At 44.6% G+C, this 487,587-nt stretch overlaps 1 protein-coding gene across 2 annotated transcripts; it reads right to left on the reverse strand.

Annotated features, from left to right (window-relative positions):
- Nucleotides 1-97,409: 97,409 nt before the first annotated feature.
- ANKS6 (ankyrin repeat and sterile alpha motif domain containing 6) lies at nucleotides 97,410-487,299 on the reverse strand. Of its 2 annotated transcripts, none has more exons than XM_069219478.1 (16): nucleotides 486,736-487,299; nucleotides 477,285-477,790; nucleotides 393,178-393,222; nucleotides 379,639-379,843; nucleotides 378,043-378,149; nucleotides 342,577-342,725; nucleotides 325,941-326,151; nucleotides 263,959-264,008; nucleotides 230,682-230,885; nucleotides 210,293-210,458; nucleotides 206,092-206,246; nucleotides 196,133-196,325; nucleotides 181,337-181,404; nucleotides 154,066-154,182; nucleotides 112,360-112,456; nucleotides 97,410-98,371 (listed from the first exon to the last, which is right to left on the reverse strand). In XM_069219478.1, exons 1-16 carry the CDS (start codon nucleotides 487,071-487,073, stop codon nucleotides 98,322-98,324), a joined length of 2,661 nt encoding a protein of 886 aa, XP_069075579.1. In that variant the 5' UTR covers nucleotides 487,074-487,299; the 3' UTR covers nucleotides 97,410-98,321. The 2 variants fall into 2 exon arrangements, with proteins under 2 accessions (XP_069075579.1, XP_069075578.1); XM_069219477.1 differs by having other exon boundaries at nucleotides 196,133-196,322; nucleotides 486,736-487,172.
- Nucleotides 487,300-487,587: the final 288 nt, after the last annotated feature.

A 487,587-nucleotide genomic window follows, 5' to 3' on the forward strand; every position in this document is an offset into this window, starting at 1 on the left:
GCTGGTCTTCTTTGTCCTTTTGAATCCGAGGTGCCAACTAAATACTGAATTTAGTGGGTGTTTTAGGGGGAACCTGGTAGTGTCCAATGGGACACTTACCTTTGGGTGGCTACACCCACTATAGTGACCACTTCCTGTAGGAAGAGTCACTGCCTTAAACCTAATTGGCTATTTTCCTTCCATCCAAGATGGAGAAAAATTAACTAGAGAGTCCACCTTGCAGGCAACACCTTAGGGGTAGTGCATGCCAGGTGGTGCCAATCCTCTTACCATTTGTTCCCGCCAAAAACGGGGGCTTGCAAAGGGGGATGCCATCTGCTCCTAGCAGCAGGCTTGGGGGGTCAAGTTTCAAGGGCGGCTAGCCCTTTGAAGCTCACCGCCAGGATAGTGCACATTCCTGAAGGACAGGGTGTTAGCTCCTCCACTCAGAAAGGGCATTGTCTTACAAACCGGAGAGGTAGGGCTCTCCTCTAGGTTTGTATATTGGCTGTGGCAGCAGGATGGGACCAGTCAGCAACCATGTCAGGGTAGTTAGCTTTTGCAGTGGGCACCTCCAAGGTGATCCCTGGGTACATTTTGTAATAAATCCAGTGCTGGTACCAGTTTGGATTTATCATTATGAGTTGTTTGGTACCAAACACCCCAGGGTTCAGAGTAGCCATCATGTAGCTGGGAAACTCGTGTTGACCAGTTTCCGGCACATATATTAAAATGGCTGCTCTGTTCACTCACTATGCCCCATGTTTGGCAAGGACACAGGAGGGGCATATTGCTCATGCAGCTATGCCCTCACATACAACATAGTGCACCCTGCCTTATGGCTGAAAGGCCTGCCAGAGGGGTGACTTACCTATATGGTATGCAGTGTATAGTGTACAGGGCACACAGGCAGTGTGCCATGTCAAGTTTGCATTTTAGGTTTGCACCAGTACACAAACTGCTATGGGCAGCGCTGGGTGCATCTGAATGCAAGGCCCTAGAGGGTGTCACAATCAGTGCTCCTGCCCTGGGTACCTAAGTATCATTTACTAGGGACTTATAGTGGCAGCTAAAGGTGTTTTCATTTACATGTGCAATTTTAGGGAAAGAACACTGGCACTGGGAACCTGATTAGCAGGATCCCAGTGAACTTCAGTCCAAGTTGCATTCAGAAACAAGGAAAAAACTGGGGGGGGGGGGGACTGCAACAAGGTGCCAGCTTCCCACAATCAGCACACACTCAATCAAATCTTCTTTCAATGGGGTAAACCAAATCTCGACCTCTTTGTGGCCTGTCACAACTCAAAATGCCAATTCTTGCAAGATGACATCCCCATCCGGGATCGTGCGTGAATGCATTTAAGATTGCATGGTCCAGCATTTTTTCCTATGTCTTTCCTCAGATTTCTCTCCTTCTAAAAGTCATCAAGAAGATGAAGGCTGAGCCCTGCAAGATGATACTTGTAACCCCAGCATGGCCACAGCAGAACTGGTTCATGGAGCTTCTTTTCCTTTCAACACAGCGGCACATTCCACTCAAACGTATCCTATCGCTATTAATGATGAACAAACGCCTCATTATGGTGCAAAGGCATATATCTAAGGTAGAGGACAAACAGGTTACTGCCTGGGTTTCTCAGAAGAAAGTGAAAAATACCCTAGCCATACTATAAGCCATGGCAGAAGATATCTAGGTCAAATCATGCTACAACAATTTAAGGATTGTTTGTCTAGCTGAATCCATCAGCACTAGCAACATGAAGACATTTTTGGACCAGGTCCTGATAGTCCTTATGGGATGAGAGACTTTTTCTGAGATATTTGAGGTGCAGCACGCACACTGGTTGCTAGCACCAAAGATGGTACCTGGAGCATGGCCACATCTGATAATAGTAAGATTATTAAACTACAAAAATCGGTATGCGTCTCTCTGCAGGGTGGCAAACTGAAGGTGGTGCAGCACAAGGGTGCTGAGATCTTGATCTACCTGGATTTCATGCAGCAGGTTTAGAAGGCAAGGAGACAATTAATTGCCGTCAGATGTAAACTACAAGAGCTCCACTTGGACTAAAGCATGCTCTACCTGGCATGACTCTTGGTGATAATAGATGGGAAAGCTAACATCTTCAGCAAAACCAAACTGCTACAATAGTTTCTTAATCAGCTGCAGGAACACAGCGATGCTCGCTGCAGTCTGAGGAGGAGGATTCTGCAGCACCACAGGACCTTAGTGAACAGGACTAGGGCCCTCTAGGGCAAAGTGACCCATCTTCTGCCCTTGTTGTACCGAGAGGCTGTAGTAAGCTGGCTTTCTACGTAGTGTACTTAATATAAGAATACAATATACAGATAGTACAGGCAACCCGAAGTCGCTGGAGGTCCTGGGAGCAAAAGAACACAGTTGGATGTTGTGGACCTGGGCTGGTGAGCTCGGGTGCAGTGGGTCTTTGCCGTTGGTGCTCCTGTGTCAAGACGGCAACAGATCTTCAGGGGACCTGCAAGAAGAGGGACAAAACAGGACAGCTGGATGGCTCTGGAAGATATCCTTAGCGGTGCTAACATCCCTGGACGGCGGGTCTTTGGATATGCTGTTGGAGCCTGGGTTTGGCCTCAACAAGCCTTGGGCTGTTGCAAGTGGGTCCAGTACCCCAGGTATTGGTGCAGCTTGGTTCCGGTTGGTCCCTATGTCTTCTCACTTGGAGGGGAGACAGGACTGGTCCCAAGGGAGCACAGTGACCTCCTCCTGGCAGCTGGGTTTTGCAGTTGGTGCCTGCAGGAAGCAGGGAAGTGGCTGCTTCACTCCAGGGGAGATGCTGACAGGCTGGAGAAGTACTGGGTAACCGCTGAGGCTTTTGGAGTCCCCACAGCTGCAGGATGAGTCGCAATGTCACAATGGTTGGGACTGGAGCAGGCAGACAGGGTTTCGTGCCTAAAGTCCACCAGGCATCCACAGTTTTCGTTCCTTCGATACTTCTTTGGCTCAGATGAATCTGTTCTTCTGGTGTCAGAGGGCCATCTAAATGCTCAATTTAGGGGAGTGTAGAGTAGTAAACCATGGGCTACTTATCCTTGGGGTTTACTACACCCTCCTATGTGACCACTTCCTATGAGGAGTGGGCATAACCGTGTCCCTAAAGGCATAGTTCCACCAAAAACAAGATGGTGGAACCCTTCCTCGAGTGTCCACTTCACTTCAGGTAGCAAAGGTGATACACACCTACTGACTGACTAATTTTCCCACCTGGACAGGGGGTGGCAGAGTCACATACCAAAGGTGGCAGGGCCTTTGAAGTCCCTGACCTTGGTGTTCAGATTCACTAACCAGTCTGCTGGAGCAGGTGACCATCCTTTGGAGCAGGCTTTGTTTCTGGCCTCTGTGAGTACAGGCTCTTACCTTAAGGGGGGTCAGAAACCTGTCTGTCGTGGCAGGCTGGTCGAGACTACTCACCCAACACACTAAGAGGCTAGTGTGGTTCAGGAGGCACCTCTAAGGTGCCCGCTGGATGCATGCCATAATAAATCTGAGGCTGGCATCAGCCTGGATTTATTAAGATGAGGGGCTTGATACCAAACATCACAGTTTTCAGGGAAGCCATTATGTAGCTGGGGAACTCGTAATTAGGAGTGTCCAGTACATTCCTTAAGATGGCTTCCTTGCTCACTTGCAATGCTCAGCAATGGAGCTTGGCATCACGGGGTCATATTTGCTTGAGCAGATATGTCCTCACATCAAATATAATGCACTCTGGCTCCAAAGCCTCCTGTAGGAGTGACTTACATATACTAAGATGCAGTGATTGGGGCATGGCACACAGTGGGTGTGCCATGTTGTGTTTTCGCCTGGCCTGCACCAGGACACTCAACCTGCAATGGCAGATGTGTGCAACTAGTTTTTAGGGGGTTCCCTGAGGGTGGCACAATACCTGCTGCAGCCATTAGGGACTCTTTCTACTACCTATGCCCTAGGTACCAGGGGTACTGCTTACTAGGGACTTACAAAGGTAGAGGAGTGGGTGCCATTGTTAACTATTTATTTTAGGGAAAGAGCATGGTGACTTGTTTAGAAGGGACTCGGTGCACCCAAGTCGAAAAACCTCAGTACCAGTTAGCAAAAAGTGGGGGGAGACCTTGTCCAAAAGGGGCACTTTCCTACAGAGGCCCTGCCAGTGAGCTGTCATATAGATTGCATTGCTGGACGCACCTTGACCATTAGTGACTTTCCTGGCTGTTAGAAATGGGGTCCTTGGTTGACAGTCAGGTTACCCCCTGTTCGAGCAAAGACCCTCACTCTAGTCAGGGTAAAAGAGAATCACCCTCAGCTAACCCCTGCTTACCCCCTTGGTAGCTTGGCAGAGCAGTAGGCTTAACCTCAGAGTGCTAGGCGTAAAGTATTTGTACCAACACACACAGTAACTCAATGAAAACACTACAAAATGACACAACAAAGGTTTAGAAAAATAGGAAATATTTATCTAAACAAAACAAGACCAAAACGACAAAAATCCACCATACACAAGTCAAGTTATTAATTAAAAATCAAAAAGAGTCTTTAAGTAGTTTTAAAAACACACTAGCGCTGCTAGAGTGAAAATGTACCTGGTGTGCGTCAAAAATAACCCCGCACGGGCGGGCGTGCATCGAAAATAACTCCGCACGGCGGTACTCGAGTCAAAAATCCAGACGCACGATGAGTCGAAGATCCAGCCGCGCAGGTTGCGATCTCCCAGCCTCCGTCAGCGATGCTGCGCGTCGTTTCTCCTGCTCTGTGCGTCGATTCTTCGGTCGCGTTTCCTGCGAGCGTCGTTTCTCAGCCGCGGAGCTGGCGGCGCGTCGTTTTTCAGCCGCCGATCGGATTCGCGTCGATCTTTTCCCCGCACGGCGCTCTGTGCGTGGATTTTCTTGTCTTTAGGCTGCCAGCTTCTCCTTTCAGGGTCCCAGGAACTGGATGGGCACCACAGGGCAGAGTAGGAGTCTCTCCAGAGGCTCCAGGTGCTGGCAGAGAGAAGTCTTTGCTGTCCCTGAGACTTCAAACAACAGGAGGCAAGCTCTAGATCAAGCCCTTGGAGATTTCTTCTCAAGATGGAAGGCACACAAAGTCCAGTCTTTGCCCTCTTACTCTGGCAGAAGCAGCACTGCAGGAAAACTCCACAAAGCACAGTCACAGGCAGGGCAGCACTTCTTCCTCAGCTAACAGCTCTTCTCCAGGCAGAGGTTCCTCTTGATTCCAGAAGTGTTTCTGAAGTCTGTAGATTTGGGTGCCCTTCTTATACCCATTTTAGTCTTTGAAGTCACCTTTCTTCAAAGGGGACTCACACCTACTTGCGAAATCCTGCCTTGCCCAGGCAAGGCCTCAGACACACACCAGGGGGTTGGAGCCGGCATTGTTAGAGGCAGGCACAGTCCTTTCAGATGAGAGTGACCACTCCACCCCTCCCTCCTAGCAGAGATGGCTAATCAGGAAATGCAGGTTACACCCCAGCTCCCTTTGTGTCACTGTCTGGTGTGAGGTGAAAAACAACCCAACTGTCAAACTGACCCAGACAGGGAATCCACAAACAAGGCAGAGTCACAGAATGGTTTAAGCAAGAAAATGCTCACTTTCTAAAAGTGGCATTGTCAAACGCTCAATCTTAAAATCAACTTTACTAAAAGATGTATTTTTAAATTGTGAGTTCAGGGACCCCAAACTCCACATGTCCATCTACTCTCTAGGGGAATCTACGCTTTAATCATATTTAAAGGTAGCCCCCATATTATCCTATGAGAGAGACAGTCCTTGCAACAGTGAAAAACGAATTTAGCAGTATTTCACTGTCAGGACATATAAACCACATTACTATATGTCCTACCTTATCCATACACTGCACCCTGCCCTTGGGGCTACCTAGGGCCTACCTTAGGGGTGCCTTACATGTAAGAAAAGGGAAGGTTTAGGCCTGGCAAGTGGGTACACTTGCCAAGTCGAATTTACAGTGTAAAAATACACACACAGACACTGCAGTGGCAGGTCTGAGACATGATTACAGAGCTACTTATGTGGGTGGCACAACCAGTGCTGCAGGCCCACTAGTAGCATTTGATTTACAGGCCCTGGGCACCTCTAGTGCACTTTACTAGGGGCTTAACAGTAAAACAAATAAGCCATTCATGGAGAACCAATTACGTACACATTTTAAACAGGAGCACTTGCACTTTAGCACTGGTTAGCAGTGGTAAAGTGCCCAGAGTAACAAACACAATAAAATCAGAGTCCAGCACACATCAACAACCTGGGGAACAGAGGCAAAAAGTTAAGGGAGACCACGCCAAGGATGAAAAGTCTAACACGTGTCCCCCCCAGCTAAAAGTGGGGAGCAACTACCCAACCTCATAGGAGTTCTCATCACTAAGGCGGAAGAACCTGGACAGACCATCAGCATTGGCGTGCTCTGTACCAGGACGATGTTCCACCGTAAAGTCCATCCCCTGTAGGGAAATGGACCACCTCAACAGTTTTGGATTCTCACCCCTCATCTGCATTAACCATCTGAGGGGCCTGTGGTCGGTCTGAACTCGGAAGTGAGTCCCAAACAAGTAGGGTCTTAGCTTCTTCAGTGCCCAGACCACAGCAAATGCTTCGCGTTCTATGGCACTCCACCTACGTTCCCTGGGTAGTAACCTCCTGCTAATGAAGGCTACGGGTTGATCTAGGCCCTCTTCATTAAGCTGTGAGAGTACTGCTCCAATACCATGCTCTGAGGCGTCTGTTTGCACAACAAACTCCTTGGAGTAGTCAGGTGCCTGCAGCACAGGTGCTGTGCACATGGCAGCCTTCAGGGCATCAAAAGCGTTCTGGCAAGCCTCTGTCCAGATCACTTTCTTGGGTTGCTTCTTGGAAGTCAACTCAGTTAAGGGGGTAACAATGGTACCATATCCCTTAACAAACCTCCGGTAATATCCTGTGAGACCTAAAAAGGCTCTCACTTCAGTCTGGGTCTTGGGAGGCTCCCAATCCAGAATCGGATCAATCTTAGGCTGTAGGGGTGCCACCTGGCCACTCCCCACCTGGTGTCCTAAGTACACCACAGAACCCTGCCCTATTTGGCACTTGCTCGCCTTAATAGTGAGGCCTGCTTTCTGCAGGGCCTCTAACACTCTCCAGAGGTGTTGCAGGTGTTCCTCCCATGTGGAACTAAACACAGCAATGTCATCCAGGTAGGCGGTACTGAACTCATCCAGTCCTGCCAACACCTGGTTGACCAACCTCTGAAAGGTGGCAGGGGCGTTCTTCATCCCAAAGGGCATCACATTGAAGTGGAAGTGCCCATCTGGGGTAGAGAATGCTGACCTCTCCTTTGCCCCCTCAGTTAGGGCAATCTGCCAGTACCCAGATGTTAAATCAAACGTACTGAGGTACTTGGCAGCTCCTAACCGATCAATGAGCTCATCAGCTCGGGGGATGGGGTGTGCGTCAGTCTTGCTGACCGCATTGAGACCCCGGTAGTCCACACAGAACCTAAGTTCTGGAGTGGCACCAGGAGCAGCAGCCTTTGGGACCAAGACCACTGGGCTGGCCCAAGGACTGCTGGAGTGCTCAATAACCCCTAGGGTTAACATTTTGGAGACTTCCTCCTTAATGCAAGCCCTGACCCTGTCAGTCACCCTGTAAACCTTATGTTTAACAGGTGTACTGTCCCCAGTGTCCACATCATGTGTGCACAGGTGTGTGACTCCTGGGATCAGGGAAAACAGCGAGGCGAACTGTCCCAGCACGTGGCGACAGTCCCTCTGCTGTTCCTCAGTCAGGGAGGGGGAAAGGATCACTCCCTCCACAGACCCATCTTTCTCTCCTGCAGACAGGAGGTCAGGAAGAGGCTCACTCTCTTCCTCCACCCCGTCATCTGTCGCTAGGAGCATGGATAGCTCAGTTCGCTCAAAGTGTGGTTTGAGGCGGTTGACATGTAGGACCCTCAAAGGGTTCCTGGGGGATTGTAAGTCTACCAGATAGGTGACCTCGCTCTTTCTTTCCACCACCTCAAAAGGCCCAGTCCACTTATCTTGGAGAGCCCTAGGCTCCACTGGTGCCATGACCCACACTTTTTGTCCAGGCTGAAACTCAACCAGAGTGGCATTCTGGTCGTACCACCGTTTCATATCCTCCTGGCTTGCTTCCAGGTTCTCCTGAGCGAGACTCCTGAAGCGGGAAGTCTGGTTTCTTAGTGCCAGCATGTAGCTAAATACATCCTGAGGTGGTTTACTAGGAGCTTTCTCCAAAGCCTCCTTCACCAGACTGAGCGGTCCCCTCACAGGGTGGCCATAGATGAGCTCAAAGGGGCTAAAGCCAAGTCCCTTTTGAGGCACCTCCCTGTAAGCGAACAGAAGGCATGGCAAGAGGACGTCCCACTTACGCCTCAAGGGCTCTGACAGGCCCTGAATCATGCCTTTCAAGGTGCGGTTGAATCTCTCAACCAGACCATTACTTTGGGGGTGGTAAGGGGTGGTGAACTTGTAGGTTACCCCACACACCTTCCACAGAGACTTCATATAAGTGGATATGAAGTTTGTACCTCTATCAGATACCACCTCCTTGGGGAACCCCATGCGGGTAAAAACCCCCATCAAGGCACGTCCCACCACGGGGGCAGTGACCGTCCTTAGAGGAATGGCTTCTGGGTACCGCGTGGCATGGTCCACCAAGACCAGGATGAACCTGTTGCCCATGGCTGTCTTGGGATCCAGAGGCCCCACAATGTCAATTCCTACCCTTTCAAAGGGAGTACTCACTACAGGTAAAGGTTGGAGGGGAGCTTTGCATTTCCCCCCACTCTTGCCACTTGCCTGACAAGTCTGACAAGACCTACAATAAGCAGCTGACTGCTTGTGCATCAAGGGCCAGTAAAAGTGGGAGACAAGCCTCTTATAGGTCTTGTCCTGCCCTAGATGTCCTGCCAAAGGCACATCATGAGCCAAACCCAGTAGGAAGGCCCTGAAGCACTGGGGTACCACCAGCATACGAGCTGACCCAGGCTCAGGAACCTTAGGCTCACTATACAGGAGGCCATCCTCCCAGTAAATCAGGTGAGTACCTGGCGCCTCGCCAGCCGCCTGGGCTGCAGCCTGCTGCCGCAGCCCCTCAAGAGTAGGGCACTCCTTCTGCGCTGTGCAGAATGCTTCCCTGGTGGGTCCCCCTTCCTGCTGCCACTGTGACAGCTCAGGGACCTCCCCCAGTTCAGCCACCTGTTCCCCTGTAGGCTCCGGGGCATCACTCTCAAGCTCTGCCTCCTCCCGGACCGTGGGAACTTCTGGGGCCGGTTTCCCGCGCCCCCTGCCCTTCCTCTTCTTGGCGGTCCCCTGGGCCACTGTTTCAGGCTCCAGGGGCTCTTGACTACCCTGATTGGCTGCCATAGACCGGGTGGATACGCATACCCACCCAGGCAGACCCAACATCTCCAAGTGAGACCTGTGTTCCACCTCCTTCCAGGGGGAATCCTCCAGGTCGTTACCTAGCAAACAATCAACAGGCATGGTTGGACTCACAGCTACTTTCCAGGAAACTGAGACCCCCCCCCATTCAAAGGGAACAAGCGCCACTCTGCAGAGGCGCTCAGAGTTGTCTACTGCAACTACTTGGTGAAGTACCCGGGGATCAATCTGCTCTTCAGACACCAGGTGACTCCTCACGGTAGTCACACTGGCTCCTGTGTCTCTCAGAGCCTCCACCCTCTGTCCATTGATGGTCACCCATTGCCTGTACTTCTTAGTGTTATCAGGCACTAGGTTTCTCTGGACCATCTCACTGTCCCCTAGTGAGACAAGGGTCATTTCTGCTGGTTCCCACCCACCTGAAACCAACTCCTCCCCAAGCGCTACACTGGCCAAACCCTGGGACGGTGCACCAGTGGGTGCCGGTGTACTTCTGGGGCATTTGGGATCCCCCCTCACATGACCCACCTGGTCACATGCATAGCACTTACGTGGGGGACCACCTGCCACTGGCTTCCCTTTGGACAACCATGGCTTCTTTTCACTGGGGGGTTGGGAATCCTTACCCTGGGGATCAGTTTGGGGCCCTTTAGAGAACTCCCCCTGTTTGCCCTTAGCCCCCCCTTTCTTCTGAGAGGGACCCTGCCCACCCTTGGCGTGGTCTCCCCCATACCTCTTTTGGACCCTGGTGCTCACCCAGCGGTCCGCTTCCTGTGCAAGCTTCCTGGGGTCAGTCAGCTTGCTGTCAATGAGGTGCTGGCGCAGCTCTGGAAAACATAAACTGTACAAGTGCTCCCAAGCAATTAAATTGTAAAGCCCCTCATACGTGTTTACCTTACTGCCCTTCACCCAACCATCCAGTGACCTGCAAAAAGAATCAACACATTCCAACCATGTTTGGGATTCCTTTCTCTTGTAGGATCTAAACTTCTCCTTGTACTGCTCAGGGGTGAGACCATACCTGGTAAGTAAGGCCTCCTTCATGACAGGGTAGGTGAAATCCTGAGCATCCCCTAAGGCTGTCAGTGTGTCCCTCCCCTCTGCCTCAAAATGCTTCCACAGGGCTGCCCCCCAATGAGCTTCAGGGACCAGGTTCATGTGGAGAGCTGACTCATAACCCTTGAACCACAAGCAGATATCATCATCCCTCTTATAATCCCTCACAAGGTCTTTTGGGATGTGTACCCTTCTCTCAGGCTGCACTGTAGGATTGCTGCCACCATCTCTACTGGACTGACTCCTCTGATCTATCTCTTTTAAACTAAGCTCATGAGCCATGGCTAACTTCCTTTCCTCAATGGCCAGCTTTCTCTGTTCCACCTCTAGACTGAGCTTTTTCAACTCCAATTGGTACTCCCTCTCTGCCTGTCTGTCCTGTAACTCTTCAGGTGTCAGACCCTTGGAGGATACACTGCTACCTGCCCTAGAGACTCCTTCCCTGGGAATAACAGGCCCCCCAATATACCATTCTGTACTGATTGCTCTCTCTCCTCATCCTCATCCTCCTCATCCTCAGTGTGCCCTCCAGTGCTTCTGGTTGTCACCCAGGCCCTCAGCGCCTTTTTCAGCTCATCCTTCTTGGAAGAGCTCTTAATGGGACAACCAAAATTTTTACAAAACTGCTTTAGCTGAGCCTTGTTATAACTATCCAATTGCTTCAGGTCAAAAACAGCTTCAACTGGTGCATCTCCAAGTAGAGACATGATAAAAGGTTAAAAGAGTGCAAAGTTCCAAATGCAGAAAAGCAAGTTCTCAAATGAAGTTCCAGAAAAGTCAATCACCGGATCAGCGAAAAAAGAAACTGAATGCAGAGCAAAAACAGTCCAAATAGAAAAAAACAAAAATCACAAGACTAGTAGTATGTGGTCACGTAGTGGTCTGAACTCAAACAGTAGTGTACACTTAATCACTGTATGTCAGGCACAAATACAAGTCCAAATCCCGACCGCTGATCACCAATGTTAGAAATGGGGTCCTTGGTTGACAGTCAGGTTACCCCCTGTTCAAGCAAAGACCCTCACTCTAGTCAGGGTAAAAGAGAATCACCCTCAGCTAACCCCTGCTTACCCCCTTGGTAGCTTGGCAGAGCAGTAGGCTTAACCTCAGAGTGCTAGGCGTAAAGTATTTGTACCAACACACACAGTAACTCAATGAAAACACTACAAAATGACACAACACAGGTTTAGAAAAATAGGAAATATTTATCTAAACAAAACAAGACCAAAACGACAAAAATCCACCATACACAAGTCAAGTTATTAATTAAAAATCAAAAAGAGTCTTTAAGTAGTTTTAAAAACACACTAGCGCTGCTAGAGTGAAAATGTACCTGGTGTGCGTCAAAAATAACCCCGCACGGGCGGGCGTGCATCGAAAATAACTCCGCACGGCGGTACTCGAGTCAAAAATCCAGACGCACGATGAGTCGAAGATCCAGCCGCGCAGGTTGCGATCTCCCAGCCTCCGTCAGCGATGCTGCGCGTCGTTTCTCCTGCTCTGTGCGTCGATTCTTCGGTCGCGTTTCCTGCGAGCGTCGTTTCTCAGCCGCGGAGCTGGCGGCGCGTCGTTTTTCAGCCGCCGATCGGATTCACGTCGATCTTTTCCCCGCACGGCGCTCTGTGCATGGATTTTCTTGTCTTTAGGCTGCCAGCTTCTCCTTTCAGGGTCCCAGGAACTGGATGGGCACCACAGGGCAGAGTAGGAGTCTCTCCAGAGGCTCCAGGTGCTGGCAGAGAGAAGTCTTTGCTGTCCCTGAGACTTCAAACAACAGGAGGCAAGCTCTAGATCAAGCCCTTGGAGATTTCTTCTCAAGATGGAAGGCACACAAAGTCCAGTCTTTGCCCTCTTACTCTGGCAGAAGCAGCACTGCAGGAAAACTCCACAAAGCACAGTCACAGGCAGGGCAGCACTTCTTCCTCAGCTAACAGCTCTTCTCCAGGCAGAGGTTCCTCTTGATTCCAGAAGTGTTTCTGAAGTCTGTAGATTTGGGTGCCCTTCTTATACCCATTTTAGTCTTTGAAGTCACCTTTCTTCAAAGGGGACTCACACCTACTTGTGAAATCCTGCCTTGCCCAGGCAAGGCCTCAGACACACACCAGGGGGTTGGAGCCGGCATTGTTAGAGGCAGGCACAGTCCTTTCAGATGAGAGTGACCACTCCACCCCTCCCTCCTGGCAGAGATGGCTAATCAGGAAATGCAGGTTACACCCCAGCTCCCTTTGTGTCACTGTCTGGTGTGAGGTGAAAAACAACCCAACTGTCAAACTGACCCAGACAGGGAATCCACAAACAAGGCAGAGTCACAGAATGGTTTAAGCAAGAAAATGCTCACTTTCTAAATGTGGCATTTTCAAACGCACAATCTTAAAATCAACTTTACTAAAAGATGTATTTTTAAATTGTGAGTTCAGGGACCCCAAACTCCACATGTCCATCTACTCTCTAGGGGAATCTACGCTTTAATCATATTTAAAGGTAGCCCCCATATTATCCTATGAGAGAGACAGTCCTTGCAACAGTGAAAAACGAATTTAGCAGTATTTCACTGTCAGGGCATATAAACCACATTACTATATGTCCTACCTTATCCATACACAGCACCCTGCCCTTGGGGCTACCTAGGGCCTACCTTAGGGGTGCCTTATATGTAAGAAAAGGGAAGGTTTAGGCCTGGCAAGTGGGTACACTTGCCAAGTCGAATTTACAGTGTAAAAATACACACACAGACACTGCAGTGGCAGGTCTGAGACATGATTACAGAGCTACTTATGTGGGTGGCACAACCAGTGCTGCAGGCCCACTAGTAACATTTGATTTACAGGCCCTGGGCACCTCTAGTGCACTTTACTAGGGGCTTAACAGTAAAACAAATATGCCAATCATGGAGAACCAATTACGTACACATTTTAAACAGGAGCACTTGCACTTTAGCACTGGTTAGCAGTGGTAAAGTGCCCAGAGTAACAAACACAATAAAATCAGAGTCCAGCACACATCAACAACCTGGGGAACAGAGGCAAAAAGTTAAGGGAGACCACGCCAAGGATGAAAAGTCTAACACTGGCTGAAAGTGAGTGTGACCTGGTTGTTCCTATTGGATGCTGATTGGTGAGCTGCCTGCATTGGGCTGACATTAACTGATTCCACTTGAGGGTGGGAAAGTTGTAGGGGGTGGCTTACTGTGTAATCAGTTGCAGATCGCACTGTGGGTGGGGGTGGCACAAGTTTGAACAAACATTAAGTGCACGTTAGGGAAAGACAGATCTATGGAGTGAGCTGCATTACGATTTGGCATTGGCGCTTGAGGTTGCATGATGACGACTGGTGGTGTGTGTGAGACCTCAACCGCATAAGGGACACATACTCGTTAAAGTTTCTTACCGGGAATCTCAGGGGGTTGAATGATGGCAGGAAGTTGTGAAAAGTGGTGGCTTATCTGCATAGGTATCTATTCTACAGGAGACACAACTAGCCCCTGTCAGTGGTCTGATCACGCAGTTGGTGCTTCCTGATCTCAGCATCTGACTTGGCAGTCCAGCCCCTGCTGTCATCCTCGTATTCAGGACTTTTGAGGCAATTCTTTTCTTTGTTCCTGTACTAGCTGACACAAGGCATTCCTCCAGCACACCGCAAAAGACTGCAGCTAGGTGACTAGTATTCTCCAGGGAATTTGTTCTTTGAGCGCTGCGCTTTCCTAGAACAGCTGGTGCATTCCAGACCTGTATTTTGGCAGAGTTCTTATCTTGAAGAGACAAATGCATTTCTGAACATTCTACATAATTATTGTAGTTACTTGCCTTAATGTGCTTCAGGAAATCTGCTTGAGCTCAAGTACTACAAAAAGTGACAGTGCAATTTTAAAAGAGCATTTACGTAACTTTTCTTTCTCTAATAGCATAACTCTTGGATTTAAATTGTGTCATTCATGTCTGTGTTTCAGGTTTGGGGAATTTGCTTTTTGAAGGGTTTTTCACACACACAGTGAAACCAAACCCAAAAGGTGCCACCCTAACTGTTTGAACCCAGAGTGGACATTTGTATTTCTTGGATTGTTTTTGTTCCTTTTAGTTTAACCCTATGCATGCAGTTACGTTATATGTGATATAATTAATGCCCTTGGTTGTCTTTCTTGTGCATGATAAGTGCAACCACAGTTCTAATTGTAGTGTGCAACAGTGAATCTCTGTGAAGCCAGCCCTAGTGTTGCAGTACTTATTGTTATGGTGCTCAGTTTTGGTTTTTGGTAATGCAGTGTTAGTAATTGTGGCAACAGTTATTTTCCAAGAAAAGTGCTGGAGCATCCCGGTGTTCTTCTACTGCTCCAGTGCCCCTATCAGAAAGAGAGATTTAGTTTCACGGAAGTTGAGTGCACTAACCCTACTATCACTCTGTCAACAACGACCTGCCCCCCCGAAGATACAGGGTGTCTGGCTGGACCGGCAAGACATTGCAGTGTTTTGTCTCTTTCTCTTCCACTGCCCCTTTCCTTTTAGTACACCTGTCGGGGCTTCTGTGTCCACCAGGAAGTGCCGAGAGGTGTTCCAGGAGGTTGGGGCATAGCATTGCCCCTGCAGACATCCTGCTTTTCAGGTGAGTGACCCCGTCTCGACAGCTGGTAGCAGGCTTTACTGCACAGAAAAGAAGGGTGCTGTTTTGGGTACGAAGAGGCTCAGGCATTAAACTGGAGGTATATGCTGACCCGGGAGGCAGTTATTTGGTGGCATGCTGTTATAAAGATAATCTGGCAGCACTGGTGTATACGGTCTTAATTATGATGATCTGCAGTTCCATTATGGGCTCTGCATCTGACTTGCCCAGTATGACGACATGCCTCAGTTTTAGGTCGGTGACTTTAAGTGTGTCTTGAACAAGGACAGGGGCCCTTTGTGGTGTCCCATGGCAGCCACTCGTGCCATTAACAAAATCTCCAAAAAGTGTGGCCTGCTGGATATTTGCTATCACAAATCCCCCTGATGCTGCAGGATACAGGCACTATTCCACAGTTCATGACATTGGCGCATGCATGGACTACTGGTTTCTGTCTAGGAGTTTGGTGTCACATGTCTAAATGTGTGAGTATTTGCCACAAACCTATTCAGATTATTCACTGGTATTTCTGGAGCTGGTATTGGATAACCCTCAGCGCCAAAGTATAAATATGGAGTTAAGTTTGCGCCAAATTTCCGCCAAAATAAATTACGCAAATCTGGCGCAAACAGAGTATAAAAATGGGCCTTAATTGTTGTACCAAAAGGGTTATTAAGCTTTGATATTTGGCATGTAGGAGGCTGATAAATTAAATTTAATTTGGAGTTCAGAAAAAGAGAGCAGTAGCATATGCACAAACAATTCTTTGACTTGAAAAATTCCATTAATTACCCACTCTTTCAAGAAGAGAGTAAGATTAAATAATTTAATATTTCTATTATGCCAAATAGAGGAATCCAGAAACTTATTTAAGGAAGATAATGGTTTGGTAAGGAATGGGTAAACACTTGAGATGGAGTACTTACGACAAGGAGATGAGAATCCTCTGGGAGAATACGAAAAATATGATATAAATTGAAATGGAAAAGGTAAAATAAATGCCTCCTCCAATTTATACCAAATAGAAGGGGGAACTTCTTGAGGAGAGTAGATGTAAGGTAAAGCTTGTTTCAATATAAATGAGGAATGATATTAGTGAAGATTTGGAAAGTTAACTCCGCCTATATCTTTAGGTTGGCACAGTGAGGCTAAAGCTATGCGAGCTTTGCATCCATTCCATAAAATGTTATCAATATGCTAGTAAGCAGTTTAAAGGATTTCAAAGGTATTTTGGCCAGTAACATAGACAAATAAAAATTCATCACTGGGAGCATCATCATTTTAATGGATTCCAGCCTACCCCACCAGGATAGATACAGCCTGCCCCACCAGGATAGATACAGGGGAGACCATTTGTCCGACATACTACAAATTATTTGAGTAAGATCAGTCAAATTAAGCTGAATAGTAGCCTGGATTGAAGGGGTATACTTAATCCCTAGACATTTTATATGTGTGGGGGGTCCATATAAAGTCAGTTTCCGCAAACGTTTGTTTGAAACAGAATTTATTTAAAGGAAGAACTTCAGATTTATTTAAGTTTAATTTGTAGCCTGAGAGACTAGATTATGCATTCAATAAATCAATAAATATAGGAAACAATGTCTGCAGATTAGAAACATACAAAATAACATCATCTGCATAGGCAGTGAATTTAATTTGCAAATCTTTATGGACAAACCCGGTAAACGATTTAGATTGCTTCAGGGAACATAAAAAAGGATTCAAAGATAGAATAAACAGTAAAGGGGATAATAGACACACCTGCCTAATACCTCGATGAAGGGAAAAATAAGAAGATTGAACTCCATTTAAAAAGATAGACGTAGATGGGGAAGAATATAATATATTAAAGTATTTTAAAATTACAGGTCCATTTCAGGGCTAGCATCATAAAAAGCCAATTAATACGATAGAAAGCTTTATTTGCATCCACTGTAATGGCTGCCATTGGAATAGTACTTGAAGGTAAGATGTAAAATATTTAATAAGGCTCTGGAATTATCAGTAATATATCTAGCTTTAACAAAGCCAGTTTGTTCAATGCCAATTAAATCCTGTATAATCTGATTGACCCGAAGTGATAATATGTTTGCAAAAAATCTTACAGTCTAAATTAATGAGAGATATTGGCCGATAATTAGCACACCGAGAACGGTCCTTATCTTTTTTAGGGATGAGGCAAAGCATTGCTTGTCGAAAACGTACCTAGAGTCCTATCATTCTGAATAAATTGATAGTAAAGAGAATGCAAATGCGGAAGAAGAATGTGTGAAAAATTGAGGTAGAATTTAGCTGTAAAGCCACCCGGGCCCAGAGCTTTATCTTTTGGTAATTTCGCCAAAGCAGTCTTAATATCCTGCACAGATATTTCTTTATCTAGACAAGAAAGGTCTTGAGATGGGAGAGATTCAAAAAAAGATTCAAGAGCTGCCTCAGAGGGAGATGATTCAGGCGTATAGAGATTTTGATACAAATCAGAGAAACATTACAAGATATCCTCATTTCTAAAATGGTTAATCCCCTTTTCATCTATAATATGTGTAATCTTGGCTTTTGGGGATTTAACTTTAAGATAATTTGCAAGCATCTTTCCAGCCTTATTAGGCCCACCATATAATTTGGAATTAATTTTTAAAAGTGTGCCTGAGGCTTGTTCAGTAGACTTCTTATTAAAATCCAGTTTGGATTGAATAAGGAGTTTAAGAGTATCATTGTCAATTGAGGTAAAGTATTTATGCTCCAGAGTTTCAATAGATGATAAAAGAAGAGTCGAGACTGTGAAAAACGTTTTCTTCTTTGTGGCCACATAATCAATAATGAAGCCTCTAGCCAAGGCTTTGAAAGCATCCCAGATAACATGGAATTCCAAAGAAGGTGTGAGATTAAGTTTGAAATATTCCTTGAGAAATACTTCAAATGTATCTTCAAAAACCTGGTCCTTCAACAAATAGTTATTAAAGCGCCACCTCCTTGACTTACAGGAGTCAGTTGTTATGTCAATATCAATAAACATAGGTGCAAGATCCGATAGTAATATAGAGCCTATCTCAGCGTGCACTAGACCTGTAAGCAAGTGAGGAGTCAAGAAAGTATAATCAATTCTAGATTTGGAATTATGCATGGAAGAAGGAAAGGTAAATTCTAAACTATCTGGATTGTATAATCTCCAAGCATCTGTCAATCCTCTGGAGTGAATGGCATTCTTGAACGTTTTTTGCATTTTATTAGGGATAGATCTGGAAAGGGATTGCCTGTCCGTGAAAGGATCCATAACTTGATTACTATCTCCACCCAATATAAGATTTTCATTAGGACAAGAGCTTAAAACCTGTGAAATATTTTCCCAAAACTTTAGGTCAATACCTGTAGGGCCATAAATTTTGAGTAAGGTGTATGTGGGCATTATTGATAGTAAGGTGAAAAAGCCACCTCTCTTCATCATCCCTCTCCTCTCTCTCTATCTGTATGGAAACTGATTTATGAAAAAAAATAAGAACCTCATTTTTATTGTGAAGCGCAAGAGAACAAAAAACATGACCCACCTACTGCTGTTTCAAAGAATTTATATCCTTTTTAGAGGTGTGAGTTTCTTGCAACATGGCAACTTTACAATTTAACTTGGAAAGATGTAAAAGGACTCTCTGCTTCTCAAACGGATTGCGTAAACCTTTCACATTCCAAGAAGCAACACCCAGAACTTTAACCATTTTGTGAAACAATAAAAAGATATTTCTGTAGCAACATTTTCAATATAATATGTGTTATAAAACAGTAAATTAAAAACCACTGGATTCTACAGTAACAAAAGCTATGTAGGATGAGCAACCAAAGCTCAGTCAAGTAAGAAAGAAGGAAGGAAGGAAAGAAAAAAGAAAAAAGAGCAAAAGGTGATAAAAACAGAGTGGATGGCTAAGAGCCAAATGGCTTGAGCCATACTGAGACAAGGTTAAAATAATACAGTGAAAATAAAATGGGAGTGTGGGGAAGCACGAAAAAAAAGATGGTCAACAACCGGAACTTCACAAGAGGAGAAACAGAGGGTGGCGAAGGCACTATTATCAGGAAAAATATAGAAAACGGCATGAATATTCACAATATTGACTTATACAAAACACTTACTGACAACTGAGAAAATAATGAAGACAATGGGTCTGGAACATGAAACAGGGAAGGGACACATATCGGAGTTCGGGAAACAAATGAAGCGTGATGTATCTGTAAAAAGAAATTTAAAAAAATAATAAAGATAAAAGTGATCAGTAACATATGACACTATATTAGCGGAGACAGTCATATGAACAAACAATGAATAATCATGTTTTGCCATATTGCATTTGCATACAAACTTTTTCAGGTCAGCAGGAGAGGCAAAAGAAAAAGTATGATCTTTATAAGTCACTTTGAAGAAGTGGGGATGCACCAGCACATATCAAGCATTTGGAGATCTCAACCCTGGACGCAATGAAAGAAACTCCTTACGACGAGCAGCCATAGCATGTGCCACATCCTGTGAGAAGAAAATCCTATGTCTCAACCACAGCATCTGTTTCCTTTGCTTAGCTGCTGCTAAAACCATGAGTAACTCAGTATACTCCAAAAAGAGAACTATTATGCCTCTTGGTTGATCAAGTGATGAGGCACTGGAAGATTTGGGCACCACACGATGAGCATGTTGTAGGTTAAGGGCAGTACCATCCTTTAGCCCAACTATATTTGGAATATGAATTTTCAGAAAAGAGATTATGTCATTGCCCTCAGCCTCCTCAAGAATGCCATAAATTCTAAGATTGTTACTCCGGTTACGATTTTCCAAGTCCTCAGTTTGCTGCTTCAGAAGCAAAATTTCTTTGGACATGGCATCAGTCTTAGTAACCTCATCCTGCATATTGCTTATCCTTTGCTCAGCTTCCGTGACCCTGGATTCCAGATGTGACCACTTTTCTTCAATCCTTTGAAGTGTAGCATTAGTTTCCATCACAAAGGGCTTCACATGCTTTATTTCACCCATGCGATCTTCTAGGGTCAGAGGCAAAGGAGATTTTGTCGGAGAAGAGGGGTTTTTCGATTGTCATTTAGAGGTATTATTATAACCCTTCTGTGACGAGGACATAGCTCCAGAGACCGTTGCAGACGTTGGAGAAGAAGAGGAGGAAGGCTCCATATACAATAAGTGTTTAAGAGAATAAACTTAAAACTGGTAGATGAGATAAAAATGTACTTAAGTGCAGCACTGCAGTTTAAAAAACGCACAATGCAGTAAATCTTGTGACCGGCAAAATTCTTATTGACACATAAAGCTACTGATGCTGTAGATGCTGACCATATCCCAATTATAAAAATTCATAGTCATGCTCCAACAATTAGATAAGAGAAAAACATGTTGACTGGATAAGAGAACCCATTTCCTCCTCTTTTCTTTAAAAAAAAGAAGAAAAAATGAGCCTCAGAGAATGCCTGCGTCTTACAACAATAAAGTATGCAGTCTTTTCTTTAAATCCAAAATGGCGGCCACCAAAGCTGAGGAGGGGCCATATGAGCCAAAAAACACGACAAAACACTCTCCAAAATTGTCCCACCAGTAAAATACATGTTGCTCTCATAGTCCCATCTATGTGCCTCTAAAAATTACTGTCCACAGTGTCCAAATGCCGCCGAATGAAGCAAAAACGTCTCCGTGACGACGCAGAGCTTCAGCAAGCTGCGGCCATCTTGCGGGCGTCTCGGCCACGCCCGCCCATTCATGACTATCCTGATCCTGCTTCGGAGAGCTGTTTTCTACGCCCTGCAGACAATGCTGGTGCGCTTAAGCCTGTAGGGTGACCACACGTCCATACATTTTACGGACTACCCGGAATTTCACCCTGTCATCCGTTGTCCATGATGAAAGGCTTAACGGACGGCATTTGTTCGTAATTTTAGCCTTTCACCAAAAGGACAACTGACGGCAGGGCAAAATTACGGGCAGATTAGTTTCCCCAGCTTGATTTAAAGGCAGGGAGTCTCCTGTGCTCTGAGGGAGGGGCAGACAGATAAGATACAGACCTTCTTGCCAGGGTGTCTCCTTCCCTAAAGAAATGCAAATGTGGGCAAGTAGTAAATCTGCAAATGCAAAGGGGCTTGAAAACCTGCATTATCTTTAACCAAAGGAGCCACTTGAAGCTTTCTGATGGCAAAGATATTTTCTTTTAGAAAAGTGCTGTAATGGTGTTCCAAGCTGAGCTGTGGAGTGTGTGGTTTTAATGGAGTATTATAAAAATTGTTAGTACTAGGTATAAACGGTATACTATTCAAATCTGTATTTGAGAAGCACTTTTTTGTTTATTTAACCAAAATGTGTTTGCGCATTTTGTAGCAGCCTATATTATGATGTAATTGTATTTATATAGCACTTACTACCCCTGACGAGGCGTTGAATGCATGTTTAAAAAAAGGACTTGCATATTCACAGTTCTTTTAGGGACCTCGGTACCCCATAGTACTAACAAACATTGGCAAAGCCAATAGGTCTCGTCTATGCAAGAGTTATAGGCTTTGCCAATGTGTTTTAGCCATGTTATACACCAGAGTGGCTGCTGTTCAGGATGGCTAAAAGTTAGAGGCATAGTGGTGTTGAGTAGAGTGGTAACGGAGTAGTGGAGTAGATCACAGGGGTGCAGGGTACAGTGCAGTTGTTTAGAGTGCATTGGCGTAGGGTGCAGTGGTTTAGAGTGCAGTGGCATGGAGTGATGTGGGACAGAGTAGAGTGGCATAGAGTGCAGTTGAGTAGAGTGGCATAGAATAGAGTGGAAGAGAGTGCAGTAGTTTAGAGTGGTGCAGTGGCATAGAGTGCAGAGTAGACTTGTGTGGCAGAAAGAGCAGTGGTGTAGTGTAGAGAGGTGTAGTGCAGAGTAGGGTATAATGCTGTAGAGTGCAGTCGCGTAGAGTGGAGTGATGCAGAGTAGAGTGGCATAGAGTGCAGTGGCGTAGAATGCAGTAGTACAGAGTAGATTGGTGTACAGTATAGTGGCGGAGAGTGCAATGTTGCAGAGTAGAGTGTCAGTGCAGTGATGTAGAGTGGCACAGAGAGCAGTGGTGTAGAGTACAGTGGTGCAGAGTAGAGGGCAGTGGCGTACAGTGCAGTTGTTTAGAGTGCATTTGGGCAGAGTGCAGTGGCATAGAGTGGCATGGGGTAGAGTAGCATAGAGTGCAGTGGAGTAGAGTGACATACAATAGAGTGGCAGAGAGTGTAGTAATGCAGAGTGGTGCAGTGTCATAGAGTGCAGAGTAGACTCATGTGGCATAGAGTGCAGTGGCGTAGAGTGGTGCAGAGTGGAGTATTGTAGAGTGGTGCAGTGCAGAGTAGAGTATAGTGCCTAGAGTGCATTGGCATAGAGTGCAGTGATGCACAGTGCAGTGGCATAGAATGCAGTCGTGCGGAGCAGAATGGTGTAGAATGCAGTGTTGTAAAGTGCCAGTGCAGTGGTATAGAGTGGTACAGAGAACAGTGGCATTGAGTACAGTGGTTGAGAGTAAAGGGCAGTGGCATACAGTGCAGTTGTTTAGAGTGCACAGGTGTAGAGTGCAGTGGCATAGAGTGGCATGGGGCTGAGTAGAGTGGCATGGAGGGCAGTAGAATAGAGTGAACTGGTGCACAATGTAGTAGTACTGAGTAGAGTGGGTAGAGTATAGTGGTGGCCAGTGCAGTGTTGCAGAGTAGAGTGTCACCGTGCAGTGGTGTAGAGTGCATTGAACTAGAGTGCAGTGGTCAGAGTGGCATAGAGAGCAGTGGCGTAGAATGGATTGTTTCAGAGTAGAGTGCACTTGCATGGAGTGGAGAGGTGCAGGGTAGAGTGCAGTGGCATGGAATGCAGTGGCACAGAGTGCAGTGACATAAAGTAGATTGTTTCACAGTAGAGTGAAGTGGCTTAGAGTGGAGAGGTGCAGAGTAGAGCGGAGTTGCATAGAGTGGCATAGAGTGAGATGGCATAGAGTAAGGTGGTGTAGAGTGCTGTGGCATAGAGTGCAGAGGTGCAGAGTAGATTAGAGTGACATACAGTGTATTGATGTAGAGTGCAGGGGCATAGAGTTGAGTGTTACAGAGTAAAGTACACTAGCATAGAGTGTATTAGCTTAGAGTGCAATGGCGTAGAGTGCAGTGTACAGTGGTACAGAGTAGAGAGGCATAGCGTGAAGTAGCATAGAGTGCAGTGGCATAATGTGGAATGGTTCAGAATGGAGAAGAGTGCAGTGGCATGGAGTGGCGTAAAGTGGAGTGATATAGAGTAGGTTGCAGTGATGTGGAATGGTGCTGAGAAGATTGGACAGGAGTATGCATGGTGTGGTAACACATTGTCATTACAGACGACACATTTTTGATTAAATTAACCATTACATTTGCACAGATATACAGTTTTTAAAATCAAACTATACTGTGCACAGACGATGTGTGGAAATTGCATTACCTAATGCAATGATTTGTTTTATTCATATAAAGGTATTTGTTTCCAGCACAATTCAGAATTAACAGAAATGTCCTTCTTTTGTACTCAATTGTGATATAGTCTGAAGTTTATTTAAATGCTGTCATGTGATAGAAAAAACTATTTTCTAAACCCAGTATCCAGCAAGTTTGTCGCATAAATCTTCTCACTTTGAAGTCAGAGAAAGAAAAGTAAACACTAGGTTCCCACCGAAGACAGAGCCTTACATTTGATTTTGTTATTTTAATCCACAGCAAATGTGATGAGATAAGAACAAGATTTACAGGCCTGTGTACAGAAAGGGAGCACTCAGAATGATACTGTAAATAAGGTCTTGGCAAGGGAAGGGACAAGCTCAAGCTGCATAGCCTAAAACAAATAAAGCCAGCAAACTGAAAGCAACAAAATGTGAGTTACAAACCACAAGGCCAGTGGCAAGCAACGGGTGGAATGCATTCACAAGGAAGCACTATGAATGTACTTAAAGTGACAGCCGTGAGATACTTTGTGGGTAAAGTCCAGTATTTTAGTCCAGTCCATATCTTGCAAAGGTTTGGCTGTATCAGTCACCCAGGTAGTATGATTAGAAGACCTGGAATGGTCTCAATGTTGCAGGAAAGGTCTGTACACCCATTCTATCAGTTTGCCACCAGTTCCTATGGTGTAGAGCTTCTGGCACACCTTTTGTAGGGTTAGTGCTAGGTGGCAGACATGAAATTGGGCATTTAATGATTATTTAAGGTGGTTGTAAGTAAGGAGTTGACCGGGGTGAGGATGGTAGTCTGCCACAAGGGTTTGGAAATTTAGTAGCTCACCATCCAGAAACAAATCCACAATATTAAGATACCTGCAGCATGCCACTGATGGAGTTGCTCTGAGCACAGCCATCCTGTGTGAGTGGAAAGGCTTAGCAAAGGTACTGCAGGAGCATAAGATTTCTTCGTGTCAGTGAGGTTACAGGTACTAGCAAGGCAAGAGAAAGCTGTGCATAATAACCCCGGATGGTAATCCGTAGAATGGTCAGTAGGAAACAATGAGCAGTGCATTAAGCCTTCCTTAAAAGTCTTTACTAGTAAACCCCATCTCCGCAGGGAGATGGGCAGAAAGCCAGCGAGCCACCCATTGGACCTGTGCAGCTGAATAGCTGAATAATAGCATTCTAGTCCAGAGGACCTAATTCACCAGCAATAATACTATCACTGGGATAGCACACCATCTTCACTTGTGCCACGTGGCCCACTACAGAAAGCAGAAGAGAAGACCAAAAAGCAAACTGGGCTTGGAGGGACCATGATGCTCTGCTGGGCTTTCCATCCTGCAAATCAGTGGGAGAATGGTAGATATTAATCAATAGGTATCAAAAGGTAACTGGTTCCCAGTTCAATCTGAGATCTAATTGTATATAAAGGGGAAAACAGTGACATATTTTAAAGAAAAACTAATTACATTTTAAAATTCTTACATTTTGTGCGTGCAATTTACATCCCAAATATTTTGAGGATTCTATGTGCACTTGACACTTAGGGATAACCCAGATCACTAGTTTGGCTTTTGCTCAATTTCAAAACCATTTAAAGACATGGACAAAGCGGGCAATTGCCTTGCACAATCTTGCAAGGGGTCTGGCCTCTGCCTACCCTTCACAAGCACGAACAGCGGGCCATTGCACCAGAAGAATTTGCCACGGTGGATGGGTGTTGCTTGTTTAACCACTTGACAGTGCCTCTTCTGTTTCTCCCCTGGAAACCAATACCTTCCGTTAGTCTTGGTAGGCCCCTCTTGTCTGATAGGAATTGTCCCACCTTGTTCTTCTCTTTCTTATTTATCCAGTTCTTAGCAACAACCCTTTGAATCACTTGCTGTGGATCTCCCATTTTACCTCGATTTCATCCTCCTCTTTTATTATCTTTGATTGGTAGTCTGGGCTCCAATTTCTGAGATAAATGTAGAGTCCCAGACATACACTCTAATGCTGTGAGACTACAGGCAAGTTGGTACCTCACATCCTGACATTAGGTGTAAGACTGTCACCTACACCATCTGCCTTGCCTCTTTAACTTTTTTTAGGGTGAACGTCCATGGGCGATTGGGGTAAGCCAGATGTTTTTATTCAATTTGTTTAAAGTAGCATAAGGTTAGTTAGAATACGTTTCCCAAACTGTTTACCAGGGGTTTTAAAATGTTCAGAGACATAATCAAAATGTTGCTGTTACTTTCTCTTCAAGAAAGATTGGGTAGATTTGGGGAGGGGTGATGGCCTTGCTGCAGTACTGAAGGGCATTAATTTACTACTGAACAAGGACATAATGTGACACCTGAACGTAGCATCCCAGGAGGCAATCACAAAAAGACCACAGTGAATAAATAGTGCTATGTTGAAAAAAGAGTACATAAATGCACTGATAACACAGTGAGGCATGGCCTCTCTTGCGTGTGTCTGTAAAACTGATGTTTGTTCTTGAATTTTTGTCCTGAATTTTGACCCTTTGTCCTGAATTTTTGTCCTGAATTTTGACCCTTTGTCCTGAATTTTTTACAGTCCTGTCCAGAATTTGCCTCAATGCCAGGTGGTCACCCTAGACAGAATATGTCAATCCTCGTTGTGGTCTTCCGGGATTCAATCTGGTGTGCGTGGGGGCCGGTGCGCTTGATAGGTCCTTCTGAATGTGCACCGGGCCCCACTTCCCTGTGTGGTTCGACGCCGGTGTGATGGTTCACAGAATATGTAAATCCTCGCTGTTTGTCTTCCGGGATACAATCTGCAGTTACTTTGAATGTGTATTATGTAGATATGTACTTCAATCTGTTTTAATGTGCTCTGTATGTGAAAAGTTTTGAGCAACTTGTTAATGCATCTTGTTTGGTTGTCTAGTATTTAAAAAAAGAAAAGAAAATACAACCCTTCCCTAAACCTCTCCCCTAGCCCCACGACAGTCCGAGTACAAATTTCAATGTCTGATGTATCTGGGCACAAGCGGTTACTTTCTGCTCCTGTTGATGTATTCTTGGGCCTGATCATTTATTAAAAACATTCTAGTCTCCTGGACTTCAGTACATTACTGAAACAATATGGAAAATAGCAACAAAAAAACTGTACACACGTGAGGGAGGTTGTAGGCCATAAGCGTATACATGGAGCCTTCAGCAAATGAAGATAAAAGGGACAAAACAAGGATCTGCTATCTCCACTCCTGTTTGCTTTGGCCACGGAGTCATTATTTCACTATAGCAGGGTGATTAACTGCTATATATACGTCGGTCATCTGCAGATGTGGGTCGGGTGCTAAATGCACTCAGACTTTGTACGGGTATCGCCCTTGAGTGTCCGAGCCCTAAAACTATAAAGCCACTCAGAACAGACATATCGTTGACAGATACCCTTCAGAAGTTACCCTCAAATCATGCTGAACTCATGATGGCCGAGGGGGCACAGGTCCCAACCCACCACTCTGGAAGGTAAATGATTTCTGAACCATTAACTCAACACTGCCAAAATTATCATCTTAACCCTATATATTGGAATGTTAGGCTATGGGCGAGTGAGGTCTCAGTACTGATCTAAGCTAAGATTGAGCTCTCACAAAAGCCTAAAAATCTGACCCAGAGAGTTGCCCTGATTTCTATAATGAATTCTTGCCTCTCTCTTCTGGGCTTTTTCGCGAGTCGCAGAGCAATCCGGTTACTGCGCTCCAACTGTAACACTGGGAGCCTTTCACCACTGGTTCCCTGGGGCTTTATCCAAAATTGAGCATCAAGTTCACCACTTTGAATTAGAATATATTGGGGATGGAAGTTGAACAGCCCAAAGCTTACTCACGATGGTGGTGTGAGTTCAATATTACATGTAACAATAATCAAAACAGCACAGCCAAGCCTGTGCTTTTAGTCATAAAGTAAAATACTTTAGTTTTACTTATATATATATATATGTATATGTATATATATATATATATATATATATAAAACAATTAATAGAAAGAACTGCTGCCGTCTCTGCTGAGGTGTGCAGGTGGGTGCCTCTAGTCTTGCAATGTTGAGTTGCTCAGGTAGAGGCAGGGGCGCATCCAGACCCAAACTTTGGGGGCAGGGGGGCAGTACTTCAAGCCACGGTGGAGTTGCCACTGAGATGTCCTCAGAGCCAGTATGAGAGCACAGATTGCCAATATGCCTGGCTTTAATGCACTAACTCATGCAAACAGCATTCAAGCATATCTGTATTTTCATGCTTCTGCAAATTAATCCCAGATCTATTGACTTTTTTAATAATTTCCACTCAGACACTAAGCAATGCTGGAGCTTCAAGAGTTCCACCAGACCTCTGAGCATTGGGCGTGAGAAAGTTGTTTGGTACAGAGAGAGTCTTGTGCGTGAGTGCATGTTTTACACTTATAAAAAAAAAAAGCACTGCAGCCTCATTGAAAGGTGTCTTTTCATACTAAAAGCAACAAAGGAACAAAACTTTCCATGGAACAAGAAGATGTGTATGGGGGGAAACTCCTAATAAACACAAGAAAGTGCTCCCACAGACACTGAGAAGTAGACTTTTTTAGATACTGTACTAAAGCTAAAGGAATGAGTGCTGAGACAGAGGGGATTCTATTGGAATGCCATAAAATGAGGATGTTCACAAAGATCTCAAAAGGAAGAGGCATTTACAGAGTGGAATAAGCAAGATAACTAAACAATACAAAACATGTTTGTGTTTATATTGCACAGACAAAACTGGGGAGTACGGGAGCGTTGTACATTTTGGGAGTGAGACTGTAGACATCAAGTGAAGGTTTAAATCTTTGAATTATCCAGTTACATACAATTATAACAGATTAAGGGGCTGATTTAAGAGTCCCAGACGTCACATTAGCGTCTTTTTTTTTAACGCTAAAGTGGCCCAACAAGGCCAAAATTGCTGCGCCAGATTTACAAAGTGGTGCATTGCGTGCATTGCGCCACTTTGTAACCCTTTTTGCTACATTATGCCTGCGTCAGGCATAATGTATGTAAAGGGGGCATTCCCCCATTAGGGGGGCCAAAAAAATGGATCAAAGAAATCTAAAAGATTTATTCTTTGCTTCATTTATTTAGCCCCTTTTAATACCTGCTCAGAGCAGGCATTAAAAGGATGCATGCCATTGTTTTCAATGTGCCTCAATGGGATTTACAGGATTAGAGTCAACAATCTTGATGCTAGTCCTGCAAAGCTCTGAACTAGGGTCAAAATGTTTGATGCTGGTTCCCCTATCTACCACCATGGTGTGCGGTATCTTAGGTATGGTGCACACCTTGTGGCGTTAGGGGGACGCTAAGGGGTGGCACCACCTTTCTTAAATCAGGGTCTAAGTGATTTGCCCAGAACTGCACAATTTCCAGTGAAGTGCCATTGTGGATTCAAAACCAGGGGCTCAGATTGAGTTAGTCACTACACCACATCATCTTCCTTCGTTGATATAAACAAAAAACATTCACAAAAAGGTTAAAAGTTGAAAATGCTCTAAAAGTTCACCTTCACCAATTTTCGTGAACACATTCTTTTTTTTAAATATATTTTCCCATAGGCATTATGCTGTGTTTCCCATGCAGTGTATTGAGTAAACCGAATGCAAAATATTGTAGTATCTAGTTATTATGCACAGATTGCGCCTTGATTACATTATCTCTTATTTAAAGTTCAGGTTTGTCTGTGTGCATGTGCACTATGGGTTAAAGTGTACCATGATATATCTATACATTTTAAATATTTAACAACAATATAATGGTTTATTAATAGTGATACATCCCCATTGTACCTATCAGGGTGGATCAGAAATCATGGTCCAGATGATGAGTGGTATTTTCTATAATTTTAAATAATACACAAAGTGTTGGTGAACTTTAAAAAAAAGATTTTTTAGCCCTGCAATCCTTTCTTGAAATTAATATGCAACGCTGTGATATGAACCCACCAAGATTGCAAATTACAACTATAAAGCCAGCTACTGTTTTGAGCTGCAGGTTAAATATCTTTCAAAAATACAAACCCATGGCAAACCTGCACTCAGTCACATTTTCTTTTCTCTTAACAAAAGGGGGTTGGGTAAAGATGCCAAAATGTAAATGTGCACATGCTGCACCAGAAATTCATTATGGTAAATCATTTTGTCAACCTGGTTTATGAAGGAGCTGAAGCTGTGGAATAAATAGAATACATATTTTTATGGTGAGTATCAACAGCACAGGACACTGCTGCAGGATTAGATTGTGAGATATGAGTATAGTCAGACAGAGACTTCGGCATAGACTCATGTATGTGGGAACGTGTAGGCATGCCCATAGACCTGCTGCCCCCCTAACACTGGGATGCTGTAGCTCCAGCTGGTGGACACAACCAGCACCACCAGCTAATGAGGAGCTCATGTTCCTCCACCTGAACAGACGCCTGATGCGCTTTTGCGGGAAGATGGAAGGAATAGCTTGCAATCTTGGGGAGTGTTTACACCTTTGATCTTTTGTCTGCTGATGGAACTATGAGTGGAGTTTGAGGCTGCTGAAGGATATCCTTCCTCCTGTGTCTTTGACGTTGAGCTGCTCTCACAGGCTTTATGCTTTACACATTTATCGAATTCAATTTGGGGTTTGCCTGCTACAACTAAGCCTGGATAGGTAATGGCAGAAGGGCTGACTACTGTATCAGCAGTGGATGACAGCACTGTGCATGATGGCCTGATGAACCAGGACACTGTCATGAGTTATATCCATTGACGACAATGCTCAGAGTGACAGCAGCAGGAACTGATAGTATATGATAGCAGGAACACTCATTTGCAGGCACAAGAGGCAGGGCATGGCAACTTTAAGACCTGCAGGCACTGAAAGCAAGACTCGTTGACAGCAGCAAGGCTCAAGGATATGACAAAAGTAGGAGTTGTGGTTACAGCAAGACTCAATTTGACAGCTTTAGAAGTTTCAGGTTATGCAGAAGCATCTCTCACAGTATCTTAAGTAAGCGAGTGTGACTACACACATACTGTCAGAATGCCACTGAAATGAGAGCAGAAGCAGCACTCCCATTTTCACCAATATACCAAAGAGTAGAAAGCAAGCGACAAAGAACTAATATTAATAGGGGGGCTCAATGTTGGTGCCCAATTCTTACCATTGTGTGTGAAATATTTTACTTTTGGCAGAAGCCCGAGAGCAAGTGTGGAAGTCTGAAAAAACACAACCCCTATACATTCTGGTGAATTCTAGATTTGGCTCTAATTATTACCCCATTGAGGGCTAGGTGAAAGTCGTGGTTGCACCGGGGTAGAGAGAGTCCATCCACTACTTTCACAGATGGACGTTGTCAGCTCTGCAAAGAAGCTGGGCCCCACTAAAATATGCTGAACTAGTCCTGTTGTCATTTTCAGACACCGGGACACATTCATCGGCACTGGCACATTGTCTGTGGCAAGGGAATGTTGTTACTTTAAATTCCAGCTGGGCCCCTCAAAGGCCGAATTTAAGGTGCTATCAGGCCTTCTTTTGTTTGAGTATCTGGAGCCTAACACCTAGGTGTAAATGTATTGGAGGGGAAACAAAGGTACACAGCTTGTTATCGCTACACAGGTGCTTAAGAGTGGAATGGATTTGACTTTGTTCAGTCCCTGTATATGAGGTATGCATGCACTGTAAGTATGTCAAGTGTGTTCGTCTGTCCCTGTATATACACAAATAATTTAAATATCACTATTTTGTTTTATTTCTTTTATAGCGCAACTCATCCCAATGCAGAGTGTCAGAGCACTGTACACAATACAATGACAATAAATTATGCAAGTGTGCAAATCAGTGTACAGGATGTGTTACATACGACAGTGCATTTTATAAGGTGTAGGAGTCACATGTCCTTCATAGCTCACTGTGCTATATTACAAGGATTACAATTTATGAACTGCAAATAACAAATGGATCTCTTTGTGAAAATAAGAAACCCACTTACCTTTCAATGTAAAATAAAAATCTACCATCTGCATGTTACATTATGTGCTTTAAAGGAGACACATTAGCCCTACTTTCATTCTGAACTGAAGCTAGACAAAGTACAGATCTCTCCAGCAAATTGATAAGCTCCAGGGTTATCTTACCATTATTATTATTTCCTGAGGTTTACTGGGCATTTAAAGTAGAGGTGAGTGAGCTCAAAAATTAACAGGCAGAGCCGAACCAGATCCAAGCCAAGGGTCTGGCTCGTAGAGCTGGTCATGAGCCGAGCCCCAAAAATATTTACCATGTAAATCACACAACAAACATCACTTAAAATATGATACTGTCTCTTCAAAATGATTAGAAACTGTATTTCTTTAACATGTGGAACTTTGACATTAATAAGTAACATTATGGCACTGCATTAGAAGCACTCACTAAAAGTTAATGTACACCTTGTACGTGGCCCCAATTATTATAGAGCAACATTATAGTTTAATAAATCAAACACAATAGAAATTTGTACAACTGCTAATCTGAAGCCCTATGTGTAAAAGGGATTTCATGCGCAATAATGAAGAAATTTTTGGTGAAATAAAAAAATTGCCTAAGATCACACAATTTAAACAGGGAAGCAATGGCTTATCCAGGTTTTCTGGTTTGACTTTGTACAGATCAGCCAGCAGGTGGATATATATTTGCTTTCCTTATGTTCACACTTTGGCCCTGATTTATACTTTTTGGGGCAAAACTACACTAACGCAGTTTTGCATCAAGACGTTTAGCACCGGCTTGCACCATTTTTGTGCACCAGCCGGGCACCATATTTATGGAATGGTGCAAGCCGGTGCAAGGGTAGGCTAGTGGAAAAAAAAGAAAAAAAAAGCTAGCTGTGCCCCATTTTTTGATCCCTCCTCCGTCCCGTGCACCATTTTTGCACAGGAGTATAAATATGGCGTTAAGGCCATAAAGTCATTTTTTGCACGGGAACGCCTACCTTGCATCTCATTAAGGCAAGGTAGGTTTCCACGTCCAAAAAAGACGTTATCTCCATAAATTTGGCACTAGACGTGTCTAGTGCCAAAGTATAAATATGGAGTTAGTTTTGCACCGAATTAGAGTAAAAAAAAAAAAAAAAAGAAGCTATTCCGGTGCAAACAGAGTATAAATATGACCCTTTGTTTTTTCCTTCTTTGCACACTTTTCCTTAAGTTTTATATAGCACAAACTCGATCCCGTGGTATTGAAGCACTTTATGTGAGGACCAATTACATTACACAAGGTCCTATTAGTTATTTATAGGCAAGGGGCAATTAAGTGATTTGTCTAGACTCATGGGATATAGAACTACTCCGAGACTTGAACCTGGTTTCTCACTCCAAAGTTGGTGGCTCTTTCCGTAATTCCACATCCTGGGAGGAGTGAGGGTGGCAAGCAGAAGCCACATGGAAGTTCAGCTCATTATGGGCTCGAGGGTCCAACAGGACGTTGACCTGAGCCACAGCCAGACTTCAGGCTCGAGGTTTCAGTGGCTTGCCCACCTCTAACACAAAGATCTCTGCAGCAGGTGCCTTAACCACATAGGATAATGCATACTTTTCAGCCAAATAAGCACAGCAGATTTACTGGTACATTTCTCTTTGTTGCCAATTTCTTTGTGGCAGAGTTTAAAAAATATATATGTATAGGTTGCGGTCCTGCTCTTGCATCGGATTGCATCACTTTTTTGGCACAGCCCCAACTCAGAATCACATTTCTTAAATTTTGTAATGCACTCAAATTTACTCATGATAGACCTGCTAAACAAATGTGGGAGTTGTTAAGATCTGATGTCACTTCCTGTGAGGTCATGGGTTGTGATGCCATTTCCTGATGTCACGTGCCGTGATGTTATGCGGCATGATGTCACTTGCACCTTGCCTAACTTGATCGTCCCCTCACTTTTTTTTTTATAAGACTTATGCCATCACAGAGGGGTGGTGAGGCAGAGGTCTGCAAGAGGCTGGGGTTTGGGTGCTACAATGACTATATTCCACCTGTCCACGGGTGCTCCTTTAACTGGACCTGGGGTGATTGGAGAGATGGAATTAGCACCAGGGGACCAGGATATGGCTGACTTACCCCAGTCCATCTTCCAAAGGGTGCCAGGATGGTCCAATTTTGGGTTGTCCTGGTATTGTTTAGGGCCTAACCTACTGGTTGGTCGATGGGGTATGAGGGAGTGGCTGAGTTCACCTTGCCAATTACTAAGTACAGGCCTTAGTGGAAATGTGGGGAGACCAAATCAAATTCTCATCAAGATTGTGCTTGCGTGATGGGCCAGTTTGATGGGTCAGTATGATTTTGAGAAATTGCAGTCAGAAAAGTTTACGTCTAGCATTGTTGATGTTCAATGTACATGATATAAATATTCTGAGGTGTGTTAATATCAAGAAATTATACGTCTGTCTCTTGTGGAAAATAAATACAGCCTGAGAACTTTTAAGTCTCCAAACCAAGTTTGGTAGTCTTGAGCTACTTCATTGGTTTGATGCTGGGGTGGGGAATGGGGCTGGTTTACTGTGTTTACACAAATGTCATCACCACTCAACCTCGGTGGGTGTCTTGCCTGTGTGAAATATGAACTCTTGTATCTAGCAGCAAGCTTGAGCTTTAAAATCCCCTTTTCAGACAGACATTCAAAAGAGGTGAGACATCTGGACTGTTGCTCAGCAGACGGTGCATTATCGCACAGGACTGCAGTTGGCAGTTTAAAGTTGGCATAGGGGAATAGAAGACGGTGGGCACAAGCTGATTGCAACAGTGGGTCAGTTTAAGGGACAGCAAGGTCTAGACGTTGAGCAGCCATGATGCATTTCAAATCAGCCTTTGAAATGTGTCTGTGTCTTTAAGTTGGAACTGGGTACCCTTCTTCTCCATGCTTCCAGCTGACACTCACAGGGATAGTACAAAGACTCAAATGATAACCACACAAGGCAGAGCAATTTGCTGTGCACCATGCCGCTGTGGCAAAAAGCTTTGGTGGGCGCATTGACAACTGCTGTTAATGCACAGTGCCATGCTGCTCCACTCTGCCAATCTACGAAATGTTCACGAAGGGTAAGACCATTCTGTGAGATAGACTGTGAGGTCAGGAACCCTCAACAAGGTGCAGTGAAATATTACACTCTACATATCTCCTTACTGTGGTGCACTTGGCCCGCCCTACCCAAACTGAGCAACATAACAAACAAGAGGTAGAGGAGCACAGTGATGGGCTGCTCATCTCTGCTGTCTGTGTACAGACTGTTAGATTAACTTTGTGGCATGACAGGCAGCAAGGAAAGTTTTACTCAGATGCTACCTGCTGGACCATCTTTTGAAAATCCCTGCCCAAACTATGGGGCATAGTTATACTCTGTTTGCACCGAATTAGCATCATTTTTTAAAACTCTAATTCGGTGCTAAACTAACTCCATATTTATACTTTGGTGCTAGACCCGTCTCGTGCCAAATTTATGGAATTAAAGTCATTTTTTGGAAGTGGAAACCTACCTTGCCTTAATGAGATACAACGTAGGCGTTCCCGTGCAAAAAGTTACTCTATGGCCTTAACGCCATATTTATACTCCTGTGCAAAAATGGTACAAGGGAGGGAGGAGGGGTAGAAAATTGTTGCCTGTGCAAAAATGGTACAAGGGAGGGAGGCGGGGTAGAAAATTGGTACTAAGCTTGCCTTGCCCCATTTTTTAACGCCTGGGTCAGGGCAAGCGTTTGGGGACCTGTGGGTCTATTTCCATGGTGGAACACCATGCAATACGCCCACAGGTGCCCTCCCTAGGCACCAGGGACGCCCCCGCCCACACCAGAGGGACAGAGGAGGATGGGGACCCCATCCCAGGTAAGCACAGGTAAGTATTTAATTTTATTTTTTAAAGTGCCATTGGGGGCCCTGAAATACCCCCCTCCCCCCCCACCACATGGCACATTGGCCATGCCCTGAGGTGGGGGGCATGACTCCTGCCTTTTCTAGGACCGGAGTCATGTGATATGGAAGGTTTTGGGTCAGAAAATGACTCTAGGCAGGTTAGAGTCATTTTTTTCGATTACTCTAACCTGCCTAACGTCATTTTTGGTGCAAAACCACTTCTTCCATACTGCCAGCCCAACCCGACTAAAGTAATTTTTTTGCTGCTAGCCTACCCTTTGCACTGGCTTGCACCATTCCATAAATATGGTACCCGGCTGGTGCACAGAAATGGTGCAATCCGGTGCTAAACTTTTTGGTGCAAAACTGAGTTGGTGCAGTTTTGCACCAAAAAGTATAAATCAGGGCCTATATGTGCTGGTGCCACCCATCATCAACCACCGACACAAACAAACCCATTTACCAATACCACTGTACATGTTCTTAATTTTTAGCCAGTATTTTTAATTTTTAGAAGTAAAACTACAAGTGCTTCCCTATAGAATGCAAGATGATGTTGGTAAAACATTCTGGACAGCCTTATGGATTTTTTGCATGTACATAGTGCTTGCTACCGCTTGTCATGGGTTCTAAGCGCTATGTAAGTGCAAATACATACAATCTAATCAGGGCACCTAGAATTATGTGATTGTGCAGCTGCAGCGTTTTTTGTATAATTATGAATTGCCTGAATTTGCCACATAATTTATAATTTGCTGCATAATCTGCAGATTTTAACCACAAAAAAAATTGTTTCTAGCTCCAACAGTTCAAAGTTATTAAAACGCAGCAGCACATTTTTCTGTGCTGTGGAAGGCCCTTTATAAAGCTTGACAGGTTACCTTTGTTTGAGTGTTAAACAGTTAGTAATGAGGTGCAACCTATGCCTAGACAATGCTAACAATGGTAAAAATGACAAAATAGTGATTACTATCAGGAAATGTGCTACTTGGCCATCTTTTTACATAATTCCAGTGGCCCTGAATGTAATTTGTCATTTGTGCCTTCTGCCTTCATTTCTTGGAAGGTCTGGGGTTAACAGCCAGGTTGTGAACAGACAGAGTTCCTTTTCAAGTGCAGATGATGCCTCTGTCATTGAACTATTAACAAGCAATCTTGTCTCTCGTTTAAAGACTGTGGAATGCTATAGTACAGGTCCCTGCCCAGCCAAAGCCCTCAACATGGAGTCAATGAACAAGCATATTATAAATCATTGGTGACCTCAACCCATCCCTCAAAGACACTTTCCAGCAGGGCGAAAAGCAGAACATGTCTGTCTTAAGAAAAGAAAATGTTTTCTCAGCTTTGTGCCCCGCCAAGGCTTTTCTCTAGATAAGCAGCTATGAGGCTCCAGCCCGGGCTAGGGCACACAACTGAGGGAGGGGCTAAAGCCCTTTTAGCCCAATGGGTGTTGCGCGCCTGGTTAGTAGAGGTAAGAGAGGCTGCTCTTTGCTCGCTCACCTCAGGAATGGGGTAAATTCCCTCTGTTTAACTTCCTGTGGCCCAAATACATGCTCACCACCCAAACAAAAAAGATGACCACACTGTTGACAGAAGATGGCCAATTTTTCTTAAGTTGGAAGTACAGCAGAGGGTGTGAACTATGACTTACTGTCCCTTCCCTCCAGCTGTCCAGCCATTCCCACATGCTCTAGCACCAGTCCACATAACCACAATACCACCATACAACACACCTTCCTTCTTTAAAACATCGGCCTTATCTACCACAAACACAAACGCAAACATAAAACAAAGACTGGTATAAATGGGGTTTCTAGCTGGAAGTCAGTTTACACCATGTCCAAGTAGGGACCCTCACTCTAGACAGGGTAAGGGAGTCACACACCTACGAAAACCTCTGCTCATCCCCTTGGTAGCTTAGCACGAGCAGTCAGGCCTATCTCAGAGGCAATGTGTAAAAAATGTGTGTACACACACATAATAACCAAGTGAAAACACTACAAATGGACACCACAGCAGTTAGAAAAACAGCCAAGATGTATCTAAGTAAAACAAGACCAAAACAACAAAACTCCAATAAGTGGATCCTAAGATATGCAATCTTAAAGATTTAGGTGAAAATATCCCATAGAAGTGCAAAGAGAAAACTCGTTATCTGGTTGTGCTGGACTGGGACAAGGTCACAAGTTCAGGCCTACTGTGGTGGAGCATGGGCCGGCTACAAGGATCCACTTGGGTCCGCTGAACAAAGTACCTTAAGTGCTGGTGCGCAGTCTGTGTGGTGTGCAGTGCTTAATTTGTGCTTGTTGTTTCTGGTGCTGAGCACCGGCACTTATTTTTGAGGGCCGGGGCTTATTTTTATGCCTCAAGCATTTGCTGCGAGCAGTAGACTTATGGGAAAGACGGAAGAAGGAAAAACGAACAAGCGTCATAAAGGGAGAAAGTAGAAAGCTGCAGGATGAGCTGAAGGGGAAAGGGGTGGCCGTAAATGGATTGAAGAGGTCGGAGATGGCTTCAGGATTACGCTACTTCAGTATTTACTGCTGGCAGATTTAATTACAGCAGCCTCATGCTTAAGAGGAGGGCTTTGAGCACTGGCACCTTTTTATTTACAAATTAAGCACTGGCGGTGTGGCTTTGCGAGGCTTCGCATCGTCCGGCATTGGTTCTGAGAAGCTGTGCAGCAAGGCTTTGCAGGACTTAGCATCACTTTGAATTGATCGTGGGGAACTGTGCTGCGAGGCTTTGCTGGACTTGGCGTCGCTTTGCGTCGATCCTGGGGAACTGTGCGGCAAGGCTTTTGCAGGGCTTGCTGCAGCTGTGCGTTGGTTCCAATGGGCTGGCAACTGCATGGCGAGGCTTTGCACAGCTTCACGCCGCCCTACGTTGAGTCCGGTGAGGCTGGCAGCTGCATGACGAGGTTTTGTGAGGCTTTGCATTGCTTCGTGGCAGTTCTGATGAACACCACAGAAGGTAAAGCACCTTAGGCCCACTTCCAAGGCAGGGCAGACTCTCAGCTTGTAGAGTCCAGGTGCAGATGGTTTAAGTCTTTGATGTCCAATCCAAGCCCTTGGAGACACTTCACAAACATGATACACATCAAAGTCCAGTCTTTGTCCTCTCCAAAGCAGAAGCAGCAATTGCAGTACAGCCCAGAAAGCGCACACAGCAAATGAGCAATACTCCTCCTCACAGCTTTTCTCCTTGGCAGAGTCTCCTCTTGATCCAGAATAGTTCTAAAGTTGTGGGGTCAGCATTCCAATAGCATTTCTGCCTTTGAAGTAGGCAAACTTCAAAAGAAAGTCTTTTCAGTACACAAGACTCTGCCTCTAACTGGCCCTGCCCCCAGACACACGCTAGTGGGTCTTTGTATTTGACATGTAAAACACACCAGTACATGTTCCACCGTTTAAATATGCTGCACCTTGCCCATGGGGCTGCCTTAGGTCTACTTTAGGGGTGACTTATGTGTAGTAAAAGGGAAGGTTTGGGCCTGGCAAGTAAGTACATTTGCTAGGTAGAACTGGCAGTTTAAAACTGCACTCGCAGACACTTCTGTGGCAGGTCTGAGACATGTTTACAGGGCTATTCATGTGGGTGGTGATATCAGTGCTGCAGACCCACTAGTAGAATTTGATTTACAGGCCCTGGGCATCTCTGGTGCACTTTACTAGAGACTTACTAGTAAATCAGATATGCCAATCATCAACACAATTTAGACAGAGAGCATATGCACTTTAGCACTGGTTAGCACTGATAAGGTTCCCAGAGTCCTAAAGCCAACAAAAACAGGTCAGAAGAAATAGGAGGAAGGACACAAAATATTTGGGGATGACCCTGCAAAAAAAGGCCACGTACAACAGAGACAGTAAACCACAACACAAGAATAGAGTAATGACAAAGTGAGAATACACACGATCTATACATAAAAGTCAGGTAACTTGACAGTTCAAGTTCCCTCTTTTTGACTCATCATTAGGGAACGTAAAAACTCCTAGCAGTAGAATCCATCCTCTGAGCACAAACCACATTAAAACCATTTCAGCTCACAGAAGCTTTACCGTCAAAATCACTGTGGGAAAATTGCTAGTTTCCCTGGACAATATTTCCACCATGTGACCGGGGTAGGTCAATGACGACACAAAGGTAAAGGTTTGTGAGTTCAGGTGAGTTTTATTTAGTTGGGAAAATCTGGCGTGACATATAAGTGACTTCTGCTGTACTGTTTCCCCTTCGTCTGTTTTCCACTGGGTTTCACTTCTCCTTTGGTTTCTCTTTCTTACAGGGCTCCCAGGAGGCACATGCGGGAAAGAACAAGATAAGATAACAGTAAGTTTCTTTCCTTTATCCCCTTGTTCTTTATTTTCCTACTCTTCTCTCCTTCTTCTCTCTGCTCTGAAGTGGTTTTCCTGTTACTTATCGTCTACTAGTAACTTTTCTGTCGTTTGCTGTAGGCTTCTGTTTTGTCTTACTCTCTGTGTACAACTTCCTGTTGTCCTGTACTCTCTTCTTCTTTTCTCTTAACCTTCTTGGGTCATCTTTTCCTCTCTGTCTTTTAGGCTCTTGGTTCTTTTCTCTCTCTTGCTTTTGAACCCTTCTGTCCTCTATGCCTGCTTTTTGGTTATAGGAATTTCTGTTTACTATCTAGTTCCCACGTATTTCTTGCACGTTGTCTTTTTGGGCTCTCTCTATCCCTTCCCTCCACTTTGCTGCTTTCCCGCTCCTCCCTGTTTGTCCTCCCCACTCCCCCTTGTCCTTTTGTCCCCTTCCCACTTGCGTCCTCCCCTTCTCCCCTCCCAACCACCCTGGTTTCCCTTAGCCGGTTTCAGGATGCACCCGAGTGCATCTCCTGAAGCGTGGCTGGAAGTTTCCCGGTGCGCCTCCTGCGCCGCTGACGATGCTGCAAATATCTTCAGGCACTCTCCTCCTGGTTCCTGCCTTTGTTCGAATCTCCGTTCTCCCGTACTCCTGCTACTTCCGCCTCCTCTCTCCGCCGTCCGTCCGTCTTTTCATCTGTCCTCTCCTGCCCGCAAAAACCTCCCGGCTCCTCCTTTCACGCGGGAAGTTCCCGGGGATTCGCTGCCACATCCCTCAGAGCCGGGTTAGATCCAGCAGCGCCAGCACATGTTATGTTTACAGACAGGCCGCACGGTGCCGGCCCGTCACACACCAGAATCTCCCATAGATGATATCCATCAAACTCTGCAGAAGACATCAAGCTTAACAAGTGGAAAAATCACCTTGTATACCCAAAACACATCCATTGGAGGATCACAATCTACCCTGTTATTGGTAACAACTCTGGTCCACCCTTACCTTCTCCTCTGCAAAGAGAATTACAACTTAAATTCCATTGTTTTCCTCTTCTACGCTCACAGATTTGCTGCAGACATCTGTGTGGTCCAATCCTTTCAAAGTCATAGAGGTACCTTTCCCAGCATCCCTTACTCTGACAGTTTACCCCAACTTTGATGGGGTCTCAAATCTTCCTGATAATTCTGTTCTTCCTATATAAATACCTCCAATTCATACATTCCTCAATCTTCTGCTTGATAGCTGAAGAAAAAAACATCTAATCACCACATTCCTCAACCACCAAGGAAAATAACTTCTGACCTGGGACAAGCCCTCTTATGAGCCCAAAGGGTGATGTCCCTGAAACATTGTTGGGAGTGACTAAGCCAAAAAGGCAACATGAAGAACGTCCCTCCAATTCATCCCAACCCTGATCGCCAGTCTTATAGACTCCTTTACATTTAAGTGGAATCTTTCTTCTTGGTCACTGGTCTCAGGATGGAACAAGGTTACTCCTGTTTTATGCCACTTTGTTCTGAAACTGTTGTAACTTGCTACTGCCAAATTGAAGCCCACTGTCAGAAATGAAAGCCTCTGGTAAACCCTCCATGCAAAACATCATCTACAAAGGAAATAACATCACCCATAGTGATTACTCCACCACACAAACTTTCAATCACTCAGAACAATAGTCTTTTAAGCCCATACCAAATGTGGATCAGCTGAGCTACACAGAAAACGGTCTAATAATATCAGAGCCTTGGGTCCATATTTATTCTTTTTTAGCTCCGCATTTGCACCGCTTTCGGACGCAGAAGCGGTGCAAACGTCCAAAATACAATTGTATTTTGTAAGTTTGCGTCACTTTTGCGTCACAAAATGACGCAAATGCGGCGCTAAAAAACTATAAATATGGCCCTTGGTTACTTCAGGGACCATTAGGCAAACTAATAGGAACAGGATCAAAAATACAAGCTTTGGTAGGTTTGTCACTAGACAACCAATCCCTGCAGTTTTACCCAGCTGTGAATAATGTCATGCATTTTTCCTCACACATATTGTAACCTGATATGCCTTTTATGTCAGATATCCCTATATAACCTTATCATAAACCACTCCTTGTGTTTGTCATGGTGCATCAGTGTCATGCAAAGGCCCAGATTTACAAGAACTCTGCTTCAGGTTTGCGTTACTTTTTTTTTTATGCAGAACCAGCATAAAGTCTTCTGATGGGATTTACTAAACAAAGCAAATTACAGTGCACTGCCTTGTGTAACTTTGCGGGAGGTAGTCACTCCATGGGCGGTGCATGGGCAGTCCTGTCCATCCACCTATGGGCTTTGACACAAATCTATATCCACAAAGCATTTTAGACATGGATTCATGCCAAAGTCTTGCACCTCGCCAACAATGGAGTAACGAATAGAAATATTTTAGTTGATCCTATTTTTTTTCTCTTTGAATATCGGCTGCATTCTGCAACATTCATACAAATAGGAAATGGCTTCAAAGGATTTTTTTGTAACTATAGCGCAAGGGTGCACAAAGTACACCAGTGCATGGAAACAGCAGAACTACACTATTTCTTTCTAAATATGGTGCAGTTCTGCTCTTCCCAGTTAACACAACACAGTGCATACATTTTGTTTGCTGCTGAGAGGGCTCAGGAAAACACCGACTGCTGCCCACTCGTCACTACAGACTATGGCCAACCAGGTACTGTACTAAATATTTAAGGTGCAAATAAAGGAGGGGTCAGCAGCCTCTGAATGATCCCTGTATGTTCTCCACGGTTTCGGAAGTGCAGTTCCACATTCCACACAATCATGGGACCACAGTACCCCCATAATATGTCCACCCCTGAGCCGCAGCAGTGGTAACCGCTGTGTGTGTGCCACACTTTTCTACTGGTCACAGGGCGCAACCACTGACCACAGCTGTGATTCATCTTGGTGTCAAGTTGCCTCGGGTGTTTTTTGCTTTGTGCTGCCTGTAGGAGGCTGGCCTGGCTTATAGTGGGTACTTTGTGGTACTTACACCTTGTGCCAGGTCCAGTTATCCCTTATTGATAGAATAGAGGTGTTTCTAGCAGCTTAGGCTGTTAGAGGTAACTATGGCAAAGCAGCGTAGGCTGAACTAGGAGACATGCAAAGCTCCTACTATACCACTTATATCATATACAGTAGCACAATATCATAAGAAAACACAATACTCAGAGTTACTAAAAATAAAGGTACTTTATTTTAGTGACAATATGCCAAAAGTATCTCAGAGGATACCCTCACTTAGGAGGTAAGTGATATACACAAATTATATGTACACAAACCCAAAACAGGTAAGTAACAGTTAGAAAAGTAGTGCAAACAATGTAGAATCACAATAGGATGCAATAGGTAGTCATAGGCCTAGGGGCAACACAAACCATATACTCCAAAAGTGGAATGCAAATCACGAATGGACCCCAGGCCTATGGGAACTTGTAAAGGGTCGCTGAGACTGTAAGAAAACAGTAAGGGTGTCCAAAATACCCCACCCCAAGACCCTGAAAAGTAGGAGTAAAGTTACCCTACTACCCCAGAAAGACAGTATAGCCGTGATAGGGGATTCTGCAAGAACCACAACTGCTATCAAAGCACTGAAGATGGATTCCTGGACCTCAGGACCTGTAAAAGATGGGGGCCAAGTCCAAGAGTCACGCAAGTGTCCAGGGGGGGCAGGAGCCCACTAAACCCCGGATGAAGGTACAAAAGGGTTGCCTCCAGGTGTAAGAAGCCAAAGATTCTGCAACAACGGATGGTGTCAGGAAATTCCCCTTTGGTGAGAAGATGTCCCACGGCGTGCTGGAGGATGCAGAAGTATTTCCACGCAGAAATACTGCAAACAAGCATTGCTAGCTGCAAGAGTCACAGTTGAGGATTTTGGATGCTGCAGGGGCCCAGAAAGGACCAGGATGTCGCCCCTTGGAGGAGGAGACAGAGGGGGCGCTCAGCAACTCAGAGAGCCCCCACAGAAGCAGGCAGCACCCGCAGAAGTACCAGAACAGGCACTTAGAAGATCTGAGGACAGCGGTCGACTCAGAGTCACAAAGGAGGGTCCCACGGCGTCGGAGTCCAACTCAGCGAGTTGGGCAATGCAGGACAGAGTGCTGGGGACCCAGGCTAGGCTGTGCACAAAGGAATCCTTGGAAAAGTGCACAGAAGCCGGAGCAGCTGCAGATCATGCAGTACACAGGATTACTGTCTGGCGTGGGAAGGCAGGGACTTACCTCCACCAAATTTGGGCAGAAGGGCCACTGGACTGTGGGAGACACTTGGACCCAGCTTCTGTGTTCCACGGACCACGCTCGTCAGGATGAGAGGGGGACCCAGAGGACCGGTGATGCAGACGTTTGGTGCCTGTGTTAGCAGGGGGAAGATTCCGTCGACCCACTGGAGATTTCTTCTTGGCTTCCAGTGCAGGGTGATGGCAGACAGCCCTCAGAGCATGCACCACCAGAAAACAGTCGAGAAAGCCGGCAGGATGAGGTGCTACAATGTTGCTGATAGTCGTCTTGCTACTTTGTTGCGGTTTTGCAGGCGGCCTGGAGCAGTCAGCAGTCGATCCTTGGCGGAAGTCGAAGAGGGAAGTGCAGAGGAACTCTGGTGAGCTCTTGCATTCATTATCTGAGGAATAGCCCAGAGGAAAGACCCTAAATAGCCAGAAAAGGAGGTTTGGCTACCAAGAAAGGAGGCTTGGCTACTGAAAGAGGTAAGCACCTATCAGGAGGGCTCTCTAAAGTCACCTGCTGGCACTGGCCACTCAGAGCAGTTCATTGTGCCCCGACACCTCTGAATCCAAGATGGCAGAGGTCTGGGACACACTGGAGGAGCTCTGGGCACCTCCCCTGGGAGGTGCAGGTCAGGGGAGTGGTCACTCCCCTTTCCTTTGTCCAGTTTCGCGCCAGAGCAGGGCTGGGGATCTCTGAACCGATGTAGACTGGCTTATGCAGATATGGGCACCATCTGTGCCCATCAAAGCATTTCCAGAGGCTGGGGGAGGCTACTCCTCCCCAGCCCTTCACACCTATTTCCAAAGGGAGAGGGTTTAACACCCTCTCTCAGAGGAAATCCTTTGTTCTGCCTTCCTGGGACTGGGCTGCCCAGGCCCCAGGGGGGCAGAATCCTGTCTGAGGGGTTGGCAGCAGCTGCAGTGGAGACCCTGGAAAGGCAGTTTGGCAGTACCCGGGTTCTGTGCTAGAGACCCGGGGATGCATGGAATTGTCACCCCAATACCAGGATGGTATTGGGGTGACAATTCCATGATCCTAGACATGTTACATGGCCATGTTCGGAGTTACCATTGTGACGCTACATATAGGTAGTGACCTATATGTAGTGCACGCATGTAATGGTGCCCTGGACAATGTGGGGGCACCTTGGCTAGTGCCAGGGTGCCCACACACTAAGTAGCTTGGTGCCTAACCTTCACCAAGTGAGGGTTAGACATGTAGGTGACTTATAAGTTACTTATGTGAAGTGAAAAATGGCTGTGAAATAACGTGGGCGTTATTTCACTCAGGCTGCAGTGGCAGTCCTGTGTAAGAATTGTCTGAGCTCCCTATGGGTGGCAAAAGAAATGCTGCAGCCCATAGGGATCTCCTGGAACCCCAATACCCTGGGTATCTAGGTACCATATACAAGTGAATTATAAGGGTGTTCCTGTGTGCCAATGAGAATTGGCGCAGATAGTCACTAGCCTGCAGTGACAATTGTGAAAAGCAGAGAGAGCATAAACACTGAGGTTCTGGTTAGCAGAGCCTCAATGATACAGTTAGGCACCACACAGGGAACACATACAGGGCATACATTATGAGCATTGGGGTCCCGCCTGGCAGGAATCCAAGTGACACATGGGCAAAAACAAACATACATACAGTGAAAATGAGGGTAACATGCCAGGCAAGATGGTACTTTCCTACACTGCCCTTTGCAGACTGGTTGTGTCCCGAAAGCTTGTACGCCAGCAGTGTCAGTGACCAAGCAATTATTACAGGGTACACAGCAGGTGGATCCAGAGTCACAGAGCCTCACCACGTGGCCTTGTGGTACAGATCTTTCTTAAGCTACAGCATGCCATATTTCTTTCTTTCTGCACAGCCGTTCGTGCCCTTCCCCTTCTAGCCAGCCTGTCCTTTGTGCAAGACTTCTCCCAGTTTCCTTTCTATCAGTAGGCACCTTACCCTGTGGTGGTGTCAAGGAGGCTCTTCCTGCATGTTGCTGAATTCAAAGGTTCCAGTTCCTGACCTGGTGAAGGGGAGATGGCAGTGAGTGACCGCCCTCCCCCTACTCCGGAGCAGAGGATGACTTTCCTGTACCTCGCTCCCCATGCTTTGTGACTCCTGGCAATGGTCATTGAGAAATCCAGATGCATTAACTAGTGGTTTCTGCTACACATTGTATACAGAGTTGGTGTATTTCACAGCTTCAGCTCCGAGAATGGTTACAGGCAGCTCCAGACTTTGCTGATTTCTCCTAGACTGGTCAAAACATAAACATAATTGTCTCGTGTATCAGCAGGACAGTGGGTGGAGCTGGGAAACTTCTTGTCACGGAAACCCAAAATGAAAGTCACAAAAGTGGAGGAGCCTTCCCACTCATCTGTATCACAACCTGCTGGGGTAATATTTCTGAGGAAGAATGGAGGGACCTTTTTCAATACTTCAAAGGGACCGTCTATCGCTACCCTCAATACAGAGTCTGGTCCACTATAAAGCATTTCAGGAATGCTTTTGAGAAGACCTGCAAACCATACTACTGTCTGGCACGCTCTCACCAACATTCACCCAACATGACCCACTAGATATCTAAAATGGATTCCTGGGCTGCATCATCACACATGTGTGCTTCGCCCCCACATCGATGGATTAAAGGGCCTTGTTGTAGGAGACTGACAAATTTATACAAGATACAGAGAGACAACTATCCATGTGTGGACATCAGGTAAAAGGATTGTTCTGCAGATAGAATGAGTTGCTGACATAATTGTAAGTCCTCCGTGGCCCAGTATGCTGAAGGTAGTAATGCTTAGTAACGGACAGTGCCCATGGTGTGCCCCTTCAGACGAGAAAGTCCAGTTCTGCATTGCATTCTGTGTCACAGTGGGTCCTCAGCGTACACACGACTGTTGTGCGCACTGAGACTATATATATATATATATATATATATATATATATATATATATATATATATATATGATGGCATGTATGGCTGTAAATACACATGCTTTTCATACTCCTGCCATCTAATGCTGGGTACGGAAGTGTGCAAGTTGTTTTTCTTTGAAGAAGTCTTTTGTGTCACGAGGTAGAGTGACTCCTCCTCTTGGTGTTAATGCACACGGCCATGAACTCTATTGTTATATTGTTTTCTTTCTGTTGTTGGGTTCAGTCATGTATCATTGCGCTCCGGGTAGAGACTGTTTCAGACTCCTTTACGATCATGATTGACCCTTACCCTCGTTGGTATTGTTATTGAATGAGTTCCCACCTTGATGTTTCAAAATTGGAAAATTATCACCCATCCTTGCTCGAACAAAGGCCCTTTGGGCCTCTCCCTTTCAGGCCTATCTTTCTATCTCTTTCAGCTTCCCCGTAGTATGCCCTGCTTTCCGTTTTCTGCCTGCTAAGTACCCATGGACTGACCTTCATCAGCTCTGCAACCCTGGTTTGTCTCCAGACCACAGAGAAGAGGACTGCGAGGCTTACCAGTCCTTGCGTTCCAAAGAAGAGACCAGAGGATATGTCGCAAAGAGATACAGCAGAGAAAGGTCAACAACACGCCCAACATCTTCGGACACCAGGATTTTGAAGAGGCGTAGGAAATTCACAAGGCCTCTGATGAAGAGGAAGAGGCCTTTTCCATTGAGGGCTCAGGCCCCAAATTAGAAATCAACCTCGAGATGCAGGATCTTCCACCGGGTCAACGTACTGTGAGTACGGACATCCCCGTCCGGCCATACAAAAAAACATTCTCCTACCGAACATAAACCTCCTGGGCCACCAGAGTCAACAGGCCATAGTCAGCACCAAAAATTAGATTCAGATTCCCCCACCCTCGGACTCGGCCCCAGCTTATCAGCCAAAGCTGACCACTTCGGTGCCTAGCCAAACAGCACCACCTTCGGCACGGAAAAAGAAATCAATCTTGGTTCCGAAGATTTCAAAATCAGCACCGAGATCTGACTCTGGTACTCCAGTGGAACCAATTCTCCACAAAATGCAGGAGAAGTTTGATGATCAGACAAATCCAAATACAGCCTCACACTGGGATTATTCTGGCTAAGACTGGTTTCCCCGCCACTTCAATCCAAGTGCCAACTCTTCTATGGAGAGGCCATTGATCTGCTAGTGCCAACCAAGAAGAGGAAGACTGACAAGACCACTAGTCCCTTGTTTCCTCCTACACCGCCTTCTTCACCTCCCCTACCAACTCCCCCACCCCTTCATTCTCAGGGTGATGAATTAAACATTACTCCCCAGGTCTCCCCACTTTCTTTCACAGCTGGGCAAGGGACAGGGGATGACATCTTCGATGCACCACAGGCCCCTAATCCATGGTCAGCCTGTGACATTGACCCCCAAGGGACAATGATCCTGACCTGTACCCTGCTAGGTCATCCCCTGATGACCCCACCTTTTATCAGGAATTTATTATCAGGACTCAAACAAACCACCGGGGACCACTCCATGATAAACCTTTAGAGGAGGATATTCTGTTTGAAACTCTTTCCACAGCACACAGGGCAGCACAATATCTCCCTATGCTCAAGGGTATGCTAAGACAAACTGATGATATCTTTAAAGATCCTGAGCGAGCCTGTATTAATACTCCCAGGGTCGATAAAAAAATATAAGGCCTCACCATCTGACCCTATTCATATCAAAGGACAAATTCCACAGAGTCTCTGGTTATCTTCAATGCCCATAACCAGGATAATTCTCAGGCTGCCAGTGACTCTCCACCTCCAGATAAGGAGAGTAAGCTTTTTGATGCTTCTGGAGTTGCAGCGCAGTCCACCAATCACTAGCGTATTGCTAATACCATAGGGCTGTTAGCCAGCTACGATCGTGCCCACTGGGGCGAAATGGAGAAACTCCTCCAATGCCTTCCAGAGGTGCACAGAAAGTGAGGGCAGGAGATTGAATCTTAGGAACAGCTAATTTCTAACACTTCAATTAGGTGCACTCTAGACTTTGCAGACACTGCTGCCAGGAGCATTAACACCAATGTTTTGTGGTGCTGCCATGTCTGGCTGCACAAATCTGGTTTAAAGCCATATACGATCGTGCCCACTGGGGCAAAATGGAGAAACTCCTCCAACGCCTTCCAGAGGTGACCAGAAAGAGAGAGGGCAGAAAATTGAATCTTAGGAACAGCTCAATTCTAACTCTTCAATTAGGTGCACCCTAGACTTTGCAGACACTGCAGCCAGGTGCATTAACACCAATGTTTTGTGGTGCTGCCATGTCAGGTTGCACATACCTGGTTTAAAGCAATACGTCGAAAATAGCCTTTTGAAAGTTCCCTGTGCTAAGGAACACCTTTTTGGCACTCAGGTTGACTAGGCTCTTGAGAAAATGGAAAAAAAAGATAATGAGGTTGCAAAGTCTGTGTGTGCACTACAAACACCAAGACCCTGTGGCTCCTTTCGCTGCTCCTCCTATGAATTAGTCTCAAAACAACCTCTTTAGATGCCTCGTCTTCATACAACCGAGGACAGAGTCACCAATCCTCTTCCGGAGTCTACAACACCGGTATATAGAGGGTCAACAACATAAAAAGAAGAGGCAAAGGTGCTTCCTCACGTGGCACTGCAACCGTCACAAAGCAGTGACTCCCTTCTCCTTCTCCCGATCATTCCACACCTTTCGGGGGAAATATTGCAACAGTTTCTCATCTGCATTACCACACCTCCAAGCATTCCACCTCACACTCACGGAGTCTCCCCAGAACACCTAACACTGCTTAAACAGGGATTTCAAGCTCTCTTACTCACAGGAGCAACAGAACCCGTCCTTGTACAACGGGTCAGGCGTATACTCCCTGCACTTCTAAATCCCTAAAGAGGACAGATCTTTGAGGCCAGTTTTAGATCTACGGCCCTTAAATCATTACATCCTGTCAGAGCATTTTCATATGGTCACCCTCCAAGTAGTGATCCCATTTCTCCTCTCAGCCCTAGACTCACACAAGGCCTATTTTCACTTTTTCCTACACCCAGCACATAGCAAATACCTCAGATTTGTGATAGCAAGTAACCATTACCAGTTCAAAGTCCTTCCATTTGGGGGTCACCACTGCACCTCCAGTATTCACAAAATGCCTAGCACTGGTAGCAGCACATTTACGCAGACAAAACATCTATGTTTTCCAATATCTAGACAACTGCCTTTATAAAAGACAGCACTTCTGTTTCCGGTTCAGAAGCTCAGGCAAACATCCCTCACACTAATACTAGTGGCTTACACATGGGCTCGAAAGCCCTGGTTCACAATGCTTCTCAAACTATCAGTAGCTCCTCATGAGAAGCTTCCCCCTCAACCCGGACCTTCTCACTCAGAACCATGGAGAAATCAGGCACCCAAATCCCAAGGAACTAAATCTAGCAATAGGGCTCCTGAGGTCATAGAGTTTGGTTACCTCAATCTCCCACCTGAATGTATGACCAATCTTAAAGAAGCATGCAAACCTACTACTAGAGCAGGTTATGCAGCTAAATGGAAGAGATTTGTCTGTTGCTGTCATAATAAAAGTATCAATCCATTTAACTCAAAACATTTTGTTACCTACTACATCTCCAATGCTCTGGCCTTCCATTCACATGCATACGCTTACATTCAGCAGCAGCTGCTGCCTACCTTCAAAACAGACAACATCTATCTTTGTTTAAAATACCAGTCATTAAAGCCTTCACGGAAGGTCTTAAAAGACTAATTCCACTGTGGGTTCCACCAGCACCTGCATAGAATCGTTATATTGTTCTCACAAGACTTATGGGTCCTCCATTCAGACCACTACACGATTGCTCAATCTAATATCTATATTGGCAGGTTGTTTTTCTCATTGCCATCACCTCACTCAGATGTGTCCATGAGCTCCAGGCACTAACCTTGGAAGAACCTTTCTTCCAGCTACCTAAAGATAAGGTAGTACTGCGTACAAACCCAATGTTCCTTCCAAAGGTGGTCTCCCACTTCCACCTTAATCAGTCAGTGGAATTACCTGTGTTCTTTCCTCACCCAGAATCAGTTGCGGAAAGGGCTCTTAATATATTAGATGTTAAAAGAGCTCTTAAGTACTACATTGACAGAACTAAATAATTTTGTAAAACCAAACAACTATTTATTGCTTTTTCGACCCCTCACAAATGAAATACCATTTCTATATCAGGCATTGCTAGGTGGATAGTTCAATGTATATGAAAATGCTATATTAAAACCAAAACAACTCCTGCTTTCACCTCCTAGAGCACATTATACTTGAAAATAGGGGCTTCAATGGCTTTTCTAGGTAATATACCTATAGCTGATATATGTAAAGCATCTACATGGTGTACACCACACACGTTTACTAAACACTATAGTGTGGATGTTTCAGCAGCATGCCAACAAGCTAATGTTGGTCAGGCAGTGCTACGCACACTTTTTCAAACAACTGCAACACCCACGTTAGCAACCGCTTTTGGAGAGCACTGCTTTTCAGTCTATGCAAAGCATGTGTATCTACAGCCACACATGCCATCAAACGGAAAATGATACTTACCCGTATCTGTTTTTGGCAAGTAGTGCAGTAGATTTACATGCGTCCACCCTCCTCCCCGGACACCTGTGGCCATTGCAGTTCATTTACATTCTCATGGACATTTCTTTACTTACATTTATTATACACTCCATTGAGTGCGGGAAACCAATCTGACAATGGAGTCGATGCCCATGCACATTATCGCCAAGTGGAGGAGTCACTCTGTCAGGGTGCTCCAACGAGTAGCTTGAGAGCTACCAGTAGCTCTCGAGTTATCCATAAGTAGCTCTCCTGTGTTTAGTCCAGCCTACAAAAACTGAAAAAATTATATTTAAAACAAACATGCCAACTTGTCTGACTGGGTAAAAAAAAAGAAAAAAAAATATGTATCTACAAAGTTTAAATAATGGAATGTTTATATACATATGTACAAATTTTAATTATAATTTAAACGGCTACAGGCTCCTGGGGAGGAGGGAGGGCGCATGTGAATCTGCAAGAGAACATCCCACGAACAGATGTACACTGGGTAAGTGACATTTTCCGTTCGGTGGCATGTGTGGCTTCAGATACACATGCTATGCATAGACTACAAAGCAGTAATCCTCTCCTAAGCGGTGGTCAGCCTGTAGGAGTTGAAGTTGTCTGAAATAATGTTCTTAGTACAGCCTGTCCTACTGTGGCTTGTTGTGTTGCTAACACATCTACACAGTAATGCTTGGTAAAAGTATGAGGTGTGGACCAAGTGGCTGCCTTACAAATTTCTGTCATTGTTAAGTTTCCCAGAAATGCCATTGTTGCTCCCTTTTTCTAGTGGAGTGTGCCTTTGACGTAATGAACAGTTGTCTTTTGGCTTTCAGGTAACAAGTTTGTATACATTTCACTATCCATCTGGCTATGCCTTGTTTGGATATAGGATTACCAGTATGGGGTTTTTGGAATACGACAAACAACTGTTTAGTTTTACAAAATTATTTTGTTCGGTCGATGTAATACATTAGAGCTCTTTTAATATCTAATGTGTGCAGTGCTCTTTCTGCCACTGAGTCTGGCTGTGGGAAGAAGGCTGGGAGTTCCACTGTTTGGTTTAAATGAAACGGTGAGACGACTTTTGGTAGAAATCTAGGGTTTGTGCGGAGTACAACTTTATGTTTGTGTACCTGTATAAAGGGTTCTTCAATAGTGAATGATTGTATTTCCCTAACTCTTCGTAATGAAGTGATTGCCACTAGAAATGCTACTTTCCAAGTTAAGAATTGGATCTGACAAGAGTGCATGGGTTCAAATGGTGGACCCATGAGTCGTGTAAGTACAATGTTAAGATTCCACAAAGGTACTGGTTGAGTTCTTGGAGGTATGATTCGTTTTAGGCCCTCCATGATGGCTTTAATGACTGGTATCCTAAATAGGGATTGGGTTTGTTTATTTTGCAAATAAGCAGAAATTGCTGTGAGATGTATTTTGATGGATGAAAAAGCTAGATTTGCTTTTTGTAGGAGGAGTAAATAACCTACGATGTCTTGTATGGAAGCATCCAAAGGTGTTATGTGTTTTGCTTGACAGTAGAAAGCAAATCTTTTCCATTTGCTAGCATAACACTACCTGGTGGTAGGTTTTCTTGCCTGTTTAATGACTTCCATACACTCTGGTGGAAGATTTAGATAGCCAAACTCTAAGATTTCAGGAGCCAGATTGCTAGATTGAGCATAGATTGATTGGGGTGTCTGATTTGTTGTTTGTGTTGCATCAGCAAATCTGGCCTGTTTGGGAGTTTGACGTGTGGCACTATTGACAGGTCTAGCAGTGTGGTGTACCATGGTTGGCGTGCCCACGTTGGTGCTATAAGTATGAGTTTGAGTTTGTTTTGACGCAGTTTGTTGACCAAAAATGGAATGAGTGGGAGATGGGGAAAAGCGTAAGCAAAAATCCCTGACCAGTTGATCCATAGAGCATTGCCCTTGGACTGAGGGTGTGGGTATCTGGACGTGAAGTTTTGGCATTTTGCATTGTGGTTAGTCGTGAACAGATCTATGTCTGATGTCCCCCACTGACGAAAATATTTGTGGAGTACCTGGGGGTGAATTTCCCACTCGTGAGTTTGCTGGTGATCTCGACTGAGGTTGTCTGCCAACTGATTGTGAATCCCTGGAATGTATTGAGCTATCAGGTAAATGTTGTTGTGACTTGCCCAATGCCAAATCTTTTGTGCTAGGAGGCAAAGTTGTGATGAGTGGGTTCCTCCTTGTTTGTTTAAGTAGTACATTGTTGTCATATTGTCTGTTCTGACAAGAGTATGTTTGTGAGCAAGAAGAGGTTGAAAGGCTCTTAGTGCTAGAGAGACTGCTAGCAGTTCTAAGTGATTTATGTGTAGCTGCTTCTGTTTGCTGTCCCATTGCCCCTGAATATTGTGATTGTTAAGGTGTGCTCCCCATCCAATCATCGATGCATCTGTTGTGAGAATGGCGTGAGGCACAGGGTCTTGAAAAGGCCGCCCTTTGTTTAAATTTGTGGGATTCCACCACTGAAGCGAATAGTGTGTTTGGTGGTCTATCAACACTAGATCTTGGAGATGACCCTGTGCCAGCAAACATTGTTTTGCAAGGCACTGTTGTAAGGGCCGCATGTGTAACTGTGCGTTTGGGACAATCGCAATGCATGATGCCATCATGCCTAGGAGTTTCATGACAAAACGGACAGTGTAGAGCTGATTTGGCTGGATTTTTGGCAACATGGTGTGGAACAATTGCACTCTTTGTGGGCTTGGACTTGCAAGTGCCTTTTGAGTGTTGAGTGTAGCTCCTAAGTACTGCTGAATTTGCGATGGTTGCAGGTGCGATTTTTGGTAATTTATTGAGAACCCTATTGTGTGTAGGGTATCTATTACATAACGTGTGTGATATTGACACTGTTTTTGAGTGTTGGCTTTTATTAGCCAATCATCGAGATATGGGAATACATGCATATGTTGTCTCCTTATGTATGCTGCTACTACTGCAAGGCATTTTGTAAAGACTCTGGGGGCTGTTGTTATCCCGAAGTGTAATACCTTGAATTGGTAATGTTTTCCTTGTATAACAAACCTGAGGTAATTTCTGTGAGCTGGATGGATGGGTATGTGAAAATATGCATCTTTTAAATCCAGTGTTGACATAAATTCTCTCTGTTGCAGCAATGGGACTACATCTTGTAGTGTCACCATGTGAAAGTATTCTGATCGAATGTAGAGGTTGAGAGTCCTGAGATCTAATATTGGCCTTAGCGTTTTGTCTTTCTTGGGAATAAGGAAGTACAGGGAGTAAACCCCTGTTCCTTTTTGATGATGAGGCACTAGTTCTATGGCTTGTTTGAGCAATAGTGCCTGTACCTCTGTTTGTAACATTGCAAGATGTTGAGATGAGAGTTTGTGCGCTTTTGGGGGAATGTCCGGAGGAAATTGTATGAACTCTATGCAGTAACCATGTTGGATAATGGATAGTACCCATGTGTCTGTTGTGATGTGTAACCATTGCTCGTGGAACATTTTCATTCTTCCTCCCACAGGGGAAGTGTGTTGAGGGAAGGTGATGACAAAGTCACTGTTTGTCTGTTGTTTGGCTTGCTTTGAGGATTGGAATTTTCCCCTAGACTTGAGAAATTGTCCTCTGTAGGATCCCCGAAATCCCCCTTTTTGATATTGTGTTTGGTATGAGGGCTTGGATTGTGAGGTGGATGGCTCGGAGGTCTGTGGCCTGAAGCCTCCCCTATATTGACGCTTCTGAAATGTGCCTCCGTATTGGGATGAATAAAGCGCTCCCAGCACTTTAGCAGTGTCGGCATATTTGTTCATTTTATCCATGGCTGTGTCCATCTGTGTGCCGAATAATTGCTGTTGGTTGAAAGGCATGTTGAGGACAGCCTGTTGGATCTCAGGTTTAAAACCTGATGATCTGAACCATGCATGCCGCCTAATGGTGACAGCCGTATTCATAGTCCTTGCGGTTGTATCAGCTGAGTCTAGCGCTGATCTTATCTGGTTGTTTGTTATCGCCTGTCCCTCCTCTACTACCTGCTGAGCTCTCTTTTGGTGTTCTTTGGCGAGATGTTGAATAATGTCCTTCATCTCATCCCAATGAGCCCTATCGTATCTAGCGAGGAGGGCCTGTGAATTAGGTATGCGCCACAGATTGGCTGCTTGTTATGGCACCCTTTTCCCTGCAGCATCAAATTTTTTGCTTTCCTTATCTGGAGGGGGTGCATCTCCAGAGGACTGCGAGTTAGCTCTTTTCCTCGCTACGCTGACCACTACTGAATCAGGGGGCAGCTGCTGTGTGATATACACCGGGTCAGAGGGTGGTGGTATGTACTGTTTTTCTACCCTTGGGGTTATAGCTCTTCCTTTAACCGGCTCCTGGAATATCTGCTGGGCGTGTTTGAGGATACCTGGGAGCATGGGTAGGCTTTGGCATGTGGCGTGTGTTGAGGACAATGTATTGAATACAAAATCGTCCTCTAGTGGTTCTGTGTGCATGCTTACGTTGTGGAAAGCTGCTGCCCTAGCTAAAACTTGTGTATAAGAGGTACTGTCCTCAGGTGGAGAGGGCTTAGATGGGTAGCACTCTGGGCTGTTGTCTGATACAGTCTCATCATAAAGATCCCATGGATCTGTGTCCTGATGTGACTGCATAGTGTGTGTAGGAGACTGTGCTGGGAGTGTAGCAGGTTGAGAGACAGTTCGTTGAGGAGAGTGAGGAGGAGACTGGTGAGGAGAAAACTGGCGAGGCGGAGATTTCTCTCTTGGCACTTTAGCCGTTGGCTGATCAGTGTCCAAAAGTCCATGGAAGGCCAGTTTTCTTTTAATTTTGAGGGGAGTTGCTGTGAGGATCTTGCCAGTGTCCTTGTGGATCTGTATCCTGGCTTGTGTGTCATCAAAATCCTCCATTTGTTGTAGCTCTTCCTCAAATCTATGGCTTTCTTTAAGCTGTTTCGAAAGTCCATGCTCCTCTGTGTAGGACTGTTGTAGGAAGTTGGCTCTGTATGTGCTATTTCAAAGTAAGGAATAGCATGCACAGAGTCCAAGGGTTCCCCTTAGAGGTAAAATAGTGGTAAAAAGAGATAATACTAATGCTCTATTTTGTGGTAGTGTGGTCGAGCAGTAGGCTTATCCAAGGAGTAGTGTTAAGCATTTGTTGTACATACACATAGACAATAAATGAGGTACACACACTCAGAGACAAATCCAGCCAATAGGTTTTGTTATCGAAAAATATCTTTTCTTAGTTTATTTTAAGAACCACAGGTTCAAATTTAACATGTAATATCTTGTTTGAAAGGTATTGCAGGTAAGTACATTAGGAACTTTGAATCATTTCAATTGCATGTATACTTTTCAAGTTATTCACAAATAGCTATTTTAAAAGTGGACACAGTGCAATTTTCACAGTTCCTGGGGGAGGTAAGTTTTTGTTAGTTTTACCAGGTAAGTAAGACACTTACAGGGTTCAGTTCTTGGTCCAAGGTAGCCCACCGTTGGGGGTTCAGAGCAACCCCAAAGTTACCACACCAGCAGCTCAGGGCCGGTCAGGTGCAGAGTTCAAAGTGGTGCCCAAAACGCATAGGCTTCAATGGAGAGAAGGGGGTGCCCCGGTTCCAGTCTGCCAGCAGGTAAGTACCCGTGTCTTCGGAGGGCAGACCAGGGGGGTTTTGTAGGGCACCGGGGGGGACACAAGCCCACACAGAAATTTCACCCTCAGCGGCGCGGGGGCGGCCGGGTGCAGTGTTAGAACAAGCGTCGGGTTCGCAATGGAAGTCAATGAGAGATCAAGGGATCTCTTCAGCGCTGCAGGCAGGCAAGGGGGGGCTTCCTCGGGGAAACCTCCACTTGGGCAAGGGAGAGGGACTCCTGGGGGTCACTTCTGCAGTGAAAGTCCGGTCCTTCAGGTCCTGGGGGCTGCGGGTGCAGGGTCTTTTCCAGGCGTCGGGACTTAGGTTTCAGAGAGTCGCGGTCAGGGGAAGCCTCGGGATTCCCTCTGCAGGCGGCGCTGTGGGGGCTCAGGGGGGACAGGTTTTGGTACTCACAGTCGTAGAGTAGTCCGGGGGTCCTCCCTGAGGTGTTGGTTCTCCACCAGCCGAGTCGGGGTCGCCGGGTGCAGTGTTGCAAGTCTCACGCTTCTTGCGGGGAGATTGCAGGGGTCTTTAAAGCTGCTCCTTTGGATAAAGTTGCAGTCTTTTTGGAGCAGGTCCGCTGTCCTCGGGAGTTTCTTGTCGTCGTCGAAGCAGGGCAGTCCTCAGAGGATGCAGAGGTCGCTGGTCCCTTTGGAAGGCGTCGCTGGAGCAGAGTTCTTTGGAAGGCAGGAGACAGGCCGGTGAGTTTCTGGAGCCAAGGCAGTTGTTGTCTTCTGGTCTTCCTCTGCAGGGGTTTTCAGCTAGGCAGTCCTTCTTGTTGTTGCAGGAATCTAGTTTCTAGGTTCAGGGAGAGCCCTTAAATACTAAATTTAAGGGCGTGTTTAGGTCTGGGGGGTTAGTAGCCAATGGCTACTAGCCCTGAGGGTGAGTACACCCTCTTTGTGCCTCCTCCCAAGGGGAGGGGGTCACATTCCTATCCCTATTGGGGGAATCCTCCTTCTACAAGATGGAGGATTTCTAAAAGTCAGAGTCACCTCAGCTCAGGACACCTTAGGGGCTGTCCTGACTGGCCAGTGACTCCTCCTTGTTTTTCTCATTATCTCTCCTGGACTTGCCGCCAAAAGTGGGGGCTGGGTCCTGGAGGCGGGCATCTCCACTAGCTGGAGTGCCCTGGGGCATTGTAACACGAAGCTTGAGCCTTTGAAGCTCACTGCTAGGTGTTACAGTTCCTGCAGGGGGGAGGTGTGAAGCACCTCCACCCAGAGCAGGCTTTGTTTCTGTCCTCAGAGAGCACAAAGGCTCTCACCGCATGAGGTCAGACACTCGTCTCTCAGCAGCAGGCTGGCACAGACCAGTCAGTCCTGCACTGAACAATTGGGTAAAATACAGGGGGTATCTCTAAGATGCCCTCTGTGTGTATTTTTTAATAAATCCAACACTGGCATCAGAGTGGGTTTATTATTCTGAGAAGTTTGATACTAAACTTCCCAGTATTCAGTGTAGCCATTATGGAGCTGTGGAGTTCGTTTTTGACAGACTCCCAGCCCATATACTCTTATGGCTACCCTGCACTTACAATGTCTAAGGTTTAGCTTAGACACTGTAGGGACATAGTGCTCATGCACATATGCCCTCACCTGTGGTATAGTGCACCCTGCCTTAGGGCTGTAAGGCCTACTAGAGGGGTGACTTACCCATGCCACAGGCAGTGGGAGGTTGGCATGGCACCCTGAGGGGAGTGCCATGTCGACTTAGTCATTTTCTCCCCATCAGCACACACAAGCTGGCAAGCAGTGTGTCTGTGCTGAGTGAGGGGTCCCTAGGGTGGCATAAGACATGCTGCAGCCCTTAGAGACCTTCCCTGGCATCAGGGCCCTTGGTACCAGGGGTACCAGTTACAAGGGACTTACCTAGGTGCCAGGGTTGTGCCAATTGTGGAAACAATGGTACATTTTAGGTGAAAGAACACTGGTGCTGGGGCCTGGTTAGCAGGGTCCCAGCACACTTCTCAGTCAAGTCAGCATCAGTATCAGGCAAAAAGTGGGGGTAACTGCAACAGGGAGCCATTTCTTTACAACTGTCTTTTTGGCTCCGAAGCTGGTTTCTTTGGCACCGAAAGGCCAGGGGTGGTACCTGGCCTCGGTTCCAAAAATGACTTTCGAGGTCTTGGCTCGATGGGTCGGTACTGTGTGGTTTCGGTGCCTGTGTCTCAACTCGAGTCCGAAGACTTCGGAGCGGGTGTGGCCATTTTTGGTGCCGAAGGTGGTACTTAGTCACCGGTCGATTTTTTACAGGTGGAGCCATGGCCTTCCGGCAGTGGCGTCCCCGAGGCCTTATGTTTGGTCTTGGTCTGGGTCGGGGCAAGTGTACTCACATGCTGGCCCGCTGTCGGTGGTCGGTCGACGTCAGATTTGTCAGAATCGGAACCTTGAACGGAGATGGCACTGTGAATCATCTCCTCTTCTTCCGCATCGAGGCATTCGGTGCTCTCGGACGCCATCTGTAACCTTCTCGCTCTTCGGTCTCGCAAGGTCTTTTTGGAACGGAAGGATCTGCAGGCTTCACAAGTATCCTCTCGGTGATCTGGAGACAAACACAGATTACAGAACCGATGTTGATCTGTGTAGGGATACTTGGTGTGGCACAGAGGGCAGAATCTGAACGGGGTCCGGTCCATGAGGCATCAACGCTTCTTGCGGTCGGGCCGACCAGGCCCAAGTTGGGCGCGGGTGCCCCGAATGGCAACCGAAGATGTGTGTCCGCTGGTACCGAGGTGTCGATGCTAAATAGGACGCGATCGAGAACAATATCGATGAATTTCGATGAATTATAAGTTTTTCCGACTCGAGCAACCGGAGTGAAGAGGAACACGTCCGAACCCGATGGCGGAAAGAAAACAATCTAAGATGGAGTCGATGCCCATGCGCAATGGAGCTGAAAAGGAGGAGTCACTCGGTCCCATGACTCGAAAAGACTTCTTCGAAGAAAAACAACTTGTAACACTCCAAGCCCAACACTAGATGGCAGGACCTGTGCATAGCATGTGTATCTGCAGCTACACATGCCACCGAACATATATATATATACTTTATCAGTTATAATCTGTTTTAACTGAATATATATATATATATTCAGTTAAAACAGATTATAACTGATAAAGTACCACCAAAGGAAATATTTATTTTACAGTAGAAACTAGAAATCTGATTTGGCACTCTCTGATGTCTCAAATAGCACAAATGCAGTCACAATCTTGAAAGTACTTTTTTGTGATGGATGCTCACCCTATGACCCACTCTGGCCATTCTAAGACACTGAGGGGCATATTTATGGAAAAGTGGCGCATCATTTATGAGACATTTTTCTAGTTCCTCATTTCGTCCCCCTAACAACCTCATGTGTGCACCATATTTACATTAAGGCGCACCATGGCAGTCATGTCCACACTAGCGTCATAATTTATGGTTCTAATGTGGCGCTTTGTTGGATTATGGCGCTAATGCAGCAAAGCACAGGGAGGCCCATTGTTTTCAATAGGAGCATCATCTTTACACCTGCCTTAGGCAGGCGTTAATAATGACACTAAAAATGGTGCAGTGAAATCTAGTAAATTTTGCTGCATCATTTTTCTGGGCCTCCCTACGTGGGAACACCCCCCTTGCATACTTTTTGCCTAGTGCAGGCATAATGAGTCAAAAGGGTCTGCAAAAGTGGTGCAATGCTTACATTGCACGTCTTTGTAAATATGGTGCGTGGGAAATGCCACCTTAACACATTTGCGTAAAAAAATGACACAAATGTGGCACAAGGTGGCACTACGGGTATCATAAATATGCCCCTTAGTATGCCCTTCTGCCATCCAGAAGCCTACCGCCACCCTTTAACCTACTTTTTGCTCCCACTTTGGGAGCGTGGCTCACATCATATAAATTCAGCTCACTTTTAACTGCATATTGCTCCATATTGGTCAGCAGGTTCACAGCTGACCTCTGCGCAGTCTCTATGTCCAGTGTATGTGGCACATCCATGATAATATACTTAGTTTAACATTATGATGGTTTAAAAAGCATGCCCGTTCAAACTGTGTCCCTTCTTACAGAAAGACTGGGAGTCATAATATGAACATATTCAGTCCCATATAAAAAGGCCCATGAGCCAATTTTGGTGAAACTGTGCTGCTTTAAGTGCATGCATTAACTCAGAGAATGTATGAGTTAGCATATAAGAAGCATATAGTACGGCTGAGAAACAAGAAGAGTCAGACGCTGCTTTGTGTTTCCTAGTATGTGCTGCAGAGCATACAGTTCTAGCAAAAATAGGTGAATGGTCCTATTTTGAGTCAACATATCAATGTAGATAAAGCCCTGAGATCACCAAGTTCAACTTTCATTCTTGCTGCCTATAAAAATGAAGCTTGGAACTTATGTTGTTGAAACATGGCTGAGACTTGAAAACATGACTTGTACAAGACACTGTGACCGCTTTACAAATTTAATTTAATGGCATGTTGTCCCGGAAAGCACTATTTTACGAGTTGAGTATGCTCTAGGAGGTGTGGGGCAAGTTCTTTTAGTTTTGGTGTAACAAGTCTGAAAGCATTTATTTAGCCATCTTGAAATGTCTGACAAGATATGGCCTCCCCCGTGTGAGGCGACGAAAAAGCAACATAGAGTTGTTTGGTTTTACAGACTCTTTAGTTCTGTCAATATAGTACATTAAAGTTCTTTTTACATCTAGTGCGTGCAGAGTTCTTTATGTAGTAGAATCGGGTTGCGGAAAGAAAGCAGGTAAAACCTGTGTGGTTTAGGTGGAAAACAAAACTACCTTTGGAAGGAATTTTGGGTTGGTGCGTGGGACTACCCGATATCTGTATTTGGAAAAAAGGTACTTTTAAGGTTAGTGCCTGGAGTGGACTGACACGTTTTAGTGAAGTGATTGCTATTGAAAAGGCTACTTTCCATGATAGGAATTGAAGAGGACAGTTATGCAATGGTTCAAAAGATGGCCCCACAAGTCTTCTAAGTAAAATATTGAGATTCCAAGCAGGTGCAGGGGGCACTTTAGATGGAATTACTCTTTTAAGGCCTTCCATGAATGATTTAACAAATGATACCTTAAACAATGATAAATGCTGTCTGTTTTGCAGGTAGGCAGCTACTGCAGCAAGATGTATTGAAGTGTACACTAGGCCACAAGTCTGCAAATGAAGTAGATAGACAATATTTTGAATACTTGCATTAAAATGATCAATATGTTTGTCACAGTAGTAGAAAACAAATCTTTTCCACTTATTGGCATAACACGTTCTGGTTGTGGGTTTACATGCCTTTTTGAGGATGGTCATATGTTTTTGGGGATATTCAGGTATCCAAATTCTATTACTTAAGGAGCCAAATTGCAAGGTTGAGTTCCTTTGGATTGTGACACTACACAGAGCTTGAGTATTGTGGTGAGCCATGGTTGTCATGCCCAAGTGGGAGCAACTAGAATAAGGGTGGGAGATGTCTACCTGAGCTTCCAAACCACAAAGGAAAGAAGAGGGAGAGGTGGAAAAGCATAGGTCTGACCACTTTATGCATAGAGCATTGCTTTTGGATAGTGGGTGTGAGAGCCTGGAGGCGAAGTGTGGGCTTTTTGTGGTGTCTGCGGGTGCGAACAGATCTATGTGTGGAAACCCCCACCTGTGAAAATATGGAAGGAGTTTCCATTTGTGGACTTGTTGCCGCATGCTTCTGAGGAGGTCGGCAAAATGGAGGTTGGCAAAATCGTTGTCTGTCCCTGGAAGATGTTCCACTAACAGGTAAATGTAGTGTTGTATTGCCCAATGCCAAATCGTCTGAGTTAGGCGTGATAACTGTAGAGAGTGTGTTCTAATTTTTTTGCATTGATTAGGGTTACCCTGTTGCAGCAGGGTTGTGATGTTCTGAATCCTGATTGCATTTGGGTAGGCTAACCCTAGCTGTGTGTTGGGGATAGCTACTATATAGGGCTGTATCTGTGAATGTTGAAGGTGTGATTCCTGTATGTTGATGGTAAACCCCAACAGATGAAGATGGTTAAGCGTGGTCTGGGTGTGTTGCAGGCACAGTGGAAGCATACTATATTTGATGAGCCAGTCATCCAGGTATAGGAAAACGTGCTGCAATTACTGCCAAACATTTGGTGAAGACACAAGGTGCGGTCGAGACCCTGAATGGGAGCCCCTTGAACTGGTAATGTTTTCCCTGACTAACGAACCTGAGGTATTTGCAGTGAGCTGGATGGATTGGGATGTGAAAGTAGGCATCCTTTAAGTCTACTGCAGACAAAGTCGCCCTGCTGTGGCAGAGGTACCACATACTGGAGAGTTACCATATGAAACTGTTCTGATAGGATTTAACAATTTAGTTGCCTGAGGTCTGAAACAGGCTGAAATTATCTATCTTTTTGGGGGATTTAAAAAGTATAGGGAGCATACTCCTGTGCCTTTCTGGTGAAGAGGGACCGGCTGTATGGTCCCTTTGTGAAGGAGAGCCTGTACTTCTTGATTTAGCAAATATAAATGCTCTATGGAAAGTTTATGTTTGCAAGGTGGGATGTTTGGAGGTGTTCTGATGAGCTCCAGACAATAACCATTTTGGATACTGTCCAACACTCACTGGTCTGTTATGGTTTTCCAAGTGGAAAATAAATGCTGTAGATGTCCCCTGACAGGTGTTAGATGGTCAGGAGGAATGAGAAGAGAGTCACTGTTCAGAGGTGGAAGCGGTGGAACAAGTAGAGGCACCCTTTCCATGACCCTTGGAGATGTTTCTACTATATGACCCTCAATAATATCCTCTTGAAGAGGAGGTTTGATGTTGTTGCCTATAGGAGGTAGAGGCTTCTGATGATATTGTTTTGGTGCCCTGTTTGTATGTGGGTCGTCAAAAGGAGCCACGAGGAGTTGAAGTTTAAAGTGCGCCCATGGATTTGGCAACTACTTTGTCTTTTTTCATTTTCTCTAAAGTTTTATCCACATGGGGACCGAAGAGATGTTTTTGGTCAAAGGGGGCATTTAACAGTGTCTGCCGTACTTCTGGCTTCAAAGCAGATGTGCACAGCCAGGCATGGCTATGCAACAGTATACTTGTGTTTATGCTCCCGGCAGCTGTCTGCTACATCTGATCGAGTTGTTGGAAGTCAGTTCACAATCTTGAACGATTTGGTGACTTTTTTTCTTGTACTCCTTAGGGAGATGTTGGTGGATTTCCTCCATTTCATCTGAGTAGGCTCGGTTTCTTGTACTCCTTAGGGAGATGTTGGAGGATTTCCTCCATTTCATCTGAGTAGGCTCGGTCATATCTTGCCAAAACCCCTTGAGCGTTGGCAATTCACCAATGGTTGGCTGCCTGTACTGCTACCCTTTTACCTGATGCATCAATAAGTTTAGACTTCTTTTCTGGTGGAGGAGCATCTCCTGTTGTTTGGGAATTAGCCCTCTTGTGAACATTAGATACTATTATGGAGTCTGGAGGGGGGAGATGACCCCAAATGTAAGGAGGATCTGAAGGTGTTGTTTTGTCTTTTTTATCCACTCTTGGTGTAATAATACGGACGCATACTGGATCTTTAAAGATCGCCTCTGCATGACAGGTCATCCCTTTTAACATGGGCAGGTAATGGCATGTCCTAGTGGTGGAAGAAAGAGGCTCAAAGAGGAAATCATCCTCTGTAGGGTCTTTGTGTGAGGTAACCTGATGATATGCAGCTGCCCTAGCAATAAGTTCCTGGAATGAGGTGGCATCATCTAGGGGTGGTGGTTTAGCTGGGTAAAGATCTGGGTCGGTATCTCCCATAGGGATCAATGTTGTAAGTGTCCCAGGAATCTGTAGGTGGCTGATCTAGGTTATCTCCCCCTTTTTGATCCCCTGCATAAGATTGTGGGGAGTCTTGTCGAGTAACATTGGTTATATCAGTGAGTGAGTGATGTGGTGAGGGAGGTAGAGGAGGTGGTGGAGGTACAGTAGACCAGTGGCGTACCGTGGGGGGTGCAGGGGAGGCCGGCCGCACCGGGCGCAACATCTTGGAAGAGACTAAATCCACGGGTTAGGGGGTGCAAATTACTTGCCTTGCCCCAGGTTAGGGGGCGCAAATTACTTGCCTTGCCCCGGGTGCTGACAACCCACGCTATGCCACTGCAGTAGACACAGGCAAAGTTGGCTGTATGGAACCAATGGCATCCTCTTTTTAGGAGGTTCAGGCAAACCAATGGCCACCTCGAATGAAAGCTGGTGCTTCAATGGAGTAGACGTCAACTTCACTGCCTTTGCCAGAATACTAGTGGTAAAGGGCTAAATGTGGATTTTCTTCTGCTTCAGATCAAGCCCTTCCATCATAGTCTCTAGGATTGGTTTTGGTACTGAAGTGGAAAGTTTTGGTGCCAAAGTAGATTTATGTTTTGGCACTAAAGTGGTCCAAGCCGGGGTGCTGGGAGTTGACGAGGCAGATGGTTGGCTCAGCACCAAGGTTGATTGGCTTGGTACAGCGGCAGGAGGTTTCAACTTGGCTTTCAGTGCTGGGCACAAGGGCAGGGCATCCTTAGCAAATGGTCGGTGCCTATCATGCCTTGTCAGCAGTGGTGGCCCAGGAGCCAGGTTGAATGGCAACAAAAAGAATACCAACGAGTATAGAGTTCTCCGACTGTCCAAAGGGAGCCCGAAAGCAGTCTTGAACTGGAGCACTGAAGAACACATCGGAACCAGATTGCAGAAAGAAAACAATGGAGTTGAGGCCCATGCGCAGTATCCCCGAGAGGAGGGGTCACTTTACTTGTGTCTCCAGAAGCTTCTTTGAAGAAAAACAACTTTCAAACATCCAGACCCAACACTAGATGGCAAGAGTCTGCAAAGCATTGGTATCTACAGCCCCACATGCTATCAAACATACCATTTCTGTCAAAAAAGCAATAATTAATAGACATAACCACCATTTTTGAAAACACTACACTGAAATTGAAAACAAATAGAAACGGAACACAGGAAAGTATTTATGACACACAAACTCTCATTCAATAGATGGAAAAAGCAGCACTTCTCAAAGGATTCAACAGCAAGTGGTTTTATTTTTATGTAATATGCAACAAGGTACCCCATGTAGCAAGATCTACGCATTTGAGAAATATGTACATTTGACTGGACCATGTAAGCACTTACCCTGTGAGCCATATATATATGAGTTCTATCTCTATTTAAAAAGTGCTCGATGCATGGGTAAAAAGACTAGTGTGAGAGACTTTTAACTAGTTAAGAATAATAGTCATTGACCTAACGATATTCTGTAGGCTTAAATCAATCATTGCACATAAATGAGGCATTTTATTTGAAGTTGGCATGGAGACATGCATTTAACATAATTTGCTGATCAGCAAAATATATTTTTTTCCTTCCTCTTTCATTCCTCTTTGTTAGTTATGACCTGTGTCACAGTCACAAGCGTATACCTTTTCATGAGGCGAATGCATTGTTGCAACAGTAGAATGAAAAGAGAGAATGTTAGGTCTTAGCTATCTACCCATTTAACTCATGTTGAAAGATCTGCAATGTTAGATTAATCTTAGAAGTTGTTTGAGGAAGATAAATTACATTGTAATCTCATGATGCCCTGTGGTACTGAATCTAGCCACCATTCTTTACCTAATCCCATGTTCAGCTTAGTGGTTCACTGTTGTGGAAATCTGTCAAGATTTCTTCTTGATTCCATCACGTGGATAGTCAATGTATATTCTCATTTGCGTTTTGAAAGAAAGTATAGCATGGTGTTGAGTCCCATTAGGGAATACTAAGAGCCCTTCAATTTTTAAACAGATCTTAAAGAACAATCTGCAGACATTGTTCAATATATTGATTACCTATTAGTGGCATCAAAGACAAGAGAAAGCTGTAAATAAGATGCCACTGCTTTGTTGAATCATCGCGCAGAAAATGGACATAAAGTTTCCATGTACAAACTGTAATATTGCCAAAAGGAAGTCCAACATTTGGGACATATCATTGAAAAAGGAATGAGAACAGTGTCACAAGAAAGAGTGGAGGCAACACTGCAAGTGGGTCCTCCAAAAACGCAGAGAGAAGTAAGAATGTTTTTGGGAATGTTTAGCTACTGTTGACAGTGGATACCTAACTTTTCATTGGTGACAAAGCCTTTACTGAGGCTAACACACAGAGATGTGCCCTGATCCAGATCCATGGGACAACAAATGCATGAAAGCTTTTATACAGCTGAGAGAAAGTCTGTCATGCCCCAGCACTAGGAATGCCTAATTATTCAAACAAATGTAAATTGTTTTGTAGTGAAAGGGAAGGCTACGCTCTATCACTGCTTACCCAGACACACGGAGAATCCAAAAGACCTGTGGCCTGTTTCTCAATTACCCTTGACCCTGTTGCTGCCGCATTGCCTGTTGTCTTGAATTTGTGGCTGTGGTTAGCACCAGACTTGAAAGGTGCGAAATCATAGTGATGCAATACCCTTTAATTGTTATGGACTGTCATTCCGTGGAGGTTTTGCTTATCAGAACGAAAACTGAATACATTACAAACTTAGTATGAGCAGCAGATTCTGGCAGCTGATAATGCAGTTAAAACGCTGTCAGATTTTGAACCCTAGTAGGTTGTTGCCTTTGCCTGAAAATAAAGAAACACATAAATCTGAGCACGACTGTCTGGATGTCATGGAATATGCACCAAGCCAAGACCTCATATTAAGGATGAACCTTTAATAAGCCCTGATCATGTTATATTTGTGGATGGCTCATGCTTAAGAACAAAAGATGGTTCTTTGAGGGCAGCTTATGCTGTCTGTACAATTCAAGAAATTATAGAAGCTTCATGGCTTCAAGGAGTTTCTTCAGCCCAAGTTGCAGAACTGATTACTGTTACTAGAGCTTGCAGCTTAACAGCCAAAAAAAGTGACTATTTTTTACATATCGTCAGCATGGCTTTGGTGTGCTCCATGAATTTGGACAGTTATGGTCCCAAAGAGGTTTCATGACATCTTCTGGTACCCCGATCAAGAACAAGGAAAACGTGAGACAACTGCTGGAAGCCTTGCAGTTTCCGACTGAAATTGCAGTGTTGAAGTGTGCAGCACAGAGGAACGATAATGGTTATGTCATTTTGGCAACAGTTATGCAGACGAAGTGGCACACTATTGTGCAATTGTTGCGTGTACATTTAATGGATCATTCAGATAGATCTCAAGAGAACATTGTCTTTTTAACGTTGCTGTCCATAGCTGACACTCTGGAAGATCTGAAAGCTATACAAGAAAATATAACGGGAGCAGAGTAGCAAAATTGGATTAGAGCTTGATGTGAAAAGGATGAAAATGACATTTGTGTTTCAGCAGATGGAAGATCAGTACTGCCACAGTTTATCACCACCAATGACCCAACATTTTCATGGACCTACACACTTAGCCAGAGACACCATGATAAGGTTATTTAAACATAGTTGGTTTAACCCAAGATTTAGAGCTCAAGCAGAAGAGTCATGTCACCTTTGTGTAACATGCCAACAGATGAATGTGGGAAGACAAACACCTGTTACAATGAGTCTTGTAGGGAGATTAGTGGTCCCTTTAACAGCATGCAGATGGATTTTTTTCTAAATGCCTGTTTGTAATAGGCTGAGATATGTCCTGGTTATTGTGTGCATTTTCTCTAGATAGGTGAAAGCCTACCCAACAAGGAGAAATGACAGTCTCATTTTGTCCAAGTTGCTGTTGAATGAACTATTACCTAGGTACGGCAAATTGGTTTATCTGGGGTCAGATAGAGGGGCTCACTTTAATAGTGAGATCATTAAGATGTGTGCAGCAATGCAAGTAGAATAGAAGCTTCACTGCATTTATCGACCTAAAGCTTCTGGAATTGGAACCATTATGTCTCAATTGGCAAAGGTCTGTACTTACATTTCACTGAAAAGGCCTGATGCTTTACCTTTGATGCTGATGAGTTGTCAGAGTACATCTGACAGGAAGACAGATTTATTCCCTCATGCGATTCCTATAGGGAGTGCAATAAGACTGTCTGCTGTACCTGTGAATGCACTTGTGAACATAACAGATGACAGGGTACTCGATTACTGCTAAGAATTTGCTGATGTGGTGAATTCTGTCTCTCAACAGGTTGAAGCTACCACTGCAAGAGCAATGTCATGATTTCAGCCCCTGTGAATGGGTGCTGACAAAGAAGCAGGTAAGAAAGTCCTGTCTGGTGCCAAGGTGGAAAGGTCCCTACCAACTAATCCTGATTATAAACATAGCTGTCAGATGTGCTGGAGTTCAAACCGGGTACATGCCTCTCATACCCAGATAGCGAGAGAGCCATATGAAGAAATAGTGTTTTTTGAGAAAGAATCCAGCACACTGGTGAATGTACCCCGCAAGTTGTACAAGTTACTCAAGTTCTTGATTTGAGATGACAAGAAGAGAGGGGTGAAGAACCTCAGATAATGAAGAAATCCAGTTGTTGGATATCTCACAGAGTGGCATTGGGGCTCCTTCAGATCAACAAGATGATCCAGGAGAAGGAAACAGCACTGAATCAAGGACAAGAAGATAGGCCTAAAAAAATCATACAAATGTTACTAGACCTGCAGGTTGATTAACTTGAATAATCTGCTCCACCTAACTGTAATGTACTTGACTGTAAACAGGTCTCAAATTGTGTGATCCTAGGCAAATATTTTATTTTACAGTCGCCTTTTTCTTCATTCTCACATATGAATGCACCTTCAAATATGTGAGTTCAGCATTTCTACAGTACAAAAAAAAATATTTTGTTTGATTAAATAGACTACACATTTGCTCCATGTGTAAGAATGTAGCCCACATATAGAGTACACAAGATCCTTGACGTGCCTCTAAGTGTACTAAGGGTAGGAGTGTTTCTCAGTTTATGTTTAAACCCTCACCTTTAATATAGCCTTAGAACCCGCCGTAGCGGGCTCTACCGGCTATTAAAGGCCCGCTCCCCACATTAAATGCCCGAGCCGAAGGCGAGGGCATTTAACAAGGGAGAGGGACTTTAATAGCCGGTAGAGCCCACTACGGCGGGTTCTAAGGCTATTAGAACATTCTGCCACTCAGGGCAGAATGTTCTATTAAAAAAAAAAATGTTCACGAAGCCCGAGGGGATTAAAATCCCCTCGGGCTCCGTGATGCTTTGCTCACAGCTGTTGCTGTGAACAAAGCGAACATTGGAATGTTGCTGCTGCGGCCTTTTACCGGCCAGTAAAAGCCCGCAGTACTCCATTGTTTTCAATGGAGCTAGCAACATTCCAATGTTCTAATAAATATATTACTAAAGCATGATGTAGTAGCGCACTGTCATTTACAGACAGTAACAGGGAGATTTACAAACATTTTGTGCTGGTTTAGTGTCACAAAACTGACACTAACCAGCACTAAATGTTTTTACTAATTTACCTTCCAGTGCAAAACGTGTTTTGGGTGGTACATGGGAGTTCCCATGCAACCACCCATGCCTTTTGATGCAAAACCCTATCAATAAACAATAGTAAACAGGGTTTTGCGCCAAAGGTTAACACCTTTTAAAAGCAGGCATTAAAAGGAGACATTTTTTCATTTCTACTTTTTTCTTATTTTGCATGTGTGCTGCACTGTGCAGCACACATAAAAAGTAGGAAGTTTTAAAGTGTGTCTAAGCATAGTATTTTGTACTGGAAGGGCTGCACTGCGAAACAATTTTGTAAATCTTGGCCTAAATTTCCAAGAAATGTCCAAACAAAAATCTTCTCACTAACTCACAGCTTTATTGATAAAACTATATAAAGTATTAACAATGATCTGTGAAAATTGGGTTTCAGAATTGCACTTCACCAAGTAGAGTGTTCTGAGTTGCTTTCATCCTATTAAAATATTTTTTTCATCACACAGAAGCACAATAAAATGGGCTTTCAGAAATACTGAAATATATTTTGCAATGTTTGTACAGCTGACATAGTTATTCAAATGCTGTGTGTTAGGAAAAACGTAACACTTTCTTCAGCAGGTCAGACAGTTCACCTTACAAAATCCTGGAACTCAGCAGTCAGAAGGAAAAATATTTGTAAGAAGACAAACTGACTTTGGACCTGTCTCTGAACACAGAGCAAATGTGACAAGAACATTATTTAAAGGCATCTTTATTGCTCCTTTACTTTCTGACTGAACAGAACACCTCTTGTTTGTCAACTTGCCAGAACAGGAGAGTAAGTCCTAAAAATAGTTCAAGCTACTAAAGTATGACTCCTCATAGCGAGTGGGCAAGTAGATTTTTCGAGGCCTGGAAGGCATGTCTACAATGCCAGATATCTAAAAGCTTACAGCTGGACGAAATTGAGATTGAGTGTGTCAGTGGGATCCACACCTCCGGCATTTGAGGAGGAGAGAGTGGAGTAGTATAAGTGACACAGAGGGAGATCAACAAACACTTGGAAGATCTAAAAGAGCTAGAGCACCTTGTTGAAGATATTCTGCACTTCAATGGACTTACAACATGAGCGAAGTGCTGAACATCCCAATATCAGATCTGCCTGAATTGAAATAAGAATTGCTTGCGCCTCCTTGACATTGTCTAAACCACAAATTCAGTTATGACAAAATTAATTAAATGAACCATACAAAATTGAAGTTACTAAGAAGATAAGAAGATTATTTAGGCCCAGGGCAGGAGCAGAAGAAAAGGGATAACATTTTAGAGGATCAAGGAGTAGGGTTAAGAAAGACTATACGAAGAATGCTGTAAATAAAACTACAAGAAACTTTAAAAAACTAGTACAAGTAAAAGTAGATAATTAAGAATATTGCACATTATATTCAAAGGTATTAACTTTGCAGTTACACTCATCATTTTCTTTTAAAGATTTGACTCTAGACAAATATGTGTATTTTAACTAGAAATAGGTGCAAATTTATTTTAGGTGTTACATTTTCACTAACTTTTTTTAGCTGTAGCAATATTATTATCAATACACTTTACTCCAGAAATAGAGAAGCCTATATCTGCTTTCACTAACACAACATCAAAACCTGAGATAGATGAGGATGAGTTGAAGGCATCATTTGTAGATTATATGAAAGGAGATTATTCAACTAATGTTTATTCTAGATTAGTACAAGAGTATACACAAGCTATTGATGGGAACGATTGTTATATATGAGCACACTTACCTTCGTCAGCTGTTGAAGAAGAGGCATATGATCATATTCCTCTCTCTTATGCTACATCATGGAGTATTTTACTTACATTAGGTTATAAGCAGCAACCGTTTGAATATTACTAATCCAACTTTGACGCGATTCTTTCAAAAGTATCGTTGATGAAGAGCATGAATCTATACCCACAGGCAAAAGAAATGGAAACAGCTTGGTATTATTTCAGAACTTTCCTTCCTAGGAAGTCTGTTAAGGCTTATGAAAACAATCTAACTTGCTTAATGACCCTATTAGAAAAGACCTTTATCATGATATTAGAGGAAAGTAGAGCACATTTTGCAAAGGAAGATATTTTGAAGAATGTGTGGAGAAAAGAAGAAGACAAACTTAGAAGTCTATTCCTAGACGGAAGTTAAATAAGAGACACTAATGCAAAGTGTGTGTGTTTAAAAGATGAATTCAGGGGAAAAAAAAGACACCTGTAGGGAATAGTAACTTTGGACATGTTTTTGAGCTGTCAGGAGGAATGTGCCAATTTTTGAAGGAAGATGATCCAACTATACCTGGAGTTTATTTTATTTGTGGAGAGAATGCTTATTTCACATTATCAGCTGATTGGGAGGGAATTTGCTACTTAGGCATGCTTTTTCCAAAGATGTGTCACATACAACGTATAGACGCACTGTAACTAATCCTAGCACACAGATACTCATGCAGTATAAATGAAGTGACAAAGCTACTGGGAGACATATTTGGAGCAATTATACCAGCAGTAAGAGTGATATTTATTGATGAAAAGATTAAAAAACTTTCAACAGTAGTGGACAAGATGGCAACTAGTACATCTGGAGCTTTATTAGTTGAAAATACAGAGCTAGTAGTGATTAGATCAATGGTTCTGCAGAACAGATACGTTGTGCACATTTTACTTACAAAAAATGTGCATTCTGCAAGGTGTTGAATACAGAGAATTGCTGCATGTATTTTCCTGACAAGAGTAAGAAAATTACTGAGTTTGCAAAAAAATATCTCAGATCTAAAGCTTCACTTGGAACACACAGAAACTACTACTATAGCACAATGCCTCACTAAAGGTGTTTCTGCACTACGCAACTGGATTAAAACTGCAGGAGGAGGAATCCTCAAAGCCACTTTAGTTCCTATATTAATGGTAGTTGCTTATTTTCGATTGATTAAGCATATTAACAATGAATATAACAGACTAAAGGGAACCCTGAATACATTTGTGAATGAAAATTTGTGATGGCTGGATGTTGTAAGAGCATTTTTACTAGTCAAGTATAATAATCATTGACCTAACGATGTTCTGTAGGCTTAAATCAATTGTTGCACATAAATGTGGCACTGCATTCAAAATTTGCATGGAGAAATTCATTTCACTTAAATTGCTGATCAGCTGATAACTTCATTTTTTTCCCTTCCTTTTTCTTTCCTCTTTGTTAGTTATGACCTGTGTCCTGGTCACAGGTGTACATATTTTCCTGACACAAATACCTGTCACAGTACAATGAAGAGACAGAATGTTAAGTCTTAGCTATTTACCTATTTGACCTATGTAAAAAGAGGTGCAATGTTAGATTAATCTTAAAAGTTGTTTCTTTATGAATAGGCTCAGTTATTGAAAGAGAATGGGAGTGACTTCCCTTCAGAATGTATTGTACTTACCTTGACTTGTTTTGTCTTATAGAGTGAGAACTAAAAGGAAAATAATATAATATCGTAAAGGTTGCAAAGAATATTCAGTTGAATCTTGTATTTAGGATGTTCTTTGGTAAAACTTTCAAAATCAATGGAAGCTGTCCTATTCCCATGAAGACATAATTATTTCATTAGCTGAAACCAGAAGATTATCTATGTTACACTCACAATTTGTTACTTATTAAAAATGTATAAATGCGTGTTGCTAGATTATAGATTAGGGAAGGGAGGAGAGCATTGTGAGAGACACTTTTTTCTAGACTGCTTCTTGAGAGCACTCAGGTTTAGATACTTTGACTTGACTCCATGCAGATGCAATTATGATTCATTCTGAGAACTCGACCACATAGAGATACCAAATCCTCAATACGTTTGGTTTTCTTTAAAAAAAGAATATTCTGTTCTTTATTGAAATTTCATTTTGGATAACATTTGTTCAGCAAGTAGCCAACACGTTTTGTTCTGTTCAAGGGCTTCTTCAGGGCTTCATTTAGTATGATATCATCAGTACACTCATAACAAGGCTTCCGGATGAGAATCCATTCAGGCACCGATGTCATGGAAACATTGTTGTGAGCACGACCTCAGCATACCAGGGACCTATGTTTTGGACCTTCCCATGCCATCAGAGGTCCATTTTCACTGAAACCCCCTGCTGTCATTATACATCAACACTGACTTCTGTTGCAATCAATTTAGAAAATTCTCCAAAGCGTAGAGTGTAATCATGTGGGCTTGATTTCCCCAACCCTCCTCCATCAGTTTTCAACAAATTCCACCAAACCTTAGCTGATAAGCCAAAGGGATGCACAGTGAACTGAAAATGCTCTTAGCCTATCTGAACTGCAGGTAGCATTTGTGGGACCCAGGACTAGGATGGGGTAATAAGTTTCCTGCAAATCCAATGCCACCATCCAGTTTCTTGGGTTCAGGGCGGACAGAATTTGGGCCAATGTGAGCATTTAGAATTTGTCCCTCTGGAGGAAAAAAGCTCAAAGGGCGTAGACTGAGGATAGGATGGAAGCCTCCATTCTTTTTTGGCACGAGAAAGTAACAGGAGTAACAGTCGGTCCCCATCTTTGATGCTGACACCCTTTCTATGGATCCCTTGGCCAAGAGAGCTAGAACGTCTCCTCGAAGTATGGACAAGTGGTACTCTGTAAGGGGTTACAGTAGGTGGGTGGCATATCTGAAGGATGTGACAGGAAGGGTAGAGAATAACTGTTTCACAATCTGGAGCAACCACAGATCAGATTTGCTGATCCTCCACCCAGGGAGGTAAAAAGTGATGCAGCCTCCCTCAGGTGATTGTGTGTTGCCTGATAGCAAATTATAGTAGTTTTACGGCAGTTGTTGGGGAGGTTTGGAGAACTGGAGGCAGTGGCTTGCATCCTTTAAACCTTTTTAAAGGTCGAGTTTGCCTTTGCTCCAAAAATCCTAGATCCTTTGAAGGGCCATGTTAATTACGAACAGTTGGACATTGAAAGAGAAGCCAGTAAAGCATTCCAGAAGCACCACACTGTGTGCAACTGCCCTACCCAGGCAGTTGGTCATATCGATGCCAAATCAGATAAAGTATTTTGCTGCACTCTGGGCAACCCAGAAAAGGCACTGCAGGGTTGGATGTATTTTATCCGAGAATACTGGCAAGACATCTGTCAATCTGTCCCACAGCATGTGAGCACCAGGCAAGGAGGCAATTAATATTGACGGATTTGAGGGCGAAGTTGGGGTAGGAAAACATATGCTTGGCAAATGTCTCCATTCACATTGATTCTCTGTCGGGGGAGTAGTGGGGAATACATTAGGGATAAGAAGACTAAATGATGCCTTGTACCAGTAGGCCCCCCGGAATAGGAGTAGAAAATTTGGATCCCCAGGAGCGGGACTTTGCTACCTTGCCACTAGAAAATTTACCAGAGGGCAAGATCCTGGGTTTTCCCAGGTGCCCACTACCACATCCGTAAACATTTCATTAAACAGAAACAAAGGTTCTTGGTTTGAGTCCTGGGTTGGGCACCTTAATAAAGACATTTGATTTTACTTTCATCCTGGGCAGAGTAAGCCTAAAATATCCGCAACCCTCCTAAGAAAGGTCAATGTCTGGAGAGATGTCCTGGCCTCTGGTATCCTCTAAACCCAACGATGTACTACTCATCATAAGGTTCATCAGCAGGCGGTTGGGAGGTTTAAGGGTCAGAATAGGAGTACAGGTGTGCCATGTATGATCTTGAGAGGGGGTGCAGGGGAATGAACTTTTGGGAGTACGAAAGAACTATTGGCTTCAGTTCCGAAGTTGGGCTCATGTCGAGGCCCGGGTGGTGGCATCAGTTGCGGTGCTGAATGCAGAGTCAGACATGTCACTGATGCTGGAGCCAACAGAGATGGACTTGGAGACAAGGCTGGCCTTGATGCAAGGTTGAGTGGTGCAGTCGGTATCAGGGATGGATCCGCAGGTGGTAACCCGATTGGAGGCCACATCGGATTCTTAGGCTCAGAGGGTGCTCCTGAGGGATCTTGTGTAGTATCAAAAATTTGGTCTAGGGTCTTTTTGAATTCATGGAGTTTTTGAGTTGTCCCAGATCGCCTGGGGAATGGGGGCACATCAACATCAAATGTAGATCAGTTGCGAGTGAGGGTTTTGGTGGGGGTGGGAATCGATTCAGTCTCCTAGAGGTACTCTGTGGGTGTGGCATGATGAAGGGAACCAGTGCTTCAAATGTTTATGTTTCTTTGACTAACCTGAACTCCTGAATTTCAAAGACTAATGGTCACAAGAGCAGCGCCAGCAGTGAGAGTGTGATAGCACCTTAAACCTCAACATGGACTACTTCAACTTTCTCTGATGCGACAGCAAGTTTCGCTTTGCAGTCATGGATGGACATCTTTTTCATCTTCGCACGGCATTCATATGATTTCAACATGCTTGGAGCCAAGGGACCAGAGACAGACCTCCTGGGTATCTGTCACTGACATTTATCGCTTGCAGTCTTTGCAAGGTTTAAACCCACTAGAATTTGGAGGGGACATGTTCCTTGCACACTGAAAAACATTTGAGGGAAAAGAAAACTGTCAATGTGACAGGATTCAATGGAGCTCCAGATCTGCCTTGAAAGGAGTGGAAAAATTGAACTTACCTCAGCACACAAAGGTGGAACAAATGTAGGGGCCCTGGCGTCACATCTTGGTAGGGACAGATCCGGTGCAGAGCCCAAAGATGTCACCCATCGGAGCATGAGGGAATTACTATAACAAAAATCTCTGGATTGATTATGGCACCTGGGAAAGTTCACAAGGTGAGGAATCTGCAGCTAGAAGTCTCTATCAGAATGGTATTACTGACCAAACTGTCAATACTAGGCAGCTTGTAAAAAAACAGACCAATAAGATTTTCACATTTACACTGACTTAAGATGTTAACATCACCTACTCGATAAGATCATTGACCAAAACTAATTTTTTTAACCATTAATCAGTGCCAATGAAAAGGAACTCAAATGTTATTTATCCAGACTTGGATGACTGAAAAATCCCTCTGCAACCGTTTATGACAGGTGAATAAGTCTTATCAGAACATTTTTTGTAAGGTAGGATTAGGACTTGTTGGAGGTGAACATACACAAGGAAGAGGACCAGTAACATGTAAGATCCTATAGCATCCTGCAGCGCACTGTAAAGTTTATTTAGCATAGTTAATAAAAACCATCGCATTTCGATTTGTAAAAACACCATATCTTGTACATTCAAATATAAAAAAATGATTACAATTAATTCAACCTATCCATCCCTATCTAGTGCATTCAGTTGTACAAATGATATAAATACATTTAAACACAAAGACCTTTGAGTTAAAAAAAAATCCCCTCACATAGGCAATTATAAATAGACATACTAAACACACTCACCTATATTTAAGTCAGATTGCTTGAAAAACCCCTTTCCTAACATGGTGGGATCCTGCTGTTTGGCTCTTATAGTTCTGGGGATATGAAAAGTCGCTAGCCCCGGATTGCTCTTAGGCATTCCTCTGAATTGTACTAAGGCCAGATTTAACCTTTCTACGGGCCCTTTTTTATGCAGTGAAGTGCCATTCGCTGGTATGGATGAGTACCCCTTAGACCAATTCGTAAAATGCAGATATCATGTGCAAAGGAGCACTTTAAAGGTAACATTACCTTACCCCACCATATCAAATTCCCCCAAAAATTATTTGTGTGGACAGTTTGAAGCACAAACTCTTAAAGTGGAGTTATGAAGTGTGTGTGAATCCCTTAAAGCATAATTATAATTTGCACTGGGCATGTGCAAAGAGATTCTTGTGTGAGTGTCTGGGCATGACCCTCGATACATTTTTGGGCAATATAACAAGTGGGATGCTTGAAGCGGTGCTAGAAATAACTGGTATGTTGCAGGATAAGAGTTCTTGGAGTTGGCATGCACTTGGTTGATCTCTGGTCCAGGACTTTTAGGAGCAGTCTCAAAAATTGAGCTGCAACTCAACCAAGTTAACCAGCTTAACCAAGTTATTACGGCCTGCCGGCAAGAACAGATTTGCATTTTTTTTTATAAGTTGGTTTCAACAACCTTTTTCGTTTGGCTAAGTGAACTGAGCAAAGGCAAATTATGTGCAATAACGACTCTTGGTGTTTTCCACTTAGACGGCAACTGTGACTTTGCAACTGTTTTTTCTATGATGGAATGAGGTCTTTGGTGCCTAATGTGCCAAATATGTAAATTGCTGTTTCGTGAACTGGGAGAAGTGTGCAGATAAATATTCCTGAGGTCTCAGACTTTTTAAAAAAATTGATCACTGACCAAGAGAGTCTTCTTCTTGCAAGGGCGTTTTTGTCTATTTGCAGAGACCAGAATCGTGATGAGACAATGATTGCGCAATTAAAGGCTTCTTTTCTGTACTGGTGGCCCACAATTCCTGAATGCCTCGATAACCTGGCTCAGATATTCTCACAAGGAATCTTCTAGGTTGTTGTTGCACTGTTGCTCCCCAATTTCAAGCCAGCATAGATTGTTGATGGACCCACTTTCAGAGATACGCTATCTTCAACAGTTTGGCAAAAGCACACTTACTTTGAATCAATTGATTTTTTAAGCCAAACTCTAGTTACTGAGTGTAGATATTTCTCAACCATGCATAATTTCCAAGCCACAGGCCACCATTGGCAATAACTGGCCGACATTACAGTTAGAAAATGATTAAGAGACGGACAGTTCAAATTATTTTTCAATGATTTAAAGCCAAAGGATATTGACTGGGCTTTAGAGTGAAGGGCTACCACGTGGTATTTGAATGTCATGTGGTGCTCTATGCGGATGCCTACGTATTTGTATGTGGTTGTCATCTCAATATTTTTGACTTCTATAAACCATGAGTATGACTTAAATTTGGTATCAACCAAATGCACCACTTTTGTTTTATTTAAGTTTAACTCAAGCTCTTGGACGTCCAGATATTTTTTTTATATATTTTTTTTTAGTGAAACGATTCGTTGCAAGCTCAGGAAAATATCATCTGCATACTCCAGACAACCAATCTTCACTGATGCCAATGTGGGGGGGGGGGGGTGGGGGGGGGGGGAGGTGGGATTTGTTACCTTGAAGGTGGGGGCAGACCAGGTCTAGGTATAGGTTCAACAAACTTGGGGCCAGCCCACAACCACATTTAAGGCTGTTCATTGTGTGAATTGTGTTCGTAAGACAGCTACTGTCACCTATTTTGACCTGCATCCAAGTGACAGAATGCAGCACAAATACCACCCTCAGCAAATCTCCTGGAATGCCCTATTTCTTGAGCTTTGTCCAGAGGTGATTTCAGGGAACCCGACCGAAGGCTGACTTAAGGTCTATAAAATAGGCAAATAGCAGGGATATTCTTTGCTCGGCCTTCTCTACTAAAGTACTTAATTTAGTCAGGTGTGTTAGTGTTCCCATGCCTGTTCTGAAACCTGTTTGAATTTGTAATATCAGGTTTCTCTGCTTTACCCAAGCTTGTAGTTGTTGAAGTAGACATGACACAATAATTGTGCTTCAACATCTATCAAAGCAATAAGCCTGTAGTTTTTTGGAGAGGCTGGGTTTCCATTCTTATAGATTGGTTGGAAGATGTTACCTTTTCAGGAATCTGGGATAACATTGGTATGGAGGACGCTGTGGAAAAGGGTTGTATGACAGAACAACGTATTCAGTTGCAACTCATGCCATTACTACGGATAACCTTTACCACACATTTTTTTTTTTTTTTTTTTTTTACAACAAATATGCCTTTACCACAATTTTTTTTGTAAAAGCATGAATGTTAAAGGCATATGCGTGGTAAAGGTTTTCCCTGCCCTGAGTCCTAAAAGTGGTCCCTGGCACAACCCCACCCTCCCCCCGCCCTTGTAAACAATACCAGCCCCCTGACCTGAGCCCTAAAACTGGATCCCTATGCGCCCCCGGACCACGGCCCTTCTAAAACAAAAATAACTGACCTCTCCCCTGAAGCCGGACCCCAGCGCAACCCCCGACCGCTAGCCCTTATAAAAAAAAAAATAAGACAAAAAAAAAAGCTATGCATGGTAATGTATGCGTTCTAACACATGCATGATAAAGGCTATGCGTGGAACAGCTACGTTATAATGCCTGTTTCCTGCTGAAAAGTAGTGCTAGATAGTAGGCCCAGTAGATTGTATTGCTTTTGAAAAGGGCGTTTAGGAGGCAATTCGGGCCTGCTGCATCTTCGGCCTTCAGTTTTTGCAATATCTTTTATAGCTGATCTGTTTCTACAATTAGGTCTGTATTGTACTCTAGCCTTTTGATCGCACTTTCAGGCTCGACTAAAGATACAACGACTCCGTTAGACGCTGTAACTTACTAGGCATTTTGAAGGTTTCAAAGTGCAGATTTGGACAGATGCCTATTCCCGACCTCTTCAGTGACTGGCTTAGCATTCATTGAGCGGATATGGGCTTCCCAAGTGTTCGCATCTATGCCAGCAATTTGGTGTCTGGACTTTTCAGACAGCAACCAGTTTACAACTTACCAGAATTTTTTACTATTAGGATGTTTGCTAGACCATAGGAGCTTTTCTTCTTTTTGCGGGCCAACATTCTTTGTGTTAATGCCATCTCAAGATTCGTCAGGTGGTTTTGCCAGCCTGCATCCTTGTACTGGATTCTTTGAACACATGTCTCGTTTCTCTTGCGATTTGGGCATTTAGTTTTCTAAGCCTGCTACCAATTCACTTGTGCCCACCTAAGCCTGTGTTCTGAAGTGGTTTTAATCTGGCTGGGAATTTTCTAAGTAAAGTCTTTGATAGGATAACCCATTAATTTTCACTTTCGACAGTTGACACATTTTAATTCTTGTGTGCCAGTTGATCTTTTTAAGTTCTTGAGGGTGCCAGCACAATTGTAAACCTCTTCCATCACCGTCTACATACCCGGTCCACGCCATTTTAATCTTTTTAACTTTTCCATTTGCTGGGCTCAGCTCCCTGATTTTGCCGGTTAACTGAAGATTTGAGAAAAGTGGTTGTCTCCGTGCGGGATAAAATTTGAAAATTGATGGACCGAGGTACGACTGCTTTGCTTACCTACGTATGGTCTATGTGGAACTTTTTGTTAACCACTAAGGTGAGTTCTGGCTGCTGGAGTGTTCTCCTTTCTGTTTCAGATCAATAGGAGTAGACCTAGGTTTTCCAGCTGCTTTCAGAGCCTATTGCCACATAGGTGGGTACCCTTTTTTTTTTACTCTGGGGGCTTAGATCTTTGCTGAAGTCCCTGGAGATGATCAATGTAGCTTGCTTGTGAAGATTGCCAGCTTTTCCACAGGGACGCAAAGCTCTACCTAACAGATTATTGCCATGGGATTTTGTCTCCAGGTTTCCTGTAACAGAATAATGTCAGATGACTGGTGAAACAGCAAAGCGTCTTCATCCTGTAGCGTGTTTTCTAATCTGTGGGTGTTCCCAGAGCATATATTAATACGATCCGGTTCCGTCACCACGCTGTCATCAGGACTGGTATGATTCAAGCCTATTGGGGGGGCCTGGATGAGCCTGATTTTTTAGTGACGTTGTCTCATATCGGACCTGCTGGTCACGAACCTGGTGCATCTTACTTCGGTGTCAAACAATTGTTAGGTTCTCAAACTGTGATGGCTCCAGTCCAGCCTCCAACGCTCTTCCTAGGACCGTGCCCCCACCTGCGATATCTAGTCAATTATGGCTTCTTACTTTTGCGGGAAGCAACGGTCCTTGATATCGAGGGGTTTTGATTGCTCATATCTCAATCCCCCACGATTTGAAAATTTCCTGTGCAGCCAGCTGTTGCTAGATTGTGTCAGGAGAGGACCAGGATGTCCGTGTTGCTTCTCTGTCCCTCCTACATGGGTGCGGAACAAATTCTATTGACAAGAGGTCGCAGGAGGTGATATGCTCTAACTCTGTTATTTCCATTATTAACTTTAAGATCGCTCCTCTTTTAAGAGTGCTGAATGCCCCCATTGATGTATAGTTTGGTATAAACAAGAGTTTTGTAACTGGTATCTTTCTCAGGCTGCGCCTTATGATTTGGTGGCTATTTTTCCTTGGTTGACTTGAGCTTGTTGGCCCTCTTGTACCCAATGTGCTACAGTTGAGCTCAAGTCAGCAAGGTTCCCGCATTATATTGTTAAGAGGGTACATCTCAACCCCTTCCCTGTGTTGGAATTTTCTCTACAACCAGACCAATTCTGCTACTCTTTACTATGAGGAGAGTTGCAGAAAGAGGACTCTGCGGTATTGGCTGGGCTTTTAGGGGTGGGGTGGGCAGGCACTCTCTTGCACCTTGTGATGATGTTGAAACAACCATACTTGTTCTATGTTTTGTCCGTTGATTGAAGAGGCTGTTTTTTTCTCAATACTTTATTCTGCGAGCTCTGGGAGCCTTGAATGGGTACTGGACCTTGTTTGCTCACCGGAGTGATAGCTACGGGAGTGATTTCTTCACTTTTTTCCTCTACCGCTTTGATCACTTGTGCAGGTCTGTGTTGGGCAAATTATTGTAAAATTCTATTTTGTTGCTACACTTTGCTCTTCTTGCACGATTTTCTTTGCCTTTTCTTCTCCCTTTGTTAGTGCTGAATCTTATGTCCCCTGTCCTCATTTATGGTGCCGAAGGCTACTGAATCTTGAGCCTCGGGTGCTAAATTCTTACTATCTGCATCTGCTGCGGCTGGTTGACTGAAACTCTTGTCACAAATGACACTTTGCTGTCTGTGAGGTCCGGGGCTGCTGAAAGCAGCCGACTCCAATGAGTGTCCTGTTTGCCAGCTGTTAGAATGTGCAGTTTTAGAATCGTCAACTTCTGCAACCCTCATCCTTTCAAAGGGTCTTACAGACTGAGACCTTACTTCAACCAAGATTTTGTTAAGAACTGTTGGGAGGACCTGGAGATTGTCCACTAAGGTAGCGCAATGACGTGATTTGCTGTGTATTGGTGTGATTTATGGCTCTCTGAATCAGATCATTAAGGGCTTGCATGATGTTGAGGTGGTATACCTGAAGATCCCATTTGTTTGCTTAATGGCAAATAGCTAAGGATATTGCATCCAGTGTGGATAGGAGAACCCGCATGTAACAGCTGGAACTTCAGTATTGGCTGCCTCAGGGGCCCATTCTTCTAGTGGTGGTGTGGTTCTTACCGGAAATTCACTTCCTACTGCCAGAGAGCCAGACGTGGAGGCACCAACATGTTGTGACCCTATGATTGGACGAAAGGTAGGCTTGGTTTCAAAGATAAACTTGTCCTTGGTCAGAGAGCTACTGGTGCAAACAGCAAATTGGCTCAAACTGACAGTTGTGCCTATCTGAAAACCGGGCCCTTGGGATGGGGCTAGTAATAGCACTACAGGGTTGCTAATTTGCAATCCTGTAACCTTGTGCCCGGTGGAAGCTGTTTCCAGGAGCTCTATCAAGGCTTGATCCTGCGTGGGGGGTTCCTAAGGCTGACCCGTATGGGGGACTGAGGTGAAGCCTAGGCTGGGAAAGTCCCAATTGCTAAGGATAGAGAGGTTCAGACATGAAAATGGCGCTGTTGTGTTGATTTTGTGAACTTCTGCCAATGTTGACTGTAGGGTAGCCAAGTCAAGGCTAGCAGAAAATGTGACTACGTTCATCCTGTATAGGGTAAGTTCTTTTTCTCTGATGTCAATTTTACTTTCTTCTGTCTTTGCTAGACTGGCAGTCACTTTGTGCAATCTGGGTGATGCAGAGGACTCTCTCTTTGGTAGTTTTTGGGCTAGAAAGTCAGTGAATTGTTAGCCCTCTTTTTTTAGAACAATTATGGGCTTATCATTTTTCAGGGCCTGTTTTGAGGGCTGGGAATCCAAAACTATGATGTCCTCCAGAGCATTGTACTAAATCCTGCTCAGACGTTCTTATCCTTAATTTCTTGTGTGCCTTCTTTTCCCTAGCTTGGGTCCCCCCCGCATATTTCCTGACGGCAATGATTTCGTTCAATATGTGGGAATAAACTGATCGAGTGGACAGGCTTGGAGACCTTACTGCTAGCTGGGACTGATACAACACAGAAGGGACTATTTCTCCTGGGGCTGTCTACTTCCCGACAGCCGCCTGAAGTCCCTGAACATCTTTTTGCAGGGCGGCTTTTTCAGGGAGACATGAGCACTCCGGTAAGTGACCTCTTGCCCGCCATTAGCAACTCCCAGCTGACTGCCCACTGTAGAGATGCAGTGAACGGGGTTTGGTTTTATAAAATATTTTACTGTGAGATAAACAATGATATCTTTCAACACTTTCCAAAAATACTTTTGAGTCCTTTTCAGACCTTTGATGTTGCTTCAGCCACTTGCCGGTGTCAACATCCAGCCCTTAACGAGCCCCGATAGTATCTGGATCATCTGAATTATCAGTGGGATGTCTGCTGAGGACTAGGAAAGGCCTCCAAAAAAGGCTTTTTGATAAAGGTCCGCTGTCTTGTGCTATCTTATGCAGTCTTGACTTCTTAGGTCTGTGGTCATTCTTACGTATTAGCAGCAAAACTATTTACAGAGTTTTGCAGCACTGGAAGACTTTCTGGGCTGCTGGTGGCTGCTGAACTTCCCGTGGGCACAGGCTGCACCGACCATCTCTGTACCCTGCGGGAGGGCTGCAGCGTAGCGCTCTTCCCACACCTCTTACCAGCAGGAGGTTTTGCCTGTTTCCTGCAGCACAGCTGGTCCTGCTGCTACCCCCCGAAATGCAGGGAACTCTGGAGCTGTACTTCTGCATCCACTTCTGCTTCGCTCTTACTCTTGCCTTACTCTGGAGAGGGTTGGGTGGCATGAAGGAGACCTTTCTTGTTTTGTCCTGGGTTCACCTTCTTCCAGATCGCTGCCTGAGGGCCTCTAGACAGCGTTATAGAGGCAGCTTACCCAGGGAGGCACAAGAACCCCAATGATTGGCCTCCTGCCCTCCACCTTGCAATCCACTCGTCTTCACCCACTGTAGAAGCGCAGGGAACGTCAGTCAGGAGATTCCTATTCCTGCACTGTTCTGCCACTGAGCTGTTTCGTGAAGGGAACTGGAAGGTACTATGATGGTACTGTGACACTATTCAGCTGATTTTATGTGAGGAGACTGAGGACATGTAAACACAGCAAACAGCTGCTCTGCTGACTTGCAGCTGCCTGATGCAGGCTGGAGCAGTCTATGGGCAAAGCGAGGGGGAGTCCAGCTGCTCCAAGAGTTTTGCCAGTGCCAGCGCTTACCTCTATCTCCTGACTTGCGGAGCTTGCCTAAGAACCTAAGCTGCCAGGGCCCGATGGCCCAACCACTGTGTGCCTCAAGTGTCAAGCCACTGCTGGGGACCTTGGGCCTGCACCCACCCTACTCTCCCACTCTGCTCTCATCCACCGTCCTCAATGCGGCCTCTTGCCCTCCTCCGAACTTCTCGCTTCCTGAAATCACGTCATGCGGAAGCTTCTGACTCAGGCACAAAACGTCTGAATTGCTGACTTATCCACAAGAGATGAGCGGGACCTGCCAGGACAACACTCCCGTCTATGACATGATCGAGCAAAGATACAGGGATGGGCACCAACATGCCACCACCGCTCCAGGATTTCTTTTTTAATCTAATAGCGCTTGCTCCACCGCACTGTACACTGGGATGATCCTAGCTTGGCCCTGACCCACTGCCACTCTAGCTCTTCAATCTTTTAGACAAGACTTCATCACTTTAATGCTGAAACTGAAATCCCTGCTATCCTTGTCAATATATTTGATCAGTTTTAACTAGTCGAATGGCTCAGAGAGACAAAGCGTTAAAGAACCAAGATATGTAAACTCTACTTATCAATAAAGTAGTCCGGATACAAAAGACAGTTAGTGCCTGAGCAGCTGAGGAGGTGAAAGCTAATTTTTTTTATCATGGATAAAGCAGTATTGCGCAATGTGATATTGACATGCTGGACTCCAAAAGCTATCAATCTACAGTATATCAAATCTTCCATGGCTGCAATTTCTTTTAGGAAAAACAGTTAGCTGCTGTGACTGCTTTTTCTAAAAAACTAAAAATAATTAGCAGCCAAGAAAGTTTCAATATAGATTGATAGTTTTTGGAGTTAAAGATGTTAAGATCAGAATTTTTTCAGGAGCGAGATCCATGCTTCCTTGAGTCACTAGATAATGTAGATTTTCCTAGTAAGTTTATGAAGGAAAGTCTTAATTTTATTAAAGACACGGAGGCTCCTATTATGCTAATCTTTTCTTGTTTAATTAAACAGCAGCTGCAGACAAGAACAACAATTCCCATGAGGCTAGAGAAAAATGGCCAATGGGAACAAACAAGTAGTCACGATAACAAACCAATCAGAAGCAGGCTGGCCCTATAATACTTATCTTGACTGAGAACAGCCGTCTTTTCTTATGGAAGTTTAAAAGGTAACGAACAAAGGAATAATGGAACAACATATGCAAAATGCCATGAACAGCAAAAAAACTTCTTAAATAATAGTCAGTAGTCCAGAAATCGAACATGAAAGAGTTTGAATGTTGGGATCCCGATGGTTGATATGAAACGCTGCAGACGAAGTGGCTCCAGAAGCGTGGAGGTGAAAGCAGGAGCCCTTAGGAGGAAGTCTGTGGAGTTGTAGAAGATGTTGCTGGGAGGGAACAAAGAATTTGTAGAGATGGGATAATACTTGCCTCCGTGTCTTTAATAAAATGAAGACTTTCCTTCATAAACTTACTAGGAAAATCTACATTTTATAACAAGACCGGAGGCTCCTATTATGCTATTTTAAAGCGAATCAATAACGTTTAGAAAAGCATCTTGAACAGGTTTACAATAAAACACTTTGAAAATATTATCATTAGACCAGTCAGCCGATCTTAGAATGTCCTCCAGGCGTGAGCCAGCCCAAAAAGCTTTGGAAGCCATAGCTCCTCTAGCGGAATGGGCCCCAAAGGCAGAGGTATCAATACCTGCCAAATTCATGATCCATCTGACCCAACGAGCCAGAGTAGGAGAGGACACATGTTTGTAAGGTTTTCTGAAGGAAATAAGGAGCTGAGACGCAGAGGAAGATCTCAAATTGGCTGTCTGTTGTTCATAAGCTTTTAAACATTGGCCCACACATAACTTGGGGTAATAGGGAAAATAAGGATAAAAGACTGAGGAAAGATTAGTCTTTGTACATCTGTGAACAATGAAGAGAACACCTGATGGGGTAAAATGGCAGGCTGTAACATCTAATGCTCTAACATCAGAAAGACGTTTAAAAGACACAAGGCATAACAACATGGTAAGTTTGGCCGACTATTTTTTGAGAGGAAGCAAAGCATTGTCCGGCCAAGAAACAAATAGTTTAAATACATCATTTACATCCCATAAGGAACTATATTTAGGCTTAGGAGGATTAGAAAATTTTACTCCCTTTAAGAGACGACACACTAAAGGATGTTCTCCGACTGGTTTGCCGTTGAAGTATGAGTGTGAAGAAGAAATAGCAGACCTATATGAATTAACAGTACGGTAAGTCTTACCCTGGCTAGCTTCTGCTGCAAGAAAACTGACTATAAAAGTTACATCTGCTGTAAAGGGATCAATGTTTTTTCCCAAGCACCAGCTATGCCAGAAAGACCAGGCTGATTTGTAAACATTTTTTGTTCCTGGAGCCCAGGAAAGTTCGATGAAGTTTGAAGACTCTAACGAAATAGGAGGGAAAGAGTGGGATTCCCTGATATTTTCCAAGCAGAAAGGGACAGGAGATTGTCTAGGATGAGGTTGTGGGGAAGGCCGAGGGGATTGAAGAGTAGATCCGGAAAGGAGGGAATAAGAAAGGGGAGTTCTATTGATAATTCCAGAAGAGTGGGAAACCAAACTTGGGACTGCCAAAAAGGAGCAATGAGGACCAACGTAGCTTGTTGACGAAAAACCTGAGCTAACAGACGTGCTATCATGATGAAAGGAGGGAAGGCATAATTGAGGGAGGTTGACCAATCTTGAGAAAAAGCATTGAAGGCTATCGCTGAAGGATCTGGACGCCAACTGAAAAACTGTGGAAGTTGCGAGTTGAGACAAGATGCAAAGAAATCAATGTGAAAAGGACTCCACTTAAGAAAACTGGATTGGAAGACTTCGGGGTGAAGCTTCCAATCGCTTGAGTCTCGAAAATGGTGAGATTGCCAATCTGCCACTGAGTTGAGATTGCCTGGTAAGTACTCTGCTTGAACTGAAATTCTGTTTCAAAGACAAAAATCCCCAAACCCTTTTGCTAATTCCACTAAAGGTCTGGATTTTGTTCCTCCTAGGTGGTTTATGTAACGAACAGCTGAAATATTGTCCATCCTGAGAAGAACTGAACAAACAACCCTGTCTCTTGTGAGGCTTTTAATCGCAAAGGACCCGGCAAGCATCTCTAAACAATTTATGTGCAACTTTGACTCCTCTAGAGACCATGTGCCTCCAGTCAAGACTGGTCCACACAGGGCTCCCCAACCCAGCAGACCTGCATCTGATTTTAATACAAGATCTGGGGCTGATGCGAAGATAGTCCCGCCGTTCCAAGCATCTAAATGGTCTATCCACCATTGCAGTTCTGTACGAGAGTCTTGATCTAGGATGATAGAATCCGAATAGGCCAACCCTTTTTGAAGGTGACGAATTTTTAATCTTTGTAGAGCTCGGTAATGTAACGGGCCTGGAAAAATGGCCTGGTTTGAAGAGGATAGAAGACCAACTATTCTTGCTAGAGATCTGATGGAAAGTCGAAAACTGCGCAAAGTGTGAAGTATTTCTGACTTGATAGACTTTATCTTTGCTGATGGCAGAAGAAGAGTGGCCGAAACAGAATCCACTAGGAAACCTAAGAACTCGATTCTTTGGACTGGAACCAGGGAAGACTTCTTGTTGTTGATAATGAAACCTAGATCTGAGAGGAGCGAGCAGGTTAGTTGAGCGTGAGAGAGAAGGGTCAAACGACTTTGATTCATAAGGAGGGTGTCGTCTAAGTAGATAATTAATCTGACTCCCCGAGCTCTGAGAAAGGCTACCGCCGGTTTCATAAGCTTTGTCAAAAACACCAAGGGGCGGAGGACAGGCCAAAAGGGAGAGATGAAAAGTGATACGTTTGACCAAGCCATTGGAACTGCAGAAACTTTCTTGATGATGGATGCATGGAGACTGAGATAAGGATCCTGAAGGTCCAAACGAACCATCCAGTCGCTTTGTAAAAGAGAGTCCCTGAGGTGTAAAATGGTTTCCATCTTGAAAAGATAAACTACAAATTGGTTGAAACATTTGAGACTGATAACTGGACGCATCTTCTTGTTTTTCTTTTGGACTAGAAAGACTGAACTGACAAAGCCCGAAGGGTTGAGAAGGCAAGAGAAAATAGCCTGTTTTTGGAGAAGCAATTGAATTTCTGTAGAAATCAGATAGTCCATTTCCAACGAGAACTGAGGAGGATGAGGAAAATGTAAATGAAAAGGCTCTGAGTAAAGCTCTACAGTGTATCTCAGGACAGTGTTTAAAACCCAAGGATCTGCTGTGAGAGACTGCCACTATGGAAAGAACAATGCCAGACGACCTCCCCCTGGAAGAAGAAGAGGAGTATGACTTACCGGGTTGGGAAGAGAATCTGGAGCCTCTGCCACTCTTGTTCCTGAAACCTTGGTTCCTTTGGGGATAAAATTGAGGTCTGTACTCTTGGTAGGAGTTGGAGTAAGTGCCACGGGAACCTTGATTATTGTACGACTGGCTGGCAAAGTAGTTCCTACCTCTGCCTGCCCTGGCGAAAACATATTTTTTAAAGATTGTTGTGCTTTGTCGATGCAAATGTGGCTATGTACTTACTAAGCTCTTTGATGAATGAATCTCCAAAGAGGACACCTTCAGCTTTGACACCAGGATCTGAAGTTGCTAAGCTGGCAAGCTTAGGGTCCAGCTTGAGTAAAAGTCCTTTTCTGCGTTCGTGGGTTATAGCGCAATTAGCATTTCCCAATAAACAAACGGCCTGTTGCACCCACAACGACAGTTCAGCAGGATCCAAATTAGAATTTTCTAGACGGGCTAAACATCCAATAGCTTGTCCTGACAAGTGGACCAGGCCTTGTCAACTCCTTTTCGTGGGTCCTTACCGAATTTAGAATTTAGAGAAGAAAGTATTGAGGGAAGTGTCAATAATGGGAGTCACTGAATCTTTGAAGGAAGGGAAGGACGGGACACTCTGATTTGAGCTTTGCTCAGACCTGGTTATCTAGAGGGGTACGTAACCTGGAGGTTAAATATTCTGCCACATGATCCGCAGGAAGCCACTGGGTAGAGTGTGGATGCTGAATCTCATTAGGATCAAACATGGGCTCTCCCTCTGTGTCTGTAACTCTGCATGACTTGGAGGCCGAAAGGAAATCAATTTTGGCTTTTTTAGGAGGAGGGGAAGAGACAGAGTCTTTGTTATCTTTGTCGGAAACATCCGAAGCCGGGTTATTGTTTTTTAACTCATCATCATCAGTGTCTAAATTTTTTGAAATTACTATAGGAGTAATATGTTTAGCTTTGGATATGCATTTTTTGACCATTTAGAAGTTAACCCCTCCCTTAAGGGAGGCCTTTGAGGAACCGCGTCCTCTGCCTTGTTCGAGGAAACCTCACTACTCAATAGCGTTGTTTTATTATTTTTTGAAGGACCAGGACGCTTTCTGCTATCCCCCGCCGATTGGGTCCAAAATCATCTTGGACACTAATTCAACAACAGAGTTTTACAAAGTTTTAGATAATTTGTCCAGAGAAGCACAGACTGCTGGTTCAAGCGACGACTGAATAAAATCATTAAGATTTTCTTTAATAATTTCCTCCTCCTCAATGGCAGCAATAGAAATAGGTGAGCTGTACATTGTTCTGAAATGTACTAGCTGAATACAGCTGACTGAACCACAAAACGGTGAGGAAGGGGTTAAACTTCCTGTACTGAGCTACAGAGACCCAAGGCTCCGCCTATGGGTGGGGAAAAATACCAGGAAACAGAGGCCGGGGAGTGGCAGAAGCAGAGAGACCTGTCGGAAGGACCGACAGGAACAAATTCCTTGTGAAAGGCAACTATTTTGGAGAAAGATACGCTTATCTGAGTCACAAGGAGGTGAGCAGTTGAGAAACAGCGCTATCTCCTCACCGCGACCGTCGATAAAAGATGGCGGTCGCGCTAAGAAGAAGATGGTAAAAACAAAATAAGCAAGAGCGCACGCCTGGTGATTACGTGCGGCTACAAGCCGACTTGGAAAAAACGAAGCACGATGCAAATACGCACAAAGTAAGTACATAAACACATACATTTAAACCAACAAAACGCTGGAATATATAGAGAATGAAAAATACTTATCTTGACTGCGAGCAGCAAGAAAAGAGGGCTGTTCTCAGTCAAGTTAAGTATTATAGGGCCAGCCTGCTTCTAATTGGTGTGTTATCGTGACTACTTGTTTGTTCCCATTGCCCATTTTTCTCTAGCCTCATGGGAATTGTTGTTCTTGACTGCAGCTGCTGTTTAATTAAACAAGAAAAGATGAGCATAATAGGAGCCTCCGGTCTTGTTATAAAATTTCTTCTTTAAAGGGACTGTTGACAATTCCCAGATAAATCTGCTAGGAATTTACATTCTTCCTTAAACAGCCTGGTGGAACACAGATCTCAAGGATTAAAGGTAAAACTCAAGGCACTTGTAAATGTTACATTTTGTTCAAGGAGAATTACCAAAAAGAAAAAGTGGTCTGACTGCACCGCCAGCTTTAAATCTACATTGGTATCCAGAGCAACTTTAGGAATAGAAATTGTAACTCTGATCCACTTTATTCAAGCAATGGCTGAGAGCAGCCGTTTCAAATCAACGAGTGGCTGTACACAGCTGATCTAAGCCAACCCCCCAATGTTTTTATTTTATGTTCATCAAATAAGCTCGATCTCCATGCCGCTAAAGTAGTTAATAGTCAAACTGGAAAAGGGGAAGAAACAGGTGAAAAAAGAGGAGCTGAAACAATGAAGTGCAGGGAAATGTCCTTTTGAAACTTCCCAGTATATAACATCGTTTAACTGTCAAGATTGCTAAGTCAGTGAAATTCTCATTGATGACATCACCTATTACCTGCTGGTCACATGCAAATCTTGGAATGGTCGACTCAGCCTTTAATTGTTCTGAATTCAGAACACCTGGTAGCAGTGTGGTAACATATATAAATATATATATATATATATATATATATATATATATACACACATATATATATAAATATATATAATAATACCGGCAGCCACAGGAGTAACTGAAAGATGTGCATTTGGGGGCGTGCTGTGTGCATCAAGGAAAGTTTTTTTGCAATAAGTCACGTTTCGACTAAACATTCTTTTTCACTCAAGCAAGACCAGTCATACTGAAACAACACATTATTAGAATAATAAACAACAAAAAGGGACTAATCCATGTGAAGTAAAAGAAAAGAAAACAGCAGCGCCATATTGAAATGTAATGTGCCTCTGCTATATGGCACTGAGTACTGCTGACAGAATCAGCGTGTGATTATAAACAAACAGTTATAAACATGGAGGTGCCAAATCATATCTAAAGCAGCCCGCATCACGTCCCATTAATATGCAAAGATCTTCCTGACCTGCCAAATCCATGGAAATTCTGAAATTTAAGTAAGCAGTGCTCCAATTAAACCATACAATTCAAATACATAACTGATGTGACCATGCAAATAGACAATTAGTATGCATCTCTTTTCAAAACAGTCGCTGCTAGGTAGTTGTAGTTAGGACCATGTTTCCACATAAAAGTATTTTTTTTACTTGCCTATATCTCTGGCACCGTTTGACGAATCTTCAAAAAAATTTCCCCCAAAAACGGCCGAGTCATTCTTGATGCGCACAGGAAGTTTCGGGGTGATTCTTCAAGCAAGAGGGGGCCGGGAAAAAGGGGGCTCAAAAAACATTTTGTTTCCCATGTTAATTACCATACGACTTGTCAACACGTCTACAGCCCGAACTACTGGACAGAATTACACTAAATTTGGCAGAAAGCTAGCAGTCAGTACGCAGATTGTGCTTTTTGTTATTTGGTGTAAATCCGTTCAGTAGTTTTGGAGATATTTAAGGGCAAATAGGTTTGTAGATCTCTGCTGTAAATATTTTGCAATTCGTAAAAATTTGTGAATTTTAACAAATATGTATGCGAAAACAAGCGTTGCATTTGGCTGACCGCAACCAGACTAGAAAGTTGTGCCCGCCATTTTATTTCAATGTACAAGGTCCATGAGGGTGAAAATTCAAATTGAAAGTGGCATAAGGGGTCAGGGAAAAGGAACCCGGACCCCACGTGTGTTTTAGGGGCAAAATATAGGTTTAATTTGTGAACTTCCATGAATTATTTGTAAAATAGTCTTGATTATGGAAAGAAATACAACAGACTCATTCATACACTCATACATGCACTCAGAGGCTCAGGCACCCACTCAGACACTTATGCACCCACTCAGACTCACACACCCACTTTCAGACCCAATCAGACACTTACGAATCTGCTCACACAGCCACTGACAGAGACAGGCCCGGTGGCCAACCTGCGCTGCTGTAGATGGGTAGTTATAAGGGTATGGCTGCAAGGCTATGCCTTGCAACAAGCCCCGCTGCACACGGCCGTAGGCCATGCACGGTGGGGGTTGGAATAACGTTTAGTAATTAAAATTACTTTACATTAAAAACCATACAAATTCACTGAAAAAAAAAGAATGTTACAGGGACGTTATTGTTAGGTTCTGTATTTACTCGTACGAAACCATAAAAATTCAGCAGTTATACTTAGAGTTCTTTCAAGTAACTATAACTCACGCCTTTGCCATGCACAGCTAATTACTCCACACATTATGTCAGTGATAAGATCTTGTATTGCATCTTTGATATCACTGCAACGTTTGCAATAAAATTATTGATAAGGAAACAGTGCATGTCGAAGGCACAACTTATAGTTGCCTTAGGGCACGAGTTATAGTTACTTGAAAGAACTCTAACTATAACTGCTGAATTTCTATGGCTTTGTACGAGTAAATTCAGAACTATAACGTCCCTGTAACCTTTGCTGAGAATACTCATTTTGAAAAGTGGGTCTCTAGTTGGCAGTGGTTTGCACCCTCTCCAGGTAGGGACCCTTACACTAGTCAAGGGAAGGGAGTCACACAGCTAAGATATCCCCTGCTCACCCCCTTAGTAGCTTGGCTCAAGTAGTCAGGCTTATCTCAGAGGCAATGTATAAAGCGCACACACAAACACACACAAAAAAGAACTCCACACCAGTTTAGAAAAATAACATACACAAGTAAAGATATACATTTTCCAATATTAAATCGTGGTATAGCGCTCAGAAACACCATAGTTCAAACTAGGGCTATCACAACGTCTTGAGGGAGTTCTTTCCAACAGTCCGAAGCCACTTGCGATGGAGTGCAGGCCAGTCACGGATTCACAGGGACCCCGGGTAAAGTAGCTTGGAAGACGATGAGGAAGCAAAGATGTTGCAGGGAGTTGGTGAGGTGAGGCGTCGCTGGAGCCAGTGCAACATCGGTTCCTTACTGCTACTGGGGAGGTGAGGCGCCAGTTTCTTACTGCTAGGCAGTGGAGGTGAGGCATCGGTTCCTTACGGTTGTAGGGGAGGTGAGATGGCGTTGGTGGCGAGGAGTCGTTTCCTTATGACAAAGCAGGGTCGATGAATCCAGCAGGTCAAGATGTGAGGTGTCGACTTCGCAGTCACACCACGGAACCACAGAGCTGTGTCCAGAGCGCTGTGTCACTGCCTCGGACATCAGTGACACAGCGCTCTGGACTCACACTGTGGCGGAACTTAGGAGGTGTTGGTCGGAATCAGGCCAGCGGCGTCAGTCGCGATCACTGCACTCAGTGGGGACTATGGGGGTCATTCTGACCCTGGCGGTCCAACGACCGCGGAAGCACCGCCAACAGGCTGGCGGTGCTTCCGGGGGCATTCTGACCGCGGCGGTAAAGCCACGGTCAGAAAAGGGAAGCCGGCGGTTTCCCGCCGGCTTCCCGCTGCCCCAGGGAATCCTCCACGGCGGCGCTGCAAGCAGCGCCGCAATGGGGATTCCGACCCCCTTCCCGCCAGCCTGGTTCTGGCGGTTTTCACTGCCAGAACCTGGCTGGCAGTAACGGGTGTTGTGGGGCCCCTGGGGGCCCCTGCAGTGCCCATGCCACTGGCATGGGCACTGCAGGGGCCCCCTAACAGGGCCCCACATTGATTTTCAGTGTCTGCGTGGCAGACACTGAAAATCGCGACGGGTGCAACTGCACCCGTCGCACACCAGCAACTCCGCCGGCTCCATTCGGAGCCGGCATCCTCGTTGCTGGTGCTTTCCCGCTGGGCGGGCGGGCGGCCTTTTGGCGGTCGCCCGCCCGCCCAGCGGGAAAGTCAGAATCACTGCGGCGGTCATTTGACTGCGCTGCGGTGTTCTGCCGGGGGAACTTTGGCGGGCGGCCTCCGCCGAAGTTAGAATGACCCCCTATGTCTCCAGTGCTGGCAGTGGCGCAAAGTCAGACAGTGGCACCAACTCCGAAGTTGCTCTGGAGTCCATGTGCTTGGTTTCTTTTACATTGCACCAGAACTCAGTCCCAAAGGTACAGTAACTGGATTTGGCACCACTTGGCAAGTCAGGAGCTCAGATCCTGTCAGATGAAGTCTTTGATAACCCTGAGACTTCTTAACAGAAACAAAATATCAGCCAAAGCCCTTGGAGAACCTTTGGAAGTAGGGTGTAGAAAGCAAAGTCCAGTCCTTTCACTCCAGGACAGAAGTAGCAGGTCAGCACAGCAAAGCAGCAGGCAGAGTGGCAGTCCCTCACTACAGCATCCAGCTCTTCTTCCTGGCAGAATGTCCTCAGTCCATAAGGATTCTAACTATGTGATGTCAGAGGTCCAATATTTATACCCATTTCTATCTTCGAAGTAGGAAGACTTCAAAGAGAAGACACACTTTAGGGGGTTGGAGACTGCTTTGTGTGAGGGCAGACACAGCCCTATTCAGGTGCAAGTGTCAGCTCCTTCCACCACTCTACTTAAGGAAGACCCACCTGGAAATGCAGAGCACACCTCAGCTCTCTTTGTGTGACGTTCTAGAGTGAATTCACAAACAGCCCAACTGACATCCTGACCCAGACGTGTATTCCACAGACATGCAGAGGCACAGAATGGTTAAGCAAGAAAATGAGCACTTTCTAAAAGTGGCATTTTCAAACCTACAACTCAAAAATCAACTTCACCAAAAGATGTATTTTTAACTTGAGTGTGCAGAGACCCCAAACTCCAATCTCAATCTGCTCCCAATGGGAAATTACACTTAAAAGATATTTCAAGGCAATCCCCATGTTACGCAATGGGAGAGACAGGCCTTCCAATAGTGAAATACTGTTAAATTCAGTTTTCACTGTCAGGACATGTAAAACACACAAGTACATGTCCTACCTTTGAAATACACTGCACCCTGCACTTTACTAGGGACTTACTAGTAAATCAAATATGCCAACTAGGAAGAAACCAATCACCAATACATTTTACAAAGGTAGCAGTAGTACCTTAGCACTGGTCAGCAGTGATAAAGTGCCCAGTGTCCTAAAGCCAGCGAAAACAAAATTCAGCATAGAATCAAAAATAGGTCAGAGGCAAAAAGTGTGGGGGTAACCCTGCAAAAAGGGCAATTTCCAAAACACACATAGCAAGAATATTTTTGTTGTTATAGATGAAGACTCGACAATCTGAATATAACTTATTATTACTATTTTTGTAATACTGCTCAAATACAATGAGCCTATTAGTGTCAACTTAGATGTGCTGGTATTTCCTGTGTTTGCGATAATCTTTTCTACTACAGGCTGCTACAGACTTTTCAGTTTGAAGAACTAAATGATTTTAATGGAAATACGTTTACAATTGCCTAAAGTACGAAGAACAAAATGAAAGCTCTTATTTTTTTAAATAAATCTGTAGTTTATTGTAGCACTGTTTAGGAATACAGCATAGTGGCATTTAATTAAACAATATTCGTGAAAATCTTTTTTTGTAGAATTAACATTTGCATTCAAATCATTTTGAGTATTATTGTAGATCTGGAGTTATAGTTCACGATTTTCATTCTTAAAAGTACAAGAGGCACAGAGTTTAGTGTGGGATACACATTTTTACTTACATTGTTTGTGCATAAATATATATTACAATTTAAAATCTGGGCATTTGTTAAAAAAAGATAGCAGCTTAAAATGTATGCATTATGCATCAGAATAAAAATACATAGCAATTTAGTGTGACATTTTATTTCACTCATTTAACTTTTAAGTCATAAGTTTGCTTAAATTGAAATATACTATTTTGTGTATGTTAACTTATTCAGAGTTAACAGCATCCATTCCTTTTCAGTTGAACTTCCAGCAACTGCAGCCCTGTTTCTTTTATCCTGCCTGTAATGTGCACATCAAATTGCCATTGGAACAGCTTTAAAACGCAGATAACGCTTTCCTAACTTTCCTCTGTTTGCTGTCAAGCGCAGCAGCACTTCCGGAGTTCACTGTTACTCGCTAAGACTTTTCCTCATTTCTACTGCCCAGAACAGCAGCACTTCCTCGTTCCACTGCCCTTTTGTACAGGCTCTCATGTGTGCCCTTCGCCACAGATATGTACACACTTATGCAGATGTTCTTTTGGAGCCCTGTTGATGGCATGGTGTTCATATTCTTAGCAGCTCTGGCCTGTTTCAATCACACACACTTGCTTTCAGTGTCTTCATGCCATGTTTGTGCACTGAGACACTGGCGTTCAACCGCCGATTAGACTGGTGGCCCACGTTACATCTGGGTTTACACACCTACTTCTCAGCTGCTATTATATGATGCTACCTTTCATTGGATGCAGGAACCTTCGGTCTGACCCAAGCAGAAGGGGCTGCAAAGACAAAACAAAAAAAATATAACTTTATACAGTAAACAATTCAGTTTCTGATGCAGTTTTACAAACATCCTCTACATGGCTTTAGCTAAGTCGTGCCACCCTGTCCTTGCCGAACTCTGGACAATTGTGTGTTTTTCCTCCAATCAGCTTCACAATCATTCCAGCGCACAGACGGTTCTCCTTTTAATGTACCTTTTTCTTGACATTAGAGCTGTCCTCGGATTCCAGGGGACACCCAAAGTGTAGCCATATTGTCTAACAGTGACTACCACCTGCTAATCTTAGGATATGTGGTGATAGTGCGTTTATAGTCAAGAGACTCCAGCCTTTTTAGGTGTACCCCCTTTGAGCCGACCTTATGCTGGCACTCACCTTGAAAACATCTATTTAATTCCCAAAACCAAGATTACAAGTGCCTAGGTACTTGGAAAAGCTGCAGGCCCTGAAACGTCCCCCTTTGGCCATTCGAGGAAAAAAAGTACAGGTTCCTCCGCCAGTAGTGGGTTCATATTTGTCAACGGCACACCATGGAAGCTTGAACACCCATACAAAGAAGAACTGTTGTAACCTGGGTTGGAATCTCTACCTGAAAGCCATTTCACCACTGACAGGGCCTTCTCTGTGTCGCCCTAGGACTTGCCACACTACTTTACTGGGGCTGAAGAGAGGGAACACCAACCGGGTTGCACCAGGAGCTAGACTAAGCATACTAGGAGGAGTCACTGAGCAGAAGTAAGATAGCCCTGCTGTCTGGAAGGACAGTTCTGATGACATATGAAGGAACAAAGACTGCCCAGGAGCCAAGGGGTCACCCTAGCTGGGTTGCCCAAGAGATGCAATGTCCTCAGAGAAGGTGAGAGCTGCAGCATGTTGTTCATTAGTCAATAAATACATCTGCTCCATCTTGTCCCACCTCATGCTCTTAGGTTGCCCGTACCCACCTTTTTTTGCTTCTCTATGGCGATCCAAAAAATATGCATCAATTTCATGTGTGTTTTTTTTTTTTTAAAGCAGGAGTGGACTGAAAAACTTAATCTCGCTATTGATAGAGAAGCCAGTCTGCATTGAAATCCTTAGACCATTTCATTGTGAGAGTTCACATTCTTCCTCCTGTTTGTTTTTTGCTTCTTCCTACTGGCATTCAGTATGGTAAAACATATTTCTAACGCAACATTTAGCAGGAGGCCTACTATTCGGAGGCTTCTCTTTGCTATTTATCTTGTAAGCAAATGCTGATTCCCTCACAGACAGCTCTGCAAGCTCATGTTTACTGTGTGCAGGGCTGCTCAAGAAACATAGAGCCTAGGCTACTTGAAGGGTATGCAGCCTGGGACACTCAAGCCTTAGATCTAAGTTATGTATGAACTGAAGAAAACCCAGCTACATGCCTTGGGTATGTATACATCCTACATTGTTTAGACAAACTATAGGGTGCGAACAGTCACTGTCATTAAGAATAGTTGGTCTCCTATGGTACCAGAAGCCCTAGGCAACTAATTGATGTCACTGGGATATTCCCACTCCCAGTACCCCAACAACCCCCCATCATGTTCCTTTACATGTGCATGAATAATTTGCTGGTAAGAGCTGGGCCATAAAGGCATATGCCTTGCAATGGTTGTCCAAGATCTGAATAAGCACCACTACTCAAAGTGGTTCAGTTGAAGAACCCTGCCCTGATGATGAGACTGGATGGCCTACCTAAGTGTATCCTAAGTGTATCCTGATCAGGGGACTGATGCTTATAATCAGAAGTTCCAGGTACCACACTTACCTGGAAGATGACTTGGGACTGGTCATTCTTGAAAGTCTTCAGAATTTGGAGAACTGGGGCAGGAGAAGTAGAGGCAGGAAGGCATACAGGGGTCCTTTGTTCCTTCTCCCAACAAAATTAACAATGCACATTCTTGACAGTAGTGAAATGCTCTAGCCAGGGCTCTCCGTGCATTGTGTCACCAGAGGAGGTAGGTGTCACTTGTGATTGGCCAGACAAAGTCTGTGCAGTTAGTCCACTCTGCAATTCAAGTACCCTGCCAGGTGGTTGGCAACCACAGCTAAGGTCTGGCACACCAGCCACCTCCAGAGACCTAAAGTGTCTCAACAAAGTACCCAGGACACCATGCCACCCAGCTTGTTGCAGTGCCACGACAGTGGAGTTTTCTGTGAGAACCTGCCCTAGCCTGGGCATGGATGGCAGGAAAGTCTTCAGGGCTAGACAAATGACTCATAGCTCCAAAAGGTTGATGTGCAGCCAGCCCTCCACTGAAGACCACAGGCCTCTTATCATACCCCCAAGTAACCCCCTCCAAACTTGTAATGATGAATCAGCCACCACCATTAGCTCTGGGTGGGGAAGAGAGAGCGGCCTGCTGCAGGACAAATTGTAATCAGTCAGCTACCACAGTAGGTCAGTGTCAGAGAGCCGGTCTTAATGTTGAGCTCACTGGGACTTTAAGTTCCACTGTAGGGCTCACTTATGTCACCTGGTGTGGTTGACAGAGAGAATGCACAATGCTAGGAGGCCAAGAAACCTTAAAACTACCCTCACCTGGATAAAACCTGAAGCATTCGGACCCAGCTGAAATGTCTCGGACTCGTTGAGGCGGAGGAAAGGCTTTGAACTCTATCATGTCCAGGATCACCCCTAATGAGTTGAAGCCTTGGTGATGAAATCCAGTGGTTCTTTGGCTGTTGTATAGTAAACTCCAATGATGTTAGGCGTTCAGCCATTGTCAACAGGAGGTCCATGACTGACTGTGGCAAGCCCGCTTTAAGCAGCCAGTCATTTAGGTATGGGAATACAGGAACTACTGGACCTCCAAAGATCAGGAGCAATCACTGCCATCACTTTTGTGAACTCCCTAGAAGTGCAGAGCTGACGATGCCAAAGGGCAGCACGGAAAACTGAAAATGCTCCTGACCCACCTTGAACCACAAGTAGGTCCTGTGGGACTGCAGGATAGGGATATAAAAATATGCTTCCTGCAAGTCCTTGGACATCACTCAGTAGGGCTTAGCTTTTTCTTTTCTATTTTTTTTTTTTTTTTTTACAATTTGCAAGACTGATCTGTAGGTCAAGATGTATTACCAACCAGGGGGAAGGTTCTAGATCCTGCCCTCAACTGGCTGAGCTTAGGACAAACTAATGAGGGCTGCTTGCCACTGCACAAGAGGAAAAGGAGCTGGAGGACAGGTGCCCCCTGCTGGCTTGTGTGCTGTCTGTCAATTCTACGGCTCCGAAAAGGCGGACTGCCTGTTCAAATCATTTGCTGTCTCTGCCTATAAGTCAGCACCATGGAGTAGCCCCTAAATTTCCATAACTGGAATGGAAATTGTATTACAGGGTTCAATAGCCCTAAGCAGTGCGATGTAGCTCTGCTGTCTTTAAAAGTGATCCAAAACAGGGTCTGCTTTGTCTCGAAGAGGTGAGACCCGATCGATAAGCATGGTTATTAGCAATTTCTATACATCGCCAGAGTATCTAGATTACCTCATTCAGGCTTGTCTACAAAGCTGGTATTGAGTGCCCTGCCACTGCAATCTGTGATATCCAAGCATGTGCAGATAACATAGTTGGATGCATCCTGCATGTCATGGATTGTTTGAGCTAGGAGGGCCCTTACAGTTTGCTGGCCATGTCCTTAAGAGCATGTGTATATTGGTCCAATAGCCAAACTCAGTAAAAAAAAAAGAAAAAAAAAATCACAGATCAAGATGGGAGAAGTAAACATGCATTTGCCCAAAGCATCAATCCATTAGGATTCTCTTTATGGGGGGATTGATCTGAAATGAATTACGGTTCACCTTACTGGTCAAGGCTTGTACAATGAGACTCTTCATAATCAAGTGCTTAGTAAAAAAATCTTGATCATCAGGCACCAGCCTAGGTCAAAGGTAAGAACATGGGTTCAACCAGGTAGCCATCAAAGTATCTGTGAGTGTATCATTAAATGGAAGCAAGGGCTCAGATGTTGCTGGCCCAGGCTGCAAATATTTTCAAAACAGTGGTTTTATTCTAAATGATGCTGTGTTGGTGCAAGGCTTGAGGTGCCTGGGCTGTAACCAAAGGGTTTTCCAGACATGACGTGGCGAAAACTAGGCCATCAGAAACCAATCAGTTCTCCAAATGAGGATGGGTACAGAAGAGGGGGGAGTCAGAATGTGATGATTTTCAGAAGAGTCCCCATTATAGCCCATCTGTAAACAATGCCCTTAACCACCTTTCTGTAAAGGGTGATATTCAAACTTGTAAAGTCACTGTCTTAATGTTTCTTTCTTGTGAAATGTGTTAACTCGACAGAGGTCTACAAAGGACTTCTTGAATCAATTGGTTAGCGTGAAATACTTTAGGGTTGGCCACTTAAAGTACTTCTTTGCACCCAAATGGTAAACATTTGCTTAAGTTAAAGCTATTGGCATTGTAAATTCATAACTGGACTTTTCTTGCCTCATAAATTGGTCAAGCCTGCCTCATAATTTATTTTTTTGTCTGCCATAAAATTCCAGTAGCCCTGCATATAACTAAAGCACTTCCATTTACCTCTGTCCTCTATCTGAAGCAAAAAATGAAAATGTTGCCATTTAGCATCCAAATTTAAACATGCCATGTTAATTCCAGTACAATACCACTTCTTCCCAAAAAAAAATAATACACAAGACAGCCACAGGAGGAATAAACTAGAAGGGTCACTCAAACATATCAAGCGTGTTCAAACTGTCATATTGTAATAAGGATGTTAAGTTGGCCTGAAATATGGTCACAATTGTATAAGGAGAGAGTATTAAAACATATACACGTATCATTTAAACCTTTATCAGAAATAAACCTTTGGCATTAGAATGAAGTGTTCCAAACAGCCCCTGGAGGGCACCATAACAAAAATATCATTTGTAAGAAACATGGACATGAAAGCATATTGTTAGCCCCTGGAGAACATAACCCCATGAAAAAAAATAGGAGAAAGTAATTCAGGGTAACCATAAATTTGGCCCCTAGAGGGCGTTTTAGGGCTAGCAGGCCTACTGCAATACTATTATAAACAAGGCCTTTAAAACACAACTTCCCCTAGCTATAAAACAAACGTTCTAGCCATGAGAAAGATTAAAAGACACTGAATGGTGGATGGGGTATTATTTTGGAGTGCCCACTAACAGTGTTGGGACCCAGAGATGATGAAGATAGAAAGAGCACGGTGTGATCAATGTTTTGAAGGTGGGTACGTTGTCTTAGGACCACCACAGTTATGAGCAAAAATATTGTTTTGTAAAAGTAATGCCCTGCTTTAAGGGGCAAGTTTATGTGCCACAAATATTTTGATATGTTTATATGACTGTAATGCTTAGCATGGCCCCTAGAGGACACCACAATGAAAACAGCATTTGTAAGTAACATGGTCATGTATTTATATTGTTAGCCCCTAGAAGACATAGCCACACAAAAAGTGAGCACGGTGCATTACATAATGTTAGGCTTAGCAGCACTATAGCAATGACATTACTAACAAGGACTTAAAACATAAGCTATTCCCAGCTAGAAAACAAAATTTCCAGCTAAGAGAGTGCTTAAAAAGATATTGAATGGTGGGAGTGGGTTATTATTTTGGGGTCCCCACTAACCTAGTGCGGGGACCCAAAGATGGACTAGACTGAAAGAGCATGTCGTGCAGACCTTTTGGTGGTAATTCCATTGTCCTAGGACCACAACAGGCTGAGTTATGGGCAAAAATATTGTGAAAATGAATGCTTGCAAAGCATTATGGGTCGAGTTTTCCTAGTGCAGTGAATATTGAGGTATCGCCTTCCCCGCTTTGCCGGGAGAGGCAGTTAGTTACAGTTACACACAAGCTTTATTCGGCCAGCAGGCCATCAAAGCAATACAATGCAAGGTAAAATAATCATCATAAAAGAACAATACAAATCCACCATTAACCAAATGTATAAAAAAAAGTAAAATCCGTTCTGTCCAAGCTAAAACCAGTTAAGATCATTATAGGTCAAAGTTACGTATACGCCATGCCTCTACTAAAAACTTGCTTACAGCATAAATTAACACACTTGAATTGTGACTTTTCAGAATCCTCAAAGCTAAAGCACATTTTCTTAACTTCAATTCCCGACAAATGCTACGGATCCATTTAGACCTTGGAGTTAAATAAGCAGGACAGAAAAACATAAAATGCTCTACTGTTTCTGGGGAATTGCAACACACAGGACTAATATCAGATGTTAAATTGGATCCCCATCTGCTTGTCAAGGCCATTAATGGTAATGTTACAAATCGGAATCTAGCATACAGTCCTTTGCCTAAAAGGTCAGGTATTATATCTAGATATAATTCAAATTCTGGGTACCATTGAAAATCAATGAAAAGATTAGTTAAACGACCACTAGATTTGCAGGAAATATAATTATTCCGTACATAAGACCAGTAGGCCTCCTTCCATACTTTAACATGGGATTTCTCAAGTTGATAAGGGTTCTCCCATAAATCTCTCAGTCCCAATGTGCAAAACCAGCTGGATACATGTTTGATCCATGGGATAGAGGTAGAATTAGTACATTTTAGCAATTCTAGAAGTGAGGACCTATATACGACCAATTCTGGGACTACCCAAAGCCTCACCCAATACAAGGGTCGTAGTATAATTAAGTCAGCCATTCGTTTTAGGCCTAAGTCTAAAAATAAAGGAATTAATGGGGTGCTGGTGGGGCATGCACATAAAGTCCGAGCAAAGCTATTCTCAATTTTGGTTATTCTACTACTATCTGCCATGCCCCAAATCTCTGCACCATAGGCAGCAGCACCCTGCGCCTTAGCCACATAGATCTTTATTGCTGGGGATACAGCTTTGGCAATCGTACTCCTATAAAGGCGCAATATGGATGCTGCCCGGTGTTGCAAAAGCCCAGCGCTCTTGCTAACGTGGTCCTCCCAGTGAAGTGAATCTGTGATCCTTACACCCAGGTAATCAATGGAGCTAACCTGGTCCAAAATATCACCATCTATCCTTATAGTGCATTTCTTCCGAAGTCCGGAGCGGAGCACCATCAGTTTAGTTTTCTTCAGATTCAGCTCTAGGCCAGAATTCCCACAAAATAAATTGAATTTATCCACCAGAATTTGTAAACCCATCGGCGTTTTTGAAATAAGTAAGGAGTCATCCGCAAAGAGGAGAATAGGAATTTTCTGATTGACTAAAGTGGGAGCATCATTCTGACATGTCCTTAATTCTTGCACCACCTCATTAATAAATAGGGAAAACAAGAGTGGTGCTAACACACATCCCTGTCAGACGCCTCTTTTAATAGGGAATTTATTAGTCAATTCACCTTGTTTGCCACACCTCACTTGCGCATATGTATCTTCATGCATGCGTTTCAATAGGAGAATTGTATGAGCTGGTATCCCTATTTTATATAGCACTTCCCAAAGTTTTCCCCTTGGGACCAAGTCAAAGGCGGAACGTAAGTCAACAAAGGTAACATATAAGGGTTGCTTTGCCAGAACCACGTATTTCCAATGTAACACAGCCAACCTAAAGGTCTGATCTACCGTACTTATTTTAGGCCGGAACCCCGTCTGTAACGGTGAAAGAATCTGCTGCTCCGTAACCAAACTCAATAGTCTATATAGAAGCTGTTTTGCGAAGATTTTTTGCAGATTATCAATTAGACTAACCGGTCTATAGTTGGTTGGGAGATTTGGGTTACCCTTTTTATAGATGGGGATAATTTCGGCACCCTTCCACGTTTCGGGAATCTGTCCTCCTTTTATAATTTTATTTGACAATAAGTTGATATACCAGGTCCATATAAGTGGCTCAGATTTATACAGATCGCCTCGGATTTTATCTGGTCCTGGGGCTTTGCCAGATTTCAAAGAGTTAATAGCATCAGCAGTTTCTTCTAGGGTGAAACAAATATAACTCTCAGGGTCATTTGGTAAAGTGGGTGGGTCTAAACCCACATTTTCACAATCAAAGGCCACAGAGGAGGTAGTTTCCTCATAAAGAAGAGAAAAATGCTCCACCCAACATTCAGGTTGAATATGATTCCTTAAATTAGATCTGTCCCCTCTCTCATGTTTAGTCAACAGTTCCCAAAAAAGCTTATTATTATTCGTTTTTGAAGCATCCAACAGCTCCTGCCAAATAGAGTCTTCCCAAGATTTCTTTGAGTGTAAAATTGTCTTTTTATACATACATCTTGCTTGTTTGATCACCCCCGGAGTCCCAACCTTTAAGGCCTTTTTTAGACCAGACTTGGCCCTCATACATGAATCGTTAAACCATCTACTGTTGTTCAAGGCCCTGCCTTGCGGGCTTACCTTGGTCTTTTTGTAAAAAATACTTTGGAGTTTAAGCATCATGTCTGCATGAATACCAAGAAGTGGAATAGCCTCAGGATCAAAATCTTCATAGGCTGACAAATTGTCAGAAAACATTAGGTAAATTTCGCGTAACAAATAAGGATTCAACATCACTTTTGGCCAGCCTACCTTTGAATAAGCATTGTTAAAAATAGGGGGAGGGACCATTGTAAATTGCATGTTCGAGGTTCTACCAAAGATATTCCCAGAGGGGGTGAGTAACAGGGGATAATGATCGCTCTCGCACCTGGAATCCACCCTCATATCCCGCAATAGAGGCCAAAGTCGCACATCCACAAAAAATAATCAATAACACTAGTCAGAGGTCCTCGTTGGAATGTAGGAGCAAGGTTTAAGTCAGAAGGAGTGCGCCCATTACAAGCCCTGAGGCCAAATTTTAAACATAGTGAGGCTAGCTGTGCTGCAACACGAGAACGTGGGCAGATGCTATCACCATCCAGTTGTGCAATCCCCCATAATTCGCCCTCCTCCCTGGTTAAATAACTAAAGAACTCAAAGGGTTCAAAAGTACAATTTACATCCCCAGCAATAATTAAATGACAATTAGTTTGTATAGTGTCTAAAAAATCTGTAAGTAAAGTTAAAATATGTGATTCTGACCCACGTGAGACAGATCGTGCGTATACATTAATAAGAATTATGTTAAAATTCTGCTGGAAAGAAATTTGTAAACCCATCAGATCAGGACAATCGAATTTTAAAACCTTGTACTCGCATTGCAGTTTTAAATTTAAAAGAATTAAAAGTCCCCCTTTTACTCGACCTGTTGCTTTCTCAGAGGGTAATGCAGGGACATTAAAGGAAAGGAACCCATCTATACTAGTTTGACCCTCAACCCATGTTTCTTGGAAAAAACACACATCTTTGGACTTTATGTAAGTAACCCAATCAATATCGTCCAATTTCCTAACGAGGCCAGCAAGATTCCAAGTCATTGTGGATAAACCAATAGCGTCTGATTTAGTATCATAGGTTGTGGGAAACACATCCTTGTAGTTCAACTCATCAATGGTCTTATCAAATCTAATTATTTGAGCTTCCTCTATGATGTCCCTATTAAGGACTTCCTGGGCAGATGACAGTCATACAGAGTCATGCTGCATAAATTTGCCTTCCTCCCGGAAGTCTCTCCTATTAGCATAGGCATTGTGTCCAGACACAGGGACCTGTTTTAAATCAACTAGTTTGGGGACTAGCATAATGCCTTCTCCTTTTAGCCCCTTGAGCTGGCATATACGTGCAACAAAGTCAATGAGTTGGTCTGCCATGGTTTTGTCCAAAAACACAATTACATCAAAGCTTGACCCAGAGGGGCTCCATCTTTCGGTTTTTAGGATATCCGAGCGTATGACCGAAAGACAGCCTTGTCGATGACGCAACCAATGGATAACCTTATTGAGCCTAGACTCTTGGTCCTCAGCAGACCTGTATGACAGCTTTGGAACATTGGTTAAGTAAAGAGTAGTACCTCCATACCTTGAGCCTATGCTTGATAAAGGCATATCTAGGGCGCTAAGAGCTCTTTGGGAGGGAGTGATGCAGATTGAGCCTTTAATCAGAGAGTTGATAGGATATCTATCAATATTAGGAGGAGGGCAGTCCATTTTCTTTGGAATATTAGTAGTAAAATTATGCCTCGTAGTACGATGGCGATTCGGTGGAGCAAGGGAGCTACCAACAGAGTCAACACCACTCGCCGCCATAGTTCCACCAGAAGTAGAACTATTACACCCTATATAGTTACTTTTAGGATTGGCTATATAAGAATTTAAATTAGCCTCTGTGGCACCCAAATAGGACCCAGAGCTTTGGGAAGAGACGGCCTGCCCATTGCACACATTGATATTAGGTGAGACTCGTTCAACTGCCAAAATTCCACCTTCCTCGATTGTCTCTAACTTTTGGCACTTACATCTCGGTTGCTGGACCATTTTCCCCTGTAAAAGTTTGGTTAGCTGAAATACTAGATTCCTAACTTCTTCAACTCTATGGAGAATTAGAGACAAGTTAACTTTACTAAGGGATGGTAAAGAGCACGTAACAGTAATAGGGCGGGAGATAGCAGCCTCGATATCTGTCTTGGCAAAAAGGAGGTCATTGGTCTCAATCAAATCACCTTCCTCGGTCAAGAGCTCAAAACGATTTCTGCATGGTATATTAGAGACAAGCCTTATCTCAGGGCTCAAAGGTAGGGGAATACGTTCTATTTCCTCTGCATGAAATAACCCCTGAGTGTGTGGAGAATCAGGGGTGCTACTATAAGCACAATACCCTGCTGAATAGAGGGAATAGTGACATTGACAATGGGCAGTTTCCCTGCACCATCGGTTAGTTCCCCGGAGACAACTGTTTGGCTCTTCTCCTTCTTATTAAAAAACTCCTGTATCTTTTTGGGATGGAGTGAAGGCTTCCTCTGAGGCAAGGTTTCGCGGGTGCCTAGTTCACTATTAAGTATGGCCTCCACCTCCTCAAATAATAGGTCAATCTCGTTAAGTGATTTTGGGCCACCTTGTACGGGACTTATTAGTTAATTTCCTTGGGCGCTTTTTCTGTTTTTTTATGACATCCAGTAGTGCTGGTGGGTCAACAGCTTTCCTTTTCCCCATAGCTTTTAAATGACAGAAGTAGTCAAAAAAGGAAAATATAGTCTTACTTGAGAGCTCCCGATGAGAAGACCGTCCTGTCCCGGCCTCGATCAAGCAATGACGGGCGAGGGTAGGTCCGTTCGACAAAACAGAGCCACTCAAGTTAAACTGTGCAATTTCCCTAGATATCAACTAGACTCTTATTACAGGCGAAAGAGGGGGCCCAGCCCAGCCTCCTCCGGGCCCGCCCTTGGCCCGAGCGCCGCCCGCATGCGTCCCGCGAGCAGGAGCGCAAGCAGAAAGTTTAAAGGGCTCCTGCCCTAATTACCCAGGTGGTGGTAATGCCGGTCTCGAACGCGGCCCCCTGGCTGCCGCGATGCGCGTCCCGCGAGCGAAAGCAGAAAGTTTAAAGGGCTCCTGCCCTAATTACCCAGGAGGTGGTGATGCCGGTCTCTACCGCGGCCCCCTGGCTGCCCGATGCGCGAGAGGCACTTCCACTGTGAGGATTTCTGTTATATGTAAAGCATTTAGTAATAGCAAGTGTTTTAAGGGGAGAGCTTCAAGAAATGCCTCTAATTAGGTAACAGTGAATAATAAGAACAGTGCTTCAATACCGCCGATCGAATTCACGCTGTTGTGCCTATTCGCGCTCTGAATGCCACTGCTGTCATGGAACACAAAAGGGAGAGACAATAGAAATAGTTCGCCCATGCTGAAGTATATGGGCAATCGTGCAATAATCCATGTAACAGGGGCAGTGTGCAAGGTGTGATAAAAACAGCCTAAAGGTACAAAATTAAAACAATTACCAATGAAATCAAGGGACTTTTGAAACGCAAGCCCACCAAAGAGTGAAAGTGATGGGAGTGAGATGGGCATGGTTAAAAGCCCACAATACTTACAACAGGTCAAAGCGCTTGCGCGCTTGACCTAAAAACACACAGTCATGAGGCTCCACTGATCTTTTGTATTGGTGGATTAAGCTTCATAAAATAAGTAAATAATGTCAATCTTTGATAAAATATAAGCTCTTAAGAGGTGGCAGATAGAAGGCCGAAAAAATAAGGGAATCAGATGGCACAAATCTACTTCCAGCATGTGTTTCCTGGGGGGAAACTCAATGAAAAAATGAAATGTGCAACTGCTGCTCCCACAAATATAATCCAAGATGGTTAACTTTGGTCAAAGTTTTTCAGAGCTGTTAATCAGTTTTCTACATCCTCTCCTTCCTTGTTAGCTCCTTGAATGTGCAAGTGACCTCCAGGCATCTGAAAGGGGCCATCAATTACAAGATTTTGAAATGTTTGCAGCATTTCTCTTTTCCTAAGGATCCTCTCTGGCTCGATACTAGCTTTCCCAGTTTCTATTACCTCTAAATCTGCAACACCACCTTGTCCATAGTGTACGCAATATACTGAGGCTTTTGTACCCTTCTTCCTGCAAGTTTTCAGCCTCTGTCTTCAGAGGGAGATGACAAATCGAAACAAAAATAGATTTACCAAATTTTGCACATAGAGAGCACATATTGAAAAAGCAACAAGTGTGTCAAGCAGATATTCCTTCAACTAAGCAGGGCTTTTTCTCATCAAAGTCCACCAATGATAAGAACCCCAGAGTTCTCTTTTCTCCCTCAGAGACAAGCATATTTGCCACTCGCTGCTCTCACTCCCTCTCTACTATACACATTAACATCCTGTGTAACAAGTCTCACCATTTTCTGTTTTCACAACATTCATCTTAAACTCTGTGAACTGGAGTGGTCATGTTTACAATGAATCTCCCTTGAACATATATGGATTTATGAATAAATGCCAGACCATTGTTACTTTAATTACTCTACTTATGTTGTTCTCCATTGTGCCTCTTCTAAAACCTACCGATTACTTTCTCCCAACTTTCGTAAATCTACCTTCTCCCCACTTGATCTCACCGCCTATTTGGAGGAGTAAAGAAAGTCAAAAGGAATGAAAGTATTGGTTTGCAGTGCCCACAATGGCAATGAGCCCAAAACAAAAAAGTCAGTAGACACCACTGTAGGGGCTCCATGGGGTCAACAAAGAAGATGTAATAATGCAGTTAAAGGATAACACAGGTAACACATTTGTGGGTATATGGGTCAACACAGAGGCAGCATTGAGATCACCCAGGACATCAGTAGACCGTACTGTTTAGGGTTTTTATTTGGTCACCTAGAAGTGAGGACCATAAATCCAGAGAGGTCAACAAGCCCACACAAGGAGGTCTATGTGGTCAACCATGAGTTACTCGTGATTGAAGAGGATGACAGTAGTCAGTTCTGTAAAAATGAAATATCTAAATTCTTAAGAGGAGAAAGTAACAGTGTTAAGGAGGAATGAATAGAGGTGATGTATCAGGAGGTATTTGAGCCATACCAGAGTCCTAGGAAAATGCATTAGACCTCTTCATCCTTCACTAAGAAATGGCCTAGATGCCGAATACCATTAAAAGTTGGCAAGAACATGTGAAAATAAAACGTTTACAAATGATTAGCTTTAGGAGTTTTAACCTGTTAAGTTTAGATTACTTTTTTACCATTATCTAGAAGCTTGGCAGTAATATAAATAAAGTAGTTGAAAATATACTGGGCTCGCCATTGTGCCAGGGATTGACCACCAAAATGATAAGGTGGTTTTCAATATGCCAGGATTACCATTATATTGTATAAGTCCAAAATGTTACATGATAACCATTACAAAAGGAGGCACCATTATGCCAAGGGTGGGCCACAGTATGTCACGGCCACCATAATCACCGAGGTGATCCATTATTATCTCACTTCTTGACTGGATATTTCATGTGGACTCCTGGTTTCCTACTCTGCTCCTACATTATCAATAAAGAACTCAAGCTCAATTTAGAATCTTGGCAAAAGACAGGCTCATTTCTGATTAATGAGGCTTTTGACCCATCGTAATGTAGCTGTATCTACTGTCACTGTTCACTTACATAAAAGAACAACATATAGCCTCTATAAATGTGTTACTCACGCTGGGCGCTGCCAGGTGGCCTGGTGTTGCTAGCACTACTTTCAAAGGAAGAGTGAAAGTTGTGTATGGTTTCCTGAAGAATCTGCCTCTCACGACCCTAGAGAACAAACAGAAAAAAACGACCAATTAATTCAAGGCAATCTCATTACCCAATATTAGAACATAATGCATAGTTCAAGCCAAAACAAAATATGCAACTGTCATGCATTAGTAAGAAAAAACATTTTTATTGGGTATCGGCCATTTTCAGCCCACAGGGCTATCCAATGTCGTACCAGTATTAGATGAGGATTAAACAACCCCACATTTGTATCCCATGCACAAACCGGAATCCCTTAGAGAAGAGAAAGAGCTTGAACATTCCTAAAGGCCTAAGTATTTTGAAAATCTCGAAGATAAAAAGCACATCCTGTTTGTAACTGACCCTGTTAATAAAGGGCTACTGTTTTTTAAAGAGTTTTTAAACAATTTAGTTGACATTGAGTGTTATTTACTGCAACACACTTTACCTGAGTTCCAAAAGTTCTCCACCTCCTGGAGTCAGTGTTTCACTGCTCGCCCTTATTACCTGGAGTCTTTAGTGAAGAAAGGTTATAACATGGTCTTTCAATTTGAATGCAATACTATTGTGCAATGGTATACCAAAGGTACATTTTTGACTGGATGAGCTAAATTTATTTTAGCCTTGTTTACTACTAATTTCTAAGCTACCACACACCTCGTGTCTCTGGATTTGTAAACTATTGACCAAATTAAACTGATTCTCAATATCTTCCAATAATAGAAGTCAGATAAAATACAGAATTAACTAATATTTAGATACTTACAAATGAAAATTCCTCCTTAACTCTGTTTAAGATGAAAATATGCATAAGTCGCAAAATGTGACAGCATCTGAACACCAGAAATTCTCCAGTTTTACAACCATGTAGACCATGTGGCTGCCTTACAGATTTCTGTCATTGGTATATTACCTAGAAAGGCCATGGTGGCGCCTTTCTTTCTAGTGGAGTGTGCCGTTGGTGTAATAGGCAGTTCTCTCTTTGCTTTAATATAGCAGGTTTGAATACACTTAACTATCCATCTGGCAATGCCTTGTTTGGATATTGGATTCCCTGCATGAGGTTTTTGGAAAGCTACAAACAATTGTTTTGTTTTACGAATTTGTTTGGTTCTATTAATGTAATACATTAGTGCTCTTTTTATGTCTAATGCATGTAATGCTCTTTGAGCTACAGAGTCAGGTTCTGGAAAGAACACTGGGAGTTCTACTGTTTGATTTAAGTGGAACGGTGATATGACTTTTGGCAAAAATTTAGGATTTGTGCGTAGAACTACTTTATGTTTGTGTATTTGTATAAAGGGTTCTTGTATGGTAAAGGCTTGTATTTCACTTACTCTTCTGAGAGATGTGATAGCTATTAGGAAGGCTACTTTCCAGGTTAAGTATTGTATCTCACAAGAGTGCATGGGTTCAAATGGTGGACCCATGAGTCGTGTTAATACAATATTGAGGTTCCACAAAGGAACTGGTGGTGTTCTTGGTGGAATGATCCTTTTTAGACCCTCCATAAATGCTTTTATGACTGGGATTCTCAATAGTGAAGTTGAATGTGTAATTTGCAGATAGGTCGAAATTGCTGTGAGATGTATCTTAATGGATGAAAAAGCTAATTTAGACTTTTGTAAGTGTAGTAAGTAGCTTACAATGTTTTTCGCGGATGCGTGTAATGGTTGAATTTGATTATTATAACAGTAATAAACAAATCTTTTCCATTTATTTGCGTAGCAATGTCTTGTAGTAGGTTTTCTAGCCTGTTTGATGACCTCCATACATTCTTGTGTAAGGTCTAGATGTCCGAATTCTAAGACTTCAGGAGCCAGATTGCTAAATTGAGAGATGCTGGATTTGGGTGTCTGATCTGTTGTTTGTGTTGAGTTAACAGATCAGGGGTCAGATGTAGCAAAGGTTTTTCCCCATTCTGTGCCTATGGGAAAAAGTGTTCGTACATATGGCCCCTGGTCTGTTTGGTAGTTTGATATGAGGCACTACTGACAGGTCTAGTAGTGTTGTGTACCAAGGTTGTCGTGCCCAAGTTGGTGCTATCAGTATTAGTTTGAGTTTGTTTTGAGTCAGTTTGTATACTAGATACGGAAGGAGTGGGAAAGGGGGAAAAGCGTAAGCAAATATCCCTGACCAACTCATCCATAATGCATTGCCCTTGGAGTGAGGCTGTGGGTACCTGGATGCGAAGGTTTGGCATTTTGCGTTTTCTTTTGTTGCGAATAGGTCTTTTTGCGGTGTTCCCCAGTTTTGGAAGTAGGTTTGTAGTATCTGGGGATGAATTTCCCATTCGTGGATCTGTTGACCCTCAACTGAGACTGTCGGCTAACTGGTTTTGAATTCCTGGTATGTATTGCGCTATTAGGCGAATGTGATTGTGAATCACCCAATGCCAAATCTTTTGTGCTAAGAGACACAGCTGTGTTGAGTGTGTCCCTCCCTGTTTGTTTGGGTAATACATTGTTGTCATGTTGTCTGTTTTGACAAGAATGTGTTTGTGGGCTATTAGTGGTTGAAATGCTTTCAACGCTAGAAACACTGCTAGTAGTTCTAACTGATTTATATGAAGTTGTTTCTGCTGAGTGTCCCATTGTCCCTGGATGCTGTGTTGGTTGAGGTGTGCTCCCCACCCTACCATGGAAGCATCTGTTGTGATCACGTATTGAGGCACTGGGTCTTGGAAGGGCCGCCCTTGGTTTAAATTTATAGGATTCCACCATTGAAGCGAGGTGTACGTTTGGCGGTCTATCAACACTAGATCTTGAAGTTGACCCTGTGCTTGTGACCATTGTGTTGCTAGGCACTGTTGTAAGGGCTGCATGTGCAATCTTGCGTTTGGGACAATGGCTATGGATGAGGACATCATGCCTAGTAGTTTCATCACTAAGTTTACCAGAAACGTTTGGTTTAGGTGCATGCTTTGTATTACGTTTTGCTTGTACCCTTTGTGGACTTGGAGTGGCAATCCCTTTTTTGTGTTGATTGTTGCTCCTAAGTATTGTTGTATTTGACACAGCTGTAAGTGTGATTTTTGGTAGTTTAGTGAGAACCCTAGTTTGTGAAGGGTTTCTATGATGTATTTTGTGTGTTGAAGACACTGCTCCTGCGTGTTGGTTTTGATTAACCAATCGTCTAGATACGGGAATACGTGTATGGGCTGTCTTCTGATATGGGCTGCTACTACTGCAAGGCATTATGTAAATACCCTTGGTGCTGTTGTTATCCCGAATGGTAACACTTTGAATTGGTAATGTACTCCTTGGATTACAAACCGTAAGTATTTCCTGTGTGAAGGATGTATGGGTATATGGAAGTACGCATCCTTGAGATCTAATGTTGTCATGTAGTCTTGTTGTTTGAGCAAGGGGATTATGTCTTGAAGTGTCACCATGTGAAAGTGATCTGATTTGATGTAAAGATTTAGTGTTCTGAGATCTAAGATGTGTCTCAGAGTTTTGTCCTTTTTGGGTATTAGAAAATACAGGGAATAAACACCTGTTCCTTTCTGATGGTTGGGTACTAGTTCTATTGCGTCTTTTTGCAACAACGCTTGGACTTCTAGTTGTAATAGTTACAAGTGTTGTTTGGACATGTTGTGTGTTCTTGGAGGCACACTTGGTGGTAATTGTAGGAATTCTATGCAATAACCATGTTGGATAATGGCTAGGACCCACGAGTCTGTTGTTATTTCTTCCCAGTTTTGGTAAACATTTGTGAGTCTCCCCCCCACTGGTGTTATGTGTTGGGGATTTGTGACACTGAAGTCACTGTTTATTTTGCGGGGTCTTTGGGCTTTGGAACTTTCCTCTAGTTTTAGGGAACTGTCCACCTCTGTATTGCCCCCGAAAGCCTCCTCTTTGATACTGGCCCTGGTATGTGGGTCTGGTTTGTGAGGTTGAGCGTTCTGTTCTTTGGGCCCGAAACCCCCCCTCTAAATTGTGTCTTCCTGAATGTGCCTCTGCTCTGTGGGGAGTAGAGCGCGCCAATGGCCTTGGCCGTATCAGTGTCCTTCTTTAGCTTCTCTATAGCTGTGTCCACCTCCGGCCCAAACAACTGCTGTCCATTAAAATAGCATATTAAGCACAGCCTGTTGGATTTCGGGCTTAAACCCGGAGGTGCGTAGCCATGCGTGTCTCCGAATAGTGACCGCTGTATTCACAGTTCTTGCGGCTGTGTCCGCTGTGTCCATTGCCAATCGTATCTGGTTGTTAGAGATACTTTGGCCCTCCTCCACCACTTGTTGTGCACGCTTTTGAAACTCTTTGGGAAGATGTTCTATAAAGTGCTGCATTTCATCCCAATGAGCTCTGTCATATCTTGACAATAAAGCCTGTGAATTGGCAATGTGTCATTGATTGGCTGCCTGTGCTGCAACTCTTTTCCCCGCTGCGTCAAACTTTCGACTTTCTTTGTCGGGTGGTGGTGCATCTCCAGAGGTGTGCGAATTAGCTCTTTTACGTGCTGCGCCTACTACTACTGAGTCAGGTGTCAGTTGTTGCGTGATGTACACAGGGTCTGTAGGGGGAGGCTTGTACTTTTTCTCCACCCTAGGTGTGATGGCCCTGCCTTTGACGGGCTCTTGAAATACTTGTTTTGCGTGTTTCAACATCCCTGGTAACATTGGAAGACTCTGGTACTGACTGTGTGTTGACGACAAAGTATTAAGTAAAAAATCATCCTCAATCGGTTCAGCGTGCAGTGTCACACTGTGAAAAGCAGCTGCTCTGGACACCACCTGCGTGTAAGCAGTACTGTCTTCAGGTGGTGATGGCCTCGCTGGGTAGAAGTCTGGACTATTGTCAGATACTGGTGCATCATATAGATCCCATGCATCTGGGTCATCCTGGCTCATCCCTGTGTGCGTTGGACATTGCATCATAGGTGGGGTCGCAATTGGTGATGGTTGTGGTGATGGTTGTGGCAAAAACCGTGGTGGAGTTACTTCTTTTGCCACCTTTGCTTTCGGTTGTTTTTCTGTGTCTTGGAAAGCAAGTTTCCTTTTCATCCTTATAGGAGGGAGAGTTCTTATTTTCCCTGTTTCCTTTTGAATATGGAGCCTTCTTTGCGTATAATCTGGCTCCCCTGCTTCTAGTTCTTGTCCAAATCGATGGCCTTGTAGTTGTTCTGAAAGGCCTTGTTCTTCGGAGTAGGAGCTTGTTTTCGGCTCCAAAGCTGGGTGTTTCAGTACTGAAACTTTTTCTACAGTCTTTTTCAGCTCCGAAGCCACTTTTTTAGGTTTCGGTGTGCCGACATCTCGGAGCCGGTCTCGAGTCTGGTCTGAACCAGGTTCTCGTGTCGAATATGCTGCGTGCCGGGATCTCGACCGGAGTCGGAAGACTTCGACACGTGCGTGCCCTTTTTCGGTGCCGATGGTTGGTCACCAATTTTACGGGTTAAGCCATGGCCTGCCGGCGGTGGCGTCCCCTGGGCCTTCATGATTTTGGCGTGAGTTTTGGCCGGGGCTGGTTTACTCACTGTTTTCGGCGCCTGCTCTGTTTCTGGCTCGTCTGAGTCAGTGATGGAGAAAGTCTCCTCTTCCTCGACGTCGTGGTGTCCTGACGGCGCCGACGCCATTTGAAGCCTTTGTGCTCTCCGGTCCCGCAGTGTTTTCTTCGCTCAAAACGCCTGACAGGCCTTGCAGGTATCCTCTTTGTGTTCGGGGGACAAACACAAATTATAGACCAGATGTTGATATGTGTAAGGATACTTGTTGTGGCATTCGGGCAGAAGCGGAATGGGGTCCGTTCCATTAGCCTTGAAGACGCACGCGGTCGGGCCGACCAGGCCCCGCCGGGGAATCGAAGCCCCGAAGGGCTACTGGAGCTCTTTTTGATTCAGTGTCGATCTGCGTCAACTAACCCGATACCGAACGTCAACAATACCGTCGAATTTTCCGAGATTTAACTAACTTTCTGAACCGAAACACGGAGCGAAGAGGAACACGTCCGAACCCGATGGCGGAAAGAAAACAATCTAAGATGGAGTCGACGCCCATGCGCAATGGAGCCGAAAGGGGAGGAGTCCCTCGATCTCGTGACTCGATAAGACTTCTTTGAAGAAAAACAACTTGTAACACTCCGAGTCCAACACTAGATGGTGGGATATGCACAGCATGTGTATCTGCAGCTACACATGCCATCGAACATATATATATATATATATATGGAAAATGTCACTTAGCCAGTTTACATCTGTTCGTGGCATGTAGTGCTGCAGATTCACATGCTATGCATGATTCCGCCATCTAGTGTTGGGCTCAGAGTTATACAAGTTGTTTTTCTTCGAAGTCTTTTCGGAGTCACGGGATCGAGTGACTCCTCCTCTCAGTCATACTGCGCATGGGCATCGACTCCACTGTTAGATTGTTTTCTTTCTGCTGTCGGGTTCGGATATGTTTCCTCTCGCTCCGAGATTTCGAATCAGAAACTGTAGAAAACTCCTTTAATCGTCGGTATTGTTTCGATCGCGTTTCCATCTAATGAACTGATAGTACCGTCGGAATCTAGATTTCTCCCATCTGGGTGCATGCGCCTGACTCGGGCCTGTTTGGGCCTACTGGTGGAAGCCTGAAGGATCGAACTCCATTTCGATTCTGCCCTCGGTGCCACGCAAAGTTTCCATACACAGACCAACACCTGGTTTGTAATCTGTGTCTTTCTCCCGATCATAAAGAAGATTGTGGGGCCTGTTGATTGTTTCGATCCAAGAAGACTCTGCGTGATCGGAGAGACAGAAGGTTAGAGATGGCGTCAAAAAGTACAGAACATCTCAACGTCATGGAAGACCAGGCACAGACAGCGGTCTCTATCCGAGACACCGACTCCGAACAAGAATTGGAAGAAGATAGGCCTATCACTGCTGGACAGCACATGAGTACGTCTGCTCCTACGCCCATATAAAAAAAAAACATCGAAGGCCTTGGGTACACCACTGCCAGAAGGCCATGGTTCAACATGAAAAAAGACTATTGTCGACCGACATCTGGGTTCGGCGCCGAAAAAGGCCACTCCTTTGTCGACATCGGAGTCGAGTAAATCTGTAAAGAGTTCTGCTTCAGACTCGAGTAAGCGTCCTCACTCCTTGGAGTCGAAGCCTTGACGCCGTGCTTCGGAGCGGAAACAACCGACTCCGTTTTCGGGACCGAAAAAGCTTCAATCTTCGGAACCCAAAAAATCTTCTTATATAGAAGAGCAAGGACTTTCGAGCCACCTCAAACAGAGTTTGAAATCACTGCAGGAATCTTTCAGACCTTCCGATGAGGACGCTGAGATTCAGCCTATCCTGGAGGCTATGGATTAAAGACAATCCAGAATCCACATCCACAAAGAGACTGGCAGAATTGTTATTGCACCTCCTCTGAAAACCAAAAGGAAGCTGGCTTTTCAGGAACAATTAGACACTGCTCAACTACCAGCAAAACTTTTTAGGCAGAAGGAGAAGCCAGTAGCTGCCTCTATTTCTCCTCCTCATTCATCACAGCTTTCTTTTTCACCTCCACCCACTTGCCTTCACCAACGCATTCACAGTACTCACATGGGGATACAGTGGATCCTTGGGATCTATACGACCCAGATCCTATTCCAGATAATTATCCGGATTTATACCCCTCCAAGCCTTCTCCACCAGAGGACACTATTGCATACACGCAGGTTGTTTCCACGGCAGCTGCTTACCATTGGGTGCTTATGCACACTGAACCCGTAGAAGAGATTTCCTGTTTAACACTCTATCCTCCACCGACTCTAGATATCAGTGCCTTCCCATGTTACCTGGAATGGTCAAACATGCAGACCAAATGTTTAGTGAGCCTGTCATCGCTACAGTAATTACTCTGCGTATTCACAAAAAATACAAACCTGCTCCTACAGACCCGGATTACATAACACACCAAGTTCCTCCAGATTTGGTGGTAGTGAGTGCGGCTAGAAAGAGGGCTAATAGCCAATTCTCAGGGGATACTCCTCCCCATGATAAGGAGAGTAGGAGATTAGATGCTGCTGGCAGGAGAGTGGCCACACAGGCGGCCAATCAATGGCAAACTGCAAATTCGCAAGCACTTCTAGCCAGATACGATAGAGCCACTGGAATGAGATGCAAGACCTCCTACAGCACCTCCCAAAGGAACATCAGAAAGGGGCACAGCAGATTGTAGAAGAGGGCCAGGCCATAAGCAATAATCAGATAAGGTCTGCCCTTGATGCTGCGGACACAGCAGCCAGAAGTGTCAATACTGCCATTACTATAAGAAGGTATGCATGGCTATGTTCTTCTGGTGTTAAACCAGAAATTCAACTGGCAGTACTTAACATGCCTTTTGACAAAAAAACATTTGTGTGGTCCTGAGGTCGATATGACCATAGAAAAAGTGAGGAAAGACTCAGACACTGCCAAAGCAGTGGGAGCATTATACACAACACCGTATGGAGGCTCCTTTCGCAGGCAACAATTTAGGGGAGGATTCAAACCACACTCCTCTGAAGCCTCTACCTCCTAGGCAAATCAGGGACAGCAGCAGCAACAATATTAGAGAGGGGGGATTTAGAGGGTCTTAAAGAGGCCAATATTTTAGAAACAGAGGCAAGTTCCAAATTTCTAAGCAAGCCACTGCACCATCCAAACAGTGACTTATTTACCATCTCTCAACCCCACACATCTCCTGTGGGGGGAAGACTACAGCAATTCCACTCTCATTGGCAAAACATCACCACAGACCAGTGGGTCTTGTCAATTATCCGCAATGGCTATTGCCTAGAATTGATTTCTACCCCTCCAAACATTCCTCCACGTTACCACAGATTGTCCCCAGAACACAACGTTCTATTAGAACAAGAGGTACAATTACTACTACTAAAACAAGCAATAGCATTGGTCCCACATTCTCAGCAAGGAACAGGAGTATACTCACTATACTTCCTTATCCCCAAGAAGGATGGCACTCTCAGGCCCATCCTAGATCTCAGATCTCTGAATCTATACATCCTGTCAGAACACTTTCACATGGTAACTCTGCAGGACGCCATTCCACTACTACAAAAACAAGATTACATGGCTGTTTTAGACCTCAAAGATGCACATTTCCATATACCCATCCATCCAGCTCACAGAAAATACCACTGGTTCGTCATAGCAGGAAAGCATTATCATTGGCATAACAACAGCTCCAAGAGTGTTCACAAAATGTCTAGCAGTAGTAGGCAGCCTACCTAAGAAGGCAACACATTCATGCCTTTCCATACGTAGACGATTGGCTAATGAAATGAAGCAATTTTATACAATGCCAACAACACACTCAGTACGTAATAGAGACCCTACATACACTAGGGTTCACTCTCAATCACCAGAAATCTCACCTTCAACGAACACAAGTACAACCTTACCTAGGTGCTATTTTAAATACGCCAAAAGCCCTAGCATATCCAAATACACAAAGGATACAGGCTTTCCAAAATCTCATACCACAAATACAGCTAAATCAACAATACACTGTAAAATCTGTCATTAGAATTCTAGGAAGGATGGCATCTTGCATAGCAATAGTACCGCATGTAAGACTCAATATGAGGCCTTTACAACAATGCCTCTCACAACAATGGTCTCAGGCACAGGGTCAATTGCAAGATCTAGTGTTGGTGGACCGCCAAACGCACACGTCCCTTCAATGGTGGAATCGCAGCAATTTAATGAGGGGTGGTCATTTCAAGACCCCGTGCCTCAGACCACAATAACAACAGATGCATCAATGATAGGTTGGGGAGCTCATCTCAACAACCTTACCATTCAAGGGGAATGGGATTCCAAACAAATACATTTTCACATAAACCATTTAGTAGTATTAGCTGTGTTTCAACCCCTTCTCAAACACAAGAATGTTCTGATAAAAACAGACAATATGACGACCATGTATTACATGAAGAAACAAGGCAGGACACATTCATCTCATCTGTCCCTTTTAGGCCAGACAATATGGAAACAGGCAATTCACAATCGCATTCATCTATTAGCAGAATACATTCCAGGAATACACAATCAGCTAGCGGATCTCCTAAGCAGGAACCACCAACAGACACAAGAATGGGAGATTGACTTTCAGGTACTTCAAAAGTACTTTAAAAAATGGGGAACACCAGAAATAGACTTATTTGCAACAAGCAAAAACGCAAAAAGCGTATTTGCTTACGCTTTTCCCCCTCTCCCTCTCCCACTCCTTCCCTTTCTGTCAACAAACTACGTCAGACATCTCTCACCATGATACTCGTAGCCCCAACGTGGGCACAACATTGGTACACCACACTCCTAGACCTGTCAGTAGTACCTCACTCCAAACTTCCAAACAGACCGGATTTGTTAACACAAAACAAAGGTCAAATCAGGCATCCAAACCCCAGTGCTCCTGAAGTCATAGAGTTTGGATACCTAAAAGTTCCAGTAGAATGTATGGAAGTGCTCAAACAGGCACAAAAACCTACCACTACACAATGTTATGCTAACAAATGGAAAATATTTGTTTACTACTGTCCGTCTACAAATACTGATTCACTTACAGCATCAATACAAGATATTGTATGCTATCTACTTCATTTGCAAAAATCAAATTTAGCTTTCTCATCCATTAAAATGTATCTTACTGCAGTATCAGCATACATGCAGACTATTCAACACACCTCTCTATTCAGAGTTCCAGTTATAAAAGCATTCATGGAAGGATTAAAAGGTATTATTCCACCCAGAACACCACCTGTTCCTACTTGGAATCTAAATATCGTACTTACCAGACTCGTGGGCCCACCTTTTGAACCCATGCATTCTTGTCAGATTTTTAACATGGAAAGTTGCCTTCCTAGTAGCTAGTTCCTAGTAAGAGGTACAACAACAACACAGGAGAAAAAGAACAGAGGGGAGAGAGAAAGAGTGCATCCCTCAAGGAAGAAAAAGCCAGCCAAGCTGGAAAATCAATGCTAGCAGGCTAAAAGTTAAAAGGGGTTGGCAGAACCACCTGCTGAAAGAAACCAACAGAAACCTTGTGGTACATGAAAAAATCAACACGAGGCAGACAAATGCCACATGAGTAGATGCCAACCATAGAAAGGGGAAGACAACGGCAATGACAATCCATGAGAAAGAAAAAAGTCGCTGAAGAAACGACCAAAGGAAAAAGTGGCAGAATCCCTGAGGGACAACCACCATAAAAGAAAGCGATCCAACATGTGGTCCGAATAATGAAATATGCTGAAATATGAGGTATATTTGATGTCGACCCCCAGAATGGGATTTGGATGTGGGTCCTGCAGAAGTCTGCAAAGCTAAATGTGATTGTCCACATCTTTGGACAACATTTCTAAGCACAAAAACAAAATGAGGTTAGGAAGGAGCAGATGTCTGATAGAAAGAAGAGATTTAACTACCTCCTTGCCGCTGTCATAGAAAGTATTAAGAAAGTGCTAGGATTGGAATCCTACACATAAAATGCCAGAATATAGCAGTCCAAAAAGATGACCGAGGACATATCATGAGGGAGATCCCTAATGGACAAGAACGTTGTAGCAGGATTGGCGCGAGTAATTACGCAAGACTCGTCTGATACACAGGTAAGTGTTCTTTTATTGGTGGAATATAGTGTTATTTTGTAATGGAGGGCTCCCTTGTGTTGTTCTTTAACTCTCTGGGTGTATTCTCCAGGCAGTGGTTCACAGTCTCTTCCTCATGTCTTTTTGTTCTTTCAGGTCTCTCGGGAAGCACATGTGGGAAGAAGAGAAACAGGCTCTGTAAGTGTTTATGTTTTCCCCTTGGTTTTTCCCTGTGTCTGGCTTTCCCTTCTCCGCTGTTGTCTCTTTCTTGTCTTTTGGGTTTGTCTTTTCTCTCTCTGTCTGTCCTTCTCCTGTCCTTTCCATCTCTGTTTAGGACATTGTCTTCACTTTGCCTTTTCACTTCCTTTTCTCATCTTTACCTCTTCGTGTTCTTTCCTACGTCTTCCTGTTATACTGTTTTTCTACTTCGGGTATCTCTCGTTGCCCTTTTCCTTGGATTACCACAACACTTATTACCTTTTAGTGCACACCCCTTCCCTGTATTCCCCCTTCCCGTGCCTTTTCACTTGTGATATCTTCCCCTACGATATACCGTGACCCTCCCGTCTTCCCTACCGCTCCCCAGACCACTTCCACGCACCTGGAGATGCCACGCTTCTCCAGAAGCGTGGCGGGTTGTTGCACTCCGCTTCCTGGAGTCTGCTCCTTCCATCCCCGATTGGGACCACCAACGCCCTGGACTCTGCACGTCTCCCGTCCCCGCCTGGGACGTACGGCTTGGGGTCTTCCGCGGTTCTTTCGTCCCCGATTGGGACCACGACGCCCTGGACTCTGCACGTCTTCCGTCCCCTCCTGGGACGTACGCCTCCGTGATCACTCTCGGTCTTCTGCCCTTGTCTGCTCCTCCTGTCTTCTCCTCGTTCGCCTCCTCCCCCACACAACCCGATGCCAGGCTATTTGACCTTCCAATTTCCCACTGATTTTTACGAAGGCCGCCCGGATTGGTGTGATAGTTGACCACTTCCGGATCAGCAGGGGTAGCGCCAGCACAAGCAGGGGAAACGTGCGGGCTGACGCTGTCCGGCCCGTCACAAACGTAAAGACAGGAACCCACGCTACATGGAAAGAATAGCCAAGTACTGCTCCAATGCCAGGATAGAACCCCTGTGGCACTAGATAGTTCCCATGACCCAGAGCTCCGTACCCTCAAGGAAGAAGAAATATGTATCTATATCTCAAAGAAATAAGAGGCCTGCATCCATGGCCAGACAGAAAAGTCAGAAGGAGGACTATACTTCCATGAAAAAGAGAAAAGATTAACGTGGCACAAGAACAAAACAAAGGTTTTGAAACTAGTGCCCTATAATGGCAACAGAATATGTTCCCTATATGCCGCATATAAAAAAGACAGAAGACGGGCACTTGGAATCGAAGAGGTACCAAACCCACAACGGATCCAGACCATGAATAAGAGGCAGAAATACCATCTCCTACTGAACTAATGGGAAGGACATCTGTAAAAAAACACCAGCAGAATCCTTACTGACACAAGGAAAAATACTACTTACAAAAGAAAACCTTAGCAAGTTCCCAGTAGGGAACAGTTAATTATAGAAGAATGGCCAAAAGCCAAAATCAGTAGCCCCGCAGAGCAGGGACTGAAACAACTTTTACATGAGGAAGAAACCCATAGAGAGCACGATCTCTTAGGCGACCTGCCTATTAGCAGAGAGTACAACAGAAACCCCCCTTTTTTAGAGGTATTAGACCTAAAAGGGCCAGAAGAATAATGAAACCTGTCCACTGTAGTGGGAATGGAAGAACACCTGAAGCGCAGGAGCACCACCTTGAGTACTAAAACATAAGAAAAGCACATGCGAGAAGCAGGAACACATTATAAACAAGAAGCACACGATCCATAAGTGTGCTAGAAAAAAGCACAACAGAGGAAAAAACAACTGTCCCTGAACAAAGGAACCAAGCCAGAGGAAGACTCTGGACCAATAAGAGGCTTCAAGACTGAGTGCCAACATGATCATCTCTATGAGGCAAAAAGCCGAGTCGGCATGCACACTAAAAAGCAAGTTGCCCGCACAGCTTCTGAGAAATTGGAGGAACGCAACCATGCCCTTTGTCACTGAGCTACCAAAGAAGCCACCATTCTTCCAACAGAATCTGTGGTATCCATAACACATCTGATACTAAGCTTGGCCGACTACTGACCATCCCGTACAAAAGGTTCTAGAGCATTTCTAGCCTCGCCAGGTAGAGAAGGCAAAAAGTTCTCTACTGAATCCCACAAAATGTGGGAGAAGTGAGCAAAGACAAGGGAAGTACTGATTGAAAGCAAGGTAGAAGTAGATGAGGTGAACATTCACCTATCAGAATCATCCAGCTGTCTGGCTTCTCGCTCTGGCGGGACAGGAGGAACCTGCGCAAAATTGTGTGCAGCTAAAACAGTTTGCACCACAAAGCTTTGACTAGTTGGATGCCGCCGGATCCTCCGGGGCTGGCCTGTGTCTAAGGGAGATAGATTGCTATACAGGGGAACCAGATACCGTCCATGTCCAAACTCTCAAGAGGATGGCATACAGACACTCACAATAAGGAAGGACCAACTCCACAGAAGATGGTCAGGATGTAAAACATCAAGCAAAGGATCTGTGGACAATTGTGGGAGGGAGAGACCTCAGCATCGGAAGGGGCGTCGTCCAACACCGGAGGAGATGACAATTGGGGCGTTGAGGGAGTTGCCACCAGAGTCTTCGAGTCAAAACTGGACGCCAATAATGGATTCGTAAGGGAGAAGGCATGGAAAATGGAAGCTGTGGAAGGCTGTGCGTCAGCGCCGAACCAACTCTGGAGTCAAGGGGCCCAACGGGCACCAAGGACGAAGCCGCCGATGAAGATGCTGTCAGGGAACCCGCCACCATTAGGGCACAAAGGTGCTCTGGGTGGGGGTGGCTTCAAAAACAGCAAGCAAGAACAAGTAATAGTCCCGCTTCTGGGCCGGGATAAACCGGGAGACGTGGGGCAGACTCCTGCACAGGAAGTGGTAAGTGTAACACCTCTGACACATGCTTTAACACGTCTGCTAGAGCAGAACTTGCTTCTGAAGTCAACCCAGGGGATGACAGGAGGCTGGACCCCGGAGAGGATTCTTAGCCACTAGCATTAGTCAAGTCAAATATCCAATCCAAATGATGAAGCAAAATGGTATCGGAATAAGGAAGCAAACAATTGAAACCGGGCCCCTCCGACGGAAGAACTGGAAGTTGATCCCCAGAAGACAGAGGCACAGATTGCAGAATAGGCGACTCCAACAGTGCCGTTCCCAGCACCAGGGTCGACCGACGTCAGGAGGAGAAGACATCTAAATCGGAGGGGGCATCGTCCGACACCTGAGGAGATGACAATCGGGGCGTTGAGCGAAGTCACCACCGGAGTCGGCAAGTCAGAACTGGACGCCAATAATGGAGTCATATGGGGGGAGAATGCATGGAAAATGGAAGCTGTAGAAGGCTGTGCATCGGCGCCGAACCGACTCGGAGTTGGAGTAGAGGGGCCCAATAGGCACCAAGGACAAAGCCGCCGATGAAGATCCCGTCAGGGCACCCGCCACCTCCTTAGGGCACAAAAGCGCACCAGAGGGAGGGGTAGGCCCAAAAACAGCATGCAAGAACAAGTAATAGTCCCGCTTCTGGGCAGGGATAAACCGGGAGATGTGGGGCACACTCATGCGCGGGCTCCTCCTCAGAGGAATGGGAGGAGTCACGCGGAGGAGGTGAAGCTGGAGGACGCAACTTTGACCACGGGTGACGCTTACACCTTGAGACGCTATAGGACATGGAGACATCGAAGGAGCTGCACGTGAGCGACTCCTAGAGCATTTGCTAGGACGGGCTCTGGAAGGAGAACGACTGATGCTTACAGGACTCTTGTAAAGACTGCAATGCTCTCGCCACCAGGGGCTTCATTCGCTGCTTTTGCAACACCTCAGGCCTCCAATGTTGACTGGCGTCGCAATCTTCAGTGTCGTGGTGGGTGCCTAAGCACCACATACAAACAGAATCGGGGTCTGTGACCGACATCTGTTGAGCACAGGACTCGCAAGGCTTAAAGCCAGAAGGCATAAGCACTGCCACAACAATGAAACTGCCCAAAAAGATGGGCAAATGGCCAGAGGTAACCACTTTCCCAGATCTGCGTTGCAGCACGGAAAAGAAGAAACTGATGTCAGCGCGTTGGAAGAGGGATTATATGTATTCCGCTGATGTCTTATCTGGAAAATTATGTTGATACAGTGTCGCACGACACCCTCTGATGATGCGCAGATTGTAGGAAGTTGGCTCTGTATCTACTATTTCAAAGTAAGAAATAGTGTGCACAGAGTCCAAGGGTTCCCCTTAGAGGTAAGATAGTGGCAAAAAGAGATAATTCTAATGCTCTATTTTGTGGTAGTGTGGTCGAGCAGTAGGCTTATCAGAGGGTAGTGTTAAGCATTTGTTGTACACACACAGGCAATAAATGCGGAACACACACTCAAAGACAATTCCAGGCCAGTAGGTTTTTATATAGAAAATGATCTTTTCTTAGTTTATTTTAAGAACCACAGGTTCAAGATTTACAAACAATACTTTAAATGAAAGGTATTTCACTCAGGTATCCTAGGAACTTTGAATCATCACAATAGCATGTACAGTTGTGGCAAAAATGGCAATAAGCTATTTTAAAACTGGACACAGTGCAAAAATCAACAGTTCCTGGGGGAGGTAAGTATTTGTTAGGTTCACAGGTAAGTAAAGCACTTACAGGGTTCAAAGTTGGGTCCAAGGTAGCCCACCGTTGGGGTTCAAGGCAACCCCAAAGTTAACACACCAGCAGCTCAGGGCCGGTCAGGTGCAGAGGTCAAAGTGGTGCCAAAAATACATAGGCTTCAATGGAAATAGGTGTGCCCCGGTTCCAGTCTGCCAACAGGTAAGTACCCGCGACTTGGGAGGGCAGACCAGGGGGGTTTTGTAGGGCAGCGGGAGGGACACAAGTAGGCGCAGAAAGTACACCCTCAGCGGCACAGGGGCGGCCGGGTGCAGGGTGCAAACAGGTGTCGTGTTTGCAATAGGATTCAATGGGGAGACCCGGGGGTCTCTTCAGCGATGCAGGCAGGCAAGGGGGGGGGGCTCCTCGGGGTAGCCACCACCTGGGCTAGGAAGAGGGCCGCCTGCACTGGAGTTAGGTTCCTTCAGGTCCTGGGGGCTGCGGGTGCAGTGTGTTTTCCGGGTGTCGGGTTCCTTGAAACAGGCAGTCGCGGTCAGGGGGAGCCTCTGGATTCCCTCTCCAGGCGTCGCTGTGGGGGCTCAGGGGGGGGGTCAACTCTGGCTACTCACGGGCTCGTAGTCGCTGAGGAGTCCTCCCTGTAGAGTTAGTTTTCCGCAGGTCGAGCCGGGGGGGGGGGCGTCGGGTGCACAGTGGAAAGTCTCACGCTTCCGGCGGGAAACGTGTGGTCTTTAAAAGTTGCTTCTTTGTTGCAAAGTTGCATTTCGTGGAACAGGGCTGCTGTCCTGGGAGTTTCTTGGTCCTTTTAGATGCAGGGTAGTCCTCTTAGGCTTCAGAGGTCGCTGGACCCTGGGGGACGCGTCGCTGTTGCAGTTTTTCTTGAAGTGGGGAGACAGGTCGGTAGGGCTGGGGCCAAAGCAGTTGGTGTCTCCGTCTTCTCTGCAGGGCTTCAGGTCAGCAGTCCTTCTTCGTCTTCAGGTTGCAGGAATCTACTTTCCTAGGTTCTAGGGTGCCCCTAAATACTGAATTTAGGGGTGTGTTTAGGTCTGGGAGGGCAGTAGCCAATGGCTACAGTCCTTGAAGGTGGCTACACCCTCTTTGTGCCTCCTCCCTCAGGGGAGGGGGGCACATCCCTATTCCTATTGGGGGAATCCTCCAAAATCAAGATGGAGGATTTCTAAAGGCAGGGGTCACCTCAGCTCAGAACACCTTAGGGGCTGTCCTGACTGGTGGGTGACTCCTCCTTGTTTTTCTCATTATCTCCCCTGGACTTGCCGCCAAAAGTGGGGGCTGTGTCCAGGGGGCAGGCATCTCCACTAGCTGGAGTGCCCTGGGGCATTGTAACACGACGCTTGAGCCTTTGAGGCTCACTGCTAGGTGTTACAGTTCCTGCAGGGGGGAGGTGTGAAGCACCTCCACCCAGAGCAGGCTTTTGTTTCTGTCCTCGGAGAGCACAAAGGCCCTCACCACATGGGGTCAGAAACTCGTCTCTCAGCAGCAGGCTGGCACAGACCAGTCAGTCCTGCACTGAACAATTGGGTAAAATACAAGGGGCATCTATAAGATGCCCTCTGTGTGCATTTTTTAATAAATCCAACACTGGTATCAGTGTGGGTTTATTATTCTGAGAAGTTTGATACCAAACTTCCCAGTATTCAGTGTAGCCATTATGGAGCTGTGGAGTTTGTTTTTGGCAAACTCCCCTACTTAATATGGCCACAACTGTACTTACAATGTGTAAGAATAGACTTAGACACTGTAGGGGCATATTGCTCATGCAGCTATGCCCTCAGCTGTGGTATAGAGCACCCTGCCTTAAGGCTGTAAGGCCTGCTAGAGGGGTGACTTACCTATACCACAGGCAGTATTTTGTGTGCATGGCATCCTGAGGGGGATGCCATGTCGACTTTGCCTTTTTCTCCCCACCAACACACACAATCTGCAATGGCAGTGTGCATGTGTTAGGTGAGGGGTCCCTTGGGGTGGCACAACATATGCTGCAGCCCTTAGGGACCTTCCCTGGTCACAGGGCCCTTGGTACCATTGGTACCTTTTACAAGGGACTTATCTGTGTGCCAGGGGTTTGCCAATTGTGGAAACAATGGTACATTTTAGGTGAAAAAACACTGGTGTGGGGCCTGGTTAGCAGGGTCCCAGCACGTCTCAGTCAAGTCAGCATCAGTATCAGTATCAGGCAAAAAGTGGGGGGTAACTGCAACAGGGAGCCTTTTTCTTACACAGAGGTATTGCTGAAGGGTTTTTTCCTGATCCAGTGTGGCACCTGGGTAGAATTCTAAGGTAAGGAATCTGCAGCTCGTTGTCTCTATCAGATAGCATTTTATAATGAATCCAGGCAGACAAGTCTTGCATGCATAACAAAGTATCTGCAGAATGCTTGCAGAATAGTTGAGAAGTCCCAGGAGCTTGGTACAGAAGTAATAGATGCAACCTTGGCTTGAAAATAACCTCTGGTTGATGGAGGGAGAACTAGAACAATCAAGGAGAAAGTAGGCACTAACTTACACAAAACACTATTCAAAACTACCGAACAGAAGAGCCCCAAATTCATCCAGTTATTTCAAGATCTGAATTGGGATTCAAGAAATGCACTGCACTTAAACTGGAAAGCTTCACAACTGCCGCTTACGTATGCAGAACTTAAACTGAACTGTCCTGAAATGCTTGAATTGCTTGCAATAGATCCAATGCAGAAACTGGGTCCGTCAGAGAGCTCAGAATTAATGTAATAACTACTGTTTTTTTGTATTCTTGGTTAGTGGAGCAGGGGGATAAAGGGAACACTGGAATTCCAGTCAATATTTGCAGATGGTTTCTGAAAATGCTGCTAATGGCCTTTGTGGCTAAGTTAAGTTCATTAGGAGCTGTTAACACCTTCAGATGGGTTGGGACCTAATAAATGTATTCCACCCTCAATATGCAAACTAATTACCCACGCAAAGTAGTAATACTCCGTGCTGTGCAATCTCACACACAACTTCAGAAGGACCTCATGTGGACAACTCCGGCCCACTATGTGGGGTTGAAAGCAAACAGCACCAAATACTAAGATGCAATGTTGTCAAGCGACCTCTACATCCATGCAGGTCATCACAACAAAGGAGAAGGGATTTCAAACTAACCAAGTATCAATACTCTCTTACAATCTTTTGAGTCTATCGTCCCAAATCAGTAAAGCAGGCTACAAGCACTAAATAACACATACAATGTGACTCTCTCTCTCTCTCTCTCTCTCTCTCTCTCTCTGCAAGAATCTCATTGGCTTCAGTCAATGTTTGAAAGAAAAAGAAAAAAACAGAATTCAAACTTACAGACCTGCACGTATGTCTAGAAAGTTTACTGAACCTCCTAGGTTGCATCTTTGGATTATTGAGTTCTCTTAACAGTGCACACTGTAAACATAATCATAAACATTGCCCTAGATCTCAACTGTGGTCTGTGAAAAGTCTCACTGTATTGTTGGTGTTCATAAATACTGTAACTATACTGTGAGACTTTGCCAGCATGGGAGAGCTGGCATTGGGAGTTCCCTGCGTCCAGTCTTACCAGACAGCCGTCAAGACCTAGCACAGGCACAGATTATAGAGAGTTTAAGCCTTGCATGTGTGGGCTATTCTCTAATAAAAATTACAAGAACAAGCACTGTCAAAGCCAAAAGGTCTGGCGTTGGCTGCCACCCTTTTTGTTTTTATTATGCCATCATTCTGGGAAATACTTTATTGCTGGGGCTTCACAACTATGAAAAAATGGCTAAAGCAAAAAATGTTTAGGTTTCAAAAAGCACACATTACAATAGTGGTCTCTGGCATTGCAGGGAACTATTTTTTGGCTGACCTATTGCCCCAACTTAAATTCTGTAGTGGCGGATGAAATTGTGAATGACAACAACAGACTAATTGATGAAGAGGGCTGATTGTAAGCCCCATAATTAAGCATATTACATGTATGATATAAGTAAAATCAAATGCCAACACCAAGCCTAGGAAGATAAGCGTTAGGATTTGTTAGGATTTGCAAAAATAAGCTGGTAACCCTGCAGCATTACTTGCTTTTAACGCAGTGGCACTTTTGAAAACTTCTCACGGGGTTCTACAACAGTCAAAATTGCCATCAAATTTCCTCCTTAGTTGGCACTGTTCCTTTTTAAGCTTGAGGGTAGTTTGTGTACCCTACATATCATTAGTTGATTCACATCACCATGAAGCTTTACCAGTTCACACATCAGTTTCTCCACAGCAGCAGAAAGATTCTGGAAGTATCCAAAATACCAATGCCTAGTGCCCTAAGATTTCCAATTTCTGATCCAGTTTAACCATTACCTCAAGTCCAGAGGTTGTGAACATTTTCATGTACTCCAGCATCAGCTCTGGACTTGGGAGATTGCATCCAACACCTGCAAATGGGCATTAGCTTTCTGAATTCTGTACGGGCAAGAAATGAAAGTCCCACAATCTTACATTCACCTGGTGCCCAGCGCCCTCAATATGTACAGATCCTCATGGAAGGCGTTAATGGAGCTCAAAAGTATTTCATCACCCTTTGACAAGCCAGGATCACCTTTATCTTTCTCAAACTTCAAAGGTGCCCCAACACAGCTAAATATATCATCCCTGTGCTTTATCTGCTCTGACATCAAGCATTGCTTTCTCAAAATGTTAAAATCGCACTGCTGCTGATAGGGTCAGAAATATATTGAGGTTGAAAGCAGAAGCATTAGGGGAAGGCTCAAACGCTACAATATAAAAGGCAGATTGGCCTATCTCACATGAAGGAGGGCTGTTCAGGGGCTCCAGATGGTGTGCACAGTCTCTGAGGAGGGCACCTACTGAGATCATGCAGTCTCTACTACCCATGCCCCACAGCACCTTTTGTTTCTACCCATGGAACTGGACACCACCAACCCAATGTACACATATTAGGAAGTTGAGAGGGGCAGCAAAACGAAAGGGTCTGCAGGGACATTATTGGCAAAACCAGAGTATGTCCATATTGGAAGAAGTTAAACACTCAACACAAACTCCATCCCATGGTTCACACTGCACTCAAGAAAAAGTACGAAGTGCTAGAGGACACTCCAACTTGCTTGACTGAAACATCCTACAATAAAATCAGTGTTAGATCTACCAGCTCTTGGCGTGGTTTTCCCGGTCTTTCTGCTTCTGACCTCCCATTTTTGATCCTGTGCTGAAATTCGTTTTTGCTGGCTTTAGGACTCTGGGCATTAACCACTGCTGACCAGTGCTAAAGTGCAGGGGCTCCCTGTCTAAATTGAATTGGTCATTGGTTTATACATGGTTGGCATATTTGACTTACTAGTGAGTCCCTAGTAAAGTGCACTAAGTGCGCCCAGGGCCTGTAAATCAAATGGTACTAGTGGGCTTGCAGCACTGATTGTGCCACCCAGATGAGTAGCCCTGCAAACATGTCTCAGAGCTGCCACAGCAGTGTCTGTGTGTGCAGTTTTAAACTACCATTTCGGCCTGGTAAGTGCACCCACTTGCCAGGCCCAAACATTCCCTTTTATTACCTGTAAGTCACACCTAAAGTAGGCCCAAGGTAGCCCCATGGGCATGGTGCAGTGTATTTAAACGGTAGGACATGTACTGGTGTGTTTTACATGTCCTGATAGTAAAATACTGCTAAATCTGTTTTTCACTATTGCAAGGCCTACCTCTTCCCCGAGGGTAACATGGGGATTGCCTTGAAATATCTTTTAGATGTAATTTCCAATTGGAAGGAGATTTGGATTTTGGGGGCTCAGAACTCACTATTTAAAGATATATCTTTGGTGAAGTTGGTTTTTGAATTGGCAGTTTGAAAATGCCACTTTTAAAAAGTGGGCTTTTTCTTGCTTAACCATTATATGCCTCTGCCTGTCTGGTGAATACACATCTGGGCCAGGATAACAGTTGGGCTGTTTGTGCATTCACTCTAGATAGTCACACAAAGGGAGCTAAGGTGTGCCCTGCATATCCTGACAGCCCACCACCAGGCTGATGGGGTTTCCTGAGCTACAGTGGTGGGAGGAACTGACACACCTGAATAGGGCTATGCCTGTCCTCGCACAAGGCAGTCTCCAATCCCCTGGAGTGTGTCCGGATCCAGGGCAGGGAAAGGCAGGGTCTCTTGTGCACTACAAAGACTTCTTTTTGAAATTTGCCTACTTCAGAGACAGAAATGGGTATAAATACTGAACTTCTGACACCACATAGTCAGAGTCCTTCTGAACTGAGGAACTTCTACCAGGAAGAAGAGCTGGATGCTGTAGGAGGGACTGCCACTCTGCCTGTTGCTTTGTTGTACTGGCCTGCTGCTTGCCGCTTCTGTCCTGGGAATGAAAGGATTGACTTGGCTTTCTACATCCTGTTGCGTGGGCTCTCATTATCCTAATGAGACTTCTGGATTTGGGCGGCAGAATCACTTGCACTGTGGAAGGCTGAGTCTGAACCCACTACAGGTGACACCTGTCGGCCTAATCCGGGTCTTGTTCTGGCTAACTAGCAGTGCCTCATCTCCACCCTAGAGCAGGGATGATTGGGCAACCGAGCGCATGACACCATTGACTCTTCAGGGAAATCGTGGTCACTCAGATCTCATCCATTTCTCTCAGTTACATTAGTCTCACATATACAAAGACAATCAGAGGTAGAATATATTTCAATAAGGTTTTATGGAAGTAACTGCATCTTAGATAATAAAGCATGTACTCCAATAACTAGGACGATGAAGCAGGACAGGATTAAAATTGTGACAAGGAGAGTGAAGCATCCAAATAACGCTACCATATTATCACTAGAATCGCTAAAATAGCTCCTACCTAGGCTTTGTTAGAGCACAGCATGTTAAGCTCTAGTTCTGCCTTTCAGGTTCCCCTGGGAAGACATCATCCCTCATATCTGAGCAAGAGGCCTGTAGTCTACATATGCAGCTGCAGCGAAGCACTCAGCAATCAGCATACAGTCATGGTCATCTGGTTGGAATCTCCCTCTAACGTACATGGGTCAAAGTAGTGTTTTTATAATAAAACCACTGATGTTCCAAAAAAGGATCCCTACGTAAGAGTGTGTATCTTTCTATGAACACTAGAGACAAAGCTTTACCACGTTTGCCAGCAAACCTACCATACTGCAGCCTTGAGAAAAGCACAGAGTGAAAGAAATGTCTTGTTTAGGAACGCAGTGCTGGCCTAGGAAAAGAGCAGCTAGATAGAGAAAATATTAACAAGACCGCAAATGTGGCTATTGTTAAAATAATAAACAAAGCTGCACAAAATATATTTAAGTTAAAGTGCACAGCGGACGGCTTAGTTCGCTAAAATAACGTGTATGAAGCTATAACTAAAATGGCTACTCAACAATCCTGCTTCCAAAAGTTCTCCAAGGGCTCGGACTGAGCTTGCCTCCTGGTAAGAAGTCCCAGGGACATCAAAGGCTTCATCTGGCAGTGCCTGGGTTCTTCTGCTGAGAGCCCTAACTTGTGAAGTGGTGCCAACTCCAGTCCCTGGGCCCTTGGAAGTGCAAGTTAATGATCTGAAGGAGAAAATCCAGACAACGCGCTGCACCGGAAGAATTGAAGCAGCGCCTGTCTTGCAGCTGCAAAAAAATCGACGCAGGGCCTTTCTCGCAGCTGTAGAATCAACGCAGTGCCTGTTTTACGGCAGTCCAATCAACACAGAGAATCTGGATTTTCCACGCATTGTCTCTGGCCACCGATTTTGCACCATCCTCGCACCGCAGTAAGGAACTGAGGCTGCGTGTCTGGAAATTGATGCATGGCCTTTCCTGAGAGGAAAGAACCAACCCATCACCTCACTTGCCAGTAAGGAATCAACGCATCTTCTCACCTGGGAGAAAATAATCAAGGCATCACCTCCCCTGCGCAGTAAGGAACTGACGCATTGCTTTGCTTTTCCAGTGCCTCACCTCCCCTGTGGCCTGCATCATCTTTGTTTTTGACACATCCCTGGTACTTTGTGCTAAAGAGATACATCCATTGATTCCTTTGGATTAAGATTTGCTTAAACTTTTAAAAGGAGATATGCTGACTTGTGTATGTTGGATTTTTGTTGTTAGATCTTGTTTTAGTCCGATAAATATTGGCTATTTTTTTTTAACTGGTGTGGAGTATTTTTGTGGTGTTTTTACTGTGCTACTGTAACGTGTGTGTGTGAACAAATACTTTACACATTGCCTCTGAGATAAGCTGGACTGCTCGTGCCCAGCTGCCAAGGGGTGAGCAAGGACTATATTAGCTGTGTGACTTCCTTACCCTGACCAGTGTGAGGGTTCCTCCTTGGACAGGGTGTAAATCACTGCCAACCAGAGACTTCATTTTCAAAATCAGTATTCTCAGCAGGTGTCCAGCAGCGTTATAGGAACCCGGCTAGCCCCTGAAAACCCTCTGAGGACCACAAAGGCTGGCCCATGGACATTTGTGATATAAAAGTCCAAATATGTTTAACAATAGAGGACTATCATTATAGATTGGTGAGTAATGGCGTTCGTTTAATTGAGCCATGCCCTAGAATTTATCAAGAAACCAACCCATGTACCACCAACAGCGGAGAAGAATCAACATCTCAAAGAAGAACAGAAGAACCTGGTGTTAAGAAGAGGACGGACATGTTGCCCAAATGAAAAGAAAAACTATCGCTTCTCAACATTATTCTATTAAAAAAAGAAAACGTGGCTGGCTGTGTTTGATCTATAAGAGCCGTGCTTTTACGTTTCCACTCTAAAGTTCTATCCCCCTTGGGCGCAAATCCACTGCCAGGGTTTTATGAAATTACTCATTAACATGGAAGCGCATCTTAGGAAATAGGTGCATTAAGTGTTCCCTGGGTAATTAGATCATAAGTGGAAAATTGTGGCAGACCACAACTGCTTTAAACTTGCAAGAGGGGAGCGCCAGAGCTGGGTCCTGGCACCATTTCTTTTTTCACTATATATTAATGGCCCGGAGACGGATCTTCTGGGGCTCAGGGTGGATCGCCCTTGTGTCAGGGATTGTAGTGTACCAACCTTAGTCCATGCTGACGAGACTGTCCTCATAGCCAGGACTGCTATTGGGCTACAGTGATTGCTGACCACTTTTGCAAGTTCATGGAGGGCCTGGACTTGAAAGAGAATCAGGCAAAGACGCATGTCATGATTTCTGTCGCCAAGAGTAATGATAACGCTGTTTTCACAATTCATTGTAGCAAAGTTAGTTCTGTCCCGACGTTCTCTTATTTGGGCATTCTTTCTGATAAACACCTTAAGTGGGGCCCCTTAAAAACCTGCAGAACCACTGCATTTTCTAAGGCCGTAGAGGCAGTTTTAACCTATGCCGGTAGACTAGGCTGTGAGCCTTTTAGTGAACTTATACAGAGCCAAGTGCTGTGCTATTGCTTCCTATGCAGCCGAGGATATATGGGGCATTAATGTTCCCAGCTGGTCTAAAAAGAATTGAGAACAGCTTCATCAAAAGGTTACTCTCTGTGCCTCAAAGCACTAGCTCTCGGAGGTGGGACTAGGATATATTAATGCTTTTCTCAAATTGCAACACCTCCTCCTGTAGATAAGGATTTGGACAAAGAGTCAGTCCTCATTCAGTTGAACTGTTCTCAATGAATGCTTAAAACTTGACAGAACCCTAAGCGTCCTGCCATTCAAGCGTAGTCACAGCCCCTGTCAGTCTAGGCCAGGAAGACCTTTTTCACTCACTGAGTAGCTTAAAGGCATGTTCTCTATATTCTTTAAAAAATGAGTTTCTGGCTAACTGTCTGGAACTTAGAGTGAGGAGGGAGTACATAAGCCAAATGTCCAGGCGTAGGTGGGTATTTCCAACTATACTTGTATTGCACCATATTTAGTCTGGGCAATTAGTGGGCATCTAAAATTTTTGCTCATTAGATTTAGGTTAAGCAAGTGCACTTTTAGGCCGCCTTCACCTTACAGGGTCCCTACTTTCCAACTTTAGCAGCTTGCCCCTGTGATGATCACTCTACACAAAGCACACTGCATTTCATGCTTTTCTGCAGGTTTGTTTCTGTCTTAAGGAAGCACCACATTTTATCTTTTCTAAAGCAGGTAAATACACAGTACTGAAGACCTGCCTTTGCCCTTTTGCAAACACTGCCTTCCGTTAAGATCGGTTTACTGGGGGCTATATACAATGCACTATCAAACAGACGGCTACTGTAGTTATGCAAGCATTCTGCTTTTTATTTATCTGTTTGCAATTTTTACTATGCATGGCTTTATTTATTTTAACTGCTTTATCTGTTTTAATGCTAATGTGGTTTACTGATCAAGTGCTGTATGTATTATGTTTTTATTATGTATACTTTTAAAGTTTAATTAGATCAAATAAAGTTATTTTGAATTTAATCAGGTCTGCTTTTCCAGGAATCACCGCAACAACTTGTCATGACAACTGTCACTTTACATGCAAGATTTGGGAGCACTGATGCAGGAACTGTCACTCCAAGGCTGGAGGTCGTCAAAAGACAGGGTTGTCCTCATTAATATTCTATTAGAAAATTAGTTACGTACCTGTAACTTTAGTTCTCCAGTATTGGAATCTTTCATAGATTCACATGCTTGAATCATTCCCAGTCATCGAGATGGGAGCCCCTGGTACCTTTAATTAAGTAGTATTACCATACATTTATACCTAAAGGCCCTTAGGCCTCTCAGTTTAGCAACATATCGGAGTCATTTTAAGAAAAAAGGACCAAACTTAAGGCCCACCAATCAGACAATACTACCCTCTAGAACATTCCTGAGAGAAGCTCCAGTTCCTGAGATTTTCTAAGCACAAGTGCATAGGGGATATAAAAGAGAAAAGAACAGTGAAGGTGAGCTTCTCTGGGGAGGCGGGCGGGTCGCATGTGAATCTATGAAAGATTCCAATACTGGTAGAACTAAAGTTACAGGTAAATAACTAATTTTCTTACTCCATTATTGGAACTTTCATAGATACACATGCTTGAATCAGAGTAGTAAGCAGTATTGATGCACACGGTATGACACATATCTCTGTTCAATACGTATATTAATCGTACGTCTAAATAAACATATACATAACAAAGTTCTAGATACTTATGAGAATTTACCATGCATTTCAAGACCTTTTTTTTTTTTTTAATACAGGCGATGTGCAAACCTGAATTTAGGCTGGTGGGATGAAAGATATAGCTCACCTTTACTGGAGGAGATTTCTGAGGACTGCCTGGCCCACCGCTACTTCTCCTTGAGATAATGCATCCAAGCAATAATGTCTGGTAAGAGTACGGCAGCTTTTCCAAGTTGCTGCCCTTCAAATGTCTTGGAGAGGGACACCTGGAAACAGTGATGCTGATGAGGAAGCTGCCCATGTTGAATGTGCATGAACAGAGGGTTTGCAGTGCCTTGCCCGCTGCCTCATGGCAAAACCGGATTGCTGAAGAAATCCATCCAGTGATGCTCTGTTTAAAGAGCGGCTATGCAAAATGATTTGGTCCTGTCCAGAAAGAATTTAATGCATCTTTTAATGTCTAAAGAGTGTAGAGCCTTCTCCGCTGGAGTTGTAGGATTTGGAAAGAATGTCCTGAAAACTATAGGCTCATTTAAATGAAAGTCCAGGGGGACTTTTGGAATGAAACGCAGGTTCGTGCGCAAGATTATTCTATCTTGTTTATTCTGTAAAAGCGGATCTTGTGTGGATAGTACTTGTATCTCACTGACATGCCTGACTGATGCTAGAGCACTAAGGAGAGCTACCTTCCAGGAAAGGAATTTCATAGAAGCTCTATGTATTGGTTCAAACGGCTGCTTCATGAGTTGTGCAAGAACAATGTTTAGATTCCAGGAGGAGGTCTGAAGGGTGGAAAAACTCTGAAAAGCCCTTTTAGAAATTGTTTAATCAATCTAGAGGACCATAACGGAGGTGATGAGTCTGACCTAATCGCAGCCAGATAAACCTTTATGGAGGAATGGGCAAGACTTGATTGCGCCAAATGCAGCAAATAAGACAATATTTGTTCCAGTGATGAGGAAATAGGATCAATTTGTTGTTGTTGGCACCACAAACAAAATCTTTTTTACATTTACATGATTAAGTCTTGTTGGTGCCAATTTCTCTGGCTTTGGATAGTATTTCTCTGCACTCCTCCGGAACGTTTAGGTGTGTGAAGTCAAGGTGCTCAGGAGCCATGCTGGTAACTGCATTGATTGAGGATTTGGATGTAAGACTTGTCTATTGTTCATTGTTAGCAGATGCAGAGATATTCTCAGTGGAAGGCGAGGCTTTACTGTCAGGAAACGAAGCTCCGTAAACCAATGCTGGCAGGCCAGTAAGGGGCTATTAATATCAGCATGCATGGTTCTCTCTTCATTTTTGTTAGGACTCTCGGGATCAAGGGAGTGGGTGGAAAAGCGTAGGCAGAGATTCCTGACCATGTTATGGTAAACATTCCCTCATGATCCCCACTGGTGATGCCAGCTTGTGTTGGTATTGGAATTTGGTGTTTGACCTGCTGGTGAACAGGTTAAAGTTGGGTGATCCCCACTGGGAAAATATGTGGTTGAAGGTGGACTAGACTAGTTCCCATTCATAGCAGACTGATTTTAGTCTGCTGGGCGAGTCTGCTACCTTGTTCTGGATGCCTGGAAGGTGAACTGTCGTTAGGGAGTATGCCATGCTGTACAGCCCAGTTCCAAATCTCCCAAGCTTCCTTGGAGAGAGGAGGGGTTCTTGTGCCTCCATGTTTGTTGATGTAATGCATCATAGTAGTATTGTTGGTTCTTACTACCACTTCTGAATCGGCTATCTTTGGGACGAAAGTCTGCAAGGCTAGGTGGACTGCTTTTAGCTATAGCAGATTGATGTGCATTGCTTGAAACTATGGTGGCCATTTGCCACTCACCTACAGGTCCTGCAAAACCTCTCCCCAACCCTCCAGAGAGGCATCTGTGGTGATTATCCACGGGGCTGGGCGATTAAGAAAAGATCGATAAAAAGATGATGTTTCTGAGACCACGACACCAGAGCCTTGGAGATGGCCAGAGTGATTTTGATGTGATCTTCGAAGCTTCCCGAGACATGGAGCCATTGCAGATTGATCTGTTCTTGAAGGGAGTGCATTTTGAGTCTGCAGAAAGGAACTAGAGGTATGCATGAAGACATCATCCCCACTAACGATTTGTAAAGGCGTACTGAAATGTATTCTTTTCTTCGCACTGACTTTGCCAGAGATAGCAGTTTTTGTTGTCTTTCACAGTGGGGCATGGCTATGCTGGATTGAGTGTCCAAGTCTGGCCCGAGAAAAGTTATCATGCGTGATGGCTGTGGTTTGGATTTCTCCCAGTTTCAAGTTAGACCCAAACTGCTGAGTAAGGCAATGCACCTTCCTGTTGTCCTGCATGCTGCTGAGAAGGTGACTCCTTTTATCAGCCAGTCATCTAAGTATGGGAATGTTGGATTTTTTTCTTCTCCTGAGAAAGGCTGAAATAGGCGCCAGGCACTTCGTGAATATCCTGGGAGCTGGTTTTAGACCGAATGGAAGGACTCAAAATTGAAAGTGGCTTCCGGCTACCACGAATCTTAGGTACTGTCTGTAGGCTGGATGAATTGGGATGTGGAAATATGCATCCTTCAGGTCTAGTGTAGACATAAAGGGGGTCATTACAACCTCGGCGGTCTGCATGGCAGACCGCCGAGGTTGCGGGCGCCAGAATACCGCCATTGCTGGCGGTATGGCTGGCTCCCTATTTTGACATTTCCGCTGGGCCAGCGGACGGTAAAAGAGTTACCGTCCGCTGGCCCAGCGGAAATGTCACATCAACATTGCCGCCGGCTCGTAATTGAGCCGGCGGCAATGCTGATGTGCAGCGGGTGCAGTAGCACCCGTCGCGCATTTCACTGCCCGAAATTCGGGCAATGAAATGCGCGACGGGGCTCTGCCTGGGGGCCCCTGCACTGCCCATGCTAAGTGCATGGGTATTGCAGGGGTCCCCCGGGGTCCCCTGAGTCCCCTTACCGCCAGCCTCTTCCTGGCAGTGCAAACCGTCAGAAACAGGCTGGTGGAAGGGGAGTAATGATCCCCAGAGCAGCGCTGCTTGCAGCGCTGTCCTGGCGGATTAGCACCGCCGGGGCTAAAATGGCGGTATACCGCCGGCCACGGCGGTGTGACCGCGGCTCTACCGCCGCAGTCCAAATACGCAGAGAGGCACCGCCAGCCTGTTGGCGGTGCTCCCGTCGTTTTGGCCCTGGCGGTCATAATACCGCCAGGGTCATAATGACCCCCAAAGTCTCCCTGGTTTAACCGAAGAAGGACGTCCTGTAGAGTGATCATGTGGAATGTTTTTTTCAAATATGTGTTTAATTCTCTGAGATCAAGGATCAGTCTCCGGTCTTTCCATTTTTTGCAAATGAGGAAGAATCTGGAGTAAAATCCTAACCCTCACTGTGACTGAGGCACCTTTTCTATTGTGCCCATAATGAGCATTTGTTGATCTCTCTCTTGAGTTGTTCTAGATACTTTGGGAGGAGGCAATTGGACAAACCCCAGTGTGTGCCCACACTTATCCAGCTGTAAGACCCACTGGTCCGATGTTATGGTTTGGACTTGCTGGAGAAATAGTGAGATCTTTCCACCTAAATCTGGGGGTAGGAGTTTGGGGGTAGCCAGGGCCATGGACATGAACATGAACATATGCTCTGCGAGCCAAGTCTTTAATTGGATGAGCTGAACGTCCCCTGTCAGTAGACCTACTTTAAGCCGCTTGTGGAGGTTGTCTTTGGGAGCATTGCTGTCGAAATTGCTGGGAGGTGGATGCAAACGATGGATATGTGAACTGATGGTTTCCTCCCCTATATGAAGGCATTCCGCGGCCTCTCGTGGCTCGAAAGGAAGACTTACAAAACTGGAGTGTTAACCAAAAATTTTGCAGTCTCAGTGTCAGATTTTATCGACTGCAATGCCTCGTCAAAATGTTTGCCAAAAAGCGACTGACTATCGAATGGAAGATCTATTATTTTATTTTGTACTTCCGGATGGAATGATGTGGCCTTCAGCCAGCTTTACCTTCTGAGGACAGCAGCCCTTGTAAGCTGACAGAATGCAGTAGTGGTTATGTATATCACATAATCTATTTAGTCTGCCAATGTGCGTTCTCCCTCCTGTAATGTCTTTCTAGCCTCTGCCTTAATGTCCTCCACCAATTGATCAAGATATGGGGCGATGTCAGCCCATAATTGTCTGTCATACCTGGCTAACACTGCCAGGGAGTCAGCCGCTCTTACAGTTGGACTAGACATTGAGGAAAATCTTTTACCAATATTGTCTATTCGTCTACCCTCTTTGTCAGGAGGTGTGGAAATTGGTGCAGAGGGATTTTCGGATCTTCTCAGGGCTGCTGTGTTACCACTGAATCTGGGTGAAAGTGACCAGTCAAGCATGCTGGGGCACCTTCAGGTGCTTTATACTTTTTATACAGGTGTGGAAGCACTGTTGTGACTGTCGCTGGGTTTTTCATGACCTACAAACCTTCCTCCCATATGTAACTGACTAGTGGCATGGATCGTACTGACTTTTGGAATGGTTCCTTAAAGTCATATGGAAAGCAGTTTGCTTGGATGGCACTGGAAGTGCAAAACGCTTTGCAGCCCTTTCCATAAGATTGTGGAATCCTTCAATATCCAATGGAGGTGAATCTACTTTTCAAGGTGAAGGAGAAGGTGGAGCTAGAATAATATACTCATCCCACTCCGACTGGTTGTTGAAGAGTTCACCTTCCTCTTGTTCTCCTTCCGATATGTCAGTGTCATGTGGAAGGGTCATATGTGGTGTGGCCACATTCGTCAGTGGTAGATTGGTTGGTCTCTGACAGCTACCAGAGAAACTGGCGATGATGGTGGGTGATATTGCACCTCTTCTGTAGCAGGAAAGCACATACTGTAGTCGGCTAACATCACTCTGAGATCAGATATTAAAGTGCTCTGCATGTACAGTCTCTTGATATGCTTGATTACCTGTGTAGTTTTGTGGGTCATGAGCTTTACCGTACTCATCATCATCCTGGTACTTTACATTCAACTGTGAGGGACCAAATGGACCCTCATCATCCGATTCGTCGTCACCCTCGAAGAGATGGACTGGAATTAGAGGGGTTATCTTACTAGGAGAAGTATGCTCTGGTGTAATTTTTAATAAAGTTTCTTGACTTTTGCGTGATTCTTCCGTTGTCGACGGAGTCGTAGACGAGCTTGTCAACGGAGTCGTAGACTCCTTCGTCGACAGCGTGACAGGAGCAGTCGTCAATATTCTCCTTGTTGATATCTTAACCGTCGATGGTTTCATGGTGGAAACTACCGTCGTAGACGATGACGACGTGTAGATCTTCATCAATGACGAAGTCGTCGACATTGTTCTCGTCGACGGTGGATGAGTCGTCATGGTCGTTGTCATAAGAGCCGTCAATGGTATTAATACAGAAACCCTCCTCGACGGTGGAACGGATCTCGCCGCTGCTGTCGATGAGGATGTTGTCGACGGTGGGATCTTGGCCAGCAGTCTGTCAACTGTAGGAGCAGAGGAAGGTCTTTTAAATGGCTCAGCTGACTTAGAAAGAGGCATAGAAGAAGATTTTTTAGGCCTTTCAGAACTGCTGGCATGTCCTCTTTTCCCTTTTGTGGAGAATTTGTGAAGTGATGAAGAAGGGCTGTGGCCTTTGTAAGACCCTGAGGCTGTCTTTTTATAGGCCTTCCTTGGCTGTCCTGAGGAAGACTATGAGTGAGGAGATCCTGCTCTTTTAGATGATCTCCTGGAAGATGTGGAAGAATCACGCTCTCAGAATCAGAGATTGGGTTGTCTCTAGAGTTAAGTTTTTGCAGCCATATCAATAATCTGCCCTCTCTATCCTTCAGGGTTTTAGAAGAGAAGGTGTGACATACCTTGCAGTCTTTGGCAGAGTTGTCTGGGTAGAGGCAGTATATGCAGTTCTGGTGAGGGTCTTCAGAGTGTGATCTCTTTTTCCCACAGGCCTTGCAGGATTTGAACAAGAACTTATTTTCCTTGTCAGACATGGTGTAGGCTTTATCAACAATCAGTCAGAATTAGTTGTGAAGAGAATAACCTTCTGGATATTCCAAAAGTTGAGGAAAGCAGAGCAGAGCTCCTAGGAGACTCACTAGCAGTAGAAAATCAGAGTAGCTGGAGCTTCTCTCAGGAAGGCTCTAGAGGGTGGTGTTGCCTGAATGGTGGGACTTAAGTTTTGTCCTTTTTTCTTAAAATATCTGATAGAGTGCTAAAGTGAGAGGCCTAAGGCAATTAAATTTAAACCTATGTTAATACTACTTAATTAAAGGTACTGAAAGGTACTGGGGGCTCCCATCTCGACGACGGGGAATGATTAAAGCATGTGAATCTATGAAAGTTCCAATACTGGAGCAACTATAAGCTATACCCTTAAGGGTTTCATGCATTTCTCCCTCAAATCCAGAGTTCTTTTATATTCCTGAATGCTGACAACACAAAGCCCTTGTTCTATATCAAGAAACAAAGGGAACAAGAGCCGTCCTACTAACAGAGGAAGCACAGATGCTCTGGAACTGGTCTATTGTAAACGTCATCAACTTAGCAGCAAAACTGGGCATGCTCTTAGCAATTCATAAAGAAAGACATTATTGGGTGGGATACCCTCAACAGCCGGGTACAACAAAGCAAAACCTGTTGACAAAAAAAGACAAGCATTGGTAATGCCAAGAGGTCTGGCTTTTAAGAAATGTTGTATTGTAATGCAGGGAGTTACCTATAAATTGCATGGATATGTATTTGTGTGGAAACAAAGAGCTGTAGAATAATATTGGCGTAGGTCAAAAGTAAAGTGACAGTTGCACTATCAACCCAGACCTAAATATCCATGTAAGTTACTGACTGCCCTCCACCAATCTGTGCTGCTGCCAGAGAAAGGCACTTAGTTATCTCATTATCTAAGACACATAAATAGCATAAATAGCAGACACATAAATAGCATCCCAATGTCATGTGTGTGCCACGGAAAGTTTAAGGTTGGGCAGCTAAACAAATAAACAAAATGATCACAGCTGCAGAGGGCAAGCACTTTTTTGTGGAAGCATGCAACATCTGCCTAATCAAAACATCCTAGCTCCCAATGTGTGGGGAGCTAAAGCCCCTCTCTACTGATGCTCACATAAATGTATGGCGACAGCTGTGCAGTCAAGCCAAACCATAAGAAATGGCAGATACTGGGAACCAGGGAAAACTTTTCATTAGTATTAGAGTGACTGAAAGGCCTTATGAACAGTACCAAAATAATTTTTTTTTTTAAATGCATTTCTAATAATTCATTACAAACAGGGGCTTAGCCTGGGATCATGGCGTATAGGACACTTACTTGTGGAGATTCGAAGTTGCCTCTTTTAACTGATTAAAAAATCCTGTAATATTGTGCACTGTGGTTCTAAAGGAGATGGAATGAACAGAGGTGATTCTGTTTGCATAGGCAAAGAAAAAGTGGGCAGTAACTCCGACATTATAGCTTTAAGGCTTAGTCAATGAGATGATAGTGAATGTACTGGCAGTTACAATGATAAAGGGAATTTAAGGAGTTGGTTGCTCAAAACTAACAAGTCATTAGACAAGCTGTATAAGCCTGACCTGTCTAACTTAACTGATATGCTTGCATTCATTGAGTTGGCCGAGGATCATGCTGGAAGGAAGGGAAAAGTTGGATTCTCCAATAGGGAGGGAAAACCTTCTAGGGCATTTTGAAATAGGAACAAAAGCAAGGACCCTGGCAGTGACAGTTTTCAGAGAGGCAGTCAATGTCTTGACAGACAGATTAACAACTGCAAATCATACAGGCCCCTATTGATGATAAACATAGCTATCTCAATACGTAGTAAAGCACTGACAATTAGACTCCCTTGGGTTGTCCACACCATAATACATCATATTGCTCTCACTGATCTGGAATAATGACAAACACAGAGTGGTGCTGCACAAGTTCTGAATCCCTGCACACGAGGGCAGCCTGGTAGTCCCAGGCTATGAACTTTACCACTTGGCAGGACAATTGCAATGGGTTGTCCGGTAGTTTGCAGATACATTCTACATGGAAACAAGTTACAGCATGATAATGTATAAACACAGAAACATACACAATTGTTAAAAATAATATTGCTGGACACACGTCTTGACAAAAACGTCCACTGACATGGCATACACACCAAATGTCCCACTCAGATTGCTAATGAGCCTGGGGGACACCGAACGGAGCAGATGGGGTGCCAATGACATCCGAACAATGGGGGACCTTTATAATTTGGGCCCTTTTGGACCCGCTTTGGTCCCCCTCAATTTCAACATGTTTTTGGCTCTTCCCTGTCACAGGCACTTGGCCCACCTACACAAGTGAGGTATCATTTTTACTGGGAGACTGAGGGGAACATTGGGTGGTAGGAAATTTGTCCCTTGTGGTGATCCCACACGGAAATGTGGGAACAATGTGTTTTTTTTTAGCTAAATTTGAGGTTTGCTGAGGATTCTGGGTAAGAAAACATTAGGGGATCCACGCAAGTCACACATCCCTGGACTCCCTCTGGTGTCTAGTTTTCAGAAATATCTGGGGTTGGTAAGTTTCCCTAGATGGCTGTTGAGCCCAGGACCAAAAACGCAGGTGCCCCTGCAAAAACAGGTAGTTTTGTATTTGATCATTTTGATGTGTCCAGATAGTGTTTTGGGGCATTTCCTTTTGCCGGCAGTAGGTCTACCCACACAAGTGAGGTACCATTTTTATCGGGAGACTTGGGGGAACGCTGGGTGGAAGGAAATTCGTGGCTCCTTTCAGATTCCAGAACTTTCTGTCACCGACATGTGAGGAAAAAGTGTTTTTTGGGCCAAAGGAATCTGGGTAACAGAACCTGGTGAGAGCCCCACAAGTCACCCCATCCTGGAGTCCACAGGGTGTCTAGTTTTAAATAATGCGCAGGTTTGATAGGTTTCCCTAGGTACTGGCTGAGCTAGAGGCCAAAATCTACAGCTAGGCAATTTGCAAGGAGCACGTCAGATTTCAATGTAAAAATGAGATGTGTCCATGTTAAGTTTCCTGTCGCGAGCGTTAGGCCTACCCACGCAAGTGAGGTACCATTTTTATCGGGAGACTTGGGGGAACGCTGGGTGGAAGGAAATTTGTGGCTCCTTTCAGATTCCAGAACTTTCTGTCACCAACATGTGAGACTTGGGGGAACACAGAATAGCAAAATAAGTGTTATTGCCCCTTGTCTTTCTCTACATTTTCCCTTCCAAATGTAAGGCAGTGTGTAAAAAAAGACGTGTATTTGAGAAATGCCCTGCAATTCACATGCTAGTATGGGCATCCCGGAATTCAGAGATGTGCAAATAACCACTGTTTCTCAACACCTTATCTTGTGCCTATTTTGGAAATACAACGGTTTTCTTGATACCTATTTTTCACTCTTTACATTTCAGCAAATTAATTGCTGTATACCCAATATAGAATGAAAACCCATTGCAAGGTGCAGCTCATTTATTGGCTATGGGTACCTAGGGATCTTGATGAACCTACAAGCCCTATATATCCCCACAACCAGAAGAGTCCAGCAGACGTAACAGTATATTGCTTCCAAATATCTGAAATTGCAGGAAAAAGTTACAGAGTAAAACCATGAGGAAAATGGCTGTTTTTTTACCTCAATTTCAATATTTTTTTAATTTCAGCAGTTATTTTCAGCAGGAAAACCTTGTAGCATCTACACAAATGACCACTTGCTGAGTTCAGAATTTTGTCTACTGTTCAGAAATGTTTAGCTGTCTGGGGTCCAGCATTGGCTTCACACCCATTTCTGTCACTAACTGGAAGGAGACTGAAAGCACAAAAAAATTGTAAAAATGGGGTATGTCCCAGTAAAATGCCAAAATTGTGTTGAAAAATGGGTTTTCTGATTCGGGTCTGCCTGTTCCAGAAAGCTGGGAAAGCTGGTGATTTTAGCACCGCAAACCCTTTGTTGATGCCATTTTCAGGGAAAAAAACACAAGCCTTCTGCTGCAGCCCCTATTTCCCTTTTTTTTTTTTTGTTTAAAAAAAAAAACAACGAAATTTTCGCTGTATTTTGGGTAATTTCTTAGTCTCCTTCAGGGGAACCCACGAAGTCTGGGTACCTCTAGAATCCCTAGCATGTTGGAAAAAAAGGACGCAAATTTAGTGTGTGTGGCTAATGTGGACAAAAAGTTATGAGGGCCTAAGAGCGAACTGCCCCAAATAGCCCAAAAAAGGCCTGGCACCTGAGGGGGCAATGGCCTGGCAGTGAAGGGGTTAATTTTTATAGGAAGTTTGGAGCTTTTCTAAGTTTAATTGAAGCCACACATCGTCCATACTATATTCCGTTTGCTCAATCTGAGGACACTAATTTAATTTTTAGCCTCCAATTTCAAATTCCTTGACATTTACAGTATGTTTCAAAATTTTCAATTGTACATTTAGCCACTTTATTTATATACACTTTATGAATCTGTTAATGTTATTTAATTTTCTAAGACGTCGTCGACCCTCTGAGGAGGCTTTGCTGACCCCCAGGGGTTCCTGGACCACAGTTTGGGAACCACTGCTATAATGTGCTCAAATGTACTCATATTAGAACTGCTTAATATATGTGTGAGGTCTTAAGATCTGATGTCACTTATTGTGTGGTTATGGGTTGTGATGTCACTCCCTGTGATTCCACATGCAATGTCACATGCCATGATGTCAGTCACGCGCCATTGTGTCACTTGCATGCCACCTAACTTGGTTAGTCCCACCCCCCACTTCTTTTTTTAGGAGATGTGCCCTGAACACAGTACTTGCGGTTTATAGCGAATGAGGTGGAGCGAGAACGGGTGTCACTCAACTACAAAACTGTCAAACTGAGCAAGTGGCATTTTAGTCAAGGACACAGCTTATGCATTTTCTTTTACCAGAGACTGTCACGCCACCTAGAGAGAGCAGGTGCAGGAATTTTGAGGACGAGGAAAGTTTCTCAGGAATTTCAGCGAAAACGCATGAGCCTTGTCGAGTAGTAATGGTGAAGCAATATTACTGCGGCAGTCGTCTAACTAATGTTTGTATTAAATCTCAGGTAAACGGACCAATTTTAGTTAGGCAAGGAGAACTGATGAACACAGATAATAGTTTCAGTGGCCTACAAAAATAATGTCTCAAAGAGGGCTTGCAGTTCTTTTGAAGACACAAATTGAGGCTAACATTTCACCTCAGTCTTACACAGAACCATGTTGATACCATAAGCACCGGAAAGCCCATTGATGAGGGCACGACTCAAAGACGCCACTATCTTATGTGCCATCATTTAGATGGCAGCATAAAACACATGAACTAGATCTACCGACATTAGAAAGCTGACGAGAGGGACATTTTGGGACAAAGGTGACAGGTCTTGGACAAAAGAAAACAGATAACCTTCTCATTTAACAAAACGGCTTAAACCTCAACAATTTTTTAAATTATCTCTTCTAAAGCTCAATGGGCGTCATGTCTTACAAACACACACCTGAATTAGGCAGAATAACCCTGTCTCAAAATCAACACAATCATGCACTGGTGGAACAGCATAAGAGATAAGGCAAATAGGTATTTGGCACACAGTACCAACTAGTGCAACTGCACTCAAATGTAACTACGTACTGGAACATTTTTATCACTTGCTTCTCCTAAACAGCTTTGGACGAAGGTCTGCATTACAAATTAAGTTTTATCAGCGTGTGTTGCTAAATCTGAAAGGTGCTGTCATTTGGCATTGTTGCTCTACACGTTTCAAAAAAGTTTCTTGAATATGGGCAGCTGGGAAGTGTTGGAACTTTGGAAAACTTTTCTCAAGTAACTAGGAAGTAAGCATTACAAAAAGACAATTCCCATGTAGGAGGCAAAAAGTACTTGAAGTTTCCAACAGTTGGAAGGGGACATCCTGACTTGTGTTGAGTGTAGACTGCTCTCAGCCCGCGCCTGTTGCCCTGCTTCCCTCCCCTCTAGTACTGATGTCTCTGACCTGTCTCGGGGTCTTATGAAGAGGTCTGGCTGGTGGTGTGGTCGACGAAGATCATGCAGCCATCCTAGTTGCTTGCCTCCTGCCATCCAGGGGGCAGGGGTAGACCTGCACTATCCCTGCGGGTCCCACTGCCTTCTGGGGCTGCCTGTAGATGGGGACTCTGCACTGGCTCCCCACTTGCTAGGGGGGAGGGAGCCACTGGCTGCGATTGCCCCCGTCACCTGTTCAGCCAAGGAAGAGCCCCACTGTTCAGCTTTTTCCAATGTCACCACCAAGTCGGGAGCCCCCTGTGCAGATTCTGTGGTGCCTCCTGAGTCTGGATGACCGGCAGCGGGGGGCTAGCACTGGGACCCCACAGAGGGGGTACCCTCTCCCTCTATCCTGCTCCCCTGCAGCACTCATGACTGCTCCAGGCTCTCAGCGGTCAAAAAGAACCATACATGGTGAAACCAGAAAGTTAGAGAAATTGGCACAAAATTTGACAGAATATAAAGAAGAGCTCCAGAAGCTTTGTAATTACTATACAACAAAACTCCTTGAAAACAGAGGATAATAGTATGAAGAGAGTTCTAAGCATGCTCACTGAGGGTTTACAGTGCAGGACTTTAGGGTCCCATTGAAGGGGACCACTGAATGATGTAAACATAGGAGTATCAGAGCCTCCCTGCATAGTTTGATTGCTGGGTGACACCCAAAATGTTAGTGAAAGATATAAATAGAAAATAAAATAAAATGAGACAATATTATCTCTTGTGATGATGTACAAGTAATGAAGAACAATGAAGTGTGTGGCAGGAACTGGTTTCTTTTTTCATCAGAAGACAAAAGCATGTGGCAATCCCTTAAATCTTTGACAAATATAATTAATAAAGAAAGATTACAAATACGTCACTACATACATTTCAACCCAAACATAAAAACATTAATGAAACAATTCAACTTTCATTGCACTTTAACAAATCTTTCAGAATTCTATCAACCACAATAGAACCTGACGAAGTTTCAACAGAAACTGAAAGTGTCAATCCATGCGAAATACTTCAAAGGCCAACTTCTTTTAGAAGAGGTTTCAAATGCAGTATACTTGCTTCTTTGAAATGGGGCATTTTGTAAGTTCACAGGATTATCATTAACTCTCATACAACAGATACAAAAAAACACTAGGATTACTAACCATTACCAATACATTTGGTCATTCTTAAGGGGTAGGTGTAAACTCTTCTTCAGAAACAGGCATTGAGTGTCTGGGGTAAGTAAACAGCTCAAAAAGCCAAAATAAAACAAGCAAGCATGTTAGTGATTATTTTCATAGTAACATGCTATATCATCTTCAAATAACTAACAATTGCTAGAAAGTTGGATATTCTGACACTAGATAACGAAATGGAGAAACAAACTGGAATATAGATTGCTACCAAAGAATAGATCTCCACAAACTCAGAAGAACATGGTGCAGCTATATAAAATAAGGACTGCCAACTTAATAACATTTGACAGTCATAGCCTCAGCCACAATCTTTAATAAGCAAAAGATCTGCGGAACACCCAAAGCAGGCGTTCCGCATCTGTGCTGCAGGCTCAAGTATTTAGGCAGGCACTTCTGAGAACCACTGGATACACCAGATAGAGCAAATTGAGTAATTTTATGGTAGAATCCACATGGTTCTGTAAGCTGCAAGACAATATGCTTTTAAAGGCCAACCGCACCTAGTCTATAATGACGAGATCTTATGCATCCAACAAGACATGGCAAGCTTTTTTTCACCTCAGGGAGAAAACACAATCTTAAAATCTTCTTGTACATCGAACAAGATCAAAAACAGCTTGAGTGCCAATACATACTCCTGCTTTAGACCATTTGAAAAGAATATCTTTCTAAATAATGTGCCCGTGGCATCTAGCTGTACCGGAACCCAATTAGCAGGGTGCAATGTATTTGGTATGTGGTATAAATACCTGCAAATGCCCCATTTAAAATGTTTCTACCAGACAATGGCACAATCGATCATTGTCAATGCTGTTTGGTGCCATGGCTATAGAGAAAGAAAGTTAAAATGATTATGTAAAACAATACCACAATCATATTAATGAAGCCGAAAGTGAAGAACAGATGGTCCAACTACTATAGGGGAATAGGGGAGAGACAGAGGAGGAACCAAGGTCTGAACCTTAGCAAGTAAGAATCAGATATAGTAGTCAATACTCAAATACTGCAATAAAACACAATGTGTCTCTATTTTAAATTGATGCTGTTTACAATTCAGGTCAATACTTATTTACCTTTCCCGCGTTCAGTTCTGAAATTGCTGCTAGAATCTGCTGCCTAGATCCATTGGTTTTAATACCCAATTCATCCAAATCTCCATCAGTGAGTGTGAGGAACGCTTCCATATCAATCTAGAGGAACAAAAGGTAAAGACTTTGTATTAGTGAAACTACAGTGAGGATGGACTAAGTAACATTTAGATTTCTCAGAAAAACAATGACAATTGTCTGTACAATGTCCTTTCACATTCCTTCCAAACCAATTTACATTCTAAATCCCTGGATGTATCTCGGCATGGTTAGCAGTGACCAGCTATAAAGTTCAAATATGTATACCAGTAGTAGTGAATGAAACATTCTCTAAGCTGAAGTAAGCTGTGTGCATTACGGAGGATGGGGTAAAGTAAAACATGTTACAATTTTATCTAAAATAAAAAAATAAATGAGCAATAAACACTAACCCACACATCAATTACATAAAAAAAAGAACAAGTATTGAGGAGAGCTGAGCAGATGGTAAAATGGTTACATTCTTGTAAACTTCTGCTTTGCAGTTCCACTTAAACATCAAGCCACATACTTGTTGGTTGGTTGAGGGCAGCGCACAGATTTTCCCTTTGTAACAGTCATGACATTAATTGGAATACGTAGCAGCAGATAAGGTAATGAAGCTGATGTTCATCCATCTTAACTAAATGATGCAAAAACTGTAATATCCTTTTCTTACAGAAGGGAATGTTTGCTCCTCCCACAAAAGAAACATCAGTGCTTTAAAATGCGTAGAGGATGACAACGGGACTTTCAAAAAATGTTGTAAGTGGTAAAAGTCACCGCAAAAGAATAAAGAAAGAAAAACAAAAAGATTAAATCAATTAACACTACAGTGGTGAATTGCTCTTAAGATGAAGAAAGTAAACGGTATTGAAAGCCGTGGCAGAATGGCATTAAGCAGTATGCGTGGTGTATAATTTTACTTTGACAGTCTGAATTGCCAACTAGAACAAGATAGCATACAGAATAGGAAAATTAAGGCAGTCTGTGCCACTAAAGCATACACACCCTCTAGTGAAATTTTTAAGCAAAGACAGTGGGGGTCATTACAACCTCGGCAGTCTTGCAAAAAGACCACCGAGGCTGCGGGAGACAGAATACCGCCATTGCCGGCGGTATTCCTGGCTCCCTATTATGACATTTCCGCTGGGCCAGCGGAAATGTCACATCAACATTGCTGCCGGCTCGTAATAGAGCCGGCGGCAATGCTGATGTGCAGCGGGTGCAGTAGCACCCGTCACACATTTCACTGCCCCAAATTCGGACAGTGAAATGCGCGACGGGGCTATGCCTGGGGGCCCCTGCACTGCCCATGCCAAGTGCATGGGCAGTGCAGGGGCCCCCAGGGGCACCCCAAGTCCCCTTACCGCCAGCCTTTCCATGGCGGTGTTTACCGCCACGGACAGGCTGGCGGTCGGGGGACTCAATCCCCAGGGCAGCGGTGATGACCGCGGATTATGACCGCCAGGCGGAAGCCTGGCGGTATGTTGGAGGGGCCGGCGGTATGGCCGTGGCTATTATGCCATGGTCATAATTGCTGGCGGAACACCGCCAGCCTGTTGGCGGTGTTACCGCCACCTTACCACCGGCCGCCAGGGTCGTAATGACCCCTATTGACTCTCAAGATACCGATCCATCATCAGAAATAGGACGGTCTCGAAACCATGACTAGTAAAAGTTTAAAAAGTATTCTTTTTTGTGTTTCATTTACAAAGGAGAAAGCTGTGCTTAGAGTAAAGGGTGTGGCATGATACCGATTGTGAAAAAGTGCTTGTCATAGGGAAGGTACTGTTCCCATTTTAAATGCCATTCTCTTGAGCAATAAAGCTCATGAGGATATTCTGTGACAGCTACTGAAGTGTATGTTGTTGTGATGGACAACAGTGTTCAATTGATGATCATTATGCAACTTATTTGCATGCAGTGCATTAAATATTTCCACCAGAGGAAGGGATGCCAGAACTGAAACACATTTCATAAATAATACTTTGTGTTTCTGAGCCTTTGGTTGAAAACATTAGGCTGCAAGTGTGAAAGCTCAAGATACACAGTCAATGACATTACTTCCACGCTGCACTATAATGTTCTACAATACTGTTTGGCTAGTTTTGGGGACTTTTGATACCAAATGGAAAAGGTTTGGAAAGTTCCAACCTGGTACCTGAGGATTTGCAACATGATGTAAATTATTTCCGGAAGAAAAATGCTTCAGAACTAGAATTTCCTTTATGCCTCGTTCATATAATTTGCTCATGCATTTTTTTTTATACAGCATCCTTGTATACAGCTGAGGTTTGCATGCCATAAAATGTTTGAACATAAACAGATCGACAATTCAGAAGCAAACATAACATCAATTCAAAGTGGTTGTAAACTCAACGATTTAAGCAAAAGCACCTCAATCTGTCTGGTAGCAAACTGTGAAAACAGTAATCTACTACCCTTTCTGCCTCCAGAATTTCTCTCCCTAAAAATTACTATCTATGTGTTAGTCTTACTACAACTTAATCACAGCAACATTCTACTACCAGGCTTGTCTACACAAACGTTGTCAGGCAAGTTTCTGCAGTACTGCCAAAATAAATGATGACCTTAATTTGAATCCTGTTCACTGACCACAGAGCTCTAACGTGAGTTCACATCCTCTTAAATCTACAGCTCCCAGAAAACGGACACTACTTTTTTATAAGAGAGTTGAGAACGATAGAAAAAGGACTACTCCTCGAACTCAGAACAGTCAATTTAAACCAGAGGCACAAGTTCATGGCTACTAAGGATCTACATACCACCCTCAATAAGATTGGTGGGGACAATTAAAGCCTACTCTGACCAAATGTGGAGTAACTGCTTACTGAATGTTGTACACTTCATTTACATACAACCCATAAAGCAGCAAAAGAACAGAATGGGCTGCTTAGTTCACCACGAAGCATGCATAATGCAGAGATGGATGCCTCAAACAATGTTCAACCTGCAAGATACATGAGGCAAAGAGCAACTACAAGAGCAGGGATATCAAGGCTCAAAGAAGACCTCCTTTCGCAAACACCAGGATTATGGCCTGACTATCCTAAACCCACTTGGGAGGCAGGAAGGCCTTGAGAGAGACACGGGCCAACTCAGCGGTGATAAAGAGGGTGCGCTGGAGGGCTCACGGTATGACGAGGTAAGGTTATTGAAAAACAGAAGTTCAAAGAATAGGAAGATTGCGACCTGCAGGTGGCCCAAAACCAGGCTGCAGCAAATCACTCTTCAAGCAGCCAGTCATCAAGGTACAACAATATCAAGATCCTCAACGTCAGAGGATATGCTCCAAACACCATCAACTTTGTGAAGACTCAAGGTACTCTTTATCCCAAATGCCAGGAAAGCAAATCGATAGGGTTTGGAACTCCCAACAAATCATAAGTACCTCTGTTTGTGTGACCGCAGGATCAGTGTGTGAAAATACACATCCTGCCAGTCGTGGGATACCATCCCATCTTCCAGCTCCAGAGCTAAGGGGACCTGTCAGAGGCAGACTATTCAGTTTCTCTTTGCAGAGGAATGCATTCATTATGTGAAGGCTTAGAATAGGAACAAGGCTCCATCCTTCTTGGAAACAAGGAAATAACAAGAATAGAATGCATTCCATGTCTCGTTCTTTGGAATCATCTCCTTAACCTCCATGCTCCGAACAGAGAGAACCGCCTGCTGCAAAATGTAGGCACAGTCGTCCATGGAGACACATAAGGCCTTTTAGTGGAGGTCCTGAAGATTGTTGGGCAGGGCTACACCTTTCTATTCCTTCACAGTGAAGGAATAGAAAGGTGTAGCCCTGCCCAACAATCTTCAGGACCTCCACCAAAAGGCCTTATGTGTGCTCTCAAGAGCAGACTAAAGAAGCTGAAAAGGCAGACCCCCTGTTACAGCCCCTGAACCTGCAGTATTGCTTGCACAACTGGTATTCTGGGAAAGCTAGCTAGTCACAAAAATCGGTCCATATACTGTCCCTCATTGAATCATTCTAGGACAGAGTCTGTCTTGTCGCCAAAAAGGAGAGCACCATTGAAACAAGTCCATAACATTCACTTGGACATCACCCGAGAATCCAGTAGACTGCATTCAAGCATGGTGGCAGATAGCAGTGGAGAACCCTTAGACCTGGTGAGTACCATCTAATCTACTAGTCAAATACTCCAAAGGCGCTAAAGAGGAAGCAGAGTTGGAGTTCCTTTCAGAGATCGCCTTGGTGATGGGTGTGATCTGCCTGGGGTCGGCATCAACGGTTGAAAAACGGTGGTAACACATCAGAACGCTCCATGCATTAAGGCGGCACTGGGGACCAAATCTAGTGCTAGTACCTCTGCCAAGTCCAGCTCCAAAGTTGACACTGAGACACAGGTTGGGGGACAAATATACCATTCCCGTGGCCTTTTGACAGCCCTCGTGAAAGACCTCACTAAGGAGTACGTTTCAAATATCTGTCTGTTCAAGGCAAGCCAGAGTAGGACCTGGGGCGTTAGTTGAAGAGACACTGCTTACGTTGGTGTTCATCAAGAGACAGTGCCATGAAAATTTTAGACTCCTGTTCCTTGATGGCCATGACATGTTGCTACACTTCACTCAAGGCTTCGAGTTATGCAGGGGCACAAGCACTAAAAGAGATGCTGTGTGGGTCTGACAGCAATACCAGCCAGCCACAAAAGTGGCATTGCTTAAAGTCTGACAATTTGGAAGGGGACTTTTCTCCCTATTTAACACTGCAAAATAACATCTAGGGAAATTCACTTCTAGGAAAGCAACTCTGAACCAGTAATAAATGGCACAGAAAAAAAGGGACCAACTTCACTGCTATGGGGCGTCACCTTGTTAGACTCCATTGCGTCATTTATCTGGTGGTTTCTGAAGCAGTGGCACAACCTGCTGCTGCGGGAGAGCTTTTGCAAAGTTTCGAGATCCAGTCACATGCCTGGAGAAATTTAAGATGTGATGAATCCAAAGAAACAAATATTAGTCAGAAAAGAAACAATGACACTTTTAATGTTCTTTCATCGACTCATGCACATTATTATGATTTATAGTTTTATGCTTTTACTATGTTGTATATTTACTGACTTCTAAATGTAATTGATAACTATTTAACTACTAGTCACCATTCCTTTGCATGTCTCACATATCCATACGTCAAATATATTTGCTAACTTTGCTAAACAAACTGGGGACATCTGGTTAAGGTATAGAACCCAAAGAAAACACTATGGCCCTGCTAGGCATCAAGGTGAGCATGAAGAAAAAGGTAAGAGAAGTGAATAATCTATTGGTAACCTGCATCCACAACTTCATGATCTCACAATCCTGATACAGCTGAAATCTTGGCTCTGACCACTTCCACTCACAATAAATCTCAAGGCCCCAACAACTAGACAAAAACTGATCTAGCTTGGCAAACACTTTCAAATTACAGACTTGGTCACGTCAGGGCAGTAAAAGGAATGCTTCCTTTTCACAATTACTAATGTATCAGTACAACTTTCTGCCTCCATGTGTTGTGTGCTCTAAGGCTCTATGATGCCAGCCTTTTGTGATTTTGTTGTACAACCCCTTCCTCCACCAAAATATTTACCTTAAGCTCTCAACCCATTTTTGCTAAATTCAAGTTGAACCAGATATCCTGAGATATAACTGAATTCTGAAAAAATATACATAGCCAATAAAAGCCCATTAAAATAATAGGAAGAGCTGAGCATAGGCATGAAAACAAAGAGCCAGTTTTTGTTTCATGCCAAAGGTTAATCTGTTAAAGAAATTGCTAGACATAAAGCAGATGGGAGGGGGAGGCGGGTGAAGAGAGAGAGAGAGAGAGGCAGAATGTACACTTTAGGTGGGTTGAAATAAACAGCTTGTAACGAATTTTAAATATTTCTTTAAATGCAAGCCAAGCACACCTTTCTCCCTTACTCTGATCATCACAATAAAGGGCCACTTATTGGTGGAGGCTAAAATTGAAATATTTCATGTCAGCAATAGCCAATAAATGAGTTCAGTTTTTTTCAACTGGACTAGGAAACATTGTTAAGATTGCTTAACATTTTGCTCTGTTGAAAAAAGTGATGACAACTGGAAATTCAAAATGTATTTTTCTAGCCATCACCATGAGACATAGACCTACGTATTTTATCTGCAAACTCACTTTTCTAATGAGCCTCTTAGTGTGGAATTTGTTTTGTGTATTTATATTTTTTACCATTTCAAGTTTAAGAAATGAAGAAAGGATTTTCACACTCGATTACACAGTAATATAAAGTGTTTAAAATTAAATCACATGATTCAAAAGTTCAGCTGTTCCAGATTCTGACTAAAGATGATATGCCTCTCCATTTAACATACACTGTCAAAGAGGAGGTATGGGATTTCACAGGAAAATAGATAGGATTTATAAAAAGGGCAAAGTCTGTCAGGATAAATGTGAAACCAAATGCAGTTTTCCCTAGAGTTAAACAGTACAAACTTTCAAAAGAGGCAGAAGGAGGAATGAAGCCCGTCACAGAAAAAATGACTGAGAAAGGAATTTTGCAGGAAGTGCTTGGTAGTCCTTGCAATTTCCCTTAATGGGCATTAAAAAAAACGAGTGGTAAATGTAAAATCATGCAGCATCTCAGAAAAATAAATAGAATAGTATTTCCATGTTGTCCAGCGGTACCGAAACCTCCAGTAATTTTGTTCCAGATTCTAACAGATGCGAAGTGGTATTGTCGTTTACTTATGTCAACTGTTTTCTATTCCTTTGTATGAGGACAGCCGATATCTTTTTGCATTCCAATTCCAAAATAAAGTTCTTGTTTGGTGTTGAATCCCACAGGGGTAAACTGAAAGTCATTCAATTTGTAGTGAGATTCCAAAGAAACTTTTGGAAAATTAGCAGTTACCCTGTAACTCGGTCCTGGTGCAATATATAGATGACTTACTGGTGGCATCGAAGTTGAAAAAAGACTGTAAACACAATACAATTGCACTACTGAATCATTTAGAGATGGTCCCAAGGTTTTCCAACAAAACACAATATTGTAACAAATAAGTGATTTAGCTTGGTCATCACATTGTGAAAGAAGCCAAGCAAAGTCTCAAAAGAACGTGTTTCTGCAATTTCGAAGATGGGTCCTCCTACCACCCAGAGGGAGGTGAGGATGCTTCTGGGAGTTGTTGGCTACCATTGTCCGCAGATTCCCAATGTTTCCTTTATTGCAAAGCCTCTTGAAAGGCTTACCCACAGTGACATCAGAGACCTGGTACCACTGGATGACACGTTTGGAGGCCTTTTAGGTTTTAAGAAAACAAGTATGTAATGCACCCACCCTTGTAATGCCTTACCATAATATGGAGTTTTAACTCTTCCGCCATGAGAGAAGCTAGTGTGCTCTTTCAGTATTCACTCAAACATGGTGGAACCATGAAGCCAGTGGCCTACTTATCAGCTGTGTTAGATCTAGTAGCTGTAGGTCTGCCTTGTTGTCTGAAAGCAGCTGCAACTATTTTGAACTCCAACTGAACAAAGTAAAGGAACTGTGATAGGACATATGTTATTTGTGTTTTTTCCTCATTCTGCTGAGATTTTGCTGCCCGTACACAGACTCAGCACATGACAGTACAGTAGTCTGACCAGATTTGAACAAGTCATACTAGCAGCTGAAAATATTTAAATTAAAAGATGCCATTTGGTAAATACTGTTTCCTGTTTCAATGAAGAACGAAAAGACAGGAGTGATGATGATGATGAACCAGAGCATGACTGCATAGATGCCACAGAGTAATGTGCCAAGCCAATACTAGATATTAATTTCCCTGGAAGTGGCTTTTCTGATTTTGTCTGCATATGGTTCCAGAGGCCAATATGGAGCGTTGAGGGCTCCTCGTGCAGCATGTTCCATTTCTGAGACACCTGAAGCATCATATCTGCCAAACGTAGAATCAGTGTAGGTGGCAGAATTGGTTACACTAAAAAGTGCATGTTGTCCTGTAGAAGACTTAAATATGACAATCTACACAGAAAGCTAAAATAGTTTTAGAGTGGTCCATGACTTTTGACAATTGTGGTCACTAAGGGGTTTTATGACATCCATCAGGACTCCTATCAGGAACAGTTCTTACATACTTAATTTGTTGGAAGCTGTACAACAGCCAAAGGAGATTGCTGTAGTCATGTGTGATGCCCATAAGGCTGGAAAGGATATGGTCACACTTGGAAATAAATATGCAGGCCAGGTGACCAGATACTGTGCACCTGAGAATAAAACTGAGATTAAATAAGCAAATTACGATTCAAGGGACTGAGCAAAATGAACGAAATGAAATTGTTGAGGGTTCAGAAAATGTAAATTACTTCTTGTCGAACTAATACAGACATCCTTGTGTAAATTGAGGTAGGTCCAGAGGGAGCACCAGAGAATGAGAAAAAGAAAATGGGAAATAGGTTACAAGAAAAACTAATAAGACCTTTGGGTCAATCCGGAGTATAAATATATCTTACCTGACTTAGGTGGTCATTATGAACTCGGCGGGAAAACCCACTGAGTTTGGTGGTGGCAGTCAACAAAAGACTGCCAGCGTGCAGAACCACCCGACGGCCACATAACGAAGATTCAGCTGGGCCGGCGGGCAGAAACAGTGTTTCCGCCAGCCGGCCCAGCTGCATGCAGGGCCTGAACATTGGCGACAATGTAGCAGTGTGGCGGGTGCAGCAGCACCCGTCGTGCATTTCACTGCCCGTAAATCGGACAGTGAAATGCGTGACAGGGCTGTGCATGGGGGCCCCTGCACTGCTCATGCCAAGTGCATGGGCACTGCAGGGGCCCCAGGGGGGCCGCGAGGCACCCATTTCGCCAGCCTTTCCCTGGCAGGTTAAACCGCCAGAGAAAGGCTGGTGGAACCTGAAACATTATCCGGCGGGCAGACCTGCTTGCAGCGCTGCCCTGTTGGATATGTAACTTCACCATCGCCAGGCTGCCTGGTGGCGGAAACCTGGCGGAGTTACAAAAGTGGCGGTTCTGCCACATTTATTATATGGCGGTCTGGACATGTTCGTAATGAGGGCCTTAATGCTGAATTGAAATGCTAGGTATTAACAATCAGTCACACATAAGAAGAGACCCCAATACAAAAACATTTAATAAATACTGATCAAATTCTAAAGCGCTGCACAGAATTTGTGCCAAAGATGCTTTATCAGTCCAAAATAATCAAGGAAAAAGGACTGCTGTCCTCATGAACTACACTGGCAAACAAGAATGCTCATTTAAGAGACTTCAAGTGGATTTCATTGACTGATTATGATGGCGGCCTCAATTTAGACTCCCTTCTTCGAGCAAGTGCTGGTCCGAAGCTATGTGGCACACCCAGGTGAGGCCGCCCTGCAGGAGGGAGTTGATTAAATCTTACAAACCCTTCCATGGTCCCCATAAACTGTTCCAGAAGTCCAGTGCCCAGGGTGGAGCTTACAACCACAACCTGGGTGCAAAGCGAGGCAGCAGAAAGCAACGCGGGGCCAAAGTGCGAGGCAAAGCTGGTCTGAGGCACACTCCCAATCTGGGGGAACTCCAGCCTGTCAAGGACCCAGACCCCTCCCCCTACATCATCTGCAAAGATGTGAAAACCACAAGCAAAGATTACCACCCAGCAAATCAAAATAGATAAATGTCAACTCCATTTAGAAGGTACCAGAAGTAGCAGACACCACACCATCAAAAGTCAACCCATAGCAAGTCCTACAAGCTATCTGTGAGATGCGCTCCACCATGGAAACACAGATTGTGTGAGTTGGACCAGAATTGAGCCTACTCCATCAGGGACTAAGTAAAGTTGCAGATAGGGTCACAGACACCAAACAGTGCATCTCTACTGCAGAGGACACGTTACAAACAACATCCATTGATGTCGCCTGCCTGGGAAAAAAAAGCGAGCTACCTCGAACATAGGGTGGAAGATGCGGAGAGTTGCCTACGAAGAAACAACCTACACTTTGTCAGCATACTGGAGGGCAATAATACAAAAGCAATCCTTGCAACCTGGCTTAAGACATAGATGCACTTTCAACATACTTAGTCATTAAAAGGGCACATAGATCAATGGGGAACAGGCTAACTCCAGGGGGACGCCCGCGGGCGATGATTGCCAGATTTCTGAATTATGCTGACCAAGATATCATCCTGGGGTAAGGAGATTACAGATCCGTCTCATGTTCAGCAGTTAGCATTTACCCGAACTATACACTACAAGTCCAAAACCAATTGAAATCCTGCTCCGACACTAAGCTAAAACTGAGAGACAAGCAGCTGACATTTGTGTTACAATTTCCAGCCAAGCTAAAAATCATGCAGGATGGAAAGACTCACTTCACTGACTTGCCAAAAGTTGTATAGGACTGGCTAGACATCTTTTCCCAGAAGTAGAACCCCCGATACGGCCACAATGTACAGCACTTTCCAAATTCCTTCCTGGAAGTCAATGGCATAAATTAAAACATTAAGAGAGGTATGGTATACCGGTACCTCAAAAGGCAACATCCACCAGGATACTACTTCAAGAAAGGCATCTCCTGGGCAACAACTGTCCCATCCTGCCCAGAGGTAGATTTAATAGAGAGTACCACACTGGCTACACCACATCTAGAGGGACTGCCATCCTAATTCATAAGCACTTCCCTCCACATGTCACAAATCACAACACTCTTGGCAGATTCACCATGATAGACGGACACACAGGGAAAATGCTGACATTCGCCTCTATTTGTGCCCCACCCCTTACACTAATGGACAGCACCCTCTTCACACTGACGAACATCTTGTTAGAATCTAATAGTGGATGCACAATTATTAGAGGTGAGGTAAATGCGGTAATAGCCCCAGAGTCCGACACTGACTGCCCACACCAATGAATCCAAGCTATTAAACAAATGGGCCAATTTGCTGGGGCTCACTGACACCTGGCAACGGCTGCATAATCAAGTAGCCACGTGTTCTACTCCCACTCTCATAGAAACTCCTCAAGGACAGATTACTTCTTTATGACCTCAGTTGACACCCTCATGTTAGCCCCTGCAAGCATAGTATCCCGAGTCCAATCTGATCACGCCCCAATAACAAATACACTCAAACAACCCAACGGAGGGTAATTCGGTCTTTGGAGGTCGAACACCTGGTGGTTGAGACACCTCCTACACAGATTCTCTCCAGCACCACAGTGAGGACTACCTAGACATTAATAATGACTTGGTTAGCAGCTCACTCATTCTGTGGAGACACTGAAAGAAGTCCTGAGAGGACAAGCAATACCCTACCAGATGGCAGCTAAGTATAAAAGGCACTGTGAAATAGCAGAGCTAGAAAATGGCACAGCCGATGCTGAAGGAAAGCTAGAAGACGTGTCAGATAATCAAGCGAGGCATGCAGCAGAAAACATGAGGCTTATGGTATGCCACAAACTACTTGATCATGCCCCAAGTGCTCCCACAGCGTCTCAATATAACATATATTAAGTCAGAAACAATGCAGGGAAGCTGCTACACTGGCTGGCCAATACAGCACAAACCCTATGCCTGGTGCCAAGCACCAGACTAACTATGCCCTGTACTAGCACTGATTACAAATTAAGAGCGCAGGAATTTGCAACCTACTATAAACAGTTATATGCATAGTGACCCATGCAGGCACAATAACATATGCACAACATCGTGGAAGGGTTGATGCTGCCACAGCCCACTGATATAGACAAAGTTGTGAAGAACCACTCACAGAAGCTGAAATATTGGCAGCTATTCAACCACTTCCCACAGAGAAAGCACCTGGCCCCAATGGTTACCCCTTGGAATTTTTCAAACATTTTCCCTCATCACACCACTGCTTGACATGCATACAGAAGCTCTGGACTCGGAAGTGCTACTGCTAGCTAGGATTTCTATCATCCTTAAGCCTCAGAAACCTCCTGACCAATGAGATTTATCCAGGCCCATCTCCTTACTCAGTATTTTTTTCCATTTTTTTTGTGCTTTTTTATTAAACAACTATACAGCATACTACTTTTTCATACAGAATTAAGCCCCCGCCTCCGAAGAAGCTGTACACTTGATCCATCTCCCAGGTCGCTTGACCTCCAAGGGCCCCATATCTTGAAAAACATCTTCAGGCAGCCTCTGGCTTTATATGTTACTTTTTCTGCCATCATGTAAAGATAGATTCTTGCCCTCCATTCCCTTATTGTTGGTGTCTCTGGGGCACAATAGTGTTTTGCCACATCTGCCTTGACCTCCCCCAGGCCCAAGTTACTGAAGAGGAATTTGGGTTGTGGTATATCTATGTCTGTAGGTATTCCCAGTAAGACATACTTAGGATCTGCTGGAATCTCCTTCCCCTAGTATTGTCCCCAGTTCACTCAGAATGTTAAACCAGTATGTCTGGATGCGTGGGCAGTCCCAGAGTGTATGTCGAAACATTCTTCTGTCTGCCCGACACTGTAGCCAGCTTGGTGATGAAGCCCTCCCAAAGTTGTGTAGACGCGTCCTGTCATAATATATCCTGTGAAGGATCTGAAATTGTATTAACCGTAGTCAGGTTTTAATTGCCACCTCTAGCGAGTGCATTAGGACTGCACCCCAGTCGGTGTCATCCATGAACCCCCAAATCCCATTTCCATTTCTCCCTCAATTTTCTTAAAGTGTCTGGCATGTTATTATTGATTGCTTTTGTAAGTCCAGGAAATTACTTTCCCTTCCAATTGCCCCTGGAGCACTCTCCCCTCCAATGGGGCAAAATCAGGAAGTTCTGCTGGGTCAAGTTTCTCTGCCTGCCAGGCATGCATGAGTTGTATGTATTTACAAGGTCTTGAGGGGTTCAGGTGGTATTCCCTTTGCAGGGAGTCAAACGCCTTAAGCCTTCCATCCTCAAGCAAGTCACAGAGTTTGGTAATCCTGATCATGTCCCATGTCCCGAAGCCCTGGAGTTTCCCAATCTCCTTCATGCGAGAGCCCTCCTACAGGAGGGTTTCTCGTGTGAGCTTTGCAAGCAATCTCACACGTTTACCTGTCTTCATCCCGACCTCTATGGTCAACTGAGTGGGCGTCCACAATCTCTTTACCCCATCACCCTCTACAGTTAATGTAGGTGTGATTTACGTTCAAACCGGCTTCTCTCCAGCATGTATGTGGGGTGATCCCCAGGCGAATGTCATTGATAACGAAGAGTTCCGCCGCTCAGGAGTATGCCCGTTTGTAAGGGAAGGCAATTCCCCAGCTGTAGGGGTTGTGCTGGAGCACCTGTAAGGCCACTCAGAGGTGTCTCCCATTCCACAGCAACCTACGGACTTCTCCTTCGACTCTGGTAAAGCTATCTTCCAGAATCTTAACGTATGTATTTTTAAGAGCATACAGTAGTTTCGTTAGGGTGATCATCTTGTACACTGCAGCCCTTCCAAACAATGTTAGTGGCAGGTTCCCCCAACTCTCTATAAAATCCCACCAGGACCGTCTGCATGTTTCAAAGCTTTGATCCTGGTCTAGCGTTATATATCCTTAAGAATTTGAATCTCTCCTTAGCTATACGCAGGTTGCCTGTAAGTTCCGGTTGCTCCAGTGTGCCTCCTACCTGACAGGCTTGATTTGGACCAGTTAATCCGGTAGCCGGAATGGGATCCGTAGTTCTCAAATATTCTAAACACCCCAGGCAGGTTCTACTTTGGACCGAGGATGTATAATAGGACATCGTCCGCATACAACAAGATCCTTTCATCTCCTCCTTCCCCCTCTTGTATGTGAAAGCCCGAAATGTTGGGGTGGGAGCGTACAACGCAGGCCAGAGGGTCCAACGTGAGGGCGGACAACAGTGTAGAGAGGGGACATCCCTGTCTCGTACCCTCTTGATGGAATAGTCCACCGACGTTATTCATTTTACTCTGATCGCACCACTGGGTTTTTGTATAATAGTGCTATTTATACCAGAAATTTGAGTCCAAACCCAAATTTCTCCAGAGTTTGCACCATGACGGGCCAATGGAGCGTGTCAAATGCCTACTTGGCGTCCAAGGACAGTAGTATGTGGGGTTCTTCTCCTGTTCACACAGCATCCAGGCAGCTGTGGAGCCTGCAGAGGTTAAAACTTGTTGACCCCTTGGGCAGAAAGCCTGATTGGTCCTGGTGGATCAGGGGAGTTATGACTGCTATCAGTCTTTTGGCGAGTATCATCGCTAGAATCTTTGTCTCAATGTTAAGGAGGGAGATTGGGTGGCAGGAGCTGCATTCGATGGGGTGTTGCAGCCTTCGCGATCACGACTACTGTGGCTTTGCGAAGATCTCATGAGAGAATACACAGCTCTCAGGCTTCATTAAACATGTTAAGGAGGTATGGACTCAGGATTTCAGCTTAAGGAGTTCTATGGGAAGACCATTAGGTCCTGGTGTCTTTCCCGGTCTCAGTTTACCTCTGGCCTCTTTGACCTCCGACAGGTCCAAATACCTTTCAAGAGATTCACAGTATTTGGCCAACAAGTGCGGGACCTGCACACCCGCCAAACAGTCCTTTATTTGGGATGGGTCTGCCAATGGGCACACTCGGTAGAGCTCCCTGTAAAATCTTGCAAATTTGTTAGCTATCCCCTGGTGAGTATAGCAGCTTTCATTATTGGTACAATGTATCTTGTGTACCTATCATGCCTCTATTGCTCGCGTCCCTAACCACAGTAGTAGTCTACCTTCCTTATCTCCTGCGTTGTACATGCGATGTTGTAATGCTAGCATCTGGGACTTTGCTTCACTGTGTGCCAACGCATGATAATCCTTATGCAGGAGCATAATCTTACGCTGGGTGTGTGGGTCCGCGTCCTTCCCCGAGCCCCTTTCCAAGTCCAACAGCTGCTGTTCCAGGGACTCTATTTCTAATTTCTCCCTCTTCTTCCTGTTGTTGTGTAGCCATTTTAGCTTTACACGTTATTTTAGCAAACTAGGCGTGCCTAGATATATTTTATTCAGCTTTGTTTTATATTTTAACATTAGCCACATTTGTGGTCTTGTTTTATTTTCTCTATCTAGCTGTTTTTCACCTAGGTCAGCACTGCGTTCTTAAGCAAGACATTTCTCTCCCTCTGTGCTTTCCTCAAGGCTACAGAAAGATAGATTGCTGGCAAAAGTGGTACGCTTTGTCTCCACTGTTCACAGAAACATACACACTCTTACGTGGGGATCCTTTCTTGGAACATCTGATGTTTTATTATAAAAACACTACTTTGACCCATGTACGTTAGAGGGAGATTCCAGCCAGATGACCACGACTGCTGATTGCTTCGCTGCAGCTGCTTGTGTAGACTACCTGCTTCCTGGCCGAAATAGAAACAGTGTCTATCTGGACTACAGGCCTCTGCTCAGGTATGAAGGATGATGTCTCACATGGGGAAGCTGTAAGGCAGAATTAGAGCTTAACATGCTGTGCTCTAACATAGCTTAGGTAGGAACTATCTCTACAAACCTTAGTGACAGTATGGTAGTATTATTCTTGTGTTTTACTCTCCTTGTCACAATTTTAATCTTATTGTGCTTCATCGTTTTAGTTATTGCAATACACGCTTTACTATCTACGATGCAGTTACTTCAATAAAACTTTACGGAACTATACTCCGCCTCTGATTGTCCATGCATATGTGAGACTAATGTAAATGAGAGAAACGGATGAGATCTGAGTGACCAAGATTCCCCTGAGGAGTCATGTATGTCATGCGCCAGGTTGCCCCAATCATCCCTGCCCTGGGTGGAGATGAGGCACTGCTAGTTAGCGGGAACAAACCCGGATTAGGCAGACAGGCATCACGTGGTGCGGGAATAGACTCAGTCCCCCACAGTACAGGTGATTCTGCCGCCCAAATCCAGTAATCTCATTAGGATAATGAGAACCTACGTGACACTGTAAACTATTATATTCTGCACCCTGTCCAAGCTCTGTCTTGTAGGCTTCCCAAAGCATAATCACGGACGTAACTGAGTCCTTGTTTTCATTAAAGTACAACTCAGTCTTCCACTAAATCTCATGGGCAATCGTCTCGTCCTTCAATTCCTAAGCATTCAGCATCCAGCACTCCCCCCCCCCCCCTCCCAGGCGAGGTCCACTTCCAACTGCGAGCAAGAGAGGTGAATGTTCAGACAGCCCTCTTGCCAGGGATTCTGCCTCTTCCTTTCTCCCACTTCCCCTGCTGGGGCAAAGATGTAGTCTAGGAGAGAGAATACCTTGAGTGCTCCTGAGAAGTAAGAGTATTGTCTGGCCTGCAGGTGGTGGCGGCGGCACCAGTAATCTGTCAATCACAGCAAACCCACAAATCCAGCCAAGGGAGTCGCCTGTGTGTGTATCGGTGCAGGATCAGAGCAATCTTTCTCTGAGCTAACCACATCATTAAAGTCACCCCCTTTCAAGTGAAGGGACAAGCTTGATTCCAGTACAATCTCTGTTATTTTATTGAAAGTCGGATGTTATAAGCGTGGTGGGGCATAGATACTTGCCAAGGTCACCTCCTTTGAATCCCACAGCCCTTTGACAGATACATATGTCTTTTCTATGATAAATGGGGGAGACCTTCTGAACAGAATAGCCACCCCTCGGGAGCCAGTAGTGATTCTTGCGTGAGCTAGCAGGGTATATGCCCCTTTGTCTAGGAAGCTACAGTGGGAACCCCTCAGATGGGTTTCTTGAAGCAGCACCATGTTTGGCCTGTGTCTCTTTATGTATGTTGCTACCAATCCCAGTTTGAACTTGTTGCCTAGGCCGTTCACATTCCATGACATGGCCGTTTCTCTGTGGTTATCTCTTGCTATTTCTTCAATCGTTAATCCTGTGTGTCTCTATTTGGGCGTCTGTGTCGTGTGGTCCTCTATTGTATCTGACACTGAATCAAGTTCGACTTCATGCTGCGCACCCCAACTCCCTCCCAAATGTGTTAGGAACTTGACCAAGAAACTCCCCCATCTTCCTCTGTAAGCATGGCTATCCCTAAGCATGTTAAACTACTCAACAGAGGGACTGGAGAGGTCTGTAGCCCCTCCCAGCCCTACCTGCTATTACCACTAAGTATAACTTGGTTGGAGCCAGATGCCCCCGTGTGCTGCGGCTAAGTGTTTTTTTTTTTTTTTTTGTAGTGGACCGGTGTGTCTGGATGGTGCACGGACATGTGTGAGGGCCCCTGGATTGTCAACAATTCTGTGATCTATAATGTCTCTGCTTGGCCGGATGTGTAGCTGGCGGAATCTCTGGTCCATTGGAGTCACGCTCCAGACAGTCTATGGCAGCCGCCAGAGGATCTAAGGTGTTGGGTGCCCTTTCTTGGTCTATTCCGGACAGGTCACTCGATGGGGACATTGTCATGCTGATCACTTAACTTTTCTTTGTGGCTACTGATTGGTCAATGTCTGAGTCCGAAGGTTGTGTGGTGTGTCGGACTGTTGGCTGGGAGGACCACCATCTTGACTCTCCCCTAAGCCTCCTCTCCAAAAAGTACTGCATGTTCGGACCTTTTACGCCCTCTGGGAAACCCACGAATCAAAGGTTGTTCCTCTGGGTCCGGTTTTCGGCATCCTCCTGTCTCCACACCACATCTTTGTATGCTTGGATATTCGTGTTTCGGTTGAGGAGACCCTCTCTGCCACATTTCGAAGGTCCTGTTGGAGAACCCAGCCCCCCTCGGGATGACTGTACGGCTAGCATCAGCTCAGCATTCTCCGGCATTACATGCGCAGGATGTGTCACAGTATCCTCAGTGTATGTGTGTACAGGGGAGGGGTGACCACTCTTGAGTATTTGTCCAATTTCCCCTGACGGGGAAGTCTCAGATCTTTTTCACATCTCATAGCTTCCTTTGTGACCAATAGTCCATCTGTCTGTGTTTAGTGTTCCGGACCTCTTTGCAGCCAAACTTTCTACCCCCCGAGTCTCCTCCCCCTCCCCAAAAGGTCAGTGTGGTTCGGGGTCTTAGAGTTAGTTTGCCTATTTCAACCTGTCTGCGTCTCCCGGTTCCTGCTGGTGTCATCTTGAAGGGCCCCTAAATCACACACTCCCAGGGTCACTTGAGTCACTATCTGTTGTCTGTTGTCCTGGCTGGCCTGGTTTGTGGCTTACCACTTTACTGAGCTCTTTACACTTTTCACACTAGTAACTGGTTCAAGGGTGCAAGAGGGTTCCGGCCTATGTGTGCCCCTTATGTGATATTTTATTATGAAGGTATATGACGGTTGGGCACCAGTGCTAAGACGTCTGCCTTTTCCCTGCTCTGGTCACAGTGGTGTGAATGAGGGCGTCCCCGATTGCCTCCATGGATAATGTCTGCCACTATGCATCGCTGTCGCTGGACTCATCCCAACCAGTGTCCTGTCTGGGGTGGCTTTGCCTTACTGCACAGGATGTGGGCCAGGAGCAGGAGGTGCCCAGTGAGAGGGGGGAATTCCCTCTCCTCTCCGGTATGGTTCCTCCTTGCGTCCATTCAGGGCCCATCATTATCTGCACCTCACCCTGGGTCTCTCCCGGCCATCCGTACTGTTTCCAAGAGCCGGGCCTCACTTCAGCCACGCCTGCGCCTGCCACTTGGTGTGGTTCACGGGATCTCAGCGGGGCCCAACGGCCCGTCTCCTCCCGCCCCAAGGCACTGACACGACCCCAGGGTGATGTTGCTAATTCTGATGGGCCTCTCCCTACGCTTGCGCCTCCAGCTTGATCTAGTTGGTAAAACTGGCATGGCCTACCTCCATTACACTGGCGGCCGTCCCGCTGCCCGTAGTCTCAGGCTCTCTTTGGGGTGGGGGGTATTTGTAGAGAAATCTTGAGACAGTGTTCCTCTGATCTCGCACCCTCGCCCTGGTTGTCTCCTCGCTACTATTCCTAGGAGCGTTTGGTGGGCACCTCCAGGATTCTTGCGCTTGCGGCAAACTTAGGGCACTCCGTATCTTCAGTCCGCTGCCCCCCACATAAGTGTGTACAGCTCTGTGCAGGAAGAGGAAGCCCAGCCCAACGAGGAACATGGCATTCGCGGCCTACTCCTCCCCACGGTCACTTGCTGGGCTCTGCCGCCTCTTGTGCCCCGCTGATGCTAAGTGCCTCTCTTGAGCCGAGTCTCCACCGCTTAGTATTTCACCTCCACTCCGTTTGGCCACGCCCCCTTACTTACTCAATATTGAAACCAAGACTTAGCAAAGGTGCTGGCGATGCGACTGGCAGGGTGATCATGGCCCTGGTAGACCAGGACCAGAGTGGATTTAAGCCAGGGCTTAGTACACAACACTGTCTGAGATGACTAAACATTACATTGGCACTTCAGACCATGTTTCCATTAATATATCTCGTACTCTACTCTAGGCTATGAGCACGAGCCAGAGTTAACAAAAAACTCTATTCCAAGCTCCCAAATTACTCAGGGGAAACAGACAAAGATGCTCTTTAGCACGCCTATTCTTTGCCCTAAAAAATGAGCCTCTAGCGGAATGGATCAAACACAAAGCACAAGTCAGTAGCTTCAAATGGCTGAACTGTCATGAAGATAGGGTATCACTATACACGGACGACATTCTAGTCTATATTAGTAATCACAAAACTTCCCTTCCTAGATTGACGCACATGCTTCAAGTCCATGCAGATGCCTCTGGACTCAGGTGGACTTATTCCATTGACTATGCCCTTCTAACAAGGAATCAGAACGATATACGGGTTATCGCCAAATTACAATTGGTGGACCAACACTTCAAGTACCTGGACATGCACATAGCCCAGAAAAATCAACTGGCATGGGTTCTGAATGTAGCCCTGCTCCTTTCTGGGATTTGACAGTACCTGGACGCATAGGAAGGTTGAACAATTACTGGCTCTGCGTGAAGTCCATCCTAGGCCCTTCTGTACTCTTTCCCAATTCTTTATCAAAATCTCTTTGAGACGTCCTTAGCAGAGGCATCCTTTGACAACAAATTAGAGTGAGCCAAGGAGTGCTCCAGTCTCAGCCAAAAGAATCTTTCTGTGTTGGAAGACTTGCCAATTGATCCATAAGAAAGCATGTGTTCAAGATTCAATACTTGTTTTTCAGCGATCGCAGGTGTTGTTGTATTTTCCATAAGGAACACAACCCAGGGTCAGCCTCACATGATCCATGCTTCCACGCACAATTAATACTTAGTAAAAATCCTTCAGCAAGAGGATGAAAACATTTCAATTGATGCATGCAATTATATTAAAATACAGACATAACTCCAAACCAAAGGAAGGAAAAAAATATTCTGAGGTGGAGTGTGTCGCAGTGCACTGTGAGCTTCGGAGGACGTAGTCACAAATCACTCCAGTCAATGATGCATGAAGTCAAAATAAAAAAAATAAAAAAAATGAATTGCTGTATTCCAAACTCAGAAGTAGAAGGCACAAGAGCACAGCAGGCTGCAAAGACAGATATATACATTTTTCTGACATCATTTACGTAAACATTTGTAGTACGCCAAACTGACATGACTTGATTTCAGAGCGGTTTAATGACAGGCATGTTATTATCACCTAATATGTATCAAAAGGCATTTTTAAAGTCAAATACATCAGCTTTTAAGCCTCTGCTGCCTGCCTAATTAGGTACACACAGAACGTTATTTAACTTTTCAATTGTTTTTTTAAAAGTCTCAAGCCAATTTTAAAATAATGTTAAAACAGAGTTGTCAGACTGGTAATCTTAATTTTATTACTAAGCCTACAATTTAACTAACCATTTCTGTAGGTAAATGGGTTTTACAGAAAGTACTCACCAGGTGAATCCAAAGAGGAGATGGAAGCCAAAGACTGCACAAAGACAGAATATGGATATACAAAGCGAGAGAAAGAAAAAGAAAAAGAACAAAAAGTAGGTGTGCAGTTATCAAGAAATATAAAGGTGAAACAAATATAAATCAGAAATCAAAGGGTAAAGCTTTTGCTTAACATATACAAAGCAGTTTCCGTGACAAATGATTCCTCTGGTGTGCTTACTGATCAGCTCATATATTTTTTTTCATAGCCAAACAGACAATGCTATTGGTGGACACTATGTCAGACTGTTAGTACTGTGCATCCTTTTGCTCAGGAATAAACACCTAGGCTTTCATTACCAGCAGTCCCGAATCCCAATTGGGGATAGTAACAGAAGTTAATGGCCCGTTGGGAATCACAAGTAGTGCAGCATTTTGGCACCTGGGATCAATAATCGTGCGTGTGTTACCGGGGCAAATCCGCTAGACCTTACCCTTCATAGTGCTAGCTAGATAGCTACTGGCCATATTATATACATATTAGAATTGTATATCTATACATTATAGCTATTGGCAGCCAGATTACATGATTACAGCTCAATTCATCCACCTTTATTGGATTCTGTACTACTCTACATGGGCCATGGGCCTGACCCTACTGAATTTGTTCAGAGTACTCCCTTATCCTAATAGCTAAACTTTACAAACTAATATTCTACCCTGTATCTGCATTTCTCACTGTGCTCTCCCCAAATACCAGACTTGCATTATACAGCTCTCCCACTCCCCTGGAAGCACCTGACCGTTAAAGTAATTTCTACAAGTGCTTGATTTGAAAGCTCATCTTTTCTTAGGTAGCAAACTTCGCAGTACTGGCCATAAATAAGATGTTAATTTGCAGTAATTTAGCAGACTTTCCAGGCTCGACAATTGATTTGAACATTGTAGGAAACTCCAACAGAGAGTGAGTGCTTATCGCCTATTAGGTATTTACAGCATGTATGTATGTATGTATGTATGTATGTATGTATGTATGCATGTATGTATGTGGCTTTTCTATGGTGCAAACCTAGCCAGAAGGCTGTTTAGCACTTTGCATGGCCAAAGAAATGTCAAGGGATTACTAGGAGGCACTTTATATGCTATGATGTAGTTTTCTTTGAAGAGGGGAGTTTTTTATTGCAATTTTTTAGCACAAACATAGATATGATCACCCTGTGTCCTCCTAACACTCTTGTTCTCTAATCACTTCTGGTGAATAACTGATGCACTGACATTCTGTTTTTACAAGTAGGACTTTGATGTTAATGCCTGCTGCTAAACTCTACAAGCATGCCTGCTTAGTCTTCAATACTTGCAATACTTGTTCTCTAGCCTACAGTCTGACTTACATCCTTTAATTACTTACTTTCTAATGCCTGAATTTAATTTTAAGTCCTATTCAACACAGCTTTTGAAATCTTCTAAAATCATACCCAATTATTTATCTAATGAATAAAAGTAGAAAACAGAAAGCTAGTTTGTATTAGTGGTTTTTCAATACTCTCTGGGAGTGAATGTTTAGCTATAATTTGCAGGCCTTATTTAAGCAAACTAGTAGGACGGCCATTAACTTTATTGTCTATCTTAATGATTAAACCTCTTTATTTCTTCCTTTAAAGGAGATTAAAATGAAAGCATACTGTTCCTACTGGCTTAAGAGGTCCTGCAAACGTAAACCTGACTTGTCACTTTAAGGCATCAAGGAATCACCAAACTCCGAGCCTGCATCACAGTGGAAGCTAATCTCTCAGTACTTTTTGATGATCTAGTGAAGGATATTGGGTGGTATTGAAAACTCTGCTTCCATTTCTATGGATCCATTGAGGCGGTGGGTATATTTTTTGTGAATTCTGAGATGCAAATGCTGCCAAACTGGTGTTACTAACACATAACTGCTTCTCAATCATGTGATCTGTTAGACCTGGCATCTTTTGGCATGGTTTCTCCCTGACGTTTTGCATTCTGAACTCCTGATTTGACTGTGTGCTGACCTTCGTTTTTGCATGCTTTACCACTGCTATTCAGTGCTACTATTCAGTGCTAAAGTGCATGTGTTCTATCTCTAAAACATGGTAACATTAGATTGTTGATGTCTGGCATATTTGATTTACTAGAAAGTCTCTAGTAAAGTGCAATATGTGTGCCCAGGGCATGTAAATCAAATGCTACTAGTGGGCCTGCAGCACTGGTTGTGCCTCCCAGAAGGTAGCCTTTCAAAAACGCCTCAGGCCTCCGATTGCAGAGCCTGTGTGCAGTTTAAACTGCCATTTCATCCTGGAAAGTGTACCCACTTGCCAGGCCCAGACCTTCTTTTTTATCACATGTAAGACACCCCTAAGGTAGGCCCTGGTTAACTCCTAAGGACAGGGTGCAGTGTATTTAAAAAGTTGGACATGTACTTTCAAGTTTAACATGTCTAGGTAGTGAAAAACAACTACATTTGTTTTTCACTATTGCAAGGACTAGCTCCCTCATAGAGTAGTTTGGGGATTGCCTTAGAACATCTTTTCATTGTAACTTCCAATTGGGAAAATATAGTAAATTGGTGTTTGGTGTCTCTGGACTCACAATCTGAAAACACATTCTTTGGTGGTTTTTACATTGCTGGTCTGAAAATATCACTTTTAGAAAGTTGGCATTTTCTTACTTTAAGCATTCTGTGCCTTAGCCTGCCTCCAATCCACATCTGGTCTGGGTAAGGTGACAGCTACATCTGTGCATTCCACCCAGGCAGTCATAAAACACAGGACAATCCACTGCCCCTGAATTCCATCTGCATACTGGTGGGTCTTCCTGGGCATGAGCGTTGGAGGAGCTATCGCTCACACTTCAAAGGGTAGTGACCTGAACCAGCACAAAGGACTGATAATCCCCCTACAGACCTCCTGACAGACAGAACTGGGCTTAAAGGGAACTGGGACACTTCAAAACCATCTCCCCCCACTTTAAAGGTACATTTGAGTATAAGTAATGGGCCCCTGACACCATATACTAGGAACACTTCTGTACTGAGGACATTCTGCCAGGAAGAAGGATCACACTGTAGTCAGGAGGGACTGCCGCTTTGCTGTTTGTTGCATATATATAAGGCACACATCACAACCAGTCCATTAAATCAATGTCCATATCTTGATTCCATAATCCAACCGCAATTACGCGTTTCTTTATTCTTTGAATCTTGATTTTTCCAGTCACATGGTATTCAGTCATTGACCAACATCCAAGCCAATTTTCTGTTGTATGACATCCAACTCTTCTCTAAACCTCCTAAGGATCCCCAACTGAGGGTGCCTTTTGGTGACCAGGATGGCTTTAGCTTCACCTGGAACTAGTACCTGTAAGACTTTGGTTTCAAAGGAGCCACTGGTGTGCCGGCTCTGACGTGAGCTTTTTTGGACAACGCTGGTCAAGTATCGAGAGCTTTGGCAGAGTCTGTCCTTGGTTCTGAGGCCTTACTTTGTTGTCAGCCAGTGATGGAGGGCAGTGGCACACAAGAAGCTGGTGGAGGTTACAGCAGTGTCCTCGAAGCCCGACTCCCTGATGGGCAGTGCTCAGCTCCAAAATGCAGCGGCTTATGAGCGGCTGGGAGGTGGATGTCAACAGGACTCATACGCAGCGTGATCTTGACACGTGGCTGGAGCCAACCAAAGTGGATGGAGCATCCAAACAGGCGTTGTCTTCTTCCTGCTGAAAGAATTCCTTGCAGCCTTTCAGGCATCAGAGTTGATGTGTTTGGGACTGGCCTTGAAGCTGGTAGTTCAGGTAGCTCACTCAGTGCCTCCTTCTGCTCTTCTTCGGCACCCAGGAGATTGGCTAACCTGAGGATGTTGGGTGTTTCCAAAGCAGAATGGGCCAATCTTACAGTGTGCTTACCATCAATCTCAGCACTGGTGGAGAGTCTTTAGCTTTGGAACACAATGCAGCAGTTGTAGTGGCTCTAGTTGTGGTCAGTTGAAATGAAAAAGTTGCATATGGCATGGAGGTCATCCCAGGGATACTTAGAGCAACACACGGGGCATCGCTTGAAGGGTGTCCTTTATATCACTTCGACAGCATCTTAACTCTTTGAAGGGAGTCCAGAGCATGGAGTGGTCCAAAGAGCCCCGAGGGCTAGACACTCGATGTTGAGAAATAGATGCTGAAGATTGCTCTTACAACTGAGTGGACGTCAGTGGACTTAAAGCCACAACAGGAACCGACAAACTCAAGACCAGGAACACATGATCACGCTCAAACCCTATGGCAGAGAAAAACTATTTACCAATGGAGTCTGTAACTATGCGCATCTACATCCATGAGGAGTCACTGAAACCTTGTGACTTGAAAGATTTCTTGACGAAAAACAACTTGCAACGTCCAAGCACAACACTAGATGCAGGAGTATCCACAGCATGTGTATCTACAGCCACACCTACTACGAACACTTATTTCCTCCAGTTTTTGAAGATATGGCTTTAAAGAACTGTTGAATATTACAATTTGGGGAAATATTTATTGAATCCAGGCAGTAAATACATTCCAAATGTGATTCAACTACAAAGGGACCTCAGAGGCCACGTTTTAGAGGTCTTAGAGGGAATTTATGGCTTTGGCATGATCTTGACCACACCAAACCACAGCATATCTCAGAAATGCAAATAACAGACAGCCTTGAGAAATCTCACATGGACATTTCATAGGAAAATCACATATTCGCTTCTTATCCTTCACAAGAACAGATAATTATCAATTGTAGCAATCTGTGTATTCAAATGTTAAACGAGCTGTCATCAGTGCTGGTGAGAGAATTTGTTACAGCTCAGTCACAGGATTCTTTCTACATGACATGCAGTAGTAAATCTCAGGCATGGTAAACAGACTTTTTGGAAGTTGTAATCTATGCTTACCCGGGGCAGACATTCAATCCCAATATCTAGCAGTACCATTTTATGTGAACAGGGGTTGCAAAATCTACAGCAGCGGTTGCAAAACATAATAAAATGGAGTCTTCTCTACCAAAAAATGTTTGTTTTTTTTTTTCTTTTTTTAACAGTGGAACTTGGATCTCCCAGAGTAGGCTGTCACTGATGAGCAGCATATACGAAACATATGGCGGAGCGGTGCAGGTCACATGAGGACTAATTGGTGAGGAATACTATGTTTGGCAAAATTCACTGAAACACCTGGTGACACCTCTGAGGGTAGCCAGGATGCGTTGCGAGTGAACGAGAGGGGTGGGAGGGACGGATAAGCCCATTAGAGGGGATTATCATGAGGCAGTCAATGGATCACTCTGTATAGAGGGGATTACATTTAAATTCCCCATGGAGTTGCTCATGGTGGGGCTGCTCAGGGGTGGTGATTGCCCGTTTGCTTTATGTTCTCTGCTCAAAAAAGGTAATCAACTTTTTTTTTTTTTTTTTAAATACAAAAATAAACATGTGTCACTACTTATCAACAACGGGGAACAAAATAAATAAATAAATCAGGAAAAAAGGTTACTGATAAATTATTAAACAAATAGCACCGTTCTAAAGAACACTCTTCAAATAGGAGACAAACAGGTCTGAGATAGTGCTCTGATAAGGAGAATTGCCAAAACCCACTGAAACTGAAAAAGATCCCATGATGGCAAAGAAGCAGCTGTAGAAATGTGAAACAGCAAACACTTCACAAATAATCCCGAAGTGTCTGTGAGCACTGAAAGGTAACTTGACCTATTTTTCATTTAAGGCAGCATCAGATAATTAAAATTAAATAGCCACTGTCTATTGCCCCAAACTCGCTGACCCAGTAGGACTTGTCAATACAGAAGATGTGAGTAGGCTGCAGGCAGGGCTGGTGAAGGATGTCCACTCACTAAGGGAGAGCACACTCAAAGCAAGTGGGCCAGCATCAATGGTAGCATGCTTAACCTTTAGAATATTAACCATAGATTAAAGAAAACAGACAATTTTACACAGCTGGAGCAGCCACTTTTGGTGGAAAAAATGAGAAAATGCCATAACTTTCTTTAACCTGCTTAGCTTCCACCCTCTTTGGTTGAAAGGATATCTATAATGTTAGTTATTTTTTCACACCAGTTCCCCGAGAAAATTATAATCCAGGTACTCCGGAGCTTTAGCACTACAGTGCCCTGAAACAAAAGATCAATGACAACGTACCAGGTTGATTATTGAGTAATAGGCTTCAAAAATACAATCATTATTTTCAAAACAATTAGGTCGGCAGCACCAGACCTACCTAACTTTTGGCCTTCAGGGTACACCTGTAAAGGGCATCCTCCCTTTCCAATGCATCTTCATCATCTGATACATAGCATTGACATTAAAAAGACATAATACATGAGAGCCACAAATCATAACAGACACAGAAAATGAAATAATTTAGTAGTTTGCATTTACAACATGAAGAGAAACAGTACACAAACATAGCCATTTGAAATGAAATGAATTTTAAAAATGCAAGACTCACCTCCTGCTGCTCAAAAATAGGCTGATATTTCTCAAGTGACAGTTTTTTGAGGAGGCCAGACAGCTCATCTTGATTTAAACAAAAAGAGTAAATATTACCAAACCTGCAACAAGATTTAAAAGCAAAGACATTTAAAGGAAAAGGAAGCATGAATAAACAATTTTGATGTGTTAGGGGCAAAGGGCTACTGAGACAGTTTAAGGCAACAATATGTATCCTACAAGTAGTTATATTTAGCATGCTCGTTTGCTAAATAATATTAAGTTATGACTATAATATTAATGATGTATAGCACATGACGCCCAGATGTCTGAACGCCATGTCAATATTCCTGGTAACGCCTCTTTAAGAGGGTTTTACACAGGGGAATACCGTGGCACTCTTCTTCTTGGGGTGTTTAACAATATAGGTGTAAGGTTATTGCTATTTAGCAGACAAGAGTGGGTTAACTAGAATCGTGACTATCTCAAAAGATCCCTTTTGAGGTTGAGCCTACCAGACAGCACAAGCTGTCTGGTTGCTAAAGACCTGCTGTTAGCACACACAAAAATTACATTGGGCTTAAAACTCCCTACTTATTACCGCTGCCTTTCATTAGTATATTGGTTATAATTTGAGATTTAAGTAGTAATCTCTAAACACCATACCTTTAACTTCATCTGCGTCAATTCAACAGAAGTTGTCATGTTTAGGGTGAAAATATATTAGAGATAATTTTCCTTTTACCTTTCTATATTTTTTGCCATTTCAACTGTCTACAACAACGAACAATATAACTGCACACTTTTCTTCTGTCCGTCAACCTAGATTATGCTTCAACATAATACTCGGAATTAATTAATGGCTGAGTCGAGCTCTACCTATAGATTGAAAATGTCACTTACCCAGTGTACATCTGTTCGTGGCATCAGTCGCTGTAGATTCGCATGTTTTGCATAGCTCGCCATCTGGTGTTGGGCCGGAGTGTTACAAGTTGTTTTTCTTCGAAGAAGTCTTTCGAGTCACAGGACCGAGTGACTCCTCCTTTTGTCTCCATTGCGCATGGGCGTCGACTCCATCTTCGATTGTTTTTCCCCGCAGAGGGTGAGGTAGGAGTTGAATTGTAGTAATAGTGCCCATGCAATGGAGAGACTAAGTATGTACCTATTTAAGGTTGAGATGATACATATACAAATAGTTGAAGGTAACTTCCAAACTGCTACAGGCTCCCGGGGAGGCGGGTGGGAACATGCGAATCTACAGCGACTGATGCCACGAACAGATGTACACTGGGTAAGTGACATTTTCAGTTCGATGGCATCTGTCGCTGTAGATACGCATGTTTTGCATAGACTAGTAAGCAGTTATCTCCCCAAAAGCGGTGGCTCAGCCTGTAGGAGTGGAAGTAGTTTGAAATAATGTTCTTAATACGGCTTTACCTACTGTGGCTTGTTGTGCGGATAATCTACACAGTAGTGCTTGGTGAATGTGTGAGGCGTAGACCATGTGGCTGCCTTACATATTTCTTGCATTGGGATGTTTCCTAGAAAGGCCATGGTAGCACCCTTCTTTCTGGTTGAGTGTGCCCTTGGTGTAATGGGCAGCTGTCGTTTAGCTTTAAGGTAGCAGATTTGGATGCATTTAACTATCCATCTGGCTATACCTTGTTTTGATATTGGGTTTCCTGCATGAGGTTTTTGAAATGCAATAAATAGTTGTTTAGTCTTTCTGATGTTCTTTGTTCTGTCAATGTAATACATTAATGCTCTTTTGACATCTAATGTATGTAGTGCCCTTTCAGCTACGGTATCTGGCTGTGGAAAGAACACTGGAAGTTCCACTGTTTGATTTAGATGGAACGGTGAAATAACCTTTGGCAATAATTTAGGATTAGTCCTTAGGACGACCTTATTCTTGTGTAGTTGTATAAAAGGTTCTTGTATTGTAAACGCCTGAATCTCGCTTACTCTTCTTAGGGAAGTAATGGCGATGAGAAATGCAACCTTCCAGGTTAGGAACTGTATTTCGCAGGAGTGCATGGGTTCAAAAGGTGGACCCATAAGTCTAGTTAGGACAACATTTAGGTTCCATGAAGGAACAGGTGGTGTTCTTGGTGGTATAATTCTCCTAAGGCCCTCCATGAATGCTTTAATGACTGGTATCTTATATAGGGAAGTTGAATAGGTAGTCTGCAGGTATGCAGATATTGCTGCAAGGTGTATTTTAATGGAAGAGAAAGCCAGGTTAGATTTTTCTAAGTGAAGCAAGTAGCCCACTACATGTTCTGGAGTTGTGTGTAAAGGTTGTATTTGATTAATATGGCAGTAGCAAACAAACCTCTTCCATTTACTTGCATAGCAGTGCCTGGTGGATGGCCTTCTGGCTTGCTTTATGACTTCCATACATTCTTGGGTAAGTTGTAAGTGCCCGAATTCTAGGATCTCAGGAGCCAGATTGCTAGATTCAGCGATGCTGGATCTGGGTGTCTGATCTTTTGGTTGTGTTGTGTCAACAGATCTGGCCTGTTGGGCAATTTGATGTAGGGTACTACTGATAGGTCTAGCAGCGTTGTGTACCAGGGTTGCCTTGCCCAAGTTGGTGCTATTAATATGAGTTTGAGTTTGTTTTGACTGAGTTTGTTTACCAGGTAAGGAAGGAGAGGGAGACGAGGAAAAGCGTAAGCAAATATCCCTGACCAGTTCATCCATAGGGCATTGCCTTGGGACTGTGTGTGTGGGTATCTGGATGCGAAGTTTTGGCATTTTGCGTTCTCCTTCGTCGCAAACAAGTCTATTTGAGGTGTTCCCCAGAGTTTGAAATAGGTGTTCAGAATTTGGGGGTGAATTTCCCATTCGTGGACCTGTTGGTGATCTCGAGAGAGGTTGTCTGCGAGTTGATTTTGGATCCCTGGTATAAATTGTGCTATTATGCGAATTTGGTTGTGAATTGCCCAACGCCAAATTTTTTGTGCTAGCAGGCTTAACTGCGTGGAGTGTGTCCCCCCTTGCTTGTTTAGATAATACATTGTTGCCATGTTGTCTGTCTTGACGAGAATGTATTTGTGAACTATTATTGGTGGGAAAGCTTTTAGTGCTTGAAAAACTGCTAGAAGTTCTAGGTGATTTATATGCAGTTTTGTTTGATGTACGTTCCATTGTCCTTGTATGCTGTGTTGATCGAGGTGTGCTCCCCACCCTGTCATGAAAGCATCTGTTGTTATTACGTATTGTGGCACTGGGTCTTGGAAAGGCCGCCCCTTGTTTAAATTTATGTTGTTCCACCACAGAAGCGAGAGGTAAGTTTGGCGGTCTATTAACACCAGATCTAGAAGATGACCCTGTGCTTGAGACCACTGTGATGCTAGGCACTGTTGTAAGGGCCTCATGTGCAGTCTTGCGTTTGGGACAATGGCTATGCATGAAGACATCATGCCTAGGAGTTGTAATATCATCTTTGCTTGTATCTTTTGTGTTGGATACATGCGTTGTATGATGGTGTTGAAATTTTGAATTCTTTGGGGACTTGGAGTGGCTACTCCTTTTGTTGTGTCTATTATGGCTCCTAGGTATTATTGTACCTTGCACGGCAGAATGTTGGATTTCGTGAAGTTGACGGTGAACCCTAGTTTGAAGAGGGTTTGTATGATCTGATTTGTGTGATTTGAGCACTCTATTAACGAATGGGCCTTGATTAGCCAGTCGTCTAGATATGGGAACACATGTATTTGCTGCCTTCTGATGTGTGCAGCGACTACCGCTAGACATTTGGTAAAGACTCTTGGTGCGGTTGTTAATCCGAAAGGCAGTACCTTGAATTGGTAATGTATTCCTTTGAATACAAACCTTAGGTATTTCCTGTGCGATGGGTGTATTGGTATATGGAAATACACGTCCTTGAGGTCTAAAGTTGACATGTAGTCGTGTAGTTTTAGCAATGGTAATACTTCTTGTAGTGTGACCATGTGAAAGTGGTCTGATTTGATGAATGTGTTCACTATTCTGAGGTCTAGGATTGGTCTCAGCGTTATGTCCTTCTTTGGTATCAGAAAGTACAGTGAGTAAACTCCTGTGTTTATTTGTGTGTTTGGCACTAATTTGATTGCATTCTTTTGCAATAGTGCCTGCACTTCTATCTCCAGGAGATTGGAATGATGTTTTGTCAAATTTTGTGCTTTTGGTGGTATGTTTGGAGGGAATTGTAGAAATTCTATGCAATAACCATGTTGGATAATTGCTAGAACCCAAGTGTCTGTAGTGATTTCCTCCCATGCTTTGTAATAATGACTTATTCTTCCCCCCACTGGTGTTGTGTGGAGGGGGTGAGTGACATGTGAGTCACTGCTTAGTAGTAGGGGTTTTGGGGCTTTGAAATTTTCCTCTATTCCTAGGGAATTGCCCTCCTCTATATTGTCCCCGAAAACCTCCTCTGTACTGTCCCTGGTAACTGGACGGTGTTGCCTGTGAGGTGCTGGCTTGTGTGCTCTGACCCCGAAACCCCCCTCTAAAGGGTGTTTTACGGAATGTGCTGTAATTCCCTCTGCTCTGCGGGGAGTAGAGTGCGCCCATGGCTTTAGCAGTGTCCGTGTCTTTTTTGAGTTTCTCAATCGCTGTGTCCACTTCTGGACCGAACAGTTCTTTTTCGTTAAAAGGCATATTGAGAACTGCTTGCTGAATCTCTGGTTTAAATCCAGACGTTCGGAGCCATGCATGCCTTCTGATAGTTACAGATGTATTAATTGTCCGTGCAGCTGTATCTGCAGCGTCCATGGAGGAGCGGATTTGGTTGTTGGAAATGGTCTGTCCCTCCTCAACCACTTGTTTTGCCCTATTTTGTAGGTCCTTGGGCAGATGGTCAATGAGATGTTGCATCTCATCCCAATGGGCTCTGTCATAGCGCGCAAGTAGTGCCTGGGAGTTAGCGATGCGCCACTGGTTTGCAGCTTGTGCTGCGACTCTTTTACCAGCTGCATCGAACTTGCGGCTTTCTTTATCTGGGGGTGGTGCATCTCCAGATGTGTGGGAGTTGGCCCTTTTCCTAGCTGCTCCTACAACGACAGAGTCTGGTGGCAGCTGTGTAGTGATGAAAGCCGGGTCTGTAGGAGGCGCCTTATACTTCTTTTCCACTCTTGGTGTGATTGCCCTACTTTTGACCGGCTCCTTAAAGATTTCTTTTGCGTGCCGGAGCATACCAGGGAGCATAGGCAGGCCTTGGTAGGAGCTGTGGGTGGAGGAGAGTGTGTTGAATAAAAAGTCATCCTCGACCTGTTCTGAGTGGAGGCTTACATTGTGAAATTGTGCTGCTCTAGCCACCACTTGAGAATACGCAGTGCTGTCCTCTGGTGGAGATGGCTTCGTAGGGTATGCCTCCGGACTGTTATCTGACACTGGGGCGTCGTATAAGTCCCATGCGTCTTGATCTTGGTCACCCTGGCTCATGGTGGTGTGAGCTGGGGAATGTGATGGAGTTTGTGCTGGTGAGACGTTAATCACAGGTGGAGGAGAGGGTGGTGGGGTAACTTTTTTCACCACTTTTGTTTGTGGTGTTTGTTCAGTTTGGAACTCCAATCTTCTCTTTCTTCTAATAGGGGGAAGGGTGCTTATTTTTCCTGTCCCCTGCTGTATGAAAATACGCTTTTGCGTATGGTCTACATCCGTTGAGTGTAGTTCTTCCTCAAACCTATGCTTTTGCATTTGGGAGGTTAGCGAGTGCTCTTCTGTATAAGAGCCTGAAACTGGGTCGGTTGCAGTTTGTTTTGGCACCGAAACCCTGTCTGCATCTTTTTTCGGCTCCAAGGTGACTTTTTTCTTTTTCGGGGCCGAAACCTCTCGGCGTCGATCTTCTTCGGTGCCGCTGTCTCGGCGTTGAGCCGTGTCTACACCGGTATCTCGGTGTCGATGCTTGTCTCCAGCACTTTCTCGGTCCCGAGAAGGCTGCGTGCCGGTGTCTCGACCGGAGTCGGACGATCTCGGCACTGTTTGGGCCTTTTTCGGTGCCGACGGTCGGTCGCCGAATTTATGGGTCGAGCCATGGCCTGAAGGCAGCGGCGTCCCCTGGGCCTTGTAAATCTTCTTTTGAGTGGTTTTCGACGTCCTACTCACGGTTTGTGTATCGTCGAATCCTTCGGAGTCCGATTCTTGGATCGAAAAGGATCCCTCCTCTTCTTGTTCCTCGAACTCCCGGTGGGCTGTCGGCGCGGACGCCATCTGAAGTCTTCTGGCTCGACGGTCTCGGAGAGTTTTTCGGGACCGGAACGCACGACAGGCCTCGCAGGTGTCTTCGCTGTGCTCAGGTGACAGGCACAGGTTGCAGACCAAGTGTTGGTCTGTATAGGGGTATTTATTGTGGCATTTGGGACAGAAACGGAACGGGGTCCGTTCCATCGGCGTTCTTCTGCACGCGGTCGGGCCGACCAGGCCCCGATGGGGGATCGAAAAAATTACCCCGTAGGGCACCGGAGCTCTTCGATCTTAGACGCGGTGTTGAATCTAACTACGCCGACCCCGAACGCAACAATACCGACGAAAATCTTCTGAAATTAGCTATATTTCCGTTCCGAAACTCGGAGCGACAGGAAAACGTCCGAACCCGATGGCGGAAAAAAAACAATCGAAGATGGAGTCGACGCCCATGCGCAATGGAGACAAAAGGAGGAGTCACTCGGTCCCGTGACTCGAAAGACTTCTTCGAAGAAAAACAACTTGTAACACTCCGGCCCAACACCAGATGGCGAGCTATGCAAAACATGCGTATCTACAGCGACAGATGCCATCGAACATAATAATTTTCACGAATTCTAGGAAAGTTGCATCAAAGCCTTCTTTTATGTATCTAATTTGTCGAATAAGGAACTTGGGGCCAGATGTAGCAAGCAGTTTTGCCCATTCTGTGTCTATGGGAAAATGTGTTCGTACATATGGCCCTTGGATATTATTTGTTCTATCCTACCTCTCAGAGCATGAGATTTTGGGGTATCGCCACCTGCACCTAGCATTTCAAATGCATTCCACATCATTTTTAGGCGTTAGCGCTCTAGAGCCTGTTGCAATACCGCTGTGGTTTTAACCACGCCCACTCGATATTCTTTTGTTGTTGTGCTTGTCTTAAATGCTTAATTTATACTGGTGTATTTTGTCAAATTACCCTCCTTTGTGTGCTGAAGTTCCTCCCCTGGCGTATTAAGTAAGTGAACATTCCTGAACATTTCTGTTGGTCATGCTTCTTCCTGTTAGAGCGTATGATGGCCCCTCTTCCGGTTTCGGTTTGCCTTTCATCCCAGCCGGGATCCTTTCTAGATATTCAGGGAGGGAGGTAATAACTCTTGCGCTTTGAATCTGCTTTCTTCTGTCAACTGTTTTACACTTCATTTTCAATTTATGTGGCAAGAAAAGTCCAGTTAGGAATTTACAACGCCAATTGCTCTAACTCTAACTCGAGCAAATGCGAGACCTGTTGCATTGCAAATGTTTGTTCCTAAATGTTTACACATGTAATACTGTATTAAGCACTATTTAAAAGCTGTGGTACATTGGTGGGTAACGTGCCGCCCAGTAGAGCAACTGTAAACATCCAGCTGAATCACATTACAAACTGGCATAATTTACCAATTCATGAACAGGACATCATTCAGCAATGGACAGAAAATGAAAATGAAACTATTACCCTGTAAACATTTGTTCATAACGTGTAGTGCTGTAGACTCACATGCTCTGCATACTACTGCCCTTTAGTGTTGGATTACAATGTTTTGCAAGTTGTTTTTCTTCAAAGAAGTCTTTCGAGTAACAGGATGCAGTGTGACTCCACCCTTAGTGAGCAATGCACATGAGCACAGACTCCATGTTAGATTGTTTTCCGCACAGCGGATTAGAGTAGGTATGGCTTGGCGAGTGAACCCAGCATGGTGCACCATGTGTATTGTGAAAGCAAGTTAAGTAATAAGAGAATGTGCAACTACAGCCTCATGCTTCTGGGGTGCAAAGAGGGCAAATGTGAACTTAAATCACTACACGCTATGAACAGATACTTACAGGGCAAGTAACATTTTCTGGTCATACAATGTGTTGCTGTAGACACATTCTCTGTACAGTCTACAACGGAGTATTCCCTATAAGTGGTGGCTAGCATGTGAATGATGCAGATATCTGAAATAAGGTCTTCAAGACTATCTGGCCAACCACAGCCAGCTGGCTGGCTAAGATGTCCACACATCAGTGTTTAGTAAATTTGTGTGGGGTTTAACGAGTGGGTCACTTAATTATTTCAGCTAATGGGATGTTCCCAGGAAGGCCGTGGTTGCTGCCTTCTTGTGTGTAGTGCGCTCCATGGGAGTAACACAAAGGACTTTTTTTTTTTAGCTTTAAGGGAGCAGGTTTGGATGCACCTGACTATCCATCTGCCAATACAGATTTTGGAGATTTGCTACAGCAGGGTTTGGTCCTTGCAATACATCAGAGCATTTTTACCATCTAGGGTTTGAAGGGCTCTCTCTTTTACAGAGTGTGGGTAAAAGATCAACAGCTCTATTGTGTGGTGGAGGTGGAATGGGGAAACCACACTGGGAACGAACTTTAGATTGGTTAAGAGAACAATCCTGCCCCTGTGAACCTGAATAAAGGGTTCTCAACTGTAAGGGATTGCAGCTCACTATTGCATCTGAGTGAGTTATGGATGGATTCGAGAAAAGCCATTTTCCAAGGAAGTAGCACCAAAGGACAATAATGCAAGGGCTCAAAGAGTGGACCCTTGAGCTTGTTAAGGATCACATTGAGGTTCCATATAGGGGGACGCGGGACTCTGGGAGGGATGACCTATTTGAGGCCTTGCATAAAGGCTTTGATTACTGGGATGCAAAAGAGAAAACGTGTACTCTGTTTTGTATGTATGCAACCATGGCAGCTAGAAAAAGCCTTACAGAAGTGTAGTTGAGGCCTGACATTTGTAGATGGGGAAGATAACAAATGATGTTCCCACACTAGGCTTAAGAGGGTCTATGTGAATGGAGAAAGTAAGCCCTTGTACAAAGGACCACTTTGTCTGGATAGACATAGAGGTAAGGCGGCTTAGATGATAAGGCCTGCAGCTCACTTATTCTGCGGGCAGATGTAAATGCCACAAGCAAGGCTGTTTTGACTGTCAGAAGCCTGAAGGAACAAATGTGGAGATGCTTATTAAGAATGTTACAACCAGATTGAGATCCCGCTGAGGTATTATGAATGGCAAAGGAGGGAAAAGATGGGCAACACCCAGGGGTAACCTATGCACAATAGGGGACTTGAACAAGAAGGGTTGGTCAGGCAGCCACAAAAAGGCCGAAAGACCTGATAGCCTTAAGAGTGCCAAGAGTGCCAAGAGCAGAGCCCTGCTAGACAAGAGTGCCAAGAGCAGAGCCCTGCTAGACAAGAGAAAGAATAAAGAGCAAGACTTAAGAAAGGGGGCACACCACAGCACACATTCCTTCCAATGGCAGGCACATACCGTCTTGGTCGAGGGACACCTGGCTGCCAGAATAACTTGACAGACTTCGGAAGGAAGGTCAAAAGCTGTCAACTGCTGCTGCTCAATCTCCATGCAAGGCAGCAGAGAGTGGACAGGTTTGGGTGAAGAACCCTCCCCAGCTGCTGTGACAGAAGATCCTCCCGAAGGGGCAGCCTGATAAGAGGATTGATGGCCATGTTCAGCGGCTCAGGATACCAGAATCTCAGTGCCCAGTCCTTGAGTTCATCATTCCTGATCTTCTTGAGAACTCTGGGCAGGAATGGTATGGGTGCAAAGGCGTACAAGAAGCTTGAGCATCACTTGAGACAAATAGTATCTCAGAGCGAGAGTCACCTTGGAAACTCTGGCATGCAAAACTACTAACATTGCGCGTTCTCAGCAGTGCCGAACAGATCTAAACATGGCTCTCCCCACTGCTGGAAGAGACCTTGCGCCACCTCAATGGGCAGATGCCATTCGTGACCCACTAGACATAAACGACTGAGTTTGTCTGCCCTGACGTTCAGAGAGCCTGCCAAGTGTTGAACCATCAGGGATTTGCCCAGTTGTTCCAGCCAAGTCCAGAGGTACAGAGCCTCTTGACAAAAAGTCCATAAACCCCACCCTGCCCTTTTCGTTGTAGTACCACATGGCGGTTGTGTTGTCCATGAACACCTGCACTAGCCTTCCCTTGACAGAAGGTAGAAAGGTTTTCAAAGCCAGTTAGATAGCTCAGAGCTCCAACATGTCTTGATTTCTACCTCTCCCAGATGGCCGACCCATTCTAGGAGTGACACATCTACTGTGAGATCCAGTTGGGGAAGGGAGAGGGGTCTGTCTCTGACCCAATCGCGGGTCGTCACCACTGCAGGTCTTTCACTGTTCCCTCTGAGATCTGGACCATGTCGGAGAGAATCCCCAGATGCTGCGCCCACTGGAACTTCAGGTCCCAAGTCAGAGCCTGCATATGCCAACAGGCATGTATCAGTAGCAGGATGCAGGAGGCTATGAGGCCCAGCAGCCTCAGAGTCAGTCTCATTGAAGCCCAGGACAGAGGCTGAAACCTCAGTATCATAGCCTGAATATTCTGGACTCGCCATTCAATAGGATATTCCCGAAACTGCACCATGTCCAAAACAGCACTGATGAAAGGAAGCGTCTGAGAGGGAGTCAGGTGTGACTTTGGCACGTTGGCAGTGGGCCCCAGCGAATGCAGAAGGTCTGCCGTAGTCTGGAGATGGTAGAAGACAGCCTGGAGCGAAATTGCCTTCCACAGCCAGTCATCAAGACAGGGGAAGACCGGCACTTCAGATTTCCACAGATGAGCTGCGACCACTACCCTTAACTTGGTAAACACCTAAAGGGCGCTGGTAAGGCCAAAGGGAAGCACCGTGAACTGAAAGTTCTCATGACCTACCGTAAACCGCAGGTAACATCTGTGGGCAGGAAGGACAGAAAAGTGGGAATATGCGTCCTGCAAGTCCAACGCTACCATTCAATCTTGTGGGTCAACGGCAGACAAGACCTGAGCCAATGTGAGCATTTTGAATTACTCCTTGATGAGGAAGAGGTTGATGGTTCGGAGGACTAAAATAGGGCAAAGGCTCTTGCCCTTTTTGGGAACCAGAAAGTAGCAGAAAAGCAACCATAGCTTAATCTGGCCCTGGAACCCTATTTATAGCTTCCTTGGCCAACAGAGTTGTGATTTCTTCGCATTGAAGGGACAGATGATTCCCCATCAGATGGTTGTGAGATGGAGGCATTGAAGGAGGGGTAGTCTCCAAGGGGAGGGAGTACCCCCTTTGGACAATCTGCAACACCCACCTCTCTGATGTTATGGACTGCCAATGGGGCAGGTGATGGCAAATGCTGCCAACTGGGTGCCCATGATGGTAAACAGGCAGATTAGGAAGGCTTGGAGGCTGCAGCTGGTGGCGGGGACTGAGCAGACTTCTGGGTACTGATCCATGAGGTCTGTGGGCACTGCGCCCAAGGCCATGCAGAATACAGGTGCAGTTGGATGCCATTCCGTAGCCACAAAAGGATCTTACGGCAGATTAGGGATGAGGGAGGGAGGCGCTGAAAGGCCTAAGGACTTGGCTGAAGCCCGGGAGTCCTTGAAGAACTCCAGTGTCGACTGCCTTGCCTTCGAAGAGACTGGTGCCACTGAAGGGCATGTTCATATGAGAAGCTTAAACAGACGTCCTCAACCAGGAGTGGAGCCTCAGGGACACCATCAGTGAGTGAGTAGTGTCCACATCGAATTGTTAACTTTGCTGCATCTCTCCCATTGGCAACGGCCTGAGAGATTACAGAAGGGCTCCTCTGGGACCTGTGGCATCACTTGCGCAACAGTGTTTCACAAAGTGTGGAAGTAACGGCCCAAAAGGCATACAGTTTTCACAGAGCGCAATACAAAGCTGGCAGAAGAAAATAACTTCTTCCCCAAAGAGTCCAGGCTTGTTTGCCGAAGATGTCAGGCGTGACGGCAGCTGACTGCTGATGTATTTTAAAGTGCACCCAAGACTTCTCCTTTCAGTTCCGCAGCGATTTCTTTAACCAAAAGGTGAGGCAAGCTTCACACAAGGCACTGTCATGGTCAATAAAGTACAACAGTATGTTACAAACCTTGGTGATCCAACAATGGTTTTTCATGTGGCATTAGGGAGAGTTCTTTAAAGCATCTGTTGAGTACCCTGAGAGGGTCTACGTTCTCTGGTGGTAAGGTCAATAAAAAAGGGCACACAGCCCCGGGGAGGGTACGAGGTACCTGCCGTTCAAAGAGTCAATTAGCAGACATCATTCTCTGTAGGGTGTTGCTGAGAGAAAACACAGACAACAAAGGCTCTTCTGACTCTGGGTGTCAAAGATTCACCATGCGTGCCCATAAAAACGGGATAAACGAGATGAGTGATGGAGTCCCGTCGGTGCAGGTTTGAACTGGATGGAAGGACAAACACAATCTAACATGGAGCTGATGCCCATGTGCATTGCCCATTAAGTTTGAATTCACACTGCACCAATGACTCAAAAAACTTCTTGGAAGAACTTGCAAATGCCCGAGCCCAAAACTAAAAGGCAGGAGTATGCAGAACATGTGCATCTACAGCAACATATACTACAAGCATACTTTTCCCTTTGACTGCCACCTCAACCTTAAAGTCTGTTCTAGCAATGCCACACTAAAATGGCTATATAAGGATGCTTTTTTCTCAACACTACAAGACTTATCACTTAATGAAAAAAAAATCTTACAGTTAAGGGTAGCAAGATGGGGAAAAAAGACTAGTGTGCAGTATGTGTTTTTCTCATATGAAGTGTAACGATAACAGTTTGGGAAGATGACAGGGGAATACAGGATATACAACAGCTGGGAAATCTCATTCTCATTTGAAGCTAAAGATGACCAGTCTTGAAGATGGCATGAGGAATTAAGCAGTGACTTAAAACCCCTTTTTCCTTTTGGCAGCCAGTGTGAGTTACATATTTCGCAGAGATGTGATATCAGTTTTGCATACCCAAAAGTAAAGAAACAGCTAAAGCAGCTGCCTTCTGGATGATAGGGGATGATCTGACAAATAAAGAGGACGACTTAGATAACCATTTCCAAAATGTAGACTCAGGGAAATAACTGCCAGAATAACTTGTCTTTTACCAGTAAATTCCATGAAATGGGGAAAAGTAGTAAAACAGATGTTACTTTGTTCTTCTGACGGACAACTGAAAGAGCAGAGTCAAATAGCCTAGATTTCAGGCAGGGATCACATTAATAAGAAGAGAACCTGGTTGCTAAGGACACTCAGCCGTGGTCAATGTAGAAGGAGGTCTACCAAACACTAAAACATCTGGTTTGTCACAGCTTAGGTTCAGTGAGTTCGTGGCCATCCACCTAGGGACTACTAGCAGACAGGCACAAAAGGTGCTGTTGTTGATATCCATAGCACCCATCAAATATATACAAAAGATAGGTATCCCTAGCCTATGCACCTACAAAAAATGCCTTTAATGTGAAAAGTGGTGCTACACAGACATAAAAGGGTGGGACTAAGGGAAGACCTCTGGGGCACACTGTACACTAAGACTTTAAACTCAGATCTGAAGTGAGTACAGAATACTACCTTGGGTGTACTGTAATAACACAAGATGATCTGTGCCCACAGAGATAATACTTACCCTTCATCCATCTGCTGTACTGCATGTTCAATAGTGCCAAAAGCACCAGACTATAGGATTAGGTCTGTGACAATGCTGCCAAAAGAGACAATGTAATGTCAGCCACTGGTGTAGTAAGGGCTGACTTTGAATGTCTGGGATGGCCTAAAGCAACACTAAACTAGAACAGCTATCAGAGGATTTTAAAAATTCCTATAACTGTCTGCTGATTTGCCAACGTTTTAGCAGTAAAGGATGAAAAAAAAGAGACATTTGTCTAAAGTGTTTTTACTTCAGCAAGATTGGAGGTATGCTTTTTAAGAAGGACTGCAACAATTGCCTTTCTGAATGGAAATGGCACATATGTAGATTTGGGAGAACAATCAGAACTATTACATAAAATGGGTGCAACAACATGGGCTACAGGTTTTGAATCCCAGGAAACATGATGGTTTCAAGGCTATAAAAGTCTTCTGTAACAATGAGCAACTAAACAGCTTAAATTGCTCAACAAGGGTCAGATTTTAATTGCTGGAAGGCAGATCTGTAGTAGGTTTGTCACGGATAACAAAATTACCTCCTGATCCGCTCAATTTTGTAAAATCATTGTTAAAAAAGTCTCTGTAGGTTTTAATGGCACCAGGACAGGCGAGTTTTATTACAGTCTCAGAAGATGCCATGGTAGTACTGAGAGCAAAGCCAATTTTTATACAAGTCATCCCATTTGGCAACAAAAGTACTATTGTAACTTTTAAGTTTCTCTTCATAGCGTGATTTAAATATATGATCCTATCTACTGTCCAAAGATAGAACAGCACCTGCTTTCTGGAAATATACATATTTCGGATGTTGAAACATTATGATTAAAATGATTTAGCCAAGTCACCTATGCTCTCAGATCAAAGGGGCAAGCCATTAGGTCTGAACCTTACCTTTGAATTTTAGGGAATTAAGAGTTAGACACAAGGCAGAGATCTGATGAAACTCTCAGTCAAGAGCATCTTAATGTAGGTAGAATTGTAAGGTTTGAAGAAGGCTCTTGTGAGAACACAAAGGTACAAAAAGAGAAATAAATATTGGGAAAGCCAGAGACTGTGTTAAGTCTCAATGTACTTCAACAGGCAAAGAAATGTATAGTTTATTGGGTACAATTGTTTTGGATACTACTTTTTGGGTACACCTACAACACACCTTCGTCTGTAATGGTTCCGCTGCTGGAGCCACCACTGCTTTTGGACTGCTTATGAGAAGAAGAGGAGGACACAGAGGAATCTGCATGGCGACCTTTGGAGGTAGGAGACTGTGATGGTGTTAGGGTAGGCGATGTACTCTTGGATCTGGAAGAGTTTCCAGATGGCGGTCTATTCTTCACATCCAATTTCTGCTACAAAAGAAAGAAAATTATATTTGCTGTTAGTCAAGTGAAAGTACAGCCTACTACCAGTAATAACCTGTGTACTGGAGTCCTAATACTCCAGCCTCCCTTTTGTCTTATGCTTGGGATTTCTTTCATTTAGGACAGCAGACCAGAGACACCAACCAAAGTGGAGAAAACATAATTAAGCTTAAATGTATGCCTTGCACCCAGACTCCAATGTTTCCCTCTGCCCCTATTCATTACTTTAAAATTCTGCTGAAACAGTAGGGAGGGTGGGCCACAAAGAGAAAGGGGTGCGGCTGGACTAGAAATACAGATATCACTGTGCTTTGAAGCGTACTTACTTTGATGTCCTCATCCCCTTTCTTATCAAATCAAAGTTAAAACACTAATGGAAGCAGCAGGCAAATCCTTGAGGGTACAGCAAAAAATGTTTCTCAGCATTAACTGGCAAAATTATGCACTGGCTCTAGGGCTAGCGTCTAAAGCACAGCACTAACAAAATTCATCTAGGGAAGCCACATTCTTGATTCAGGACACTACATTATAAGAAAAGGGCACCCTGAATGCCCCTTCCTGTGGTTATGGCAACCACATGTGGTAAAGTGGGTGAACGAAACCCAACAATTTTGTAGGCTACCAATATAAAACAGAAAAGAATGATGGACGAAGTGCTGAAACTTTTCAACCACTCACCCCCAGTCACAGATCTGGGTTGAATCCATCGTTCTTTTGCTCACCATGCCACCCCAGTTTGGACCCAGCCAAATGCAAATCAGTCTTGTCCCTAATCCTCATGGGAACAGTCCAGCCTGAACTGCCAGGCCAGGTCCTCCCTGGACCGAAAACAAGCATCCTGGGACCGGTTTCAGGGTTTCACCCTTCATCAGCCAGGCTAGCTTGAATCTAGTGGCACAGTGAGCAAGGGACCCAAGTCTGGGCATTCAAGCTAGCCTGGCTGATGAAGGGTGGTACCCTGAAACCTGTCCCAGGATGCTTGTTTACAGTCCAAGGGGGACCTGGCCTGGCAGTTCGGGACGGACTGTTCCCATGAGGAACAGGGTCAAGACTGATTTGCATATGGCTGGGTCCAAACTGGGGTGGCATGGTGAGCAAAAGAACGATGGATTCAACCCTGATCTGTGCCCATAAGTTGGGACAGGAACATTCCCTGCATGGTATATGAGTGACACAATTGCATGTGAAACTGGTATTTGCCATTCTATGAGCCCAGCTAACGTACCAATCTAGCATACATGCTTCAGACTAGGCCTGCACATGCTCATTTGAGGGTCCTTTGCTGACTGTGCTACAGAATCCAAGCTACACATTACTGAGGAGGCTGGCCCAGGGTTCTTTATTACTATGTTAACCTTCCTATCTGGATACAAGGGACGTGGTACAGACCTCACAATGGACTGTTTGGGAACAGATTTGGGACAGGTAGTGCTCCAGTGTGTCTCTAAGCACCCTTCAGCGACCAATCCCGAGAGGGGGCTTGGGGTCATTGTAGGAAGCTGGCTATCTATGTAGTATACCAATGTAAGGGGACACTATTCAGATAGTATGGGCGACCCTTATTGGTTTACAGGGGGTTAATTATCCCAAATGTTCTCTTTTATGTTAGAGTGGGTGAGCAGTTTAGGTTTATTTGCTAAGCATTTGCTGAACATGCAGAGTCAATAAATGAGACACTCAAAGAGAAACTAGGAACCTATTTAGAAAACAGATTTTTATCTTAATTTAGACACCAGCATCTTCAAGATCAAGTAAGTACTTTTCGGAGGTAGCAATATTTTAAAACTCAGAAAAAACAGCTGTCAAATTTGGAGCATGAGCTTCAAACACAGTAATTTTATCCCATGGGGAAATGGGGAAAACAAACAGTGCACAGGGTCACTTGCAATCGACTTACAGAACTGCTCTTCGGGGCTCAAGGTAAGTAGGGGCCAAGGTCCTTAGAACCACCAGCACATTTGGTTACCCTGCCCTGGTGTGTCTGGGTGCAGAGGAGCTCCTAACGGTGGTAGCCTTGGACGCTATGCATTAAAGTCAATAGAAGCAGTACCTGGAAGAAAATAACTGCAAGTGGGGACTGGGTGACCTGTCAGATTGAACCTACAGGTGGGCTCGGTTCTTGAGGGTCTCCTCTCAACAGGCACAATGTTCACATCATTGACTCTCTTGGGCCCCGGCTGGGGAGCTCGGGTGCAGATGTGGTTTGTCTGCTGGGTCCTTGGTGTGACAGGCTCTCACTCCTTGGGGTCGGACCTGGAGAGAGGTGAAAAAGAAGACAGAAGGGCCACTCTTGGTGCTGGCCTCAGTGATGCTGAAGTCCCTCGTTGGAAGGTCGGTCTTGGTGGCATTGGTGTCTGGGATGGACACTAACCAAACCTTGGTGCTTGCAACAGGTTGGGGACTCTGGGTACTGGTGCAGGAAGGCTCCAGGAAAGGCTTGGAGTCTCGAATACACAGTTGGTTGACTGGGCTGCACTCCTGAACACTCGGGATCCTCTTTTGGCGAGATGCTCCTCGGTGGACCAGATAGTCAGCAAAACGGAGAGCTGGACAGTCGCGGTTGGTGCCTGCTAGTGTATGGAAGTGGCTCCTCCACTTCAAGGAAGATGCTGATTGGGGGGAAAAGTGCTGGCAGATGCACTCCTGCAGGATGAGTCGGGTCTATGCAATTGTTGGAATAGTAGCAGGCAGGGTTTTGCGTCAAGTCCTCAGCCAATCCACAGTTCTTGTGTGTTCGGCTCTTCTTTGCCCTTCTTTTTGTAGTCAAACAAATATGAAGTCCTAGCGTCAGGGGGCCCTCTAACTATTAAATATTGGGGCATTTGGGGGAGTGCAGGGTAGTAGCCAATGGATTACTCACACCTTGGGTGACTACACCACCCTATATGACCATTTCCTGTGGGGAGTGGGCATAAACCTGTCCCAGAATTGTGAATTCCACTAAAAACAAATTGGTGGAACCCTTCCTTCATGGAGCACATCAGGCTGTCCACCTAAGGAATGTGACTAGCCTGGAAGTGCAACACGCCTCCTTGTATAACTAATTTCCCGCCTGTCCTGGTGCCAAATGGGCCTCAGGGCACAAAGTGACATTCCCCAGGTCTGGGGGAGGCCAGGGTTGCATATATCAAAGGCGGCAGATGCTTTGAAGCCTCTGGCCTTGGTATATTGATTTACTAGCCATCCTGCTGGAGCAGGTGACAACACCTTCCTCCTAGCAGGCATTGTTTCTGGCCTCAGAGCAGGAGCTCCCATCTCAGGTGTTGGGGGGGAGTGGGTGGGTTGGAGGAGACATGCAGAAAGCTGTCTGTGGTGGCAGGCTGGTTGATACCAGTTAGCCAGAGCACTAGAGGACTAGTAGGTTTCAGGGGTCAACTTTAAGGTGCCCTCTGGGAGCGTGTTATAATAAATCCAATAACGGCATCAGTATGGGTTTACTTAGACAAGATGTTTGATACCATGATTTGCACCGAGACACACAGCCTGCAGTGGCTGCATGAATGTAATTTGAATCGGGGTCCATTACTGTGGCATACTACATGTTACAGCCCTTAGGGACCCTCTATAGTTCCCATGCCTAGGTACCAAGGGTACCATTTACTAGGGACTTACAGGGGTGGTATAAAGGGGGGATCCAGTTGGTTTCCTGGTTATATAGGACAGTGCACTTCATGAGAACAGATGACTTACCTGGGCTATTCACTAAATGGGAAACTCAGCTTGGGAGAGCCTTCGCCGGGAAAGAGTGGTATCACACTCTAGAGCGTGCATACAAATACGCTCACAGCACATGGTTCACACAGTTTGAGTACCTGCACTGTCCGTATCTCTCACCACAAAGGCTGAATATCCTGCTCCATACAACAGATTTGGGGTGCCCCAAATACTCCCAGGTTGACACAGATTTTCTTTCCATATGGTTTGGGGTTGCCCAGTCATCAAGTGCTTCTGGATGCAAGTTGAAGGGGATCTAGAGCGAACTCTGCAATGCCAGCACTTCCAGACCGCCAGTATATGCTTACTGGGTTTATATAAACCACGACCAGAGAAAGCCGCAAGTAACAGATTTCTCGATCTGACCCTGGTTATATCCCATAGGGATATTGCTCGCCTGTGAAAATCCCCCCATGGGCCTCTGCATAGTTGTTGGCAAAGTGAAGGGGAGGCTTGGGCTACACCAGAAGGTGCAGCACTGCATGCAGAGGAGTATAGGGGGTTGAGCAGATGACCAATGGTAGACCTGTAGGCGGAAGTGGTGTCTAGCTTCCTAGATAGTAGGAACTTAACTGAGAAGTGATGAGATGCCCCAGGGCTCCTTACGTGCCCCCTGACAAAGGCTAACCTGGTAACGCCAGGATAATGTTGGTGTAACTCCAGTTGCTTCCCTTTTACCCTCTCCATAATCTGAATGACACACAGGTGGAAAAGCTGAGGGCATTTATGATACACAAAATGTGAACACGTACTGTACTCTACACTGAGCAAAGTTTCACGTTATTGTTTCTATAACCTGATAATATGTTTTTTGTTGAATATGATGAAGAATAGCCCCGAAATACAGGTCGAATGTGAAGATGAAGTACCACAATAACCAATGAGCAAGTATGTAGTTTATTGTAAATATTCAATGTCAAAGATGTTATATGTATGACAAAACAACACCCAATAAAAAAGAAAAAAAAAACTCACTGAGGAGGCCTTAAAAGACCGGACAGGTATGTGGTTGCTGGTAGTCCCTTATCAAGGGGCCTCGCCTATCAGTTTAAGATGGACTGTTGCCATAAGGAGTAGGTGTTAGACCTGACAGCTCTTGGTGTGGTTTTCCTGTACTTTTTTGCTTCAGACTCCCTGGTTTTGGATCTGTGCTGCAATCCATTTTTGGTGGTTTTCTAAAAGATATTGGTAATTGGTTTTCCATGATTGGCACATTTGATTTACTGGTAAATCCCTAGTAAAGTGCACAATGCAGGCCCAGGGCCTGTAAATCAAATGTTGAAGCACTGATTGTGCCACCCACGTGAGTAGCCTTGTAAACAGACCTCCCACTGCAGTGTCTGTGTGTGCAGTTTTGCACTGCCAATTCAACCAGGCGGGTGTACCGATTTTCCAGGCCCAAACCTTCTCTTTTCCGTACATGGAGTACATCCCTAAGGTAGGCCCTAGGTAGCCCTGTTGGCAGGGTGCAGTGTATTTAAAAGATAGGACATGTACTGTTGTGTTTTATATGTCATGATAGTAAAATCCTGCCTACTTTGGTTTTCACTATTCCAAGGGCTCTCTCTCCCATAGGTTAACATGGGGATAGCCCTTAAGTATCTTTTTAGTTAAGTTTCCCATTGGGAGCAGATAGAGATGTGCAGTTTGGGGTCTCTGAACTCACAATTTAAAAATATATCTTTTTGTGAAGTTGGTTTTTAGATTATCTGTTAGAAAATGGCACTTTTAGAAAGTGGGCATTTTCTTGCGTAACCGTCATGTGCCTCTGCTTGGCTGCTGAATACATGTCTGGGTCAGACTGACAGTTGGGCTTTTTGTGAATTCACTCTAGACAGTAACACAAAGGGAGCTGAGGTGTGTCCTGCATATCCTGATGAGCCTGAGTTAGAGTGGGAGGGAGGAGCAGACACCTGTACATGAGAGGGCTGTGCCTGCCCTCACACAATACAGTCTCCAACCCCATAGTGTGTGTCTGGGGCAGGGCAAGGAAGAGGCAGGGTCTTGAGCACTACAAAAACTTTTCTTTGAAGTTTGCTTACTTCAGAGTTGGAAAGGAGTAAAAGGAGTGGACTCTTGACCCCACACTTTCAGATTACTTCTGGATCAAGAGGAACCTCTGCCAAGGAGAAGAGCTCCACGCTTGAGGAGGACCTGCCACTCTGCCTGTTGCTTTGCTGTGCTGGCCTGCTGCTGCTTCTGCCTTAAGAGGGAAAGGCCTGGCTTGCCCCCTGTTCTGAAGTCTCAGGGACATCAAAGACTTCATCTGCCAGCGCCTGGGCTCTTCTACGGAGAGTCCTGACTTGATAAGGGGTGCCAAATCTAGTCCCTGGGCCCTTGGAAGTGGAAACTGGTAACCTGCAGGGGAAAATCCACACATCCCTGTGTGTGTCAGAAAAATCTACACTACGTCTGTCTGCGTCTGAAAATTTACTGCTGCGCCTGCCCCGTGGCAGGAGAATCGTCACAGCGCCTGTTTTCAACGCGGACCCTTCGCACAGCATGTTGGAATTTTTCACCCATTGACCTGGGGCGTCAAAATCGTCAACATCACTGCACAGACCTGAGGCTGCTTGTCCAGAAACCAACGCTTCCCTGCCCTGCAGGGTAAGAATCAACGCATCGCTTACCTGGCACAGAAAGAATTGACGCACGGCCTCACTTGCGAGTAAGGAATCAACGCATCACTTGCTTTTCCAAAGCACGCTCGCCCGTCCTGCCCTATTTTCGAAGCATATCAGGTAGTTTGTGCTAAAATAACGCATCCATTGATTCCTATGATTTAAGACTCTTTACTTCATATCTTTGCCTGTATATGTTGGATTTTTGTTGTTTTGCTCTTGTTTGATTTAGATAAATATTGGCTATGTTTCTAAACTGGCATGAGTCCTTTTGTGGTGTTTTCACTTACGTTACTATATGTGTTTGTGCACATACTTTACACAATGTCTCTGAGATAAGCCGGACTGGTTGTGCCAAGCAACCAAAGAGGGAAGCAGGGGCTATCTGAGCTGTATGTCTTCCTTACCCTGACTAGAGTGAGGGTCCCTACATGGACAGAGTGCACCCTGACTGCCAACTAGAGACCCCATTTCTAACAGCAGCAATAGTACTGATTTCCATAAGGTGGGCCTTTGTCTAGGGACACAGTGGGCAAAATATTATGCATCTCAATGCTTCCTAGAGCGACTACCACTGATCAGACTACTTGCAAACATTCATCTCATCCTTTTTGTGTGTTTGGTATTTATGGCAATCCAAGGTTTCAGAAATGGTTGTGTGACTGCGAACGGCTCACCAAGTGTGCTCTCTCCTTCGACAGGGGATTACTGTCCGTATCCTGGGTTGTTGATTAGAAGTGTTTGCGTCAGTGTACTGATTTTTGTGAACTAATTGTCCACCCCAGAACATTTCTTTCTCGTGTCAATTGCACTAATATTTAGTCTGTGTGTATATAATGTGTGTGTACATTGTGAATGTGAGGCAACACATGGCAGTGAGTCTGTTTTCGTTGTGTGGTCATTTATAGGGACCAGAGGGATCCATTTTAGATGGTCTCTGGTTTAGCATGGACCAAGAACAAGGAGTGATACAGATTCCCCAGACAAAAGAAGCTCCTTACCCGCATTCCAGAAGCTCGAGGGTGAAGACACAGACACTAAAGTTCAGGAGGATGGGGACAGGGCTACTCAAGACATTCTATGAGGACTAATTAGTAGGGGATTGAACACTGTCAGATGACAATTGAAGGACAGAGTGGGGGTGAGTGGTGGTGGCGAGGCTGTGCAGGAGAAGAATCCCAGTCATGTTCGTGGAACACTCAGAAGAAGCTAACTGCCAAGTGAGAGGACTGCATGGACCGAAATGTGTCAGGAGGGAGTGTGCAGTGTGGTCCTACTGATTAACTATGTAAACAAACTTTGAGCCAAGAAATAACATGCTGTCTGGCAGCCCTGCATCCTGTAGGACTAGTGCTGCCTCTGCCAATGTGAGGCACAACCACAGACAAGCATCTGCCACGCTCATAGCTACAGCTGTTCCCCTGCTTTGGTTAACAGTCCTGAAATATCAAGACCCCTCCCCCCCTGCAGAAATTAGATTAATTTTACCATTCGCTGGAAAAGAAAGCACTAAGATGATGCTATGGAAACTGTGAAAGGCAGCTGTAAAAAAATATGGCAGTACGTGATCAGCAGCCAGACTATTACCAACCAGAATCCCTGTCATTAAAAGGTTTAAAGTGTTCAATGATTTTCAACGAATATTTTCATTTTATAATGCAGGCTAAGGACTACATTGTCTTTAGCTTCGGCTCGGTGGATTTAGGTATGGTTCCAACAGCATTTTACTGATCCACTTTAGTCAAAGATGCAAATTACAACAACTCTGTGCAAAAGGCTATCCTAATGCTTCAGTTTGCCTTAGATGAGCAATATCGAACGCCTTTCTAGCCAGTTGTCACTGAAGAAGCGGCAGAAAACGTGCATGTGAAAGGATGCACTTGAAAATGATTTTCTGTGCCACTCTTGACCAGGTAGTTATTGACTGGTGGAGGTGTTTGCCCACAAGCACATTAGCACGACAGTTAGGGCTAACCGCCAGGAGGCAAGTCTTTCTGAAATTATCTATGTTGCAAGTATCTGAATCGATGACTGAGAAGGTGATCAACCAGTTTAAACCTGGAACTGTCATAAACAGATCATCCTCAGTTACTAACCACAGGCAGCCAAATCATACCAACTTACTAGTTAATTGTCAGGCTAATATTTAGAGGGCTTCTCAAGGTTTCCACAGACTAGCTAATCTGGAGCCCAAACAAGAAATCAACATTTCTAATACTGGCAGTTATTGGACCCTTACTCAAAGTGAGATACTAAGAAACAAAAAAAAAATCATCAACTGTGTTTGAACCAAATCATGTACCACACCACGCTGAAGGGTAAATTTCCTTTGCACGTATGTAAAAAAAAAAAAAAAAAAAGTATTTTGTTCTTCTTGATCTGGAGTACATGATTCAGACTCAGCCTTACCCCCACTAAAAGCAAAGGAATTTGTTTATTATTTGAGGGAATGGAATGCTTTTCTGTACAATCTGGATTCATAAATGAACCAACAAATGTTCCTGATGTCTGCTCAGATGGCTCCAATCCATCAGAACTTTGTCAGACAAAGACCCAATTCCACCTCTAATAAACAGCTACCAATGGGAGGTCGGCTTCATTTTGTGCACTCTCAGAACAATGATAGTCTAGCAGTCTATTATGACTTGAGGTCTTTTTCAGACGTGGGTGATGTCCTGGGTTCAGTGGCATGTGAATAAAATTACATTACAATGTTTTTCATTGGACTTCTCAGATTCTCAAATTTCTCATGCCCACTCATTCTTCTGTGCTATACTGGTGATACCTCAAATAGAATCTTGTGGCAAGTTGTTCGATTCAATACTGTTTAGAATCTCAGCAGTTTGTGGAGTGCCAACATGGACGCATTAGAAGGGTACATTATTTTTGTCTCCATATCCTTAAACTACACTTATACACCACAAGAAGCACTGACTCGACCTACACTACATCCTTTTGGCAAAAATTGTGTCATTCACACTTAGTTCTAGACCTGATGCTCATTATGGCCAAGCTACGTTAAAGAATACTTTAGCTGATCGTCACATGGCCACTATACCTTCCATCTCTAAATTAACTTTGAAGACATAAATGTATCTACTTGAGTAAAAGAAGAAAGGCTGGAAGCATTACAAATTGAACATACCTTAACTGTTAGTCCCTTTGGACATCACCTGACATCCTGTCTATTCTAAGTGTTCTTTTGCATGCCAAATAATACAAAAGGAGAAGGCACTAAGCAAACGGGAAAGGCAGGACATAGGTAAAGTGTTTTCTTTGGCTAAAACAGCAGGTGCACCCCCCCCCCCAAAAAAAAAGAACTTAACATGATATGCACATGAAAGGAGGAGGGTTGCAGGACAAATCCTATACAAGTTACTGTGGTGCTTAATATATTCCGTAACCACCCAGAGTACAACCTTTGCAATGTGTCCGTTGCCAACCATTGGAGTGTTTTGTATTTCAAGAGAAGATTGCATTGGACTGTGCGGCTGGGTTGATTTCTGCTCTGGTAACCCAGCTGCTTTTCTCCTTTGTGCTGCAATTTGAGATAAGACATTATCTGCATTTCCACCTGTAGCAGTGTCCAAAAACAAAACAGAAGGAAGATATTTAGCAACACATACATTTCCCAAGTAACGTTTTGGTAAATTTCAAATGATCTCAATGTAGCACCCCATCCCAAAAAGAAAGAAAATTTTCAAACTGGGCGCTTAAGTGAAAATGCATGCAGCCCAAAATGGAGGCAGACGTGTGAGGCAGAGCTCTGTGTTGGCCATTGGGAGATTACAGTTCGCAGCACCCTAGTGGGAGTACAGAGCTAAACTACAGAGGCGTAGATCCCCGGAACGAATGACCAGGTGATCCCAAGGGAGAATGAGCAATTGTGGCAACTCACTACCATGGGGGAGGGGAGGGTGTCACCAGCCTGTGAAGGGAGGACATCGATGATGGAACACAAGGCATAGAAAAAGTGAGCATCTGGTTCCCACAACACACTGTGCTCTCCTACCAGAGCCATGGTTTGATGAGAGAGTAGCAACTCCTGTCTACTGTGCAGAAAAAGACCGATAGGCACCAGGGTGGAGGCCTCAGGGAGCAGTGCAAGAAGGTGGAAGTAAATAAACATTTGACTCCCGCAACAAGCTAAGAGATCATTAATTCATCATCTTCTCCCTGTTGAAGGTGCCTTCAAGTGGGAAGAAGGGGGCTCTTGCTCTCATTGCACATTACTGGATGAGCCCAAACAAGAAAAAAGCCAGACAGGCTGAAAGCAGCATACCCACCCAATGAGGACTATATTGCAGCAGGGACTTAGGACTGACAAGCTCATCCAGTCCCTCGGGCTCACCAATCTCTGATCAAAAAATACCCTGGGGCCATGCTGACACAAGGGGTTGGGTGATGTTCCTGATCCAACCCAGATGGAGTGAAGTGGCTCTCTGAAGGAGAAAACAAGCCAGGGGGAGCAAGCCTAGTGAGGCTACACCTAACCCACCGCAATGGAGCAAGAGGAGTGAGGAGTGACACTAAGAGAACATTACCCCAAAAACGAAGGGACTGAAGGATAACAGGTGAGGGGGGACTATAGAGCCATACACAAAGCATAACTCGGAAAGAAGAACCTCCAACTACTAAGCCTTTAAGTGAGCTTCTGGAAAGAGAAGACCAGGCAGTGTTATCCTACATAGACAGCTACCCTTCACAGTGTTGCAACATGAGTCCTAACTAGAGCACTTGCTTAAAAGCCACACACTCCCAAAGAAAGAGTACTTAAAGCATGGAAAATATGCCTTATGGGTGGAAGTACCTAGCAATCAGCAGCTTAAATTACCCACAAAAAAAGACGATTGTTCAAGGGATCACTGCAGGGAATACAGAGTAAGAGAAGAATCAGAGTCACGCATCTCCAAACAAGGAATACTACACACCAGATGCTAGAAAAGTACTTAAAAGAGTAAATAAAGGCATTGCACATATGGAAAACAGTGTAAACTCACAGAAGTACACAGTGAATGCGTACACCCAAGAAGAATTCAGAGCAAGAATTATTCGTCTACAGGAACAAAATGCCATGCTGCATTAAAAGCATTAGGACTTGGAAAGCCACTCCAGGAGGAATAACATTTGCACTTGAGTAGGCCCAGATGAAACCCCAAAGAAGGCAAAGACATGTGACACGTTCAAAAATTATTTGAAGCCCTGTTGCAATGCCAAAGTCGCAATTTGCTTAACATCAGTAGATCACACAGACTGGTGCCTAGACAATCCAAGCAAGCAATGCCCTCAGATACGCCTATTTGCCTTCACCTGTATGATGACAAAGACAAAATACTGCAATGCATATTGTCAAACAATTCTTTCTCGTTTCAGGACATGTCATTATTTATGCTCCAAAAGAGGCACAACTTCTAAAAAGTTACAGCATTCCTGAATAAGAATAGAGTGGGGAATCACTGGGGTCAACCTTTCGGCAATACTTCCAAATGGAAAGACAAAACATGGTCTACAAAATTCACCCACAGAGGAATGTGCCATTTTAGGCTTACACATGGGCTCATAGGAGCAACTAGAAAAGGGACAGAGCAGGCTAAACTCCCCGCCGTCCCCTCCCACCACCCCTCCTTCCACCCCAGATACCTTCAGACGCAAACAGTGGACCATAACCGCCACAATGGATTACCACGGAAAAAGCAGAACTTAGAGGGTCAAGGTGGCACTCTATATTGTCTGCAAAAAGCAAGTGAACCACTAGATGAAAATCTACACAACTCCAAATATGAAGAATGACAGCTGCTGTGATACATGAAGTGGGGTCAGGATTCAGGCTTTTTGCAGAGAATATAAGCACCTGGGTTAAGAGCGAGGTAAGAGCTACAAATGAGAATTCTTTTTAGCTTGAAAGTGGTCTCCCCATGGTGAATGGCTGAAGGGGGAAGCACTCAACACAGGTACCTCCCAAAATTAATAAATTCCATACCTTAGGGATCTAGAAGAGATTCTGAAACAAAAAGTTTGAATCCATAGTAGGAAAGGCAACACACCCTCTTCTGATGATGGTGGGGGAAGGGTGACTTTAAAATGGTAACGTCCCCATGAATGGATAAAGCACAGAAGAGATTTGGGGGTGGGAGTGGCATCAGCCTCAATCTCAGCAGAAGGCAGACAACGGCTTGAGGACATGAAGTTGATGCACCTCTGGAGATACAGACACCCACACAATAAATTTCTCACATCATACTGCGGCACACAAACTGGATCAGATGATGTCCTGCCGACAAGCGACTCTTACACATGGTGGAGGAGTTTGATCAGAGTCTATTACCCTTATCGACCATGGGCAAGCCACCTCCATCTTCCATTGGTTGTTTATTAAAATTCAAACACAAATAGGCTATTGGAGACTCAACAATCCTATAATAAAAAATCAGGTAAAGACTAATGCCCGAATAAGAGAGGAGAATAAGTCACCCTGGCCACTAAGAGGAACCTTTTGAAAGGCACTGTTCGAGGCCTTAGGGGCCACTTTACCGCAGAAGTAGCTAGACTCAAGTGATAAGGTAATTGAAAATATTCCGAGCAGGAATTACAACAGGCTGAAAGTAAACCTAAATCTACAAATTCTCAGAAACTTGGTGCTAGATAACAGTGCTGAGAGGACAAATTACAACCCTGGAACTAGATAGGGCCCACTGCTTGATAAACTATTTTGAAAGCCAATCTCACTTCGAAGGGAATAAAGTGGGAAACCTGCTGGCAGCCAAGCTCGAGGCCCAACAATCAAGAACATATTTACAGAAAATCCACTTCAAATCAAATAGCAACCAGGGATGAAGATAAATGTGCCAGTTTCTGCACATTCCACAACTCACTGTACAATGCAGATCCCGGGGAAGACATCGGGGATCAGAATGTAAATGATACCCATTTGCTTGTTATATCGGCTGAAGAAAGAGCAGAATGAGACCACCCAATAACAAAGGAAAATGTCCTGCATCAAAAACACCTCCCCATTTTCTTTAAAACCAGTCAGATCCTACTTGAGCCTCTGACTAATGCTGTGCATGATGTCACTATGAGAGCAGCCCTTACCCAGCCCATAATGGAAGTTGAAAGCTAAACTGTGCAAGGACTCCTTCCTATGTCTACTGACAAAACAGATGTCCCAGGGCTCAAAACGTGGGAGCAAACATATTGGCATCTGATGGGGATGGAAAAGTAAGCTTATTAAAAAGATGACAAGGATAAACAATCAGGAAGCTATGGGTTCCAGTGACATAAATCTTCTCTCGAGACTGTGTCAGCATGGCCTGTTCCAAACATTTGAGAGTCCTTAGACTAATGGAATTTGAAACCACAGACAGAATAGTTACCAATGAGAATACCTTCTGTTAATCTGAGGTGACCTAAATAAATGAAGGCAGATGGATGATAAAAATAACTGGCCACAGTGGTGGAGGTAGTGTGGTGGATGTGAATTTCTTGATATAATGAAATGGGGAGAGGAGTTGGGAGAGCATTTTAGCTGGGTATGATTGCCTAATCTTGTATTACAATAAAACGTTAATAAAAATTATCAACCTTTAAGAATAAATGTATTATTTGATGAAAAATCTGTACCTGAGCGGTTAAGTGGGTCTCCACCATGCCGGTTCACAGCTGCAACACTATTTGATCCCCCTGAAGAGTGTGGCGACTGGTTGAAATTCCCTGAATTTGATGTGTTGGTGGGGCTCCTGGTCATGCTTGGAAATTTAACCGATCTAGCACCACGGCTGACTGATGTCTAGGGGAGAAATCATAGTTTTGAAAATGTTATGGCTCAACATGAGTGTAGAAATTGTACCTAATCAGGGGCATGCCCGATGTTTGTTGACAGGCATTCTTCAAGGTGCTCCTGACCTACATAAATCCTTCTGTTGGGTCTGAACCTTGCTGAATCAAACACATATGAAACAACTTTTTTTAAGATTGGTCTTTCAGTGGGATTCTTTTACGTCTCACAAATTAAACATGCTATTTATGAAGCACCAGAGAGGTAACTTTGTGGAGATGGAGGAACAAGCACCACTACAGCTACAAGAACGAATCTTAAGTGACAATACATATAATGCATGAAATGTCTCACCCAGTCATATGATATATTTACATTAATCAATTATACATGAAAATACATATGCACTCCTGTTTCAGGCCCCACACAGAAGCTAAGATGAAACTTTAACTCAATGATCACGAACAACCTTACATTACTACTCACAATCCCAGCTAATTTCACCTTTAGAAGTTCACTTTGATCATTCTGTCTGCATTTGTCTTTGCAAATAACCACAGAGGATCTCATTTTGACAGCTCAGCTTGCTATTCATCAGGCTTTTCAGTACTCAGTTATGAATACCAACTACATGCCATGATCACACTCCACCAAAGTCCATAATTGGTTACAGGTTAATTTTTGGCCCACCTTCCCAATCTATTGTATAAGCTGCTGCAAAACACACAAGTGAATTTTCCTAATAAAGGATGTTAAATTTAAAAATAAGACTCCAGTCTTTATTTCAGTGTCCTCTCCTATGTAGACCACCCCTTCTTGGCACGGTTGGGTGTCTTCCTGGTCAACATGTGTTACCTGTTTACATCAAAACACCAGACTAATACTGCAACTTATCCTTCAGTGTAATTTACAAACCTTTGTTTTACCAAGTACACCTCAAGGGGACACTTTTAATACATGGAACAGACTGATCAGCAAATAATTACAAAAGAGAGAATAACTGCCATACCTGATGTCATGGTTTGTGTTGAAATATATGCTTTTCACAAACTCAGTATGTTTATTGACACATGGGATGAAACTTCAACTCTTCTGGAGACCACTACCAGCGTGATCCTGTGTCGTCTCACCTATTCTACAAATTAACTCCTCATTATTTGTGGTGTGGAAAAACGGCATCAATATTGCTGCCTCCAGAATTACAGACGCAATAGGGTATGTTACTTCTAGGTTCAGGTATTTCCAACTAAATATACTTATTTCACCTGAGATTGGGAAATAACTACAGAGCCTGTGTATGAGATTTTCGCATGTTTTCCCTCGTGCTGGGCCTTTTTACCCATGCATATTTCATTGGAAAAGTGTGTGTCAGGTACCAGAGGCCTTCCATGGATCTTCACCCGAGACTCCCACAAGCCGGAAGAAGGGTTTAGAATCCCTTATTAACTGTGGATGTTTGGGGGAGCCCTAAAAAAGTTTTCATGCTTTCATGATCAAGAAAGGGAAAGGGGCACAACAGAAAAGGCAAAATTAGAGGCCCCATAGTGAGATTCACCCTACAGGAATGAAAGTAAATAAACATGCTCCCACATTTTGGAGGTGGACCAAGTGTTGGATAGAGCAATTGGAATGTGGTTCACTGCCCCTTAAGACCTGGGAGACACAGAAATACTCCTGGACTAGATTTAAAGCATGTCTACCCTCCTCTGACTTCAGAAGAGGTCATTGTCTGGCCTCAGAACTGAAGACACAAAGGGCCTCATTCCGACCCTGGCGGTACAAGACCGCCAGGGCCGGGGGCAACGGAAGCATCGCCAACAGGCTGGCGGTGCTTCATTGCCCATTCTGACCGTGGCGTTAAAGCCGCGGTCAGAAAAGGGAATCCGGCGGTTTCCCACCGGATTTCCCCTGCTTGGGCAGAACCTCGATGGCGGCGCTGCAAGCTGCGCCGCCATGGAGATTCCGACCCCCTTCCCGCCATCCTGTTCCTGGCGGTTTACCCCCAGGAACAGGATGGCGGGAACGGGTGTCATTGGGCCCCAGGGAGATTTCCACTGTCTGAATTGCAGACAGTGAAAATCGCGACGGGTGCAACTACACCCGTCGCACCCCTGCAACACCGCCGGCTCCATTCGCAGGGCCTTTCCCGCTGGGCCGGGCGCCCGCCGGCCCGGCGGGAAAGTCAGAATGGCCTCCGCGGTCTTCTGACCGCAGAGCGGCCATTTGGCGGTTCCCGCAAGGCGGGCGGCGGAATGACCCTCAAAGACTGTTAACCAGGTAACTGGGGAGGGACTCCAGAGACAGCAGGGGATAGGTACCAAAGGTCTGTCTAAGGTGTAGTCATGCCCTCAGACATTATCTTTTTTAAGCCAATGCCAGTGGACTTTGGAGAGCCCAGAGGATTGTTATTTCCTTCTTAGAGTGAGCATGTTGAGAAGGAGTGTCTGAGCATGCCACTCCAGAAATGAACTCCCAGCACACAAAAGAATCCCGTTCTGATATGAGGAGAAGAATGAAGCAAAGAGGCCAGGGAAAATCCTTCCCATGCAGTAAGCAATTTGGTGGCACCTTGATTAGTGAACTAGAGATCCTATCCTCATAGACTTTACTCAAGCGTCTGCAAACGCAAGAATTCACACATCCTCAAGTTCACAAGCTGACACTTTCTTTCACTTTTTATTGCCTCCAGACCAGATACGTTTCAGAGGTTTTTTTTTAAGTTAGAAGGTTAGCTCCTTGACCACCTTAATGAAAGTTTTGATATGTCCCAGTATCCAAATTCCTGCGGTATCCTCAACCTGGAATTGAGGGGAGGGGAGGCTTAACTGAACTCCAGCTGATAAGGGAGACACCCAATCCAGCACCTCTGCATCTGAAGAGTATGATCCTTTGCTCCAACAAACGTTGAAGGTGTTGCTGAAGGTGTTCCTAAAGAGGGCACCTTCTCACATGTGAGCACTGAGACTCCACTGGATAAGTTCACAGTACCTCTTCTCCTGATGTTTGCCCCCAGAAGTGTCAGGAGGCAGCTGGGGCCACTTCAACAATGCTTTCAGACAGACAAGCACTTCTGGTTAAAAAAAAGAAAAAAACAAAATCGGGGCTTTCTCCAACCCAGTACCTGAAGTAGTATGCTGCTTTTCATAATCTGAACTAGTTAGCAAAGTAATATTGCCTGAGAGCAGAGTAAAATGGGAACAGGGGAAGTTAGCGACTGGCACAAGACTCTGAATGAAGCTCGGATCAATAAATCAGGACCTAACATAGACACACAGAGAGAGAGGGGATCCAACCAGAGAGAAGTTTTAGGGAGTCCACCACTTAGATTACATCACTAGGTGCAACCCATGAAAATTTCCATGAGAGTATCTGTAGGAAAAACACCCTCATGGCATAGCCTTTGCTCTCTGTGGCAATAAAAGAGTGAGAGGCATGGAACTGTTAACAATGGAAAGATCTAGAACCAAGCTCCTTGGGTGACAGAAGAGGTGTTCTTTGAGGCAAGGCCATTGCAACCAACCAAAATAATCTTGGTGATAAATTTGCCACGGGATCCTGAGGCAGGAACCTGAATGGATTACAGAATAGGGTACCGTAGTGCACATCTCCTCATGGCCTATCCCACAAGGTGTTTCACACACACACTTGTGATAGACAATACTGTTAGTATGCTCCCAGCAGAAGGCTGCACTTCAGATATCACCACCACCTTTTATCCAGATTAGCCTACACCACCGAGACATACAATGGAGACGTAAAGGGTGAAATACTGTAAGGACAAGAATGGCCCAGTGCTGCGTCAGTGAAGAAAAGGCCAGTACTACATGATCAAAGTGTCATGTACAGTTCTGGTGAGTGAGTGCTTCAGGTCAGACCCTGTGCACTGGCCATGAAGTGCCTTCGGCATGATCCAGTACAAGAAAAATCCTATGAGGAGAGTGTGGTGGTATGTAGGTTAGCCAGAAATCATTAGCACATTGCCAGGGTAGCGTAAGGATTCTGAAATGTTGGTAAAGGAAGCTGGTTAAGAGCCGGTTGGGGGCAGACTGTTACTGCTTACAATCCTCAATAAACCAGAAGATATTTTTTACACCTCGAGTCATTACTACAATTTTGGAGAAAAGTTGCTATCTCACCTTGAGCTGCTGGGAGTAGCCCTGAGTTTGCTGCAGCTGTCATTGTGTGACTGTGATTGGAAGCTTCTTCACTCCATACGGTTCCTGTATGTACCCCACCTGTTCAGTGTTTCAGCACTTGGAGACGTGCTGTGTTCTGGGATTTTGGATAATTTTAAGGAGAGCAAGTGGTTGGCGCTGTATATGGTTCTGGCGTTTTCCCAAGCTATTCAGTGTATCTGCACTTGGAGACATGCTGTGTTGTGGGATTTTGAGAAACTTTAAAGAGAGCAAGTGGTTGGTGGTAGCGCATGCGGCCTGCACAAGCCTTCAGTGGATGAGCTCCCTGCGCGAGCCCACAATGGATGTCTTTTTTGTGCATGTGTGCTGCAGCCTCGTTCCGTCAGCTGACTGTTACAAAGTCACAACAGAGTCACAGTCCTCTAAGATTCAGCCGGTTTTCAGTAACATGTTCCTGCATTGCGGCCAATTTGGATTAGGGTGTGACACAAACTGCTATTTGGGTAGCATATTACGGTTATGTCCACACATGGTAGTGTGTCAGTTACACAGTCTCAACGTTCATGGATACTGCCAACCCTTTGGGGGGTCATTATTCCTCATCGTACTCTAGAGTAACATGCACACCAACTTATCGAAGGAACTTTCCTACTTTTATTTGTACATTGTTGTTGACTCACACTAGTTGTTCCAGGATTACCTACTTACTGACCACTGGAGTTCCGGAGTTTATTCTATGGTGACAGGCACATCGATCTGTATGATTTTAACCTGAATATTGCTGGATCTACTCAGGGTTTATTCACTGACTATATATACCTGGTATCTACTATACTGTAATACGCACACTGGTAAGTTCAGAGTTGTGGTTCTGGTTGGATCAGCATATCAATACAACTGCGTTGTCATCACTCATTTATTTTTAAGTGTAAGGCTTCGTTTCTTAGGTACACTGTGTATTTTTTGTATTTGATATTTTTATTCTTGTAGTTACCAGCCATGTGTGCAAAAACATTTTCTCTTACTTCACTGTTACCATTTCTGCTGTTTCTAGTCGAGCCACAAATGAGTGGAAGGAGTAATTTATGAATGATACTGAAGAAGGTTTGGAGGAATTTTTTTGCATCAAGGAAAAAAAAAATGTTTTTACATAGCCTAGGTCCGGAGGGATTAAGAGTGTATGGTCAAATGGAGATGATCGTCAGAACCTAGGGTGGAGGTGATTTTCTCTGCATGCATTAGAAGATCTTGACAGTTACTATCATATAGCTGTGCGTGTGTGGCTATTGGTATGTATATTGTTTTTCAGAGGAAGCAGAGAAAGTCGGAACCAATAGAGGATTATGTAGCTGTTCTTAAAGTATTGTCTGTCTCTCAAAAATCTGATTCTTCACATGATGAATTTATCAGTGACCAATCAATAATGCGTACCAATGATTCCAATTTACAGGATAGGCTATGAGTGGGGATTCGTCTCTTAAGGATATTGTAACTATTGTAAAGAAGAATAACTTCCTAAAAGTTGTGTAAAGGCAGTTACATCTTCCTCTAACAGAGATAAGGAAGTAATGCCTGTGTGTTAAGTATCAAAATTCCAGAATGACTAATAATAAGGGTACTAGAACTGCGCATATTAGTAATTTAAAAAGTAGCCTGAAAGGGAAATCTGACATGGAAAAACACATTAGTTCTATTAGGTGTGACAGCAGATATTTGGCCAGAGACCAGACTTGCCCAGCGGTTACAGCCAAAAGTTCTTACTGCGAAGTAATAGGGCTTTTGTTTCAAAAGTTTGCAAGAAGAAAAAAAAAAAAGATGTGAGCCAAACCGCGAAGTATGTTGCTGGGAAATCTGATTCTGAACAAGCCTATTGAAGGGGAGATGTGTGAAGCAGAAGAAATATTGTGTGTTGAGAGTCCTTTATTGACTTTGGAAGCTGAATCGAAGGACAAACATGTGTGCGATCTGAAGATCGGTGGGGTTGATATTTAAAATTTTGTAGATTCAGGATCCCCATACAGGATTGTGAATATATCGGTATGGAAACAGAAGATTCTAGAAGCACAGGGAAGTGACTTGGTGGGCTGCGGACGTTCATTGTGTGACTTTAACTGGTTAAAAAAAATCCTGTGTTGGGTATGCGGTTCTGAATTTAGAATTTTAGGGGTAAAAACAAGACTGGTAAATTTTATGCAGAGGAATTGAGACCTTTGGTTCTGGGTTGGATTCATAAAAGGGCTTTGGACATCATGATCAGGTTTTTTTTTTTTTTTTTTGGACAGCCAGAATTTCAGGAGTTGGAGAAGCTGAAGTTGGAATTTCTTGATGTCTTCTTTGGTGCTGTGGGAAAGCTTAAAGGGTGTGTACAAAAGATTGTGCTTAAGAAGGAAGTTACACCAGTTTGTCACAAAGTGAAGAATATTAATTTAAGTGTTAAGGGTGAAGTTGTCAGGAATTGGATGAATTGGAGTGGAAGGGTATCACTGAACCAGTTCAATGTGTGAGTGGGGGGCGTGGCTTGGAAGCCATCAATGGCGGACACGTGAGCAGAGAGCTCCACTCCAGCCTACACCTTAATCCTGCCAGAGATGAGAGAGGCTGGCATAAGAGGCGCCCCGGTACGCAGGGTTCCCCAGTGGGAGCCTAAAGCACCTGAGCAGTTGCGGTCCCCGAGCCACAGCCGGCAGGTGGTAGGGACGGGGGCCCGAGGGGCGGCGTCCTGACCCATGGCGCAGTGGGAGAAAAGACGACATGGCAGCAGGCCCAGGAGTGAAGGAGCCCTGCAATCAGTGGGAAGCTCCTGCTGAGTAGCGACTGCCTGCTGGAGGACTGGGCCGAGGGATCGAGGCAAGGCGGCACCGAGGGGTACATCAGGCCAGAAACCCGAACGCCAGCGGGCGCTCAGTGGGTGGCTTCCCAGCCCCCGGTGCGTGTGCTGTGCGCGGACGGTGAAAAAGGTCCGCCTCCATGCTGCTGGGCGGCTGCGGCTTGTGGAAGACTGAGGCTGCAATCGACCAGTAGGCGGGAGGGTCGTGCCACAAGGGGCGGGAAGGACTGGTGCCAGGGAGCAGCAGGGACCTGAGCTGAATTTGCGATCCAGGGGAAGCACTTAAAGAAGACACCACACGGAGGGCCTGGAGACTACATGAGCCCCGCAAAATCTGCTGCACACCCCACAGACTGTGGGATTGATTGACTGACAAGCAAGGGGTGGCTGAATCTGGATGGATGGCCCTCTGTGACAATGGTAAGGGTGAGAAGGAGGTTTGCAAAACTCGCTGATGGTCCTGGCGAAGTTACGGATCATCCAGGATGAACCACCCAATTCTGCGCCTCACCCAAAGAAGCCTGGTCTTGGTTCGAAGCATACAAGGCGGAAGCACCACACCCGACGCCCACAAGCAAACATCGAGTGTCTGCCAGACGACTAACGACTAAACCCAAGGGCAAGCGTGGAGGGAACGTCTGGACCAGGTCTTTTCCCTTGCAGACAGAACGGGAGAGACAGAGAGACAGAGACAGAGAGACAGAGACAGAGAGAGAGACAGACAGACGGCTGTGGGGGAATTGGTGACAACGCTCTGAACAGAGGACAGATCGGACGTTGTATCAGACCCGGGCACAAGTGTGCCCGGCTCTAGGTCTTCCCATTCTTTAGAGGAGAGACTGCCTGTTATGACCCCACAGATGGCTGAGGACCTTATTTGAGAGAGGAGATGCCAGACTGTTCCTCACGGAAGGCCGGGGGGCTGCTGTAGTTGTGCCCATGCTCAAAAAAGGGCCAATAACTGAAGCTGGACTTGAGCTACGGGGTGCCTCAATGTTAGTTTGGATCCTGAGACACCAAAAGCAGTCTTATTCTTTGTCGTCTTAGGCTGGAGTGGAATGCTGATTTGAGACCTTTCTTGCTCCCCCCACCCCCACAGGAAGACTTCCATAAGTGGTGATCTTCTATTAATAATTTTGTTTTCTAGGTTTGGATGGACAGTCATTGCTGGGCCACCCGGGGGTGAGGGAGTTCATTGTGGGAACTGTTGTTGCAGGTCCTGGGGGTCATCGATGCATAGGAGGGCCGACAACTAGTGAGCCTGCTGGCGAATTCGCACACATGCTTATGGCACAAATGAAAGAACAGTTGCCCAAACTGTCCTTTATAACCTGGAATGTCAGGGGAATGGGCTCTGCTGCTAAGCGATATGGCATCCACAGATACTTAAAACGCAGAGGGGTGCATATAGTTATGTTGCAGGATACCCATCTAATACAAGGAGAGGTAGAACGACTATGCCGTCGGTGGCAGGGTCATGTCCAGGCAACGGCCTTCTCAAGGGGCGTGCTTCTGTGTGTAAGGGTAGGAGTCCTGTTTGAGAACACGCACACACTGATTGATAAAGAAGGGTGTTACATCCTAGTCAAGGGCAGACTCCTAGGTAAAGAAATTATATTTGGCTCCATTTATGCCCCCAACCAAGACCAGGTGCTGTTTTTTAATGAGTTGTCCAACCCCCTGGGGCAACATGGAAGCTGGAGATTTACTCCTGGGAGGTGACTTTGTGTGGTAAATGTGGAACTTGATAGATCCACCTCTCCACTAGTGGGGCCCCGGCGCAGAAACTGTCAGAGGGTTTGCGGCAATGGTTGACGCACTGGGACCTACTGGAGATATGGAGAGCACACTACCCCCAGCTTAGGGAATATTATTACTCACCAGTCTATAAACTGCATACTAGATTTATGTTCCACCCCATTGAGTCATTGAGTCATTCGGCAGGGTACACGGAATACCTGGAGCGTAAATTGTCAGACCACAGCCCGCTGTTACTGCAAATTTGCCCACTCCTGGAGAGGTCAGTGATACCCCTCTGGCGTTTTAACCCCCATTACAGAAGACCATCAAAGAGTTCTTCGAATTTAATCCAGGCACGGCCTCTTCCAGACTGACCGAGTGGGAGGCCTCGAAAGTGGTGATCAGAGGGCACTGCAGTGACCAGAAGGAGGGGACCAGGAAAGGACAGGTGGAAGAGCTTAAGGGGCTATGCGAACTAGATAACCGACTAGGGCTGGAGGAGGGGGTAGAGGATTTACATGGGGACATTAGAGCGGATTATCTTAAAGCACTTGACCGTCTTCGTTGTTTCGACTACAATGGTTATTTGGCAAGGATACATGACGAAGAGGGCAGAGCGGGGAAGTTGCTTGCCTGGTTAGTTGCATCCCCAACAAGTGGGAAACCTATCATGCAATTGTTGAGGTACGATGGACTCCTAGTGTATTCGCCGAAGGAGATAAATGAGGTCTTCTGAACATACTATGAGCGCCTATATTGCCGCCCTGGGCACCTTGCTGTGACGGAAATGACGCATTACCTGAACCACATTCACCTAAAAACGATAGATCATGCCGTGCAAGCCACATTGGGTGGGCGAGTGGTGGAGCGGGAGATCCAGGAGGCCATCAAAGAGATGGCGCATAAGAAGACCCTGGCTCAAATGGGCTGCCGGAGGAATTATATTCCACCTTCTCAGCTATACTTGCTCCCAAATTGGAGATGCTATATGCCGATTAGTTACAGCTGGGGCAATTGCCAACTTCTACTAATGACACACTGGTGATACCATTACCCAAGTCAGAGGGTAAGGGGGACCCTGTTACGGCTTTCTTCCCCCTCTCCATGCTCAATCTAGACTTTAAACTACAGAGTAAGGTCTTGGCCATGATATTAGCCCCACTCATGAAGACCTTGATCTGCCCAGACCAGAATGGTTTTATCCCGTCAAGAAGCACATCCCTTAATTAACGTAGGCTATACTATGTCATGTACCACCCAGGAGTGAAGCTTGACCCAAATACGATGTAATGTCTATCGACCTGGAAAAGGTGTTTGATTCTCTTAGATGGGATTTCTTAATCTTAAGAAGTTAGTCTTAGGTGCTGTTTGACTACCTACGCTCGCTGCAAGCGGCAAGTTCATCTTTTATTAATTGATTAATTCTTAATTCTTGATTAATTCTTTTTAAATGTTGAAGTTAATAAATGTATTGAATCTGATGTTGTTTATACACGGAGGCACTTCTTAGCTCATTTTATGGTCCACACGCGATAACTCTAAAACGGAAATTGGCAACGGAAAGTTGATTTACAGAGAATCTGTCAGTCCCGAATCCATATAGGTGTAGAACTACGGAATCACCGCCGCTATTCTAGGTCAGGGTCCCCCTCTGGGAGCGCCATTTTGGGAGTGAGCGCTCTAGCGTTTGACTGCTGGTGGGCTATTTTTAGCCCACATGACCACGGCGTGCAGCGGAAGGTAGTCTTAGGTGCTGTTTGACTACCTACGCTCGCTGCAAACGGCAAGTTCATATTTTATTAATTGATTAATTCTTAATTATTCTTTTTAAATGTTGAAGTTAATAAATGTATTGAATCTGATGTTGTTTATGCACGGAGGTACTTTTTAGCTCATTTTATGGTCCACACGCGATAACTCTAAAACGGAAAGGTGATTTACAGAGAATCTGTCAGTCCCGAATCCATATAGGCGTAGAACTACGGAATCACCGCCGCTATTCTAGGTCAGGGTCCCCCTCTGGGAGCGCCATTTTGAGAGTGAGCGCTCTAGCGTTTGACTGCTGGTGGGCTATTTTTAGCCCACATGACCGCGGCGCGCAGCGGACGCGCGCAGCAGGCGTGCCGATGGCGTGCCAAAGGCAAGCCCGTCTGCGCCCGTCCGCGCCAGAACGTGCCAAGAGATTATGAACCAAATTCTACGGAAAAGGTAATAATTACCTATGCCAAGGACACACTTCTCTCTCTGAACAATAAATCTTACAACAGTTGTACGCAAATGCTAGATCCTTGCATTAAGAGTTATGGATGCCCCGGGTGTGCCTGGTCCCCTCAATCAGGCTCGGATCTCCAAGTAGATTCGGAATTTGATAAATCTTCAAACTTGTTAGTTAGTTTTTGACGCTAGCGGCCCATATAATGAATATCCACCTCTTAGTGGAACAAATAAAACCCCTGGCTCTATTTCTCACCGAAACATGGTTAGATGAAAGTTCTGGCCCAGCTATTGCTATGACTCTTCCTATTGGATATAAACTCAGCAGAATAGATAGACCGAACCGAGGCGGTGGCATTGCGGTTGTCTATAGAGATACATGTAGGATGACAACAGCCCCCACACCAATTAGAGGAGGGGAGAGCATGTTCTTCTCTATTAGTGTCAATCTTCATTATACAATCTCTGGTGTCTTGGCCTATCGACCACCGGGACCTGTGGGAGATTTTAGGACATCACTGGCAGAGATCATCTTGCAAATGGCCTGCACTAAATCTAACTTTTTATTGTTGGGAGATTTTAATTTACATGCGGAAATGGAAGATAAAGCCCCGACCAAGATGATAATAGCAGACATGAAGGCCTGTGATTTGGTGCAATTAGTACAGGGCCCTACGCATAATAGAGGCCATACACTTGATCTGGTATTTTCTAATATGCTAGATCTTGAATTCATATCATCACGTCCGCTAGCATGGACTGATCATTTTTTGGTAGAAATAGAATTAACCATCTCTCGACATAAATCTGTGACTATTAATCACCCTCCGTATAGGAGGAAATGGCATAAACTGAAGGCCACAGAATTTATTAATTCATTGGAGAAGAAGAAACCAAGGAAGTTAGAGTCAAAGAATATAACGGCTCTCACTCACTCTATAAATAAGTGGATTGAGGATAGCTTGGAGGAAATTATACCTCTCTCCACCATGAAAAAATTGCCTCGAAAGAAATCAGCTCCCTGGTTTAACACAAGCTTACTAGAGATGAAAAGAGAATGTAGGTAGCAAGAAAGAAAATGGAGGCATAATCTAGATGACTCTCAAAAAACAGAATATAAGAATATGATTGGAGCATATCATCTAGAAATTAAAAACGCTCAGGCAACCTACTACTCCAGCAAAATTGAAGCTGCAGCTAACTCTCCCAAGGAAATTTTTAATGCCTTAAAAGACCTTATTCATCCCAAGGAGGAGCCAGAAATTATAGAATTCCCGCAACAACATGTGGAGGATCTTGCAAGCTTTTTTCTAAATAAAATTCAGGACATATATGTTTCTTTTCCTGATACCCAGTATGGAGATCAGGTGTTGGCCAACTTGGAGGTCAGGAAGGAAATCGTGTTGACAAGTTTTGTCCCGGTTGACCAAGATACAGTGACTAGATTACTGGGCCTAACTAAATCTGGCTCCCCACTTGATCCTGCCCCCCCACAGATTCTCTGTTTGGGAACCCCAGAGTTAAGTCCGGTAATCACAAATCTTATTAATACCTCGCTAGCTTCTGGCGTGGTACCAGACTCTTGGAAATTGGCTACTATCAAGCCTCTCTTGAAAAAACCTAATTTGAATTCTAAAACGCTGGCCAACTTTAGACCCATCTCCCTGTTACCTATAATGGCCAAAATAACAGAAAAGCACATACACTCCCAATTATCCACCTTTCTGGAAGAAAATAAGCTGCTACATCCCACCCAGATGGGATTTAGACCACGGCATGGAACGGAAACTGCCCTGGTTGCAATCACAGAAGAAGCAAAAAAGAGGATGGATAAAGGTATGGAAACCGCCATTATCTTATTAGACCTGAGCGCGGCATTTGACACTGTTGACCTGGTTATTCTCACTAATAAACTACTAGAATGTGGCATCTCGGGACTTGCACTGGAGAGGATTCGATCATTTATTCATGGAAGATCCTTCCAGGTCTTAGATAGATCATGCACTTCCAGACGTATCCTCAGCAACTGTGGAGTTCCACAGGGTTCTGCCTTGAGTCCACTACTCTTTAATGTCTATATGCGACCCCTAGCAGAAATTATCGAATCATTTGGACTAAAATTGGTGTCCTACGCAGATGACACTCAATTGATTGTCTCTTTCTCTAACGCCCACCCAAACATGGGAACAGCACTGGGTCCCTGTCTGAATGCAGTTGCAACCTGGATGTCAGGAAGTAAACTGAAACTTAATGATGATAAGACAGAAGTCATGTTTTTTGGGTTATCAAAAGTTTCCTCCACCAATCCAAGTACATTAAGTGGAGATCTCACTCTTCCGCCCCCTAAAGGTCTTATTAAAAGCCTTGGAGTGTGGTTAGATCCTCAACTTTCAATGTCACACCATGCCAACAGAATAGCTGGAACCTCCTTTGCTTTGATTAGAACTTTGAGGAAGGTTCTAATAATACTTCCGCCACTTGCCAGAAGACTGGTTATCCAAGCATTGATAAGCCAGGGTGCAGACATGCGGAGTATTCTCCCCTCAATTTTATGTGATTTATAGGGGTACCAGACAGGGATGCCCTCTGTCACCCTTTCTGTTTGTCCTAGCGATTGAGCCACTGGCGGTGGTGTTTCGCCACCGAGGGGCGGAACAGGGACTCACACTAGATGGTCAAGGGCATATTATATCCCTCTATGCTGAAAACCTGCTTCTTTATTTTAACAATGGTTCTCATGGGGTGACACCTGCAATGTGTATTTTGGAAGAATTTGCTAGGTACTCTGGCCTGTGTGTTAACACTACTAAACCTATTTATTCCCCTTACGGGCAGATACCCCTCAGCCTTCTGTAATCCCAAGTGGGTTGATCTGGGTCCAACCTCCTTTAAGTTCCTGGATATTCAGATATTCCACTCCCTCACAGATACACAGGTTAACTTTGGCACCGCCCTTAGGTCATTCAGATCTTGTGTATCTTTCTGGAGGTCCCTGAAGTTACTGATAATGGCTCGAATCTCCTTAGCCAAAATGGTAATGCTGCTCAGACTTCTATATTACTTTGTTAATTTACCGATTAAGATACCGGCTGCATGGTTTATACAATTAGACTCCCTGCCCCCTGATGTGGTCTGGGATGGTGAACAGAACAGAGTAGCACTAGAGGTCCTTCACAACATAATAAGGAGGAGGCTGGGAGTGCCGGCGTAGTTGCAATGGTTGGCAGAATAGCGGGGGTACTAACCTGGGTGGAGTTGGGAGACATAGAGGGACAAGGAGATCAGTGGCCTCCTCTGGCAAAACTGCTCGGCAGATCAGTGGTGGCTCTCCGACCATGAATACTGTTGGAGGTGGCCCTGTGGAGCTGGAAGAGATGCGTTAATAGATCGAAGGGGACTCAGGTGTCGCTCTGGTGGGGCCCCTGGTGGGACTACCGTATGGGGACCCGCTAGTTGTGTTCACACGCAGGCAAATGGCGTCCTGGACTGGGGTGGGATTAATGACAATGGGAGACTGCTTTCAACAAGCAAAGAGCGGGGCTTACCCAGAGGCCAGTTCTTGACACACCACGCTCTATTATACTCTTTTAAGGATCTACTGCAGTACTCCGGCCAGGAACGAGACACACACCTAGTATTACACAGCCTACTGACACTGGGAGGGACTACCAACTCGGTAAAGTGGCTATATTGGGCACTCCTGCATGTAACCCAAAAGCCCTTACTCCGGGACCAGAAAGAGGTGGGAGAAGATGCTGGGGTGAGAGATATTGGACACTGACTGGAAGAAAATGTTGGCTTACACACGTAAGTTTTCCAGGAATACAAGATTATTTACACATGACATACTTAATACCACACAGATTGCAGGCCATCTATGGGGGGACCCGAAACAGTGCCCTTTCTGGAGGCGGACTTGGGCCATATGACGTGGACCTGTTCTGTAATTCACGAACTCTGGGAAGCGGCTGTTGACATGTTGAATGAGGTATTAGGTCGTAATCTTGCATGTACCCTGGAAACCTGCTTGTTGGAACTGTACCCAAGGGTTAAACAGAAAGAGCAATAGATTTGTGGATATGGCCATGATAATAGCTAAATGAAGTATAGCCAAACAGTGGAAGTCTGGGACGGCCCACAGGCGTTAGGCTGGAAACAAGAAGTAATAAAATGGGCTAGAGCTGAAGAACGGGGATTAATCCAAGATAAGAGGGGAATAAGGAGGCACCGTTGGCGGGCTATGGTCAGATATTTTAGGAGCCTGGAAGCACCAGGGGTTGACACAGAGATGCGGATGAGCTCAGCTGCCTCCCCCACTCAAGAGCCTAAGGGACATAGCTGGCTGGAATACCCTAACTGAGACCAGCGAGCTCTGAGCCACACATCTGCAGTCTGGTAGTTGTTAAGGCACACATAGAAGGGGCTGGCATCATCTAGTACCAAGGCAGGGAACACACACTGGTTGGACCCTTTTCATACACAGGACCCCTAGACTTACAGTGACAGGTGAGGACCAGAACAAACCCTTAGGCAATGGTCTCCTGAATGTCCATGATCATGATACTAATAGACCCCCCTATGAAAGGACTCCAGTTTGGTTTGAAATGTTATTGGTTTGTAATACAGTTTGATCCATATAGACTGCCACCGAACCTAGTTGACAAGACTGGCTCCAATCACAGACACATTAAATGTGCTCGCTACTAAAATCTTATTTGGTTTCCCTTACTGGGAAACATGCGATTGTCATGTGTGAATTACGTCTACGCCACAAAACAAGTGGAATTCATGAGATTTGTGAGTAATGCTTAAGTTTAATGTGATAACAAGTTGTAATGTTTATGATGCATACCTACAGTAAACAATAAAAATATGGATAAAAAAGAAAATGTGTGGTGTGGCCTTTACCTTTGGTTGTGGCTAGAAAGGCTAGAATAAGGTTATGCACTGATTTGCGAGATCTTAATAAGAAGATTGTAGTGGTGAAGTTCCCTCGTCCCAGGATTAATAAGTTATTGGCCAAGACAACGGAGATACAGTACTTTTCTACAACTGATTTGTCTTCAATTTAACACCAGGTATCTCTTCAACCAGCACGCAAAAACCTTACAGCATTAACTACACCTTTTGGTTGGTACAGATTTGTACCCATGCCCTTTGGATTGGCACCTGCAGTAGCCGTCTTTCAAAGGTTGATGCATAGGTTATTTAAAGGAATAAAGAGTGATATAGTTTCAGGATGACATCTTGGTGATGGAAAAAAAGTAAAGAAGAAAATGATAGTATTTTACAGGAGGTCATGAAAATATTAAGGAAAAAAGGTTTGAAAATGGAGTTGAGGAAATGTAAGGTTGGGAGAGAATCTGACACCTGGTACATGAAGTCAGTGAAGGTGGAATATCTCCCAAGAAATAAATTATTGAGTCTTTTAGAGATGCACCGGACCCTACTTGGAGAGATGATAGGCCATTTTTAGGGTTGTCAGAATCCTATTCCAAATTTGTGAAAGATTTTGCAGAGAAACCGTTCAACCTGTTGAAGGAATGTAATGTTTTGAAGCGGGCAGAGAGTTTGCAAAATGGTTTGCAGAGTAATAAAATGATATTTGCACTGTGGTTTCATTACAGTGTTTTGATCAAACCACTCGTACCATTATATCACTGATGCTAGTGGTAAGGGAATGGGAGCCGTTCTTGCCCAATCTTGGAGGATGGGGTAGAGAGCACTGTCTCTTTTGCCTCTAGTATTTTATCACCTGTTGAGAAGTACTCCATTGTTGAGAAAGAGATGTTAGCTTGTGTGTAGGTGAGAAAGAAATTTAGACAGTACTTGTGGGGTTGAAGGTAAAGTTTACGCTACACATGGATCGCAAGCCTCTAGTCAAGGTGTTGAAACATTTCTAATGAGCGGGATGACTATAGCGATGTATTGGTAGAAGGTGAAGCTCAAGCTATTTCGATGGAGGAGTGGTTCTAGGGTTATTTGGAAGATGATTTGCGTTTTATGAAAATTTATGAAATTAAGAGATTTGTTTTCAAGGGTGGACCAGTAAGAATACATTGTATACAGTGAGTAAAACCTTTTGGGAACTCAAGGATGAACTGTCTATTTCTAGTGTGGGCTTTTTACAAAGGGGTAATATGATTATACCACCCAGTCTCTTTAGACAAAGGATTTATGAAATTATGCACAAAGGGCATTTAGGGAATGTTAAACTAAAAATAAGAGTGAAGACTTTGTACTGTGGCTGGGAGTGGATTTAGACATGGAAAAATATGTATGAACATGTGAGTGTTGTGCGGCTGCGGATAAATCTTTGAAGGTTTTTTAACTTTCCTTGGATATTGAAGGATCCCAGAGAGTCCGTGGGAAGCTTCAGCAGTTGATATTTTGGGTCCTATTTTGGATAGCAAGGGTATGCCCAAATATATTATTGTGTTTTGTTGACTTGTATTCAAGTGATCTAAAGCTGAAGTGCAACATAAAGTGGATAAGGGTTTAATTGTTTCTTTCCTAGAAAAACGTTTCTTGAGAGGAGGACTTCCTAAAACCTTGCTGAGTGATAACGGTCTGCAATTTACTAAAGAGAAGAACAGTTTTCTTTCCAGGAATGCTATAGCAAAGCCAGAAACACAGCTGTTTATCATCCCGCTGGGTGGAGCTGTTGGGTGGTTACACAGGGTGATTATGGGAAGTGTTTAAGTTGCTATTAATGCAGGTAAAGATTGGGAGAAGGAACTGAGCAAGTTGGTTTGGGCTTACTGGATTTCACCTTCTATGGCAGGTTATATTCCTTTCAATGTGTTAAAATCAGGAACCTTTCACAAAGGATAACGAAGAGTGGACGTCTTCTGAGCTTTAAAGGAAATGGTCCTCCAGAGTGGTTAATAATAATCTGAAGTTGGCCCAGAAGGCACAGAAGGAGTATTATGACAAAAGGCATGGACGTAAGGATGTGGTCTTGCAAAAGAAAGATTGTGTGTGTGTAAAAGTGGATCAGAAAACTACAAAGGGCAGCAGTACATTTTCTCACCCACTCCTAGCTAGAGAAGTGTATGCTTGTTCAGCTAAGTTGGATGATAGATCTGGCACTTTAGTAAGTTGTCTATTATGTAAGAAAACAATTGTCTGGGAACTTTGAGGGAGGAAAGCTTAAGGGCAATGTAGCGGGTAATGGTTTGTGGTTGTGGGAGAATGATAATGATGTGAGATAATTTAACTGTAAGCAATGCACTGATGGAAAAAGGTGGATTCATGCATGAAAACGTACTGGCAGAATGCAATGCTGCAGAAGTTGCTGGTATGAATTCATCTTCTAACGGAGCTGCTGTTTTGGATTTCCCACCTGTTAACAACACACTAAATACAAATCTTGAAAGTATCAAGAAGGCCACTACTCAATCTGGAAGAGGTAGTGTCGCTTCCTGCATAGTTAAATGACTGGTTCATATTTTAGTATGTTTATTTTTCCATTTTATTTGTTTATGTGGGTATTTAGTTGTATGTAGAGATGGTTAAACCTACACTACATATCAACATGTATGAGTGTGTGTCTATTTTGTTAAAAATGTGAATGTTTAGGTACTTTGTATTATGGGGTGAACTTTGTGTTGTATTATGGGGTGAACTTTGTGTTGTATTATGGGGTGAACTTTGTGTTTTACTTAATTGTGAGTTTGGGGTATTTTATTATGTTAATGATGTTAAATGCTGTTCTGGGGGAGATGGGCAGTATCTGGGTTAGCCAGGTGTCATTTGAATGTTGCCAGGGTAGCACATGGATTCTGGAATGTTGGTAATGGCAGTTGCTTAAGAGCTGACTTGGACAGACCGTTACTGCTTGCTTTCTTCAAACAACGATAAGATATCCTTTACTTCGCACTTCGTTACTACAGACAAGAATAAGTCTCAAAGTAGAATTAGACTACTCTTAAAAATTGGGGTCAAGCTACCGGAGGAATGCACAGTCCTAGAGAAAAAAACACAAAGAACCCTTAGTGGGAAAGATGATAAGCGGCCTGGTTCAGGTCTAGCTGCTGCAAAAACCAGAAAAGGAATCTGTAGGAGGTCCGTGTGTTACAGGAAAGGCTTGCAAGGAAATGAACTAATGGAAAGATCATCTGTGGAGGAACTTAAGTAGGGTCTGGTCTGCACGACATACCTTATGGGTAATGGGGGATACAAACTAAAGCATCCAGTAGGGCCTAGTGTGAAGGGAAAGACTAGGAGGAAAACAGTGAATAAACCCAGGTAAACAGATCCAGATTTTTCTTTGATTGCTACAAGCCAAACACCCTTAGGACCACATCCCAATGCTTATCTTCTGAGGACAGTCTGAGGCCGAGATCTAGTACCTTAAGCAAACCTAGGGCTTAGTACATGATACCTGCAGATTATTATGTCAAGGCCCACGGGGCAATATGTAAGACACCATGGCCAGGATATATAGTAAGGGCAGGCCCAAAGAAAAGTTTAATTGTCAGAATGGGGCAATAAGCAAAAAATAAAAACTCACAGAGCATAGACACTGTCTTGGTAGCCAAGAATTCTCACATCAACTTTGCGCCTTTTGGTAGGCTGAACCTCACAACACTAATACAGACTAATACAGACTACAATCTCTTCAGACCGTCTAGCTCCAAATATGATCTTCATGCCTACTGCTGAGCCCGACCTCCAATAATTCAATCGGAAAATCAAGATGAACCACTTATGTCATAACATGCCTTGCACATATTTGAAGTAGGTCAATCTTTGGTTGCCAATGTAACATTTAAAGTAAAACCTACTTTAAATCATGAAATTACTGGGAGTGTTTGTAGTTGCTTTTCAAGATAGATTAAAACATAGACCATTCTCTCTTTTGTGGTAGGGAGGGGAAAGGTCTATTATACAGTAAACAGAAAATACTGGTCTGACTTTCTACTAGCTTGCTCAGTTTGATATTAGCACCCAAATAGGATTCTTGTACTCCGTAGCTAACCAATTACGCAATTCTCTTGTAAACAATGCACAATTTTGTAACTATACTCCTCTAATCCTTTTTTTTTTAAATACGAGTCCAGCTTCCTTCAATCACTCCGATATCTCCAAACAAGCATGTGTTTTGCAGCTTTTAAATTGTATAAAATGTGTTTTAAAAACTGTTTGAAAGCATGAAAGAAGTAGCTAGTGCTGCATGTATAGTGTAAATTCCTTACAGAAGAAGTACCTAAATGTACTACTTGTCAGTCGCTTCTCACAAGCACTCTTTTTTGAGCCAGTCTCATTCTAATCGGTGAGAGTAAAGATACTGGACTTTAGAGAGTGGCCACTTACGATGTCAGAGTTTCCACTGCTGTTTAAGGTGTTCTTTCCAGGTCTCGGAGGCATCGGCTGCCTAGTTGGCTCCATCTGGTCTCCTCTACTCATTCGAGATTGATCCGAATTCCACAATTCAAAATTTGAAGGAGGAAGAAATGGTGGAATGACTGCTTTTAGTCTATCACTGGGAAGTTTAGTGAGTGGGGCACCATTCCTCAGCTTGCAGAGAGAAAACAAAACATGTGTAAGATCCTCTTTATTCTTTGCCCTTCAGTCTTAACAACCAGCATGCATCTCTTCTAAACTTTTTTTTTTTTAAATAGAACAAAGAATACAAAACTAATTCTATATAGTTGCATGCCCTTTTATAACCAAGCTTAATGCTGTCCTCACATCTAAGAATGAGCTATCAATTCCTGACACTAAATAATATGTCTAAGCAATAAGTCAACTCATAAAATTAAACATCATAAGCGGATCATGTAGCAAGAGGTGAACTGCAACAAAAAAATACACACTTCATTTTCTGTCACAGAGACTTAGATCGTTCCCCTTGTGTTTTTCATTTTTTCCATACCTGTAAGTGAGAAAGTGACTTCTCTGTAGAAGTGTAAACAGCTTTGAGATTCATGCCTCAATGTTTTGTTTCTATTTTTAATTTGAATTTCTTTTCCATGATTTCTCCCTCTGCTAACTGCTTTTTAAACCCATAGTGAAACAATGGGTCTTTTTTTTGTTTCCAAACATATTTTATTGAAAGTTTTTATATATATATATATATATATATATATATATATATATATATATATATATATATATATATGGAAAATGTCACTTACCCAGTGTACATCTGTTCGTGGCATGAGACGCTGCAGATTCACATGCTGTGCACATCCTGCCATCTAGTCTTGGGCTCGGAGTGTTACAAGTTGTTTTTCTTCAAAGAAGTCTTTTCGAGTCACGAGATTGAGGGACTCCTCCCCTTTCGGCTCCATTGCTCATGGGCGTCGACTCCATCTTAGATTGTTTTCCCCGCAGAGGGTGAGGTGGGAGTCGTGTATATAGTAATAGTGCCCATGCAATGGAGTAAGTATGTATGTACAAAATGTGACTAAAAGTGATATAACAAATTTACAAATGTACAAGTTCAATTTTCTTGGCAACTTAGAACGGCTACAGGCTCCCGGGGAGGTTGGAGGGCGCATGTGAATCTGCAGCGTCTCATGCCACGAACAGATGTACAGTGGGTAAGTGACATTTTCCGTTCGATTGCATGTGTAGCTGCAGATACACATGCTGTGCATAGACTAGTAAGCAGTTATCTCCCCAAAAGCGGTGGTTTAGCCTGTAGGAGTTGAAGTTGTTTGAAATAATGTTCTTAATACTGCTTGTCCCACTGTGGCTTGCTGTGTTGTTAACACATCCACGCAGTAATGCTTGGTAAATGTATGAGGCATAGACCATGTGGCTGCCTTACATATTTCAGTCATTGGTATGTTCCCTAGGAAGGCCATGGTGGCACCTTTCTTTCTAGTGGAGTGTGCCTTTGGTGTAATAGGCAGTTGTCTTTTTGCTTTTATATAACAGGTTTGAATACATTTAACTATCCACCTGGCAATGCCTTGTTTGGATATTGGATTCCCTGTATGAGGTTTTTGGAAAGCAACAAACAATTGTTTTGTTTTGCGAATTTGTTTGGTTCTATCAGTGTAGTACATTAGTGCCCTTTTGATGTCTAATGTATGTAATGCTCTTTCAGCTACAGAGTCTGGTTCTGGAAAGAACACTGGGAGTTCCACTGTTTGATTTAAGTGGAACTGTGATATGACCTTAGGTAAGAATTTAGGATTTGTGCGTAGAACTACTTTATGTTTGTGTATTTGTATAAAGGGTTCTTGTATAGTAAAGGCGTGTATCTCACTTACTCTTCTGAGAGATGTGATAGCTATTAGAAACGCTACTTTCCATGTTAAGTACTGTATTTCACATGAATGCATGGGTTCAAATCGTGGACCCATGAGTCGTGTTAATATGATGTTGAGGTTCCACAAAGGAACTGGTGGTGTTCTTGGTGGAATAATCCCTTTCAGACCCTCCATAAAGGCTTTTATAACTGGGATTCTGAATAATGAAGTTGAATGCGTAATTTGCAAATACGCTGAAATTGCGGTCAAATGTATTTTAATGGATGAAAAAGCTAACTTAGACTTTTGTAAGTGTAGTAGATAGCTTACAATGTTTTTTGCAGATGCGTGTAACGGTTGAATGTGATTATTATGGCAGTAATAAACAAATCTTTTCCACTTATTTGCGTAGCAATGTCTTGTGGTTGGTTTCCTAACCTGTTTTATGACCTCCATGCATTCTTGTGTAAGGTTTAGATGTCCGAATTCTAAGATTTCAGGAGCCAAATTGCTAGATTGAGCGATGCTGGATTCGGGTGTCTGATCTGTTGTTTGTGTTAACAAATCCGGTCTGTTTGGCAGTTTGATATGAGGTACTACTGATAGGTCTAGTAGTGTTGTGTACCAAGGTTGTTGTGCCCAAGTTGGTGCTATCAATATTAGTTTGAGTTTGTTTTGACTCAATTTGTTTACTAGATACGGAAGGAGTGGGAGAGGGGGAAAAGCGTATGCAAATATCCCTGACCAACTCATCCATAACGCATTGCCTTGAGATTGAGCTTGTGGGTACATGGATGCGAAGGTTTGGCATTTTGCGTTTTCTTTTGTGGCAAATAGGTCTATTTGCGGTGTTCCCCACCTTTGGAAGTAAGTTAGTAGTATCTGGGGATGAATTTCCCATTCATGGATCTGTTGGTGATCCCGAGAGAGATTGTCGGCTAACTGGTTTTGGATTCCTGGTATGAACTGTGCTATTAGGCGAATGTGGTTGTGAATCGCCCAATGCCATATCTTTTGAGCTAAGAGACACAATTGTGCCGAGTGTGTCCCTCCTTGTTTGTTTAGATAATACATTGTTGTCATGTTGTCTGTTTTGACAAGAATGTGTTTGTGGATATTAGTGGTTGAAATGCTTTCAACGCTAGAAATACTGCTAGTAGTTCTAAGTGATTGATATGAAGTTGTCTCTGTTGAGTGTCCCATTGTCCCTGGATGCTGTGTTGGTTGAGGTGTGCTCCCCACCCTAACATGGAGGCATCTGTTGTGATCACGTATTGAGGCACTGGGTCATGGAAAGGCCGCCCTTGGTTTAAATTTATAGTATTCCACCATTGAAGCGAGGTGTATGTTTGGCGGTCTGTCAACACTAGATCTTGAAGTTGACCCTGTGCTTGTGACCATTGTGATGCTAGGCTCTGTTGTAAGGGCCGCATGTGTGATCTTGCGTTTGGGACAATGGCTATGGATGAGGACATCATGCCTAGCAGTTTCATTACAAATTTTACCTGAAACCTTTGGTTTGGGTGCATGGTCTGTATTACGTTTTGGAATTGTAATTGTAATTGTAATCGTATTTATATAGCGCTTACTACCCCTGACGAGGCGTCGAAGCGCTTTTCGATGAGTAGCACGCTACTCCGGTACCCAACAAGAATTAGTGATGGATTAGTATAATTTAATAAGGAGTACAGTTTTAGTATTATTTTGAGTTAATTTGAGTTGCAGATATGAGAGTTTGTTAGTTAGATTGACTGGAGTAATGGAGGGGTGGAGGAGGAAAGAAATCCAGAAGTGTTAATTGGGAGTTTATCCTTCATTTACTCAATCCAAAGGCTTGAGATGAATAATAGGGGAGCGGAGGGGAAAGAGGATGTGGATGGGTTAGGGAGAGCATAGAAGTGGGGTGAGAAGAATGCAGGAGAATTTAGTAGGGTTGTGTGGGAGGTCACAGAGGTAGAGTGAGGTTTGGTGAGTTAGATGTGGAGGTGGAGGGGAAGAGCTTAGGCAGAGATATTTAGGAGATGAAAGTGGTCGAAGGGATTTGGGATGAGTCCGAGTGAGAATGGAGGATAGTTTGATAGAGACATGATATAAGAGTGATGGGTAGATAAGTGTGATAAAAAGAGAGCAGAAATTCATAGATATCAGGAGCCATGCAATGATCCACAAACATGCCAGGCACAGAAACAACATATACACATGCATACACATATATATATATATTTATACACACACACACACACACACATGAATAAAAAACACATATGCACATACAATACATAATTAGAATCATGGGTAAAAAATACTTAGTCAGACAGGTTTAAAAGAGTGTGTGTGTATTTTATTGTTATTGGTTTAGTTTCTGTAAAATGAGCATCGTGGCCTACCCAACCGGAGTATTTTCTACGAGTATGTCAGTAAGCGTTACCTAGCATGTTTTATACGCCCCGTTTATATTGTACAGTAAGAGTACGTGATGGGCCACGGGGTAAAAAACGTCTCCAGCAAACCTTGTGTGCCATTGGCAATGTGATTGTTACTAGTGCGTCTTTGTGGATATGTCCTCGTGCTTCTGAGCATCAACAACGCACCATCGGAATCGGCGTTAAACGCAGTGGGGTCGTTTGGAAAGCTGTCCATCATCGTGGTAAAAAGGTGGGGAATTCCTTTACCTACTTCGAGGGTGGGCGGGGCGTGGCTCAGCGGGCGGAGCTTACAGGTGCTTTATAAAGGGAGAAACCTTCTACTCTGTGTCTCCAGCAGAGGAAGATAGAACCTGCGCGTCACAGTCAGATACAGATTACGCTCTAGTACATCATCAGTTCACCTCAAGGATGGATTCTAGATCTTTTTCTGCTATGGGATCTCTGAGCGCACAGCCTTGCTTTATCTTTGCCAAGCCCAAGAGTTAGGGTGGCTTGTCCTTTCCAGAAGCTGAGCTTCAACTGCGGCACCTGCTACGATTATATTTGTAAGTGCTTCTTTTGAGGTTTAGTTTCTGTAAAATTGAGCATCGTGGCCTACCCAACCGGAGTATTTTCTACGAGTATGTCAGTAAGCGTAACCTAGCATGTTTTATGCGCCCCGTTTATATTGTACACTAAGGGTACGTGATGGGCCACGGGGTAAAGCGTCTCCAGCAACCTTGTGTTGCTTTGGCAATATGATTGTTACTAGTGCGTCTTTGTGGAGATGTCCTCGTGCTTCTGAGCATCAACAACGCACCACCGGAATCGGCGGTAAACGCATTGGGGTCGTTTTGGAAAGCTGTCCATCATCCTGGTAAAAAGGCGGGAGTTCCTTTACCTACTTCGAGGGTGGACGGGGCGTGGCTCAGCGGGCGGAGCTTACAGGTGCTTTATAAAGGGAGAACCTACTACAAAAACGATTTTGTGTTTAAATTGTACACTAGGGGTACGTGATGGGCCACGGGGTAAACGTCTCCAGCAACCTTGTGTGCCTTTGGGAATGTTATTGTTACTAGTGCGTCTTTGTGGAGATGTCCTCGTGCTTCTGCGCATCAACAACGCACCACTTGAATCGGCAGTAAAACGCAGTGGGGTCATTTTGGAAAAGCTGTCCATCATCCTGGTAAAAAGGTAAAAGGCGGGAATTCCTTTACCTACTTCGAGGGTGGACGGGGCGTGGCTCAGCCGGCGGAGCTTACAGGTGCTTTATAAAGGGAGAACCTTCAACTCTGTTTCTCCAGGAGAGGAAGATAGAAACCGCGCGTCACAGTCAGATACAGATTACGCTCCAGTACATCATCAGTTCACCTCCAGGAAGGATTCTAGATTGTTTTCTGCTTTGGAATCTCTGAGCGCACAGCCTTGCTTTATCTTTGCCAAGCCCAGGAGTTAGGGTGGCTTGTCCTTTCCAGAAGCTGAGCTTCAACTGGGGCACCTGCTATGTTTATATTTGTAAGTGCTTCCTGTTGAGGTTTAGTGTCTGTAAAATGAGCATCGTGGCCTACCCAACCGGATTATTTTTTACGAGTAATTCAGTAAGCGTTACCTAGCATGTTTTATATGCCCCGTTTATGTTGTACACTGAGGCTACGTGATGGACCAAGGGAGAAAGTCTCTAGCAACCTTGTGTGCCTTTGGCAATGTGATTGTTACTAGTGCGTCTTTGTGGATATGTCCTCGTGCTCCTGCGCATCAACAACGCACCACCGGAATCGTCGGTAAAACGCAATGGGGTCGTTTTGGAAAGCTGTCCATCATCCTGGTAAAAGGCGGGAATTCTTTTACCTACTACGAGTGTAGACGGGGCGTGGCTCAGCGGGCGGAGCTTACAGGTGCTTTATAAAGGGAGAACAATCAACTCTGTGTCTCCAGGAGAGGAAGATAGGACCCGCGCGTCACAGTCAGATACAGATTACGCTCCAGTACATCATTAGTTCACCTCCAGGAAGGATTCTAGATTGTTTTCTGCTTTGGAATCTCTGAGCGCACAGCCTTGCTTTATCTTTGCCAAGCCCAAGACTTAGGTTGCCAAGCCCAAGACTTAGGTTGGCATGTCCTTTCCAGAAGCTGAGCTTCAACTGGGGCACCTGCTACGTTTATATTTGTAAGTGCTTCCTTTGAGGTTTAGGGTCTGTAAAATGAGCATCGTGGCCTACCCAACCGGATTATTTTCTACGAGTAATTCAGTAAGCGTTACCTAGCATGTTTTATATACCCCGTTTATGTTGTACACTGAGGCTACGTGATGGACCAAGGGAGAAACGTTTCCAGCAACCTTGTGTGCCTTCGGCAATGTGATTGTTACTAGTGCGTCTTTGTGGATATGTGCTCCTGCGCATCAACAACGCACCACCGGAAATCGTCAGTAAACGCAGTGGGGTCGTTTTGGAAAGCTGTCCATCATCCTGGTAAGAGGCGGGAATTCCAATACCTACTACGAGTGTAGACGGGGGCGTGGTTCAGCAGGCGGAGCTTACAGGTGCTTTATAAAGGGAGAAACCTTCAACTCTGTTTCTCCAGGAGAGGAAGATAGAAACCGCGTGTCATAGTCAGATACAGATTACGCTCCAGTACATCATCAATTCACCTCCAGGTAGGATTCTAGATTGTTTCTGCTTTGGAATCTCTGAGCGCACAGCCTTGCTTTATCTTTGCCAAGCCCAAGAGTTAGGGTGGCTTGTCCTTTCCAGAAGCTGAGCTTCAACTGGGGCACCTGCTACGTTTATATTTGTAAGTGCTTCCTTTAAGGTTTAGTGTCTGTAAAATGAGCATCGTGGCCTACCCAACCGGAGTATTTTCTACGAGTAATTCAGTAAGCGTTACCTAGCATGTTTTATATGCCCCGTTTATATTGTACACTGAGGCTACGTGATGGACCAAGGGAGAAACGTCTCTAGCAATCTTGTGTGCCTTTGGCAATGTGATTGTTACTAGTGCGTCTTTGTGGATATGTGCTCCTGCGCATCAACAACGCACCACCTGAAACGGCGGTAAACGCAGTGGGGTCGTTTTGGAAAGTTGTCCATCATCCTGGTAAAAAGGAGGGAATTCTTTTACCTACTACGAGTGTAGACGGGGCGTGGCTCAGCGGGCGGAGCTTACAGGTGTTTTATAAAGGGAGAAACCTTCAACTCTGTTTCTCCAGGAGAGGAGGATAGAAACCGCGCGTCACAGTCAGATACAGATTACGCTCCAGTACATCATCAATTCACCTCCAGGAAAGGATTTTAGATTGTTTTCTGCTTTGGAATTTCTGAGCGCACAGCCTTGCTTTATCTTTGCCAAGCCCAAGAAATTAGGGTGGCTTGTCCTTTCCAGCAGCTGGGCTTCAACTGGGGCACCTGCTACGTTTATATTTGTAAGTGCTTCCTGTTGAGGTTTTAGTGTCTGGAAAATGAGCATCGTGGCCTACCCAACCGGAGTATTTTCTACGAGTAAGTCAGTAAGCGTTACCGAGCATGTTTTATATGCCCTGTTTATATTGTACATTGAGGCTACGTGATGGACCAAGGGAGAAACGTCTCCAGCAACCGTGTGTGCCTTTGGCAATGTGATTGTTACTAGTGCGTCTTTGTGGATATGTGCTTCTGCGCATCAACAACGCACCACCGGAATCGTCGGTAAACGCAATGGGGTCGTTTAGGAAAGCTGTCCATCATCCTGGTAAAAGGCGGGAATTCTTTTACCTACTTCGAGGGTGGACGGGGCGTGGCTCAGCGGGCGGAGCTTACAGGTGCTTTATAAAGGGAGAACCTTCAACTCTGTGTCTCCAGGAGAGGAAGATAGAAACCGCGCGTCACAGTCAGATACAGATTACGCTCCAGTACATCAGTTCACCTCCAGGAAGGATTCTAGATTGTTTTCTGCTTTGGAATCTCTGAGCGCACAGCCTTGCTTTATCTTTGCCAAGCCCAAGACTTAGGGTGGCTTGTCCTTTCCAGAAGCTGAGCTTCAACTGGGGCACCTGCTATGTTTATATTTGTAAGTGCTTCCTGTTGAGGTTTAGTGTCTGTAAAAAGAGTATTGTGGCCTACCCAACCAGAATATTTTCTACGAGTATGTCAGTAAGCGTTACCTAGCATGTTTTATACGCCCCGTTTATATTGTACAATTAAGGGTACGTGATGGGCCACAGGGGAATGCCTGTACCCTTTGTGGACTTGGAGTGGCAATCCCCTTTCTTGTGTTGATTGTTGCTCCCAGATACTGTTGTATTTGACACAGCTGTAGGTGTGATTTTTGGTAGTTGAGTGAGAACTCTAACTTGTGAAGGGTTTCTATAACGTATTTTGTGTGTTGTGAGCACCGTTCTTGCGTATTGGTTTTGATTAACCAGTCGTCTAGATACGGGAACACATGTATTTGCTGTCTTCTGAAATGGGCTGCCACTACGGCAAGGCATTTTGTAAAGACTCTTGGCGCTGTTGTTATTCCGAATGGCAACACTTTGAACTGGTAATGTACCCCTTGGATTACAAACCTTAAGTATCTTCTGTGTGAAGGATGTATGGGTATATGGAAATACGCATCCTTGAGGTCTAATGTTGTCATGTAGTCTTGTTGTTTGAGCAAGGGGATTACGTCCTGAAGTGTTGCCATGTGAAAGTGATCTGATTTGATGTAAAGGTTTAGTGTTCTGAGATCTAAAATGGGTCTTTAGAGTTTTGTCTTTTTTGGGTATGAGAAAGTACAGGGAGTAAACCCCCGTTCCTTTCTGATGATTTGGTACTAGTTCTATTGCATCTTTTTGCAACAACGCTTGGACCTCCAGTTGTAATAGATCCATGTGTTGTTTGGACATGTTGTGTGTTTTTGGTGGGACATTTGGAGGGAATTGTAGGAATTCTATGCAATAACCATGTTGGATAATGGCTAGGACCCACGTGTCTGTTGTTATCTCCCCCAGTTCCTGTAAAAATCTGTTAGTCTCCCCCCCCACCGGTGTTATGTGTTGGGGATTTGTGACACTGAAGTCACTGTTTATTGTGAGGGGTTTTGGGACCTTGGAACTTTCCCCTAGTTTTAGGGAACTGTCCACCCCTGTATTGTCCACGAAAACTTCCCCTCTGATACTGACTCTGGTATGTGGGTCTTGTTTGTGAGGTTGAGGGTTCTGTGTTTCGTCCTCGAAACCCCCCTCTAAACTGTGTTTTCCAAAATGTGCCTCTGCTCCGTGGGGAGTAGAGTGCACCCATAGCTTTGGCCTTATCAGTGTCCTTTTTAAGTTTCTCGATAGCAGTGTCCACTTCCGGCCCAAACAACTGCTGTCCGTTAAAAGGCATATTCAGCACCGCTTGTTGAATTTCCAGCTTGAATCCTGAGGTGCGTAGCCATGCGTGTCTCCGTATGGTGACTGCTGTATTTACAGTCCTTGCAGCCGTGTCTGCTACATCCATTGCCGATCGTATCTGGTTGTTAGAGATACTTTGGCCTTCTTCCACCACTTGTTGTGCCCTTTTTTGGAACTCTTTGGGCAGATGTTCTATGAAATTTTGCCTTTCGGCCCAATGAGCTCTATCATATCTAGCCAGCAAGGCCTGTGAATTTGCAATGCGCCATTGGTTGGCTGCTTGTGCCGCGACCCTTTTCCCCACTGCGTTGAACTTGCAACTTTCCTTGTCGGGTGGTGGTGCATCTCCCGAGGTGTGTGAGTTCGCCCTTTTGCGAGCTGCCCCTACTACCACTGAGTCCGGTGTCAATTGCTGCGTGATGTACACAGGGTCTGTTGGTGGAGGTTTGTTTTTTTCCTCCACCCTTGGAGTGATGGCCCTGCCTTTCACAGGCTCTTGAAACACTTGCTTTGAGTGTTTCAGCATTCCCGGTAACATAGGGAGACTCTGGTACTGGCTATGTGTGGACGACAGAGTATTAAACAAAAAGTCATCTTCAATTGGTTCTGCGTGCAGGGTGACATTGTGAAACGCGGCTGCTCTAGACACCACCTGTGTGTAGGCAGTACTGTCCTCAGGTGGTGATGGTCTCGCTGGATAACAGTCGGGACTGTTATCTGATACTGGCGCATCATAAAGATCCCATGCATCAGGATCATCTTGACTCGTTCCTGTATGAGTTGGAGACTGCATCATTGGTGGAGTGGCTACCGGTGATGGTTGTGGTGAGCGCTGTGGTGATGGTGGCGGAGTTATTTGTTTTGCCACCTTTGCTTGTGGTTGCTTGTCTTTCTCTTGGAAGGCAAGTTTCCTTTTAATTCGGATTGGAGGGAGAGCACTGATTTTTCCTGTCTCCTTCTGAATGTGGAGCCTTCTTTGAGTGTAATCTGGCTCCCCTGCCTCTAGCTCCTGTCCGAATCTGTGTCCTTGCATCTTTAAGGACAGGCCCTGTTCCTCGGTGTAGGAACTTGGTTTCGGCTCCGAGGCGGGATGTTTCGGTATCGAAACCTTTTCGACCGTCTTTTTCGGCTCCGAAGACACTTTTTTGCCTTTCGGTGTTCCCGATATCTCGGTGCCGACTTGTTTCGGTGCCGCTCTCTCGATGTCGAGATTGCTCTGACCCGGTGTCTCGGGGTCGAGTCTGTTCTGTGCCGGTATCTCGACCGGAGTCGGAGGACTTCGACACATGTGTGCCCTTTTTCAGTGCCGATGGCCGGTCACCTAATTTTCGGGTTAAGCCATGGCCTGTTGGTGGTGGCGTCCCCTGGGCTTTAGTGAATTTTCTGTGAGTCTTGGGCAGGGGCGTCTTACTCACGGTTTTCGGCGTCTGTTCAGTTTCGACCTCGTCCGAGTCCGCGATGGAGAAGGTTTCTTCTTCCTCCAACTCTTGGTGTCCTGACGGCGCCGACGCCATTTGGAGTCTTCTTGCTCTACGGTCTATTAGCGTTTTCCTCGACCGAAACGCTCCACAGGCCTCGCAGGTATCTTCTTTGTGTTCGGGAGACAAACACAAATTTCAGACCAGATGCTGATCTGTGTAAGGATACTTGTTGTGGCATTTGGGGCAGAAGCGGAATGGGGTCCGTTCCATTAGCCTTGAAGACGCACGTGGTCGGGCCGACCAGGCCCCGCCGGGGAATCGAAACCCCGAAGGGCCACCGGAGCTCTTCAAAATTCGGTGTCGATCTGCGTTAACTAACCTGATACCGAACGCAAACAATACCGTAAAATTTTCCGAGATTTAACTAACTTTCTGAACCGAAACACGGAGCGAAGAGGAACATGTCCGAACCCGATGGCGGAAAGAAAACAATCTAAGATGGAGTCAACGCCCATGCGCAATGGAGCAGAAAGGGGAGGAGTCCCTCGATCTCGTGACTCGAAAAGACTTCTTCGAAGAAAAACAACTTGTAACACTCCGAGCCCAACACTAGATGGCGGGATGTGCACAGCATGTGTATCTGCAGCTACACATGCCATCGAACATATATATATATTTTTAATAATGAATGGCCAACTACATCACAACATGTTCTGGTATCACAACAGTGACCAATATCATGAAAGAATACAGGAATATGTGTAACTGATATCGACTACAACAACTGTTTGAGGAGAAATAACAGGTCTAAAACATACTTGGCAGCAGAGAACACTGGGGCATCTACAGACTATCAATGATGACACAGTAGAGGAATGGCGGGGAGAATTACAATTTTATTGCAACCAGATGCTGGTGCAGAATATTCCATCATTAGCTAGTCAGACTAGCAGTTTATTGTCCCCTCTTTATTCATAGTGGATGATTGCCCCATTTTAGTATGAATTTCTCAAGTTCATCCTCTCATACCCTCAGTGCCCTATATCTCACACCCCTAGTAGGTGGCACATGAAGAAACACAATTTCTGCTGTGGCCCACCTAATTATACCGGAGTGGCAGACTCCTGATGTGAGGGCATGCCTGGCCTTTCACCCCACCTATTCTGTCTGTTTGCCTTTTTCCAAGATCAACAAATTTACTCTTGTATTAGGCTTGACTTCAGTGCAGAAACAAATAGGACAAATCTCCCAGGCTAAAGTCAGGTAACCATGAATCAATCAAAATGTTTAAACCTTGTAGTACTGTGTGCGCCAGTATGGGATCAGCTCCGTATAATCCCACAATGTGTACATAATCTGCAGCTGTGGCTGATCCAGTGTTAAATATACCACATAACTGGGCCATCGTGAGATATGTTTTTTTGAAGGTAATTAAACTGAATCCATTTTAAACTGTGCTCCTAAACATCTTTTCCACACAGACCATAATAATGCCCCAATTCCTGTCCACAATTTAATTACCCAACATCCTTTCGCACATAGACCTCAAGTCAGACAATGGTTTACTGGTGGTGCCTAACACCTGTTCATATAACGAGACTGTAAGAAACTGGATTATTCGTCAAAAGAGGTGACTACCCACCTTGAATAATAATCATAATCTTTGTCAGAATGAACCCTCAAAGTTAATAAATTAACCTGAGCTCAACAGCTAAACCTCCTGACAGCTAAGGCACAGACAGACAGGGTTAACTTAGGGCAATGTATAAAGTATGTATGCAGTACCCAAACAATAATACAGTCAAAACACAACACGATTAAAATCGCTAAGGGCCAATAGAGAGTATGGCATGGGTGTGGAACAGTGCAAGCTCAGCACAGAGGTCTTGCAGGAAAGTGTTTTAAATATATTTATTTAATTAGCATTGTCAGATGTGTTACTTCAGCTCTTTGACATAAGGAGAAGCTTGTTTTTTATTTTGGGTTCTGACTGCTTGACAGCGAGGGTCTTGTGGCTCCTAGACCGCTCAGTCTATTAAAACAACTATCCCAAAGATATGCTAACAGATTAATCTTGTGGAGGGCATTCTGAATTGATAGGGGTCGACTGCTGTCCTTGTTGAGGGGGAAAAGTACTTTGATTTCACTCAATTTACAGAAGTAAGATTCTCCAGAACACACAACTTATCCCCAGCCATTTGTTAAGGGAGACAACATACAGCAAGATCTTCCCACTGGAAAACATAATTCAACACTGGTTATTTAATTAACACTGAAGGTGCACATTTAAAGATAGAGACAGTTAATGTCAAGTTTTAAGTCAACAGAAGGTGAACATTGCCTTGGTTTGGCAGTGCTTTCCAGGTAGGTGGCTCAGATCATACTTACCAGAGCTGAGTATGGTCCGGTTGGATGCTGGAAGCCAGATAGGCAAAGAGCTGCACTGCCAGGCAACATCAAACAGCACAGATTAGGGGCATGGGTCAGTTTCAGTCATGCTCAGAGGAAATCTACTCACAACTGAAGCAATAGGGAATAACCAAGGTAATTCTTTGTTGGATCCAACATCCCTGGTGTGGTCTTCTCCAACATTTAGCCTTCCATCCTCTTGTTTTTAGTGGCCTTGGGAATTTGCGCACTTTACCACTGCTGACCAGTGTTAAAGTCTGTGTGCTGTCCCCCCAAGATCGGCTTTCCCCCAACAGGCATATTTAATTTACTTATAAGAACCTTGTAAGGTGGTACTACATGCATTGTGGGCCTGTACATTAAATGCTACCAGTGGATCTGTAGCACTGATTGTGCCACCCACTTAGGAGGCCTTTAAACATGTCTCAGGCCTGCCATTGCAGCCAGTTCCAGGCATAAACCTTACCTTTTCATACATATAGGTAACCCATAGGGTAGGCCCTAAAAAGCCCATGGGCCGGGGTGCAGTAGGACATGAACTTTTAAACTTTTACATGTTTTGGTAGAGATAAACTCTTAAATTCCTTCTTCACTACTGCAAGGCTTGTATCTCCTAAATGATAAAACTGGGTTACCCTATTACATTTAATAAGTAATAACTTTCAATTGAGAGGATGTAGAAATATTGAATATGGTATCAAAATAAAATTGTAACTTTAATGGAAAAGCTGTTTTTTAAGTCACAATTCTGAAAATGCTGCCTTTAGAAAGCTGGCATTTTATTGTCCCAACCTTTTGGTGCCTTCAGCCTTTTGCCCGGGTCACATCGGTCTTTGTGTATAACTCCCAGACAGTGAGACACAAAGGGAAGGTGTTGGCAGGATAGGCCATCTTGGAGTTGGTGAGGGGGAGGAGCTGTCACCTACCACACATCAAAACACCTCTGCCCCATTACACTCACAAAGGGATATGCACTAGTTTTTTGTGTCACCAGAAAAGCTGGGGCCAGTATAGGGAGGTAAGAATTTTCAGTCACATAAGTAAGGGAAGACTCTACATGCGTCTCCCGCTTCAACGTGGGCACCAGGTATGAATAGTGGACCCTCAGACCCAACTCTTCAGATTATTTCTGGACCTGCGTACTCTGCCAGGAAGAAGGATTGACCACCTGTGACATCTGCCCTGCTGACATGCCTGCTGACCAAGGACTGCTTTGCTTCCAAGGCCAGCTGCACCAGGACTCTGCTATTGGGAGCTGCCCTGCTGAATCCAGCCTGCCTGTGTGGACCCAAACTCCAGTAACTCTCCAAAGGTCAGTTGGCTTGCCTCCTGTTCAAGCCACACAACCATCACAGGCCTCCTCACCACAGTTCGATGCAACCTGCCATTGAATTCAGCACATCGCAACGCAGCTCGTCCTTCTGGCATCCAGCACACGCCTTTGCAAGCGTCTTCCTCAATGCAGACACATCCTGAAGCCAACACAGGCACAGTGTGACATATTGCCTCCCCTGCACAGACGCATCACAGTCCAAGTCTCTGAAGCCCCACAAGCTTCCTCCACAATAACAAAGAACCTTTCATTGCATGTCGATGCCACACCTCTAATCTCAGTTATTCGTCAACGGCTCCTTGATGCCAGTATGCGCATCTCGAGGCCCAGACCACAAGGTACTTTTACAGCGGACTGCACTCAGTCTTGTATTCGGACCATGCTCCACCTCGGTCGGCCTGAACTTGACTTGGACCCGGTCTACCGCGACCAGATAACCGTGAGTGGCGCTTTTTGCTTCATAGTGCTTGATTTTCACAAAACCTTCAAGATTGCATAAGTCTGATTTGGATTCTTGCCATTTTGGTCAAATAATGTATTACATATTATTCTATTGTTCTAAACTGGGGTGAGAATTTTGTGTTATGTTTTAGGTTTATTAAAGTTTTTGTGATGCATAAATACTTTACACATTGACTCTAAGATAAGCCTCACTGCTCTTGTGCCAAGCTACCAGAGGGTTGACCACGGGTTCATTTGGGGTTTGCTTGTGTTTCACTGTGCCAAGAGCGGAGAAAAAATTATTTTGAATCAAAACACAAGTGTAAGAAGCAACATTTCCATGTTGGTGATTTTGTTAGAATCAAGAAACCTGAGTTCATAAGCAAAGAACAAAACCGATCCCCTGAACCTTTAAGGGTGGAAAAAACATTGTTATTCAGCATTGTTGAGTGACGGAAAAGTGTGGCATCTTTCATCCTTGTCTTGGTGCAGAAATGCTGATTCTTCCTGAGCGGGGATGGAAGAGGAAAGTGCTGCTCCATTCCGTATGTCACAAAGTTCAAGTGAAAGTAAGACTGAGTGGTTAATAGACTGGAAATATGTACAACCATCTTATGAATGAGCATCTTCGGGGCTTGGTGAGAAAGAGTTTTATCCTAATGACGTAAAAGATGCAAAGAAGTGGTCTGCAGAAAAAAGAAAGGATGTGCCGGTGGAGGAAACGCAGTCTATAAGAAAAACTAGTAGATGTGGACGCGTTGTTTAGAAACCTAATAAGTTACAAGATTTTGTTTATATTTAATTTTATGTTATTTCCTTATCCTGTTCGGTTTTGCTTAGTTCATTATTAGTTAGGTATTTATTGTACAGATATAGTGTTTGCATCCATTTTTGATTAAAAGAATGTATTGTGAAAATGCATTATTAGGGTATTTATCTTATTCATATCTTCCATGTACTGCTGTTATGGGATTTCAATGTTCTAAATTGAAAGAGGAAGATTTGTTGTGTCGTGCTTAGTGACAACACGGATTATGATGTCACTAAGTTCGGGTGAGAATGTGATTGCAATAAACAGCGGTTGGTAGCAGTGATGTGAGGAGCAGGATGGAGGAACTGAGCTTTTTGACAGGGTTAACTTTATTGGAATAAACTGACCTTGAACTTTGTATGTTGCAGAGATTACTTAACGTCTACACAATAATGTTTAGTAAATGTGTGTGGTGTAGACCATGTAGCAGCTCTACATAAATCTGTTATTGGTATGTTCCCTAACAATGCCACTGAAGTTCCTTTTTTTCTAGTAGAATGTACTTTAGAAGCTATTGGTAACGGTCTTTTAGCTTCAAGATAGCAAATTTGAAATACACTTCACTATGCATCTAGTTAACCCATTTTTAGGGTCGAGCCTGCGTTGCATGCGCTCGCGCATGCGTATCGCAGCGAGACGCTTTTGTATTTTAGAAAAGGGCTCGGAGCCCTGTCAACTTCACGTCAGTGTTTTTTATTGGTTTGTGGGCTTGCCTAATAAAATATGCTTGCTTTCATTAGTCGAAGGTACGCATACGTCATGCCTTTTCCGGTGGCTAGCCCTCCTCCAGCGCAGCGACCAAGTACAGAAAACATGCGAGGCTTGCTGTTTTCCATCGGGCTCGTGGACTTCTTTTTCTCTCATTTACAAACGCGATCTCACTTGGCAGAAGTCGAGCGCTTTACATAGTTAGTTTCACTTTTTCGGGTTATGTACATAAATGCACTTTTGCCCGATAGGTGAAAAGTCCGGTTAGGAGTTTACAACGCGATCAGCTCTAACATGAGCAAACGCGAGACCCGTCGCATCGTAAATGCTTGTTTGAAATATGATTACCTTTGTGAGGTTGTAAAAAAGCTACAAACAGTTGTTTCGATTTCCTAAAATCTTTTGTTCTGCTGATATAATGCATGAGAGCTCTTTTAACATCAACGGTATGTACAGCTCTTTCAGCAACTGAATCTGGTTGTGGAAAGAAGACCGGTAATTCCACGGATTGAATAATATGAAAAGGTGAAACTACCTTAGATAGGAACTTTGGATTTGTTCTAAGGACTATTTTGTCCTTATGAATTTGGAAGAAATGTTCTCCTTGAGTGAACGCTTGAATTTCACTAACTCTTCTTAAAGAAGTTATGGCTACTAAAAAAGCAACCTTCCATGAGAGGAACTGTAAAGTACAAGTGCATGGGTTCAATTGGTGGACCTATAAGTCTTGTGAGTACATTATTTAGATTCCATACAGGGGCTGGAGGAACTCCAGGTGGAATGACTCTCTCGAGGCCCTCAATGAATGCTTTGATGACAGGAATTCTAAATAAAGAAAGATGTTGTCTATTTTGAAGGTAAGCAGCTAAAGCTGCTAAATGAAGCCAATTGGAAGAGTATGCTAGATTTGCTTATTGTAAGTGTAACAAATAGCATACACTGTCTTGCACTGAAGCCTTAAGTGGATCAATATTTTTGGGTTGACAATAATATACAAAACGTTTCCATTTAGCAGCATAATATTGTCTAGTTGTGGGTTTGCGTGCTTCTTTCAGAATATCCATTCATTCAGATGGAAGCTTTAAGTAACCAAATTCTATGACCTCAGGAGCCATATCGCAAGATTGAGTGTGCTGGAATTTGGATGTCTTATTTGGCCTTTCCTTTCAGTCAACAGATCTGGTCTGTTTGGAAGCTTGTGATGTGGTACTATAGACAGATCCAATAGTGTTGTATACCAATGTTGACGTGCCCATGTGGGGGCTATGAGAATCACAGTGAGTGAAGTTTGTTTCAGTCTGAGTATCAGAAATGGAAAGAGTGGAAGAGGCGGAAAAGCATAAGCAAATATCCTGACCAATTCATCCATAGAGCATTGTCCTTGGACTGAGTGTGTGTATATCTGGACGCAAAGCTTTGCAATATTGAGTTTTATTGTGCGGCAAAGAGATCTATGTCTGGTGTTAGCCATAGTTGAAAGTATTTTTGAATTACTTGAGGGTGAATCTCCCATTCCTGGACTTGCTGCTGCATCCTGCTTAATAGGTCCGCTAATTTATTGTACATTCCTGGGAGATACTCTGCCAGTAGTTGAATGAATGTGATTGTGAATTGCCCACTTCCAAATTATATGAACTAGAAGGGACAATTGAGATGACTGCCCCCCTCCCGTTTTTAGCAGATAATACATTGTCGTCATATTGTCTGTACGTATTAATACTACCTTGTGTGAGATTTGTGTCAGTCAGAAATGCTTTGAGTGCTAGGAAGACTGCTAGTGATTCCAAGTAAGTTATATGATAAGTCTGTTGGATGGAATCCCATTTCCCTTCTATGGTGAAGTTGTTGAGGTGGGCACACCAACCTATCTGTGATGCATCCATTGTAAGAGTGGTCTGATGCACGGCGTCCTGAAAGGGCCACCCTTTTGAGAGGTTGGTGTGATTCCACCACTGCAGAGAGCAGTGAGTCTGGGGGTCCAACAACACTAGATCCTGAAGCTGACCCTGTGACTGAGACCACTGTTGGGAAAGACACTGCTGCAGTGGCCGCATGTGTAGTCTTGCATGTGGAACTATGGCTATGCAGGAAACCATCATTCCTAATAGTTTAATCACTAACTTCCCTGTATAAGTATGACTGTGTTGTTGTTGAGAGATTAGATTGTGAAATGCTTGAATTCGTATAGGGATTGGATATGCTAATCCTGACTGAGTGTACAGAACTGCTCCTAGATACGTCTGTATTTGCAATGGTTGCAGGTGGGATTTGAGGTAGCTGATTGTGAATCCCAAACTGTGTAGAAGATCTACAGTGTACTGAGTGCGTTGCTGACAAGAGTGAATTGTACTGACTTTTATTAGCTAGTCGTCTAGATATGGGAACACAAGTATGTGTTGTCTTCTTAGGAATGCTGCACCTACTGCTAGACATCTGGTGAACACCCTTGGTGCTATTGTTGCCCCGAATGGAATTACCTTGAAATGGTAATGCTTTCCTGCAATGACAAATCTTAGGTATTTGCGATGTGCTGGATGTATGGGAATGTGGAAATAGGCATCCTTGAGGTCTAATGTGGTCATGTAATCCCCTTGCTGTAGTAGGGGAATAACGTCTTGCAGAGTGACCATATGAAAGTGTTCTGAAAGAATGTATAGGTTGAGAAGCCTGAGATCTGAAATTGGTCTTAATGAGCCATCTTTCTTTTGTAATGAGTTCCACACAATAGATATGTTGGATAATTGACAGACCCCTGGGGTCTGTAGTGATGTTGTGCCATTGTGGATAAAAGTTTACCAGTCTTTCTCCCACAGAAGCTATGTGCGCTGTGGGGATGTTCAGGAAGTCGCTGCTTGGTTGAGGTAGATGAACCTCTGGAAGCGGATGCTTTCCCTCTTCCTCTATTACTGGATCCTCTATAAGAACCTCTAAACGATCCTCTTGTATAAAAATATGAGGTCTGTTTTTGTTGTGAGGTTGCTGTCTCTGTAGCTGATGGTTTGAAGCCACCTCTAAATTGTGACCTACAAATATTGCCTCTAGTGGTTGTGGGGTATAGTGCACCCATAGCTTTAGCTGTCTCTGAATCTTTTCTGAGTTTTTCTATTTTTGTGTCCAAATGTGACCCGCCAGACGTTCCCTAGGGGCATACTTACGACAGCTTGCTCTATGTCAGGTTAAAAACTTTAACATCTTAGCCAAGCATGCCTTCTTATCATCACACTGGTGTTAATCCCTCTTGCTGCTGTATCAGCTGTGTCTGTAGCTCATCTAATAGCGTTATTAGATAAAGCTTGCCCTTATGTGACTATCTGTTGTCCCCGTTCTTGATGGTCCAGTGGAAGATACTGTAAAAGTTCTTCCATCAGGACCCAGTGGGCCCTATCATATCTTGCTAGGAGTGCCTGTGAGTTTGCTATCCTCCAGTGATTTGCAGTCTGGGAAGCTACCCTTTTACTTGCTGCATCTAACTTTTTGCTTTCCTTGTATGGAGGAGGAGCTTTCCTGGCTGCGCTAACAACTATGGAATCAGGTGGTAACTGAGTCCTAATAAAAACTGGGTCTGAAGGTGCAGGTTTATATTTCTTATTCCCCTAGGTGTGAGTATTCATGCCTTGACTGGTTCTATAAAAATATCAGACAAATATCTGAGCATGCCTGGAAGCATCATAAGGCATTGGTATTCCTTATGTGTAGCTGTTAATGTATTAAATAGAAAATCCTCCTCAACTGGATCTCTGTGCAGCTCAGCATTACGGTAGGCAGCTGCACTAGCTAAAATCTGGTTGTAGGGAGTGGTATCTTCTGGTGGAGATGGTCTGGCAGGATATTAATCTGGACCGTTATAAAGAATGGGATTAGTGTAATATAGGTCCCAAGTCACTAAGAACATCCCTGTGAGGTGACACCGAGGATGTCTATGGTGAAAACTGTGTCTCATATGTGGGTGACAGTGGTGGCAGTGGAGTGGAAGGATGGAAAGGAGAATATGGTGGTGAAGGCTGTTGTTGTGTAGGATTTTCTCTCTCCTTCTCTGTTGAGACTTTCTTTGGTGGAGGCCCAGCATCTAAAGTCTCTTGAAAAGTCAATTTTCTTTTTATTGGTGCAGGAGGAGAAGCAATTATCCTTCCTGTGTCCTTCTGAATATGAAGTTTGCATTGTTTTGCGTCCATGACCTCTAAAATAGGTTCTATATCTGATGAGTCCTCTGTAGCTGTAGTGTGCATGCTACTAATGTTTTTTTGTTTTGAAAGTGGTATCATTCTTTTCAACTCCGAGGTCTCAGATTTTTTATCTTGATACCAAAACAGCTGTAGCAATGTGTTTAGTCGGTACCGAATGCACTTTGGCCTTAGTTGTTCTAGGTGACAAAAACCGAAGGTTGGTCATCTGGATTTAATTTTTGGTTCTGACCATGGTACGAAGGTAGTGAAGGACCGATGACGAGTGCAGGAGTCTGGGTGGTTTGACTTAGCAGGTGTACTCACTTACTGCGCTGGAGATATGGAATGGCTGTCGACATCGGAATCTTGATCAGAGTCCGAATCTCTGATGGATAAGGCTGTGCGCTGCCCCACCTTTTAGTGCGTGTGATCCTCTGTGAAAATATCGGGTGTGTCTTCTGTGGAGATGGACGCCATCTCTAACTGACGCATTCTTTGGTCCCGGAGAGTCTTCTTGGGTCTCTTCTCAATGGTTGGGAGACAAGCAGAGATTGCTCACCAGTGCTGGTTAGTGAATGGGACTTTGGCATGACACCGAGGACAGAATCGAAATGGAGTTCGTTCCATCAGCCTGACATCTGAGTAGGCCCAAAAGGGCAAAGCCTCTCCCCTCAACATCCCCCCCCAGCCCCCCCCCAGAATGTAAAAATTAACCCCCACTATCGGAATCGGATCGACTACACAGTAGAAACTATACTGCAGCAAATAGAAAAAGGTAGACTAGAGTTCAGAAGTACCGAACCAAGATCCACCGGAGCAAGAGGGAACATGTCCAAACCGGATGGGAGGAAAGAAACCAGTCTAACAAAGGACTCGATGCCCATGGGGGGTATCACCAAGAGGAGGAGTCACTCGATTTCATGACTCAAAAACATTCTTCAAAGAAAAACAACTTGTAACACTCTGAGCCCAACACTAGATGGTGGACTTATGCAAAGCATGTGCATCTACAGCTACCCATGCCGTCCAACATACATTTTGGGTTTATTAACAGAAGGAACTAATCCGGGGATTGAAGTTACCAAGGGTCAACAAGGATGCACAGCCAGGGCACTTTGATTTTTCTCTGGAGATGGACAAGGAACATCCACATCTACATTCCATAAATTGCTCAGATGATCCTTTATTAATAACTAATTCTTACAAGGATTGAACTGCAGTCTTTAAATAGAAATTACATATTTTATGAGGGCTAGGGAGGATTTTGGCACAAAAGCAATTTCGTCCAGAATCCTTTTTATTCTGAGCATCTCTACAGGTACATTAAGATTCAGAACTGACTTGATATCAAGAGAGATGGCAGAGGGTTGTCTATATGACTGGCTAAACTTTTGCTAAGATCACTGTGAAATTGTTAGTGGTCTTTGCAGTGAACCCATAAACACACAAACACATCCAACCCATAAATGAACTTAGGAGTGAGCCCAGAAGCATTAGCCCAAAATATTGGTCCTAACCTAGGAGCAGATTAACCAAATGTATCTAATTTGTCTACATGGTAAACTTAGGGGAGGAATTAACCCATTCTAATATAATTGTTGAGGTTGGATCGGGGGTTGATCGCAGGTGGTTTGGGAGTCAAGAACACACTTAATACAAGCCCATTTTTTTAAATCAATGCAATAAAAACAAGAGCACAATTAGCCCAATCTGTGAGTGAATCCAGCAGCAGAAATAACCTAATCAATGCAGAATTAATGCTATTAACTTAATTTGCCTATGGGGTGTACCCAGGGCCACCGGAATTCTTTGACTGTGTGGCTGGGGCATTTTTCACATTAATTATAGAAATACCGCATTTTCCAGATAATCCACCATCTGTTGCATAATGTGTAGATTAAAAATATTGTTTCTAGCTCAAATGGTAAAAAAGTTAGTAAAAGCGCAGTGACACTTGTTGCCGCGCAGTGTAATGCCCTTTGCAAAGGTTAACTCATCACCATTTTGTTTCTCATTTCTATATTTGAATGTTATTCTGGATCAAATGAGGTGCAACCAATTCCCAGACAGTGTTAAGAAGTGTAGGAATTACAAAATAAAGGCATAGAACTATCATAAAATGTGCTGCATTAAGCTGCACAATTTGCCTTTTCTTTGGCGGTCTACTGCTGCATAAATTTCAGTGGCTCTACGTATACTCAAGAGAAGAACTAATTAGGATCACAGCAGTCACTGGGTAGGAGAGGTTGAATATTCTATACAGGCCTCCGAGTTCCTCCATTTTAGGACACACGCAACTCAGCAACTGGGCTGGCTAAGAAATTATTTTATGTGGGACTGTACTGCTGGTAGGTGAGTGACATTGGATATATATATATTTTTTAATAACAAAGTTTATTGCATTTTTGTATAATTACATTATTACCTGTTTAAACGATACATGGCAGGTGAGTGACATTGTATCTGGTGCTAGTCCCTTGCCATACCCTAGCATGTCAAAACAGGGAAAATACCACAGAAAGACAACTTTAACCTATCATGATTTACCAGGATGCATTGAAAGAGGTGTGAAGTAGCATGGGGAGGGTCCAGTTGTAGAAAGCAAGGTCTGGTAACCAGGGACAAAATCTCCTCTTTAAGTGTGCAGGTAAATGAGAACAGGCAATGAAAGGTAGAGCATCCCCTCTGGCCAATCAGGCATCGTGAGGTGGTGAACAAGAGGGCAGCTCAGACCTCAAGTTTACGATAACACAAAAGTGTATGCCTGTAGCATGCTGTAAGGGTGAGTTGCATTTCTCCAACAAGCACAGTCTCCTTGCAAAAACACTCAATGGCCCATGCAGCTATAAATAAAGGCAGACTTTGTTCAATGCAAAAAAAAAAAAAAAACTTTTGATCTAAAGTGAAGGTTTAAATGAAAGACTAAAGTTTAAGTGATTCACAGCCATGTGAATAAATCTTCAAGAAACGTGTCACATTCTAAGTCCTTTACGTTCCAAATATATCGAATGGCTGCTCTGTGCTGCTGGAGAACAGTTGAAGAGTTGAGGGAAATGGTTGAATTTTAAGCTGTCAAAACATCTGAGCAAAGAGAGGTCATGAATTATTCAAAGGTTGACTCGGACTGGTCACTGGAAGCAGATGAAGAATAGTACTTCACGGTTTCTTGTAGTCACATATTAGCATGCATTATGATGCAAACTAAGGGTCTCATTACGAGGCCTGCCAGACCCGTGGAGAGGAGACCACCATGCCCAATTACAAGGTTTTCACTGACTCCGAAATCTGAGGTTTGCGCCGGTCAGCCCAGCGGCAAATGTCGTCTCATAGAGGGTGACCCCAGCACCCTCGGAATGCGCACTGTCTTTAGTAGCAGACAGTGTGCATCCAAGGGTGCTGGGCAGAGGAGCCCCTGCAATGTCCACGACATGGTAATGGGAAGTGCAGGGGCCGTCCTTTGTCCCCCCAGCACTGGCTTTCCGCCAACCTTTTCATGACAGGGTTCTCGCCATGAAAAGTCTGGCAGAAAGTAAAGTTGTGATCCGCACAGCAGTGCTGCTTCAAGCACCGCCGTGGCTGGGCACTACTTCAACTGCCGTCTACCCGACGGGAACTTTGTTCCTGGTAGCAGTCCCCTGGCAGTACGACCACCAAGGTCGTAATTTGGCAGTTGGACCGCCAGGAGTGTGGCGGTCCGACCGCTCCCGCGAGTCTGGCAGTCTAAAGACTACCAGACTCGTAATGAGCGCCTAAGATGAAAAGCACAGCGGCAAAAGGAATCTTTTATCATTCATCCATCATGCAATCTGTTGAGATAGAAGTAAAGTGCAGGCTATGAACTATTCAGAGTTCAAGCAGACAATGGTAGTTATCTACGCAACATTTTCAAGAGTGATATAAAAGATTCTTAGAGAGTCTGGTACATGTACATAGAGGGATAGTTCACTAAAGAGAATGAACATGAGGTGTGGGTGTGGAGTAGGTACGTCATTAGTTGATGAAGTTGCAGGAAGTAGAATTTAATGTTTGTGGTGCTAGGCTGTCAATTTGCAAGCTGGAAAGTTATGATGCAGACAGCAATTGAAAGTTCATAAAAGCATGATAGCTAACAACAGGGTTTGGGGGTCAGCCACAGGCTTGTTTCCTGGAACAAAGATTGAAAAGATACTCCCCAGAGATTCTGCTTTGGATACTTTGTGACAGCCATCATGAACACTCCGGGAAAGCAAGGGAATAGAGAAGACTTGTTAGGCACTTTACCTCTTAAGCAAATTAGGAGGAAGGTAGGATGTCATGAAAATAGTCAGTTGAAAAGTTGCATTGGTACGTAAAACTGATGCAGCGCCCATAGCCCTGAACCTGGGACTTCTTCGAGCAGACCACAGAAAATTGGCAGATAAGAGTGGGAAAGTCGGAGTCTGCCATGGCACACCTACAACCCAGAGCTACAGAACGTGAGAAGCAAATCTGATCCCTGTGAAATCCCCTTCCTGCGACAGACAGTCACATGTCTGCAGGAAAGACTGGAGGATGTAGAGGGCCGGTCCTGACACAATAATGTTTGAGTGGTGGGCCTCTCAGAACGGGTATAGGGCCCCAGTGCGGAACTCTACATAGAAGACATGGAGAGTACCCATAGGGTCCCAGGTGGTCCCTTTTGGCCAGGGGCATCCCCAAGGACAAGGGGGGGGTGGATGATAGTAAATATCTACCCTGACTAGACTCAAGCAGTTCAGCGACAAAAAGAATCGTTTGTGGCTGTGAAGTGTCACCTACGGTTGCTGAATATGAAAAATATGCACACCTTTTTCCAGCCAGATTGAGAGTAGTGGACTAAGACCACTCCCACTTTTTCACTACAGCAGTTGGGTAGGTTGAACCACACAGATTTTGTTCTACGAGGGATATAAACCACTCGCCTTTGACCACAATTGTTCAAATGGGCATACCGGGTTGTGGAGGCTTGACCCATGGCAACTGACAGACAGAGATACTAGGCAACTGATAGTCACAGTCTCCACTTGGTAATTTGAAGAGAACGAGGGATCTGTCCAATCTGAGGCCGACTTATGGGAGACATTCAAAATCGTCATTAGAGGACACATTATAGCGTGAGTGGTGGGCAGAAGGCAGGAGAGGGATGCAGAGTGTAGGAGAGAAGCTAATGCAGTAGTAGGAAGAATATGCTGCCTCTCCCTCTAGAGAACTAGCACATAGAATAGAGGTGGTGAGGCAAGTATATACAACCCTGGTGGGCCAGGAGGCTAGGGGTCAGTTCTGAGTCATCCAAGGCAGGTTATACAAAGTGGGCAATAAGGCTGGTACATTCCTGGCCTGGTTGGCCAATAAAGAAGAGAGATTGATGGTTAGTATAGGGGAGTCAGAACTGTGAGAACCCTCTGGAAATTGCACAAGTGTTTGCTCATTACTTGGAGGGACCCTCTAGGGCCCATACCACGGCTGTTCAAAGATGACTTAGTTAGGGAGCTGTTGACCCCCCCCCCCCAACTAGGGCATGATCAGAGGGATCTGTTGGAAAAAGATCACAGGGGGTTAGGTGGCTGAGGCCATATCCAACTTACATAGTGGCAAGACCCCTGGCCTTAATGGCTTTCCATCGGAATTCATCAAATGCGTAAAATCCAAAATAGTGAAACCTATGTTTAATATGTTTCCCAAGGTCAGGGAGTTGGGCAGCTTGCCATTAGACCTTAAAGATACAACGATTGCCCTGATACACAAGGAAGGTAAACGAATGGATGACTCTTCCTTTAATGGGCTAATCTCTTTAATAAACGTGGAAACTGACGTTCAAGCAAAAATCATGACTACCCGCCTTACGCATGTGGTGGACCCCCTTGTTGCTCCTGACTAGTCCAGCAATTTGAGGAGGCTGATGGGTTGCTTGGCGCATAGAACTGGGTTTGCCAACCCAGGGATCCTCCTGGCATTAGATCCCAAAAAGGTATTTCATTCTCTGGAATGGCCATACGTGATGGCGGTGCTCGGCAAGATAGGGTTCAGGTTGTATTTTCTGTCTTGGGTGGGGCTGTTGTACAGGGACCCAGTGGAGAGAATCTAGGTCAATGGGGTACTCTTTGTCAGATTTAGGCTCTCTAGGGGCAACTGTCAGGTGTGCCCGTTTATTGTTTGCGGTGACATTGGAACCACTAGCAGCCTGGATCAGTATAGATGTGCAGATATCTAGTCTCAGATGGTACCCTAAGTGGGAAGATGTGACTCAATCCATCAAAATATATAAATAATTAAAAGACACGTTGGCAAAAGACCCAACAATAATTGGTCAACTTTGAATGTCAGTTAGGACCTGTGAGTGAGTACAATCAGAATGCTTGTGGGAGTAAAGTGGTTAGAGTACAGAAAAAGACAACAAGAGACAGAGGCAAAGATTCAAGGAAAGACTGAGTGAGGAGAACAAGGAATGGGTTCTTGTACTAAGACCTTGCTAGGACAAAACATGGACGATGTCCTTAACCTCTCAGACCTTCACCTGTGGAAACGGATTGAAGAGAAGTCAAGTGAAGAGAGGGATGGGGAGGAGTATCTCAAGATGGCAGCAAGGGGGTGGGGAATCAAGAATTAAGGGATAGTTTAAAAGGGAGTAGTAGGGGCTGCGGCCCAGTCAGGTGTTGTTTTAACAATCCTATCTGACTTTAGCCTTCACATAGTGACACTGTAGGAATAAGAAAAAACACATATGATACAACACACAGATGTACGCTTGCCCGATTAATAAAAAGGTTCTGGCAATAACTACACTATCGAGCAATCTGCTTTAAAAACAATTTCTGTGTAAGTTGCTAGCTCACAATTTGCGGGTATGTTATGCCATTAATTGTGTTTGACCAATGACTTTGTGTTTCACCATTGCGCATATTAGTTGTTCAATGTTCACCAGTAGCACTTTACATGTTGTATTCAGTTTAGCTGCCTATTGGCTTTAACATGGCATTAGACATTATATTCTTTATTCAGTTTAGCTGCCTATTGGCTTTAACGTGGCACTAGACATTACATTTTGTATTCAGTTTAGCTGCCTATTGGCTTTAACGTGGAGTTCGACATTGCAGTTGAGACATTGCAGATGAGCTGTGTTTTTCCACATGATAGACCAAGCTGTGGTTTTCGTATTGTGTTCACACCGAACCCTAGCGTGATAAGAGAGCATATATTTTGAATTTTCCTCTCTATCCAGCCTGGGAACGAGCGAGGTTTGGAGACTTGGCCACTCTCCAACTCTTGTTCTGTTCCCACTCTGAGCCAGCATGTTTTGACTAAGGGGCCTGTTAGCAGGCTTTTTACGGTGTCCCTGGGCAGCAGCAAGGGGGAATTTTCCAAGGCTTCAGTCAGGAGCAGACGTCAGCTGCCTGACCTCCCGTTTGGGTGGAAAATCTCTTTCTCGTAGTTGAACAGGAGTCATCAACTTGCAGGCATGAGAAAGATGACGAGCAGTGATAGGTCCTACGGTGATGAATTTTGACTTTTATTCTTTGCTTTGAAGTTATGCTATAATATAATCACATGTATTTGCTGTGTACATTGCAATTGAGAAGTACTTTGATATATTTTGCTTTCATTGCTGTGACTACTTTTAAACATGTGCTTCCAACCTACTAATCTCGTCTCTCAGGAACCTCGTGGTGAAGTAATAATAATAAATGTCTTCTTCAAACTAAGAAGTGCATCCCAGAGAAGTTTTGTCAGCTCGGTCATAAGATAAGGAAAGCAAAACAGGGTAGAGTGGAGCTAACAAAATCTGCAGGAGTGGGCAGTGGAGGCCTGTAGGAGTAGGGGACATACTGTTGAAAAACTAGAGGACAACCCAAGGAGCTGGAGGGGTAAGCTTGACATAGTGATGGAGGAAGAGGAAGGAGGTGATCAAGGACAGACATTATGCTCATCCAGAGTGTTGTGATGGTCTGAGGCAGAATCCTCACGTGTCACCCCTCTCAGATGTTCCTTCCGGGGGTGAGGAGGGGGCTGTATGAACTATTACCTGGTGCTAAATCTAAATGTCATCTATGACCTAAAAGTATTTACTGTTTACGATTGTTTTCATGGAGTCAAAAACTCAATTAACTGGCTTTGCCAGCCACTCTAGCCACCTATGAAGAGTCCTGTAATGACATTACATTCATCATACTTGAATGCCATCCTTAATTCATCATTGACTCCTGGTAAATCTGTGGTATCATTTCTATCTGGGGTATCATTTCATATTGCTACCTGGTATACAGATACAAAAACAATGAAACATGGCAATCACAAAATTAAGTTTCTCTGGAAGCAACAACCACAACTAACTGACAGAGAAACCGGTCTATATCTGACTAAATGTCTCCAACTGGTTGATCCCGAACTACCAGTAGGTCTCAGACACCTTAAAAGTAGCACACACTCTTAAGTTCATTTTAAAATAAGTATATGGTCACATTTTCCATTTAAAGTAAAGGGAAGGCTGTGTTTATTTTACATTATCATCCATAGGCTGAAGATAGCAGGGCCAGATAATGAGCAGTGCTGTAGTCAGATTTATGGCCGAAGGAACACAGGTGAAGAACTGAAGCACTGAGTTATTTAAATCTTAAATAAAAGTACTTGTCAACTCAGCACTGGAGTATGAGAACAGAATGATTTTTCTGAATGCTTTTAAATAGGAGACAATTAAATGGTTAAGTTAACTCTTCATTTTAATTTTCCCCCATTTCAAAGTGTAGCATTTACAAACAGCATTCCTCTTGATCCCATTGGCCAGTAGACGCTGTGCCATATTTAAAACTGAAAAAATAGTAATGATTAAAACAGGAGAAACTTAAAGTGAAGAAAAACATTTCTTTGAGACAATATGTTTCTCCACTTTCAACTAAGCCAATTACGTCTTTATATTTTATAATGCATGTGTCTTCACTTTTCATTCCTCCCATTTCAACAATGGTTGTATTTTCTGTTATAAATATGGCACCATGTCTACAGGCAGGCTACTGGGTGCAAAGCCTGCTGTTTGTCAGTGGAACACTTTAAAATGGGAGAAAATGTATATGATGAGTTTTATGGAATCAATATAAACATAAAGTTAACTCTACAGTTAACTTTTCTCCCATTTCAAAGTATCACATATACACACAGTAGGCATCTTGCTCCCAGTGGCGGGTAGACAGGTTTTATATTTATAAATGAAAAAATATACAGCCACAATTGTTAAGCGGGAGAAATTTAAAGTGCAGACAAATTTTCTATATTATGAACATTTTTGCAGAATATTTTCTGCACTTTAAATTTCTCCCATTCAAACAGAATGGAGGTGTGTTTGCTTTATATATAAATATAACAGAGCCACATATGATGAAAGTTACGTCCTGTACTGCAAGTACATACAACACAGGCTCTCATTTACTCACACTCATTTATACCATAAATATGCACACATTCATACATCCCCAAAGACCACTCTGTCACCGACGCACAACAGCCATGTCATAGTGCCCCTAGTCAAAGTATTTTGTTCAAACCATAGTATCTGAATGTAGGGGCATTAGGCTTAAAATCAAATTAGCTGGGCGTGGGGGTGTCTCGTAACACCGCGAGTGGCTTGACCTTCAGTAGCACGCAATGAATTGCACTGATCAGAAGTAGCCCTCACTACAGAAAAGGTTGGAGACCAATCGATTAGAAGGTGTCCATCAAGGAAAGAAAAAAATGACCAGAGTAATGCTGAGCATAACCATACAAGTTTGCTTGAATTGGTAAACTTCGCCATAGGGAATCTGAAACAGCTATCCAGGAAACAAATCGTTACTCCAAATCTGCAAGGATTGCAACACAGTTTTCTTTCGATAAAAATATAATTAGAAGACAACTGATGGCCAAAGCTGATAAAAAGCCCCCTCTCGACCAAAACGTCCTTTCTCCAACAATATGAACCTCTCCTGAAGTGACAGAATATATCTTGTGCTCCCTGAAAGTCCGAGATGCTAGCATACATCCACCTCAACGTCTATAGAAGCTTGAGCCCTAATCATACATTCTATGTGCTTCCTTCGCAACCTCTGCATACAACAAAGCATTATCCAAGATAAATTTTAAAAAAGTCTAGAACTTCTCTTTCTGCAAAAGGACAATTAAGAGCCACTATTTAGATCAAATATCACTACCTAATAACAAACCTATCATTAACCTCCCAACTCCAAAGGACAGCATTGTGTCTAGCAGAGAGTCACCTAATATGTAACAATTCAGTACAAGCGTAGTTGTTGGCACCACCAAGAGCAGCCAAGAATCTGCCGTTATTGGTCAAAATTGCAAGGGCTCACTTGAAGCGAAGTACAAGCACACAAAGCGTGCTATACCATATGCAGCAGTGATATCCTTAAAAGTTCTCCCAGTTGCAAGGGGATACATTACGCACCAGGATTTGAAATGCTGGGATGAAGGAAGGCTATGAACCCTCAAACACTTTTTCCACAATACCACCCAATAGCCTTCCAAGCTCTAGTGAGTGAAAGGGACATGACCATCTGTAATAAGATACTGAATTCCCTTAGACATCTGTGGTGTATTGACATCACAAAGCCCCCAATGCATGCACTGATACAGATACTCTACATATGAGTAATGGAAGCCGGAAGATATCCTGGCTTAACAAGTCTGTATTGCAATACACAGGAGTGTAACTACCGAAAAAATTGGCAGAGGGCCATAGAATATATGAGGCAGACATCCTGCACTGCCTGTTTCAGATATATGCAACTCAATATACTGTGTAGGGCATACCTCACCACACATAAGTTAGGACAGATTTATCTAAGAGCCTCCGCAACCTGCCACAGGTGTAGGAATGTGTAAGTCAACTTTCAGCATATGCTCTTGTGCTGCCCGGTGCTGAAAGGATATTGTCATGCAATCACAGATAATAAAGTGTGCACAGTGGGAGGAAAGACATCAGAAACATTGAGTCTAGTCTGCTAGGAATACGCAAACACCCCGAAAAATATAATGCAGCTACATAATTTGTGATTCCAGCTTTGTTGTTAGCTGAAGGGCTATTAAAATGAACTGGAAGGCAGCCATGCCCCCAACATTAGATAACTGGAGAAGGGAGGTGTGTAGTGGATGGACATAGGAAGCAGAGTACTCCATAGAAAAGAAAGAAGTGGTCAGTATTAAAAAAAAAAAAAAAGGATTGCAGGGCTTTGGAAGGGGCTAATCCAAAGGTACAAAGAGGACAGGTATAATGATGATAGACCACATTGAGGCACTGACAATACAGTTCTCTGGGAAATACCATATCATCTAAATCAGAATCTGGAGAGGAACAGCTCTATTGGCAATATAACCATACACAATGTAACAGTAAGTAAAAGAACAACCCTCATAGTACCGTTAACAACTCAATATGACTGTAACACACATGTGGAACCTATGGGATGAAAAAGGACCCTACCATCTAAGAAAGACTCATGGTAGAAAAGGTGAAGCAATATGACCTTGCTGGACAATCAGCAGCATTACTCTCCAGCTGGAAGTGTGTCGAAAAGGAAGTGGGATGTTGAGGCAGTTTTGTTATAGATAAGATGCACAAAACCACTGCCCATATTGTAGTGACTGCAAGGTAGAACTTTTGTTGTTTCTGTTAAACAGCACTTGTGCTGAATGGAACAATGAAAAACATTTCTTTTTTTAAAGATAGTACGTGTGAGGATTGGCCCATTAAAATATAGGAGAGGTGGAGATTTTCACTTATTGGATTGTTTGGTGGTATTTTAGTAGTGCTAATGTAGTACTACTACATGTGCTACTAAATGTACTACAAAATGCACTTCCATTCCAGTTCACTTCTTTGCTACCTAAATGAATCGGAACCACTTTCTTCATACATGTATATTACTAAGTTTCAGAAAGGCCACAGAGCCCATGGAAGCTAGTTATCAAACAAACAGTGTCTGATGGAAAAAAGATGATCACTTTGCCATACAAAAATGTCCAAATGTGAGATACAAAATACTCCAAGCCTCAATTTGTGAGCTGATTGGCTACAGAAATACTGATATCATAGACCATTTTCAAGTAGTTTTCTTTGAAAGGAGGGTTTGACTGAATAAAGAAATGTCTAACACAGATTCTCGTCCCTGATGTATCTTCAAAAAACAATGCCTTAATAAAACAATTTTAAAGTACAAAGTGGCCTATTCACATACTGCATATGCTAGTTGACCTGAGATCTGTAACATGTTTACTACTGTAATAGGTGTACTATTGCTAAAGATATTGAAATAAAATATTAAAAGCAAAAAAGTAATGTATCTTAAGACAGTAAAACGTCTTACCATGGTTGTTAATAATTCATCATCCTTTTCTGATCTTGTGGTGCCAAGCCCTGATTAAAACAAAACAGGTGTCAAAATCTAACAGTTTGGAAAGTGGCAGAGCAAAAGATAAACTTGCCCATTGAGTCTGCCCATTTCTCTATCTAGGATTGCTCCTGGTGACCCTACTCTGCTTACATTTCTTCATCTTCACATAAAGCCTTCTAAAAATGAAAGGTTTTGAGATGTGTCTCAGTTGCATGCCTTTATTTTTAAACTGAGAGTAAATGAACAGTAGTCCCTAATTCAATGATCCAAGCAAACTATTATCCAAGCCAAATGTCAATTTAATGTACACAATAAATACAAAAAACAATAATTGATGAAGTGGGTGCCAGTGACAAACATGCTGGGTGCAATAATCTTGACTGTGATGTGCATGTGATAAAATTTATCAATGTGCGTATCAAGTAACAAAGAACGGCATGGCCTGTTATATTTAATCTACAATGGTATGGACCTGCATGCAAGTCCTCAATGTTTCGTTCCTATGAAGAACTTAGGATCATCATCACGACTCGGTCAAACACGGATCTCGAAAGAGAGGGAGAAAGTAAAAATCAAAATTTGAGACATCAGTGAAAGGGGAAACAATTATTGCTATTAACTTCCTGAGGTTACAAAATGTGCAGAAAGGTAAAAAGGCGACAGAGAATGTAGGTAAACACTAGTAGTACAATTAAAAAGCGGAAGAAGACAAATTAGTTGTGGCTCACTGAAAACAGGGAGGGAATCGCAATGGGGTCAAGGGGTGCAAACTGATGAAGTGTGGTGTGTGTCACAGGACATTAGCCTGTGCACAGGCATAAGAAAGATGTAGGAGTATGCAGAGGAAGGTATCCTTAGAAAATTGGGTCTAACATAAAAATGAGCACTAACTGCAAAATGGTTTAGAAAAGGGAGCTCATGCAGGAGCATCAAAGGACTGAAACCTGGACAGAGATGCAAAACCCAGTGTGGGCCGTTTCATGGGGCCAGACAATGTGAGAATTGTGAGGAGACCCCTGTGGCCCGAGAGAAGACGCACTCACATATTTGGCGGTTTGGAAGACAAATAAGTTATGTCCCTGATAGCGGGAACAGGAGAGCAGAGAGATATTCCCCGGTGATCATGATAAGGTCACGCTTCCAACCCAGGCAGTAGTGGCGGTACAAGTTTGACCCTTCGTGCGAGGGGGAAAGAGTGGCCAAAACCAAACTGGGGCCAGGAGTCTACCATCATATGAAGGGGTATGTCTCGAGATGTCATGAAGACAATGAAAAGGGACCGAGGGCGTGGTTTGAATCTCAACGGATGACATACTCCGTAAAAAATGTGACGGATATCCTGTCCGCTGTACTACGATCCCCATAGGATATAATGGGATCGTAATACTGCAGACAGAATATCCGTCACATTTGTGACAGAAAAGTCCCCTCCTCCAAGATCTAGTTCAGGCCCAAAGTAACTAAACCACAGAAGCCATCTTGGAGTGGAGTCCCATAAGCAGAATACAAGAGGATGGCAATGGTACAAAGAAAGAGGCAAGGGAGAAAGGAGGAAAGAGAATTACCAGCCTAAGAAAGACAGAACTACTCACAGACTAGTATACAGTATGTATACAGACAAATAAATATGAGATAACTGAGCAGCATTGGAGCATATACAAAATCCACTGTAAAGCGCAAGCACACAGACTATGTGGCAAGTAGGGACACCAAATAAAAGAATATGGCTCACAGAGCCATACACAGAGTGACATATAGACAAAGTTATTAAAGGGTGTAAATAGTGTTGCACTATAGTAAATTCAACTAGAGCTGTCTCATTATCTATAGGGTTTGCAGAAAGAACATCCTAAGCATAATATCATAATAATGTTAAGACACAGCAAAGTCCCTATAATAATGAAGTTCAGTCTTATATGCAGTAAGGTCTGTTTTCATTGTGTCCATTTTTAAGATCCACTTAAGTTCATCTTTATTGAGCAGTTGTTCCAGGGTCCTACCCTCATTCAGGGGCCAAGACGACCAATACTACCTCATAAAAGCAATGGAGAGAGAGAGAAGCAATACGAGGCTTTCACTCAGCTTCCAATCAAAATGTCATAAGCATGAACAGGAGTGAAACCTCTCCATATATTTCACCAAGGTTATTCAGAACTTGTTTTAAATGGCTCACCTGTTATTTTTTATCAGTGGCATATTGTCGCCTGTGGTGTACTAATAGCTGATAGGGTCATCATTGGGTCTTATTAACCTCGAGGGACAGTCACCACTGGTTAAGGAAACACGTAAGGATCTGTGAGAAAGTGAATTGGAGGTGAGTTAAAATTACCTCTATACCCAGGTAAATCACCAGTTTATTGTAACTGGGTTAGGAATAGGAACAATACAACCTGAATCTAGGTTGCACAAATTCAGCAAATGGCACTGACCTTTTGTTTAGTTTTTTTAGGACTGAGCCAAGTCTACAGGCCCACAAAGTCAGAGTACTCATAAGTAGAGGGTTCCAGTGGGTTATGCCCTTCCTGGTTTAATTGGGATCTGTAATAAAAGGTTAAAGCCGATGGCCTATTCAGGTGTAAGTAGGCTGAAACATGTTAACCATGTGCTGTAAAGGACATGTCATTTGTTCCCATCACATCACACTGTTTTAACATTACCCTATCCCGGTTACAATACGTTGGGGACTTATCTAGGTATAGAGGTACTTTTAACTCACTTTCACTGCACTTTTTCACAGATTCCCACATGTCTCCTTAACCAGTAGTGACTGTCCCTCGTGGTTGGAGGGAACAAAGACCCAATGATGATATCACCTATTAGTAAACCAGAGGCGACAACATACCTCTGGTAGAAAATAGCTGCTAAGGGTCTTAAAACAAGTTCTGAGTAACCCTGGGGAATATATGGAGAGGTTTCACTCCTGTTAATGTTTATGACCAATATTACCCGCCATCTAATATCTTCTGAATGCCCACACTGAATGAAGTGTCCAACAAATAGCGTAATGAGGAACTTACATCGGCGAGGACTCATATGTTGATGAATGTAAATTTTTATCTTTTGAGTCGTGTGTCTAATGTATAATAAGTGGGAGGGGCACAAAATGGGATATATATTCAGAGCCACTGGAATTATGCGATTGTGCGGCTGCAGCGATTTTCGCATAATTATAAATTTGCCACCTTTGCCATTTAATCCATCATCTGCCTTATATAATCTGCAGATTGACCAAAAAAAATGTTTCTAGCTCAAACGGTTCAAAAGTTACTAAAAGTGAAAAGAAACGTGTTGCACTCAGTGGAAGGCCCTTTGAAAATCTGGAATGGTCACTTTTATATTGCGTATTGCTATCTTTGGGCATTAAACTGCTACTGAGGAGGTGGAACAAATACCCAGGGAGTGTTATTGAGTAAAAAAACAATGAACTAATGAAGTAATACTATACAAAATGTGCAGCGGTATGCAACATAATTTGCCTTTTCCTGCTGCATAATTTACTCAACTCTGCTGTATAATTTGACTCTCTCTCGCTGCATAATTCCAGCTGCCCTGCATATATGAGATTGCTGGTGTTGGAAATGGAGAATGTTTGTGTGTGTATCACACTTAAGAGAGCATCAAGAACATTTGTGACAGGCCCACATTTCGTCACCTATTGCTTTTTATATTTATTTTGTACATCTAATTGCCATCTGGTTTACTGCATTTGGGAGCACTGTCCATTTACTTTCTAAAAGTACGCCAGGACCCTGGTGATTCTCGAGTTCCCCTTGAATGCATGCTAACTATCCTTGTTTTAAAACTAGCATCTGGGATACACCATTGCAACCAGGAGAACAATTACAAATCCTTAAATATCCCACTGTGGCACTAGTCAGACTAACAACACCGAGTTGTAGAAAACTGAAGTGCAATTTATATATTTTTTCTTTCTAGGAACGTCTGCCTCATCAACAAATCCCCAAGTTATGTTTCTGTATTTTGTCTATTAAGGGTCCTCAAAGTCCTCTGAACTTTGTAAATGATGTACTAATATATAGCAGGACTGAACACGGAGAAAGATATGCACACATTTTTTACATTGGTCCCAATTCACAAGTTTCTGAACAGTAAAAAACCCACACATTATAAATTTAAGTCCATGTATTTCATTCATTTCAGAGTTTTCAGAGATTGACAAACATCCACAGGAATATTCATGGACATCAATGGAAGTAGTAGATTTCCATGAGTTCTTTATGCGTACTTCAGTAGACTGTACACATGGCAGGTCATTCAATTGGCTACAATCAGAGAAAATTAACACTTGCAGGGGAAATATTTCTCCTTGCACAGCATGGTGGGCACACGTGCAAAGGAAGCAGCACTGGCAAGAAGAACAAAGGGACAAAGCATGCTGAGCTTGTATGGAAAAAGGGCTTGGTAAAGAGGAATTTGCAGTGCTGACCCAAAAGTAAAGTCAGAAGAAGGTTTCTTCCGGGTCACCTATGCCTCAATGCAACATCCAGAAAAACAGGAAAAAAGTACTGGTAAGTGAGCACTTCAGAGAGGCCCTTAGAGTACCTGTGAGTTACAGTGTCAGACATTAAACCTATGTAAGAATATCACCGGCGGTTTTGATGAAATTGTGAGGTTCCTGTTGTGAATGCATATAAAAAGCTGCACAAACTAAGGTGTTATGGAGGTTCCACCCATTTTCCATGCCACAGTACACCAATAACTTTTCTGCCCCTGCCATACTAGCAGATTTCTTTCATAATAAATTCAATCTTTGGGTGTGAAGCTCCACAGATTCAGATATTCGGTTATGCTACAAAAAAAAAACATGATTTTAAAAAGGGGGACCTCAAAAATATTCTCAAATTTTCAATGCTATTCAGGTTTAGGCAAATTCATTGAAGGGTGTACTTTTAAGCACAATTGCTACCTCTGTACTGATTGTGGTTCTTCACTACTACCAATTTAATTTGGTCCAAGGTCATATGGAACTACTAAAAATCTAGTCTTTTCAGCAACAAAATGGTTTCTTACCTGTAGAAGTAGTTTTGCAGCTTAAATACTTTTCTGGATTAACATGCTGTGCATTATTCCACCATCTAGTGGTTGGGTCCAGAAAGCTGTGTTCCAGTCTTGTTTTTTGTGTCCCCCTTGTTCCCCCCTACCCAAAAGGAGTTTCGAACACCATTTGGTTCTTAGTCCATCCCCTTGTGATGTCAGACGGCGCCCCGGACGTTCCTGTGGGTGGCATCCATCTATCTTCAGATTCTTTTTATTTCCTCCTTTTTTTCCCCCTTTTCCCTTTTTTTTTTTTCTAACCACCTTTTCGCTTATTTCATTTTTTGGGTGGGTCACATGTGAATCCAGAAAATGCTTCAAGCTGCAAAACTACTTCTACAGGTAAGAAACCAATTTGTTTTGCAGCATGAATCCTTTTCTGGATTCAAATGCTGTTCATTAGATTATTCAGCGGTATCCCCTCCTCCGTGCTGGCTGTTGTGAAATGATGAGTAGGCAAATAGGTGTCGTAGTACCCTCTGTCCTACTTGTGCTTCCTTCTTCATTTGAATGTCCACACACTAGTGTTTTACAAAGATGTGTGGCGATGCACAGATCGCTACCGCGCAGATCTTCTTGATAGGTATGTTTTCCAGGTAATCCAGTGTGGCACCTTTCTTTCTGGTTGAGCGTGCTCTGGGTTTAGTAGTTAGCTGCTTCCCCGCTTTTGCATAGCAGATTTGGATGGTGTCAACAATTCATCTGGCGTAGTTGCTTTGGATATTGGCGATCCCTTGTTTGCTTTGGCAAATCACACAAAAAGCTGTTTTCCCTTGTGAATAGCTTTTGACTCCTGTAGGCAGTATATTAGGGCCCTTCGAACGTCCAGTGTGTGGAGGGTTCTCTCTGCTTGTGTCGTTGGCTCCTAGAAGAAAGCCGGTAGCGGTATACTTTGATTAACATGGAACTGCATTACTACCTTTGCTAAGAATTGAGGGTTAGCTCTGAGGACCATCTTGTCCTTGGTAGTGATTGCAGTTGGCTGATTCTGCATAGCAATGTGATTGCTATTAGGAAGGCTGTCTTTAGGGAGAGTGTCTTTAGATCTGATTGGTGCATGGGTTCGAATGGTTCTGCCAACAATTGAGTTAAAACCGTGTTCAGGTTCCATAACTGTGTTGATGTTGATCTTGGTGGTGCCACTCTCTTTGATCCTTCTAGGAATCTCTTTACTACTGTAGATGTAAAGAAGCTGAATCCTGATGTGCCCCTATTGTATACCACTATTGCTGCCAGATGTACTCTTATTGAAGCATAGGTGAGGTCACAGTCTAGCAGGTGGGTGAGGTATATTAGTACTGTGTTCTGGTGTGTCCTTGAGTCCCATCTTATTGTTCACTGTGCACCAATGGATGTATCTCTTTCATTTAAGTGTGTAGCATTTCCGCCTGCTTGGTTTCCTTGCTTTCCTCAGGATTTCCATCGTCCTTGGAGAGAGTTGTAGGTGGCCAAACTAAGTATTCATAAGCCAAGCTACTGGGTTGAGTGTGGCTGGTTCTGGGTGACAGGCTTCCCCATTGTTGTATTGTCAGTAGATTCTTCACTGGTTTCAGTGAGGTCGTCCGACCCCTGGACATTTGCAGTAGATCGAAGTACCAGGCCTGCCTTGCCCATTGTTTGAGTATGAGGATGATTTTGCTCCTTGAGTCTATGGTTTTCTCCAGCACCCTGTGGATTAGAGGAGCTGGAGGAAAGGTATATGCAAATTTCCTTGACCAATTTATTGACCGGGCATTCCCCTTTGACCTGGGGAGTTGAAACCTGGAGGCGAAGTCTTGGTATTTTGTGTTTGTTGCTGTGGCGAACAAGTCCATGTTTGGAGAGCCCTGTGGGTTAAAAATCCATAGGATGACCTCTTGGTTTAGTTCCCTTTCCTGTGAGCTGTTCTCTTTTCTGCTTAGTTTGTATGCCTCGGTGTTCCGTTCTCCTGGTAGGTGCATTGTTTGGAGAGTTATTTGGTGTTCTATTGCCCAGAGCCATATGTCTTGGGCTAGCTTTGACAGGGTGAAGGATTTTGTTCCCCCTTGGTTTATCAGGTAGAACACAGTGGTTGCATTGTCTGTCTGTATCAGAAATGTTCTGTATGTCAAGTGTGCTTGGGAGGCTTTTAAGGCTAGGAAGGTGGTTTTCAGTTCTAGGTAGTTGATGTACTTCACTGCATCCGAGTAGTTCCACAGGCCTCGTACCTTCAGAGGGCCTGTGTGAGCCCACCAGCCCTTGTGTGATGCGTCCGTAGTTACGGTCACAGTTGGAGCTGGTGTCTTGGAAGATCTCCATATGCCCATGTTTGTTGTGTTCCACTGTTGTATCTCACTCTGTACCTTTGTTGTGACAACCACTAGATCCTCCCAGTTCCCTGTGGCTTGTGAACATTTGCTATTTGTTGGTGAGATTAGTGGAATGCAAGATGCCATCATGCACATGAATTTCATAACAGTCCTCACTACCAGACACTGACCCCCCTCTGGTACAGGTGAGTTTATTTCTCAATGGGTTCTACCCTCTTCTGGACAGAGTACACCTTTGCCGTCCTGGAGTTCAGTGTGGCTCAAAGGAACACCTTTACCTGTTCTGGTTGAGGTGATGACTTCTGGTTTATCGTAAACCCCAGGAGCTGTAACGCTGGCATGACCGTTTATAAGTTTCTCTTGCATTTGCTCCTGGAGTGTGCCTATATTAGCCACTCGTCCAAGTATGGGTAATTGTGGATCCCTTGCCTTCTTAATTGTGCTGCTACTGCAAAGAGAACCTTTGTAAAGACTCTTGGCACAGATATTATGCTGAGGGGCAGCACTGTGAATTGGCAGTGGTCCTTGTCTAACATGAGTGGCCTTTGTTCACTGGGATACGTAGGTATGTTTCCTTTAGGTTTAGCCATGAAAGCACCCTCATGCAGTAAAGGGATTACTTCTTGTAAGTTTGTCATCTTGAAGCGTTGTGTTCATTTTTTTTTTTTTTTTTTTTTTTAATGAACCTGAGGTCTAGGATTAGCCTCAAGGTTAGATCTTATTTTGGCACTAGGAAATATGATGAATTGTTACCTGTACCCCTCTCTTGTGCTGGCACAAGCTATATGGCTCTTTTTAAGAGTAGTTCTTTTACCTCTGTTTTGAGTTGTTTTACTTCTTTCACCTTGAAAGGCCTCACTTTTGGGGGTCTTTCGTGGGGTTGCTTGTTCAATTCTATGCAGTATCCACAGTGGATGATTATTAGGTTCCATTTGTCTGTGGTGATGTTTCTCCATTCCTGGAGGAACCCCTTGATTCTGCCTCCCAATGGTGTTGTGTGTTGGGCATCCTGGACCTGTCAGTCATACGTTTGAAGATCTCCTGCCCCTGGGGGTTTGTCTTCTTGCTCTTGCTCTTGTTGGTAATGCTGTGGTTGTGTGGTTTGAAAAGAAGATCCCTGTTTCTGGCTTTGTTGCTGCCCTGTATTGAAAGACGTTCTGCATGTGGGTCTTCTACGGGGGGTGCCCCTTTTATGTGTGTCCCTGAATTGTAAAGAGCCCACTGCTCTTGCTGTTTCATTGTCCTTCTTTATTTGTAACAGGGTGTCACCCACTGCCTGTCCGAATAGGGCGGCCCCTGTGAAGGGCATGTTTATTATTGCTGCCTGTACCACAGGCTTGAACCCTGAGGGGTGGTGCCTGTGCACATCGGTCTGCTTGACGTATCCACTGCATCTTGTTCTCATTTTAGGCAAGTATCTGCTATGCCCTACCCTTCCTGAATGATCGCCTTGGATCTCTTTTTTTAATACTCAGGGAGCTGTTGCATGAGGTCTTTGGTTGCCTGCCACTGCTGGTGTCCGTAGCGGCTCATGAAGGCACTGGAGTTGGCTATCCTTCATTGCATGGTGGCCTCCCTTTCCATTTTTCTTCCCACTAGGTCCAGCCTCTTACTCTCTTTCTCGGGTAGTGAACCCATGAAGGTGGGTGCATTGTTTCTCTTCCTCTTGGTAGTCAAAATAACTGAGTCTGCAGGGACGTTGCCCTTATGTAATTAGGGTCCTGCGTGGAGTGCTTTTATTGTTTCTCCATTCTGGCCGCGAAAGCTGTCGTGTTAGCTGGTTCTCCACAGGCCTCTTTGCCCTGATCCAGGGTACTAGGCAGCATGGGCAAATAAAGATTTCCTTTTTTGGGTGGCAGTAGTGTTTCTAGAAGAAAGCGTGATCCATCCTTCACCTCTTCTTCCAGCTGCACCCTATAGGTGTCTGCAGCCCTTTTCACTAGCCTGTTATACATGGCCAAGTCATTTGGAGGCAATGGCCTTGATGGGTAGTTATCCATACCCTCCTCAAGGTCCTGCCATGTGTTGTCGAGATGGCTGGAATCATGGAAGCCTTCCGCGAACTCATCACCTACCTGCCTCGAAAGACTCTTCCTGTTCTTCGTCGTGTGGTATCAGGTTTGCTGGTGCCTCCAGTGCCGATTCGGCCAGAGTTGTCAGGGGTTGCGCTGGGATGCAGAATTCTTTCCAAGGAATCGTCAAATTACTATTTTCTCTGGGTGAGAGTGGTCATTTCTGCCTTGAGTTTTCTCTTATTTCTTTCGAGGTCCTGTGCCCTTGGGTCTGCCTCACCCAACATTAAAGCTATCCTTTTGCTGACTGTGGGTTCCGGGGTCTTCAACGCTCTGGCTGAGTCCCTCGCGTTTGGGGTCTTTTGTTGGTTCTTTCGACGATGCTTTCTGTCCTTCAGTATCCTCTGGTCAGGATCTGCTCTGCTCTTTTTGTTTTTTGCTGATCTTCAGTCACTGCTGTTTTTGGCACTGAGGCTGCTTTCATTGTATTAGGGTCCCAGCCTTTTGGTGAACTTACCTTCTTCTTTTCTACATCCTTTGAACTCTTCTTTTGCAGTTGGACTTCCTCCGTTTGTGGCTCAAATATGTTGACGCCAGTCTCCCCTTCTCACTGTTTAAGCCTCCTCCACGTTCTCCTCATTATCACTCGAGAGGCCTAAGTGCCGGAGTGACTCCTGCTTCTGTGACATGGTGTTGTGCTCCAGTCTTTGCCTGTGTCTTACCTTCAGAGTTTTTGGCATGAAATCTGCACAGACCTCGGTGTCTTCGTCCCTGTGTTCTTCGGGCAGGCAAAGGTTGCAGACCTTATTAGGATCCCTTTTTGTGAACTTGTGGTGAAACTTTGGGAAAAACTTAAAAGGGGTATTTTCCATGGCCCTTACTTGCCTGCTCTGTCTTCATTCTCTGTCGGTGGTGGGTCCACCTCGACTGGGTCCGCAGGTGTTTCTCTGTAGCGTCCCCTGACGGGCATGCGGTTGAGTCCCAGCGGCGTCCTCCAGTGGGGCACGGCGCGGTCTCTTCTCCTCTCGCTGTCTCCTTCGATGTAGTCTTTCGAGCTTCCTTTTCTTAAAATGAAAAAAAAACTTTCAAAAATTATGTATTTTACAAAACGTTTGGAGCTCCTCAGTCTTGCTTCCAGACCCAATGGCGAAAAAAAGAATATGAAGATGGAAACCACGCACAGTAACTCCCGAAGCGCCGTCTGACTTCACGTAGACTAAGCTCCTAATGGTGGCTGGGGGATGACTAGAACACAGTTTTCCAGAACCAACCACTAGATGCCGGTGTAATGCACAGCATGTGAATCCAGAAAAGGATTCTGTAAGGAAATGCCTCCTTGGCATGGTTACCCCCTGACTTTTTGCCTTTGCTGATGCTATGTTTTGAATTGAAAGTGTGCTGAGGCCTGCTAACCAGGCCCCAGCACCAGTGTTCTTTCCCTAACCTGTACTTTTGATTCCACAATTGGCACACCCAGGCATCCAGATAAGTCCCTTGTAACTGGTACCTCTGGTACCAAGGGCCCTGATGCCAGGGAATGTCCCTAAGGGCTGCAGCATGTATTATGCCACCCTAGAGACCCCTCACCCAGCACAGACACACTGCTTACCAGCTTGTGTGTGCTAGTGAGAACAAAATGAGTAAGTCGACATGGCACTCCCCTCAGGGTGCCATGCCAGCCTCTCACTGCCTATGCAGTATAGGTAAGACACCCCTCTAGCAGGCCTTACAGCCCTAAGGCAGGGTGCACTATACCATGGGTGAGGGTACCAGTGCCTGAGCACTGTGCCCCTACAGTGTCTAAGCAAAACCTGAGACATTGTAAGTGCAGGGTAGCCATAAGAGTATATGGTCTGGGAGTCTGTTCTACACGAACTCCACAGCACCATAATGGCTACACTGAAAACTGGGAAGTTTGGTATCAAACTTCTCAGCACAATAAATGCACACTGATGCCAGTGTACATTTTATTGTAAAATACACCACAGAGGGCACCTTAGAGGTGCCCCCTGAAACTTAACCGACTATCTGTGTAGGCTGACTGGTTCCAGCAGCCTGCCACACTAGAGACATGTTGCTGGCCCCATGGGGAGAGTGCCTTTGTCACTCTGAGGCCAGTAACAAAGCCTGCACTGGGTGGAGATGCTAACACCTCCCCCAGGCAGGAGCTGTAACACCTGGCGGTGAGCCTCAAAGGCTCACCCCTTTGTCACAGCACCGCAGGACACTCCAGCTAGTGGAGTTGCCCACCCCCTCCGGCCCCGGCCCCCACTTTTGGCGGCAAGGCCGGAGAAAATAATGAGAATAACAAGGAGGAGTCACTGACCAGTCAGGACAGCCCCTAAGGTGTCCTGAGCTGAGGTGACTCTAACTTTTAGAAATCCTCCATCTTGCAGATGGAGGATTCCCCCAATAGGATTAGGGATGTGACCCCCTCCCCTTGGGAGGAGGCACAAAGAGGGTGTACCCACCCTCAGGGCTAGTAGCCATTGGCTACTAACCCCCCAGACCTAAACACGCCCTTAAATTTAGTATTTAAGGGCTCTCCCTGAACCTAGAAACTAGATTCCTGCAACAACAAGAAGAAGGACTGCCTAGCTGAAACCCCTGCAGAGGAAGACCAGAAGACAACAACTGCCTTGGCTCCAGAAACTCACCGGCCTGTCTCCTGCCTTCCAAAGAACTCTGCTCCAGCGACGCCTTCCAAAGGGACCAGCGACCTCTGAATCCTCTGAGGACTGCCCTGCTTCGACGACGACAAGAAACTCCCGAGGACAGCGGACCTGCTCCAAAAAGACTGCAACTTTATCCAAAGGAGCAGCTTTAAAGAACCCTGCAATCTCCCCGCAAGAAGCGTGAGACTTGCAACACTGCACCCGGCGACCCCGACTCGGCTGGTGGAGAACCAACACCTCAGGGAGGACCCCCGGACTACTCTACGACTGTGAGTACCAAAACCTGTCCCCCCTGAGCCCCCACAGCGCCGCCTGCAGAGGGAATCCCGAGGCTTCCCCTGACCGCGACTCTCTGAAACCTAAGTCCCGACGCCTGGAAAAGACCCTGCACCCGCAGCCCCCAGGACCTGAAGGGCCGGACTTTCACTGCAGAAGTGACCCCCAGGAGTCCCTCTCCCTTGCCCAAGTGGAGGTTTCCCCGAGGAAGCCCCCCTTGCCTGCCTGCAGCGCTGAAGAGATCCCTTGATCTCTCATTGACTTCCATTGCGAACCCGACGCTTGTTCTAACACTGCACCCGCCCGCCCCCGCGCCGCTGAGGGTGAATTTTCTGTGTGGGCTTGTGTCCCCCCCGGTGCCCTACAAAACCCCCCTGGTCTGCCCTCCGAAGACGCGGGTACTTACCTGCTGGCAGACTGGAACCGGGGCACCCCCTTCTCTCCATTGAAGCCTATGCATTTTGGGCACCACTTTGAACTCTACACCTGACCGGCCCTGAGCTGCTGGTGTGGTAACTTTGGGGTTGCTCTGAACCCCCAACGGTGGGCTACCTTGGACCAAGAACTGAACCCTGTAAGTGTCTTACTTACCTGGTAAAACTAACAAAAACTTACCTCCCCCAGGAACTGTGAAAATTGCACTGTGTCCACTTTTAAAATAGCTATTTGTGAATAACTTGAAAAGTATACATGCAATTGAAATGATTCAAAGTTCCTAATGTACTTACCTGCAATACCTTTCAAACAAGATATTACATGTTAAATTTGAACTTGTGGTTCTTAAAATAAACTAAGAAAATATATTTTTCTATACAAAACCTATTGGCTGGATTTGTCTCTGAGTGTGTGTACCTCATTTATTGTCTATGTGTATGTACAACAAATGCTTAACACTACTCCTTGGATAAGCCTACTGCTCGACCACACTACCACAAAATAGAGCATTAGTATTATCTCTTTTTACCACTATTTTACCTCTAAGGGGAACCCTTGGACTCTGTGCATGCTATTCCTTACTTTGAAATAGCACATACAGAGCCAACTTCCTACATTGGTGGATCAGCGGTGGGATACAAGACTTTGCATTTGCTGGACTACTCAGCCAATACCTGATCACACGACAAATTCCAAAATTGTCACTAGAAATTGATTTTTGCAATTTGAAAAGTTTTCTAAATTCTTAAAAGTCCTGCTAGGGCCTTGTGTTAGTCCCTGTTAGCATTTCTTTTAGAGTTTAAAAGTTTGTTAAAAGTTTGAATTAGATTCTAGAACTAGTTTTAGTTTCTTAAAAAGTATTCCAACTTTTAGAAGCATAATGTCTAATACAGATGTGAATGTGGTGGAACTCGACACCACACCTTACCTCCATCTACAGATGAGAGAGCTAAGGTCACTCTGTAAACTAAAGAAAATAGCAATGGGCTCCAAACCTACCAAACTACAGCTCCAGGAGCTGTTGGCAGAGTATGAGAGAGCCAACCCCTCTGTGGATGGCAACACAGATGAAGATGATAGTGACTTGGGGCTTCTCAAGCCCTGACTCCAAAAATAATAGTCAGAGATGCTGGTTCCCTCACAGGAGAGACCAACACCTCTGAAATCACTGAGGATAACTCCAGTGAAGAGGACATCCAGTTAGCCAGGATGGCCAAAAGATTGGCTTTGGAAAGACAGATCCTAGCCATAGAAAGGGAAAGACAAGAGATGGGCCTAGGACCCATCAATGGTGGCAGCAACATAACTAGGGTCAGAGATTCTCCTGACATGTTGAAAATCCCCAAAGGGATTGTAACTAAATATGAAGATGGTGATGATATCACCAAATGGTTCACAGCTTTTGAGAGGGCTTGTGAAACCAGAAAAGTGAACAAATCTCACTGGGGTGCTCTCCTTTGGGAAATGTTCACAGGAAAGTGTAGGGATAGACTCCTCACACTCTCTAAAAAAGATGCAGAATCTTATGACCTCATGAAGGGTACCCTGATTGAGGGCTTTGGATTCTCCACTGAGGAGTATAGGATTAGATTCAGGGGGGCTCAAAAATCCTCGAGCCAGACCTGGGTTGACTTTGTAGACTACTCAGTAAAAACACTAGATGGTTGGATTCAAGGAAATGGTGTAAATGATTATGATGGGCTGTACAATTTATTTGTGAAAGAACACCTATTAAGTAATTGTTTCAATGATAAACTGCATCAGCATCTGGTGGACCTAGGACCAATTTCTCCCCAAGAATTGGGAAAGAAGGCGGACCATTGGGTCAAGACTAGGGTGTCCAAAACTTCCACAGGGGGTGACCAAAAGAAAGGGGTCACAAAACCTCCCCAGGGGAAAGGTGGTGAGACAGCCAAAAATAAAAATAGTAAAGAGTCTTCTACAGGCCCCCAAAAACCTGCACAGGAGGGTGGGCCCAGAGCCTCTTCACAAAACAATCCTGGGTACAAGGGTAAAAACTTTGATCCCAAAAAGGCCTGGTGTCGAAACTGTAGTCAGTCTGGACACCAAACTGGAGACAAGGCCTGTCCCAAGAAAGATACCACTTCTAACTCCCATCCAGCTAAAACTGGAATGGCCAGTCTCCAAGTGGGATCAACAGTGTGCCCAGAGCAAATCAGGTGTCACACTGAAGCTACATTAGTCTCTGAGGGTGGGGTGGATTTAGCCACACTGGCTGCCTGGCCCCCTAACATGCAAAAATACAGGCAGCAGCTCTTAATTAATGGGACAAGTGTAGAGGGCCTGAGGGATACAGGTGCCAGTGTCACTATGGTGACAGAGAAACTGGTTTCCCCTGGCCAATACCTGACTGGACAAACTTATCCAGTCACCAACGCTGACAATCAGACTAAAGTACATCCCATGGCTATGGTAACTTTAGAGTGGGGAGGGGTCAATGGCCTGAAACAGGTGGTGGTCTCCTCAAATATCCCAGTAGACTGTTTGCTTGGAAATGACCTGGAGTCCTCAGCATGGGCTGAGGTAGAACTGAAAACCCATGCAGCCATGCTGGGTATCCCTGAACTGGTGTGTGTCAAGACTAGGGCACAGTGCAAGGCACAGGGTGAAAAAGTAGAGCTGGAGTCTGGAAAAATGGCCCAGCCTACCAAGAGAAAAGAAAAGTCAGCTGGGAAACCAGCTGCAACACAACACCAAAAAGAGAACCTCTCTTCTCAGGAAGAAGTTCTGCCCTCTGAGGGAACTGAGCCTATGGAGCTGGAACCTTATCAGGTTGAGCTCTTGGGCCCAGGGGGACCCTCAAGGGAAGAGTTGTGTAAGGGACAAGAAACCTGTCCCTCTCTTGAAGGCCTTAGGCAGCAAGCTGCTGAAGAGTCCAAAGGCAAGAAAAATGGAACACATAGGGTCTATTGGGAAGATGGACTCCTGTACACTGAGGCAAGAGATCCCAAACCTGGTGCCACTAGGAGAGTGGTAGTGCCTCAGGGTTTCAGAGAGTTCATTCTGACCTTAGCCCATGATATTCCCCTTGCTGGGCATTTGGGACAAACCAAGACGTGGGAGAGGTTAGTCAACCACTTCTACTGGCCCAATATGTCCCAGAAGGTTAAGGAGTTTTGCCTCTCCTGCCACACCTGTCAATCCAGTGGTAAGACAGGTGGGCACCCAAAGGCCCCCCTCATTCCACTTCCAGTGGTGGGGGTCCCCTTTGAAAGAGTGGGTGTGGACATAGTTGGTCCACTAGAACCTCCCACAGCCTCAGGAAATATGTACATCCTAGTAGTAGTGGATCATGCTACTAGATATCCTGAAGCTATTCCCCTTAGGTCGACTACTGCCCCTGCAGTAGCCAAGGCCCTCATTGGTATCTTTACCAGAGTGGGTTTCCCTAAGGAGGTGGTGTCTGACAGAGGTACCAACTTCATGTCAGCATACCTAAAACACATGTGGAATGAGTGTGGAGCGACTTACAAATTCACTACACCATATCATCCACAAACTAATGGCCTTGTTGAGAGATTCAACAAGACATTAAAGGGCATGATCATGGGGCTCCCAGAAAAACTCAAAAGGAGATGGGATGTCCTCCTGCCATGTCTGCTTTTCGCTTACAGAGAGGTGCCTCAGAAGGGAGTAGGATTCTCACCCTTTGAACTTCTGTTTGGCCACCCTGTAAGGGGACCACTTGCTCTTGTTAAAGAAGGCTGGGAGAGACCTCTTCATGAGCCTAAACAAGACATAGTGGACTATGTACTTGGCCTTCGCTCAAGGATGGCAGAGTACATGGAAAAGGCAAGTAAAAACCTTGAGGCCAGCCAACAACTCCAGAAGTTGTGGTATGACCAAAAGGCTGCACTGGTTGAATTTCAACCAGGGCAGAAAGTCTGGGTTCTGGAGCCTGTGGCTCCCAGGGCACTCCAGGACAAATGGAGTGGCCCTTACCCAGTACTAGAGAGGAAGAGTCAGGTCACCTACCTGGTGGACCTGGGCACAAGCAGGAGCCCCAAGAGGGTGATCCATGTGAACCGCCTTAAGCTCTTCCATGACAGGGCTGATGTAAATCTGTTGATGGTAACAGATGAGGACCAGGAAGCTGAGAGTGAACCTCTCCCTGATCTCCTCTCATCAGACCCTAAAGATGGCTCAGTAGATGGGGTGATCTACTCAGACACCCTCTCTAGCCAACAGCAGTCTGACTGCAGGAAGGTCCTGCAGCAGTTTGCTGAACTCTTTTCCCTAACCCCTGGTCAGACACACCTGTGTACCCATGATGTGGACACAGGAGACAGCATGCCTGTCAAAAACAAAATATTTAGACAGTCTGACCAAGTTAAGGAAAGCATCAAGGTGGAAGTCCACAAGATGCTGGAATTGGGAGTAATTGAGTACTCTGACAGCCCCTGGGCTAGCCCAGTGGTCTTAGTCCCCAAACCTCACACCAAAGAAGGAAAGAGAGAGATGAGGTTTTGTGTGGACTACAGAGGTCTCAACTCTGTCACCAAGACAGATGCCCATCCCATTCCTAGAGCTGATGAACTAATAGACAAATTAGGGGCTGCCAAATTCTTAAGTACCTTTGACTTAACAGCAGGGTACTGGCAAATCAAAATGGCCCCTGGAGCAAAAGAAAAGACAGCATTCTCCACACCTGATGGGCATTATCAGTTCACTGTTATGCCCTTTGGTTTAAAGAATGCCCCTGCCACCTTCCAAAGGTTGGTGAATCAAGTCCTTGCTGGGCTGGAATCCTTTAGTGCAGCTTATCTTGATGATATTGCTGTCTTCAGCTCCACCTGGCAGGATCACCTGGTCCACCTGAAGAAGGTTTTGAAGGCTCTGCAATCTGCAGGCCTCTCTATCAAGGCATCCAAATGCCAGATAGGGCAGGGAACTGTGGTTTACTTGGGACACCTTGTAGGTGGAGGCCAAGTTCAGCCACTCCAGCCTAAGATCCAGACTATTCTGGACTGGGCAGCTCCAAAAACCCAGACTCAAGTCAGGGCATTCCTTGGCTTGACTGGGTACTATAGGAGGTTTGTGAAGGGATATGGATCCATTGTGACAGCCCTCACAGAACTCACCTCCAAGAAAATGCCCAAGAAAGTAAACTGGACTGTAGAATGCCAACAGGCCTTTGACACCCTGAAGCAAGCTATGTGCACAGCACCAGTTCTAAAAGCTCCAGATTACTCCAAGCAGTTCATTGTGCAAACAGATGCCTCTGAACATGGGATAGGGGCAGTTTTGTCCCAAACAAATGATGATGGCCTTGACCAGCCTGTTGCTTTCATTAGCAGGAGGTTACTCCCCAGGGAGCAGCGTTGGAGTGCCATTGAGAGGGAGGCCTTTGCTGTGGTTTGGTCCCTGAAGAAGCTGAGACCATACCTCTTTGGTACTCACTTCCTAGTTCAGACTGACCACAGACCTCTCAGATGGCTGATGCAAATGAAAGGTGAAAATCCAAAACTGTTGAGGTGGTCCATCTCCCTACAGGGAATGGACTTTATAGTGGAACACAGACCTGGGACTGCCCATGCCAATGCAGATGGCCTTTCCAGGTTCTTCCACTTAGAAAATGGAGACTCTCTTGGGAAAGGTTAGTCTCATCCTCTTTCGTTTGGGGGGGGGGGTTGTGTAAGGAAATGCCTCCTTGGCATGGTTACCCCCTGACGTTTTGCCTTTGCTGATGCTATGTTTTGAATTGAAAGTGTGCTGAGGCCTGCTAACCAGGCCCCAGCACCAGTGTTCTTTCCCTAACCTGTACTTTTGATTCCACAATTGGCACACCCAGGCATCCAGATAAGTCCCTTGTAACTGGTACCTCTGGTACCAAGGGCCCTGATGCCAGGGAAGGTCCCTAAGGGCTGCAGCATGTATTATGCCACCCTAGAGACCCCTCACCCAGCACAGACACACTGCTTACCAGCTTGTGTGTGCTAGTGAGAACAAAATGAGTAAGTCGACATGGCACTCCCCTCAGGATGCCATGCCAGCCTCTCACTGCCTATGCAGTATAGGTAAGACACCCCTCTAGCAGGCCTTACAGCCCTAAGGCAGGGTGCACTATACCATGGGTGAGGGTACCAGTGCATGAGCACTGTGCCCCTACAGTGTCTAAGCAAAACCTGAGACATTGTAAGTGCAGGGTAGCCATAAGAGTATATGATCTGGGAGTCTGTTCTACACGAACTCCACAGCACCATAATGGCTACACTTAAAACTGGGAAGTTTGGTATCAAACTTCTCAGCACAATAAATGCACACTGATGCCAGTGTACATTTTATTGTAAAATACACCACAGAGGGCACCTTAGAGGTGCCCCCTGAAACTTAACCGACTATCTGTGTAGGCTGACTGGTTCCAGCAGCCTGCCACACTAGAGACATGTTGCTGGCCCCATGGGGAGAGTGCCTTTGTCACTCTGAGGCCAGTAACAAAGCCTGCACTGGGTGGAGATGCTAACACCTCCCCCAGGCAGGAGCTGTAACACCTGGCGGTGAGCCTCAAAGGCTCACCCCTTTGTCACAGCACCGCAGGACACTCCAGCTAGTGGAGTTGCCCGCCCCCTCCGGCCCCGGCCCCCACTTTTGGCGGCAAGGCCGGAGAAAATAATGAGAATAACAAGGAGGAGTCACTGACCAGTCAGGACAGCCCCTAAGGTGTCCTGAGCTGAGGTGACTAACTTTTAGAAATCCTCCATCTTGCAGATGGAGGATTCCCCCAATAGGATTAGGGATGTGACCCCCTCCCCTTGGGAGGAGGCACAAAGAGGGTGTACCCACCCTCAGGGCTAGTAGCCATTGGCTACTAACCCCCCAGACCTAAACACGCCCTTAAATTTAGTATTTAAGGGCTCTCCCTGAACCTAGAAACTAGATTCCTGCAACAACAACAAGAAGGACTGCCTAGCTGAAACCCCTGCAGAGGAAGACCAGAAGACAACAACTGCCTTGGCTCCAGAAACTCACCGGCCTGTCTCCTGCCTTCCAAAGAACTCTGCTCCAGCGACGCCTTCCAAAGGGACCAGCGACCTCTGAATCCTCTGAGGACTGCCCTGCTTCGACGACGACAAGAAACTCCGAGGACAGCGGACCTGCTCCAAAAAGACTGCAACTTTATCCAAAGGAGCAGCTTTAAAGAACCCTGCAATCTCCCCGCAAGAAGCGTGAGACTTGCAACACTGCACCCGGCGACCCCGACTCGGCTGGTGGAGAACCAACACCTCAGGGAGGACCCCCGGACTACTCTACGACTGTGAGTACCAAAACCTGTCCCCCCTGAGCCCCCACAGCACCACCTGCAGAGGGAATCCCGAGGCATCCCCTGACCGCGACTCTCTGAAACCTAAGTCCCGACGCCTGGAAAAGACCCTGCACCCGCAGCCCCCAGGACCTGAAGGACCGGACTTTCACTGCAGAAGTGACCCCCAGGAGTCCCTCTCCCTTGCCCAAGTGGAGGTTTCCCTGAGGAAGCCCCCCCCTTGCCTGCCTGCAGCGCTGAAGAGATCCCTAGATCTCTCATTGACTTCCATTGCGAACCCGACGCTTGTTCTAACACTGCACCCGGCCGCCCCCGCGCCGCTGAGGGTGAAATTTCTGTGTGGGCTTGTGTCCCCCCCGGTGCCCTACAAAACCCCCCTGGTCTGCCCTCCGAAGACGCGGGTACTTACCTGCTGGCAGACTGGAACCGGGGCACCCCCTTCTCTCCATTGAAGCCTATGCGTTTTGGGCACCACTTTGAACTCTACACCTGACCGGCCCTGAGCTGCTGGTGTGGTAACTTTGGGGTTGCTCTGAACCCCCAACGGTGGGCTACCTTGGACCAAGAACTGAACCCTGTAAGTGTCTTACTTACCTGGTAAAACTAACAAAAACTTACCTCCCCCAGGAACTGTGAAAATTGTACTAAGTGTCCACTTTTAAAATAGCTATTTGTGAATAACTTGAAAAGTATACATGCAATTGAAATGATTCAAAGTTCCTAATGTACTTACCTGCAATACCTTTCAAACAAGATATTACATGTTAAATTTGAACTTGTGGTTCTTAAAATAAACTAAGAAAAGATATTTTTCTATACAAAACCTATTGGCTGGATTTGTCTCTGAGTGTGTGTACCTCATTTATTGTCTATGTGTATGTACAACAAATGCTTAACACTACTCCTTGGATAAGCCTACTGCTCGACCACACTACCACAAAATAGAGCATTAGTATTATCTCTTTTTACCACTATTTTACCTCTAAGGGGAACCCTTGGACTCTGTGCATGCTATTCCTTACTTTGAAATAGCACATACAGAGCCAACTTCCTACAGATTCATACTGCAAAATTATCATTTATAAGTCAAAACGAAACTGCAGTTGAGACTGGCCATAATCCAGGTGCACTTGAGGTCGCTATGTTGGCACCTTAAGCATTTAGGAGCCTGTATCTCAGCAAAATTAGTAAATTCTCAGACCAATCCAGTAGAGAAAGGAACATAAATTTGGAAGGGAACCCGCCACCAAAAATATTATATTTTATGTACTGAAAATTAACAGTGAAGAGCATATGATGTTTTTTTTTGTAAAGTTCTCTCCATGTCCCCCACTCTCTTCCACTTGGACAACACAATGTATAAGGCATTGTCAAATATTTTTACGGGTCACAGGTTTCAAGTCTATGCACCTACCCACTCGCACATTGTCACAAAAGCTAGCTATTTTTACCACCACAGAGTGCAATTTAAAAATTGCAACACTGAAAGTTACCGGGCACAGAACAAAAGAAGGAAACAAACATTCCTGTAAAACAAAACTTCACTGCACAGACGGGTCCAGTCTGAATGTACCCAACAAAACTGGGCCAAGTAAGCGTCCCTAAACACAAAATTGATGATGGAACTCCCGTGATTGTAATTATTTCTTTTACTCAGTACTGTGTACATTTTTATTCTGCAGCCTTTAGGAAAAAGGCTCTATAACAATTCTTTTTAAGGCCTTTTATTAAGTTTTGAAAACATAGAAATCCAACATTAATATCAATAGAGGACTCCAGCTGACTTGTAACAGCTTCTTAATATGCTGGGCTAATACCCTAATTATAGACCTACTTTGCACAGCTCTTCTTTGCAAACTGCCAAATTCAGTTTGGACTTTTTTTTGGATCAATTTTCTACAACTTGGCTTCCACTCAAACTTCTATTTTCTTTGTTTTGTACGTTGGTTCTCATTTAGATTTTCACTGTTTACACTTTCGTCTTCTGTCACTATTCCCTCTTTATCCAAATCAAGACTTCTTGATTCACCAATTCGATATAACAGTCTTTCTGGTACCCGCACTCTCAGTGTCTGGGGTATGAATCCAAGAAGGGAGTCCATTACAATTTTCAGCAGTGGTTACCACCAGTATAACTTGATAAGGTATTTACACCTCTGCTGTAAACAGTTCTTTTTAACATGTTTTGTGTGTGGCATGTCAGGTTCCCAAGGTTTAAGATTTATGGTCTCCTTAACGGTCAAGGTGTAAGTGCGTACTAATTTGAAACAGAATAGAGGTAGTAGTCTACCTGCACAAACGGTAAACTATTTCGGGTCTTGAGTAGGTTGTCACTGGTTGAGCCCTAGCTCTTGGTGTGATTGTGAAACCTTTCTAAGTGTTTGAGTACTTGTGGTGAGTTTGAATGTCTTTCCTGTTTCCTGGCTATTACAGTCAGTCGTTAATTGTTTTTTTAGTGTTTACTGTTTTTGCGCCACATTGTTTTTTATTAATTCGCATATTGTTGCATTTGTTTTGCATTTATTTTAATTTCTGATTTTATCAAAGGGTGCAAAGTCTAGTAGGTCTGAGAAGACGCTTGATGAGATGCAACTATCTCTGGTGCTGGGTAACCCAGATTATGAAATGCTTACTATGGTTGAAATGCATATTGTAGCTGAAACTATGGAACAAGGCTACAGAAAGTGATAAAAAGTTACAGTTTCCAGAGAATGGTGCACTGAATTTGAAAACAAATTGCTTTTTCTGAGGCGTTGTTTGTTTGATATAAAACCTCAGCCAAGGCCTGCACAATTTGAAGAGATAAATGAGTAACATGTAAGCAAATGAAAAAGTGAATAAAAGATGCATGAAGGAGGAGGCTAGTAAATCGATCCAGGATTGGATGGATTCTAGAATGCAGCCGCGAAAAAACACATGGTGTAGAGAAGTGTTAGACACTGTTGGAGTTTTTCATTCTGTTAATGGCTTGATGGCCACTGTTGGAGTTTTTCATTCTGCTACTGGTTTGATGGCCCAGGACCAGATGAAGGGCAAATCTTATGGTGCAAAGCAGAATAACGAAGAAAATGAATTGAACTGCTGAGTGCAAGACTTCTGCCCATTAATAAAAACAGACCTAGACAGCACAGAAAAAAACCTTTATCTCTGGCTGTAGAGCTGCTGGAGCCTGCAGTGAGAGCTAATCGAAGTAGCAGTGAAGCACGTAACTTGAATTTGGAACATTTTTTGGTTCATTTAAGTTAAGTAATATGCTTCTGAAATTAACATCTGATGAGTTAGTGTTTCTGATTTAAAAGCAGTAAAGTGTTTGATGCTTTTGGGAAACTTGAAAAAAACAGGACAAATGGTAAATTTTAGGTAATGAAAATTTCAGAAGCTCAACTAGGAAAGGAAACAATCATGTGGCAGAGACATTATACTGAACACATTGTAAGAGAAATTAAAGATTGTGACAATGTTAATATACATAAGAATGAATGGGTTTAAAAGCCTTTGAAAGGTAGTGGTAGAAACGATTTATCTTCTTGTACTTTTGATGGGGCATTTCCACTGAGAGTGTTTACAATATCAGCTGGTCTAACCCATAGCCATGTGCTATTGAACAAACATGATAAATGGACTGTTACGAAAGATTTCTGGAAATTGGGAGAAGAATCTGAGAACTGGTATTCTGACACTGATAGGATTGAGAGAGTGTCAAAAATGTTATTTGCAAATTTGGATGCAATATTTTCAATTGTGATACCAAAGGATCTGTGGCTTGAATACAAGACACTAATTAAATTACCAGAATAAGAACCTGAAAGGACTGCGCTGAGATTGCTTGCTCTAGAGGCCATGATGAAATATAATTAAGTTATTGATAACCTGAAAAAGACGGTTCCAGTGAATCAGGTGAAATTAGTTAAAAAAAAAAAAAAACATATGAATGACTCAGAAAGCAGATGCGTGGGCTCATGCAAATAACGAGCGAACAATACAGATATACAAACAATAAAGCATGATGGAATATACTATTAAAAGAAGGTTTATCAGGTTTTGCCCCAGCTTTTGATTGAGAATCAAACTAGATCTGAGCACACAACGTCAACAGAGTATAATATGCTGGCAAATAAAGATAATTGATAGGAGCTTGGTTAATGCAAAATATTGTAGTGAATGACAGTCGAAAAAAATTGGCAATGGAGAAGTTGCTAATAGCATATACTGGGTTTTATCAGCAAGTACGGCAAGCATCAATACCCCAGAGGAATGGCATAACATTCCATCCCATGTTATCTCATGCAATTCAAGCACCTACTCTCCCGAGAGCTGGTAGCAGAAGCCTAGTTAGAGTGTGCAACAGATGTGGGAAAGGGGATTATTATCAAAGAGATTGTAGGTCAAATATACAGCAGCCTGTCAATAAGATGCCAATGGTACCTATAAAGACTCCAATGTCACAGAGTGGGATTATGATGAGGTCACTGATCCTAGCCTAGCAGACATGTTCAAAACAAAGAATACAACAACAAAGGTATTTAATGCCGTACGTTCACACATCCAATCAAATATGTATATATCGTTCTGGGAAGGATCCAAAGTTTCTGTGGAGATTTACGGCATGGGTGCCAGCCTGGTGTAACACCCAACCACCATGGGTGTCAAAATTGCTGACTGGAAAGCCAATCAGAAACGAAAATTGTCAATATATGCCAGGGCACGCCAAATGTAGTCCGGCACTGTTCATCCAAGTAGAAGAATAAAATCAGAGTCCAAAGCCACGTAATTAATGATGATGAGGTTTATTCTTGTCATGAAATGGTAAGTCCAATATACAGCTACAGCTGATACCTGTTTCGTCACATTGACTTTATCAAGGCTGCAGTTCAAAACAAGCAAGGAAAAGAATGACAATGAGAACAATTCAGATGGTAACCGGGAATTCTCATCATGTTGATGTCAAGAAAGGGAAGAGAAAAAGACTCTCAGGTGATCATGCCATCTAGAAGAAAGATTAGTAGTGTCTATTGGGAGTAAAATGTAAACAACAAAAGCTTTATATGGTGAAGACCCAATAAAAAAGGGAAACATGCAAAGCCCATAATTAGTGAGATGAGAGTATTTAAGAGTGCATAAAATAGAACCCATGTTGTAATTATAATGCCACCATGTTAGAAGTCAAAAGGTATTACAAGACTTGGGAGATGAGAAACATACCCAATAAAAGTTAGGTTTCAAAGATGACGTCCAGTAGTAATGGGCGATACGCGTGCCCCCAGTTGAAATCTAGACTGGTGTATAAGCAGTCTAGAGCAATGGGTATCCGTAAGATCAGGCCGGAAATATCAGTAGTTGGTTCAAAGAGTACATCTGAGAGAAATGGCCATGATAAGCCTGGAAGCATATGCAAAAAAAGTAAATTGAAAGAAAAGAAAAAAATCTAAGCATTGAAGATGGAGGACAAAAATCACAAATGAAATAAGTCTGGGGTATTTGGACCACCGAGGTGAGCACTCATATTTATCAAACAAATGAATGAAGAGACTGCCTCTCCCTATTCTGCCTGTCCCGGCAGCTTGTAGAGTTTACTTCTGTTTTTGTGTACTATCCCATCACCTTAATTTTCGGTTCGGGATAAAAAATTAAACTTGTGAGAAATTCCCGTTTATGAATCGGAGAACTGCAACAACCTTCCACATCTCTAATTTGTTTTGTTTGACATTCCTTTCACTGGGGACAGCGCCCCACACCTGAGAATGCTTACTGATAACTTGATCTCTCCCTTTTTTTTTTTTCTTTAAACTTTACGGCATGTGTTCTAAAACAGACCCAATGTCGGTTTCTCTTTGATTTCTTTCTATCAACCGACAACACTGGCATTTGTTACGAATAGTCATGTGTTGCCAGTTTGACAATAATGCCGTGATGACTTTTTAAAGCTTTTTTTCTAATTTCCTCCATTTTTTAAGTGTAATCCCTTTTCATCTCTTCCATACGCTATTTTTAACAGTCCTTTAGATGTCACACAATTGAAGGTAGCTTATCTAGAAACATTCGAACTTACCCATAGTCCAAATACCCCAGACTGATTTCATTTGTGATTTTGGTCCTCCATCTTCAATGCTTTGATTTTTTCTTTTCTTTCAATTTACCTTTTTTTGCATATGCTTCCAGGCTTATCATGGCCGTTTCTCTCAGATGTACTTTTTGAACCAACTACCGATATTTCCGGCCTGATGTTACTGATACCCATTGCTTTGGACTGCTTATACACCGGTTTAGATTTCAACTGCGGCACGCAAATAGCCCATTACTATTGGACGTCATCTTTGAAACCTAACTTTTATTGGGTATGTTTCTCATCTCCCAAGTCTTGTAATACCTTTTGACTTCTAACATGGTTCCATTATAATTACAAAATGGGTTCTATTTTATGCACTCTTAAATACTCTCTTCTCACTACATATGGGCTTTGCATGTTTCCCTCTTTTACTGGGTCTTCACCATATAAAGCTTGTGTTGCTTACCTTTTACTCCCCATAGACACTATTAATCTTCCTTCTAGATGGCATGATCACCTAAGAGTCTTTGTCTCTTCCCTGTTTTGACATCAACATGATGAGAATTCCCGGTTACCATCTGAATTGTTCTCACTGTCATTCTTTTCCTTGCTTATTTTGAACTGCAGCCTTGATAAAGTCAATGTGACGAAACAAGTGTCGGCTGTAGCTGTATATTGGACTTAACATTTTGAGACCAGAATAAACCTTATCATCATTAATTACGTGGCTTTGGACTCTGATTTTATTCTTCCACTTGGATGGACAGTGCCAGACTACGTTCGGTATGCCCTGGTATATTTTGACAATGTTCAAAACAAAGGGCAGCTCTGCTGAGCTATGCTTCCCTCACCATTTTAACCACGATAGATTGGTGAGGTAAAAGTTTCACAAATTTTACAGGTGCAAGAAATTTCAGCACGAGTTGGCTAACTATCAGTTGTCAGTGATTCATTTCCACGATTTGCAGTTACTCATGGTGTACCACATGGACCTATTTAGACACAATCTGCACGCTGGGTGCATTTCTTGAGGTAAATCAGAGTGGGAGGTAGAGCAAATGGTTATCAGTGTCCTTCCTAGTTGATACTGGGCTACCCAATCCACATTTAGATAGGAAGTGTTCCTAACCTACCCCTTTTGGAAAAAGAAGTCCAAGCTGCAGGCATTGCAAATAAAAAAGTGGTTCCTCAAATTTACTTCTGCTCCAGTGAGGATAGGTTCAGAAACAAATAAACAAGGCTTTACGATAGCGAAACAAGTCCTCTTAACTTACTGGGTAGAGATTTAATTGGTAAACTGAACTAGGTTATTTATTGTACACTTGATGATGTCTACATTCAGACAAATGACCCAGATGTAGAGTTTAAACTGAAACAGAGTCAGAAAAAGTCAAGGCTTTTCCAGAACTCACAGAAGAAGAGATTTCTCAAGATCTTAAATCTTAAACAGATTGTGAAAAGGGAAGTTTGGGATTTGACAGGTAAAGACACTGGGCTTAGTAAAAATGCTAAACCAGCGCATGTTACATTAAAACAGGGATTAATCAACCCCGCCGGATAGTAAGGAACCAACACCTTGCCACGGACGCCTCATCACCTCCACCGCAACCGTAAGGAACTGATGCCTCACCTGCCCTGCCCTGCCATACAGTAAGGAACAGATACCTCTCACCTCCCCGGTAGCAGTAAGGAACCAATACTACAGCGGCTCCAGTGACGCGTCACCTCCCTGACTCCGTGCAACATCTTTGTTTCCTCATTTTCCAAAGTACTGTGCCTGGAGTCTGTGCGACTATATGACAGACCCGCACTCCCTCACGAGTGGCGTCAGACTGTTGGGAACAACTACATCAAGACATTGTGATAGTCCTAGCTTGGTGCTATTGTGTTTTTAAGTGCTTTACTGAGATTTAACCTTTAAAGATTCATATCTTTACTTGTGTACGTTGTATTTTTGTCGTTTTGGTCTTGTTTTACTCTGGTAAATATTGGCTTTTTTTCTTAACTAGTGTGGAGTACTTTTGTTTGTATATATATATATATATATATATATATATGGAAAATGTCACTTACCCAGTGTACATCTGTTCGTGGCATGTTGCGCTGCAGATTCACATGCTGTACACTGTTCCTGCCATCTAGTCTTGCGCTCGGAGTGTTACAAGTTGTTTTTCTTCGAAAAAGTCTTTTCGAGTCACGGGACCGAGTGACTCCTCCCTTTCGGCTCCATTGCGCATGGGCATCGACTCCATCTTAGATTGCTTTCCCCGCATAGGGTGAGGTAGGAGTGGTAGAAGGAGGATACTAAAGATGTCCATGCAATGGAATAGATATGTATGTACATAGTTTGTGGTAAAGTAATATTTATTTACATATATACAATTTTAATGCAGCTTAAACGGCTACAGGCTCCCGGGGAGGGCGCATGAGAATCTGCGGCGCAACATGCCACGAACAGATGTGCACTGGGTAAGTGACATTTTCTGTTCGATGGCATGTGTAGCTGCGGATACATATGCTGTGCATAATTCCAAAGCAGTAATCCTCCCCAAAGCGGTGGTCAGCCTGTAGGAGTTGAAGTTGTTTGAAATAATGTTCTTAGTACAGCCTGTCCTACTGTGGCTTGTGTTGCTAACACATCTACACAGTAATGTTTGGTAAACGTATGAGTTGTGGAGACCAAGTGGCTGCCTTACAAATCTCTGTCATTGGTATGTTACCTAGAAAGGCCATTGTTGCTCCTTTCTTTCTAGTGGATTGAGCCTTTGGTGTAATGGGTAACTCTCTTTTAGCTTTGAGGTAGTCTGTATGCATTTGACTATCCATCTGGCTATGCCCTGTTTGGATATAGGGTTACCAGCATGGGGTTTTTGGAAAGCAATGAACAATTGCTTAGTTTTACAAAATGATTCTGTTCTGTCTATGTAATACATTAGCGCTCTTTTTATGTCTAATGTATGCAGTGCTCTTTCTGCTACCGAGTCTGGCTGTGGGAAGAAGACTGGGAGCTCTACGGTTTGGTTTAGAGGAAACGGTGAAATGACTTTTGGTAGAAATTTTGGATTTGTGCAGAGAACCACTTTATGTTTGTGTACTTGTATAAATGTTCTTCGATAGTGAATGCTTGTATTTCACTTACTCTTCGTAGTGAAGTGATGGCTATTAGAAAAGCTACCTTCCAAGTCAAGAATTGGATCTGGCAAGAATGCATGGGTTCAAAAGGTGGGCCCATGAGTCGTTTAAGTACAATATTAAGATTCCACAAGGGTACTGGTAGGGTTCTTGGAGGTATGGTCTTTTTTAGTCCTTCCATAAAGGCTTTAATAACTGGGATTCTAAAAAGCGACTTTGTATGTTTAATCTGCAGATAAGCAGATATTGCAGTGAGATGGATTTTTATGGAAGAAAAAGCGAGATTAGCTTTTTTAAGTGTAGTAAATAACTCACAATGTTTTGTATGGAGGCCTCTAGAGGCGTGATTTGATTTGCCTGGCAGTAGAAAACAAACCTTTTCCATTTATTAGCATAACAATGCCTTGTTGTAGGTTTCCTTGCTTGTTTAATGACCTCCATACACTCATTTGAAAGGTTTAGATATCCAAATTCTAAGACTGCAGGAGCCAGATTGCTAGGTTGAGCGATGCTGGATTGGGGTGTCTGATCTGTTGTTTGTGTTAACAGATCTGGTCTGTTTGGAAGTTTGATGAGAGGTACTACCGAGAAGTCCAACAGTGTGGTGTACCACGGTTGGCGAGCCCACGTTGGTGCTATGAGTATTAGTTGGAGTTTGTTTTGACTCAGTTTGTTGACCAGGAAAGGGCTTGAGCGGGAGAGGGGGAAAAGCTTAAGCAAATATCCCTGACTAGCTGATCCATAGAGCATTGCCCTTAGACTGAGGGTGTGGGTGCCTGGGTGCAAAGTTTTGGCATTTTACGTTTTTTTGCAAAGAGATCTATGTTTGATGTTCCCCAGCGATAGAAGTAATCTTGTAGAATCTGGGGATGTATTTCCCACTCGTGAGTTTGTTGGTGATCTCGACTGAGATTGTCGGCTAACTGATTGTAAATGGCTGGTATATATTGTGCTATCAGGTGAATGTTGTTGTGAATTGCCCAATGCCAAATTTTTTGTGCTAGGAGACACAGTTGTGATGAGTGTCCACCCCCCGTTTGTTTAGATAATACATTGTTGTCATATTGTCTGGTTTGACAAGAATGTGTTTGTGGACTAGAAGGGGCTGAAAGGCTTTTAATGCTAGAAAGACTGCTATTAGTTCTAAGAGATTTATGTGAAGTTGTTTTTGTTGACTGTCCCACTGACCTTGTATACTGTGATTGTTGAGGTGTGCTCCCCACCCAATCATGGAGGCGTCTGTTGTGACAATGGCATGAGGCACTGGGTCTTGAAAAGGCCACCCTTTGTTTAAATTTACAGGGTTCCACCATTGAAGCGCAGAGTGTGTTTGGCGGTCTATCAACACTAGATCTTGCAGTTGACCCTGTGCCTGCGTCCATTGTTTCACTAGGCACTGTTTTAAGGGCCGCATGTGTAGTCTTGCGTTTGGGACAATAGCTATGCATGAGGACATCATGCCTAGTACTTTCATTACAAACCTGACTGTGTATTGTTGGTTTGGCTGCATGCTTGATCTTATATTTTGAAACGATTGAACTCTTTGTGGACTTGGAGTGGCAATTGCTTTTTGTGTGTTGAGTGTGGCTCCCAAGTATTGCTGTATTTGGGATGGTTATAAATGAGATTTTTGGTAATTTATAGAAAACCCTAGTTTGTGTAGAGTATCTATTACATATTGCGTGTGAATTTGACATTGGTACTGAGTGTTGGCTTTTATTAGCCAATCGTCTAGATATGGGAATACGTGCATGTGATGTCTCCTTATATGAGCTGCTACTACGGCTAGGCATTTTGTAAATACCCTGGGCGCTGTTGTTATCCCGAAGGGCAACACTTTGAATTGGTAATGTTTTCATTGTATTACGAATCTGAGGTATTTCCTGTGAGATGGATGAATGGGTATGTGAAAATACGCATCCTTTAGATCCAGGGTTGCCATGTATTCCCCTTGTTTTAGTAAGGGAACTACGTCCTGTAGTGTTACCATGTGGAAATGATCTGATTTGATGAAGAAATTTAACGTTCTGAGATCTAGAATAGGCCTTAACGTCTTGTCTTTTTTTGGAATAAGGAAATATATCGAGTGTAAGGAAATGCCTCCTTGGCATGGTTACCCCCTGACTTTTTGCTTTTGCCAAGTTATGAGTTGAAAGTGTGCTGAGGCCTGCTAACCAGGCCCCAGCACCAATTTTCTTTCCCTAAACTGTACCTTTGTCTCCACAATTGGCACACCATGGGATCCAGGTAAGTCCCTTGTAACTGGTACCCCTGGTACCAAGGGCCCTGATGCCAGGGAAGGTCTCTAAGGGCTGCAGCAGGTCTTATGCCAACCTGGGGACCCCTCACTCAGCACATGCACACTGCTTGCCAGTTTGTGTGTGCTGGTGGGGGGAAAATGACTAAGTCGACATGGCACTCCCCTCAGGGTGCCATGCCAACCTCACACCGCCTATGGCATAGATAAGTCACCCCTCTAGCAGGCCTTACAGCACTAAAGCAGGGTGCACTATACCACAGGTGAGGGCATAGGTGCATGAGCACTATGCCCCTACAGTGTCTAAGCAAAACCTTAGACATTGTAAGTGCAGGGTAGCCATAAGAGTATATGGTCTGGGAGTCTGTCAGACACGAACTCCACAGCACCATAGTGGCTACACTGAAAACTGGGAAGTTTGGTATCAAACTTCTCAGCACAATAAATGCACACTGATGCCAGTGTACATTTTATTGTGAAATACACCCAGAGGGCATCTTAGAGATGCCCCCTGAAAACATACCAGACTTCCAGTGTGGGCTGACTAGTTTTTGCCAGCCTGCCACACACCAGACATGTTGCTGGCCACATGGGGAGAGTGCCTTTGTCACTCTGTGGCCAGGAACAAAGCCTGTACTGGGTGGAGGTGCTTCTCACCTCCCCCTGCAGGAACTGTAAAACCTGGCGGTGAGCCTCAAAGGCTCACCCCCTTTTTACAGCGCCACAGGGCATCCCAGCTAGTGGAGATGCCCGCCCCTCCAGCCACTGCCCCCACTTTTGGTGGCAAGGTAGGAGGAGATAATGAGAAAAACAAGGAGGAGTCACTGGCCAGTCAGGACAACCCCTAAGGTGTCCTGAGCTGAGGTGACTCTGACTTTTAGAAATCCTCCAACTTGCAGATGGAGGATTCCCCCAATAGGATTAGGAATGTGCCCCCCTCCCCACAGCGAGGAGGCACAAAGAGGGTGTAGCCACCCTCAGGGCTAGTGGCCATTGGCTACTAACCTCCCAGACCTAAACACACCCCTAAATTGGGTATTTAGGGGCCCCCATAACATAGGAAGATAGATTCCTGCAACCTGAAGACGAAGAAGGACTGCTGACCTGAAGCCCTGCAGAGAAGACGGAGACACCAACTGCTTTGGCCCTAGCCCTACCGGCCTGTCTCCCCACTTCGAGAAAAACTGCAACAGTGACGCGTCCCCCAGGGTCCAGCGACCCCTGAAGCCTCAGAGGACTACCCTGCATCTAAAAAGACCAAGAAACTCCCCAGGACAGCAGCCCTGTTCAACCAACTTGCAACTTTGCAACAAAGAAGCAACTTTTAAAGACCACACGTTTCCCGCCGGAAGCATGAGACTTTCCACTCTACACCAGACGCCCCCGGCTCGACCTGTGGAAAACTAAATCTACAGGGAGGACTACCTGGCGACTGTGAGCCCGTGAGTAGCCAGAGTTGGCCCCCCTGACCCCCACGACCCCCACAATGACGCCTGCAGAGGGAATCCAGAGGCTCTCCCTGACCGCGACTGCCTGCTTCAAGGAACCCGATGCCTGGTAAAGACACTGCACTCGCAGCCCCCAGGACCTGAAGGAACCAAACTCCAGTGCAGGAGCGACCCCCAGGCGGCCCTCTTCCTAGCCCAGGTGGTGGCTACCCCGAGGAGCCCCCCCCCCCCTCCCCTTGCCTGTATCGCTGAAGAGACCCCCTGGTCTCCCCATTGAATCCTATTGCAAACCCGATTCCTGTTTGCACTCTGCATCGGCTGTCCCTGTGCCGCTGAGGGTGTACTTTCTGTGCCTGCTTGTGTCCCCCCAGTGCCCTACAAAACCCCCCCTGGTCTGCCCTCCGAAGTCGCGGGTACTTACCTGCTGGCAGACTGGAACCGGGGCACCAATATTTCAATTGAAGCCTGTGTGTTTTGGGCACCACTTTGACCTCTGCACCGGACCGGCCCTGAGCTGCTGGTGTGGTAAATTTGGGGTTGCCTTGAACCCCCAACAGTGGGCTACCTTGTACCCAACTTTGAAGCCTGTAAGTGTTTTACTTACCTGTGAACCTAACAAATACTTACCTCCTCCAGGAACTGTTGATTTTTGCACTGTGTCTAATTTTAAAATAGCTTATTGTCATTTTTGCCAAAACTGTACATGCTATTGTGATGATTCAAAGTTCAGAAGATACCTGAGTGAAATACCTTTCATTTAAAGTATTGTTTGTATATCTTGAACCTGTGGTTGGTTCTTAAAATAAACTAAGAAAATATATTTTTCTATATAAAAACCTATTGGCCTGGAATTGTCTTTGAGTGTGTGTTCCTCATTTATTGCCTGTGTTTGTACAACAGATGCTTAACACTACCCTCTGATAAGCCTAGTGCTCGACCACACTACCACAAAATAGAGCATTAGAATAATCTCTTTTTGCCACTATCTTACCTCTAAGGGGAACCCTTGGACTCTGTGCATGCTATTTCTTACTTTGAAATAGTACATACAGAGCCAACTTCCTACAGGGAGTAAACCCCTGATCCTTTCTGGTGATAAGGTACTAGTTCTATGGCTTGTTTTGCTAGTAGTGCTTGGACCTCTATTTGTAATAGGTCTAGGTGTTGTATTGACATCTTGTGCGTTCTTGGGGGAACATCTGGAGGGAATTTTGTGACTCTATGCAGTAACCATGTTGGATAATTGATAGCACCCATGTGTCCGTGGTAATGTGGGCCCAATTGTTGTGGTATTTAGTTAATCTCCCCCCCACTGGTGATGTGTGTTGGGGAAGTGTGACATTGAAGTCACTGCTTGCTACTAGGGGTCTGCTTGGCAGGCTGAAATTTCCCTCTTCCTCTTGGGAACTGTCCTCTATAGGAACCACGAAACCCCCCTCTCTGGTACTGAGACTGGTAAGTGGGTTTTGTTTGGGAGGTGGATGGGTCTGAGGGTTGGTGTCTAAACCCTCCCCTAAACTGTGGTTTCCTAAATGTTCCCCTGTATTGAGAGAAGTAGAGCGCGCCCATTGCTTGGCCGTGTCAGTGTCCTTTTTCATTTTTTCTATTGCGGTGTCCACCTCCGGCTCGAATAGCTGGTGTTGATTGAACGGCAAATTCAATACTGCCTGCTGTATCTCTGGTTTAAAACCAGAACTTCGCAGCCATGCGTGCCTTCTAATGGTGACTGCTGTATTGACAGTCCGTGCCGCTGTATCAGCAGAGTCTAGTGCAGAGCGGATCTGGCTGTTGGAGATGGCCTGTCCCTCCTCCACCACTTGTTGGGCACGTTTTTGATGGTCTTTTGGTAGATGTTGGATAATATCCTGCATCTCGTCCCAATTTGCTCTGCCGTGGCGGGCAAGGGTGCCTTGTGAGTTGGCAATACGCCACTGATTGGTCGCTTGCGATGCCACTCTTTTCCCTTCTGCGTCGAACTTACGGCTTTACTTATCAGGGGGTGGCGCATCCCCTGATGACTGTGAATTTGCCCTCTTTCTTGCAGCCCCCACTACAACTGAGTCCGGAGGGAGCTGTTGTGTAATAAACACAGGGTCTGACGGGGCGGTTTATATTTTTCTCGACCCTTGGCGTGATGTCTCTCCCTTTTACTGGTTCTTGGAAAACCTGTAGTGCATGTTTAAGCATGCCCGGTAACATTGGCAGGCTTTGGTACGTAGCATGCGTGGATGCCAGAGTGTTAAACAGAAAGTCATCCTCCACTGGTTCTGAATGCACTGTAACATTGTGAAATGTTGCTGTTCTGACCAGTACCTGCGTGTAGGACGTGCTATCCTCTGGAGGTGAAGTTTTTGAAGGATAACACTCTGGACTGTTGTCCGAAACTGGTGGGTCGTATAGATCCCAGGGGTCCGCATTGTCCTGCGTCATCCCAGTATGTGTGGGTGACTGTGCCATTGGTGTACCCACTGGTGACAGTTGCGATGATTGAAGTAGGGGTGTTTGTGGTGAGAAATGTGGGGGTGGTGACTCTTCTCTAACCACCTTGGCTTGTGGTTGCATTTCAGACTCATGAAAAGCCAGTTTTCTTTTATACTTGAGCAGAGGGATGGTGTGTCTTTTTGGATTTGTAGCCTTGGTTGAGTTTGGTCAAGCTCTTCCAAATCCAGTTCCTGCTCGAATCTGTGCCTTTCCTTGAGCTGTTGAGGGAGACCCTGCTCTTTCGTATAGGAACTCTTTTTCGGGCTCCGAAGCCGGTTTTTTTGTAACCGAAACCCTGATGGAAACTGACGGTCTCGGCTCCGAGAGGCTTTTCAGAGGTTTGCTCGACTCGACCACTCGATGTCAACTCTTTTTCGGTGCCAGTTTCTCGACCCGAGTCGGAAGTCTTCGGCAATACTTTGGCCTTTTTTGGTGCCGATGATGGTAATTGGTCACCGCCTTTTCTGTGGGTGGAGTCATGGCCTTCCGGCGGTGGCGTCCCAGAGGCCTTTTGTTTCTTTATCTGACCTTGGGTCTGGGATGGGGCAGGTGTACTCACTTTTTGCGCCGCCGTCGATGCCCGTCGGAGTCATCCGAGTCCAAACCCTGAATGGAGATTCTAGTTTCTTCTTCCTCGACGTCGAGGTGTTGTGTCGGCTTCAACGCCATCTGTAAACGTCTTGCGCGTCGATCTTTTAGGGTCTTCTTGGATCGAAAAGCTTTGCAGGCCTCACAAGTATCCTCTCTGTGTTCGGGCGATAAACACACATTACAGACCAGATGCTGGTCTGTATAAGGATACTTGGCGTGACACGTCGGACAGAAACGGAAGGGGGTCTAGTCCATGAGTCTTTGACGATGGGTGTGGTCGGGTCGACCAGGCCTTGGTTAAGTGTGGAAGCCCCGAAGGGCCGCCGAAGCGGTCTTGTTGTCGGCGACGATGTGTTTATACTAAACCGGTCCCGAACGCAAACAATAGCGATGTATTTTGATGATTTTCTAAGTTTTCCCGATTCGAATTACGGAGCAAAGAGGAACACGTCCGAACCCGATGGCGGAAAGAAAACAATCTAAGATGGAGTCGACACCCATGCGCAATGGAGCCGAAAGGGAGGAGTCACTTGGTCCCGTGACTCGTAAAGACTTCTTCGAAGAAAAACAACTTGTAACACTCCGAGCCCAACACTAGATGGCAGGAACAGTGCACAGCATGTGTATCTGCAGCTACACATGCCATCGAACAAATATATGGAAAATGTCACTTACCCAGTGTACATCTGTTCGTGGCATGAGACGCTGCAGATTCACATGCTGTGCATTATCCTGCCATCTAGTGTTGGGCTCGGAGTGTTACAAGTTGTTTTTCTTCGAAGAAGTCTTTTCGAGTCACGAGACCGAGGAACTCCTCCCTTTCGGCTCCATTGCGCATGGGCGTCAACTCCATCTTAGATTGTTTTCCCCGCAGAGGGTGACGTAAGAGTTGTGTATATAGTAAAGGTGCCCATGCAATGGAGTAAGTATGTATGTACATAACGTGTATAAAAGTGATACATATTTACAAATTTACAAGTTTCATCAACTTATAATGTACAAGTTTCATCAACTTATAACGGCTACAGGCTCCCGGGGAGGCGGGAGGGCGCATGTGAATCTGCAGCGTATCATGACACGAACAAATGTACACTGGGTAAGTGACATTTTCCGTTTGATGGCATGTGTAGCTGCACATACACATGCTGTGCATAGACTAGTAAGCAGTTATCTCCCCAAAAGCGGTGGCTTACCCTGTAGGAGTTGAAGTTGTCTGAAATAATGTTCGTAATACAGCCTGTCCTACTGTGGCTTGTTGTGTTGTTAACAAATCTACACAGTATTTTTTTGTGAATGTATAAGGCGTAGACCATGTGGCTGCCTTACAGATTTATGTCATAGGTATATTTCCTAGAAAGGCCATTGTGGCACCTTTCTTCCTAGTGGAGTGCGCCTTCGGCGTAATAGGTAGATCTCTTTTTGCTTTAATATAGCAGGTCTGAATAGATTTCACTATCCATCTGGCAATGCCTTGTTTGGATATTGGATTTCCTGCATGAGGTTTTTGGAAGGCTACAAACAATTGTTTTTGTTTTACAAAACTGTTTTGTTCTATCAATATAGTACATTAGTGCTTTTTTAATGTCTAACGTATGTAAGGCTCTTTCAGCTACTGAGTCTGGTTGTGGAAAAAAGACTGGGAGTTCCACTGTTTGGTTTAGGTGGAACGGTGATATAACTTTTGGTAAGAATTTGGGATTTGTACGGAGAACCACTTTATGTTTATGTATTTGTATAAAGGGTTCTTGTATAGTAAATGCTTGTATTTCACTCACTCTTGTAAGAGATGTGATAGCTATTAGGAAGGCTACTTTCCAGGTTAAGTATTGTATTTCACAAGAATGCATGGGTTCAAATGGTGGACCCATGAGTCGTGTTTATACAATATTGAGGTTTTACGAGGGAACTGGTGGTGTTCTCGGGGTATGATTCTTTTTAAACCCTCCATAAATGCTTTGATGACTGGGATTCTAAAGAGTGATGTTGAATGTGTAATCTGCAGATAGGCAGATATTGCTGTGAGATGTATTTTAATGGAAGAAAATGCTAGTTTGGATTTTTGTAAGTGTAGTAAGTAGCTTACAATGTTTTTTGCGGAAGCATGTAGCAGTTGAATTTGATTATTATGGCAGTAATAAACAAATCTTTTCCATTTGTTTGTGTAACAATGTCTTGTAGTAGGTTTTCTAGCTTGTTTAATGACCTCCATTGATTTTTGTGTAAGGCCTAAATGTCCAAATTCTAAGACTTAAGGAGCCAGATTGCGCGATGCTGGATGCGGGTGTCTGATCTGTTGTTTGTGTTGAGTTAACAGATCTGGTCTGTTTGGTAGTTTGATATGAGGTATTACTGATAGGTCTAGTAGTGTTGTGTACCACGGTTGGTGAGCCCAGGTTGGTGCTATTAGTATTAGTTTGAGTTTGTTTTGGCTCAATTTGTTTACCAGATACGGAAGGAGTGGGGGGAAAAGCGTAAGCAAATATCCCTGACCAGCTCATCCATAACGCATTGCCCTTGGAGTGTGGGTGTGGATACCTGGACGCGAAGTTTTGGCATTTTGCGTTTTCTTTTGTTGCGAATAGGTTTATTTCTGGAATTCCCCCATGTAGAAAGTACGTTTTTAGTATCTGGGGATGAATTTCCCATTCGTGTGTTTGTTGGTGATCTTGACTGAGATTGTCGGCTAACTGGTTTTGAATCCCTGGGATATACTGTGCTATTAGGCGAATGTGATTGTGAATCACCCAATGCCAAATTTTTTGTGCTAAGAGACACAGTTGTGATGAGTGTGACCCTCCCTGTTTGTTTAGATAATACATTGTTGTAATGTTGTCTGTTTTGACAAGAATGTGTTTGTGGGCTATTAGCGGTTGAAATGCTTTCAATGCTAGAAACACTGCTAACAGCTCTAGATGATTTATATGAAGTTGCCTTTGTTGAGCGTCCCATTGTCCCTGTATACTGTGCTGGTTGAGGTGTGCTCCCCACTCTATCATGGGAGCATCTGTTGTGATCACGTATTGAGGCACAGGGTCTTGGAATGGCCGCCCTTGGTTTAAATTTATAGTATTCCACCATTGAAGCGAGGAGTGTGTTTGGCGGTCTATCAACACTAGATCTTGAAGTTGACCCTGTGCTTGTGTCCATTGTGTTGCTAGGCACTGTTGTAAGGGCCGCATGTGTAGTCTTGCGTTTGGGACAATGGCTATGCATGAAGACATCATGCCTAGAAGTTTCATTACAAACCTCACTTGATAGTGTTGGTTTGGGTGCATGTTTAGTATTACATTTTGGAAGGCTTGTACCCTTTGTGGACTAGGAGTGGCAATCCCTTTTTGTGTGTTGATTGTTGCTCCTAAGTATTGTTGTATTTGACACGGTTGTAGATGTGATTTTTGGTAGTTTATAGAGAACCCTAGGTTGTGAAAGGTTTCTATGATGTATTTTGTGTGTAGAAGACACTGTTGTTGAGTGCTGGTTTTTATTAACCAATCGTCTAAGTAAGGGAATACGTGCATGTGCTGTCTCCTGATATGAGCAGCTACTACTGGAAGGCATTTTGTGAATACCCTTTGTGCTGTTGTTATCCCGAACGGTAACACTTTGAATTGGTAATGCACGCCTTGGATTACAAACATCAAGTATTTCCTGTGGGAAGGATGTATGGGTATGTGGAAGTAAGCATCCTTGAGATCTAATGTTGACATGTAATCCTGTTGTTTGAGCAAGGGAATCACGTCTTGAAGTGTCACCATTTGAAAATGATCTGATTTGATGTAAAGATTTAGTGTTCTGAGGTCTAATATGGGTCTCAGTGTTTTGTCCTTTTTTGGAATTAGGAAATACAGGGAGTAAACACCTGTTCCTTTTTGATGGTTGGGTACTAGTTCTATTGCTTCTTTTTGTAACAATGCTTGGACTTCTAGTTGTAATAGATCTAAGTGTTGTTTGGACATGTTGTGTGCTCTTGGAGGCACATTTGGTGGCAAATGTAGGAATTCTATGCAATAACCATGTTGGATAATGGCTAGGACCCACGCGTCCGTAGTTATGTGTTCCCAGTTTTGGTAATAATCTGTGAGCCTCCCCCCCACTGGTGTTGTGTGGTGGGGGTTTGTGACGCTGAAGTCATTGTTTAGTTTGTGGGGTTTTTGGGCTCTGGAATTTCCCTCTTGTTTTAGGGAATTGTCCACCCCTATATTGTCCTCGAAACCCTCCTCTCTGATATTGGCACTGATATGTTGGCCTGACTTGTGAGGTGGAAGGCTCTGTGGTCTGGGCCCGAAACCCCCCTCTAAAGTGCGGCTTCCTAAAAGTGCCTCTGCTCTGTGAGGAGTAGAGCGCGCCCATGGCTTTGGCCGTGTCAGTGTCTTTCTTCAGTTTGTCTATCTAATTGTTGTCCGTTGAAAGGCATATTCAGCACAGCCTGCTGGATTTCTGGCTTAAATCCGGAGGTACATAGCCACGCGTGTCTCCGAATGGTTACCGCTGTGTTTACGGTCCTGGCCGCTGTGTCTGCTGAGTCCATAGCCGACCTTATCTGGTTGTTGGAGATAGTTTGTCCCTCCTCGACAACCTGTTGAGCACGTTTCTGGAACTCTTTGGGAAGGTGTTGAATGAAATGTTGCATTTCGTCCCAATGTGCCCTGTCGTATCTTGCCAGTAGAGCTTGCGAATTGGCAATTCCCAATTGATTGGCTGCCTGTGCTGCCACCCTTTTGCCTGCTGCATCGAATTTCCGACTTTCTTTGTCGGGTGGTGGTGGTGCGTCTCCAGAAGTTTGTGAGTTTGCCCTTTTCCGGGCTGCTCCTACTACCACCGAATCAGGAGTTAACTGTAGTGTAATGTACACAGGGTCCGTAGGGGGAGGTTTATATTTCTTCTCCACCCTAGGTGTGATGGCTCTGCTCTTGACTGGGTCCTGAAATACCTGTTTGGCGTGTTTTAACATGCCTGGTAACATTGGCAAACGTTGGTAATGGCTGTGTGTAGATGACAGGGTATTGAACAAGAAGTAATCTTCTATGGGCTCTGCATGCAATGCAACGTTAGGAAAAGTAGCTGCCCTGGAAACCACCTGCATGTAAGCAGTACTGTTCTCAGGTGGTGATGGCCTTGCCGGGTAGCAATCCGGACTATTATCGGAGAGCGGTGCATCATACAAATCCCATGCATCTGGGTCATCTTGGCTCATCCCTGTGTGCGCTGGTGACTGCATCATTGGGGGCGTTGCTACTGGGGACAGATGTGGCGAGTGCGGTGGCGATGGCTGTGGTGAAAACTATTGTGGTGTTTTTTCTTTAGCCACTTTTGCTTTTGGCTGCATTTCCGCCTCATGGAATGCGAGCTTTCGCTTCATCTTTATTGGAGGAAGAGTTCTTATTTTCCCCGTGTCTTTTTGTATATGGAGCCTCCTCTGGGTATGGTCTGGCTCTCCCATGCCCAGTTCTTGTTCAAACCTGTGGCCTTGTAATTGTGAGGAAAGGCCCTGTTCGTCTGTATAGGAGCTGTGTTTCGGCTCCGAGGCTGCATGTTTCGGCACCGAAACCTTTTAGGCATTCTTTTTCGGCTCTGAGGAAACCTTTTTGGCTTTCGGGGTGCCAATCTCTCGGTGTCGAGTCTGGTCGGAGCCGGTATCTAGGTGCCGAGTCTGTTCGAAGCCGGTATCTCGACCGGAGTCGGATGTCTTCGGCTGCTGGGAGGCCTTATTCGGTGCCGATGTTTGTTCATCGTGTTTTCGGGTAAAGCCATGGCCTGTTGGCGGTGGCGTCCCCTGGGCCTTCATGATTTTTGAGTGAGTTTTTGCCGGGGCTGGTTTACTCACGGTTTGTTGCCATGTCGGCTGCTCACTCTCTGGCTCGTCCGAATCTGGAATGGAGAAGGTCTCCTCTTCTTCGACGTCGGGGTGTCCAGCCGGTGTCGACGCCATTTGAAGTCTTCGAGCTCTACGATCCCGCAGTGTCTTCTTGGATTGAAATGCCCGACAGGCCTCGCACTTGTCCTCTTTGTGTTCGGGGGACAACACAATTTATACAGACCAAGTGTTGGTCTGTATAAGGATACTTAGTGTGGCAGTTCCATGAGCCTTGAAGATGCACGTGGTCGGGCCGACCAGGCCCCGCCGAGGAATGGAAGCCCCGAAGGGCTGCCGGAGCTCTTCCTTCTTCGGTGTCGATGTGCTTGCACTAACCCGGTACCGAGCGCAAACAATACCATCAAATTTTCCGACTGATAACTATCTTTTCCGAACCGAAACACGGAGCGAACAGGAACACGTCCGAACCCGATGGCGGAAAAAAAACAATCTAACATGGAGTCGACGCCCATGCGCAATGAAGCCGGAAGGGAGGAGTCCCTCAGTCTTGTGACTCGAAAAGACTTCTTCGAAGAAAAACAACTTGTAACACTCCGAGCCCAACACTAGATGGCAGGATAATGCACAGGATGTGTATCTGCAGCTACACATGCCATCGAACACAAACATATATATATATATATATATATAGACACACATACACACACAAATACACATTGCCTCCGAGATAAGCCTGACTGCTCTTGCCACGCTACCAAGGAGGCGTGCAGGGGTTATCTTAGCTGTGTGGCTCCCTTACCCTGACTAGAGCGAGAGTCCCTACTTGGACAGTGTGCAAACTACTGTCAACTAGAGACCTAAACTTACACCTTCAAATTAAAAAATAAGGTACTGGTGTGGCAAAGATTATCTAAAGGATTGACAGTGTCATCATCCATTTTTACACAAGTTCTCAAGAAAGATCAAGAGATACTAAGATTACTCTGCCTTTCAGTCGTGGTCCAATATATTGATGATCTCATGGTTGATGCAGAAACAAGAGAAGCTTGTATACTTAACATTACATTTTTACATTATTTGCAGAAGGGGAAACCTGGTCTCACTGGCAGAAATTCAGTACGGGTAGACAGAAGTTTAAGAAAGAAATGAGGAATGTGTCAGAAAGAAGACTACATCTCTGTAGTTTAGTGTCTTGGATGGGGAATGCATGAAAGGAATTGCAGCTACTGGTGTTGCAATCACCAAAAGCAATCCAGGGCTGAGTCATATGTTAAGTGTGTTTGTGCCACACTCAGTGGAGACACGTTTGACCTCTATCAGGACCCAACATCTAACTGATGCAACTTTAATCAAGTAGGGGCTAATAATTCTAGCAACCCCAAATTTGTCAATCAGAAGATGGGGTACTTTAAATCCTGCTACACTTTTGCCGCTTCTGAAAGTACAGAATGATGTTGACTCTGAAGATGAAGAACATGATTGTAAGTAACAGAATTGTTCACCAAAACGAAGATCTGACATACAAGATGTGCCAATGATTCAAACCGATTTGGTTCTATCTGCTGATGGCCCTTAAGAAAGACTACATTACTGAAGCAGCATATTTGTGCAATATGCTTTGTTCCCAGATTGGCAAGCAGATCACTCTCATTAGAGCTTGTTGTTATCGCTTGTGCACAATTCAACAATTTGCTCTAACAGTAAGTATTTTTTTGGAATTCTTCATGGTTCTTGTCAACTGTGGTCCCAAGTATGGTTTTCAGGACTTCTGCTGGGATATCAATTCGAAATGGAACGATTCTCAATTTATTGTATTCTTAGAGATGGCCATCTAAAATTAATTTGTGAAATGTGCAGCACATGGAAGTGAGAGTGATGATGTTGTTAAATTAAAGGGAATAATTATGTTGATGCAGTTGGACATTATTAAGCAGAACTGTGCACTGAGTTGCCAATGAGGGTTGAACATCACCCAGCACCTGTTCTTACCTGTGTTTCAATACAAACATTGGATGAGTTGTCGAAAGTACAAGGTGCAATGTCAGATGTGGAAATAAAAGAGTGGGAAAATGGGGGATGTAAACAAGGACAGGATGCCTTTTGGAAAGGCAATTGGGGGAAGCAAACCTAGTATACGGTGCAAATACCATTAGGCTCCATGTAACCCCAGCCTCCAGCACTTCATCCTTGCAGGGACAGTTTCTCTTCTGCTGTTCCAGCGACGTGGGACTCCTCTGCAGGTGTGCTGACTGGGCCACACTGCACCATAATGTGCCTGCTGCCACTGGGTTGTCTGTGGGGGCTGCGATTGCTTCTGCTGGCTCGCGCAACTGCTGAATGTCAGCCTGGACTTCCGTCCAAGGGTCGAGTCCCCTGGACCTTGCTGGTCCTCTTCAGCTCTGCAAATCCTCTTCTCCCCAGAATTGCATTTGCCAAAGTGTGTTGGTGGTCCTTCTGACCACTGACCAACTGCGACCCGGCAACCAACAGGGGACATCATCTGCACCTCTCCAAGGACATCTCTGCGCTCCTGGGCTCCATAACTGATCTTCATCTTCCCTCGTCGACCCAGATCTTCACCCACAGAAGGGTAGGCATTAGCCCCTGCCCCACCTGGACACACTTGCATGGACTGGACTCTGTCTCCTTCTTTTGCAGTTCCTCTTCTTCGGGAATTTACCGGTGGGTTCCATTGGACTGGTCATGGTCTTACCATCTTCTTTCTCGAAGTCCCCTTGTTAGTCTGTGGGAAGACCAGGTAAATTACCTCTGGTCTCTGGCCGCCGCCTAGGTACTCACGTCTTGGGGTGCTGAGTTTTTCCAGCCCCCTTCTAACTACTCTGCATCCTTGGGCGGGGGGCCTCACTTCGCATTCCACTATTTTGGTATATGGTTTGGACCCCCTGTAGGGTCGTAACTATTCGCTATTATTCTTTGCCAATGCCTGCTGTTTCTATATGCTAATTCTTAACATATACGGTATAGATTCAGTGTATACTTACCTCCAGTTGGGGGGATTGCCTATAAGTGATCTAGTTCGGTGTTACCGTAATAAAGTACCTTTATTTTTGCAACACTGTAATTTCTTTCTTGTGCGATAACTTACTATATGACTAATGTTGCAATGTAAGAGCTTTGCATGTCTCCTAGATAAGTCTTGGCTGCTCACCCTGGCTTCCTAGACATTGTCTCATTCACTAATAGTGGCTGCCTGGACCTGGTTTAAGGTGCAAACACCACAGGTGTCCACCACACACCAGGCCAGCTTCCTACAGCAATGATGAAAGGTATGTTTTGCCAAGTTCACTTTTACAGCAAATTGGGAGATTGTTCCATGTACATATACACATGGGAGGAGATGGGATGATTAGTAAAATGAATTGCTACTGGTTCAACCCTTACTTTAGAAATAGTGCAGAAGGTCATTGTCAGAGGAGTACAGTGGCAGCAAAATAACGTTGGGGAAAAAAAATCATGTAGTCATTAATTATCTGGGAAAGACACATGGTCCTTTCAACAAACTGCAGGTTGATTTTGTGGAAATGCCACCACCTAATAATCTGAGGTACTTATTCGCAGTGGTATGAATGTTTTTAAAGAGAGTTGAGTTACTCCTGAAAAGGAGATTTGACACACTGACATCTGTAAAATTATTGCTCAGGGAGTTGATCCCTAGGTATGGAATGCCACTGATGGTTGAATCACAAAGAGATGTACATTTTAACAATAAAATCATGAAGATGATTGGGTGATTCATTAGTCACTGATTAAAGGTTTCACTGCAGTTATCACCGACAATCATCAGGTGTTGTTGAGAGACTGAATACTGTGAACAAAAAAAAAAACTGTCTAAAGTGTGAAATGGCCAGATGCACTCCCTCTGGTGTTACGTTGTTTGACTGGAAGTTCAATTGCTCAAAATCGAACTCAAGGAATTAAAGTTCAAATTGGAGAGTTGTACAAAGTAGTTCTGCACCATGTGTTTCAAAGGTAGCTGAAGAGAGAAAAGGAAGTTCTAAAACAGTTTAAGTGGAAGCTGAAGAATTCTCAGGTGCAACCTTTAAATCAACGATACACAGAAAGGCAGTCCACAGCACCTGAGGGGGTGATCTGGGACAAACTAAACCCCCATTAACTTGAAAGGTCTTCATGTTTCATTCTGAGATCGAAAAGAGCTGCCATAATTTGAAAATGGGAGATCATCAAATGTGGAGTTAATTCCAGAAATGGTAAACTTGAAAACATTTAAATTGGTTTTGAAATTTTTGAAAGACCGAACAAATTGGGTGTATTATTTGGTGTGAGTGCAAGACCTCATTGTGTAATACACTTCCAACCCTTTTAGGACAAGCCAGGCTTCGTTTGTCAACCCTTAGCTCAACCCTGGGTAGCTGAGGCTTCCAACTGTCAGACTTCAACAAAGGAACAACTGTAAAGCATTTAAACAGCACCAAAGCAATTGAAGAAAGAAACATGACTCTTAAGAAATCTGACACCAATTTATAAAAATAGACTATTTTTATGAATTTATGGACACCTAAATGAAAAAGACCTGCTGAAGGTTACCAGAGATATAGTTTTTTTAAGAAACCATAAATCAAGTCTATTTACTCAGCGGTGAACAACCATAAGCAAATGCAAAGAGTTACATCAAGAAAGAATGTGGTTATTTAGAGGTACTGTGGGCCGCCAATACAAGCAGGATACCAGTCAAAAGGGCCAACAAGGTCCAAAGGAACAGTTACCTTTACAATACAGCAGTCTTCAGTCCATTCCTAGCCTTTAGTGGTCAGGTGCTATTAACCTTTATAGTGTAGTCCTGATGTAAGGAATACAGGATGCTGAAGATGCTCAAGGATGTTGTGCGGTCAATGGGGTCTTCCTGGGGCTACTTCTCGGTTCATGGTCGGGGGGCGGGGGTGCCTTTGGCTATAAGGATCAATCTTTCCTCCAACTCCACACAGATTCAGTAAACCTCAAGTCACCACTGGTTTACTGGGTGCCGGGCACAACTAAATTAGCAGTCCCTTTCTTTGGGCAACAGCTCTCCCTCTGGGCGACCAAACTGCACTCTGACAACTCTCCCGGGTCGAGCAAACTTGGGTGGCACTTTTGAATGATGGGTCTCGGTCTCCCAGGTTGCACAGGGGCAAAGAGCAATGATTTAGTGGTCTTCGCTATCAACACGCCAGGCAGGCTTCTTGAACTTTTGTGGCCCTCTGCTGGGAACAAGAAGTCAGCCAACTGACTCTTCAGCGTCTCTCCTTCTGGATGGGGCCCAGGAATGTTGTCTCCTTGAGAAGGACACAGCAACAGGTACAGTCCATCTATGGTGTAGCCACTCTTTGCAAGATCAGACGGGGACTCCTTTTTCGGTCCTCTTCTCCAGTCCAGGAGAGATCTGACTTCTTGGGGCCAAAGGTGCCTTCTCTATGCCCAGAAAAGTTCTCTTAGGAGAGATCACGGCACTAGTCAAACAGCTACCAGGATTCCTCTTGACTGATGTGACTTCCTTCAAGTGTGGCTTCTAGCTATCCCAGAGTGCTCTAGTCTACCCACTCCTAAGCTGTCTGAACTCTTTTTGTGTGTGGAGCTGGTTAGCCCTCCCCAGAGGTGTGGCTCCCTGGAGGCTAAATACTCATTAAAAAAATCTATAAAAAAGTGTTTTCCTATCTTTATCGCTGATGCCAACCTATCTACCCATACAACAATGCAGCGCCCCTTGAGTGTGTTTAGCATTTTCCCTTCAAAAGGAGGGTTCCTCTTTGAAGCACCTCATGGGCTTCCTGTCAGGAGGAGGTAATACCTCCTACAGCAGCAGTCCTCTATTGTTACTTGTCTGGGAGCTGTCTACATGTCTTCCCAGGCTTCCCAGGCTGGCAGAAGGCTGTCTCATGGACAGGATCTGCAAATGGCTACCAGGAATCTTGGGAAACAGGGTGTCAAATTTTCAAAAGTTGCAAATACCAACAAGTTACATTAAAGTGCCCTTGGGTATCAAGTTAGGTTTAATGTAAATAGTTGTTTGATAACTTGAAGTACCAATTTAGTAATCCCTTTCAGACGTTAGCACAGCTGAGTTGTAGGAGTGTAACCTTGTACTCGCAAAGGGGGTTACTAGCCTCTCACAAAAACTACAATTGCTAGTAATTACTGTTACATCATGTAAAACACGTTCTGCTTTTTAAAATGCCAAACCCTGCCTCAGAGCCTGAAAAGCCTGATATAGGAGTGCCAAATATTAATGGTAATTATTAATTGGAGGTTTGGGCTTTCAAGTTAGCGATTCTAAACAGCTCTAACAGTCGGCAGTGGCAGGCTTTTAGATACAATTCTCTTTGTCATACTCAGGGATGCACAGAAAGTGTCTCAGGCCCTGAGGACCATTTTAACTTGCATTCCCTGGGTACATTTAGTACCATATAATAGGGACTTATAAGTAAGTTAAAGTAAGCCAAATGGGTATTGCCAATTTCCCATTACACATTTAATGGTCAAAAGCACTGTAACTGAGGTCTGGTTAGCAGACTTTAGTATACTCAGAGGTAAAAAACCAGCAGCATCAGTTCAAATGTTTGGGGATGATCATGACGAAAGACGCATTTCCTTACAAAGTTTTTTTTTTGTCATATAGATCAGAAGGGTAAATATCAACAAAAAGGGGAAATAATTGTTTGTCTTCTAAGGTAGTTTTAGTGGTTGCTGCTATTATTGGACTGCTGCTGTATGCATTTCTTTCTGTGGGGGTTCTCTCTAACACTAACAAGAATATTAATACTAAACATGACAAATTAGGCTTTAGAAATAAAAACCATGATTATTTGGAAAATAAGTATATGGTAGCTATGAATTAATCAATCTGGATTTGTAGAGCGCGGCTAATCACCTGTGATGGTAACCAGGCGCTAGGGATCATGCTGCGGTTAGTCAAAGAGCCAGGCCTTGAGTCCCTTTCTCATTTCTGTGAGAGAGGCTACTGTTCGGAGGTGGAAGAGAAGGTCATGCCATGCCTTGGCAGCAAGGTAGGAGGAGGAGCGTCCTCCGCTATGGATGCGGGGAGTGTGAGCGAGAGAGGCAGAGTGCAGGCTTCTGGAGGGTTGGTGGTAGTTTAGGTGGAGGTTGATGCATGCAGGTGCTTGGTTGTGGAGGGCCTAGTAGGCGTGCATCACTATCCTTAATTGGCATCTTTTCTGGACAGGGAGCCAGTGGAGGTTCCTGAGGGGGTGGGGAGGAGTTTGTTAGGGGAGGATGAGTCTGGCATGTGTTCTATATCGTCTGCAGTCTCTTCATGAGCTGAGTGGTTATTCCTTTGCAGAGAGCGTTGCCATGGTAGAGCCAGCTGGTGACAACGGCTTGGGTGACAATTTTCCTGGTGTCGACGAGGAGCCAGCTGAAGACCTTTCGAAGCACAGGAATGGTGTGGAAGCAAGTGAAGGAGACTGCGTTAAACTGATGTTTTATGGTGAGGTTGCTGTTCAGGATGATACTGAGGTTGCGGGCATGGCCTGTTGGTGTGGGTCCGGGTTTAGAAGTCCACCAGGTGTTGTTGCATTGGGAGGTGACTTGTCAATGTGGAGTTTCAGGCAGTTGGACTTCATTCGGTGGTGGTCATCATGCAGTTCCGCAAGTTGATCCTGATGATGGAGGGGTCTTACGTGAGTGAGACAATGCGCTGAGTGTCGTCTACATAGAAAATGTTGTTTAGGCTGCGGCTTTCAATGATGTTGGCCAGGGGGGGCCATGTAGGTGTTGAACAGGGTGGGGCTCCGGAATTAACCTTGCGGGACGCAGCAGATTATTGACGTGATGGGGAGTAGGCAGATTCTCTGGGTTAGTCTTGTGAGTAAGGATACAATCCATTTGAAGACGTCTCTCTGGATCCAGATATGTCGAAGTCTCTTGATGAGGGTGTGGTGAGATACGGTGTCAAACGCAGCTGAATGGTCAAGGGGGATCAGGGTCACTGTGTTTCCCCTAGTCGAGGAGGGTTCTTATGTCATCGGTAACAGAAATCAGGTCGGTCTCTGAGCCCAGTAGGTTGTTGTTCTCCAGGTGTTTGATGAGTTGTTGGTTGATAGACTTCAGGGACTTTGGCAGGGAAGGGGTGCAGAGAGATGGGGCAGTATTTCTTGAGATCGTTAGGGTCAGCGGATGGTTTCTTGAGGAGGGAGTCTGACCTCTATGCGTTTCCACTGATGGGGCAAGGTGGCCGTGGTGATGGATGCATTGAGAATGGAGGTGAGTTTGCTGCTGGTTTTCTTGCTCCTATGGTTGAAGAAGTGATTGGGGCAGGGGTCTGTGGGAGCTCCAGAGTGGATGAAGTTCATGATGGCTGTGGTGCTCTGTGTGGTGAGCTGTTCCCATGCGGTGAGTATAGAGTTGTGGGTGGCGTCGTTGGCAAGAAGAGACTGTGGAGGTCTGTAGGTTGGGGTTAGAAGTTACTGTAGATAGTAGATATTTTGTTGTGGAAGCAGTCTGCCAGGGTGTTGCAGAGTTCCTGGGATGGGGTGATCGTGTTCTCAGTGGTAGCTGGGCAGGAGAACTCTCTGACCATCTTTAAGAGTTCCTTGCTGTCGTTGGAGCTGGCTTTCATGTGGTCTGCCAGGGTGTTTTTTTTAGTGTCTTTTAGGCGTTGGTTCTTAGTTGTTGAGGGCCGATTTTAATAGGGGCTCAGTCTGTGGGATCTTTGCTGGTAAGCAATCATCTCTATAGACGTAGTGTTTTTTGTCCCTGTGTTCTGGTGTGTACCATCTGGCTTGTTTGGTGGATCTACTGGACTTGGAGGGTTTGATAGTGGTGACTCTGTTGGCGCATTTGGTGAACTAGGCAGAGAGGTTCTCGCCAGTCTGTTTGAAGTTAGTTGCAGGGTCAGGATAGGTGGTGCTGAGGGCCTCTGTCCATTGGGTCGCTATCACTTTGTTCCAGTTGTGGTGGGAGAAGCTTGGGGTCTTGGAAGTAGTATATGATGCTCCTGCAATGGAAAAAGTGGACAATGGCATGGTCGGTCCAGGTGAGTTCGGTGACATGGCTGCATTTCACTCTGTCGCTGGCAGTTAAGAATGGGTCAAGCGTGTGTCTAGCGATGCGTGTGGGTTCGCTGACCAGTTGGGTGAGGCCTCTATTGCTCATGCTTTCCAGAAGGCTGGTGTGGCTCGTATCTTCAGGGTTGCATTGGAAGTTGAGGTCACTGAGAAAGATGTAGTGTTTAGATAGCAGTGGAGTAAAGTATTGTGGAATAGCATTGCAGAAGCTGGGGCGTGGGCCAGGGTGTCTGTGTGCAAGGGTCCCTCTGATGGTCGTTGTGCCGTTGGTTTGGATGGTTTTCTCTGTGGATGATGGCAAAGCCACCTCTGTGTTTGCTGGTGTGGTCCCGGTGCATTATCTTGTATACGTTGGGCATTGCGGTGGTGATGTCAGGAGTGGCAGAGGGGTTGAGTCAGGTCTCAATAAACGGGGTGAGTGTGGATATGGTCCCAGATTTCGATGATATGTTTGCAGAGTGATCGGGCAATGAGCATGAGGCAGTGGAGTGGTTCCATGGTGGTCACTGAGCTGGGTGTGGTGAAGGAGTCTCTGCGGGCGGTCTGTGCTGAGTTGCAGGCAAAGAGGCAGATGCGGCAGGTGAACGGTCCTACTACTGATCGCAAAGATGTGAGGCAGCAGTTGTTGTTGTTGCGGCCTTTGGGGGCCAATGCACAGAGTTCTACTGAGGTGTATTTTTGGGTGGCCGGAGGGCCAGGGATCCTGGTGCTGGGCACGGACGGGCGCAAAAGGGCTTGCCTTTGGCACGCCCGCTCTGCAGCTGCGCTGTGCCTTCCATTAAGTAAGTCCTGGGAGAGGCGCAGTCAGGCGGGAGAAGTGGGAAAAGTAAGCAGCAAGATCTAAAACAAGCGCAAGCAGCAACAATAATAATGGCAAATAAATGCTGACATGTTCAAATTAGCAATCAAAACAAAGCACAGAATGTGACAACTCACTGGCGCGACTATACAGACAACAAAATTACAGGCACAGAGAACCAACAGTGATGGGGCATGGATGGCAAAGCAGAGGGGGAAGAGGGCGAACAACTGAGAAGTGCTAGACTTATGGCAGCGCGAGGGAGCTGACAAAGAGCATGTTCACACTTGGCAGGCACCACAAATAAAATATTCTCTAGTTGCCTAAACGGAAGGTGTGATTACTTGAAGGCACAATGCAGTTTATTTTACTCAATGCAAAACACCACCACAAAAGGCTGGGGGGCTCCTGTGAAGACTGGCCTTGTGACATACACATTCTGCTCACTGATAAAACTTAGGAGCAATCACAGTATTAAACAAAATGCATGTAATACTCACCAACGACACATGCACCAGTAAACAGATTTATTTTGACATCTGGCCTTGTGGTCATGCAACTACCTGTAGAACCGTCAAGACCTAGCTCACCCACATTACCAAGTCAGGTGAGCCTGGACATATCTCCCGGTCAAAGTGCATCGATTCAAAGTGATGAACAGCGCAGAGCAATTTTCTAGAAGATCACTTCGGGCCCTCGCGACCCCTCAAACTCCTTCCTCCCCGAACGCTGCTCTGATCGTTAAATAATTATATAAGGAGAATAAATGTAACTGGTTGTTAGATTTGTACACACCTCCTTACTTCTCTTTCTGAAGGTGTTTTAAATGCCTTTTTCTTATACTCTGTCCTTCAGTATATTACTCAATAATAATGTGTCCGAGTCTCTTAGAGGAAGTTAATAAAGATTGTTTGTTAGGTTCCAACAAATGAGTTGCCTACTTTTGCAAATCTTGGGAGAACTGAGTTTACGCCAGTTCCCATAAAGCTTCACAGTGCCAACATAAAAAAATACTAACTTGAAGAATATTTCTTTCCAGAGAAAAGTAAATGCAAACTAACTTATATGGCGTGTCATTTTATTAGGAAATATAATAATAAAAACAAAATGTTAAACCTACAGGTTCTGGAGTTTTAAGATCGAATTCTAAAGAAGAGACTGGGATTAAGAAGTCACAAATGCAACCTAGTTTAGAAGCTGTAAAGTAGCATAAGGACATGTGCATGATGAGGGAAACGGAACATTTAAAGTAGAAAATGGTAGCTATACATGTACTTCTAATATAAATAGGTATTATTTTTTAGGTAGTGGTCCTATGTTTCCTGTGAAATGCAACCTAGTCCTAGATGCTGGAAAGAAGGAGAAGGACATGTGTATGATGCATGATGAGGGAAATGGTAGAGGCCTAAGGTAACTATAACTTGCGCCCCCGCCATGGCCAGTTTTTTTCTTCAATAATTTGCCTTCTAATGTTTCATTGATATTTTTTGAAGGTATAAAAGTTGGCATGAGTGTTGTGATATCTGGGCTAATTAGCAGTGCATTATGAGGGCGCAAGTTATAGTTACCTTGGCCGGTGAGTTATAGTTACTTGAAATAACTAACAATAATTGCTGAATTTCTCTGGTTTTGTGCGAGTAAATTCAGAACCCATCAATAACGTTCCTGTAACCTTTATTTTTTTAAAGTGAATTTCTATGGGTTTAAAAACAAACAAAAAAACTATTTCCTAACCATAACGTCCCTGTAACCTTTGGCTTTTCCAGTGAATCTCTACGGTATGTTTTTTTTTGTTAACATAAAGGGCCTGTGGCCAATCTCCTATAACCATCAAACCCTGTGATGCGCATGGCGTTGGTTAGTGTGCAGCCTGTGTTGACTACAAGTCCTGTCTCTCTGGGTGTGAGAATAGGTGTGAGAGGTGTCTCCAGGTGTGAGAGTTTTTGGGTGTGAGAGTGGATGTGAGTGTGTGAGAGTGTATCTGTAAGAGGATGTCTCTGGGTATTAGCGGGTGTGAGAGTGGATGTGAGAGGGCCTTTGTGGGTGTGAGTGAGTGTGAGAGAGTGTCTGTAAGAGGATGTCTCTTGGTGTTATAAGTGGGTGTGAGAGTGTCTATGAGTGAGTGTGTGAATTTCCGACTGGATGCATGAGTCTGAGTGGGTGCATGAGTTTCTGAGTAGGTCTGTGAGTGTGTAAGTAGTCTGTGTGTGTGTGTGTAAGTAGGTCTGTGAGAGTGTGTGTGTGTGTGTGTAAGTGGGTCTGTGAGTGGGTACATGAGTCTTTGAGTAGGTCTGTGAGTGGGTGCATGAGTGAGTGGGTCTGTGAGTGGGTGCATGAGTCCCTGAGTGAGTCTGTGAGTGGGTATGTATGTGTGTCCGTGTGAGTGACTCTGGCACAAAGGAACCTCACCTGCCCTTTTATCCAACAAAGAGTCCCCAGTTTGCATGAAATATCTACCCAAGTAGAGTTCTTTCTGCCTCCCTGGGAAAATGTCCAGTTTGTATTCTACACTAGAGCTGTGTAATGGAGCACAAGGAAATGTCACCAGTGACCTTGTGTGCGTTTGGCAATGGTATAGTTCATTGTGCATCTTTCTCCAGAATGCTGTGATAAGATGAATCATTCTATAGAGAGACCATCAAGACTACAAAGACGTAAATCTCCACCAAACCAGGGTCCTTCCTCTTATCTACATACTTCTGTGGTTTTCGGAGATGTCCTCATATTTTTCAGCATCAAGAATGTGCCATCAAAATCTGTGGGAAACGCACTGGGAGGCCCTTTGGGAAGCTGTCCATCATCCTGGCAAAAGGGGGAGAAGACATATGCATGCTAGTAAGGTAGATGGTGCAGAGACAAGCGGGAGCAGCTTCCAGGTGATTTGCACATTTGCATACTCTTAGCAATTTAAAGGGAGAACCATGAGTTTGGGGGAGGGGGCACATGGCCTATTTAGACCCGAGGGACCCCCATCCCCTGGGATCCAATCCCCCGGGGCCTGGCCATATGTGCTTCTCGGAGCACCCAGTGTCCAATGGGACAAAGGGTAGCATTAAGGCGCCTGCAGTCCCAGCCAGCTTCCCCCCTCCTGCAGGAACCGGCACTGCCATCACAGACGGGGAGCTGCTATACGTGCAGCTCCCCGTCTGTGAGAGCAACAGCTTCCTCTGTTTCCCTGACAGCATGACTGTGGACAGGGAAACCAAGGAAACCTTCACTCCCAGCAAGCGAGAGCTGTTTGACAGCTCTTGCTTGCTGGGAGCATAATTGTGTTTGGTCTGACTTGGCAGGAGATGCCAAAGCTTCTGCCAAGTCAGCGCAAACAGCTATGCCCAAGGGATGGGCACCATGGTACCTAGCAGGAGCCCACCCCTAGGGTGGTGGTCCCCAGGGTCATTATTGGCTCCATGAGGGGGGCGGCACAGCCCCACCCCAACCTTTTGTTTATCCCTGGGGAGGTGGTAGTTGCTGCAGGTTCGCAACTGACCCTCTTCATAATTTCATATCAGCCCCGGGGAGTAGGTAGTCCCTGGGCCTGCGGGGTTGCCCCATCATACATTTCAGAATTATCCCCTATTTTAAGTAATGATTTGGCCCTGGGAAGGTGGTGGTCCCTGGGGTAGCCACGCCACTGCATATTTTTGCTTCATAGCTGAGGGAGGAGGGAGTCCCTGGGGCCAATAGAAGCCCTAGGAGAGGTCCCTGTGTGCCCCCCTCCTTTTTCAATCACCCAATGCCCCCGGGACCTGGCATACCCGGGGTCAAATTAAAAAATAAACAAGAATTTGCAGTGTAATAGGTCTTGCACTTGCTTGAGTTACTGCCATTGTAAATTCATAACTCGACTTTTCTTGCCACATAAATTGGTCTGCCCGGCCTCATAATTAATTTTTTTCCTGCTATATAATTCCAGTGACCCTACAAACAACTAAAGCATTTCCATTTACCTTCTTCCTCTATCTGCAGCACAAAATGAAAATTTAGCCATTTAGCATCCTAATTTAAATCTGCCATGCTAATTCCAGCAGAATACCACTTTTACCATCCCCCCCCCATCAGAGTTGCTGGCTGGCTAACACAATTCCCCCCAAAAAGACACAAGACAGCCACAGAGGAGAAATAAACTAGAAGGGTCACACAGACATACACATCAAGAGTGTTCAAACAGTCGTAGTGTAATAAGGATGTTAAATTGGCCTGAATTATGGTCATAATTGTATAAGAAGAGATTATTAAAACATATACAATTACCATTTAAATCTTTATCAGAAATAAACTTTTTGCATTGAACAGCAATACTCAAAACAGCCCGTAGAGGGCACCATAACAAAAATAGCATTTGTAAGAAACGTGGGCATGTAACAATATTGTGAGCCCCTAGAGCATAGGGCATGTAACCATATTGTTAGCCCCTAAAGCATAACCCCCATGGATAAAAACAGGAGAAAGTAATGCAGTGTAACCATGTATTTGGCCCTGAGAGAGCGTTTTAAGGATTAGCAGGTCTACTACAATGATATTATAAACAAGGCTTTTAAAACAAAACTTCTCCTACCTATAAAACAAAAGTTCTAGCCATGAGAAATGGTGGAACATATTATTTTGGAGTCTCCACTAACTTAGTGTGGGGACTCAGAGATTATGTAGACAGAAAGAGCATATTGTGGTCAATGTTTTGAATGTGGTCCCATTGTCCTAGGACCACCACAAGTGTTATGAGCAAAAATAATGTTTTGAAAAATAATGCCCTGCAAAGCATTATGGGCCACAAATATTTTAAAATATTGATATGACTGTAATGCTTAGAACAGCCCCTAGGGGACACCACAAAATGGCAATATTAATGCAGAGTAACCATATATGTAGCCCCTAGAGGGCATAGTGCATTACATATTTTCAGGGGTAGCAGGCCTTAAGCAATGATACTGCTAACAAGGCCCTTAAAACCCAAGCTATTCTCAGCTGGGAAACAGAAGTTCCAACCATGAGAGTGCTTCAAAAGATACTGATTGGTGGGAGCAGTTATTTTGAGGTCCCCACTAATCTGGGGGTGGGCAGCTCCACTAGCTGGAGTACCCAGGGGCACTGTAATCCGAGGCTTGAGCCTTTGAGGCTCACTGCCAGACCATATACTCAATATGGCTACACTGCACTCACAATGTCTGAGAATGGACTTAGGCATTGTAGGGGCATATTGCTCGAGCAGCTATGCCCTCACCTGTGGTATAGTGCATCTGCCTTAGGGCTGTAAGGCCTGCTAGAGGGGTGACTTACCTATGCTACAGGCAGTGGTTTGTGGGCATGTCAACTTTGTCTTTTTCTCCCCACCAGCACACACAGGCTGCAAGGCAGTGTACAGGTACTGGGTCAGGGGTCCCCTAGGGAGACATAATACATGCTGCGGCCCTTAGAGACCTTCCCTGGCCACAGGGCCCTTGGTTCCATGGGTGTCTTTTACAATGGGCTTAACTGTGTGCCAGGGTTGTGCCAATTATGAAAACAAAGGTACAGTTTTGGGAAAGAACACTGGTGCTGGGGCCTGGTTAGCAGGATCCCAGCACACTTCCAATCAAAGTTGGCATCAACACTAGGCAAAAGAGTGGGGGGGGTAACCATGCCAACAGTGGTACTTTCCTACATGTGCTCATTAGATTTATGTCTGTATTTCCTTAATGGAATGGTAAACGTTGATTCCGAGATAATGGAAGGTCATGTTTTTCCAGTGGACTTGTGTATCTACCACAAGGGTTTGTGCAGGCAAGATTAGGCCTGTCTGATTTCAAGGCCAGAGACCACTTTAAAGGCACAAAGTGAGTACATCACCTCTGCTAATCCCTCACGGATGCCAAGGAACCAAGCCATCTTGACCCAGCTGGCAGTTGTAGGGCTAACATCCCACTACGAATGCACATAAAAGTGGTGAGAGTGGATACCACTGTCTGGTGTCACATTTGACAGGAATTAATTTGGATATCAGCTAACCGTTTTCACCTTGAGCGAGGGATGTGTGTAAAGTAACCAGTTTGGCCTTATCTTATGACCCATGTCCACCATTTGTAGTTCAGTGAACATGCTGTTGAACTTTGTTTTAGGTCTTGCACAAGGCATGCAAAATAGGGCTAACTGCACTGCGCTTCAGACAGTATCCAGTGTAGGCAACAGATGCAAAGAGAAGCTGATCTACCAGAAACAAAGCCATTTTGGTCCTGGTGAACTAGATCAGGGGTCACCTATTGTATTCTGGTCCCTAATACTTTGCTTAGGATCTTATAAATATTGTTGAGGATGTCTAAAGGTCTGTTGGAAGAGACAACCAGGGCAGAGGCCACTCACAGCCGTATTAAGTATTTCAGCTAATTTCAGGATCAGGAGGGACATGTATGTGCTATAAAGTTCTACTGATAGGCCATCAAGTCCTGGTGATTTGCAAGTAGCCAAGTCCCAGATAGCGATTATCTCATCTCTTGTTCTGTGATTATCCACAGACTCTGTGTTTGTGGTCTCGGAGGTGTATAAAGCAGTCTTGAGAGATAGGGCACAGAATATTGTTTCCCAAAAACATTAACGCAAACAGGAACACATCACAGAACTTCAAAATGAATTATTGAGACAGGAGTAAATCCACTTAGATACACGGTTGCCTGACAATCTGGGACTTGAGTCCTTGAGAGGGAACACCACACCATCACACACAACTTAGCCAGGCAACACTTTATGGCCGTTCAAACTAACCTATAGAAAGTTTGGGATAAAATATGAAGACTACTGTTGCTAAGAAGCAGAGAGCAGGAGAGAAGATGGGTGAGAAAATGAGAAAAATCACTAGGGAGGATGGCCTGTGGGCAGACAATGACCATGAAATTGCAGACAAATTTGCATGGCATTCTAACCATTATATAGTATAAGGACTGACGGCACTGGAGAGGATATTGGGTCCTTTCCAATCAGACTGCAACTTCCCTGACTGGACGTGGAGATTGTGGTATTACTAGATCACATTATCAGTCTATCTGAGATTTCCGAGGCTAAGCTTGGATGAAGGGCAGTAAGAACCAGGGCTTCAATAGGATACCTGTAGAGTATTACAAGAGATTGTCATAGCTATTGAGTCCTCACCTACTCAACATGTTTAACAGGGCTAGACACATAGGAGACTTTGGCCCAGATCAAAGACATAAGATCATCGTGATGATCCCCAAGAAGGGGAAAAGATAAAACTAATTTAATCTCATAAAGGCCAGTATCACTACTGAACACGAAGGTGAAACTATTAGCTAAAATTCTGGCAAAGGTTAGTTAAGGTCACTGATCCTCTGGTATACAAGGACTAGATGAGCTTTCTCTACAGTAGATCCACTCATCTGAACCTCTGATGACTAAACACAAGGCTAGACAATGCCCACAACATGAGTGACCTGCTTGCAGTTGTCACACTGGACACAGAGAAAGCGTTTGACTTACTCAACTGCATATATCTCTTTCAAGGCCTTAAGAGATTTGGCTTTGGCTTTGGTTTTGTCAGTGGGTGGCACTTTTATACAATGGCCCCAGAACGGCAGTTTAAGTCGGTGGGGTCTTCTCCAAGATGTTTACATTGGAAAGGGGCACCTATCAGGGCTTCCTTCTATCGCTCCTACTCTTTGCTCTTCGTATGGAGCCACTGGCAAGTTGTGTCAGGATGAGGGCTAGTGTTCTTGGCTTCGCAGAGGTGGTGAGCGAACCGGGGAAAATTTCCCTTCATGCAGACAATGTCCTATTATAACTTACGTACCCCCACCACTTTGTTACATGCAGTACTGCCCATTTTCTGTATTTCTGACAAGTACCCAGGATACCGGATAAACTAGGTTAAGTCCATTATATATGAAATGGGGGACTGTAGAAAGCATGGCGACATCACACACATCCTCAAAGTCTCATAAACAGGCTTTAAAAATCTAGGTACTGAGATCACGCCAGGCAGGATGGAGTTCCTTGAGAGGAACTTGGAGGTAGTCTCAGAGTTTCAAATTGACTCAGAGGCGCGGGAAGCTGTCCTTTTTCACTAATAGGACAGAGTCTCCGTATATAAATGATGAATATACCCAAATTTCTATAGCCCTTAAAGAACACTCCCTAGCTAATTCCTAATGCCTTTTTTGACAAGAAAGACAAAACGACGTACACTGCTCTGGGATAGAGGAGTTCCCAGAATAGCCCTGAGCTCCCTACAGCAATCAGTTTATAATATGGGGTTGTTTTTCTCAGACATCCGTGCTTACAACATGGTGATCCAAATTCAGTTCACAAATGATTGGAGGTTCACACCAATGGGAGAGCCAGCAACTAGGATAGAGCGAGCTCATTTGGTAAAGTCGGGACACATGCACCATATGTATGGAGCAAAGTCTAAAGGGGAGCTGCTGACCCCCCCACCCAGGTTAGGCTGCTGTCGACATTGAACAGGGCGACAAACTATATGGGATGCAAAGGCAAATAATCCAAACAATCCCCGTTGTGGAAAGGAGATAAGCTTTACAAGGGGTTCCGAAATTGGGACCTCATAAGGATCTCTACATTGGGAGACATGACACAGGAGGGGAAGGTTAGGTCACTTGAGGCCCTAAAGATGGAATACGATCTAGCACCACCCAGGAATATATATCTACAACTTAGACAAGTCCTAGAGACAAAGCAGAGTTAACAGACGTATTGGACAATAGCTCTCCAGAAAAAGGATTTTTACATGATCCACTGCAAACAAAGCAATTTCCCCTATGTACCAAACCCCAGTCAACAATAGGTGGAATCATCTTATGAGGTTTAGAGTTGCTAGTTAAAGTGAGTTAGGCCTGTTAGACTGGGAGATGACAGTGAAGCACACACAAGAAGTGTCGATGTAAGCTAGACTGTGGCTCATCTAGCAGAAAATACTACAAAGTCTATTATAACAGAAGTGGACTATAAAAATGGGGGGGGGGCAATTAGCCACATGCCAGAGGTGTAACACAGAAGAAGGAGCATTCTACCACACTATCTGGGAATGTGCTCTGAAAAAAAGGAGTACTAGGGGGAAATAAGAGAACTGTCAGCAGCTCTTGGGGCCCAGGAACCGGTAACAACCCACTTTATGATCCTGGGTATCAACAATGATGAAGACTTACCCAGACATTCATTTTTGTTGTTCTTGTTAGGCTTTTTAATAACAAAAAGGGGCATTTAAAAAAATGTGGAGTAATACAGCTGACTTTACTGTACAAATGTGGTTGATTGGAATGACAGCCTGTATGGAGGCTGAAAGAGCAGTATATGAGCAAGGGGCTATCTTAGGAAATTTGTTATAATCTCAAGTGGGTGGACAACCTACAAAGGACTAGGCTGGGAAGTTCCAAGTAGGTCAACAAGGCAACACCATAACATGAGACCTGGGCTCTTGCAATCTGAGAAGAGGGAACATCGGAAAGAATTGATGAGAGACAGGGGAGGGGACAGTGTGTCAGTCCTGGTATGAGCCAATAATGTTTCTAATTCTACCAGTTTGTGGTTAAGACCCTGCGATGAACCAAAATGTAGCGTATTGCTATGTGCTGAATTTCAGCAAGCAAAAATGAATAAAAACTTTATTTTTGAAAGATATTACAATAGTCAAAAATGAAAACAGCATTTAAGGGGGGGAATTATTAAGATAATCACCGCCATATTACTTATGGGCAATACTGTAAGTCTTTGACAATCTCACAGAAGTTACTGCCATGAAGGTTAACATGAAATGTGCTTTTTACCACCATCACCAACCAATGAGGACTTATGAAAGCACCCATTTGAAGATTTAATTAGTAAGCCAAAATAAATGAAATATCTCATGAAGTAACTTATAATTTCCTAAAAAGCCACCCAGTTCAGTGCTGCTTTATACAAGGCCGAGATAAACTGCATTTATGTGCAAATAATAAACTTGTTTGGAAATGTCTGACTCACCAGGCTGGTACTTATAAATCCTACCTTGAGGTTTTTGTAAAGTTAAAAGCATTTACACATAAAATGTGACCATCTACAAGGAGCCATGTCACACTGGATCTCTGATCTTTGTGAGTCTTCAAAGAGGGTCAAGTCATACTGAAGAGAGTAATGATGGCTTGCTCGGAATGTTAACCCTTTTAACAGGGGGCTTGTTCAAAGGAAGAAGCCTAATCCATGGGCATGATAGCTATGCTTAAAAACATTCCCAGTGCCTTTTGAGAAACCTTTGCACTTCTTAAGTGACCTATTTTGCAGGAGTCATATGACCAGTATAAACTGCTGGTATGGAAACATCCCCAGACATGAACTGAATTAATATTTACCAGTATCTTTGCTTTTTTCTGTCCAAGCAGATACAACCTCTGGATTTCTCGTGCTCAGTATATCACTCTGTGAGGCAGCCCTCATTGTGGAATCCAAGGACACATCAGGTTGTTCTGTGAAAGGTACCAGTCTGTTGGTGGAAAGCCCATGGCGCAAGGTTTGGGTCAGCTTGAGCTTGCGAAATCGATTTGACATTCTGTTCCACCAAGACTAGGGAGTTAATAAGAGCAAATCAGTTTATCTTCAAATCAAGTCATCTCAGCTATACGCAGACATATTAAAAACCGCATGTGAAAGTAAACTGCAGAGCAAGGCACAAGAACCAAGGGAAAAACGATGAAGCATAATAACTGGCTAGATCATAGGGAGGTAAATATGCCATTTAGTAGACCATATGCATAAATGACAAAGCCCCAAATATTGACATTTGGCTCCAATGTAGCATATCCATCTACTTAAAAGGGGCTGAAAAATGTCACAGAGAAGGTGAAGAAGCAAGCCATTACCACAAAAGTTTTCTATAAAATAAATAAATCACAAAGCAAAAAAGTATATTGGTTGGAAAAAAAATTCTCTTTCTAGGTATGAAGTGTCAAATTAAATAAACCTTCAGTATCTCATGCTGTATTTGCAGGACCATCTGTACCACACACTTCCAGTATTCTTTCTTCTGCTGTTCTACACTCAGAAAGCACACACTGAATGAAAGCAGGAAGTGGAACCAAGTGCTCAGAATGGCCACTTGCACATCAGGAAAGAAAGGGATACATCCACAAGTTGGAAGAATTAAAATTGAGGTTCTTCCATTTAGTGGACAAAAAGAGAGCCAAAATGGCAACTGAATAGCTAGCAAACAGTGTATGGAGAAAAAATGTGAAAGACAGCCTCAGGCAGTGACATGAGGGTGAACCACTATCCATGATTTGGAATGAAGTACGAAGGCCCATTTTTCCTGTCCCTCACTCTTTTATCTAATGAATTATTAAAATACCAATGTTCTGGCCTAAATATAAATGTTTGTTCGGACTCTATGTGTGTTTTCCTAAGAAAAAGCGTACTGAGGTTTTTGACCAAATCCTTTTCACTACCAATCACATACCGTATTTCAAGTGCTCAAGAGGGAGCAAGAACAATCTATTGGTACAACCTGAGGAACAGATATTTAGACCCTCGATCTCTAAATTCAAATCTGCTCAAACACTGTCCTCTTAAATTAATTTCTCAGTTGCTGGAACTGATGGAAGCATCAATCACTGCCTACTAGTGTTGCCTATTTGTAGTGTACTAAATGTTATCATTCTACACATCCCTCCATGATTTGGTAGACATGTTTGTTGACCAAGGCCGATGACCATCAAAAAGACCCATTCAAGAAGCAAAGGGATGACTTAGTGTAGAGTTACAATTCAGAAAAACTGTTCCCAGAGTAACGTGTTTAGCATCAGAGGGATACCAATGCCTTGGTTATATCATTCCTGTTATTAGAATTTTTAGACTTGTATTGTTTCGGATGTTTTTCTTTGTCCAATCTTCATCCAGGTTGGGGGACGAGGGGGTTTGAAAAACTCATGCTGATAACAAAATATGGCACAATATATTATGGGTTCTGTCAGAATTTCTTCACCAGCATTTTGTCGATTCACAGAAGGCTTCCAATCCTTCCCCATACTGAAGGAAGGTAGCCTCTTTCTAGCCTTGTTACCCCCACTTTTGGCCTGTTTGTGAGCATATGTCAGGGTGTTTTTACTGTCTCACTGGGATCCTGCTAGCCAGGGCCCCAGTGCTCATAATGAAAACCCTATGTTGTCAGTGTGTTTGATATGTGTCACCGGGATCCTGCTAGCCACGACCCCAGTGCTCATATGTTTGTGGCCTATATGTGTTCCCTGTGTGGTGCCTAACTGTATCACTGAGGCTCTGCTAACCAGAACCTCAGGGTTTATGCTCTCTCTGCTTTTAAAATTGTCACTGCAGGCTAGTGACTCATGTTACCAACTCTCATTGGCACACTGGGACACCCTTATAATTCCCTTGTATATGGTACCCAGGGTATTGGGGTTCCAGGAGATCCCTATGGGCTGCAGCTTTTGTTTTGCCACCCATAGGGAGCTCAGACAATTCTTATACAGGACTGCCACTGCAGCCTGAGTGAAATAACGTCACCGTTATTTCACAGCCATTTTTCACTGCACATAAGTAACTTATAAGTCACCTATATGTCTAACCCTCACTTGGTGAAGGTTAGGTGCCAAGTTACTTACTGTGTGGGCACCCTGGCACTAGCCAAGGTGCCCCTACATCGTTCAGGGCAAATTCCCCAAACTTTGTGAGTGCGGGGACACCATTACACCTGTGCACTACACAGAGGTCACTACCTATGTGTAGCGTCACAACGGTAACTCCGAACATGGCCATGTAACATGTCTAAGATCATGGAATTGTCACCCCAATACCATTACCATTCTGGTATTGGGGAGACAATTCCATGCCAAACTGTCTTTCCGGGGTTTCCACTGCTGCTGCTGCCAACCCCTCAAACAGGTTTCTGCCCCCCTGGGGTCTGTGCAGCCCAGGCGCAGGAAGGCAGAACAAAGGATTTCCGCTTAGAGAGGGTGTTACACCCTCTCCCTTTGGAAATAGGTGTGAAGGGCTGTGGAGGAGTAGCCTCCCCCAGCCTCTGGAAATGCTTTGATGGGCACAGATGGTGCCCATCTCCGCATAAGCCAGTCTACACCGGTTCAGGGATTCCCCCAGCTCTGGCGTGAAACTGGTCAAAGGAAAGGGGAGTGACCACTCCCCTGACCAGTACCTCCAAGGGGAGGTGCCCAGAGCTCCTCCAGTGTGTCCCAGGCCTCTGCCATCTTGGATTCAGAGGTGATGGGGCACAATGGACTGCTCTGAGTGGCCAGGGCCAGCAGGTGACATCAGAGACCCCTCCATAGGTGCTTACCTCCTTCAGTAACCAAGCCTCCTTTCTTAGTAGCCAAACCTCCTTTTCTGGCTATTTAGGGTCTCTCCTCTGGGCTATTCCTCAGATAACGAATGCAAGAGCTCACCAGAGTTCCTCTGCACTTCCCTCTTCGACTTCTGCCAAGGATCGACCGCTGACTGCTCCAGGACGCCTGCAAAACCGCAACAAACTAGCAAGACGACAACCAGCAACATTGTAGCGCCTCATCCTGCCGGCTTTCTCGACTGTTTCCTGGTGGTGCATGCTCTGAGGGCTGTCTGCCTTCACCCTGCACTGGAAGCCAAGAAAAAATCTCCAGTGGGTCGATGGAATCTTCTCCCTGCCAATGCAGGCACCAAACTTCTGCATCACCGGTCCTCTGGGTCTCCTCTCATCCTGACGAGCGTGGTCCCTGGAACACAGTAGCTGGGTCCAAGTGTCTCCCACAGTCCAGTGGCCCTTCTGTTCAAATTTGGTGGAGGTAAGTCCTTGCCTCCCCCGCCAGACAGCAAACCTGTGTACTGCGTGATTTGCAGCTGCTCCGGCTTCTGTGCACTTCTCAAAAGATTCCTTTGTGCACAGCCTAGCATTGGTCTGCATTGCCCAACTCGCTGAGTTGGACTCCGACGTCGTGGGACCCCCCTTTTGTGACTCTGAGTTCACAGATATTCTAAGTGCCTGTTTCGGTACTTCTGCGGGTGCTGCCTGCGCTTCTGCGGGGGCTCTCTGAGCGCCCCCCTTCTCCTCCTCCAAGGGGTGATGTCCTGGTCCTTCCCGGTCCCCAGCAGCACCCAAAAACCTCAACCGCGACTCTTGCAGCTAGCAAGGCTTGATTGCGGTATTTCTGCCTGGAAACACTTCTGCAACATCCAGCACGCCCTGGGACATCTTCCATCCAAAGGAGAAGTTCCTAGCCCTTTTCGTTGTTGCAGAATCTTCGGCTTCTTCCACCCGGAGGCAGCCCTTTTGCACCTTCATCCGGGGTTTAGTGGGCATCTGCCCCCCCCGACACTTTGACTCTTGGACTTGGTCCCCTTCCTTTACAGGTCCTCAGGTCCAGGAATCTGTCTTCAGTGTTGTACTGGTGCTTGTGGTTCTTGCAGAATCCCCTATTACGACTATTGTGTCTTTCTGGGGTAGTAGGGTAACTTTACTCCTACTTTTCAGGGTCTTGGGGTGGGGTATTTTGGACACCCTTACAGTTTTCTTACAGTCCCAGCGACCCTCTACAATCTCCCATAGACCTGGGGCCAATTCGTGATTTGCTTTCCACTTTTGGAGTATATGGTTTGTGTTGCCCCTAGACCTATGTATACCTATTGCATCCTATTGTGATTCTACATTGTTCGCACTACTTTTCTTACTGTTACTTACCTGTTTTGGGTTTGTGTACATATAACTTGTGTATATTACGTACCTCCTAAGTGAGGGTATTATCTGAGATACTTTTGGCATATTGTCACTAAAATAAAGTACCTTTATTTTTATTAACTCTGAGTATTGTGTTTTCTTATGATATTATGCTATATGATATAAGTGGTATAGTAGGAGCTTTGCATGTCTCCTAGTTCAGCCTAAGCTGCTTTGCCATAGCTACCTTCTATGAGCCTAAGCTGCTAGAAACACCTCTATTCTACTAATAAGGGATAACTGGACCTGGCACAGGGTTTAAGTACCACAAGGTACCCACTATAAGCCAGGCCAGCCTCCTACACATATACAATGAATGCAAAAAGTTACAACTAACACAAGCACAGGAAATAAAGTATGTATTATTGTTGAGGCAATTTCACATTATGCCACCAACAATACATCTCCAGCAAGGTGCTCTATTAGCTTGTAAGATAAACAAAGTGATTTTATCGCGTGGAAATGCGCATGACAATATTAAGAAGGAAGAAAAAGCATTTCTTTCTTTTATACCATTGTTTTTTAGTGCCCCGCAGTGGCCTCTTCCTTATCTCGATTGACTTCCAAAGATAACCTATTCACATCAATCTGTCAGGTGAAGAAAACTAAGGATCTATACAACTCAGCAAACATTGGGAGCATTCTGTGAATACTAGAACGCTTTGACGGCATGAAGAAATCTTTTTTTTTTTTTTTGCTAAACAATTTATTAGCTTTTTTGTTACAATAAATTAATAGCAATAGGTCACATCTGCATCCCACAGATAGGCTTCCAGACACACAAATCCTATTTAGTTTTCATCTGAACATAATCACCGCATATTGTGAGGTCTAGGAACACATTGAGCAATTGTCATCACACCCAAGGCATTTCATCTGATCGGATTTCCCATGCCCCTGTCCATCTCCCCCACACCCTGTTATACTTGGCTGGGCACCCTCTGGCCTCATATACCAACCTTTCGCGTTGCGTGCACCAGTCTACGCCCCCGCCTCCACTGAGCAATCGGTGGTGCCGTCTCCGAATTGCAGCCGGCCACGATATCGCGTTTGGCCACCAGGCACGCCACCCCCAGGAAGACCTGCTCTGCTCTGCTATTCCCCACTCCCTCATGGACTCCCTACATGATTGGTAGCAGGGCTGTCTCTATCTCCACCATCAGGATCCTGGAGATTTCAGTGGTGACCATTCGCCCATGTGTGGGCAAACCCACACCATGAGGTAGAAGTCTGCGTTAGGGCTTACACAGCAGGGGCAGTCTGCATGGGGTCGGAGACCCACTCTGTGCAGTTTATCAGGTGTGTGGTATGCAGTTAATATGTTTGTACCAGTCAAAGGTGGGTAGTCCAGGTTAGGTTTCTCTGGGCCATCAAGGCATCCCGCCAATCTTCTTCCTCTATTCAGCCCAACAAGCCCTCCCACCTCTCCCTGAGACTTTCGAGTGGTACCGATGTGTTGTTGACCATGGTGCGGTATATTTGAGATACTTCCCCATTCCCCCCACCCCAAAACCACCCATCAGGGTCTTTGCTTCCGCTGGGCTAAATTCAGGGAGAACCATACCAGCATGGATGTGCGCGCCTAATGCATGCCTGAGCTGTAGGTACTTATGAAACTGGTTCTTAGTGAGCGAGTACTGCTGTTGAAGCTCCTGATAGGACCGCATATGGGAGCCCACCCAAACGCTCCCCAAAAGTTAAATGCCTATATTGTCACATTTCTGGATCCCCTCCAAGGCGGAGACTTCACGGAGCCATGTTCCTCGCCATAGTGGGATCTGTTGGGTGAGGCTCTGCCACCATCCCGCCACCCCGTGCGCCACCCTCCACCCCATCAGAATCACCCTCGTCACTTCGGTATGTGGCGCAGGAAGGGGGTTACCATACAACAGCTTAAGTGGTCTGGGAAAGCTCATCGTCAGGAGTTCAAGCTGGTACGCTGGATCCGACCACCCACCTCTCAGCCAGTCATTAAGCACCAATAATTGCATTGCTAAGTAACAGAAATCTTAATTGGACATTCCTAGTCCCCATTCATACACATCTCATTGACAGGTGCGGAATGCAAGTCTAGAGCGGGAGTTATAACATAGGAATTGGCGCACCACCGCATACATTTCTTTAAACCATCGCCTTGGTATCTGGTGGGGGAAATTCTGGAGAAGGTAAAGGAATCGCAGCAGAATCATCATCTTATAGTGCTAGCCTTCCCAGGACACTAAGAGACAGAGTCCGCCATCTCTGGAGGTCATCCCTGATCTTCTGGGTGAGCGGTGTGACATTGAGTGACCAGGCCAATTTGGGCAAGAGGGCCACAGTATTTCCCTAGTACTGGAAGCTGCTGCGTCGACTAGGAATACTGCTCTGCCAGTAATAGCAGTCCCTTGCAGGATGCAATGGGACCAGTACGGACTTACTGGGGTTGAGTGTCAGACCTGAAGCCTCAGAGAACAGCCTCAATATTTGCACACATCAGGGTCCACTACTGGCCAGGTTAGCCAGGTACAGAAGCACGTCATCAGTGTACAACGCAATGCGGTCCTCACGGCCAGTGGGCCAAGACCATCCGTTGATTAATGGTTGCTCTCTTATAATCTTCGCAAGCAGCTCCATCACTAGAGCACAGATGCGGGGACAGTGGGCACCCCTGGCGAGTTCCCCGGCGAATGGGGATGGGGTCCGAAACAACCCCATTCACTTGCACCCGGGCAGTTGGATTGGAATAAAGGAGCTGCACCAGTCCCTGATATTTAGGGCAAATCTCAGCACTCAGAAGCACCTGGGAGAGATATGACAGTCCACTGAGTCGAAAGCTTTTTCGAAATCTATAATAAGAAGCACCAGGGGGAGGGGTCAGGGAGCCACGGTAAGCTAGTGCTGCGTGCAGCCATCTAAGGCAATGCCTGGTACTACTAGTCCGCATGAAACCACACTGGTCTGGAAGGACCAGAGAAGGCAGCACTCTTTCAGCCTGGTGGCCAAATTCGTAGATAGAATTTTTATTTTGGTATTAAAGAGTGAGATAGGGCAGTAGGCAGAGCAGTGTTGCGATGGAAGGTGGGTCTTTGGAATCACCACGATAGTGGGGTTGTCGAGGCCCGGGGGAAAACTGCTCATCTGTTCAGCTTCCTCCTACATGCTCAACAGGTGTGGGACCAAGATGTCACTGCACTCACTGTAAAGCTCCATCGGAAACCCGTCGGGGACCAGGTCATAGCCGAAATAGCTGTCCTGATCTCTTCTAGCAGTATGGGTTAATCAAGGTCGTGTCTCTCCGCTGCTGAGATTCTAGAGAAGGACACGTCTCTCAGCAGGGGGCTTTGCTCTCCGATTGGGGTCTAGGGCATTCTGCATAAAGTCTTGTATAATAAGTGGAAAAGCTCTGCACAATATCTTTGGGTGTCTGGGAGGTGGCTCCTGAGTCATCGACAATTTCAGGGACAACCCTGCCTGCCAAGGGCCGGGTTGCCAGCTAGTGTATCAGTTTTCCGTTTTTATCACCCCATCCGTACACGTGAGCCGTTGAAGCACGCCACATGCTTTGCGGTTGCAAGGGTGAGAGGACAGATTTCCTCCCTAATTAGGCCTAGTTGTCTCGTAATGGACGCATGAGTGGTGGAGGAGAGTTGCATTTAACAGTGTTATACCTGGGCCTCGAGGTCTACCACTTGTTGGTTCCTCGCATGTTCTCGTACCCAGAGAAGATGTTTGGCATGTCCCCAAGGGTGGCCTTACAGGCGGCCCATATTGTGCCCCGCGACGGCACAGAACCCAAGTTGCTCGTGAAGTAGTTGATGAGCTGTCCTCTTTGGGCTAGAACGTAAGCACCATCTTGGAGGTGCAAGGCATTCAATTGCCACAGTGGGCGTTGGGCCCTGCCAGTGCCATCTAACTGGACAAGGAATGGTGTATGGTCAGAGACTCCGCGTGGCAGTATCTCCGTACCAGCAACCCGGGAAACATCCAGGGCCGGCATGAACAGGAGGTCTATTCTCACGTGCGTAAAGAGTGCGTGTGTGAGTGAGTGTGAGTGTGGGTGTGTGTTTTCACATTCTAGGGTGCCATACCCACCACACATTACAGAGCCCCAGTCCTCCGCCCAGGGGCTCAGTCTTGTAGCTCGAGCGACCCGATTTATGGATGGGGACCCAGTGGTGTCAATCTCCGGTTTCATGACGGAGTTGAAGTCACCTCCCAGGATTGTCAATCTCGGGGGGAGCCGTGCCACCATTTCCTGGAGAGTTTCTAGGAATCATTCAAACGCTTCAGGGGGGCGTAAGCGCTCAGGAGATTAATCAGTCGGCCGCCGATTGTGCCAGACACGGCAGCATCTCGTCCTTGCAGATCTAACTTTGTTGTGGTGGCACTATGGATAGTGAGCGGTGTAGCAGGACAGCTACCCCTCTAGAGAAGCCTGTGTGGTAGACTGTTATAACCGCCTCACACAAGCATAGGGCGGCTGGTGCCAAGCAAATGTGTCTACTGGAGTAACACTATGGAAGGGGCAAGGCGGCGGAGGGCGTTGAAGATCGCAGAGCGCTCGATTTTGTCTAGGAGCCCATTAACATTCCAGGAAAGAACCTGTTTAGGAAGCTCCAGTATGTGCTGGGAACCAGTGTTGACTAGCATTAGGCTCCTTGCATATGACGCTCTCCCCCGGGGGAGAAAGCTGCATGTAGAGGGTCCCTCTGGGCGGGACATATGTGTAACGTAGCCCTAGGGGCGCGATAAGACCACCTGAAAGAAAAACTGTAGTACAAACAAAACTTAGCCATAACATGACAGTATTCTACTGTTACTTCACCTCATCTCCCCAACTGCCCCCACCCCATATTTCCATCCATGAAGCATCTGTCGCCCCTGAACACAACCAAAACCTCAAAATCAAGGTGTCTGTAATGGGTGAGGAGTGGTGGACCCCTCCATATAGTCGGAGTTCTGCAATATTACATCCCCTCGTCCCACATCCACCTCCGCCCAGAATATCTCCCTCCCGTCTCTGTTACAGTTGCTTGGGATCAGTTTTCTCTCCAAGTCTTACGACTGGGTGGGGAGTTTGACTAAGGTGATCATCCTCGTGGTCTGGCACGGGTCACTTCTCTTCTGGACAGCCGGATGTGGTTGGTCCCTTCAGATCCCTTGAGCTTGTTGACTCCTCCTCAGGTGACTGGGTAGCCCCACTCTGCTTCCTGCAATGGGACAGAGTGCGTCTTCGTCTGCCCCTCAACCCCAGCGAGTCCATGTAGCTCGGTCCAAGTGAGTTCTCTGCACGGGGTGGGTGGCCCTTCCGGGCAACATTGAGCTCCTTAGTGAACCAGTTCAAAGCAGTTTCTGGTTAGTCAAAGAAGAATTAATTCCCATCCATGAGGACCTTGAGGCATGCAGGTAAAAGCAGCATGTAAGACACCTGCATAGGAGCGACGTTTATTTTGCACTTCTCGTGTATAATCTGGGAAGATGAGGATTTTGTGATTGTCCCAGCAGAGAACAGGGTGCACTCTTGCTTCTCTGAGGATAGTGTTGCGGCCCTTAAAGATAAGAAATCTAGCAATCGTTGGTCAGCTGGGCCCTCCCAGACGAGGTCTGGGCACCAGCGCCCTATGGGCACGTTCAATGACAAACCAAGTTTTGTGTAGCCATTTTAGCTATAGCTCCATGCACGCTATTTTGACACACTAGGCCAAGCCGCTGTGCACTCTAACCTAGATATATTTTATTTGGCTTTATGTTATTGTTACAAGACATTCTTGCTCACTCTGTGCTTCTTCCAAGGCTACAGCATGGTACATTGCCGGTGAACGTGGTATAAGTTTAGTCTCCAACATTTGTAGAAAACACACATCCTTACGTAGGGACATTTTCTCAGAACACCAGGCTGTGTTGTTATAAAAACACTTCCTTGTCCCATACACTTTAGAGGGAGATTCCAGCCAGAAAACCACAACTGTATGCTGATTGCCGAATGCTTCGCTACAGATGCTAACGCAGACCGCAGGCCTTTGCTCAGGTATGGGGGATGATGTCTTCCCAGGGGAACCTGAAGGGCAGAATTAGAGCTTAACATGCTGTGCTCTATCATAGACTAGGTAGGAGTTAGTCTATTGACCGTAGTGACAATATGATAGCGTTATTTCTATGCTTCACTTTCCTTGTCACAATTTTAATACTATCATGCTGTGTCTTCCTGGGTATTGCAGCTCATGCTTTGCTATCTAAGATGCAATTGTTTTATTAAAATCATTATTGAAACATATATTGCCTCTGTTTGTCATTTTATATATGAGACTAAGGTAACAGAAAAACGGATGAGACCTGAATGACCACAGCTTCCCTGAGAAACCAATCATGTCATGCGCTCGGCTGCCCAGTCATCCCTGTCCTTGGGTAGAGATGAGGCACTGCTAGTTGGCTGGAGCAAAAAACCCAGATTGGAGTGACAGGTGTTGCCTGCAGTGGGTCAGACTTAGTCTCCCACACCGCAGGCGATTCTGCAGTAGTCTCATTAGAATGAGAGCCTATGCGACACAAGGTGATAGTTGTTGCTCCGGCACCCAGGATCTAATCCAATGCTCCAGAAACTCTACCACCTGGGTCTTTTAAGCTCCTTCTGGAAAGCCAATGAAGTGCAGTTTGTTGCGTCTGGAGCGGTTTTCGGCATCCTCAGCTCTATGATGAAGTTCACTAGTACGGGTCAGTAGCTGGCGACTTTGGGCTTAAGGTCTGTGATGTCATCCTCTGCCAGGGAGACTCTTCTACCTCTTTGATGCGGCCCACCGCTGTTCGCAAATCTTGTCACAGTAGGCCCACATTCTCCCGCACTTCACCATTTTTTGTTTTGATGGCTAATTGCGAGGATTGAATGGCCTGTAGGATCGTGTCCACCTCTTCTATTACAGGGATCTCTGGTGAGAGGCCACCCGACCCCTTGTGAGCTGTCTGCGTGGTGAACTGGTCAATGCGCTGCTGAAATGCAGGTCGCTGCCTGTTCGTTTTGTCTTTCCCCATGATAAGACTGCAGGGCCTGGGTGCCACGATTCCCCACGTACCTCTTCACTGTCACACAGCACAAGGTTATCACTTCAGAGGCTCGGATCGCTTTCCGTCACCGCAGGGTTGGCATTCTAGGGCCCAACCACGGGGGACCGCACATTCACTAGGAACCAAAGGAAGGGGAAAGGGCGGCAGCCCAGGGGAGGTCTCCACGGATCCTGGGATTACAGTTCGTCTCACACCGCGTCTGCCGCCCACTCCTGTCTGGCCACCACTCTTCACCAGTCTCTCCACCCGGCTCTCCCCACCTCACCACACTGCTTAATGTGCTAGGCCTTCAGGCCACCTCCACCGTTTCGGCCCCATCGCAGCCTCCACCCAAATGCTCCTCACTTGTCTTCCGATTGGGTCAAGCTCCAAGGGGCCCAGTCTTCATTGCACTCCCCCCACTTCGGCCCCTTCTTCAGCATCCACCACTCTGCTCCTGTCCACTCGTGAATTGCACAATGCGGGTGACAGGATCATTCAAGCTCCCCTTCGGCGGCCAGAGTCTCATGCGCCCCTTCTGTGCCGTACCTCTGTTCTGGCCTTGTCCGCTCAGCCCAGGCCCCAGGGCAGGTCAGTCAGTCTTCTCTATGGCAGTCCTGGCCTGCGCAGTATGGGTGACAGGATCCTCCTGGCTCCTTCTCGGGTGCCAGGCCTTCTAGCGCCCACCACACGCTGCCTTTCTCCTCTAGTCGGGCCCACCCGGTCAAGGCCCTAAGGCAGGCCACAGCAGTAACCTGGCACTCCAGCTCCTCAGCTCGCCTCCTCGTCTTGCTTGAATCTCCTGCCTCACCTGGTCCTTCACGTGGCATGCATCCGGTTGTTGGCCGCTGGGCCGCACCGCCGCTCAGAACGGCGCAGCTCAGCCGCCCGTTTCTGCCACCTCATGGAGGGTCGGGCTCCTCCTCAAGGCCACGTCGGCAACCACCTGGTCCGCAGCACTTCGCTTGCCCTGTCTTCTGGCAGGCCCTCACAAACCCCCACAGATCTTTTATTCTCTACTACACATCTCCTGACCTACAGGTGGGGCTGCTATCACCTCAGGGGTAAACTGGATGCGGGAGAAACAGGGCGTGCAGCGATGGATGACAGAGGAGTCCGGGGCACTCAAAGTGGGACTGCCATTTTGATGCCGGAAGGCACGACCCCATCTTTTAATAAATTTTCCACAGAAAAGTTCTGGGTGCAAAAGACACTGAAGTTTGCAGTCTATTCATACATGTACTGCACCTGACAGACTGATGTGAATAGGTTATCTTTAGAAACCATTTGAGATGATTAACAGGCCACTGTGGGGCACCTGAGATTTTATAAAGCTAAATAGAGCTTATGAAGATTGGAGTGCCTCCATCCCTTTGACCTGATGAAGGCCCTAATAGATTAGTAGGTGACTTAAATGATCAAAACATTGAAGGCTTATATATGAGGCCCGCACTGTAAAACAGAATGGGGAAATAAGAGAAAATATTTGTTTGTTTACCCATCTTCATATTTGTATTCACATAGTTGACAGCTGGCCTGTTAAACAATTGCTAAAAAAAATACATTTTTTTTTTTTTTTAACTTTCTCTATATTGTCGTGTGCACTTTCACATGGCACAAGCACACAGAGTGCCTTGCTAAAGTTTCATTGTTGATGACATAATATGAAATTAGCACAACAATAAATTATACTTAGTTTTTTCCTTAAATGTGTATGTTTGTTGCAAAGTTTTTCATTTAATATGTGTGGGGAAGTATTGGATAACCTCCTGGCAACTGAAAAACTGATGGTGTAGAAATTATGACAGAACCACTAATGCGCTGTACTGGTAGAAGCTGGGGTTCTGAGGAAAACAAGGCTAACCCATAGAGTATTACAGTATCAAAATATGATCTTGTTTAGGAGCACAATGTCTGTTTATAAGCATTTCCAAGCTTTATGGTGCTAGAAAATAACTTAAAGATAAAAACCTTGAGGTCCTAGTCATTACATAGGCAGTCATGGTACCTTGTAGCACAACACCAAGTATGGACTTGTTGCTTGAGGTGCATAACTTCATGGGTGTAGTACAAGAGACCAATAATATGAATCTCCACTCTCTCATAGTGATTTCCAGTCCCTGCCAGTGGTACAAGTAGTGCTGTTGACTCCTTTCTGACTTTTCAATTCACTGGAACCTGGTCACATGACTCCCTCTGCCTGGGCAGGCAGATGTGAGGACTGCAATGGTGTAATGGTTTAGTCTTGAGGACCTGGGCTCTAGGCACTACTCTATGAGGCCTACACCTTTTCAGCAAACTCTTCCACATGGGCATGCTAAAGGTTAATCTGACAGATGGTATAAATAACAAAAAGGCAATCCTCAGCAGGTAACTAGTCTCTCCATATGGTCTTTTACCTGCGGCAGTAACTGCACCAATGGGTTGGTAAAGATGTAATTGTTGGCTGTCCAGGTTGTTCCCTTGCATTTATAACATGCTTTGCCAGGAGAGGGGTTCTATGTGAGGGCAGGTGCATTTACATTTCGCCTGGTGGCATATACAATACCCAGTAGAGAAACAAGAGGACTGGATTATGGGTAGATAAAATGCATGCAAGGGAACTGAGTCTACATCAGACACCTTAATATGTGTCTCTAATTCAAATTTATACCGGATGCTGATAACAAGGGGTTCCCATATCTGTCCCCTAAGAATTAATCCAACTGATGAGATAAAAGTAAGCATAGCATCTAGCATAAGATATGTTTTTATAAAGTCATTAGTTATTTACAGAGGGAGGAATACATAGCAGGTTGGTCTGGGAAAAAGTCCATGTCAACCTAAGTGCTTGAATTTACAAGAACTAGAAATCCAAATTAATGGTAAAGGGTATGTGAACAAATACCTTAAGCTTCTAAATTAAATCGAATCAAATCAAATAGCACTTGTAAAGCGCACAGCTACTCGTTTCAGGTTCATCGATCACTGACCTCACAATGGAGGAGTAACATTAAAAGGCACAGTTAAATAATTAAGTTCTTAAGTGATGTTTAAAAGAGCTAGCATTCTTTGTGGCACAAATATGTAAGGAAAAAGCATTCCAGCTAGCGGTGGCCAACGTGGAAAAAGAGGTGCCTCTCGATCTCTTATTCTTTGTCTAAGGTACTACTACCAAGAATTCATCAGCGGAGCAATAATGGGAGAGTCTCTTAGTTAGTTGGGGCCAAGGCCATAGAAAGCTCTATGGGCTAGCACCAGCTCCTTGAACCTCACTCTCGACCACACAGGCAACCAAAGCAACTCCGTGAGATGGGCCTGGAACCAGATGTTCCTCTGAATATTACACAAAAGCCATGCTGTGGAGTTTTGCACCAACTAGAGTCTCTTGAGTTGATACAAAGGGAGACCCCAGTGTAATTCATTAGCATAGTCCAGCCAGGAAGTAATGAGGACATGGATTACCATCTTCTGACAGGGAGAGGGGGCAGTAACCAAAAACTTCCTTAGGAACAGGAGGAGACCAAAACGGATCCCAACTACATATTCAACCATGGTTTAATGGATGGGGGTATTGCCAAACTTCACTCCAAGTTTCCAAACCACTTCAGCAGGAAAATGAGAAGATGGGGCAGCTCTAGGCAAGACTTCACTCCCAAGGGCGTTGATAGGGGAATGGGGGAGTTAGGGGGCGTATGCGGGGGGCAAAAACCAGCACTTCTGTCTCACTCTTGTTGCACTGGAGATTCCTCCATCACATCCCCTCAAACACCACTGTTCCGGTCCCAAGTTAGTAGGAGGATCTGCGTTTCATCAGCACAGGAGTTAACATGTACGCTTAAGGATTCCACCACTGTTGCCAGAGATGACAAATTATAAACAATGTTGGACTCAAGGAAAAGTGAAGATGTGGAATGCAAAAAAAGATCATAATGTTTATCATATTGTAAAGTAACCTTACCCACACAGAAAAATCCATTGAGCCTTTCTTCCCCTATCTAAACATGATGTTCACTTGGTTAAATCTGTAAGCTGACAGATTTGTGCAAACTGCGACAGGAGCTATACATTTGCATGTACCTGCATGGAGAGATCAGTTTGTGCTTGTGGACTCACATGAGAAAGGGTCTGAAGATGTAGATCAAGAAGACTAAATTACGTTACGCTGTAGCACACCTGCCTAAGTTTCAGAGATGACTATGGAGCTAGGTGTACTACGGATGAATGATAAATTATTTCTTTATTGCAGACACCACAAACATAAAGATAAAATGCCTAAGAAATTTCTGAGTGCATTAGGAGGGAGTCCACCCTACTCTGAGCATGGAGATTTAGGTAAAGTCTAGCCTCTGTAAGAGGTACCACATCAGGTTTAAGGAGTTAACACTTATCCAGATGGCCTAGACCATGGCAGACTCAGAGCACACAAATGCAAGTTTGGTGGGATGCACTGGCGGAAGTAAAAAAACTGTGTTAGGAAAGTTTGCCTCAAGGTTGGGATCTAGTCCCAAATATAGCGTGGCCTGATGTTAAAACTTGTTTGCCAAGATAGATGCCAAATCATGCAAGATGTAGTTAATGTGCAGTAGGAATTCTGGAGAAGCAGACTAAAAACGAGAGCTTCGACCCAATAAGGAAAAGATTTTAAGTCCTTTACTATTAAATGCACAAGGATGAGAAAGTCAGGCTTAATAACAATGTCCAAAAGTACGTAAAAAAAAAAAAAAAAGTTAAAGTTCATATCTAAAAAGAAAACATGTCCAATGCCTTACAGACCAGAAAACAGTAGTATATCCAGTGCTTCATTTGTGCTTGTTTTTTGCGGTCCTGAGCACCAGCACTTATTTTTCAGGTCGGGCGCTTATTCTTCTGCCTCAAGCATTTACTGCGAGCAAAAGACACATATGGGAAAGACGGGGGAAGACAAAAAACAAAAGAGTGTCACAAAGGGAGAAAGCAGAAAGCTGCAAGAGAGAGCTGAAGGGGCAGGGAGTGGCTTTAAATTGGTTAAAGGGGCCCGAGATGGCTTCAGGATTACGCTGCCTCAGTATTCCGTGTTCGCACATTTAAATGCAGCAGCCGCGAGATTAAGAGGGCGGCTTTAGGCACCAGCATGTTTTTATTTACAAATGAAGCACTGAGTATATCCCAAAGGTCAGTGATTGCACAACAACTTGTCAGCATTACTATCAGTAGAATTATATTTTTCAGAATGTACATTTTAGACTTTTTCTTTTTTTTTTTTACACTATAGGCACTGTACATGATAGTCATCCTACCTTCAAGCCTCCCTTATCATCTTGAGGGAGAGGGATGTTTAAAGATGGCTTACTTCTTGAGCGTGACAAATTCAATTTATTTTTCTGCTTGCTCTTCTCTTTGTCTACTTGCATACAGACTGATGCCAACAACCGCACAAGCTCAGTGTCTTGAAGGGAAAAATAAATACATTAATCCAAATTTCAGCATCTTCTGAGATCCTCACCCTATTTATCTGATAACAATTGTTCGAGTACTGAGAAACTCCTCTGATAGAAGCACATCTGTTAGATGTACTGCCCTGCAGTACTGGTAACTAACACCTTCAAAATATAAGCTGTCTTATTTGTAACTTTCAACAAAACATTTTTCCATGGAATGCTGCAAGGTACATAGAACCCTGAATTCATGCATTTGTACACAGAGTACTGAAACAGTGAAATTTACAACCCATGCTAGCGGGGCAGATCATGTGTAGGGAACAGTTGCAGACTATCCCAAATGGATAAGAAATCAATTTCTCTTCTGTGATCGCATCTAGATGGATAGCAGTTCACAAAGCTGGAGAGTACAGCTCAGGGTTAATTACAGTCAAAATAGCTGCTGTCATTCAGGCTGGCGGGACCAAGCACAGCAAAGCAAGAAAGTTTAAAAGTAGGTTATAAACTTGGTTCCTGTGCAACAGATATCGAGGACAAGATCTTTGTTACAACTTAAGTCTGTCATCAAATTAGGTTACAGTAAATAAGAGTCAATGTGTAAAAAAACAATTCACAGTGTAATAAATTAATAGGACTATCTTTACAACGGCTAGGAATATAGTCAATTCCAACAATGTTAACACATCTTCAATGACTATGCAATGAAAGTGTCATTGGCTTCCTTCATCCTTGGCTTAAACAAAGATTGAATAACTGCTTGCATCTCACCCTGGATCAATACTCTAGGCACATACATGTGCACAATGCTTTATGCAATTATTATGCCAATGTTTTGCACTGTAATGTTGCCCATAAGTGTATCCAGAGCCACCATTCCTCTGATTGAATGTGCCTTTTTTAACTATCAATTTTTGGCCCAAGCCTGGTGATGGCTTTGCTTCCTTCTAACCACTAATCCATCAATAATTCTCAGCATCCTCATGCACACGCCTCTCTAGAACCTGACGCATCACAAATAATTCCACCCTCCACACACATGGGCAGACACATACTTGATCTGCTCTTCACCGACAGACAGACACTACTGGGATAATACTCTCCTATCTTTGAAATGGTCAGCGTGCGATGTTGTGCCCTTCTTCATCTCTTTTCTTCACACATGCTAAAAAAATGGTGTCCCCCCCTCAATCCTTCCTACAACACGTATTCTAGATTCTTTCTGCCATAACCCTCTGGATCTTCTTTAATTTAATTTCCACCGGCAACAGTAAACAATACTGTGAGGAAGGGCTCTTTTTGACATGGTTAGCCCCCATTTTTTGCCTGATGTATGACGTAGCCTAGAAATGGAAGTGCCCAGGGCCACTGCTAACCAGAGTCCCTGGGCCGGAGCACTTTCCCTATAACTGTTGTAATGCATTGGTACAATTGGATACATCCTTACCTACCACTATAAGTCCCTAGAAAAAGGTACTTTGGTACTCTGGTCATGGGGTACTAAGTATAGGTCCCTGAGGGCCGCAGCACTAATTGTGGCACCCTCTAGGGCCTTGCACCCAGATACACCCAGTCCTACCTATGTAGGCTGAGTACTCCGAGGTAAACCTAAAACACAAACCCAACATGGCACACTGCCTGTATGGCCTGTCCACCATACACTACATACTCTATGGATAAGACACCACTCTAGCATGCCTTCCAGCCTTAAGGCAGGGTGCACCATATTTTTATGTGAGGGCATAGCCGCATGAGCAATATGCCCCCATTGTGTCCTTGCCAACCCTGGGACACAGTAAGTGAACAGAGCAGCTATTTAAATGCATGTGCTGGCCACTGGTCAATACGAGTTTCCAAGGTGCATGATGGCCACTCTGAACCCTGGGTTGTTTGGTGTCAAACAACTTAGAATGATAAATCTAAACTGGAACCTATATTGGATCTATCCCTAAAAGTACTCAAAGTCACCTTAGAGGTGCCCCTGCAAAAGCTAACTACCCTGGCATAGTTGCTGACTAGTTCTATCCAGCCTGCCATCTCCTGACATCCAATCAGGAAACGCTGGGGAGAGATCCTTCTCTGATTTGTAGAACAAAGCCTTTCCTGGGTGGAGGTGCCAACACCCCCTCCCTCAGTAACGTGCATTGCCCTGGCGGTGAGCTTCAACGGGCTAATTGCCTTTTAAACTCGATCCCCAGGCCTGCTTCTAGCAGCAGATGGTAACCCCTGTGCAAACCCCCGCTTTTGGCAGGAGCAACGGGGGAAACTCACACAATAAGAAGGAAGAGTTGCCCCACCTGGCATGCACCACCCCTAAGGTGTTGCCTTCGAGGTGGGCACTGCATTTCATTTACCTCCATCTTGGATGGAAGGAAAATAGCCAATCAGGAATAGAGAAGTGGTCACTTTAGTGGGTGAGCCACCCAAAGGTAGCAATGACCCACTGGCCACTACCAAGTTCCCCGTAAGACCCTCACTAAATACAGTATTTAGTGGACATCCAGAGACCAGGAAATCAGATTTAATGGACAAAAGCAGACCAGCGCCAAGAAGATCCAAGGCATGAGAAGTGTGGACCTGCTGCAACAAAGAAAAGGTGCCAAACCCTGCCTGCTGCACCCAGAACCCCACAATCGCCGCTGAGTAGCTGCAGGACAACTGCAAAAACTCTAGAAAAAAAAAACAGAGGACTTCCAGGCTTCTAAATCTTCACAGAACTCCCTCCAGAGTGGAGGTACCATCCTACAACCTCAAGAAACCAGCAAGCCAGTGAGGGTCACTTCACTCTCCAGCCACTAACTCCTGAACAAGAGGCCACAGCTGAACCAAACAACGGCCGACCGCAAGGACAAACCCTGCTAGTGTGCCAAATTTGGTGGCACTGCAGCCTCCAGTGGTCTAACCATAATACCCAGGGTATTGGTCAGCTAACGTCAGACACCAAGAAAACCAGCCTGCTCAGCACTGAAAAAGGACCAGGAGGAAGGCCCAATCAAGAGACTTCAGGAACACCCGGGACCTCCTGCCACAGTGCCCCTGTAGTCCTGCAAACGACCCTTGAACCGACTTACTTCCTGCTTCGGAGGGTACACTTGCGCACAGCTCCTGGCTCACGGATTCGCTCTGCACCCAGGCCGCCCTGTGCCCTGCACTGAAGAACCTGCTGTGCGATAAGGGTCCCCAACCCTTGCAACCTCCGCACTCCAAGGGGACCCTGAGGAACCAATTTTATTCTTGCCTGTGCAGTGTTTCTCCAAGTGGTCCCCTACAGTGGCCCTGCACCACCACCTGAGACCTTTACTCGCTGCTCCTGTGGGAACTGGGAGCCGCCCGAACCTCTCCAGCTCGCACAGTGTGCCCACCGACGACATCGACCTGCAAAAGAAGAACTTGGTTAACCAACTGTACAATTTTATATGTTTTTTTAAAGATGATCTTCCATTTATTTCTATGGTGCATATTTACTATTATTACTATTATAAGACTATTTTATTAAACTTCAAAAATTCATATTTCAAAAAGTACTTAACCAATTTTGATAATCTTGGTCTTAAAAATGACATAAAACTCTGAAGTATTTTTAAAAATTGGTCTTGAGTTATTCCTTTGAGCATGTGTTGTGCGTACAACAAATGCTTTGCACTTTTCTAAGATTGGCCTAACTGCTCGACGAATCTACCTTAAACTTTAGAGCATTGGGTGATCTAGTTTTTACTCCTGTAAACCAACGTGTGGTTGCCGGGACCCCCTACAAAATGTGCCTAGCTTTGCACACTGCATAGAGGGCCATCCTCCTACATTTGGTGAATCAGCGGTGGGATAAAAGATTTCACATTTGCTGATACCATTTTGTCAATTTTGTGAGCACACAGAGAACTCTCCAAATTGCCTTTAGTTAATTATTTTTGGATTTTTAATTTACTAAACATTTTTTTGCACAATTTTTAAATAATTGTTATGGCCCTGGTTAGGTCCCTACAACTTCATCAAAATGTTTTAATAGTCCTTACTTTAGTTGGCCTATCCAAAAAGGGGACTACAAATTTGTAAAAAGGTCTCAACTTTAGTAAAGTAAAAATGACAGATGAAAAGACCAAGCACCAGGCGCTCGACCTTGAACTTTATGAAGCATAAAGCTATAAACAAATATGACCACAGCACACGAACAATGTACAGTAAAAAACTACAACAGTAAGTTCAAGGTGTAAAGAGCCGTCGACAAATGAGATGTGTAGGAAGTTGGCTCTGTATGTGCTATTTCAAAGTAAGGAATAGCATGCACAGAGTCCAAGGGTTCCCCTTAGAGGTAAAATAGTGGTAAAAAGAGATAATACTAATGCTCTATTTTGTGATAGTGTGGTCGAGCAGTAGGCTTATCCAAGGAGTAGTGTTAAGCATTTGTTGTACATACACATAGACAATAAATGAGGTACACACACTCAGAGACAAATCCAGCCAATAGGTTTTGTATAGAAAAATATCTTTTCTTAGTTTATTTTAAGAACCACAGGTTCAAATTTAACATGTAATATCTTGTTTGAAAGGTATTGCAGGTCAGTACATTAGGAACTTTGAATCATTTCAATTGCATGTATACTTTTCAAGTTATTCACAAATAGCTATTTTAAAAGTGGACACAGTGCAATTTTCACAGTTCCTGGGGGAGGTAAGTTTTTGTTAGTTTTACCAGGTAAGTACGACACTTACAGGGTTCAGTTCTTGGTCCAAGGTAGCCCACCGTTGGGGGTTCAGAGCAACCCCAAAGTTACCACACCAGCAGCTCAGGGCCGGTCAGGTGCAGAGTTCAAAGTGGTGCCCAAAACGCATAGGCTTCAATGGAGAGAAGGGGGTGCCCCGGTTCCAGTCTGCCAGCAGGTAAGTACCCGCGTCTTCGGAGGGCAGACCAGGGGGGGTTTTGTAGGGCACCGGGGGGGACACAAGCCCACACAGAAATTTCACCCTCAGCGGCGCGGGGGCGGCCGGGTGCAGTGTTAGAACAAGCGTCGGGTTCGCAATGGAAGTCAATGAGAGATCAAGGGATCTCTTCAGCGCTGCAGGCAGGCAAGGGGGGGCTTCCTCGGGGAAACCTCCACTTGGGCAAGGGAGAGGGACTCCTGGGGGTCACTTCTGCAGTGAAAGTCCGGTCCTTCAGGTCCTGGGGGCTGCGGGTGCAGGGTCTTTTCCAGGCGTCGGGACTTAGGTTTCAGAGAGTCGCGGTCAGGGGAAGCCTCGGGATTCCCTCTGCAGGCGGCGCTGTGGGGGCTCAGGGGGGACAGGTTTTGGTACTCACAGTCGTAGAGTAGTCCGGGGGTCCTCCCTGAGGTGTTGGTTCTCCACCAGCCGAGTCGGGGTCACCGGGTGCAGTGTTGCAAGTCTCACGCTTCTTGCGGGGAGATTGCAGGGGTCTTTAAAGCTGCTCCTTTGGATAAAGTTGCAGTCTTTTTGGAGCAGGTCCGCTGTCCTCGGGAGTTTCTTGTCGTCGTCGAAGCAGGGCAGTCCTCAGAGGATTCAGAGGTCGCTGGTCCCTTTGGAAGGCGTCGCTGGAGCAGAGTTCTTTGGAAGGCAGGAGACAGGCCGGTGAGTTTCTGGAGCCAAGGCAGTAGTTGTCTTCTGGTCTTCCTCTGCAGGGGTTTTCAGCTAGGCAGTCCTTCTTCTTGTTGTTGCAGGAATCTAAATTCTTAGGTTCAGGGGAGCCCTTAAATACTAAATTTAAGGGCGTGTTTAGGTCTGGGGGGTTAGTAGCCAATGGCTACTAGCCCTGAGGGTGGGTACACCCTCTTTGTGCCTCCTCCCAAGGGGAGGGGGTCACATCCCTAATCCTATTGGGGGAATCCTCCTTCTACAAGATGGAGGATTTCTAAAAGTCAGAGTCACCTCAGCTCAGGACACCTTAGGGGCTGTCCTGACTGGCCAGTGACTCCTCCTTGTTTTTCTCATTATCTCTCCTGGACTTGCCGCCAAAAGTGGGGGCTGGGTCCAGGAGGCGGGCATCTCCACTAGCTGGAGTGCCCTGGGGCATTGTAACACGAAGCTTGAGCCTTTGAAGCTCACTGCTAGGTGTTACAGTTCCTGCAGGGGGGAGGTGTGAAGCACCTCCACCCAGAGCAGGCTTTGTTTCTGTCCTCAGAGAGCACAAAGGCTCTCACCGCATGAGGTCAGACACTCGTCTCTCAGCAGCAGGCTGGCACAGACCAGTCAGTCCTGCACTGAACAATTGGGTAAAAGACAGGGGGTATCTCTAAGATGCCCTCTGTGTGCATTTTTTAATAAATCCAACACTGGCATCAGTGTGGGTTTATTATTCTGAGAAGTTTGATACTAAACTTCCCAGTATTCAGTGTAGCCATTATGGAGCTGTGGAGTTCGTTTTTGACAGACTCCCAGCCCATATACTTTTATGGCTACCCTGCACTTACAATGTCTAAGGTTTTGCTTAGACACTGTAGGGGCATAGTGCTCATGCACATATGCCCTCACCTGTGGTATAGTGCACCCTGCCTTAGGGCTGTCAGGCCTACTAGAGGGGTGACTTACCTATGCCACAGGCAGTGGGAGGTTGGCATGGCACCCTGAGGGGAGTGCCATGTCGACTTAGTCATTTTCTCCCCATCAGCACACACAAGCTGGCAAGCAGTGTGTCTGTGCTGAGTGAGGGGTCCCTAGGGTGGCATAAGACATGCTGCAGCCCTTAGAGACCTTCCCTGGCATCAGGGCCCTTGGTACCAGGGGTACCAGTTACAAGGGACTTACCTAGGTGCCAGGGTTGTGCCAATTGTGGAAACAATGGTACATTTTAGGTGAAAGAACACTGGTGCTGGGGCCTGGTTAGCAGGGTCCCAGCACACTTCTCAGTCAAGTCAGCATCAGTATCAGGCAAAAAGTGGGGGGTAACTGCAACAGGGAGCCATTTCTTTACACAAGCCCCCCCCCAGCCCACAGGCCAGGAGACTCAGCCAAAGCTGGGAGAGTCTTCCTAGTCTGTCAGGCGAGGAAGAGTAGAGGAAATAGGCTGGTTTGTTGCAGGGCCTACTCTGCCTTACATCCTCCTGTTCAGGTCATTCCCTCTGGGGAACTGACCCACTTCCACAGTGATAGGACCTAGTCTGAACTGCCTCTTGTCTGTGCTTTTTATGTCTTCACCCATTCTCTCTATTTTGGGGTTAGAGGTATCCACCTCTGCTAATCTTATCTTAACCAGGGTCACCCCTAGCTTACCCAAAGAGGTTACCCAGAGCTGGAGTAACCCCACCATGACCAACAGGGTCAGGGGGCCTAACTTGCTATTTGGCATGGGGTCAGACCACCATGCCAAGGATAGTGCAGCCATAAAGGCTAACACCCAGCAGAGGCCACTGACAGCTATCAGTGCCCAGAACCCCACCTTTAGCTCTTCACCTACAAGGGAAGGGGCTAAGTTACAGGCTTCTTTGGGTTCAGGGTGCCTGTCTGCTGTATTAGAGTGGGGGGTTACCACATCTTGTAGTAAACACCCTTCTTCCACTCTTTCTTCTGTTAGCTGAGGAGCCACCCACTCAGGCTTAACAGTTGCCTGACTAGCCAGGACTTCTTGTGGGTCAGGTTGGACTTTATCAGAGCCACTTTTGGAGTTCTCCCCTACTGGAGCAGAATCTCCTTGGCTTGCTGGAACCTTGGCTAAAGGTTGTCCACCTTTCCTACTCTGTTTCCTTTTCTTTTTCTTCTGGGGCCTACTTGCATTTACTGCAGAGGCAGGCACTCCAGAATCCTTGGGAGAGGACTGGCACTGGACCAGTTCCTCTCTTGGGCTCTGACTAACCTCTGGGTAGTCATTTCCAAGGAGACAATCAAGGGGGAGGTCTGTACTGACTACCACCCTTCTCCAGCTAAAAGTCCCACCCACTTCTATGGGCACAAAAGCCACAGGCCTATCAGTGACCCTGTCTGGGCTAACTCTTACTCTGGCCATCTCACCTGGGACGTACTGGTTTGAGAACACCAGCCTGTCATGCACAATAGTGTGACTGGCACAAGTGTCTCTCAGGGCAGTGGCTGGGATTCCATTCACCAGTAGGTGGTGGAAGTGTCTACTTCCCTCTGGAATCTCCAACTCACCTGTTGGGCCCTTTTTCCAGTTGAAGGCTATGAAGACCTCCTCATCTGAGGAGTCATCCCCAATGGCTACACTGGTCACCCCTGGGATTTTGCTAGGGGGTTTGTTTTTGGGACAAGAAGTGTCCTTGGTGTGGTGCCCTGTCTGTTTACAGTTATGGCACCATGCCTTAGTGGCATCCCAGCTCTTACCCTGGTACCCACCTTTGTTTTGGGTTGTGTCTTGGGGCCCACCCACCTGTTCTGGTTTTTGGGGGCCTACAGAGGACTCTTTTTCTTTGTTTCTAGTGTCACCCACTTTCTCCTGGGGAGTCTTTGTAACCCCTTTCTTTTGGTCACCCCCAGTGGAAGTTGTGGTTACCCTAGTCTTGACCCAATGGTCCGCCTTCTTTCCCAATTCTTGGGGAGAAATTGGTCCTAGGTCTACCAGATACTGATGCAACTTTTCATTGAAGCAGTTACTTAAAATGTGTTCTTTCATAAACAAATTATAAAGCCCAACATAGTCATGCACTTCATTTCCAGTTACCCAACCATCCAGTGTTTTCACTGAGTAGTCAACATAATCAACCCAGGTCTGGCTCGAGGATTTTTGAGCCCCCCTGAATCTAATTCTATACTCCTCAGTGGAGAATCCAAAGCCCTCCATCAGGGTACCCTTCATGAGGTCATAAGATTCTGCATCTTTTTTAGAGAGTGTGAGGAGTCTATCCCTACACTTTCCTGTGAACATTTCCCAAAGGAGAGCACCCCAGTGAGATTTGTTCACTTTTCTGGTTTCACAAGCCCTCTCAAAAGCTGTGAACCATTTGGTGATGTCATCACCATCTTCATATTTAGTTACAATCCCTTTGGGGATTTTCAACATGTCAGGAGAATCTCTGACCCTATTTATGTTGCTGCCACCATTGATGGGTCCTAGGCCCATCTCTTGTCTTTCCCTTTCTATGGCTAGGATCTGTCTTTCCAAAGCCAATCTTTTGGCCATCCTGGCTAACTGGATGTCCTCTTCACTGGAGTTATCCTCAGTGATTTCAGAGTTGTTGGTCCCTCCTGTGAGGGAGCCAGCATCTCTGACTATTATTTGTGGAGTCAGGGCTTGAGAAGCCCTGTTCTCCCTAGATAGGACTGGTGGGGGGGAATCACCCTCCAAGTCACTATCATCATCCTCTGTGTTGCCATCCTCAGAGGGGTTGGCTCTTTCAAACTCTGCCAACAGCTCCTGGAGCTGTAGTTTGGAAGGTCTGGAGCCCATTGCTATTTTCTTTAGTTTACAGAGTGACCTTAGCTCTCTCATCTGTAGATGGAGGTAAGGTGTGGTGTCGAGTTCCACCACATTCACATCTGTATTAGACATTATGCTTCTAAAAGTTGGAATACTTTTTAAGAATCTAAAACTAGTTCTAGAATCTAATTCAAACTTTTACAAACTATTAAACTCTAAAAGAAATGCTAACAGGGACTAACACAAGGCCCTAGCAGGACTTTAAAGAATTTAGAAAACTTTTCAAATTGCAAAAATCAATTTCTAATGACAATTTTGGAATTTGTCGTGTGATCAGGTATTGGCTGAGTAGTCCAGCAAATGCAAAGTCTTGTACCCCACCGCTGATCCACCAATGTAGGAAGTTGGCTCTGTATGTGCTATTTCAAAGTAAGGAATAGCATGCACAGAGTCCAAGGGTTCCCCTTAAAGGTAAAATAGTGGTAAAAAGAGATAATACTAATGCTCTATTTTGTGGTAGTGTGGTCGAGCAGTAGGCTTATCCAAGGAGTAGTGTTAAGCATTTGTTGTACATACACATAGACAATAAATGAGGTACACACACTCAGAGACAAATCCAGCCAATAGGTTTTGTATAGAAAAATATATTTTCTTAGTTTATTTTAAGAACCACAGGTTCAAATTTAACATGTAATATCTTGTTTGAAAGGTATTGCAGGTCAGTACATTAGGAACTTTGAATCATTTCAATTGCATGTATACTTTTCAAGTTATTCACAAATAGCTATTTTAAAAGTGGACACTTAGTGCAATTTTCACAGTTCCTGGGGGAGGTAAGTTTTTGTTAGTTTTACCAGGTAAGTACGACACTTACAGGGTTCAGTTCTTGGTCCAAGGTAGCCCACCGTTGGGGGTTCAGAGCAACCCCAAAGTTACCACACCAGCAGCTCAGGGCCGGTCAGGTGCAGAGTTCAAAGTGGTGCCCAAAACGCATAGGCTTCAATGGAGAGAAGGGGGTGCCCCGGTTCCAGTCTGCCAGCAGGTAAGTACCCGCGTCTTCGGAGGGCAGACCAGGGGGGGTTTTGTAGGGCACCGTGGGGGACACAAGCCCCCACAGAAATTTCACCCTCAGCGGCGCGGGGGCGGCCGGGTGCAGTGTTAGAACAAGCGTCGGGTTCGCAATGGAAGTCAATGAGAGATCAAGGGATCTCTTCAGCGCTGCAGGCAGGCAAGGGGGGGCTTCCTCGGGGAAACCTCCACTTGGGCAAGGGAGAGGGACTCCTGGGGGTCACTTCTGCAGTGAAAGTCCGGTCCTTCAGGTCCTGGGGGCTGCGGGTGCAGGGTCTTTTTCAGGCGTCAGGACTTAGGTTTCAGAGGGTCAGGGGAAGCCTCGGGATTCCCTCTGCAGGCGGCGCTGTGGGGGCTCAGGGGGGACGGGTTTTGGTACTCACAGTCGTAGAGTAGTCCGGGGGTCCTCCCTGAGGTGTTGGTTCTCCACCAGCCGAGTCGGGGTCGCCGGGTGCAGTGTTGCAAGTCTCACACTTCTTGCGGGGAGATTGCAGGGGTCTTTAAAGCTGCTCCTTTGGATAAAGTTGCAGTCTTTTTGGAGCAGGTCCGCTGTCCTCGGGAGTTTCTTGTCGTCGTCGAAGCAGGGCAGTCCTCAGAGGATTCAGAGGTCGCTGGTCCCTTTGGAAGGCGTCGCTGGAGCAGAGTTCTTTGGAAGGCAGGAGACAGGCCGGTGAGTTTCTGGAGCCAAGGCAGTAGTTGTCTTCTGGTCTTCCTCTGCAGGGGTTTTCAGCTAGGCAGTCCTTCTTCTTGTTGTTGCAGGAATCTAAATTCTTAGGTTCAGGGGAGCCCTTAAATACTAAATTTAAGGGCGTGTTTAGGTCTGGGGGGTTAGTAGCCAATGGCTACTAGCCCTGAGGGTGGGTACACCCTCTTTGTGCCTCCTCCCAAGGGGAGGGGGTCACATCCCTAATCCTATTGGGGGAATCCTCCTTCTACAAGATGGAGGATTTCTAAAAGTCAGAGTCACCTCAGCTCAGGACACCTTAGGGGCTGTCCTGACTGGCCAGTGACAACTCCTTGTTTTTCTCATTATCTCTCCTGGACTTGCCGCCAAACGTGGGGGCTGGGTCCAGGAGGCGGGCATCTCCACTAGCTGGAGTGCCCTGGGGCATTGTAACACGAAGCTTGAGCCTTTGAAGCTCACTGCTAGGTGTTACAGTTCCTGCAGGGGGGAGGTGTGAAGCACCTCCACCCAGAGCAGGCTTTGTTTCTGTCCTCAGAGAGCACAAAGGCTCTCACCGCATGAGGTCAGACACTCGTCTCTCAGCAGCAGGCTGGCACAGACCAGTCAGTCCTGCACTGAACAATTGGGTAAAAGACAGGGGGTATCTCTAAGATGCCCTCTGTGTGCATTTTTTAATAAATCCAACACTGGCATCAGTGTGGGTTTATTATTCTGAGAAGTTTGATACTAAACTTCCCAGTATTCAGTGTAGCCATTATGGAGCTGTGGAGTTCGTTTTTGACAGACTCCCAGCCCATATACTTTTATGGCTACCCTGCACTTACAATGTCTAAGGTTTTGCTTAGACACTGTAGGGGCATAGTGCTCATGCACATATGCCCTCACCTGTGGTATAGTGCACCCTGCCTTAGGGCTGTCAGGCCTACTAGAGGGGTGACTTACCTATGCCACAGGCAGTGGGAGGTTGGCATGGCACCCTGAGGGGAGTGCCATGTCGACTTAGTCATTTTCTCCCCATCAGCACACACAAGCTGGCAAGCAGTGTGTCTGTGCTGAGTGAGGGGTCCCTAGGGTGGCATAAGACATGCTGCAGCCCTTAGAGACCTTCCCTGGCATCAGGGCCCTTGGTACCAGGGGTACCAGTTACAAGGGACTTACCTAGGTGCCAGGGTTGTGCCAATTGTGGAAACAATGGTACATTTTAGGTGAAAGAACACTGGTGCTGGGGCCTGGTTAGCAGGGTCCCAGCACACTTCTCAGTCAAGTCAGCATCAGTATCAGGCAAAAAGTGGGGGGTAACTGCAACAGGGAGCCATTTCTTTACAAGATGCATCAATATTTCACGTTTCTCGTAGGAAACATCTTTTATTTCCAACAGTAATCTTGCAAGCAGAGAAACAAGTCCATAAAGCACAGCCAACACGTGTTTCGTAACACAGTGACTTCTTCAAGGCTGTAAGAGCCGTATATACAATATATATTTTTTATTTTATTTCCCTCCATTAATTGACTTAATCATATGTGAATACAGAAAGTTAACGTATCAAATTACGATCAGTCATATGTGAGTATAAGGTGTATAAGTGCACAAAATAAGGTAAGGAATCCCAGTACATAGTTCAATTGAAATAGACAGACACGGCAATGGAAACAGTAACAGTAATAGCCCAGCGGGCAGACACCAATGTGAAAAAGCAAGGTCGTCAAGGGTGAGAAAGATCCAGAGTGGCTGCCATAAAAACCAACCGCTTTGGAGGAATCAGATGAAGAGTCACCTGAAGAATGAAAGGTGGAAGCATACAGTGAGCCGACGTGGGAAGAAACGCTGTTAACATTGCTGATGTTTAGACCATGAAAAAGTGAGAAAAAACTTAACAGTGGTACATGTACATAGCGGACTAAAGAACATCGACTTAGACCTTCCTAATGTATGGACAGAACGTGGAAGGTCCCGAGTAGAAAGAGAAAATATATGGCAGAATGTGTTGCTGAAAAGTCGAGAGAAGCTGTCAAGTAATGAACGAAAAGGGGTATATTTAGAAAAGCAAAGAGTAGTTACCTGTAGCCACAGTGGGAATAAGAGCAAGTATTTTAGTTCACATATTGTAAGGTATGAAATGTAGGGACCAATGATCAAAGGTACTGTAGTCCGAAGGACCTTGGTAAGTCCAGGTGCAGTCCTATAGAAAAATAGAAAGGAAAGAGATAAAGTTGTGCGAAATGGCGGGGCTATAGGAAGTGGTTGAGAAAGTTGATGGAGCGAGATAAGTAGGCAAGAGTGAGTAGAAAGTGAGACAGGGGCAGGACCGAGAGTGAAGGCGGTAGCCTAGGCAAAAGTTATACGTAATGGCGGGGCCTGGAGAGGTGGTAGAGAGAGCTTAGGGAGCGATATGAGTAAACAGAAATGTGGGGGTGAGTAAATAAGTAAGGAAAAGGCAGGGCCGAGTGAGAAGACGGTAACCTGGTCAAGAGGATAGGCCGTTGAAGAGAGGTTACGATAGTAAAACATATGGAATGTTTGATAAGTGAAAATGCTGATAAGTTATCAATAGGGAATGCTGAAATTAGAAATAATGGTATAGAAGCGCAGTTCCAAACATAGGGGAGGTAATTAAGTGAGAATAGCAGTAGGGGGTAACAATAAAATTGCCAGACAAAATAAAGTAGTACTAAGCAAAGGGCAAGCCGGTAGTAGCAGGATAGCAAGCGTGACACAAAGGCTAAATACTTAAACAGGGAACAGAGTACTGGAAATGTTTGGAGTAATAGAACAATAATATAATAATGCGGGGGCGCTAAATGGTCTTACCTAAAATACCATATGTATCACAAGTAGCATTTGTTCAATTGTATCTGTAGTGAACGGCCCGTCGGGTGAGAGCAGTGTTAAGTAGCCAGGAAGGTAATAGAAATGGAAGAAAGTTTAGGAAAGAAGATATTAAACAGCAAAGGCCGCGCTGTTGGAATCCTTCATCAAAAGTGAAGGGAGAAGACGGCGGCCATATTGAGAGGGTAAACAGAAACGGGATGAAAAGTTACGAGAAAACATGAATAAGTGTAAAAAGAACGGTGTACAATAATAATACATGAGAGACTCACATGCAGAGAGGAACATAGATAGTAACAGCAATGTGAGTCCAGACCAAGTATACATACCCACCGATTAATAAGCAACATGGTGTGTACGATAACCAAGCACACCAGTCCAACGCAGGTGTAGAAACATTTAGGCCATAGCGGAAGGCATACATTGCCACATAGTCAAACATAAGACTGAGATACGTCTAAGTATGCCAGTCGAAAAACAAAGAAGGCCTGTAGGCATGAAAAGTTTACAAATACACATTGGTAACAATATAGAAATAAGAGCCAACATCAAGTATAAAGTAGGATCGTAGTTTCAGTGTTTAGCTGGTGTACATGGAGTAGACGAGTAGAAGTTTCAACCAATATTTGACATATGATATACACGTTAGGTCTTAAGTTATACAAAAGGAGATAAGTGGTGTATGAGCACTAGGAGATAACCCAGTAAGTGAAGTGATCCTGGAAATGTGTAGAGAAGGAATATTTAGGTTAGGAACACATGTAGTTCCTTGTCAGTATTGAGACCCTTTTCCACGGCCCGTAATTTAAGTATCCATTTGGCCTCAACCTTGTGTAGTTCCCTGGTTCTGTCCCCCAATCTGGGTGATGTGCTTTATGGACTGCTTGCAAGATTACTGTTGAAAATAAAAGATGTTTCTTACGAGAAACGTGAAATATTGATGCATCTCATTTGTCGACGGACTCTTTACATCCTGAACCTACTGTTGCACTTTCTTTTTACTGTACATTGTTTGTGTGCTGTGGTCATATCTGTTTACAGCCATTTGTGTAATGTTATACACATTTTTCGTACCTACAGGTAGTGAGGCACCAGACCACCTGCACCATCTGCATACCTGCTAATTCTGTCCATACCAACTTAGCTACCTCCAGGAAGTGCAGTATCCTACTCCACTACTACCCTTGAAGCATAAAGCTATGACCAATTAGAAAGACTCTGCAGGCAGTACCAAATGTGTACTGGAAAAGCCCAACTGCAGAGAAACTTAGGTTTCTGGTGGCCCAGCACAAAAAGGATAATCCCCCAGATGAAGAAAACGATGCATATGTGGTAGGTGAAGTTGATCCTGTGGATAATGGGGATGAGGGTGGTTCCTCTTCTGCCAGAAGCACTAGAGCACACACAGAAACAGACCTGGACATTGCCAGGCTGACCAAGAGACTGGCCTTCGAGAGTCCGCTTTGGAAATAGAGGAACAGAGAAAAGAGTAAGTCTTAGGACCCATTTCTGGTGGCAACATACACGGATTGAGAGAGAAATCCTTCAACATCAAGCACCCAAAAGGAGTTGTCACTCCCTTTATTGAAGGGGATTATGTAGTCAAATGGTTTTCTGCCTTTGAAAGAGCCTGTATTGGGTGGGAAATTGAGAGAAAACATTGGGGCACACTTTTGTGGGAGTTATTCTCAAGAAACTGCAGGGAAAGGCTCCTGACATTGAATGAGGCAGATTCTAAAATCTATGACCTCATGAAGGGTAGCCTGATTGAGGGCTTTGGATTTACAACTGAAGAGTACTGAATAATGTTCGGGGAGTCTCGAAAAACACAGAGCCAAACTTGGGAAGACGTTGTGGACTATTCAGTAAAAATGCTGGGTGGTTGACTAGCTGGAAACAAGGTACAAGATTTGATGGGCTGTATAACCTGTTCATCGAAGAGCATCTGCTGAGTAATTGTTTCACTGATAGGCTACATCAACATCTGGTAGATTTATGTCCACTTTCCCCTCAAGTATTAGGGAGGAAGGCAGGCCACTGGGTCAAGACAAGGGTCACCAAAACTGCCACTGGTGGGGGGGAGACCAAAAGAAAGAGAACAAAAAGACTCCTCCCCCGCCTCCCCCCAAGGGAAAGAGGTGAGCCAAAGTAAAAGTCATAAAGAGTCTTCTCAAGGCCCCCAAATACCGGCATAGGAGGGTGGGCCCAGAGACCTCCTCACCTCACAGTCTAGCGGTTGGTTCAAAGGTAGACACTTTGATCCCAGCAAGGCTTGGTGCCATGACTGCAAAACTGAAGAGCACCAAACTGGAGACTCTAGCTGTAAAAACAAAAAGAATGCATCTAGTCAACCTGCAGTAAATGCAGTTGCCAATCTCCAGATGGGATCAGAGGTGTGGCCTGACCATGTCAGTGACCCCACAGAGGCAACATTAGTCACTAAGGGTGGGGTAGAATTATCCTGTCCTGTCTGACCAAGTAATATGCAAAAATACAGACAGCAACCTTGGATTATTGGGGAGAAACTGGAAGCACTGGGGGACACAGGAGCTAGTGTTACCATGGTAACTCAGCACTTGGTTCACTCAAATCAGTTCCTGGTAGGGAAGTCTTATCCTGTCACCAATGCTGACAATGAGACAAAGTGCCATCCCATGGCGATGGTAACCTTTGATTGGAAAGGGGGAGGGGGGGAGCATAGTAGGGCCAAAATAAGTGGTTGTGTCCTCATCCATCCCAGTAGATTGCCTCCTTGGAAATGACCTGGAGCATTCCCCCTGGGCTGATGTAGAATTGAAGACCCATGAAGCAATGCTAGCGATCCCTGAGTAGGCATGCGTCAAGACAAGGGCACAAAGCAAACTTCAGAGAGAAAAGAGAGAGCTGGGTCCTGAAAAAGTGGAATAGTGGACCAGCCTCCCAAGAGAAAAGGTAAGAAGATTGGGGAACCAGCTTGAAAACAGATCCCAAATCAGGTTCCTTCTTCCCAGGAAGAGGAGCCAACCTCCTAGAGGAAACTGAGCCTGAAGAGCTTCGGCCTTACCACCCAGAGCTCTAGGGCCCAGTGGGATTCTCCAGGAAAGATCTGTGCCAGGGGCAGAGGGCCTCCCCACTCTTGAAGGCCTGAGGCAGCAAGCTGCACAGGAAGAGTTAAGGAATGTCAGAGCTACCCACAGGATTTATTGGGAGGAGGGGCACCTGCACACTGAGGCCAGAGATCTCAAACCTGGTACAACCAGAAGGATGGTAGAGTCCCTGTTATTCAGAGAATTTCTCCTCACTCTAGCCCGTGACATTCCCCTACCTGGGCATCTGGGCCAAGATAAAACTTGGGGTAAGTTAGTTATCCACTTTTATTGGACAGGATTGTCCCAAAAAGTGAGGGACTTTTGTCAGTCCTGCCCACCTGCCAGGACAGTCGCAAAGCAGGTGGGCACTTAAAGGCCCCCTTAATATCACTACCTGTGGCTGGGGTCCCTTTGAAAGGGATGGCGTTGACAATGTTAGCCCCCCCTTGACCCTCAAACAACATCAGGACACAGATACATACCAGTGGATCATGCCACTAGGTATCATGAGGCTATACCCCTTAGTACCTTTACTGCACCTGCAGTTGCCAAAGCCCTGCAGGGTATCTTCGCCAGGGTACGGTTCCCTAAGGAGGACGTATCAGACAAAGGTTAAAGGTTCATGTCTGCTAACTTAAAACACTCATGTGGGGTGGCCTATAATATCACCACTCTATACCATCCTCTAACAAATGGGATGGTTAAGAGATTTAACCAGACTTTAAAATGCATGATTGGAGGGTTCCCTGAAAAACTCAGAAGACAATGGGATGTCCTGCTTCCTTGCCTGCTGTTTGCCTACAGGGAAGTGCCACAAAAGGGAGTAGGTATCTCTCCATTTGAACTTTTATTTGTGCACCCTGTAAGGGGACCACTAAGTCTTGTTAGGGAATGCTGGGAGAAACCTTTCAAAGAGCCTCAGCAACACATTGTGGACAATGTGCTTGGCCTATGTTCAAGAATGGCTGAGACCATGGAGAAAGCCAGCAAAACCTTCAGGCCAGCAAGGAGCTGCATAAACTCTGGTTTGACCAGAAAGCTGCTATGGTGGAGTTCCAACTAGGGCAGAAAGTTTGGGTGTTAGAACCTGTTGTTCCAAAGGCCCTCCAGGACAAATGGTCTGGGCCCTATCTAATACTTGAAAGAAAAGGGGAGGTCACTAATCTAGTTGACCTAGGCAGTTGCAAAAACCCAAAAAGAATTACACATGTGAACCGCCTAAACCCTCTCTATGATAGAGCTGATGTGACCATGCTCATGGTTACGGATGAGGCACAGGAAGACGAAAGTGAACCTCTCCCTGATCTCCTCTCCAGCAACCTCCAAGATGATTCTGTGGATGGAGTGGTCTTACCAGACACCCTCACAAAGCAACAGCAAACTGATTGCAGGCAAGTTCTCAACCAGTATGGTGGGGTATTCTGCCTGACCCTTGGAAAAACAAACTGTTGTGCCCATGATGTGGGCAGTGGTGACAGCCTGCCTGTCAAGAACAAGATTTATAGACAGTCAGTCCATGTCAGAGAGAGTATTCGAAGAGAAGCTAAAATTATGCTGGATTAGGATGTCATTGAACCCTCTGAGACACCCTGGGCTAGCCCAGTAGTTTTAGTCCCCAAACCCCACTTAAAAGGAGAGCAAAGGGAAATTAGGTTTTGGGTGTACAGGCCCCTCAACTTTGTGACAAAAACTGATGCACAACCAATTCCAAGAGCTGATGAGCTCATAGACTAGGGGCATCCAAATATCTGAGTAACTTTGATTTGACATTTCGGTAATGGCAGATGGGTCTGACCCCAGGAGCTAAAGAGGCCAGCATTTTCTACTCCTAGTGGGCATTATCAGTTCACTGTTATGCCCTTTGGACTAAAGAATGCACCTGCCACCCTTTGGACATTGGTGAACCAAGTCCTTGCTGGACAGGAATCTTTCAGTGCAGCTTTTCTGGATGGCATAGCTGCTATAGTTCCACCTGGCAGGATCAACTGATCCACCTGGGGAAGGTCCCCGAGGCTCTACAGAAGGCAGGCCTCACTTTCAAGGCCAGTAAGTGCCAGATAGGGCAGGGGAAGTTGTGTACTTGGGCCACCTGGTTGGTGGAGGCCACTTACAACCCCTTCAATCCAAGATTCAGACTAATCTGGTTTGGGAAGCTCCCACAACCCATACACAGGTAAGGGCATTCCTTGGCTTGTCTGGGTACTATAGGAGATTTGTTAAAGATCTACAGCTTCCCCCCACAGAGCTAACCTCCAAGAAAATGCCCAAAAAGGTTAACTGGACAGGGAGTTGTCAAAAGGCCTTTGACACTCTGACGAATGCTATCTGCTCTGTTTCAGTCCTACAAGCACCGGTCTACTCCAAGCAATTCATAGTCCAAACAGCTGCTTCTGCAATAGGGACAGTAACAGTCGTTTCCCAGTAAAATGATGTACATAACCAGACAGTTGCTTTCATAAGCAAGAAACTTCTCCCTAGGGAGTGCCATAGAGAGGGAGTGCCACAGATGCTGTGGTGTGGACCCTGAAGAAGCTGAGACCTGCTTGGTTCTCACATCGTAGTTCAGACTGACCACAGGCCTCTCAGATAGCTACAACAGATGAAGTGTGAAAACCCCAAACTGCTTACGTGGTCCATTTCACTACAGGGAATAGACTTTCAAGTGGAACACAGACCTGGGAATGCCAATGTAGATGGCCTTTCCAGGTTCTTCCACTTAGATGATGAAGACTCACTAGGGAAAGGGTAGTCTCATCCTCTTTCATTTGGGGGATGGTGTGAGAAAGAGCCTATTTTTTACATGGTTACCCCTACTTTTTGCCTGATGTATGATGTAGCCTAGAAATTGTAGTGCTCAGGGCCCCTGCTAACCAGGTTCCCTGGGTTAGAGCTCATTCCCTGAAACTGCTGTGATGCATTGGCACAACTGGATACACCTTTAGCTACCACTATAAGTCCCTCTTAAAAGGTACTTGGGTACCCAGGGCATGGGGTACTGAGGGTAGGTCCCTTAGTGCAGCAGCATAAATTGTGCCACCCTCTAGGGCTATGTATCAGATACACCCTGTCCTACCATTGTAGGCTGAGTACGCAGGGGCAAACCTAAAACAAAAACTCAACATGGCACTTTGCCTGTGTTCCCTCTTCACCATACACTGCATACACTATGGATAAGACACCTCTTCGGCAGGTCTTTCAGCCCTAAGGCAAGGTACACCATATTATATGTGAGGGCGTAGCTGCATGAGCAATATGCCCACACTGTATCTTTGCCAAACCTGGGACATAGTGAGTGAACAGAGCAGCCAATTTATTACATGTACTGGACACTCGTGAATACGACTTTCCCAGCTACATGATGGCCACTCTGAATCCTGGGTTGTGTGGTATCAAACAACTAAGAATGATAAATCGAAACTGGTACCAGTATTGGATGTATCCCTAAATGGACCCAGAGTCACCTTAGAGGTGCCCCCTGCAAAAGCTAACTACCCTGGTATGGTTGCTGACTGGTTCTATCCAGACTGCCACCTCCAGACATCCAATCTAGAAACCTTGGGGGAGAGATCAGTCTCTCTAGTTTGTAGAACAAAGCCATTCCTGGGTGCAGGTGCCAACAATGCCTCCCTCAGGAATGTGAATTGCCTGGCAGCGAGTCTCAAAGGGCTAACTGCCTTTGAAACTCTACCTCCAGGCCTGCTCCTAGGAGCAGATGGTAACCCCCGAGCAAACTCCCACTTTTGGGAAGAGCAATGGCGGGAAACTCGAAACAAAGAGTAGGAGGAGTGGCCCTACCTAGAATGCACCACCCCTAAGGTGTTGCCTGCGAGGTGGGCACTCCATTTCATTTTTCTCCATCTTGGATGGAAGGAAAATAGCCAATCAGGGAAAGGGAAGTGACACTTCCCATAGGAAGTGGCCACTTTAGTGGGTGGAGCCACCCAAAGGTTGATGACCCATTGGCCACTACCAAGTTTCCCCTAAAATGCCCACTAATTACTGTATTTAGTGGGCATCCCTAGACCAGGAAATCAGATTTGACAGACAAAAGAAGACCAGCACCAAGTAGATCCAAGGCACAAGAACTGTGGACCTGCTGCAACAAAGAAAAGGTGCCAAACACTGCCTGCTACACCCAGGACCAGGCAATCGCCGCTGAGCAGCTGCTGGACAACTGGAAAAACTCTAAAGAACCCCAGAGGACCTCCAGGCTTCGAACATCACCATAGAACTCTCTGCAGAGTGGAGGTACCACTCTACAACTACAAGAAACCAGCAAGCCAGTGATGGTCACTTGACTGAGCAGCCGCAAGCTCCCAAACTGGATGCCGCAGCTGGACCAAACGACATACCGGCAACAGCGAAGACAAACCCTGCTAGTGTGCCAGGTTTGGTGGCACTGTGCCCTCCAGTGGTCAAATTGTAACAACACCCTGCGTATTGGTCAGCTAAGGCTGGACAGTGAGAAAACCAGCCCGCCCAGGGCTGAAAAAGGACCAGGAGAAAGCCCCAGTCGAGGGACTTCAGGAACACCCCGGACCTCCTGCCACAGTGCCCTCTTTGTCCTGCAAACAACCCTTGAACTGACTTACCTCCTGCTTCAGCCGGCATCCTTGTGCACAGCTCTTGGCTCAAGAATTCGCTCTGCACCCAGCCACCCTGTACCAAAGAACTTACTGTGCCCTAAGGGTTACTCACCCCTTGTGACCTCGCCATTCCAAGGGGAACCAAAGAACCATTGTTAAACTTAGCTGTGCAGTGCTTTTCAAAGTGGTCCCCGGCTGGGCCCTGCATCAGCTCCAGAGGCCATTCCTTGCCGCTCCCGCTGGAACCGGGAGCTGCCCAACTTCTCCAGCTGGCACAGTATGTCTACTGACGACCTCAACCAACCTGCAAAAGAAGAACTTGGTAAACCAACTGTATGATTTTATATGTATTTTGTAAGGTGATCCTTCATTAATTCCGTTGGTGCGTAATTAAGCACAAAAATACTTTTTATGAAACTTAAAAAATTTATATCTGATAAAGTACTTAACCAATTTTGATAATCTTGGTCTTAAAAATTACATAAAAATCTGAAGAATTTTTATAAAGTGGTCTCAAGTTATTCCTTTGAGTGTGTGAGTTGCAAGATTGATGCTGTAAGTACAACAAACGCTTCACACTTCTCCAAGTTTGGCTTAACTGCTGGACCAAGCTACTTTACAAATCAGAGCATTAGGTGATCTAGTTTTTGACCACTGTAAACCAACGTGTGGTTTGCCTGGACCCCTGCACAGTGTGCCTAGCTTTGCACACTACAACGAGGGTTAGCCTTCTACAAATACCTCAACCCAAATCAATAGAGTCAAGTCCACGTCTCCTATGCCACCTTACCCCCATCAAAAATGTTTCTTCTACTCACCAACTCACTCAGGCTTGTAATAACCAAGCTGAAAAATTCTGCATGATCAAATGCCTGTGTATTAACCTTTTATGTGCAACTAATACTCGCACTCTCTCCCCAGAGCATCTGTCTGCCATTGGCCAACGCTTGGGAGGGTTGCAAAGGACTCTCTGGTGCTTGGACCAGAGGGTTCCCTTTTCACCTTTTTAAGGGTTGAGCTGCTGGGGAAGAGTCATGGGTTTAGGGACATGAAAATCAGCGTGCATGGACATCATTACAAAGAAAGTGACATGAACAGATTGGCTCATTTTATTTTCACTAGATGTTGCTCAGGGGCATATCTCAGCCCTGAGCACCTAATGCCCACTAGACACCAGGCATGCATTGTGTAGTTGTAAACAAAAAAACTATAATATATATATATATATATATATATATATGTGTGTGTGTGTACATTTGTTCGAGGTATGTTGCGCTGCAGATTCACATGCTGTGCATTATCCTGCCATCTAGTGTTGGGCTCGGAGTGTTACAAGTTGTTTTTCTTCGAAGAAGTCTTTTCGAGTCACGGGACCGAGTGGCTCCTCCCTTTCAGCTCCATTGCGCATGGGCGTCGACTCCATCTTAGATTGTTTTCCCCGCAAAGGGTGAGGTAGGAGTTGGTAAAGTAAGGATACTAGAGGTGCCCATACAATGGAGTAGAAATGTACGTACATATTGTGTATTAAAGGAATATTTATTTACATATTTACAATTTACATGCAACTAAAACGGCTACAGGCTCCCGGGGAGGTGGGAGGGCGCATGTGAATCTGCAGCGCAACATGCCACGAACAGATGTAGACTGGGTAAGTCACATTTTCCGTTCGATGGCATGTGTAGCTGCAGATACACATGCTGTTCATAGACTACAAAGCAGTAATCTCCCCAAAAGCGGTGGTCAGCCTGTAGGAGTTGAAGTTGTCTGAAATAATGTTCTCAGTACAGCCTGTCCTACTGTGGCTTGTTGTGTTGCTAACACATCTACACAGTAATGCTTAGTGAATGTATGGGGCGTAGACCAGGTGGCTGCCTTACAAATCTCTGTCATTGGTATATTACCAAGAAAAGCCATTGTGGCGCCTTTAATCCTAGTGAAATGTGCCCTTGGAGTAATGGGTAGTTCTCTTTTAGCTTTAAGGTAACAGGTCTGAATACATTTGACTATCCATCTTGCAATGCCTTGTTTGGATATAGGGTTACCTGCGTGAGGTTTTTGGAAAGCTACGAATAATTGTTTTGTTTTTCGAAATTGTTTTGTTCTGTCAATGTAATACATTAGCGCTCTTTTAATGTCTAATGTATGCAGTGCCCTTTCTGCTACTGATTCGGGTTGTGGAAAAAAGACTGGGAGTTCCACAGTTTGGTTTAGATGAAACGGTGACATGACTTTTGGTAAAAATTGTGGATTTGTACGGAGAACCACTTTATGTTTATGTATCTGTATAAAGGGTTCTTGGATAGTAAATGCCTGTATTTCACTAACTCTTCGTAGTGAAGTGATGGTTATTAGAAAGGCTACTTTCCAAGTCAAGAATTGGATTTGACAAGAAGGCATGGGTTCAAATGGTGGACCCATGAGTTGTGTTAGTACAATATTAAGATTCCACAAAGGTACTGGTGGTGTTCTTGGGGGTATGATTCTTTTTAGTCCCTCCATAAAGGCTTTGATAACTGTGATTCTAAAAAGTGATTTTGTATGTGTAATCTGCAAATAAGCAGATATTGCAGTGAGATGGATTTTTATGGAAGAAAAAACAAGATTTGCTTTTTGTAAGTGTAGTAAATAACTTACAATGTTTTGTATGGAGGCGTTTAGCGGCGTAATTTGATTAGCCTGGCAGTAGAAAACAAACCTTTTCCATTTATTAGCATAACAATGCCTTGTTGTGGGTTTTCTTGCTTGTTTAATAACCTCCATACACTCTTTTGAGAGGTTTAGATATCCAAATTCTAAGATTTCAGGAGCCAGATTGCTAGGTTGAGCGATGCTGGGTTCGGGTGCCTGATCTGTTGTTTGTGTTGTGTTAACAGATCTGGTCTGTTTGGTAGTTTGATGTACGGTACTACCGAGAAGTCCAACAGTGTGGTTTACCACGGTTGACGAGCCCACGTTGGAGCTATGAGTATTAGTTTGTTTTGACTCATTTTGTTGACCAGAAAAGGAATGAGCGGGAGAGGGGGAAAAGCGTAAGCAAATATCCCTGACCGGCTGATCCATAGAGCATTGCCCTTGGACTGAGGGTGTGGGTATCTGGACACGAAGTTTTGGCATTTTGCGTTTCCTTTTGTTGCAAACAAATCTATGTTTGGTGTCCCCCAGCGGTAGAAGTGATCTTTTAGAATTTGGGGATGTATTTCCCATTCGTAAGGCTGGTGGTGATCTTGACTGAGATTGTCGGCTAGCTGATTGTGAATGCCTGGTATATATTGTGCTATCAGGTGAATGTTGTTGTGAATTTCCCAGTGCCAAATTTTTTGCGCTAGGATACACAGTTGTGACGAGTGCGTCCCCCCCTGTTTGTTTAAATAATACATTGTTGTCATATTGTCTGTCTTGAAAAGGATATGCTTGTGGGCTAGAAGGGGCTGAAAGGCTTTTAGTGCTAGAAAGACTGCTAGCAGTTCTAAATGATTTATGTGAAGTTGTTTTTGTTGACTGTCCCATTGACCTTGTATGCTGTGATTGTTGAGGTGTGCCCCCACCCAATCATGGAGGCGTCTGTTGTGATAATGGCGTGAGGTACTGGGTCTTGAAAAGGCCGCCCTTTGTTTAAATGTACAGGGTTCCACCATTGAAGCGAAGAGTGTGTTTGGCGGTCTATCAACACTAGATCTTGGAGTTGACCCTGTGCCTGCGTCCATTGTTTTGCTAGGCACTGTTGTAAGGGCCGCATGTGGAGTCTTGCGTTTGGGACAATAGCTATGCATGAGGACATCATGCCTAGTAGTTTCATCACAAACGTGACCGTGTATTGTTGGTTTGATTGCATGCTTGATTTTATATTTTGAAACGACTGGACTCTTTGTGGACTTGGAGTGGCAACTGCTCTTTGTGTGTTGAATGTTGCTCCCAAGTATTGTTGTATTTGGGATGGTTGTAAATGTGATTTTTGGTAATTTATAGAAAACCCTAGTTTGTGTAGAGTATCTATTACATATTGCTTGTGATTTTGACATTGTTGTTGAGTGTTGGCTTTTATTAGCCAATCGTCTAGATACGGGAATACGTGCATGTGATTTCTCCTTATATGAGCTGCTACCGCAGCTAGGCATTTTGTAAATACCCTGGGGGCCATTATTATTCCGAATGGCAGCACTTTGAATTGGTAATGTTTGCCTTGTATTACAAACCTGAGGTATTTCCTGTGAGATGGATGGGTATGTGAAAATACGCATCCTTTAAATCAAGTGTTGTCATGTATTCCCCTTGTTTTAGTAAAGGGACTACATCCTGTAGTGTTACCATGTGGAAATGATCTGATTTGATGAAGAGATTCAGTGTTCTGAGATCTAAAATAGGCCTTAACGTTTTGTCTTTCTTTGGGATGAGGAAATACAGGGAATAAACCCCTGTTCCTCTCTGGTGATAAGGTACCAGTTCTATGGCTTCTTTTGCTAGTAGTGCTTGGACTTCTATTTGTAATAAGTCTAAGTGTTGTATTGACATTCTGTGCGTTCTTGGGGGAACATCTGGAGGGAATCTTGTGAACTCTATGCAGTAACCATGTTGGATAATTGATAGAGCCCACATGTCTGTGGTAATGTGTGTCCAAGTGTGGTGGTATTTTGTTATTCTCCCCCCCACTGGTGATATGTGTTGGGGAAGTGTGACATTGAAGTCACTGATTGCTACCAGGGGTCTGCTTGGCAGGCTGGAATTTCCCTCTTCCTCTTGGGAACTGTCCTCTGTAGGAACCACAAAACCCCCCTCTCTGGTACTGAGATTGGTAAGGGGGTTTTGTTGGGAGGTGGCTGGTTCTGAGGGTTGCTGTCTAAACCCTCCCCTAAATTGTGGTTTCCTAAATGTTCCCCTGTATTGAGAGGAGTAGAGCGCGCCCATGGCTTTGGCCGTGTCCGTGTCTTTTTTCATTTTTTCTATTGCAGTATCCACTTCCGGGCCGAATAGCTGATGTTGATTAAACAGCATATTCAATACCGCTTGCTGTATCTCTGGTTTAAACCCAGAACTTGGCAGCCATGCATGCCTTCTAATTGTTACTGCTGTATTTACAGTTCGTACCGCTGTATCAGCAGAGTCTATTGCAGAGCGGATCTGGTTATTCGATATGGCCTGTCCCTCTTCAACCACTTGTTGGGCACGGTTTTGATGCTCTTTGGGGAGGTGCTGGATGATGTCTTGTATCTCGTCCCAGTGTGCTCGGTCGTATCGGGCAAGGAGGGCTTGTGAGTAGGCAATTCGCCACTGATTGGCTGCTTGCGATGCCACTCTTTTCCCAGCCGCGTCGAATTTACGACTTTCCTTATCAGGGGGTGGCGCATCCCCTGATGACTGCGAATTATCCCGTTTTCTTGCAGCCCCCACAACCACTGAGTCCGGAGGGAGCTGCTGTGTAATAAACACAGGGTCTGACGGGGCGCTTTATATTTCTTCTCGACCCTTGGCGTGATTGCTCTCCCTTTCACTGGTTCTTGGAAAACCTGTTGTGCATGTTTAAGCATGCCCGGTAACATTGGCAGGCTTTGATACGATGCATGCATGGATGCCAGAGAGTTAAACAGGAAGCCGTCTTCCACTGGTTCTGAGTGCATTGTTACATTGTGAAATGTTGCTGCTCTGGCCAGTACCTGCGTGTAGGACGCGCTGTCCTCTGGCGGCGAAGGTTTCGTCGGATAACACTATGGACTATTGTCCGAAACTGGTGGGTCATATAGATCCCAGGGGTCCGCATCGTCTTGAGTCATCCCAGTATGTGTGGGTGATTGTGCCATTGGTGTACCCACTGGTGACAACTGTGGAGATTGAAGTGGGGACGTTTGTGGTGAGAATTGTGGGGGTGGTGATCTTTCTCTAACCACTTTGGCCTTTGGTTGCATCTCAGTCTTGTGAAAAGTCAGTTTTCTTTTGGACTTAAGCAGAGGGATAGTTTGTATCTTCCCTGTATGTTTCTGGATTTCTAGACTTTGCTGAGTTTGATCATACTCTTCTAAGTCCAGTTCCTGCTCAAATCTGTGCTTTTCTTTGAGCTGTAGAGAGAGCCCCTGCTCTTCCGTGTAGGACGCCTTTTTTGGCTCCGATGCCAGTTTTTTCGGTATCGAAACCCTGATGGAGATTGTCGGTTTCGGCTCGAGTGGCTTTTTCGAGGTTTACTCGACTTGATTATTTGATGTCAACTCTTTTCGGTGCCGGTTTCTCGACCAAAGTCGGAAGTCTTCGGCACTGATTTGGCGTTTTTCGGTGCCGATGATATTTGGTCACCGTCTTTTCTGTGGGTTGAGCCATGGCCTTCTGGCAGTGGCGTTCCCGAGGCCTTTTGGTTCTTGACCTGACCTTGGGTGTGGGACGGGGCAGGTGTACTCACTTTTTGTGCTGCCTTCGGTGGTTGATCCCTGTCGGATTCATCCGAGTCCGAACCCTGGATGGATATCCGCATCTCTTCTTCTTCGGCGTCGAGATGTTGTGACTGTTTCGACGCCATCTGTAACCGTCTTGCGCGTTTATCTCTTAAGGTCTTCTTGGATCGAAACGCTCTGCAGGCTTCTGAAGTATCCTCTCTGTGTTTGGGCGATAAACACAGGTTACAGACCCGATGCTGGTCTGTGTAAGGATACTTGGCGTGTCACTTCAGACAGAAACGGAAAGGGGTCCGGTCCATTAGTTCTTTGTCGACGGGTGTGGTCGGGCCGACCAGGCCTTGATTAAGTGCGGAAGCCCCGAAGGGCCGCCGAAGCTGTCTTGTTGTCGGTGCCGATGTGATGATACTAAACCGGCCACGAACGCAAACAATACCGACGAATTTCGATGATTTTCTAAGTTTCCCCGATTCGAATTACGGAGCGAAGAGGAACACGTCCGAACCCGATGGCGGAAAGAAAACAATCTAAGATGGAGTCGACGCCCGTGTGCAATGGAGCCGAAAGGGAGGAGCCACTCGGTCCCGTGACTCGAAAAGACTTGTTCGAAGAAAAACAACTTGTAACACTCCAAGCCCAACACTAGATGGCAGGATAATGCACAGCATGTGTATCTGCAGCTACACATGCCATCGAACATATGGAAAATGTCACTTACCCAGTGTACATCTGTTCGTGGCATTAGTCGCTGCAGATTCACATGCTGTGCACAGTCCGCCATCTGGTGTTGGGCTCGGAGTGTTACAAGTTGTTTTTCTTCGAAGAAGTCTTTTCGAGTCACGAGACCGAGGGACTCCTCCCATTTTGACTCCATTGCGCATGGGCGTCGACTCCATCTTAGATTGTTTTGCCCGCAGAGGGTGAGGTAGGAGTTGTGTATGCTAGTAATAGTGCCCATGCAATGGAGTGAATGCGGATGTACATAATAAAGTTTTAAGTAATATATTTACAAATGTACAAATGTTAAAGATCTACTTCTAAACGGCTACAGGCTCCCGGGGAGGCGGGAGGGCGCATGTGAATCTGCAGCGACTAATGCCACGAACAGATGTACACTGGGTAAGTGACATTTTCCGTTCGATGGCATGTGTAGCTGCAGATACACATGCTGTGCATAGACTAGTAAGCAGTTATCTCTCCAAAAGCGGTGGTTCAGCCTGTAGGAGTTGAAGTAGTTTGAAATAATGTTCTTAATACAGCTTGACCTACTGTTGCTTGTTGTGCAGTTAGCACATCTACACAGTAGTGCTTGGTAAATGTATGAGGCGTAGACCATGTTGCTGCCTTACATATTTCGTTCATTGGAATATTTCCTAAAAAGGCCATGGTAGCACCTTTCTTTCTGGTTGAGTGTGCCTTTGGTGTAATAGGCAGTTCTCTTTTAGCTTTAAGATAGCAGGTTTGAATGCACTTAACTATTCATCTAACAATGCCTTGTTTTGAAATTGGATTTCCTGTATGAGGTTTTTGAAAGGCGATAAATAATTGTTTTGTCTTTCGAATTAGTTTTGTTCTGTCAATGTAGTACATTAGTGCTCTTTTGATGTCTAATGTATGTAGTGCTCTTTCGGCTACCGAATCTGGTTGTGGGAAGAACACTGGTAATTCTACCGTTTGATTTAGGTGGAACAGTGAGATTACTTTTGGTAAAAATTTAGGATTGGTCCGTAGAACGACTTTATTTTTGTGTATTTGAATAAATGGTTCTTGAATGGTAAATGCTTGAATCTCACTCACTCTTCTTAGAGATGTGATGGCAATTTAAAATGCAACTTTCCATGTTAAGTATTGCATTTCACAAGAGTGCATGGGCTCAAAAGGTGGACCCATGAGTCGTGTTAGGACAATGTTGAGGTTCCATGAAGGAACTGGTGGTGTTCTTGGTGGTATAATTCTCTTTAGGCCTTCCATAAACGCCTTTATGACTGGTATCCTAAACAATGAAATTGAGTGCGTAATTTGTAGGTAAGCAGAAATTGCCGTAAGATGTATTTTGATGGAAGAGAAAGCTAGGTTAGATTTTTGCAAATGTAGTAAGTATCCTACTATTTCTTTTGCAGATGCGTGTAAAGGTTGAATTTGATTATTATGGCAGTAATAAACAAATCTTTTCCACTTATTTGCATAGCAGTGTCTAGTGGTAGGTTTTCTAGCTTGTTTTATGACCTCCATACATTCCTGTGTGAGGTCTAAGTGCCCGAATTCTAGGATTTCAGGAGCCAAATTGCTAGATTCAACGATGCTGGATTTGGATGTCGGATCTGTTGTTTGTGTTGTGTTAACAGATCTGGTCTGTTGGGTAGTTTGACATGAGGTACTACTGAAAGGTCTAGTAGTGTTGTGTACCAAGGTTGCCTTGCCCATGTTGGTGCTATTAGTATGAGTTTGAGTTTGTTTTGACTCAACCTGTTTACTAGATATGGAAGGAGAGGGAGAGGGGGAAAAGCGTACGCAAATATCCCTGACCAGTTCATCCATAGAGCATTGCCTTGGGATTGATCTTGTGGGTACCTGGATGCAAAGTTTTGGCATTTTGAGTTTTCTTTTGTTGCAAATAGATCTATTTGAGGTGTTCCCCAAATTTGAAAGTAATTGTTTATTATTTGGGGGTGAATTTCCCATTCGTGGGTTTGCTGGTGATCTCGAGAGAGATTGTCTGCCAACTGGTTCTGAATCCCTGGAATAAATTGTGCTATTAGGCGAATGTGGTTGTGAATCGCCCAATGCCATATTTTTTGTGTTAGGAGGCACAACTGTGTCGAGTGTGTCCCTCCTTGTTTGTTTAGATAATACATTGTTGTCATGTTGTCTGTTTTGACAAGAATGTATTTTTGGGTTATTATGGGTTGAAATGCTTTCAGCGCTAGAAATACTGCTAACAGTTCTAAGTGATTTATGTGAAACTGCCTCTGATGTATGTCCCATTATCCTTGGATGCTGTGTTGATTGAGGTGTGCTCCCCACCCTGTCATGGAAGCATCCGTCGTTATGACATATTGTGGCACTGGGTCTTGGAAAGGCCGCCCTCGGTTTAAATTTGTACTGTTCCACCATAGAAGCAAGATGTATGTTTGGCGGTCTATCAACACCAGATCTAGAAGTTGACCCTGTGCTTGTGACCATTGTGATGCTAGGCACTGTTGTAAGGGCCGCATGTGCAATCTTGCGTTTGGGTCAATGGCTATGCATGAAGACATCATGCCTAGGAGTTTCATTACCATTTTGACTTGTATCTTTTGTGTTGGATACATGGCCTGTATTACCTTGTGAAATGTTTGAACCCTTTGTGGACTTGGAGTGGCAATCCCTTTTGCTGTGTTGATTGTCGCTCCTAAATATTGCTGTGTTTGACACGGCAAAAGGTGTGACTTCGCATAGTTGATCGAGAAACCTAGCCTGTGAAGGGTCTGTATGACGTAGTTTGTGTGCTGTGAACATTGTCTTAGCGTGTTGGTTTTGATTAACCAGTCGTCTAAGTACGGGAACACATGTATTTGCTGCCTTCTGATATGTGCAGCTACTACTGCCAGGCATTTTGTAAAAACTCTTGGCGCAGTTGTTATTCCGAATGGCAACACTTTGAATTGGTAATGTATTCCTTGGAATACGAACCTTGGGTATTTCCTGTGTGAAGGATGTATTGGTATATGGAAATACGCATCTTTTAGATCTAATGTTGTCATGTAATCTTGCTGTTTGAGCAGTGGGATTACGTCTTGTAACGTGACCATGTGAAAGTGGTCTGATTTGATGTAGGTATTTAGTGTTCTGAGATCTAGTATTGGTCTCAGAGTTTTGTCCTTTTTGGGTATTAGAAAGTACAGTGAGTAAACTCCTGTGTTTTTTTGTAGATTTGGCACTAATTCTATTGCGTCCTTTTGTAGCAATGCTTGAACTTCTAGTCCTAGAAGATCTATATGTTGTTTTGACATATTGTGTGTTTTCGGTGGGACGTTTGGAGGGAATTGGTGAAATTCTATGCAATAACCATGCTGGATAATTGCTAAGACCCAGGTGTCTGTTGTTATTTCCTCCCAAAGTTTGTAAAATTGGCTTAGTCTTCCCCCCACAGGTGTTATGTGATGGGGTTGTGCGACTTGTGAGTCACTGTTTATTTTGAGGAGTTTTGGGGCCTTGGAATTTTCCTCGATTTCTTGGGAATTGGCCCCCTCTATATTGCCCCCGAAAACCTCCCCTTTGATATTGACTCTGCTAAGTAGGCCTTGTTTGTGAGGTTGTGGTTTCTGTGGGTTGACCTCGAAACCCTCCCCTAAAAGGTGGTTTACGAAATGTGCCTCTGCTCTGCGGGGAGTAGAGTGCGCCCATGGCTTTGGCTGTATCGGTGTCTTTTTTGAGTTTCTCAATGGCAGTGTCCACCTCCGGCCCAAACAATTGCTGTTCATTAAATGGCATATTGAGCACAGCTTGTTGGATTTCCAGCTTGAACCCTGAAGTGCGCAGCCATGCGTGACTTCGTATCGTGATTGCAGTGTTTATTGTCCTTGCAGCTGTATCTGCTGCATCCATGGAAGACCGTATCTGATTATTTGAGATACTTTGTCCCTCTTCTACCACCTGTTGCGCTCTTTTTTGGAACTCCTTGGGTAAGTGTTCGATGAAATGTTGCATTTCATCCCAATGAGCTCTGTCGTATCTTGCCAAAAGTGCTTGTGAATTGGCAATACGCCATTGATTTGCTGCTTGTGCTGCAACCCTTTTTCCCGCAGCATCAAATTTGCGGCTCTCTTTGTCTGGAGGTGGTGTGTCTCCTGAGGTATGAGAGTTGGCTCTCTTACGAGCTGCCCCGACAACTACTGAGTCTGGTGTTAGTTGTGTTGTAATATAGATTGGATCTGTTGGCGGTGGCTTGTACTTTTTCTCCACCCTTGGAGTTATGGCTCTGCCTTTGACTGGATCCTGAAATATTTGTTTTGAATGTCTTAGCATTCCTGGGAGCAGGGGAAGGCTTTGGTACTTGCTATGGGTGGAGGATAGGGTGTTAAACAGAAAGTCATCCTCAATTGGTTGAGAATGTAAGGTGACGTTGTGAAATTCGGCTGCCCTTGCGACCACCTGTGTGTAGGATGTACTGTCCTCAGGTGGTGACGGTTTTGTGGGGTATGAGTCTGGGCTGTTGTCAGACACTGGAGCATCGTAAAGGTCCCATGCATCGGGATCATCCTGACTCATTGTAGTATGAGCTGGTGAGTGCATCAGTGGTGGAGACGGTGGCGGGGTTGTTTTCCTTGCCACTTTTGCCTGTGGTTGCTTGTCCTTTTGTTGAAAGGCAAGTTTCCTTTTTATTTTGATTGGGGGAAGAGTGGTTATCTTCCCTGTGTCCTCATGAATATGAAGCCTTCTTTGCGTGTAGTCAGGCTCTACAGCTTGAAGCTAATGTCCAATTCTATGTAATTGGGAGGTTACTCCTTGTTCCTCTGTATAGGAACTAGTTTTCGGCTCCGAGGCTGGATGTTTCGGAACCGAAACCTTTTCGGAAGTCTTTTTAGGCTACGAAGAAACCTTCTTTGTTTTCGGCGTGGTGTCTCGGTGCCGAAATTCTTCGGTGCTGCTGTCTCTGTGCCGAAGTTTCTCGGAGCCGCTGTCTCGGCTCCGAGGTTGCTGTGTGGCGGTATCTCGACCGGAGTCGGATGACTTCGACACCAGCATGCCCTTTTTCGGTGCCTTGGATCGGTCACCTAGTTTTCGGGTTAAGCCATGGCCTGTTGGCGGTGGCGTCCCCTGGGCTTTTGTGGACTTCTCGTGAGTCTTGATTTTCGACGTCTTACTCACGGTTTGGTGTGTTTCTTCGGCGTCGAGTTCTTCAGAATCCGACTCGCGGATGGAGAAAGCTTCTTCTTCCTCCTCGAAACATTCTTGACCTGTCGGCGTGGACGCCATTTGTAGTCTCCTGGCTCTTCGGTCTCTCAGCGTCTTCCTCGACCGAAACGCTCGACAGGCTTCACAAGTATCCTCCTTGTGCTCGGGGGACAAGCACAAGTTACAGACCAGATGCAGATCCGTACACGGAAACTTGTTATGGCATTTTGGGCAGAAGCGGAATGGGGTCCGTTCCATCAGCCTTGAAGTCGCACGTGGCCGGGCCAACCAGGCCCCGACGGGGGATCGAAAAAACCCCGAAGGGCCACCGGAGCTCTTCAAAATTTGGTGTCGAGTTGTTCTAACTAACCCGATACCGAACGCAAACAATACCGACGATTTTTTCTGAGATTCTAACTAACTTTCCGACCCGAAACACGGAGCGAAAAGAAACACGTCCGAACCCGATGGCGGAAAAAAAACAATCTAAGATGGAGTCGACGCCCATGCGCAATGGAGTCAAAATGGGAGGAGTCCCTCGGTCTCGTGACTCGAAAAGACTTCTTCGAAGAAAAACAACTTGTAACACTCCGAGCCCAACACCAGATGGCGGACTGTGCACAGCATGTGTATCTGCAGCTACACATGCCATTGAACATATATATATATATATAAATAATGTTTTGTTGTATGGTACATGGTTGCCATATATACGACTGTTTTCTGCCACCCAGGCAAACCGACTAAACCCAGCCACTTTGAACACTAGACACTGAGGGTACTCGAAGGTGGTGTGCCTTTCATGGATCCTACAATGTTTCCCTACCTACAATGCCCTGGAAATCTCGAACTTTGCCTACAATTGTGCACTTCCCTCACATTTCTGTAAAGAAATGTTCCAGAATCTGGGGGAAATGAAAATTTTCCTACCGCCCAACACTGTACCACATGTCCCGAAGAAAAAAGTACTCCATGTGCGTGGCTGACCTGAACATTCGCAACACAAAAAGTCCCAAAACAAAACATGGAGAAATTGGAAGTGAGAGTAGCAGCAGCAGTATTTGGGCCCAGGATGGACAGCCACCTAGGGAAACTTCCCAAAGCCAGACATTCATGTAAACTATACACTCTAAGGAGTCCTAGGTGGTGTGCCTCACCTGGATCCTAGGAGGGTTTCTTACCCACAATGCCCTGCAAATCTCAAACTTTGCTTAAAACAAGACCTTTTCCTTCCATTTCTGAGTCTTAAACTTGTGGAATCATCTGCAGGGATCCACAAAATTCCTACCACCCAGTGTTCCCCCACTTGTTCCAATATGATCACTACTCCACATGTGCGTCTTTAATAGTGCCTGCAACATGAGCAGAACAAACCAGTGTCAATGGGTGTCCTTGCAAAGGGGCAAGTTTTTATCGGAACAAGTGGGAGAATGCTGGATGGTAAGAATAACTGGGCAATAATTCAACCCTTTAATGAATTAACATCCAACGTTTATTTTGTTTACCATAATAACCAAAAGGAAGACTTACCCGGATCATTAAGTAACATTACAAGATCAAAGGCAGTGTATCCATTTTTTGCACGAAGGTTGACATCAGCTCCTTGATTTAACAAATACAGAACAACTTCCTTATTGCTTGAAGGAAAGAAATAGAAAAATACCAGTCAAACAATTGTCTTCTAATTTGCAGTTTTGAATAGCCGCAATTAAACATTTATCAGAAACAGCTAAGTAAATAAGCCTGCTCTTTAAATATCTCATATGTGCCATTGCTTAGCTGAATATCCATTCTTCTGCCTGGAAATATTTGAAAAATAACCTGTAATTCACCAAACAATCCATTTCACATTATGGGTCTAATGAGTAAAGCAAGATGAACTAGTAGCTATTGTGCCCTTTGAAGAATTTTTTAAGCTCCTTTATAATCATCCAATAATCAAACACATTGCCTCTACAAAAACAGTAACATTTCACACACCTTAGTCCTTGCATCTGCAGCAACATGAGGATGTCTGTGTTGCAAAACAAACAAGTGATTTAATTGTACCTGGGATGCACACATTCCCATAATCCCAATATAAGCAAAGACTTTTCTGAAGAAGAGATTGAGCTTGCAAAGCAAATCGGGGACAAGAGCAAGCCCTCCTTAGTGAGAGTGAACTTGAACATGGTTGAGGAGTGGATATTTTTTAACAACCTATCCCAGGTCACTTCCAGATGCTCGGACAAATGTGAATCTTTGCTAGTCTCCTTCAACATTGCAGCTGCCAACAACACACATTCACAAAGTCCTAGCTGACTGGCCAAACAACATGTATCAGATCTTACATTTGCACAAGAATTAGCAAAGCCAGAATGTAAACACCCAAATAACATCTGTCTTCTTCCTCTTATAACCGTGAGGATGCACTAAACAGCTAGAAAAAAACTCAATAATTGTGTCTTCCTCTTTTCTAGAAGTTGCATATTTCTACCCATCTGAATGTTTGAAGGACTGCATATTTATAACACAATAGTTCATTGTATTACAAAACTACTGAGATTAATAAAAATGTTATATTGTAATCAAAAATAATTTATACATACTGAGAAGAAAATTGTCAGAGAGTAAGCACCCCAATCAATTTGTTACCCACGTTAAGGACTTTGTACTTTTAGGAAGGAACTAACACTTTTTTAAATTTCAGTAAAGGATTTGCACATGAATGTTTTAACAAGCGAACACTACTGAAGAACAATGCTTTAAACAAACTCCATACTGCAATATTTTCTCTTGATCAGTACGATCCATAACACAAATATTACATTACCCTTGTAGCTATTATAAACAAGCATCCTTATTTCTTCCTTTTTCTTCTTAGCTCCTAATACATTAAATTGGTTTTCTTGGTTTAGCATTATACCCTTTACTGATCAATAATGCTGTGTTCATAATGTGTGTTCTTAAACACTATTGTACATGTCATTTCATGAATTGTACTCTTCCATCAAAATCAGTACATAAACTATAACAAATGATGTATCTTCCACAGTGGATGCTGTACTTAAGAGACTCCTTGATTATATGACAGTGAAGGAATCATACACTAATATGCACACCCTGTTACCAGAGTTAGTTATTCACCCATGGTAAGTAGCCTGCATAAGAGCTGTCCAGGCGTGGACATTATCTTGCTTGTTGATTTCTGCATTTCTCTCAATAAACAGCTCCACCAGGTCCAATTTCCCAGTCACAGCAGCAATCATCAAAGGTGAAGCGCCTTCCCCATTAACGATATTGACTTGATTTGGATCTTCATCCACAATCTCTTTCACAAGCTGAATGTTTCCTGTGAAGATGGATGTTGTGTCAGTGAACTGTAGGAAATATAGCAAACATACAGTACACACAATTTGATGCAACCCAAATCATTATAGCACCAGTGCAATTCAGATGTCCTCAGGTTTACACCTTTGAAAGTTGGATTTTTTAAAAATACTTTAAGGTTTCAACTAGAAAATAGAAATATACACCAGTACAACTCACAAGACCAGTAGGGTATAGTGTACAGAGACAGTACTGACCAAATGAACAACACCAAGAAGGTACCACCAATTACATAAAATTATAAGAAAACAGGCACACTGAAATTAACAAGTTTGTCAGAAAGCATGGAGCTAGGAGATTCAAAAACCCAGAAGAATAAACAGTACTCAATATCACATCTAGCATAAAATCACAATATTCTAAATACCTGTGGCAGTGTAGTTCAATATATTAATAAAGATGTTATCCTGTACTGGCTTGCAACAAGGGAAGAGATTGAAAGGCTAGAACCGGAATAGCAGAGCAAATTGGAGAAAAAGTTTCACACTTGCAAGTTCACTGCTCTGAACTTTGCTCACTAGCATAAAAACCTGTACTGAGAGTATTTGAGCTGAAACGCTGGCAGATACACCGGTCGCCAGGCTGACTGAAGTGGTTCAGGCAGATCAATCACTGGACATGGAGGAACTGTCAGGGGACCTAGAGACCATGAACAGCGGCAAGATCCAAGGGCCAATGCAATACTCTCGGAGTTTGTTAGACCTGCCAGTGTTTTGCGGAGTCTTCCACAAAATGCTTTGCATTCTCCCCTTCTGTTTGCTGAAATTAGTTTTTGCTGAATGAAATTAACTGTTGTTGGCTTTAGGACTCTGTAATGATCACTCCTAACCAGTGCTAGACTGCTTATGCTCTCTCATTTAAACATGGTAAAACTGACTTGCACCCAATTGGTACATTTCATTTATTTATAGGTCCGTGGTAAAGTGGTACTACATGTACCCAGGGCCTGTAAATTAAATGTGACTAGTGGGCCTGTAGAACCTATTGTGCCACCCACTTAGGTAACCTTTTAAAAACATATATCAGCTCTGCCACTGCTGAATTTGTGTAGTTTTAAACTGCTAATTCTGTCTGACAAAATAAATCTGTGGCCAGGACGAAAACTCACTGTTTAATACGTGAAAGTCACACATAAAATAGGACCCAAACAGCTCATAGGGTTGGGCGCACCATATTTAAAAAGTAGGACATGTGTTTTTATGTTTTACATGTCCTGGTAGTGAAAAACACCTACATTTGTTTTTCACAACCCTGAGGCCTACCTCTCTCATAGGAAAACACTTGATTACCATATTACACTTAATAAGTGCTGTCTTCTGAATGGGAACAGATAGAAATATCATGTTTAGTGTCAACAAATTGTAATTTAAAATCCTTTTTAATGACAAAGTCAGATTTTAAGTCACAATGTTGAAAATGACACTTTTAAAAAGTTGGCATTTTCTTGTCCTAACCGTTTGGTGCCTGCCACATGTGTCCTGGGTCACAGGACTGAATAGTTGAAAGTTGTTTTTTGTGTATTCCTCCCACACAGTGAGGCAAAGGAGGATCTAAGTGTTGGAAGGAACAGCCAACCTGCCTGGATGGGTGGGGCGGAGCCGTTTCTTGTCCCACTTACATTTGAAAGGTTGCCTACACCACAATCACAAAGGAACTTTGTGATTGTGGTGCCTTTTTGTCACCCTAGACCACCTGGTTCCTGGCAAGAGGAAGGAAGGCAGTTTCCATTACCAGATATTGGGGGTGTCTAGAAGTTTCCCCCGCTACAACGGCTGGTGCCAGGTATTATTTTTGGACCCTCAGACTCAACTCTTCAGTACATATCTGGACCTGGGGAGGACTCTTAGAAGGACTGCCTTGTACTTCGGAGGACTACACTGCTGCTTGAGGCCTGCTTTGTTCTTCAGAAGACTACTCTGCTGATACCAGAGGATTGCTCTGCTGCTTGAAGCTTGCCTTATACCCTAAGATAACTGCTGTGCTGCTTCACAGTGACTCTACGGGCTAGCTGCCTGGCTTTCTGTGCAAGCTACAGTACCATAACACGCTCCCAAGAACTTGAACCTTGCACTTGGCCTCTGCCTGGACTGCACTGTGACCTCTCCCCATTCCCCTCCACTCCCAGTGGTTACCAACCCATCCTGGACCATTGAAATGGTGATGAAGGTGTTCCTACAGCCAAAACCTGAAACTTAGAAAAATTATCATCAAAAAGTAATCTTAGAACCGACAAGACTGGGACCTGTCTGCTTGCGGACCCGCCTGAGGTGCATTGCCTTTCAGTTCGCTGACCCACCTGAGGTGCATCGCCTGTCAGCTCCCACTACGTTCTTCTCCACAGCAGCAAATCTTGTTCAGCGGGACCTCTTGGACAGGGAATCTTCTCATGTGTAGCCCTCACTGACAACTGACTGCAGCTTCATCCTGCTGGAGAATTTATACTCGCAAAAAAAGAAACTAAGTCTAAACGTAGAAATCTTCACTGCAACTTCGTCCACCGGCTCCCTGACGACAATGCTTCCTCCTCGGACACCGGTGGCTGCTTTGCACCGCTGAACTTTACCTTCCCAGGATTTTTTCTTTGAAACGTCTTCTAAGTCCAAAGGTAAGGTGAGACATGGCTCAATCCAACTTGTGCATCCGAACCATGCTTTCTCACCACTTTGCCAAAGTCTTGCGCAACTAATTGCCCGCTGTTCGTGCATCGATCTGGTATGTCCTATTTTTCACAAAAACCTTTTAAAAATCATAGCTCCAGCTCTGCTGATTGGATTTAATTTATTTTGGTGTCATTTTATTTAATACATTTCACTTTATTTTTCTAAATTTAAGAGGAATTATTATTGTGTTTTCACTTCATTACCATTTGTGGCCTGCTTAAATACTTAACACAGTGCCTCTAAGTTAAGCATGACTGCTTTTGTGCCAAGCTACCAGCCTGTTGGGCACAACTTAATTTTGTGACTTTTGTGGTTCACTCTGGCAAGCATTGTGGTTGTTTTCTGAGAGAGACGAACACCCCCCTCAACCAATAACCCAGTTCTTGTATATTTATTTAAGAGATTGTCCTCAGTAATAATGCAGCACCCAGGAATGGCGGGATATGATGTAGTGCAAGTTGCAACCCTCCTGCAGGATCCTCACATGGCTAATATTACACAGTACCAAAACCTGGCCACCACCCACAAAGCTGCAGCTCCTACTGTCAAATATACCTCATTGATGTAGAAACAAATGTGTGGCTAAAGTTCTGGCTTCCCACTTAATCATGATGACTCCAACTTGATACACCCTAACCAGAATGGTTTTATGCCTCCAAGAGCAACTAAGCATACTCAAACGTGTGTACTTGAGTACGGCACAATCTCCATTCCTAGACTTAAAGCAATCATACTGATCGACTTTAAAAAAAGCTTTTGCCTCCCTGAGCTAGGACTACCTTCTTCAAATCGTTACACATATGAATCTAGATCTTAAATTCCGGTCACATGCCCCTCTCCTGGACCCTGATGTGCAGGGATCCAAGTGAGTAGAGTGCTGTCCACACTTTACTACCCCGCTAATCACCCCCCCCCCCCAACGCTTTCCACACAGAAGAGCCAAAGCCAGGGTTGCCCCCTCTCCCTACTATTATTTTTATTAGCTATAGAACAAATGGCAGCCCGGATATGAATGAATGGCCTAGTACACGGCTGTGACAGAGATGGGGGAAAGTCTATCACACTTCATTATATGAGAATGTTGTGCTTTTAGACACCAGATTCCAGAGTTAGACAGTCCTGAGTCTCATGGAAATCCCTATGAAATTTGCAACGGTCTCAAATAAAACGGGGAGACTTGGCAGGGAACTCACAAACAACTGACAATAGGCCAAGGCAGCTTTACATAATTAGGGATGCATGTTACTGGAACTTAAACTTGACACCTCTTCTGAGGACTGAATGAGATGACCTGCTCCATTAGTGCACTCTCACCATTTCTACTGTCAGAAGGGTGGTCTTTTCTTTTTAAATGGTCTCTGGCCCAAAACTTTTAAATGTCCTATAGAGCTGCCCCTTCAAAATCCTGCAGTTTTCTAAAAACTGCACAAATCCTCCTGAATCTTCCCATGAAATCATGCATCAGGAACTAAGAGCAGCATTTGATAAATGTGTTCAACCATTGTGATGTGGATTGGTGAAGGATGGACGTTCAATTTTACTACTGGGCAGCTCAGTTACCGGTAATTAATGACTGGTTATTCAGCAGAGAGGACCTGGCACGTTGGGGTGACTTGGCAAAACTGACTGAGCTAGTCATGCTTTGTGCCCTTCACGGAAATCCAGTGTAAGCATTTCTCATCCAAAACACCAAAGTAGTCTGAGTGCTCGCACAGGGCGCTTAGTTGGATGGGTTGGGACGGACGTGTGACCTGGGAACCTCCACTCTGGCACAGTACTTGGGAAACACAAGTGAACCAACTGAGTGCATTGTCACAATGAAATGCTACAGGAATATCTAGGGAGGATGAGGTTTTGAACCACAGCCACACAAAGTCCTACCTAGACCTCGTAGGAAAGTAGCCTCTTTCTAGCTTGCTTACCCCAACTTTTGGCCTGTTTGTCAGTGTGTTTGGCTGTGTCTACTGGGATCCTGCTAACCAGGAACCCAGTAGTTATGCTCTCCCCCTTAAATTTAGTTGTTGGTCACTGTTGTCAAAGTATTTTACCCACAATTGGCACACTGGTGCCCCACGATAAGTCCCTAGTATATGGTACCTAGGTATTCAGGTAATTGAGGTTCCAGGGGATCCCCACGGGCTGCAGCATATATTTTGCCACCCTTAGGGAGCCCATGCATAGGCTTCTGCAGGACTGCCATTGCAGCCTGTGTGAAAAGGTACAAGTACCCTTTCACTACACCAGGTCACTTATAAGTCACCCCTATGGTAGGCATTCTAGTCCAGAGGGCAGAGTGCAAAGTGCCTGCGTGTGAGGGCACCCCTCCACTAGCAGAGGTTCCCCCACAAACTTCAGGCCCATTTTCCTGGACGTCGTGAGTGCGGGAACACCATTTTACGCGTTTAAGGGACATAGGTCACTACCTATGTCCAGCAACATAATGGTAACTCCGAACATAGGCATGGTTGGTATCAAACATGTTGGAATCATACCCCAAGGCTTTTGCAAGCATTGGTTGTATGGTTCCATGCACTCTGGGGACTCCTTATAGGACCCTCATCAGTATTCCCATTACAGCCTTCTGAGGGTTTCCAGGCAGCCCAAGCTGCTGACACCTCCCAGAAAGGATTCTGGCCTCCTGTTGCTTGAGAAGCTCGAGACCAGGAAGGCATAACAAAGAATTTCCTTTGGGAGAGGGGTGTTACACGCTCTCCCTTTGGAAATAGGTGTTACAGTCTTGGGAGTGGTAGCCTCCTGAAGCCACTGGAAATGCTTTCAATGGCACATTTGATGCCCTCCTTGCATAAACCAGTCTACACCGATCCAGGGACCCCCAGTACCTGCTCTGGCACATAACTGGACAAAGGAAAGGGGGAGTGACCACCCCCCTGTCCATTACCATCCTAGTGGAGGCTCTCAGAGCTCCTCCAGAGGGTCCCTGGGTTTTGCCATCTTGGATTCAAGGTTGGCAGGGAACTCTGGGAGCATCTGAGTGACCAGTGTCAGCAGGTGATGTCAGAGCCCCCTCCTGATAGGTGGTCACTCAGATAGGTGACCCATCCCCCTTCCAGGGCAATTTAGGGTCTCTCCTTTGAGTGGTTTCTCAGATACAGATTGAAAGACTCCAGCAGGAATCCTCAGCACCCTCCACTTCGACTTCTGAACGAAGAAACTACATCTTGACTGTTCAGGACCCCACAATCTGCAACAAAGAAGTAAGACGCCTTCTGCTACATTGTATCTTCGGCTCCTCCCAGCAACTGCAACATTTCCCCGGTCGTGCCGTGCATCCTCTGACAGCCCGTTTTCAGCCCGCACCAGAGAAAGAAGCAATCTCCCTTGGAGTGAAGGAGTCACTCCCCTGCTTCTGCAGGCACTAACTGTGACAACGACTGGCTATGTCGATCACCTCTCCTGCTTAGCTTTGTGGATGCTGCATCACGGGTGGTGGACTAAAGTGGTCCCGACAGTCCTCTTCCAACTGTCCAACTTTGGAAGAGGTAATACTTTGCCTTCCCACGCAAGACAGCACCCCTGTGCACTGCGTCCTTTGCAGCTGCCAAGCCTTGTTGGCATCCTTTCTCCAAGATCTTCGTGCATCATGAAGCTCCACCCCCAACACTCCTTCCTGCGAGGCACAGCTCCCTGAGTGGTTCTCCGGCAGCGTGGGAGCCTTTCGCCTAGTTCTGCGTGGACCTCTTCTGCCACTTTCGTGTCTCTATTCTGTCGAACTCCTGTGAGCGCTGCCTGGTCTTCTGTGGGCTTTCTGTGTTGCTGAGGGCCCCCTCTGATTCCCCCTCCTGGGTAGAGTCCACCTGGTCCCCGGCAGCGGCATTTACCGCTAACCGTGAGCTGTGCGTGTGCCAAGGCTTGTTGGCGGCTTACGATGACGCAAACCCGACTGCAATCCTCCATCCGGAGTGGGACATCACCTGCACCCTCCAGGAACCCGACTTAGTCTTCTTGGGTGTAGTGCTCCTCTTCTTCTTCACCGGTGGTTCACTTCTTGCACCTTCATCCTGGTGGGTAGGGGCTCTTGCCCTTCCTGGAATTTGCTTTGCTTCTTGGACTTGGTCCCCTTCTTCTACAGGACTTTATGTCCAGGAATCCACTGTTGGTGTCTTGCAGTCTCTTCTGGGTTTTGCAATATTCTTCTTTACTTCTCTGTGTGTGTTCTGGGAAACTTATTGTGATTTACTCCTGTTTTCCTGGTCGCTAGGGTGGGTTGTGGTACTTACCTTTGGGCTTTCCTAGTACTCCCAGCTCCCCTCTACACTTGCCTAGGTGGGGGACCGATTCTTGCATTCCACTTTCTTAGTATACGGTTTGTGCTCCCCATAGGCTCATTTCTAACTACTGTGATTTTGAATAATTGCACTATTTTTTAACTGCTTTGTATGCCTATTTCTGCAAACTACTATATATATTTTGCGTATTACTTACCTCCTAAGGAAGTATAGTCTCTATAGTATTTTTGGTACTTGTGTCACCAAAATAAAGTACCTTTATTTCTGTAACACTGAGTGTTTCTTTTGTGTGCAAGTACTAAGTGGGACTACAGTGGTATTGCAGGAGCTTTGCATGTCTCCTAGCTACCTCTAGAGAGCCTGGCTTCTAGACACTGACTACACTACACTAATGCAGGATACCTGGACCTGGTATAAGGTGTAAGTACCAGAGGTACCCACCACACACCAGGCCAGCCTCCTACAGACCGAACCAAGGAGTTTGAGATGCATAGGTTCCACTTTTATAGGTATCTTCAATTAAAACATGCATTAGGGTGACACAAAAAGGCAATAATGAATCTACCAGAGAAGAGCCCACTTCAAGCAAAATTAATGTTAGACCCACTGGGGAAGAGCAAACTTCACAAATGTATTGCAGTCTGGTATAAAATGCCCAGAAGAAGATACTAGATGTGAAGTGAGCATGGGAGGCAGAAAAAAGCCCTTAGACAACAGTGGTTGGCAAGAAGGTAAAATGACAACCCAGGAGTTCACAATCACGACAAAGCTCTGTTTAATTCAAATTATACATATGCCCAGAGCATATTTTACACTACAGCACCTTCGGAAAATGGGTAGGCTTGTCTCCCCACTCTGCTTTATATGTCGTACTATGAAAGGGGAATAATTTTTCATGTGACCTGGGTGAGCGGGTGGGTCAAAAATACTTGACCTCTATATATTCCAGACCCTAATAAGAGTCTGCCAATTCCCCATCGCTCTGTCCTTCAAACAGTACTGTTGGGAAAATAAAGGAGGAGGGTTTCTCCATGGGGTGCCAGGATGATAAATGGGATTGGATTTCAATTATCTAAGTAGAATATCGCTAAATACTGGGCATCCTCGATGGAGCCCCCACATTTGTGTGTGCCTCCCTGGAATTAAAAAGTGCGCAATGATGGAGAAAACTAATTTACCAAGAAAGAAGAAGCTTTACCCAGGAACATAATAGGATTTGAGACCCCTGGATGACCTACTTTGAAACTGCTGTGGGGCCCATGGCTGTTTCATGCAGATAAACAAACCTGTTTATATTCTGTTGTGTGTTGCTTAGTTTGTCATTTGTACCAGCAGCAATACCATACATGCTCTCAGTGTTGTTGTGCCATCAACTGTTTAGTTACACCTGAAGTTGTGCAAATACCAATAAAAAGGGTTAGATACATTTAAAAATGGTGCTCATCAAAAAAGCAGTCTCATCATCCTGGTTTCCTAGATACACCCTGAGAGAGAGTAGTAAAAGTGTCTAACATGTTGTTGCTATAAAATGAGTTATTTCGCCACAAATGAGACGGGGATGGTCCCTTCTCACAGAAGATGGACATTCTCCTCCTAGTCATCACCAATACAATAGCTACAAATCTATGTGCGTGTACCACAACATCTTTAACAAACGTTGATAAAGCTTGCAGATGGGTGGGATGCAGCCTGCAAATCAAGCATAACCACAGAAGGTTTAGAAGGTCACACTTTCAGATAGTGGCAGCTCTTCCAGAAGGCATCATCAACAATCCAGATCAAATGATCTCATCCCCATAAGCAGACAGTAAACTCTATGAAAGAACTTGAAATGAAGCAGCCTTTCCGTACGGTTTACTGACATTTTTAATCTGCAAACAGCAGTAAAACCAATGATGACTGGTCAGTGGGGAATCAAAATCTAAATCCCAAATACTTCTAGATCTATGTTTAGCCAATACCTTTGCTCCCAAAGTGGCAGTCTAAATGCAGGATAGTAACTGCCAACATTCAACGTATAATAATTTTCATTAATACCTCATAAATAGTGACCTACGGAGGAAATTATGGTTAACCACCTAAATTCATTTTGTGCTTATTCGCACCCCTCTTTGGATTTAAATTGGAGTAGATGAGGCATTGTTCCATGGGGGAACAAATATCTCATGCACCAGAGACCCAGACAAGTCAGACATTTGAGTCTTTGGCTCTAATGTGGAAGGCAACAGAAGGATGTTGAGAAGTGAAATGACAGGAGAATACAGCAGTTCAGTGCCAATACAGACTGCAAAGGGCAGCACATCTTGCTAGTACGCACTCAGTTAAATTTGGAACACAGCTTCGTAAGGACTCAACTTAGAGGGAATTGAGTTAAGGCCCACTCTACCACAATATGGTAACAGTGGGTCTGGTTGGTACCACTAAGCAATGTAACATGCCTAGGCAGCATAATAATAAGATTAAAAATCAAGACCAAAAACCCTTCTTGATGTACAGCAGTACCAACATTTTCTAACTAACCTGCGGTTGCCCATTTGTCTAGATTAATTTAGGCATGCGTGACCGCAATAATTTAAACAACACCCGAGTTAGGAAAATATAAATATTTAAGAATAAATATAGTAGCCTTGGAAGGAACATTATTTTCATTGGTGCTCCCTTTCCCACCAACAATGTTATGGAAATTCATAGCTGCAAGCCGTAGGTTATCAGCACACAGAGAGGAAAATCCCTTCCTTCTGAAACCACTATCACACATGGAAGAGAAATTTCAAGGTGGGAATCGCTGGTGTGTAAACCATTGTTCTGTAATAGGATGGTGGTACTAACCATAAAATGATCAATGGGGTCAGTATACAGCGGTGAGCTTCACCTTAGGAACATCTTCCTAGACCAATACTATGCAATGCAGCAAATGTAAAAGTTCCTCAAGCAAAACAAAAAAAAATGGGAAAAAAAGCCTTTTCACCGGCTAGGAAGACAGCAGTAGCTGTCCGCTTCAGAAGTAGCTAGTAAAACAATGCAAATAAGTAGAGAGACTGTATGATGTTGAATTCCCGGGAACCTAGCCCGCCTATTTTGGAGGGCAATACACAGCTGAAGTGGAGGAGTCATGTTTATCAAAGATTTTATTGTCAATGTTAAAGATAGTTTAAAGATAGTGGTTTATGGACACTCATTCTTCTCCAGACTCTCCTGCCACAAGTCTTTAACACATACTATGCACCACGTTCGCCCACTCCCCTACGTAACTCATCGCACCCCTCACCCAGACTGTGCCTATTCCCCTCTTGCGATGCCACGCACCTTATCTAACTTACCCCCACCTTATCCAAACAGATTTATCATCCTGTTCTACCCAACCTCTACCCTGCGAGGGCTCCAGACGCTCATATTTGAAACCTGTTCTGGGCAACCACACTTGATAATTGTTTCAGTAGCAGGTGAACATTTATCTTTACATGCATGTACTTGTGATATGGTTGTATGTGATGCTCAAACATGCAATAAACGTGTTAAAAAGAAGAAGTGGTCTACAGGATCCACAGAGTTCCAATTTAGTGAAAATAAGAATCTCTTGTAGTGTCAGCATTAAGACACCCTATCCCCGCCCCCTGACTCATGGGGTGGATCCAGTAATTAAAGGTGAAAGAATAGCAATAGACATTTTTATAGAAATTAATTGCAACATGTAAAATCCTGGCACACCACTCCCAGGTATATCCCCAATGGCTTTTTTGTCCTCCATCTGCTTAAAGGATGCATAAGAATTCCCTCGCAACATCAACCAACCAAGTCAAAGTGGCCTGATCTAGACATTCAAAAATCCTTTGGTTACAATAAAAATGCAAGTCATCTAATATTCCAAGGCAACAGCAGCCGCCCTCACAAGGTTTGAAGGTTGAGAACTGGCTAATCGCGTGGAGCACTGGATCCTGTCCACCACTCCCTTGCTGCCGTTTTACATCGCGGTGGTAAGTGGGGGTATAACTAAAGTCAGTACTTGACCTCTGAGCAGGAAGGAAGCTTTGTCAAGTGAGAGGCAGACTGAGAGAATATCAGAAGGGAGGCACGATTAGTGAGAGAGGCGTCAGATCTGTAAAGCTTAAAAACAAGAAGCTCTGTGCAATGGTTGCATTCATACTCCAGAGGTAACAGCCTGGAGTCTGGGAGCAAGGTCAACAGTCAGTGACCAATTTTCAGGGACTCGCTTTGGGGCAATGTGAAGGTGGTGCTGTGACAGAGTCAGAGACTGCAGATAGTGCTGTAGTTTCCTGACAAATAGTATGTGGGTGCTCATTTTCTCCAGCTGAAGGAGGGGCAGAGGAAATCGGTGTCAAGCCAGAGATCTGTCAGGAGGGTGCTGCAGCGGCGTGGGATTTTGTGAATGTGGTGAGAAAGCTGAGCTGAGGCTGGTGACTAGTGCTTCTGACTGCACTGTTTGGCCCAGTGGTCCTCTCACCTGATCACAGATATATGCCCTGGGCATGACCGTACTGAGTGCTATTTTGTGCAAAACTTTTAAAAAATTGTTTATAAAAAAAAGAAAAAAGAACTGAGTGGACTGGTGAGATTAAAGTATCATTGTTAGAAGATTCCTTGTTGGGGTCTCAATGTATGCAAGGTTACACTGGTCTCTCAGGATGTTGGAACATTTAGAGGTGCGTTGCCCACTGTTCTGCGGGCAGTGGTAGAGCAGCTATACTCCAGGTTTACTGCTTAATAAGAGGGTTGGATTGTTGCCACCTGTACTCCTGCTGGCACCTGCTCATTGCTTCTAGCACTATCATGAGTGCCGATGGACTGAGCTGGAGTGCTGTTAGGGAAGGTGACCTGCAACTTTGCAGATGGTTGATAACCAGATTACACATTTCTATTCTGTAAGGGATGGTTGTTGCATTCAATAGGGGCATATAAAATTCCCAGACAAACAAAAAGAAGTCAGCTGTGGTGTCGGAATCAAAAGACAGAAGTACCAAAAACATTAGCTGATGGGGAAGGACCTGGTGAAAAGACGGGTAGAATCAAGCTACGACACAGGCAGATTAGATGCAGAGTTAAAGCATAGATAGAAGACTCATCCTAAGACACTCAAGGTAAATTACCTCAATATGAATGATTTATAAATGGCACAATTTGTAAACAGAAAGTTCAGGTTTTGTATGGGTTATTCAGTGTCTACAAAGAGTTCTTACAATGATAAATTTCAGAGTAGCGATATCCATTTTTTTTAAAGTTCCACTTTACTGTCTGATTCACACAATATTCCGCAATTAAGCCATGGCAAAACATGTACATTGCCATGTCTGTAATACATGGAAGGGACAAACTGGACTGTGGAGGGCATGCACACTGACCTGAATATTCTCAGTTTGAAAGCTGCAGCAATAACCTTAAAGTTAATTTCCCAAAAGCCACATTTGTATTCTCTTACACAGTAGCAGTCCTTAAGTAAGAAGTATTTTACTGCTTTTAGGACAACTTAGTATACACATATTGTGCAGCTACCTCACAGCAAAATAAAACAGTTAAAAGCAGATTCTGGATGGGGTAAGTAATAGTGTTGGCCTTCTCAATATATAAAAGACCGATTCTTTGCCAATGGATCAGGAATACGTACCACATTTTGAACAACGGTTTCAATAACTGATAAAAGCCTATATTAGAAAGGAGTGAAATTTGAATAAAAAATTGTTAGATCCACTTGCAGAGAAAGATCTGCTGTGTGCATCCTTTAAACAAATGTGGTCTGTGTCATGCCACTTCCTCCGTTATGCGGCTTCTATTCTAAGAAAAGTGAGAAGTACTGCTTAAATTACCAAAAGAATTTCGTCAGAAATGCCCCTTGATATCAAGTAAATTATTACCAATTTAGTCTCCCTCTACTCTAGACCAGTATGCCATCTCCTAATCCATCACCAACCTATTGCTTCTCTAATTATGCGCACCTCCCCTTGACCGGGTCCCTCTCATGCAATTGACTTTTCGCTATTTATTTAATATATTCCTGCACCCCCTTGTTAAGTCCTCCATCATGCTAATTTTATCTACATGTTAATGTAAATCAAAATGAATCAAGACAGAAAGCTCTAGTCATGATATTCAGATGGGTTTCCTGGAAACGCTGTCAGGTTAATGTAGGATTGAATGGAGTGGACATTAGAGGGGTGAAAAAGAAAGAAGGAAACTGGTAAAGCAAAGGATATGGCATCATATGAGAAGAGGGCTGTACACTGAAGGAGAGGTTACATTTATACTTGGTAGAACACTAATCAATTGTGCAATAGTTGTGAACGAGTACTACGTGTCAATGGATGAACATTATTCAGCCATTAACACTCATGTTTTTTTTACAGTCCTACAGATAACATGAAAAGACGCAATCTTACCAGTTTTCAAGGCGTGGAAAACATCTGGTCTTCTTTTCTCTTCATCTGAGAAAATGAATAGAAAAATATTTCAGGAAGAGCTGGTACAATGAGATTAGAAAAAAATAAAATACGCTGCAATAGTCAAAATGTTCCTGGACCTGCCGTTATCCTGTTGGCTCCTGCAAACAGCTACAACTAGTTTTCCAGGAGACTGCCTTCATCTGCGTTTTGTACACACTACCGCCAGAGAGAGCCGAGAATGCTAGTGTAGGGGAAGAGGTGGGTGGACGCAGGACAGTCCTCTGATGATTCCAAGTGGAGCATGCCCCTCCCGGTACTGAAGCTTGCCATGCTCCCAGTACTCAAACTGTCAGCTGCTCAGGATCCATATAAAATAATCTGACTTGTAGACTGAGCTCCGGTATCTTTGCATACATAATGTTGACACCTTTGGAGGAGAGGAGGGTTTTGCAGTCAGAAATATGAAATTTTGAGTGCCAGCCCCGAGCTTGGAAAAGAGCTAAAAGGGCAATTGAGAGGTGACGCCTCAGGGAGTGGAGCAGTAGTTCACCAGATATCTCATTCTGACTCAACATTTTCAGAACTGTGCTTTCCGTTTAAAGGCAATTTACAGGAAGAGCAGTCCAATTATATGATTTGAGCAGAATCAAAGATTGAGCTCCTGAATTGCAATGTCTTGCTACATCAAGCCCAGCAGTTGGGAGTATTTGACCAGAAGAAATGGAGTAATCTGGAAATTCAAAGGTTTTGGGTTGGCGGGCCAGAGGGGCACAGATATTTACTTTACCTATTTAAAACTGCAAAAAATCCTCCTAAGCACCAGCAGCTGATAAGCAATTTTCTGCATCAAACACTTCTAGGTTTGTAATTTATTTTCAATGTGATGGGCACATATGAACCAAACAACAGAAGTGTAACCAAATTTGCAAGGGGTCCTTGCCTAAAATATTGTAAAAGCCATAATTAAAATGTTGATTTTTATTTCATTTAAATGAAGATCTGTGTATGAAGAATCGGTCTGTCAATAGCTTCAAAGCACAAAACATAGGGGGAAACCCTGGAATGCTAATCTGTGTTTCTATTTTACTTAAATTTATTGCAGGGCACCTTTTTGCCAGAATAAATTGGACAAGCTCAGAGTGAGGGGGGATTTATGCAGTCATCTGTCTCCAGATACTGCTCCTTTGTTTGCCTTTTCGGCAAAAACAAATCGGTAATTAAATACAGACAGCTGGTTTACTGCCACATTGTCTCCTACCTTTGGCTTCCGAACCGCCAGTGGATGGTCGCTCACACAGAAAGAAAGGCTAAATCGTTAAGAAGGCTACAGAGCTTTAATATACAAAGATATATAAATATCTACACCAGTGCTGCAAATGGAAATATTAAAGTGCAGGTACTCTGTGCCAGAGTACCTGCTTGTTTCTGAGAAGTGCCGGTACTCTCCAATTAAAAGCATTACGTTTTTCTTGAGATGTGCCGGTAAACTCCGTTTCAAAATAAAAAGGTGCCGGTCCTCAGTACCGAACAGTACCGGCCCATTTAAAGCACTGATTCTACCCTCGTGATCTCTTGTCGTCTAATGATGTTCTTGATTTTTTCTTTGTTTTTCCAACGTACAAAGTACATAAAAAGTCTGGTGTCACACCATAATTGGACTCACTGAAGGCATTCTCCACATCTGTAGCAACAGCAATACCTCTAGCAATCCATGACACAATTACTTTAATATCCAACTGCAGGCCCTAATCCGGGACAATATATTATTTTACAAATTAAACATATGAGCATGAATAAATTAAGAACATCTCGAATACTCTGGAATCGCGTGTCATGCTTTCCATGGGCTCCAAACTTTTTCATTTTTTTTTTAGCATGTCCAGGCCGCATACACTACATTTTCAGCCAGCATACACCACTCCAAGATTTTCTTAAACATCTACAGCCCCTATGGTCATGCCATTAATTTCACTGATCAGATGAACGATCTTTTCACTTTTTCCTGAATATATTTTTATTGTTATCTACGTTTCAAACAATCCACATGACAGTTGGTACTTCAAGCCATCATTACAGTTTTATCAGTCTTTTATTGTGCTTATGTCTCTACAAAGACGATTCTAAAGCATTATGAATAAAATAATCACATATGAACACATTTATACATTACTCACAGTAGTATCACAATCTCACCTAATACTCTGGGTCCTCCCTGTATTATCCATCCACTACATACCGATGGAGTTTTCAGTACTAAAACGTTTTATATGCTTGTTTTTTAAGCTGTGAACTGGGGACCCCTGGGAGTCCGCAATGCCTCCTCATGGAGTCCGCAACTGTTTAGAAAAGTATTATTATCAGACTAATAAAGTGTATATTAATAAATAAACAAAATGTAAAACTATTTTTTTTTAAACATTCCATAAATGTGTTGGGATTTGAAATTGGAGGCAAAAAAATAAGTTGGGCTCATCAGACTGATTCATGGGAGCAGTGCAAGAGCATCAACCAGAATGCAGTATAGACAATGAGTGACCTCAATTGAATTTAGAAAAGCTCCAGCCCTACCTTTAAAATTAACAGTTTAAATGTATATATGGCTGTAAATTAAATTAAATATTTAATCATTCATGTATTTGATGAACACTCGAGTTTTGCGGGTCAAATCATAGAAAATTGCTTAGGCTTCTGACTCAGGTTCCAGTGATGACTCAGTGGGGATCCCTACATTACAAAAAGTGATTCAGTGGGGGTCACGGGTTCCGGTAATGATTAAATCAAAAGGTTAAGAAGAAGTGTTTGAAATCTTTTTTTCTAGATTGGGTGGTTTAAAGATTGCGTTTTATTCTTCATATCTGCTGCCCTACCTCTTCTAATATCTTTACATGGTAAGAATGGCATGGAGCACGGTTTCTTGTTCATCTCTATTGTCTTTCTGTTCAGTTCTTCTAGCCTCTTATATTCTGCTGATGGTGTGGAGTACGTCAAATTTACAAGTTTTAAGGATTTGAGCTAGCAATGCCTCCAACAGAATCTAAGTAACATCCTTAAACAGAAGCAGCCAGTCACATATTCATGTCACGCATTAATTTACTTGCTATGTAGCTCCAATTCTACCCGAACTCATTTGAGCAAACATTTTATGGGTTTGTGCTATGCTTTTGCCTCTGCTGGAGAACATTTCAACCAAAGATTTCCAGTAATTAAAGGTCCTGGCCATGTTACTCTAAATTATCTTTCGTTTCTCCCCTGTGGTGCTTTCTGGCCTGCATGGCCACGCCAGATCCACATTGCTCTCGGACTGTTTTATCCCACACCAGCCATGCCTCCTGTCTTGCCTCCTCTCACCATCTCCCCCAGTTTGCTTTCACATCAGACATGTGCCCGTGTTGCTTTTGATCCTTGTCTCCAGTGTCGCTTTTGCTTCATCCCAGTCCCTTTTCACCTCTACCACCCGTGTTTCTTGTCCCAATGCTTTTGTGAGTTTTTTCTCTCCAGGTACTGATCCAACTAAAAAAACTAACCAAAAGAGGGGAAAAAAAAGCATCAGCGTCATATTGTAGATGCGCTCATATGTGGTACCGGCTGCATCAGAAGCTTTTTTGTTTTAATTCTTTATTCATGCATCACAGCAACAAGCTAGACTTATTATTTTTTACTTCTTGCAATGCCCTGAAAAAAAAAATGAAAAAATATTTTCTTTAAAAAAAAAAAAGAAAGAAAGAAAGAAACAAGTATTTGTAATGCAATAGGTCTCTCATTTGCTTGAGTTAGAGCTTTTGGCAATGTACATTCATAACGACTTCTCTTGCCACATAAATTGGCCAACCCAGCCTCATAATTTCGTCTATTCCTGCCATATAGTTTCAGTGGCCATGCATGTAACTAAGCAATTTCATTTACCTTCTTCCTCTATCTGCAGCAAAAAATGAAAATGTTGCCATTTAGCATCCTAATTTAAATCTTCCAAGCTAATTCAAATAGAATACCACTTTCACCACCCCACCATCAGAGTTGCTGGGTGGCTAACACAATTCCCAAAAAAGTACACAAGACAGTAACGAGAGAAAAAAACTAGAAGGGTCACCCAAACATATCAAGAGTGCTCAAACAGTCACAGTGTAATAAGAATGTTAAGTTGGCCTGAATTATGGTCATAATTGTAATAAGGAGAGATTATTAAAACATATGCAATTATCATATAAAACTTTATCAGAAATAAACTTTTGGCATTAGACTGTAATGTTCAAAACAGCACCTAGAGGGCACCATTACAAAAATATCACTTGTAAGAAACATGGTCATGTTAACCATATTGTTAGCCCCTACAGAGGATAACCCCATAACAAAATACAGGAAAAAGTAATGCAGTGTAACCATATACGTAGTCCCTAGAGGCCATTTTTAGGGCTAGCAGGCATACTACAATGATATTACAAACAAGACTTTTAAGACAAAACTTCTCCCAGCTGTAAAACAAATGCTGAAGCCATGCGAAAGCTTAAAAGACACTGAATGGTGGGAGAGGTTATTATTTTGGGGTCCCCACTAACCTAGTGTGGAGACCCAGAGATGATGTAGACAGAAAGAGCATTTTGAAGGTGGTCTTAGGACCACCACAGGCTGAGTTATAAACACAAATGTTTTGTAAAAGTAATGCCCTGCAAAGCATTATGGGGAGGGTTTTGTGCTGCAAATATCATAGTATGTTGACTGCAATGCTCAGAGCAGCCCCTAGACAACACCACAATTAAAATAGCATTTGAAAGAAACATGGTCATGTAACCAAACAGCCAGCCCATAGAGAGCATAACCACATAAAAAAAGAATGGGAGAACATAATACAGTGTAACTATATATTTAGCCCCTAGAGGCACAGTGCATTACACATTTTAAAGGCCACAGAACTATTAAAATGATATTACAAACAAGGCTCATAAAACATAACTTCTCCCAGCTGTAAAACAAAAGTTCTAGCCAGGAGAAAGCTTAAAAACGTAATAAATGATGATAGGGGTTATTATTTTGGAGTCTCCACTAACAGTGTCCCCAGAAATGGCGTAGACAGAAAGGGCAGATTGTGGTCAATGTTTTGAAGGTGTTCCCATTCTCCTAGGTCCACCACAGGCCGAGTTATGAGTAAAAATGTTTTGTAAAAGAATTGCCCTGCAAAGCATTCTGGGGCACGTTTCCGTGCCACAAATATTTTAGTATGTTGATATGACTGTAAAGCTTAGAACAGCCCTCTAGAGCACGCCACAATAAAAACAGCTTTTGTAAGAAACAGTTAGCCCGCAGAGGGCATACCCAAACAAAAACAATAGTAGAAAGTAACACAGTGCAACCGTATATTTAGCCCCTAGATGGTATACTACATTACACATATTCAGGGCTAATAGGTCTAAAGCAAAGATATTACAAAGAAGTCCCTTAACACACAACCTACTCTCAGCTGTAAAAAGTTCCAGCCATCAGAAAGGTTAAACAGACACTGAATAGTGGGAGGGGTTGTCATTTTGGGGTCCCCTCTAACCTAGTGTGGGTACCCACAGATGCTGTAGACATAAAGAGCACGTTGTTGTGAACATTTTGATGGTGTTGGTCCCACTGTCCTAGGGCCACCGCAGGTTGAGTTATATGCAAAATTGTTTTGAAAAAGAATACTTGCAAAGCATTATGGGGTGAGTTTTCCAGAGTGCAGTGAATACTGTAGTATAGGCTCTCCTGCTGTGCCGGTAGAGCTGCTTTTGCTTTGAGGTTTTTTGTTTTAGCAAAGTATTCACCAATTTCAAGTGTTTTAAGGGGAAAGCCAAAAGAAATTACTCTGATTAGGTAACTGCGCCCAATATGAGAAGCACTGCAATATCGCCGATCGAGTTCCCACTGTTGTGCCTGTTTGCGCTGTGAGCGGCATGGCCGCCAGGCAGCACAAAGGGGAGAGACAAAGAACAAGTTACTTACCTTTGGTAACACCTTAGCTGGTAGAGAGAAAGACCAGCTGCAGATTCCTTATCTTAGAATTCTCCCCTATGCATCAGACTAAATCCGAAAATGTTTCCTCAGCAGTACCTCTGCACGTCGGTAGAGGGCGTCAAGCGACTCCGCAGTGACGTCGTCCCCGGATATGATGTCAGCAGAGACCATATATTACCTCCTCCGACGCACTGACGTCAGATTCTTCGGTGACTTGAAGCCGCAAAACTACGCGGAGCCACAGAGAAACTGGCAGTGAAATAGTAAATCAGAGTAATAGTATATATGCCAACCAGAAAAGAAAAGACACGTCATGAGATTTACAATAACTAGAAAACACCCAAATTCACCCTAAGCGAGACCGCAGAGTACACAGTTCACAAGCAGGGAGGATGGGTGGGTTGATAAGAGATCTGCGGCTAGCCTGTCTCTCTACCAGATAAGGCGTTACTGAAGGTAAGTAACTTGTTCATCTGATAGAGACAACTAGCTGCAGATTCCTGATCACAGAATTAGATACTCAAGCAATCCCCCGCCTCCCCCCCCCCCAAGAGGAGGGGTACGAACAGATCACACCAGTCTCACAAAGAACAACCCCATAACACAGAGGAATAACCAGGCTCGAGACGGACCACAGGAAACAAGGCTGTGACCCCACCCATAAGGGAGATAAAACTACACAAAAAACAGTCACAGACAGAAGCAGAAAACGCGTGACAGAAAACGTGTAGAAGAGGCAAAGTAGAAGAACAAGCGTAAGCGCGATATACAAACAAACTCACACTCAGAATGTGAGTACCCTAGCAGAGGCGATATGTGACAAACACCCACAAGTCAAGACAGAACACAGGTTTAGGAAGAGTACAGGTAGACCAGCAATGGTTGTGTTAGAGGGAGCAGGGAAAGCAGCTCCAGGCCCCAATGCAATATAAAGGGAGGGAAAAACAGCAAGGTCTTGCACCCAAGTGCAAAGTGTATGGACATACACAAGCCAGGGTATGAGAGAAAGTCAAAGAGATAACACAGACGAAAAACTGGCACAACAAGGGAAAAGAAATTGAAGGTCCTGTGTGAATCCAGAGCAAAAAAATGAATGTGAAAAAAGAATTGTAGGGGAACAAGAAAGCACAGACAATGAAAACAGGCTTGAAAACAAGGAAGCAGCCTGACATGGGAACCGGAGGCAGAATAACCAGCCGCACACAAAGGAACCCATAGAGCTGTGCAGTAGAAAAGCACATAATATATCGAAAGCAACATGACCGAAAAGCAAACCAATCATGGCACCCCAAAGGAAGACGAAGTCAGGAAAGGAACATGAAATTGGAGACATGTTCAGAGACAGGAGTCTGAAAAGACCCACTCCATGACAGTGCGAGGGTCTATGGCCATGTCCGGGAGGACGTGAAAGCATGGAAAGACAACCGTTGGCCATGGCCAGGAAAAAAAGATAGGAATTAAGCAAGATGTCAAAACACTAGAGGTATAAGGAAAACACAGAACCCACCCTAAGCCAGAAGGATGGAGCGTACGGTAAGGAACTAACAGAATCAGTGCTCAGAAACAATGAATAGATAAACAAGAGACACCTGTGAAGGGAATAACCCCCACAGGTGTGCACAGAAGGGGACCAAACAACTTATTGGCAGCAGATTCACCAAAAATAATGTAAGGAAGGCCGACACCAGGATGCAAAAGGTAGCAAGCGTCCTAAGCCATCACAATAAACAAACAACGAAAAAGGCACCAAGCAAGCTGTAAAAAGTCTGCACAAGCAAGGTCAAGAACAGTAACATACCCATCCAGTCGAAGTGGGGGAAAACAGTTGAATGTGGCGCCAGGATGAAAAATCAAAGAACAAGCGACACCCCTGTGTAGGCCAGGAGGAAGGGAACTGCCTCAAAAAGAGGGAGTACAACAAATTAACCCACAACATCCCGTGGGAAAGAAGGAACCTGTGAACAACAGCATCGGGAGGGAACAACTCAGGAAGGACCCAAAAAGAGTGGGCAAGAGGTAAAATGGAACGAGAGGAAAATACCTCCAGTGGAGGGTATAATATTAGGACTGTCCGTTTATATTGTGTTTTTAAAAAAAAAATTAAACACATAAAAAGTGTTGTAGTGGCTAGCTGGATACTGGTGGTATGGGGGAGCTGGTGCCACAAAAGGAAAGAGATGCGGTATTGAGCCAGTGATTAATGGTCCTGGAAGAAATGTGAATAACGAAGGGTACAGTAGACACAATCAAGAACACCCTGAAAGACGGAGAGGAATCTTCAACAAACACCAATATGAGCCTGTAGCAGAGGAAAACAAGGACGATGTAAAATCCATTGAAAAAATGGGAAAAGAAGCCTTCCAAGAAGATATAAGAGGAAGCGACACCAGAGGTGGAGACCCTACAAAAGGTAGGCAAGAAATGGCTCCCAGAAGCGTACAGCATGGGAAGAAAAACAAGATAAATGCGTAAAGAAGTCTACTACCAAAAGCTCAAAAGAGCAAATGTCCAACGCAATCTCCATATCAACAGAGACAATAGGCCAGAAGGCATGTACCCTAATGTTTGAAACAATTTACAAAAATACCCCAAGATCAGGTAGAAAAAAAGCCAAAAGACCTAAGGTACTCTATCACCGGATCAGTGTTGCTGCGCAGAAAAGAAGAAACGCGTTGGAGGAGCGAATATATGGACTCCGCAGACGTCATGTCCGGGGACGACGTAGCTGCAGAGTCGCTCAACGCTCTCTACCGACGTGTAGAGGTACTGCTGAGGAAAAATTTCCAGATCCAGTCTGACGCCTGGGGGTGAATTCTAAGATAAGGAATCTGAGGCTAGTTTTCTCTATCAGATAGAAATAGTTCTCCCATGCTGAAGTATATCGGCAATTGTGCAATAATCCATATGAGAGGGGCAGTCTGCATGGCGTGACAAAAACAGCCTCAAGGCAGGACAAACGTAAAGCAATTACCAATGACATCAAAGGATTTTTGAAAGGCAAGCCCATGAACGAGTTAAAGTGATGGTCATGTTTAAAAGCCCACAATAGTTATAAGAGGATAAAGTGCTTGCGTGTTCAACCTAAAAATGCAAATCCTCAGGTAGATCACAGTTCTATGTAACCACTTCAAGTTTTACCTGAAAATCGACTCAGAAAGATTTAGGCAGGTGATTTCCATGCTAACACAGAATACAGCTCCCAGAATGCATTGACTTGTAAATTGAAATCAGTTACATTCTGTTTAGTAATTTATCAGGAAATCATAACCACTAATAAACCAAGGTTAAAAAAAACAAAACATTAGGGAAGTAGAATTTCATCATTACAAACACGGTTATAAGTCTCACAACAAAACAAAACTTAATAAACCAATTCTACCTGTGTGAAGATGTGGTATGATGGATGTTGACCCCTTCGCTGCCAGGCCTTTTCCCCCCTCAGGTGCCAGGCCTTTTTGTGGCTATTTGGGGCAGTTCGCACTTAAGGCCCTCATAACTTTTTGCCCACATAAGCTACCCATGCTAAATTTGCATCCTTTTTTTCCCAACATCCTGGGGATTCTAAAGGTACCCAGAGTTTGTGGGTTCCCCTGAAGGAGACCAAGAAATTAGCCAAAATACAGCACCAAATTTGTGTTTTTTAAAGTTTTTTTTAACAAAATCGGAAAAATGTGCTGCAGAAGAAGGCTTATGTTTTTTTCCCTGAAAATGGCATCAACAAGCGTTTGTGGTGCTAAAATCACCATCTTCCCAGCTTTCAGGAACAGGCAGACTTGAATCAGAAAACTACATTTTTCAACACAATTTTGGCATGTTACTGGGACATACCCCATTTTTACTGTATTTTGTGCTTTTAGCCTCCTTCCAGTTAATGACACAAATGGGTGTGAAACCAATGCTGGATCTTGGAAAGCAAAACATTTCCTGAAAGTAGACAAAATTCTGAATGCAGCAAGGGGTCATTTGTGTAGATCCTACAAGGTTGTCCTACAAATATAACAGCTGAAATAAAAGAAATATTGAAATTTAGTTTAAAAAAAAAACAGCAATTTGTCTCCAATTTTACTCTAACTTTTTCCGGCGATGTCAGATTTTTTAAATCAATGTTCCATTACGTCTGCTGGACGCTTCTGGTCGAGGGGATTTATAGGGCTTGTAGGTTCATCGAGAACCCTAGGTCCCCAGAGCCAATAAATGAGCTGCACCTTGCATTGAGTTCATTGTATATCGAGTATACAGCAATCTGAGAGGAGCCACAAATTTCCTTCCACCGAGCGTTCCCCCAAGTCTACCGATAAAAATGGTACCTCACTTGTGTGGGTAGGCCTAGTGCCCACAAAAGGAAATGCCCCAAAGCACTATCTGGACACATCAAATACAAAACTACCTGTTTTTCCAGGTGGGAAAGGGGGTGGAGGAGGGGTTGGGAGGGTGGGGTGGGGGGTGGAGGAGGGTTTGGGAGGGTGGGGTGGGGAGTGGTCATTGGGCACCTGTGTTTTTGGTCCTGGGTTCAGAAGCCATATAGGAAAACCTACCAAACCCAAACATTTCTGAAAACTAGAAACCCGAGGGAATCCAGGGAGGTGTGACTTGCATGGATCCCCCATGTTTTCTTACCCAGAATCCTCAGCAAACCTGAAATTTAGTTTAAAAAAATAATAATAATAATTCTCACGTTTTTGTCTGGGATCACCGCACCGGGACAAATTTCCTACACCCCAACGTTCCTCTCTGTCTCCCGATAAAAATGATACCTCACTTGTGTAGGTGGGCCAAGTGCCTGTGACAGGGAAGAGTGAAAAAAATGTCAAAATTGAGGGGGAACCAAGCGGATCTAAAAGGGTAGTTTGAAAAAAATATATTTTTAGGCTGACGAGTGTGGCAGAATTTTTATTGGTATAGATGAGACAATGCTGGGTGGTACGAATTTTGTGGATTCCGGAAGGTTCCATCATGAAAATGTGGGGAAAATGTGTGATTTCCAGCAAAATTGAAGGTTTACAGGGCATAGTGGGTAAGAAAATGGTGCAGGGTGCATGTGAAGCACACCATCGTGGACACACCCAGATGTTTAGTTTTCAGATGTGTCTAGGTCTTGAGGTTTTTTTTACATGGCAGCGTCCCAAAGTCCAAAAAGTGCAGCCCTCACCATTCCAAGTGGGACTATTTTGAGAATTAGCCAAGCTCTCATGGATCAAATGTAAAACTAAAACCCAAAATAATCAAATGTCCTCTTGCTTGCCGTGGGATAACATGTTTTAGTGTGCAGGGGAAGAACTGAAAGACTGTTATCCCCTTCAGTTGGGGCATAACTGTGCCCATACTGGTTGGTAGCCACCAGCCCACTATTTTTTATTTTTTTTCTAATTACCTGGCATCTAGTAGACTTTCTGCCCCCACCGGGGACTGGATCAGCGGTAGCAGAAAAAGCCTAAAAAAGAAAATTGCCCCCTGGGGAGCGACCCATGCCACAGGGGTCACACTCCCCTTATGCCAATTTCATAAAAATAAAAAAAATAAAAAAAGGCCTAAAATAAATTTCCCTAAGGGGTCGCTTCCCTTATGCCAATTTCATTAAAAAATAAATTCCTGGTGTCTAGTGGCTTCTGCCCGGCCTAATCAATATAGGCCGATCTGCCCCAAGGGGGGACAGAGTAGGCCTAATAAAATAACTGCCCCCTGGGGAGCGAGCCTTGCCTAAAGGGGTCACTCCCCTTATGAAAAGAAAAATAAAAAAAATAAAAACACAATCCCTGGTGTCTGGTGCCTTCTACCCCTAGGCCGATCTGCCCCCAGAGGGGGCAGAAAAGGCCTAATAATAGAATGGCCCCTAGGGGAGCGACCCTTGCCCAATGGTTCACTCCCCTTTATATGGAGATAAAAAGAAAAAAATCCCTAGTGTCTAGTGGGCATTTCTGCTGCCCGATCGCATCACGATCAGGCAGCAGAAATGCTCAGAATGACATTGAAAGAAAGGAAAAGCCTTTCCTTTCTTTTGATGTCACTGCCTGCCCCCTCCTCCCGAGCGGAATAGAAATGCTCAGCATTTCTCTTCCGCATCATGCTGGAAGTATGCTTCCAGCGCAATGAGAGGTGACCTCTGATGAGGTCAGCACACGATTGCGTGCTGACGTCATCAGACGTCACTGGGGGGAGGATCTGGGGGGCGGGGAGGCGTGTATGGAAGGGGAAGCGATTCACCTTCATCCCTGACGGGAGTGTGGGTGGGAGACCTACGGGGGGAGTGCTAGCGCTTCCCCCGTGGGCCTGGTGCAGGATGAGCTGGTCTCATCCCTGGCACACGGGAACCGTGGCCGAGGGTGAGACCAGCTCGTCCAAGGTACCATAGGGGTTAAACACACGGCTATAAATACTCTGATTATACTGTTTGTGTATTTATAAAAATGTCTGCAGACCAGAGATTACAAAGCACGTTTGCATCTTGTCAATGTTTGGAACTAAAGGATCTGTACTAATGACTCCCTATGTTTTTAGTGCAAATGGCTCCGAGAACTGCAATACTGTCTCTTTAGCCATTGCACGTATCGGCCTACAAGTCCCAGCATGCAGTGTACTGTGGGTTTAAAAATCGGAACTCAGCTCAAGCTGTGGTCTAGTTGGCAGTGAGTTAGTTTTCAAAAACAAGATTATTTTTTAATTAAGTCTATCATAAAATGTTAATGTAACATTTTTGCTGAAATGGCTGGTAAAACCCAACCTTAAACAGATCTAAATATTATTAAACCTTCCGTTTAGATCAGCCTTGTTTAACCCAGGGTTCTGGAATTTCCCAGGTGTGTGTGTGTGGGTGGCTCAGCTCGTCCAGGTTTTAGACTTTACAGTGCGTGACTTAGTCCTCGGTCTCTAGCCCATTATAAGTCAGGATGATAAATCTCAGATTGTAAATAAAAAACATGGACTGGGGGAGTGGCTCATACATGGGTCAGCGAAAACTGAGAACTCTGGAAACCATACCGGAATAAACAAACCACTACCAGCAAACAAGTTTACCAGATTTCGATCCCTGTGCAAAAAAATAAATTAAAAAAAACTCTGCACTTATTAAAATTTACCACACATGGTAAACGTCTCACTGTGCTGTAATGATAATCCATGACAGCCAAACGCCATTTTCCAGTCATGGGTTTTCATAAAGAAATGACTCGTGGGACAAGACTTGCCGAGAGTGACATATTGAGTCAATCCTATCCTGGTTTTGCAGCCACTACCGCTGCAATCTGGGCCATGCTAGTTCACACTTATTCCTTTAATTGATTGCACTTTTTGCAAGATATCAACTGTGTAGCACCGGGAAAGTGTGCTTTCCGCACTGGTGAGGCATACAGTGGAAATAACGCTTGCAAGGCTTTCTCAGCCAGAAAATTTAAAGTAAAACATTAGTTGGCATAAGTGTGCCAATTCAAATCGCCTTGAGCATGAGCGCAAAGGAGAGAGACAAAAGGAAAAAGTTCTGCAAGCAGTCAAACGTATCAGCAATCGTGCAATTATCCATATAACAGGGGCAAACTGCAAGGCGGTAACAAACTATCCCCCCAAGGAGGGACAAACGTAAAGCATTTACCAATGATAAAGGTTTTTTGAAAGGCAAGCCCACGAAAGAGTGAAAGTGATGGGCATGCGGGGAGCGTGGTTAAAAGCCCACAAGACTTACAACAGGTCAAAGCACTTGAGCACTCGACCTAAAAAAGGTAAACAAATTGGTTATCTTACTGGTGATCCCTCCAACACCACACTTGTAGTGCATTAGTCAGGCAGTAATGTGTCTGCTACAATTGGATAATGCATGATTCAAATTGTTGATTTCGATAAAAATGTAGAACGTAAACAAATAGGGTATAAGTATATCCCCTACTGTGCCAAAGACATAATGGTTACGTCCTGAGGCACAGTGCTCGTGTGCCCAGGACGTAACCATTACGTCCTGGGCACAGAGCCCAGAGGGAGCGCTAGCGCTCCCTCTGTGGGGTTCACCCCCACCCCCCCCAATGCAGGGATGGAAGGGGAAGCCTTTGCCCCCCACCCCCCGTGACATCAGTGCGCGAGCACGCTCTGATTGTCACAAGGCCTCCTCCCATCGCACTGGAAGCTCAGCTTCCATCGCGATCGGAAGAGAAATGCAAAAGCATTTCTCTTCCGATCACGTGGAGGAGGCAGAGAGACTTCAAAGGGAAGGAAAGTTATTTCCTTCCCTTTGAAGTCTCTCTCAGCGTTTTGGCAGTCAAAACGCCCACTAGACACCAGGGATGTTTGTTTTAAAATGAAATTGGCATGAGGAAGCGACCCCTTGGGCAAGGGTCGCTCCCAGGGGGGGCATTTTTTTTTAAAGGCCTTTTTCGGCCTATAATTAGGCCGATCTGCCCCCGGGGGGGCAGAAACTTCTAGGCACCAGGGAGTTTTTGTTTTTTCTGTGAATTTCACGGAAGGGGAGCGACCCCTTAGGCAAGGGTCGTTCCCCTGGGGGGCAAATTTATTTTAGGCCATTTCTGCCCCCCTGGGGGGCAGATCAGCCTATTTTACTTAGGCCGATCTGCCCCCAAGGGGGGCAGAAACCACTAGGCACCGGGTATTTTTTTTTTTTGTGTTTTACAGATGGGGAGCGACCCCTTAGGCAAGGGTCGCTCCCCTGGAGGAGCAAACTGTATTTAGGCAATTTCTACCCCCTTTGGGGGCAGATCGGCCGATTTTAGGTCAATCTGCCCCCAAAGGGGGCAGAAACAACTAGGCACCGGGGATTTATTTTTTTCCATAACAAGCAGTTCTAGCAAGTCTGTGCACTCCGAAAGGAATTTAGAGAGGGGACCAGGAGGACGATATATTAAGAGCCCTTCTGAGACTAAAGAATAGCCATAAAAAAGTTTGAAAACCATCATTTCACATACCTCAGAAGGAGTGCTCCCCGCAGTCCAAATGCAGGTGAGATCAGACCTACAGATAATGGCCAGTCCCCCTCCTCTACCCGTTGTTCTATCTGCTCTATAGTACGAACAACCAGCGGGGGAGGCCTCGATGAAGTCAGGGTCCGAGTCAGGTCTAGCCCATGTCTCAGTTATGAACAGGCAATCAATATCAATGGAGGCGATAAGTTCACTAATTTCCAGCTTATGCTTGGGAAGGGATCTGGCATTAATGAGAGCAAAAGACCCCCTTTTCCTAGTACCCCTTGTACCTCCACCATTTACATGATTGGCCTTATTCCCAGCTTCCCTCAGAGCTCTATGCTCCTCCACTGTTAGTGGCCTCGGCACGGACCTGTTACAGCGTGCACATTTACAGGGGTCCGGATTCCCTGGTATAAACTTATGAGGACAGGGACTACCTGCCCAACTGCAGATATCTGAAAGGGCAGGCAGGCAGGCCTACTTTAGTTGGAGATGTAAGGTTCCTGGTCCTCTGGCCCGTACAGGCGCGGACGGGCGTGCGCCAGCTGCGCACGTCCCTGCGCGGCAGTGTTCCTACTGTCATTAAATCCCCTCAGCCAGAACGACTAGAGCGATACCCCAACCGGAAGCGCTCTGCCGGTAAACAGGGAGTGGGCTCTAACAGGCCCAAACTTCCTGCCAGGTCCGAGGCAAAAACTGGACCCCCTGGCTCCAAAATACCAAAAATAAACAGCCCCCAGCCAACCCCCACGTCGAGCGCTAAAGCAAATTTGTAAAAGCGCTAGTAACAGCAACAGTACAGAGATATTAAATAAAAGTCTGCAGGGCCTAGAAAAGTGCCTGTGCGTAATGTAGATATAAGTTTAAAAGTTAAAATCGATAAAATGAACACGGACAGAAGCGCGCTCACCTAGTACCTAGAGTTCTTGATGAACCTACAAGCCCTATATATCCGCGCAACCAGAAGAATCCTGCTGACGTAACGGTATATTGCTTTCAAAAATCTGACATCGCAGGGAAAAGTTACAGAGTAAAACGTGGAGAAAAATGGCTGTTTTTTTCACCTCAATTTCAATATTCTTTTTATTTCAGCTGTTATTTTCTGTAGGAAACAATTGTAGGATCTACACAAATGACCCCTTGCTGAATTCAGAATTTTGTCTACTTTTCAGAAATGTTTAGCTTTCTGGGATCCGGCATTGGTTTCTCACCCATTTTGGTCACTAACTGGAAGCAGGCTGAAAGCACCAAAAAATAGTAAAAATGGGGTATGTCCCAGTAAAATGTCAAAATTGTATTGAAAAATGGGGTTTTCCAATTCAGGTCTGCCTGTTCCTGAAAGCTGGGAAGATGGTGCTCATGCCACAGCAAACCCTTTGTTGGTGCCATTTTCAGGGAAAAAACCACGAGCGGCCTTCTGCAGCCCTTTTTCCCCATTTTTTTGAAAAAAACAAAATTTTCACTGTATTTTGGCTAATTTCTTGGTCTCCTTCAGGGGAAGCCACAAAGTCTGGGTACCTCAACAATCCCTAGGATGTTGGGAAAAAAAGGACGCAAATTTGGCGCGGGTAGCTTATGTGAACAAAAAGTTATGAGGGCCTAAGCGCAAACTGCCCCAAATAGCCAAAAAAAGGCTCGGCACAGGAGGGGGAAAAGGCCTGGCAGCGAAGGGGATATAGACACTGCTTTGAGGTGGGTTACATTTGCATTTGGTTCCAACTTTGGGGATGGTTTATGTGACAATAAATAGAAAGAATAAGGAAATTTGCAGTGACCCTCACACAATTTTAACCATCTATATCACCACCAAATGACAGATAGTAAACTGTACTAATTGCTGGAAATGCTGAGGTTGGGTGGCCCAGTAAGGCTTAGAGGCAGCTAAAAAGGCCATTAGAAACCAAGTAGGTAAGTAGTAAAACAATCAGTTTAGCACACTAATCCGTAGATTTCTAGGAACAAGTAAGCACACACGATTCGAAACAAATTTAGATAAACAAAGGAAAAATTTCAAATGGTTCAAATGCCTTCTTAAATAACAATACCATTGCTTATTCAATGAGAGCATCTGACAGAACATTCACCCCCTATGAACTGGCCAGTGTATCGCTTTGCAAATGCCTTATGATGAAAGACGTGGTCAATTAAATCAACAGGGCCCCTAGCCTACAAAGAGAATATTTACCTTTGAGGGCTACAAAGGTGAGTAGTCCATAGACACTGAGAGACCAACCAACCATGGGTAATAAAGCAGGGGTAGATTGATGATGAAAACTATGTTAACAACATTCCTTTCAGGAAATATCAGCATGGGTATTAAACACAAAAAACAATTTGGCCTGTAAGAATTTTCATGATTTTCACATCAAACCATATCAGGAGGACACCATGTATCCAGTATTGGTCTTTTATTTTTACAAACATTCTAGGAATTGTGGAATTTATTTACTTCACCTGACATAACAGGAATAAAACACCCGATAATGATTTGTAAAAGGAAAGTCCAGAATTAAATGCAGAGTGTTTTCTTAACATGGGGTGATATGGAAACACTATATTATGCTCTCAAACAACTCAGCACCTCCCTACACACATCAATTTTAACACTTATGGCCCACTTTCTCCCCAGACTACCATAATCATAGCCAATACTTTTATGACAGGAATGATCCAGCCACCGAGCAGCACCCTTTTAAAAGGATCCTCTTCGTATTCTGGTCAGAGCTGAACGCAAACCTCTTGAAGAAAGATAAACACTGCGACATAATGTCATAAGCAGTGCATGAAGGGGGTAAAATGAAATGGGTAAAAGTTATAGATAATTCACTAAACTACGATTAGCAAATTTCAGTGCTTTTTGATTTTTAAACATTACTTCTTACCTCATTTCAACACATAACCATAACATCGCTTTAACCACCCTCCTTGGTATTTTCAGTGTATTTCTAGATTTTTTTAATGCAATATTAGCATGCCTAGATAGAACACCACCCCCAGCACAGTGTCAGAAAGCAGTAGAACCTGGTCAATACCCAGAATCTTTTCTTTTTTTCATGTAACAATTTTTAAATTTGGACTTAAGCAGTGAGTTCCTTTGGGACCTCACCCACATGGCTCTGTTGGTCAGGGTGTAAACACAGTGACCCCTTATGTGGCTTTTTATTATTTTTTGGGTCGAGCGGGAATGCGCTTAGACCTTTAGTAAGTATTGTGGGCTTTAAACCACGGCCACTGCACGCCCATCACTTTCACTCGTTTGTGGGCTTGTCTTTCAAAAATCCTTTGTGATCATTGGCAATTGCTTTACCTTTGTCCCTCCTGGGGGCTGTTTTGTGACCATCTTGCAGACTGCACCTGTTACATGGATAACTGCATGATTGTCGATGCATCTGACTACGAGCAAAATTATGTTTCTTTTTGTGTTCCCTCCTTTGCGGTCATGGCGGCTATGGCGCTTTGAATTGTCTCGCTCATGTCAACTGCTTTAATTTTCATTTTCAATTTAAGTGGCAAGACAAGTCCAGTTATGAATTTACAATGCTAACAGCTCTAACTTGAGCAAATGCGAGACCTATTGCATTGCAAATGCTTGTTTCTTTAGGACTCGAGGACAAAGTCTCCAAGTCCTGCAATGGCTACCACAACATTTTCTCCATGTTGTGGCCAACCAATCCGGATCTGCCTATCCACTCTGAGGGGGCCAATGAGAGCATATATGGACACCTACTGTCCAGGCAGCTGACTTTTTGACTACTTTTAACTCCATCTTGGCCACATATTGTTAAATGCTAATTTCTCCAAAATGGCTGAATAGATTTACACCAAAACATGAAAAGCAAGTTTTCTGCGTAAAGTTCTAGCTTTCTGGGATATTTGATGCCAACCTGTTCAGCTGTTAAATTATGCAAACGAGGAAGCAGAGAACTCTGGGTAGTTCCCAAGTTTAAGTGGAGAGCAGCTCCTATAGAGAGCACCATATAACACCAGCAACACTCTGAATCTGCTCACCTCTGTCTGTTTTTCTAGCAAAGTTTTTAAGCACTGTGCCATCCACTCTGAGCTAGAAAGGGACAATGCATTTACCCATTTCTTCAGCAAAGTCTTAAAGCATAGGATTAGCTAGTACCATATGAACAAAACTAACCGCAACTGTGCTTTCACCTAACGTTATAGTCAGGGAATGTTTGATTTTATTTTTTATATTAGTCCATATATTGCATTTCATGTCTTGGCCCACGGCCCTGCACTGACCTGACCCAGGCGTCCCAACATCTCTGCAACCTGAAGGTTGCCTGCAAGGCTTTGCTTTAGTCAAACATGCTGCAGGTAGCCAAACTGCACTGGAGATGGCCTTATGCCATGCCCTGTCAGGTGGGACGCGTAGCCTAACCTATGGTCAGACCCTGACCCCACCACACCTGCAAATGCCTTTGTTCCTAAGCAGGGCGCACAGACGCTGGGCCCTACCCACCACAGGTGGCCAATCCTCGCTGCAAAGAGCCTGAATCGATGTACTGGAAGTTAGCCGCAGAGCCTGGCCTAATATTGCATGGCCTTCAGCAAGCTCTCATCATATTTTTTTTAGTAGACTTTTAAGAAAGCCTTTGATTTGGTAGCTTTTTTAATAGAACCTTTTTTTGGTTTTATTTCCACTTTAAACAACGTTTTAGTAGTCTTCTTTCTGTGTGATTTTTTATCCTCTAGGTTTAAATGGAAGTCTTTATGGCGCTTAATTGCTGTTGAGATGACTCTTTGGTTTTGTTTGTCCAAACAAATACCGTTCTTGCACAGGTGCAGTACGTTGTGAGCATCTGCAATTTCGGATCACATTTTTCCAGGATGCGATGTGCAGTTTCTGTTGAAGCCTCTTCCTCTTGCCACCTGCTTGTACTTTCAGGCTCCAGAATTAATTGGGATGCACTGCTCTGACATTCTTTATCATCCTTATCAACCAAAAGGAGCCCACAGTTTCGAACATTTTCCCTATTTGAGTAAAAAACAAATCTACCTATGTTATTTACGTCCTGCTATCTTTGGGTTTGAAAACTACTATCCAGGGGCGGCTGATAACCTTAAAAAGTGGTGGGGCAAGCGAAGTGTCCCACCACTTCCAAAAAATAAAATAGAACACCCCCTCCCTCAAGAGCCGAAGATAAAATACTCCCTCCCTCCAAAATCCCATAATAAAACAACCTCTCCCTCCGAAACTCCATTATAAATCAACATAAAAAGGAGCTTACTGACCGCAGCACATCCTCCTTGGTGTTCTGCAAACTGTAGTTAACCAGCATGAGAGAAGCACCCTGATTGGATGGAGTGGGCTGGCTCGATACTCCTTCAGGCCCTGGAGGCCTGTGCTTGGTCTCCACCCTGGTGTCTTAAGACAGCTGAGTGGAGAGCTTTAAAGTGTGTATGTCACTAAGGTCAGCGAAAAACTGCCGGACAAAGTGATGTGCACTGTGGAGCATCCGGTCAGCCACTGCTACAGTCCTCTACTGTCAATCGGAAGCAGAGGACACATGTCTTCTGCTTCAGGGTCCGGGGCCCTTGAAGCTCACATCGGGGGGAAAGATAAAATGGCAATGAAATAATTTAATTGCCATTTTATGTTTGTCACCCATGGTGCGCAGTGAGTGGGGGGGGGGGGGTGAGGGGGGTGATGCTCCCCTGCCCTCATGAAGAAACCGCTGCTACAATCAGTTTAAGACATGACCCTGGTCTAAACTTTCTCTTCTTGAGCAAAAGAGAACTTGCAGTTAGTTATGCGTGTGTCATTATTAATTGGCAAATGCAGTGTTTACATATATTGTATGCTTGGCGAAATGATCAGCATGTATTTGCTAGAAATCCTTTTACTTTTCTTTTTACTGACAGAGTACTCAGACTGCAAGAACACTGGGCCAAACTCGTTTTTGTAAGCATATTGTTTTTTCTCAAGATTAGATGGTGGATTCGTAAGTTAAAGTGTCACTTGAAAACAAATAACTATTCACGCTGGACAACAGTGAGATGTGAAAAACAGCATGACAGTGCGAAGCTTACATCAATATGCACAACACAAAAAGCACATCAAACCACAAAGGATGTATTATTTTGTAGAAACAAACGGTGAAGCTTTATCCGCAGTGCCAGAACTAAACAGGTTATTATATAATTGAAAGGGTGTGGTTATTTGAAAGTGGAAGTGAATGTTCAGTGACCAAAACGTTTGTGCGTGACTGTGTGAATGGGGGAGTGGGTGAATGTTTTAATGAGTCCAGGGGTGTGGAATTTATTAAAATATCTACTTGTCCAGGGGACAGGTTGCTTCTCAAATCTACTTGTCCTGTAAAAAGATCTACTTGTCCCTTTGGTGCCATGTAGTGTGGCGACAAATTATGGCAGCAATTAATAGCCTCTCTGATTATACTTGGAGTTTCAATCCCTACTGTAGCAATTTCCTTATTTTGCCACCTTTCTGCAGATCTGCATACTGGGGCTGGAGGAAGCAGTAAGCAATAGTTCCAGTGCTGGAATGCCTTTGAGTCTGCAAACCTACTAACCTGCATGATTTAAAGATTTTTACCAGCTTCTCTCTAATATTTTCCCATAATAAGAAAGGTTGGACATTTACTCCTGACAATGGCAGATTTAGAACTTCTTCCAGGGTTGGGAAGAAAGTGGCTGGAGGGAAAATGAACTTGCAAATGCTCAATAGATTTTCACATGAGCAAATCTACACATCGTATTTACCCACGCTAAAATACAGTTCACAAATATTTTATAGGGGTACGACATATACCATGGGTGCACTTTTTTGACTTTCTTTAAGAATTTGGGGCCACAAGTAGGTAGGTTCAGATTTGTGACCTGCAAATTGCGAGTCGCAAATCCGAATGTAGGATGGTGTCCTTGACACCATCTGTGATTCGCAAGGGCTTCGCAAATGCCCACATCATGAATAATCATGAGGTGGGTCGCAATTTGCGACCCCCTCACGAATGGTGGCCTGCTGGAGACAGCAGACCACCATGTCTGTGACTGCTTTTCAATAAAGCAGTTTTTTTTGTAATGCAGCCCGTTTTCCTTAAAGGAAAACGAGATACATAACAAAAACGAAAATTGAAACGTTTTCGTTTCATTTTTTCAGAGCAGGCAGTGGTCCACAGGACCACTGCCTGCTCTGAAAAAATGTTTACAGTGACATTCACAATGGGAAAGGGGTCCCATGGGGATCCCTTCCCTTTTGCGAAAGTGTTAGCACCCATTTGAAATGGGTGCAAACTGCGATTGGTTTGCGCCCGCGGTCACAAAACAATCCTACATTGCACTGCGAGTTGCAATTAGGAAGGGAACACCCCTTACTAATTGCGAGTCGCAAACCCGTTTTGTGATTCGGTAACCAGGTTATTGAATCGCAAAACTGGGTTTGTGCATCGCAATGTGCTTTTTGCACGTCGCAAACAGCAAAAGTCGCTGTTTGCGACATGCAAAAAGCTACCTACATGTGGGTCTTGGTCCCTAATTAGGTCTGGTGTTAACAAAGACATTTTGTTTTTATTAAACTTCTATTTCTCTCTCTTTCGGCTGGCTTTACTGTGAGTGATCGCATTCTGCTCTTCCACAAGGAGCATATTGCCACACAAAGTAGTTTTGTTCAGTGTCAGGAACTACAGTGGCAATCAGTGACGTAACGAAACTGGAGGGTGCCCCTTTGCAAAGAACATGGAGGAGCCCCCTCTCCAGACTCACTCAGGGCAGGTGCTGTGCTGACGGGGCCCCCTGGAGGGCGGCTGCGGGGCCTTTGTTATGCCGCTGGTGGCAACGTGTGCTTTAAGAGTTCAAAAACTTTTTGGGGGGGTTTTGCCAATGTTTGTTACAATGTTGAGGGCCTGGTAGCTCCCACAACAATAAAGTGTTACAAAAGCCATGTCAAAACAAGACACGCATTGATGAAACTAAAAGACTTATAAAAATATGTCAGATCAGTTGGCTTTGTCAGTGTTTGTTTATTTTCATGCTTCCCATAATCGTGTTGAAAATGGTTACACTGATTTTCCATTAGAAATATTTTTGGGAAATACTAGCATGCATCAACACATTTTACTAAATGACACTTCATTTGCATATAATCAGAGAGCATTCTGGGAGCATTATACTTAGCCTCTTAGCCTAAACTTTTCAAACATGTGTGTACATGTTTTTTTGTTTTGTACTGGAACAACGTCAGTAGTGAAGTGTGACCTTAAAACATTTATTTACAGCACGCACCCTAATAATGAAGGCTTTCAAATAATGAACCATAAATACAAGTTCGAACAGCATTATCTTTTGGAAACACATTACCTCAACTGCAGAGAGTTCAACTCTCTGTAAACAGGCAGCCAAAGGGTTTGTGCTGCAGGGGGTTGGGCCTACTTGTCCCAAGGACAAAGTAAACATAAAAACTTGTTGCCCTTGACCCCAAACAAGATGTCCCGGGCCTCGGGCGATAGGAATTCCACATCCCTGGACTGAGTCAAAGATGGATGGATAACAGAGGGCATGAATGCGTGACCAGGTGACAGTATGTGGCTAAGCAGAAAGTGAGAACTTCATAGCGAGATGACTGGTTGAACAACTGAGTGCACAGGTGGACGGCTGAATGATGTAGTGACTGCATGAATGGTAAAAAACACGTGCACTGATGAATGTAAACAGGCCACACGAACAGTAGTAACAATGCCATTGAATGTGAATATCTACCAGTATATTTTGCCAATGTTTGCAGTACACCAAGGGCAGGTACCGTGGGTTTAAAGAATGCCTACATTGTCATAATTACTGCTGCTACACCAGTGCAAGCATGTTACAGATGCGGGTACCGTTATGCCAAGAATATTCATCATATGTAAGGAATTCCCGCCATTATACATGTTCAGATGTAACCCTCAATCCATTTTCAGATCTTCACGTTCACTTTTCAATCAGAAGTGCACGTTGAAGCTGGCCCCACCACTAACTAAATCTTACTGCAAGGTCAAATTTGCATCATAACTCATTCATCTTGAATGCTTGGTCAGTTTTGAAAGCACAAATCTTCAGTCAGGCCAGCTTTGCAGAGTTCAATCATCTTAGAGCATGTTTAGATGTGCAATATCACATAATCATTATCGCATGCTTGCTGAAAATTTCACCTTCACTCGCTAATCATCAGTGCACATCCATATTAGCACCATCACTTGCTAATATTGCCACATTCAATTTGCAAACATATCAACATAAATGATAGATTTGCTTCAATTACAATTAGTCACTTTCTTATTTAAAATTACCTAGTGTTTATGCTGAGGAGGTTAGACCTGTCCAGTCTATACCAGAAGTGATTTTTAGGTTGAAGCCTAACAAACAGAGCAGCCATTTGGATGCAAAGACATACCGGGGACAAGCTGAAAGCTTCCCAAAAAACGCATTACACCTATTGCTTACCATCGGCTTTGTGTTTTGTAACTCACATTTGTTGCTTTCTATTTGCTGGCTTTATTTGTTTTAGGCCGTTCAGTATGTCTTTGTTCCTTCCATTAACCATCTCACTGACTGCCTTCTTGTATTTTTCCCCAAGAGGGCTCGCTTTCTGGGAATTCTTAGGTCTCACCTGTGTCAGCACATACAATGCTCTTGTATGTGAGAGATATACAGGGAGTGCAGAATTATTAGGCAAATGAGTATTTTGACCACATCATCCTCTTTATGCATGTTGTCTTACTCCAAGCTGTATAGGCTCGAAAGCCTACTACCAATTAAGCATATTAGGTGATGTGCATCTCTGTAATGAGAAGGGGTGTGGTCTAATGACATCAACACCCTATATCAGGTGTGCATAATTATTAGGCAACTTCCTTTCCTTTGGCAAAATGGGTCAAAAGAAGGACTTGACATGCTCAGAAAAGTCAAAAATAGTGAGATATCTTGCAGAGGGATGCAGCACTCTTAAAATTGCAAAGCTTCTGAAGCGTGATCATCGAACAATCAAGCGTTTCATTCAAAATAGTCAACAAGGTCGCAAGAAGCGTGTGGAAAAACCAAGGCGCAAAATAACTGCCCATGAACTGAGAAAAGTCAAGCGTGCAGCTGCCACGATGCCACTTGCCACCAGTTTGGCCATATTTCAGAGCTGCAACATCACTGGAGTGCCCAAAAGCACAAGGTGTGCAATACTCAGAGACATATCCAAGGTAAGAAAGGCTGAAAGACGACCACCACTGAACAAGACACACAAGCTGAAACGTCAAGACTGGGCCAAGAAATATCTCAAGACTGATTTTTCTAAGGTTTTATGGACTGATGAAATGAGAGTGAGTCTTGATGGGCCAGATGGATGGGCCCGTGGCTGAATTAGTAAAGGGCAGAGAGCTCCAGTCCGACTCAGACGCCAGCAAGGTGGAGGTGGAGTACTGGTTTGGGCTGGTATCATCAAAGATGAGCTTGTGGGGCCTTTTCGGGTTGAGGATCGAGTCAAGCTCAACTCCCAGTCCTACTGCCAGTTCCTGGAAGACACCTTCTTCAAGCAGTGGTACAGGAAGAAGTCTGCATCCTTCAAGAAAAACATGATTTTCATGCAGGACAATGCTCCATCACACGCGTCCAAGTACTCCACAGCGTGGCTGGCAAGAAAGGGTATAAAAGAAGGAAATCTAATGACATGGCCTCCTTGTTCACCTGATCTGAACCCCATTGAGAACCTGTGGTCCATCATCAAATGTGAGATTTACAAGGAGGGAAAACAGTACACCTCTCTGAACAGTGTCTGGGAGGCTGTGGTTGCTGCTGCACGCAATGTTGATGGTGAACAGATCAAAACACTGACAGAATCCATGGATGGCAGGCTTTTGAGTGTCCTTGCAAAGAAAGGTGGCTATATTGGTCACTGATTTGTTTTTGTTTTGTTTTTGAATGTCAGAAATGTATATTTGTGAATGTTGAGATGTTATATTGGTTTCACTGGTAATAAAAAATAATTGAAATGGGTATATATATTTTTTTGTTAAGTTGCCTAATAATTATGCACAGTAATAGTCACCTGCACACACAGATATCCCCCTAACATAGCTAAAACTAAAAACAAACTACAAACTACTTCCAAAAATATTCAGCTTTAATATTAATGAGTTTTTTGGGTTCATTGAGAACATGGTTGTGGTTCAATAATAAAATTAATCCTCAAAAGTACTACTTGCCTAATAATTCTGCACTCCCTGTAGTATACAACTAGGGATTTGCCGCCTGTCCATTGCTTAACATTCATTGGCTTCATTGACTCTCCTGTTGGCAGGTTTCTAACTGACCCACACCTGCTGGCTTCACTTCCTCTTCTTTCGGCTGTAGCATGGACCAAGTACCGACTGCTTTAGTTTGATCGCTGTCCTTCCGCTTACCACGCTGTGATTGAGGGACTACTTTTATTGTTCTTCTTCCCTGCTGTCCTTGTTGAACCTCTTGCCATTTGTAGCTATGTTTTACTGTGTCAAACACACACACCAAAGAAGTCATTTTTTCTTCTGAAATGGATGTTTGTGACAACAGCTGTTATCTGTTTCCAGATGTATTTTCATTGAGTCATGGACATGGGCACAACTGCTTTCTTTTATTCAATATGATTTTTTCACCAAATGTATTTTTTTGTTTGTTTTCAGGGACAGGGAGATGAACTGATTTGTTCAAAATCATACGCATGGCAGCTGTGCAACGTGGCTAACAATAATAAAGAGCTGTGATGCATCCAGTCATCGTGATTTTTTTTCTTTTTATTTAAAAAGTGCATTAATCCTGCCTGCATTATAGTGTATTTTAAATTGCTTTTAGAAACACAGCAAAGCATCTGCGATGGTGTCCAGTATGGCTACAAAACTTTGCCAAAGTCACATGCTCTCACGAGCAGGACTTACTACCTTTGCCAATGCTTTTCTTTTTGTAGAAGCATTCCACAAGAGTACGTGTTTAAGTTATCTGCCTTGTATGCTAATTTACAGCATAAACGTGCTGTATTTCTTTGAAAAGGTTTCCTGCCTCTCTTTCTGTTTCCTGACTATACTAGTGTTCTGTCTAATAGCTTGTTTTTTTTATCTGAACTTTTTACCAATGGCATAGCTTTTATAGTCCTCTTCCTCCTTTTCATGCCCATGCCATGGGTGCTGCGAGCTGGGGCTGCAGTCACACATCCAAAATAAACATGCTGGAGTTCAGGAGTCGAATGAGCATTAAACAGGCCTTTAATTTTATTTTTTTATCTTGTCACATTTGCTGTGCATTAGAAGACGGAGGTATAATATAAGGCAATGTCTTCTGAAAAATTGCTGTCCATTCTTTTTAAACTGAGCCTGGGGTTGACTTTTCTTTCTCCAACTGCAAACTGAGAGGGATTTGTGACAATCTTGCTGGATCCTGGGATTGTGAAAAGGCTGTAGGATTTTCCTTTTTTTCCTAGCACACAACAGAATTGAAATGTTGGTAAAAAAAACCACAAATATCTTATACTCCATTAGAACTAGGAAAGCACAAATGAAGCACTTTTTCTATAATTCCGAAGTATGGTGGAAACAAACATTTTAATAGGATCCAAACAAATCGATGCAGTAGCTGTTGTTGATTTCAACACATTGTTTGTGCGCTGTATAATTTTCTCAGTAAAACTGTATGTCTGTGCAAATATAATTGTAATTTCAAAGGAAATTGTGTTGTGTGTAATGGCAGAGTGCCACCACACTTTAGTATTGCATTTATGTCAGTGTGCTCCAAAATGAGACACACAGATTTTTCACAATGCCTATGACTTCAATTATTTAACATTAATCGCAGCGCCCCACTCTGAAAATGATTTAGGCACCAATTGTGTATGTTGTAAGGAAATGCCTCCTTGGCATGGTTACCCCCTGACTTTTTGCCTTTGCTGATGCCAAGTTATGATTTGAAAGTGTGCTGAGGCCTGCTAATCAGGACCCAGCACCAGTGTTCTTTCCCTAACCTGTACCTTTGTTTCCACAATTGGCACACCCTGGCATCCAGGTAAGTCCCTTGTAACTGGTACCTCTGGTACCAAGGGCCCTGATGCCAGGGAAGGTCTCTAAGGGCTGCAGCATGTCTTATGCCACCCTGGGGACCCCTCACTCAGCACAGACACACTGCTTGCCAGCTTGTGTGTGCTAGTGGGGAGAAAACGACTAAGTCGACATGGCACTCCCCTCAGGGTGCCATGCCAACCTCACACTGCCTATAGGTATAGATAAGTCACCCCTCTAGCAGGCCTTACAGCCCTAAGGCAGGGTGCACTATGCCATAGGGGAGGGCATCAGTGCATGAGCACTATGCCCCGACAGTGTCTAAGCAAAACCTTAGACATTGTAAGTACAGGGTAGCCATAAGAGTATATGGTCCGAGAGTCTGTCATGCACGAACTCCACAGCACCATAATGGCTACACTGAAAACTGTGAAGTTTGGTATCAAACTTCTAAGCACAATAAATGCACACTGATGCCAGTGTACATTTTATTGTAACATACACCCCAGAGGGCACCTTAGAGGTGCCCCCTGAAACCTTAACCGACTACCAGTGTGGGCTGACTAGTTTTAGCAGCCTGCCACACACCAGACATGTTGCTGGCCACATGGGGAGAGTGCCTTTGTCACTCTGTGGCTAGTAACAAAGCCTGTACTGGGTGGAGGTGCCTCTCACCTCCCCCTGCAGGAACTGTAACACCTGGCGGTGAGCCTCAAAGGCTCACCCCCTTTGTTACAGAACCCCAGGGCACTCCAGCTAGTGGAGTTGCCCACCCCCTCCGGCCACGGCCCCACTTTTGGCGGCAAGTCCGGAGGAGATAATGAGAAAGACAAGGAGGAGTCACTGGCCAGTCGGGACAGGCCCTAAGGTGTCCTGAGCTAAGGTGACTCTGACTTTTAGAAATCCTCCATCTTGCAGATGGAGGATTCCCCCAATAGGATAAGGGATGTGCCCCCGCCCCTCAGGGAGGAGGCACAAAGAGGGTGTAGCCACCCTCAGGGCTAGTAGCCATTGGCTACTAACCCCCCAGACCTAAACACACCCCTAAATCGAGTATTTAGGGTCTCCCATAACATAGCAAGATAGATTCCTGCAACCTAAGACAAAGAAGGACTGCTGAGCTGAAAAACCTGCAGAGAAGACAGAGACACCAACTGCTTTGGCCCCAGCTCTACCGGCCTGTCTCCCCACTTCTAAAGACACTGCTCCAGCGACGCGTTCCACAGGGTCCAGCAACCTCTGAAGCTTCAGAGGACTACACTGCATCTAAAAGGACCAAGAACTCCAGAGGACAGCGGCTCTGTTCCCCAAAAACTGCAACTTTGCAACAAAGAAGCAACTTTGAAACAACACACGTTTCCCGCCGGAAGCGTGAGACTTTGCACTCTGCACCCGACGCCCCTGGCTCGACTTGTGGAGAACAAACACCACAGGGAGGACTCCCCGGCGACTACGAGACCGTGAGTAGCCAGAGTTGACCCCCCTGAACCCCCACAGCAACGCCTGCAGAGGGAATCCCGAGGCTCCCCCTGACCGCGACTGCCTGCTTCAAAGACCCGGCGCCTGGTAAAGACACTGCACCCGCAGCCCCCAGGACCTGAAGGATCCGACCTCCAGTGCAGGAGCGACCCCCAGGTGGCCCTCTCCCTTGCCCAGGTGGTGGCTACCCCGAGGAGCCCCCCCCCTTGCCTGCATCGCTGAAGAGACCCCCCCTTGGTCTCCCATTGAATCCTATTGTGAACCCGACGCCTGTTTGCACACTGCACCCGGCCGCCCCCGTGCCGCTGAGGGTGTACTTTTTGTGTTGACTTGTGTCCCCCCCGGTGCCCAACAAAACCCCCCTGGTCTGCCCTCCGAAGACGCAGGTACTTACCTGCTGGCAGACTGGAACCGGGGCACCCCCTTCTCCATTGAAGCCTATGCGTTTTCGGCACCACTTTGACTTCTGCACCTGACCGGCCCTGAGCTGCTGGTGTGGTAACTTTGGGGTTGCTCTGAACCCCCAACGGTGGGCTACTTTGGACCCAACTTTGAACCCTGTAGGTGGTTTACTTACCTGCAAATCTAACAAACACTTACCTCCCCCAGGAACTGTTGAAAATTGCACTAAGTGTCTAGTTTTAAAATAGCTATTTGCCATTTGTGTGAAAACTGTATATGCTATTTTGCTACTTCAAAGTTCCTAAAGTTCCTAAGTGAAATACCTTTTATTTAAAGTATTGTTTGTAAATCTTGAACCTGTGGTTCTTAAAATAAACTAAGAAAATATATTTTTCTATATAAAAACCTATTGGCCTGGAATTGTCTTTGAGTGTGTGTTTCCCATTTATTGCCTGTGTGTGTACAACAAATACTTAACACTACCCTCTGATAAGCCTACTGCTTGACCACACTACCACAAAATAGAGCATTAGAATTATCTCTTTTTGCCACTATCTTACCTCTAAGGGGAACCCTTGGACTCCGTGCATGCTATTTCTTACTTTGAAATAGTACATACAGAGCCAACTTCCTACACATGTCAACTGAGAAAAGTCACCAGTTCACGCATGGGCCCTTGCTGGGACACTCCGTTCAATTACCCCATTTCTAAGCAGGTCTCGGTGGAAGCAGCATACTGTAATTTAAATAGCATTTGCTTAACTATCTGGCAATATTGCAGGTCTTTACTAGATGTCCCTCTTAAGTAGCAGAAAGGGTGAAGTACCACAAGTCATTACCAGATGCCTCTCTAAATTCACCAGAAGGTGAATTAGTTATCAGGTGCTCTCTGCACTCTAAAGCTTTCTTAAGAGGAAAGATGGAGTGCTTTTCCTTTTGTCTCCGACAATGTCACAGCATTAAGATGCACTGTCGCCAGGTTCACTTGGAACACCTTTACTGGAGTTCATCAGTTACTGTTTTATTATTCGTGCACTTGCAACATTAATGTTTAGACTTTATTCTCAGACCCATCAAAAATAGCAAACTCCACTGCTCGTGTTCTAATGTAGTCATTATTTAGAAGCATTCATGAGTTTAGCTTGCGAATAAACAGCATTGTGGTGGAACGTTTATGACACACACGTCTGCAAAAAAGAAGAAAATGCCTATAAATATGCAAGTGGGTCAATATCATAAATTACAACATTTCAAAATGGGAAAACGCGAGGTTTTGAAAAATAATTTGGGGGGAAATGTATTTTCACGACTGGCTTATATTGAAGGTGAGGCATTTTTAGAAGGGTGACACCTAAAAAGAAAGAAAAAAAAAGCCTTTTTTTTGGCTCAAAGATCGGGACTCACCTGCCTGAATAGAGTCTACTGGTGTGTATGCAATGTAACTTAATTAATTATTTTCACACGTCTCCCAAGCAGATTTTTGGTGAGTCGTGTGGATAGGCTAAAACCTGCTGCCGCCTTCCTTGGCAGTCCCCAATCCACTCATACACCGTTCCGTAGCAGTCCTTGCTGTTCCTTTGGCCTCTAAATGAGTGGAAACGAAAAGAGAAGCCGTCGATGCTGAAAGACTGAATCCTAAATAAAGAGGGATAAGCACCTGATCTTCGAGAGCTGCGGGCCTCTCAGGAAGTAGTGGAAGACCTAAACGAGGAAAGGTGCTGTTCCCAGTCTCTGATATGAGCCGCAGCGTGGGGGACTCCAGCGCTAGTGGAAATACAAGCAAAGGGGGATGCTTTTCTGTCCCCTCTGCTGCAGCTCAAGGGGATCATCCACCAGATACAGCAGCGAAAAGCCCTTTTCTGCGACTCATAAGAGTCGCAACAGAGAGTTTCCTAATTGAACCAATGGAAAAACTCACATTTCTCCAATTTTTATTCCCGCTCCTTTGGGCGGGAATAAAAATGAGAAAAAGACATCATACAAAAAGTGTCCCGACCCAAATCCCACCGTGAAATTTATATATATAAAATGAGTTCTGCGAGACAGGTAAATCTCGTTGTAGCCAACCCTAGAAGTATAGAATAACGGCAGAAAAATAATACCAAACTAAGTAAAGGCAGTGGCAGGTTGTTAAGGTGGTATATCAAGCATGTCTAGCGCATGACTAGTTTTAATTTCTTATTATTGGGCAAAGTATTTAAAAAAACAAACTTGTGAATGAATGGAACTTGAGAAATCAGGTGTGAGTGACAAGCCAAATTATACATGTGAAAAACGAGGTTCATTGTGGAACGTTCAAGTTTCCCATAAATGTATAAGGGGCAATTAACACCAAGACAAGAAGGGAAGAAGTTATTAAACTTTGAACGAATTCTTTTTTTTCGGAGAATACTAGAGCAATACATTTATTCACAGGCTCGCTTGTGAGCCAACTGCCAACTCTGCAATGACTCAAACAGCATCTCAGAGACGTTTAAGAGTACATATGTAGCAAGCATTTAGGTAACAGTTCTCAAAGTGAGCAGATGACCATTCTTCCTTCCCAGCTCCACAGTTCAACAACTGTATCACAAAAAAAGTGACTTAACTTAGAAGCACTTTCGGATTGGGTATTAACCAGCTGTGAATGCCTTATAGATGGCTGCCTAGGGACAAGTGTGTAATCAGTAACACGTAGGTCCACAACTTGCAGTTTCGCTGCAACTGCCGCACGAAGCTTTATTACAAAAACTGCCAACACCGAGAAGCATTTAGAAAGAATAAAATGCACCGTCTTTGAGGTCTAGATTCTGCATGGAAGTAGCTCAAACCTAGGTGCGTTACCGCTATAAAAAAACAGTGAGTCCCACCCCGCCTCTAGAGTAAATGCATTCCATGCGGCAGAGCACATTCCTCGAAGCCATTTCACCCATCGACTTTAACAAATGAATAATAATACAGCCAACGTGCGCTGTTTAGTGAGGTCGTTGCCGTGCAGATGATAAAAGTCAAGTATTTTGAGAACACCTCCCATGTTTAACTATTGATCTAATGCGTGAGATGGGCCAGCGATTTCTTCTGGAAAATGTCTCTGCATAATGCACGAGCAGCCCAAACGCAAGAAGAGCCATCTTGGGAAACTTTAAACAAAATGTGAGGAGTGTATTAAGATAGAAAGGAACGCTTGTGTGAACAGGCAAGGAAGGCCAACTATACTTAATGGAATCAGAAAGAGGGTGCTAGAATCCTCGAGAAAGGGCATTTTTAAAATTACGCACAATTAAAGCCCTAAACAAAAGCCATTACAAAATGCACAGTTAATTAGAATTAGTATTTTCTTTAAAAGAGGATTCAGAAAAGTCTAAACCGTCATACTGCTCAGGTACACTCTAGCCTTATAAGCGCAGGAAGGTAGTACTGTTTTCAATGTGTGGTAACATCATTCTTATATTTAGCTGGTACTAAGCGATGGTGATGACTGAAGCTGCGCATGCACTGGGAAACTACGAGGCATCAGAAGGTACAAGGGATCCTCTTTCCGAAATAAGAAAGGATACACCCTTCATGGTTTTAGAAAGCAGATCGGATAAGCAAGCGCATTGTGCACAACAAAACATGCTGCATTTCAAATGGCTCTTAGTCAATCAATATCTACCCAGGAAATTCACAGCTAGTACGAGACAACCCTCATTACCCACATATCACTACGCATTCTTCCATTCCGGCTGCCTGTTGGGATCACCGTTTTAAATAAAGAGCCAGTGTGTTCACCAACCCAAAGAATGCACCTGCAAAGGGAGAAATGCTGCTGGAAAAGACTCATTTAGAATCATTCTAAACAAGGTACAAGGCTGAAGACATACATTAAAAATCATTGCAACAAGCTCCCTAAATAAATGTGCTCCTAAAACCATTTCATTCACTTTGGGTGTTTTATTTTCTTTTAACATGTTGCAAGTCTTGTGTAGTCCATGACAGTCTCGACTTTTTTTAGTTTTTTGTTTTTTTTAAAGTAGCCTTAAAGGTCTGTCTGATTTGCAATGTTACTTATTTGAAAATGTTTATTATTAATTACGTTTGAATGTAATAGTGTATAAGGTACACAATATTTTTTATAGGCACATTTTTTTCAATGTGTTGTATTGCTTCCTTGTTTTTAATTAAAAAATAAATAAATTCTGAAACCAGTACAGTCGTGCAGGGAGTTGCAATTTTTCATTTGTAAGCTGCCATGGCAGTATATCAGCTTTTAAAGTCTATAATGCCCAATGTATTCCAGTTATTGCTCGCATCATGGGTTGCGCTGTAAGAGGAGAACAATAGGAATGCAGAGTAAAAAGCGGAAACAGTGCAAACCAATTCAGACTTCCTTCGAACATACACATACATTAAACAGCACTTGGCAGCGGTGTATGCTTTGCCCGTTTGTGTGCACAGATAGTCATAACACAGTTGGAAAGTCGCATACACAAACATTCCTGCAGTGTAGGTTTCTGTCGCACATCCAGATGTGTACAGGGGTGACTGCATGCATCCCTTTTTGTGTGTATAGCGTGGTCTGTGTATGCATGTGGCAATCATGTGGCAATCACGGGGCTTCCTAAAATCCTTACTTGCCTTTCAGAGGCACTCGATGTGCGACTGACGCCATTCTGGCCTGTAAAAGTGCATAGGCAAGGGCTTCGCTGCCCCGGCCCTTCTCACCTTGTCACAGGTGCACCATACAGGTGGCAGGTCCTGCTCCATCTCTATCGACGTGCCTTAGTTGAAACTAAGATGCAAGCCTCTTCCTCACACCCTACCAAAAGGTCCATGTGACAAGGTCTTCCCCACTCACACGAGCCATTCACAGGTGTGTCTGGAAAACGCCTGACACAACCCCAGGCATACTCAGAACCACTGAAATTGTGCGTTTTCGCAGCTGCTGCATTTCCTGCATAGTCATGGATTTGCCATATAATCAATCACCTGCTCAATAATTTGCAGATATTAAAAAAAAATAGTTTCTTGCTCAAAAGGGTCAGGAAAATAAAAACTAGGCAACACGTGCTGCAGTGCACTGGAAGGCCCTGTACAAATGTTGACTGGCCGCCTTTCTGTTGCTTAGTGGTATATTTGTGTATTCAACTTTTACTCGTGGGTGGAAACATGCTCCCGGCGGTGTTTAACGTGTACAAATTGTAAATTTATCAAAGAATACTATCGCAAAATATGCCGCATTACGCTGTATAATATGCCTTTTCTTGCCACATATTTATGTCACCCAGTCGCATTATTTGGTCCGTCTCTGCCGCACAGTCCCGGTGTCCTGCCCATAGTGATCTTTCACAGGTGCACCTGGTATGTGACTGACAGTACTCCTGCCTAAAGGCCTGTCAGATGTGGGTATGGGCACGCGACCTACTCTTCTCACAAGTGATCTCCCATGGTTGAGCCTCAGATGCGACTGACTACCAGCCCTTTTGAAACAAAAGGGGTATTTTTTCGGAGAGAAATGTTCGTAGAGTAATCTCAAGGTTTTCCAGTCAGAATGTTTCCTATGAAATCGCAGTTTAGAAACCCAGCTGACCGTAATGACGAATCATACTGTTCCATCCAATACCCTCACGCTATTTCCCACCAACTAGTTCCAATTCCTTTTTAATAACATTATTGATCATTCAGACACCAGAAAATGAAGCGACTTGATGCTTAATAATGGCTGCTACTGCCCATCTCAACTGTATTCATATCACTGAACACCAAGGATTAAACTGTGAGCGCAAGCAATACAGAATTCTTAACCCAGAAACCTTTGCGTCCTGCAACAGGACAGACAAGGATTATCACATGACTGAGTTTAGGGCATAAAGCCAACAACAAAGTGATGGATGGAATGCTTGCATTAATCTCAGCCACTGGCAATCAGATCCAGTCCATGTTTTTGCCCACTACACCACTCTAGACAATGGCCTGCCTTATGTAAATTAATACCAACCTTGCTCCACCCCAAGCTGGTATTAATCCAAGCATTTCATTCAACACTTTTTTTGTATATACTTCTGTGTGACGCCCTAAGCGGGTCAGGGTACGCCCAGACATGGATCCAGAGCACGCTGTGCCACTGGAACCAAGCTATAACAGGCTGATGAGCTCTAATGAGGGCAAAGTCGAACTTGGGTTGCTTGTGATGTGGTTTAGAGAGGAACTGGACTGGCAGTTCTACCTGGACTGTTCCAAATGGAGAAGGCTCAAGACTGATTTGCATATAGCTGGGTCCAAACTGAGGTGGCACGGTGGGAGAAAACGATGGACTAGAGTGCGGACCCAAGTGATTACCAGTGGCCAAGATTGATTCAAGCATTTAATCCTTTGTAAACTTCATTCTGACAACACCAGCAGGAAGATCGCAGAGAAAGGAGAGATAGGTGCAAAACAGTAGTGAGTCTGCTAGGTATGGTCAGACAGGAGGTGAATAAAGAGAAAACAAGAACAATAACCAGTTTACCGATTGCTTCTTGAATCATGGCATTCAGACTAAAGGAGAAGTAAAAAAAAATGGAGTACAGGGGTATAACTTGAGACAAGGCACTAGAACAGCTAAGTAAAGCACTGGATAAATAACCTCTCAGGTAAAATGAGGCATTATAAAACCACACGATCCAAGTCTCGAATCTTTCCCTTTAAAAAGTAGCAGTGTAGCAAAGTGGCGTAAGGAAGAGAGGCAACATAGGGTACAGCGGGTGTGTTTTCCTGCCCACAACTTGTGTTCATACTGCCCGTCTCCCTGCCGTGCCCTTTCCAGGACTTTGATCTGCACCAACATCATGTCTGGGGTGGTACTACGTACCCCAGACTTCACGGTGGCAAGGTGGGGCTGGAATCTCAACTTGGTAAAAGCGCTTCAGGAACCTGCTGTGCGGGTCTCTTTTACACTGCTTCCCTGCCCGCAACTTGTGCCCTAACTGCCCAACTCCCTGCCGTAGCCTTGCGAGTACTTCGATCTGCATCAACACTGTGACTCTAGGGTGGGACTGCATTCCTCAGACTTCACGGCGGTGCAGAATCTCAATGCGCTAAAAGCGCTCCAGAGATCCTGTTGCGGGAGACATGCCTAGGCTTAGACCGGGCCAAGAGTGGGCCCGTCTGTGCCCGTCAGAGCCTGGAAGAGGCTGGACTGAGCACCATCTCTTGGGTCAGATTTCTTGCTTATCTTTTTTGCACTTTCTCACAGGAGTGGCACGAAACAATGAGTGATGCTTTCCAACCACATCTACCAGAGAATCGGCAGGTATTCAGTTTTAACTTTATTTTATCTTAAATACAGGTAAGCACGAATGGAAGTAATTTGACGGGTAGCATGAAAAGAGGGGAAGTTACATCCAAATCCATTACTATCTATTTTTCATCTGTCAAAGGTTTATTGAGTCGAAGCTTGTCCGAGTGGAAGCAAGTATGGACTCTGCTTTAAGGAAATCAGGTCTCTGTGGAGACAACACAGTGGGAAGCAAGGAGATTATAGACCCCCCCATAGACCTTATCCACTCCACCCAAACAGAGATATTATGCCAGTTTTCCCCAATAGCCTGATTTCCACCTCTGCAGGTCTTTCATCCACCCCCAAGAACTCCATCGCCGTAACTGCCAGACATAACTTATGCATTGCTCAAGATCCACAGTTATTATCCACACTTGAAGTAATAGCTCACTCTGACAGCCCACCCTCCAAGAATAGTAGTAAATGCAGATAATGCTAGCTCTACCTACCCAACATCAAAGGCCCAACCCCTTAGCAATTCAAGGCCCAAGAGGCAGAAAAGAGCGCTGGGAAGAAGCCTGTAAAGAAGACTGTTGCTGGTGACACTGATTTCTAAAAGTTCGCTGCTGACTGTGTGGAAAGATTTGGCCAGCTGGACAGCTATTTTAAGGTTCTAACTCAATTTTACTCCTTGGTGCTGTTAAAGATCACAGCTTTGGAAGAAAAGATAGATACTCTTCATCTTGCCCAAGAGAAATTAATGGACAAAATGTCCCTATTGGAGAGGTATGAAAGATTTTAGGTCACCCGACTGAACAATTGGTTGTGGCGCAAGTGGTCAACTTTGCAAACATGACCCATCCTCAGGATAGGGGACATGAAATTGCAAGGCTATGTGACACATCTCACAACAGCCAAACATCATCTAATCTGCAACCCCAAAAGAAACTGGTGGCCTCTAAGACAAGGGTTAAGCATAAGAGGGGTACCCTAAATATTCATGGCAGTAGCTGAAATGAAAACAATGATGTTCAACCATACATCCCCCGGAGTGAACACCGTTTATAACTGTACTGGAGAATGTGCCTAAAGCAGTCTTCATATTTTGAATCTCATACATCTATACTGAATAAAGTGAACTAGTGGCTGAGAAAGCACTCGAGCTAGGTCACTGAGTTCTCAAAAGATATCATCTCTGTTAGGAGAGTTTCCTTGGTTGGTCCAATGGCCACATCTTCACAAGGTGACTGTTTATTACTAAACTTTAGGAAACTAGGTTTAGTGTGAGCCCTGCTTTAGCATCTTTCCTTTTCAACTGTGCATTTAGAGGGTATTAGAGCACAACCCCCTTTCTTTTTTTTTTTAGTATAGACAACGCGCTCTTCAACTGCACGCCCCTATCAGCAGGGTCCCTTCAAATGGCCCCTAGAAAAGATAAGGCAATATTCCATCACCAACGGAGTACTCTACTCCTCTCAACAGGCTTGAAGCCCCGTCTTCATTAAAACAACTAGACTGGCTACCTCAAACAGCTGGTCAGGGAGAAGGTACTATTAAACCCACGACTACCCTTGCACCTAAGCACTGATGGAAGTAATAACAAAGCTGCCCAGGAAGAGACATTGGTCGTAATTTCATGGAATGTGGCAGGTTTGTGCTCCGAGCTATGAAATACAGACTGGGCAAGGACCATGGAGCAGTACCCAATCATCTGCTGCCAAGAGACTTAGCTTTCAGATCCACCCCACATAGATGGGTATGTCACCTATCATGTTCCAGCCATTCCATCGAAGTCAGGCAGGGCAAAAGGGGGTTTTGTCACCTTTATTTCAGTGGCACCAACTGGTATTACAGTGCAAGAAGTCACCATTTCTCTGTATTTTCACAGGCTGTTAATTCAATTGCAGAAACCTTTTTATTTCTTTTGATCATTTATTATTACAACATATTTGACATGGCTGTGACGAAGGTGGTGGATGGCCTAGAGGATCTCTTACATAAGGTTCAAAGTCACCATAACAAGATTTTTTTTATTATTTGGGTGGGTGATTTTAATATTCAAATTTGTGATCCTAAAGTTATGGTATTCTGTGGTATTTATGATGAGTCAAAACGACCTCTTACCCACTTCAGGCATACCACATATGGAGACATACTGAACAGAATTCTGGTGGCTAACTCTTATTTCTCAAAGAACGCGTTGACAGAGTATAGGCAAACACCAACGTTTGTGGGTTCTGACTGAAGCTCTGTCATTCATCACATATTAATTTCAGAGGAACTTCTCTCACTTTTTAAAGGGTGCAAAGCTTTGACTAGCTGTATTAGCGATCATAACCCATTAACAGTGGCTTTGAAAATGGATCTGGGCAGGATCAACCATGATGCCCTGCAATATAGAGTAGAATTTAGCATTAATAAGGGCCTGAACATTAAATGAGGAACGAAAGAAGGGAAAACAATTTGATAAAGATATTTGTTTAACCCCTTCGCAGCCAGGCCTTCCCCCCTCCTGTGCCAAGCCTTTTTGTTTTTGGCTATTTGGGGTAGTTCACACTTAGGCCCTCATAACTTTTTGTCCGCATAAGCTATCCACACCAAATTTGCGTCCTTTTTTTCCCCCATCATCCCAGGGATTTTAAAGGTACTCAGTTTTGGAAAAATGGGAAAAAAGTGCTGCGGAAGAAAGCATGTGTTTTTCCCCCCCCTGAAAATGGCATTAACAAAGGGTTTGCAGTGCTAAAATCACCATCTTCCCATTATATCAGAAAACCACATTTTCCAACACAATTTTGGCATTTTAATGGGACATACCCCATTTTTACTATTTTTTGTGCTTTCAGCCTCCTTCCAGTTAGTGATAGAAATGGGTGTGAAACCAATGGTAAATCGTGGACAGCTAAACATTTCTGAAAAGTAGACAAAGTTCTGAATTCAGCAAGGAGTCATTTTTCCTACAGAAATTAACAGCTGAAATAAACAATTTTTTTAAATTGACTTGAAAAATACCCAGCCATTTCTGTTCACGTTTTCTTCTGCAACTTTTTCCAGCTATAGCAGATTTTTTAAAGCAATAATACTGTTACGTCTGCTTGACTCTTCTGGGTCCGGGGATATATAGGGCTTGTAGGTTCCTCAAGAACCCTAGGTACCCAGAGCCAATAAATGAGCTGCACCTTGCAATGGGTTTTCATTTTATACTGGGTATACAGTAATTCATTTGCTGAAATATAAAGAGTGAAAAATAGATATCAAGGAAACGTTTGTATTTCCAAAATGGGCACAAGATAAGGTTTTGAGAAGCAGTGGTTATTTGCACATCTCTGAATTCCGGAGTCCCCATGCTAGCATGTGAATTACAGTGCATTTCTCAAATAGACATCTTTTTCACACACTGTCTTATATTTGGAAGGAAAATATGTAAGACAAGGGGCATTAACACTTGTTCTTCTATTCTGTGTTTCCCCAAGCCTCCCAATAAAAATGGTACCTCACTTGCGTGCGTAGGCCTAGTGCCCATGACAGGAAACGCAACATGGACATATCACATTTTTACACTGAAATTTGACATGTTTTTTTGGAAAGTGCTTAGTTGTGGATTTTGGCCTCTAGCTCAGCCGGCACCTCAGAAAACCTACCAAACCTGTGCATTTTTGACAACTAGACACCTAGGGGAACCCAGGATGGGGTAACTTGTGGCGCTCTTACCAGATTCTGGTACCCAGAATCCTTTACAACTCTCAAAATCTGACAAAAAATAAAAAACACTTTCTTTCTCACAGTTTGGTGATGGAAAGTTCTGGAATCTGAGAGGAGCCAAAAACTTACTCCACCTGGCATTGGGCCTCCTGATAAAAATGTCAGTTGGGGGGGGGGGGGGGGTGAGGAGGGCAGTGGAGCCTGCCGGGACGCAAAATGGCCACGCCTTAGCGGAGCTCCGCCGGCCACCTTCAATTCGTGCTTCAATCCTGCAGTCGTAATGAACTGCGACCCCTGTTAAATTAAGTTGCTGTCGGTCGGTGTATTCTGGGACCTGTACTACCAGCAAGCCGGCGCTGTTGAGGGACTACCAGAATACGGGGACTGGTGTGCGTCTGGGGTGGCTTGGACGCCGACACAGCGTGAGAGGAGGCCCCGGCTGGTAGTGCCCCCATCCGGGGGACTGCAGAGCGATTGGTGAGATCCGAGGGGCTTCGCCTCTGCCGGCACGAGTGGAGCCGAGGATGGCCGGGTGACGACAGCCGGAGAGGTCTGGGAAGTGAGCCAGCTGGAGAGATCCGGAGGAGGCCGGTGGGGCCGCAAAGTGAGGCAGCGCAGGGGAAGAAAAGAACAGGCGCGGCGCAGGGTGCATGGTGCTGTGGCATGAAAAGGGCTTTCCCGAAGTGTGCAGTGATACAGCTGGTGGGAGGAGGAGGCCGCGCTCGGGGGCGCAGTGAAGTGGCCAAGCTGGTGAGTGCTGGTGGCGGCCCGCGCGGCCTGGGGTTGGCGGTGAGACAAGGTGGACCGTGGAGGCCCTGTCAAACGCGAAGCTGCACACTCCTCACTAGGGTGGAGTGGGGAGGGCTGGCTGTGGAGGGCCCGACGGTGGTGAGCACACGGCGTGAACAATGTTGTAACTTGGTTGAGTGGTGGAGCGTCTCGTGGTGTCCCAGCAGGCATCGGCGAAGACAGGTGGAGAGCAGCAAGCAGCGTCAGCAGGATAGTGAGCTGCACGGTGTGGGGCCTACCCCAGGTGGTGAGTTGCTGTGGTGCCACATGTGGGAGTTGTGGAGGCTACGAATAATGCTATCTGGAGACCGCGGTTGCTCTTTCCTGATACAGCGATTCAGAGGCCTGGGCACGCATTCACAGTACACACAGGCACAGAGGGGGCACCCTAAAGTGGTGCTTACCAGAAGAGTGTAACCTGTGCATCAACAAAGGAGTGAAACATGGGCAAGACCGATAAAAAACAAACTAACCTACAATTTGACAAGTGTAAATCACAGAGCTCTACGGGGGACCGCGTGGTGGTGGGTGTGCCTGGAGGAGCAGATATGCCTTTGGGGAAAGAACTGGAACTGAGACAAATATTAGCCACAATGCAGCAAAGCCTGATCCAGATAGACAGTAAAATTGACTCAGTTTCCTTCAGAATGGATAGAATGACGGAGCGGCTGGATAGTCACGCGGAACGGCTAGACCAGTCAGAGAGGCACATTTCGGATGTTGAGGATGGCCAATCAACTATGTCCTCCAGTCCGGCTAAAATGGGCAAAGAGCTGGTAGCCCTACAAGCGAAAGTAGAGGACTTAGAGGCCAGATCCCACAGAAATAATCTACGCATAGTGGGTGTAGCGGAATCTACTGCTATAGATAACATGGAGGGCTACATAGAACGCCTGCTCGTCCAAGTGCTGGGTCGCGACACGTTTTCCAGCCTGTTCATGGTTGAAAGAGCGCATCGATCGCTGGTGGCCCGGCTGCCCCTGGGTGCCCAAACTCGCCCTATTATAGCCAAATTACTAAACTATAGCGACCACGATGCTGCATTGAGACGAGCTAGAGAACTCAAACCCCTTCACCATGAGGGGATGACTATTTTGCTTTATCCAGATTTTGCACAACAAGAGCAAGAGGCTAGACGGCAATTTATTCCAGGGAAACGGCAGCTACGGGATCTACGATTGGAATACCGCATGTTATACCAGGCCAGGTTGCGGGTGATGGTGGATGACAGGCCACTCCTCTTTATAGACCATAAACTCCTTGCTCAATTCCTGAAGAGGTGGATGGCTGAGGGGGGGAGGGCGTGAAATGGAGGACACCCTCTCACGGGATGGATGTGACTAGAATTTATGTAACTGCAGGTGAAAGTAGGAGAGGTGGCCTGTGAACACTGGACAAGGGTGGCATGAGGCTGCTAACTAGGCACTAGAGACGAATACCGGTGGGGAGTGGAATGATTTAGCGGAGCACTAACTGTAGGCAGTGGCACAGTATAGTATGCTGCAAAATAGACAGCAGGGGGTCTTATGCTGTAAGCTTCAAGCATCTAGATATTTGACCACTACAATAAAGTAGGTGGCCGGCACCAGAGGGATGATAAGCTTAGCTGGCCAACATCCACCCGAGCGAGTAGAAGTTGGGGCAATGGCTGTTGTGGGAGGGGGTGGATTTACAGGGAGTTATATGTTCTAAAGGTTCTCTCAGTAAAGCGACTGTAGACTCAGACACGCAATATGGCAGGTACAGGGTTCTACACATCTTGAAGAAAATGGCAGATAACACTTCAGCATCAGATACTAGTAAGGGTCCGAATATGGTGAAAATGGTCATGTGGAATGTTAGAGGTTCAAATAATGCCAGAAAGGTGCGAAAGGTAGTGGTCTATTTACAGCGGCACAAAGTGGACTTAGCTCTTTTGCAGGAAACTCACCTGGCTCCGGGTAGCCCCATGCTTAACCCTAGGAGGATGCAGGGGAAAATTTTGGCTGCGGGGTTCAAGGGTTCAAATCCCATTCTAGAAGGGTGTTAATTTGGATTTGGGCATCAAAGACCTCCGGTTTATGCCTCTGGGAGATTGAAACTGACCCTAATGGCAGGTATATAGTGGTGCGTTGTAGTAATGGAGCTGTCATGTTCCTCCTGGTTGGGATTTATGGGCCTAATTTTGATAACCCCCAATTTTACTACGATTTGGCTGCCAGAGCGGGCACCTGGAGGGGCTCCTGCAGATATGGGGAGGGGATTTAAACTGCACCTTGGACCCTTTACTTGACCGGTCAGGGGCACATATAGGAAACCTGCTTTGGCGACTAGAGCAGTGACCAGGGTGGCGGCGGCATTGGGATTGGTCGATATATGGCAATGCAGACACCCTACGGGGGGTTTCACTCGCTACTCAATAATAAATGATTTACATACACAAATTAACCTTTGGCTGGTCTCTAAAAGCATCAAAGGTAACTTGCAGATGGGGGTGCCCTGGCCCAGAACATACTCAGATCATTCACCGGTCCAGTTGGAGATGGCCTTGAGGCCCAGACCAATTCCCCCGTTTACATGGAGATTTCCCCCATACTCGCTACTGGACTCGGCATTTCGCGACGAGTTGGCTACTGCCATGATAGGCTTCTTTCAGGTCAATATTGGCTCCGTAGATAGTATATGCACTGTAGGGGAAACATTTAAAGTGTACTTACATGGGATAACCATAGCAAAACATGCAGGGGTTCTGCGATCGATTCGGTGGCGTCTGGACTATTTGGAAAATGATCTTGCAGTTAGAGCAGGAACATCTGCGCACGTCCGACAGACAGATTTTAGGTCGCATACGCACCAAGTTGGTGGAATTTCAGGACACAGCACTTACTGATGTCCAACATTTGGGTAAATATGCAACATCCCGTATCTACGGGGAGGGCGAGAGAAAAGGGGTGGTGCTGGTGAACATGTCACATCCCAACAGAGAGAAAGACACAATTATGATAATACAGGCTGAGGATGGTAGCAAGCTCACAGATCCAGAGCACATGGCAAATAGGTTCCACGAGTATTACGCGTCACTCTATACCTCCAAGATTGTCCCGAATCCCGACGCTCTGCTAGATTACCTGCTACATATAGAATTGCCATGGCTGTCAGAAGCAGATAGAGAGTCCCTTATGAAGCCTCTGACCCTTGAAGAGATAAGCAGGGCCCTGGTGGGAATGGAGGAGGGGAATGCTTCGGGCCTGACAGTTAGGTTTTACAAAGCTTTTCCAGACATATTGTTCCAGCATCTGAGGGCAGTCTATGCAGAGATGGCGGAGGCTGGTGTTATGCCGCCCTCGATGCGAGAGGTGATGTTGATTGCGTTGCTGAAACCTAGCAAGCCTCCAACACAGTGTTCATCTTACCGTCCTTTTTCACTAATAAATGTAGACACCAAAATCTATGCTAAGATCCTGGCAGACCGATTGGCCATACTCTTACCTAAATTGATTAAGCCCGAGCAATCGGGGTTTATTCCGGGCCGTAGTCATACTGCTAACCTCCGCACAGTGTTTGGGGCTATGCAGAACTCGAACCCAGAGACGAAAGCTGTGGCTGTCTTCCTAGATGCGGAGAAGGCCTTTGATTGGGTGGAGTAGCATTTTATGACGGCGGTTGGGAGTGGGGGATGTTTTTTTACAATTAGTGACAAAGTTATACGAGAAGCCCTTGGCCAGGCTCAGAGTTAACGGCTCGGTTTCAGACGCATTCCACATTACTAGGGGCACTAGGCAGGTATGTCCGTTGTCGCCCCTGCTGTATGCGATAGTTGTGGTGCCGCTGGCATGTGCGCTGCAGGAATATCATAGCCATCGAGCCTCCAGTTCCAGAACTAAAATTTGGTGATCTCGGCATATGCAGACGACACCTTGCTATACATCCGAGACCCACACCGTAATGTAGCACCGATATTACGAGAGATTATAAAATATGGCGCCTATTCTGGTCTACGGATTAACTGAGTCAAGTCCATTGTGTTCCCCCTGATGCCAGCCACAACTCCAGTGGATGTGGATTTCCCCCTTAAGTGGGAAACGGGATCAGTTAGGTACCTAGGAATCAGAGGCCATACAGACCATAGGATAGTAAGGGCGGATAACTATGAGGTCGCCATTAAAGCGCTGGCGAGAGATGTGGAGAGATGGGTCAGTTGCCACTCTCGTTGGTGGGTCGAATAGCCCTCATGAAAATGGTGGTGCTTCCGATGTTTTTATTCTTCTTTCAGAATATCCCTATGTTGCTGCCAAGGGCATTTTTTGCGACCTTGGGGGCCCTGCTTGTTAAGCTAGCCTGGGCAGGAAAGCAGCCGAGAGTAAAATGGCAGAACCAGACCCTACCGTATGAGCTGGGTAGGCTTAATGCGCCTGATTTAGAGCTGTATTACAGGGTCGCCCATGCTATGTTTGCCCACACCTGGATACATAGCTCTCAGGACTTGCCATTTCTAAAAACAGAACGTGAGCTGGTGGCCCCAGATCCTTTGCTGAGTATGATCTTTCACTCCCCGTCTTGAAGATATGGGGAATTCGCTTGCCTGAATACTACCACACAGGCCTGGCACAGCCTGATAAGCCAGCAACGGCTCACCCTGCTATAATCCACGCTCGTGCCTCTGGAGTGGTGCACGTGGTATGCATAGTGACGTGATAAAAGTGTGGTGGAGGCCATGCATAAGCTAAATATTGACGCTGGGTGATTTTTTCTAGAGGGTGGTATGTGCACATGGTTAATGACAGTGGAGCGGGTAAATGAGCCGACTTCGCTTCTGCAATATAATTTTTAGAGAGCCAGGCATGCAATGGGTGGTATTCTGGGTAGGGAGTTGCGGGAACCACCAGGCATTTAGGCCCTCTCTATGATTATTATGGATGTGCAACCCCGTGGTTGGTGTCTAAACTCTATGCGCAGGTGCAGAAGGCGCATGTGCATAAGCTGACAAAGGCCAGAATTGACTGGCAGAGAGATTTGGGTCACAGTTAATAGATGAACAGTGGCAATACTGTTGCTCAATGACTCGTGGAATCTCCTTGAATGGCAGGCACTGCCTCATATATACTTTAAATACATAAATAGGTTATATTATACCCCCCTCAAACTCTATAGATATGGATTGCGTACGGAGGCCACTTGTCCCAGATGTGGGGAAGATCAGGTGGGTTTTCCATATGTCATTGTCCTGTCCAGGCATTCAGCGGTTCTGGGGTCAAGTATTTGCAGAATTAGAGGGAGGGCACCAATTGGAATGCGCACCGCTCTTGGCACTGCTCGGCTGGGACAGGGAGGTACAGAAGACGGTTTGACTTTTGGTATCTATTGGGCTGTTGCTGGCTAAGAGTCGTATAGCAATGCGCTGGGATTGGGGGCCGTTGCCGACGATTGAGGAATGGCATAAGGACATGGTGTATTGCAATACGCAAACAGACACATATAATGAACTGGCTCCCCCACCAGCAGACCTGCACAATATAGGGAAGCGTATAAAAAATACCTGATTGGCAAAGAAACTAGTGAACCTGAGGGAGAGCGGCCTGGAGATGCCGAGACTGATAACCCCTAGACGCTTGCTGTCACAGTCTCGTGGTTTCTGGGGGCCCACAGACAGCTGAGACATATTATCTGCCAATGTAGGAGGGTGGCAGGAGAGATGGGAGAGGGTCCAAGTTGAATGGGACTGTTATGATTCGTATTGATTGCCATAGTAAGTGAAGATCCATATAAGGCAGTATCTGACTGTGTGAGATACGTAGAAATTGTACTGTGAGATGACACAATTGTGTTTTGCATTGAATTGTGTTGAAAAGCATAAATAAAGAAATAAATAAAATAAAAAAAATAAAAAATGGGGCCTCAGTTGTGTGGGCTAGTGCCCGCAACAGGAAATGCACAAAAACACAACGTGGACACATCACATTTTTCTATTGAAAACTGACATGTTTTTTGCAAAGTGCCTAGCTGTGGATTTTGCCTTTAGCTCATCGGGCACCCAGGGAAGCCTAGCGAAACTGTCATTTTTTTTAAAAACTAGACACCTAGGGAAATCCAGGATGGGGTGACTTGCGGGGCTCTCACTGGGTTTTGTTACACAGAATCCTTTGCAAACCTCAAAGGTTTGAGGAGAGCCATAACTTTCTTCCACCCAGCATTCCTCCACATCTCCCGATAAAAATGGTACCTCACTTGAGTGGGTAGGCCTAGTAGTGCCCGCGACAGGAAAGGGTCCAAAACACAACATGGACACATCAAAATTATTTATTACAAAACACCCTGTTTTTACAAAGGGGCACCAGCGTTTTTGGCCCTGGGCTTAGCAGCCATCTAGGGAAACCTACCAAACCTAGACATTTCTGAAAACTAGACACCCCAGGGAGGTGTGACTTGCGTGGATCCCCCAGTGTTTTCTTACCCTGAATCCTCAGCAAACCTCAAAATTAGCTAAAAAAATAAATAAAAAAAAAACATTTTTCTCACATTTCTATGTGGGATCACCGCAAAGGCACACATTTCCTACTACCCAACATTCCCCTCGGTCTCCCGATAAAAATGATACCTCACTTGTGTAGGTGGGTCAAGTGCCTGAGACGGAAGGGCCGAAAACATGTCAAAATTGAAAGGGAACCAAAGCAGGTCCAGAAGGGCAGGTTGAAAAAAAAAAAGTTTTTAGTCTGACAAGTAGGGAAGTATTTTTACTGGTATGGATGCGACAATCATGGCTGGTAGGAATTTTGTGGATTCCTGAGGATCACAAAAATTTAGGGAAAATGCATGATTTTAAGCAAAGTTAGAGGTTTGCAGGGCACTGTGGGTAAGAAAATGGAGTGGGGTGCACGTGAAGCCCACCACCCTGAACTCACCCAGAAGGTTAGTTTTCATATGTGTCTAGGTCTGGTACATTTTTCTAGGTAGCAGCGTCCCAAAGTCCAAAAAGTGCAGCTGCTCACCATTCCAAGTGGGACTATATTGAGTTAGCCAAGCTCTCTTGGCTTAAAAGTAAAATAAAACCCCCAAATAATCCAATGTCCTCTTGCTAGCTGTTGGGATGAGATCCTTTAGTTTGCATGGGGCCGAAAGACTGTTACCCTGTTCATTTTGGGTGTGGGGCATAACCATGCCCACACTGGTTGTCAGCCCCCACCCCTCAGTTTGTTTTAATTCCTAGGCATCTAGTAGGCTTTCTGCCCCCTGCTACCCTCAGTCCGGGAGTGGAACGTGGGTAATTACCCCATCTGCCCACCAGTGAGAACAACTTTGTCCCCATTTATTTCTCTTTTCAAAAACAAATATCCTTCCCTGGTGTCTATTGGTTTCTGCCCCATTGGCCTAATAAAAATAGGCCGATCTGCCCCAAAGGGGGGCGGAAATGTCCTAAAATAATATTGGCCCCCAGGGGAGCGCCTCTTCGGGGCAGACAGGCCTAATTAAAGTAGGCCAGACTGCCCCTAAGCATGGCAGAAATGGCCTAGAAAAAAAATGCCCCCCTTGGGGAGCGACTCTTGCCCAAGGCGCAGCTCCCCTCATGTGTTTACTATAAGTAAACAAACTCCCTGGTGTCTAGTGGGCAATCCTGCAGCACGATCCCTATGCGATTGTGCTGCAAGAATGCTCAGAGAGACAAGGGAAAGGAAAAGTCTTTCCTTTCCTCTCATGCCTCTCCGACCTACCCCTTTTCCCAGTCTGAGGACAAACTAATCAGTTTCTACTCGGGTCACACTGAAGTCAGCGGGCCAGGTGCAGGACGTAATGGTTACGTCCTCAGCACAGCAGTGCTGCAGCCGAGAACGACATAATTATATCCAGAGCACCCAAGGGGTTAAAAAGCCCTTTTAATAAACAATCAATCCCAAATAAATAGCCACGGCCAACCCCACAGATGTCATGCAGGTCGACTCTTTAAATGGCTACATGGCAGCAAGACTAATGAAAGCTATTTTGAACCCTAGTAACAGGCCACGATGTTTCAATAGCACTTAAACCCAGGAACTTAAGTCCCTTAAACATGCCCTAGGTAAAAAAAAAAATTTAAAAAAAAAACACAACATCAAGTTGGAGTAAGGATGGCCAGGAAAGCCTATAAAGAAGCGATCACTGCAAGAAAGGGAGAAAGCCTGGGAAGACCTCAGGTAAGCATGTGCACTGAAAGACACAAGAGCCTCCTGGCAGGTATTTTGTTCAGAAACGAAATGCCAAATGTGGAGAAGGTCATTTCAGCCAAAGACTTGGTGGACTATTTTGCTAAAGTCTTTGGCCCTGATGATCAGACTGCCAGCACAATGGAGGGGGGGGGAGGAGGGTTTCAGAAGTGTCTTATGACTTGTACACTGTGACAGCCTTCAGAAGGTCAACTGAGGTCTTGGATGTTATTTTAGCTATAGAAAGTAGCCAACCTCCCCCCACACCGACAAAGCCCCAGGCCCAGATAAGATCCCGTCTGACCTATACAAGTTCCTCTCGCAGTTTTGGGGACAATAACCACCAATGAATCAGCCCCATTGCTATCGCCCAACCTCCCAGCTAGAGAGTATGGTGAAGATCTTAGGCATGGCAATTCTGGCAAAATTGGAAAAAAGGGGCTGCAGAGACTCAGGACTTTTCAATGTCCAGTTTGAGGTCCGCCCGGCCCAGGAGCCATCGATCAGACTTTGAACTTTTCTCTTATTGTACAGAAATATACAAAGGCCAAAAGAAGTTGTGTCCATCTCGCCTTCACGGACTTAACATGGGCCTTTGATACAGCGGATAGGTCTGGACTTTGGTCAATAATGACTCAATTAGGGATTGACAATGCAATTATAGCACTGCTTTGCAGACTCCATGCCCTTACCACATCCAAAGTGAGATACAGCAGGGAAGGGGATCTGTCAGAGGAGTTTCTCCCTCAAGAGCCAGGGTAAGGCAAGGCTGCATCTTAGAACCTTTCAGTTTCCTAATATAGAATAATGGCTCCAAGGACTATTGATATAGCGCAAGGAAATATATTCCAAAAATCAATTCACGACAAGTCCTGTGCTACTATTGCAGACCTCATAGGAAGAACAGCCAAGGGTCTCCAAATTTTACTAGATGCTTTCAATAGTTTTATGAACAATCTGGGCCTTAGGACAAAGCAAACAAAATAGTTTATAATGAAATGCTGCCCAAAACTAGCTAAAACCAGAAAAAGCACCCTTGGCAGTTCAGAGATTATTAAAGTTCCCCATATTCCTTATTTAGGTATGCACGTTGCTCTTGATTTTAAATTGAATTTTTTATTGAATACTAGAGTCTTACAATTTCAAAGGTCCATTGATGCTGTGTTTAGATTTTCTAAAAGGTTGGGGCACAAACCTGTGAAAGAATTACTCTGTTTTTAGGAATCAGTGCTTATCAATTGCCTCTTTAGGTGGTGGTGTTTGGGGCTATGCCAAAAGCAACCCCATTCAAAGAGTTGAAATCAAGTTTTTGAGAAGGCTGCAGGCAATGTCGCAGTCCACCCCTACATCTTTTTGTCACGAAGAATTGGGGTTTGGGTTTATAGAAGATCATATTAAACAACAACCTTTGCTACTTTGGCTTAGAGTCTGGAGGAGCCCAGAAGCCCATTTTTGCAGAGCGTTTTTTGGGTGACTGCTTTGTTCTGGATAATGCCCTTGATATTCCACGGCTTAAGTATGTAAAAGATACCTTTAAATAGCAGGGAATCCCAGAATGTTTCTCCAATCCAGAGCGACCTTGTCACATCCCACACTTTATCTGCAGATAAATTTAAAGGAGAGGTGTATATTTCTGTTGACTAGGTTTGATCTTAATTTGGTGCATTTCTTTGTGGCTTTTCCTGTTTAAGGAACGTGGTTCTCTTCATTACCTCCTTGCCCCTGCATTGGTTCTGCATTTCAAACATCGAACCACTTTTTTCTATTTTTCACATTGTATATTACACAGAGAAGGCAGTTTCTTCTATCTGTTAATAGCATCTGAGGTGAGATCCCATGAGTTAACTCCTGCTTATTTACACCACTTGGAAAGCACTGACGTAATTTATGCTGTACAGAGTTTTATTTTAAGTGCATTACAAATCCGTAGTCAATATTAAGAAGAACCGTTTTACTTTCAATCATTTTAATTGCAGACATTTATGACTCAGCAGAATCGAAAGAAGTATTGATGACTGACTGGCTGAGGGTGCAACGCATCAGACAGATTATTTTTTTTAAGTTATCCAAACTCAACACTGGGGGTGTGCCAGCACCTTGCCTGAAGGTTCCATACAAGTTCACTAAAATAATAGTGTATTGTGGCAATTGCCATATGTCATTGTCTCTCTTAATTCCCAGAATATTTTTTAATGTTGTAAGACTATGGTAAATATGAACAACGGTAATGGTTCACATCGCAGCCAACAAGCCCACGTCTACTGAAGTCCCAATTAGCAAAACAAATGCTCTATCCAATCCTGAAGCCGCAGTTGTGAATTAAATGACTAGAAAGGGGAGAAGATTACAAAATGACACAAATGAGTTAGAGAAAGAGGCCGTGGAGAGGAGGCTTTTGAACTCACTAATACAAATAATCTTGTAGTTTCACAGGACGAATCATAACGGAACATCCTAATATTGTGTAAAAATTTGTGGATTACAGTCCGTCTATTTCCAAAAGTTCAGGTTCAGAGGTTGGCTAAAACTGCACCTTCCAGAAGGCTTAGGATTTCTAGAACTGGGCCATTTTAGCTGCTAAGCCTACAAAAATGAATCATTCCACTGGCAACATCGTGGCATAGGGCTGTTGTATAAACAAACGAAAGATTGGGGAGAAAAGGGAAATCAACTCCCATAATGCCTCCATGAGTGAGAACCGCATTACTAGGGGTGAGAGATCTGAATATGTTCCAAGGCACAGCCATGATATACATCTCTACTTTGGAAAACATATTGCTACGAAAGACATCTGATTATTCCAGAATCTGCAGAAAGACACATAAGTAGCAAATTAAATATGCATTAAACATTTATAGCAGAGAACAGCTACGTGTACCAGAGGAGTGGCCACTGGAAATTAGAAAACTCGACAAAGGAATAATGAAAAATACAGTATCTCACACATGCATCACACCGATAAACAATACTATGAAAGATCTCACAAACCAAAACACTGGCTGGGAGAATGAGTGATTTTGAACAGGGAGATTGGGAGTAATTCTTGCAGTTCATCCTGTGGTTTCAATCAAATCAGATTTCAGGGTGTTAAAATGTATAATTCTACATATGATCTACTATACTAGTGTCCAAATGGTGAATAGGTGTGCTGGGGAGGGTTTGCAGAGCACAAATGATAAAATGCTTTAGGAGTTGCAGAAAACAGAGAACATTCCTACATACTATGTGGAGGTTCTCGATAATCACACCAGATGGAAATCCAGAGAGACATGGGTAAGGAGTTGGGAACACAGTTGATACTGGGGGCTCCCAAAATTCAGCCAGGCATATTGGGAATGCACAACTTAATTAGACATCAGACGTTATTCAAAAACTAGTGCCTAACAGCACAAAGAGGGACCTAGCACAAAGATAAGCGAGCCTGGGAAAGGTGACACCAGGGGACTGGAGACAAAGCACGGACTGCTGTCTAGCAGCTCAGAAGGTAAGTGTAGGAAGTTGGCTCTGTATAGACTATCTCAAAGTGAGAGATAGTGTGCACAGAGTCCAAGGATTCCCCTTAGAGGTTGAAAGTGACAATAATAGATAATACTGATGCTCTATTTGTGGTAGTGTGGTCGAGCAGTAGGCTTATCAGAGGGTAGTGTTAAGCATTTGTTGTACACACACACAGGTAATAAATGGGAACACACACTCAAAGACTTAACTCCAGGCCAGTAGGTTTTTATATAGAAAAATATAATTTTCTTAATTTATTTTAGAACCACAAGTTTCAGAATTCACGGAAGTATATACATTTTAAGGTACTTGGCATAGGTAAATATAGAACTTTGAAATAAAACAGTAATGTACACAGTTAGGCATAAATGACAATAAGCTATTTTAAAAGTGGACACTGCAAAATTCAACAGTTCCTGGGGGAGGTAAGTACAAGTTAGTTTAGCAGGTAAGTAAAGCACTTACAAGTTGAGTCTCTGGGGCATAGGCAGCCCACCGTTGGGGGTTCAAGTCAACCCCAAACACCCAGCAACACAGGGCCGGTCAGGTGCGGAGGTCAAAGAGGTGCCCAATAACATAGGCACCTACGGACACTAGGGGTGCTCCGGTTCCAGTCTGCTAGCAGTTAAGTACCTGCATCCTCGAGGAGCAGACCACTGGGGTTTTGGAGACCACGGGGGGTGCATTGCTTCTTCCAGGCGTCAGGTTCTTTGTAAGTGGGCAGTGACTGTCAGGGGGAGCCTCGGGATTCTCTCTGCAGGCATCGTCATGGGGGTGCAGGGAGGTTGTCTTAGGGTGGAGGTCCTCGCTGCAGTGTTGGTTTCTCTGTACACGGGCCAGGGGTGTCGGGTGCAGAGTGTTGGGGACTCATGCTTCAGGAGTGAGGTGAGAGTCCCTTTAAAGATGGTTTCTTCTTGTTGCTTTGGACAGAGCCGCTGTCCACAGGAGTTTCTTGGTCCTTTGGGTTGCAGGGCAGTCCTCTGAGTCGGCAGAGGTCGCTGGTCCCACTTGATGTGTCGCTATTGCAGATTCTCTGAATGTGGAGACAGGCCGGTAGGGCTGGGGCCAAAGCTGTTGTCGTTTCCGTCTTCTCTGCTGGGTTTCCAGGCCATCAGATCTTCATGTTGAGATCGTCAGGAATCTGTTTTCCTGGGTTCAGGGTCACCCCTAAATACTAAATTTAGGGGGGTGTTTAGGGCTGGAGGGCAGTAGCCAATGGCTGCTGCCCCCGAGGATGGCTAAACCCTCCTTGTGCCTCCTCCCTTTGGTGAGGGGGAGGGCACATCCCTAATCCTATTGGGCTAAATCCTCCAAAACAAGACATGATTTTTTAAGGAAGGGGTCACCTCTGCTCAGGACACCTTAGGGCCTGTCCTGGCTGGAGGGTGACTCCTCCTTGTTTTTCCTCATTATCTCCTCCGGACTTGCCACCAAAAGTGGGGGCTGTGTCCGGTGGGCGGGCATCTCCACTAGCTGGAGTGCCCTGGGGCATTGTAACACCAGGCTTGAGCCTTTAAGGCTCACTGCCAGGTGTTACAGTTCTGGCATGGGGAGGTGTGAGGCTCCTCCACCCAGGACAGGCTTTGTTCCTGGTCACAGAGTGCACAAAGGCACTCACCCCATGTGGCCAGAAACTAGTCTGGAAATGGCAGGCTGGCAGAGACCAGTCAGCCTAGAACTCGCAGTTGAGCTGGCATGCAGGGGGCATCTCTAAGATGCCCTCTGGGTTCATTTCTCAATAAATCTCACACTGGCATCAGTGTGGATTTATTGTGTTGAGATGTTTGATACCAAACTTCCCAGTATTCAGTGTAGCCATTATGGAACTGTGGAGTTCGTGTTTGACAGACTCCCAGACCATATACTCTTTATGGCTACCCTGCACTTACAATGTATAAGAATTGGCTTAGACACTGTAGGGGCATAGTCCTCATGCAGCTATGCCCTCACCTGTGGTATAGTGCACCCTGCCTTAGGGCTGTAAGGACTGCTAAAGGGGTGACTTACCTATGCCACAGGCAGTGGGTTGTGGGCATGGTACCCTTAGGGAGTGCCATGTCGACTTTGTCTTTTTCTCCCCACCAGCACATACAAGCTGTGAGGCAGTGTGCATGTGCTAAGTGAGGGGTCCCTAGGGTGGCATAATGCATGCTGCAGCCCTTAGAGACCTTCCCTGCCCACAGGTCCCTTGGTACCAGGGGTACCAGTTACAAGGGACTTATCTGTGTGCCAGGGCTGTGCCAATTGTGGAGACAAAGGTAGAGTTTTAGGGAAAGAACACTGGTGCTGGGGCCTGGTCAGCAGGGTCCCAGCACACTTCCAAACATAACTAGCATCAACAAAAGGCAAAACGTTATGGGGTAACCATGCCAACAGTGGCATTTTCCTACATTAAGTTAAGGGCTGTCTCAAGAAGTGTGAGGGGTGGGGGCATACATTTCGTACCAGAGGACTGCTTCGTAGGACAGATGTTAAGGGAGCAAGATACAGGAAGGCACAAAGAAGGCCACATGCCACCAATTGTTTTAAAAGTCTATGTGGCTACTTTCAGCTCCACAATGCACAGATGCACATCAATAATGGAGGACTGTGAAAATATCAAAGTGCAACAATGACATGATGTTGCTTTGCTGGTTACAATTTTCTTTTTGTATGAATAAAAACTCAATAAAACATGGTTTTCAAAGAAACAAATATTCTTACTAACCAGGAGTTCATTTCTGAAGCTGTTCCAAATGCTATGACAAACATGAGCTGCAGAAAGTACAAGCAACTTGTAAATGTAGTCAGGGAGGTAGCACGAAAGAAGCTAATCCAATCAATAAAGAAAGGGAAATAGTCAAAACTATGTTTCACTATACCTTTGGTACATACACATTATACCAGGTCCAGTTACCCCTTATTAGTGAAATGTAGTAGTGGTCTAGCAGCTTAGGCTAATAGAGGTAGCTATAGCAGAGCAGCTTAGGCTGAACTAGGAGACATGCAAAGCTCCTGCAATACCACTTACAGTTAAACATTACTTATGCACAAGTAAAGACAATACTCAGTGTTTCCAAAAATAAAGGTATTTATTTGGGTGACAAGGCCAAAAATATCTTAGAGGCAATACTCCTCCTGGAGGTAAGTATTATACACAATATATACACTAGACACCAACATAAGGTAAGTAATTAGACACAGGATAGGGCAAACAATAGGAAATACTATAGAATGCAATGGAAGAAAATAGGTCTAGGGGCAACACAAACCATATACTAAGAAAGTGGAATGTGAATCACGAATTCCACCCTAGACAAGTGTAGTTTGTAGAGAATCATGGGAGAGTAAGAATACAGCAAAGGTAAGTAAAATACCCCACCCCAGAGCCCAGGAAAGTAGGGGCAAAGGACTGCAAGTTTCCTTAGGACACACTACAAGTCGTGATTAGAGTTATTGCAAGAACCAAGCAAGACTGCAAGCAACAAATGGTGGATTCCTGGACCGGAAGACCTGCAAAGGAAGGAGACCAAGTCCAGAAGTCCAGAAGTCGGAAGAAGTTCCAGGAAGGACAGGAGCCCCTGCCAACCTAGATGAGGGCTCAAAAGAAGAGTCCCCGGTTGGACGAAGACTGCAGAAATGCACCCAAGGAATATGTCAGGGGGTTCCTGCGAGATGCAATGGATATTTTGCAAATAGTGCACAGAGGCCTCAGGAGGTGAAGAAGACGCGGTGCACAGAGGTACTGTCGTTCTGGCGGAAGGCAAAAACTTACCTCCTCCAAATTGGGACAGACGGACCTTATGACAGTCTGTGTTGAAGGGGTCCACCATCTGTGTTCCAAGGAGCACGCTCTTTGCCAGGAGAGGAGTCCTAGAGAACCGGTTATCGACTTAGAAGGTGCCTGCAAGAGCAGGGAAGTGACTCCATCACTCCACTGCAGATTTCTTCAGTCCTTCTGGTGCAGGGTGAAGACAGGGAGACCCCAGAGCGTGCACACCGGGGAAACTGTTGCAGTTGCTTGGTGGGGCTGAAGTTGCAGAGGAAAAGTAGCCCTTCTGGATACTTTGTTGCTGTTACAGAGGTTCCTGGAGCAGTCTGCAGTCGATCCAAGGTCAGCGGATGAAGTAGTAGTTGCAGAGGATTCCTGCTGGAAACTTGCAAGTGGAATCTCAAGAGAAACCCACAGGAGAGACCCTAAATAGCCCTGAGAGGGGGATTGGCTACCTTATCAGGTATGGACCTATCAGGAGAGGTCTCTGACGTCACCTGCTGGCACTGGCCACTCAGAGGCCTCCAGAGTGTCCCCACACCTTGGCTGAAGTCTGGGACACACTGGAGGAGCTCTGGGCACCAACCCTAGGGTGGTAATGGACAGAGGAGTGGTCACTCCCCTTTCCTTTGTCCAGTTGAGCACCAGAGCAGGGACTGGGGATCCCTGAACCGGTGTAGACTGGCTTATGCAAGGAGGGCACCATCTGTGCCCTTCAAAGCATTTCCAGAGGCTGGGGGAGGCTACCACTCCCAGCCTGTAACACCTATTTCCAAAGGGAGAGGGTGTAACACCCTGCTCCCAAAGGAAATGCTTTGTTCTGCCTTCCTGGGACTGAGCTGCTCAGACCCCAGGAGGGCAGAACCCGGTCTGTGAGGTGGCAGCAGCTGTAGCTGCAGTGCAAGCCTCAGAGAGCTGGTTTGGCAGTACTGGGGATCCATGGTGGAGTCCCCAGGATGCATGGAATTGGATCCCCAATACCAGATTTGGAATGGGGGGACAATTCTATGATCTTAGACACCTTACATGGCCATATTCGGGGTATTAACCTATATGTAGTGCACACGTGTAATGGCGTCCCCGCACTCACAAACTCCAGGGAATTGGCCCTGGACTGCGTGGGGGCACCTTTGCTAGTGCAAGGGTGCCTTCACACTTAGTAACTTTGCACCTAACCTTCAGTAAATGAAGGTTAGACATATAGGTGACTTATAAGTTACTTAAGTGCAGTGAAAACGCCTGTGAAATAATGTGTGCACTATTTCACGCAGGCTGCAGTGGCAGTCCTGTGAAAGGGTTTGTCTGAGCTCCTTATGGGTGGCAAATGAAATGGTGCAGCCCATAAGGATCTCCTGGAACCCCAATGCCCTGGGAACCTAGGTACCATATACTAGGGACTTATAAGGGGGGGTCCAGTGTGCCATTTGAAATTGGTAAATGAAGTCACTAGCCTATAGTGACAACAATAAAAGCAGAGAGAGCATAAGCACTGAGGTTCTGATTGGCAGATCCTCAGTGACACAGTTGAGCACTACTGACAACACACACATTAGACCACAAACTATGAGTGAGCACTGGGGTCCTGGCTAGCAGGATCCCAGTGAGACAGGCAAAACACGCTGACATATAGGGTTTTCACTATAACCACTGGGGATCTGGCTAGCAGGATCCCAGTGACACAGTAAAAACACACTGAGACACACTCACAAACAGGCCAAAAGTGGGGGTAACCATGCTAGAAAGAGGCTACTTTCTCATAATGACACAATTCAGAACACTAACTTTTTTGCATAGTGAGGAGGGCCGAAAGAATGGCTAAGTGCTAAGTTGGCACCGGAGCCCTGAAGTGGTTTTTCATACAAGTCTGCTGATCATATATTTTTTTTTTGAAAAAAATTGCGACTAAGCGTTCTGAAACCTCCACGCGGGTCTAGCTGGGAGGTGGAAGTTATTGGGCATTCCCATGCTACGGTCAGTATAAGCCTTAATGAAATTCTATGGGCACTTCTGAGTTTTTGAGAAGTCGGCTCAGTGTTTCTGCAGCATCAGCTAATCTACATAGGTTGGCAAGGATCTATCCAGATTTAAGTGACACCAGCTAGTTACGTGGCTAAATGATAATAAGGTACACAATGTTTCCAACTCATCATACAACATTCAAATACAAAGCATAGCAGAGAACAGTAACAGAGAAGTGTATCTCAAAGTGGTACCAACTACTTTTGAAGTGGAAGGATCCAAAATGGAAAAAGTAGAAGAAATGTAATTACAAAACTTGCCAGGGCTACAAGAAACAAACATGACAATTCTGTATAGATTTTGTACACCAATAATGTGGTGACTCCCTGACCTGGTTCTGGCTAGGAGTCCACTTGGCTCCACCAGCCTGCCCCCGTGCCCCTGATCTGTCTGACTGCCGCCTGGACAGCAGTTTGAGGCCCTCCTCCACCCGCAGACACCCGCCTGCACCTCATCCCTGGTGCCTACTGGTAGGCAGCTCCGGTTTACTGTGTAAGTAATCCTTTTGTGTTTTTCTATTTCTGTACTATGTATATGCGTGTACGTATTTTTTGTATTCTGTATATGCCGTTTTTCAAAGCCTCCCACTCCTCCTGTGATCCTCTGCACTGCGCCTTTCTGCCCCCCTGCCCCCCCGTTCTCAGCGCTCGCTCTGCTCTCTCTCTCCCGCCCGTTTTTCTCTTCACCGGTTCCGGCCGGTCTCCGTTTCCCCTGCCGCTGCCTCCCCTGCGGCCCCGTCCCCATGCACACCCATTGGCCCTCCCTCCCTCCTCCCAGCTGCTCCACCCTCCCACCCCACCCTCTTAATGGCGGCCGCTGCGCGGGTGCGCCAGAGGCAAGCCCGTCTGCGCCCATCAACACCTGGACCGCGCCCAGCACCAGTCCCCCTGGTCCCTCCAGCCAAGACCCCCCCAGCCAACACTACTCCACAAACACACTCCACTCCCTCAACCCAGGACCACACCCCGCATGCACCCAAACCAACCCCACACACACACAAGGACCCTTCACATGCTACGCCTGCCGTTTTTCCTGCTCCACTTCTCACACCTCTAACGCCCACACGCTCCACACCAAGCCCGGCACCCCCCACATCAAACACCACAACCTCAACCCAACAGACTCACGCACAACCCCCGCACACCCAACAGGCCCCACCACAAAAAAAACCACAACCTGAAGACACCCCACGACAACACCTCCACAACCCACAGCAACACCACAAGCACCCACACTAACACCATCGCACAACACAACAACAACACCCCGCACAACACAACAACAACACCCCCCACAACCATCTCAACTGCCTACTCCTAAACACCCGGTCCCTACACAAACACGCCATAGAACTCTGGGACCTCATCACATCACACTCACCTGACATCATCTTCCTCACAGAAACCTGGACAAACCACTCATCTGAGCCCGACATGGCCAAAGCCACCCCTGACGGGTACAAACTCCAATGCAAAGACCGCCTAAACAAACCAGGAGGTGGCATCGCCATCCTGCACAAAGACACCATTAAGGTCACCACCAACACACTTGACACCTTCGACAGCGCAGAACAAATGCACTTCCTAATCCACGTAAACAACAATACCACCCTCAGAGGTACACTCATATACAGAGCCCCAGGGCCACACACTCCCTTCTGCGACACCATCGTCGACACCATCAGCCCTCACGCACTCATCTCCACAGACTACATCGTCCTCAGTGATTTCAACTTTCACTTGGAGAACCCTCAAGACCACGACTCCTCTTCCCTCCTAGACAACCTCACCAACCTTGGACTCAAACAACTGGTCACAGCACCCACACACTCAGCAGGACACACACTAGACACAGTTTTCACTTCGAGCCAACACATAACCTACCCCCACACCACCGAACTCCACTGGACCGACCACCACTGCGTCCACTTCTCCTTCGCCAAACCCCCCACACACCACCACCACCAACACACCACACCCTACAGCTTGTGGGACAAGATCCCCACAGAACACCTGAACTCCCAACTGGCACAGAACCACCACGCCCACACCAACGACCCCAAAACTGCTGCCCACAACCTCGCAAAATGGACTCACGCGCCAACCTCAGAAACAATATCACCACCTGCAACATCAAGAACGCCTCATGGTTCAACACTGAACTCCAAGGCTCCAAACGCAAATGCCGCAAAGCAGAGAAAGCCTGGCGACAGGAACACTCAACCACTAACACCCTCAAAAACCTCCATTCGCAATCACCATCAACTCATACGCACCACCAAAAGAGCACACTACAAGGAACGCATAGACAGCAACTCCCACAACAGCAAAGAATTCTTTACCATCATCAAAGAGCTCTCCAACCCCAAAGCCAGCAAGATAGACCCCACACACACACAACTCCTCTGCGACTCCCTCTCAGACCACTTCCACCGCAAAATCCTAGACATACACAATAGTTTCCCACCAGACACCCCGGACGAAGAAACTGAAACAACAAGGAACTCCATCCACTCTGGATCCCCCTCCGACCCCTGCCCCCATCGCATCTACAACAAAGCCAGCCCAACCATCGCCCCCAAGCTTCGTGACATAATCAACACCTCATTCGACACCGCCACCTTCCCAGACCCCTGGAAGCTCGCAGAAATCAATGCACTACAAAAAAGCCCAAAGCTGACCCGGACGACCTCTCCAACTACCACCCCATCTCTCTCTTCCCCTTCCCGCCAAGGTTGCTGAAAAACTAGTAAACACCAGCCTATCCCACTTCCTGGAGGAAAACAACACCCTCAACCCCTCCCAGTCCGGGTCCTGCAAGAACCACAGCACGGAAACCGCCCTCATCGCATGTACGGACGACATCAGAACCAGAGTCGACAAGGGTGAGACCGTCGCACTCATCCTCCTGGACCTCTCCACGGCCTCTGACACGGTCTGCCATCACAGACTCCCCACACGCCTCCACAACACAGGGATTCGACACAAAGCCCTAGACTGGCTCACCTCCTTCCTCACTGATAGAACCCAAAAAGTCCACCTCCCTCCTTTCCACTCCACTGCCACCAAAATCATCTGCGGTGTCCCCCAAGGATCCTCCCTCAGCCCCACCCTCTTCAACATTTACATGACCCTTACTCGTCAACATCCTCCGACCTCACGGAATCACCATCCTCTCCTACGCAGACGACACCCAACTCATCATCTCCCTCACCCGCAACCCTACTACCGCCAAAACCAACCTCCACGCTGCACTCCTCGACACCGCCACTTAGATGACAGCCAACCACCTCAAGCTCAACTCCAACAAAACCAAAATAATAATTTTTGGCCCAACAAAACCAAATGGGACGACTCCTGGTGGCCCACCGTCCTAGACCCCGCACCTACTCCCGCAAACCTCGCACGCAACCTTGGCATCATCCTGGACCCCTCCCTCTCCATGACTCAGCAAATCAAAGCTGTCACCTCCTCCTGTTCCAACACACTTCGCACCTGAAAAAAAACTTCAAATGGATTCCCATAGAGACCAGAAAGACCGTCGCCCACGCACTCATCTGCAGCAGGCTAGACTACGGAAACGCCATCTACGCCGGCATCACATTCAAACTCAGACGCAAACTCCAGAGAATCCAGAACACAGCCACACGCTTCATCCTGGATCTCACGCCATGAACACATCTCATCACACCTCAAATCCCTTCACTGGCTCCCCATCAACAAGCGGATCACCTTCAAAATCCTCATCCACAAGCCCCTCCAAAACGCCAGCCCAAACTATCTCCACCAAAGAGTGAACTTCCACATTCCCAACCGCCACCTCCGATCTGCCGACCTCACACTCGCCACAGTCCCCCGCATCAAACGCACCACCACCGGAGGCAGATCCTTCTCCTACCTCGCTCCCAAGGCCTGGAACTCCCTCCCCACCGACCTCTGCAAGACCCACGACCTCTTGCTTTTCAGAAAAAAACTGAAGACATGGCTGTTTGAACAGTGACCCTCCTTCCCACACCCCACCCCCAGCGTCTTGAGACCCTCACGGGTGAGTAGCGGACTCTATACATTTTTTGATTGATTGTTTGAATATGTCTAGCTGCATTAAAAATTAACATTTTTCACGGGGAGTGATGGCTTTTGGGCTAAGATCTATCATGCCTTTGCAGCAGACCTTGCACAGCAACTGCTTGAGGTATATCTTGAGACTCAAGAGCATGGTGTTCCACCTCCATCCATCCGGGAGGACTGTATATCTATGGTATTGAAGCCCAGGCAGACACATCTGTACCATCTGCCTATCATCCACTTACAATACTTAAAATAGACATAAAGGTGCTGTGTAAGGTAGTTGCCCTTAGACTGCTGCCGGTGATCACATAACTGATTCATGAGCACCAGTGGGGATTTATCCCAGGGCGTAATACCACCATGAATCTTAGATGGTTAATGAATGTGATGCATGAAGTGGAGGTAGGGGGAGAGGAGCTGGCAGTGGTTTCCATCAATATTGCTAAGGCCTTCGATAGTGGATTGGCATTATCTGATGTCTGTGCTGGAAGCAATTGGATCTGGTGTACAGTGTTGATCGGGGTGCATCTATTGTATACTGCACCAATGGCGAGGGTCGGTCGGCTGTGCTGTGGCTCGTGGGCAGTGGGTAGAGACATGTGACAGGGCTGTACTCTCTCACCTCTACTTTTTGCCTTAGCTCTTCAGTACTGGCTATCCTGATTCGACAGAGGATGGTCAGACTGGGGTTTCTGAGTGGGCGGTGTGACCCACCTTGTCTCTCTATGCACATTACACCCTTTTTTACCTTATCGCCCCACAGAAGTCGTTGCCCCTGCTTCTCAGATACCTAAATACTTTTGGAGGGCTCACAGGTCTTCGGATCAATCAGGGCAAGTCACTGATCTTTCACCTGAGCGAGTTGGTGTCTGGGAACTCGGTTATCTTGGCACCCCTCCCTCCGAGGTGGAAAACTAAGCAATTTTGTTACTTGGGAGTCATGGTGGCCCGCACCGCCAGGCAGCAATGAGGCTGCAATATCCACAGAGTCGTGGAAGGTCTTGATGCCTTGGTCTGATTTTGGAACAACCTACTGTTATACCTAAAGGGACGTGTAGCCGTCGCTCAGATGATGTTGTTGCCCTGGTGTCTGTATATAATGCAGCGCTCGTTTGATAAACTTCCGCAAGTGACATTTTGGAAATTGCATTCTATTCTCATGGGTGGGTGGCAGGAGCAGGGTAGCATGTGAATAAATGTACCTGCCCACAATGGAAGGTGGGCTGGAAGTACAAAATCTGAAGATGTATTTACTGGCATAGCAGCTGCAAAATACTGCACATTGATTGTGGAAGGGGGGAAATTTGGAGATGGCGCTTCTGGCAGAAGGGGCCCAGCTGTTGTTCTCAGGAGGTCATGCTGAGTTACCAGTAGCCTACCTTCTCAGACATATGGCATGCCTATGAGAGCAAGCAGTCAAGATGATACTAGGGAGAGCTCCCTTTGCATTGGAGTTTCATTGCTGGGACCTACCAGCTTTTCCCACACTCATGGATTCGGCTGATGTAAATGCCTGGCAGGGGGGTGGCTGTGAGATCTTGGGAGATTTGTACCCCAATGAAAACTATTACCTTTGAAGCAGCTCAGGGGACCTCTGGGACAGGCCCTGGAGAAGTCCTAACTGATGCCAGTATGGCAGCCATAACTAGAGAAATATGGCATATGTTTCCAGCTGCCCCACCCACATCATTATTGTTCTGGGAGTTGTAGGAACTGGGAGGCACCTGTCATCTGATGTCGCACCTGTGTAAGTCCTCGATCGCTGACAAACTCTGAAACCCACTCCCAGCCAGGGATGTTTGGGTAGAGGAACTAGGGGTGCCTCTCTGCAGGATGCCCAGTGGGGCAGGTCCTGTGCTATGGTCCAGACTGCATTATGTGATGCAAGATTCAAACTGGTCCACTTTAATTTCTTTCAATGTATGCATGTTACTCCAGTGCTGCTGCATAGGATAGACACTAGTAGGAGAAGCAGTTGCTACAGGTGTCAAGCTCAGGTGGCGCTGTTTCTGTATCTCGCTTGGGGATGTCCCATGGTTAACTCATTTTGCGAGGCTGTCAATAGACGAGTGGCCACGTTCCTTGGGACTGTAGTCATCCTGAGCCCGACAGTTTGCTTGTTATAAGACGTTAAGAAGTGTAAAGACGGAACTGGGCACTTAAACCAGGGACTCAACTAGCGGCCACATGGGACCTAACACCATTTTAACAATTGGTCAGTTCATGCGGGCCCCCCTCGAGGGACTATAACCCACCTCTATGCCTTACTACTTAATACAATTAGCCTGACACAAACTCAATACCTCACCGTCTGGGAACATATATTGGGGAATGACATTACAGACACACAATGTGCTAGGTTGTATCAAGAGGTTTAAAAAAAAGTAATCAATCCATGGCCTTGAGGGAGGCCCATAGTAAGATTCTGTTTCACTGGTACCTTTACCCTACCAAACTGAACAAAACATTCCCTCATACCTCAGACCTTTGCTGGAGATGGTGTGGGCTATAGAACTACTTCAAACACATATGGAGGAACTGCCCCACAATTCTTCCCTTTTTTTAACAAAATCCTAGTGCACATTAAATATATACTGGGATACCCCATTCCTTATAAGATGAGCTTTGCTCTTTTGGGACTATGTGAGGAGTCTCCAAACATCAAACAGGAAGAGATAAGGCAATCCTTGGCTTTGCCTGGGTGAGGCTGAAATGGTGATAGCGGTAGCCTGGAAAAATCAAGAAGCTCTGGCACTTACTCAATGGCATGCCCCCCTTTGCGGAGCATTGACAATGGAGAGGATGGCAGACATCTTTAAAGATGACTTTAAAAACTTTTAATGCAATTGGGGACCCCTAGTATCATATCTGTCAAGGGGACTACCACTGTTCGCCTGCCCCACCCGAACCAGAGCTGTGCATTTGTTTCAGTTATGGTGTTGAGAGTCCCTCCATGTAACTATACCCTCCTTCAATCTCAGGAGAACATAGGACACGAACTGAGAATATCCCCAGTCTTATTAAGAGGGCTGGACCCTGCAGCATCATGTTCTCTCCTTGCTATACCAGCTTCCAGATACCAACTCATTATGTCTACCAAACGCCATATTCTGTTTGCTTACTTGAGTTTGTTGAATCTTCTTTTTTTATATTTCCATTTAATGAAAATGGTTGACAGGTTTTCAAACTGATGATGTAGATGGAAATCTCTGTCTCGCTACACACTGCGTACTATTAATAGCTACTATGTTTAGACAGGGAGAACAAAGGTATGCTTTTACTTCCTGTGCTGACGTTCAAACTAATAAAAACAAGTTTGATAAAAAGAAGAAAAAAAAAAGACTAATAGCAAAAAAAATGGAGTTTAAATTCTTACATCTGTTATTACTCTTGGCAAAGAGGAGAGTTACCATTACAAGGATGGGGTGAACTGGGCCTAACATTGATGGATGTGTAACGGATGCGGACAAGTAGCCGATTGCAGAAGAAGTACGCTTTCAGAAATGTAGGCATGATGATAAAGTGGAAGAAGATCTGCAAGCTTGGAATGACCTGCTACGTTTCTGGGACAGGAGGTGGGGGGGAGCGGGGGGGCAGGAGGAATCCTCAGAGGAAATCACAGGAGGTTTCCTCTGAGGATGAGGAGCAAGCACATACTGTCACTTATGCTTTTGCACCTACAGTATCATGAGAGGAGAGTTTTGGGACAGGATAACTAGGTTTTCCTTTTATTTTTCCTGTGGGTCTTGACCGGCAAACACTTCGACACATGTCAAATGTTTTGAGTTGGCTGTAGTTATGGGTTATCTTTTTCTTCATGTGTGTGTTGTTATAATTCAGCTGTAAACAATAAAAAAAAAAGTCTTAAAAACTTGAACTAATTTTCTTATGATTTTCAGGCTGCACTAGCCACTGAAGAAACTGTCACGTTTTATCCACCTTCTCTCCTTAAGTGTCAAAAGTAATGATGCTGATGACATCTATATGTTTTGCAGCTACTTTATACTTCAATCATGCAGGTCTGCTGTTATGGCAATGTTGAGATAATTCCAAAAGCAACTTGAGGTTAATGCTATCTTAATTATGCTTGGTATCCATGAAAGTAAAGTATGGTTAAATGAGGCAGAAAGCATGTTGCATTTTTACTTCATATTGTTACCAAAACCACATATCAGTAGACGGTGGATGGAGGAAAAAGTGCCACTTTTGTATGATTGTTTGACAGAGATTTATATAGTTGCCATGCCTGAAAAACAATTGAAATATAGGAGATTTTGGGAATAGTATCACTCATGGACCAAAGGTCCAAGCTAAAAACTGCGCAATGACTAAATGCCTACATCAGATTATGTTGAGTTTTGGTAACTCGCAAGGCTCCTGCACATAATATGCTAGATGTCAAATAAAACAAGCATTGGCAATGCAATGGATCTTGCATTTGCTCGGCTTAAAGTTATTAGCGTTATTAAGTCCTAAACGGACTTTTATTGCACCATAAAATGAAAAGTAAGAAGTTTTACATAAGCGAGCCGATTTAAAGTGCCACGCCATGAGCGTGAAGGAGCACACAAAATGAAACAGAAGTTCGCTCGCAGTCAAAACGTATCAGCAAATGTGCAACGCGATCACGCTGCGTAGGAAATAAAAATAACAAGTAGTTCAAAAACCATACAGAAAACATGGAGTCTCGTATTTTTTCAGTAGTTGGCTGGTGCGCTCGAGGAGGGCTAAACACCAGAAAAGGCATGACATATGCATGCCTTTCACAAATAAAATCAAGCGATTTTTAAAAGGCAAGCACACAAATCAAGGAAACTGATGGGCGTGGTTAATCTCTCTTTGGGCTTTTACAGCAGGCTACAGCATTTGCTCGCTCGACCCTAAAAGGGGATGGTGCCCTAGTTTGAAATTACAGATCTGGTGAATATGAGGACAATTTTTTTTTTTTAAGCAAGGTGGATGCCAGAACAGAATACTTCAAAACTACCTGCGTTCTACCACAGAAGGCCAGGATTCCACCATCAAAATATTGAAGCAAGCATGGTGCACAATTGTTTAGGCAGAAATACGCATAGTGCAACTAACTGTTGGAAGGGAGACTAAAATCACGCCTTAAAGTCACACAGTATGAAAAGATGTGGAATTTGACCTAAACCAGCAACCACAGAATGAGCTATGAAAGCCTAGAATTTGCCACAAAGAGCATGAGAATTCGTCCAGTTCCATGACGACTGAAGGGTAAAGATTTAGGTTAAGTAGGCAACTGGCAAGCAGAGACAAGGAGTGAGAGGGTGGTCAAATCCAGACAGTGGTGGCAGAAGTGAAGACAAGTTTATGGGAAAAAAAGATGAGAAAGCAAAGGAAGACAAAAGCGATGAAACCATGGAACAAGACTGAAACGGCCCATAAAAAAAACAATGCCCAGTTAAGATGAAGGCAAAGCTCAAGACAAATGAGGAGCTTAGAATAGTGAGAGAAAAGGGCAAGAAAGTATGCGAGTGACGTTAGATCAGATATGCTGCAGGAGACAGAGGGCCTGAACAATCTGATGAGGGACAGTGTCAGCCAGTGACGTGAAGGAACAACCAGAAAGGTGCAGCACGGTAGAGAGAGTATAAGAACAGTTCATATGGCAAGAGTGGATGTACTATAAAACCTAAGGGCATTCAGACAGAATGATCATAGCAAGAATAAGCTCAGACATTTGGGAAGCATATGTTTAGGTATCAGCAGGAGTATAAAGAATATTGAGACAAGACTGATAGAAATCACCAACACTTGATCCTCTAGTACTGAATAATGCTCTGCTTGTATAGAACTCCACATTCAGTCTTTCTGCTTCTTTATAACTGTGGGTGGGTGCCAAATCATTTAATTTTTGTGAATTTACACATAGCAGATTGCACTTTTATGACTCCTTCTTGCACTTTTATAGACCCACAGCAAGTAATCTTGGTCTGAGGATGGGCAATATAATTGGTGCATCTGCCTTAATATTACCCGATGAGCATTATGCACTTGATACTCTCTGAAAAAGAAGCTAAATGACCATTCTGCACACTGTTTTATGATTATAATGCCAACATATAGTGAATTTAAGGGGAAAGTTTTATTGATGTTTTATTTTAGGTTCAAAGCTTGTGATTTCTTGAACTTTCTATTGCTGTTTTTATGGGAAATTGTTAAAGTTTTAAATAACTAAACAATAAAATTCTTTACTTACTTGATTTTCTTCAACTATGTAAATGAGTAGTAAAATTGGAGAACAATACGAAAGAGAAGATAGCCAACAGGGAAAGGATGTGAAATAACAGGTGTGGAAAGCAGAGAGAAGTAAACAGTTATATTGAAAAATTGAATTGGTATAAGAGAACAGTGAATATAATAAAGTCAAGCAATAATCTATCCCAGAGGATATAAGAGACATGCCCTAGAGGCATAAGAGGTGAAACAATTATAACAACGTTTGAGCGCTGTCCAATAGCAATCCATGGGTTTTATGAGCAAAGGAGCTGTATGAATAAAAAAAAAGGACAGTGGAGTACTGACTACTGATTAGTTGGTTTATTGTATCAATCACTGTTTACAATAATACAAATTAATTGAAAATCTAACTTCCTCTGTGAAATACATTGAGCATAATTCAGTACTTAACATATAAGATAAAAGGGTCAAACATTAAAAAAAAAACAAGATAAGGGGCAAGATGGCAGGCACACCTTTGTGAGCTCTTGTTCGGTGAGACTGATCCTCCTGGGTGCTGGTGTGCCCCCATTAGGCTAGTGAGGGGGCCAGTAAGCTCCCCAACTGCCACAGAGAAACACCGGGAAGGCCCGCAGACACCACCAGAAAGCAGGTTAGCTGGGCAAGTGCTACAGGCTGTGTAACGGCAGGATATGCTTGAGGTACGGCCCCCGCCAGTTCACCCTGCTGTGTCAAAAGCAGCTGCCTCTCCCTAACTGTTGCAGAGCACAGACCGCCACCATCCTTTTTGAACCACCTAACAGGGTAGTTCACCGGCAAACCTCGCTGGACCCCAGAGTTAACAACATAATCATTGTTCCGGAGTTGTTGTTCCGGATGTTTCCCCTGAAACAGTGGATAAGATTATGGATTGATGTGTAGACCCTCTAATAATGCTTCATTCTTGAGCGGGCACACTGACTGCTTGCCCAAAAGCCCCCACCCATGCTAGTACCTCTGTTTCCTTATTCCTAGCACATCCAGCTTTGTCCCTTGGGGTGGGAGGCTCCCCTGTTCACTGAATGTTTATTTTGGGGTTAGGCAACAGATGCTTCTTTGCGGCTGGAAGAATAGGGAGGTGGGTGTTGGGTGGTAGGAGTTATGTTTTCTGTTTTGGTTTCAATTTCCTTTTCAGTATGCTACTGTACAGTGGTTGCTCAACACTATCAAACACACTAACAAGTCTGCAGATGAACACACCGGAGGATATACAACTACACACGCAGACCTTCCGTTACAGCCAGGATCCCCGGGGTGTGAGTCGCCACACAAGGGTGAGCAGTTCACTCTTTCCCACACACGCTTATGGGTCTGCTGACTTATGGCATGGAACGTGAACAGGCTCTTAGATCAGATTAAAAAGAGGGCTGTGCTCCAATTTGTCCACAGGCATAGTCCAGCCATTCTAATGTTGCAGAAAACACACCTGCAGGAGCATAACTGCCACTTACTGCAAGGGGAACGACAGAGTGTTCCACACAGGTTACACCAGAGGGTCACGGGGTGCTCATTTGATTGCATAGAACGCTCTCACTAGCAGTGCCCAAGGTCACAAGGGACCCCAAGGGTCAATATGAAATCCTGGAAGGGTCAATGGAAGGTACCAGCTATAACTTGGTTAGTGTTTATGTATGCCCGACCATACAAACATCCACTCCTGACCCTATGGGACCTGCTTGGCGCCCTTCCGCCAGACAAACAGTAGCGGGCAACTTCAGTGGCCTCTTTGATGACCAAGATTGGTGTACGCAGACAGAAGAGCCACTGAGACGGGGGAAGGGACTGGCAATTTGGGCAGCTGGGCTGGGGCTTAGTGATGTGTGACGTATCTGGAATCCTGACAGACGCCTCTGCATTGTAGGGATCCCTGTCCCACACTGACTACCTGCTCCTTCCGGGTCCTAATCTCTGGTACACTATGGGGTCATGGATCCTTTGCCGGGGCATTTTGGCCCATGTATCAGTGAAAATGCACTTCGGGACATCAGCCGGTGGGAAGCACCCGATGTAGCGCCTCAACTTATGGCTCCTTAATAACAAAAGCTCTTCTGAACACCTTGCATACGAGCTGAGAGGATTTCTTGATCTCAAAAAGGGCACCGTGGCCTCACCTGGAACACTGTGGGGAGCATGTAAGGCCACGATGAGGGGTTGCACGCTCCCCGAGCACATGGACAAAATTACTGACTTGGAGACCTCCATCCTGACTCAGGAGAGAGAAGACGCAACTTGCTGGACGGAGTTAGCACATCAGCTGCAGGTTGATAGGTTGGTCCTGCAAAAACTGAGCCTAGACGAGGCCCACAAGTCCTGGATAGCGTCAGGAAAGAGGGCGTACGAGTGTGGGACAAATCCAGTAAATTGCTACACAAAGAGGCCAAATAAAGGGTAACTCCCCGGCTTGCTGGACAGGGAGTTGCTACGGTCTTCATCCATTACTATGAACAGCTTCACGCGGCACAGTTGCACCCAGACAGCGAATCCCCAATTCCTTTAGCTACAGAATTACCAATGTCCCAGATACGGAAGAAGGCAAGGCCCTGGAATATGAGATCATGAACGAAGATGTGAGTGAAGATCTTTCAGGTCTTACTCTGGAAAGACACCAAGCCCAGAGGGGTTCCCAGTGGAATTTTACTAGTGACTCTGGCCAGACATCCTGCTCTTATCCTGTACTTGTTCCAGGAGGCGAATGAAAGTGGCCACTTCCCACTTGACACAGAGGTAGCCACCCTAGTGGTCCTTCACAAACTGGGGCAACTACTGACCTACTGTGCTTCCCACCAGCCTATCTTCTTCATAAATACAGAAACCAAACTGTACAACAAACTCCTGGCCAATCAACTGGTGCAGGTGATACCCCAATTGGTCCACCCAAACCATGTGGATTTATTTCCAGCCACAACACTAGGCATAGTATTCCGCATGACCTAGGCTTATACAATTTAAGTATTTACATCAAGTATACTTTATACCACACCAGTGATGAAGAGTTCACATCCACATCTTCCTAGCATTCACCAAGACCCAAGTAGTGACTTCTTTCACATGGTGTGGTTCTGCCCCGTTATCCACACATACTGGGAAAACATACTGTTACACATAGTGGGCGTACATATAGAACCGCTCTCCAAATTAGCACTGCTCGGCATCTTAGACGATATGGGTGGTCCTAGAGACTACAGAATCCTGGTGGGGCTAGGCACACTTTTGGCAAAAAGAGATATAGCCAAACACTGGAGCCCCACCCGCCCCTCCTCCCCTCATTACGGACAAATGGTATGGACAGGAGCGCAAAATTGGAAGACCCACCTAGACTACGAGGGGAAAGTATGGAACAATTGGTGGACTTAGAATGGTATGCATTGGTGACATTAAGAGAGGCCCGGCAGACGACAAATGGACCAGGATGCGAATGGAGAGAAGGGTGGGTGATTTAGAAGGAACTAAATTGGCGCAGTCTTTATGTACCGTTGTTAGCGTAATCAAATGTACTTACTGTCTGAATTAAACTCAAGAAAATGTTCCTTTAAAATAAAAAACAAGGTACATTGATTCAAATCCATTGGACACATTTTAAAGACATACTCATGGGACTTCTTTTCAGAAATGAATGTAAGGACGGTTGATGAGGCTATAATGTGTTTGAACACACAATTTAATTATTTTGTTAGTAAACTTGTATTTTAACTATGACTTGTAGTCAATGGATTTTAAAAAAGGGTGTTAGATTTTGTATTTAATTTGTAATAGGGTAACTAACCATGGATTAATACAATAATCAGTGGAGTATCGAAAATGTCAAACCTAACTAGTGGGGAATATGACAATAGTATTGGGTCGTAGAGAAGCATGGGGGCGAGTTGGCTGAAAGAGAAAAATCTCCAGTTTAGGGGTATTAAAAGGATTCTCATCTCAGAGAAATAATATGGTATATTATCTTGTAGGAGTTTGAAAGTAAAAAAAAAAAGACAGTAACAATTATCAGCACAGAAATGTGAAGATAGTTCAAAGAAGTTAAAAGACATCAGCAGAGTACTGTTCTAGAGTCTTGCAAATATGTTATTAGTTTCTGGGAAAGTGCAGTTGAAATGTGAGCAGAAGGACTAAAGAGGAGACAAGAAAATTAAGATAAACTTAAAAAGATAGCTATTGATGTACATTGCTCTCAATAAAAGTAAACAATTGCCCTGGATTATGAAATATTTAGTTAAATTAAGTGACTAAATTGTGCATTACCTTACGGCGAGTGTCAGGTTTGTGTGTTATCACAGCAAAAATGTACAGAAGCAACTATCCGAATGTTAATGAAAATGGTTATTAAAAACATATATGGACAGGACTACATAAGCCAAATAGGGTCAGGGGTGTGGAATTCCTTCAGCCCGACGCCTAGGACATATTGTCTGGTGTCAATAACAACAAGTTTTCATGCTTATTTTGTCCTTGGGACAAAGAGGCCCAACCCTCTGCAGCACAAACCCATGACAGTTTACATTATGGAGCAGAGAAGGAAATGTTCTGCAGTTGAGGTAATATCTCTGTCCATATGTTAACGCTGTTTGAACTTGTATTTATGGTTCATTAATGCAAAGCCTTTATTATCAGCGTGAGTGCTGTCAATAAATGTTGTAAGCTTGAACTGCACTACTGACAATGGTTCCAGTAAACAAATGTGTATGCACATGTTTGAAAAGTTTAACAATATGAAGCTACATGTAGTGCTCCCAGAATGCTCTCCGATTAGATGCAAATATTTGCAGAAGCTTGTAAACAAGATAGATGATTCTTTGCTTTAAAAATAAAAAGTTCACAAAAAAATGCAACTAGAAAAAAAGGTTTTGTTAGGTACCATTTCTTTCAGCATCATTTAGTATAATGTGTTGATGCAGGGAAGTAATTCCAAAAAATATTCATAATGGAAAATCTGTGTAACCAATTTCAACAAGATTATGGGAAACATGAAAATAAACAAGCACTGGCAAAGCGAATAGGTGCAACATTGCTGGTCAGTCGCATGGCCAGGGCCACTGAAATTATGCAAGTCTTTGGTGATTTTCACGTAATTATAGATTTACCGTCTTTGCAACATAATCCATCATCTGCTGCATGAACTGTACATTTTACCAAAATTAATTGTTTTTAGCTTAAACGGATCAAAGGTTACTAAAAATGCAAAGACGTGTTTCGACTCAGTAAAATGCCCTTTGCAAAGCTGGACTGGTCCCTTTTCTAATGCTTATTGCTATATTTGGGTGCACTACTGAGGTGCAACAAATGCACAGAGAGTGTTACCAAGTTTAAAAACAAGGACATAATGAAGTAATGCTATCACAAAATGTGCTACATTATGCAGCATAATTTGCCTTTTCTTGCCGCATAATTTACTCAACCTTGCCACATAATTTGACTCTCTTCTGTCACATAATTCCAGCGGCCCTGCCTATGGCTTTGTTAATGCAGGTCCTATAGTTTGACATGGCTTTCGTAAAACTTTTTTGTTGTGGGAGCTGCCAGGCCCTCACCATTGTCACAAACATTGTCACAAAGCTAAAAGCACACATTGCCACAGTAATTCCTGCCACTGAACAAAACTACTTTGTGTGGCAATATGCTCGTTGTGAAGGAGCAAGCTGCTATCACTCACAGTGAAGCAGAGAGAGAGTTAGAATTTTAAGAAAAACCAAAAGGTCTTGGTTAATATCAGACCTTATTAGGGACCCAATCATTAAAGAAAGTTCCAAAAGTGCACTTGTGGTGTATTTTGTTGCATTAGTGCAGATTTTCGTATTTCATGAATTCACAAGAATTTACGGAAGTAGACCAGGAAATCATACGCCTAGAATATATTTGTGAACTGTATTTTAGCATGAGTAAATATTTGTGTGTAAATTGGCTCATGCAAAAATCTGCATTTACAAGTTCACTTTCCCTCTAACCACTTTTCTTTCCACCCTGGAAAAAGTTTTACTTCTGCTCTTGTCAGGAGTAAGCGTTCAACATTCCCTTTGTCAGTATGGGAAAAGATTAAAGAATAAAAAATAAAAAAACCTTGGAAACAGAAGATAATCAAGAGATTAGGCTGATTCTGACATATAGTAAAGCAAGTACTAACATTCAGAAAATCTTCTGTTGACATTAGAATATTATCTGAGCCACAGATTGGCAAAAGACTTGGCAATCAACCAAAAGTAACTTTTAGGAACGCTGCATCGCGCCCCTGCCATGTATAGTATTCTCATCAAAAATGTCACTGCAAATGTTGCAGTGATATTATCAATAATGTCATAGAAGACGTCATGAGTGAGGTAATATGTAGGGTAACTGGCAATGCAAGGCGAGGACGTGAAATATAGTTCTTTTAAGGTAGAAGTTATTGTTACTTCAGATAACTGTAATTGGTGATTTTCTGTGTTTTTTAGCATTTAAAACCATATTGTGAAACTGAACATTTCATCTAAGTCTAACATTACTTTAAACTTTGTTTTTATCCCCAGAGAATTTCTAGGGTTATTTTGTTTTTAACACAAAGCAATATATAATTACCATAAGTAAATCCAAACCCACCCCCCCCCCACCACCACCACGCACTGCCTCAGCTGTGCGCATCAGGGATTTGGAGCAGAGCCTCACCTGGCCTGCGGCCAAATCCCAAAAGGCAACCAACCCCACACTGTACACTCCTTTGGCAATGTGCAGAAGTGAGGGGGGTTTCCACAGGGCCTAGGGCTGGGTATCCCATCATTCAGGGCCTTATATTTTCTATTTAAAAAAATGTTTAAGGGGAGAGGCAACACAGCCCCCTTCCCCAAACCTATTACGGGCCTGTGGTCCCCATCCCACAGGTGCATATATTTTTTAAAGAGGAAGCAGCCACGCAATTCTCCCTCCCCAAGCTTCAGCAGGCCCTATCTCTCACAGCCTATGTTTTTTTTTTTAATTAAAGGGCTGTGTGGCCCGCTTCCCCAAGCCTTATTGAGTCCTGGGGACCCCATCTCCCAGGGATGAGAAAAAGGGGTGGGTCCCAAAACGAGTTCATTTCACATTTTAAATCCCATAGGGATTTTAGACATGACTACAGCTCCAACTGTTGGCCGGAAAGACACCAAATCTGTCAGAAAGGGAGCTCTTGATCAAGAAAGAGTGCTTTTTGTTATATGGTGTAAATCCATTCAGTAGTTTATGAAATATGAGAAAAAAGCAAATGTGTATATCTCGAGATATGAGGGCTTCGCAAATACTCCTGATCTCATGCATAGAGCTGACTGGCTGCCAACACTTCAACCAGGAAGTGTTGTCAAACTCTTTGAGACTGTGCTTCAGCCCAGTCTCAAAACAAAAATATGAAAAGTGGGCAGGGTACTATTACCCTACCCACAACCCTTTGCGCAGGGTACCATCCCCTCCTCCGTCATTAAAATGTTTATTTTTTATTTTTTTAATCACAATGAAAACAGCAGCAAATCTAGGAATTTTGCCAGGATTTAAAACAAAAAGCAAGCAATCAAGGTCACAAGCGTTTGCTTTTAATATTGCCCCCTGGTGGGCCAGCGGCATTGTAGAAAAATAGGAGGGTGGTGCAATGGGGCTCCCTCCTAGAGCTTATCAAAGCCCCAGGGACTGCCTCCTCCCCGGGGCACTGTATATTATCTATGGGAGGTGCCCATGCAGCACCCCTGTGCCCTGGGTACCGCCTACTCCCCAGGGGAAAAATTTGTAATACTGATGCGGGGAGCGCACAACCATTGCAGACTTGGGGACCACCAACTCCCTAGACAAAAGTTGTTAAATTGATGCAGGGGTCGTGTCCCCTCACTGCCCCGGGGACCACCTCCTTCCCAGAGCACTGCAAATTATTTATGCAAGCAGAGACTTGGCCCTGCAGCCAGTTCCTGCAATGCAGGGCCGAAGGCCGTGCGCGACGATGGCTGAATTAACGTATAGTAATTTAAATGACTTTACGTTACAAACCTGAAAAAAAAAAAGTTACAGGGACATCAAGGTTATAGGGATGTTAAAGGGAGGCTCACATTTTAAATGTACAAAACCAAAGAAATTCACCTGTTAGAGTTATCTCAAGTAACTCTACCTTGTGCCCCAAGGTAGCTATAACTCGCGACCTTGCCATTCACTGCTAATTACCCCACAAATTACAGTACTCATGACATCTTTGATAACATCTTTGATAATATCAATGTAATATTTGCAGCACAATTTTTGACAAAAAAAAAAACTGTGCATGGCTGGTGCACAAGTTATAGCTAACTTAGAGCACGAGTTATATTTACTTTAAAAAACTAACTATAAGAGGTGAATTTCTATGGTTTTGTATGTTTACAATGTGAGCCTAACTATAACGTTCCTGTAACCTTTGTTTTTTTAAGTGACTATACATACTAAAAGCTCCTCCTCCCATGAAAAAAAAATATATATATACCATCAACCATAATAAACATAAAAGAAAGATGTATCATCCACCATGATAGACATAAAAGAAATCATCAATACCTTAAAATACAAATACTTGAATATCCCAGAAATCGAGAAGTCAGAGGAAAGGGACCACAACTATCTTACATATTATTCTCAAAACTTTCACCAGAACAATACATTAGATTTATCTCAATCTACATCTTCATGGTAACATCAACCCACCCCTTGGTGGCCTCCTATTGATGGGTCCCCTCTTTTCAATTTTTTTTTCTTTTTTCAAAACCTCTTTTTCAAATCTTGGCATTTATGGATATATATAATCTTACATCATATGTCAATTCCCTTATCCATTCCGGGAGTGTCTGCCAATATTGAAAGCAAGACACAAATATACTAACATCCCTAACAGCTCAAACGCTGTAATCACCAAACATTACCATATCAAAAAGGCTGTCAACTTTTATCCAATGTGCACAAAAAGTTCCTCATCATGGTTTAAACCCCACGGGTGTCTACTGTTTAATCAAATGATATATTCAGATGTCATCCTCCTATGGCTACGCTCCGTATCACCGCCCTGTTAGAAATGGGGTCTCTAGCTGGCAGTCGGTTTGCACCCAGTCCAAGTAGGGACCCTCACTCTAGTCAGGATAAGGGAGATACCCGCTCAGATAACCCCTGCTCACCCCCTTGGTAGCTTGGCATGAGCAGTCAGGCTTATCTCAGAAGCAATGTGCAAAGTATTTGCACATAACACACAGTAATAAGTGAAAACACTACAAAAGGACACCACACCAGTTTTAGAAAAATATCCAATATTTATCTATATAAAACAAGACCAAATACGATAAAAATCCAACATACAGTAAGAAAAATATGAATTCCACCCCACTCTAGGGATACCAGTGCCATAGGACGGAAGAAGTCCTGCCCATGAGCTGGTGTCACCCTACACACCTAGCCGGTGTACTGTTCTGGGGAAACAAGCCTTTCCACCATCATAGTATGGCTAGCCCGACTGTCCCTCAGAGCAGTGACTGGGACCCCATTCATTGTTACCTAGTGGATGTGACGACTCCCATCCTCAGGGATCACCAACTCACCCTTTGAGTCAACCTCCCAACTAAGGGATATCATGGCATGGTCTATGACCTGCCCCTGGGGGCTACCTCCCCTTAATGCCACATTAGCCACCTCGGTAGAGAGGCCACCAATGTGGGTTGTCTTAGGACAGACAGAGTCCCCTTTCATGTGTCCTAACTGGGAACACTCAAAGCACCGGGGTTGACAATGGGGTGCCCTTGGCCACCCCCTATCAGAACCTCCCTCCTTCCTGTCAGAAGGGGCCTGGGACTCTTTTTCTCCCTCCTTATCCTGGGATCTGTCTGTGTCTCCCTTGACTTCCCTCTCCTTCTTCTGGGAACCCTGCCCACCTTTGGTGGAATCTCCCCCATAAACCTTCTTGTGGACCCTGGTACTCACCCAGCGGTCTGCCTCCATAGCAAGCTTTCTGGGGTCAGTCAGCTTATTATCAGTCAAGTGCTGGCGCAGCTCTGCAAAACACAGACTTGACTATTGCTCCCACGCAATTAAGTTGTACAGCCCCTGAAAATCTGTCACATTACTGCCCTTCACCCAACCATCCAGTGCTCTGCAAAACTAATCTACACATTCTAACCAGGTCTGGGACTCCGTTTTTTTACACTGCCTAAACTGATCCTTGTACTTGTCAGGAGTGAGACCATACTGAGTGAGAAGGGCCTCCTTCATGTCAGCGTAGGTGAGGTTGTACCCCTTACCCAAAGCTAGCAAGTGCCCCATCCCTCCTCGGTGAAGTGGTTCCACAATCCTGCTCCCAATTCTTCTCAGGGACCCTATTCATGTGGATGGACGCCTCATATCCCTGAAACCACCTCTGAATGTTATCTCCCTTCTTGTACCCTCTCCCTACGTTTTTAGGAATGTGCACAATTTTGTCTGACTGCACTGAGGAATTGTTGCCACCATCCTGGCTGGACCTGCCCCTCACATCCAGCTCGTTTACTTTAAGCTCATGGTCCAAAAGCATCTTTCTTTCCTTTCTGGCACGTTTCTCCCTCTGAGCCTCGATTTTTTATCCCTCCAACTCAATCTGGTGCCTCCTGGCTTCTCTCCTGTCCTCCAATTCCTCTGGAGTCAGTCCTTTTGATCCACCACTGCTGCTTGCCACAGGGGGTACCTCCCCCCCTCGCAGCTCCTGCACCCTCAGTACATCTTCCCTAGAATTTGTGTAAGCAGACTCTCCACTTGGATCCTCAGACTACCCACTGGCAGTTCTGGCTGCTACCCAGGCCCTCAGCGCCTTCAGTAGCTCCTCCTTTTTGGTGAGGCCCCTAATCCGAACTTTGAGGTTTTTACAAACTGCCTTCAGTTGCTTCATGGAATAGGTTTCCAACCTATCCTCCTCAAAAACCAAATCCTGGGATGCAACTGAAGATGCTCTTGATTGAGACATGATGTCGTTGGGGTTCACTTGAACTCAAGATCAAAAATAGGTCAAAGAGAAAACAAAACAGAAACAAAAAACTGTATGTGGCACGTAATGGTCTGTGATATGGTAGTAGTGTACACGAATCACTGTAGGTCAAGTGCAAATGCAAGTCCTATTCTCCCCGCTGACAACCAGTGTTAGAAATGGGGTCTCTAGTTGGCAGTCGGTTTGCACCCTGTCCAAGTAGGGACCCTCACTCTAGTCAGGATAAGGGAGATACCCGCTCAGATAACTCCTGCTCACCCCCCTGGTAGCTTGGCACGAGTCAGGCTTATCTCAGGAGCTATGCGTAAAGTATTTGCACATAACACACAGTAATAAGTGAAAGCACTACAAAAGGACAGCACACCAGTTTTACAAAAATAGCCAATAATTATCTATATAAAACAAGACCAAATACGATAAAAATCCAACATACAGTAAGAAAAATATGAATTCTGCAAGATTTACTCAACTACAGTTCCTTGAAGTCGATAGCTCCACCTGGGGCTATCATGGCGTTGTGATCAACAAAATCAACACTTCATATCTGGCCCGCAACGCCGCGGCCAGCCTGGGTTCGGGGAAGATCCGCAAACAGTACCTTGGGTTTACAGGGCATCGTGATCCTCTCCGTGAGCTCCGGAGAGCGGCGTCACTGACGTCGAGGTATTGGTTCCGGAGTCGGTGCAGGAGTCGTCGGGTCCTTGAGGTCACACGCACTGCAGATCGAACTCCAGGCTGATGAAGTCAGGTGTGGTGGCATGGATGGCGTCGGGGCTACAGTGCGAAGCAGGATGATGCGACGTGCGGTGCCCACAGGTCACGGTGTAGGTGAAGGCATCTAGCGGCGTCGGTGAGACCAGGGCTGCGGTGTGAAGTGGGGTGGTGCGACTTGCGGTGTCCTCAGGTCAAAGTGCAGGCAGCGCCATCGTCGTTCCTGAAGCGCTGTCATCGGTAGGCCCAAGCCAGCAGCATGGGACGGTGCTTTGTGACCCTCACGAGCGGTGTCCACAGGCCACGGTGCAGGGAGGATGCCTGGTAACGACACAGGAGATGGTGCTGGAACCAGTGGACTGGGGCTGCGGTGCGGGATGGGACGGTGCTTCGTGTACCTCACGAGCGGTGTCCACAGGCAATGGTGCAGGCAGCGGCGCTGGTGTTAGCAGGAGCGAAGTTGTTGGGAGTGCAGGCCCACAGGTCGCGGTGCGAGCAGCAGCTCGGTGAAGTCATCCGATGACGGCGTCGGGGAGACCAGGGTCGCGGTGCGAAGCGGGCACTGTGACTCCTTGTGGCGTCAGCAGGTCACAGTACAGTCCAGCTGAATTGTTGGCGTCGTTGCGGTGGGTCTTCCTCTTGAACAGCACAAAACAAGCATTTCCCAGTGCTGCAGGTCGAGGAAACTGAAGTCTTTGGTGTCCCTGAGACTTCCAACAGGAGGCAAGCTCTACTCCAAGCCCTTGGAGAATTTTCTCAAGCAGGACACACATCGAAGTTCACCCTTTGCACTCTTTTCAGGCAGAAGCAGCAACTGCAGGCCAGTCCGGCAAAGCAACACAGCAAAGGGACGGTACTCCTCCTTCAGCTCTTCTCCCGGGCAGAGGTTCCTCTTGATTCCAGAAAGATTCTAGAATCTCCAGACTCACCCTAAAATAGTACACAGAAATAGCAGCTCCTTACAGGATTTGCTAGGACATAGTTATCAGATGAAAATGAGGGACACCTTCTTAAGCAGACAACAGAGTTTTTTATAAAATGTGCTAAATGTAAGGCCTGTAGAAATAGTGTTAGTTGCAAAACATACACGTTACCTACAGGGAAGGTAGTGAAGATAAAAAAATTCTTAAATTGTAACTCGGATTTTGCGGTTTATGTCATCCTTTGCCCTTGTGGCTTACGATATGTGGGAAGAGAAATTTTTCCCCTAAAAAAACGGACATTAGAACACTGGCGTGTCATCAAGAATAATGATGCAACGTATGCAGTGGCCCAGCACTGTAATTTGGTGCATGAAGGAAAGTCTGAGGGAGTGTCATTTTTTGGTATAGATAGGGTGTTACCATCCCTAAGGGGGGGGCGATAGGGAGCGTAGCCATAGGAGGATGGAATCTGAATATATCATTCGATTAAACAGTAGACACCTGTGGGGTTTCAACCACGATGATGAACTTTTTGTGCACACTGGATAAAAGTTGATATCCTTTTTGATATGGTAATGTTTGGTGATTATAGCGTTTGAGCCGTTAGGGATGTTAGTATATTTGTGTCTTGCTTTTAATATTCCCAGAATTGATAAGGGAATTGACCTATGATGTAAGATTTATATATTTCCATAAATGCTAAGATTTGAAAAAGAGGTTTTGAAAAAAGAAAAAAAGGAAAATCGAAAAGAGGGGACCCATCAATAGGAGGCCACCAAGGGGTGGGTTGATGTTACCATGGAGTTTTTTTAGATTTAGACTGAGATAAATCTAATGTATTGTTCTGGTGAAAGTTTTAAGAATAATGTATAAGACAGTTCAGGTCCCTTTCCTCTGACTTTTTGATTTCGATTTCTGGGAGGTATTGAGGATCTCTTTTATGTCTATCATGGTGGATGATATATCTTTCTTTTATGTTTATTAAGGTCAATGGTATATATATATTTTTTTTTCATGGGAGGAGTAGCTTTTGTAATGATCTGGGCCAAAGAAGAAGACCGCAGAGGTCGAAACGGGTCGCTTTTTGCAAGCTGATATATTGTTTCTTTGAAAGAATGACATGAGCCTTAAGTAAACATTGAAGCTTCTTAGAGTGCCATTCGTTAAATTGTGTCTTTTGTGTATGTGTGTGTGTATGTATGTATGTATGTGTGTATGTATGTGTGTGTGTGTGTGTGTGTGTGTGTGTGTGTGTGTGTGTGTGTGTATATATATATTATATATTTAAAAAAAGAGTTATATATGTAAACATAAACTCAAGGGGTTTGGGACGCAATGGAGGAGTCGGTGTGGGGGAAGTGGAGCAACAGAGGTGTTTGTGGCTGTGCCAAGGAGGCCAAAAAAGTAATCATTAAGAAAGGAAAAACAAGGAGAGGTGTGGGGAACAACTGGCGAGATGGGATTTGGGGGAGGATGAAGGTGGAACAAGGAGCAGATACATGGGGATCAGGCACTTGGGGAGTGTAAGGCAGCACATAAGAGAGCTCGAAAAATACATGCACGGACATGGAGTGCTGAAAGAAAAAAGTGCTTCCCTACAAGTCAACCAATCAAAAAGATGGTAAGTAGGCTTTTCTCTAGGGGAGGACAAGCAGAAGGCGGCGGCAACCCATCGAATATGAAGCAAGCAAGAGTGACAATAAAGAAAACCAATGATAAGCAATGGGACGGCTCTAACCTCACTTTAAGTTTTTGGTATGGTCAATAAAAAGCGTTTCACAAACAAGACCGCTAAAAACTGTCCGATAGGGGACACCTAGAAGAGAAGAAGAATTTGGTGCAAAGGGATATTTTCTTCTAGTAGTACTCAGTCTTACATAAAGGAGGCTGCATTGTCAGTGGTAGTTGTTTATAGTGGAGGTGGTGTGTGATAAAGGTTAAAGCGAACTTATAGGGTAAGTAAAGTTAAGTAAAGTCAAGTAAGGGCAAGATATCAGCCGAAATACGGTACAAGTGGATTTTTTGTTAAAGGAAAAATTTATTTCAGAAGCATCCCTTGGACAAGTGAATATATTATAAAAATTCACAACCCTATTTTCTATTTTCAAACGAGGTTAAAAGTAGAATCTTATTTTCCAAGGTACAAGACTAATATGCCTTTATGGTCTGTTACATAAACATTTAAAAGAAGGTACTTGTTATTAGGACAAGGAGAATTCAGCTCTTCATCTGCTTATTCCCAAAGGTTGAGTGAAATAATTTCAATACAGAAATATGACAGTTCCTGGCCAATAGTAAAATAGGAGAAACTAGCAGTTACCTGTCTTTGGTCTGATGGTAGTTATAGCATCAAGATAGTTTTTCATGTCTTTGTGTTTGAAGTTCAGCGCCACCTCAAAGGCGGTCTTCTCTAGGACATTAACGTGGTCAGGATCTGCACCTCTGTCCACCAACTGTTGAGCCACACTCACTTTCCCACTGAGAGCCGCCAGCATCAGAGGAGTCCATCCTGTTGTCTTTGCTGTGAAATTGGAATCTGCTCCCCACTCCAGCAGAAGGCGCACCACAGCCTCATGTCCATGTTGGGCAGCAGCCATTAGTGCGGTTATATCTGGAAGCTCCTCCATGCTGCTGATGTGGTTCACCATGTTCACATCAAAGTGGTCATAGTTGTCCACAAAAGCACCACTCTCTAGCAACAGCTTAACCACTGTAGTGTGTCCACCTCTGGCAGCTACTGTAAGCACACTGGCTCCAAGTCTGTTCTGTGCATTGACATCAGCACCATTTTCCAAAAGGATATGAGATACGTCCAAGTGACCAAACCTCGAGGAAAGGAGAAAAACAAAAACAGATCACCACCTGCTTCACTTCTAAGCAGCAGTTTCTAGCTACGTAACACAGAAATGTGAGCTCTTTAACTAAGCGGATGATCAATGCGAACTCTCTCTTTATTCATGAACTACACTCACTCACTTCTACATTTACAAAACATCGCTATGTTTGACTGACAAAATGTTGTTTGTATAGGTTTTCATATTGGACTACAAATTATAGTGCAACTTCCTTCTCCAAACGTAGCCCTCTAATAAGACAAAGAAAAAAGACTCAAGAACGGTCCAAGGCAAAGAGGACACGTTCTTTGTACTTTTCTGAAACAGATATCAGAAGCTAGAACCCAAATACTTGCTAACTCCGACCTCTATGACAGTGAGATGTGCACACTTCAGAAAGGTTTTGTTTCAATGTTCAGAGGAATTGATTCTTGGCTATCAACATATGATTTCGTAATCAACCCATGTTCTGTGACAGTAAGAAACTTTCCTCTTTTATAAGCACTTGACTTGCTTTTAATGGGCAAAAACTACTTTTTAGAACAAAGCCTAAATAATTGTTAGAAACAGAGTAAAAAAAAAAAACAGGAGTACTTTCATAATAGTAGCAGTTTCGCCCATTCACAGTCCTCTTCAAATTCCTCTGTCCTTGTGTTTCAATCTGAGGATCCCATTTGCACCTTGACTACGATTCACTTAGGAGTGGACTTGGCGGGATAATGCACTGCTGGCCAAATTACCCAACTACGAAATGCTTAACAGGCCTATTTTAATTGCAATCAGCACAGAGGTACCATTATGCATGTGTCATAAAAGATATAGGAAAATGATATACAAATATTAAAACACTATCGGCAGACCAGCAGGATAACAGAAGCTAAAGTAAAAGTAATCACCACAAATTGCTTCATGACTCAAGTACTTTGAACACTATATCACGTTTTTTTTTTTTTTTTTTTTTGGGCACTGGGCTTACCAGTGTTAAATCAACAGAACTTTTAGAAGGAGTCTTTTTTTAAATGTTACCGCATCAGTTCTTTCATTAGCAGATAATTAAATCAAAGTGCATAAACTTTTCTTTATCCAGGACGCATAAAACGCATAACTGTATGTTGTATTTATATAGCGCTAACTACCCCTGGACAACACGTTGAATAAAGGCTAACAGTAAACATAAGGCATTATAAATAGCAAAAATCTTTTTTGCACATTTGGATACCCAAAACATTTTAGATTATCAATAAAGGCTGCAGTCGACTTCTGCAAGATACAAAAGACAGCCTAAATTAGATTTCAAAATACTAGGCCATTCCTCACTAAATTGAGCCTCCATAAACTAATTTTCTTTAAAGCGTTTCTATGTCACACTAGATTTTCCTACTCCTGTCGAAGATCATACATTGCTGGCATTTTTCCAAACACGCAGCTCATGAATTTGAGATGCTGACTACAATTTTACCCTACAACAGAGCTACAACTGATTTAGTATTAGAACACTGTGCTGGGTATATTAATTCTGACTCATCAAAAGACCTTCCAATGTCATGTGTATCAAGAATACACATATCAAGGTCTCTTGGGGTGTTTTGCCTAAACCCAAAAAATACACCTATAAGTACTGACCTCGAACCTATTTAGACAAGTGTTGTGCAGTTCACCATATACACGATCAGTTTATTGTGTAATTCTTAATACAGTCTGGCTTTACATATATTAAACTAAAAAAAGAAGAGGGCCCCAAATGAGGGGTACGGAGCTGGGGAACAACACAATACCAAGACACAAAGTAACCTCCTACCCCCATTAGAATTTAAAAATGCTTGGTCTACAATCGTCTATATTAATGCATAAAGCATTAAATACAGATGCCAAAATATATCTCAAAGGACAACTTTTATTTATTCCTACACTAATTTGAATAATTATATATTTTTGTTAATTATATCTGTACTTTGCACTAACCCATCAATAGCGTGTCACACTCATATACATTAAACTTCCCCAAGCTCACGCCCTTGACCTTTGACCACAAACACATTTTTTTCTTTAAAAAAACATCAACCAACTATTACTCATTTATTCTGCACTCATATCATTTTGCCTAGCAAATCCAAAAGTTAATATATTCTTAGCAATTTAATATTTATAATTTCCCTTCCTTGATAATATACATAACTATGCTTCATTACATTGACATATTAACATCCTATAAGTTAAGTTGTAATGGATTCCGTGCTGAGTTCTACCAGACCTTTCCATTGGTGCTTACACAACATTTATTAGAGGTGTACTTTGACAGGCACGGGAGAGGGGCTTGCTTCCAGAGTCTATGAGAGCGGGTTGCATTACAATGTTGCTGAAACCCGGTGGAGACCTGTCGGATCCCTTGATATACAGGCCACCTAAGATGCTTAATACAGACACTAAGATTGTTTGTAAAGTGATCGCCCTCCAGCTGCGCCCAGTCTTTACTCAACTGATACATGCAGACCAACGCGGATTAATGCCTGGTAGCAGTATCTTTATGAATCTGCGATGATTGATGCATGTGCTACTCAAGGTGGAGGATCGCGACGAAGAACTGGTGGTGGTGTCGATAGACACAGTTAAAGCCTTTGTTGCAGTTAAGTGCAATTTCACTACAGGTCAGGAGGCTATCATTATGCACTATCCTTTTAATGCTAATCCATGCAGCAGCACTTTAAAGAATATTTTACATTATAAACGTTACAATCCAGGACTAGACACTTCCATCGCACAGTCTCTTCTCAGAACCCTCTCCTCTTTTAAATGCTGCTCTTCATTCAGATAAGTAGCACTTCTATTTACTCTAAAGATATAATTCTTTGACATATACATATCATTTTATACAAGTGTGTTGGATATAACTAGTGGTTAAAATTGGCTTCCAATTTATGTAAACATGTAGTTGAGTAATGTTTCTTAGGATTTTAGACCCTATATTGGTAATACATACATTTTGCAGTTAGGATGTTAAAGAAGGCTTGTTATGAAGCGTAGTGAGAGCAGGCGCTGTGAATAATGGGGCCTACTATTTTCAAACTTGTTTATGATTTTGGCGGTTACCAAACTGTGACTCCGGTCAGGAGTGTGGTCAGGCCATTTTCAGCACGACGATTGTGTGTTGTGGAGGCACTCTTACCACGTGCCAGTAGTGTGGGGCTATGGGCAAATAACTGACCTCAGAGCACCAGGGGCACAGTGCGTCTGCCTCACACAAGACAAAGACCACATTGTAAAGGCAGCTGCTCAGGAGTCGGTTTGTTCTATGCTAGCTGCGGAGCCTCAGATTTGAGGAAAGTAGTGAGAAGCAGCGAGAGGCTGTGTTCCCGCATAATTAAGAAGCCATCTTGGATACGGCTGAGCCCAATGTTGAAAGCAGTGTGAACGCTGCTACATTCACATTGATTCTGTCAACTGAGAGTTACTGTTTCGATAGTTGTGGTGAAAGGAAGGTAGAAAGGTATTTCAGGTCAGGAGCTGTAGCCTAAAAAAAAAAAAAAAAAAAAAATAAGAGAGAGAGTAATTTAGGTACATCTTTATACTACTTGACCATTTCAACAGATAAAAATGAATAGTTTGGCTTCATTATGTCAGGAAAAAAAGGGAAAGGATGTACCCGAAATCCCTGAGAATCTGATAATGGTGAAAAAAGGGTTCAAAAGAAAAAAACAAACACATATTGAGCAAGGACTTAAACCCCCTAAGAGAGTAGTAGGTCTGAGCACCTTACAGAAAAGAAGTGTCCTTAGCGGCACGCAAACAAAAAAGAAAGGTGTCGTGCAGCACACAGGAGAGGGGTGTCCAAAGCAGCACACAAGATTTTGATGCTCAGGAGAAGTTTTTAGAGACCGATTATTTGAAAAGAGATGATGAGTTTATCAATGAATATGACTTAGACATCAAGCAGAAGGGCGATGATTTCTTTGGAGAAGACGTAGTTCCCTCCACATCAAAGGACTCTATTAGAAATTCCTTAGGGGAGGAAATGTTTGCACCCCATTGCTTACAGCACCCTAGGAGTGCAGAGTACTGGCCTTTGGAGCATGTGGGCAATTTTATTAACAAAAGGATAAGAAATCCTCTTGAGAAAGAGGTGAGAAATGTACTGAAGGCAAAGTGTTCAAGACAAATTACCAATGATGAAGTCTGTCTCACCCCGAATTTGGACCCTGAAATGATCACAGTTATTTTTAAAATGGGCATGGATCCCAGAACAGGACTAGAAAGGTCTTTAAGCAGTGCCAGGATTGTCTCCTGGACGTGATTGGTCCATGAGCCCATATAATTGATATGTTCAAGAAGGCAGACATTAAAAGCCTTCCTTTGGACTTGGACCTCTTAAGAGGTTGGAGCCAAAGAGCACTTGTCCTTTTGGGTAACGCTAATGTGGGCTTTAGCGCGAAAAAGAGGTGTTAATGAAAATGAACCCTAAATTACTTGATGAAGCGGCTAAGAAGGCAAGTGAAAATCTAAAAGGATTATTGTTTGGAGAGGACATGGTCGTCAGCCTGGGAAAAAAGTTGCCACTTTCACTGCCCTAGACAAGGCTTTTTGGCAGGGTCGGCAGAAGGGGAGTATCTGCCAGGCGGGGTTCCCAAAGCTCCCACTATTACATTTATAGACGGTCTCACTATTACATTTATAGACAAAGAGGATATTAAAGAGGATACCAAACTGGAACAAGAACATCCTCCTATCCTCAAAAGGGTCGCATTCAGGGAGGAAGAGGAAATAAGTCCCATGGTCAGGGCCCGTCTGGTTTCCAGGGTGAGTAGAGTGATTTCTCCTTTCCAAGTAAGAGTAGGTGGTGGATTGAAGTATTTCACTAAAATGTGGGAGACGATAACAGGACCCAATGGTGTTGGAAACTGTTCAGGGTTTCAAAATAGAGTTTTCAGGAATGCCCTTTCAAAACGCTCCACCAGGGGAATTGGTGCTGAGTACAGACCAACAGAATGGGGTAGAAGAAATAGAGAGTATGGTAGAGAAGGGAGCAACAATAGAGGTGAACAAGAAGAACAAAGTGTTTGTGAGTCCTCTGTTCCAGGTAGAGAAAAAAGACAAAGGATAAAACTTCATTAAATTGAACAAGTTTCTAGAATACAAACACTTCAAGATGGAGGATATTCATTTTCTGGGAGACATGTTATTGAGGAATGATTGGTTTGTAAAGATGAACCTACAAGACACTTACTTTACAAAGGACAATCAGACACAACTTCAATTCATTTGGAAAGATCAACTGTATTAGTTTTGGTGCCTTTTGTTTGGTCGTTCCTCACTGCCTTAGTTATTTTACCAAGGTAATGAGGGCAGTGGTAGCTTACCTGAGAAGGTGAGGGTGTGGGGGGGAATTCAGATGATCATTTATCTAGACGATATTTAATTATGTCTCAATATCTAAAAAAAAAAAAACTTTATGTAGGAGTTGGAGACGGTAAGGAAGTTGCTGGAAAGCCTAAGTTTTATTGTGAACAAGACGTTTATTCCAACATGCACTATGGACTTTTTGGGTTTCCAAATAGAATAAGTAAATGTGGTTTAAATTCCTCCAGTGCGGCAGGTGAACAAAATAAGGAAGGAAGTTTGTTATGTTCTGAAACAAGAGTTGTTGACATTAAAATACAGGTCTGTTATCCTCCTCAATTCAGGCAGTTTTCTAGGTCCTAAGCACTATAAACATTGCAAAGTGTAAAGAGCCTTACAAACAGGCTTGTGAGAGGGAGACAAGATAGTCCTAGATCAAGAAGTGAGGCTAGAACTAGGGTGGAGAATTTAGATGCATGGAATGGGTGATCAATATTTGGTTGTACACCAGAATTTGTACTGGAATCGGGTGCAAGTCTATCAGGTTGGGGTGCACAGGAGACTGCTGGATGTGGTCAAACATGGAAAGAGTTCAACACAAACTGTTTAGCGTTGAGAGACTAATTTTATGCTCCCATGTGTTCCAGGAACTTTTTGCAAGGGAGAACAGTTTTTCTACAAATAGGTAATGTTTCCGCATTGGCATATATACACTTGTTTAGGGGCAAAAGGTTGCAGATTCTGGCGAAATTGGCAAAAGATTATTTAACATCCTAACCACAAAATTAAACTGAGAGCAGAATATTTGCCTGGGAAGGAAAATGTAACTGAGGATTGGAATTCAAGGTTTGTGAAGGATTTCACTGATTGGAAGTTGAATCAGGAATACTTCAAGAGGATAGACTGACTTTGCGGCCCTCTAGAAATAGATCTCTTTGCAAACAGATTGACCTTTCAAGTAAAGGATTATTACAGTTGGATGCCGGATCAGGGTGCTTTAGCAGTGAATGCTTTACTACAGCACTGGAATTAAGTAAACGGTTATGCGTTTCTATCCTTTGCTATGATTCAGAGGGTTATACAGAAAGGGAAGAGAGAGAAATGTCTTCTAGTGTTGGTAATTCTATTTTGGGTGTCGCAGGCATGGTTTCCAATGATTTTTGGAGCTTGCATGCATGAAACCTTTTTATCTCCCTGTGGAAGAGGGTATGTGGAAAGACTCAGATGACGAGGAACAGCCATTAGGTCTGCTAATACAGTTCCAACCCACATTCAGTGTAAAATCAATCTTCAGTCAAACACCTTCCTCAAGGCACAATTTAGGTATTTATCGTTTAAGAATGTGCAAAGGGGAACCTTGAAGCAGGCAGGGAACCACCTGTATCGTTCAATAGTAGGGGCTTAGGCAATTATGGTGAGCCTCCAAAGAAGAAAAGCCTCCACAAATTTACCTCAAAGTACTTGATAGTTATAAATCAATAGAGCCCAAAGGAGCTGAAAGAAGTTGAATTGCATGAACCTTGTCCAGCACCTTTCATATCAGGTTGCATGCCCTGTGTCAGACGAAGGTTAACAACCCAGAGGATAATTCTCACTGTTCTCCTGTGCGTAGTTCATACAGCAGCATCCCCAAGGTGACAAAAAAAAAAGTGCACTGCCACAGTACTGGAGACCTAGCAGACTGAATTCTGATGGTGTAGGCATTTACTTTTTGTCTTCTTTACACAACTTAAATACAGAGGTTGGTGAGACTGCTCCATGTAACAGGTAAAATTTTGCATATTCCACCTCGCTCACTTTGACGCTTCAGTGTCAAAGCCTCTATCTGGACAAAACTGATCAACTCTGAATCGATAATTATACTCAAATAATCATTTGTAATACCCAATTAATCATTAGTTTACCTGTTCAGTACTCTCCCCCTGCAATGTTTCATGAGTACTTATTACTTGATTTCCCAAGGATCATGATTTTATGTTTTAATCAAATTTACTACGAGAGCGAGTTTTATAGTACTCTAGCACAACTAACAAATAGGAGTGTAGTGTATCACGATGAGTCAACATGCTGGCTTAAGCAAACTAGCTCACACGCCACCAAATTTTGAAGGAAATCAAATGACTAAATTGAATTGGTAGGAAGATCAGAAATATAGAGAACATACGGGGCATGTAACCTGATATGAAACGTGCTGGACAAGGTTCATGCAACTGGCTTAGCCCCCAAAAGAAGCACTGCCCGACTCCTTTTATAATGTTTACTTTGTTCGACAGAATGTCACATTGACTCACCTGTGTTCTCAGTTGCGTTGGGTAAGTCTGGTCTCAAATAACTCCCATTGTATTCAATATTATATTATATTTTTCTCTGTTTTCATATCAATTTGTAAAATGCCAAACTGTCATCGATATAGCAGCACAACAACCAGTACTCCCATAGTTAGTAACACGGCAAGGGCAAATATACTGCCACTCTAAAAGAGATCATGGTAAAATATTGTTTACCTTCTTCCCGTCGGTTAAACTTGACGAAGACACATGGCAAATAACCCATTCAAATTCTAGAAGAACAATCGGGCAATAGTTTCACGGGTCATCCTGATGCATTTGTTAAGAACTGTGATTAATGTGCTTATTTCCATGCCATAAGTCCCAAATTACACCATAATGCAGGGTCGACGGCAAAAATTATTTCAGTACAGCAAAATTAACGTCGTTTGGGTCTGGGACGCTTGATGACTTTACTAATGATTGAAATTACAGTTTGCAAAAAAGAGATTAAGTTCACTCAATTCGAATTTTGAGACGCAATTTGGCAATGAAATATTGCATGCATTAAACTGGAAATAAAGGCTGACCAGACAGGCTTAAATCACGTGTTTAAATGCGAAGACCCCAGTTGCACCTTGACCAAGAACATACGAGATATAAAATTGTAGCCATTGGATTAATCAGTGCAGATTTTGGCACAACCTAAAAAGAAAACTCAGGTTCACCGCGGCTTAGTAAGTGTAATGGTCAGAAATAACAAAACGGCAAAGACGCTGGCTTGTGAAAGGAAAGTCTCTCTCCTGCATACGAAGAACTGGAATTGAGATGTTACATTTATTCATGTTACATGAGATATAAATCCTTCACACATCCCTCTGGAAACTTCATTCCCTAAAAACACATCTACTTGGGCAGTTATAATGCGCCAACCTTACAACACAGTTAACCGTGAAATTTACTGCATGTGTGGAAAGTTCACGGCAAAAGAGACTTCGGTTTTCGATAACAACATTCTACTATCTGCGAAATGTTATTGCATTAAGTCTCAGGCACGTCAAGCTGCCCAACGTCAGACACCATTAACCCCTCAACACCTGAGCTTTTAGTTGCACCCTTGTATTTGCAATGTTGCCGACTCTAATACTCGTACAAACTTAAGCGTGCGATTTGCAATAAAGTCGGACATGTCTAACTCCTTTAACGCTCAAATCCTAACAATACAAGTGAGGACTCTGGTCCACGGAAAAACAATGAGGGGAGAAGATAAAGCGCATCCCAGTGCTGCTTCCCAGACGACGGGCAAGTATGTGCCATCCACCAACCCCACGGACAGTACCTGGCCGCCTGCATCAGCGGGCTCCAGCCGCAGTGGTTCCTGCTCTCCACGGCCGCCCCCTTCCGCAGGAGAAAGCGCACCAGGGGCTCCCAGCCCCCGGCCGCCGCCAGCTGCAGCGCCGTGTTGCCGTCCTCGTCGGAGCAATCCACCGGCGGCAGCGGGAGGGAGCCCGACGAGCCCTCCGACTGGAGCTCCCGGGGAAGACGCCCTCCGCACTGGGACGAGCCGCTGCCGCCGCCGCTTCCCTCGGGCTCTAGCAGCCGCCGGGCGCCCTCGCAGTCCCCGTCCTCGCAGGCGCGCAGCAGCTGCTGGCAGCGGGCCGGGAGGCTGCGCTCCATGGCGGCGCCGGTGAGGACTCGCAGCCGCTCCGGCCCCGTTACTCGGAGGTGGTTGGCATTGGGCAGCTTGTGCTTGCTCCCGGCTCTCCTCGGGCTGGGGCCAGGGGTCGCCGGCGGATCCGGTACGCATGCGCTGGGGGCGGCTCTGAAGTCTGCCTGAATATTTCGGGCCTGGACCCGAAGTCTTGGATAGAAGCTAGGGGCAGTTCCGTCTGAGGTTTGCACGGTTCTCGAAGGATGAAAGTAAAGAAACTTGTTGCTGAGTTTAGAAAGTTTGCTCTGCCCTTCAATGACTATTTTATTAACAAAAAGTGCGTTCAAACTTTGTAGTGCTACTTGCGGAAGTATTCAGGCTTGGCACCTGGTCGGTTTTATATCGCACGGTCGGTATTTTAATGCCCCTGCCGGTACAAGAATGAGATAAATCAGACAAACTGGTATTTCCCCCCCTAATCAGTACTCAACTTTAAACAGAAAATGTTAGAAGAAAACACTTTAAAAAGTGTTCTTCAGT

The sequence above is a fragment of the Pleurodeles waltl genome, chromosome 2_2 (assembly GCF_031143425.1).
Source record: "Pleurodeles waltl isolate 20211129_DDA chromosome 2_2, aPleWal1.hap1.20221129, whole genome shotgun sequence".
Lineage (NCBI taxonomy): Eukaryota > Metazoa > Chordata > Amphibia > Caudata > Salamandridae > Pleurodeles > Pleurodeles waltl.

What these genes read in the sequence shown, in the direction of transcription:
- ANKS6 (XM_069219478.1), bottom strand. Translation starts at nt 487,073, where the DNA reads ATGGAGCGCAGCCTCCCGGCCCGCTGCCAGCAGCTGCTGCGCGCCTGC. An exon ending in TTTCCACGCCTTGAAAACTG is followed by an intron (nt 379,844 to 393,177) that starts GTAAGATTGCGT and finishes CCATCTTCACAG; the next exon opens with GAAACATTCAGCTTGTGAAA. An exon ending in AGAAAAAAGCAAAGATACTG is followed by an intron (nt 264,009 to 325,940) that starts GTAAATATTAAT and finishes TGTTTTAATCAG; the next exon opens with GGCTTGGCACCACAAGATCA.